The following is a 531,636-nucleotide window of genomic DNA, read 5'->3' on the forward strand; positions in this document are numbered from 1 at the left end:
CATTTGCATCCTAGAAGTGGCGCAGTTAAAACTTATAGATTTCACTGCGTGTCTTCTACGAGGCTTACTTGCGTCAAACGCCCAGTCTGCATACATTATACATGGAGCAGGTATAACGTGGAGCAGGGGTTTACAAGGTGATGCATCTACCTAGATGCATCACTTTGTAGATATGGTGCAATATGGCGCATTTTTTACTGTGCGGCTGTATCACAAAAAGTGACGCACCAGCAGCGCAAAAGTGACGCAAGGGCTCATAAATAAGCCCCTTTGTTTTTTAGCCCCACCTTTAACCTTGTCCCCATGCTCACAGACCTCACCCCCATTGCATGCAGCTTCACAGTCCGAGGTCGAGCTTATAGCGGCAGCGCGCATGCGCTGCTCACTTTGCGAGGCATGCAGTATACACTACGGAGTGAAGCTTCGAGAGGGTGTAAGGATGAGAGGGGGTTCTGTAGAGAGGGTGGCGAAGTGTGAGTAATGGCACCCATTCCTTTATAAGCCTAAAAGAGACTCACGTGGGTGATCGGTGGGTGGAAGGAGGATGTGTGCCTTACTCTGACTGGCTGCCAAACACCACATGGAATAAATCCTCGTCACAATCTCCTTTTGGAGACGACAGGTCACCATGGCAACAGGTTTGAAGTTTCTCTGCTAAGAAGCCATAACGTTTTTGTGGTATATCGGCGCGGATGGGGTGGGGCCCACGCTGAGGGGCGCATGTGTCTATGGGCACACGCCCGCATGTGGATTCTACCTTTATTGATGCATTTGTCTACATGTTTCTATTTGTTATTAACCTCTCCACTGGACCAGTTACAAATGGTTTCTCCTGGGTAAGTTGCGCCATTAGGTGTTTTTTGACACTGCTCTTTGTCTAGCTGAAAAGGCAAAAGAGCTACTGGTGGCACACAAATGTCTACAGAAACCGCCAGACACCCCAACACATCAATGAGAAGCCCCTGATGTAGGGGAATTAAAGGGAACGCTCACCTGAGCAGCTCAGTGGGTGTCAAACAGCCCACAGAGCACTAGGTGAACCAGAGAAAAGAGATCTGTAACTTGTCGACTGAAATGTCCCCCATGAGATGCCTGTTTGTCTATATCTGTGTGTGCTGTGATGATTGTGTACCTAAGTGCTGTGTACCTGCATGCTGAGTATGCCCTTGAGAAGCCGCATGTGTGTGCTATAAACTTTATAAATGCCAATCCCCCAGATTCATGAAACTCATATTCTGCGAATTTTAAATTGCAAGAAATACTGAATCGCAATTTAGAATTCGCAGAATGGGATTCATGAAATTTTGCGAGAAAAAATAGCGATTCGCATTTGGCCGCAAAAGCCGATTGCGATTTTCCTGAAATCGCAGAATAATCGCTAAATCTGACAATTTCCGTGTTGAAATTGTGATCTCGCTATTAGCGAAATCGCAAATTGTGATCTCGCTAATAGCAACATCGCAAAAACGGGAAGTTGCATTTAGAGCACAGTGATGACATCACAACCAGGAAGCAGGCAGTTCCCTCCCTCATTCTAAATACTGAGGCTTATTTGGATGCAGCACTGCCCAGAGCTCCACTCTAAAACCTCTCCAGATGTGATTCAGGATACACCCCACTGCAGCAATGTCACAGGAAGCAGCAGGGAGCAGTTCCACAGGGAGAAAAAGAAAACTGAAATTCTCCGAACAGGAGCTGGAGCATCTGATAGAGGGAGTCAGTAAAGACCAGTGGAGAAGTGTGGCTCAATGGTTAGAGCGGCAGACCTTGATGCAGAGCGTTGGCCAGGGACCAGGGTTCGATTCCCGCCTCGGCGGGATCGGGCTTAAATTCCTCTGACCGGATATTCTCGCCTCAGTGCCAAATCTAAGCATGGGCCCCACGCTGCAACTCTGGGCAATAGCTTGCTTAGTCTCCACAACGGCCCCCGATACACAAGGGATGCCTGGTTTCACCATGGGATGCCCAGGAGTGGACACCTCACAAGGAAAAGCCAGGAGGGGTTCCCTTGTGGTAGGAATACAAGCGCCGGGATGCTTACGGGTTACTGTTCGCGCTATACAAATACAACACATTTACATTTACATTTACCATGATAGACTGTTTGGGAAGGACTCCAGGAGGGTGCCAGAGGCCGACAAACGGCAAATTTGGTTGCGCATCCGCGCTAAAGTCAATTTAGTTGGAGTCACCCAGCGATCAATCAACGATCTCAAGAAGAGGTGGTACGACCTCCGAGGTCGTACCAAGGAGAAGATTGCAGAGAGACTGGGTGAGCGTGTTGCAACAGGAGGGGGAGAGCCAACAGTCCCTCCCAACACCCCATTGGAGGACCTCGTTGAGGACACCTTGCAACCTGAGGCATGCGTGGGTGTAACCCGGCTGGACTCCTCCCGACCCACCCAAGAAAGCCAAGGTAAGTGCCATGCGACTGCGACCCTGTCCCCTAACAATGGCCATGACCCTAGAGCTACCCATTACAATCCCCAGTCATGCAGCCCATGCACACCAGCAAATCCCTATTGCATTGTGGGACATGTAGTCTGACCACAATTTACATTCAGCCCCATACAGCTAGATATGTCCTAATAGAGTCAATCCAACAGCCAGGCGGGGAATGCTAGCCTGCATGCATGTAGCAACCTTACATGTGCAAGATACATGTCATTAATCTACGTCCACTTTACATCACAGATGGCACTGAAGATACCAGCAGCGACAGTGAGGGCCAGCAAATTGTGGAGAATTCTATGGATTCTGAGGGTGACGCACAACCATCCACACAACCTGGTCCATCAGTGCAAGCACCTGCGCCAGCAGCCTTACCACCACCTGCAGCGCCAGCAGCCTTACCACCACCTGCAGCGCCAGCAGCCTTACCAACACCTGCAGCGCCAGCAGCCGTACCAACACCTGCAACGTCAGCTACAAAAGGCGCAGCACAACTGCCAACTGTGAGACCCATGCCAGTGGCATCGGCAACACCAGCAGCCACCAGGCCACCAACACAACGCACACCTACTGTGCCCACCCAGTCCAGCGGACAGGTCAGGGAGCGGCGCCAAACTACACCACGCGCTGGCAGGAGGGGGGTGACTGTGCCTGTGCCGGGTCTTACGATAGAGCGCCGCATGCTGCGCGTCCACCAACAACAGGCACGACACCTTGCAGCAATACATCTGCAGCTGCACAATACATCCAGGAATGTTGGCCAGCTGTCCGACCGGATGGAGCGCATGACCACAGCAGTGGAATCAAACACTGAGGCCATGCTGACCCAGGAGGACCTCAACCAGCGCCGCCATCGCCAGCTCCTAACACGCCTCTCGGCGTACACACGCTCCAATTATATAATAGGCAACGCAACATCCCAGATGTCCCGAAGATCATTGGCCATGCAAATTCAGATGGTCCAATGCTGCCAGGACGTGGCACGGCACTTGAGCAGGCAACCACTGCAGTTCAGGCTTTACAGGCAACTGTCCAGGGCCAGACAGGAGGGGAGGAAGCTAGTGAGGGAACATCTAGCCACAGCAGCCTGTCTTTACCACCAGTTAGAGTTCCCCGCAGCAGCAGCAGGCCGACTGCGGCATCACGGGCAACTCAAGATGAAGATGTGGAGAGGCAAATTGGAGCCTCCGGCCAGAGGCGCCATTGACATTATTAGACATCATGCAGGGACATGCTGATGATACAAGCATGCCCTCTAACACATCAGGAGATGTATGACGCAATACACCTCAAATGTATCTTTAGAAAATCCTGCAATATTATTGTGAATACAACAATAATATTTATTCACAAACAGTACATCAGACTCATGTCATTATTTCAATTGTCATGCATGAGTGAAGTCTTGGATGAGGGGAGTGGGTGGACTAGAAAAAGATATTAGTGATTTGGTAGAGGCGTCTGTGTCCTTCAGCTGGATTTTCCCCGGGTGCATGACGCACATGTGGAGGTGGACGGTTTTCCCCTTCCGACTCACTGCCAGATATCTCAACAGGTATCCTGCGCTTGGTAGCAATGTTGTGCAGTATTGCACACACGGCAACAATGCGGCAGCAGACCTCAGGCTCGTATTTGAGGGCCCCACCAGTTTTATGCAGTATGCGGAGGCGGCTCTTCAAAAGCCCAAATGTTCTCTCAATGCAATTCCTAGTGCGGATGCGTGCTGCATTATATCGCCGTTGCTGTGGTGTTGCAGGGTTGAGGTAAGGGGTGAGTAGGTACTCACGTAGACCGTAAGCGCTGTCACCTGAATGAAAGGAGCAGAGGGTGAGTGCATGTTCTGCGCAGCTACATGAACACAGTGTATTATATGGGGGCATGTGTACTTACCTAGTAGGTGTCCTTCGCCAAAGTCTCCCCTGGCCAGTCGTGTGTGAATGCCGCTGTGCCTGAAAATGAAGGAGTCATGTGTGCTCCCTGGGTATTGTGCCACTATGTCCGTGATGTACGTCTTTGCGTTGCACATCATCTGGATATTGAGGGAGTGGTAGTTTTTGCGGTTGCGGTACAAGTATTCCGTTTGTGCTGGGGGGCAGATGTGGATGTGGGTACAGTCAATGCATCCGATGACTTGTGGAAATTGGGCAACGTTGTAGAATTGTACCTTGGTCTCATTCAAATCCTGTTGGGTGGTCAGGAATGAGATGTAGTGGTGAAGCCGACTCAGCATTGCCTCCAGGAAACTCTTTAGGTAGCGGGACATGGTGCTCTGGGATATCCCCCCTGCAACAGCGACTATCCCCTGGAAGCTTTCGGAGGCCAGTAAGTGCAGGCAGCACAAGACCTGAACATGTGTGGGCACAGCATCGGTCCTCCTTGTTGGGTGCTGCTTCAGGGGGTCCAGGTCCCGGATCAGCTTTAGGATCATTGGGCCATTTAGGCGGTACTTTAAGTAAATTTGCTCCGCTGTTTGGCCCAGCAGGGTGACCTGCAAGCGGAATATTCTCTCCTGGATCCTGCGTCTGTTCCGTGCTGCAGCCTGGAGCCTGCGCTGCCTAACCACCATGTAGAGTCCTGGCATTGCGAGAGTCCTCATGCTACTACTGTGTTTCCTTAAGTGTGTTTGTTCAGGTATACACCTGTGGCTCGTTTGTGTTTTTTTTTTCCTTGATGGTTATCACCTGCTTTAGGTTCTCCTTAAATTGCACCTCGCAAATAGCGATTTTCAGCTATTTTGCAATTTGCGAGTTTTCATGAATATCGTTTACGATTATTTTGCGAAGTTGCTAAATAAATCGCAGAATCCATGGATTCTCGCGAATTACGATTCGCTACAGGGGTCCCTCCTTGATTCTGCGAAGTTTTTTTTTGAATTCGCAATATATTTATTGCGAATTCGCAAAATCTCAATTTTTTCCATGATGAATTGCTTTTCAGTAAATTGCGATCCCAATAGCTAATTCGCAGCTATTGCGATCGCAATTTTGCTTCATGAATCTGGCTGATAGTTCTGTGTGTCTGTGTATGTTAGTGTGCATGTGTTTTGTGACTGTTTTTTTTTTCATTTAATAGGTCAGGCCTATAGCGGCAGCGCGCATTCACTGCTCGCTTTGCAAGGCATTCAGCATACACTACTACTGTAATATGCTATATGCTTGAGTACTAAAAAAGTAATTTTGAGGCTGCATGGTGGAAGTTACATATCATGTTTCATTGCAAAGGTTCCATTGACTGCAGGCAAATGTAAACATGGGCCACAGAAAAGATTTCAAACACACAAAATGTGATAGGAGGTCTGCTTACAAGAAATCTAACCAATGCCAATTGCTCGAATAGTATTTAACCTCTTAGGGGCATATTATCAAATGAGAGCGATAAACGTCGCTAAGCGCACGTAGCACTTTTCAGTTTATCGCTGTCTATCGCTGAATTACATTGCCGTGTTAGCGCCGTATTATCAACGCTTTGCGAACAGGCAATGTAATGGAAAGGGGCGACCAAATCGGTCCCCCCGAACTTATGGCGGAGTGCCTCGATCCCCCCGGGAAGCCATTTTGGGCGGGGGGCGCGTCTCGGCTGGTATGCCCGAAGCGGCGTAGCCGGGGCGCGCCCGTTCCCGCCCTAGAGTGGGCTGGCCTAGACACTGACGCAGCCAGCCACGCCCTAGGGGCAGGCAGGGGCGGGTGTACGCCCGCCCTGAAGACGGATAAAAAGGGACGCAAGACCAGAAGACATCCTCTTGTTCTTGTGCCCGGAAGCTGCACCTCCTCGCTGCACGTGAGCTCGGGACAGAACGAGGAGCCAATTTTGAGCGTTTTGATCTTTCTTTTTGTCTTCTAGATACTTCGTTTGGGAGATGCCCAAGAAAGGCGCGAAGAGAATGACGACTGACCAGATGGTTCGGGTCCTCATGAAGGAAATGTCCGAAATAAAGAAGCGGTTGGCGGAGCGTGACGGGGAGGAGGGATCGGGGCGTCCATCGGCTGGAGGGAAGCTAAAGAGGCCGAGAAGGGGGCCAGCCGGGGGAGACGTCCCGGTTCCCTGTTCCCCGCTCGAGGCGCCAGCCCCGGTACCGGCCCCGGTACCGAAGGAAGGGAATCCGATTCCCGTCGTGGTCACCCCGACATCCACTGGGGATATGCCTCCCGAGTTGGCGGCACAGTTAGCAGCGTGGTTGGGGGACAGTAGCGAGGGCGCCACGGCTGCCGAAGCACAAGCACTGATGAAACAGTTGCGCGAGAAACGTGATACAGCCAAGATACCCGCGCCGGCTGCGGGGATAGAGAAGCCACGAATGGCGGAAGCAGCGTCCGGTGCAGGTAAGCGGCCATTGCCGATCGCGAGGGATGAGTCAATACCCTCTCGTAGAGAGAAATTGGGGCAACATGTTCCTTTGGCAATAAAGGAGAAGATTTGGGCGGGGGAATATGTAAACATTTTCTCCTTGCTTGTTGATCATTATGAGGTTGAAACTGTTAAGAGTCAAAAGGATCTGATGCATCCAAGTGTTTGGCGCGCAAAAATGGCCGCCTTTAAAGTGAATGAGAATATTGGCAACTGGGGCAATGCATGGGGAATTTTTACGTCGATTTTGGGGGAACGTAGGCCTGAATTGCTCCCTGAGTTTCCGGTATATCAGTCACGAATTATGGGGTATTCGACATCGCACCAAGGTAACCAATGGTTCTATTATGACAACCTTTTCAGGAAGGCGATGGAGCATAACAAAAGTTTAACCTGGGACTGTTATGATTCTTTAACATGGGACAAGATGAAAGAATCAGGGTTGTTGAAAGTACCGTTGGTGGGGGGCAATGTGGGCGAGTCCTCCCGCCAATATCCAGGGACGCCCTTTCGGTCAGGAGCGGGTACCAACGATTACCCGAGACCTGCCGGCGTTACAGGGAAAAGGGGTTTCTGTTTCAATTTCAACAAAGGTAAATGTACTAGGCCCCAGGGATCGTGTAAGTTCAAACATGAGTGTAGTGGTTGCGGGTCGCCCCATCCTGAGTCCTCGTGCAGAGCCAAAACGGGTGAGAATGGGGGTAGAGGAGGCGCCAAACAGGTCTAAAATAGTCCGAGGGGCGCCTTTACCAACCCCGATTGATACCTTGGCGATGATTCCCTGGCTCAGTGAATACCCGGATCGTACTTCTGCTGGGGTGCTGCGGAACGGTTTTTTATATGGTTTCCGCATCCCGGTAGGGGACTTTCAGGGTGTCGGGACGTGCAAAAATCAAATTTCCGTCTTGCAGCATACGATCGTAGTGCAGGATAAGATCCGGAAGGAGGTTGCCCGAGGTCGGGTCGCCGGCCCGTTTAATGTACCCCCGGTACAGAATTTTGTCTGTTCTCCTTTAGGGGTGGTCCCCAAGAAGGACCCAGGTGAGTTTCGATTGATTCACAATTTATCAGCTCCTCATGGTCTTTCTGTGAACGATGCAATTGATCCAGAGGTATGTTCGGTGCGGTACGCATCATTCGATGGGGCCGTAGCCATTTTGAATCGCCTGGGGCCCGGGACGCTGATGGCGAAATCAGATATCGAGTCAGCGTTCCGGTTGCTCCCGGTACACCCGGACGACCAGCGTCTTCTGGGATTCATGTTTCAAGGTTCGTATTACATGGATAAGTGTATGCCGATGGGATGCTCTATATCTTGTGCATATTTCGAGAAGTTCAGTAGTTTTCTGCAATGGGTCTTCACGAAGAAAACGGGTTTACGGAATGTAATGCATTACCTTGATGACTTTTTGTTCCTTGGGGCCGCTGGGGATGACGAATGCGGCCGGGCCTTGGCTGACTTTTGTGTGTTAATGGGTCAATTTGGCGTGCCATTGGCACCAGGTAAAACTGTGGGTCCCACGACTTGCCTCGAGTTTCTGGGGATTGAGTTGGACTCTAGTGAGGGTTGTTTTCGCTTACCAGCTGCTAAAGTGTCGAAATTCAAGGCAGCCTTGCAAGTATGTATAAATGCATCTAAAGTTACGCTGCATCAATTGCAGCAACTGGTGGGGAAATTGAACTTTGCTCTAAGGGTGATCCCAATGGCCCGCCCTTTTTCTCGTTCCATTGCTCAAGCGATGGTTGGCTTGAAGGAGGGTCATCATCGCACAAGACTATCGGCTGAGGTCCGCCAGGACATGCGTATCTGGTTAGCATTTTTGGCGGACTTCAATGGTCGAGTCGTCTGGAACAAACCAGCCGTGTCCTCTGATGAACTTGGTCTATGGACAGATTCAGCGGGAAGCATGGGCTTTGGCGCCATTTTCGGCACAAAACGGTCGGCACAAAGATGGCCGGCATGGTGGCATGAAGAGGGGCTGACAAGTAATTTTGCTTTCCTTGAACTGTTTCCCATTTTGGTGGCCCTCAGAACCTGGCCCGAAGGGTTCAAAGATCATTCTGTCATATTTTGGTCTGACAATATGACCGTTGTAGAATGCATCAATAGTCAGGCAGCACGTTGTACAATGATTTTAAGGCTGCTCAAAGAAATTGTCTTACTGTGTATGCGACTGAACGTAATATTCAGAGCAAAACATGTCCCAGGGGTGTTGAATCAGGCGGCTGATGCACTGTCTCGTTTTCAAATGCAGGCTTTCTCGGGTTTCCTTCCATCAGCGGACCCAGAGCCGGCACCCTTTCCCGAAGCTCTCTGGTCTCTCGGTGCCCCGAACTTCGTCACCTCGTGGGAGAGAGTCTAGCACCAAGGACGAGGAAGGCATATGAAGGGGCGTTCAGGGCTTATTTAGCCTTTTTGGGGACTGAGAGAGAGGGGCTTTGGGGCTATGAGGAATGGGTGGTACATTTTTTGATGTTCTTGCGTAGGGCTGGTAAGTCAGTGGCTACGGCCCAGAGACATCGTGCTGCCATTTCCTTTGCTGCCAAGGCACACAATATCCAGGACCCGACAGCGTCTTTCGTGGTACAAAAAGCGCTGCGTGGGTGGCAACGCCTTGAGGGTCGCAGAGTAGATGAGAGGCGCCCGATAGGTCTGGATAGGTTGTCCCTCTTGCTGGCCGCACTCCCTGCCACATGCTCGTCTCAGTTTGAGACGTTGTTGTTCCGAGCTGCTTTTACGCTTGCATTTCACGGGGCGATGAGGATATGTGAATTAGTAGCGAGGAACAAACAGGATGTGGAGGGGGGTTTGTGCCAGGAGCACGTTCAGATCAGGGGCGAGACGATGACTGTCTCCTTTGTCAGGTCCAAGACCGATCAAGATGGGATAGGTGACTGCATAATCATTCACAGGATTCCTGGATCCTCCATGTGTCCGGTAAAGTGTTTAGAAGATTACCTAGCACGAAGGGTGGCATCATGGGAGGGGACATTGTTGAGACACGCGGACGCCACCCCACTGACGAAGTTTCAGTTTCAGCGGGTGCTTGCGATGTCAATTACCGCAGCGGGCTTGGACCCGGGTGAGTTCGGGACCCATTCCTTTCGGATAGGGGCTGCTACTGAAGCTACAGCCAGGGGTCTTAGTGTTGAACAAGTAAAACGAGTGGGGCGTTGGTCCTCCAATTGTTATAAGAGGTATGTGCGGTTGCACATGTTGTAAAGCTGTAACGATGTACTCACGCCTCTTGTTTTTGTTTGGTTTTCAGTTTCGCAAGCCTACGAGGCGGGGCGGACTATGCAGTCGACCCAACACCGGGCCAGCGGTCAGACATCACCGGCTGTGAGAAAGGAGGTGTGGGTCGTGGGCCACTCATACGTGAGGCGCGCCGCAGACGTATTCGAAGCAGGTGACATGATTCACGTGGCCTGGGAATACGGGTACAGGGTGTCCTTCTACGGAAGGGGCGGCCTCTGTATTGACCAGTTTCAAGCATTCTTTGAGGGTTTGTTAGGGCGGACAAGGTCACCGCCGTCTATAGTCATAGTACATTTGGGGGGCAATGATTTGGTCACTACCGGTAGACGACTTCTCCTAGAGGCAATGCTTTCCACTGTAAGTTGGTTGGCGAGGAAAGTTCCGGGGTGCATCATTGCGTGGTCTCATATGATCCCACGTAAAGTGTGGCGGGGGGCTATATCGATTCCTGCTATGAACCATTCTGTTAGAAAACTTAATAACAAAGTGAGTAGGTTGTTCCGTTCCAAGACATTGCATTCTATCTCGCATGGTTGTATTAAGGATGACAGTATGTATTTGGGGGATGGTGTGCATTTGTCTCGGGTGGGAAATGAGTTACTCATAGGAGACTTCTTAGCATGGTTGATAAACATTGAAACATGACCTTTACGTAGGAGTTTTGTGGGGGGTCCGGATAGCCGGTCAACTATCCGGTCCTGTGGCGGTAAGGTCATGATCGGTGAGCACTAATTAGTAGATCCCTATGAGTGGGCGTCACCCAACACGGATGGGAGCGCTCGGGAGAGGTGGCCATTGGCCCCTCAATGGGGAGGCGGTCCCTTCTAAGGATGGGTCGCCGGAAGTAAAGGAAAGGCGGTCAAGGCCCCTTCCTTTGTAGGAGGGGTTACAGCCCCCTCCTGGGGAATTTCCCGGGGCCAGTGACATCTGCGACGGCAGATGCGGTAAGTTGTGTGGGGTTGGGATAAGGGCTACGATACCTTATAGATACCTCACACGAGTATTCGAACGACCTTTAACTGGCGTCGAGTTTTTAGGTGCCCCCGTCAAGTCAAGGGAAATTGGTAGTAGTTGCACTTGAGGTACGCCTCCGTGCGGTCGCCCCTCCCAAGTGGGAGGGGTAAGTCTGGTTAGGGATCTTGACACCGGTTATGACCTTGCCGTTGGCCCTTAAACGTTAGGATGTACAATTTCAATATGTCAAGAAAATGTTTTGTAGGATGCTAGTTCGGCTAGGAGAACCTCTGTATTAGAGAATCTGTGAAGGTTAGCCAAACATCGCAATGTGGTAATGAAATTGTACATAACATGAAACGTTTAATGTTTTTAATTTTGTTTTAATAAATACGGCCGGGATGGTCACTCCATCCCACTTCCAAAAACTTCAAGAACTGTTTCCGGTTTCCCTCCTTTTGGGGATTGTGTTGAGAGGGGGTGGCGGGTATCTCAGCCATATGGAAAGGGGCGACCAAATCGGTCCCCCCGAACTTATGGCGGAGTGCCTCGATCCCCCCGGGAAGCCATTTTGGGCGGGGGGCGCGTCTCGGCTGGTATGCCCGAAGCGGCGTAGCCGGGGCGCGCCCGTTCCCGCCCTAGAGTGGGCTGGCCTAGACACTGACGCAGCCAGCCACGCCCTAGGGGCAGGCAGGGGCGGGTGTACGCCCGCCCTGAAGACGGATAAAAAGGGACGCAAGACCAGAAGACATCCTCTTGTTCTTGTGCCCGGAAGCTGCACCTCCTCGCTGCACGTGAGCTCGGGACAGAACGAGGAGCCAATTTTGACCCACCCACCAGCCCCTGAGGACAGCCAGTTGTTTGTAATAAAGTTGATTAATTCTGCTTCTCTTTCGTTTGCAGGTTGTAGTGTCATGTTGATGTTGAGTATAATAAAGAATCGTCTGTTTTGAGTACGTTTTTGCCATTAAAATGACTCAGATATAGTGTTGATTTTTTAAAGCATGTTCTTTCGGTCATAGTGGCTAATGTATTCTTAAGTTTAGTTAGCACTGTCGTATTTATTTTGGTAGGCGGTAAGGTCATGATCGGTGAGCACTAATTAGTAGATCCCTATGAGTGGGCGTCACCCAACACGGATGGGAGCGCTCGGGAGAGGTGGCCATTGGCCCCTCAATGGGGAGGCGGTCCCTTCTAAGGATGGGTCGCCGGAAGTAAAGGAAAGGCGGTCAAGGCCCCTTCCTTTGTAGGAGGGGTTACAGCCCCCTCCTGGGGAATTTCCCGGGGCCAGTGACATCTGCGACGGCAGATGCGGTAAGTTGTGTGGGGTTGGGATAAGGGCTACGATACCTTATAGATACCTCACACGAGTATTCGAACGACCTTTAACTGGCGTCGAGTTTTTAGGTGCCCCCGTCAAGTCAAGGGAAATTGGTAGTAGTTGCACTTGAGGTACGCCTCCGTGCGGTCGCCCCTCCCAAGTGGGAGGGGTAAGTCTGGTTAGGGATCTTGACACCGGTTATGACCTTGCCGTTGGCCCTTAAACGTTAGGATGTACAATTTCAATATGTCAAGAAAATGTTTTGTAGGATGCTAGTTCGGCTAGGAGAACCTCTGTATTAGAGAATCTGTGAAGGTTAGCCAAACATCGCAATGTGGTAATGAAATTGTACATAACATGAAACGTTTAATGTTTTTAATTTTGTTTTAATAAATACGGCCGGGATGGTCACTCCATCCCACTTCCAAAAACTTCAAGAACTGTTTCCGGTTTCCCTCCTTTTGGGGATTGTGTTGAGAGGGGGTGGCGGGTATCTCAGCCATATTCCAGCGATAGACGGCGAGAAACAGAAATATCGCCTGCAATCCAGCGATGATTATGGAGATGCTTGCTGATAGGGGAGTGTGGTCGTAACATGGCGATCCACCTCCCATTATCGGCATAGCTAAGTAAAAGGAAAAGCAGATGTTAACTTCATGCGATAACCGCGGTTAGCAAGTTTTGTTTTATCGCTGGGGCCGCATTGTTCCTAGTGCTAAGCTGTGTTTGCCACGTTAATCAAGCAGACATTATGAGGAACGCCCACTTTGCATGTCATTAGCGATAATTATCTCTGACATGCAGAATGGAGAAAAACGGCTACTAAATCAGGGAAACACGCGTTAGGGTATCCTTGATAATAGTACGATATTTAAATTGTCGCTTTTCGGTCGAAATCGCCAGCTAAAGCGGCGATAATGGGCTTGATAATATGCCCCCAGGTCTTTTTCCCACTATGCTACCGCACTTTGGGCATGCCACTTAGTTTCAGTATGTATTTACTGGAGAGGTTTTGTCCTACAGGACCAGGCGGGACAAATTCATAATGATAAACCACAAATGCCTGGTCTCGGGTTCAATGCTGTTTTTAATTTTCAGCAAATGTGAGCTCTTTATTGAATTATGAGACTCAATATTACTTTACTTATTTTCAGTATTTTTCTTACTTTTGCGATTCAGTAAGAGGTTGTAACACATCCTTAGATCAAATTATAACAGAAAAACTCAAATCATAAATCATGAATCAATTACACATGAAAAAATCATGACATGAATAGTTACACAAACATTTACAAACATTAGCATAAACCAACTTAATGTAAAGGTACACCAGAGGCTGTTTGGAGTTCAGTCCTTTCCCATAATTCCTTTTGTAGTTTTAGGACTGTTACACACTATAGGCGTCTTTTTATAAAAGTTCAAATGAGTCCTGCACTGCGGGACATCCTTTCTATTTAGTGCCTTGTAGTGGGTTCGAGAAGTAGATCTCGTTGACGCGTTTCCAAACCCGGTGTGATTGGTCGGGTTTTTCCTCAGGGCAAACCTGGGTACCTAATAAAATAAAAAGGTCAAAATATAGTTTTAGTCTCTGCTCTTTCCCTTATTGTGTGTGTATTCAAGTGATAGTGGGGCATAAAGTACCTGAATATTTCCAAGACGCGATGTCATTTATATATTCAATTTCCTGACCTTGAATCTGCATCAGGAGAAAGGAGACCGTCAGTTGTCACCTTGTCTCTATGTGTTATGAAAACATGGGCATTGTGTTTTTAATAGCACTTACTTCGTGGTGGGATGCACAATCACGAACCGTTGTCATGAAGTCAATTACACTTTCTTCGTAATGCGGGCGCAGGCAGGGATGGGTTTTCCTTCTACGTTTAACAGATGGGCGCGTCTCCCTTAGTGAGATTGCGTCCGCGTTTGGGTATTTCGCTGCAAAATTGAACGCTTAAATTAGTTTAACATTCTCGTGGCTCATCTGTTTAAACTAGTAGAGGGGCACAAAGGAGCTCACCTTGTTTGTTCGATCTAAGTTCTGCAGTCGTTCCGCCACATTACTCTGCAGACTTCATCCGGAAGCGGCCTTAATTAATCACCTGACGTGGCCACGCTCTAAGTGTTATGGGAATTGTAGTCCTTACTCATAAGCACGGACTTTTGTGAGAGTTAATGAATCGGCTCATGTATGGCCAATTCTTTCACATTTCTGTTTATTTTGAAAGCAGGTGGGGTTCCCCAGTGGGGGCGGTGGTGTCACATGAGGGCTCAATGAATATTTCTTTGTAGCTCAGTAAGTTCGTTCATCCCCTCAATGACACAGTTGAACTTTAAGATTAGATATGCTTCTCTTTGTAGCAGCAATGTCTCAACATCTCCTCCCCTTGGGGGAGTTTTTATTCCTGACAATACAGTCCATTTGAATTCTTTTTCTGTGTGGCCACTTTGAATGAAGTGTTGAACCATTGGGGCTGTTAGTACTTGTTGTTTAATTCGGGAACGATGTTGTGATATTCTTTGATTTATTTGCTGATTACTTTCCCAATATATAGTTTGGGACATGGACAGATGATCGCATACACCAGGTTGCGACTTTTACAGTTCGTGAATTCTTTGTGAATCCATTTAATGGTATTGAATTCAAAATCAGTACCTTCAATTGTTGTGGCACATGAGATACACGTGCCGCACTTGTTGGCTGACTCCCAAATCTGCCCTCACAATCTGCTGGCCAATGCTTTTATTCTTTTTATTTATTTATTTATTTATTTTTAGAGTTTTCTATAGCGCGAACTTGAACCGATTAGGTTATCAGAGCGCTTTACATAGCACCAGTTCCGTTACATGTTATCACAGCAGTTTACATAGAATCAGTTACGTTGCACATTTCAAGATCTTGAACCGATTAGGTTATCAGTGCGCTTTACATAAGACAGCATTCGATGTCCAGTGCCCTCCTCCGCCGTGTAGCGGGGGACCTCTTCCAACCCTCCGAAGTCGTCGAGCTGTCGGGACTAGGCTCCTGGAATGTCAGCTGCCCCCTTACAGGGCACTTTACATAGAATCAGTTACGTTACACATTTTAGGAACACATTACTTTTTGCTCTAGTGAGTAGGGTTATCTCTTCACATGGGGGAAGGGGAACACCTGGCTGTATTCCAACAGTTCCACAGGCGTTTAGACGTTAGAGCTATAGTTCTAAACACAGGGAGGGGATACACAAGGATACAATCTAATAATCATATAGGATACTAGTCGTTAGAATTGTCTTCTATCCTGACAGGAGGGATGTGACTAGAAACACTCTAAGGGTGATATATAGGGGTGTTAGAGGGTACAAAGGACCGCTGCAAACACTACACTAGTACCAGCATAGAGGAGGGGTGGGTGGGATGCAAGGGTCTGGAGGGAAGGGCTAGAGTCCTGCGAAAACTGTCCGAACACACAGCAGCATTCACAGCATAGATGAAGGGTGGGTAGGATGCAGGGTATGGAGGGAGGGTCTAGTCCACGAGAAAAGTCCCCCAGGGTCCAAACAGCAGCATTCACAGCATAGATGAAGGGTGGGTAGGATGCAGGGTATGGCGGGAGGGTCTAGACCACGAGAGAAGTCCTCCAGAGTCCACCAGGGCACTATCCTCTGCGTTCGTGTTCAAAAGAAAAAGCGTGTCTCCCAGGGCGCCATCTTAAAGTCAGGCACCGGCTCCACAGCGTGGTCAGCAAGGGGGAAGGGGGGGCGAGAGTCTCGGCGGGTGACAGCGGGTGGCAGCGGGGGCCTACATACCGCTCAGGTGTTCAGCGCCTGTCCGACTCGCCCCCGGTCTCCGCTCTTCTCCCTGCCGTTCTTCAGCCCGGGCTGGCATCGGGCGTCCGCCATGTTTGGTCCCCGGCAGGGACCGATAGCAACCAGCCAGCGCCGCTCCACAGGGATCAGCAACGAGGTGGCAGCGGGGGAAGCGGCAGGAGCCCCACACACGGCTCGGGTGCACGGCGCCCATCCGACTCGCCCCCGGTCTCCGCTCCTCCTTCCCGCTGCTTTGCAGCCCGAGCTGGCACCGGGCGGCCGCCATGTTGGGTCCTCGGCGGGGATCAGGAGCGCTCAGAAATCGCCGCTCCACCGGCACCAGCAGCGATCTGGGTAGCCCTGCAGGTGCCCCACACCTCCGCCACAATAATGAAGCGTGTGAGTCGCGGGGGGCCTCCTACGGATGCTGGGCTCCAAGCCGGAGCAGCGCGCTGGCCGGGAGCCGAGACGGTCCACGTCCTTCCCGTCTCGGCTCCTCCTCCTGACGGGAGCAAAAAGTGGTTTCTCCATTGGCATCCCTAGTCCAGTTAACAGGTGCCAATTTTTCAAAATTATAAATTTGAGTTTGTTTGTGTAAGGCCTTAGTTGTAACACATACTAGTCTCTCCAAAGGTTTTTTGTGCTTTTTGGACAACAATTCTTCCCTTGGTGTGTACCAGGCTCTTCTAATGGAATGTTTTAGCATTTTATCAGGGTAGCCTCTTGTTTTGAGTTGGTTGCTGAGAATTTCTGAGTGTGCTAAGAAATCTTCTTTCCTGGAACAATTCCTCCTAATCCTAAGCATTTGGCTGTAGGGGAGGTTAGCTTTTAAGCTTTGTGGGTGATAGCTTTTATAGTGGAGGATGGTGTTTTTGTTAGTGGATTTGCGGTATAATGTCGTGATTAGTTTTTGATCTTGTACACCAACCTCTACGTCGAGAAACGTGAGGCGGGTGGTACTGTAAGTTAGAGTAAATTTTATGTCGGGATGTCTCGTATTCAACCATTCATGAAATTGGATCAAGGTTTCGACAGAACCCTTCCATTGACACCAGATGTCGTCAATGTAACGATACCAATTTAAAATGTGATTTTGATGGGGGTTATCTTGGTACACAAACCGCTCCTCGTACAGGGCCATGAAAAGGACCGCCATCTCAAGGACGTAAGGACACCCCATGGCGGTCCCCTTCACCTGCACGTAGAACGTGTCCATGAACCGAAAGTAGTTCCTCTTAAGTGCAATTCGAGCTAGATCGATTATGAATTCCGTGGGCATTCTTTGTGGCTTAGGGCGGGTTTCAAGAAAAAATTCGATTGCTTCTAATCCCTCCTCTTGTGGGATTTGTGTATACAGGGAGACGATGTCAAAGGACACCATTAGGTTTTGGTTCTTATCAAATGTGACCCCTTCAACTTTATTGATAAAGTCCATGGTATCTTTCAAATATGATTTTACCTGGCCCATGAATGGCTTCAAAAATACATCGACATATTTTGCTAGTGGCTCTAACAAGGAGTCACACCCGGAGACTATTGGTCTCCCGGGTGGTTCTGTGAGATGTTTATGTATTTTAGGTAAAAAATAGATTACCGGGGTACGGGGGTTCTTTTTCATTAAGTAGTTAAACTCCTTCGGACCCAAGATGCCTTTGTCAAACCCTTCCGTTAGTTTTGTTCTAATTTCACTTTTGATTTGCTCTGTGGGATCTTCATTCAGCACTCTGTACCACTCTGGGTTATCGATTTGATGGTGTGCTTCTGCAACATATTTCTCTTTTGCCCACACCACTAGTGCTCCCCCCTATCAGCAGGTTTCACTACTATTGTGTCATCTTTTCGTAAATCTTGAATGGCTGTTTGTTGGTCCTTTGTCAGATTTCTCTTATAAAAAGCTTTTTGTTTGCCCAACTGTGCAATGGAGGAGAGAACAGCTTGTTCAAACGTGATTATTTCTTTGGGGACCATGTGTGTTGGAGGAATAAACGTAGACCTATTGACAAGGCCGGAGGGTTCTGATACCCGTGTATCTTCCTCGTCATGAAAGAATGCCTTTAATCGCAATTTCCTACAGAATTCGAGTGTTTCAATTTTCAGTTTGGTCAAATCCGTATTCATGCTGGGACAAATTTAAAACCTAGCTCTAAGACTGTTCTTTCGTGTACTGTAAGTTGTTTTTCTGACTGATTCACTATAGATGTTTCAGCTAGCTTTTGTAATAGTTCCGGCGTGTCCTCATTTCCCATGCTGTCGGTGGTTTGAATCTTACTCTGTTTCTGGCTTCTCCTTTCTCTAAAAAAGAGTTATTACGTTTAGTGGGGCCTTCCCTAGGGTCAGATTCTCCTGCTGATTCTGATGAGGAAGTATAAGTAAAAGTTGAAAAACGATTTTTTGAGCACCCTTGATATTGGGATAGGGCGCGTCGTGATTCAATTTGGGTATAATAATCGTCCTTTAAGTATGGGTACACAACGACTCAATTTTGAATGACTTTACGTCTTTTTCGAATTTATTATACCTGAAACTGATGGTGTTGTCCCTGAATGTTTGAATCTCTTTGTCTATCTTTTCTAGAAGGGCTTTTGCTTCAGTGACAGTATGATTATCGTCAATTGCCTTTCTTAAAGCCTCAATTTCCTCCTGCTCTTTTTCGCATAGTCTCTTAGCTGTTTCAACAGTATGGACCATGAGGTCCCTGCTACATTTCGTTGCTATATAGCTAAATCCCTTTTTATACACTGGGTCCTCCGTGAACACCACCGGCACGTTCTTTACTTGGAGCCCCCTGTGCTTATGAGTAAGGACTACAATTCCCATAACACTTAGAGCGTGGCCACGTCAGGTGATTAATTAAGGCCGCTTCCGGATGAAGTCTGCAGAGTAATGTGGCGGAACGACTGCAGAACTTAGATCGAACAAACAAGGTGAGCTCCTTTGTGCCCCTCTACTAGTTTAAACAGACGAGCCACGAGAATGTTAAACTAATTTAAGCGTTCAATTTTGCAGCGGAATACCCGAACGCGGACGCAATCTCACTAAGAGAGATGCGCCCATCTGTTAAACGTAGAAGGAAAACCCATCCCTGCCTGCGCCCGCATTACGAAGAAAGTGTAATTGACTTCATGACAACGGTTCGTGAGTGTGCATCCCACCACGAAGTAAGTGCTATTTATTAGAAGCAATCAAATTTTTTCTTGAAACCCGCCCTAAGCCACAAAGAGTGCCCACGGAATTCATAATCGATCTAGCTCGAATTGCACTTAAGAGGAACTACTTTCGGTTCATGGACACGTTCTACGTGCAGGTGAAGGGGACCGCCATGGGTTGTCCTTACGCCCCGGAGATGGCGGTCCTTTTCATGGCCCTGTATGAGGAGCGGTTTGTGTACCAAGATAACCCCCATCAAAATCACATTTTAAATTGGTATCGTTACATTGACGACATCTGGTGTCAATGGATCTGTCGAAACCTTGATCCAATTTCATGAATGGTTGAATACGAGACATCCCGACATAAAATTTACTCTAACTTACAGTACCACCCACCTCACGTTTCTCGACGTAGAGGTTGGTGTACAAGATCAAAAACTAATCACGACATTATACCGCAAATCCACTAACAAAAACACCATCCTCCACTATAAAAGCTATCACCCACAAAACTTTAAAAGCTAACCTCCCCTACAGCCAAATGCTTAGGATTAGGAGGAATTGTTCCAGGAAAGAAGATTTCTTAGCACACTCAGAAATTCTCAGCAACCAACTCAAAACAAGAGGCTACCCTGATAAAATGCTAAAACATTCCATTAGAAGAGCCTGGTACACACCAAGGGAAGAATTGTTGTCCAAAAAGCACAAAAAACCTTTGGAGAGACTAGTATGTGTTACAACCTACGGGCCTTACACAAACAAACTCAAATCTATAATTTTGAAAAATTGGCACCTGTTAACTGGACTATGGATGCCAATGGAGAAACCACTTTTTGCTCTTAAAAAGAATAAAAGCATTGGCCAGCAGATTGTGAGGGCAGATTTGGGAGTCAGCCAACAAGTGCGGCACGTGTATCTCATGTGCCACAACAGTTGAAGGTACTGATTTTGAATTCAATAACATTAAATGGATTCACAAAGAATTCACGAACTGTAAAAGTCGCAACCTGGTGTATGCGATCATCTGTCCATGTCCCAAACTATATATTGGGAAAACGAATCGGCAAATAAATCAAAGAATATCACAACATCGGTCCCGAATTAAACAACAAGTACTAACAGCCCCAATGGTTCAACACTTCATTCAAAGTGGCCACACAGAAAAAGAATTCAAATGGACTGTATTGTCAGGAATAAAAACTCCCCCAAGGGGAGGAGATGTTGAGACATTGCTGCTACAAAGAGAAGCATATCTAATCTTAAAGTTCAACTGTGTCATTGAGGGGATGAACGAACTTACTGAGCTACAAAGAAATATTCATTGAGCCCTCATGTGACACCACCGCCCCCACTGGGGAACCCACCTGCTTTCAAAATAAACAGAAATGTGAAAGAATTGGCTATACATGAGCCGATTCATTAACTCTCACAAAAGTCCGTGCTTATGAGTAAGGACTACAATTCCCATAACACTTAGAGCGTGGCCACGTCAGGTGATTAATTAAGGCCGCTTCCGGATGAAGTCTGCAGAGTAATGTGGCGGAACGGCTGCAGAACTTAGATCGAACAAACAAGGTGAGCTCCTTTGTGCCCCTCTACTAGTTTAAACAGACGAGCCACGAGAATGTTAAACTAATTTAAGCGTTCAATTTTGCAGCGGAATACCCAAACGCGGACGCAATCTCACTAAGGGAGACGCGCCCATCTGTTAAACGTAGAAGGAAAACCCATCCCTGCCTGCGCCCGCATTACGAAGAAAGTGTAATTGACTTCATGACAACGGTTCGTGAGTGTGCATCCCACCACAAAATAAGTGCTATTAAAAACGCCATGCCTATGTTTTCATAACACATAGAGACAAGGTGACAACTGACGGTCTCCTTTCTCCTGATGCAGATTCAAGGTCAGGAAATTGAATACATAAACGACATCGCGTCTTGGAAATATTCAGGTACTTTATGCCCCACTATCACTTGAATACACACACAATAAGGGAAAGAGCAGAGACTAAAACTATATTTTGGCCTTTTTAATTTATTAGGTACCCAGGTTTGCCCTGAGGAAAAACCCGACCAATCACACCGGGTTTGGAAACGCGTCAACGAGATCTACTTCTCGAACCCACTACAAGGCACTAAATAGAAAGGATGTCCCGCAGTGCAGGACTCATTTGAACTTTTATAAAAAGACGCCTATAGTGTGTAACAGTCCTAAAACTACAAAAGGAATTATGGGAAAGGACAGAACTCCAAACAGCCTCTGGTGTACCTTTACATTAATTTGGTTTATGCTAATGTTTGTAAATGTTTGTGTAATTATTCATATCATGATTTTTTCATGTGTAATTGGTTCATGATTTATGATTTGAGTTTTTCTGTTATAATTTGATCTAAGGATGTGTTACAACCTCTTACTGAATCGCAAAAGTAAGAAAAATATTGAAAATAAGTAAAGTAATATTGAGTCTCATAATTCAATAAAGAGCTCACATTTGCTGAATATTAAAAACAGCATTGAACCCGAGACCAGGCATTTGTGGTTTATCATCACTTAGTTTCAGTCAGCATAATTTAACTGAACGCTACACACTTCCAAGGCACAAAGTTCAACTCCATACATTTCCGTTCCTCACCTCATAGTTCGACTACAAACCACATATTTCAACTCAACAACACAATTACACAACAGACCACATACATTCAATCCACACAACAGAATTCCACATCATGCCACAAAATTCAACAGCACACCACATAACTAAACTCCACAATATACCACTCCACAGATGCCATTCCACTCTATAACACACAGTACCACTCCACATACTTCCAGTATACTCATTACTGCATAACTACTAACCACATATTTTCACTACAATTCCTGACACATAATTTCACTACAGAAATCCACTCCACTCAATTCCACAACTAATAATTCCAATCCAACCCATGTAATTCCACTACACGCCAATCCAAATCACATAGGTAAAAGACATCGGGGCATATTACCAAGAATGAGCGATAGTTATCGCTAAGCTTGGTTAGAGACAATAATTTTATCGCCGTGCCTTGCCTATTTTTATCGCTTAGAAACCTTGCAATTATAAAGGTTTATCCCCCGATCAGCCGAAATGCATGAATATCGCTGTAAAGTCAGTGATATTCATGCATTATCGAGCAAACGCTCATAGCCATGTTATCCACCTACCATTGGATAACATGGCTAAGAAATGCTCTGGGCAGGCGTTAGATTTTGGAGATAATCGCGCTTAGCGCGATTATTTCCAAAAGTAGGTAATAGGAGATAGTGATGTTAGCGACTGTTTCCAGTCGCTAACATCTTTGCAGGCCCACTTTGCATGTCATTAGCGATAAATATCGCTGACATGCAAATTGTGCCCCAAGATGATTGCTATCTCCTACTTGCTGTCGTTAACTGGTGTTAGGGACAGCTAGGTAATAGGGCGATAAAATTATCGCCGCTTTAGCTGGAAAAATTCCAGCTAAAGCGGCGATAAGGCCCTTGGTAATATGCCCCATTGTCATTTACATCGCCAATACCTCTAACTCTCTCAAATGCGAACCAATTTGCATTGCAAATGCTTGTTTAATGCACTTCGACCAGTGATTGAGGGGCATATCATCAAGGACAGAATCGCCGCTTTAGCTTCACTTTTTGCCGCTAAAGGGGCGATAATTTTAACACCCTATCTGCAATGTCACTCTATCTCGTGAATTAGTGCTTTAGCACTCTTTCCCTCAACGCCCAGCTTTGCATCTCTAATGAGATGCAAAGTGTCAGAATTAACATGAGAAATGTCGCTAACCAACATTTCTCCTATCAACAAACCTCCTGCTAACTTGCATGGCGATAAGAAAAGTAGCGCTATCCGTGCTTATTGCTACTTTTCTTACGCCTGTTTTTAATCTGACTTAGCGGTTATATCCAATGGAAGGTGAATATGATGGCTAAGTCTGCCATGCCCTATCAACAAGGTATCGCCAATCGTTGTGAGTTTATCGCTGGAATTCCAGCGATAATCGCACATTTGGCAGCTAACTCTGGAATTTTTTATTACTTTGGAGATAAGCGCCGCTGATAGCGCGCTATTTCCGCAATAAAATCCAGCGATAGCCGGCGATAATTATCCTAGCGCTATGCGCACTTAGCGATAATTATCGCTGATTGTTACTGATATGCCCCGTGGTCACTTGTTGGTGAAAGGCCAACAAAATGGAGAACTTTTTTTTTTATACTGATTTCTCTTCCCAATCCCCTACGACCCCACCCACTCCTAATGTTCTTAGGATCATAGATTCCACGTGAAAGAATAGCTGCTGCTTCCAAATTAGTAAAGACAGCTGTGAAAGTAGATATTGTGGCTACGTTCACAATCAGCTCTGAAAATAAAGGTTATTGGGGCATATTACCAACGATTAGCGATATTTATCGCTAACTAGGCTTAGCAACGAATTGTTTATCGCTAAGCATCACCAGAAATTATCGCTGAGATAACGTGCTATTAGCAACGTTTATCTCCAAAGCGATAAATGTTCCGGCGATAGAGTGAATATCGCTGAGAATACAGCGATATTCACGCATTAGCGACAAAATGCTCTTGTTATCCACCTCCCATTGGATAACATGGCTAAGAACTGGTCAGAGTAGGCGTTAGTTTTTGGCGATAGCGAGAATATTTCCATCGCTACGCCTGACTTGCTAATAGGCGATAGCGATGTTAGCGACTGCTTTCAGTCGCTAACAGGTTGGGTACGTCTATGAATTTCAATCGAAGCCCATGTTAGATGTCTTCACATTTAATCACGCTCTGTGGATTCTTCCAACTAGCGTCCTCATTATCACCAGTACAAATGTAACTAAAATTAGACATGCATGATGTCATTCAAATTATCATTTTGCTACATAATGTTTTACATAAGACAATTAGGGCGAGAATATTTAATGATTTCGAGCGTTATAAAGACATGCTAACTCATTTGCTAAAGAAAAGATACAAATGATGTACTCAATGCTTATGAACAGCTATCATTGGCTGTGGCCGCTGTTGGTCTTGCATCCAATGCATTATGGGTAGGTGGTATTTACCATATCTTCTTTTCCATGGCCTCATTTGAGATTTCCGTCAGATGTTTGACTGCAATTCTACTGACTGCCGACAGAGGACCGCCCTCGGTATTACCTCGTCAACTCTGCTCCAAGGATGGCTTCGCACAGCCCCTGTTAGATAGCCTGTGACATCACGTCTCCTCTATACAGCAGATTTACAAACCCCTTGCACGTCTTTTGCACTGCCGTCACTTTTGTGACGCAGCGGCAGCGCAAAAGATGCACCATGGTGCGGGGTATTAACAACGTGACGCATCTGGAAGATGTGTCACGTTGTAAAGCCCTGCGTCATAAGGAGGCGTTCCTGTGCAGGGATTTCACACAGTCACTTTTTGGCCAAGGCTGCGTCAAAACCCTGCGCCTGCTTGAAGCAGGCTTAAGGCTTGAGGTAGCATTGAAAGACTAGCCCCCCCCCCCCCCCCCCCGCCCCCGAGCATTGCTGGAGCTGCGTTGCGCTTGCGACGCAACTCCAACAATCCTTTACGGCCCAGATGCGTGACGCATCTGTGTCGTTTTGGCCCCATGATGCGCCGCATGCGGCGCATCATGGGTGGCGGAGCTGCGCCGCTCAATTACTGGCGCATCCCTGCTAATTTGCAGGGATGCGCCAGTAATTGTAAATCTGCCCCTTTGTATCTAATTTTTACTGCCACAGTGGAAGAATGCATTTCTATAAAAGGCATCTCAAGTAGGGATGCCACCTTTCTTAGAGAAAAATACCGGCCGTTTGTTTAAGGAGTCTGCAAAGGCCTCCCCTTGACACTAAAGAAGCTGTAAATAAAATGGTATGTACTCATTTGTAACCTGACATTTCTGCCTTTGTTTTCTGTAATTATTAGTCATGGAGCATTAATGCAGCCCTAAAACACATTTAAAAATGCTCTTTATATTTGCTGTTTGAATTATGCACAAATAGGTGCTAAAAATACCTGCTATTTTGATTTTTTTTGTACTGGCCAGGACATCAAAATAGCAATGGTGTCGGTATAAATTCGATAAGCTGGCAACCCTATTGAAGGGTTGTTGCAGAATCAGCACATTATTTATTTCCTCCACCCTCCATCCAGATTGATGCCATAAACGCAGTAGTTTAACTTATATCCGAAACTCTGTGCCAGCTGTTAATACAATGGTGAGTTACTGCCAGGGGCATATGTATAAGAAACTGGCGTAGCGCTGTGTTACTTCAAATCTGGTAACGCCACTTTCTGACAGTTTCAAAATGCAGGGATGCACTGTGTTCACAAGAATGCTGCGCACTCCTGCATTACCCCTAGCACTGGTGCTTTTTTTTTTCCCCCTTATTTTATTGCAGGAAAAAGAAAGCATCATTAGATTACGTACAGATTTTGGAAACAAAAATATCCAAAAATAAATGTAACCATCAAATACATACAGAGGATGATAATGCACATTCTTTGAGAAAAAAATAAATAAATAAATAAATAAATAATAATAGGCTAACAATGCTGCCTAGCGCCAGCGCAGGCTCTCTAGCACCATTTTGCTAGAGTGCATGCGCTGTAGGGGTGATTGTTTATGTGCAGGAAGCGACACCTTTCTACACATAAACAATCTTATTAGGCGATTTGCTTTATGTGTGCTGCATTTTGCAGCACACAGAGAAAGAGCAATATACAAGGAGAAATAACATATTTATCCTTGTATCTCCTGTTTAAGACAATGTATACCCTGGCAGTATTTTTGGCGCCGCCCCATACCTTGTAAATATGGGACAGCGTAAAAAAGCAATGGGTGTTGCGGCGAAACGCCCACTATAACACTCATTGCACGTCTCTTTCAGGCTAAGTGCTGCGTGAATAGGGGCATCATTTGCAAGGCACCGTTAAGCCACAAAAAGTGGCTGGTAAATATGGCGTTAGTAGCTTGTACATATGCCCCCAGGTGTCTGGGAATACATCCTGCATTCAGACAACACCCTCCTCTTTCTCACTGTTCACCCTTCACTTTCATGTTCACCCCACACTCAAAGCAATCAAACTGCACTCACACTGCTCAACATGATCTCACGCCATTCACCCTCCTCCTACCCTGCACTCACACAAGCACATTTATTTATTCATGCATCTTTATAAAGCGCGGACTTTACCCGAAGGTGTTAGAGCACTGTACAATAGAACCAGTTACAGTAGATGAGAGAAATGTTACAAAAATAGCAGGACACAGAATCAAACACAGCAGGCAAGATGAACACAATATCAAACACAGCAAGCGAGGAATGTACAAAGATAAATAAAAATTAAAAATGTACAATGACTAACAAACTTCCTGGCGGGGTCTGAGAATGAAGGAATTAGTTCTGAAAGTGTCTTTGGAATAGAAGAGATTTGAGGTCCGCTTTGAAGATCCGGATGGAGGTGGTGACACAGAGCAATGGAGGAAGCGAGTTCCAGATTCTCACTGCATTACCTGAGAACGATTGAGCGATCAATTTTTCCCTTTTGAAGGAGGGGGACTCAAGCAGAAACTTTTAAGCATTTCGAGAAGGTCTCAAGCCTCCAGACAATTTCAATTTATTCGCCAGATAGCGGGGGGAGGAATTGTTCAAGGCTTTGTGGGTGATGCAAGCCATTTTGTAAATAGCTATAGCCTCGATGGGAAGCCATCGGAGAGAAGACAGGACAGGAGTGATGTGGCCACTTCGTTTGGACCCTGAAATGAAGCGAGCTGCTGAATGGAGGACGGAATTGAGGGGTGAGAGGTGAGATTTGGGAAGGCCAGTCAGAACAGAATTACAATAATCCAGTCTAGAGAGAACCAGCGATTATTGGACCAAGGGTTTTAGGTCTTTCTCCAGGAAGAACCGACAAATCCCCACAGAAGACGCAGCTGATAACGCGCGTTCTTAGCAATGAAGTTGATGTGTGAGATTAGGTTGAGTCTTTTGTCAAGTATGACACCTAGGGATTTAGTGCAGTCGACAATGATGGGTTTACTGTTGAGTAGATTCAGCTCATCCATCCAGGATTGAACAGGAGGCAGGGTGAGAGAGGTGGAAAGGAGGAGGAGTTCGGTTTTGGAGGGATTGAGAATGACTTGTGAATAGAGTTGAGAGCAGAGTTGAGTAGTGAGAGATCTTGTGAGGAAGACACCTTGAGGTAGATTTAGGTGTCATCCGCGTAGAGATGGTAGAGGATTCCAGATTTGCTTAGGAGATTCCATAATCGTTCCAGATAGAGATTAAATAGGGTGGGTGCTAGGGTAGAACCATGAGGGAAGCTTTGCCCAAAAACCAGTGGAGACGAGAGACTGTTCACAATCTTGATCATTTGGGATCCGTCCGAGAGGAATGAGGCAAACCATCAGTCACTCTGCAACCACATGACACTCCACTCACATGTCGATTTCACAGCTCATGCTACACTCACGGCAATCACACTGCACTCACGCTGTTGCCCTGCACTCACACCGTTCATCCTTCTCTTACCCTGTGCTCACACAAGCACACCACTCATAACTGCACACAGGCACACCACTCACCCTGCATTTACACTGCTCAAAACATCCTGTACTCACTCTTCCCACTCTGTACGCACTCCTCTCACCCGACACTCACATGGGCCCTCCTCTTACATTGCATTCATGCAGCTGACCAGACACTCACATTGGCACATTTTTCACCCTACACTCGCACCACTCATGCTGTACTCACTCACACTATTCACCATCACCTATCACTTACATGAGCACACCTCGTACTCTGCACTCATAATACATATTTCTACAAAGGTACCCACAGAATACCTGCTCTTTCCGTAGTTCTAGATGCCTACTTAATTCCATCAGCAACAACGAGGCTGGTGCAAGAGGGGAGAGTGGACAGAAAATATGGAATGGAGCAAGGAGAGAGACTAGGGCAGAGGCTTTGGGGTATGGCGATGGATTGAGGATTGTGTGACACCTTCAGCCATTCCTGGCTTTCCATTCACCACAATGCTTCATTCTGGAACTTGTAGGTTTTTTTTTACATTGTAAATAGGGTCAAGAAAAACCCCAAAATACAAAGTGTTACTGGATAAATCTATGGTTGCCGAAGAAATCAATCATTTCATGAGATCAGTTGGATGCTGTGATATTACATGGTAGAATGTGGATTCGATCATTTACAATACTGTAACTGCTTGATCTACACGTGAAACCACGTATAAGCTCCATACAGCAATTTAAGGAAGTGTACTTTTAATTCACATCATACTTGCAACAAACATTGACAAGGCAACATATTATTATTTTTGAATAGAGAATATATTTGTATTAAGCTTCACAAAGAGGCAAGGCAGGTATAGCAGAAGCAGCCGGGCAAGCTTTTCTAACACAATAAAAGCAGATTAACTAATGGAAGTGTGAGCGGTAGGGTGTCTGTGTGTGAATGTGACAGAGTAAAAATGTACAAAAGAGTGCAAGTGATTTAGTGAGAATGTGTGCGAGAGAGAATGTATGTTTCAGTGTATATGTGCTATGCGTGCAAGTGTGCTGTTAGTCTGGCCCGCTGGACAAGAGCACTAATAGAATATGGATGGGGGGTGTTATCTATGGCAGACAGCAGGCCCGGGCATGCTTCTATTAAGACACTATCATTTGCTGTGGAGACTTGAACTGTCTTACTGAGAAAGCCGCTAGCCCAACCATACCCAGAGGCAAGGAAGCAGAACATGCGCCACCACACCTGGGCGAAGGCCCTGAAATAATGCACATAATTCTTAGCATATGGGGTGGATCTGTAGTGTAGTTCCTATATTCCCAATAGGCTCTGCGCATTGGAATAACATAAACAATAGTTTAGACGTAGGACTGAGGTCGACTAAGTCTCCATTGAATATGTTAGACTTAATTATGAATGCCAACTAGCTCAGAGGTCACTAGAAACTTTCTCGAGTGAACAGGAAGGTGTTAACTTTCCTGAATAGACAAGAAGGGATTAGTTTCTGACAACCGCATAAACATGACAACTTTGCTCCCTCCAGAATAAGGAGTATATCTCCAGAGTCGCGGAAACAATAGATAGTTATTTCACTCAGTCAATCGTGCATGCTTTGTTTCACCAGGAGTGCAGAGAAATAGAGAGACTGGCGTTTTCAATAATAGTGGTTATTTATTGAGCAGTCTTCTTTCTCATGCAAGAGAAGTGAATTGCCACAATTGCAATACTTGTCATAAAGTAAAGTGCGTACAGTAAAAGGAGTATTATGAAATAATACTGTAAAAGCATTGATATGGTACTTAAAAATGGATAAAATACATACAATGATGAAAGTTGACTAAACGTACTCAACTGGTGCTTCTAAAATACGCCTACCCCGGTGTACCTAACCTAAGCCTATTACGTGGGAAGGAGTAAGTAAGATGTAGTTTGAGTTAAGATAGTTTTTGCCAAGAATCTGAATCAAGAATTCTCTAAGGGTCTAATCAGCTCCGTACCTTGGTTATAGAATGAAGGAGGTCTTGTATCTCTCTCTCAGGAGTCGATTTCCCAGCAACCCGCAAGGGTGACCGGATAAAAACACTGGAGCTGGATTTCTCAGCAGGAGAAAAGACAGCGTCTCTCTCAGTGCGTCAATGGGAGGGTCGGCTTCCTTCGGCACTCGTTACAGCAGGGCGTCGGAGAAGTAGATAGCCGATCTGCTCCAAACCACCGCGTGTTTGCTAAGGCAGATGCTGGTATATTTATACCTGGAAGGTGCCGAGTTTGACGTAAGGTTGGACATAAGACGTCACTAAGAACTCGCAGTTCTTTTAGGACTCCAGGAGTTCTTGGACAAATCAAAACAGAAGCAGGGGGAATTCCCGGGCTGCTGGAGGCTTGGTTTGTTTAAGAATGTGTTGTACTTTCTAGGAGTCTATGGGAGTAGCCTTGCCGTATTTGGACTGCATTGGCTATGACTAAATATGGATATGATTCTTATGCCTTTGTAAGGATATGATTTGTTATAACCACATAAGGGCATAAATCGGGAATATTTAAATAGGGTCCTAGATACGTTCACAACACCCACTCCACGTATAATATCCATCATTACTAAAATACTAAGCAATATTAAACATATAACGATGCATGTGTTTTCCAGCCCACCCCAAAATACATAAAATGCATTTGAAATGGTATATACACGAAAAATGAGTAGTTATACTGTATGTTTTCAAGCAGTAGTATCATTCAGATAATGCATATATAGTACATTGAAATATTGGCTGAATGAATTACGAAATTTACATTCATGAAATGGCTCTTAATACAGAAGAGAAGGTCGAGACCATTTTCATCACATATTTATACAAGGCTGTACATGTGCTAGAGGCTAAGTCAAAATATTGTCTCTAGAGTTTCAAAAATAGATATCTTGTTCTCTAAGAATAGTTCTACTTTAAGTAGAGTATCATGTGCCAAAAAAAAAGTAAATATTTTGGAAACGGAAAATTTATTTCGCTTTCAGGGGAAAAAAAAATAGTTCCAATGTTTTTAGAAGTTCTGTTTATCAAAACTGAAGGCCGAATTCAGAGTTCAGGGAATGCTGTGTGCTCGTTTTATTCTTTTAAAAGTTATTCTCGTTGTTAGGGGAGAACATTAACTCAGATAGGCTGACAAAGAATTCGTCTACAACAGTAGGTGAAAGTTGGACCAAGTCCGAAAAAGTAGAAATACTGCAAATGTGAGAGGCATTGCTGTCATCTGTGTCTAGATCAGCAATGTTCAAAGAAGGTTGTGCCTGTGTGCCGCTTTCATCTCGTACCTCACCGCCACCTAATCGTAATGGTGAGGTCTCAACGAATGCCGTCATCAGAATAGGTAGCCGCTGGGGACAACACGTTGCATGAGCCGTTACCGAACCAAGCAAAGTATCGATATCCATAGGTACTGCCGATTGGAGTGTGAAACAGATGTCCAACACGCATTCTTCTCCACATAGAAGGCATCGTAGAACAGGTAAGATGCAATCTTGCCAGATTGGTCTGAATGAAAGAAACCAGGTAGTAATCAGATCTCTTAGCCGAGCCAAGCCGAGGACCTTAGTAATCCGCTCTCGGCATCTCATTGCTAGGATCGTGTCTTCCATTGTTGCCTGAGTTTTGTCTGTGACTGGACTTGCCATATTGGAGCAGAAGGAACAAAAATAAAATTCCTGCTACGAGTCCCAAGATAAGAGGCAGACCGCCGAACACAGAGTGCACGAAATTCGGAAAGATGCTCAGGACTGCTTCAAAGGGTGCTAATAGTCTCAAAAAAATTGTCCTAAATACATGTGCGATGCCACTGGTATCTGACATGTTTAAGATTTGACCTAACATTTCTACGAAATGCACGGGGCAATTTGTCGATAATAATGTATGTATCTCTGCTGCTGTCCTTGCAACTTGTAGGTCATACGTTTCTCTAGACGAGGTTAAAGGCACAGTTGTCTGTAAAAGAATAGACTTCATTCTGCTTAGAGTATCAAATCGAATAGAAGAGATATTCAGAGAAGGCCATATTGCTGCCTCCTTGTCTGGTTTGCTGTTTGGATACAATACTAGCATACAGCAAATGACCCTGGAAGTAACGCTCACGAGATAGGCCGTTCCTGGCACCATGCCACAACAGCTGTGGTCACTTATTATAACGTAGATGCCGTTGGAAAGTTGTCTGAAAAAAAGGCTCTATCTGTGTAGCAGGGGTGCCGTGCAGGCGACATGAAAGGTTGTTTGATGAACCTTTGCAGGCTCCATGCAAGTTAATACCTTGACACAGAAGTGTACCGCTTAGTGAATTTTTACAGTTGTTACCACTAAGAAATACCTCTTTTCTCCCTTCACTATAACATCTATGTTATGAGGTAAATTCCAGTTTGACTTGATGTATCCTTTACCCAACCTTTCATACAGGCCTGCTGGTGTATACTTTTGGCAATATTGAAACTGAAAAGTCGTTATCGGAATTGTAATTGTACCATGTATTATCCATTCAATGACAGGTCGTTCTGACATTGTCAATGGTAATTTTTCTAGTTTTTCAATGCTCAGCACCGTATAGTCTGCTCCTTTTTGTGCCAAAGAGATTTGTTTATCTGTAAGGTTAAAGATAGAAAATAATGACGTTGTGTTGATTAGACGCCATGGCATGTAGCATGAACGCAGGTTTTGTAACGGCCTGCCTAACTGTACAATAGAACGTAACTGGGACTGGCCATGTTGTAACATTAGCATATCCTGTTGTATTATATCAATAGCAGATGATACAATGCTGTCCAGTGAATAAATTCTGGAGGACAGAGTCGTTAACCCATTGTCCACTACAGACAGCAGCGTATATACCAGTGTATATGAAACGTTTTTGACGCTGTTTGCGAGGTCCCATTAAGAAATCTCGCAAGTCAGCACCTTCTTTAAGTAAAGTCAAGTGTTGCTTTATTTCAGTCAGTGTGGATTTCTGTAGCCACTCATGGCATAGTTTTCCTACTCTATATTGTGTTATTATCCATGGATGTTGTCTCTGGGAATATCTTGGGTCTGGCCTATTCTGTTTGAACCCCTGTGTTTTGTTCAGGAATCTATCTTGACAGTTATTAGTGTCTGTGGGCCAGATCAACCATTTTCTCCAATCAGGATTAGTTCTGTTTTGGTGTAAAATATGGCATACATCTATTTCCACATCTGTAGTGCTATTACTATCAGGTATGGGTTTTGGAATAGACGGTTTGTTTAAGTCTTTTATCTTGGCTAGGCCAAGACGGGTTGTTTGTTGAATGGTGTCATTCAAGAATATTATCTGTTCTGGGATCATGCAGGCTCTGAATAATGATTCTACACATTGTACCTGCCAGTCTTTTGTACCCCAGACTGTTTTAGTCTCAATGTTGGTTTTCCAAAAATCAAAACCAAATGTAGACATTTGTTCATAACATTTTTCAGAATAAATCAGTTTAGTATTTGTCAACATATTTTTCATTCCTCTCTTATTCATAATTTTAAAATAAAACGTTTCTGGATCTGAATTATTAAACTCAGAGAAATATGGGAATTTCTCAAAAAATGTTTTTGAACTGCCTTTTGGCGGTGTTGGACAATGTTCCCATTGATTATAAGTAAAAACATTTCTAGAATTTATGTAAATAGTGATGTCCATAATGATTAAAACAATACATTTCTCCATAATTTGATGAACCTTGTAAATAATCATGTTCTGTAAATTTTGCTGACATTTCTAAATCTGACATCATATTATTAATATTTTCAAAGTCCCAATCATCAGAGAAAGTACTAGGTGATACAAAGTCACTTAAAGAAACCATGAACTGGTGTGGATATTTCAAGAGTTCAACCGGGCCATAGATTTCGTAATCAGTTGCTTCCCATGCTCACCACAAGGTATAGGAATGGCTGTGATGTTCACTGTTGACAGTTCTCTTTTTTCGATGTGAGACGATCTGTGAGGCTTTAGAACCAAGTTGATGTTCTGACTTGCTGTGTCCATTGTACTATATTTTCCATCAATAAATCTACCCAAACTTAAAACCAAAATGAGCCAAAGTAGGAGGAAAAGAACACCTAACACAATCCACCTAACACAATCCACAATTCAATCCATGGTGAATTCAGATATGTTTCTCCATGTTGATGAAAGAGTTCTGTAATTTTGTCTTTGAAAGTTTTCTTCGCTGGCTTGTCCTCATGTTCACTTGGATCATCAGAAAAGTCATCGAAATTGATGAAGTAGCCAGATGCAGTTCTGTCAATTGTTGGAATTGCTTCCGGATTTTCATTAATCTTTGGATATGTATGTTCAGAGGCTACATCATTGTAGACAGGTGTTTCTTGACGAACTGTTGCAATTTGGGTTTCAAGAGGCACAAGTTCCATGGCTTTGTTACATAGTCCTTCTTTATTTACTGCAGGTTTATCAAATGTGATTAGTCTCTCAGTTCGAACCTCTTGGATTGTAGCAAGGTTTGGTCTTCTGCTAATTCTTGGGAGTCCACTGGGCCTACTACTTATTATTGGCCACATGATTGTGGTTTTACCAGGTCGATTGATACAACTCTGTTCTCCTTTTTACCAGCAAGGGGCGGTAGTACTACTGATCTTGTTCCGCTGATAGCTAAGACAGGTACTGCTTTTCTGTAAGAAGGCCCAAATTCCTTCTTCACCGCAATCTTTTCTCTGACCAGATCCCCAATCTTTGGAATCCAGACAGGTCTTGCTGGGACAGGTGTTTTTTCTTCAGTGGCTGTTGGCTTTAGCTTTGTGTTACTTAGACTTCTTCTTGTTTCATTTAAGTCCTGTAAAACAGCCAAACGATCTTTGATATCAAAGGCTTTTTGTTTCACAACTGAACTCTGATGATCGAGTTCTTTGATTAACATTCTAGTTCCAAACAAAACTTCATACGGAGTGATTCCCCCCCCGGAGGATTTCTTGGCAGATTATTAATACTATGTTGGGCACTTATTAGATGTTTGACCCACCCGTCACCCGAACCTAATACCCTCGCTGTTATAGATTGCTTTATGTCCCTGTTTTTTCTCGCCACTACCGCATTTCCCTCGGGATGGAATGGACTAGAGTACCGCAATGCAATGCCCATGCTGGCCATGGCCTCCTTGTAAGCTCTAGAGCTAAACGCAGGACCCTGGTCAGAATGTAGCATGCCAATTGCGTATGTGCCGATAAAGATTCGCAAATCTTTTATAACAGTTCTGGCGTCAGCCGATCACTGGGGCCACATCCAAATGAATCTTGTCTTAATAATTATGGGGTTGCATTCTTCCGTTTGGATGTATGCGTGTAGATAGCCTAATGCTGTCTAATAGAGGTGTATGGGCTGGTGTCTGGTCCGGTTCACAACTGCGATCTCTGTTGCAGTCCTGACAGTTCCTTGCAAAGTTATAAATTTGCACGCTCATCCCCGGCCACCAGTATTGTGATTGCAATTCTATTAGAGATTTCAAGATCTCTTGGTGCCTCAGACCCATTCCCATGTGTGCTTCTTGAATCAAGTAAGCCCTCCGGTTCGTGTTTGGAATTACTCTATCCCCCACTCCAGGGTTTCGAGCAAAAGGAACGGAGTTCGCATCAATTATGTATGTATTATTGAGTGGATAGTTGAGAGGTAATGCCGCATAGTCGCCTTTTAATGAGGTTTTTACTGCCAGCATGGTTTCTCCATCTATTTGTTTTTTAGAACGCTTTTTTGTAGCTTCGGAAGCCGGTTGAACAGCTGCCGCTGTGGCTTTGTTAGCCAATGAATTCCCTGCAACGTGAACGCCATCACGTCGAAGACTCTGCGTATGTATCATGTGAGTCTTTCCTAGTTCTTTCTGTAAAATAACTACCTGTTCCCATAGTTTTTATGCTTTATTGTGACACTTGTCTCATCTTTGTAACCGTTTTAAATCCAGGTCTGCATTGAATTATTGTAAGACTGGACGCAGTAATGCGAATCGCACACTATTAGTGTGGGGAATTCGCGATCAGCATTCTCGAGCGCCATCTTCAAAGCTCGTAGTTCAGCTCACTGAGCTGTACAGTTTCTGAGTGATTCAGTTTTAGTGACCATTGGTCTGAATTTACCTATGTGCCAGCGAACTTTGACAATCGCGCATGCTGCATTGTAAGCTTTTTTATCCACAACGTAGTGTTGAGCAAATCTGTCTGTGTAGATTACACTGGTGTATTTTTCTAGAAGCAGAATTTCGATTGGCAGAGGGTATTCATGTTCGTATTCTAGATCTTCTAGTTTATTCATTTTGGGATCAAATGCGTGTTTCACGTCTGTTGCAGCAAGAGAATTTTCCCATTGTATCCATTTTGGATCTAAAGCTTCAGCATTTGGAATGCTTGGTCTTGTTACTGCCTCAAGGGCGGATACTGCTGTTAAAACAGATATGCTCTTCCCTTGGGCTAGGGCTCTTTCTTTTGCTACAGCAGTTTGAACCGCAGTCAGACTTTTTTCAGTAGAACTGAATTTCATTTCAGCTTGTGTGTACAAGTGTGATTTATAAGCTATTGGTACCGTTTCTCCCTCATTAGAGGTCAGGTACGTGAATCCGCATCTTCCTGGGCTGACTCGGATTACAAGGTTGCGTTCGTTTGCGCGTGTTTGCAGTTTTGTTTTAGTTAACATGTCTGTTTGTAATGATCTTAACATTTCTGTGTGTTTCTGAGTCCAATTAATTGGTTTGAAATCAGGTTTTATTAATTCGTAGAGAGGTTTAACCCTCTCTGCATAATTTAGAATGTAAGTTCTTTCGAAATTCAGGAAACCTAGAATTGATTGTAAGTTTTTCAGTGTTTTTGGAGCTTGGAGTACTGCACACTTCTCTAAGAAGTTGTCTGCTAGGCTTTTGCCCTCACTTGATAATTCATATCCTATAAATAGGACTGTGAGGTGGGCAATTCATGACTTTTTAAAGTTGAATTTGTACCCTTCAGATGCGAACCCAAGTATGCTGGTGTTCACTCTTTTCAAGTGTGTCTCCAGGTCATCGTCTCTAAGATAGATGTCATCGACATAAGATAATGACTCATTATCATACATTTGTAGTAACTCTGTTACCCTGGCTGAAAATAATCCTGGGCTATTCTTGAATCCCTGTGGGAGATGACAAAATTGTTTTTTGGGCCCCCATACTCGAGAAAGCGGTCAAATACCTGCTTTCTGGCGAAATGTTTTGACAGAAGAAACCCTTTGAAATATCTAATGACGTTTTATATTTTTTGCGCTCGATGTTATTCATTAGTGCTGCATTGTGTGAGTTTTGTACTGCAAATGTTTTGCAACAAGAGTTTAGGTGTCTGTAATCCAGAACTAGACGATATGAATTGTCTGGTTTGGAGACAGGAAACAGGATTGTTCATTTGTGAGGTGCATGTTTCAATCACCCCCTGATATTCAAGTTGATCTAAGATCTCCCTTACTTGCTTTTTAGCTTCTTGCTTGACAGGATACTGCCTCTGTGCAGCAGGTTGAATTTTTTAACTGAATTTTATGGTGAGGAGAATCCTCATCCCATCCTACATGATTTTTATATAAAGCAGGGGCTTGGGCCACTGCCCATTTTCTAGCATATGTCTATTTTTTATGAATTGGAATGTGATTTGAGAAGGCAGGCATAATCATTTCTTCGCCATGTTGGCACTCCCTGACAAACTCTGGTGGCCAGTCTTTTTCTGCTAGAAGGATGTCATAGCCTTTGGATAGGTTCTCCCAAAAGAGACCTCTTACTTTCCTAGTTTTGTCCCCCTCTATACGTAATGGTATTTCATATAATTTATGGGGTACACGGACTCTGGTGTCTGCAGTTTCCACTTGAATGTATTCATTCGTGTCCACTGTCTCCAGAAGATTCATCAGGATCTTGAGAGGTATGGTCACTTCTGCTGCGCTGTCTAGCATTGTCTTGGCCCATTCTCCATTTTTCAGTTGGGTCCTCAGAATCCTTGGCATGTTTTATTTTAATACTAGCTACCTTCTTTTTTGGAAATTGTAATTTTTTATTTTGATGAGCAGGTTCCTTGTCTTTGGACTTGACGCGCTCTTCTTTGTGTTCTGACCGTCCTCTTCTTTCCGATTTCTGTGAGGAAGTCTGAAAAGATCGAGAGGGACGTGTATCAATATCTTGATATCTGTCAGGTTTTTTCAAATTGTCCCTATTTCTAAGGTTGTGTCTTTTTTCAGAGGGCTCCCTTTGTGGAGTCTTGCCCCCTCGTTCTGGAGATCTATCTCTCCGTTGAGGAGACCTTCCTCTGGACTGAAACTGTTTTTCTCTGGGAGTGGTTTGTTTATTACCCTCCCACCTCTTTTTTGGAGTATTGAGATTATTCTTAATAAAGGTTTTTCAGGATTTTCAGTTAGTTGTGGTTTTAGTGGTTTCCCACCCAAACTATCTCTACCTAATTCTTCATAGGATTTTTAAATTATTCTGGCAAGTTCAAAAGGTTGTTCTGCTATATCTGTTTCTTTTAATTTTTGGCGGATCGCCGTACTGTCAATTGTCAATTGGACTAACTGTCTATATCATTTTGTTAATTCTTGTAGTTGAACTAAAAGTTCTCCGCTTGACATTCCTTCAATGTCAGGATGTGGTGTGTAGCCGGCTAGAACTGGCCATGTGGCTCCTGGTCTACCTAGTGGACCGAGCCTGCTGAAGTGATTTTGATGTTTTAGGGCGCCATTAAACCAGAGCTGATGCTCTTGGTAAGTTAGTGGAATTTCAATGTCCTCAAAAGGAACGTATTCCATTGGAGATTCATCTATTTTGTAGTAGTGCAAATCGCGTGTCACAGCATGTGCTGCTGGAAAATGTATCCAGGAATAGAAAACCTGTGTCTGCCGATATTCATGGGCCTCTACCACAAATATGACTGTACCACCTCTTGATGATACTCCATTACTTATAAGTTTGTAAGTTACACTCTTCCTTACATTGACTGGGATGATTATAGCCTCCGGGTCATCTTGACGGAGACTTGTGTCTTCCTCTAAAAGTTGAGCTGCTATTCTAGCTCTCACCCTTTCGTCGTCACTTTCCGGCATTTTTTTCTGACAGAAAGTTTGCAGAGCAAGTTTCAAGGAAACAAAGTAGGTGCACAATATTTTGGAAAAATGTATCCTTCAACTTTGACTAAACCAAAAACTAATTCATAGGATTCAAATCCTACTAAGTTCTGGCGGATATTATCCTTTTACCCACTCCAGACGTCTATTGGAGTTTTTACGGGAAAAAGGGGTCTGTGTGAAAAGCACGACTGAGTTACTCTAGAATCTAGCGTTAAATTATCGCCTTACCAAATGTTGGGTGCCATGTAGTGTAGTTCCTATATTCCCAATAGGCTCTGCGCATTGGAATAACATAAACGATAGTTTAGACGTAGGACTGAGGTCGACAAGGTCTCTATTGAATATGTTAGACTTAATTATGAATGCCAGCTCGCTCAGAGGTCACTAGAAACTTTCTCGAGTGAACAGGAAAGTGTTAAGTTTCCTGAATAGACAAGAAGGGATTAGTTTCTGACAACCGCATAAACATGACAACTTTGCTCCCTCCAGAATAAGGAGTATATCTCCAGAGTCGCGGAAACAATAGATAGTTATTTCACTCAGTCAATCGTGCATGCTTAGTTTCACCAGGAGTGCAGAGAAATAGAGAGACAGGCGTTTTCAATAAAAGTGGTTATTTATTGAGCAGTCTTCTTTCTCATGCAAGAGAAGTGAATTGCCACAATTGCAATACTTGTCATAAAGTAAAGTGCGTACAGTAAAAGGAGTATTATGAAATAATACTGTAAAAGCATTGATATGGTTTCTAAGCCATAAGATACTTAAAAATGGATAAATACATATAATGATAAAAGTTGACTAAACGTACTCAACTGGTGCTTCTAAAATACGCCTACCCCATGTGTATCTAACCTAAGCCTAGTACTTGGGAAGGAGTAAGTGAGATTTAGTTTGAGTTAAGATAGTTGTTGCCAAGAATCTGAATCAAGAATTCTCTAAGGGTCTAATCAGCTCCGTACCTTGGTTATAGAATGAAGGAGGTCTTGTATCTCTCTCTCAGGACTCGATTTCCCAGCAACCCGCAAGGGTGACCGGAAAACACTGGAGCTGGATTTCTCGGCAGGAGAAAAGACAGCGACTCTCTCAGTGCGTCAATGGGAGGGTCGGCTTCCTTCGGCAATCGTTACAGCAGGGCGTCGGGGAAGTAGATAGCCGATCTGCTCCAAACCACCGCGTGTTTGCTAAGGCAGATGCTGGTATATTTATACCTGGAAGGTGCCGAGTTTGACGTAAGGTTGGACATAAGACGTCACAAAGAACTCGCAGTTGTTTTAGGACTCCAGGAGTTCTTGGACAAATCAAAACAGAAGCAGGGGGAATTCCCGGGCTGCTGGATGCTTGGGTTGTTTAAGAACGCGTTGTACTTTCTAGGAGTCTATGGGAGTAGCCTTGCCGTATTTGGACTGCATTGGCTATGACTAAATATGGATATGATTCTTATGCCTTTATAAGGATATGATTTGTTATAACCACATAAGGGCATACATCGGGAATATTTAAATAGGGTCCTAGATACGTTCACAACAGATCTATAGCAAAATGTTGGAATTGATATCTAAGTAACTCTTGTTATAAGATTCCCTGATCTCCTTTTATAGGGGGTGTGAATGGCAAAATACTGACCTTTGTATATTAGAGGGATCTTTTAGAGGTAACCATGGCTCTGGCTGAAGTATCCATGGTAAGTTTCTGGCACTGTCATATTGAAAAAATGAGGACCTTGGTATAGTGGAACCAATTTCTGACTTAATATATTTTAAAAAAACAAGAACTACTGCAAGGAAAGGGCAGACTTCCCTGGTGCACCTTGAAAGTACTCACATATTTAATGAAAGCCCATAAGGGTCTTCGTTTTTTTAGCAAATTTGATCCCAAAAGTTTCAAAAAAATTCTCAGGGGAGAAGGCTACTTTTCCTTAAATCATCTACAAGAAATCTGTTAACTTGTTTTGCCTGATGGAATTTGGGGGAAGTATCACGCCCCAACACTTACATAGATCTTGTTCCTCATATAATGGGTATGAGGTTAACTCTCATCCCATTTCTGGAAACGCTTCTCCTGCCCTATTGCTGTGATTAGGATGAGCTGTGGGGGAGTGCGACTGGTGCAGCCGCAGCTGGCATTGACCTTCGTAGGGGGGGGGGGGGGGGCGCTGTGTTTAAAAATTATACATGGTTTAAAAGCACATCAACGTCCTTGTGCATCAGGGAATTTTCAGGCAACAATAAAAGTATCAAGATAACTATGGTGATAAATGTTCCTAGTAGTGAGAGTTCATAATTTTGTGTAGTTGTATTTTTGGCTCATCATAAGGTAGCACAGAGGGTTAATGTGCCTGCTGCAAAGAATGTGTACCATGCAGTTCACAGAACTGAGGGGCATATTACCAACAACTAGCGATAATTATTGCTATGTTGGCTTAGCGATTTAGAAAAGGGGGTGGTGATGAACAGAGTGTCTGAGTTAAACAGACCACTCTTACCCAGTCCAAAGATCAGGGCTTGATCCATCACCGTTATTTATCTCACTGCCCCATCCCAGCTCAGAACCTGGCTATATGCAAAGCAGTCTGTCCCTGGCCCAGTGCATCATGGGAACAGGGCAGACTAAACTACCAAGCCAATTCTTCACCAGAAAGGAGACAAGCTACCGGGGACCGGTTTCTGGCATTTCAGCCTTCTTCGGCCCAGCTTGCTTGAATCCTGATGGAGCAGTGAGAAAGGGACTCATGTCTGAGTATACCCTGCCACACCTATAGTGGCCAAAAACGATTTAGAAAAGGGGGTGGTGATGAACAGAGTGTCTGAGTTAAACAGACCACTCTTACCCAGTCCAAAGATCAGGGCTTGATCCATCACCGTTATTTATCTCACTGCCCCATCCCAGCTCAGAACCAAGCCGGGCCGAAGAGGCTGAAATGCCAGAAACCGGTCCCCGGTAGCTTGTTTCCTTCCCAGTGTAAGAATTGGCTTTTGTAGTTTGGTTTGCCCTGTTCCCATCATGCACTGGGACAGGAACAGACTAATTTGCATACAGCCAGGTTCTGAAACTGGGATGGTGCAGTGAGCTAAAAAACTGTGTTGGATCTAGCCCTGATCTCTTGACTGGGTGAGAGTATTCTGTTTAATTCAGAGACTCTGTCCCTCACCACCCCTTGTTGTAAATATTTTTGTCCACCCTAAGCGTGGAAGGGTATACTCAGATGTGAGTCCCTTGCTCATTGCACCATCAGGATTCAAGCAAGCTGGGCCGAAGAGGCTGAAATGCCAGAAACCGGTCCCCGGTAGCTTGTTTCCTTCCCAGTGTAAGAATTGGCTTTTGTAGTTTGGTTTGCCCTGTTCCCATCATGCACTGGGACAGGAACAGACTAATTTGCATACAGCCAGGTTCTGAAACTGGGATGGTGCAGTGAGCTAAAAAACGGTGTTGGATCTAGCCCTGATCTCTTGACTGGGTGAGAGTATTCTGTTTAATTCAGAGACTCTGTCCCTCACCACCCCTTGTTGTAAATATTTTTGTCCATCCTAAGCGTGGAAGGGTATACTCAGATGTGAGTCCCTTGCTCATTGCACCATCAGGATTCAAGCAAGCCGGGCCGAAGAGGCTGAAATGCCAGAAACCGGTCCCCGGTAGCTTGTTTCCTTCCCAGTGTAAGAATTGGCTTTTGTAGTTTGGTTTGCCCTGTTCCCATCATGCACTGGGACAGGAACAGACTAATTTGCATACAGCCAGGTTCTGAAACTGGGATGGTGCAGTGAGCTAAAAAACGGTGTTGGATCTAGCCCTGATCTCTTGACTGGGTGAGAGTATTCTGTTTAATTCAGAGACTCTGTCCCTCACCACCCCTTGTTGTAAATATTTTTGTCCACCCTAAGCGTGGAAGGGTATACTCAGATGTGAGTCCCTTGCTCATTGCACCATCAGGATTCAAGCAAGCCGGCCCGAAGAGGCTGAAATGCCAGAAACCGGTCCCCGGTAGCTTGTTTCCTTCCCAGTGTAAGAATTGGCTTTTGTAGTTTGGTTTGCCCTGTTCCCATCATGCACTGGGACAGGAACAGACTAATTTGCATACAGCCAGGTTCTGAAACTGGGATGGTGCAGTGAGCTAAAAAACGGTGTTGGATCTAGCCCTGATCTCTTGACTGGGTGAGAGTATTCTGTTTAATTCAGAGACTCTGTCCCTCACCACCCCTTGTTGTAAATATTTTTGTCCACCCTAAGCGTGGAAGGGTATACTCAGATGTGAGTCCCTTGCTCATTGCACCATCAGGATTCAAGCAAGCCGGGCCGAAGAGGCTGAAATGCCAGAAACCGGTCCCCGGTAGCTTGTTTCCTTCCCAGTGTAAGAATTGGCTTTTGTAGTTTGGTTTGCCCTGTTCCCATCATGCACTGGGACAGGAACAGACTAATTTGCATACAGCCAGGTTCTGAAACTGGGATGGTGCAGTGAGCTAAAAAACTGTGTTGGATCTAGCCCTGATCTCTTGACTGGGTGAGAGTATTCTGTTTAATTCAGAGACTCTGTCCCTCACCACCCCTTGTTGTAAATATTTTTGTCCACCCTAAGCGTGGAAGGGTATACTCAGATGTGAGTCCCTTGCTCATTGCACCATCAGGATTCAAGCAAGCCGGGCCGAAGAGGCTGAAATGCCAGAAACCGGTCCCCGGTAGCTTGTTTCCTTCCCAGTGTAAGAATTGGCTTTTGTAGTTTGGTTTGCCCTGTTCCCATCATGCACTGGGACAGGAACAGACTAATTTGCATACAGCCAGGTTCTGAAACTGGGATGGTGCAGTGAGCTAAAAAACGGTGTTGGATCTAGCCCTGATCTCTTGACTGGGTGAGAGTATTCTGTTTAATTCAGAGACTCTGTCCCTCACCACCCCTTGTTGTAAATATGTTGGCTTAGCGGCAATATTTTTATCGCCGTGCTTCGGCGATTTTTATCGCTTAGGAACCTTGCTATTATCAAGGTTTATCTCCTAAGCGATAAAAATCGGCCGAAATGCATGAATATCACTGAAAAGTCAGCGATATTCATGCATTACCGAGCTAATGCTCTTAGCCATGTTATCCACCTACCATTGGATAACATGGCTAAGAACTGCTCAGGGGCAGGTGTTAGCTTTTGGAGATATTCGCGCTTAGCGCGAATATCTCAAAAAGTTGGTAATAGGAGATAGCGATGTTAGCGACTGTTTCCAGTCGCTACCATCTTGGCACGCCCACTTTGCATGTCATTAGTGATAAATTTCACTGACATGCAAAGCGGGGCCTAAGATGTTCGCTATCTCCTACTAGCTGTCGCTAACTGGTGTTAGCAACAGCTAGGTAATAGGGAGATAATTTTATCTCCGCTTTCTTGGCTTTTAAAGCCAAAAAAGCGGAGATAAACCCCCTTGATAATATGCCCCTGAGTGTGAGTGAACTATGAGTAGCACTATAAAAATAATTAATGTACGCCAGAGAGAGGCTATGGAGAAATGAGGTGCACTGTTGGAGAGTGGTAGTGAGAGAATTCATGGAGAAGGAGGATATGGGGGAGGAGAGCGCCACATAAGACTGACATAACGGCCACCACCAGTGCTTGAGGTGGCTGTGATTGCCAGTCTTAGCTCCCTCCAAAGTTTGGGTCTAGTTGCGTCCCTGCCCATCACTGCTCTATTAGGCAATGAAGGGGTTTGCATAGCTGCCAAGCTTTCAGTTGCCATGTGTGTGACATTTCCATGTTTTTGTATGCTTCTGTGTGACATTTAAGTTGTTTAAGTGTGACACACTGCGTGACACTTTTTCCCACTGGAACAATGCAGTAACGAACATGTAATAAAACTGATTATCTGAAATGACCCCCTTTTTAGGTCAAGCCTAGACAGCATTTGCACTTTCACATAGCGACCTGTTGTATATGCTTAGTGGAGTTAATCTCCACCTATTGCTTGCCATTGCTTTGCATTTGTCTATTTCAGTATCCTTTAAAAATCCTTGGGGCATATTACCTAGAAGTGCGTTAGAAAACGCACAACGCACATCCCTATATCGCTGGCTATCGCTGGATTCCATTGCCGTGATAGCTCGCAATTATCTATGCGCATCACGTAGGTGAAATGAAATCCGGCGATAGTCGGCGATATGGCACATTAGCGCATGAAAACAAACATTGTTTTCATGCGCTAATGTGTGCCTTGATAATATGGGGGGGTGCATTCAGCGTTATGATCCACTCCCCCATGTTATCAATGCCCTAACACCTGGTCAGAGCAGGCGTTGGGAGACCTGCAATAAACAAGTTTATCGCAGGTCTCTCTCTCCCAACGCCTGCCTTGGTAATAGGGTGTTCCCACCTCCAACCACATTTCACATGTGGTTGGACGTGGGAACGCCCACTTTGCATGTCATTAGCGATGTTTGTCGCCGACATGCAAAGTGGGCTTGAGCCAGGCGTTGAAATGCCCTTGTGGATAGGGCTCTAGAAGTATCGCCGCTTTCTCGGCACAAATCGCCGAAAAAGCGGCGATACTTCCCCTTGCTAATATGCCCCCTTGTTTCTAGTGGCCAGTCCTGCTTCTTTGTCCCTCCTTTTTCTCTTTCATTCCGCCCATAGAGCAGGGACCAACAGCCAGATTCATAAAGCAAAATTGCGATCGCAATAGCTGTGAATTAGCTATTGCGATCGCAATTTACAGAAAAGCAATTCATCATGTTAGAAACACAGAATTTGCGAAATCGCAAAAAGAAAATTGCAAAATCGCAAAATATTTCGCAGAATTTAGGAGGAACCCCAATTGCGATTCAAAAAAAGCAAGAATCCATGGATTCTGCGATTCCGCTAGATATCCGCAAACGCTATTCATGAAAACTCGCAAATAGCGAAAAAGCCAAAAATCGCTATTTGAGAGACGCAATTTAAGGAGAACCAAAAGCAGGTGGTAACCATTAAGGAAAAAGAAAATTACAAAAAAAACTAACGAGCCACAGGTGCAGTCCTGAACAAACACGCTTAAGGAAACACAGTAGTAGCATGAGGACTCTCATAATGCCAGGACTCTACATGGTGGTCAGGCGGCGAAGGCTCCAGGCTGCAGCACGGAACAGACGCAGGATCCAGGAGCGAATATTCCACCTGCAGGTCACCCTGCTGGGCCAAACTGCGGAGCAAATTTACTCTAAGTACCGCCTGAATGGGCCAATAATCATCAAGCTGATCCGGGACCTAGACCCCCTGATGCAGCACCCCACAAGGAGGACCAATGCCATGCCCACCCATGTCCAGGTCTTGTGCTGCCTGCACCTTCTGGCCTCCAGAAGCTTCCAGGGGATAGTCGCTGTTGCAGGGGGGATATCCCAGAGCACCATGTCCCGCTGCCGAAGGAGTTTCCTGGAGGCAATGCTGAGCCGGCTACACCACTACATCTCATTCCCGACCACCCAACAGGACTTGAATGAGACCAAGCTACATTTCTACAACGTTGCGCAATTTCCAAATGTAATTGGATGCATTGACTGTACCCACATCCACATCTGCCCACCAGCACAAATGGAATACATGTACCGCAACCGCAAGCCCTACCACTCCCTCAATATCCAGATGGTGTGCAACGCTAAGACTTACATCACAAACATAGTGGCACAATACCCGGGGAGCACACATGACTCCTTCATATTCCGGCACAGCGGCATTCACACACAACTGGCCAGGGGAGACTTTGGCAAAGGACACCTACTAGGTAAGTACACATGCCCCCATATAGTACACTGTGATCATGTAGCTGCACAGAACAGGCACTCACCCTCATTTAGGTGACAGCGCCTACGGTCTCCGTGAGTACCTCCTCACCCCATACCTCAACCCTGCAACACCACAGCAACGGTGTTACAATGCTGCACACATACGCACAAGAAATTGCATTGAGAGAACATTTGGCCTTTTGAAGAGCAGATTCCGCATACTTCACAAGACTGGTGGGGCCATTAAATATGAGCCTGAGGTCTGCTGCCGCATCGTGGCCGTGTGTGCAATACTCCACAACATTGCTACCAAGCGCAGGATACCTGTCGAGATCTCTGGCAGTGAGTCGGAAGGGGACAACCGCCCACCTGCACATGTGCGTCATGCACGCGGGGAGAATCCTGGAGAAGTGTGGCTCAATGGTTAGAGCGGCAGACCCTGGTCCCGGGTCTAGCCCGGGACCAGGGTTCAATTCCCCGGCTCAAAGTTCCACGGACCTGATAATTCTCGCCTCGGTGCCTATTCTAATCATAGAGTCCCACTCTGCAACTCTGGGCAATAGCTTGCTTAATCTCCACAACGGCCCCCACAACGCTAAGGATGCCTGGCCTTCACCCTGGGGGTGCCCAGGAGTGGACGCCTCACAGGGAAAGCCAGGACGGGTTCCACAGCGGTATTCGTACAAGCGCCTTGAGACCCTTGCAGGTGAGTAGTGCGCTATACAAGTATCAATTTACATTTTTTTTACATTTTACAGAAGGACACAGGCGCCGTAACCAAATCACAATGAACTGTTTCTAGTGCACCCACTGCCCTCACCCAACACTTCACTCATGCATGACAATAGGAATAATGACATGAGACAGATTAACTTGAACAGATAATTTGTTATTGTTATTTGCACAATAAACTTGGAATTTCTCACACAGTAACATGAGACCATATTGCGTCATATGTCCCATGTGTTTGAGTAGGGCATGCTTGTCCCAGCAGCATGGCACTGTACAAATGTTCATTGGCGCCTCCGGGCGGACGCTCCCAATCTTCTTTCTGGCTCTTCCTCCGGAATTGTACGTGAGGCAGCAGAGGGCCTGGTGCTGCGGCGGGGTGCTACCACTAGTGGCACGGATTGGCTGCTGAGGCTTGAATTAGCCTCACTTGTGTCATCCCCCCCACCCGCCTGGCCATGGCCAGTTGCCTGCATACCCTGCACAGCAGTGGTCACTTGTTCCAGTGCCCTTGCGACGTCCTGGCAGCACTGGACCATTTGCGCTTGCATGGCCAAGGAGCGTCGTGAAAGCTGGGAGGTGGCATTCCCTATTAAATAATTTGACTGCGTGTACGCGGACAGGCGGGTCAGCAGCTGCCGGTGTCTGCGCCGGTTGATGTCCCGCTGGCTACACATGGCCTGTGTGTTGGCCTCCACTGCAGCGGTCATCTTCTCCATCCTGTCCGACAGCTGTCCAACATTCCTTGCGGTCTTGTTGAGCTGGAGATGTATTGCAGCAAGATGTCGGGCTTGTGTCTGATGGATGTGGAGCATACGGCGCTCAATGGAGAGCCCAGGTGCATGCACATTCACCCCCCTGCCAGCGCGTGTTGTGGTATTGCGCGGCTCTCTCAGCAGTTTGCTGGGCTGGCTCCTCACAGGGGCAGTGCGGCGGGTTTGTCTTCGCGCTGCAGCTCTGCAGCTGTTGTTGTCAGCCCCACTGGCGTGTCAGTCACACGCTGTGGTGCGCCTGTTGGCGCTGTGATGGCACTGGCCACAGGGGCAGGTGGTCGTACTGCCGCTGGTGCGGCTGCTAGCCCTGATGGTCCTGGTTGCGTGGATGGATGGCCGTCTCCCTCTGTGTCCTCCGTAATGTCTTCTATTTGTAGGGCATTGCTGTCCGTACTGGGTACTTCAGCGCCACCTGTGATGTAAAGTGGACGTTGATTAATGACCTGTATCTTACACATTGAAGGTTGCTACATGCATGCAGGCTACTAGTCCCTGACTCGCTGCAGGATTGACTATCACTGAACAGGTCTGGCTGTATGGGGCTACATGGTAATTGTGGTCAGACTACATGTCCCACAATGCAATAGGGCTTTTGTGGTGTGCTTTGGCTGCATGACTATGGTTTCTAATGGGATTATCTGGGGGCATGGCCATTGGTAGGGGACAGGGTCGCACTCGCATGGCACTTACCTTGAGAATCTTGGGTGAGTCGGGAGGAGTCCAGCTGGGTTACCCCCACGCATGCCTGGGAATGCAGGGTGTCCTCTACTCGGTCCTCAAGTGGGGTGTTGGGTGGGACAGTGGGCTCTCCTCCTCCTGTTGCTGCACGCTCCCCCAGCCTCTCTGCGATCCTCTCCTTGGCCCGCCCTCTGAGGTCGTACCACCATTTTTTCAAATCGTCCACAGAGCGCTGGGTCACCCCCACAGAATTTACTTTTGCGCGGATGCGCACCCAAATCCTCCTTTTGTCCGCCTCTGGCACCCTTCTGGAGTCCTTGCCAAAGAGGCAGTCGTGGTCCCTGCACACTCCATCTATCAGATATTCAAGCTCTTGTTCCGAAAATTTTATTTTCCTTTTCCTTCCTGAGGAAGTTTCCCCTGCAGCTTCCTGTGACATGTTCTGCAGTGGGGTGTCTCCTGGTTTTCAGTTGGAGGTACTCTGGAGTGGAGCTCTGAGCAATGCTGCTTCCACTTCAGGCTCACAATGCAGAATGAGGGTGGGAACTGCCTACTTCCTAGTTGTGATGTCATCACTGTGCTCAAAATACGACTTCCCGTTTTTGCGATCTCGCAATTAGCGAGATCGCAATTTGCGATTTCGGTAATTGCGAGATCCCAATTTCAACAAGGGGATCGGTCGATTCTGCGAATTTTATGAGAGCTTTGGAAACTCGCAATCGGCGATTGCGGGCGATTGCGAATCGCTTTTTTTCTCGCAACTTTTCTTGAATCCCATTCTGTGATTTCTAAATTGCGATTCGCTATTTCTCGCAATTTAGGAATCGCAGAATTTGAGTTTGATGAATCTATGTGTAAGTATGGTATCATTATGCTATGGTTATTGATCTGTTCCTTGGGGGACTATTTATTTCTTGGTTCCTGCTCTGTTACTGTTTGCCTGTGCTTGCATGTTAATGCAGCATTTGTCCCTTCCATTCGCGTGTTTGGCAACTGCATGTTTTTGAAAAAACTTTTGTCCCGCACTTGGAAGGTGTCGGAGCGCAGGCTCAAACGTGGTTCCCGAGCTTCAAAGTCGGGCGCCTTATTCATTGCACCATATCCTCTTCATTGCTCCATTCTGCCTACTCCCAGCCTCCCTCCTCCCCCACACCAATAACAGGATGTTAAGCCTCACGTTAGACTCGAACCCTATTCCTCAGCTTCAGATTCCTCCCCAGCTCCATTATATTTACATCTCCCCATTCACCCTTTTTTTGTGTACTCTTTTACAATTTTCAATAATGACCATCGGTTGGGCTTTTTTTGGTAGGATATTAATTTGAATTTTGTCTTCCTTATGAGGGTGATTGGGCTTGTTTTGCTTTGCCACTGATTTGACTGCCACAAGGATTTGACTGTAGCTTTGCTGTTTTAAATAAAGTATGCTTGATGCGTTTGGAAAAACAGTATAGTTCACTTTACACAAAGTTTCTGGAAGTCATCATTTCTACACTCATTCTCGTATAGGCAGTTTTAGGGACTGCAAGAAAATATACAGCTCAAGTATTATTTTACCAATTAAAGGTGGGCAGCCGATTTTCCCTTGTTTCTAAAATCATGTTGGAAAACAGCCTCTCCTCCGTCTGTATTTGCTTCGTTGTCATTCAAAAGCGGCAGACAAGTTTGCCTGTCTGCGTTGATAGACTTGGCCTCCCTTCAATTCGATGGTTGGTGGTGCTGCCGAACTAGACTGGGTCTGGCTTCCTGTTCGTTCTTGCCCATTTATCTGATTACCTTGCGGCGGCCGTAACACAATACTATCACAGAAATTATAAGTAGAGAGACTCCAAGGCAGAACCCAAGGATTAAAGGTGATAAGTGTAATGTTGTCTCTGGGTACGTTACATTGTGGAGGGGCGGCCCTGTATAGTTGCACATTTCCCAAACAGGTCTTGCTTTTAAACTACAGTTCATAGTCTATGAGAGACGTATAATTTTCCGTCCCATGTGTTGTAGCTGAATTTATAATGTGCTTGGTACCCTCACACCAGGCATTGACGCTCCTTACAGGGATTAACATGCTACTACGGCCCAGACCCCAAGGTTAGTGGATTAATTAAGTCGTTATTGGTAATAATTTTGTGCTCTAAAGAAAAGCAGTCCATTTGTTTACTTCAGATTCATTGTAGTTAGGTGTGCCCATTAATGAGTCAATGTGAAACAAACAGGTGGTAAAAAAGGTGTTTAAATGCATATGTGGGTAGAACGTGAATTGAAAAACTATATTAATATAGCATAGTGTAATCCTTACTGCTATTTGCATTAACAATTTCTAATGAACTAGTTGAGAAAATAAATTTAAATTTGTAATAGAAATGTGCACATAATGTAACTGTGCACGTTAACTTAGCTTGACTCGTGAACCCAAATTTTATTATACTTGAAGTTCACATTTTCAGCTAACACTTGAATTTACCTTTCATTTTTTGCTGTAGAAATGTTACATGCATTTGTGTTCCCACTGCAGGTGGACAAGGATTCATAATTGAGAGAAAGAAGAAAGGGTCACTGTTCTTAGTAGATTGTAAGGTATATGAAGAAGAAGTTGTGATATTCCCGGGTTAGGCCCATGAAGCGAAGCAGCTCATTTCTTACATTGCCCTCGCAAAACATTTCCAATTGCGACCTTTAACACACATTTTCACGCTCGACAATATTGGATTACTTTCTCTGAAACTAAACTTGTTTTACATCTAACTTCGGGAAACATTAGCACAACCCCCTGCACATCATGTATGTCTCGTTCCACGCCAGGTATAAATGTCATCACTATCTTCATCCACGGAGCGACAGGGCTATCCAAATATCGATAACATCACTAATCTATGACCACATCGCGAGGCTGCTTTCTATTATAAAAGATGAGCATACCTATAGATTAGAAGAGGAGACACTTCTGTTGACACGAAGGTCCTGGTATGCTGAGAAATCTTCATGCAGCGGTCTGACATTCCGTAAGGGGTGTCCAACTCGAGACCAAGATGGGGTCCTTCAATCTCTCCCTTCAGGTAATGGGGTTGGATCGTCCCTTGAGGGATTCTTGGTTTTACACCTACATACCTAAAGATTAGTAGAGGAGACACTTCTGCTGACACGAAGGTCCTGGCATGCTGAGAAATCATCATGCAGCGGTCTGACATTCCGAAAGGGGAGTTCAACTCGAGACCAAGATGGGGTCCTTCATTCACTCCCTTCAGGTAATGGGGTTGGATCGTACCTTGGGGGATTCTTGGTTTTAAACCTACATACCTATAGATTAGTAGAGGAGACACTTCTGCTGACACAAAGGTCCTGCCATGCTCAGAAATCATCATGCAGCGGTCTGGGGTGTCCAACTCCCTTCAGGTAATGGGTTGGATCGTACCTTGGGGGGATTCTTGGTTTTATACATACCTACACTTTAGGCGCACTTAGAGTAGCATTTGCACAATAGGAGTACTCTAGATTACTACCTTGTTTATATGCCATATACCTGCATATATACAACTGTTTAGCACCATGGCAGAACTCTACATACTATTTACGCTTTTGGTGCTTGTAATCACGTTTATCTGCTTCTGTCTCCTAATCATTACAGCACATGTATTTCATGCAAGAATAACGTTGGTTCAATAAATATTATAGAAAACCTACCACTGTCTATTCTCTGAATATTTCTCTGGGAAGTAAGTAAGCACAAGTGACTGAGGGAAAGATTCTTTACTGTTTCCATGATCCCTGTGGGGACAGGGTTATCATGTTCACTCGTTGCCAGATACTGTTTGCTGCCTGTTAGGTTAGGGGGGCTTATGGTGGCACTGTGAGCTAGCTGGTTTAGAAACGAGGCAAACAGTATACACTACGGAGTGAAGCTTCGAGAAGGTGGAAGGATGAGAGGGGGTTCTGTAGAGGGGGGGAAAGTGTGAGTAATGGTACCCATTCCTTTACAAGCCTAAAAGAGCCTCACTTGGGGCGATGGGTGGGTGGGAGGAGGATGTGTGACCTACTCTGACGGATAGAATTCACTTTTCGATGCCCCATCCATCCCTATTTGCATATGTGAGTTAGCATCATGTGTCTAACTGATGAAGTATACATACACATTTTTGCATTATTCTTACTCCTTACATGATTATTCATTTATATGTGTGATGATATTAGTTTTCTTAGCTTAGCTCGTGTGCCTCCATTTGGTGCATCACTCTGTGCCTGCGAGTCGCACTCGCTCATCCACCCCTCCCGTAGGAATAGGAAAATTCACTAATGCACCAGTTTTCGTTTCTCGGCTAACTGTGGCCGAAACTAACAAGTCTCTAATCAGTAATGTTCTCATGCACCAGAGACGCTGAGGCTCAGCTCCGCGGCCTTGGGCAAAGATAGCAAATGTATCCCTTGCAGGTGCAGATGCCTTTTGCATGAGGACATGGTTCCTCTGTCTGGGTTTCAGTAATTTTCCAGAAGGGGCGTACTGCAATGTACTGTACCACATTATAATGTATTGCTGTGATGATATCAGTTAGTCCTCTCGGCGCACTCTTAGGGGTGAGGTCGGACAGGGCCCTCTCATATAGGAGTTTGTGGCCTAATAAAATTACTCTGTTTATTCTTCTCCACTGTCCGGCTGACTTTTTACTGAGTTACTATAGGTGAGTGTGGTAAGTCACTCGGGTGGATTTGAGCCACGCTTATCACTGACTGGCTGCCAAGCACCACATGGGATTAATCCTCGCCTCAATCCCCTTTTGGAGACGACGGGTCACCATGGCAACGGGTTTGAAGGTTCTCTGCTAAGAAACAATAAATGCAGCAAGTTTGTGGTTTAGCGGCACGGTGGGGGTAGGACCCACGCTGAGGGGCACACTCCCGTCTGTGGGATCTACCTTTATTGATGCGCTTGTCTGCATGTTTCCATTTGTTATTAACCTCTCCACTGGACCAGTTACAAATGGTTTCTCCTGGGTAAGTTGCACCATTAGATGTTTTTTGACACTGCACTTTGTGTAGCTGAAAAGGCAAAAGAATTACTGGTGGCACACAAATGTCAACAGAAACCACCAGACACCCCAACACATCAATGAGCAGCCCCTGGATGTAGGGGAATTAAAGGGAACACTCTCCTGAGCAGCTCAGTGGGTGCCAAACAGCCCACAGAGCACCAGGTGAACCAGAGAAAAGAGATCTGTAACTTGTCAACTGAAATGCCCCCCAGGAGATGCCTGTGTGTCTATATCTGTGTGTGTTTTGATGATTGTGTACCTGTGTGCTGTGTACCTTCGTACTCAGTATGCCCTTGTGAGGCCTCATGTGTGTGCTCTAAACTGTATAAATGTTTATTTTCTGTGTACGCTAGTGTGCCTGTGTTTTATGACTGTTTTTCTTTTTTCATTCATTAGGTCAGGCCAATAGCGGCAGTACACATGCGCTACTGGCTTTGCGAGGCATGCAGTATACACTACTACTGTAATATTATATATGCTTTAGTACTAAAAAAGTAATTTTGAGACTGCATAGTGGAAGTTACATATCATGTTTCATTGCAAAAGTTCCACTGACTGCAGGCAAATGTAAACATGGGCCACAGTAAAGATTTCAAACACACAAAATGTGATAGGTCTGTCTGCTTGCAATACATGTAACCAATGCCAATTGCTCTGATAGTATTTCAACCTCTCGCTCTTTTTCCCACTATGCTACCTCACTTTGGGCACGCCACATAGTTTCAGTCAGGATAACTTAACTGAAAGCTAAACACTTCCGAGGCACAGAATTCAACTCTATACATTTCGGTTCCACACCACATAGTTCGAATACAAACCTCATGGGGCATATTAGTTTTCTTAGCTTTGCTCGTGTGACTCCATTTTGTGCATCACTCTGTGCCTGCGAGTCGCACTCGCTCATCCACCCCTCCCGTAGGAATAGGAAAATTCACTAATGCAGCAGTTTTCGTTTCTCGGCTAACTGTGGCCGAAACTAACAAGTCTCTAATCAGTAATGTTCTCATGCACCAGAGACGCTGAGGCTCAGCTCTGCAGCCTTGGGCAAAGATAGCAAATGTATCCCTTGCAGGTGCAGATGCCTTTTGCATGAGGACATGGTTCCTCTGTCTGGGTTTCAGTAATTTTCCAGAAGGGGCGTACCCCAATGTACTGTACCACATTATAATGTATTGCTGTGATGATATGAGTTAGTCCTCTCGGCGCACTCTTAGGGGTGAGGTCGGACAGGGCCCTCTCATATGGGAGTTTGTGGCCTAATAAAATTACTCTGTTTATTCTTCTCCACTGTCCGCCTGACTTTTTACTGAGTTACTATAGGTGAGTGTGGTAAGTCACTCGGGTGGATTTGAGCCACGCTTATCAGATGGCGCCCGAATAGGGACACCGCGATAAAGATCTTTCTCACCCGTAGGGGGGTAGCAGAAGACCGGGGACCCGCTGGTCGGCACGGTGGGTTCGGGTACCCATCTGATGCCAAGCTTGGTTCTCGCAGCGCTGCCCCACCCTGCTGATCGGGAGAGGTCCCGGTTCGGATCTTACGCCGGGGTCCAGAAGGCGGAACCTGGAGCTGACCGTGTTGGTCCTGGCAGCCGGAGGTGGAGAACGGTAGAGGTCGGTACCGCATACGGAAGGTGAGTGGTCCACCTGATGTTGTCTGAGGAGCTGGAGTGCTCCGGGAGACTAGGGTGTCTCCAATGGTTTGAGGAGCCGGTGCGCTCCTGGGGCTAGTGTGCTCCGGGGAACTCAGAGTGCGAGTAGGCGCTCTGACAGACTTAACGGGGTTGGGAGAATATTTGTGTATATTGTTTTGTAGTAATCCGACCGGGTGGTACTGTGGTGAAGGCGTGGCTCATTACGGGCAGACTCCGGAACTTACCTTGAACACTTAGAGTGGTGGTTCAGTGGAGGTGAGTCCTGGGTCTCCTGTGGTAAAGTGCGCAGTGATCCGTAGTGCTGCTCGGGTGGCGGATGTGTTCTCCATCCTCAGAACAGTTAGTGTACTGTTCGGTCTGCGGTAGGGTCCAGGTTCCCCAGGACTTGGTCGACGGGCCTTGTCCCATTTTGGTAACACGTGTTTGGAAGGATTTATATGTGTAGGATGTGTATGTGTGTGTGTGGTTCCCCAATGTATATTGTATGTGTGTGAACGAGCTCGGACTAGTGATTAAATTTGACGAATTTTGTGAGGAAGTGTTTTATTTTACACCAGAGTAGAGATGCCGTGTTTCAGTAAGTTACGATGTTTTGAGTGTTGTTGTCGTGTATCAGACTCTAGATTGGCTGAGAGCCAACCTGCACCTCCAGAGGGCACTCCAAATTTTGACATGTACATCAAACACGGGTTGCCCCCGATCCTGTTTGGCACTTTATGGCACCGATATACCGCTGATAATGTGGATTTGCAATGGCCCTTGACAGGTTCCTTTGAGGTAGGTAAATTGGATTATTTGCAAGATAAATTATTTGCTAGGCGTAGTCGTCAAAGTATGTTCGATTCCTTAAGAATGTGGCAGAAGGAAGTTAGGGAACGTAAGTTGAGAGAAGAGAAGGCGGCTCTAAAAAAGGCAGCACAGACAATGGCGCAGAAAGCGAGAGAACACACAAAGAATGAGAATGAGCAACGTTTGGAGCGCGCAGATAGGCTTTGCAGGTTGAAAGAAAACAAAAGTTACGTAGTACGTGAGGATGAACAGGATGAGATGGAAGACATTTTGAATACTCGCCCCCCTCCTCCCTATGCCCCGCAGTCACTGTATCCTACCCTACCAGCTCCTGCCTCTACTGATGGGGTTTCGGGTTCACAAGCGAGTGCCCCGCACCAGCCTGGCACAGCGATTTCTGCTTCCCCATCATCATTGGCACCCCTCGTTTCTTTACTCCCGGCCAGTTCACCCGCTCCCTCCCAATTTTCTCTAGCACTCCCTACTGTCTCCGCTAGCACTACCCCTAGTCAGGAGTTGTTAACACCGAGTAGAGGCGCAGGCAGCGGACTGCTTTCGCAGGTACGAAAATTGCTTACGCGTTCTGGTTTGGACGAGAAAACAGTGGTGGCCAACCAGGCCTGTCAGTGGGCTAGGAATAACATTTATTCATTTATTCATTTGAAGACATTTGGTCCACAATAAAAGATTTTGAGCCTTTGATGCAGCAGCACGCTTTGTGGCACATGTCAAATGTATTAATAACATTATGGGAGCAGGGGTATGGAGGTGTGGCTCCAGCGACTTTACGAGATATACAAAGCGGAGCCTACAGAACTAACACTGGGGTAAAGGAGGTGATGCGCAGTTTACGAGCCATATTGCAGTATAGAAATGAATTGCCCTCTGCAGGTACACCCCATTTTCCAGGTATACATCCAATGCGTGAAGTGCACCCTATCTTTCACCCCGAGATACCCGAGGTGGTAGATCCGGTCACGAATGCTGTCACCAAGGACCGCGTAGACGCACATTTCCAGGAGCAGTGGGTATATACACCATGGAAGAGAAGTGAGGTATTGGCCTTGAAGGCTCAGTTGCCAGACTCTAGAAAGAACCCGACAGCATATTATAAAGAGCTGACGGAAGCCGCGTCTTCCACAGTAATGACTTTGGCCGATATTGAACTGTATTTCGGACTCCTGGTCCCAGTCGATGTGTGGCGGCAGGTGAAGGGTACAGATCATACAGAGGAATTGGGTGGTACGTGGTCGGAGTTGCAGGACTTGGACAAAGAACGTAAGCCAGGGGAGAAGCCAAAAGCTGAGATTTTGGCGTTACCGGGGCGAATTATTAAGTATATGCACACCCTTATTCCCCCGAAAAAGGTGGACTGGGACAAGTTGACTGCATGTAAGCAGAAAAAGGATGAGGCAGTCTCCGATTTCTTTACGAGGTTTGAGGAGACGTTTATGGATTTCAGTGGACAGGATGTGTCACAGGACGGAGGGTTGCGACTCTTTGTTAATAGGTTTGTAATGAACTTATTACCAGAGATTTTGGCAAGGTTACAAGCGTCGGAGAGTACGTGGACGACATCCACTCCCTCCGGCATTCTTAGCATGGCTCAGTATTATGAACATAGGGAAAATGAAAGTAAGGACAAGCAGGAGAAGAAAGCCAAAGATTTGAAGACGAGGGTTTTGTTGCAACAAGTGTCTAAAGGTCGAGGAAGAGGTGCTTCGCTTGGGGCTGCGGGACGAGGAGGCGGCGGCTATGGGAGAGGTGACAATAGAGAGAGACTGGGACCGAATCAGTGTGCGAAATGTAAACAAGAGGGGCATTGGTGGAGAGATTGTCCTCTGTTTCAGTCGAACGCTTGTCATGGCCGGGGACGAGGAAGAGGTGATTCCGGGAGACAGACTGTACGGTCAGATGGGGGCGGGAGACAAGGAGGAAACTATTTTTCACAATAGTGCAGACAGACAACACTTACAAAGGGGCGGTGGTCAGTATTACAATGATGACTATTCTATGGATGATTTGACAGGATTTTCTCATAACTAGGACAGCGTAGGACGGAGCGAGGGGCCAGTGTCTGTGGAAGTTGATCAAAGGGGACCCTATGTAAAGGCGGACATATTGGGGTCTCAACAGAAATTTCTAGTAGATACGGGTGCAATGAAAAGTTCAGTGGCTCATTCTCGGGTCCCAGGGGCGGCTCTGTCTGGCAAGAACAATATCTCTGTGGTTTTTTCAGGTACCCCGGTGATTAGCCCCATTTCCTTCTCCTACCTGGCAGCTAAAACCTGGAACTCTCTTCCCACTTACCTTCGCCTTACTCAGAACCACCTAGCATTCAGAAAGCAACTTAAAACGTGGATATTTGACAAGTAACTCCCCACCCCTTCTTAAGCGCCTTGAGACCCTCTGGGTATGTAGTGCGCTATATAAATCCTGTGACTTGACTTGACTTGACCCTTACGATTGGCCCTTTCACTGTTGATTCACCTTTTTTGCTGACTTCGGATTGTGGAGAAAATTTACTGGGTTTAGACTTGTTGAAGAGGTTGCATGCTACCATTTATTGTTCTCCGGACGGCGTGTATCTCACGCTGGGCCCTACTGTTGCTCGCCCACTGCAATGTTTCTCTAAAGATGTCCCACTACCACCCGAATTCAGAGGAATACCCGACAGTTTATGGGCTACCAATGATACAGACTTGGGTAAGATGGACATTGCCCCAGTGACGATAAAGGTTAAGGTGGGAGCGAAATTACCCAGGATATCACAGTATAGAATACCTAGGGAGGGAGAGAAAGCCCTGTTATAAATAATACAAGATTTGATTCAGTCAGGGGTGGTGGAGGAGACAGACTCGAACATATGTAACAGCCCCATACTGCCGATCCTTAAAAGGCGGTCGCCTGATGCTGCAGATGATACTCCTGACGTCTATAGGTTCGTGATTGACTTGCGCCATGTAAACAAAGTAGTGGAGCCCCAATATTCGGTGGTGTCTGACATCACGACAATACTGACAATGATTCCCCCATCTGCTAAGTATTTTTCTGTTCTGGATTTGAAGAATGCTTTCTTCAGTATTCCAGTACATGAAGACAGCCGTTATCTCTTCGGATTCTCATTGGCTGGCCGAAGTTTTAGGTTTAAAAGAATTCCCCAAGGTTATACAGAGAGGCTGAGCATATATAGTCAAGCACTGAAGGCACAATTGGATGAATTGGAACTTCCACCCGGCAATGTTATGTTGCAGTATGTGGATGATATCCTGATAGCATCGGACACTCAGGAAGGTTGTCGGGATGCTACGATCAAATTGTTGCATCATTTGGCCAAGAAGGGGCATAAGGTGTCCCTTCCAAAATTTCAATATTGTCGAACGGAGGTCACCTACTTAGGCCTATATTTAACAAGGTTAGAGAGCAAAGGGATTTTATCCACTAAGGTGGACGGAAGGGTACTCCCAATCCCCTGGTCAGGTAACTATATAACAAAATTAAGGAGTACCACCAAAGACGAGGCTAGACAGCCAATATTGGTGGAATGAGACACTGGTGTGAAAGAAGAAGTCCTTCTTTGTTTTTAAGGAACCCCTCACTCACCGACCTGGTCGGTGACATGCTTCATCATCCGGGCCACCTTGACAGCCGAGTGCCGTCAAGGTGTACTGCGACACCTGAGATACAGTGGAGCGGGTATGTGAGTGATGAATGTGAAAAAAGAAAAAAAGTCAGTGAGTTAAAAATTGTCCTGGTATGACTTATCCAAACATTATTTATTCTAAGGCTACTGGACAATATTAAAAACAGTGTATGTTGATACAATAAAGGCTTTAATATGACCTAGTGTATCTGTGGTATGTGTTAGGTCTACATGTTTCAAACCAAAATGGGAGTTACCGGTTTTTCTTCAGGACCAAAAAGATGTAAAAGGAGTTGGGTGGTCAGGGTACACTAACACCCTGCCATACCTGCAACCCTTTCAAGACCCTAAATAGCAAAATTGCTAAGTGGGTAAAGGTAATTGCAACCCAAATGTGGTTACAATTAAAACTGCAAAAACCTGTGAAAAGAGAGAGGATCATAAGTCATAAAGGCTGTTTACATGCCTGTAACGTAGTGAAGTGACGCATCAAGTGTCTCATCAGGCAGTAGCAGCGGGTCTAACACCAGTGTCAATAAACAAAGGGGAAGAGGAGGGAGAAGAGGGCAAGGAAACTTCTGGCCTGGATTCCACCCCCCCATTTTTCAAGATCCTTTTAACCAAACGTCAAGTTTCCAGATGTATGGTTGGCAACCTCCGTTCCAGCCACATTTTCAGCCTCCCGCTTTCCATCAAAATCAGTTTCGCCCTCCTTTTTTTCACAGGGGCAGAAGGGGGAGGGGGAAAAAACAGACAACCCAACCAAGTACACTGGGAGGAAGACGACCCAGTGAGCAACAGAACGAAGAGCAAGGCGGGCACGAGCAGTGCAAAACCTTAGTCACTAATCTGTCCTCAAGACCATTAACAACTGCTGAGGAAAATGTCCTTAACAAAGGACTTGGGTATGTCCCCACAGCACGGCTGGACAAATTCCAGTTACACTGTGAGTTGGCCAGCTTTTTTAGGAAATTAAGGCTAAAAGCTTTCTTTGAGAAACAAGGTCAACCAAGAGATTGTGAAGTGGAAAATGAGAGTGGATTAAGGTTAAAATCAACGTTTATGCCACCTCCACACACAACACCAGTTGAACTAGTGACATTTGAACAAGCTGTCTACAATGATGTTGAGAAGATGCAAACAACCTCCAATTTTCAGAACCTAAGCAACGTGGAAAAAACAGCCTTAAAAGAACTACGTGCTTGTGAAACGACAATTATAAAACCTGCTGACAAAGGCGGTGGACTTGTAATTATGGACACTACTGCCTATCGCGAGGAATGTGTCCGACTTCTGAGTGACAGAAAACACTATCAAATTTTGAACACTGATCCGACAAGTGATCTAAAAGCTGAAATCTGTCAACTGGTTGAAATGGCAGAATCCAACGGTGCAATATCAAAACAGGAAGCGGACTACCTATGCACCACCGAAGGGAAGATCCCTTACTTCTACATCTTACCTAAGATGCATAAGGGTAGATTACCCCCTCCAGGACGTCCAATAGTTTCTGGCATTGGCTCTCTGCTAGAACCTCTTTCCAGGTTCTGCGACTTTTTTCTCAAAACCATTGTACAAAAGTCTACCACTTACCTGCAAGATACGAAGAGCTTATTAAATCTACTACAAGACGTGGAAGTCGATGAAAACACTGTGCTACTAAGCTTTGATATTGAAAGCCTATACACGAGCATACCCCAGGACGATACCATCAGAGGCCTGGGGAACACCCTAGAGAATGCAGACTGGCCTTTTCATACTCCCAGGGCCTTCATTCTGGAGTGCGCCACCCTGGCCCTCAAACGTAATTACTTCGAGTTTGAGGGAAAACTTTTCTTACAGACCGGGGGGACTTCAATGGGCAGTGTTTTTGCCCCCAGCATAGCTGGTATGTACGTGTATGACTTTGAGAATAAATTCATTCTGAACGACATGAATCCATATCGTGAACATCTGACCTTCTGGAGACGATACATTGATGACGTCCTTGCCATTTGGCAAGGACCAACTGAACTTCTTGAACAATTCATCACTTGGATTAACACCTGTGACAGGAACCTCAGGTTCACGAGTTGCTACGACAAAGAAGAAATTGTTTTTCTCGATGTAGTAATAAACAAGGAAGGCAATCATCTGGAAACTAAAACCCATTACAAACCAACCTCAAAAAACAACCTCTTAAGGTTTGAAAGTTTCCACCCTCGACCTCTTAGGGAAAACCTACCCTACGGGCAATTTCTAAGACTGCGTAGAAATTGCAGCAAACTATCTGACTATAAGAAACAAGCAGATGACCTATCTGAAAAACTAGACAATCGTGGATACCCTAAGAAGATAGTGAAAAAATGCCAAAAGAGGGCCAGGAACCAGCCCAGAGAGGCACTCCTTGAAGAAAAAACCAGAACTGAAGCGGAAATACCACTGACCTGTGTGACCACGTTTAACTCTATATCAAACCAAGTAACTAAGAGTATAAACAGACATTGGAATATCATAAACACTGGAAACTTACACTGGGAAAAAACGCTATTTTCCTTTAAGAAGTCTCAAAGCTTGAAAGACACTCTTGTAAATACTAGACCTAGAACAAAGACGACCCCAACCACACCTTCCATTACCAGGGCCTGGGGCCTACCTGATGTAACTGGACACTTTCGCTGCGGAGATTGCAGTGTGTGCCATTTAACCAGGAATACAAAGACTCTAGATTTAGAAGTTGGGAAGACCTGGAGGCAAATTGCGCATACTAACTGCAACAGCGAAAATGTAGTCTATCTGATCGAATGTACTTGCAAGAAACGATACATTGGGATGACGACCCGAAAGGTCAAACAGAGAATTTGTGAACATCGCAGCACCATACGCTGCAAGAAAAATGCGACCCGATTGACAGACCATTTCCTTGAAAAAGGCCACACTCCAAATGACATGTTCTGGACTGTCATTGAGCAGATCACTCCAGGACCAAACATACAAAAACGCCTGTATGAGAAAGAACAAAGATGGGTGTATAGATTGTCCACCAACAAAAATGGTCTGAATGACAATATCCCTTGGGCCTCTGTACTTTCCTGAGTACCCCATCCTCACTGTATATTTCCAACTAGCGTCCACCCCACTGTGATGAGACTTTCAGTGCACATTATCTACTGGGCAAAGGGACTGTTAGCCTCTGGTCCCCCAACCCCTATGAGTCCTTTTATTTGGAAAGAATATATTGCCTTTTAATGGTACATATTCACAAAATCCAATATCTGACACCTAATTCTGTTCCCATTGTGTCCAATCCCTATTACTGGCTCGTTCCGACTCCGATTACGGAGCCTTCTGTCCCTATGATTTTTCTTTTTCTTGTTTAAAGTGAAATAATGAATACCCTAGGAGTGCGTACGATCATTTAAAACCTTTTATTGAGCCCCTTTCTAACTCTAACAACTGGCTCATTCCCACTCCGATTACGGAGGCTTTATTTACATCACATCCCCGTGGCAACCTGGCGCGCGTATGACGATCACGTGATTGCGTGATGTCATTACGCGACGCCAGCCAGCCACGCCCTCCTCGCCCACAATGGCGGCCGCCTTTAACTTCGGCGCTGCATTTCTCTCCCACACGGGTGCGCGGAGGGGCGAATTAGGTTATTAGCCGATTTCCAAGCAGAGAAACTGTAAGTAGAGTCTGCACTTATGGAAACGCTTCGTTTTCCGGAGCGTTTTCGTCAAAAGAGAAGGAGAACATACGGTATTTGATACTGTTTCTTGACCTTATGGTTTCCCATTTCTCCTTAACTCCACAGAATACGTTTTGAGCTCTGTAGCCTCTCCCCTCAATCCCCGTGCAGCAAGCATTTCTCCATTGAGGAGTGAGCGTTTTTTAATATTCTGACAATGTGTGTGTAATGTGTAGTTTGTCTTATGTTATATGTGATTTTGGATCAAGTTGGTATATTATCACGTCAGTAATCCCTGGCACTAGTCATACAGAGTCATGACTTAGGCACGCACGATCTAGCTTGTGTAAGACTGGCTTAATATATAGAAATATATGTGCGTGCTCACCTTCACACCCATATTCATAGGTGTGTCCTCCTAGGAACAATTAGTTCCCATCTAGAAATTATGCTGATACACCGCACCATGGATAATTCGCATTAATTGAATGTGGAATGAGTCACAGATAGAGCGGACTATGTCACTTCACTACGTTACAGGCATGTAAACAGCCTTTATGACTTATGATCCTCTCTCTTTTCACAGGTTTTTGCAGTTTTAATTGTAACCACATTTGGGTTGCAATTACCTTCACCCACTTAGCAATTTTGCTATTTAGGGTCTTGAAAGGGTTGCAGGTATGGCAGGGTGTTAGTGTGCCCTGACCACCCAACTCCTTTTACATCTTTTTGGTCCTGATGAAAAACCGGTAACTCCCATTTTGGTTTGAAACATGTAGACCTAACACATACCACAGATACACTAGGTCCTATTAAAGCCTTTATTGTATCAACATACACTGTTTTTAATATTGTCCAGTAGCCTTAGAATAAATAATGTTTGGATAAGTCATACCAGGACAATTTTTAACTCACTGACTTTTTTTCTTTTTTCACATTCATCACTCACATACCCGCTCCACTGTATCTCAGGTGTCGCAGCACACCTTGACGGCACTCGGCTGTCAAGGTGGCCCCGATGATGAAGCATGTCACCGACCAGGTCGGTGAGTGAGGGGTTCCTTAAAAACCTGGAAGGACTTCTTCTTTCACACCAGTGTCTCATTCCACCAATATTGGCTGTCTAGCCTCGTCTTTGGTGGTACTCCTTAATTTTGTTATATAGTCACCTACTTAGGCCACCTCCTTTCGAAAGTGGGGAGGAGATTGACGCCAGAGTGCATAAAAGCGATAACTAATATGAATGTACCTAACACGCAGCGAGAGGTGCGCGCATTCTTGGGCATAACATCGTATTGTTGCCAGTGGATACCTAACTATGCATTACTAACAAAACCCCTATTGAATCTGACTACTAAAGAGGTGCGCGAACCCCTACCCTGGACCCCTGCACGTCAGGAAGCGTTCGAGTCACTAAAAACTGCTTTATGTTCTGCACCCGTTCTGGGAACACCTGATTACCAGAAGCCTTTTGTGCTTTATGTACACGAGGCGGAAGGTTGCGCGTTGTCTGTCCTAACACAGTGTTTTGGAGGGAAGCAGAGACTTTGTGCCTACTTCTCTGCGATGCTCGACAATGTGGCAAGAGCGCTGCCGAGCTGTCTGAGGGCCACGGCGGCTGCTGCGGTCTCCATAAGACAATCGGCGGGGCTCGTATTGGGTTCAGATCTCACAGTGATGGTACCGCATGCTGTGGACATTTTGCTAAACAGAACACAGACGCAGCATTTAACAAGTGCTCGTCTCACTGGTTATGAGATGACCCTCTTCGCACCTCATGTCACGATAAAGAGGTGTGCCACTCTGAACCCTGCCACGTTGTTACCTATCCCAACAGACGCAAAAGACGATGACATACATGATTGTTTGTTTCGGACAGAGGAGGAGACGAAAGGGAGAATAGACCTGACGGACAAGCCCTTAGATGATCCGGATGGGGAGTTGTATGTAGATGGGTCTTGTTTTAAGCTTGCAGATGGTACATCGACGGCAGCATATGCAATTACGACATTACAGACAGTAGTGGAGACTTCTAGAATACCTTATCATTCGGCCCAGGCTGCAGAAATTATAGCCTTACTGAGAGCATGTGAACTGAGTGAAGTACTGGACGTGAACATTTATACCGACAGTCAATACGCCTTTGGCGTGGCTCATAATTATGGGCGACTGTGGGCAGAACGGGGATTTTTGACTTCACATGGACAACGTATTTCTATTTTTTTCTATTTAGGGGGTTTTGTAAAGCGCATGGTGACGCACAGCGGCGTGTCCCCGCGCTGAGGAGCGACTCTTACTGGAACCTATAGAAGCGGCATACCTTACTGAGCGAATAGTGCAGTTTTAAGTTTGGCTCTAAAAATTGATTCTGATGACTCTAATCTCAATGCCATGGGTAGTTTGTTCCACCTTGAGGTTGCAAGGTGCCTGAAGGATCTTCCGCCCATCCGTGCTCTAGATACCTTGGGAACAACCAGGAGTCCAGAGCCGGAGGATCTTAACGAGCGGGAAGGCTCGTAAGACGTCAGAAGTCCTTGCAAAGGGAGAGGAGATCTCCCATTAATAATCCGATGGCACGTGCATAAAGTTTTGAATTCTACCCTGCTTCTGACCGGGAGCCAATGCAGAGACCGAAGGGCCGCTGCAGATGCGGCTCTTCTGGGTAGTCTAAGCACTAATCGGGCAGCGGCGTTCTGTAGGACCTGTAGGCGATTGAGATTCTTCTCTAAGGTCCCTAAACAGAGAAGATTGCCATAGTCCATCTTTGATGTGACTAGTGCATGCACCAAGGTTTTTCGGGCTCTCACAGGTAAAAACTTCAAAGTCTTCCTGAGACTTTTGAGGGTCCCAAAACATGATCCGACCACCTGATTGATCTGGGGGCTGAAGGAAAGGTCAGTATCAAACCAGATGCCCAAGTTCTTAGCTTTCTGGCACGGGGTGGGTGTTGGACCTAGACAAGATGGCCACCATGCCGACGTCCACGCTGATTGGCAGCCCCCCACGACCAGCACCTCGGTCTTGCCTCCGTTGAGCTTGAGGCAGTTGGCGGACATCCAGGCAGCTAGATCTTGCATGCAAGCTCTGAAGATGTCCGCCGAAAGACTGGGTGCACGCGACAGGGAGATAACCAACTGCGTGTCGTCAGCATACGACACCAAACACAGGCCGTGACTCTCTACTAAGGTGGCAATAGGAGCGACATAAAGGTTGAAAAGTGTTGGACTCAGGGACGAGCCCTGCGGGACCCCCTGGTCCAAAAAAATACGCTCGGAGTAGTGGTCACCCTGCCTCACCTGGAAGCCTCGGCCAGTAAGAAATTAATAAATCCATTTCAATGCTGCCCCTCTCACCCCTCCTTTGTTCAGACACTGTAGCAAGATGGAATGTGCTACAGTGTCGAACGCAGCGCTGAGGTCTAATAGGATTAGAGCCATGGTTTGTCCCTTGTCTGCACCCTGCCTGAGGGATTCGGTGGCCCTAAGAAGGGCAGACTTTGTAGAATGACGGGGCCGAAACCCAAATTGGGTAGGGTGAAGAATGTTGCCTTCCTCCACATACTTCATTAGCTGTTTGTTTACCACCTTCTCCGCTACCTTAGAAAAATAAGGCAGCAGAGAGATGGGGCGTAGGTTGTCCAACTTCTCAAAGCTAATGTTGGGCTTTTTGCGGAGGGGAAGCACCACAGCCTGTTTCCAATCCTCAGGAATAGAGCTGGATCGGAAGGAGACATCTAGCACGTGCCTAATATAGGGTTCAAGGATCTCCAGACTATCACTCAGCCTTTTTGGGGATACAGGGTCTCGAGGGGAGCCAGATTTAACAGATCTGCAGATTTTGACTAGCTCTTCTGGTGAGGGGATGGTGAAGTTAAGTAGCAGATTTTGATCATCTTCCTTCGCTACTAGGTCTGCAGGCTCTTCCGCTGCAGGAGGGATTTCGGGAAAGGCGGAGTAGATTTTAGACACTTTATCTCCAAAGTAGTTAGCAATGCGGTTGCATGCTACTACTGAGAACTCTTCATCTTGAGTAGAGGTTTTAGGGATGGCTAGTGATTTATATATGCTGAACAGTTCCCTGGCAGAATTCTCTGCCCCCTGAATTTTGTCTGCATAATACGTGGCTTTCTCTATCCGAATTTTATTATGATAGGTGCGTCTCTTAATGAGATAGGCCTCTTTCATCCGGTCATCATATGCCACTCTCCATTGTCTCTCTGCTCGTTTGCATTCCCTTTTGGCGCAGCGCAGCGCCTCGCTGAACCAAGGGGCAGTTCTTTGTCTGTGAACACCTTTTATTGGCCGGCCTAATGGGGCTGTGCAGTCCAGAGCGGCAGTGATGCGGTCGTTGAGTAATTTGTTTGCCGTTGCCACATCATTGCCTCCTGGGGGCCCATCCGCGATGAGAGCCTTGTTAAACTCTGACAAGGAGAATCTTGCCCACCTGCGACGAGGGTGGTTGAGAGGGACAGGAGCAAAAACTTTATGCTTAGGCAGGTGTATAGTGAATGGGACAAAAAAATGATCTGTCCAGGGTAGGGGCTCTGGGGAAGAAACCAAAACATCCTCCCAATTGGCAAATATGGGATCTAACAGATGCCCACGGTTGTGTGTTGGGAGCTGCCCCTTGAGCTCTAGCTGTAGGGTGTAAAGTTCTTCCCGGAACTCCATCGCTCCTTTGTCTAGTGGATCTTCTAGGTGTGCGTTTAAATCTCCCAGCAGCAGAAATTTGTCTCTTCTTATCGCTGTTTCAGTGACGCACTCTAGAAGGTGGCCTTTAAATCTGGACATGGGTCCAGGTTGGCGATAAACAAGCAGACCTTTTATAGTCATGCTTCCGTCAATTGTTATAGTGAACAGGCCCGCCTCACAATTTGTCAAACTAATTGGTTCTAGTTTGCAAGGCCATTGTTGTTTAAAGGCGATCGCGATTCCGCCTCCTCTGCCTATCATTCTGTCTAGGCGCACCATCTGATAGTCATCAGGTAAGGCCTGTATGATATCGGGCTCGGAGTTGGTATCAAGCCAGGTTTCTGTAATGAACAGCAGATCAGGGTGTTTATCAGTGAGAAGGTCATATACATCATGTTTATGACAGCTCAGCGATCTAACATTAATGAGGCCACAAGACAGAGAGAGGTTGCTAATCTTGTTGTCTACTTTCGCTATGCTGAAACGGAATTGATATTACGATTGTTGACGTTACCCAGACGACTGGCTGTGATAAAGTGCAGTGCACATAAGACAATAGTGGACGATGTGGGACGAGGCAATGCCTTCGCAGACCAAACAGCAAAAGAGACTGCGCGGACAAAATTACCACGAATGTTTGTGGCAGGACCAGCTAGATGAGTACCGGACGTTACCATGTTTGCAGATACGGTACAGAGTGTAAAGAATATACAGGAAAAGGCAACTGAGGAAGAGTTGAGGGCTTGGAAAGATGGTGAGGGGAGGTTGGATTCTGATGAATGTTGGACAGATGTGACTGACAAAAGACGATGGTTACTTCCAAATGCATACGTTCTCCCGGTAGTGACAATGGCACATGGTCCGGCACATATCAGTGCCAAGGGTATATGCAAGCTGCTGGACCCGGTCTGGAGTAATAAGAATATCTCTAAGATGGCGACACATCTGGTCCAGCAATGCATGGTTTGTTTGAGACACAATCCAGGGAAGGGAACACCTGTACCAGCAGGGAATTTTGCACCTCCTTCTTTTCCTTTTGAGGTGATACAGATGGATTATATAGAAATGGAGCGAGTTAATAACCTGAAATATGTCCTAGTGGTTGTATGTTCTTTATGTAGGTGGGTGGAAGCATATGCCACTAAGGACTGCACAGCCATTTCTACAGCTAAAATGTTGATTAAGGAGTACTTTTCGCGCTTCGGATTGCCTAGGGTGATCTGGAGTGATAACGGTACATCCTTTAATGCTGAGCTCATCAAAAATATATGCAAGGGTTTGAAAATTACACAAAAGTTCCACGCGGCCTTACATCCTCAGACTGCGGGCTTAGTGGAGTGATTCAATGGCACGCTCAAATTGAAAATGGCCAAAATACAGGAGAGTACAGGACTCCGTTGGCCAGACGCCCTTCCCTTAGCTTTGCTTTCTACCAGAGTCACTGTCAATTCAAAAATGGGTGTCTCCCCTTATGAAGTTGTTTTTGGCCGTCCGGCCAACGTGTGGGGGGTACCCAGACCAAAGTGTTTCTCCAATATTGAGCACCCACAGTTGATAGATTACTTGTATGCTTTGACTAAAGATCTTCGTTCTATTCATCAACAGGTAGCAGACACCCTGAAGCCGTTGCCGGAGGGGCCTGGACATTCCATCCAACCCGGCAATTTTGTACTTGTAAAAAAATTTCAACGGAAATCCTGCCTGGAGCCCCGCTGGTCTGAGCCTCGCCAAGTACTGCTGACGACGCGCACCGCACTTCGAGTTGAGGGCAGGAAGGCGTGGACCCATGCGTCGCATGTCAAGAAGGTCCCCCTGCCGTTACCCTATGACCAATGGGTAAAAGAGGGTGTTGCTGACGAAGAACACGAGCAATTGCCCAGCTACATTCCTTTTTCTGATGCCTCACTGAGAGGAGGGGAGCCAAGTGAAAAGTCAAATGAAAAGTCACATGCAGAACAAAGTGCACCGAGACGAAGAAGAGAAAAAATTGCAAGCTCCGATATTCCCGTTGATACTAGTGATCAGGCATTAACGGGCCCAACTCTTGCTACAGATACACCCGTTTTGTTTACAGACCCTGAAGTACGAGGGAGCACTCGCTATAATCTGCGGCCCCGAAAAGGGAAAGGTGTAAGGGACTGAACACTGGAAGAAGGGCTTAGTGGACATTCTGTTGTAAAAGAAGATTTAGTGGTAGGGATGGACTTGTAAGAGCCCTGGTGTTTAGCCGAAGATTCTGTTTTATGAGACTATAGAGTGGTGTGGGGGCCCAGATTAAGTGCTCCTCTATTACAACTGCTGTGTGTCAAGCGACGTGGGATTAAGGTATGGACGGTACAAGCCTGCCTGTGAGGCTTTAATGGACACAGGGAGAAGATCCCTTTTTAGGGTTGAAGAACCCCTCTGGCCGGTTTTAGGACTGTCTGGGACTATTTTTCTAGTTTATCTTTTCTTCCCCCTTTTCCCATTTTTTTTTATATTTTTTGCATTTTTGGTACAATGCATCCTTTTGGTCGTCCCATTCCCGATGAGGCGCAGCCTTTTGCGGCTCCTCGTAGACCTGAGCCCGCTTCCCCCTGGTTGGCCCTCTCCCGAAATGGGAAAATAGTGCTTATCATAATAGTGCTTATTGCCTTTCTTGTGACTCTGGGTATATTGTTTATTCTGGATAAGGCTTATCCTGTACATGTGTTTGCACCCACACCTTCTGCTATTCCTGAACACAATATTATCACCGTGGACTACGGTGAACAAATTCTTAGAAAGGGTTACAAAGAAAATGTTTTTATTAAGACTCTGCATCACGCCCATGCTACTTATAACGTCACCGATTGTTGGGTTTGTGGTCTATTGCCTTCTGCTGCTTATAAGAAGGATAGATTTTTAGCACTTCCTCTGACACCAGTGAATAGTTGCGTGGGATGGTATACAATGATAGGTCTTGTTAAATATTTCCAACAGCCAGATTTCCTGACTCCTCGACTGCAAGACAGAGGATCAACTATGACAATGCGAGTTCGCCCTATGCCCCCCTCTTCTCTTGGACGATTATATAATGACGGACGCTTTGATCAGAAGTTTATAGAGACATGTGAAAAGAAAGTGGGACGGTTTTTGACTCCAAATGATACTGACAAAGTTAGAGAAAGTTTTTTACAGTTGAATTCCTCCCTGTCCTACAGACACCCACCAAAAGGAAATGGTAGTGTTAAGTCTTTAGTACCCTTAGCTGTAGTGGGTCCGTCACCATTTTTTTGTATAGAGGGTAGCGGCCCCATTAAGGTTGGCAATAGTTCTTGTAACATAACAGCATCAATACGTTTACCCCTTAGTCCATCTTTGGTTACTCCCCCCAGCATCTATTTTGTGTGCGGGGATAATGGGTACTTATGGTTGCCTGAAGGTTGGGGTGGGATATGCTACCTAGCTTATATGATTCCACCTGTGTATGTGGCACCTTCTGACTATCACAAGACTCATCGTAGGTTTCCCAGTTCACCAGAGCAGCGCAAAATGAGGGAACTCCAGGTCGATGACGTAGACCAGACAGATACTTCCCTGCAACAATGGACTGATTTTTCTAAGGGTCTCTTGCCCTTTTGGGGTCCGATATTTAATAGTAGAGCCATTCGACGACTGTCCAGGGTGATGGAGAAGGTAGTAATTACTGAAGCAGACATTGCGACAAACATGTCTGTTGAGATTCAGGCTATGAGATTATTCACGATTCAGAACAGGATGTGCTTGACGTCATCCTTGCAGATAGGGGCGGGGCCTGTCGCGTCATCGGGACGTCTTGTTGTGTATATATACCTGACTCAGCTCCGACAGTTAACTTAGCAGTGCAGAAACTCCATAGGTTAGCGGCTGAACTTCATCAGGATAATGGGACATGGTCACTACAAGGGTGGCTTTGGGGTGTTTTCTCCTCTTGGGGTTGGAAAATATTAATGGGTTTAGTTGGTGTGGTGAGTGTACTACTGACTTGTTGCCTATGTGTTTACTGCCTTCCCCCATGTTGCTCAATGTGTGCTACGAACTTGCGACCTTCTAAAAAGGCGTCTGGTCAATATCCTGCCTCCACTGCTATTGAACTCCCTGATGTTCGTTGGATAATGCTCATTGAAGATGATATTTTTTAATAGAATGATGCCCTGCCCCTAGACTGGCTGTAAAGACGCTACCTTTTGGCAAATAAATGCTACGCTCCAGTTAGCCAATGATGCTAAAAGGAGGGTCTGATAGAATTCACTTTTCGATGCCCCATCCATCCCTATTTGCATATGTGAGTTAGCATCATGTGTCTAACTGATGAAGTATACATACACGTTTTTGCATTATTCTTACTCCTTACATGATTATTCATTTATATGTGTGATGATATTAGTTTTCTTAGCTTAGCTCGTGTGCCTCCATTTTGTGTATCACTCTGTGCCTGCGAGTCGCACTCGCTCATCCACCCCTCCCGTAGGAATAGGAAAATTCACTAATGCAGCAGTTTTCGTTTCTCGGCTAACTGTGGCCGAAACTAACAAGTCTCTTATCAGTAATGTTCTCATGCACCAGAGACGCTGAGGCTCAGCTCCGCGGCCTTGGGCACAGATAGCAAATGTATCCCTTGCAGGTGCAGATGCCTTTTGCATGAGGACATGGTTCCTCTGTCTGGGTTTCAGTAATTTTCCAGAAAGGGCGTACCCCAATGTACTGTACCACATTATAATGTATTGCTGTGATGATATGAGTTAGTCCTCTCGGCGCACTCTTAGGGGTGAGGTCGGACAGGGCCCTCTCATATGGGAGTTTGTGGCCTAATAAAATTACTCTGTTTATTCTTCTCCACTGTCCGGCTGACTTTTTACTGAGTTACTATAGGTGAGTGTGGTAAGTCACTCGGGTGGATTTGAGCCACGCTTATCACTGACTGGCTGCCAAGCACCACATGGGATTAATCCTCACCTCAATCCCCTTTTGGAGACGACGGGTCACCATGGCAACGGGTTTGAAGGTTCTCTGCTAAGAAACAATAAATGCAGCAAGTTTGTGGTTTAGCGGCACGGTGGGGGTGGGACCCACGCTGAGGGGCACACTCCCGTCTGTGGGATCTAACTTTATTGATGCGCTTGTCTGCATGTTTCCATTTGTTATTAACCTCTCCACTGGACCAGTTACAAATGGTTTCTCCTGGGTAAGTTGCACCAGTATACACTACTACTGTAATATGCTATATGCTTTAGTACTAAAAAAGTAATTTTGAGACTGCATAGTGGAAGTTACATATCATGTTTCATTGCAAAAGTTCCACTGACTGCAGGCAAATGTAAACATGGGCCACAGTAAATATTTCAAACACACAAAATGTGATAGGTCTGTCTGCTTGCAATACATGTAACCAATGCCAATTGCTCTGATAGTATTTCAACCTCTCGCTCTTTTTCCCACTATGCTACCTCACTTTGGGCACGCCACATAGTTTCAGTCAGGATAACTTAACTGAAAGCTAAACACTTCCGAGGCACAGAATTCAACTCTATACATTTCGGTTCCACACCACTAGTTCGAATACAAACCTCATGGGGCATATTACCAACAAATAGCGATATTTATCGCTAAGTAGGGTTAGGGGCAATATTTTTATCGCCGCGCTTCACCAATTTTTATCGCTGAGATAACTTGCTATCATCAAGGTTTATCTCAAAAGTGATAAAAATCTGGCGAAATGCATTAATATCGCTGAAAATTCAGCGATATTCACGCATTAGCGACAAAATGCTCCTAGCCGTGTTATCCATCTCCCATTGGATAACATGGCTAAGAACTGGTCAGAGCAGGTGTTAGTTTTTGGCGATAGCGGGAATATTTCCATCGCTACGCCTGCCTTGCTAATAGGCGATAGCGATGTTAGCAACTGTTTATAGTCGCTAACAGTTTGGCACGCCCACTTTGCATGTCATTAGAGATAAATATCGCTGACATGCAAAGCGGGCCCCAAAACGCCTGCTATCGCCTAAAAGCTGTCGCTAACTGGTGTTAGCGACAGCTTGGTAATTGGGCGATATAATTATCGCCGCTTTAGCGGGAAAAAGTCCCGCTAAATCGGTGATAAGGCCTTTGGTAATATGCCCCCATATTTCAACTCAACAACACAATTACATAACACACCACATACATTCAATCCAACTACAGAATTCCACATCATGTCACGAAATTCAACAGCGCACTACATAATTAAACTCCACAACATACCACTCCACAACACAAGATGCGATTCCACTCTATAACACATAATCCCATTCCACATACTTCCAGTACACTCATTACTGCATAATTATTAATCACATATTTCCACAACCCTTCCTGCCACATAATTTCACTACAGAAATCCACTCCTCACAATTCCATAACTAATAATTCCAATCCAACCCAGGTAATTCCACTATACTCCAATCCAAATCACATAGGTAAAAGACATTGTCATTTACATCGCCAATACCTCGAACTCTCTCAACTGCGAACCAATTTGCATTGCAAATGTTTGTTTAATGCACTTCGACCAGACTTTCACCTACAAGTGACGTAGTCACTTGTAGGTGAAAGGCCAACAAAATAGAGAAAAATGTGTGTTTTTTTATACAGGTTTCTCTTCCTACACCCCCACGCCCCCGCCCACTGCTAATGTACTTAGGGGCAGATCTATGTTGGACTTGCGCCCGGACTCGTTCCTGACCGGTTGCTCCCTCCTCGCTCCTCTCCCATTGCTGCTGCCTGCCCTTGGTGAACATCGCACCCCTAACTGGACACTACGGTATCGCCTGCGCTTTGTAATATTAGCGTATTGATATTTTAGAAGCTGATAAACATAACGTAGGCTCCGCATTGTAATTGTATTGTTATCATAGCGCATGGAATTGTAGCGCCGCCCGCCCTGCTTTGTGCACAGTGCATTGTGTACGCGACTTTGTGTGTTTACTTTTACCAGCAACTACAAGTAGTTCGATTGCACTCTCGGTGCCACAGGCGATTTGCTGCCCCTACCTCGCCTCCCCTTTGACCTCCATTTTGTTCTGTGTTGTTGTTCCCAGGCACGCCCCTCCTCCCCGCTACCGCCTCCCAGCTGCTGACCCTCCCACCCACGTTCAGAGAGCTCGCCACCTCCTCTCACCCCTTGTGACCGCCCGGACTCGTTCCTGACCGGTTGCTCCCTCCTCGCTCCTCTCCCATTGCTGCTGCCTGCCCTTGGTGAACATCGCACCCCTAACTGGACACAACGGTATCGCCTGCGCTTTGTAATATTAGCGTATTGATATTTTAGAAGCTGATAAACATAACGTAGGCTCCGCATTGTAATTGTATTGTTATCATAGCGCATGGAATTGTAGCGCCGCCCGCCCTGCTTTGTGCACAGTGCATTGTGTACGCGACTTTGTGTGTTTACTTTTACCAGCAACTGCAAGTAGTTCGATTGCACTCTCGGTGCCACAGGCGATTTGCTGCCCCTACCTCGCCTCCCCTTTGACCTCCATTTTGTTCTGTGTTGTTGTTCCCAGGCACGCCCCTCCTCCCCGCTACCGCCTCCCAGCTGCTGACCCTCCCACGCTCCGCCCCCTCCACTATCCATTAAATGCCAGATGTCCCAACGCGCAGCGTCCACGCGCTGCGGCCGCGCCGAAGGTAAGCCCGTCTACGCCCGTCCGCGCCAAGACCGGGCCCAGCGCCAGACCCCCTGGTTCCCGTATTGCCCAGCCCACTCGCATCACCTACGATGCCACCACCCTCCTAGCCCTTAACCCCGGCCGATCCCCAAACTGCGCCCTAGCCGCTCCTGGACACACCCATGGACCCTTCTCCTGCAACTCCTGCAAATTCGACAGCAGCAAAACCAACTCCACATCCACCAACACCATACAGAGACCTGACACCAACCACCTTAAATGCATCCTGCTCAACACCCGCTCGGTCCACAGACACGCCATCGACCTCTGGAATCTACTAGACACCATCTCACCAGACGTCGCCTTCCTAACAGAAACATGGATGAATGCCTCTTCAGCCCCAGACATCACCATTGCCATCCCGGAAGGATACAAGATCATCCGTAAGGACCGCATCAAGCAAACAGGAGGAGGCATCGCTATCGTCCACAAGAATTCCATCCGCATCTCAACCAGCTCTGACGCCAGTGGTGGGGATGCACCAGTTATTGTAAATCTGCCCCTATGGGTCATGGATGCCACGTGACAGAATAGCTGCTGCTTCCACATCAGTACAGACAGCTCTGAAAGCAGAGATTGTGGTTACTTTCTCTAGTCGGATTCTTTCCCACTAACATTCCCTCCCCACCGCCTCACAAACAACAATACAACATTTTCTAGCTATCGCGACAAGAATTTTAGATTCTATTAAGGACACGGAGGCGAGGATTATGCTTTCTCATTTCTTTACTGCACAAACAGCAGCCAATGAAAGTAAAACAACAATGATAAAAAACAACATTTCCCATGAGGCTTTAAACCACGCCTCCAATACTTCAACCAATCACAGTAGTAACAAGCATATAAAGTACTAGCAGCCCTTCCCGACGTTGTCCGGGTATGAATTGCTGCCGGCCAGTAGTATATTGTTTCGTAGGATTTCATTTTGATAGAATTTCTTATCTGTGAAAGGCCTGTGAAACGCTCCGATTCACAGTGCACTGCTGATGCACTTAAGAGTGCGCGTTCAGTAGTGTGTGAACTCGTGTTTCCCTACTTTATTTTCCTTGCAATATTATATAGCGCGAACTCGACAACATGGCATGAGCACAATTTACATTACAGAAGAACACATTGATTTGTGGTAGGCACGGGGAGACAAAGCGATTTGCCTGTAATCACAGGATGTTGAGCTGATGCCGAGATTCTAACGTAGCTCCCCATCTCTAAAGTTCGCAATTCTAGAACTTGTGGTGAGCGGTGTGTCTAAAAGTGTATGTCGGTGCTGGGCATCAATGAGAGAGACCTGTGCATTTTTCCAATTGGTGGTGAAAAAATATGAGTATGTTGCTGGAGATGTGGGCCGCCGTGCCACCAATGTACTTACGGGGGATGGTAAATACCCATTATTCCGCAAATTTCTTTCCGCATACCATCACTCTGCATACTTTCATTACGAAAGTACCATGACTCCGCAATGCCATTATAATGCATGGCATTTCATTTTATATGCTTTTACCACGCATACATTTACAACGAAATTAGTTGTAAATGCATGAATGGTAAAAGCATGTTTTTTTAAAAATGTTTGGTTAAGGCAAGTATGGGTACAGGGGTATATATTTTGGGGGTACTGAGTTATATGTTTTGGGGTGTTTGGGTATTTTAATGGTTCAGATATAGTTTTGGGTTATGGGGTACAGGGGTATTTTTAGGGTTCAGGGCTAGGTTTGGGTTTTGGGGTATAGGGGTATTTTTAGGGTTCAGGGGTAGGTTTGGGTTTTGGGGTGCAGGGGTATTTTAAGGGTTCAGGGCTAGGTTTGGGTTTTGGGGTACAGGGGTATTTTTAGGGTTCAGGGCTAGGTTTGGGTTTTGGGATACAGGGGTATTTTAGGGTTCTGGGCTAGGTTTGGGTTTTGGGGTAAAGGGGTATTTTTAGGGTTCAGGGGTAGGTTTGGGTTTTGGGGTACAGGGGTATTTTAAGGGTTCAGGGCTAGGTTTGGGTTTTGGGGTACAGGGGTATTTTAGGGTTCAGGGGTAGGTTTGGGTTTTGGGGTACAGGGGTATTTTAGGGTTCAGGGGTATGTTTGGGTTTTGAGGTACAGGGGTATTTATAGGGTTCAGGGCTAGGTTTTGGTTTTGGTGTACAGGGGTATTTTTAGGGTTTAGGGATAGGTTTGGGTTTTGGGGTACAGGGTATATTTATAGGGTTAAGATGGGTTAGTGTTTAAGGGTGTTGGGGTATTTTATAGAGTAAGGGTGGGTTATGATTATGGGGTGCAGGGGTATTTAAAGTAGGGGTGGGCGGAATTGGCGTGAACTTGGTACAATAAATCCGCAATATTTCGTTCCGTCAGATTTCCAATTATTAAAACAGAAGCCTCATATATTCAAGGTAAAATAACAAGTATTTCTACATGCTAAAATGCATATAGTCATTTCACAAAAGTGAAATTAGCTTCCAGCAAGCAGTGAGAGAGGTGATGATTTTGAGTAGGCATGGGTGGAAAATCTGTTACGCTCGCGGATTTTGCGGATTTTCGGTAAATTCGCAATCCGCGAGATTCGCAAATTTCCCGCAAAATCCGCAAATCCGCGCGCTGCAGATTTTTTGCTTGTGTTCGCACTGCTCGCGGCCCGCGGCGCGGGCAGCAACAATCTCGCACTCACGAAATTGGGGAGGGGTGAAGGAAGTGGCCCAGTCTCCAACTTCCTGTTCCTGTCCAGCAAGCTCCTCCCATTGCTTCGTCCATTTCCTGGCCACTTTGAATTCGATCTTGACTGGGAAGGATTACTTTTTGTGGATGCTGCTGGATATTTGGATTTGAGGCCTTTTGGATTACTTTTGGATTCGAAATTTGATTTCACAAGTAAGTTGATAAGTTGATGTTGTTTGTTTGTGGTGATTTTTGTGTGTGTTTTTTGACTTTTTGGGGTGGTGTTGGGGGCTGGCTATGTTGGTGGGGGGCCATTTTGAGGCATGGTCCTGCAGGTCCTGGCCATGTGGATGGGGTCAAGCGGCCATTTAGAAGTCAGGCAGTGTGCTTTGTGCCATAGGCCCACCCAGTCTGCTCTGATTTCATTCATTATGCCCAGGGGGCCTAGAACTCCCGCGGATTTACCGAAAATCTGCAAGTTCGCGAGCTGCGGATTTTTTTGCTTGTGTTCGCACTGCTCGCGTCCCACGCAGCAACAATCTCGCACTCGCGAAATTGCAAAAATTACAATTCGGCACATGAATTGAAAACCACCAGCAGGCACCATAATTAATTGCAAGGAGTCCATTTTGTGGGGGTGGGTGCCCACCCCCACAAAATGGGGTGCCATAGGCCTGCACCCAGTGTGCTCTGATTTCATTCATTATGCCCAGAAGGCCCAGAATCGGTCTGTTTGCGGATTTTGCGGGTTTTTCGCCATGTTCGCGTCGTGAAGCAACAATCTCGCACTCGCGAAATTGCAAAAATTGCAATTCTGCACCAGAAAACCACCAGCAGGCAGCATAAACCTTCTGAAACTTGATGGATGGCATTGTATATTGGATTGTGGTGGTTTGTGTTGTGTTTTTTGACTTTTTGGAGTAGGGGTTGGGGGCTGGCTATGTTGGTGGGGGCCATTTTGAGGCATGGTCCTGGCCATGTGGATGGGGGTCAAGCGGCCATTTTGAAGGCAGGCAGTGAGCATTGAGACATAGGCTTGCACCCATTTTGCCTTGCTTTCACCCATTGTGCCCAGGGGGAGTCAGTGGTACATGAAACTACAACCCTCTCTGTGGGCTCTCTTGGATCAATGTTAAATTCCTGTTTCCCAAAAATTTAGCAATTCTTATTTTTGATATTTCCATATTGTGGTGTGCACGTGTGTATTCATAATTGCCTACTTGTAAACTATTAATTGAAGCGCTACATATGCAACATATATTTAACTGATGTTCCTCTGTCTTCGTTTGCTTTTAGGTGCACAAAGTCAAGAACTCCGCATCATTGTTGAGCATCAGTGCCAGGAAGAAGTCCTGCTGCGGCCTGCTGTTCCGACATCTGAAGAAGATGGGTCCAAAAAGAGGTGGCCGTAGCTCCTCTTGCAAGAAAAATGTCTCTACTAAGGAGAAGAAGAAGCAAGTGGCACCACTTACCAAGGAGACTGGTGCCTCGACCACTAAATTTTTGTGGAAAAAAGAAAAGTCCACCATGAGTGCTGCACAGGTAGCCTGTTTAGTGGTTGAATCACCAACGACCAGTGATGTTGGCTCATCACAAGAAAGTAGCAGCACACAATCAACACAGGTTGTAACTCATCTCACAAGTGCTATTCAACAACCAAAGCCGCAACAACAACTGCATGAGCTACTAGTACAAGCACAAGTACATGCGCAAGGAGCTGGCCGAGAAGGAGAAGGCCGAGAAGGAGCTGGCCGAGAAGGAGAAGGCCGAGAAGGAGCTGTCCGAGAAGGAGAAGGCCGAGAAGGAGAGGTCCATGGAGAGTTGCAAGTAGAGGTCAGTGAAGAGGCCCATGTAGCGGCGCATGGAGCAGTGCAAGTGGCCACAATGGTTGTTCTTCCAGAAGTAGGGGCACAGGAGGAAATTGACTTTGGAGCCGGGGTATCATGTCAGGAAGACGAAGCCACTCCTCCTGATGATTCATTTTCTCCCAGCTCCCCAGCAAGGAAAAGATCAAGGAGGGTGTGTAGAAGTTCCTCTTCAAGCGCCGCTCCATCAGATGATCTGGATCTAGAATGGCAACCATCTCCGACGTCTGAGAGGGAGGCACACCATGAGCTGAGAAAGGTATCAAATGTTAAAAGGAAGGGCCCCGGAAAGCTCATACTTATGGATCCGAACGTCGGACTTGATGAAGTGGTGCATTCTGATGTTGATGAATAGGATGACAGCAATGACCTAGTCATCACACACGTCATTCCAGCCACACCGGCCATGCAGCAGACAGACATTTATACCCTATCCCGACGTCATGCTGAGCGTGACCCTGGCGACGTGGCACTGGTAGCACCACCAACGCAGTCAAGTAGTACAACAAGTTCAACAAAACCTACAGCTCCCATATTTTCTCCCCAGAGGGGAACTCCATCCAGCTCGACTCCCTCAAGTAGGGTTGCTGCAATAATTGCACAACCTAGTAGATGTCTGCAAGGCTTATCCACCACTGCTTCATCTGGCATTGGCAGTATCATCTCGTGCGGCAAAACCAGAAGTTTCCAGTCCGCAGTTTGGAACTTTTTTAGTGTCCATGCAAAGCATGATTATATAGCCATTTGTTCCATTTGTAAGACTAGAGTTAGCCGTGGTAAGACTGGTACCAACTATGGTACCGGAGGCCAGATAGGTCATCTTAAAAGAAGGCACGCTGTCGAATGGTTTGCGCACCTAGCAAACATCAAGGGAAAGCAATCCCAAAGGGCAAGTGGCCAAAATATACCTGTACTAGGTGTTTCATCTGAAGATGACGGGGAGGTAGAAGAAGCGTCAGACATTTGTCCGGTTGCACCCAATACCCCTGGCAGCACCACACCCTCCGGAACACATAGAGTCACACTGAGAGTCTGGGAGACACATCAATGCGGAAAATGTCAACACTGAGCAGAAGTGGGTCGAAGAAGGCATCAGCATCATCCAGTAAATTTGTCCAGCGCACCATTACAGACATGTTCTCCTTAGATGCGCCATTTCAACGCAACCACCCAATTGTGCGCTTGTATAACACTAAGCTGGCTAAAATGCTAGCGGTGGACCTTCTCCCTTTTTCGTTTGTCTAATGTGTGGGTTTTCTTGAACTCGTGGCAACACTGGCCCCTAAATGGAAGGTTCCTAGCCGGTTCTATTTTGCCAGGGTTGCTGTTCCAGTACTACATAAAGAGGTGCTTGAGTTGGTTGGGGCAGCTTTGCAGAAGAGTGCTGTTCACACTATACACCTGACAACAGACATATGGACCAGTTGCCAAGCCCTTGATTACATGTGCATCACTGCACACTGGGTCTCTTTTTCAGGGGTTGCAAAACAGATAAATGCAGGTGGTGACTTGGTCGAGATTTTTAAGGGTGCTCGTAAACATGCAACATTAGCCATGTTTGGCATGGAGAAAACTCATACTGCAGACAACATTTTGGATGACTTTAACAAAAAAGTCTCGCAATGCCTGCCCCCAAGAAATTGCAAGGTTGGTTATGTTTCTACTGATAATGGCAGCAATGTAGTTAAGGCCATGGAGGACGGTGACTATTTCAGAGTGCTGTGTTTGGCGCACTGTATGAACCTGGTCGTGCAAAAGTTCTTGAAAAAAGAACTTGCAGTCGAGAAAATACTGACCATCTGCAGAAGAATATGCACACATTTCAACCATTCTTTTAAGGCCCGGAAGGAGCTGAGGCGCCAGCAAAATGTACGTAGAATGCCAGTGAAAGCACATATCCAGGAGGTGGCAACACTTTGGAACTCAACCTTCTACATGTTTGAGCGTCTGCATGAGCTGTTTCCAGTAGTCAATGAGTATTTCTACAACCTGGGTGGTGATACGACAGAAATGATGCTAGCGGTGGAGCAATGGCAGCTAGTTAAAAGCCTGACAGACATGCTTCGTCCTTTTGCGGTCTTCACGCGTGAAGTCAGCAGGGAGGACTGTTCTTTGAGCAAAGCTATCCCATTGTTGCTGAAGCTCGAGCACCAAGTCAAGGTGGTGTCTTCAAAATTAAAGGATGCTGGAAAGAATGAAGCATATGAGTTGGCGCAGAGATTATTACAACGCCTAGTTAGCAATGAACGGCTTGTAAATATCAAGAAACAACAGCACTACATTTGTGCTACTATTCTGGATCCACGTTACAAAAAGCCATTGTTTGGCAAAGTATTAATTCCTTTTGAAACATCAGATGTTACAGAGTACAAAGGTTGGCAAGCTCAGTCAGCCATTCATTTTGAAAGAGAGCGGAAGGAAACTGTAGGAGAAGACAGTACTAGTGAATCAGCAGGCCATCAGGCGTCCCAAAAAAGCACTTCTGCATCTGTGCCTGTGGCAGAAGTGAGTGTCTTTTCCTCTGAGCCGTTAACCACACCAGCAACCGTATCATCTGCACCAGGCCCAGGCGATATGTCTGAAGAGGATTGGCTAAGTCAGCTAGGGTTTCCTTGTCCCGGAAAGGACACAGAAGTGCAAAGTACAGGAATCCGGGAGAACATTGTTTCAATGGTGCAGGCCTACCTGGATGACTCAACAGCGGTCAATATTACTGAGGACCCATTGGCGTATTGGCATGGGAAAAGAAACATATGGCGAGAGCTCACCAACCTGGCTATCAATTACTTGTCTTGCCCACTCGCAAGCGTGTCTTCAGAACGTGTTTTTAGTTCTGCTGGTGGCATTGTGACTTCCAAAAGGTCCCGCCTCTTGCCCGCAAATGTGGAGCGGCTCACCATGATAAAGATGAACCAGCACTTCATACCACCAGATTACAAAGTACGAGAATGCACGCAGGAAGAAGAGGACACCGACCTACCTGAGGAAAGTTCTCCTCAGTTACCAGAAGTACTACCAACTGAATTTGCAGAGTATGAGGACGAGTTCTGCTTCCCTGACAGCGAGTTCTGAAAATGAGTCAATGAATCATTAACTATATTTTTCGTCCTTATTCACTTTTATTCCTGTGTGTCTGTCTTTCTTTGTTTAGCAAGTGCTTGATCCCATTCACAACAAAACTGTAATCACCCAATCAAACAACAAGCCCATCAGCAGAACTGTCTTGATTTTGATGCCGCAGCATTCCTCAGGTTCACAAGTTAGTTGCCAAGAACTCAGTCCTGGTCGTCTATCCTCCTCCTCCAGACTCACCCTATCCATTTCCCGTAATGCTGATGCCTGGATTCCGCACAATGAAGAAACTTACGTGGACGGGTCCCCTAAAGAGGGACTGGAAGTAGTGAGTCCTCATTTAAATACATTTTGCTAAGTGTGGCTTTTTTCCCGGATTTGCTTTTTGGCTGTTTGGGGGGTGTCAAACTTGTTTGCGCTTGGGTTTACGGGTCTTGGCTGGGCCATTGCTGGCAAGGTCTATTAAGGGATGAAATTGGTTAGGAGGAAATGGGAGGTGAAAACGTTTAGGCGTTATTGCTCGCTTGCCTGTCATAGGGTTGCTGTCTGTGGGACTTCTAGGGTTTTGGGGTCTGTGAGCACGGCTGCCACATTTCTAATGTTGATTGCTTTTGTTTTGCAGAAAATCCACGCCGGAAAACTCCAGTTGGGGCCCTGCTGCAGAACGCTTTAGGACACTGTGAATTCCAGGTGGAGCCAGCCCTCAAACACAAATTACAGGTAAGATAAGCGTTTGGATGGGAGGTAGTATAATGGAGTATTAGGAGAGGCGAGAGAGTGACAGTGGTACTAGTAAAGTCCTAGGACTCTTGAATTAACTTACTCTGTGACAGGCATTTACTTTGGAAAACATTTGGCCAATTACACGTGAACGTTTAGGCGTTATTATTGCTCGCTTGCCTGTCTTAGGGGTGCTGTCTGTGGGGCTTCTAGGTTTTTGGGTGTGGGTTTTGGGGTCTGTGAGCACGGCTGCCACATTTCTAATGTTGATTGCTTTTGTTTTGCAGAAAATCCACGCCGGGAAACTCCAGTTGGGGCCCTGCTGCAGAACGCTTTAGGACACTGTGAATTCCAGGTGGAGCCAGCCCTCAAACACAAATTACAGGTAAGATAAGCGTTTGGATGGGAGGTAGTATAATGGAGTATTAGGAGAGGCGAGAGAGTGACAGTGGTACTAGTAAAGTCCTAGGACTCTTGAATTAACTTACTCTGTGACAGGCATTTACTTTGGAAAACATTTGGCCGATTACACGTGAACGTTTAGGCGTTATTATTGCTCGCTTGCCTGTCTTAGGGGTGCTGTCTGTGGGGCTTCTAGGTTTTTGGGTGTGGGTTTTGGGGTCTGTGAGCACGGCTGCCACATTTCTAATGTTGATTGCTTTTGTTTTGCAGAAAATCCACGCCGGGAAACTCCAGTTAGGGCCCTGCTGCAGAACGCTTTAGGACACTGTGAATTCCAGGTGGAGCCAGCCCTCAAACACAAATTACAGGTAAGATAAGCGTTTGGATGGGAGGTAGTACAATGGAGTATTAGGAGAGGCGAGAGAGTGACAGTGGTACTAGTAAAGTCCTAGGACTCTTGAATTAACTTACTCTGTGACAGGCATTTACTTTGGAAAACATTTGGCCAATTACACGTGAACCAACACGATGACAGTGTTCAGTAAAACGAACTTACTGCAAAACCACCACCCACCAGGCTCAAAAGTAGTAAAAAACAGGTATGCTCAGATAAAGTTTGAAAAAGTATATTTTTATAACAAAATAATCTCCCGCAAGACCCTCCCTAACCCCAACAAATAAATAGTCCTTCAAAAGTCCCCAAAAACCCCAACTCCCAATTCCCACCCCCCAAAAGTCTCTAAAAAAAGGGGCAAGGGACACTCTAGGGATGCATGCTGTGGACTTTGGCCTCCAGGGCATCATGCCTTAGGGCCAGGGCATCGTACTGCTCCCGGAGGATGGCGTGGTCTAAGCGGAGGCCCTCCAACAAATTTTGATATTCTTTCAACTTGCGGACCTCCGCCTCCAGGTCAGACACTCTGTGGATTGCACGGCGCAAGCGAGCCTTTAGAGTACTGTGAGGGGCAGCCTTTGCTGCTCGGCGGTGGCGTCTGCCAGCCCGGCTCCGTACCGCCGGAGCACTGCGCTGACCGGCAGAACGTGGGGTCACGGAGGAGGATGCAGGTGTCCCATTAGATGTACTGGACTGCGTGTCCTCCCCCTCCAGTTCCACCAGCCGCCGATATTGGGCAACAGTAGCATTCAGCCTCCGTTGCCGGGCCAGTACAGCCTGCATACTCCTTGATGGTTTGGCTGTTTTAGTACGACCAACTATATGAAGAAAGAAAGACATAATCTGTATCCAATGCTCTTTAAGAATATGATTAACACAAAAGGATTCAGCAGAAAGTTGTGTCACAGTACAACTAGCAACTAGCCAGCGCAGTACAAAACTATTGAGGCCAGTATCATGGGCGTCCGCAGGGAGGGGCAAGGGAGGCGCTTGCCCCCCCCTCGATCGCAGGTCCATCCAGTGCTGGCCCAGTGACAATATGGTAATTACAGCAGGCTGGGACCGACAGACAGATAGAGGCAGAGACAGGGACAGAGAGATAGAGAGGGAGATGGCGAGGGAGAGAGAGAGGGATTGAGACTGAGGGTGACGGAGGGAGACAGACAGAGAGGGAGACAGAGAGACGGACACAGAGGGAGACAGAGAGACGGAGACGGAGGGAGACAGAGAGAGAGGCAGACGGACAGAGTGAGTGAGACAGAGTGAGTGAGACAGAGGGAGAGAGAGAGAGGGGGAGAGAAAGCAAGAGAGGGAGACAGGCAGAGAGGGAGGGAGACAGAGAGAGAGAGGGAGGGAGGGAGACAGAGACAGACAGAGAGACACAGACAGAGACAGATGGAGGCAGAGACAGGGAAAGGGGCAGACAGGCAGAGACAGACAGAGAGACAGAGAGGGAGACAGAGGGAGGGAAACAGGGACAGATAGGGACAGGGACAGACTGACAGATAGGGGCAGAGACTAGGACAGACAGAGAGGAAGACAGAAGGAGAGAGAGTGAGGGAGGGAGCCAGAGGGTGACAGAGGGAGGGTGAGGGAGGGAGACAGAGAGAGAGAGACAGCGAGGTAGAGGGAGACACAGGGAGACAGAAAGAGGGAAACAGAGAGAGAGAGAGAGAGGGAAACAGAGAGAGGGAGGGAGACAGAGAGAGGGAGGGAGACAGAGAGAGAGAGGGAGGGAGAGAGACAGAGAGAGAGACAGAGAGAGAGAGAAAGAAAGATGTGTGTAATGTGTATGCCAGGTCTGGTGGCTCAGTGGACGAAGGCATCCGCTGCAGGGTCATGAGTTCAACCTCATGGTCATAGTTTTTTTTGCTCTAGATCCACCCCCCTCCCCCACTGACCCTGCCCCCATCGGTTCGGCCATTGGCCACAAACCACACAGTCAATTTGGCCCCGAGAGAAAGTTTGTGAGGACCCATGCTCTATAACCACATCCTCCTGATTTAGATTGAATTGTTTTTTTCTGCCATTTTTTGTTTTTCCCTCTGTTTTAATGTAGTTGCCAGGTCGTCTGCTGTGGTGCCGCACAAGATTTTTCTCTCCCCCCTATGGGGTTCTTTGTTTATTTAAGCTCTATGTCGTGTTAGATTTAAAAAAAATGTATTTAATACTTGTGCTCAATCATGTCAGGAGATGGTGATGATGTAGCCCCCCCATTTCATAGTATTTTCGTAGTTCATCCAGTGACCATCTACTCTCTGTAGCTACACATCATATGCTATCTAAGAGTCAGATAGTACCATGATGATCCAGCTAACCTCTACCCGCCACCACCACTGTCTGTTTCCTCACAGTATCTTCATTGGCCACTTGCGCCGCCTCCTCCCCAGAGTTGTCCTCGGAGTCGACCACCACCACCACATCCGAGCTGGCCCCGCCACCAGATGTTCCACCTACAAAGTAGACTTAAGAATGTTAGATTACACCACTCACTAGTATTTGGTCTAGGAATGAAGAAATGTGAAAACAACAGAAAAAGTAATTGACTGTCTACTCTAGTCTAAAGTAAAAATGTCCCTCCTTCCAGGGAAGGCTGTTGTCTTGCTGCACTTTTTTGTCACAATTGATGAATGCTTGCTTAATTTTAACACACACCATTTTTCTCTGAACAGACAGAAGCTGGACTTCTAAGGACAAGAGCAACATCAACTTCAAACCAGGTGAAAGCTCGGCTCGACCACAAGAAATGTGTTCCATTACTCATCAACTCAGCACCAAGCACTTTTCCATTTCCAGCTAACTTAATTTTAATATATGTGTTTACTTTTACTTTTAATAAAGCTTTTAAACTTGAATAGACTCTGTGGTTTTTGGTCCTCCAGACTAGAGTGACTGAGCGAAAGGTTTTGCAATTTTTGCAAGGAGGAGTCCGTGCCGCTGACACTACCAGGTTTATACAGTGTGCCAAACACGCCACTCTGAAATATTATTACTCTGGTGTTTAGTGTCCATAGTTCGGTTTGTGGAGAATTGTCCCTGCAACAGTAGTATTATGGATTGTGCTCCTATCTAAACACTATTTCGAAAAAATTAAATTAGGAACGCTTGGACAACAATAGGTCCTCTATATTTAAATGAAAACTTACTGGGGCCAGCAAAGGAGCACTCGCCGCCCTGGCCTGCATCCTCCTCCTCTGGAGCCACAGCATCCTCCTGTTCCGTCCGCTTGCCCCTGGGGGGACCTGACGTACAACATGAAAGAAAGAACAGAAAACATTGATGATTGCTGCTTGTCGATGTCCTTGTCAACCAAATCAATCATTTAGAAAGAACAACAAGAGAGGCACCATGGTGTGGCGTATATTAACAACGTGACGCATATGGGAGATGCATCCCATTCTAAAGCCCTGCGCCATAAGGGAGCGTTCCAGCGCAAGGGAGGGCGTTCCTGCGCAGGAACGCATGCTAAAAGTGGCTATGGGGAATATATAAAATTTCAATCAGTCATTTAGGACAATGATGCGTCACTCAAACCCTGCGCCTGCATGAAGCAGACGTACGGCTTGACGCAGCATTGCTGGAGCTGCGCCATCATTGTGACGTAACTCCATCAATGAGCCGCCTTTACGGCACCGATGCGTAACGCTTCGGTGACGTTTTGGGACCATGGTGTGCCGCATTGTAAATACGGCGCACCATGGGTGGTGCTGGCGTGCCGCACACTTTGCAGGGATGCGCAGGTAATTGCAAATCTGACACTTAGGGGCATACTTACGAGTTCTGGGCTGCACACCTCCAGAGGTGCACCAGAACAAATGTGTAACGCAAAACTAACCTTGCGTCACGGCAGATGCGCCGCAATTACAATGCGGCACACCCTGGCGCAAGGGTAGGCAGATGCGTGACGCATCTCGTGATGAAAGAGGGGCGCATCTCTAGAGTCGCGTTGCAGGCGCGATGCAACTCTAGCAATGCTCAGGGCTGCCCAATACTCAACATACCGCATCAGTCCTTACGCCTGCTTAAAGCAAGCAGGCATAAAGAATTGACGTAGCAGCGTCGCGGAAGTGCCTGCGTTAAATCTTGTAGATTTCACGCAGGCACTTTTGCGAGGCGCAAGCTGGCTGACCGCCCCCCCCCCCCCCCTGTGTGGGAACGCACCCATTGTGGCGCAGGCCCAGGCCTTAACATGGCGCATCTCCCTAGATGCATCACGTTGTACATGACTCGCAGGGATGCGCCACGTTTACGTCGCTGTTGCGTCAGGTAAGGCAGCGTAAACGTGGCGCAAGGGGCTTGTAAATCTGCCCCTTTGTGTCTAGCATTACGCAGTTCTGTAAAGTACACTCATACATTACTCAGCCCAATTAAATGAACACAAAATAGAAAACAAATAAGCAGTGGCACCGCCACAGAGAAGGAGAGCAGTGCACCTGAAATGCACAGAAGATTTTGAAATATTAATTTACGTCTACTATCAATGTAATCGGCAGCATTATTGCTCTTTGTAAAAAAGTTAAAACAAAGATTTGCAATATAACACACAGAGCAGGAGAAAAAACAGAGTAGTGAGTGATGAAAAAATTGCTACTACTACTCACCAAGCCCGGGGACCTCCACTCCCAGCAGGTCGCGCAGGTCGCGCTCTCGGTCCAGGATATCCGTCCAGCGGTGGGTCACCTGGTTGTAGGTGCGCTGGACCCCCGAGATGTCAAACAGGGCCCGGCACACCTGCTCCCACCGCTTCCGTCGCTCCTGCCGGTTGGTGCAGCCACCAGCGATCCTGCCGCCTGCCGCGATGGTCCTGGGGAGGCGGCGCTGTACATAGAAAACCAGGGCGCCCACCTCCTCAGGGCTGAAGATGTCCCTGGGCACCACCATTTCCGCCCTTAAACGGCCTCACGGGAGCCGGACACGGGCTGCGGGGCCCGTCTTGGGCAGCTTCACTGCTGGCTTCACCATGGTCTGGGCAGGTGGTAGCAACAAGGAGAAAAAATGAAAAAGAATAAGACTAGGGAAGAAGAAAATAAAAGTTTAAAAAAGTAGTTGAAAAGTAAACAAAAGTAGCCTAAAACACAAAAATATAAAGCTAGAAAACTAGAGGGATAGATAATAATTTAAATAGATTCAAAAAATTTTAAAACAAGCAAAGGATGGCAGAGATATAGAGAGGATTAGAAACACCATGCCCAGCACATAGGAATGAATGAAAAACAAGATGGCGGCCCGATCACGTGCGCGTAAGTAAGTTCGCACGCGATTTCTCTCGCGAACTCGTGCAAACTTGTATTCGCAAGGCGCTCATTCCGCGAGATTACACTTCGCGGGCGGAAATGGAAATACGTCATGCAAACAAAATGGCGGCGCCCATACTCGACCTTGGGGTAATTCGCACGAGTTCGCGGCTTCCACGGTCGATTTCGCACGACGCCGCGACTCGCGAATAGCACGAAATTACAGAAAAACGATTTTTGCAAAAGCAATGAGCAGGTGCAAAAGTTCAACCTCATCATTTGTAACCATTCCCTGTAGTGCTTCCTGAAGGGGCCCTCCAGAATTCGGTTCGGTTCCTGTTAAAAAAAAAAAAAAATTGCAACAAACAGGAAAAGGAAAGGAAAGGGAGCAGACAAGCAGGTGCCAGCCTTCATTAATGTCAGTTGGGGCAGGGCAGGTGTTGTTGTAATTTAATTTTGCAAAACTTAAAGCACTTAGCAGGTGTGCTTTGCTTTGCCACAATAATGTACACTCACTGGTCAACCAGAGGGTGCTGTGATGACACCGAGGGTGGCATGGGTGTGCCAGCCAGAGGGTGGCATGGGTGAACAAAGAGAGTGCCAGTGGTGACAGAGGGGGGCAGTGATGAAGAAAGGCTTGCAAACAGGCTGGGCACCTAGAAACAACAAGTGTGCAAAACTGGCGACCTGACAAGTAAGTTCGCAATTTGCGAAATTGTACAAAACCCTTGCGAACTTGCAGAAACCCGTGCGAACACAAAAAAATCCGCAAAATCTGCAAGAATTCGCGGATTTTGCGGATTTTCGCAATCCGCAAATTCGCAAATCTGCAAATTCGCGGATTGCGAATCCGCAAAATCCGCCCACCCCTAATTTTGAGATCAAGCCCCTGCAAACCATTATGGGACGAGATTAGCAGTGGGAAGTGAATATTATCGTATCCAAATAATTCTACAAAGAGCTGCAGTTCACCTCGTTCTCCCCAGTTGTCCCCAAGAGGCAAATGCAATAGCATTTAAAATATTATACATCAAGCTGCAGTTCACCTCATGTCCCTAGATGTCCCTGATGATGCAAATGCAATAGCATTTAAAATATTACACATCAAGCTGCAGTTCACCTCATGTCCCTAGATGTCCCTGATGATGCAAATGCAATAGCATTTAAAATATTATATATCAAGCTGCAGTTCACCTCGCCGTCCCTAGATGTCCCTGATGAGGCAAATGCAATAGCATTTAAAATATTATACATCAAGCTGCAGTTCACCTCGTCGTCCCAAGATGTCCCTGATGAGTAAAATTCCAAAACATTGAAACCCTTTCATGAATGCTAAAAATTATGCTAAGCTTATCCCATAATGCTTTGCAGGGCCTTTTAGTAGTATTTTTGCCCATAACTGTGCTTGGGGTGGTTCTAAGAGAATGGGACCTCCACTGAATTACTATTTAAAGGGAGCAGGAATGTATAGAACCTGGAAAGAAAAAACAACACTCGTGACGGAATGCCCCCAGCGATTGTCACGCCCCCAGCACACACCCACAGCACAATGCAGACACGCCCACAAGGGACTACTTTGCTGGCACGGTTCTTTTACATTTTAAATGTATATGGTGGGCGTCTGCATAGCCTATGTCCATCTGCTGCAAATGCCCTTTTCAACGCTGTATTGGGTGTTGTGATTGGTGCTGTGGTTCCCGAGTTTACCTGGCCAAAAGTTGCAAGTTCTCTCTTTATAATAGTAGTATAGATAGAGACACTAATCTGGCCTCCTCTTTCTTTGCGCGTACAGTCTTGTCGTAATAAATCAAGTCTTGTACTCTCAACAGAGAGAAAAACAGTTCCTTAGGAATTCTCAACGGAGAATAGTCCATAACCACAAAGGAATCAAGGGGCATATTATCAAGGACAGGCGATACATTATCGCCGCTTTTATCGGCAGGTAACTGCCGATAAAGCGGCGATAATGGCCTTGATAATATGCTCTATGAATTCCAATTGAAGCCCATGTTAGATGTGTTCACATCTAACATGGGCTTCGATTGGAATTCATAGAGCATATTATCAAGGCCATTATCGGCGCTTTATCGGCAGTTTCCTGCCGATAAAAGCGGCGATAATGTATTGCCTGTCCTTGATAATATGCCCCCATCTTCTGTCAGGAAGGGACAGCAGCACAATCCAAAGAAGGCAATTAACTCTTGTTAGAGTCATTTCCTGAAACAGAAAAAGAAGTTTGAGAAAAGGAGCTCACCAACTACATTTCTCCTAGGGTGGGTACAAAGTTGTTAAACAACATCATTTCAAACAACTTTACAGTTACATAACTGTCCCAACGGGTGGGATAATCCTCGCCTCCGTGTCCTTAATAGAATCTAAAATTCTTGTTGCGATAGCTAGAAAATGTTGTATTCTATGGCAGGACCGGAGGCTTCTGATTATGCTGGTTCAAAGCTCATCAATCACAGCACCAGAAACATGAGGAATAGGTTTATAATAAAACACTTTAAACATTGAGTCCGAAGACCAATCAACTGCTTTCAGGATATCCTCCAAGCGGGAACCTAATAAATAGGCTTTAGAAGCCATCGCACCTCTAGCTGAATGAGCACCATAAACCGATATATCAATGCCAGCCTCTGACATAATCCATCGAACCCATCTGGCTAATGTAGCAGCAGCGACTGGTTTGAAGGGTTTCTGAACAGAGATTAGCAACTGGCCTAAAGGATCAACCCTGTGTGCAATAGTACGCTCTTCATAACATTTGAGACACTGCAACACACATAGCTTGCTGTTATGTGGAAAGGCGGGATACTCCACTGAGCGTGACATGGTCTTAGTTCGTCGTGTAATAACAAAGGAGACACCTTGAGGAGAAAACATCGTACCAGCCAAATCTAAAGCTCTAACATCTGAAACTCTGCGACATGAAATCAGACACCGTAACATAGTAAGCTTGGCTGAGAGCTGCTTTAAGGATAAATCACCATTATCGGGCCAGGTTTCCAACAGTGTAAGAACTTTTGTAACATCCCAAAGCGTGGAATACCTGGGCCGAGGAGGGTTGGCCACACGAACTCCTTTGAGTAACTTACAAACCAAGGGATGCATCCCCACAGGCTTACCATCGATGTGACCGTGACCAGCAGAAATAGCAGACCTGAAATTATTAACTGACCTGTAGGCCAGGCCTGAAGCTGCACATTCAGACAGAAAATTCAACACATCAGTCACATTTGATCCCACGGGATCCACCTGTTTTGGAAGGCACCAACCCACCCATTTCTTCCAAGATGCAGAGTATCGTTTCCGGGTGGAAGGAGCCCACGCCTGTTGCATAAAGCTGGTAGCTTCTCGTGAAAGGCCTGCAAGGCACTCATGTCTCGGGAGAGCGTCCACACCATCAAGATCAACTGATTCTGCAGGATTAAGGGATGGCAAGATCCCACTGGGTCCTGCAGAAGCGTCGGGAATACTGGGAGCCGGAAGGGAAGGTCCACAGATAACTCCAACAGTGTGGGAAACCACAACTGAGTCGACCAGAACGGAGTCGCCAACACTATTGTCGCCCTCTGCCGGCGCACCAAGGCCGCCACTCTCGGGATCAGAGCAAACGGGGGAAAAGCATAATTCCTCCGTTGCCCCCAATGGTGTAGGAACGCGTCCGTTCCCGTTGCCATCGGATCCGGTCTCCAACTGTAAAACAGGGGAAGATGGGCATTGAGGCGAGAGGCAAACAGGTCTATTTGACAAGGGCCTCGCATAGTCATGATCTGAGCAAACAGCGATGGGTGAAGCCTCCAGTCGCTGAAGTCTCGAAGAAACCGGGAATTCCAATCCGCCACCTGATTGAATTTCCCCGGAAGGTATTCTGACACCACACAGATCTTGCGATCCAGGCAAAAGTGCCAAAATTCCTTTGCAATGTGGACCAACATACGAGACTTCATCCCCCCTAACCGATTGATGTATCTCACCGCTGAAACATTGTCCATTCGAAGGAGTATACAACAATTGCTCTTCAGCGGTGAGACAGACCTGATGGCAAAGGACCCTGCCAACAACTCCAGACAGTTTATGTGTACTGTGAGTTCGTCCGCTGACCACCGTCCTCCTGTGGTAAAGTCTCCACAGCGAGCGCCCCAGCCCCATTGGCTGGCGTCTGATTCGACTACCACATCTGGGGCTACGCCGAAGGTGGCTCGGCCATTCCAGGCTAACATGTGATCCAGCCACCACTGAAGCTCTTCTCGGGCCTCGGGGGAAAGAGGAATAAGGTGATCGTAATGAAACTTCCTCTGTAAATAAAAGATTTTTAGTCTCTGCAGGGCTCTGTAATGTAAGGGGCCCGGGAAAATGGCTTGGATTGACGAAGCCAGAAGGCCCACAATCCTCGCTAGCCCACGCAAGGAAATATTTTCCTTGGTCAAAGTAGAAACTATTTCCCTCTTGATGGACCTGATCTTGTGAAGAGGAAGGAGCAGTTGAGCTGACACAGAGTCTAAAAGAAACCCTAGGAATTCCACCTGCTGGTTCGGTATCATCACAGATTTCTTGGTATTGATAACGAACCCCAGATTCTGCAGCAGGGACGTCGTCCACTCTAAGTGGGTAAAAAGAAGGGACCGATCTTGGGCTAGAATGAGCATGTCGTCTAGGTAAACAATGAGACGCACTCCCATCTCTCGGAGGCGAGAGATCACAGGTTTGAGGAGCTTGGTGAATACCCAAGGGGCTGAGGACAGACCAAAGGGAAGCACCTTGTACCAGCACCACTGCCCTTTCCAAGGGAACTGTAAGAATTTTTGATGAGAGTGGCAGAGGGGGACTGTCAGATAGGCATCTTTTAAATCTAAACGGACCATCCAGTCGTTCTCCAACAGAAGATCTTGTAAAAGATGGATACCCTCCATCTTGAAGTGGCGATAAGTGACATAGGGGTTGAAGTCTCTTAAATTTAAAACCAGGCGCTGGCCGCCTCCTTTCTTCTGTACCAGGAAGACGTTGCTGCAGAAGCCTTCGGGAATGAAGGGTCCTACAGCAATAGCCCTTTTGACTAACAATTCTTCCAGCTCTGAGTCGATAAAACTCTGTTCTAGACGGGAAAAAAGGAGAGGCTGAGGGGGGAAGGGCTGAAGGGGGCATTCCAACATCTCTATCTGGTAGCCCTGGACGGTCTGTAGGACCCAAGCATCTGAAGTGAGACTCGTCCAATTCATCACAAAGTGACGCAACCTGCCCCCTAAAGGGGCCAATGGGCACACCTGACTTACCAGAGGACTGATTGTCAAAATTCTTGTAACCTCTGTTGACACCTCGATTATAGCGGCCTCTGAAGCCGCGAGATCTTGACGGGTAGAAACCGGCCTGGTCCGGTTCTTGTGTATACCCTCTGCCATGTCTAGGGGCGTACCCTCTTTGAGGACTGGTATTCGAATAGCGGCCGGTCGAGGGTCCTCTGCCAAGCCCGCCCTATTAGCGACCTGGTGCAACACCCTCTTCAAGGAGGCCTGAGACTTATCAAGGGACGCAAAGGTATTAACAAATTTAGCAATGTCTTTCACAAAGTTGTCCCCAAACAACTGTCCTTCTGCCAAAGGACCCGGCTCCAACGAAGCCAATTCTACCAACTGAGGGTCAATCCGGAGCAAGTCTGACTTCCGTCTTTCAGAGGCTAGAGCGCAGTTGGCGTTCCCCAGCATGCAGATGGCACGTTGCGCCCAACCCGCTAGGACTTCAGGGTGAATGGCATCCCCTGTCTCTTGAGCTTGTAGGGACAGTTCCAGTATTTTGGCCAACGGTCCCGAAAGGTCAAGGACCTTATCTTGGCACGCTCTGGGCGCGCGATCAATCCCTTTTTTTTTTTTTTTTTTATATTTCTTGAGGAAAGTAGTCATGGAAGGGTCAATGTCTGGGGTAATGGCCACCTTGTGGGCCAAATCGGGACGGGGGCACTCGGACTTAAGGCGTGCTCTCACCTCTTTATCAAAACCTTTACGGAGGTGAGTCTCCAGGTATTCCGCCACAGCAGGGGGGGGGACCCAATCAGAGGACCTAGGATGTACAATGTCCGCTGGGTCAAAGGAGAAGGGCGAAGGGGTGACAGTAGGAGAGGCATGCTTATGCTTCTTAGTGCGCTTGCGAGGAGCAGTATCCGAGGAGTCCGTATCAGTGCCAGTGTCAGTAGTGGTATCATTAGGGGGGGGAGGGGAGGGAATGGGACGGTAAGGCCTTATCACCAGAAGAAGACTCTTTGCATTTATATAGCTTATCATAGGTCTGAGCATGGGGCCAGGCCGGGTCAATAGCCTCCTTCTTTGGGGGGGGGGGGGGGAGGGGGGGAAAGGCGGGAAAGGTCTTGGCCAGGAAGAGGAAGAGGCTTACCAGGGACTAACAGCTCTAATTTCTTGGCTAATGGAAGCAGGGCCGAGGAAAGGGCTTTATCAAGTTTAGCGTCCAATTTCTTGTCAATAATATCCTCCATGGATTCCTCCTCGTAGTATTCATCATTGCCCTGGTAGCCACACGCAGTACCCTCCTGATCGCAGTACTCCGTATCTGCCATATTCACAAGGAATTTCCAAATTCCACTCTAGTCCCCAGAGGGAAGCACAATTGCCAGCCCAGGCGAGGGCGTCGATCAGGGGAAGTGCCAGGCACAGGAGCCGGAAATACCAATTAAAATTTGGATGAATAAAGTCCAATTCTAGGACTAATGGAGGGAATAACCCTTCTCTAGCCCAGAGAAGGGATTTCAAAAATGTGTCCCGCTTCCTCACTCACTGGGAAGCAAGGGGTTAATGCTGGGAAGCTCCGGTGCAATTTGCGATGAAAAACGCTGCTTATCGGTGTCAAAAAACAGCCCTTTGGCTCCTGGCCAAACTGCATGATTCCCCACTTCAGCCGGGGGCAGAGCGTCAAGCAGGCACTAATGGAGTGCTGCGCGCGCACACTGACACGCGCGAGACCTCGAAGACGCACGCAGGGCCTCAACGGCTCCGACGTGCCCCACCTTCCCCGAGGGGGGGGGCCAAATCCCTCGTAATCGCGGACCGCGAGTCAGGCGGCCGCGAGCAAAGCAGCGATGCCGGCGAAGAGCGGGGGCCTATGGGCGCAACACGCGCTCCAAGAGCTATGTAAGGGACACGGAGCGGGCAAGAAGCGCCGGTCCGAAAACTGAAAGGGAAAGAAGGAGTCAACGACAGCGTCGATCTAAGAAACCGCACTAGCGGCCCAAGCAGCGCATACAAGGTGAAAACAATGCAGATATACACCAAATCAGTAATAATAAACAATTAAGCACGCCAGAGGCGATATCTTTATCATTAGGCCTGTCATAGCACAGTACAAGCATATAAAGTAAAGAGCACTTATCTGGGCTGCGGAGCAGCAAAGAAAGAGGAGGCCAGATTAGTGTCTCTATACTTTATATGCTTGTTATTACTGTGATTGGTTGTAGTATTGGAGGCGTGGTTCAAAGCCTCATGGGAAATGTTGTTTTTTATCATTGTAGTTTTACTTTCATTGGCTGCTGTTTGTGCAGTAAAGAAATGAGAAAGCATAATCAGAAGCCTCTGGTCCTGCCATAGAATCTAACTGATACTGAATACAGTAATGTTTCCTTTATAATTTCAACACCTCAAGTCAATGTGAGATCTTCCAAATGTTACTAATTTGCCTCATCAGTGCCACGTGCAGTGCAACTGACTACGGAAATCAGACATTCTAACATGTGAATACAATTGAGTAAATGCAATGTCTTGCTATATCACTTTTCACTTAAGACATATAGAACGATATTATTTAATGATCTGACCGTGAGAATGCAATGCTAACGCATTAATTAGAAGAAAGCAGACTAGCTCTGACAGCAGCTCGTCTCACTCTGTTCCCCTCAAACTCTAAATAATAAATGTTATTGAGAACAGTTATAAATGATACACCGACTAATGAAGCCTTCCATTAATATTTATCGTCGTACTACGTAATCTACTGATGCTAATCTGCCTTTCACTATTCTATAATTTCTCACATTAACGTGAGATCTTCCAAAAATTTCTGTTGAGTTCCCCATTATCAGCACCACTCGCTTTTTTTTTTTTTTTAATATACTTTATTTAAAATTATTTGTCAGGTTTACATTTTAAGCAGTCCCTTATATTTGGGTGTTGTACATTTAACCATTCTCAAAGAAGCGCATTAGGCTATCTTTGGTGGTTTTCCATCAAGATTTCTCATTTTACCCATCCAGACCAACTCCTGATTTTCCAGGTTTCCTTTGCCCACTCTTGTCCAAATCTATGGGTGTCTATGCACATGTAAGAGAACATTTGAGTGAAAACAAGTTTTTGGCATTCTTTTTCCGTGATTGCATGGTGTTTGTACAAGGAAAGGTTCCTGTTTTCCCACAGCGCCTCTTTCACGCAGTTTATTATTCTCCATAGTGTCCTTTCTTTATTTGCATTGCAATTCATGCCCAACCCATATAGAACCAGTTCATAGGACAGGGATGCCTGTCCTGTTAATTCTTTAATGAGCTGTCCCATTGCCTTCCACATGCTTTGTGCTCTGCCGCAGTTCCAAATGAAGTGCATCAGGGATTCATCTGCTGCACAGCCTGGTGTTGGGCATCTTGCTGTTTTTGCCAGTTTCCTTGCATGTTGGAATTGCTTCACTGGTAGGCATTTGGATACCATCATCCATGCCAAGCCTTTCTGGGAGTTTGTCAAGTCTTTGTGGTTCACCATCTCCCAAACCTTCCCTGATTGCTTCTCTGATAAGTTGTTTACCATTGTCACTGAGTCCGTTTCTTTCAGTTCTTTGCTTAAGGCCATCTGGGGTGTGATGTCCTTCGCTTGAATTTGCCTCTCTTCCAGCTTCTTGAAGAAAGGTTTGATGCCTTTGTACGCAGGGGGTGGATCTAGTAAAAAAGGCTTTGTATTGTTCAGTTTACATATTCCCTCTCTTGATAAGATGAAGCTTGTAGCAAACAGTGTGTAGGCAGCCACATGTGAGTCTTTCTTTGCATTCCCCAGTACGTTTTTAACAAAATGTGACATCAGGAAGTCATGGAGGTTTGGCAGGTCTTTCCCTCCTTTTGTGGGTAGTTTGAAAACTGTCTCTCTTTTTAGTTTTTCAATTTTTGACCCCCAAAAGAAGTTTGCAAAAAGTCTTTGTGTCACTTTTGTCCACCTGTATGATGGAGGGAAAATCATGGCAATAAACATCAGGATTGGTAGACATATTGCTTTCAGCACCAAGACTTTCCCTTCCATGGAAAGTGTTCTTGTCGTCCAGAGCGCCATTTTCTGCTTGAGCTTTGTCTGGATCTTCTCCCAGTTTATTTCTCCCTTCATGTCCTGTGAAAAAAGAATCCCCAGTATTTTTACTGGGTCTTTGGAAGGTTTCACTGTAGGTTTCACAGTAAGATCCTAAGTAAAGTCCTGGCAGGAAGATGCAGAAAGGTGCTGGCCTCCATCGTGCACCCAGACCAAACATGTGCGGTCCCAGGAAGGAAAATCTGGGACAGCTTGACCATCATTAGAGACACCTTGTGGTTAGCGAAAGACAGGGGGAATCCACTAGCTATCTTGGCCCTTGATTTCCAGAAAGCCTTTGACTCCCTAAGTCATGAATACCTTTTTAAAGTGCTCAGGAAAATGGGATTCCCAGAAGGTTTCATCCAAACTATTGGCTTAATATACACTGGATGTGAAAGCCAGGTCCTTATAAATGGTACACTATCTGAGGGGTTCCACATTGAATCAGGGGTCAGGCAGGGATGCCCCTTATCACCGGCACTCTTTGTATGTGCAATTGAACCTCTCCTATGTGCCATCAGGAAGGACAAGTGCATAACTGGCCCTATGGTACCGGGCAGCCAAGGCAAACAGGTCAAATGTGTAGCATACATGGACGATGTCACCATTGCTTGCACTGACGCTAGATCCATAAAAAGAACTTTCCTTATAACCCAACTCTTTTCCCTAGCAGCTGGGCTACAGGTGAATGTGGAGAAAACACACTGCATGACGGTGGGACAAACTGTCTCAGCTGCCAGATTATCAGCACCACTCGCAGTGTAACTGAACATGGGTTACACAGATCCGGTAATGATAAACGCGATTGCAATCGTCTGGCTACATAAACTTTTACTCAAAAGAATTAGGGCGAGAGTATTTCACGATGTCGCGATTAGCAAAAAAATGCTAATTCATTTGCTATAACAGATATAAAATTTGTGCTCAATGCGCATGCTATCATTGGCTGTGGTTGCAGTAGTTTTGCATACAATGCATTATGGGTAGATGATCTATTTACCATATCCTCTTTACTATGGCCTCATTCGAGATTTCCGTCAGATGATAGGCTGCAATTCTACTGACTCCCGACAGAGGGCCGGCCTCGCCATTACCTCGTCAACCCTGCTCCAAAGATGGCTTCGAACAGCCCGTTAGACAGCCTGTGACATCACGTCTCCTCTTTGTATTTAATTTTTACTGCCACAGTGGGTGAATGCATTTCATAAAAAGGCATCTCGAGAAGGGATGCCATCTTTCTTATAGAAAAATACCGGCCATTTCTTTAAGGAGTCTGCAAATGCAACGACCTCCCCTTGACGCTAAATAGGGCTGTAAATAAAATGGTATGTACTCATTTGTAACCTGATCTTTCTGCCTTTGTTTTCTGTATTTTTTAGTCTTGGATCATTAATGCTACCCTAAAATACATTTAAATATGCTATTTATATTTGCTGTTTTAAGTATGGCCAAATAAGTGCTAAAAAGGCGTGCGATTTTGCTTATTTTTGTACTGGCCAGGACATCAAAATAGTGATGGTGCTGATGGAGCAAGGATTCGCACGTAAAGCGACTTGCTCACATTCAAGAACCTCGCATAACTCATAATGTCACTAATCAATTTGTTTCGTCATTAATATTGCACTTTCACACAACACGCGGGTGTCCCAGAGATGCTTGCATATGTGTCTATTAATCCTAATGAAGCTTGCATACTACAGAATTGCTGCTTCGCAGAAATCTAGTCTGCGCATGCGTCGGTCATACCCATGTGATGTGACGCACTCGCAATTCTGGAGGGATTTTTCGCTCATGCGCATTACTGCTAAAATGGCCGCTTTGTCTTTAACATGCTCTCCGCTTGCTACTGCCGCTTTGCACATCTGTCTATTTCTGCATAACTCCTAACCGCTATAGATATTATAAAGTAAGGGTTGCAGTGTAGTTGATCACGGTATACAGTGTATTCATTTTTTCTGTGTTTCTAATTTGTTTTTGCTTACTTTTCATGTACCGCGCATCTGTGGGCCTGGGAGTGGGGAGCTACTCCATCTTTGAAACCCATAACACCCCAATCACGTGATGAGGGAAAAGCCCAACTGCGCAGAAGCAAAACCAAGCCAGCTGGCTTCTGAAGTCGAGATGCTCCTGGGAACCTGCTCTTTGGCCTGGGAGAAGACTTCGACTTGTACCTCAAATGTATCTATTTGAACGATAATGCTTGTGTGCTCCATTGTCTTTTCTACACGTATGCCATGGGAACTGGAATGTAAGGGGTGGGTACGGAAATTAAATATTCATCATGGGAACACAGAATTTTAGGTGGTGACAATGACCTAACCACCTCTTCTGACCAATCCTAAGTTGGGGATCTTGTCACTTGCAACATTTGTGGGTGGTCTAGGGACCCGAAAAGATTATAACTAGTCTAGTTTTAGCTAGAGAAATTGTCCGACTTGTCCGAGTAGCTGACCGGTCACCGACCTTACGAACTCTATAGGTGATTGATACAGAGAGCTGCGAAGCACTCTGTCCGTAATTTCCGCAAACTCCAAGGGGTGGAATAGTCTTAAGTGCTGGCGAAGCACTTTGCTGGGAGATACGAAAACCCAATCGGGGTTACTGGTGGATTCCATGCAGAGAGGGAGTAGCGCAGGCATTGCAGCCGAAGCTGCAGGTGTTGGTCGTGCCCTTTGGTGAGCCCAGTCCTGAACCAAATCCTGAGGGGTATCCTGTCCTAACCGTCCATGAGCTGTACCTGCTCACCTACTGGCATTCTGAATCCTTGAGGGTCCTTGTCCTCGTCTTTTCCCAAACTGACCCGTGGCCAGGGTTAGTCCTCATTCTCAACCTAGGTAATTATAATTGTGGGTGTCCGTCTACCTATACTCTTTTCTTTCCTCTTTTAATAAAGCACTCTTGCCTGTGGTATTTTCCCTATCACCTTCTGAAAGTGATTTTACATGCAAGTGGTTTATTAGCTATGTTCCACTTCTTCCCCTACCTATAGGATTTTATTGAATTGTTTGCTTATTCAGCGTGTTCCATTTTTACCTTCCCTTAGTAATTCAAGCCTTTAGATAGTAAGATAGCCTAGAGTCAGAATTTTACTGATGACTGATAGTGTTATTCTCTTAAGTAGTATGGTTCTTTCCACTTTACCTGCCTTAGTATAAGCCTGAAAACTGAATAGCATGTTCCCTGTTACCCTATCCCTGTAGTTCTGCTCACACTCAATGGTGCTCGCTCTCATTTATAGCTATATTATTGTCCTTATTTTAGTTATTGATGTTCTAATTTGTGTGAACCTTATTCTCATGGCATACATTGACTAATCTTTTATGACTAGATAAAGTCTTGAAAACCCATCAGGTGTCTGTGGTTATTACAAAAGGTATTACAGTGTTATTAAATGTATATGGTGTATTTTTAGTTATCTTATCTCCTACCCCTGCTTGCTCCTGATTCATCGGGAACATAGGTACCTGTGACAAGGTGGTAAGTCAGGTACCCTTGTAACAGTGATACGAGATCACCCCTGAATTACTGATAGTAGCATGCAAACTCGCCCGATTCATGAAAACACAGTGTTAAGCACGTCATGGGCCCAGTGCGTGTAAATTGGTAAATCCAAGAGTCGGGCGACCTGCGCGCTCTATCAGTAATGTTCTGGTAGCAGAGGATGGTTAGGACTATTTAAGATAGGTAGATAAGATAGTTTTGTATGAACTGTGAAAAATAAAATGTACTGCTAAAATTTATTGCTGCTAAAATTAAGTTTTCTATTATTGCATTTGAATGTTATAAAGGTTTTTATGAATTGCTGCTATATTATTGCATGTGATTAACATAATTGTCCGTGATTGTTTTATGTTGTTGGAATCCCCAGGGAAGTAAAATAGCAAGTGGTGAGTAGAATCCACTTGGCTGTGAGGTCACTGGCTGGGAGGGAAAATAGTACATGGTTAGGCAGAACTGGAAGCGCTAAATAGGATTTTTCCGAATGAATTATTGAATAAATGATAGCTACGAGTCCTTAGTGTAAACTTCCATTGTGATATCACCTAGTAAGGGTCACATGCGGAAGGAGTAGTAGGGTCTTCGGAGCTTGAGTGATAAGCAAAGGAGTCCACTGGTGAAAGTTTGACTTTGTATATATCCCGGAAAGAAGTGGATGAGTCAAAGGAGTAGCAGGTTCTCTAATGCTCGTATGAGAGGATAGGCAGAGAAGTCTATCCAAAGTGAATGAAAAGTAGACAGAAGTGGGTTACCTGTAGTGAGAGGAAAACTTTCTTTCTTTTTCAAACCCTCAAGCACAGTGGCGAATGTTATACGTTGTTAACTAAATTGAGCACTTGCACTTTAAGAAAAATTCAAAGTTTCCGTTACCTTGTAAAGGAGGGAGTCGGTCGCAAGGCTGCACTGACGTCACTCCGTGCCGCGCTGGTATTGGTCAGGACAGCGGGTGTGTAGCGAAGCTGAAATTGTAAAGGAGGGGTGAGTGCCGAAGCGTGAGACCGCGTCTCACGAAAGGCCGCGCACCCATTGGTCAAGAGCTTTTTGCAACCTCAGTGCTGATTGGTTGCTGTGAATTGAAAGACGCGCTAGCATTGGAAGCACATAAGTAAACAAAATTAATCAATCCGAGCTTGAAGACAGTTTGGAGAGGTGTATGTGGTATCCTGAGTTTATACCTGATCCGAAAAATCTAGGTTTTCATAAGGAGCAGATACTAAGAGGCAGACCTCATATGATGTACAGAGTTAAGAGAAAATTGTCATTTGCCGAAAAGATAAAGAACTATTTTAAGAAAGACAAGCCCATTAGAACTAGGGAGGGTGTGATCATTCCACCACCTAATACTCCTGCATCGTTTATGATGTTCGACAAAGGGTATCATACCTGTGTGTGGTTGGAAAATTGGGTAAAGTATACTGAAGATGACGGAGTCTTAGCATTTCACCTCGATGGTACCTTTAATGGTAGAATCCTGTTTAACTTGAGGACCCGAATGAATGAATTACACCCCGACCCAGATTAACGCAATATGAAGCCTTAGAGGAATGGGAAATTGAGGCTCTAGAGCGAGACAGACCCCGAATGGATAAGGGAGTGAGCAAATGGTATCCAAAATTACAGCGGGAAACAAAAGAGAAAAAGATGAAGCAGTGGAGACAGAATATGATGGTTGAGGGACTGTTTCTGATGTTTGGGGTAACTGAACCCGGGGGAGGGAAAAGCACGGAGAAAACCCGACACCTAATGGCTATGGGTGATTCAGAGGATGAATACCTGGAGGATTTGTTAATGAAAAATCCACCGCCTTAGAGTCTGGGCCCCTAAGCTCGAAAAATCCATTTTTCCGACATCCTAGAAGTAGGAAGGCCAGTGAGACAGATGTGGCTGGTACTGGTAGCAAAGCCAGTGATAATGACGGATTTTGCAGACCGAGCACAGTAGTCCCAAATTACCGACCTTTTGGTGAGGACAGACCAGGGTTAGCAATCCCAACTGCCCCGAGTATATACCCTACATTGGTACCCCAAGTAATGCATGACAATTCTATGGAAAGGGTTTTGCATGAACGAGAAAGAAAAGCACTGATTAAACAGCGAAATGAACTAATTCAGACTATAGCTCAGATAAATCCCAGTCCTGACGCCCTGGCAATCCTAGTAACTATTGGTCCTGCTGTTCCTCTTTATGGGGATAGACAGGCTAGTCCAAAAACTCCAATTATTACACCGATTGTAGCACCACCGAGAAAAGAGCCGCTAATAGTTGATGATCAGGCAAGTGAATGTGAGTCTGTAATCTCCTTAATGGATCTGCCCATAAGGGAACCTGGAACCAGTGTACCTCGGTCAGGAAATCAGACTAAGACAAAAGAAGTCCTAATTGAAACAGGTAGTGGCACCGTTTGAGATGGGGGAGCGCCAGATTCGTCTCCCGAGCCTCCCTCGTCATGCGGGATGCCTAGCAGGTCGCAGGTGTCATGTAGGGACCTAAGCTGGTGAAGGCTCCCGTTCCATTTGAAGATGATGCGGAATGGATGCCCCCAGGAATATGGGACTCCCTTCTCCCGTAGAAACCCAGTGACTTTTTTGAATGCATGACGCTTCTGTCGAGTAATTGCGGACAGATCTTGAAAGAGTTCCACTGCGTGGCCCTGATAGGTGAGGGGATGCTGTTGCCGGGCCATCTTCAGGATGCGTTCCCAGAGGGGAAAATCCGGGAGGAAGGCGAGGATATCCGTGGGGTGGGGGTTGCTGCGCGGCGCGGATGACCCACTCTGTGTGCTTTGTTGATCCGAATCTCGAAATCGTCAGGTTCCCCCAGAATATCTCAGAACAGGCCCTGCAAATAGGTTGTCACATCCCCCCCTTCGGCCTTGGAGGGTACATTCCGGAGGCGGATGTTATTGCGTCGGGAGCGGTTCTCCAAGTCCTCCGAGTGGACCTGCAGATCCATCTGTTGCTCCTGAAGCTGAAGTATTTCTTGTTGAAGTGCGTGTACCTCCTCGCTCCTAGCCATATCCGCAGTCTCCACCTCTGCCACCCTTTCTCCAATCTCGTCCACATCTCGCCTTAGTTCCTTGTACCCCCCAGTTCTGCTGTTTGAGAGTCTGTATATCTTCTTTAAGGGAGGTGAATAGCGCTTCCATAAAGGACTTCGTGGCCGGCGCCTCGCCGTCCGCCCTGTCTCTATCTTTAGGCTGCGCCGCAAGCGTCTGTTTGTCGGGGCTTTTCTCGCTTTTGGCTGCCCCCTTCACCAACATGTCCGTTATGGTGCGCCCAGTTCTGCAATTGGTGGAGGACATGGCCGAGTCGCGGTTTCAGGCCTGCGGTCTGCCCACCCCTCAGGGTGTTCCACTCTTCAAGGCTGTCAGTGGGCCCCGTGGCAATCACCGGTGGTCACGCGGGCCAGGTCTTGCTATAGACGCGAGCTGGCGGCGTGGTGCGCGTTCCGGGCGGCCTTCCGACTGCTGTGGCACCCATGGTCCTAGTTGCGCCCGGGGCTGCAATCTGGGATATCGAGCGAGGGCTCTGGGTACAGATACTCCCGGTACAGGTGTAGGGGGCAAGCTCAGGACTCATGCGAGAGTCCGCCCCGAGGGTAGCCAGCGATGCGCAGTGATGCCCGTTCCGACACCCTTAGGTAGGTCAGCCGCGTCTGCACAGCGGGGTCCGCGCGTGAGAACGTGGCCCAGGGGTTGCGGCGGCTCTGAGGCGGCCGCGGTAGCAGCAGTTGTCGCTGGGATGGGTCTCGGCTATGACATATGGGGGGCCTCCTAGCTAGGGCTCGGGCAGTGAGGCAGGGATCCCTCGCCACCTTTTCGTGTCAGACCCTTCAGGTCTCATGTGGTTACGCTAGGCCATACGCCGGGGGCTCGAGTGTGCCCCCCTAGTCTCCCGCTCGCCTCCCACCAGTGCGCTCCTCACCTCAGGCCCCGGTCTCACCACGCCACTCGGGAGGGCGCCGCTGCTGCCGCCCTGCTGCACAGCCCGTCTCGGCTGCGGTCAAGGCCTCCGCCCTCGACCCCCAGGTCTCAGCGCCACTGCTTCGTTGTCAGCAAATCGCCGGGGTGTGTGGCGCCAGCTCGCGCTCAGGTCGGGCGCTCTCCTCCGGTGTCCGTTGGAGCCACGTACGAGTATGCCAGAAGCCGGGGCCTTGATTTCCGCAGCTCCGGTGGACACCTCCGCGTCGCTCTAGCCGAGCCGCAGCCAGAGTAGTCGGCTCTTGCCGTGATCTCCCGGGCTGGAGTCGCGGGACTGCAAGGCCTTGCTGCTAACCTCTCAGGGAGCGGATCGACTCCCGCTCCACTCAGGCCACGACCGCCAGCCGGAGCAATGCTGGCGAGCACGCCAGGTCAGCCGCCATTTCCTCCGCCGCGGTCTCAGGCCTCCGCCTTCGTCGGATCTCCCACTCGGCCAGGTAGGTCCCACAGCCGCCTCGATGGCGCAGGTCACTGCCGCAGTCAGGCAGGGGCCAGTGCCGTATTGTTAGGGATGGATGGACTGCGTTAGATGCTGTAAGCGAGGGCAGAGAGCCACAGAGACCCACGTCTGTTCAGGTCGCCATCTTGGCCACGCCCCCTGCTTTTTGGTTTTTAAATGATAGTTCTTATATTATTACAAGGCCTAGCTATAACATCACTTTATTCTTTGGTTTGTCTTGTGATTTAAAAAATTTTCAAAGAAAGCTACATATTACGCTGTATCGTATTTTTCATCTTTGTTTTTTTCAATGAACTTCTAAGGATTTTTGTAACGTAACTTAAGATCTTATTACCATACCTAATTATAGCATCTTTGTAAGGAAATGGCTTTTTTTGCATGTAACTTTTGAGTATATGCAACTTTTAGAAGTTACCACTTCAATGCCCAAATTTTCCATTGGCCATTTACTGTCCACGGGACAGTCTTCTGCCCTCCTGTAGAGAAGTGTGAACAACTCTCAGGAGTGGGAACAATAGAGGCATATGTATCATCAAAGAAGACTAGCTTTGTATGACTATTAATATATGGACTCTGACCATCGCCAAGCCGTTTTAACTGTCAATTCACTGAACACCCCACACTGCACTCTCAGCAAAATACCAGCTCCACTGTAATCAGGCGTCGAAGCACACCCAGGACACATTAGGTGTCACTGGGTGGGCCCCATGATGAAGCATGCCACCAACTAGGTTGGTGGGTGAGGGCTTCATGAGCACACCAACCAGGTGCCCCCTGACAAAACTGGTCAGAGTCCATATATTAATAGTCATACAAAGCTAGTCTTCTTTGATAAACATATAAACCCATGGGGACTCGGACTAGCTATCTAGTCCTCTCTCTCTCTCTCTTGATACGTGCAACAATAGAGGCATGCCATTGGAAGAGGTGTCACTTCTCCCTGGCAGAAAGCCACACAGGGTGTGAGAGCTCAAAAGTAACCCCGGGCGGAGCAGGCGCAGGGTCTCTAAGCAGAGTTCCATGGAGTTGGAAAAAAAACTCTGTGGAACTCTACTCCACTCCGCCCGCCCCCCCTCCCAAAGTATTTATAATGTTAAAAAAGGCACTTAGCTGCAGTGGCTGCCTCCTCCCAGCCATGGCCACTCTCCTTCCTCATTCTCGCCGTCCTTCTTCTTGGATAACCCCTATGTTGTAAATATTCCACCAGCAAGATGTACAATGTAGGTGTTATCAAATAAGAAGGACGGCGAGGATGAGGAAGGAGAGCGGCAATGGCTGGGAGGAGGCAGCCACGGCAGCCAAGTGCCTTTTTTAAATATTATAATAACTTTGGGAGGGTGGAGGGGCCGGCTAACTCTGCTCCACCACAGAGTTGGAGTTTTGCTTAAACTCCGCGTTCGCAACAGAACGCAGACTTTAGGCAAAACTCTGTAAACGCCGCTGGCGGAGCGGAGTTACCCGCCCGGGTTTACCCAAAAAGTGAGCTTGGAAGGGGAAGCCGCCTTTGAAGGGCAAATGGTGCCCACACAGAAGCGGGGCTTCTCTTTTCTTCAGATAGACTGGCTGGTGTTGGGGACAGAGAGGGAGAAACAGTTGCCAAACCAGATTTTATGTGGGTGTGTAGCCTTAAGGCAGCCACACCTCTACGGTGTCCTACCAAGCTACACACACTGAGAAAAGGGTTTAGCCATCTTGGGAGTGGGCAGAATAGTTCACTCTGGGATAAATAGTTGCCACACATAGCAGGAAGTTAACATTGGGTGGGAGGGGACCTAGTAGGCCGTTGGCTCATCCGTGACACCTCCACATTGTTAGTAGTAAGAAGCATGCCATCAAAAATTTGGCATGGCTTTCGTCTTCATTGCTCAGAGCATTCCTCAAGGAGTGGCACAAGAAGATCTCCCTGGGGATAGTGGTGCTGTTAGACTGTCTTTTGCCCCCCTTTTCATGGGTTTTAAACATCACATCTCTCCTCACTTTGTCCATCTTGGAGTTCCAGTTGAAGTAGAAGATCATCTGTGTGATGGTCTTTGCTGTTTGTGGCTGCACCAACTTGAGTGATGTACTGGAGCACTGGCAAGTTCTTGTTCCACAGGACCAGTGTCTTCCCCTCTATTGTCCGCTTCCTGAGGCTTCAGAGTCCCAGTTTCTGTTTCATCTTCTCCATTCACTCATACCATGTCTTCTCTGCCACTCTGTCTCCTCCGAACCTGATTCCAAGGATCTTTATAAAATCCTGCTTGATGGGAAATGACAGAGGCTCTCAGTTGGGTGTTCAGTGGCTGAAGAGCAGGGTTTCAGTCTTGGAGCTATTGATCTTTGTTTCAGACGCTTTCCCGTGCACGTCCTTCCAGTGTTATGTTATGTTAAGAAAATTTGTAAAGCGCACGTACACTGGTTTGGTTTCATGGTGCTACTCTGAGAGGTACCCGGATCCCTAGGGAGTTACTCGTAATCTTGTCTAAACAGCCAGGAATCGAGGAGCTTCCTGAAGCTGAGGAGGTCGGTACAGGATCAGATTCGGAGGGAAGGGAGTTCCAAAGTCTTGGAGCTAGGATGGCAAACCTAGCACCACCCTGGCTTTAGTTTGAAGGAGGGAATTGGCAGAAGGTTCTTGTGGGCTGAACGCAAGTTGCGCATAGGTAAGTGCCTCTGAATAAGGCTATCAACAGTGTAGGGCTCCTTCCATTTAGAGACTTAAAGATGAGACAGCATCCCTTGAAGGCGCATCGCTGTGTGATAGGGAAATAGTGCAGCTTCCTCATGAGGGGGTGATATGATGTTGCCTAGGTTGCTGAGAAATCAGTCTCGCTGCTTGGTTCTGTACCAGTTGCAGATGTTTGGTTAGGTATAGTGGGATATCAAAGTATAGGCAAGTATAGGCAAGTATAGGCAAGTCGACCTGGCACATAACCATGGCAAGGACCACCTGAATCAAAGCTTCCTGGGTGAGAAATCTTCTGATCTTTCTTATTTCCCTCAACTGGAAAAAGCAAGAAGATATCACTAACTTAATTCACGACTTTATGGTGAGGTCACAGTTTATTGTTATTCCAAGGCTTTTGGCTGTGGCAGATAGGGAGGGGGATTGGCCTAATTCCTTTGGCCATAAGTGTGGGCCACAAGGGTTGTGGGTACCCCCTGTTAGGACTAGCTCAGTTTTGTCTGGATTGAGTTTCAGGTGATTGCTATTCGTCCAACCGCTAATGAAGAGCATGGTGGACTGAAAATCACGGTCCGAGTTGGGGGAGTTGCTGATGGAGAATATTAGTTGAAAGTCATCAGCGTAGTTGAAATTGCAGACTTTCCTCTCTTTTAGGGCCCGAATCAGTGGGAGGAGATAAAGGTTGAATAGGAGGGGGGAAAGTGAGGAACCCTGCGGGACTTCACATGTAGTCGTCATTTTGGGAGCTGTAAACTGAGCAATGAGAACCGACTGGGAGCGGTGTTCTAAGAAGGAGCTGATCCAAACCAAGACGTCCATGTAGAGGGAGCATTTCATTTTGCACTTTTCACTGCTGCCTGGTACTTTCATGTCTTTGAAGTCTTTGCTTTGTCTGATGCACTCGATGAGGAGCTCTATAACACAAATAAACAGCATCAGTGGAAGCAGACAGTCTATCTCCCGACTATATAGGGAAGGGGTCTGTTTTCCAACCATTACTGAAAGACATGCTAGAAAGATATATATACATTGTGCTCACAATGTCACAGAAGAAATTCCTGTGTCCCACTGCCTTATTTGTCTAAATGCCTTTTTCCTGATCCAGACTGACCAAGGCTGACTGAACCTTTCGGCTTCTAACATACTTGATTGTGACTCGGACCCATGGGCGTAACAAAGGCCCCCGCAGCCCCCGAGCTCCAGGGGCGCCCTGCAGCACACTGGGGACTGACGATGGAGAGAAAGACCACGTGGCGGTGGCAGGACTGTAAGTAGATGAAGTAGACGAACTGGCACCTTTCTTAGGGGGCATATTAACAACGGCCAGCGATAATTATCGCTGGCCGCGCTTAGCGATAATTATATTATAGCAGGCTATCTCTGGTATTTATCGCCCTAGTAGCGCGTTATTAACAACGTGATTCTCCAGGGCGATACAAATTCCAGAGATAGCGAGGTTATCACCGTTTTGCAGGGAATATTGCTGGTTTTCCAGTGATGTTCCCTGCAAAAAGGCGATAACATTGCTGAAACGACCCAGAGGGTCGTATCAGCATAATCCACTCCCTATGTTAGGGATAGCTAATTCAGGATTTTAGCATACGTTAGATTTTGGCGAAAACTACAGTTTTCGCCATAATCTAATGTGTGCTAAAATCATGTGGGCTGCCTTGTAAATATTGCGATGTAAACATCTGCGATATTTGCAAGGTAGTCCATCCAGGGTACGCCCAGTAACGCCCACTTTTCATCTCATTGGAGATGCAAAGGGAGGCGTTGGGAAAAAGGGTGCTAACATGCGATTATGCATGTTAGCACCCTCTTGTAACTAGGGCGATAGTTTTATCTCTGCTTTTTTGGCTTTTTAAGCCAAAAAAGTGGAGATAAAGCCCTTGTAAATATGACCCTTAGTTTCTCTGATTACTTTTCCCACCCTTGCTCCTGAGAGATTAAAGTGCGCATGTCAGCGCATGCAGAAGAATAGTGCAGGAGTTCAGATGAACATGCTTTTCGTTTCAGCTCAATCTTTCCATTGACAAGGCATTAGACATGCTGCGCATGTTTAGTGGAGTGCAGCATGCCCTTAGATAGATTCCTGCTCTGTCTGTGGCGTGTTTTTGACACAGTCGCCCCACGCCCTGTCAAATGCCAGGATAAAGCAGAGTGAAGAAGGGTCAGCCCCCCAGGCCCGACAACTGGCCTCACCACAAGGCAGAAACCGGTCCCCGGAAGCTTGTTTCCTTTCCAGTAAAAGAATTGGCTTGGTAGTTTGGTCTGCCCTGTTCCCATGATGCACTGGGCCAGGGACAGACTAATTTGCATGTAGCCAGGTTCTGAGCAGGGACGGTGCAGTGAGCTAAAAAACGGTGATGGATCAAGCCCTGATCTCTTGACTGGGTGAGAGCTTTCTGCTTAATTCAGAGACTCTGTCCCTCACCACCCCTTGTTGTAAATATTTTTGTCCACCCTAAGCGTGGAAGGGTATTCTCAGATGTGAGACCCTTGCTCATTGCACCATCAGGATTCAAGCAAACCGGGCCGAAGACGGCTGTAATGCCAGAAACCGGTCCCCGGGAGCTTGTTTCCTTCCCAGTGTAAGAATTGGCTTTTGTAGTTTGGTTTGCCCTGTTCCCATCATGCACTGGGACAGGAACAGACTAATTTGCATACAGCCAGGTTCTGAAACTGGGATGGTGCAGTGAGCTAAAAAACGGTGTTGGATCTAGCCCTGATCTCTTGACTGGGTGAGAGCTTTCTGCTTAATTCAGAGACTCTGTCCCTCACCACCCCTTGTTGTAAATATTTTTGTCCACCCTAAGCGTGGAAGGGTATTCTCAGATGTGAGACCCTTGCTCATTGCACCATCAGGATTCAAGCAAACCGGGCCGAAGACGGCTGTAATGCCAGAAACCGGTCCCCGGGAGCTTGTTTCCTTCCCAGTGTAAGAATTGGCTTTTGTAGTTTGGTTTGCCCTGTTCCCATCATGCACTGGGACAGGAACAGACTAATTTGCATACAGCCAGGTTCTGAAACTGGGATGGTGCAGTGAGCTAAAAAACGGTGTTGGATCTAGCCCTGATCTCTTGACTGGGTGAGAGCTTTCTGCTTAATTCAGAGACTCTGTCCCTCACCACCCCTTGTTGTAAATACTCACCACAAGGCAGCATTTGGAGTCAGACTTGAAAATCGATTTGAAGCCGGCGGCGGTGGCAAAAGGGTAGAACAAATAAATATGAGGTAAAAATAATTCGATAATAAAGTGTTCGGTCGCTGATTGTAGCCATAGACTCCTTTTGTCCTGCGTTTTCAAATGGCTACGAATTAAGTGGTCTTTCAAATTTTCCGCTGTGCGATATGTCACAGTTGGGTGGTCCCCCACCAGTTTTCCAATTGTGTTGTCCAATTTTAATATTTTCCAGTATTTTTCATTATTAAATTGACAACTTTTGATGAAAATGTAAAATCTGATATGCATATTAAAAAAGAAGAGAAAATAAGATCAAAATTATATAATGGTGAAAATGCTAGAACCTTTGGGGACATATTAGAGACTGTTAACTGAAAGAAAAGTGTATGGTAATAATATGCAAAGTGTGAATTTGATGCTTGAAAAAAACACGTACAAAATGATCCAATTCGCGTTTTGTGATTGCTAAAATGCTAAAAACTACATGTCCCATAATTCAATGGGGGTAGAGCTTAATGAAACAGGAAATTATGTAATTGCCCTTTTCAAAACTTTAAAAGTAATGGCAGAGTAACAGAGTGTAAGCCGTGATCAAGGCACAGGAAGTGCCGAAACGTGTAGGAAGTGTTTGACTTTTGATGCCGATAACTAAGAAACTATGAAAAAAAGAAAATAAAAATATTGCAAAAAGAACGCCTTTGATGAGTGCGATCCGTCTTTCTGGGTTTCTGGAATTGGAGGAAAAGTAATAGCAGTGTGGTCCCACCGCTGGATAACGCACTGCAGAGTGAGCGCCAGTAAAGCAGGGAAAATTGACTAATTTGGTTATATATATATATACATATATATATACATATATATATATATATGTATATATATATATATATATATATATATATATATATATATATATACATATAGAGAGAGAGAGAGAGAGAGATAGAGATAGATAGATATATCCCAAACGTTTGCCCAGAAACTTGAAGCCACACTCCCAGTGGGTGCTGGCAGGAGCTGCAACCATTCCTTTGCTCCTGCCTGGGCGGGACAGCGTTTTTTAACTGCTTCCGCTGGGCTATAGCAAACTTCTGTTCACTGCCTGGTAGAGAGCAGGCATGGTATTCCCGCACTCTGCCGGGCAGGACACTACTGTGTCCAGGGTATGGGGTCTTAGGGACACTGCAGACTATCGGGCACCAGGGGATGTGGTCCACAGGGCCGATCTTGGCTCAGGGAGAGGGGCTTCAGGCCTCCTCCCCTACATTTGAAAACAGCCTGAGGGATAGCGCCTGGTGTGAGAAGTTGGCCTGATATATAATGTTCACTATTCTAGTGAGCACTTTGTATCAGTCCAAACAACCCTTATGGTGATTGGTTGTAAGTCAACCTTATAGACCAGCTATCCTAGTAGCGTGGATACGAGCAGTCTTCGGGCTAAACTCTAGAGGGCGTGTTAAGCCAGCTGTTATACCATCACATATACCCCTTGAACACCAAGTGAAAGGACACCACACAAGTGTTATGAAAATAAACAGTGTATTTATTTAGATCACAACAGCCCTGTACTCTTTATGAGGACAGGGTACTAAGCACACAACAAAACTCTTATGAAAATACTTTAAGTTGCAAAATTTACGCAAATGCCCGAGGGGCACGAAAAACCATATACTATGGAAGTGGAATGCGAAATTACTAGCAGGTAAGTACTGTACTGATAGGCTTTGGAATCGCTAGGACTACGTTACTGAACCTTCAGATTACTAGTAGAAGACCTAGGGGACTCGGGTGCAGAGTGTGCACTCTCACGCGGGATGCGGGACAAAGTCTATGGAGGCTAGTAAAGACACAGTTAGTGTTCTCGGGCGAACCCGATAAGGTAGGTCGAAAACGACAGTGGATATGGACCCTTGGATAGTGAGGCTATGCTGGGGCACCGAAATGCCGAAGTTACCTAGCCCAGGGGATGCAGCTGCATAGGTCTGAAAAGACGTCGGGAATCCTCGTTGACGGACCAGGAGCCTGAAGAAAGAAGTTGCTCGCAGGCGACCAGTGAAGATAGTTCGAAGTGATCCAAGCCTTGATCGAAGATGAATGACACCTGAAAGCAGAGGGGACCAAGTTCGTGACCACTAGCCAGTGATCAGATGGCACCAGGAGGGCACCGGATGGTAGTCACCTCGATTAGGTGAGTGGGCGACGCTGGGCTCTGCAGTCTCACGGACCAGGAGGCGTTGTCGGCGACCAGGATGGAGGTGCGAGCTGTCCCACGATGGTTGATGCTGTCGACGTCGCTGGACCCAGGATTGGGGCAACAAGTCTTGGCAAATTCAAGCCCACGCGGTGGACTCAAAATGGCGTCTGGTGTGGACCAGGTGGGTCTGGGGTGCTCCTCTTTTGGAAGGGAGCAAGGGCCAGTCTGGAGCAACCAGACCAGCAGTGGTGATGTCGTCGGGCGTCGTCGGGAAGGCCACAAGCCAGCGGGCTAGTAGCCAAACAACGCGGTGAGCAGCAAAAAGCAGAAGGGCCCCACGCAGATCGTGGAGATGCTGGGGGGCTGGACTTCGGTGCTGGAGCTGCTCAGGGTCGGGGCTTCTCGGACCCCAAAGCACTCACCAGAGGATCCCTCATGGGTCGTGCTGGATAGAAGTCATGCAGTTCTGATGATGGCCGGTCCCTCGAGGTCTCGTCGCACCTACGGTTCTCAGCTTAGCTCTAGAGGTAGGTAGAGGTCAGAGGTGCCAGGGAAGCCGGGTCTCGTCATGCTGGTCGGTCGGATTCCTGAGGAAGGACGTGCAGCAAACCGCAGAGTTCTTAGATGGTGCCTGCGGATGCAGGGTGACTACTCCTTAGCCTCAAGGGAGAAATCTTGAGAAGAAGTCGAGAGTTCCTTTCGTAGAAAGTAGTTTCTTGATTCAAAGATGATCTAATTTGGAAGGGTCCCCGCTCCTGCCTTTATCCTAAAGAAAGGGGTGGGTACGCGTCTAGGTCCTGCCCTAGGGGTGGGACCAGGAAGGGGGGTGGTTACACCCCTCTCCCATGCCGGACTTTCCCCAGGCCAGGGGCTGGTGTGCCCCTGGAACTGGTTCTAGCTGGCAGATGCATAGTGAGCACCGGGGTGCCACTTGCAGTCACCTTCCTGAAAAGCCCTGCCTACCCAGGATACAAAAAACCCTGTCTGGGATGGTGCTAGCACCGCCCCTGACAGGAAACCCTTTGTCCAAGCTCTCCTCGCTTGAAGGACTCCCAGCAGCAGGAGGGCAGACTCGTGTCTGTGGTGGCAGCATCCATTTTGTGGAGCTGAGGCTTCAGTTAACTTTAACCGGGGTTCACAGTTACATACATGTCGTGTCCCTCTAGAAGGGTGGAATGCTAACCCCGTCGCCAGAATTGGCGAGGAGTTAGTATTCCAATTCGTAGGACACCTTACTCGACATGTTTTGATAAAGCGATACCAAAGATAGCATTTAACCGCGAGGATTATAATGCACTTAAGAGTATATGGTATGCGTTATCATGGAACAGCTATTAGGACTTGGTTCCGCAAGCTGCAACCGGGCTCAGCTCATGCCAGAGCACCATCTCACACGATTCCAAGCACTCTGCCTTCAGGATTGTCAAGGCCTGCCATAGGAGTGACTGATAGGAATCCGTGTGTCCGTTTTTAGGGTTAGATATAGGTATACTATATCTATAGCAAAGGGTGATTACACCACCTTGCCCCAGCTGTCGTGCAGCCAGTTGTGTCAGATTTAGATGGCCATCCAGGGGTGGCATAATACATGCTTCAGCCCCTGGTAGGCCCTGGGTACACCTATGCCCTGAGTTACAGGGTCTGATAAGGTGGCCCAGTACCAATTGGATAATGCACCTAAGGTACCCATGTCAATTTAGTGAGAGAACAGCTAGGCTGTGGGTCTGATTGGCAGGCCCACAGCCAGAGAAAGTCGTAAACCAGTGAAACAAAAGCAAAAAATCTGGGTGATCATAGGATTGCAGACCCTACTCTCCTACACCTGGTGCCTGAAGAAGCTCTGGAGAGGAGTGCTGCATGCCCTCCCTATAAAATCCATTGTGCCTCCACTACAGGCTCTGGTATACCCTAGAAGGCTTATTCTTTTGAAGACCCTGCTTTTTTTTTTTTTACTTATTTTGGAGTGGACTCGTACATCCACTGCGAATTTTGGGCAAAACGTTTAAAAAAAACTTTTTGCACCAGGCCTAAAGATTCAGGGTATCCCTACCTTGCCCCTTATATCTTTTTTAATGTTTTTTCCAGCACAAGGAACTGAGTCCCAAGGCCTAAGATGGCTGCCGCCACATTGTTGTAGGTGTGATGGCAGACAATCAGATCTTATCTAAAAATCTGCCGGCCCATGTCAATTATACAACGTTTTTAGCCTTCATAGTACAAAAACTACTGAACAGATTTACACCAAATCACAAAACGTACGCTTTCTATATCACAATCTAGTTTTCTAACACATTTGCTGTAATTCTTTTTAGCAGTTTTTGCGATATCACTATTCAATTATCCTATGGAAAAATGAATGGGAATAAACTTGTTTTGTCGCCCCATCCCCATTTTTCTCAGTCTGCCCTTAACGAATCACCCCAAAACTTCCCATGAAGGAGCAGAGGTGTATGAGACTTTTTTTTATAGAAAGAGTCGTCAAATTGCACAAATGTTATAATCAAATCAAACAAGCACTGCCAAAGCCAATAGTTGAGACCTATTAGCTTTGTCAGTGGTTTTTCACCATGCAGTACAGCATACTTAATACTGTGCAGCATGGGTACATATGAAAAAAAGCCTATAACATGGCTGGCCATGTCATTTTGTAGGTGCTAATCTTCCACACTTTGATGCGTCTAACTATGTTAATCACATCGAGACTGGCCAAGAATATTTGCATTAGTGAAACACCTTTGAAGTACTGCAGTTCTGTAACGTAAGTATTAAACCAATGTTCACCCCACAATATGGGCAAGTTTTTGCCAGCCATGCAGTGAAAATGTTCTTCGTGAAGAAGCAAGTAATTAGGAGCTTGGATACCAAACTGTCAATGTAAAAACTATGTTTCTTGTAGGGAAAAACTGTACAAAGTAAGGTGCGCATAGCTTGTAAACATCTTACCGATTAACCAATGAATATTTTTAATTATTAAAAATATTTTAAATTATGGAGCATATTTACTAGGCCTCCGCGCCACCACTCTGGTGTGCAGAAAGCTGAGCTATATTTACAAAGCCACGCAAAGCCACCCTGCTTGGCTTTTCATGGCCTTGTAAATGTGGCCCCCTTTCACGCATTTCTCTGTGTGAAAGGGGCGTTGCATGGGTGTTGCTGTGGGTGTTTCCACGCAACACCCATGGATTCAGATGCATTCACGGATTTACAAGGTTTTGTAAACCTGGGAATGCGTCCGATTCTAACGCCTCCCCAGGGGAGGCGTTAACATGGAGAACCGGGGCAAAATACCTTTATTTTTCCTAGTTGTTTGGTCTTTCTAGACGGAGGAAAATACTATCAGAGGAAGGAACCCCTTCCTGCACAGAGACAATCATCCTTGCAAACCAGACACCCTTGCACCATGGCGCACAGGCGCATGCGTTGGGGCTAGGCAGCCAATTGTGTTCCAGCGCACAGGAAAGCACAGGGATGTATTGTATTGCTGGTATTACGATGCATACCTGCACTTTCCTAATGATGCATCTTGGTGCTGCAAGATGGCTTGCAGTGCCGCTCTGCGTAATTTTCTAGTAAATATGTCCCTATATTTCTGACCTTATATTGAACACTTGTGCAAGTGATATATGAAAAAATCGAACCATAGTCAACCCTAACCATAAAAATTGTTAAGAATGAGGTTTCAAAATATGTGCAACTCTCGGGGTGTTGCTAGGGTAAGCCAAGTATAGTCTGCTTTCCCTTGAAGAACCCACGTGATTTCAAAAAATGGCTATAAGAGTTGGAGTCCCTAAGTGGCAAAATGTAATTTGATGTGAGTCTCCAAAATCCTTGCTTCGGAATTGGTTACAACTACCTTCATCCATTGAAATGTTACTTTTTATTAGGGCTTGCTTTAGAGACTGTGGCGCCAGGTGCAACAGTCGTTGTTCTGGTGACTCCCCCCCCCCTCTCCCCCCCCCCCATGACCTCCTTCTCCATGCATTCTCTCACTACCACTGTCCAACAGTGCACCTCATCTCTCCAAAGCCTCTATCTGACATGCATTTCATTTTTTATATTGCTACTCATAGTTCACGAACACACAATTCTGTAATTTGCATAGCACATGTTCTTTCAGCAAACACCTTAACCCTTAAAGCTACTTTATGATAAGTCAAAACTGCCACTAGACGAAAATAGAGCTCTCACCAGCAGTGGCAGCTGGTAATTTTAGCTGGGAGAAGGCAGACAGGACACATGCACACATACACACTCAAAACCATACATTCACGCCACTCACTACCAAACATTCATAAACACACACACTCACACACCAAACATTATTACTTTTGTTATTGTACCTACCTGAAGCTCTGCCTCAGAGGTCCCAGAAGGGTTGGGACTGCTGCCTTCCCTCATTGGCTGACCTGTGTTGGCAGCAGTCCCTTCCTCATCTCAGATTGGGATAGGTCAGTGAGAATTGTTGATGCCACCCCACTCTGTGAAGCAGTGGTGTAACTAAAGTTGAGAGGGCCCCCCTGCCACGTACACACAGGGGATCCACTCCGGATATAATACAGAGCTCTTGGGCCTGAGTATTGTTCTGAGGGGCCCCCGCACCGCGGGGGAACTGTGTTACGCCCCTGCTGTGAAGAGGTGTCAGTGATTGTCACTCGAGTATAGACAATCCAGGGCTTAAAACTGAAGCACCCAGGTCCGAGGCAATCCATGGCACTCTCCCTCATCACGAGCGGGAGGGCCTCCGCCCTCCGGGTACTTTGGCAGGCTGAAGAGGTCACGCCCATAGTAGCTGTGACATTTATTGTTTTTGCAGACTTTACATATTGCAAACTCGACCTGAAGGTATTGGAGCGCTTTACACCTGCACCGGTTATTTTACACATTCAGTCACGGGGAGATTAAGTGATTTGCCCAGAATCACATTTTCAGCCCAGCACAGTTCAGCCCAGGCAGCCAGGAACCTGCGCATTTAGGGCTTGTCTTCCTTCTGTCTACCTGACATGAAAATTCATTATATTAGACACTTTTCTTGATGGGCAAAAGATCAGGGGCGTGACTCCTGAACTCCTATGAATACTAATTGAAAACAGTTTCCACCTTGCCAATGCATGCGCCTCCATAAGCTGTGCACAGCACCACAGGACTCCCGCTGCTAGAATCGGGTGTGCAGATCACCGAAATACTCATCGCCAAATCTTCCTGCTTCCAAAGATGGACTGCTTCCCTGATGTAGCTGCACCCAAATATGCAGATCCAAAATGGTGCCGCAATGGGTGACACGATGATGTCACTACATCTGACATGGCCTCCTTACTCGACGTCAATCAATACTGAGGCACTCCACAGCTTCTGGAATGCTTTGCGGCAATGCTCACGCTGAATAGCTATTATTTTATTTATTTATTTATTATTTTATTTATGCATTTTTATATAGCGCGGACTTTACCCGAAGGCGTCAGAGCGCTTCACATTAGGAACAGAAATGAAACATAATGAGAAACATTACAAAAGAGCAGATTACAAAAGCATACGTTACTTACATAAGGTAATAGTGACAATTGTGAGCAAACAAAATACATGAGGTAGTAAAAATTGTGAGCAACCAAAAATACATGAGGTAGTAAAGGTAAAAGTGACAATTGTGAGCAAACAAAATACTTGAGGTAGTAAAAATTGTGAGCAACCAAAAATACATGAGGTAGTAAAGGTAATAGTGATAATTGTGAGCAAACAAAATACTTGAGGTAGTAAAAATTGTGAGCAACCAAAAATACTTGAGGTAGTCAAAAGTGCACAAGAGGAAAAGTGACAAGTGTGTAGTTATAAGAGAAAACAGAGTATAATTTGAGGTATAATACTGCAATAAGTGCTAGGCACAAGAACAAGCGTTACGTAGGCAAAGGTGGCACTTGTGCAAGTATCAGAGGTAACAACATGTGAGAGGTAGCAACCGTGTGTTACAAGGGCAATGTGGTGTGTGCATGTTACAAAAGGGCACCAAACACAAGTACATGGAAAATACTGCAAAAAGGCAGACACTCCAACCACAGGACAAACACTGGGAAGGCACTTCCATGGTCATGGAAAGTAGAAAATATTAGTAGTGGGAAGTCTTCCTTCAAATAGCAAGAGGACGTGAATTACTTTTGGAGGTGTCTCTGGAGGAGGAGAACTTTGAGGTCCCTTTTGAAGGCCTGGGAGGAGGCGGTGGTCCGGAGCTGAGGCGGAAACGAGTTCCAGATTCTCACTGCGTTGCCTGAAAAGGATTGGGCCATTGTTCTTTCCTTCTTGAAAGTGGGAGGTTCAAGCAGTAGATTCTCCGCATTGCGTGAAGGTCTAGAGCCTCCATTAGTCCTGCGTGCATCACATATCCAACGGCAGCCGTATTTTCTGTAATCCCTCCAATAGTCTATAATTGCATCACCACTCAGCAAGGCACCTCCGGAACACGACTCCACCTACGCGCCGCAGAACTTCCTTCTGCTTGCTCTCCACCACAGGGGCGCTTCTCTGGCCCGCAATATCAGGTGGTTCCTACAATGGATGGCTCTCCTGGGTAACTCCCAGACCTGCTCGTCGCCACTTTGTAAGGACCACGATTCCCAAGAGGAGTGCCGGAAGCCTTTATTGAGAGCAAGCTGGTGACATCCACTTGCCACTGGTAACTCCGGAAACTGTTGTTCCCCTGCTCCCTCCACCCTCCAGAACTTGTGGCATCATGTTACCTAGACATAGGTATCCAGGATATCACACTGCCTGACAGAGGCGCAACTAGAGTCAAATTTCAGGGGGGGGCTAAGAAAAAATTTCGGGGGGGGGGCTGAATCTTTATGCAATCGGCAGAGTCGAGCTGCAGGGGCTCTTAGAAGGGGTGAAACAACAACAAAGCCCCATTAACATGCCCAAGGTCTTTTAAAGACCTGTGAAGTGCTCGGGTGCGGCTGTGAGCGGGCTGGGAAGTGTCTCATCCCGGGCTGCCTCACACGAAGGGGGGGAGTAGGGGGGGGGGGACTGAAGCCCTTTGAGGCCAATGGGTGTTGCGCGCCTGCTGCCTGACCTGAAAATAAAGTGTGTCTGTCAGGCCGACTTTTGCTCAGCCTGACAGACACTTTTCTTGATGGACAAAAGGTCATGGGGCGTGCCTCCTGAACCCCTGTGGACGGGCCAAGGCGGCTCACCAGTAGGAACATAAATCACCAGCGCTATCTTGACATTTTTAGTGTTGTCTGTAAACTGATGGAGGCTTAACCCCTTCCATGCTGATGACGGCCCCCAGCCGTCATGCATCAGGGTGGGCGTGTGCTGATGACGGCTGGGGGCCGTCATGAACCCGCCCTCTCTTCAAAACGTCCGCACAGGCGCAGAATCACGGCCGCGCCCAAGGGGTTAAGGAAGTTTATGGGGCATATTATCAAGCCCCTTGTCACTGCATTATCTGCACTTTTCTGTCAATAATACGGCGATATGTGCATCGCCCTATTATCAAGGCAGCGTTAAGGCAATTAGCGTGGCTTACAGCAACTTTAATTGGCTTAACACTGAGGTACTGGGTTTTTCAGAACCGGTACTGATCCGGTAACCCAGCGGTGTCAGGGGCAACACCCAAAGACCTTGAGTACTTTCCTGATTCAGACCACAGAAACACGAGTCTTCTAGGTGAAGTCAAAGATCGAATTTATTGGCTGCAACCAAGTAACAAGCGTCCTAGAAGTACAACAACACGGTGTGTATATTCTTAGGAGACTGCTCGTTTTTACAGAGCCGGCCTTCTCTTTTTATACACGATATTACACTTCAGGCAAAAATTCTTGGTTTTACAATTCGACCATAAACATATTTTCACAATAAAGAAAAAGCAAAGTCCACACAACAGCAGTCGCTCCTCACGACTATTACTAATATGGCCACTTCCCACAACAAATTGCTTGTTCTGGGTGATTTCAATCTTTGGCCCAATGGTAGTCTGGACTCTGCTTTAAACAATCTCCTACTTTCCTGCGAAGGCGTGGGACTCTCGCAATTGGTCAGTGAACCTACACACTCGGCTGGAAACCAGCTCGACCTTATTTTTTCTTCCCCCCAGCTGGCTTTCCTGAACGACATTCTGCCTTTGTGCTGGACTGACCATGCACTTATTAAATTTCACATAGCCAGCGGCAGAGCTAACAAACCGTCACTCAGTATCATACCCGACTCTCTGTATAGAGACTGGAAAGTCTTAGATAAACAGAGACTGACTGGCCCCGTATTCGAGGTGGAAGACAGCTTCTCCACAGCCCGGTCGGTGGAGGACAACTATACGTCCTTCTGCACCAACATCGTTAATATCTCAGAGCGTATCGTTCCTCTGAAAAAATGTAAGCCAAGGAGAAGAGCAGCCGCCCCTTGGTTCAACGACTCCCTGAGAGCCCTCAAGCTGGTTTGCAGACAATCAGAGAGAAAGTGGAGGCAAGGCTATCTCGACTCCAATAAAAACTCTTTGGAAAGACAATCTCCGAGCGTATAAAACTGCCATTGTCCAAGAAAAGGCTAATTATTACTGTTCTACGATTACCAACGCCACCAATAGTGCAAAAAGCATTTTCCAGATACTTAGAAATCTTACTCACCCAGATTGTGTCACGTCAACGCAGCCTCCCACCCAAGCCCTCTGTGATAATTTGGCAACCTTTTTCATTAATAAAATTAATACCATTATTCAAAACCTGAAGACCCCCCCCGCACTGGGAGATGCCAACACTCAGGGAGCCAGCACCAGCCCCCTTGACTTGTCGCCTCAATCTTCCTGCGCGACGGCTAAACTGAGAGAATTCTCCATGATCTCTGAACCCGAGTTTGCAAAACTGGCGTTCAGTATTACCTCAGGTTCTCCGCTCGACCCACTGCCTCCAAAAATTTGGAAAAGCTCTGGAATAGAACTTTTTGGCATCCTGCGCCAAATTTGCAACCAGTCTTTGCAATGTGGCTATGTTCCAACCCCGTGGAAACAGGCGCTTGTTACCCCGCTCCTGAAGAAACCCTCCCTGAACCCAGACTGTCTCTCCAACTATCGACCCATCTCCCTACTGCCTTTCCCTGTGAAGGTAGTGGAACGATGGGTCAGTTCCTGCCTTTCTATCCATCTTGAGCAGAACAACCTTCTGGACGATCTCCAATTCGGTTTCCGCCCTGCCCACGGGACCGAAACGGCGATTTTAACAGCCATGGAGGATCTTCGCATGCGTGCAGACAGGGGCCAGCCAGTGGCATTGATACTGCTGGACCTGTCTGCCGCATTCGATACGGTCAACCATAGGACGCTGCTGTTAAGACTCAGGGAAGCTGGTGTGGAAGGCACAGCTTTGCTTTGGTTTCACTCTTACCTGCAGGACAGGAGACAGGCTGTCTCCCTCCCCCCATTTCAATCTGCTTTCTCACCTGTGCCACAGGGAGTTCCCCAGGGATCCTCCATCAGTCCCATCCTTTTTAATGTATACCTTAAACCACTGATCACATTAATCAAGTCATTCGGGTTAAAAACAATTAATTACGCAGATGACACCCAGCTCATTTTCTCCTGGGAAGGAGAAGACTCCATCTCCCTGACCTCCTTCCATGAGTGTCTTAGAGAAACGGCTGGCTGGCTCCATAGGAACTCTCTTCAATTTAATACCTCCAAAACAGAGGTTTTGTTCCATGCTGGCACCACGCTATCACACCAGTTCCCGAACGACTTCTGGCCTCCTGAGACAAGGGAGAAACCTAAACCTGTCTCCTCGGTCCGCAACCTGGGGGTCATGCTCGATAACAAGCTGAGTATGGAAACCCAGGTGGCAAAAACAGTGGGGATCTGCACGGCTTTGCTACGCTCCCTGCGTAAAATTATGCCACTTCTCCCTGCACAAGCCCGGGCGCTGGTAGTCAGGTGTACGATTCTGAGTCGCCTGGACTACTGCAACGCCCTACTCCTTGAGTCCCCTGTCACGCTGTTGGACCGGTTGCAACGAATTCAATCAGCCGCGGCCAAACTGGCTCTCGGCTGGTCGAGAAGGTCTTCGGCCACTGCGGCACTGGCCGAATTGCACTGGCTACCCCTAAAGCAGCGGGTGGCTTTTAAGTCCCTCTGCATTGTATTCAAGGCCTTGCACGGACTCGGGCCCAGGCCCCTGCAAACCTTGTTTCAGTGGTACACTCCCACTAGAGAGCTTCGGTCTTCCTCGGCGTATCTGGTAAGGGTGCCCAGATACAATAAAGCCAGAACCGGGGGCAGATCTTTTAGGGTCGCAGCTGCCAAGTTATGGAACAGTCTGCCCATTAAAATACGCCAAATCCCCCAACTTCTCCCATTTAGGAAGTGCATCAAGACCTGGCTCTTCCCTTAGACCTCCCCGTCTTACCTACTTGTGCTCCTCTTCAGTATAGTATTTTTCCTCAGCGCCAGGAAGCCTGCAAGGTATCAGCTGCGCTATATAAATAATTAAAATAATAATAAATAAATAATGATGGCAAGCCCATATTTTCGTTTGTCCAGTTCGTGATAGATTACCCGGCCAGGCCCAGAACTTCCATCAGATATCGATGAAACCCCAATAAAATCGGGCACCTCCTCCTTGTAAAACTAGCCATAAAGAAGAAACAGTGACAGGTGTGTGTATGATAAAGCGTGGTTTGTATGGGGTGAATGGTTTATGACATGTTGTGCCTTGATGCTAATCTTGCTCGGCCACTGGGTTGGCTGGAGGCAGTGAAGGCAGCTCGCCCAGGTCACAGAGGAGTCAGGAAAGGTGGACGTGTCCTTTCAGCTCGAATTCGGCCTTGGTCAATTGACTATGTAAGGGCAACCACAAGATGGATGCCGCTCACAAAATGGAACCCGGGCGTTCAAGACAGGAAGTACGATTTAAGGGTGTTCTCGTCACTCAATCGTGACGCAAATGCACAGTTATAATGTCCTAATCATTACCGGTCTGCCAATACCAAATTTGTCATGCTATGATGATATTTTCTGACACGAGTGTTGGGCTTCGGTACCACATTATAGCAGGGTCCATAATTTTCAGAACAACAGACCCTCCTTTTGCCCTTATATAGGCAATAACTCATGCTAATCTGAGTCCAAATCTGTATTCATGAAGTCATGGAGATGCTGCTGTAGAATCATCCTGTTGCTTAGTTCGTCCCTTGACACAGGCTTTCTTACACATGATGTAGCACAGAGGCCACATATTGCAGGAGCGCACGGCACACACAGGCAGAACAGAAACAGGATGGCTAAGACCATTCCAATGAATATCAGAATTTTCCATCACCAGGCAGATATCAGTTCCCAGAACCACCCCAGCAAGGACCAGTCTCCTTTGTCCACAACAATGGACTCTGAGATTTTGTTCATTTTGGATAAGGCCTGGTATACTGTCGGAGCATTGTCAGGGAAGAAAATGCAGCAACTGGATTGGATCACTTTACATACCCCACCACGGTCTGCAAGTAGGACATCTTGGGCAACCCTGTTCTGAAGAGTCATAAGGCGGTCCGACTGGAGCTCCGCAGTCAAGTTACTAAGGGCACCAGCTGTTTCAATCACGGCGGATTCAACTACCCTCGTCAATTGGCGAATGTTCCTGCTGTTCACCATAGGCCCCCAAAACGGCAGAAAACCCTTTGCGAAATCTCCAAACTCCTGTTCCGCAGTGTCGTCTTTACTCACGACACCCCTAACTTTCCTTGTCCGATGGTAATCTGCCTCGGCCGTGTAGGTGGGTGGCAACAGGAACGAGATAAAACATGTGCCCGAAAAGTCAGGGGGCAACCACGTATATGCTCTGTCGTGGCAGACGAAGTAGGTACCCTTAGCTGCTAAGAACGAAGGGGAGGTCTGAGACGAGAAAACGTAAGTCTCAGTACAAACACACTTCCCTAACTGAGCTCTGGGGTTTTTGCCATTTTCCTGCAGACATAGGTGACCTTGATGGGTTACTATCCAGATTGGGGAGGATTTCTTTGCTTTCTGGCTCTCAGTTAAGGAAATCCCATATTTAGTTATGTTCCATCTACTGTAAGGCTCCAATTCGTCTCTGGGAATCGTCCTATATGTGTCAATATCCCTGCTCATGTTTCTGATTCCTGCTACTAGTGCCTTGTTGCTTGAATTTCTCCCTGCGGGACGCGGGGGATATGGTTCTATGGCAAACAGGAACATTGTCTGGAAAGCCCACAGAGAACCATAGTAACTAAATGGCAGGACAAAATACGGGATACCCTTGTCTGTCGTGTGTGGCATAAGTCCACATACCCAACAATTTGTTGTGTTCAGTACAGACTGGTGCTGGTGTAGGAGCTGAACGAATGAGTTATTTACAAATTCGAACCTTCTGGCAGACTTGTGTTCAGGTAGAGGGTGAAAGGAGTGTGGGGAAACAGTAGGAGGAGGTGTGGGCTGTGTAGTGTACGCAAATGAAACTCAAAAGGTGAAGAAAGTATAGCCCACCAAAAACATCATTATGCTACACAACATTAAAATGCATATTATCAAAAATTGTTTTCTTGCCATCACAGTGCATATTATCTTTTCAAAGTTCGCTGATCTAGCAGGTCTCTCCATCTATGGAAACTCCATCCTCTAAGTTGCTGCCCACGGTGGGAGATTGATTCTGCTAAGGAGTGCTTCTGTTCAGTCCAGGGTAACTCCCTTAGACCAACCAGAACTGTCGACCTAATCGTCTCCAGCTGCACTCCAAAGACTGTGGCAACCGCGACCCTAGCAGCAGAACCGGATGGCGGTTCGAAAATCAAAAATGAGCAAGTATCCTAGATGAGAGGGCTGCACAATCAAAAAGAAAAAAAAAACGTTTTTATTTGTCCTTAATCATAGGTCTTTGCCTCAAGTTATAGCGGTTTCGACCAGGTGCTGTGTGGTTTTGAAACAAGAGTTCAGGCTCAGTAGTGTCCAATTGCATTGACGGTGGCACAGATCCTTGCAGAATGTTATCGGTCTCCTTTTCTGTAGTAGTTCCTTTCAAACGTGCATTGCTGAAGGGTACAAATCGTGGCACAGATTCAGTCTCTGAGTCGGCGACACCCTCCTGGACCCACCGGTCATAGGGCAGAGGCAGAGGGACCCATTTGTAGTGGATCCCGTGGATCCAGTTCTTCTTTCCTTCCACACGAACGGCTGATCTTGTGGAAAGAAGGACCAGGTGTTGGCCGGTCCACCTGGGCTGTTCGTTCTTTGTTCGCTGAAAGTTTTTCACCAACACCCAGGATCCAGGATCGATTTGATGTCCTGGAGCTTCAGAAACCGGAGGCAGAGAGTCATGGACCTGTTGGTGTAAAACACGCAATTTAGCCGTCAATTCATACAAGTAGTCAAGCAAAACAGGGTGCTCTATCTCACTGAACCTGGTGGGTCTGGGCACCCCCCATATGTTGGCCGGACGGCCGAAAACAATTTCATAGGGACTAAGTTTCACTCTGGAATGCACGGTCATTCTGGTGGATAGGAGTGCTAAGGGCAGAGCGTCAGGCCATTTAAGACCTGTGCTTGCTTGTATCTTGGCCAATTTCAACTTTAGAGTGCCATTATAGCACTCTACTAATCCAGCTGATTGGGGGTGATTTGCAGCGTGAAACTTCTGTTGTATGCCTAGACTCTCACACACTCTCTTCATCACTCGACCCACAAATTCACTCCCAATTTCACTCCAGACCATTCTAGGCATTCCAAACCTGGGGAAGAATTCTTTGAAAGGGCTTTGGCTGTGGACAAGGCAGTATTGTCCTTAAGGGGATACGCCTCCACCCACCTGGAAAAGGCACAAACGACAACGAGTACGTATTTCAGATTATTGCACCTTTCCATGTGGATGAAATCTAGCTGCAAAACCTCGAACGGATACGTTGGAGGCGCAAAATGACCAGCTGGAGTTGGTTCCCTTACCAGGATTGTACTTCAAACACACCATACAGTTCTTGACCACATTCTCTGCACATTTAGGGATGCCACTATTCTGCCATACTGAAGCCAACAACTTACAGATCCCTTTCACACTGATGTGAGCCATTCCATGAGCCATTGTCACCACTGCAAGCACATACGCATCGGGTAACAGCCATCTCTGATGCTCTGACAATTCTACCCAACAACCTTTCGCATCCAATCTACCCTTACTTTCTCTCCATTCATTCACCTCTTTCTCAGTGGCTTTGGATTGTATAGACTTCACACTCTCAATCGTGTCCTCACACATGCCAACATCACCAATCCATCTCGCAGGACCCGCAACATACATTCTGTTCATCACATTCCTTGCTGTTTCTTTCACGACTTCATCAGCGAATGCATTTCCACGACCAACATCATCAGTCACCTTCTTGTGAGCACTACATTTTACAATCGCAACTTGTAGAGGCAAGGTCAGTGATTCAAGAAGCTCATTCACCAACTGACAATGCTGGATCTTGGCTCCATGCGAAGTCAGAAACCCACGTTCACGCCACAGACGTCCAAAACTATGAGCCACGCCAAATGCATACTGACTGTCAGTGTACACATTCACTTTCATTCCTTTTGACAACACACACGCCCTTGTAAGTGCAATCAATTCTGCCGCCTGAGCTGAGTTATGTGGAATACGCGCAGTTTCAACAACTGTATGCAAAGTGGTGACAGCATATGCTGCAGTCGTGTCACCATTCGGGAGCTTGAAGCATGAACCATCCACCCATAAGGTCCCATCACATTCAACAAGAGGAGTATCTTGGAGGTCTATTCTCCCTTTTGTTTCTTCTTCTGTTCTAAGAAAACAATCGTGTTGTTCTTCAGCACTCTCTGCCTCAACTGGAATTGGCAACAATGTGGCTGGGTTTAGTGTGCTGCATCTTTTGATGTGCACATGGCTCGCTAACAAAGTTAGTTCGTAACCTGACAATCGAGCACTAGTTAAGTGCTGTGTCTTGGTTCTGTTCAATAATGTGTCCACTGCATGTGGAACCATGACCACTAAGGTGTTATTCATCACTAAACCAGCGGACTGTCGAATCGAAACAGCTGCTGCTGCTGTTGCTCTTAAACAACTTGGCAATGCTTTAGCTACTGGATCCAACGTCGACGAAAAATATGCACACGGACGCTCCTTGTCTCCAAACAATTGTGTCAACACTGATAATGCACAACCTTCTCGCTCATGGACATACAATGTAAAGGGCTTACTGTAGTTGGGGGTACCCAACACAGGAGCCGAACATAATGCTGTGCGCAATTCAGAAAAACTTTTCTGACACTCTTCAGACCAAGGCACAGGATTGGGCGTATCTTTACACGTTAATACCACCTAGGGTTTGGCCAGTAAAGAAAAATTTGGAATCCACTGTCTACAGTACGATGTAATACCCAAGAAAGCACGCACTTCTCTCTGTGTTCTTGGCACACTTAATTTTGCTATTGCCTGGATTCTTTCTGGGGTCAGTTTCCTTCCCTCCTTCGATAAGAGATGACCTAAGTAGGTCACTTCTTGTCGACAATATTGTAGTTTAGACAGGGACACTTTGTGATGCAGATCACACAAATGACGCAACAATGACAACGTGGCCTCTTTACATATTTCCTCAGAATCTGCAGCAACAAGCAAGTCATCAACATACTGAATGAGTGTAGCGCCTTCAGGTAACACAATCGTATCAAGCTGTGTTTTTAGAGCTTGACTATATATTGATGGACTTTCACAGTAGCCCTGGGGTGCTCTTTTAAAGCGGAAGCTTCGTCCTCCTAAGCTGAAGCCAAAAATATCCCTACTTTCTTCAGCAATTGGGATGCTGAAGAAAGCATTCTTCAAGTCAATCACTGAAAACCATGTTGCAGAGGCTGGAATCATAGTCAATAGGGCAGTAATGTCAGGAACAACTGGAAATTGTGGCACTACTATTTTATTCACCTCTCTGAGGTCAATCACAAATCTGTACACAGGTGGCTGAGAGGGGTCAGTTCTTTTCAAAACAGGCAGAACAGGACTATTGCAAACATTGCCTCTTGTCTCTTCAATCACATCTTTTTCAATCAGATCGTAAATGATCGCTAACAACGCTTTTTCACCTTCACTAGAAATTTTGTATTGGGGAATTCTTGGCATCCTAACATTAACTTTCAATGTCACAACGTATGGTGGTATTTCCAAGAGACCCACATCGTTAGGACCAGTAGCCCAAAGAATATCAGGTAGAGACAGCAATTCTGTCGGAATTTTATCCCTCGACAAATATATTGGAGAAACCACTTTCTTACCTAGTGTAAGTTGTACTCCGAAGGAGAGCAATACAAAGTTGCATACAATCTTTTTAACAGGTCCAATCCCAACAAGTTCTCACCACAACCTGTTGTCAGAATAAGGGGTGCTTCAAATTCACAAGGACCAACAGACAGGGACATAGGACATGAAATCGGGTTCCTAACCGGGGCGCTAGAAAAACCTACAGAAACATTCATTTCGCCAGACAAAGGTGCGCCAGGAAGTTTTGAGTGTATCATAGAACTCTTTGTAGCACCAGTATCCAACAGAAAAGGTTCTGACACACCTGATGTAATCACCTCAACGTATGGTCCACTCTGATCTACTGGAACTGAAACAACTCCCTCTCTTTGTCTCTGGCTGTCCTAGCAATCATTACCTTCCATATACTCATCTTCTGCATAGTAATCATCAGCGTAGTACTGAGCTGTCCTACCAGATGCGTTATTCTGCTGATCAAACCTATTCATAGAATTTTGAGGTGGAAAGGAGCGTACATTCTGAGGGACGTTTCCGCGTCCTCCACCTCTAGGTGTTTGCTGAACACCTCTACCTCTTGCGTTTGACACACCATTTGCGCGCTGTAACAGGATAGGGCAACTATACTTAAAATGACCCTCTTCCTTGCAATACGAACACTGATTGGGACCCACAGGGACGCGTGGCTGAGTATACTCTACTCTTGGCTTTTGAAACTGTTGAGGTTGCTGATAATTATTCTGATAGTTATTCTGACCGCCATTATTCTGGCCACTACCACCACGTGGCGGATATGCTTGCTGTAACAGGACCTTCGGTTTCAACTCTTTAGTTTTCTTTTCTGCTCTATATTTCTCATCTTTGTCTCTATTTTCATAATACTGCGCGGTAGCCAATATCTGTGCTGAAGAAGAAACTGTCCATGAACTCTCTGAATCCTTCAACTTTTTACACAAATCTGGAAGTAGATTGTGCACGAATTTATCGACGAACAGTCGCTGACCACCTTCTGTACTCATATCTTGACCACTGTGGTCGACAAACGTTTCTTCAAACCTGGTGAAGAAATCAGACACTGTTTCATCTTTCTTCTGCTTACACGCAGATAACTTATCCCAATTTACACGCATCGCAGGCATTATAGTTTTCATGTAATCAATGATCCTACCAGGGAGATCTGCTGCCAAAGGTTCAGGTTTAGCACCACCAATTTGTAGGGCATCTGCAGCAGTAATATTAGCCCAAAAGTCACCTAATTCCTGATTATGGTCTGTATGACGGATCTTTCCCCATAAAGGCTGTGGAACAACATTCCCAAATAACATATCAATATCGGCTAAATTCATAATGCATGAACCTGCAGTCTGTGACAATTTCTTTTGCATTAAATAGTTTCTTTGCAGGGTATATCCCTGGATTATGCTCATCTAGTTGATTTTTGTCCAGAGACTCCCTCGTTGAGCCATGGCCGACTATGCAGGGTTGGCGTTTGATGACGACATGCTTAAAACTGTTCTAGATGAAAACCCTTGTCTTCTAGATTCGTTGCCCGAGACCTCCAGTATAGCTAAGGATGACTGGCTTACGCTGCTCAATCTAAAGAAATCACACACACGCACCTCTATCCATGGAACCATCATGGCACAGTACCTTAGAGGGAAATGTGCCCCGACAGGCCTTATCGTCACGAACACACCTAGGCTCTTTCTGACCGATAAAGTTTTTTTACGTGACTGGTCCCTCTTTGCGTGGCGCTGCACGCGGGACTGGTTGATACTTATCATCAGTACAGCCAAAAGGATAGCGGATGCCATCCTCATAGACATTCAGGTACTCGAAGGTCAGATTAAGGCCACTTGCAGCACACTTTTTAAGAAACGTCTAGATGAAACCAATAAGACGAATAAGGACTATAAAGACAACATCTTAACAAGTAAAATGGATAAGTTCAAGAAAGATCTAGAGCGATTTTCCATGGTGAAAGTCTATCCATACACCAGTGATGACTATGTAGCCCCTAGCTTCAATAGCAAAGGGAGACACTATGGATCGAACTATTCATCTTCTGGCTCTGACACGAACTCCAGTGACTCAGAAACACCTAGCCATACTGGAACTTATCCCAGAGGGGGTGGTCAACAACAACGACCATTCAAAAGAGGTGGCCGTCAGAGAGGTGCCATGTACAACCAGCAGCCAGGCAACTATCAGAATCCCGGTCCCTGGTGGCCACCAGGTCCGTGGGGTTTTCAACCACTACCACCATTTGCGCAACAAATGAATGCATACACCCATTTTCCTCAGTTTTCCCTGATCAGTCTTTTTTAGGGCGTGGCCGGGGGCAAAACAGGGGCAGAAGAAAAGGACCACAAACTGTCCACTGGGAGGCCGACCAGACGTTCCCCAACACCCGGAGCAGGAAAGCGGCTCAACAGAGCAACAGCACAGAGACAACAGGAATCTAATAGTCAATCTGAGTTCTCGTGCCCTGACACCAATTGAACAGTCAGTCCTGGAAAAAGCTTTAGGCGTTGTGCCCTCTAATCAAGGAGATCCATTCCTTATGAGAATCGAACTTGAAAAGTTTTTTCGAAAAGTGCGTCTTCACTTTTTCTTTAAAGATAGAACTGAAGACCCTCAATCTGGAGATGTTATACCTACCAACACAGGACTACGTCCGCCATCCACCTTCACTCCGCTGAGTCATCAAGTTCCATCTCATGTTACCACCTTTGAACAGGCAGTCAGACATGATGTTTCACAATTGCAAGATACTGATAATATTTTCCAAATTAGAACAACAGACCCTCAAAAACCTCTCGCAAGATCCGTCAATCATCCGTCAATCATTATAAAACCTGCGGATAAAGGGGGAGCTACTGTAATTATGGATTTGGCCCAATACCGACAGGAATGTTTCAGACAATTGGACAATGATAAATTCTATCAACGTCTGAGTGAAGATCCCACCCCGCATCTACTCACTGAAATCAAAACCTTGGTAGATGAAGGCAACACTGAAGGTTGGATCACACCACAGGAAGCAAGATTCCTAGTGACAGAGAAACCCATCACCCGCGGTTTTTACTGTCTTCCAAAGATTCACAAAGCCACTAGACCACCACCAGGACGTCCCATCATTTCAGGGATTGGTTCCCTTCTGGAACCTCTTTCCACTTTCGTGGATTACTTCCTCAGACCCTTAGTCAAGAAAATGCCGACTTACTTAGAGGATACAGCGGATGTTCTTAGATTGTTACCAACTATAGAATATAATGTAGAGACTGACCTGTTGGTCAGCTTTGATGTAGAATCGCTCTACACCTGTATACCTCAACAAGACACACTGGACACAATAAGAAGTCTATTGTCGGTAGAGGACCTTGACAGCATTACTCCAGTAAACTTTATCTTATCCTGTGCAGAACTGGCCATGAAGAAAAATTTCTTCAAATTCGAAGAACAACTGTTCCTCCAGATCTCCGGGACATCCATGGGGAGTGTTTTTGCCCCGAGCCTCGCCAACCTCTATGTACACCAATTTGAACAGAACCACATCCTCAACCATAGCAACCCATTTTTCGATCATCTGGTGCTATGGAAGAGGTATATAGATGATGTTCTGGTGGTATGGCGAGGCTCAGTAACAGAAGTCCAATCATTCCACCTATGGCTCAATGAACGCAATCCACACCTCAAATTTACGCTAGAATACAGTCATGAAAGACTTTCCTTCTTGGATTTATCCATCTTTCCTGAAGCTGGGAGTCTCCAAAGCGAGCTCTTCACGAAACCTATGGCGAGAAACTCACTTTTGCTCTTTAACAGCTACCACCCACGTTCCCTTAGGGAGAATCTCCCCGTGGGTCAATTCCTCCGAGTTAGGAGGAATTGTTCATCGAAGGACTTGTTTAAGAAACATGCAACTGTACTAGCCACCCACCTACAGGAGCGTCAATAAACAGAGCTTGTAAACAGAGCATGGAAACGTGCTTCAAACAACAACCGAGAGGCATTGATTGAGAGAAGTCCACCCAAACCACCAACAGAACGACTTACGTTTGTTAGTACATTCAATGCAATGTCCAACAACATTCAAAAATCGGTTCGTAAACATTGGGGATTTTAAACACCACTGATGCTAATTTCCCCTTACCTCTCTTCGCATTCAAAAGGGCACCAAGCCTGCGAGACACTCTTGTCCATACCAGACCTAGGATATCTAACACTGACAGTTCCACAACCCTATGGGGTCTCCCACCGGTTTCCGGTCATCGCCCGTGTGGGTCATGCAGTGTCTGCCCTCAGACGGCTAAAACCAACACAGTCGATATAGGGACAGGTAGGACATGGGTCCTTAAAAAACATACAAACTGTAACACAGACAACGTCATTTACATGATTACCTGTCCTTGTTCCTTAAGATACATCGGTTATACCACTCGCAAAATTAAATTGAGAATTGGGGAACACAAAAGTACCATCAGATGTCGTAAACAGGCCACCAAACTCACAAACCATTTCCTAGATCACAGACACACGGCTGACGAAATGAAGTGGGTTATCCTCGAACAGCCATACATTCCCCCTCACATTAGTGATGTGTCTAAGTTTCTATTCAAGAAGGAACAGAAGTGGGTTTTTCTTTTGAAAAGCCACATTCAGGGCCTTAATGACGACATACCGTGGACATCGCTGTAAACAACCAGTCCCGGTGTGTCGTTGTTCATGATTGTCTCGTTTCAGACAATAAATCCGTTGAGATTTAGAACCTTGTATTTTCAATCTAAATGAGTCGTTTCACATCTCTCTAGTGAGTTACATACACCGCTCTTACATTGGCGCCCTTAGTGAAGAGCTGCATGGACAACAACTCCATGGTGCATGCGTGGAGTTGACACACTCGTGTGTCCCTTAGTTCACGCTTGCGCAGCCGGTATAGCATCTTACACGGCGCAAGCACGCACTAGCGATAGCGTCTTCTCTTTTGATTCAGCGCAAACGTCCATCAATAACACCTGTAACAGCCGTAGCCAATTACTCTATCAACATGGGTATAAAAGGACATGCGCGTTCATCAGCCAGTTACCTCCACTCCCTCTCGGATGTTGGTGTAGAGGTACCGACGGACAGGTAGGGCACTTCATTGTGTTGCCCCAGTTACTTACTAACAACCTTATTGATATGTACCCATTTCTTGGTCATCATACTGCCAAGCATAGTCTATCTAGTCTTGACTTTCTCCCTACTTTTCCCTGCATGGTCTTAGTCAATTGCTCAAATGAGGTTGAGTCTCTTTTGACACAACTAGTTTTTGTTAGGAGATCATTGGAAATGTGTAATTATATGTACGTAAGCACCTCTGATATTACTCTGAGGTCTTTATTCCATTTCCATTCTAACAGAGCGGGCCTCCTTCTTCCCGAGTGGGTGCCGGGTGAGGTGAGGCATACTCCCACACAACGCTGGGTGAGTTAACATGTTTCTAAATTGTTTGTGATTGTAGACACATTAAAACCCGTAGAACCTCTCGTCTACTGGGTTAGCGGGGAGACATTTTCTCCACCGCACTGTTTGTGTGCTTAGTGTTTGTTTCCTGTATCCTTGATACCGTTAGACACTACAATTCTTTTCTGATGTACACTTCTCTTTTTCTTTAGGAGATACCGCAAGATCTGGATTACCACCAGTACACATCTGGGCTCAGAGGAGCTGGTAGGATCTATCCAGTATATAGTGTACACAGTCACTATTTTGTATTTTGTTTATTTGATTTGCAGTCGCAGTTTTCACTTGGTCCTGAAGAAAGCTTGGACCAATAGTCCATCTAGCTGAAACATGTTGACCTCCGTACACCATGCCTCTATATAGTTATTATTTAAAACTATTATGTCATTTTTAATTTTGACCCTAGTACCATACCTATTAAACTTATTTTTGGTCCTTGGAGTCAATTTTATCCTCACTTTCTCCTCACACAACTTCTCACTTGCACTGCACCCCATTAGCATCACCAGTGAAGCACTGTGGTCTAAGTTTACATCACTATAATCCATCTCTGCATCATTATTAGGTGCATTGGTCGAGATTTGGATTGATGATACATCTCCCACGTGACGATACTCCACCAGATGGGTGGGCTGATGGGAATGTTTTCTAGGCCGGTGCTATCACTCTAGTGCTACTAATGGACTCATGGTTCTAGATTCAATACGGCACACCTACAGTCACCTAGACCAGGCTACTTCCTTTTGTTTTGCTAATTCCTTGTAATACCCTGCAGGATTTTTGCGGGGATCGGACAATGTCTGTTTAAGGGCTAATACTTCAGCTCGTTTCCATGGGACATGTACCCACACACGCTGAAAATGACGCTGAATAGGTGGGTTAGCTGCTAGGTCCCCCTCCCTCCATTGTGGGGGAACTTCTCTCATGGGATATTGTCTTCCTTTCTTCTTGGTAGAAGAATCATAATCAAACAACGACTTGGAAACACCTTCAGTTCTAAGTGATAACAACGTCGCAACTGCTTTCCTAACATCTGAACCCACAATTGTACCTTTTGAAAATTCGAACCGTACATGGCTCAACTCAGGCGGATTAGAGTCTAAATCATTCTCTTCTAAATCTTCGCATAGAAAAATACAAATTTTCTCAAAAACGTACCTCTGCTTTGATGCTTCCCATTGATGGAAGACATCCATAACAGATTCTAGCTCATATCTTATCGGGTCAGTAACCCATTTATGCGCCAAATGATCCAACACTTCTTTCTCCCTAGAATCAGGCTGTTGGCTACGCAACTGTGTGTGCCCAGAGGCCTGAGCCGGACTTGCCGCTCCAAACAAAGGATATAGAAGACTAGAAACAGTGCTTGCCACTCTCTGGCGGACAGACGGAGAAGTCGATGAAAAGACAAGTGGGAAGGCAGGGTGAGATGAGGCAGATGCAGAGGCAGTGTCAGGAGGAGTACCAGGAGTGGTAGTCTATACAGTAGTTAAAGTTGCAGGAAGTATAGGAAGAGCAGGTGTAAAGGCCGGTGACTCTTTGGAAGGCTGCACCGGAGGAATAGGAGCCAGCTGAAGAGTAGCTGGTGGGTGCTGTGGAGGAACAGGAGGTATAACAACCATGGGTTGCACAACTAAAGGTTGTGGAGGTGCTGTAGCATTTTGCGCATAGGGGGGTGGCGAATTTAACAAATGCGACATTAGGGGATCTTTTTCAAGCTCTTTTGATGCTTCTTGCTGAAGAGGCGGCAAAACTGGGTAGCATTTATCTATTACCATTTTACGTTGCCTGTGCAACTGCTCACTCATCTGTTCTTCTTCATGGTCTTTATACTGCATAGCAGCTTGCATTATTGAGATACCCCTTTCTCTCTTATTTTTCTTCGCTAATTTAATTTCCTTTTGTTTGGCCTCCTTACGCCATAGGCGGAAAGAGTCAAACATTGCCGGCCGGGCTTTCTTCCTAAAAAGTTTAACTTCGAGATTGTCTAGGATTTCCGTATCAAAACTACCATATTGGGGCCATTTTAAAACACCATCTTTTCTGGTGTATTTTATCCACACTTCATTGTATGTGATGGGGCCTAACCCATGTTTCACATATAGTTCATAGGTTGGAGTTCCAATCGGAGGAACGGGACACGAATCCTCCAGTCGGGAGTCCCTATTATTACAACCAAGACAAAACAAATTTGCAAGTCTGCTAAGACCAGGCATCTTCGCTCTCTAGTCTAGCTTCAAACTTCAAAGGATTATCGATTACGATATTTCTCGTGAATACATGAGTCCTTCGGCTTTGGCGCTTGCAAGTTCCAAATCAAAGCGGTCCTAAAAAGGGGACACCAAACAAACTAAGGACTGGGAGACGCTCCACTTATACTTAACTGAGGTATCGATGACGTCACTAGAAAACTCGTCTAACGTTTCGCTCTACCAAACATCAAGGGTCCAAATCAGGGCGATAGTCAGGGCAGCAGTCCTTTGTAGCCGTCGGGACGCGGGGAACCTCGCAGCAAAGACCTTCGGAACCACGTCGACATACAGGGGTCGCTGAAGTGGCTGGCTGTCCTCCGGAATTTTCACACGAAGCTCCTCATGAACCTCTGGCTTGGACCGGTACCGCTGATACCGCTCCACGTTGGGCGCCAACTGAGGTACTGGGTTTTTCAGAACCGGTACTGATCCGGTAACCCAGCGGTGTCAGGGGCAACACCCAAAGACCTCGAGTACTTTCCTGATTCAGACCACAGAAACACGAGTCTTCTAGGTGAAGTCAAAGATCGAATTTATTGGCTGCAACCAAGTAACAAGCGTCCTAGAAGTACAACAACATGGTGTGTATATTCTCAGGAGACTGCTCGTTTTTACAGAGCCGGCCTTCTCTTTTTATACACGATATTACACTTCAGGCAAAAATTCTTAGTTTTACAATTCGACCATAAACATATTTTGACAATAAAGAAAAAGCAAAGTCATGATGGCAAGCCCATATTTTCGTTTGTCCAGTTCGTGATAGATTACCCAGCCAGGCCCAGAACTTCCATCAGATATCGATGAAACCCCAATAAAATCGGGCACCTCCTCCTTGTAAAACTAGCCATAAAGAAGAAACAGGGACAGGTGTGTGTATGATAAAGCGTGGTTTGTATGCGGTGAATGGTTTATGACATGTTGTGCCTTGATGCTAATTTTGCTCGGCCACTGGGTTGGGGACTGCCCGAACAGGTTTGGCTGGAGGCAGTGAAGGTAGCTCGCCCAGGTCACAGAGGAGTCAGGAAAGGTGGACGTGTCCTTTCAGCTCGAATTCGGCCTTGGTCAATTGACTATGTAAGGGCAACCACAAGATGGATGCCGCTCACAAAATGGAACCCGAGGGTTCAAGACAGGAAGTACGATTTAGGGGTGTTCTCGTCACTCAATCGTGACGCAAATGCACAGTTATAATGTCCTAATCATTACCGGTCTGCCAATACCAAATTTGTCATAGTATGATGATATTTTCTGACACGAGTGTTGGGCTTCGGTACCACATTATAGCAGGGTCCATAATTTTCAGAACCACAACGCTGCCTTGGTAATAGGGTCCCTTTTCACGATAAACTTGTTGTGAAATAGGGCGTGCAGTGGGTGTTGCGGTGGGCGTACCACCGCAATACCCATTCACTTCGACGCTGCCACCTATTATCAAGCTTGGCGATAATAGATGGTAGCGCCGAACTTAAGACCAGAAAAATCCTGATCTTAAGGTGGCGAAACGAGGAGAAATAATGCAGCACACATGGAAAAAGCTAAATGTCAAGGTTTCTTTATGTGCAGGAAGGTGTCCTTTCTTGTACATAAACAAACCACTTTTTAAAAATGACAATTTGTAACGTACATGTGTGCTGCATGAAGCAACCCATATGCAAGTTACAAAATGGCATTTAAGGTTTGTTTATGTGCAGGAAGGAACTCCTTCCTGTACATAAACAAACCTTCCCTGCTCGGAGACACCCTTGCACTCTGGAGCAAGGCAGTAGCGGCTCGTGGTGGGTGTGCTACAGGGCAATTGGGCGGGGGAGGGCCAGGGTAGGAGGGTAGTAAACTCCGGCTCACGGGTGACCGAGGTAATGTAAACAAATAAATAAAATTAATTTCATTGCGCACGCTGAAACGCCAAATGCGTGTCTGCACGCGCAATGAAATTAGTTTTATTTATTTATTTACATTACTCCGGTCGGAGTTTACTACCCCTCACCCTGCCCCTCCCTCGCCATGCGGCACTCCCTCCATGAGCCGCTACTGGTGCAAGGGTGCCTGCGCTGGCGGTAAGATTTAAAAGTATCGCCATCGAGGGGGGAAACGCTAGGCTGCACCATATCCTTGGCAATATGGTGCAGCCTACCGTTTCTGAAGTGGCGAAGAGAGGCGTTAAGCCAAGACGGCTAACGCCTCTCTTCACCACTTTGTTGATAATATGCCCCTATGTGTTTTTAAACCAATAGTTAGTTATTCTTAAACACAGCACCCCTCACCAAAGCCAGCACAGTTGTGGCTGCAGCACCGGTCCCACAGCCCTAAAGGCAGCCCTGCTAGTAATGTTGCAAACACGACGAGTTTGCAGTCAGTCCATACGAGTCAGTGGCGTAACATAGGCCCATCAGCTCCTGCAGCTCCCGCAGGGGCCGAGATCCAGGAGACCCCCTCAGCAGGAGTACCCTGGCTTGAAAGCTCCTGCATGAGTCCAGACAGGTGCCCCTTCATGTATTTTGCCGTGGAGGCCCCCTCAAGTTTTGGTATGCCACTGATACGAGTACCTCCTTGTGCATGATTGCCTGCCATAGTGTTTGTGAGACTTCGTGAGTAATCGCCTACTTTCTTTATTGGGGTTTAAAACGATCATGCGATAAATGTAAGCATTTGCAGGTACATGCATCAAAGGATTTTGAGATCGCAAACGGTGCGAATCGCAGAAATTGGCCGTTTGCGATTGCAAATTGGCCTTTGGAGATGCATGAAAGTGTTTCCTATGCGCAATTTAAGAATTCGCAATTATTTGTGAATTCCTAAATTGCGATTGCATTTAAGGAGTCGCAATTTGCGATTCATTAAATGCAATGCTGGAAGCACTTTCAAAAAGCGATTTCGCTATTTGGGACCACAAATTACAGACATATCCAACTTGTCTGTAATTTGCAAAAACTTTTAAAAATGCACTGATATGCATTTTTTAAAGTTTTAGGTTACACACACACATGTCCTTAGGGTATGTGTGTGTGCAACATGTGTGCACATCATAATTTCAGGGGTGCAACGGGGTATCATTTTGACAGCCATGCACCCTTATAATTGCATGAGCAATTTGTGAGTACCTACTGGTACTTGCAAATTGTGCATACAATTTCCCACTCATTCCTATGGGCCTATAGGCTCATGGGAATGAATGGGAAGTCATTCCTTAATTGCTACTGGCAATTTGCAAATCGCAATTAAGGAATGTTTAGGAATCGCTATTTCTATAGCGATTCCTATATGCATAGGCTTTTGCGAGTCCTTAATTGAGATTCCTTAACACCTTCAGCGTGGCGCAGATTCCTGCGCTGTGCTGAACGTTCTAATGAGCCAACGGGCTCATGACGGAACGGTTCCGTCATGAGCACAGGCTAACCGACGCTCATGACGGAACTGTTCCGTCAATAGCATCGAAGGAGTTAATAATCACAATTAGGGACTCGCAAAAGCCTGCTTTGATGTATGTGCCCGTTGATTCTCAGGCTTCTGTCTATATAACTGGTGTCCAGCAGGTGGTGCAAGAAGACTGTTCTATATGGCATCCTACGGAGGTATGGCTAATAAAGGGCAGCAAGAGAAAGTTACATAGTTCCAGCAATTTTTTAAATATTTTTATATTTTTTATAGCAAAATTCAGTTACAGCTTGTTAAGGGGCCATGCTGAAGGTACTAACACTGGGAAGACACTGGGTTCAGACGGGAGCCCTCCCACCCTTTAAATATCTATCTATCCATCTATGGACTTTTCACCAAATATTTTTGTTAGCATTTTGCTTCTTCCTACCAAAGCCTACAGCATAAGGCAGTGGGCATTTTATTGGCACATAGATATAGTGCCACTCAAAAAATAGTTGGCTAGGAATATGGCTGAATGTACTTGACTTAACCACATGCGTGCGGGGGTTATTTTTGCGATGTGCGGCTTTTTTCCAAAAGCCGCGTTAGATGACGAGCTCAGCTCATCATCCGCACACGACCACCGTGGCTGACGACGAGCTGAGCTCGTCATCAGCAGCGAAGGGGTTAACTAGGGACTGCTAGTCTCTGTATATTGTAAGCTGTCTTCACAAGTGTTCTGTAGTAATTAAGACATTCATAATCACATAGAAAAGAAGCACAATTTATGGGAGTATTGAAAGTGTATATGTATTTTTTTTATTGAAGTCATCACGTCACTTTGTGAAAGACATTTGAAGCAGCTGCATCCGTCTCAGGAGAGACATTTACTAACAACTTGTGTTATTGCAGCTTAGTAACGAGTTGTTGATTGAGTGCTTCTGACCTGAGGAGGATCTCTATTAAAGTTTTGAAAGTCTGCTGTCTTGTTAAAGACTTCAAGCTGTTGCTTCGCACTCGAGAAGTACACCTAGCAATTACCTGAGATACTGTAGCTATGTGAAAGACCAAACTGATTAGCTTTGCTAATGCTTGTATTTTATTTATTTATTTATTTAATGCGATTTTATATAGCGCGAACATTACCCGAAGGTGTCAGAGCGCTTTACATAAGAGCCAGTTGCGATACATAACGACTCAGGATTACGTGCGTTGCATAAAAGATACAAACAGAAAAAAATTGCAAATGTACAAGTTATAGTCACACAAGGAGGAGCACTCAAGGAAGGGATACGAATGGATATACTCTAAGAGTCGCATAGGAATGGTAGAGAGTACAAAGGTCTACTGCATATACTGGTGATTAGAGTTATCTCTATATACATAGGGAAGGGATACAAATGGATATACTCTAAGAGTCACATAGGAATGGTAGAGAGTACAAAGGTCTACCGCATATACTAGTGATTAGAGTTATAAGTCCTTGCCTCCTTTATTTTCTGCAGCATCAATGAACTGGCCAAGTGTGGTGCTGGACTTACTACTCCTTCTGTTTGGCTACAGTAACTTACAGGAAATCGACCCTTTGAAGCGGTCTAGGCTCATTAACTCCTGCGACAACCCGCTTGCTTTTATCCTTGCCAAGGAGACCACTCTATTAAAACAATTCCTTGGTACCCATTAGGCTATTTTAAACACCACACCACCCTAAACTTACATCCTCACCTGCACTCAACTTCAAAGCTGATATCAGAAAATCTCCGCCAAATAGCCCAGTCGAGGGATCCGTTGGGCATTGCAGCGCCGGCACAACGAGGAGCAGCCCAATGATGAAGTATGACACTCATCTGGGGGTGTGGCAGCAATCACTTCTGATGAATCGGATCCCCTGGATCCTTCTGGTCAGTGCCTTGGTCCCGACCGACCCAGAGCTTTGCTTATATTCTTTCTCCTTTTGGAGGAACAGCATCCCCCTTGTCACGTTACTACAGTGACTTCCACTCAAACTCTGCTTCACCTTCTGTTTTAGAGTTTGGAAACATGCAATTTTACACTTCTTAGCAACTTTACACTCGTAAACAATGAATAGCCAAAAGGAGTACATTTATTCAAAAGAGTAAAAGTACTCTTGCTTTGTTCACCCTAAGTTGGCAGGGTAAATCCAGACGTGGGTCCCTTGCTCACTTTGCCACTGGATTCAAGCTAGACTGGCTGATTAGCCAGAAACCGGTCCCAGGATGCTTGTTTACGGTCCAGGGAAGACATGGCTTGGCAGTTCGGGCTGGACTTTTCCCACGAGGCACAGGGTCAGACTGATTTGCATATGGCCATGTCTGAACTGGGGGGGCCGAGTGAGCTAAAGAATGATGATGGATTAAACCCAGATCAGTTGACTGGGGGTGAGTGCTTGCAATGTTCAACACTCCGTCCATCATCCCCTTTGGTTTTGCTATATTTTTTGTAGGACCATTCTTCCTACACTACATGGCCCTGCAGATATAAGGCGTGTGGACTGGGGGTGGCCTGTCTTCACTTGCAAGTCCTCTACCATGTTTTCCCAGCTATTTACTGGCTAGAGAAGTGTAGTTGAGCTTCCTGCCTGTTTCTGGTCCAGCCAGATTTGCAGCTTTTGTCTATCTTGGCAGATTATTTGATCCTCCTCAGGACGCTATCATTTTCGTCCCCTCTTGACTCTCCAATGACTTGTCAGATAGTTTCTGATGGTACTTCTAATTGAAACACCACTCTTAATGGCTTATGGTCACTTTCTCACCTGCCCACAACTACAAATCTTCCAGCCTGGCTGCCATTCCTTCACTGTCTAGGATGTAATCAATTTTTGAGATGTCCCTGAAGGTAGGTCGAGGATGCCAGGCATTCAAGCGGGCTGTTTTCAATGCATGGGTTGAGGTCAATTTATGACTGTTAAGGAGGTCATTGAGGGGAGCTGCCCTATCCAGGCTATGGGGGTCGGTCTCCTCTCTGTCCAGGTCCTTCAGGTTAAAATCCCCGGCTAGAATGACCTCATGAGATTTATATTTGTTTAAAAGTTCATCTAGTTTCCATGACAGGGCCTGTATCTGATCTTTTGAGATGTCTGTGTTGGATTAAGGTAACAGTTTATGATTAGAAGGTTTATTAGATGCAAATTAAATTTCAATCTGCCAATCAGCAGGGCTTGCAGTCCTGGTGAATTCAGGTTTTTGTCTATAACAGTGAGGGCACTTGCATGTTTTATGAAGACCGTCAGGCCGCCGGCCGGCCGGCCAAAAAGATTCCTTTTTATTGCTGGGACGAAATGTTCAGGGTACTGGGCAAGGCCCAGGTCTCTTGGAAGCAGAGTATGTCTCCAATTTCCAGGAATATCTTTAGGTTTTCGTTTTCTCTTATTTTGGTAATCCCAGCTACATTCCATGAAATTAGGGTTAGTTGTTTCTTAAAAGATGTTCCTTCCTTGGCCTTGCCCCTGGCGGACCTGGACGAGTTGTGTTAGGGATACTGCTGTTGTTTTCCTGGCATGCCAACTTGAACTGATGGATGGGGGATTACACAATGGCCCGATGGTTGTTCTGGCATGAGATCCTAATGCCCGTGAGGCCACTGGAACCCGTCCGGCTACTGCCAAAGGATCCTGAACTGTTTGTCCCTTACAGGACCAACCATGGTCTCTTTCCTCCATTATCTGGAGCTACGACATGGGGATATTTTGGATGCGCCAGCAACTGCACGTCGATACCCCATTCCGTGAATTGTGAAGAGTTGTTCAAAACAGCTTGTAGGGTTTATTTTTGCTTCAGTCACACCACAGTTGAATAACCTTGAGTGTCCCCCTTCATACTCAAAAATCTCACCCATTCTATATCCCTAGTTTGTGTCTGGTCCAAGGGAGCCAGATGTTGAAAGAGACAAAGAATATTTCTCAGATTTAAAATACCATGCTGACCAGTGCTGGGGAATCTCGGGGTAAGAACTACCTTGTAAACAACTCTTGATGAACAAGGGGTTTGGGTCGCTAACCCCCTTCCTGGGGCTGGTTAGACCGTACTTGATCCAGGGCTGGTATTTCCTTGAGTAGTTGTTGTGGATCCTGATTGGGGCCACTTGCTGCGATCTTTCTTGCACCTGGTGCCAGACTGGCACCTGTCTCTTGACTGGAGGAGGTTTGGACCATTTGGCTGCATCAGATTTATAATAACTGGCGAATCCCCAGGGATGCGCCAGTTATTGTGCGCCGCAGCTCCGCCACCCATGGTGCGTGCATTTACAATGCGGCGCACCATGGCGCAAAAATGACACAGATGCGTGACGCATCTGTGCCGTAAACGCGCCGCATTGCTGAAGTTGCGTTGCAAGCACGACGCAGCTCCAGCAATGCTCTGGGGGGCCCTATCTGTCCAATGCTGCATCAAGCCTTACGCCTGCTTCAAGCAGGCTCAGGGTTTTGACGCAGCATGGGTCTAAAAGTGACTAAGTGTAATCTTGTAGATTTCACTCGGCCACTTTTAGGAGGCGTTCCTGCGCAGGAACGCCTCCTTCTGTTGCAGGGCTTTACTACATGTCACGTTGTAAATACCCTGCAGCGTGGGGCTTCTTTTGCGCTGCCGCTGCGTCACAAAAGTGACGCAACGGCGGCGTGAAAGAGGCGCAAGGGGCTTGTAAATCTGCCCCAAGGAGTTTTGGGCTGATGGATTTGCACCAACGTCAGTGCCTTATGAGCGGCTTTGATCTGAGCTGTTTTAATGATGGTATTATGCCCCTTGTCTATGAGTCGGGGAGAGCATTGTTTGATGAATGTGCTGTTGAGATGTGCAGGGACAGGTTGCCCGCATTCTGTGCCCACCATTTCATGGCAGCTGCAGGGCCCGTGCCGAAAAGTAGACCATCCTTAGATATGAGGGTGTGGTCATGAAAGCTTTCACTTGGCCTTTTCAGGCTTCTGTCGTGAACTATGCTCAAGGTATGATTGCAAGGTGGAACATCCCGGGCCGTGCACACTTGCCAACCATTGGTGGGGGCTTTGATGGAGCCCTGATTGATAGGAGTGTCGTTTTTCTTAAAAAAGTATTTGATTGTCCCTCTTTGTTCGGCGTCTTGCAGCGTTTCATTTGGAATTACCGTTAGCAATTTGCTCCTTGTGACTCTTGTGGAGGAAGAATGGCAGTTTGCAGTTTCCTCAGGAGTCGTGTGCAAACGGCCCTTTCTTTTAGAACCCGTTGATTTTAATAAAGACGGTCCTCTTCCTCTTCCTGCAGCTGCCCAACTGAGCTGCTATGTAGGTGGTCACGTGAGAAATTGATTCCAGGCAGGTGGATAGTATCTGAGGGCAGGGATGTAGCCAAGCAAATAGGATGCCGTTTTAGCGAGGGGAGGAGCAGGGCCCACAGGGCGGACAGCTGGCAGAGTTAGACAGGTGGAGGGCAAGTTAGGGCTCGAGTCGTGGTACCACGCAGGTGGACGGCGTCCCCCCACTTATTTTACTGGGTGGACGCCGTCCTCCCTGCCAAAGAACTGGACTTCACTCTTTGGCCTCTCGGGGACAAGGTCAGAGCCCATTCAGAACGCTGCTCACGCGCTGGCTTCTCAGATGCAATCGCATCTAAGGGGTGAGCGAGGGGAGGCAATGAGCCTAATAGTGCAAGCCACCTTTCATGACGTCACTTCCTTTGTGACGTCACTTCCGGTGACAGCGTCCCCCCACTTCTTTTTTTAGGACTTGTGCCCGGGGGCAAGGCATGTGGCAGGCAATTTGAGGCAAGCGGGGCTTAAGGGGCATGTCCCAGGCTACACTTGACCTAGTCAGGCTGCCTCCGCGCCACCGAGGGCTCACTCTCGTGCGGCCACGCTTGCCCTTGTTAAATACTGGCTGCCCAATGCCTAGCCAAGGCTCACCTGTCTCCTGCGGTGCCTTGCTCCCTCGCTGATGTGGCAAAGAGTTAGAGCAATGCAGCTCTCCGCCGCCACTGCCCCCGCCTCTCTGCTCCCGTACAACTGTATCAAACACCCAGCCGCGTGATTTGCCGATTGGCCCCTGCGATGGTATAAGTTGTGTAGGGGAGGCCGTGAAATTCGGCCGGGCGGTGGCGGACTGAAAAGAGCTGGTGATTTAGTAGATGAGCGTTTTTCCAGGGGCGGCTCCTCCACTAAGGCAGAGGAGCGTCGCCCCACTGCTCTCAGAGCAGGAAAAATAAAATGATGATAACATATTAATAATCAAGCGGAGGAGTGGCTTACTCATTCCAAATGCGCATGACCGCTTGGCACGGCCCTCTAGGCCCGGCTAAACAATCATGCGCATTTTGCATGTTCCCCACCAGGCTGCAATACACATCCTTGTGGGGCGCATGCCCGGGCCCCCAGTCCCTGTCTGAGCGCTGATCCAAAGCGCTCAGACTAATCACTATGCTGCATTGCCGTTTTGTGATTGGCTTAGGGGAGCCTGGGTGCTTCCTGGTACCGGCCTGCGGAGAAGCGGAGGAGAGACGCGGCCGGCGGAAGAGGTAAGTGGTATTTCTTTTATGTATTTTGTCCCCACCACCTTCATTCCCTGACAGCCACTACTGCAGGCTATGCTGTGTTAGGCACTAGCACCAGCTAAACTCACAAGAACTGCCTGCCAGCCTTGAGGCCCTGGGGCACCCTCTCTGGAAAAACAAAACATCACCGGCTATCAGCGTGGTAATAGGATGGTGGGGTAGGTGATGGTAAGTGGAGTGTCTAATGATAGTGGAAACCAAGAGTGCAGTCCATAATTTGAATGAACAGAGTGTCACTGGTGGCTGGAAAGTTGGTGAGACAGAGGCAGCCCAAAATAAATATCACTTTCATATGCGATCCATGGTAGGAAAGATATATGTGGCTCGAGATGGTCAACACATTTTGGATTGGACGCATCAAAGAAACCTAGAAATGGTCCATAATGCATCTTCTCACCTTGCTTTGTATTATATGAATGTAACCAGAGGTATTGAAAATGTAGTTTCAAAATATAAGTTTGTGTTTTGCAAGCAGTTGGGAAGAGTGGCAGGACTTTTTCATAAAATAGAACTAAAAGAAATTGCTATCCTCACTAAAAACACATTATGAGATGTTCCTCTGAGCGTGACATGAGGGTTGAGCTCTTGTTTAAAAATTTAACAAGTACAAGGTGTTATCAAATGTGTAGGCTCAAGCAAATTGGTCACCCATTTGGTACTAGTTTATATATTTATTTTAAAAAAACAGAATCTTTAATATTATGTCCAAGAGATATTGTCACCCTCCACTCAAAATACAGGAACAGCTAGCAGTTGTAGAAGGAGCCACATTCATTAGATCTCAAATCAGCATATCATCAAGTGGAGCTGGAAAATCCATGTCCTTTGGATTACCATCAGCTGCTTCTGTTTTTTTTTGTGTTTTTCTTAGAAATTGAGGTTTATATTATTTGGGGAAGAAGTTGGGGTTATAGAATTTCAAGACATTGTTTTGGGGGTTTTTTGCAGACGCAGCTGAGGCACACAATTGTAAGTTAGAAACGTCTTAGCATTTTGTATGAGACTGGAATGGCCCTATAAATGGAAAATTCTTTATTTTTTTATCTCAAGAAGTTGAGCATCTCTGTCAAAATGCCATTTAACCAAAAAAAAAGACTTTATTCTAGAGAGAATTTTTAAACACCCACTGCCAACAAAGAATCAAATATGTCCCTTTTTAGGTCTTTACTTCTAGGTTTGTCCGGAATTTTGTGTTATAGGCTGCACCGCTTAGAAGTCTTTTACAAAAGGGAGTCAAACTTGTGTGAGATAATGCTCACACACTGGCATTTGACAATTTTAAAATTGCTATCACCAACACGCTCTCATTCCCCTACTCAACACACTGTATTTTTAGGATGAGCCCTCAGCCAGCGCCAAGCGCTGCTCTGGGACTGATCTGGGGTAGTTCAGTACGGGAGAGAAGCCCCACCCACTACTCCGCCCATATTTTTCATTGGCTTGTGTGTTTGTCCTTCCAAATGCTGTCTTCTGATTCATTATGAGGCTTGTTCGCCCCTCCTTAGTACCGCCCTGTTGTCATTTGTACTCTTCCATGGCTACTGGGCCCTTTACTTGGTTGTTACACCGGTGTGCGATATTTTCTTTATTGCGTTTCTCCTAGTTAGGCACAACGACGTGTGCACTTTCCCTTTGTTGGGAGCTTCCCGCCAGATGTCTCGGCAGCCGGGTATGACTGAAAAACCCTAAGGACTCCACATCCGCAAGAAGAGACCAGAGTCTAAGCTCAGGGTAGAAGAAAGGAGTTGATGCTCTTGATGAAAGGAGGACAAGTGCAAGAGCGGTTGTGGAAGGTCCGCCAGAAAGAAAGGCCTGTGTGTTAACGCTGTTCACTGAACGTGCTTGCTCACATGCTCTCCAAAGTGTCGCAGCGCAAGAGCTCCTTGTCGAGTGTGTGTGCATCCTTGAAAAGTCTGGAAAAGTGAGCACTGGCGCTTGGCCTTTTCCCTGCACAGTGGGATTATCGGGAGAACATGGGGCGCTTGATGGGCAGATAATGCAGGAAGCGCAGGCGTAACAACACTGATTCAGGGCCCTCATCCTGACATTGGATCAGGCCCTCCCACGCCGGATGCCTCTTTTCTTGTTCACAGTCGGTGACAACTGCCGTCAGCACAGCTCTGTAAAACAGCTCAGTTCAATGCACCCAGGGCACAGCTCTGAAACTGCTCCCACTGCCATTGTCCTCTGCAAGGCCCGCCTCTCCCACTGAGCCCCGCCCCCTCATGTGATAGCCCCGCCCCCTCCCACACTCCTCGTTTACTGGCATCTCCCGTCAGAGCGCACAGACCCCCCTGGCGCTGCCTGCGCAAGTGGTGCGGTGGGGGCCTCTTTCCTCTACCACGCGTGGAGAAGGGCACTTCCCTAGGTGACCCCACCCTACAGTTGGGCTACTGACCAACAGCCACTGATTTAAGAGGCAGCCTACCACTTGCCTCGGGCAGCCCCCTCGGTCACAGCTGGAGAGAGCTTTAGGCTTCTCCCACCTCTCACAGCCTGCACGTCGCGCGGATTCTGTATTTCAGGAGACAAAGGGCATGCACTGTCCTCGAGCCCTCCTCCCTCACTCACTCTGAACTATTTCCAAAGAGTTCAGTAAAGCAGGCCGGTGCTCCGAGAAAGTTACCAAAAAAGTTAAACAAGCATTTGCAATGCAATAGGCCTCGCATTAATAAGCTTTAGGCTATTGGCATTACAAATGTTAATGTTATTTTATTTTTTGGGTTAAAAAATATTCCAACAGTAGCATAAGTACTAAAAGATCTTATCTGGCTAATACAGGTCCCTTTACAACTCCACAGGGACACCTTGTAACAGCATTTGGTACTGCACCCTTTCCTTGTATAGTGGAATTATTTATTTATTACTTATGCTACTGCTGGGATATTTTTTAATAAAAAAATGAAACATCATTTGCAACGCCTATATCTCAAAGTTTCACTAATGCGAGACCTATTGCATTGAAAATGATTAAAACAATTTTTTTTATTGATTTTCCTTCAAACAGTGAGAAAGTCAGCTGCCCTTGCTGCAATGCTTCTTGAACATTGCGCAGAATGTTGCCCATCGACTCCTAATTCGGATTAAGCCTGACACACTGCTGCCAAAGACTTTGTCCATGTTGAGGTGCTGAGCAAACCAAAAGAGAGAGGACATGAGCACAAGTGCCAATAAACTCCTCTGTAGTCCTCACCCTAGACAAGAGTCGGGCTGTCCAAGATCAAACAGAATGTGCAGAGGAGTAGAGCAGTAATTATGTGGCGATCCCCTCCCTTCCTGTGTCAATCTGTGCTTGCTTTCTTCACCTTAATGAGACCCCCAACACGCCCTTTTCTCAGCAGCCACTGGCAGCAGTCCTGGTAGCATGTGAGCAGGCCCCTTAGTTCTGAGTCTAACATGTGAGTCTCCTGTCCTACTTGTAACAGTTAGCGCACCAGCGTTTACCGCTGGCGTGCGCCAGCCGTTCCCGCCCCAGTGCTCACGGCTGCCGGCATGAAAGCGCAAATAAATAAAGATGGGCGGAGCTGCGACGGCAGTCCGTGCCTAGAGTTAACACGGCGTGTAAGTTTCTTAATTTGCAGCGCATATCAAGGAATCAGCGCGTGGCCTTTCGGCCGGAGGATGGACCCCTTCCTTAGATGTAACATTGGCGAAGAGGAGCGGAAGCAACTCACACCTGCTCCTGCCCAGCTGAGAAGCACCTCAGCAAGCCCGAGCCACTTGGGCATTACCTACAGGCTGAAGCCCTGCCAGGCCACACTGCAGCACCCTGCTGCACCGCAACCTCAATTCAGGAAGCTGATACAGGGCAGCAGTACACAGCATCTTCTCATGCTCCAGCGTCCACTGGTCAAGACGATCAGCACTGTGCAGTCTGGGTGAGTCCTGCAAGACGCAGAGAAGGCCCAGAAGCACGCCTTGTCCCAGGCCAGCCCGACCATGTGCCACACGACCAGGTGCACGCAGGCCCATGTTATGTCCAGCAGCCTCGCACCACCACTAAGGGAGATTAGGACAAAACAGCCCAGGCCCCAGTGCCAGCGCCTCCGCACCCTTCCCCCTCAGGTGCCCTACCTCCATTTAGTGAGTTGAAAGACCCCACCACTGCTGCGACAAGGTGGCAGACCTGGCTTGGCCGCCTGGAGAACTATTTCATTACCACAAGGGAAAAAATGGAGTGGTGAAACTGTCGCTGCTGCTCCATTATGCAGGGGAAGAGATCTATCTACTATTTAAGCACCTACCAAACACGGGCCCTCCCGAACACTAAGCCGCAGTGGTCACCTCATTGAACGCTCACTTTGACCCCCAAATGAACCCGGACTTCGAACACTTCAAGCTGAGGCAAGCCAAGCAAAGAGAGGGTGAGTAAACGCCTTCCACGCACGACTCCGGGAGCTGGCTGATACTCACCTCGTAGGGGACACTGCAGCGGAAGAAATCAGAGTCCAGCTGATTCTTGGGATATGCACCAAAGTCCTGCGAGGCCTCATACTCAGGCAATCGAACATACCAATGAACGACATCCTTGTCCTAGAGCGGTCTCACGACCTTTCGGCAGCGCGGGCAGAAGAAATGGACATGGCATTGGTGCGTGGGGCAGAAAAGAGCGTTGTTGTCAAGATAGAAAGGACTGATGCAGTCAGGACGAGAGACAAGTCCTACAGGCCACGGGTTCGCCAGCCACAAGCCCCAAAGAACCACTGTGGATACTGTGGGTATGAGGAACACCCCACGCAGTCATGCCCGGTGCAAGGAAGACCTGTACCAACTGTGGCATCGCAAACCACTTCGCGTCAGTGTGCAGAAAGAAGACACAGCATAACAAAAGGGTGCCGACCCAAACAAACGAGGAGGATGGTCCGCCAAATATCACATGTCTTGCTTGCAACTCAACAAGGAAGGAAGAAGAGACAGCAGACAGTATACCAAGGGGGCGATTCCACATGGGAAGACGAAGGAGAGACGTACCTAGTCTCTTTCACCCAAGCCCTAAAGAGCAGGAGACGGCCCCAATCTCGCTACACAGTACAGATTGCATTGTCAGATGTCAATGCTATAATCGACACTGGCGCTTCAGTGACTGTAATGGAAATCCAGCAATACAACAAGCTAAGACCCAAGCCGGAACTCAGACCATCGAAAGCACATAACTTTGCATATGGCAGCGACTCACCATTGCCCCTCCAAGGCAAAATTACCATGCCAGTTTGGTCAGAAGGTGTTGAGATCACCATTGACATCCATGTCATAAACCAGGAAGTGGACACGCTGCTCAGCAGCCATGCGGCTGAAGACCTAGGGCTGGTGATGTTTGCTAGGAGAGTACAGGCAGACCAGATGGAAGAATTGCTAAGTCAGTACAGAGACCTGTTCAAGGGTTGGGGGAGGAAAAAGAGAGTCCCCATCCGACTACACATAGACCCGGCCGTCCCGCCAAGGGCCCTAAGACACCGGTGAATCTCTTTTCATCTCTGACCCCTGGTAGAGGAAGAATTACAAAAGCTCGAAGACCAAGGGGTCATAGAGAAAGTGTCCGGATCTACACCGTGGGTGTCACCCATGGTAATCGTAGAGAAGCCTCGCCAACCAGGGAAGATCAGACTATGCATTGACATGCGCCTCCCAAATAAGGCCATCTGACGTGAACGCCACATATTGCCGACTATGGATGACATCGTGGCCGATATGAATGGATCCAGATCGTTCTCGAAGCTGGATCTGAACGCGGGCTATCACCAACTAGCCCTCGCCAAAGACAGTCGATACATAACTACGTTCAGCACACCACTAGGCCTCCGGACGTACAAGCGGCTGAATTTCAGCATATCCTCTGCCGCCAAAATATTCCAAAACACCGTCAAGGAGATCCTGGTTGGGCTACCTGGCATCCTAAACGCGAGTGATGATATCCTCATCCACTCGAAGACAGCCGAAGAACATTATCGCCACGTGAGAGCCACCCTAAAGAGACTCCTGGACCATGGAGTCACTCTACACAAAGAAAAGTGGCTGTTGTTCCAACAAATAGAGTTCTACGGATACACATTTACCGAAGAGGGCATACAAGTGGACCTCCAGAAGTCCCAAGCAATCAAGACCGTATCAAGGCCACGTACTGTGGCCACTTCTTTCCGGACCTAGCTCAATTGCAGAACAACTCCGGAATCTCACATCGAGCTGATGCTATGTGGCAGTGGGGCCCAGCTGAAGAGACAGCATTTCAAGCCATCAAGATGGCCCTCCTTCACCACACCAGATTGGTGTACTTTGACCCAGCGAAGAGGACCGAAATCCTTGTGGACGTCAGGCCCGTAGGCCTAGGGGCACTTCTCACCCAAGAACAGGAGCCTGTCTCCGACATGGAAATGATAGTCTCAAATGGAAAGAGAAGCCATAACCACCCGTTGGGGCTGCAGGCACTTCAATTTATACATTTGCGGACACCCGTTCACCGTTGTCACGGATCACCAACCTCTGGTGCCATTGTTCAGAGGGTCAGCACTTCACCCGCTGCCACGAATTGAAAGGTGGGCCATCGGGCTCCAACACTACGACATGGACGTGATCTATTGGGCCGGTGCCAAGAACCCAGCCGACTTCCTGTCAAGGCACCCAGACACCTCCGGAGAGGGAGTTGAAGAACCCAGCAGTGATGACACAGAGGCCCATCTTAACATGATTGCAGCACTGACGTGCCCTCGAGCACTGACGCTCGAAGAGGTAGCAACCGCAGCGGAGCACGACCCAGTCAGGGTCAAAGTTCGGGACACTATCCAAGGAGGGCAGTGGCGTCAATTCCTACAGTCAGGGGACCCTTATTGAGACCTTTCAGGACCCTTATTGAGACCTTTCTTCTTGCAGAGACTGCAAGGACCTGCATCCACGCCTCGCGGGTACCGCTTCGTCTGCCAGTGCTCCTGAAGGTTTGGCTGCGTGTGGGGTGAGAGACAGGGCTGCGAGCGTGATCGGGACTCACTTTCCCAAGAGTCCTGGTCTGTGAAAGGCCGAGTCAGATGGCCCGCTCTCCCTGACCGCCCCTCCCCGCCCATCCAGTTTAAAAGGAGACCATCAGCCCTAACAACGTGGGACCCTTATTGAGACCTTTCTTCTTGCAGAGACTGCAAGGACCTGCATCCACGCCTCGCGGTACCCGCTCCGCGGGTCCCGCTTCGTCTGCCAGTGCTCCTGAAGGTTTGGCTGCATGTGGGGTGAGAGACAGGGCTGCAAGCGTGATCGGGACTCACTTTCCCAAGAGTCCTGGTCTGTGAAAGGCCGAGTCAGCTGGCCCGCTCTCCCTGACCGCCCCGCCCCGCCCATCCTGGTCCTGGTGTCCATAAAATTCATCGGAACACGCTGCGTGGGAGCACGCGGGAGCGCCCGGGGCGAAGCCCGGGCAAAGGGCGGGCCATCTAAGGCCGTCCAAGGTCGATCAAGGACGGGACGAGCCACCCCCTTAACAAATACCGATTATTTCCTGGTAAGATTCCAGCCATTTCTCCTATATCCGTCAGGAATCGTTTATTGACTTAAGCAGCACGAGTCACTGTGCATCGCTGTACGGTTGCTCTTGTCCTATCAAACCGTACATATATCAGCGTGTAATCATGTCTTCAGACTCTGGAAAACCCAGAAACATAACTGTGAACACATCAAAGGGGCCAGTAACAGGGACTATTGATCAATTTTTTAAAAGGGTCACGATTGTCCTAGAAAAAGAAATAGCGGATACTGAAAAGCGCTTATCTATGGACTTATTAACTGGTAAGCGCTCTTCCCTAGGATTTATTGGGAAAGCTACCTCACCAAGCATGACTGTTTCACATCCCCTGACTTCCATCACGACCCCCATTGACATTGATTCACTTACCCCCTTGGGAACTGAAGCTAGAGAGGAGACGAATCAGACAAAAAGTAATGAACCTGAGCCACCCCCAGAAATCCTTTTAGTCAGCCCTAACACATCCAGATTATCTAGTTCTCCTAATCTGTCAGTTTCTTCTCTAACTTCTTCAGAACTATTAAATAACCATCCGAAGAAAAGAAAGAGACAACCTTCCCCCTCATCTCCAAATACAACTACTATTCTGAATATAATCTCTTCACCCATACCATCCCCTAAGCCCAGCATGGCGCAGAAAAAGAACATCACATCAGGATTACTCCCCGAAATGGAGGCTGATCTTCTCTCCAGGATAGAAGTAATAGTCAAGGCACTTATGCTCCCTCTTCTGGAGAGAACAAGATTAATGAGTAAGCATTTAGAAACGCTGGGTAAACAAATTGAAGAAAATACTATGGTCATTACCAAACTAGCGCCACAATTTAATAAAGACACCAGACAAAACTTTATTGCCCCTAATACTACATTATCAGAACAACCATCCACTAGCGGGGTATCATTGAAAGCTGGAAATGCACCAGGAAAAAAAGCTGTGGCCAAATCTTCAAAAGAAACAACCAATAACGTAAACCCTAAACCAACCAATAACACCCAGGTAAAAGATGGGGCAAAAACTGATGTAAGAGGGAAAAGTATAGTAGAGAAGAATCCTGCAGAAAGAATTCCCCCCTATCAACTACTAACCCCAAACCAGCCACGAATGCCATACCAAATAGAGAGGTGGGCGAGCATTCACCACAACACCAAAAGAGACCTAGACGTAGGATAGTAGATTTTCCCCCTGAATCAGCCCCATACACAATTGTTATGACAGGAGTACCAGAACTAACAGACGGGGCAAGAGAGAATTATCATGCTTTAAAAAATAAAACCATTTATTGGTTAAAGCAGAATAGACCCCTCCCTGCGCACGTTAACGGAGAAATCCTGTCAGTAAGGCGAGCGGTCTGGGTAGGCTCAAGGCCTAAAGATAAAAGGGGGGACGTGATAATCATTAATTTTAAGGACCATAGGGCGGTTAGAACAATAGGAGACTGGTACGAGGCCATAGGGGGGGATAATATCTCCACACACTATGTCAGTTACTTTTACCCCCGGGAACTGCTAAACAATCCCAAACACCATCATAACAGAAGGCCACGTCCAGACTGGAGAGAAGCAGGCTACCAATCCTCCCAGAATCATTACCTTAGCCAACCCCCACAATTCCTCTACCCCCAGTCATACTGGGGTAATTTGAATAACAATTACCAAATAACTTTCCCAGATTTTAACATCCCAACGTTTAACCCTTTCTCAACGTTGTGTGGTTTAGAGGGAATAGATTGACTTGACAGTAACTCTCCTCTGATGCAAGAATCCCCCAAGACAGAAAAAGAGACTACCCCTGGCGATACTACCTTAATTACTACGGTTGTAACCTGTAGTACTGGAGGACCGTGTCCGCGGGAGGGGGAAAACTTTATGAGGCAGAGTAAAATAAAGATAACTATACCACCCACCTTAACCCATAAGGAACATGTGCCAGACATAGAGACATCAGCAATAGACAAAGAAAACAGGGCAAGCAAAAGACAGGTCCCTGATAGTAGACCAGAAAAACTCAAAACAATGTTTTGGAATGTTGCGGGCCTCAGAGAAATACTCTTGGATGGAAGTTTCCAAGAATTTACTAAAGAACGCCAAGTTCTGGCTCTCCAGGAGACCTGGCTCACGAAAGAAATGCACCTGATAGGGTACAAAACCTATTTCTCACCAGGAATTGCAGGAACTCATGGGAGAGCTGAAGGTGGGTTGATAACCTATATATCAAATACCATAGTAGATCTGGCAGTTACTGTACGCAGTCTAGAACCACAATATCAAATTCTACGACTAGCATCTAAGACAAAGGGAACAATTCTTATTGTTAATCTATATAATAATCTAGTGGATAATGAGAGAATAAACATACTGGGGGCCCTCCGCAAAAAATTGCTTAATAGCATGAAAGTAACACAAGGGCTAGAACCCCCAAGTATTATCTGGGGAGGCGATTTTAACCATCACCCCTGTGATAAGCTCAATAGTAATGTTTGCGGGATGGGGGCCGAAACAGAAGAGCAAATAACCCATTTCAGTCATACGGTAGTGGGGGACTTTTTAAATGAAACTATGTCAAGTCTGGATCTAGTCATATTAAATCAAATAAACCCCTCATCCGGGAAATTGGATCCCACATACCTTGGTAGGGGCAGCTAAACAACTATCGATTATATTCTTATAACACCGACTCTCGTTAACAGGCATACGAATTTTAAAGTCAAAATCAACACGTTGAGCGACCACTCAGCTTTGGCTCTTGAATTATCCTTAGATAATGGTCAACCTCTTGCCCAAACCATAATGTCCACTCTCGCCCAGCATAACATACAGCTCACAAAAACAAATGGCTATACCCTGGGGTGGGGGAAGATTGATCCAAATGAGTTAACAAATCGGGTCATAACTGATGCACAATCGGCAATAATGAAATGTCTAGATATGGAGGCAAGTGATGAGGAAGTCCTGCTCCAGTTCAATCTAATTCTAGGAAAAGTGAATGAATGTCTCACCGTAAAAGAGAAAGGGACCAAGGAAAGGAAAAAAGGTTGGTTCAACCATGATTGTACAGACGCCCATAAAAAGCTAAAGAGAGCCTTATCGAAACCAATAAGAGATCAAGAGGAGATTAGGACCTTGAGAAAAAAATATAGGCTTACGTGTAAAGCAAGAAAAGAAGAACTTAAAAAAGCCTTGTGGGATCAGTTGCATGAAAGCTCTAAAAACAAAGATAGCTATTCGTTCTGGAAGGTGGTAAAAGCACCTTTCTTAATGGAAACAGAAGATTGCCCTAGCATAGAAGTGGCCATTGAGGAACAAACTTGGGTAAATCACTTCGCAATTTTTTTTAGCCAATCTTCAGTAGTACCCCTCTTAGATACCAATAGCCCAAACCAGGATAACCTATTCCCAATCCCATTGACAGTTGATTTACTAGAGGTAATAGCTGCAGTCAATGCCAGCAAGAGCAGAAAAGCCCCTGGTCCAGATGGGGTGCCAGTCGATTTCTTTAAATTTAAATTAGATCTGTGGGCTCCCATTTTAACAAGGGTATTTGACGCAACAATGAAGTGTGGCTTACTCCCCTCTTGGTCCCAATCTATACTGGTACCCATATTTAAAAAGGGAAACAGAGAGGAGGTGACCTGCTACCGACCAATTTCCCTTCTGGATTCACTGGGGAAAGTACTGGGCAGAGTGGTACTCCAGCGACTACAGGAGTGGGCGGAAGACACAGGGACCCTCTAAGATATCCAGTATGGTTTCCGAGAGGGACTCGGAACAACGGAACAAGCCCTTAACCTGGCCCTGCTGATGGGGAAATGCGTGTCTGCAAAACGCGAGAGGCTCTACATGGTATATGTCGACCGCTCTGCGGCTTTCGACTGCGTTTCCCACGCAAAATTATGGTCGGTGCTATCCAATATGGGAATCGACAAGGCCCTTCTGACCGTACTTAGGGAACTTTATGCCAACGCTTCCTCCAGGGTTCGCTTTGGAGTACGAGGCGAGCTGTCAGAATCTTTTCCTGTGGAGCGCGGGGTCAGGCAGGGGTGCGTCCTCGCCCCCTTTCTCTTCTCCCTCTACACCAATGGTCTTGAGGTAGAGATGTTGAGGGGGGGCCTGGACTTGCCCCGGGTGAAAGATCGACTGGTCCCCACACTTCTATATGCGGACGACGGGGTCATCATAGCACGCACCCCACGTGAGCTCCAAAAATCCCTGAACAGCTATGCGAAGTTCATGAGCGATTTGGACCTCCATATAAACATAAAAAAAACCTATGTCATGGTAGCTGGCCAATCCAGGAAACAAGGAAAAAACATCTACCTTAACAACGAAAAACTGGACACCACCCCACAGTATCCCTATCTAGGGATTATGATAGATGAGAGGCTCAACTAGAAAGCGGCAATAGAAGCGCGTAAACACCAACTTTTGCGCTCTATTGCCGCACTCATGAAATTCGCACAGAAGCTAGGGAAAAAGCCCCCGGTCGAACTCTTACAGATCTATAGAGCCAAAGGCCATTCCATCGCACTTTATGGGGCGGGCCTGTGGGGACATAAAAACACAAAAGCCCTCCAGGTTGCGGAGAACTCATTTACAAGATTCTTACTTGCGGTTTCAAAAAGAGTGTCTACTTTTGCTTGCCATGCAGAACTGGGGCTACCACATATTGAGGACTTGGCCAAAATCGAACCTATACTCCTATGGCGCCGAATATGGGTTTCAACTAAAAATACCCTCACCAAAGATATCATTGCGGACGGCATAACCCTAGACTGTGCCGAAAAAATAGACTGGCTAAGATACGTAAAAAAACTCTTTATTGATCTTGGAATGGCAGACTTTTACTATAAACCTGAATCTATTGCTGAAATCAATAAAAAAGAACTAAAGGCAAAGGCGCTGAGCCATTTCGAAGAATTACGTATTTCTGTGGAAATCAAGAAACCATCTGTACAGCACTCCCTAGCGGTCATGACCACCTTGGATATGGAACCATATTTAACTTATGTTGACTCGCAGTTTGAACGATTCCTACTAGCGAGATTCAGGCTGAACATTTTTCATAGGGTTGTAGCATTTCCCAACAGAAACAGCTGGGAAGAAAGTTTAATGGCTTGCCCATGCGATGGACTATCTGAGCAGTCAACAATCCACACAGTACTGTTCTGCAAATTTTATTCGGGAGTTCGCAAACTTTAGCTAACTCCTTTGCTTCGAAATTTAGGCCTTCGAAGGTGTCGCCCTGCAATGTTGTGGCTGCAGTTTTTAAGCTCTGAATATGCATGTACAGTTGTAAGCACTTTTCTAAAATGTATTTTTAAACACAGGCTAAACCTACAAAATAATAATCTTCAATCTCCTTGATAAATCAATGGTGCGTTAAAATTTTTAAAACAAACTGATTATGTTTTAGAAATGTAATAATGAAATGAAATGTATGAAAGCTTTTATGGTTTTTTGTAAAATTACAACCGAATAAAGATTTTACTACTACTACAGTCAGCAAACAAATGGTCGAGCCCAAAGAAGGAAGACCTGATGCACATGTGGAGGGTCAGGAACAAGATAAGCCTCACCCAAGGATGCATTCTCCTCAGAGGACCCCGAATAGTTATTCCGGCATCCTTGTAGCCGGGAGCAACACAACTTGTCCATTGAGGGCATCAAGGAGTGCAGAAAATGAAGGCCCACATAAGGGAAAAGGTCTGGTTCCCAGGGAGGGATGCACCGGTAGGAGAGACGGTCCGGCAGTGCCCATCCTGCCAAATAACGAGTGGGCCCGAAAGACCAGCACCCATCCACACAGAGGAACACGGTGAGCGTGGACCTCAGTAGCTTTTCCGATGGGCGTGTCACACTTGCCCTTGTCGACAGCTACTCCAAGTATCCAGTGGTGGAAGTTGTGAACTCAACGGCTTTCCTACATGTCAGCTCTGCCCTAGATGTCCGGAGGAGCTCCGCAGCGACAATGGGCCCCCGACCCAAGGACACGAGTTCCGCGAATTCATGCGCCACCATGGCATCCGGAACTGGCGCATCACCCCGCAGTGGCTCCAAGCCAATGGGGAGATTGAACGTTTTTGAGAATTATAAACAAGACTCTTCACATTGCAGTGGGGGAACAAAGTGATCCGGAACAAGAGGTGCAGAGATTCCTGCGGGAGTTTTGCAGCACACCCCACTGCTCAGCGCGTCAAGCACCCTGGGCGCTAATGTTCAATGGCAGACATTTGATGGACTTCCAACTGCACCAGGATGGTCACACCCCTTCCTTTGATGAAGAGCATGCCCTCAGGAGGAGAGAGAAGCGCGATAACACTGCTAGCCAAGCTCGGTGAGCGGTATCCCACCAACTACATCAAGGGACACCGTCATCATGAAGGACCGGATGCCCGGAGGAAAGTTCCGGTCTCGGTACGAGCAAAGGTACTGGACAGTGATCAACAGATAAGGAACCCTAGTGACTGTCGAGAAGGAGGGAGAAACTGTGACCCGCAACATCTCGTGGTTCAAACAAGTGGACAGGCCTACTCCTACCAACTGACATCATGAACGACGCGGGGGAGACAGAGGTCAGACAAGGGGATCTCCAAGCAGCTGACGAACACCGTCCAGAAGCGACGCCTTGCTGGAATGTCCAGAAGCCTACCCGTGAAACTCCCGATCTGTCTCCAGCACCCCGGTGCAAATGCTTGCACTCTTTCCTACAGCCATTGGTAATGGAATTTAAATATTAGGGCTTAAGTAAAGGGCACAGTACCATGGACACCTAGTAACAGCCTGTGGTACTTCACCCTTTCCTTAAGCACAAATATAGGCATCCCATTACCCAGTGGCTTTTAAGAAGAAGCGCAAGCATTTCTTCCTTTATTAGGTTGAATTTTTTTAGTATCGCAAGTGCTTGTTCCTAAAGCCAATGCGTAATGGAATTCCTATATTAGTGCTTATGGGAAGGATGCAGTACCACAGATTGCTACTAGGTGTCCCAGGGACCCTTTTCTTAAGCCCTAATATTTAAATTCCATTACCCAGTGGCTTTAGGAAAGAGTTCAATCATTTTTCAGCATTTTATTTTGCAGCTTTTTTAGCCTTTGCAGTATGCCGTTAAGTTAATATGAAAGGCTTTCTGTCATCATTTTAAAAGGCATTACTGACATTAATGTAAAGGTGGTGGTGGTGACTACCTGCGTTGGGCCATAATTGTGTGCTTTAAAGTTAAGTCTTGTCTTTATCTGTTGGCATGGCATGGCATGTAAATAAGTAGATAAAGAGGATTGGCTTTCATGTGCATGGGAAGCAGTGTTGTGTAAGACGATAGGATCATGCATGCACTTTTTGAACAGGGGAGCGGGGAGGGTGGGCGAAAGGTCTGCAGGTTTGGGAGAGACAGGGAAGAAAATAGTGTTCAGAGTAAAGGGGCCAGTAGCCATGGAAGGATACAAATGAGGACATGGCTGTCATGAAGCAGGACTAACAAGCCTAAAACCAATCGAAGGCTGCATTTAGGACCTAAGCCAATGAAAAAGATGGACAGAGACTGCGTGAAGCTTCCACGAGCCTTCCACACTATACTGAATACTGCATGCCTCGCAAAGTGAGCAGTACAAAAGGGGGTGGTGATGGACGGAGCATCTGAATCAATCAAACACTCACACCCAGTCAAAAGATCTGGGTTTAATCCATCACCGTTATTTAGCCCACTCTGCCACCCCAGTTCAGACATGGCTATATGCAAATCAGTCTGACCCTGTCCCTCATGGGAACAGTCCAGCCCGAACTGCCAAGCCATGTCTTCCCTGGACCAGAAACAAGCTTCCGAGGACCGGTTTCTGGCATTCCAGCCGTCTTCAGCCCGGCTTGCTTGAATCCAGTGGCAAAGTGAGCAAGGGACTCACGTCTGAGCATACCCTGCCACACTTATGGCGGCCAAAAGCGGTACAAAAGGGGGTGGTGATGGACGGAGCATCTGAATCAATCAAACACTCACACCCAGTCAAAAGATCTGGGATTAATCCATCACCGTTCTTTAGCCCACTCTGCCACCCCAGTCAGACATGGCTATATGCAAATCAGTCTGACCCTGTCCCTCATGGGAAAAGTCCAGCCCGAACTGCCAAGCCATGTCTTCCCTGGACCGGAAACAAGCTTCCGAGGACCGGTTTCTGGCATTCCAGCCGTCTTCAGCCCGGCTTGCTTGAATCCAGTGGCAAAGTGAGCAAGGGACTCACGTCTGAGCATACCCTGCCACACTTATGGCGGCCAAAAGAGGTACAAAAGGGGGTGGTGATGGACGGAGCATCTGAATCAATCAAACACTCACACCCAGTCAAAAGATCTGGGTTTAATCCATCACCGTTCTTTAGCCCACTCTGCCACCCCAGTTCAGACATGGCTATATGCAAATCAGTCTGACCCTGTCCCTCATGGGAACAGTACAGCCCAAACTGCCAAGCCATGTCTTCCCTGGACCGGAAACAAGCTTCCGAGGACCGGTTTCTGGCATTCCAGCCGTCTTCAGCCCGGCTTGCTTGAATCCAGTGGCAAAGTGAGCTAGGGACTCACGTCTGAGCATACCCTGCCACACTTATGGCGGCCAAAAGCGGTACAAAAGGGGTGGTGATGGACGGAGCATCTGAATCAATCAAACACTCACACCCAGTCAAAAGATCTGGGTTTAATCCATCACCGTTCTGAGCAGGGCATGCGCTTCAATGCTAGGCTCGACCTAAAAAAAAATATATATAGATATATAATTGCGGCGGGTAGAGCAGTGAGACTGAGGCGCACAATATGTATCTTATAAAAATAAGTATACAAAACATTACAGTTCTGAAAACATTGCAAATATTTCTGTAAATGAACCTCTACTAAAATAACTAGTGTATTGTCGCCAGCATGCAACAGGCTGATCTTCGATAAAAGAAGCTGGAGTGGTCAGTGGTTTGGTTTGCATGAACAAGGCAGTCCCGCTTTGTGGAAATCTGCACATGCTCTGTAACTCCGCACGTCCGCCAGCCACTGTACCTGGTTGCTTCACTACTCTTTGCGGTAGCCAGTTGTTTTCCTATCCCACCTAGTGCTTTAAATGGGCCGGTACTCTCCTGTAAGGAGTACCGCTACTTTTTTCATTTTGAGAGGAGGGTACTTCTCAAGAGAATTGCAATACTTTTAATTGGAGAGTACCAACACTTCTCAGAAACAAGCAGGTACTCTGCTACAGAGTACCCACACTTATATGTTTTCATTTCAAGCACCGATCCCACCTCTTACTCCAACATTAGCTCTCCCCTGTATTCCTTATTCAGGGACCCGGGACAGTACTGCCTTCCCACTGGAGTAGAACGAAGCAGAAACTACTGCTTGATAATTTACAAACTTTTTGCTGGTACGGCCCTGTTGTCAGCACAAGAGCCCTTCCACTGGCTACAGGAGCAGACGTTGCAAGGAAGGACACGCCGGGATTCGGTGCAGAGGGAACACGTTTCCACAGTCCCATTATTGCCTGCGATGGACAAACCTGTCTAACGGTCTATTTTCAGGAGGCTGGTTGCAACCCAAGGACTTCACCCTATAATTTGCATTGGTTTATTATTTGTGGAAGGGCTGTGGTACCGCTGGGTGCTTTTTGCCATCACCTGCTGCCTGTGTTGTCATGTCTGCCTGTCCTGCATGTCACCCTGGGCACCATGGAGTAATAGCTTGTATCCCCGGTGCGGGTGTCGTGGGACGAATCCCAGAGTGGCACGCCGCCCGCTGAGCCCATGAAAACAGTCTACCGAAAGGAATAGCATAAGACCGTCAGATTTGTCATTTGTAAATTAATTTGCAATTATATACAGCATAGCATAGAGGAATCTGTTTTCGGTCCTAGTGTTTGTACTGTTTAAATCAAATTTAACAGAGTTTCCAACGTCGACGTGTTTCGGATCATTTAGGAAGCAGTATTTAAAAAAATAAGTTTTACTATATGTTTTTATATACATATTTCAAAATCGACTTCACAAGAGGGCAACACATCTGACTGTCTTATGCTATTCCTTTCCAGTGGGAGATGAAATAATTTGTAAAATGTATTAGAGTTTGTGCTTTAGATATACATGCTGTATGTTTTTTGAATTTGTATGCTTTTATCATTGCGAAGAAGATTTTTATTAAATGTATTTTTTAAGTGCCTTAACATCCTGAGTTGGTGTGATACTTAGTTTAACAGTTGATGATTGTACTATAGGTGCATGGATATCTGGTTGCACATGTGAAATTGGAATAATTTCAAAAGGGAATATTGTTATTTGACTTTTGTCTATTGGTGATCTGTCCCTTTTGAATAGGGGAGCCCCTCTCCTTGTTTTTCAAAGATAACTAGTATGTGTCCCTTGATCAGGGTGAAGGTGGATGCGATTAGGTCGAGCCTGGGCAGCGCATGCGCTGATCTGCTAGGCATGCTGTATTCTAGTATGGACTTGAAGCCCTGCCCCCTCTCCGCCCTTATCTGTCATTGGCTTGTGTTGTTGTCCTTTATAAATGTTGACTTCTGATTCATTAATAGGCTTGTTAGTCCCTTCATAGTACAGCCTGGTCTTCATTTGTAACCTCCCATGAGGACTGGCCCTTGACTTCCGTTGTTACAAGGTACATCTTATTTAGTCAGTAAGCACTACTTTTTTATGAGTTTCTCCTACTGCAGGCATGACATGCTTTCCTGCAACATTCAGTGTGCCATGCGCGCTTTAACTTCCCAAGCAGCCCGGGACAATGACGGCTGCTCTTTGAAATGCAATAGGTCTTGCATTTACAAGAGTATGAGCTATTCGCATTGTAAATGACAATGTATTTTATTTATGTGTTAATTATCTAAACCAATAAATAAAAGGCATTGTCAGTTACAATGCCAGTAGTTTAAACTTGCGCAAATACCATACCTATTGCATTGCAAATGCTTGTTATCTCTAGGTGCCAGTGGGGTAGGTACTGTTTTTATATAGCGCTTACTATCTCTGATGAGGGAGAGGCACAGTGTTATCCCAACATACTTTCAACAGTGAAAGAACATCTAGATCCTTGTCTGTGGCAGAAAGGCAATATTTGACCTTGAAAGGAGAGGTGCAGCATGTACTTTCTGAAACATATGTGTGGGGTAGAGATTATACCACAGAGGCAGATCACAAACCGCTGTTGTTCTGTCATACATAACAATGTAGTGACTGGTATAGCTTCCTCTTGATTTAATAGAAATATGGCCAAATTGTATGACTGTAACTTTGATGTCAAATATATTCCTGGAAACTACAATGTTACTACAAGTCGTCTAGCTTCTAAACACTTGCTTGTAATGGTCTTATCCACTGTGCTGCTCTCGCATTGGAACAGCATGTCCTTGCTTAAGTGAATGGTTTTGTAGCTTTTACAAAGTACCTAGGAAACATTATATTCTCCCCGTACCGAAAGGGGGCAATTTTACTCAGGGTCGCCCGTCACTCATACACCTGCAAATCCTTAGGAGATATCATTCTTAATGTTATTTATTTTTTTGAAGTTGCTGGTAGGCTGAGAAGCAGCTGTGGTTAAACCCCCATGTTATGCAAGATAGTCAGCATTTGTTACATTTTTGTAGGACTTTTAGTTGTGTTTTTTTAAGGTATTTTTAAATTGACTACATCGAAGATGATTTATAAATGAAGTGTATTCATGGCATGCCTTACCTTTATATTTTTTATTTCAAAGACCGAATAAAGTTTATATCGATTGATTGAATGATATTGTGGGCATGTGCGGTAAGAGGTTCTCCAAGTAGGAATGGGAGAAGGACTTGCTCAATTAAATGTCTCTTAAATATATTATCACATTTTGGGTTCGTCTGTCATCAGAGTTTCAAGTGTTTTGGAAGGTAAGAGACTCCCAATCTGTAAACAAAGACATTTTATAAATAGAAGGCTGTGTGATAACTCCCAAAGAAATTCAATAAAGTATTATTGAGTTGACACACAATGGACACTTAGGTGAGACATTGCACACAAAAATAGTTAGGAAACATTTTTGGTGGCCATTTATAGACTCTCAAACACTTAGTTAAAAAGTGCAAAATATGTGCTAATTCCAACAGACCACTTAAGAGGGTTAATGGCTCTAGTTCTCGTTCTGAACTTCAAGAAGGGCCCTAGAAAAAACGTGCCTATTGAAACCTACTTGGTGTGTATGGTTATGGTCCAGCAAAAAACGAATATGCGTTAGTTTTGATTGAGAACTTCTCCAAAACGAGAAGAAATCCAATGGATCAGTCAACCTAATATCGAAAAGGTTATTGACTTTCTAAAGGAGTGTTTTAAAAGGGAAGAATCAGCTGAGCAATTGGTTTTGAATAACAGTGTCCAGTTCACTTCTCATAAATTACAGAGTATTTCCTAGGAAAGGGGATTGGTCATTGGAAGACAGCCTTGTATTCTCCTCACATGAACTGTCTGGGGGACAGAGTTACTGTAGGAGGAGTAGAGTCCGCCATTGTCAATAACTTTGATGTAATCATGCTTGTGCTTGATACAGTATGGGTGTACTACTTTACTCATAATGGAGTCATAGGTTTAAGTCCATGTCAAGTAGGGACTATCTACATTTTTTTAATTTCTTTTTATTAACTTTTGCTCAATTGACCATTCATAACAGTAGTTACGGCAATGTGTACACAGTTTACATCTCAATCTTTCCACATTTGGCTCCCAGTGGGATACAAGGACACTGGTAACAAACTATCTACATTTTTGAAGGCTTATAAAGTTGTGAGAGTTGGCAGAACTTCAGCCAGAATCAACAATTCTTCATGGTTGAGATTATACAGGTGGGCTGGATCTTCAGAAATCATAGATTATAGTCAAGCTTTGGCATTTAATGGTTTTGAAGAAGTAAAAACAACTCAAGATTGTGTCAAAAGACTTGAATGAATGAATGAATGCAGGTGATTTGTAGGGAACACAGCTACTCAAAGAGTGTCCCGGCGCTGAAAGCATAATGATGCACACCAAAGCACATAAACCCTATTCACTAGAAGAGAAGCACCAAGTTTTCAGTTTCCTTCGGAAGACAACCTCTAGAGGAAGATGCCGAACGCAGCGCTCTGTAGGGGCGGTAGGGTAGGAACCTCCTTGCGAGATAGCCTGAGCTGGCTGGAAACGCTGAACTGTGAACCAGAACGAGGGATTTAAATAAAATTTGTTTCCTAACAGGCAGCCAGTGTAGAGAATTAAGGATAGAAGAAATCAAAAGCTGACTAGGAAAATGCAGACTAAGCCGGGCAGCAGCGTTCTGAACCACCTGAAGGCGACCTAGCAAAGCTTCGGAAACTCCAAGATAGAGAGCATTTGCGTAGTCCAGCTGCGATGTGATCAAAGCATAGATCCCAGTCCTCCTGCAATTGAGAGGAATGGAGCTAAAGATATTTCCTAAGAGTACGGAGAACCCCCAAAGCGCTGACCCACCACTGCAGAGATCTGAGGTTGCATGGACCAGAGGAGGCTCCTCGTTAATGGCGGAGGAGCATCGCTCTACTGCTCAGTACCAGCAAATGAAAAACAAAATGTTAATAAAACAAAGTATCATTTTATTTTTCATTCCCTGACGGAGTGAGGCGATGCCGTGAGTGTAGGGCGGGGCAGGGCCGGGCCTTCGTCCATGGACAGCAGGGAGGAGTATTGAGCACTGTAATTGTGCATTTCAGTTTGGCCGGTTGTCTTAGGACTGCCAAACAGACAAGCGCACTTAGATCTCTTCAACCCAGCTCTGTTGTACAGCTGGGTGGAAAAAAGGCACAGACTCCCTGAGCGAGAATTAAACCAGGCCAATCAGGCCAATCCATGTACAGCTTTCATGCTGGGTAAAAGTATAGGAATAGCATCTGGATTGGGTGGGGAGTCTGGTAGCCTGTGCTGTGTGGCCGCTAGAAGCAGAGGAGCGCCAAGGCATCCTGTAATTGGATCGGAAGCGGCAGGTATGTGGTTTTTTATGATTTCCCCCGCGCTGCCCCCCACCTTCTGTTGCCAGCAGCCACCATGGGCATGGACAGATGATAGTCCAAAATAACCCTCAACAGGGGGGCACCTTAGGTGCCCCCTTGGCCTATAACCGGAGGTCTTGCACTCATGGAGACCCTGCTGGGGCCTCCCAAAGTTGTATTTCAAAAGCGTTTCTGTGTAGGAAGGCCGGCACAGAAAGGCTGTCTCCACCCAACATCATAATCCCTCGGGTGGAAAGAGCTGCCCTTGGGATTACTGGAAGTTGTAGGAAGCCAGTCAGTATAACTGGTTGCATTCCTTTCCGACCGACTCAATCATAATGGGTCGGTCGGAAAGGAATCCGACTATCTGATTACGATGCAGTAGGGTCGGAGCGGTTCCCGGCGGCATCGTAATCAGCCCCTATATATTTTATTCATCATGAACTGATGATCATCATTATCACTCTCCTACGCATGTTTCGGTAGCACGCCGAAACGGGCGTAGGAGAGTGATAACGATGATCATCAGTTCTTGATGAATCACAATAAAGATGATTTGTAATCACTAGTGTTTGATGAACAAAGCCACAACCCAGCTGTTAATCTGTACAAATGCTATGGATTTCATGTGCATTGTGTTAGATGTATTTTGTCTAGATTGGTGTCTTTTACTTTAAATGTAATTATGTGTGTGTTTTCCTTTTCACATTGCTGTTTATTTTGGAACATTTATACTTTATTTGAATGTATCATAGATGTGTTGTGAGACCTTTTGACAAAATCAATTTTCAGTTTGTATACCCTATATGGGATAAAACTTGAATATATTATCCATGAATATAAAAAAAAACATATAGTTAATTTCCTTGTTCTTTCTGGCCTATATTGTTCTACTCCATGATATCTAATTGGTTGCCAAGGGAATTATTATTGCACTGCTCTAGCACTGGTCGTGCCACCCACAGAAGTAGCCTTTCAAACCTGTCTCTGGCCTGCTACTGCAGTGCCCGTGTGTGCAGCACCTTTAAGCTGTATTCCGTGATCAGAGTGGAGTGGCTATTTAATGTTTCATTTGTAAGGAAATGTATTAATAAATCCTCCTTACTAGGATTTAACTTTAGCAATGCCACTTTTAGAAAGTGGACATTTCTCTGTACGTACTGCTCTGTGTGCATTGCAGCCTTTCTTCAATACCTGTCTGGGATGGGTGACAGCTACACTTTGTGCATTCCCTAAAGACAGCCACAAACACATGAAGGCTAGGTGTGTCCGATTACCTTTCTAGATACATCAGCATTCTGATGGTCCTGCCTGGCAGGATGGAAGGGAGAAGCTTCACTTGAATATATAGTGTCCTGTCCCCCACAAAGTGCTGATTTACCCCCATAGATAGCCTGACAGACACTACTGGGCTGCAAGAGGAACCTGTGCACTGCAGAGAGCTGCTTTGAAGTCACCCCCACATCAAAGGCACTTTTGGGAATAAGTACTGGGTCTTTGACCCCAACAAATCAGACACTACTGGACTTGTAACCAAGCTTTACCAGATAAACTGGTGTCCTGCTTAATGGACTCAACTGGGATGCTTTTCTAGAAGGACTGCTTTTCTGCTTTGCTGCCCTGCTGCTCCTTGACTCTGTTGAAGGAGAGCTGGGCTCTGCCTTCTTTCCAAGTAATCTCCAAGAGCTTGCTGGCTTGCATCCTGTTCTTCTGATGTCTCAGGGTCACAAAATAATTCTCCCTCATCCCCCACAGCTCCTGGACTTGTTTTCAACCCACTCCTGACCCAAGAAGCACCTCTACAGTCTTGGGGCCTTGAAAGTGGTCTTTGGACCCATGAAATCAAGCTTTTGGCCTCTCCGTAATCGCAAATGAGCCCATTCGCACCAGAGCTGTGCAGCTCGCTTGAAAGATCACCGCAAGCTGACACAAGATTGTCCAGTCACACAGCAGCATCGCCGCTCATTACCACAAGGCTCCTGTCTGCCGTCCGTGACTCCCGATTGACTCTCCGTGCCACCAAATGGGGCTCTTGCTCAACTTGAGAAGGTAAGATTTCAGCGGGACATCCCCGGAACTGTTTTTTATTGCAAAGTTATGTCGAAATCTGGAGAAGGTTTGGTGTTAGATCTTTTCAGGTTAGAATATTTTACTGTGGCTCACATGAAGATTTTTTAAAAAGATTTTCAGGTCTCCATGAGAGGCTTCACCCGGAAGGTAGTGCTGCAGAAAGCCTTGAGGACATGGGCAGAGTCCCAGGTTACAGGGGATAACAATCGAGATGAGAGCAGGAAATTCCTGAGGAGGAGGATGAGGTGATTCTGGAGCCTGGTGTGGTTCAGGGTCTAACTGTAGAGGGGGCCAACAACTTCCTAGGAGCAATAGTGAGTCCCAGGGCTGGGAGCAGCGTGTCCTCCGAAGGTCTGTTCCCAGAGGACCTGTCAGGCAGGAGAGAGGAAAGAAAGACGAAACTAGAGCTTGCCAAAATGAAGTTGGAGCAAGCAGAGAAACTTATCACGCTTCAAGTGGAGAAAGAAAGAGTGCTTTAGAGGAGAGGGGGTTAGCTCTGGAGGAAAGGAAAACTTACCATGCGCTCAACTTTAGAGAGATGGATATCAGCGTCCTGCTAGAAGGGTCCAGCAACAGTAATGTTGGCAACATACCTGCAGCGTTTTTCGAAGTCAATGGTCAGGATACCCAAAGATTTGGTGCCTAGCTATGTGGTGGGGTTAGCATGGACAATTGGTTTGCTGCCTTGAAGTGGCTATCAGAGTGTACAAGGTCCCAGAGGAGTTCTGAGGGTGGTAGTCTATGTAGGTATATGCCCACGGTGGGGAGGGACACTCTTCTTACACTAGAAGTGCTACACTGCGATGAAGGCCATTTTGACCAGTAAGTTTGAGCTGACACCTGAGAAGTCCAGACGAACGGTTGAGGGCCAGCCAGAAGCTATCCACACGGAGGTCGGTTGACTGCCTAGACAATGCTGGTAAGGCAGTTAACGGATGGGTGAGGGGCAGCAAAGTAGATGATTATTCATGGCTGTACAACTTAATTTTAAAGAAGCACATACTTGATATTTGTTTGACAGAGTTGCACCAACATATGCTGGAGAGCAAGCTAACTAACCCCAAGAAGCTTGTTGAGGTAGTAGACATCTGGATATATACCACAGTGTCCAAAAGGTACATGGGAATGACCCCAAGAAGGGTGGTTCTGGTTCCCCTTAAGAGAGTGAGGGGGAGGTCAAGAGAGACGCAGACAGGGTAAGGTTCCCATGCCCCTTTTGAGAAGAAGAGGGAGGTTCTGGTGAGTGGTGGCCCAGGGCGCCCTACTTCAAACACTGCTGCTTTGAGTGTTCCCAGCTAGTACACAAGCAGGGGGACTCTGTCTATCCAAAGAAACTACGAATTGGGGGGAATTCTACAAGGGTGGCCCATGTGGCCTTAGGGGAGGGTAGTCCCCAAGGGCAGGTCATACAACATGCCATTATCTCCTTCAGCTGGGAGATGGACTCAGAGGGTGAGTTGGTGATCCCGGAGGGTGGGAGTGATCACTTCCACCAGGTGGGAGTGAATGGTGCCGTAATCACTGCTCTGAGGTATACTGGAGCTAGCAGAACCATGGTTGTTGAAGGGCTAGTCTCCCCATAGCAGTGCACCGGCGAGGTATCTAGAGTGACTCCAGCCCATGGGCAGGACTTCTTCCGCCCTATTGCCCTGGCATCCCTAGAGTGAGGTGGGGAGGTGACCTAGAGTAGTGTCATAATTTGTCCCCAGATGCCCATTGACTGCATTCTGGGTAATGAGTTGCCCCCAGTGTCAGGAGAACTGGGAGGGGCAGCCACCACAGGCGCACTGACAGTTCAGTTTTCTGGGGGTACCACTCCCAAACAGAGGGTACAGAACCCCAAATTATGGGCAGGTGGAGGAAGGACTTACCCCTGTCCAGCCTAGAGGTATAGTCCCTGGACTGAAAGACCAGGTTCAGGATATCACCCCAGAACTAGTGGGAGGGAGAACGTAAAAAAGGTGCCAGTCACCTCGGGCTACAGCCCCCTAATCTGAGAAACTACAGAGGACAGAAAGTTTTGAATGGACATTGCCTGAACCTTTGTCTTAAAGTTCGGATTGTAACATCTCTGATCAGTATTTCTGTACCTGCTCCTTTGCTCTTTTACTCCAGCACAATATTTTTTTCAAACAACTTAAAACTGGAGTATTCTCTTGGATGGGACACTGTCTATGTCAGTGGTATAAATTAGCCATTTCTAAGGCTCCTGCTTAATTACCTGACAGCCTGACAGGTTAGAGGCAAGAAAAACAACACCCTCTCACACCAAAAGAACAAATCCGTTTTGTTCTCAGTTGGGAGAAAACCTACTCTGTCAGGAGAGGCAAGCATTGCATAGAAACATGCAAGGCGCTTGGGAGACTTCCCCGAGCTACGAACCCATGTGTCAAATTACATTATTTACATGTGTGCTGTTTGTTATGTACTTTTTTCAAAAATGTTTTGCGAATCATTACAATAAAGCAGTTGCAGAGAAAAGGCAATATTTCCACCTTTAAATCACTATGCTACTTCCCTCGTTATGGACTTGAAAAAGGTTTGGAACAAGAAACCACCGTCAATTTTACCATATACAGAACAAAATATGAATGCGCTGAATGTTGCAGAAAAGCATGTAGTGCCTGCAGTAGGAGAAACGCATTAAAGAAAATAGTGCTTACAGACTAAATAAGACGTACCGTGTAACAAATGAAGTAAAAGGGCCAGTCCTCTTGGGAGGTTACAAAAGAAGATAAGGCTGTACTAAAGAGGGACTAACAAGCCTATTAACAAATCAGAAGCCAGCATTTACAAAGGACAATCAAACAAGCCAATGACAAATATGGGCAGAGAGCAGGCAGGGCTTCAAGTAAATACTACAATACAACATGCCTCGTAGAGCAACGCATGTGCCTCCCAGGCTTACCTAAAAAAAAGGCAGGAAGTGTAAGGTAGTGGAAGAAATATACAAAAGGTGGAATGAAAACTAAGCAGCCTAGTTATTTGGGGGCGGTTGGGAGGGGGGTGGGCATCCAGTAATGCCTTGTTAGCCTCAGAAAAACCAGCTTCATATATATATATTTATATTTAACACTTGTATGGTGCAACAAATCATCCCAGAGGGGACCTCTCGGCGCCCGGCAATACAGAAAAGCTAGCCTCATGTACGGCCAAAGCTTACGCAAACATCCAGGTCTTTAAGCCCTTGTTTTTTTTTTCTGTCCTCATTTGCCTTACCCTCAATTTGGGAGATACTAACCACCTTGCGTGTCCTTCACTAAGAGCCGGAGCAAAAGTAGTTTTACCTGTCTCCAGCACCAGAACTCTAGTATGGTAAAATGGTGGCAGAGAGGTACCAGGGAGAAGAGGGGCTTTGGGAGCTTGCGCTGACTCCATCAAGGTATGTTTCAACCTGTAGGACCAATATCATAACAAGGCTAAACCCGGTCCAAGGAGTGTTGATGGCATAATCATAGGACCCGTGGGGGGGGGGGGGGGGGGGGGGGGGGTTAAGGGGGGGGGAATACCCCCCCCCAAAAAACGGAATACTATCTCCACTGGGTCAACAGATCCCAAAAAGCCAAGTTACGCTTTCTGCGTGGTCTAGTCAAGTCCATCTTCGATGTTTCGTATAGGGACGTAAGCCAACCAGAGTGTGATGGGGCAGTTTCCTCTACCCAATGTATACAAATTTGCCTTCTGGCCAACAAAATGGCATATAACAAAAAGGACCTAGCCTTGCCAGTGATACTGTCCTCCAAGCCAAAGATAATAAGTGGCAGAGTAATTGACAGTGATATATTTAGGATGGAGTTTAGAGTAGACTTCACTTCCTCCCAGAACCGGCCAATGTCAGGGCACTCCATGAACATATGAATGTCCGATGCTTCCATAAAGTTGCATTTATTACTTTTCTTATCTGGGACAAACTTGGAAAGTCTCAGCGGTGTAATATATGCCCGGTGAACTGTGAACAGATGGTTTCATCTTAACCATGATGGTTTCACAATTTTGTAGAGGAGGGCAAAAGATTTTAACCATACCTCCTCACACTGAAAGCCAGTCGCCTCCCCCCACAGCTCATCTGGGAGGGCAAACTCCCCATCAATTTCCTCCAACAGCTGCCAGTACCATAAGGCAACCTCCTTTCCTCCCCTAGATCGTTCCACTAACAGCTGCTCCAGGTTACTGGCCTTCCCAAGTTGTGCACCTTTACGACACTGGGCCCTCACCCAGCTGTCCAGTTGGATGAACTTAAATCTGGAGAGCCCTGGGCCAATATGGTCACGTAACTCATCCCAGGCTATAACCGATCCTTCCACCAATAACTCACCCCATCTTATAATCCCGGCCTCCTCCAATGAAGATGACAGGCTATCTCTTAAACATAGTGGTAGACCCGGGGTGTCCCATATTGGGGCAAAATTAGAATAATAGGACAGCCCCAATCTTTTTCTGATGGCAGACCAGGCATTAGCCCAGGACTGTAAAATTTGAAGCTTAATTTTTTTGAAAAATTTCTGGCTCCCAAACTTAAACAAAAACCCATCAGCTGGTAAATTTGCCCCGGTTAACATGGCTCTATAGATCGACCCACTAGGAAGGTTAGATGGTGTTTTTAAAAGCATCCTAGAATATGACAACTGAAAAGCCCATGCATAGTATAATAAGTCAGGCAGGGCAAGACCTCCCTTTTCCCTCCTTCTCCTCAACTTCTTCCAGGCGAGTCTGGTAGATTTGTAGTTCCAGATGAAGGAGTTAATTTCTAGCTGGCATTTGTCTATCATTTTGGCGTCAAACGCCAAGGGAATGGCATTGAAAATAAACGTAAACTTGGGGAGAATGGACATTTTTATCAGATTCACCCTACCCAGTATGGAAAGTGGCAGGTGAGTCCAAGATTTCAATAGGCCTTTACATTCTTTAAATATTCGATCCAGGTTGGTTTGTCCGATGCTGCCCACATCTTGAGTGATTCGTATCCCGAGGTAACTCATAGAAGTGGAGATATTTACCCCCAACCGTAAATCAGGTATATTCCATACCATGATTTCAATTTTTCTTGAGTTGATGTTATACCCCAAGATACGCCCAAACTCCTCTGCCCTCTGGATGACAGTGGGAAATGACAGTACCGGGTCCGAGGTAAAAACCAAAATGTCATCAGCAGAAAGTGCTACCCGCCTTTCCCACTCCTTAAATTTAAAAGATGAAATATTTACCTCCGCCCGCAGAACCTGGGCAAACGGCTCGATATACAAATTAAAAAGGAGGGGAGAAAGCGGGCAGCCCTGCCTCGTACCTCTAGTGATCTTAAAGGCTTCTGTCAGGACCCCATTAATTAGCAGCCTAGACGAAGGAGCCCCATACAACAGGGCAATGGTTCTACAAAAGCCCTCCCCAAAGTTAAACAGTTTTAATACATCGTTCAGATAGGGCCAATTAACCCTATCAAAGGCCTTTGCTGCGTCTAGGGCGAGGGTGGCCAGTGGAAGGGAAAAAGCTGAGGCGATATCTATTGCCCCAACCAAGTTGTGCGTTAGGTCTGATAGTTGGCGTCCTTTAATAAAACCTTTCTGGTCTTTATGAACTATGGTGCCAATTACACTGCCCAATCTTGCCGACATGATAGTAGTGAAGATTTTGTAGTCACTATTCAACAACGATATCGGTCGATAGGACCCTCATTCCGAGGGAACTTTCCCTGGTTTGGGGATGAGAACAATCCTGGCCTCACCCCATGATTTTGGCAGTGGATCTCCTTCTCTTAGAATACCATTGAAAAGGGCCGTCAGCACTGAGACAATAGCATCCCCCAATGCTCTATAAATCTCTCCAGGAAGACCGTCTGGACCGGACGCTTTTCCTTTTTTTGTTTGCCCTATTGCTTTCCTCACCTCAACCTCCGTTATTTCCGTCTCCAGGCTATTGCTCTGTGCTGTTGAGAGGGTTGGAAGCGTGATCCCCTCCAACCATCTGTCCCTTGCCGTCTGATCGTTGGGAAGATCTTCTCTGTAGATCGCCTGAAAGAATTCAAAAAAGGCATTGCCGATCTCTAAATTCGAGGATCTTAACGCAGCCTCCCCGTCTACCTTGATTTCTCTAATGTACTTGAGACCTTGGTCGGACTTTATTTTCCATGCCAATACCCTACCTACAGCCTCCCCAAATTCAAACTGGGAGATCTTACTCGCTTCCCACCTTTTATTCACCCTCTCTTGCAGGATATTTTCCAATTGTAGTTTTAACTCAGCCAGTTTCGTCTGCTCCTCTAACGATTTTAAGGACGGGCCAAGTTTTAGCTCAATTAGTTTCATTTCCTGCTCCAAGCTGGCTGTCATTTCCATGTATTTTGTCCGCCGATAGGAGGCTCTACTAGTGATACGACCTCTTAAAAAGGCCTTGAATGCCTCCCAGACCACAGCTAGGACAGAGGATTCAAGATTTAATTCCAAAAATGAGATAGTCTCAGCTACCAGAAAGTTAACTCCTTCGTCCTCCAGTAAGATTTTCCGGTCAAACGACCAAGATGGATATTTAATCTTACTGTCGGATCTTAGAGTGAATACAAGAGCTGAATGATCCGACAGATGAGAGGGGAGATAATCTATCGCTGTCAGAGTGTCCTTCAAGCAATAGCTAAAAAGAGCATAGTCAATTCTAGATTTATGCTTATATCGACTGTTCCGGAAGGAAACCCCCATTTTGTTACCTACTCTTTCTCCATAAATCTGCCAATCCAAGCTGGGTCATAATTGCAATGAGGGTTTACCTAGACTTTGCGGAGCTACAGGCTCTAGAGTTTACCGATTTATCTAGACTGGGATTGAGCATGATGTTAAAAATCCCCCATCCAGATCACCGGATCCTGAGATGTTACCAGATAATTCCTAATGGTATCCAGATATGATGGATCATCTGAATTAGGGCCATAATAACCCACCAAGGTACAAATCCGACCATCCAACGAGACTCTCAGTATTAACCATCTCCCTGTGTGGTCTTCTTTGTGTTCCAGAATTTGGACTTTTGCAGATTTTTTTAAAATAAATAGTACCCCCCTGATGTTAGCATTATGATCTGTACAACAGAAATTATCGATCCATCTCTGTTTTTTAAGTATTGCTGTGGCCTCTGCTTTAAGAAGATGTGACTCCTGGATGTCAATGATCTGCGCGGGAGAGTCTCTCAAGTATTGTAGGATACGATCCCGCCTGCTTCTCACACGCAGACCATTGACGTTCCAGGACATGTATTGGACAGAGGTCATGATGTCGCACCTAGCCACTGCTCCTCCACAACTCTTAACACCCACTGGCGAGATCCATTTTAAAGTTCTGGTGTTGGACGAGTATCAAGAAAAGAAGTGCTGAGAACCAAAAAAAGGCAGACTTATGAGGAATTATTACTGTTTTTACCCTCCCTCCCCCCCTGGAAAACCCACCCCTACTTACTCTGGCCTGATGTCTAGCCAGATTTACGCCCTCCAACAGTCTCCGCCCTCGACCCCACACTACTGCTGTACTCAGCAACCAAGCTACAACTGCCTGCCGAAGTGGACGCAAAGGGGAAACTTAGTTTATATCCCAGGGGAAACCCTTAAGATGTAGTGCATTAATCTCTACTGTTTTTCTCCTCAATCGCTTATTATTATTTTTTTATTTTTAAGTCCTTGCTACACCTCTTAGTGATTTTTTTCCCCCTTCCTTTCCCTTTTATTTATTTGTATCCTCTTTTTTTATTTTTCATTTATTTTGATCTTTATCCTTACTTTTCCTTTAACCTTTTAGGCTTAGTAGTTTTCATTTGATTTTATTTAAAAAATTAAAAGTCTTGCACATTGGAATAACTATAGTATACCAACTAGGGGATTGACAAAAGTAGAGTGACCACATGGAGCCTAAGTTAACTTCCACCCTGGGCCTGGGCATGGTCTCTGATGGTCTCTAATAGCTCATCAGCATCCAATGGAGAACGAATGTTATGCATTTTGTTATTATACATAATGCGCAAGAAGGCCGGAAACCTCATCTGGACTGTGGCGCCTAACGACCTAAACTTGTCCATGCGCTGTCCAAGCTCCCACTGTCTATCCAGGGTGGTTTTGGATAGATCTGACCGTACCTCAAAAGAGAAGTCCGGGCCTTGTAGTGATCTGGCTTTCAGTGCGAGGTGCAAGATCTTATCTTTGAGGGAGTATGTCAAGAAATTTATCAAACTCTTTCTAGGTTTGTTTCTTCCTGGATTTAGGCGAAAAGGATCCCGGTGTATTCGCTGGATATCTTTATCTAACTCCTCGACTGTTTCTTCGAGGTTAAGGGAGTCCTTTAATAGCTTAGTTATAAAGCTTTTAAGATTTACGCCTTCCTTTCCTTCCGGGATCTTCAGGAGTCGAATGTTGTTCCGTCGGGAATAGTTTTCCAATACTTCAACCCGCTCCCACATACTCTCCCCGTCTTTTTGCAATGTTTGAATTTTAGACCTCGCAAATTCCTAGATTAGATGTCAACAGGCCCACAGAACTTTTCAATATCTCTGTCCTTTTCACACAAACCGTCCACCTTTTGGTCGAGCACCTCACAGGATGCTCTAATATCATTTTGGTTTGCTTTAGAGACCGCAAAATCACATCTAATCTCCTCCCTCATTGCAGTTATTGATTTGACCAGAGCCTCAAGTGTATTACCTACTCCCATGTAACCGCGACTACCTCCTCCACCATCGCCCATTGTCTCCTTTTCTGATGATTGTGCCACTTGCCCCCCTTCACCTGCCTGCCCATCTTGTGAGGTGAATGCCTCCCCCACAATAGTAGGCTCCGAGGACTCATGTGAGCCAGATGGTACATTAGGTGATACAACAGGTAGAGAAATAACTGTGGGAATGGATGCCACTAAGGGAGCTGGTGACGCTATCTGCTTAGAAGCCAGGCTAGAAGCAGGCACAGAGACAGGGACAGACAAGTCCGCCTGCGAATCCGCTGCCATGGGGGCTGCCATACCCGGTGAGATATCTAACACCTGGGGCAAAACTTTGAAAAAGGAACGTAGTGATGGTGTTATGCCACCAGAACTCTTCGGGTATTTATTTCTTGTTCCTCTTTGCTTTGTAACTTTACCTTTACCTTCCTCCTTTGTAACAGCCCCCTTAACCTCACTTATCTCTAATTCGTGCTCCTGACCTCCAGCCACGCTTCTGCATGCACTCTGAGCCAGCCCTGTCGTGCACCCTGGTACCTGTAGTTTTTTAGCCGACTTGTGCCCCTTGTCTTGCTTCCTGGTTGTGCTCCTTGTGCTCCTTAAGGGCAATTCTTTACCCTTACCGCCTGTCCTTGTTCCGCCCCTGGCTTGCCCAACCATCTTACTTCTGGGTGATAAGGAGTCTCCCGAGTCGTCTGAGCCAGCCGATTCCTCGTCCACTCTGGGAGCAGCCTGTACCGATGTTGCTTCGAATTCAGGAAAAAGAGAACCAGGCAATACGGAACCACTCGTTGTCCGCCCTCCTCCTCTCCCACTACCCGCAATTGCTCCAAGGAGCCCCCAGGCAGCCGCCGCGCGGCCGCACCTGAGCTCCACGGTTGCCCGCCTCCAGCACGGCAGAAAGGCGGAGGGGAGGGGGCGGGACGCGGCAGGCAGGCACATCCACCAAACACCCTAGGGCACAATCTGAAGGAAGCAGCAGCCGCAGAATGCCCCGCTCAGGTCCCGTCTTCAGTGTGCCACTAAAAAGATCATTTCCCCAGTCAGAGCATATCAGAGAACACCGTCCTACGGCATAACCCCGGTAACAGCAGAGTGGAGTTTCGAAGAGCTGTTTGGAGCGTGCGGACCACCCTAACCGACGGCCGCCATGTTTTCCTCTAAACTCGGCTAGCTGCCAGAGTTGATTCTAAGCATCTTAAGCCCTTGTTAAAAGGTGCCTGGGAGGAACAACCACGCAGTGATTCTGGTAGCTTGTTCCAATGGAAGGGGGCTAGATAGGAGAAAGCCCGCCCACCCATTCTCACTTTCTTGATTTTGCTTTAGGCCAACAGATTTTGGTTGCTGGATCTCAGTTGACGTCCCGGCTCATATGCACTTACCTTCCTTTTTAGGTAAGACGGACCTAGGCCCTGCCTAGCCTTAAACACCACGATCAAAAGTTTAAAGACTGTTCTCTTCTTCACAGGCAACCAGTGCAGAGCCTGCAGCAGAGGACGCAATGGCGTGTGTCTTGGCTTATTCAAAACCATTCTCGCTGCAGTGTTCTGCAGTACCTGTAACTTAGAGAGCAGATCTTTTCTAGCCCCCACTAGTAGGGCATTTCCAAAATCCAGCCTGCTCACAATTGACGCCTGAATGAGAGTTTTTCTTGCCTCCACAGGAATCCAGGGAAAGATTTTCCTAAACATTTTCAAGGTGCCAAAGCAAGAGCTAAACAAAGATTTTACATGCTCTTCAAAAGAAAGGTTGTTATCCAGCAAAATTCCCAGATTCCTGGCCTGCTTCATGGGGCGGGGACACTCTCCCAGCTCGTCCAGCCACCACTCCGGAGTCCATAGTTCCTCCGCCTTCCCGAACAGGAGAATCTCGGTCTTATTAGAATTCAACTGGAGGAAATTGTCCCTCATCCAGGCAGCAATGTTCAACATACAGGTCTTAAATTTGATTTTAGTGATTTCAGGATCCATATCCAGATATCCTGCAATAATTTTTCTTTTACAAGTTAAGCACTACTTGGACTGGAATCACTAACAGGGAATGGCAGTGATACATTTTTAGTCCAGATCCTCACTGTGTACTCTTCAGGTTGTTTTCTGCAGAGTGCTTTCATATTCACTGGGCAGGTGATAGGCAGAGCAAACGATGACAAAGGCTCAAACGACAAGAGAAAGACAAGCCCCTCATTCCTTTTAAATGCAGTCTGCCTGGCTTGATTGAAGCCCCTTTTCTTTACTGTGACAGCAGAAAGCAAGTGGTATTCTCACAGTGCTGGAAACTGAAAAATTGCATTCTAGGAGATCACATTGGCTAAGGCAGGGTTCTTTGTTATTTTAGGCAGGACTGGTGGGCCATTGTGCTTAGAAGCATATAGGGTGTTTGATTTTCTCAGGAATAAGGATTTTGGAGTATAGGCTGGTGAACAGCATTTGCCAAAGTGATGGTCTCTTAGTGCTGAGGGCTGTTAAAGAACAATGTTGTTTAGTTGGGACCACAGATTTGTTTGTTCTTACGTCCATGGCCTCCTGATCTACCGCACCAGCCTCATCTTTGTGCCCATGCATTAGTGTCCCATGGTCCTCATGTCCTAGTGGCAGTGACCTTATGCAAGTGTCAGTGTGTCCCACATCAGTCCAAATGTCAATGTCTCTGTAAAAGGGACAGTATCTCCATGCAACCCATCACAAGTATGTGCCCAGTGTCACTGTCCTAGTGCCACTATGCTAGTCCCAATGTTAGTGTCATTGTTCCAGTTTCAACATCCCAGTATTCATGTAACTTCACCTGTACCAGGGTCAGTGTCTCACAATTTCCAAGGCTGTGCCTGTGGCCGTCATGGAAAGCTGAATGTATACGCTACTTTTCCAGCGTTGATATTGATAACCGGAGATTCATATTGGTGTTCTTGTGTCACTGCCCTAGTGTCCGTGCCCCACCTCAATCTTCACGTGCAAGTGTTGGTGGCCCAATATTACTCTCCCAGCGGCATCACCCCAATGTCCGTGCCTCTGTGTCAATGTCCTCTTGTCCCAGTGTGTTCTCAGAGGATGTATGATTTAACCACTACTCCCTAAACCACGAATTCCTTAGCCACGATGGCTAAACAACGATCAATCCCAAACCACTACTTTTTTTATTACGAGTTCCTAAACCACGAGAAAATATTTACATAGCTCAGTACATGTTTACACCATATTTTTCTTTTAAATCATAATGTTTGACAATTTTTTAAAGAAATCTATTAATAGATTAATTTAAACAGTGTATTTGTGGGGGGGGGAACCCCACACCCCTCATCTTTCCTTTTGGCTGAGGCCGAGCATTCCTATTAACGCTATGCCCCTCAACCTTGTACAAAGCTCCTCCCGATACGAGTTCTTTATCCAGTGTTTGGAACCTTACTGCCCAGCCCGAAAGCGGAACAAATTATGTTTTCGTGAGTCGGTATAAGTGGAGCACAAGATGAGCTTATTTTCGGCACAAGAAGAGGCAGAGGTGCGTCGTAATTCACGAAGGGACTGAGCGCTCCCGCGCCTGACAACGGCGGGAGCGCGAGCCACGGCAGTAGACACGGACGTAGGTGGTCGTCCGATCCACCTCGCTAATGATCATCGCTGGAGGTTATGCTGACTGTCGGGCTCCCGCGACCCATACGGGAGTACAATCTACTGTTTTCCTGCCACCCTTGAGCATCGCTAGTCCACCAAGGAACGGACGCAAACATTTTCTCCCCCAAGATGGCGGACGAGAGGATTTCAACCCGGGCGCTGTTATATGTATAACATTTGGGCGCTTGTACCCGCGCTACACCAGATTTGCGCTGGTCACTCGTTAAAGAGGTCGGATCAGTATAAATAAACGGAGACCTGAGACTGCATCTATGAGAACATAGGAAGGTGGGTCGGAGGCTCATACCATAACGCAATGGCGACCTGCTCGTTCGCACTCTTGTGTCCCGCCTCCGCCTTTATCCCACGTTCGAGGGCACTAAACAAAGGACAACAATAAACATATGTCCTGCTCACAGCGACCAGCAAAATATGCCCTAAACAATAAACGGAACAGCGCACATCACGCACCGACATTATTCAAACCTGCCAGGCATGGAAGAGGTCGAATGTAAAATGGCGGGCACACTGTCTCATAAGCAGAAGTACGAGTAGATCCCATGTAAGGTACAAGCGTCCAATCCAACCAGATCACTTCAAGCTGTGCAGACATGGGGGAACGAATAAATGATGTTGTGGTCCTGTGATCGCTATGCTGTGAATATGCCCACTAACCCAGCCAGTTAAAGAGGAACCATTGAAGGTTAATCCAGCTTGCAATACATATCGGCGTGTTGTTGCACATGCAGGCGCCATAGGAAGAAGTCCTACGTCAGTTGTGCTTTCCTATACGAGTGCCCTCCGGTGAAACTAACCTCGTGTCTCCCGACTCTATCATTCCTCGAATACACATCTTTGCAAGTGGGTCTAAGGGTGCCACGTCAATGCCACCATAAACGCAACGCGACGCTTCGTCCTGCTGCAACTCTATCAGTGTAGCTTCAGTACGTCGCATTAACTAATTTCAGTCTGGGGTCCATCCACATCCGGCGGCCTTGCCCTACGAGCGCTATTGCCCAGCTACCTGTGCCATCCTCCACCTGCAGCACCAGCGAGGAACTATTCATAAGACAAAGTCAAAGCTAACAAGGCAAAAATCCAGGCTAACTGCCCTGCGAACCCATAGCTGCTAAGTTCCTATTAGTAACAACCTCTGACGGTTATCATCCAGAGTCAGAACTATGGAGACCAAAGAACAGAAAAACCTTAGAAGGGTCAAATCAGACCACTCAAACCCAAGCTCACCCGTCAAAGGCAAAAAGGACACTAGTGAAGCAATAGAAATGATCCTGAGCAGACTAGATGAGGTGAGAGACTTGGCCAAATCAACTAAGGAAGAGGTGGCAGCGATACGCCAGGATATACGGGACACTAATAGAAGGCTCACAGAGTCAGAATCGAGGATTAGCCGTGTGGAAGATAGTGAAACCAAAACATGTGGAGCTCTTAAGCGCCTGTCCATAATATCAGACCAAACAACGAGGAAGCTAGCTGAATTGGAGGACAGAAATCGGAGGGGGAACCTCCGTATTTTTGGAATTCCGGAAGGGTCTGAGGATTTACAGGGCTCCTGTGTTCCGTTTCTGGAATCATGGTTTGCGCAGGCCACCAATATGACCTTCACTCAGCCGTTAGAATTTGACAGGGCGCATAGAGTCCCAGGCAGAATATCCAAAACACAAAAAGGTCCTAGGCCCATTGTTTGCAAACCATTTCGTTACCAGCACGTGGAACAGATCCTTTCATTTGTTCGGAAAAACAATTACATCTTATGGAAAAATGCCAAAGTATATATTTCACAGGACTACTGCAAGGAAACAGTGGATGTAAGAAAGGCATTTCTGGCACTCCGCCCGCAGCTTAAATCAATGGGATATCAGTACGGTTTCATAGGACCAGCAAAATACAGAGTGATCATACAAGGATCCCCTCATATCTTTTCAGATCCGATGAAACTCAAACGAATGCTGGAGGGCCCTACAGATCAGGAGATGGACACTAACAACTCTGGAGGCATGGCTGCCTCAGCTTCCGGCTACAAATGAGTATCGTTTGTTCATAAAGTTGGCTGAATAAAATCTTTCCTTGCTGTTTGGTTGTGCTGCGAACATAGGTGGATCTCTCTACGGCCATAGATTGTTCAGTAACACTGATATTGGTAGGCAATTGGGTGCTGTTGGTATTCATTCAAACTCATGGAACATCCTTCTGGCCACTCACCATAGGGTATCGACCATCAGGCACTTTCCCTACTGTTGACTCTTCTCGTCATGTGCCATGATGATTCCAAAAAACACACAGTTGATGGACAGAATGTAGAACAATGTCATACATTCACCCCAGTACAAGGATCTGGGCCTAAATCCATCGTTTTTTGCACTCCACACCACCCTGGGTTAGACACTGGCTATATGCAAATCAGCTCTGACCCTGTGCCTCATGGGACCAGTCCAGTCCGAACTACCAAGCCATGTCTTTCCCAGACCGGAATCAAGCATCCAAGGACCGGTTTCTGGCTATCAGCCTTCATCAGCCTGGATAGCTTGACTCCAGTGGTGTGGAGAGCCTGGGACTCACGTCTGAGCATCCCCAGCACACTCAGGGTGAAAATTGCAAAAAACACACAGTTGATGGACAGAATGTAGAACAATGTCATACATTCACCCCAGTACAAGGATCGGGGCCTAAATCCATCGTATTTTTGCACTCCACACCACCCTGGGTTAGACACTGGCTATATGCAAATCAGCTCTGACCCTGTGCCTCATGGGAACAGTCCAGTCCGAACTACCAAGCCATGTCTTTCCCAGACCGGAATCAAGCATCCAAGGACCGGTTTCTGGCTATCAGCCTTCATCAGCCTGGATAGCTTGACTCCAGTGATGTGGAGAGCCTGGGACTCACGTCTGAGCATCCCCAGCACACTCAGGGTGAAAATTGCAAAAAACACAGTTGATGGACAGAATGTAGAACAATGTCATACATTCACCCCAGTACAAGGATCTGAGCCTAAATCCATCGTTTCTTTGCACTCCACACCACCCTGGGTTAGACACTGGCTATATGCAAATCAGCTCTGACCCTGTGCCTCATGGGAACAGTCCAGTCCGAACTACCAAGCCATGTCTTTCCCAGACCGGAATCAAGCATCCAAGGACCGGTTTCTGGCTATCAGCCTTCATCAGCCTGGATAGCTTGACTCCAGTGGTGTGGAGAGCCTGGGACTCACGTCTGAGCATCCCCTGCACACTCAGGGTAAAAATTGCAAAACACACACAGTTGATGGACAGAATGTAGAACAATGTCATACATTCACCCCAGTACAAGGATCTGGGCCTAAATCCATCGTTTTTTTGCACTCCACACCACCCTGGGTTAGACACTGGCTATATGCAAATCAGCTCTGACCCTGTGCCTCATGGGAACAGTCCAGTCCGAACTACCAAGCCATGTCTTTCCCAGACCGGAATCAAGCATCCAAGGACCGGTTTCTGGCTATCAGCCTTCATCAGCCTGGATAGCTTGACTCCAGTGGTATGGAGAGCCTGGGACTCACGTCTGAGCATTTGCATATAGCCAGTGTCTTACCCAGGGTGGTGTGGAGTGCAAAAAAACGATGGATTTAGGCCCAAATCCTTGTACTGGGGTGAATGTATGACATTGTTCTACATTCTGTCCATCAACTGTGTGTTTTGCAATTTTCACCCTGAGTGTGCTGGGGATGCTCAGACGTGAGTCCCAGGCTCTCCACACCACTGGAGTCAAGCTATCCAGGCTGATGAAGGCTGATAGCCAGAAACCAGTCCTTGGATGCTTGATTCCGGTCTGGGAAAGACATGGCTTGGTAGTTCGGACTGGACTGTTCCCATGAGGCACAGAGTCAGAGCTGATTTGCATATAGCCAGTGTCTAACCCAGGGTGGTGTGGAGTGCAAAAAAACGATGGATTTAGGCCCAGATCCTTGTACTGGGGTGAATGTATGACATTGTTCTACATTCTGTCCATCAACTGTGTTTTTTGCAATTTTCACCCTGAGTGTGCTGGGGATGCTCAGACGTGAGTCCCAGGCTCTCCACACTACTGGAGTCAAGCTATCCAGGCTGATGAAGGCTGATAGCCAGAAACCGGTCCTTGGATGCTTGATTCCGGTCTGGGAAAGACATGGCTTGGTAGTTCGGACTGGACTGTTCCCATGAGGCACAGGGTCAGAGCTTATTTGCATATAGCCAGTGTCTAACCCAGGGTGGTGTGGAGTGCAAAAAACGATGGATTTAGGCCCAGATCCTTGTACTGGGGTGAATGTATGACATTGTTCTACATTCTGTCCATCAACTGTGTTTTTTGCAATTTTCACCCTGAGTGTGCTGGGGATGCTCAGACGTGAGTCCCAGGCTCTCCACACCCCTGGAGTCAAGCTATCCAGGCTGATGAAGGCTGATAGCCAGAAACCGGTCCTTGGATGCTTGATTCCGGTCTGGGAAAGACAAGGCTTGGTAGTTCGGACTGGACTGTTCTCATGAGGCACAGGGTCAGAGCTGATTTGCATATAGCCAGTGTCTAACCCAGGGTGGTGTGGAGTGCAAAGAAACGATGGATTTAGGCTCAGATCCTTGTACTGGGGTGAATGTATGACATTGTTCTACATTCTGTCCATCAACTGTGTTTTTTGCAATTTTCACCCTGAGTGTGCTGTGGATGCTCAGACGTGAGTCCCAGGCTCTCCACATCACTGGAGTCAAGCTATCCAGGCTGATGAAGGCTGATAGCCAGAAACCGGTCCTTGGATGCTTGATTCCGGTCTGGGAAAGACATGGCTTGGTAGTTCGGACTGGACTGTTCCCATGAGGCACAGGGTCAGAGCTGATTTGCATATAGCCAGTGTCTAACCCAGGGTGGTGTGGAGTGCAAAAAAACGATGGATTTAGGCCCAGATCCTTGTACTGGGGTGAATGTATGACATTGTTCTACATTCTGTCCATCAACTGTGTTTTTTGCAATGATGATTCCAAGGCATTCAAAGTCCTGCCTGACCAATATGCAATGTGCCACATACAATTGCGCTTGATAACCACTTGTGTGAATGGAAATAATGAAACGAACAGTTGTTTCAGATGTTCAATGCAAGTTCAATGCAATTTATATTTGAAATGCAATCTATACTCGGAATGCTATTTTCATATGGAATAGTTATATATGTCAGTTGCCTTGTTCTGCGCATGAACCTTTTTTGCTCTACAGCTATAGTGATCTTGGTGTGGAGTTTGGAATGGGTTTTGTGTTTGTCATCGGTTTAACCCAGTGGAACAATGTTGAGTTCATACTTGTTACATGATGGGGCCCTGTCCTCAAATGTCATGTGTCCGAAATGTTACTCTCTAGCTGAAATTGGCTAGGATGTTCTTGTTTGATGAAGCAGTTCTAATGTTTCTAATAGTTTGATATCAACAGGAGGGAGATGCTGCGATTTCTCTTAAGTCACCATGCTTACTGTTTACTGTTGGAGAGGGTGGGGGGGAGAGAGGGCTGGGGGAGGGTATGTGTAGTATGTGTAGTATGTGTAGTATTTTTCTTTCCTTTTATGTACTTACTGTCCTGGATTTATCTGACAATTGCATGACATATTCACAGGCACCTACGATCACACACACTCTGATTTGGTTGGTTACGATAGTTGGTAAGACCTTCAGGTACATCACTGTTCTCACACGGGACGACTCACGGATAATAAGAACACCTAGGGGTCACGTGGCTTGGATCTTGAGCGTATTGTTTACAGATGGTGCATCCTACAATTGATACACCGCTTGGTGTGGCTGCTACAGACAAATTGAAAATACTGTCCCTGAATGTGAAAGGTCTGAACCAACCCATCAAGAGGCAAAAGATACTAGACTACCTGCGTAGACAACGAGGGGACATTGTCCTCCTGCAGGAGACTAAAATTGATGTTAAACAATTTTACACATTGAGGAATAAATATTATTCTGAGGTTGTAGGGTCAGAAGCAGTGGGTAAGAAGAATGGGGTATTAATACTACTAGCGAAAAAGTCGAAAGTTGAACTCCTCTCGTCCATCACAGATGATAAAGGGAGGTGAGTCACAGCTTAACTTAGTAGGGATAACACAGAATTTTATGTAACAAATGTTTACGGCCCTAACACTAACGATTTAAAATTTTGGGAGGACTTGGCCAAACAAATTGAGACCATACCAGACTCGGCCGTACATCTATTAGCCGGAGACTTCAACTTCCCCATGGATCCTTGTGAGAAGGTGACCTGATATGCAGTGCTCACTATTCTAGTGAACACTATGTATCAGTCCAGCAACCCTTATTGATGATTGGTTGTAAGTCAACCTTATAGACCAGCTATCCTAGTAGCATGGATACGAGCAGTCTAAGGCTAAAGACTCGAGAGGGCGTGTTAAGCCAGCTGTTATACCACACATATACCCCTTGAACACCAAGTGAAAGGACACCACACAAGTGTTATGAAAATAAACAGTTATTTATTAAGAATCACAACAGCCCTGTACTCTTTATGAGGACAGGGTACTAAGCACAAACCAAAACTCTTACAAAAATACTTAAGTTAGCACGGTATATACAAATGCCCGAGGGGCACGGAAAACCATATACTTGAAAAGTGGAATGCGAAATTACTAGCAGGTAAGTACAGTACTAATAGCCTTTGGAATCGCTAGGACTTGACTATAGAATCGTTAGATTACTTCTAGGAGACCCAGGGGACTCGGGTGCAGAGTGTGCACTCTCACGCGTAATGCGGGACAAAGTCTATGGTGGCTAGAAATTGCAAAGTTAGTGTTCTCGGGCGAACCCGACCTGGTAGGAGGAAAACGAAAGTGGATCCTGACCCTTGGATGGTGAGACTATGCTGGGGCACCGAAATGCCGAAGTTACCTAGCCCAGGGCAGCAGAGGGGACCAAGTTCGAGACTACATGCCTGTAGTCAGTGGGCACCAGGAGGGCACCGGATGGTAGCCACCTCGACTAGGTGAGTGGGTGACGCTGTGCTCGGAGATCTCACGGACCAGGAGGCGTTGTCGGCGACCAGGATGGAGGATCGAGCTGTCCCACGAAGATAGAAGCTGTCGGCGTCGCTGGACCCAGGATTGGGCAACAAAGCCTTGGCAAATTCAAGCCCACGCGGTGGACCTAAAATGGCGTCTGGAGTGGACCAGGAGGGTCCGGGGTGCCTCTCTTGAAGAAGGAAGCAAGGGCCAGTCTGGAGCAACCAGACCAGCAGCAGTGATGTCGTCGGGCGTCGTTCAGAAGGCCACAAGCCAGCCGGCTAGTAGCCAAACAACGCGGTGCACAGCAAACAGCAGAAGGGCCCCACGCAGATCGTGGAGATGCAGGGAGGCTGACCTTGGGTGCTGGAGCTGCGCAGGGTCGGGGCTTCTCGGACCCCAAAGCACTCACCCGTGGAGGACACGGTGGGCTTGCAGTAAAGATGTCGTGCAGTCTTGGCGATCGTCGGTCCCTCGAGGTCTCGTCGCACTCACGGTTCTCAGCTTGGCTGTAGAGGTGAGTAGAGGTCAGAGGTGCCAGGCAAGCCGGGTCTCGTCGAGCTGGGTCGTCGGATTCGTGATGAAGGACTTGCAGCAGACCGCAGTGTTCTTTAGGATGGTGCCTGCGGATGCAGGGTGACTACTCCTTAGCCACAAGGGAGAATCTTGATGAAGAAATCTTGAAGTCCTTTTGAATAAAGTCGTGTCTTGATTCCAAAGATGATCTAATTTGAACAGGGGGCCTGCTCCTATCTTTATACTAAAAAAGGGGGCTGACCCGGTGACTAGGTCCTGCCTATGGGTGGGACCAGGAGGGGGGTGGTTACACCCCTCTCCCCTGCCGGACTTCCCCAGGCCAGGGGCTGGTGTGCCCCTGGAACTGGTTCTGACTGGCCTATGCGTAGTGAGCACCGGGGTGCCACTCAGCAGTCACCTTCCTGAAAAGCCCTGCCTACCCAGGATACACAAAACCATGTCTGGGACGGTGCTAGCACCGCCCCTGACAGGAAACCCTTTGTCCAGGCTCCCCTTGCTGGGAGGACTCCCAGCTGCAGGGGGTCAGACTCGTGTCTGTGGTGGCAGCATCCATTTTGTGGAGCTGAGGCTTTGCTTAACTTTAACCGGGGTTCACAGTTACATACATGTCGTGTCCCTCTAGAAGGGTGGAATGCTAACCCCGTCGCCAGAATTGGCGAGGGGTTAGTATTCCAATTCGTATGACACCTTACTCGACATGTTTTGATAAAGCAATACCAAAGATAGCATTTAACCGCGAGGATTATAATGCACTTAAGAGTATATGGTATGCGATATCATGGAACAGCTATTAGGACTTGGTTCCGCAAGCTGCAGACAGGCTCAGCTCATGCCAGAGCACCATCTCACACGATTCCAAGCACTCTGCCTTCAGGATTGTCAAGGCCTGCCATAGGAGTGACTGATAGGAATCTGTGTGTCCATTTTAGGGTTAGGTATAGGTATACTACACCTACAGCAAAGGGTGATTACACGACTTTGCCCCAGCTGTCATGCAGCCAGTTGTGTCAAATTTAGGAGGCCAGCCAGGGGTGGCATAATACATGCTGCAGCCCCTGGCAGCCCTGGGTACACCTATGCCCTGAGTTACAGGGTCTGATAAGGTGGCCCAGTACCAATTGGTAAATGCACCTAGGGTACATGTTGTAATTTAGAAAGAGAACAGCCAGGCTGTGGGTCTGATTGGCAGGCCCACAGCCAGAGAAAGTCGTAAACCAGTGAAACAAAAGCAAAAAATCTGGGTGATGATAGGATTGCAGACCCTACTCTCCTACAATCCTATCCTAGATAGAGACTCCCGATGTCCATTCAGGCCGAACAAATCACATAAAGCTTTTATTAACCTGTGCAAGCGTTTCCATCTCATTGATGCGTGGAGACTACAGAATCCCACGGCCAGAGATTATACATTCTATTCCGCTCCTCACGATTCATATTCACGAATAGACTATATTCTCATAACATAGAATGGGGTTCCTAGGATAGAGGATTCCTCAATAGAACCAATAGTAATATCCGATCACTCCTGCAATTCCCTATCCATTTCCAACGTCAAGACCTCACCCCGCCAAACGTCATGGCGCCTGAATGATGAAATATTAAACAAAGAGCAACACCGCTTTACTATTCAATCTGCTATTAATTAACACATATCTGGAAATCAATAAGAGGGGAGATACCTCCGATCTCATCCGCTGGGAGGCCCTGAAAAGCACCATTAGGGGGGTATGCATCAAAATTAGATCTGCAATGAATAAAGATCATAACATGAAGTTAGAAACTTTGGAACGGGAAATCTCGGACCTAGAACATAATCACCGGACAATCAGAGGTGACATGACACTAAATGCATTAGCTAACAAAAAATATGAATATAATAAAATAGTGAGCGAGAGGGCGGGGATATGGCTAGATAGAAGAAGGTGGTTTAAACTCTGCGACTCGAAACGTCCGGTAGGAGCTTGGCCGCATACCTGAAATTCAAGGTTCCAAAAAACACAATTAATATCATCAAGGATGCATCAGGGGTCACCCATTCAGAACCAAACAAGATAGCGGAGGTATTTAAAGAATTCTATGAAACTTTATATGCCAAAAACGCATCTGTAGAAGAAGATAACATTCAGGACTATTTAAACGAATGTGACCTCCCCCAGCTTTCCTCTGATGAGCAATTGCGACTTAACTCAGCGATCACAGTTACCGAAATAGAGCAAGCGATTAAATCTTTGAAATGCCGAAAGGCCCCCGGCCCTGATGGGTTCACAGCACGTTATTACAAAACATTTCCCTCCCTGTTAGTAGAACCCCTTCTACATCTTTTTCGTGAAATAAACGATACTGGTGAAGTTAAAGGTACCCTGTCCGAAGCTATAATAGCAGTTCTCCCAAAAGATGGTAAAGATCCTTCTCTCCCAAAGAACTACAGGCCCATCTCCCACATTAACCTTGATTGTAAACTCCTGGCGATGATCATCTCCGCACTTCTCCAACGAGTTCTTCCAAAATTGATTCACCCTTCCCAAGCAGGGTTTCTGAAAAATAGACTATCAAGTGACAATACTAGGGTACTGACACATGTTCTGGAAAAAGCCAAACTCCTTGACACACCCACTGCGGCAATAACTTTAGAGGCCGAGAAGGCCTTTGACAAAGTTGACTGGTCTTTCCTGGAAGCGGTGCTACACAAATTCAACCTGGGGACGACCTTTACCAGACTGGTAATGTCCCTCTACTCTTGCCCAACGGCTAAAGTTAGGGTGGGTGGCTCTTTTTCATCCCCTTTACAGTTGAAGCAAGGTACGAGGCAAGGGTGCCCCCCTTGTCGCCTTCTTTGTTTTTACTGGCGATCGAGCCATTTCTCTACCACATTAGACATAATGACGCAATTGCTGGTATTCCATTTCAAGGGTGTAATGTAAAACTCACAGCATATGCAGATAATGTGCTAATTATGTCGGAGAGAGAGCTGGTGAAGCAATACCCGCCCTGATGACAACTATTGATGAGTTTCCCCGGGTCTCAGGGTACAAACTGAATAAGGACAAAACGGAAGTCAAGCTCCTTAACAACATAGGCAATAAAGATATCCTTGGAGACTCTGGCCTAACCTGGCAACCAAAATGTTTTAAATATTTGGGTCTCGACTTTGACAAAGACCTGATCTCCACCATAAAAGTCAATGAAGAACTTACACTAAAAAAGTTCTCCTCCCTTCTAGAAAGATGGTCACCTAAATTCCTTTCATGGTGGGGCAGGGCGGAGACCCTTAAGATGATGTGCATCCCGTTGGTGAATTATTTGGCCAGCATGCTTCCTATGACATTCACTGACGAATTCATTAATAAGGTGGACAGGCTGTTTGGCGGATTCCTGTGGCAAGGTAAAAGAGCCAGGGTATCACTGAAGAAGCTACAATTAGCGAAAGAAAAGGGCGGCCTGGGTCTTCCCTCGTTCAGGACTTATCAAACAGCTTTTCTCTGCAAACAGGGAGCTCAATGGCTGATAAACTCGCCATCTTATACGCCAATGTGGTTAGATATTGAAAAATCTATCATCGCTCATGCACCTCTCCCGGCCCTGCTAACCATGGATCTATCACACTTACCCCACTCTAAATATATTATGTTGAACACGAGGAGGGCCCTGTTAAGGTTAGATCAGTCCCATAAAACCAACTTAACAATTAAAAAATCCCCGTTTGTGGCTCTATGGAGAAACCCCTCTTTTAAACTAAATGGCAAAACCCTCTACTGGGAATCCTGGACCACAAAAGGTATTAACATGGTAACCGATCTATATGACGGGACTCAGCCCCTTCCCTTTTCGACTTAACAGACAACATATGACCTAACACCTATGGATTTCTATGAATTCCTGAAACTGAAAACAATCATATCTACTCGGGGCCTTGACACACACACACCATGGCTCGTGTCCCATCTACCACGCCTCGTTTCCGCTGGCCACTTCGTCTCCAGAGTATATAAGCTACTTCTCCCTCTTCCCAAGAACTCCCACAGAAAGGCTGAGATAAAATGGGAATCAGAACCCAATTCCACTGGGATAGACTTTGACTGGGATATGATCCACAGAACCACTTTAACCAATAAGGTGTCGCCGATCATGTCCCAGACAAAATTTATGCTATTAAACAGAGTGTTCTGGACTCCCACTCGACTTTTTAAGTGCCAATTGAGAGATACACCCACATGCTGGAATTGTCAATTGGGGGAAGGTGATCTTGCCCATATGCTCTTTTACTGTCCCTCTCTTCAGACCTACTGGGATAAGATTTTCGACTGCATTCAATGTGTATTCCATCTGAAGCCGGTGAGGGAATTTGTTTATGTTGTATTGGGGGTCCTCGAGCCACAATTACATAGCTCACAGGATCGCCAGCTTTTGGACTTGATGTTAACACTGGCATGTAAGGTGATTTTGTGCAAATGGAAGAATGCATCAGAAATCAGTTTTAGGATATGGCAGGAGTGGCTCTCCTTCCTGAGAGGAGCAGATAACCCAGCGCTACAATCGGCTACTTGACGACCTTCCAACAGGAAACTCTGGAAATCACTTGACGAGTCTTCCTTCCACTTTGACCCCCGTGAGGTACCACTTGGTATTATATCCCTTAGAAATACGAAACTCTGTGCCTGACCTAATTATCGTCTACTGGAATTGTCATGTAACTGTGCTTTTTCTTTTGTTTTTAGTCATTTACTTAATCATTGTTATTATTCCCATGTAACTCCATTTACAGACATTACCGGACAAGCTTATAATTTGGTTTCGGTTGGATTTGTGTATTGTTTTCGAACACTATTTCCGTCTTGATCTATGTATTGGAAGCCTTCTTGTACTGTACTTTCTTTGTTTTCCTTACTTCAATAAAAATGATTTGAAATAAAAAAAGGATGACAGCTGACTGCATGACCCTTTTCTCCTCAGAGCCCGCCTGCCTGGTGGCTGCAGTGCTGAGTAAATCATGCCAGGGGTCAATGAGCTTGTCAGGTCAGGGGGTGCGAAGGGGAGTGACGTACCATGCAGAGTGTTTCTCTGGAGCAAGGAGTTTTGGGAATGGGGAATGTCAGGCCTTGGCAGTTTAGATCGTTTGTTGTTTAGAATAGTCGTGGTTCTGGAAAGTCGTTGTTAAGGATTGTTCGTGGTTCAGATTTCGTGATTCAGGTAACTCGTAATTAAAACTAAGTGGTTACGGTTGTTTCCCGTTCTCAGACAGGGTCCACTGTCAGTAGCTCTTGGCAGTGTTGCTGTATCCAGTGTCCATGTCGGTGTCTCCATGTTAGTGTCTCCATGTCGGGGTCTCCATGTCGGGGTCTCCATGTCGGGGTCTCCTGCAGTGAGTGCCTTTGTGCTAGTGTCCCTGCGTTGTGTACAGATGTCAGTAGTTTAGAGTGAGCATCCTAGGTCTGCTTTTCAGTCTCCCGGGTCCTTGACCCAGCATCAATGTTTGTGCCACCCGTCAGTGCTCTAGAGTCACTGCTTCCTCAAACGACACTACACCCGGGCCAGTGTTGGTTTGCCTGCGTCTAGGCCGCAGTGACTTTGTCCTTGTATCTGTGATGCTGTGGGACTGCTCGTGCTCCTATGTCAAAGTGCCAATGTCACCTAAGGTAGCCAGAAATACTAGGTTACTGCAGAGCAATATTCTTCAAAATAATAATAATTCCACATTTGTAAAGCGCAAACTTAGCACCCCGAACAGTATCCTGGCGATGGGGGGGCGTTAAGGAGATTAAGTGGGACATTGCCCAGAGTCACATGATGCTATGCTGAGCTGCAGAGTGGGCTAAAGAACGGTGACGGATTAAACCCAGATCTGTTGACTGGGTGTGAGTGTTTGATTGGTTCAGATGCTCCGTCTATCACCCCCCCATTTTGTACCGCTGTGCTGAGCTGCCAGAAGCAATCGAACGGTGAGCCCCACACTCCGGAGTCAGACACTCTGGCTGCTCCACCACACCTCTCATCCAACCTGCCTTACCCATAGCTAGCTTCATAACTTGTATGGCCTTCTCGCTGCTGAGTGTTCTAGCTAAACTCTGCACAGGACATGGACCTCCTATGGGCTTGTCAAGGGATTAAAGACTACTGAACAGAAATAACAAAGGGGCTAGTGAGGGCTTCACTGGAACTAACTCATGCAAACCAGAAGGCAGCCTGTTGTGCTTAAAGCCCAGATCGCAAAATACCCAATACTCCATGATAGCTTTACTGAATCTGGTCCTAATAAACATGCACTGATTGCAGTGTCAGATTATTTATTCAAAATTGCACACAGAGGACACCTTCGAGGGGCCCCTGAAACCTACCAACACTTAGGAAGCAGTCAACGTTCTCTGAAAGCGTTTTGGAGCAGTGAATTTTGTCGTGGGTTTCAAAGGGGCAATTGCCTCCCTGTTTTGTCATGGAAAGGTCACATAGATCGCTGGTTGAGACCCCGTCGCCATGGGCACCTCCACAGCCACTGAGAGATAAGATCTTTACTAAAAAGACAGATCTATCATCCTCCGTACTGTTTGAGAGGCTTCCATGTGTTTTCAATCTTCCAGGATCCTATTCTTCTTGGACTACACCAGGTTGGTGCAGCAGCGACGTAAATTCTTTGAGGCAGTCAAAGGTGATGAGTCTATGTTACACACTCCTGTTCCTATTTTTTGATACCCCTGAGGCGGCTTGGGAGTGGGCAACAGAGCAACAGCTCCTTAGTGGGAGGCAGTCCCTTGTTGAAGTTGAGGGTGGCAGCCTTTGTCCACGTAGCTGTGGCAAGTGCATGGGGGACCTGTACGCATTTGGCATGGGCTGGTGGGTCCCCAGTCTCTTCATCCACGGATGCCCCCAGTCCTACAAGCTGGAGTGGCAGTGGGGCCCCTACTGCCAGTGACCCCCATCCAGAAGAAACCATAGACATGGGCCTGACCCAAGCAGGTTAGTGTGGCTGAGTACGGGCATACAGTGCTGCTAAAGTTGCCTACTGGACTTGAACGACTATCGCCAGCAGCACAAGATCCTTTTACTGAGTACTCTCCAGTGAAGCAATGTGGTTAGACTGGCTCCAAAGATGGTTTCACAAAGTATGTGATTTTCAATGTTGGGCGTCAGATGCTTTTGGGGTGGAAGTGAGTGGAGGCAGGGAGTTGAGGTGAGGGGTTGGTTGAGGTGGTTTGAACGGGTTGGCTAGTGTTCTTGTTTTTCAGGCAAGCTACAATATGGATAGTCCTTTCTCCCACTAGAGTGCATGGTGGGCTCGCCACGGTTCCTACATCCAGCTTATCTCTAGATGCCCTTAAAATAACAACATGGTATAATAATGACCTGAATTATTGCAGTAAGCGTATCACGGTGCCATGCTTTAAAAAGAGTCATGCCCCGGGCGTTATCACTTGGTCACCCGCTGCTCCTTCCTGGCCCGAAATGGGTATGAGAAGGTCTACCATGCTGGTTCCACTAGGAGCTCTAGAGGGGTGGCCATTATGATCCATAAACATTTATCCATGGTGAACTTCCATAGTGTAACAGACCCACACAGGGCCGGCGCTAGGCATGGGCAGCATGGGCGGCTGCCCAGGGCCCCCTGGTCTGGTCGCAGGAGGGGGGCCTCGCACCTTAAAAGACTTCGGTGTTTCGAGGCCCAGGGGGGCCCCTAAGAGTTTAAAGGTTCTACCCATTTTCCCTGCTGGCCCCTCTCACAGGGCCTAATCGCTGCAGCTGCGTGATGATGGCAGCGATTTGATAGGTACTTAAACTGCCCGTATGTGTGAAGTGCGCCCTGCCCCTGTATGAATGAAAAGCAGGATCTCCTGCAGGGCGCACAACAAAGAATAGAATTACTTCCTGTCACGTGAAATCTGATCACCTAGGATGAGGGAACACTGGGAAAGGAAGCATAGAGGTGAGAAAAAAGGGGGGGGGGCAGATAGGTGTGAGTATGACAGAGACCTGGGGTGCAGGCAAAGAAGCAGACACAGCATTAACATGTGGCTGGAGCAAGGCTTTACGTGTCTTACACCCAGCAATTATTTAGAACAGAGATTGAAACGGGCCCCATATCTTTTCCTATATTCATGTACTAACTTGACCTGCAAAAAAACTGGTTTAGTGTCTGCACAATGAGGTATGACACGTTTACAGGGTCGGACTGACCTATAGGGCAATCAAATCAGGCTATGCCCAACGGTCTAATCTGTCAGGTCAGTATGTAGGCTGTTTTTTTATGTTTACAGGCCTGCTTTATGATCATATGAGACTTTTATTAATGTTGATTTTCATGATATTTTAAAACAAACTTTGCTTCCAGCAAACTCAAATATATGCAGTCTTCCATACCTTACACAATCGTATACAGCATGTCTTTACAAATTAAAAACTGATATAATTTGCAAATACAGACATTTTTTTAGCTGTCTAATTCATTAATGGGGGCCACTTTTATTTCGGTGCTGGGGCCTATTTCCTGTCTCAGTCTGACAATGTATGTTAGGGTAATACATGGCAACAAATTAGTTCCTGTTTGTGGTTCATGTGCTGCACTTAATTTTGCATTCCTTAAAAATCTTAGGTATCTCCAAGATGTGTGTTTCTGGAATTCGTTTCACAGCATATTACTCTTGTATGGTGCACACTTTGTATTGAGTTGCATCCAGGTCTTTATAACTGGCTACAATTGAGAGCTTTGTATTTGAGGCCGAAGGCAGTATAACTTTCTCACTGTGCCTACCTGGGGATCAAAAAGGTGTTCAGAATGCATGATCATTCAATACATGGCCTCTCTGCAGAGAACACAGAGCAACAGTACAGTATTCAAATTGCAGGTGTGATTCTGTACAAACATTGTGTGAAGGAGGCACTCATTGGTCAAAACAGTGACAAGGTCAACGTAAAATAATTTGTTGTTACTCATTTATCCGAAACAGCTAACAACCATTGACAAAATCAATACTCCTGGTTGTTTTTAGGTGTATGTCAGTTGTGTTATACTTCTGTTTTCAATCACGGAAAGCCCAGAGAGAAAAACAAAGTACTGGTCAGATTGTACTCTTTGTGGAATCACAGAAATTTAGATTACCCTGTTTAGGCTACACCCTTAATTATGTAGACCACACCCCTTTTAGAGACCCACTCATTTGTTTTTCAGCCAGCCTAAAGGCGTGGGCTGGCAGAAAGGGAGACAGGGAAGAGGAGAGATGGATGTAATGGGCAGAATCCATGCAGACAGGCTGGTAGAGAGATTAAGAGCTGAGGTGAAGAGCATTACATTCAAGGATGTAAGAGGAGAAGAATCCATGCAAAGTGGTAGGAGGCCGGGAAACTTGGGATCTTTGAAATGCAGAGGTTCCTAACGTAACATTTAATAATTTGTTGTGGGCAAGGCATGCCTCACACTTCCTAGTGGTTTGGAGGTTTCACCCTCATCAAGAATACTTTTAAAAATGGCAGAAGATTGTATTATTGGCCCATTTTCTATAAATTCATAATCCCATTCAATAGAACAATAACAATTTTTAAATCATTTAATGTATTTCTATTTAATACAGATGTAAAATATAGGTACACATTTTTTAAGTATTAATTTGTAACCGTTATACTCACATCCAAACTCAGTAAGTAGCTTCTTGCAAAAAGGCTTCAACAATGCCATATAATCTGTGATCTCTGAATAAACTGCACCTTTTATAAAATACAGCAGCTCATCTCTTAATGAGAATTTCTAAGTTCAAATATTTCTCTCATGTATTGTTGGAGCTACACTAGTTTCCCATTAAAAAGGAAGTAGCCTTCAAGGCACTGTATACTGCTCACAACATAGGTCCCGAGTACCTTGGAGAAATGCATATGGTACACACCTAGGGGAGCTCTTCGATAAACCTCCTCGGGAAAAGTGGAAACACCTCAAATAAACAAATAGACATGGAGTGGCAGAAGCTTTATTTCATTCCTTGCAAACTCTGAAACAATTTAGAAAAAAATTAAAACCTGGCTTTTTTCAACTATGTTGCCAATTAGCTTACAGGTGCAGATGGCAGTGCTACACTGGCATGCGCTATAAACAATATCAATATAATTAATGGCCAATTGAAAGGAGTTCCTATGATGTCACTTCCTGTTAAGTTAACTCGTATGCAAATTACAGGGGCCTCGCATTTTCGGATTCTGCCCAGGGCCCCATGAACCCTAGGACCGGCCCTGGACCCACAGGGTAGGTATGTCACATTAAAGGGAGAAATTGAAAGGCAGTTTTAAAACTGTGGATACAGTGAGGGGTGATGCCATTGAGATCTTTCACAATGCTTTTCTGGCCCTGAATGTGGGTTCAGTGAATTCCCTGGGAACCCTTAGGGCAGCCAGCAAAGCTTTCATGCGGGGTATTGCACGCACACATATCCATGCCCAGGACAAGTAGACTAATGCAGATTGAGGGATTAGAGGCTTGCATCCCCCTCGCAGAGGAGCGTTCTACATAGGAAGAAACCAAATTGCATCAGGTGATGCTGGACAGGCTGTCATTGAGACAACGGTGCCTTGACGAAGCCAGGCTATGTTGGGTTACTTTCCAAAGTAAGGGCTACGATTGGGGGGATAAAGCAGGCAAGCTTTTATACTGGTTGGCAACCCGTGGCTTGGCGATCAGCGTGGCCCCCAGCATCTTAGATTCCGCACAGGGATCGGTTACAGAGGCCGAGGATATCACTTCCACATTTGTGGACTATACTGCACCCTATACGCACAACGCCCGAGACCCCTCCGCAAGTTGTCCTCACCTTTAATAACAGACCTGCCACTGTCCACCCTCACGGCGCCGGGCACAAGATATCTAGACATCACCCCTTAAGATATCGGCGCACCCCTGTCAGACATGAACCCCGACAAGGCACAGGGCCCAGATGGCTTTCCGGTGGAGTACTACAGAAGATTCCAGAAATCAATGCTGCCTCATTTATTGGTGTTATATAATGAAGTCGCAGAGAAGGGCCATCTCCCCACTGAGCTAAACAAGGTGACCATTGTGGTCCTGCACAAGGCGGACAGTCTACTGTGTACTGCGCGTCTGTTATAATCCAGTTGTCACCGTGGCTGCGCCCCTCGCGCCACTGGAGTGTTGAAATGCGAAGGTTCTGTTCTGTGGAGGTGCGCTCGCGCCTGTCAGTTGAGCGGCCGCTGACTGAAGGTGGCGGAGCGCTGATGCTGTGTGTCCTGACCATTAAATTGTTAAACCCACTCTCAGTCTCCGTGTCATGTTGTAATTCCAACATGTTCTTGGCGACGAGTGATCTTCAGTCAGTGGACAACACAGCATACAGCGGAGAACCCATGTGTGCAGTTTCAAGGACCGCCAAGTAAAGCAGAAGAGTACTTGGATCAAGACGGATTTTCCTGTGAGGCGACCTTTCATCTGGGGTGTCAGCCAACGTGTCGCTAGATCGGCGCTACCTTCGGTGTGTGACTACAGAACCACTGTGAGTAACGGAGATCATGGATTTAAGAGAAAGACGAGCAGTCCGGGATAGAAAACGCATGCAGAGAAGGGAGCAAGCAATTTAGCAGCGGAAGAATGTAAACAGAAAGAAAGGTTATTCCTCTCAGTGTTGAGGTTGCGGAGGCAGACAGTGTGTAGCGGCGAAAAAACACTGTAGGTGAGTTATGTGACAAGAAAATAATGCCCAGCAAGATATGATTAGAGCGTCAGATAAATAGAATTTATGTGTGTGGCTGGGATCGTCCCTGTACCTTGAACCTGAATGCCGGTAGTGAAGCAGATGAGTGGGATTAGCGCTTCTATTCTTCTGTGAGAGTGGGGAGGCAAGCGTGAGGTGACGTGACTACCAGCTGAAGGAAACTGGCATGCGTAGCAAAATTCTTGTCAGGAACTTACATTTGCCGGCAACGTTCGTTGAGTTACACACGAAGAGCGAGATCTGTGGAGAACAGTGCCATCTACTGGGCAAAGGTTGCAAATGCACTATTTTTCGGCGAACTGCACAGCTAGTTTGTAATGAAAACAAATGTATGTACAAAGTGTGTGGTGAGCGATCATCTATTATAAGCCCAAGTTCCCATAACCAGTTCATTTGACAGTTAACATCCTTACTTTGGCGAGATACACTTCATTTAAAGGAGGTTAAGCGAACATACACCTCTAAGATACTTGTGCTTATTTCTATAACGAACTTACAATAGTGACTCATTATGGATGTCACAGCTCTTGATGTTTCAGCAGTATCTTGTCCTCTTCATTTTCTTAGCCAACCAGGTAGTCCAAGCATAGAATGGGATGAGTGAATTGAAATGTTCGACAATTATTTGGAAGCCTTGGATGCACAAGATTTCAGTTGTAATAGGAAAAAGGCAATCTTGCTCACCAATTTAGGAAAAGAAGGACAACATGTTTTCAAGTATTTACCAGTGGTCAACAACAAACGTGGTCAACCCTTTGCAGATGTTTATGAAGAGGCTCGCAAAAGGTTAGAAATCAGATTTGCAAAAGAGACAAATATAGTTATGAGGAGATACAAATTTTATACTCAGCCCCAGAGAGTTAGAGTCCATTGATGACTTTGTTACCAGACTCCGCGAACTTTCAATAAAATGTAAATTTGGACCAACGACAGAGGAATGGATTCGGGACCAACTCATCGTTCAGTGTAAGAGCAGGGCTGCAAAAGACCTCTCTCTCAAGGATGCAATTGACATTGCTAAATGAGTCGAGGAATCGGAATTTTGTATGAAAGAAATTGATCGTAGGGATTCAAAACATTACAAATGAGAGTGAGACATCTGTTGTTGAGGGCTGTGAAGGGGATGTAGCTGCCTCTACCAGGTTTAAGGGTGCAAAGATATTGTTGGGTGGTAGGTCATATCCCAGCAGGTTTGGCAGCAAGACATGTGGGAAGTGCGGTAGTACTTATCACACGTCAGACTCCAAACATTGCTGGGCCCTTGGCAAGGAATGCAGAAAATGCGGCCGTAAAGGTCATTTTGCAAGAATGTGTAGAGATGCAAACAAGGGGAAGGTAGCAATGTTGTCGGAATAGACATATGTTAATGAGTGTACATACAGACCAGATAGAATTCTATGTGTAGAACCTTCACTACATGATGTTGATAATGGAGAAATTCTACTCACTGACACTCACAACTCGGGCGATAAGAGGAGACGTAGACGCAAAGCTGAGTTTGTCATTGCTAATAGAAAAATTGATCTGATGGTTGATTCGGGGTCCTTATATACCATCATACCCAAAAAAGGTTTTCAACAGGAATGGCCCAACATGAACTTATTACCCAAAGACATCAACCCCGGTGGGTATCAAGGCGAGCAGATAGACATACTGGGTTATATACTGACAGACATTATTTTCAAAAACAGGTCTGTCAAGGGCAAGGTCTATGTAGCTGAAACTGGGCCACCTATATTGGGTTGGTATCACCAATACGATCTCCATATTAGAATTGACCCACATGCAGTTGAACAAGTTATGGTGGTAAACAATCTTTCTGTAGAAGACATTTTGGAGGGAGGTAAGGGTGTTTTCAGGGACCAACTTGGTAATTTAGAGGGCTAAGTGCATAAGATTAAACTCAAACATGGCGCAATCCCTGTTCAACACAAGCTGAGGAAAGTCCCCTTCATGGTTAGAGGGGAGGTCAAGAAAATGTTAGATGAAATGTTAGCAAGTGGTGTAATTGAGCCGGTCGAGTGCTCAGCTTGGGTTTCGCCCGTTGTTATCTCAGAGAAGGTGGACGGAAATTTGCGCTTCTGTGTCGATTTGAGAAGTTTAAACCAAAATATCATCCCGACACATTTCCTCTCCCAAACATAAATGAGCTAATGGTGTTGCTTAATGGAGCCAAATTTTTTTCAAAGCTTGACCTACGTCATGCTACACCAGATACACCTACATGAATCCTCAAAGCCTTTGACAGCCTTTATCACCACGGAAGGCATATTCCAGTTTACAAGAATGCCCTTCGGGTTATCTTCGGCTGCAAGTATCTTTCAGAGGATTGTCACTGAAGTCTTCAAAGATCTAAAAAATATCATCTACTTCCAGGATGATATCCTGGTCTTTGTTGATAGTATGTGCAGTCACAACGTAGCTTTGAAAGATGCCCTTGCTAGACTATTGGAGTCAGGTTTAACAATGCGCAGGAAAAATGCTCCTTTCTTGCAACAGAGGTGGAGTACCTAGGACACCCCATCTCGTCTGATGGTGTCAAACCAAAGAGAGACTTACTGGCATCTATAAAATTGGCTCCCATTCCCATTAACAGAGACCAACTGCGTTCATTCATTGGATTAATTGAGTATTATTCCAAGTTTGTGAAAAACTTTGCCAGTAAAACTGAACCCCTTAAGGTACTCATGAGGAAAGGTGTCAACTTCAGTTGGGGAGCTGAACAGCAAAATTGTTTCGATAACATTAAGCTTGAAATATGTAATGCAGGCGTTTTGGTTCCTTTTGATGTTAATGCAAAGACTGTTGTCACTGTGGATGCCAGTTATACTGGCATAGGAGCTGTATTATCACAGAATGATGGCACTTGTGAAAAAACTGTGGCGTTCAGTTCTCACACTTTGACTTTCACAGAGCGACATTACTCTGTCATAGAGAAAGAGACACTAGCAGCCACTTGGGGTGTTGAATACTTCAGGACATATGTGTGGGGGCGCAGGTTTCTGCTGCGCACCGACCACAAACCATTGCTAAAAATCCTATCTCCATGTAGAACAGGGAAAGGGTCAGCCAGACTTGCTCGATTAGCCTCCAGGAATATAATTTTAACATTGAATTCATTTCAGTCTGGCGCAAAGTCCAAGCAGATTGTATGTCACACTTGCCCTTAGACTGGGAAGAAGTAGACAAGAGTGGCATGTCTAAGAGTGAGAGAGAGAGGGAGCCTTCTCCATTGTTGATGATGCGGTTCAGAGGAGTTGCGGTGTCGTTAGCAAAGAAGAATAGGTGGAGGCCAGGTCTCAAGATGAGGTCCTTAAAGGAGTCCTCAACCTCATTTTTAAGGGCAGAGCACTCTACCTATTAGTGTTAGACCCTTCAACGCTGTCATTGGTGAATTATCCACCGTCGCTGAACAGATGATCATGCGCGGGGAAGATAAATCCACTGTTCGGTATTTGCAAGAGACTTTTCAAGTTAGCCCATGAAGGACACTTGGGCCAGACCATTACAAAAAAAACGCCTGAGGAACGAATTCTGGTGGCCAGGCATGGATAGTGAAGTGGTTGATTGGGTTGAGAGATGCAATGAATGCTGTGAGAGTGAAAAGAGACAAAGTCGGACCACAATCTGTCACGAGTTCCATCCATGATCCTGGGGTGGTTTGGCACAGCATTTGCCTTGATTTGGCATGGTCGTAATGGATGTGCACTCCAGATGGCTTATTGTGTACCTTCTTTCTGAAATTCCCACTAGAACCACCATTCGGGTACTGCACACCATTTTCAAAGAGGAAGGTTATCCCACTGTCTTTATTACGGACAATGGCACCCAATTGACTTCAAATGAGATGCAGGAATTTCTTCGCGAGTGTGGTATTAAACACTCACTCCCCACTTTGTACAACCCCCAATCCAATGGTATCGTAGAGAGGGCCAACCGCATGGTTAAAGGAGCTATAAGTTTGGCCCTCACTAATCATCTTGACATTGATGAAACCTTAAATGAGTTAGTATGGGCCTACCCCACCACTGAGAATTCCACTACCGAAGTAGCTCCCTTCGTTGCAATGCGAGGCAGAAAACCATCTTCTAAATTAGTGCACCATGGGTCACAGCATTGGTAGAAGGGAAGAATGTGAGTGTTAGTGGAAAGAGTACCCCCATGCAAGCATCCTCTCTAGGACAAACCCAGGAGAAGACATCGGCTAACATTCAAGTGAGTGACTGGGTCAAAGTCAGATCCGGCCGTTGGGTCAAAGACCTATGCAAGTTTCGTGGTCCTTTCAAAGTACAGAAGGTGCATCCTTTTTTATGTTGTGCTGGCTAATGGAGAAAAATGGAACTTACGTAGAGTTGCTAAGTATTGCTCACGAGACCAATCTCCCAAAGTCGTTGTCAGAAAGAACTCATGTTCTGGTTATATGTTGGCTCATGATCACCAATTACTCAACACTGCCTGGTCCGGCGTTGGTGGTGACAACTTGAGCACTAGCCAAAGGTCTGTTGCAGAAAATGTGGAGTCTCATGTTCCTCAAGGCACTCTACCGTTTCAGAGACACTTGCGGGTCAGGAGACTTCCCCAACATTTGAATGATTTCATGGTGGGGTGACTTACAACCTGTATAATCTCCCCTTCTTGTTGTTTGTGAGGTGGTTTTGTAGTTTTTCTCACTGCCCTCTGCTTTGCTCCTTTGTTTTACCCTGTCCCTGCTCTTACCCGCTTCCTCATCCTCTTCTTGCTATATGTTCATTTGCTCTACCTGCGTGTAGAGGAAAGGGGGGTATGTTATAATCTAGTTGTCACTGTGGCTGCACCCCTCGCGCCACTGTGGAATGTTGAAATGCGAAGGTTCTGTTCTGTGGAGGTGCGCTCGCGCCTTTCTCATATGAGCGGCTGCTGACTGAATGTGGCGGAGCGCTGATGCTGTGTGTTCTGACCATTAAATTGTTGAACCCACTCTCAGTCTCCGTGTCATGTTGTAATTACAACAGTGTCCCATTGCCCAATTTCTCCTATTAATACCTAACTTAAGATATATGCCAGGGTGCTGGCCAATCGGCTCCTTAAGGTCATCCACATGTTAAGCCACCCCAATCAATGTGGGTTTATTCCACACAGAGAAACGCAGCATTGGCTCTGTAGAGTGCAGGCAGCCGTGGCTCACTGTCATCTGCTACCGGGGTCTACAACCTTTATCCTTATAGACTTCAGGAAGGCCTTTGACTCCCTTGACTGGGAATTCTTATGGGATGCACTATGCCACCAGGGCTTTGGGCCCAGTTTTATTTCTTATGTCCGGACATTATATGCTAGACCCATGGCTCGGATACAGGTGAATGGCGTCCTCCCACGGGCAATTCCAATACAGCATGGTACTAGGCAGGGATGTCCTTGGTCGCCCCTTCTTTTTGCTCTTGCAATAGAGCCCTTTGCAGCGTGGGTGCGTTGTAATGTGCAGATCTGAGTGTTCCAATGGGGAGAGGGCTGGGAAAATGACTGAATCGCCCTATACACGGTTTATCTATTGCTTTTTCTGGGGGACCGGGTAGAGGTGGGTCACTGAATGCTCCATTTGTCAAACAATCAATCAGGATTTATAAAGCACGACTAATCACCCAATAGGGTATCCACGCACTTGCTAGACCTGTAAGGACAGGCTTCTGGCGTGCCCATCAATCACTGTAAGTCCCTCCTGATACACTTGACAGGTGATACGCAGGACTACAGCTGGCAAGCCCGTAATCCCCTCCATAGATTAAGCTTCATTTACCTCGGCACTCACATTTCACTCCTCCCTACTCTTGCTTGGTCCCTGAACATGACACCCCTAGTCACCCAAATGAAGGATCTAGAGAGGTGGACTTCTCTGCCGTCCAATACCATGGAGAGAGTTGTCCTGTTTAAAATGATGGTTCTGCCATGCTTCTTATATGTTTTGCAAAATTTTCCCCTTCCCTTCTCTAATAGCTGGCTTACCAACATGCAGGCAGTGGTGCGTTCCTTCATATGGGTTTACGGTGTATGGCCTTTGGTGAGTGCACGCAAACAACCTTCGACAGTGGCCTGGCGGCTGCAGACTTACAGCTGTATTACTGGGCCTCTCACCTTGTGGTGCTGAAAAGCTGGCTCTATGTTAACCGACATGACCCGCCCTACAGATTGTAGCTGATGTTTATGTTGTGGGAGACTGTCATAGATCGCTTATATGGCTCAGCAATCCCTCACTCTCTGTGACCTCACAATGGTGTTGTTTGCGATGTGGCAGTCAGCGTTTAGGTGGACTGGTATTTCCCACCTGGGTATAGTCCGGCAAGAGCCAAACATTTGGTCCTTCCTGGATCTGCAGGCAGACTTCCAGTTGCATCACTCCCAATTGTTTCAATTCATGCAGGTTCGGCATGCCCTGTTGTCTCATTGTACTTCCTTTGGGAAGGCTCCTGAATTTAGTTCCATGGAAGCCAAGCAGCTTATGGGCCCCTTAGTTCAGGGCGTGTTTCCAGTATGAATAGGTCACTGGTTGTCAAGTCCTTGGAGTTGCTCGACCTCCTCTGTGAATGCTGGGAATTCTGAGTTGGTAGTCTAGAAGACTGGAAATGGAGGGAGGAACTCATGACACCTATAGAACGGATTACATCCTCTAGGTTTCGTTTTATCCAAATTAACTTTTTACATGCCACTTACTTGACCACTGTTGTGGCTTTTGAAAGTAGGTCGGCTCCCACCGTCCACTTATCATCGCTGCAATGCATAGGCAGCTTACTTCTATCATGTCAACTGGCTGTTGTGCTTCTTTACTGCCACTGGATACTGGGGGGTTTGTCCAAAGTGTTGGGGCGACCAGTGGAGTGTTCACCTCACACTGTGCTTCTAGGGCTGGTGTAATATTTGGCTGGAAAGAGATCTGACGGGTGTCTTGTGGGCCTGGGAACACTGCTCACCAAAAGAGACATTGCCCGGACTCAAACTCAGTCTCTGTCCCGGATTTGAAAGCATGGCATAGGGCAATAGACTGGTGCGCAAACCCCGTCTACACAGCACGGGGCTACCCAATAAACATCCTAAGGCCTGCGGAAAGTGTTGGGACTATTTTGCACTCCAGGGATCATTAGGATGAACATGCTGTTGATTTGTGGTGACAATATCCTTGATAGGTCTTATTGCTATGCCGGTTACGTTTTTTTTGTTTTTTTTATGTTTGAAAACTCAATACAAATTTAAATAACAAAAAAAAACTTTGCCGCAAAACGTGTAATACAAGCAGACTTTTTGGTTGAATTACTCGAATTCAGCCCAATCAGATCCTGTACTCAGGGAGACTAACATATAGTTGTAGCCTAAGGCCCTCTTTCGCTAGGACTCTCAAAGCACTTTTTTGTTAATCACATTAGGTCGGGCAACAGTTGCACGGTCAAGCCAGACCTAAAACATTACGTAGATTAGTGTAGTCCTGGACTATCAAACACAAAACTGTACTCTGAGGTCTAAAGTTAATGACTTCTGTTCTCCCATCTGTGCTGTTGCCAGAGGAAAAAAGAAATAAATGATCAAACTATCAAAGACACTTTAATAGCAATACTCTGTCAATGGTGTGCCCCTTAAATTTCAAGCTCAGATAATCTGCTGCTGGCTCAGGCATCTGGCTAAATAAACAAAATGGTCAAAGTTATGAGGAGGGCAAGCAGATTTTTGCAAAAGCCCTCAACATCTGCCCAAGCAAAGCACGTGCTCCTGGCTACCAACCTGGGGGCTGAGCCACAGTCGCTCTACCTGTAGTGCTTCTTAAATCCCCTTTTAGGCTAATCACATAATGTCTTGCGACAGCTGTGCTGTCATGCCAGACCGAATAAGGGAGATTTAAAATATGCTTTTCCCTAATACGTACCCTACAGCGATTTATGCAGCATTAGGATTGTCCCATATGTTGCACTAATTTTTGTAGGTGACCATGCAGGAACAGTTTATTTTGCCATTTGAAATAAAAGAAAGGGTTTGAAGTTTGCTTCATGATGCAAATCAGGTTTTTCATTTTAATTAGGCCTGGGTGGAATTTGCAGCGTTTCGCTAAGCGACACTCCGCAAAAGTGCCAAACAAAATCTGGTACGCTATGCCGAGTTATGCGAGCGGCGGAGTGTGTTAGGGTCATGCCATTTGCGGTGATTTTGAGCGCTGGGTGCTTGTCATGCACTGTAAAATCATTGGGAACTGCACCATGCGCAGCACAAGAGGGTGCAGCTTCCTTTTTGCTGCTAGAATAAATTTTCTTCTCGAGCGGCAGCTTGCTCAATGTGAACGGAAGGTTTCTTAACGCAAGTGGTGGCAACATGCCTCAACTACTAATATTAAGAAATCTGACCGCCTGCGTTGAGAAATCTCGCCAGGAGGTTGATTTTCTTCGCTCGCCCTCGCCTACTAGATCATGGGGAGCGCGAGCAAGGAAAAATCTCGCCTGTGAGGTGGATTTTCCTCGCTCGCCAACTTGACATTGACGAGCAAAAGCGAGGAAAAACTCTACTCAGCTGAATTTTTGGGAACTCTGCGTGCTCGGCGGAGTGGGAAAACTCAGCAAACTCTGCGAACGGAGCAGAGTAAACCAACCAGGGTTAATTTTAACTTGCATGCTGAACATATTTGAGATCAAAAACGTATTAATAGGAGTTAACATTTTGTTTAGAAAGCGATCTCTTGACCTGCGAGCCCTCCCTGCTTCTCGTTGCAGAGGGATGGGTCAAGATTATTATGGGGATACCTGGCTCATCTACACCATATTTCTTTTAGTCTCATCCCATGATTTTGACATCAGTTACATCCTCAACTGCGCTTAATGATATAGTAGGTTGTATTTTACATTGATGGCTGATTGACAGAGCAGGCAATAAATGACCAGTGACTTCCATACGAAGAAGAGCACACAAGGCCGAGAACAAGAAAACACATGCACTGACATGGAGTTTTGAAAGAAAAACAAAAAAGAAGTTCCCTGAATGACGGTAGGGGAAGGATATGCGTAATCTAATCAAAAGGATTGTAAGGAAAAGGAGCTCCAGCCATGGGACAAACACAAGAAGGGGAAAGGAAAGCCACTGAGTAAGAAGCAAGCAAATGAGACTAACAAGAAAGCAAACCAATGTGAAGCAATGGGCTGACCAAAAGTCCACTCTGGGTTTTGGTATTGTCAACAAAAGGCTTTTTGAAAAGGAAAGCTAAAAGGCTAGACAAAAAAACAGCAGAGTGGCCTCAAGCTGTGGAAGAAAACACCAACCCACACCCAAAAGAAGGAATCTTTACATGAAGTAGGCTCTCCATGGATTTAACGATACATGGTGACTCATGACACTGACCTGTGGCTTATCATCAATGACTACCTGCAAATCCGCAGACAATTCCAGTACTGCCATGTATCACCTGTCTTGCGCCATTTTTTTGTAACCTACTGTTCAGCTGCGTTTATGTAGTATATAGTGTGTAAATACAAAGATAAATACAAGTGTTAAATCACCAAAGCGAGAACTTCTCACATTCTCACAATATTAGCATGGTGTGAGGAACGTGTGTTCTCTTCATTTATTATTTATGTGTCTAAGGCGGTTATTACGGGTGACCGATAATTAACATTATATACATATTAACTCCTGTTACTTCACATATCCGAATTAAGAGTTTCGGGTTTTTATCACACACCGTACATGCTACTAGGTGCAATAGAAATCACACCCCTGTTTCATTTCAGGAGATCATACCCGACAGAAGTGAAAGGGACATGCGTGTTTTGTTATGGTAAGCACTAAAACATGCATGTTATGTCCACTTTTAAGGGAGAAAAACTTGTAATAGGTGGCAGTTATCGCACCTGATTAATAACATACCAATAGGTGATATGTATCGCACCCGATAAGTAACATACTAATAAAATATATTCATCGCACTTGATAAATAACATAGCAATAGATGATACTTATCGCACCTGATAAATAATGTACTAATAAACAATATTTATTGCACCTAATAAGGAAAATGTTACTTACCCAGTAAGCATATGTTCTTGGCATGTAGAGCTGTAGATTCCCATGCTTTGCATACTCCTGCCATCTAGTGTTGGGTCCGGATGTTTGCACTTTGTTTTTCTTCGAAAAAGTATTTCCAGTAACGAGGAAGGTGACTCCTCCTTTCGGTGAAAGTGCGCACGGGCATCGACTCCATTGTTAGATGGCTTTCCCGCAGAGGATGAGAATGGAGTTAGTAAAGGTAGAATAGAGATGTCCATGCGTATATATATAACATAAAAAATAAAATTGCAACAGGTATAGGTACCTGGGCAGGCGGTTGAGTGCATGTGAATCTACAGCTCTACATGCCGGGACCAGATGCTTACTGGGTAAGTAACATTTTCCGTTCGAGGCATGCGAGCTGTAGATCACATGCCTTGCATAGCCTATACAGCAGTATTGTCCCAATGCGGTGGCTAGCCTTGAAGGACTGGGTTCTGTAGGACCCAGCGGTGCCAGGGCACAACACCTGAAACCTTCGTGGGTAACCTGCTCCGGCGTACGAATCACAGAGACACGGGACACTTCCTTCGGCGTCAAAGATTCAAGGTTTATTTACTGCAGGGAATACAGTAATCACGACAAGCAACACACGTGCAACTTGGGGAGACTGCTTCAAATTGGTTCTGTAGATCGCTCCTTTTATACAGTTTTTACCCATAGGATTACATTGAACACAAAAGTTTACAACCCGGTTCCCACCATTATCCCCCAGAGGGGTCGCTTTGGTCACTTTGAAAACACATGAGGTCCGGATCATAAGTGCGGAAACATTTGGCGGCTCCCAACTGTAAAAACCCATCTTCCCAACATTAGTGAATTCCAATCGGTAGTAAAACAGATCGAAATAGGAACAAAGACAGGTGCAGAGGAAGACGGAAACAGTGGGGAGATCGAAAAGGGTGTAAAAGGGGAGGTATCGGGAAACACGAGATACAGGCATCAAAGGGACGTGCCTAATGAGATGCACGGCTGAGACAATAAGTCCGTGCGGCAAGATGAGCCTTTGAGCGGCGCCATCTGCCTTACAGTAGCATCCCCCTCGTCATAAAGACACTCACAAAGAACATGTGTCTTCCGCAAATATCTTGGGAGTCCCAGGGTCGCGAAGCGGACAGCGTCCGTTCGCTGGCTACTTGAGGGCAAGAGACAAAATGGATGCCGTATCTAAGATGGAACCCGTGGGTACAGATGAAAAACCCACATAACAAACGAACGGTTAAAGGTAGCACAGCGAAACTGCGCGCACTTACTAAACTCGTCATTTGCGGTTCTTAGATACCAGACTCGACCATATTCGTGCGAGTCGAATGCACCATTTACAATTGTCACGGAACCTCAGACGCTCCTTTTGCCCTCATGTAGGCAAGCACTAGTCGGAATCATATTCAATATTCATCAGACCATCGAGATGTTGCTGTAGCATAGCTCTGTCCAAACAAGTCCCCTTGGTAACAGGTGGCTGTCTCATACACGTTGTAGCACAGAGGCCACATAAGGCAGGACCACACTGCACACAAAGGCAACACGTGAACAGGAACACCACAACAACTCCAATGATCATCAGAATCTTCCAACCCCAAGTCGACATCAGGCCCCAAAACCATCCAAGTAACGTCCAATCCCCTACATCCACGTGTATGGATTCGGAGATCTTATGCAACCTCGAGATGGCTTGATAGACAGTTGGAGCATTATCTGGAATAAAAATGCAACAACTCGAATGGATCACCTTACATACCCCACCTCGATCTGCTAAGATGACATCTAAAACCATACGGTTCTGTAACGTCATAAGTCTCTCCGCCTGAAGTTCAGTGGTAATATTACCAAGGGCACTGGCTGTAATATTAGCTGTCGATTCTACCACTCGAGTCAATTTTCTCAGGTTCCTACTATTAACCATAGGTCCCCAAAACGGGAGGAAACCCTTAAAAAAATCTCCTGCCTCTTGACCGGCAGTATCCTCTTCGCTAATTACGCCTCGCACAACTCTAGTCTTATGATAATCGGCATCTACAGTAAACGTCGGAGGCAACAAATTTGCAATGAAGCATGAGCCCATGAAGTCAGCGGGCAACCATGCATATGCACGATCATAACAGATAAAGTATGTACCCTTGGCAGCCAGAAACACAGGGGACGAGACCATCGGCAGTATGTAATTTTCAATGCAAGAACTTGCTCCAAGTCGGGCTTGTGATCTTCGGCCACGACCCATGAGACAAAAATTACCAGTGTGGGGTACGACCCATATTGGAGGCGAGCTTTTAAGCTGTTTTTCGCTAGTGAACGCACTATATTCACCTCTACTTAGGACCCTATAAGCTTGTACCTCTTCTTCAGGAATAAGCGAAGGATCATAGATATCGCGATCTAAATCCTCTATTGCTATTGACAAAGGTTTCTGATACGAGGTAGGACCAGAGTAGGGGGAACGTGGTTCTCGAATGGGGTGGAAACCCAGTGCGCTTCGAAACATTGTTTGAAATGCTCGAGCGGACCCTTGGGAGCTATACGGTAACACCAGATATGGAATTCCCTTATCCGTAGTATGTGGCATCAGCCCACACACCCAACAATTAGTGGTGTTAACCACTAACTGATGCTGATGAAGGAGCTGAATAAAGGAATTATTGCGGAATTCTACACGTCTAGCCTGCTCGTGTTCCGGTAGCATGTGAAAAGAATGAGGAGAAGCAGTAGAGGTAAGATTAGGGTCTGGAGTAGGAGTAGGTGTAGCAGGTAAGAAGTAAGACATCGTGTAATACACTCCACCCGCCAATAATGCTGAAGCAGTCACAAACAATACAAACAGCTGGAATATAAAACATTTGGTACGACTGAGTTGCTGCAACTTGAATCGATGAACCTGAGCTCCTTCCAAGTCGTTCAGCTTCGAGAATGCCATTCCCTACGACCGTCCGCAACGTTTCTTGACGCACTTCGTTCTGTGTAGCAATAGTCAATCCCTAGGACTTCCCAGGAACCGACGGCCTTTAACCTAGCGTCAAGACCTACTATCCAGAAGGAAGTACGCGCGCGGCCCTACGGCCTTCAATACACAATATGTATATATGCAAAAACGAAGTCTCTCAGCTGTGGAGGCAAAAAGATACAATGAAGGAAACTCAATATATGTATACAAAAATCAATTACAATAATACGAATGTTCAAAACTGATCACGGAAAACGGGATAATGCAGTTGACAATACAGCAAAACAGGATCTTTTATTAGTTCTTAGTGCGAGATCGCAGAGAGTATCGGTGTTTCCCAGGACGGGTCTGCTCGTCGAACAAAGGATCTGTTGAAGAGACAGCGTCCTGCTGATCAGTTAAGTGTTCTGGTCTTGAGTTTTCCGATGACAATTTCTCAACGGAGTCTTTCTGCTGCGCTGATGATTCTCCAACAGGCTGTGCGTCGCTAAAAGGCACAAACGCTGGCAATGTTTCTGTTTCTGTAGACGCAATGCCTCTCCTTACCCACAGGTCTGCCGGCAAAGGAATGGGGACTCGTTTAGTGTGGGTGGCATGCACCCAATTCTTCCGTCCCTCAAGACGAACGGCAGTCCTCGTGGCCAGGAGCACTTGATAAGGTCCGGTGAACCTCGGGTCCAGATTGTTTTTACGTGAAAAGTTTCTTGTCACCACCCAATCTCCGGGCTGGAGCTGGTGGCCTGGACCCTCCGTCTGCGTCGGCAATGCGTCGTAAACCTGTTGGTGAATTAACCTCAGTTTAGCAGTCAAGTCATGTAGATAATCGATCAACATTGGGTACTCAAGATCAGAGAACATTCCCGGCCTAGGAACCCCCCACACATTCGCAGGACGGCCGAACACTATTTCATAGGGACTAAGCCCTACTCGGGAGTGTACAGTCGCCCTAGTTGACAGTAATGCTAAAGGTAAGGCGTCAGGCCACGACAGACCAGTCGTAACCTGAATCTTTGCTAGCTTTAATTTAAGGGTACCATTATACCCCTCAACTAAACCAGCTGACTGGGGATGATTGGCGCTATGGAATTTTTGATTAATTCCAAGGCCCTTACATACACTCTTCATCACACTACCCACAAACTCACTTCCGTTATCTGACCACACGACTCTAGGCATTCCGTACCGAGGAAAGTATTCCTTCAGTAGGATTTTCGCAGTAGACAAAGCAGTATTGTCTTTAAGAGGATAGGCCTCGATCCATCGGGAGAATGCGCAAACCACAACTAAAACGTATTTCAAGTTATTGCATCGCTCCATATGGATGAAGTCCAATTGTATCACCTCAAAGGGATACGAAGGGGGAGCAAAACTGCCAGGAGGAGTTGGGGTTCCTTTGCCAGGATTGTACATCATACACACCATACAATTCTTCACCAGACGTTCAGCACATTTCGTGATACCATCATTCTTCCACACTGGAGACAGCAACTTACAAATACCTTTCGCGCTAATATGCGCTAACCCATGTGCCATTGTCACAACGGCCAGCACATACGCATCCGGCAACAACCATCTTTTCTGATCTGACAAATCAATCCAACAACCATTCACATCCAACTTTCCCGTGCTTTCTTTCCACTTCACCTTTTCTGTCTCGGTGGCCTCATTCTGAATTTCTTTCACACTCTCAATAGTGTCCTCACACAGACCTGATTCTGTAGGCCACCTAACCGAACTCGTCACATACATTCGAGTGCTAAGGTTCCGGGCAGTCTCCTTAGCAATCTCGTCTGCAAACGCATTACCACGACCAACATCATCCGTCACCTTACGATGCGCACTACATTTGACAATCGCTACTTGCTTAGGCAACGTCAGTGCATCCAAAAGATCATTCACAAGTTGGCCATGCTGAATCTTCGTACCATGCGACGTCAAGAAACCTCTCTCTCTCCACAATCGTCCAAAACTGTGCGTGACTCCAAACGCATACTGGCTGTCAGTAAACACATTCACACGTTTCCCTTTCGCTAACACACATGCTCTAGTAAGAGCAATCAACTCTGCAGCTTGGGCAGAATTCTGATTCAACCTTGCAGTCTCAACAACAGTATTCAACGTTACAACAGCATAAGCAGTAGTCACATCACCATTCGACAACTTAAAACATGACCCATCCACATACAATATACCGTCCGGATCTTCCAAGGGGGTGTTTTTAAGGTCCACTCGACCTTTTGTTTCCTCTTCAGTCCTCAAGTAGCAGTCATGTTCTGCTACTTCATCTGACTCTGTGCTAATTGGTAACAAAGTTGCCGGGTTCAGAACATTACAACGTTTGAACTGAATGTGGCTTGCCAAGAGCGTCAATTCGTACCCAGACAACCTCGCACTCGTCAAGTGCTGAGTTTTCGTACGATTCAAAAGAGTATCGACTGCATGCGGAACCATCACCGTAAGCATATTATCCATGACCAATCCTGCTGATTGTCGGATGGAGACCGCAGCTGCCGCTGTTGCTCTCAAGCAACTCGGCAAGGCTCTAGCTACTGGGTCCAAGGTCGAGGAAAAATATGCGCATGGACGTTGCTTACCACCAAAAGGCTGCGTTAGGACACTCAAAGCACAACCTTCCCTCTCGTGAACATATAATGTAAACGGCTTACTGTAGTCAGGGGTACCTAACACAGGAGCCGAACACAATGAATCACGCAGTTCAGAAAAACTTTTCTGACATTCTTCCGTCCATGGTAAAGGAGTTGAAACATCCTTGCACGTAAGAGCCACCAATGGTTTCGCTAGCAATGAAAAATTAGGAATCCATTGCCTACAGTACGACGTGATACCTAGAAAGGCACGCACATCTCTTTGGGTTTTTGGCACAGCCATTCGCGCAATCGCTGCAATTCTCTCTGGGGTCAACCTCCTTCCCTCCTTTGACAATAAGTGACCTAGATAGGTTACTTCTTGACAACAATATTGGAGTTTAGTAGGTGACACCTTGTGATTCAACTCACAGAGATGTTGCAGCAACGATACCGTAGCAATCTTGCAAATGTCCTGAGTATCGGCAGCCACCAATAAGTCGTCGACGTATTGGATTAAGGCCGCACCAACCGGCAACGGAAACGCATCCAGTTGACCCTTCAAGGCTTGACTGTAAATCGATGGACTTTCACAGTAGCCCTGAGGAGCGCGTTTAAACCGGAAGCTACGTCCACCGAGAGAGAAACCGAAAAGGTCTCTGCTCTCTTCAGCAATCGGGATGCTGAAAAACGCATTTTTCAAGTCAATCACCGAAAACCACGATGCAGAAGCTGGAATCAGAGTCAGTAGCGCCGTGATGTCAGGCACAACAGGAAATTGAGGAACCACAATTTTATTCACTTCCCGTAAATCGATAACAAAACGATAAACAGGCGGTTTTGAAGGATCAGTACGTTTAAGAATGGGCAGCACAGGGCTGTTGCACACGTTTCCCCGAGTTTCTTCAATAACATCTTTCTCGATCAAATCATAAATGATCGCTAACAATGCTCGTTCACCATCAAGAGAGATACGATACTGGGGAATACGTGGCAATCACACATTAGATTTCAACTGAACAACATAGGGCGAGATATCAAGTAGGCCCACATCATTCGGACCCGTTGCCCACAAAGACGCAGGAAGAGAACTCAATTCCGGTGGGAGTTTGTCGAGAGACAAGTACATGGGAGAGACAACTCTCTCTCCAAACGTAAGCTGTACTCCCGCAGGAGAACAATACAAAGTCGCATACAAACGTTTAAGCAAATCCAGGCCCAAAAGATTTTCCCCACAGCCAGTAGTCAGAATCAACGGAGCTTCTAGTTCACGTGGCCCAATTTTAAGGGGCAAAGGGCGTGAAACTGGATTGCTAACGGGGGCGCCAGAGAATCCTACGGAAACATTTGTTAAGCCAGACAAAGGTGCGCCAGGGAGTTTTGAATGCTGAATAGAACTTTTCGCTGCACCAGTGTCCAACAGAAAAGGCTCAACGACGCCCGATGTAGCAACTGCGACGTAAGGCCCTCTCTGATCAACCGGAACTGATACCACTCCCTCTCCTTGCTTTTGGCTATCCTAGTAATTACTGTCGTCAGTTCCCTGATCGACGTAATAGTCGTCTACATTGTACTGCGCAGATCGCCCTTGCGACGATCCACGTTGATCGAAACAATTATTATTATTATTAGATGAGTTATCTGAACGATCGTTCTGAGTACCACGACCTCTACCACGTGATGCCTGCTGCGAACCACCACGACCTTCTCTAGATGAGTTACCACTATTACGTTCATTCAAAACAGGGCAATTAAATTTAATATGTCCCTCCTGTCTACAATAAGCACATTGATTGTACCCCAACGATGATCTTTGGGAAGAGGAATCATTTCGCGGCTGCGATCGATTCGATTGTGCCAGTGATCTATTCTGCTGGGGTGCATTCTGATTAGAACGCGGCGGATACGCTTGTTGCAACAACACTTTAGTTTTTAGCTCTTTCGTTTTTTTGTCAGCACGGTCATTCTCTTCTTTCTCTCTATTCTCATAATATTGTGCCGTAGCCAATATCTGAGCTGAAGTAGAGACGGCCCATGCACTTTCCGAATTTCTCAATTTATTGCTCAAATCGGGCAATAAGTTACAAACAAATTTATCCACGAACAATCTCTGTCCACCCTCAGTACCCATATCCTGACCACTATGGTCGATGAATGCCTCCTCGAACCTCGTGAAGAAGTCGGAAACACTCTCATCTTTCTTCTGCTTACAGGCTGACAATTTATCCCAGTTCACCTTCATAGCTGGCATAAGAGTTTTCATTAGCGTAATAATCCTTTGAGGAAGGTCAAGAATCAACTGATCGGGTTTAGTAGCAGCTACTTGTCCGGCGTCTGCCGCTACAATGGCAGCCCAAGCACCACCTAATTCAGCCGGGTGATTTTCATGTCGAATCTTAGCCCATACCGGTTGCGGCACTACATTACCAAACAACATATCGATATTGGCAAGATTCATTACCGTAGCATCAACAAGCTGCGATAATTCTTTGTAATACCCTGTAGGATTTTTGCGTGGGTCAGGCAAAGATTGCTTCACCTGTAACACTTCCGAGCGTTTCCATGGAAGATGTATCCATATTCTCTGGAAATGCGCCAATGTCGGAGGATGAGCATTAGGGTCAGCTGGTACCCAAACCGGCGGAACTTCACGCATAGGGTATTGGCCAGATGCGTCTGGTTGTGGTTCAACATCCTCAACAAACAATGCATGAGGTATCGGAGCGGGGCGAAGAGATAACAACCGCTCAATAGCACGTCGAACATTAGTATCTACTATCAATCCATGTGAAAACTGGAGCTGAAGCTCAGACAGGGCGGTCAGCACCTCGTCAGGCGCATCAGCCTCTATCTGAACACGAAGGAACTTACACATTTCATCGAACACGTATCTTTGGGTAGGTATATTAAATTGACAAAATGTTTCGAGTACAACACGGGGCGGATTTCTAAGAGGGTTTACCATCCAACCCATCGCCATATTATATAGCGCAACGCGTTCTCTATTTCCAGGAAGCTGACTACGTCTCTGAGGACCATCGGAACCAGCGGACCCATGAACAGGCCCAAGATAATGAAAGAAGCTAGCGGCAAGAGGAGAACTACGAGAACGAGTAGAGGGAGAAGTATAAGACACAGGACTAACAAGTGAAGGAGTAGAAACAGTAGCAACAGCAGGGGTTAACAAAACAGGAGCAGCAGCGGGAGCAGGAGTATGTGGAAGCGGAGGAGCAGTAGGGATAGAAACAGGCAAAGGAGCAGGAACAGTCGGAAGAGCGGGTGCAGGTTGAGGAGCAGGCGGAGGAACAGGCACAGGAAGAATAGGCGGAAGAATAGGTACGGCAGGAACCACAGGAGCTGCAGCTGCGGTACCCTGTACGTACGGAGGTGGCAACTTCATAAGATAAGACATTAAAGGATCCTCAACTGGCTCTTCCTTCTTTTCCGACTCCGTAGGCAAAGCAGGATAACATTTATCTACGGTCATACGCTGTAGTCTGTCAAACACTTCCTTATCCTTAACCTCCTTATCACGCTGAAATTGCTCTGCTTTCTTCACTATTGTAGCAACATTATCTCGCTGACTACGTTTATTCTGTCTGATTTCTTTCTGTCGGGCTTCTTTGCGCCACAACCGAAAGGCATCAAACATGGCCGGCCTTGATTTTCGTTCGAACAACTTAATCTCTAAATTATCTAAAAGCGGCGCCTCGAAGCTACCATGAGGTGGCCAACGAAGGTCGCCGTCCTTCTTTGTATATTTAATCCAATAATCATTAAAGGTGATCGGACCTAGTCCATGTTTGCTATATAGTTCATAAGTGGGAGTTCCAACCGGAGGTATCGGACACGAGTCCTCCAGTCGGGAATCCGTACCACAAGGTCTGAAACAGCTAAACAAAGTACTACGACCAGGCATCTTGCACACTAGCCGAGTTTCACAAACTTCAAGGGTTACGGGATTTACCAAGTCCCAGCAAAGAACAAAACCCTCGGTTTTTGGCGGCTGCAGTCGTCAAATAACACAACAACAAAACGCTAGCAAAGTGTCACCGACAAAAACACTCATACAGCGTTAACAACAAAAAAAAAAACACTCACTAAAGTGTCAACAACCAAGAACCATGGGAGCGACCCACAAATACTTAACTCAAAGATCAATGGCGTCACCAGGAAGGCCCGTCTATCGTCTCGCTATACCAAGGTCTACGCCAGGCGCCAAAACAGGTCTACAGTCAGGGCAGCAGTCCGTCGCAGCCGTCCGGAGGCGGGAATCTTCGCGGGAAAAGTCTTCGGGCCACTTATTTCGACAACAGGATCGATGAAGCGGAGTGCACTTTCCCTCGGAGATTTCACACGAAGTTCCTCACGATCGTCGGGCTTGGACCGGTACCACTGATGCAGCCCCACGTTGGGCGCCAACTGAAGGACTGGGTTCTGTAGGACCCAGCGGTGCCAGGGCACAACACCTGAAACCTTCGTGGGTAACCTGCTCCGGCGTACGAATCACAGAGACACGGGACACTTCCTTCGGCGTCAAAGATTCAAGGTTTATTTACTGCAGGGAATACAGTAATCACGACAAGCAACACACGTGCAACTTGGGGAGACTGCTTCAAATTGGTTCTGTAGATCGCTCCTTTTATACAGTTTTTACCCATAGGATTACATTGAACACAAAAGTTTACAACCCGGTTCCCACCATTATCCCCCAGAGGGGTCGCTTTGGTCACTTTGAAAACACATGAGGTCCGGATCATAAGTGCGGAAACATTTGGCGGCTCCCAACTGTAAAAACCCATCTTCCCAACATTAGTGAATTCCAATCGGTAGTAAAACAGATCGAAATAGGAACAAAGACAGGTGCAGAGGAAGACGGAAACAGTGGGGAGATCGAAAAGGGTGTAAAAGGGGAGGTATCGGGAAACACGAGATACAGGCATCAAAGGGACGTGCCTAATGAGATGCACGGCTGAGACAATAAGTCCGTGCGGCAAGATGAGCCTTTGAGCGGCGCCATCTGCCTTACAGTAGCATCCCCCTCGTCATAAAGACACTCACAAAGAACATGTGTCTTCCGCAAATATCTTGGGAGTCCCAGGGTCGCGAAGCGGACAGCGTCCGTTCGCTGGCTACTTGAGGGCAAGAGACAAAATGGATGCCGTATCTAAGATGGAACCCGTGGGTACAGATGAAAAACCCACATAACAAACGAACGGTTAAAGGTAGCACAGCGAAACTGCGCGCACTTACTAAACTCGTCATTTGCGGTTCTTAGATACCAGACTCGACCATATTCGTGCGAGTCGAATGCACCATTTACAATTGTCACGGAACCTCAGCCTGTAGCTGTTGCAGTTGTTTGAAATAGTGTTTTGAGTATTGGATAGCCTACATTAGCTTGTCGCCTCACTAACATATCTACACAATATTGTTCTGTGAATGTGTGTGGTGTAGACCATGTTGATGCCTTACAGATGTCAGCAAAGGGAATATTCCCTAGGAAGGCCATAGTAGCTCCGACATTTCGGGTGGAATGCGCTCCAGGGGATATTGTCAAGGTTCTTTTTACTTTCGTATAACATGTGTGGATACATTTCACTATCCGTACTGCAATGCCCGATTTAGAAATGGGATTGCCTTTGTGTGGTGGCGAAAAGGCAACAAAAAGCGGTTTTGTTTTATGAAAATCTTTTGTTCTTTCTACATATTATACTAGAGCTCTTCTAACGTCTAGTGTGTGTAGAGCTCATTCTGCTACAGAATCTTGTTGAGGAAAGAATCTGTATCGGTGAAGGGTTTAGATTATTTGCAGGAAGTGATGGCGCTCTGGCATGTGCGTGTAAAAGTCTATATTGTAGCTAATTAGTACACGGTGCAAGCAGGTCAGGGGGAACAAACCCAACAAAAACATGCCCTGCATGAGTATGGGTCACGACCCACACGGTAAATATGTTAATTCTCATCTCTCCCGATCCTTATCCTTGATCGCTTACCTGTTTTAGCCGCAACCGGGACGGAATTACAACCGGTTTGCCGTTTTACAGATCCTATACTCAAACCCACAGCCCTGAAGAGTCATAACTCACCACGTTGTGACGAAACACGTGTTGGCTGGTTTGTTCTCTTTCTGTACTGATCTGGATTGACTTATAAATCCTTCTACTTGAAACTCGACTTGTCAACCTTCGTTATTTCTCCAAGAACTTTGTTTTAAATTAGAATTTTACACTAAAACCTATTACACTCATACGTGTGCACAGGACTTTTGTTCATGTTGAGGAAAGAATACAGGTAACAACAGATTGATTGATGTGAAAAGCAGAAACTTCTTTAAGTAAACATTTGGGATTGGTTTGAAGAACCACCTTGTCTTTGTGAAGCTGAAAGGAAAGGCTCTTGAATAGTTAGTGTCTGGAGTTCCCAAACTCTCCTTAGGGAAGTGAATGCAATATGAAAGGCAACTTTCCATGAGGAATTCTAATGGATACCTGTGCATTGGTTCAAAAGGTGGACCCATTAGCCTTGTAAGGACTATGTTCAAGTTCCATACTGGGGCAGGTGGAACTCTTGGCGGTATTACTCTTTAGTCCTTCCATAAAGGCTTTAATCACTGGTACTCTGAAAAGAGATAAGTGTTGTCTGTTTTGTAAGTAAGCAGCTACTGCTGTTAAATGCAATCGGATGGATGTATAAACTAATCCAGATTGCTGCAAGTTTAGAAGATAACATATGATGTTTTGCAATGAAGCATCCAGGGGATTGATGTTGTTATTGTTACAGTATATGACAAAACATTTCCACTTTGCTGCATAACATGAGTAGTAGGTCTCCTAGCCTCCTATAGGCTATTCATACAGTCTGGTGAGAATTGTAAATAACCAAGCTCTATGACTTCAGGAGCCAAATCGCCAGGTTGAGTTCCTTGGGATTTGGATGTCTGATTTCTCCATGGCTCCGAGTGAGGAGACTGGAGTTGCGATGCAGCTTTTGGTGCGAAACTACTAAGAGCTCTAACAGGGTGGTGAACTAAGGTTAAAGTGCCCAGGTGGGAGCTATGAAAATGAGTTTGAGGGATGACTGCCTGAGCTTCTGAACTACCAAAGGAATGAGTTGGAGAGGTGGAAAAGCGTAGGCAAGTATCCCTGACCAGTTAATCCATAGGGCATTGCCTTTGGAGAGCGGGTGTGGGAACCTGGAGGCGAAGTTTGGGGATTTTGATCTGTGGCGAACAGCTCTATGGGAGAAAACCCCAATTCCTGAAAGTAGGGAAGAAGGATTTGGGGATGAAGTTCCCACTCTTGGATTTGCTGTCATTGCTTGCTGAGAAGGTCTGCAATTTGATTGTTTACTTCTGGACGGTGTTCTGCTAGGAGATACATTTTGTGATGTATGGTCCATTTCTAAAAGGCTTGTGCTAGGCATGACAGTTGGAGAGAATGTGTTCACCCCCTGTTTTTGTATGTAATACATAGCTGTCATGTTGTCTGTGCGGACTGTAGGAGAGTAGGGTCTGCAATCCTATGATCACCCAGATTTTTTTGCTTTTGCTTCACTGGTTTACGACTTTCTCTGGCTGTGGGCCTGCCAATCAGACCCACAGCCTGGCTGTTCTCTCTCTAAATTACAACATGTACCCTAGGTGCATTTACCAATTGGTACTGGGCCACCTTATCAGACCCTGTAACTCAGGGCATAGGTGTACCCAGGGCCTACCAGGGGCTGAAGCATGTATTATGCCACCCCTGGCTGGCCTCCAAAATTTGACACAACTGGCTGCATGACAGCTGGGGCAAAGTCGTGTAATCACCCTTTGCTGTAGATATAGTATACCTATACCTAACCCTAAAATGGACACACAGATTCCTATCAGTCACTCCTATGGCAGGCCTTAACAATCCTGAAGGCAGAGTGCTTGGAATCGTGTGAGATGGTGCTCTGGCATGAGCTGAGCCTGTCTGCAGCTTGCGGAACCAAGTCCTAATAGCTGTTCCATGATATCGCATACCATATACTCTTAAGTGCATTATAATCCTCGCGGTTAAATGCTATCTTATTGCTTTATCAAAACATGTCGAGTAAGGTGTCATACGAATTGGAATACTAACCCCTCGCCAATTCTGGCGACGGGGTTAGCATTCCACCCTTCTAGAGGGACACGACATGTATGTAACTGTGAACCCCGGTTAAAGTTAAACGAAGCCTCAGCTCCACAAAATGGATGCTGCCACCACAGACACGAGTCTGACCCCCTGCAGCTGGGAGTCCTTCCAGCGAGGGGAGCCTGGACAAAGGGTTTCCTGTCGAGGGCGGTGCTAGCACCGTCCCAGACAGGGTTTTGTGTATCCTGGGTAGGCAGGGCTTTACAGGAAGGTGACTGCTGAGTGGCACCCCGGTGCTCACTACGCATAGGCCGGTCAGAACCAGTTCCAGGGGCACACCAGCCCCTGGCCTGGGGGAAGTCCGGCATGGGAAAGGGGTGTAACCACCCCCCTCCTAGTCCCACCCATAGGCAGGACCTAGTCACCGGGTAAGCCCCCTTTTTTAGTATAAAGATAGGAGCGGGCCCCCTGTTAAAATTAGATCATCTTTGGAATCAAGACACGACTTTCTGCGAAAGACATCAAGATTTCCTTCTTCAAGATTCTCCCTTGTGGCTAAGGAGTAGCCACCCTGCATCAAGCGGGCACCATCCTAAGAACACTGCGGTCTGCTGCAAGTCCTTTTTCACGAATCCGACGACCCAGCTCGACGAGACCCGGCTTCCCTGGCACCTCTGACCTCTACTCACCTCTACAGCAAAGCTGAGAACTGTGAGTGCGACGAGACCTCGAGGGACCGACGATCGCCAAGACTGCACGACTTCTTTGCAACAAGCCCACCGTGTGCTCCACCGGTGAGTGCTTTGGGGTCCGAGAAACCCCAACCCTGAGCAGCTCCAGCACCGAAGATCAGCCCTCCAGCATCTCCACGATCTGCGTGGGGCCCTTCTGCTTTTGCGTGCTCACCGCGCTGTGTGGCTACTAGCCGGCTGGCTTGTGGCCTTCTTCACGACGCCCGACGACATCACTGCTGCTGGTCTGGTTGCTCCCGACTGTCCCTTGCTTCCTTACAACAGAGAAGCACCCCGGACCCTCCTGGTCCACTCCAGACGCCATTTTGAGTCCACCGCGTGGGCTTGAATTTGCCAAGGCTTTGTTGCCCGATCCTGGGTCCAGCGACGCCGACAGCTTCAATCTTCGTGGGACAGCTCGCTTCTCCATCCTGGTCGCCGACAACGCCTCCTGGTCCGTGAGATCTGCGAGCACAGCGTCACCCACTCACCTAGTCGGGGTGACTACCATCCGGTGCCCTCCTGGTGCCACCTGACTACTGGCTAGTAGTCTCGAACTTGGTCCCCTCTGCTTTCAGGTGTCATCGTCCTTCGATCCAGGCTTGGATCCATCGAACTTTCTTCACTGGTCGCCTGCCAGCAACTTCTTTCTTCCAGGCTCCTGGTCCGTCTACGAGGATTCCCGACGTCTTTTGAGACCTATGCAGCTGCAGCCCCTGGGCTAGGTAACTTCGGCATTTCGGTGCCCCAGCATAGCCTCACTATCCAAGGGTCAGAATCCACTTTCGTTTTCCTCCTACCAGGTCGGGTTCGCCCGAGAACACTAACTTTCTGAAAACTAGCTACCATAGACTTTGTCCCGCATCCCGCGTGAGAGTGCACACTCTGCACCCGAGTCCCCTAGGCCTCCTAGAAGTAATCTGAAGATTCTATAGTCAAGATCTAGCGATTCCAAAGCCTATTAGTACTGTACTTACCTGCTAGTAATTTCGCATTCCACTTTCAGAGTATATGGTTTTCCGTGCCCCTCGGGCATTTGTATATGCTGTGCTAACTTAAGTTTTTTCGTAAGAGTTTTGTTTTGTGCTTAGTACCCTGTCCTCATAAAGAGTACAGGGCTGTTGTGATTCTTAATAAATATCTTGTTTATTTTCATAACACTTGTGTGGTGTCCTTTCACTTGGTGTTCAAGGGGTATATGTGTGGTAAACAGCTGGCTTAACACGCCCTCTCGAGTCTTTAGCCTTAGACTGCTCGTATCCACGCTACTAGGATAGCTGGTCTATAAGGTTGACTTACAACCAATCATCAATAAGGGTTGCTGGACTGATACATAGTGTTCACTAGAATAGTGAGCACTGCATATCAGGCCACCTTCTCACATTGGTGAGCAGCGGTTGGGATTTGAGCTTGCTGTTGTTTTACCACACGTATCCTAAGAATATCTTGTTGAAAGATCACATAAGTACTGTTAGGTACATATAACTTAGCTTAGAATACTCTGAGTTCTACTGAACCAGCTGTTGCAGCTCCTCAAGGCTTAGCACACCTTGGCTGCAACTCTTAGCAAGGGATCAGTAGGCAAACACATAGTGTAGGTAGGTGCATCACTTACACCACACTAGAATCAGCATGTCAGACAAAGGAGGAAACTCTGAGTCTCCCCTTGTGTCAGTGGACCCTCCACAGGTCCCCACTTCCAGATATGCTGTACTTAGCTTCCAGGAGTTGAGACAGGTGTGTACCTCCAGGAAGATAAAACAGGGGTCTAACCCCACAACTTCCTTTCTGATTGGTCTCTTAGAGACTTATGATGCCAGAAAAGCTGAGAAACTTCTTAGCTCTTCTAATCCAGATGGAAGCATGCCTCCCCTTGAGGGAACCAGAGGAGACCCTGACCTAATCCACCTCTCAGCTGAGACTGAAGAGGGGGAGGAGGATGAGGATCCCTCTGGGGATGAGGCAGATAAGGGACAGGTAGAAGTCAGCAGACTAACCAGGTCCAACTTAAGCAGACATGAGATTGGTACTGGGGGACCCCTGGGGCCACTCTCAGGTCAGCTTAACATTGGGAATGGACGAGCCAGATCTCTATCAAGAGGCTCTGGCAGATCTATTCAAACCAATGGCTCTCACAACTCTTCTCACAGAGGGATGACTTCCCCTCAGAGGAGAGTGTATGAAGCTAAAGAAAGGGCAGTCAATCTGAGGATTGAAAGGGAAGAACTTGCCCTGGCCAAAGAGAGGCTTGCCTTTGCTAGAGAGCAACAGTTAAGTGGGGTAGTCCCCACTGGTGGCAGCATTGTACCTAGCAATAGGGAAAGGAGTTTTGATACAAAGCACCTGAATAAGATAGTGCCCCTCCTTTAAGCAAGGGGATGACATCCACAAGTGGATAACTGCTTTGGAGAGGGCCTGCACTGTGCAGGGTGTTCCCCAAAGTCAGTGGGCAGCTATCTTGTGGGTCTCCTTTGAAGGTAAAGGTCGAGACAAGCTCCTCACTACTAGAGTGGAGGATGCTAACAATTACCAAGTCCTGAAGAGTACACTGATTGATGGGTTTGGCCTAACCACTGAGCAGTACAGGTTGCTGTTCAGGGATACCCAGAAAACTCAGTCTCAGGATTGGTCTGATTTTGTAGATTGTGCCACTAAGGCTTTGGAGGGCTGGTTGCTGGGCAGTAAGGTTACTGATAACACAGGATTGTATAATTTGATCATGAGAGAACAAATTTTAAACAATTGTCAGAACCAGTTGTTGCATCAGCATCTTGTTGACTCAGATCTGACCTCTCCCCAAGAATTGGGAAAGAAGGCAGACAGATGGGTCAGAACACGAGTTAAACAGAACCAGTGCCAGAATCAAGGTGGTCAGAAGAAAGCAGACCAGAAGGGTAAAGATTCTAAGGGGGAACAAAATGACCAGAAGTCTTCGACAGGTCCCCAACAACCCAAAGAGGGTGGGGGTCAGGCTCCCCAGAAGAAGAAAAACCAAGAAGGCCAATCTAAAAGGTGGTGCCAATACTGCAAAAGTAAAACTCACTGGTTTAGTGAGTGCACCAAGAAAGGAGGAGGGCAGACTCCTGCCACTGCAGCCCCTAAGGCACCTGTGCCCCCTAGTACAGTCAGCAGTGGTAGTGCACCTCCCAAGGGTTTAGTAGGGTTAACCCTGGGTTCTGAGGGGTATGACAACTTAGTTGGCACACTCACTCAGGCTGTCCTTGTTTGTACAGGGGATGTGGATATGTCCCCTGACATAAGCCCCAATACTTTGGGCAAATACAGACAGACACCTTTCATTAATGGAAAAATGGCTCAGGCCTATAGGGACACGTGTGCCAGTGTCACAATGGTGACACCTAACTTTGTGGACCCTGGACAGATCATGCCAGGTACAGAATTCCTGGTGACCAATGCAAGCAATGTCACTACCAATCACAGTATGGCAATTGTAGCTTTCTCCTGGGGAGGGGTAACTGGCCAAAAGAAGGTTGTAGTTAGTTCAGACCTCCCAGTGGATTGTTTGTTGGGCAATGATTTGGAGTCATCACAATGGTCAGAAGTGGAGCAGAGGACTCACATGGAAATGTTAGGCTTGCCAGCACATGTGTTTGTTGTGACCAGGTCACAGGTCAGGAAATGCCCCACTGAACAGGTGCTGGATCCTGGAACAATGGACCAGACACCTTCCAAGAAGAAGAGCAGTAGGGTTAAGGCTGTGCCTTCCCCCTTGCCCCAGGTTGTGGATCAAGTCTCAGAGGAGGCTGACCTACAGGAATTGAGGGAAACTGAGCCTAGAGAGTTTGAACTTGATCAAGTTGAATTCTTGGGTTCAGGGGGACCCTCAAGGGAAGACCTGGGGAAGGACCAGTTAGACTGCCCTTCTCTTGAACCCCTCAGACAGCAGGCTGCTGCTGAGGCTGCTGGGAACGCCACAGGTACCCACAAGGTATACTGGGAAGATGGACTCCTGTACACTGAAGCAAGAGACCCCAAGCCTGGCATGACCAGGAGGCTGGTTGTACCCTTGTCTCAGCGAGGTTTCCTCCTTACCTTGGCCCATGAGATTCCCTTAGCAGGTCACTTAGGCCAGACAAAGACTTGGGACAGCCTTGTCTCACACTTTCACTGGCCTCACATGAATGAGGATACCAAGGAGTTTTGTCGCTCCTGTGTCACTTGCCAAGCCAGTGGTAAGTCAGGTGGCACAACAAAGGCCCCCCTTATACCAATGCCTGTGTTGGGGGTGCCCTTTGAAAGAGTGGGGATTGACATTGTTGGTCCAATGGAACCCCAGACAGCATCAGGGCACATGTTTATACTGGTGGTAGTGGATCATGCCACCAGGTATCCTGAAGCTATTCCACTTAGGACCACCACAGCACCTGTGGTGGCAAGGGCCCTAGTTGGAGTGTTCTCCAGAGTTGGCTTCCCTAAGGAGGTTGTCTCTGACAGAGGTGCAAACTTCATGTCAAGCTACTTAACTGCTATGTGGAAGGAATGTGGTGTCAACTACAAGTTCACTACACCCTATCATCCACAATGCAATGGGCTTGTTGAAAGGTTCAACAGGACCCTAAAAGGGATGATTCATGGACTACCTGAAAAGCTCAGGCGTAGAAGGGATGTCCTGATTCCCTGCCTTCTGTTTGCTTACAGAGAGGTCCCACAAAAGGGGGTTGGCTACAGCCCTTTTGAACTTTTGTATGGGCATCCTGTGAGAGGCCCCCTGTGTTTGGTGAAGGAAGGATGGGAGAGACCTCTCAAAAAGCCTGCAACCAACATAGTGGACTATGTACTTGGTCTCCGCTCCAGGATGGCTGAGTATATGGAGAAGGCATCTGAAAACCTTAAGGCCAGTCAAGAACTTCAAAAAGCTTGGCATGACCAAAAGGCTGTCCTGACTGTTTACCAGCCTGGACAGAAGGTGTAGGTGTTGGAGCCAGTGGCCCCAGCAGCACTCAAAGACAAATGGTCTGGGCCTCACACAATTCTTGAGCAAAAGGGAGAGGTCACCTACCTGGTGGACCTTGGAACTCCCAGGAGCCCCCACAGGGTACTCCATGTCAACAGGCTCAAAGCATATGTCGACAGGAAGGACATGAGCTTGCTCATGGCCATAGATGAGGGACAGGAGGAAGAGAGTGACCCTCTCCCAGACCTGCTCACTCAGAATCCTGATGATGGGTCAGTAGATGGAGTTGTCTTTTGTGGCAGCCTCTCTGAGCATCAACAGAAAGACTGTAAACAGGTTCTTCAGTCTTTCAGAAATATGTTCTCTCTGACACCCAGTCAGACCAATTGGTGCACCCATGAGGTTGACACTGGTGACAGCCTGCCAGTTAAGAGTAAAATCTACAGGCAGCCTGATCATGTTAGAGACTGCATAAAAACTGAAGTGCAGAAAATGTTGGAGTTGGGAGTCATTAAACCCTCAGATAGCCCTTGGGCTAGTCCAGTAGTTCTAGTGCCAAAACCTCACACCCAGGATGGTAAGAGAGAGATGAGGTTCTGCGTAGACTACAGGGGTCTCAATGCAGTCACTAAGACTGATGCCCACCCAATACCAGGGGCAGATGAACTTATAGATAGATTGGCTTCTGCCAACTACTTAAGTACATTTGACCTGACAGCTGGGTACTGGCAAATCAGGTTAGCTGAGGATGCCAAGCCCAAAACAGCATTTTCAACCCCTGGTGGGCATTATCAATTTGTGGTAATGCCCTTTGGTCTGAAAAATGCACCTGCCACCTTCCAAAGGTTGGTGAATCAAGTCCTCACTGGGCTGGATGACTTCTGTGCAGCATATCTAGATGATATTGCTGTCTTTAGCTCCACCTGGGAGGATCACCTGGTCCACCTGAGGAAAGTGTTAGAGGCTCTGCAAGCAGCAGGCCTCACTATCAAGGCCACCAAGTGCCAGATAGGGCAGACACAGGTTGTATACCTGGGCCACCTTGTAGGTGGAGGCCAGGTTCAGCCACTGGAGAGCAAAATACAGTCAATCAGGGACTGGGCTCCTCCAACCACCCAGACTCAGGTTCGAGCTTTCTTGGGCCTGACTGGTTACTACAGAAAGTTTGTCAGGAACTATGGATCAATTGTGACTCCATTAAATGAACTGACAAGTAAGAAAATGCCAAAAAAGGTTCAGTGGACAGCAGGCTGTCAAAAAGCATTCGATGACCTAAAGCAGGCCATGTGCACAGCACCTATCCTTAAGAGTCCAGACTACTCCAAACCATTCATTGTCCAAACAGATGCTTCTGAGTTGGGTGTGGGAGCTGTTCTATCTCAACTGAATTTTGATGGTCAAGACCAGCCCATTGCTTTTATAAGCAGAAGGCTGACCCCCAGAGAGAAGAATTGGTCAGCTATTGAGAGGGAGGCCTTTGCTGTGGTTTGGGCCCTGAAGAAGCTGAGGCCATACTTGTTTGGCACTCACTTCAAGATTCAGACCGACCATAAGCCCCTCTTGTGGCTAAATCAGATGAAGGGTGAAAACCCCAAACTGCTTAGGTGGTCCATTTCCCTACAGGGGATGGACTTTACAGTGGAACATAGACCTGGTACTGATCATGGCAATGCCGATGGGCTCTCCAGATATTTCCACTTAGAACAAGAAGACTCACCTGGTCACGGTTAGCTTATTGTCCCAAAGTTTGGGGGGGGTCATGTAGGAGAGTAGGGTCTGCAATCCTATGATCACCCAGATTTTTTGCTTTTGTTTCACTGGTTTACGACTTTCTCTGGCTGTGGGCCTGCCAATCAGACCCACAGCCTGGCTGTTCTCTCTCTAAATTACAACATGTACCCTAGGTGCATTTACCAATTGGTACTGGGCCACCTTATCAGACCCTGTAACTCAGGGCATAGGTGTACCCAGGGCCTACCAGGGGCTGAAGCATGTATTATGCCACCCCTGGCTGGCATCAAAAATTTGACACAACTGGCTGCATGACAGCTGGGGCAAAGTCGTGTAATCACCCTTTGCTGTAGATATAGTATACCTATACCTAACCCTAAAATGGACACACAGATTCCTATCAGTCACTCCTATGGCAGGCCTTAACAATCCTGAAGGCAGAGTGCTTGGAATCGTGTGAGATGGTGCTCTGGCATGAGCTGAGCCTGTCTGCAGCTTGCGGAACCAAGTACTAATAGCTGTTCCATGATATCGCATACCATATACTCTTAAGTGCATTATAATCCTCGCGGTTAAATGCTATCTTTGGTATTGCTTTATCAAAACATGTCGAGTAAGGTGTCATACGAATTGGAATACTAACCCCTCGCCAATTCTGGCGACGGGGTTAGCATTCCACCCTTCTAGAGGGACACGACATGTATGTAACTGTGAACCCCAGTTAAAGTTAAACGAAGCCTCAGCTCCACAAAATGGATGCTGCCACCACAGACACGAGTCTGACCCCCAGCAGCTGGGAGTCCTTCCAGCGAGGGGAGCCTGGACAAAGGGTTTCCTGTCGAGGGCGGTGCTAGCACCGTCCCAGACAGGGTTTTGTGTATCCTGGGTAGGCAGGGCTTTACAGGAAGGTGACTGCTGAGTGGCACCCCGGTGCTCACTACGCATAGGCCGGTCAGAACCAGTTCCAGGGGCACACCAGCCCCTGGCCTGGGGGAAGTCCGGCATGGGAAAGGGGTGTAACCACCCCCCTCCTAGTCCCACCCATAGGCAGGACCTAGTCACCGGGTCAGCCCCCTTTTTTAGTATAAAGATAGGAGCGGGCCCCCTGTTAAAATTAGATCATCTTTGGAATCAAGACACGACTTTCTGTGAAAGACATCAAGATTTCCTTCTTCAAGATTCTCCTTTGTGGCTAAGGAGTAGTCACCCTGCATCAAGCGGGCACCATCCTAAGAACACTGCGGTCTGCTGCAAGTCCTTCTTCACGAATCCGACGACCCAGCTCGACGAGACCCGGCTTCCCTGGCACCTCTGACCTCTACTCACCTCTACAGCAAAGCTGAGAACTGTGAGTGCGACGAGACCTCGAGGGACCGACGATCGCCAAGACTGCACGACTTCTTTGCAACAAGCCCACCGTGTGCTCCACTGGTGAGTGCTTTGGGGTCCGAGAAACCCCAACCCTGAGCAGCTCCAGCACCGAAGATCAGCCCTCCAGCATCTCCACGATCTGCGTGGGGCCCTTCTGCTTTTGCGTGCTCACCGCGCTGTGTGGCTACTAGCCGGCTGGCTTGTGGCCTTCTTCACGACGCCCGACGACATCACTGCTGCTGGTCTGGTTGCTCCAGACTGGCCCTTGCTTCCTTGCAACAGAGAAGCACCCCGGACCCTCCTGGTCCACTCCAGACGCCATTTTGAGTCCACCGCGTGGGCTTGAATTTGCCAAGGCTTTGTTGCCCGATCCTGGGTTCAGCGACGCCGACAGCTTCAATCTTCGTGGGACAGCTCGCTTCTCCATCCTGGTCGCCGACAACGCCTCCTGGTCCGTGAGATCTGCGAGCACAGCGTCACCCACTCACCTAGTCGGGGTGACTACCATCCGGTGCCCTCCTGGTGCCACCTGACTACTGGCTAGTAGTCTCGAACTTGGTCCCCTCTGCTTTCAGGTGTCATCGTCCTTCGATCCAGGCTTGGATCCATCGAACTTTCTTCACTGGTCGCCTGCCAGCAACTTCTTTCTTCCAGGCTCCTGGTCCGTCTACGAGGATTCCCGACGTCTTTTGAGACCTATGCAGCTGCAGCCCCTGGGCTAGGTAACTTCGGCATTTCGGTGCCCCAGCATAGCCTCACTATCCAAGGGTCAGAATCCACTTTCGTTTTCCTCCTACCAGGTCGGGTTCGCCCGAGAACACTAACTTTCTGAAAACTAGCTACCATAGACTTTGTCCCGCATCCCGCGTGAGAGTGCACACTCTGCACCCGAGTCCCCTAGGCCTCCTAGAAGTAATCTGAAGATTCTATAGTCAAGATCTAGCGATTCCAAAGCCTATTAGTACTGTACTTACCTGCTAGTAATTTCGCATTCCACTTTCAGAGTATATGGTTTTCCGTGCCCCTCGGGCATTTGTATATACTGTGCTAACTTAAGTATTTTCGTAAGAGTTTTGTTTTGTGCTTAGTACCCTGTCCTCATAAAGAGTACAGGGCTGTTGTGATTCTTAATAAATATCTTGTTTATTTTCATAACACTTGTGTGGTGTCCTTTCACTTGGTGTTCAAGGGGTATATGTGTGGTAAACAGCTGGCTTAACACGCCCTCTCGAGTCTTTAGCCTTAGACTGCTAGTATCCACGCTACTAGGATAGCTGGTCTATAAGGTTGACTTACAACCAATCATCAATAAGGGTTGCTGGACTGATACATAGTGTTCACTAGAATAGTGAGCACTGCATATCAGGCCACCTTCTCACACGGACTAGGTCAGTTTTGCCTACTTGCGAGTGTGAAAGGCTTTGAGAACTGGTAACACTGCTAGTAGTTCTAGGTGATTGATATGAAGGCTCTTGTACTTTAGAGTCCATAACCCTTGGATTGTGTGACTTTGTAGGTGAGCGCCCCAACCTGTGAGCAATGAGACTGACATTAGCACTATCTGTGGAGCAGGGTCGAGAATGGGCCACCCTTTGGATACATTTTGTGGGTTCCACCACTGCAGTGAGCGATGGGAGCGTCCGTCTCCCAACACTAGATCGGTTAATCGACCTTGGGACTGGTTCCACTGACTTGCTAAGCATTCTTGAAGGTGACATGTGAATTATAGCATTGGGAACAATTGTAATGCAAGACGCCATCATGCCTACCAGTTACATGAAGACTTGTGCAGGCAATGATTGGTTGGGCTGAAATTGAGTGAGAAGGGACTGAATACTGTGAATCCTGGCTGTGTTGGGAGAGGCTGGAGCTTTGTGAGTGTCTATTGTGGCTCCCAGATAAGTTTGTGTGTTGGAAGGCTGTAGATGAGATTTCAACACATTCACTCCAAACCCTAGTTGGTGACACAAGTGAATAGTGGTTTGAGTGTGTTGGAGACACATTTGGTAAGTACTGGCTTTGATGAGCCGGTCGTCCAGGAATAGAAAGACATGAATGTGTTGTTTTCTCAGATGTGCTGTGACTACTGCCAGACATTTCGTAAATACCCTGGGATCAATGGAGACTCCAAACAGTAGAAGTTTGAATTGGTAATAGTGACCAGCTACCATGAATCTGAGGTATTTGCGATGAGCGGGAGGTATTGGAATGTGGAAATATGCGCCTTTCATTTCTAGAGTAGGCATAAAATCGCACTGCTGTAGAAGCGGGAGCACTTGTTGTAATGATAAGATGTGAAAATGTTCTGACAGTATGTAGAGGTTTAGTTCTTTGAGATCCAGAATAGGTTTCAAGGAACCGACCTTTTTGGCAATGAAAAAGTACAGGAGCAGACACAGATTTCTTTCTTGCTCAACACCGGTTCCATTTCCTTCCCTGTATAAATTTTTAAATTTGCAAAGTAAAATAATGCGTACTAATAGCATTTGCGAAGTAAAAGCATGCTATGTTTCAGCATGTAGGATAGCACAGACCTAACGGTGGTGCCTACTTCTTAAAAGCACTTAACAGATAATAACCCCATATATATTTGCTCCCCTAAACATCAGCTAAGGGGTTGTGTGCACACTGAATGGCACCCACCGAAATCGTGCCCGTTCCCCAGGGAATTCAATTAAACTTTTACAACAACACAGGTGCACCACAATATAGTTAACAATGTCAATTCTGCAATGAGTCTCCTACGATGATATTTCTTGATTCTCAGATCTTTATTTCACGCGTATAAATAGAACACCATACAGCCGACGTGTTTCGTCCCACGCAGGGGACTTCTTCAGGGCTTAGCTAGTATTTGGCGACTTAAAGTATTGGTAAATATTAAGCAGAATTCAAGTTGCATAAGTATTCAAAAGCTGACATGTGAATAAGCCGGTGTATCTCTTAATGTCTTTATGAATCTCAACCTGTACGTAGTCCTTTTTTCTTCTCTTACAGATGAGTAAGACCAAGTTCTAGGGCCAAAGTCAGGGTGGACTTCTATATCTAAGACCGTCAATCTATGTATCAAGCAGCCCAAAGACAGTAGTTCTGTCCAAAATCAGGATATGTACAGATGAAAGGCAAGCTAACGGATCTGTCTAAATAGGACAGTCCTGTGAAGAATCATAGGGAGCCCCCAGTGCCGACTGCGATACGTCCTCTGGCAGCCCGTATATGTTTCAGCATGTGTTGTAATGTTAAACGCGGACTAAAAATTGCGTAGTAAAAGCACATCGTAGTAATGCCCGCATAGTAACAGGGTATTACCGTGAGAATACGAGCTCGCACTGGAGCTATAAAGATTTCATCTGCATGCCTTTAAGAATAGGCAGAGTGTCAGTAGCCCTACGTGTGGTACTGAGGGTTTCAAGTGGGAAATCTTCCTCCAAACATTCCTTGTTTGACTGCCCCCATGATTTTCTGCAGCTCTCGCAAGTAATTCTATATGTCCTACATTGTCGTCAGGAGGGGAAGGCTTTGTAGGGTAAAGATATCGGTTGATATCTGTAGGAGAATCTGTGTGATAATCCTTTCAGGGAATTGTGGGTATAATATTGTCCCCCCTGTCCCCATCATCATCATTATCATCATCATCATCATCATGTGGTGGTGAAGAGCTAGTTGGTGTAATTAGTAAATGGCCAAAAGGTGGAGGGGAATGTGGTAAAAGAGGAGGTAGAGTAAGGTTAGTACCCATATTCTTTTTCTTGAAAGTAATGAAGAAAGGTTCTTCTTCTAATTCAGGTTTGCGTTTTTGAGGTGACTAAGCGAGAACCTGTCCTGTATCAGGATTTATGTAGAGTTCCTTCGGTTTTGGGTGTTGGGGCATCGAAATTTGGACACTGCCGCTTTAGAGGCACAGATTCAGATTTCGGCGCAGAGGATTTCAGTGCCCAGGTGGAATTACTTTCGATGCTGAAGGAGGCTTTGACTTCGGCATCAAGGATTTTGGCTCGGAAGCGGTCTTCAGCTAGGAGCCTGAAGGTTTCGGCTCAGTACCAGTCTTTGATCGACTCAATCCGGAGCCGGAAGGCTTAGAGACATATTTTGGTGCCGAGCCAGAGCATTGGAAACATCTTGTCGGTACCGACCATGTCCTGAAGGCGGGGGTGGTACTGAAGCCTTTTGTTTCAGCTGTATTGGATTTTGGGTTTATTTATTTATTTATTAATGACATTTGGTTAAGCGCGAACAGTTGCCCTTGGGCGTCTCGGCGCTGCGACTTCTGCAAAATTCTCCACAGCTGGTTCATTGGAGGGTTACTGATTAAACAGTCAAGTCTTTAGCTTTTTGCGGAATGACCAGAGGGAGTGACCGACTGAGGCAGGGTGTTCCACAGTCTTGGTGCCGCGACCATGAACCAGCGATCTCCCTAGGAGACGGTCTGTACGTGGCACCACTAGTTTGTTGAAGGTAGTGGATCAAAGTAGTCTGGGGGGCAGTAGGATGTCAGCTGATCTTTGAGGAACTGAGGTCCTTGCCCATGCAATGCTTTGTATTGCAAATGCTACTTACCAGTATGCATCTGTTCTTGGCATGTAGGGCTGCTGACATTCATATCTGTGCATAGATCGCCGCCTAGTGTTGGGTCCGGATGATTGCACATTGTTGTCCTGGAAGAGTCTTCGAAGTATCACGAGATAGGTGGCTCCTCCCCTGGACTAAAGTGCGCATGGGCATCAACTCCATCCCCAGATTGTTTTTAGCCATTGTGGCCAAGATGGAGTGAAACTTAGTGAATGATGACCATGCTATGAAAATATATGTGAACACTGCAGCTGCTACAGGCGCCGGGGAGGAGGGCGGGCGATATGAATGTCAGCAGCCCTACATGCCAAGAACAGATGCATACTGGTAAGTAGCATTTGCAGTTCGAGGCATGTGGGCTGCTGAATTCATATCTGTGCATAGAATACATAGCAGTCCCTCCATTAGCGGCGGCCGCCCGTGCCAGCTGCAGCAGTTTGGAAAAGTGTCTTGAGAACAGCCTGCCCTACAGCTGCCTGCTGTTTGGAGTGCACGTCTACACAGTAATGCTTGGTAAATGTGTGTGTGGTAGACCATGTGGCTGCTCTACATATGTCCTCTAAGGGAATGTTTCCAAGGAAAGCCATAGAGGCCCCCAACTTTCTGGTGGAGTGGGCTCTTGGTGGAATGCTAAGAGTGCGTTTTGCCTTTGCATAGCAGATTTGAATACATTTCACGATCCACCTAGCAATACCAGCCTTGGAAATAGGGTTACCTTTGTGATGTGGTGCAAAGGCTACAAAAAGCTGTTTAGTTTTCCTAAAATCCTTGGTCCTATCAATGTAATACATTAGGGCCCGTTTAACGTCAAGGGTGTGGAGCATCCGCTCCGCCAGTGACTCTGGATTTGAAAAGACAACCGGCAACTCAATGGTTTGGTTGATGTGGAACTGAGACACAACCTTGGGTAAAAATTTAGGGTTTGTGCGGAGCACTACCCTATTAGCATAAACTTGGAAGAAAGGCTCTTGGATTGTGAGGGCTTGCAGTTCACTAACCCTCCGTAGCGATGTAATTGCTACAAGGAGAGCCACTTTCCATGTCAAGAATTGAACCTCGCAGGAATGTAGTGGCTCAAAGGGAGGACCCACCAGTCTTGTAAGAACCACATTGAGGTTCCATTCAGGAGCTGGTGGAGTCCGTGGCGGAATGACTCTTTTGAGGCCTTCCAGAAATGCTTTGATGGCAGGCACCTTAAAAAGTGTAAGGTGCGGTCTATTTTGGAGGTATGCGGCCATCGCAGACAGGTGAATGCGAATGGAAGTATATGCCAGATTACACTTGTATAGATGGAATAGGTAACAGATGATGTTCTGAATAGAAGCATCTAGTGGATCAATGTTGTGGTTTGCGCAATAGATGACAAACCGCTTCCATTTCGCCGCATAACAGGCTCTAGTAGTGGGCTTCCTAGCCTCCCGAATGATGTCCATGCAATCGGGAGGAAGGTTGAGGTAGCCAAACTCTAGGACTTCAGGAGCCAGATCGCCAGGTTGAGCTGTTGCGGGTCTGGGTGCTGAATGTCGCCATGGCTCTGCGTCAGAAGGCTGGGTGTGAGACGCAGCCTTTGATGCGGCACCACGGACAGTTCCAGAAACGTGGTGTACCATGGTTGGCGAGCCCACGTTGGAGCAACCAGGATGAGAGTCATCGAGTGCTGCCTGAGCTTGCGTGCCACCAGCGGTATCAGAGGTGCTAGGGGAAAAGCGTACGCAAATCTGCCTGACCAGTTCATCCATATCGCATTACCCTGCGACTGTGGGTGTGGGAACCTGGCGGCGAAGCTTTGGCATTTTGCGTTCTCCCTTGTGGCGAACAGGTCTATCTCTGGATGACCCCACCTTTGGAAGTACGGTTGGAGTACTGATGGATGTATCTCCCACTCGTGCATTTGGTGGCTGTGCCTGCTGAGCAGGTCCGCCATCTGATTGTCCTTGCCTGGGAGATGCTCTGCCATGAGGAAAATGTTCCTCTGAATGGCCCACTTCCACATGCTCTGAGCCAGATGAGACAGCTGCGGAGAGTGAGTGCCCCCCTGTTTCTGAATGTAGTACATGGCCGTCATGTTGTCTGTCCGGATCAACACAACCTTGTTGCACAGATGTACTTTGAATGCCTTTAAGGCCATGAAGATCGCCATCAGTTCTAGTACATTGATGTGCATCTTCTTTTGCTGTAGTGTCCATAGTCCCTGCACAGTGTATTGGAGTACATGCGCTCCCCATCCCTGGAGAGAAGCGTCCGTTGTCAGGATAATCTGTGGCACAGGCTCTTGGAACGGTCGGCCCTTGCTAAGGTTTTGTGGATTCCACCAATGCAGAGAGTTGTATGCCCGACCGCTCACCAACACTAGGTCTTTCAATTGCCCGTGAGCCTGAGTCCACTGACGTGCTAAGCACTCCTGAAGCGGACGCATATGTAGTCTCGCGTGCGGGACGATGGAGATGCAGGAGGCCATCATGCCTATCAACTGCATGAACACTCTTGCTGGAAGCGAGTGTTGCGGTCTGAATTTTTGGATCAGCGACTGAATGCTGTTGACTCTCACTGAATTTGGCTGTGCTGTGGCCGCCAGAGTGTTTATGGTAGCACCCAGATACTGCCGTATGTGGGCGGGCTGGAGATGGGATTTTGGGTAATTCAGTGAGAACCCCAGATTGTGCAGAAGGTGAATGGTGTGGGACACGTGGGTGGCGCACTGCTGGGCCGACTTCGCCTGAATGAGCCAGTCGTCCAGATAGGGGTAGACGTGGATGTTTTGACGTCTCAGATGCGCCGCCACCGTCGCCAGGCACTTTGTGAAAACCCTGGGCGCTGTGATGACCCCAAAAGGCAAAACCTTGAACTGGTAGTGCTGGTTTTGAATGGTGAACCTGAGGTATTTTCTGTGTGAAGGATGCAGTGGAATGTGGAAGTACGCATCCTTGAGGACCAGAGTTGCTAGGAAGTCCCCTTGCCGAAGCAGTGGGAGAACCTGCTGCAGCGTGAGGATCCGTCCTTCTTTGGAATCAGAAAGTACAGGGAGTAAACTCCTGTACCTCTTTCCTGCAGGGGCACGAGCTCTATTGCTCCTTTTTGCAGCATGACGTTGACTTCCTGCTGCAACAAGTGTAAGTGCTCGCCGGACATAGGACGGCTCTTTGGGGGAATGTTGGGCGGAGTGGATGTGAGCTCCAGACAATAACCGTATTGGATAAGAGATCTGACCCACCTGTCCGTGGTGATGGACTTCCACACTGGCAGGAACTGCTGGAGTCTCCCCCCGACCGGTGTTGCGTGGTCGGGTGGCAGTGACAAGGCGTCACTGTTTGGTGGCGGTGAAGGACCTGGAGCTGTTATTTCCACGTCCTCTGCCATTGACGTTGTTGCCACGGTATCCACCCCAACCCTTGTTGGTATAGGAAGGTTGGGTGTTGCTCTTGTAGAATTGCGTCGACTGTGACAGTTGACCCCTCGAGGTGCCTCTATTATTGGAGCAACGAAAAGAACCACCCCGAAACTGCTGGGACTGCAAGGCACCCATAGACTTCGCAGTGTCGGTGTCCTTCTTCATCTTCTCGAGGGTGGTATCAACCTCTGGACCAAACAGGTGGTCTGGGTTGACTGTTTGGTTCAAGATGGTAGTCTGAATGTCTGGTTTGAAACCGGATATCCTGAGCCATGCATGTCTACGAAGTAGAACGCTAGTGTTAATTGCTCTTGAGGCGGTGTCAGCCACATCCAGAGCGCACTTAATTGAAGCATTGGTGATAAGCTTCCCCTCCTGTATCAACATTTCTGCTGCTTCCTTATATTGATCGGGTAAGTGCTGTAAAAGGGTCTCTAGAGTGTCATAGTGTGCCCTGTCATAACGCGCCAGTAGCGCCTGTGTGTTGGATATGCGCCATATGTTGGCTGCCTGCGCAGCCACCCTTTCCCCCGAAGCCTCAAACACTTTTGATTCCTTGTCTGGGGAGGAGCATCACCCGTAGTTTGTGAGTTGGCCCTTTTGCGTGCATTGGAGACAACCAGGGAATCCAGAGGCAACTGTCCTTTGATGTAAGTAGGATCAGTGGGCGCTGCTTTGTATTTTTTGTCGATACGTGGGTTGATGACTCTTGCTCGGGTGGGCTCTTTGAAGACTTCTGCCGCATGTTTCAACACCCCTTTTAGCATTGGCAAAGTCTTTACAGTCTTCTCAGCGACTGAAAAGGTGTCAAAGAGAAAATCGACGTCTACTGGGTCAGCATGTAGATCAACGTCATGATTGGCTGCCGCCCTTTCAATTAGAGCATTGAAAGCTGCAGAGTCTTCTGTTGGGGAAGTCTTGGCTGAAAAAAGCTGAGGCTCCTGCCCTGAATGCGGGCCCCCAGGGTCGGCACCAGCTGACCATGGCTCAGTTACATCTTCTGGGTCTGAGTAGGCTGGATAGGAATACTCATCCTCGTCGCCATCACCCTCCTCCACATTAGAGTGAGTGGGTGAAAGTTCATGTGCTTGTGGTGATACAGGCTCCATAGAGGCAGAGGCACCAGCAGAGTCCATCTTTTTCTTAAGTGGAATTTGGAAATGCTCCAATTGTGGTTCAGGGGTGATCTTTCTTTTAAGGAGAGAGAGCTTGCCTGTGTTGGCGTCGATGATCACTTCTCGGCGCTCCTCGTCTGCCAGCGGTTGGTGCCGTGGGCTTGGAACCACTAACGATGCCTTCGGCGTCGAAGATATCTTCACGGGCACTCCGGCCCCAGGTTTGGCTGTGAAAGCCTTCGGCGCCGTCTTTGGCGGCAACGTGAACAGAATAGGCGTTGGCGTCTTTGCCGGTCTTTGAAGAGGCTTGGGCGGCACAGGGTCCTTCGGCTCGACTGCTGCAGACCCCTCCCTAATCCGTTGAAGGGACTCCGTGACCTTCTTAGTGAACGAGGCGGAGGGACGCACCGGCTCGAGAGAGTCTTCTGAAGCCGTTTTTGGGACGGCGACCAATGACGCAGTCTTCGGAGCCGACGCAGTTGCCCCCTTGGCCTTGTCGAGTGGAAGCGGGGCAGTGAGAGACTTGGGGTCGTCCTGCCGCTTCTTCGTGTCGAGAGTGGCCTTTTTATGGTCGTCGACCTTCTTCGTATCGATGCGACTTTTAAGTGCGTCGACCATCTTCGTTTTAACCTTTGGCTTCGATACCGTAGTCTTCGGGTCGGCCATTTTGGCGTGGCCCTTGAGCTCGACGGCCATCTTGGATTTCTTCGGCGCCGAGGCCTCCGAAGTCTTCGACCCGACCAGCGCGACTAGCGCTTTCGGTTTCGATACGCTTGGCGTCAAGACCGACGGTTTCACTTTCGGTTTTTGTACCGGGAGTGGTGCCGTATCAATGTCCGTGGCCGGGCCGGAAGGCGGAGCCGTGGGACGGGAATCAAGGCTTTGGGTAAGGCCCGAAGGCGATCCCTAGGCCTGGGCCTTAGAATGGTGGCTGGCCCCGGAGTCAGTTCGAGGAAGCTCCTAGTCCGAGCTATCCTCTACGGTGGCAAGGGCCCCGTCGTCGTCCCCTACCTCCTCGACGACTTCATCGAAATCCTCGTCTTCCGCGTCGTAGTCCTCCTCGACCTCCGACACCGGGTTAGATTCCGTGATATCCTGGATAGTGCCGTCGCCGACATCCTCCGTGTTGAAGATGTCTGCCGGAGGGGGTGCCGATCGCTGGTCCTGCAGTCGCGCAGCCCGGCGGAGCTTGAGTGTCTTCTTCGACCGGAACTTGGAGCAGGCCATACACTTGGCCTTGTCCTGGTCCGGCGACAAGCACTTATTGCACACCGGGTGCACATCGATATGTGGGTACTTCGAGGCACACACCGGGCACCGTTTAAATAGACTTCGTTCCATGATGAAAGTAAGTTGGAGCGTCGTGTAGGCCCGTCCGCGCCGAAAGCACGCGGAAGGGCAGTGTTGGTTCGGAGCCGAAGAAACAAACGAACCCGAACGATAGACAATACCGACGCGAGTCCTAAAGACCTTTTGGTCTCGAGTAAAGTAAGTCAAACAACTATCAATACCGAGAGAGGGAACCGGAACACATCCGAACCCAATGGCGGAAAAAAACAATCTGGGGATGGAGTCGATGCCCATGCGCACTGTAGTCCAGGGGAGGAGCCACCTATCTCGTGATACTTCGAAGACTCTTCCAGGACAACAATGTGCAATCATCCGGACCCAACACTAGGTGGCGATCTATGCACAGGTATGAATTCAGCAGCCCACATGCCTCGAACACGATGCATAGAGTCTTAAACTTTATCCGGTTTCTGATCGGGAGCCAGTGATGGTTTCTGATTGTGTCAGCAATGGACTTATGTTTGGGGGTTCTGGAAAGGAGTCTTGCTGCCGCATTTTGTATGGTCTGCATTTTATTTATTACACAGATCTGAGCATTGGCAAATAAGCTGTTGCAGTAGTCCAGTGAGGATAACACCAGGGAACTTATCAGGGTTTTGCCGGCACTATCAGGTAGGAAGGGGATGATTTTCCTTACTAGTCGCAGTTCGTGAAAAGCTGTAGCTGCTATTTGATTGGCATGGGCGACAAAGTTAAGGTTTTCGTCGAAAACAACTCCCAGGTTCCTTACTTTAGGAACAGGTTTAGGCAGGGTTCCGAAAGACGAGGGCCACCAAGCGGGCGACCAGCTTGGGTCTAGTTGCCCAAAGATGGCAACCTCCGTCTTTTCGGAATTGAGCTTTAGACAATTGGAGGACATCCAGTCTCCTATTGCCAGCATACCGGCTTTAAAACTCTCGGTCACCCTTTCTCCATCTTTTTTGATGACCAGGACTAACTGAGTATCATCTGCATATGAGGTAAGGCTCATCCATGCGCTTTGATGACTTTAGCTAGGTCCGACACGTAGATATTAAAGAGTGTCAGACTCAGGGATGAGCCTTAAGGGACCCCACAAGGAAAAGACAAATTGGCCTACTGGAACGCTCCTAAGGTTACAGCCTGTGTACTTTTGGACAGAATGGAGGTCAATAAGTCCTTAGCTGTCTGTCGAATGCCCATTTTTTCGACACGATCGACCAGGGTTAAGGGGCATTCGGTACTCACTGTACGTTGACCTTGTGGCACCTCTTCTTCCAACTCAAAGTCAGATTCTGGGATGGAAGCAAGTTCCTCTTGTTCTTCTTCCTCGGCCCCTTGTGCTTCAAATTCTTGATCGGATTCCTCACCAAAGATATCTGCTGTGTATTCTGCGTTTTGACTCAGCATTTCGCGATGTCGAGCCCAACGACCACTGAGCGTTTTCTTCAATCGGAAGGATCGGCACGCGTTACAGTCTTCTTCTTTATTCTCCGGAGACAAGCACAAGTTGCACACTTCGTGTGAGTTGGCGCGCGGATACTTCGCGTGGCACAGAGGACAGAATTTGAATGGAGTCTGTTCCATCGACTGCGAGGTGGACCGACGCAGTTAGGCCGGACGGCCTTCCCGAAGATCTTTGATCCAAATAGGTTTTTCCTTGACGGATACGATACGTGGAGAGGTGGGATACGCGTTCGAAACAATACTGACGTGGGTAGAGTGTATTGCGCACCAAGGGGAACCTGAAGAAACGGTCTCGAAGCGGAGCGCAGCAATACACGTCCGAACCCGATGGCGGGAAAAACAATCTAACAATGGAGTCGATGCCCATGCTCACGATCACCGAAGGGAAAAGCCACCTACCTTGTGACTGGAAAGACTTCTTCATAGAACAAGCACTGGCTTTGCCAATAGGTCTCGCAGTAGGAAAGTTGGAGCTATTACAATTGCAAATAACAATGCCTTTTACTTTTGTTTTCATTTTAAAAACATAAAGGGCTTTGTCATTTACAAAACCAATAGCTCCAACTTTCCTACTGCGAGACCTATTGTGCACTGCACAGTGTGGGTGAAAGTGGCCGTGCGTGTGTGTGAGTGGCTTTGAGTGAGTTGCGTTGCGTGGGTGAGTGGCGTTGCGTGGGTGAGTGGCGTTGCGTGGGTGAGTGGCGTTGCGTGGGTGAGTGGCGTTGCGTGGGTGAGTGGCGTTGCGTGGGTGAGTGTGGCGTTGAGTGGGTGAGAGTGGGCTTGCGTGGGTGTGAGTGGCGTTGTGTGTCTGAAAGTGGTGCTGTGTGGGTAAAAGTGGCACTGCGTGGGTGTGAGTGGATTTGCGTAAGTGAGTGAGTGGCGTTGCGTGGGTGAGTGGCGTTGCATGTGTGAGTGGTGTTGCGTGGGTGAGTGGCGTTGCGTGGATGAGTGGGGTTGCGTGGATGAGTGGGGTTGCGTGGATGAGTGGGGTTGCGTGGATGAGTGGGGTTGCGTGGATGAGTGGGGTTGCGTGGATGAGTGGGGTTGCGTGGATGAGTGGGGTTGCGTGGATGAGTTGCGTTGCGTGTGTGAGTGGTGTTGCTTGGGTGAGTGGCGTTGCGTGGGTGAGTGTGGTGTTGCGTGGATGATAGTGGGCTTGTGTGGGTGTGAGTGGCGTTGCGTGTCTGTAAGTGTTGCTGTGTGGGTGAAAGTGGCACAGAGCCTTTGATGTGGCCTGACGCAGGAGAAATGCTGCTGCTGCTAATTAAATATAAAAAGTGTTTAGGGACTCACGGCTGCCGAGAGTAACAAGGCAGTGCTGGGAGGGGGGCTGGGCACCAACTGAACAGCTCTGGTTGCACGGCCTGCGGCCGGCCGTGTGAAGTGATAAGCCTTTGAAGTACACAGGCATGCTGTGACGGAGGTGTGAGAGGTCTGGCAGGAAACAGATGGCCTGGCTGTGAAGCAGGGGGCGGGGCAGCCCTGGGGAAGCGTGTGGGAGGGTGATTGATGCCTTTGATGTGGGGAGGGAGGAGAGCCTTTTGCGAGCCTGCAGGAGAAATGCTGCCGATGCGCGTGCATGTTTAATCACGTGATTCACATGAACTTAAAGAAAACCGCGGCTGAAAGCCCGTGGTTTGAAGAGGATTTTGGCCACTTGAATTCTCGTTCCCTCAATGCGCTTGCGCGCATTGTAGGTCACGAGACCTAAAAACTAAGTGCAAACATCCAGACCCAACACTAGATGGCAGGAGTATGCAAAGCATGTGATCTACAGTTCACATGCTTCGAACCTAACGTACCAATAGGTGATATTTATCGCACCTGATAAATAACTTATCCCACTTTACAATTATTTACCCAATGCCTTAAATATCTCACCATACACTCTACCACTCCTAATGAGCACTTCAGAGGTTAAAATAGTTGCTGATACATGATGGTTCTTCTGTTATATCCTACTTCTAGTAAAATCTGGCAGGGGGTATGTGATACTTTTTTAATTCCAGCAGAACCTTCAGTAAACTGTATGAGTTTAGCTGAAAGAGTGGCGAAAGTATGGTCGCAGTGACCTTCAAATAATGTTTTTACTTAAGTAATCCCAAAGTATCTCTTGGCGCTCAGTATTATGGCTGAGGATAAGCGAGAAGTTATGTACACCAAGTGACTGCAAGTGAGTACTATAGAACCACTGAAACACAAAAGCATTGTGCAGATAATGCTTACTATTGAACATCTATGTTATGCATGTAAAGCCTCATTCCTTGTTTGTTGCCAGACAATAACTAGAAGTGGAGGTACCAAAGCTGAAAATAATTTAAAGGTAAGCTGGCACAGTATCACGCGGCACAGGGTGGCACACTGAAGTTCTTTCTTCCAAGTACTCTGGCATCTTTGCCTCATTACAATGAGTAAATGAGATCCAATCTTCTGGTTACAGTTACAACATCATCCTCGGTGAAGTAGGGGAGTAGAGGAGACATGGACACAATGCCAGTGCACCGTAACTGTCAAACAATGTAGTGGCTACCGACTAAGGGGCTGATTCTGATCTCGGTCGGAAGGGCACCGAATCTGGTTGGGCATTAGCGGATCCGATTCGGAGGCTGAATATCTGTCCGAGTCGTACACGGTTCCGGAAAACGAAGTACAATGCGAACAAGCGCGAAATCTCCGTCCGAATCGTTTCTGGGTCCGAACGACTCGGTCACAAGCAAACCGTGGCGCGCAATGGAGATGATTCACGACCGAGCTAGTACAATGCTCGATTCGGACAGCCGGATCGAGTCGGAGCGTCCGGCTTGCAATAGCTCCCGGAGTTGGGCTTTGAGGGTCCACGTGGGACCCCCTGTTACCCGTAGCCTTACGACTCGGACACAGGGGGAGACCCATGGGTCTCCCCAACATAGGCATGTATGGTGCGGATGGCACAGACACATACCCCCTGTAGGGGGAGCACTTGTCTGCGACGTACCCATTCAGTCAATGGGAGCCCATGTACGCGTCCTACGACCGGCTCCCATTGACCGAACCGAGTCCGACTGCATATGGCCGCATCGTTCTCGCACGGTTGGACTGCAAGAGTCCGGATCGGTCGGAAAACACCCCAGATTCGGATCAGTCAGAGTGCTTTACGATCGGAATCGACCCCTATTCTTGGAATGTGATCTGATTTGCGCAGCATTCACTGCAGAATTTCCTGAAGGACTTTTTTCTTGCTGTTCATCTGGCTACCGTAGGGTATTTCAGGGTAGGGATCGACATGGGACCTCCAGTCTGCCCAACAACAGACACTGAGAGCTATACCAGGAATAGTCCAACTTATTTTACAGATTTATGAGCTGCGTTTGCCAATTCATAGCCATTTATGATGATTTAAAAAAAATGATTCTCATCTATATGTATAAAAAGACATGCACGATTCAATGTTGGGTTTTAATGGAGCACATAACTTTCAAATCCATTTTGGTTCAAAAGTAAGCAACACTGCCTTTAGTGCTGGCATCAAGATCACCAAAGGAAAATAATTTCTAGGGGATGGAGTTCATCAACTCCCTGGAAAGAGCTTCCCGTCCACCCTCCTGTCACACTCACATTTTCACCCTCAAAAGGAACTTAAGAGTGCCACCTATATTGACAAAAATTTGAAATAATTTACTAAAACACTTATTTTTGTTTAAAAAAGGTTTAATATCACTAACTATTAGCGATCTCGAACAAAGATGTTAAGGGAATAAGGATAATGCACGGAACACGATACACCGGCTCCTCTCATGTTCCTCCAGTGTGGATTCTATCGTCTGAACACTAATCGCAATGTAGTGAAACATCCGAGAAGGCAGCAAATATAAGTCAGGACACAATGTGCTTCAAAGGTTTCATTGCTGCACAGTGTAAGCCGGGAATCTGGCATGGCAGGTAGTGAAGGCAAATGTTGAACCAGAAGGCGGTGGCCTGAAAAACAAGGACTGGAATCTACAGGCACATGTCCATCCCGAGGCAAATGCATCGGAACCTTTACATTCACCTGCATGCGGGCGCCATGACCAGCTACAGAATGGAAGTCTTCAGGCACTTGAGGCTGTAAATCAAAGGTTTCCAATTTATTCCAACAAAGTAGACTTTCTTCTGCTCTTAAAGATTCACCAATAAATGTGTTACCCAACTAATGCTTTTCAGCGTTGCTGCAGCCGACCAGACACGTCTCGTAGAAGATTGAACCAGTAACACAGCTATTACCAGCACTAACTTGCATGTCCGTCAACTTTGGTTGGTCTACAGAGGGAAAGACGCATCTTTACATCCAACCTATCATAAGAGTAGCTGAGAGGACATTGCATGGCTGTTTTTTCACAAAAGGCTAAGCGGTCCATTGGCCAAACTATGATGTAGCAAAATATTAAACTTTTAGTACAAAACATAACTTGATAAGATCCATAAAATGAAAATCAGCAAGTTACGCAAATGCTATTTTCCAGTCTAGATTTCACAACTGTTGAGACACTGATGTATTCGGTCGGATTGCCATCCAGTCAACTACACAAATAGTTCAGTTTCCAGGAAAAGCACTGGATGCAAATGCCATTGTATCGGAGGTTCCTCCCGTCCTGGGGGTTTACTAAATAACAACGCTCCTCCCACTGCGAGAGCTGGCCCGATCCTGGAAGAGAAAGGAAAGATTTAGATGGGGTCAAACTTGTCATGAGGAGTTTCAAGTACATTATAAAAACATTTAAAAAATCAAGGATAAGAATACTGTTGTGTGATTTACTCCAACAGTAATATACACCTTCACTTGTCGAAAAAAAGTGATAACTTCGCGGAACCATGACTATGGCAAAAGAGGAAGCAAAGCTCATTGAAGGCCAGGAGACAAAAGAATCATCCATCATAGATATTTATATTAAATTCATGAACACGAGATTATCTTTGCCTATGTGTGGGTACCAAGAATACTTTGTGAAAGGAAATCAAACTTTCTCAAAGAATCTTTTAAATGCCTATATAAAACCAGATTTTAGTTCTCCCACTCACATTCAAAAAATCTAGAATTGAATCAGACCTATTGAAGCCTTCCTTAACTTGACCTTGAAGAAACAAAAGAAGCAAACAGAAACAGAGAGGCACAGACTTTACACAGCACAGGATGACATTAAAGTGTCTATACCCTTGGAAAGGACATCAATGAAGTCAGATATGTTATAAAGATCCAGGGAACCTTAGTTAAGGAAAACTAGAACATCTGGTCCTGATAATAAACTTAGTTTCCCACTGTGAAATGGTGGTACATCATCTGTTTTTCAATTCAATTGTTTTTATACAGCACATGGCTACCCAGGAGGGCATTCCAGTGCTAGTTGCAACAACCTGACCGAGCTACCATAATTCACCTATTGACTAAAGCCCATTCTTCAGAAAAGGTGGGTTTTAAAACATTTTCCAAAACATACTTCCAACTGCTAACTTCTAAGGGAGGCTGGAAGGGCGTTCCAAAGCACAGATACAAGGTACGCAAAGGAGCGGCCTCCACTTCTCACCATGTTGACCTTGGACACCAGCAGCAGTCTCAGATGATTACTAGATCTCAGAGACCTCCCTGAAACATACGGGGTAAGCTCCTAATGATGAGTAGGCCTTTACTGTGGATGACCCGATGTGCAATGCATAGAGCTTTAAGGTGAATTCTCCTTTGAACTGACAGCCCATGTAGGGCTTGTTCGGTTTCTACAGAACAAATCCATGGAAGTAAGAGTTTGCTGGTTCAACAAACACATATGGTCATTGCTCTGGATTGCAGTCAGAATCCGAGCCAAAGCCAGTATCTTGATTGGCGGGGCAGGTACTGGTGGAAACCATAAAGATCCAGGAATGACAAGACTCCTCTTCCTTTTCCCCCACGCATGGAAGCATCATCGGTGACCTCAAAATGCCCTTTCCGAAGGTAAGACTGACCTGTTCACTGCATGAAGAAGCTCTTATGCTGCTGACAGAGGCAGAGGTGACTTGGTTGTAGTTGACCAGAAGAACCGTACAGAAAAAGCTATTTTGTACTGTTGAGAAGACCTGATCAATCTATCAGGGTTCTTATAGAGCGTGGCTAATCATCAGTTAGGGTCTCAAGGCTCTAGGGGGTGGGTTCTGCAGTTCAGTAGAAGAGCCTGGTCTTGAGGTCCTTCCTAATTTGGGGCAGTGAGGGTGAGGTCAAGAGATGAAGAGGAAGAGAGTTCCAGGTCTCAGCCGCAAGGCAGGAGAAGGATCATCCTCCGGCCGTGGTCTTGCAGATCCCTGGGATAGTGGCCAGGACCAAGTTGGCAGAGAGGAGGTGTCTGGTGGGAGTGTAGAAGGAGAGGCGGTGGTTGAGGTATGCAGGTCAATGGTGTGGAGGGTCTTGTGGGGATGCTGGAGTAGCTTAAAAGGTGATTCTTTTCTTGATCAGGAGCCAGTGGAGGTTTCTCAGGTGATCGGTGATGTGGCTGAGGCGGGGAGAAACAGCCTTAGCCACAACTGCTAAACAACACGTGCCTGAACCACACAGGCAGTACTATGCACGTCTAAGCCACGAATATGCCTTTACCACGCTAATGTGTGGTTTAGACGTTAGCGGTCTAGACGCTGAGCGAGGTTGTTGCAAACTGGGCGGAGGGATGGAAGTGATTTCCTGCCCGAACGAGGAAGGGCTTGGTGAGTATCATTTTTTTATTAATATTTATTTTATATGGGGTTTTAGGGCTCAGGGTTGGAGGTCGGGCTCTTTTTTTGGCTAGGTGGACAGTTTTAGGGCTCAGGGTAGGGCGCTGGGGTGTTTTTTAAGTCTGGGGTTAAGGTTTTAGGGTGCTGGGAACGACTTGGTGAGATTATTCATTATTTTTTATTTTATATGGGGTTTTAGGGCTTATGGCGAAAGGTCAGAGTACGTTTTTTGGGGTGTCTTTTAGGTCTGGGTCAAGGATTTAGGGCTCAAGGCTGGTCAGAGTAGATTTTCAAAGCTTGGACCGGGTTTTAGGGCTTAGAGGAGCTGGGGTGGGATTTGTTTTTAGGGCTGGGGTCTGCTTTTAGAAGTTACAACACAGGGTTGGGCTATTTTTAGGGCTGGGGTCGGGTAGAACTCGGGGCAGGCGACTGGGTTTTATGACTCAGGGCAGGGGCTATGGCATAATCTTAACCATGCATTTGATTTTACCATTATGCCATTACAACAAAATGTGTTGTAAAAGTATGCGTGGTTAAGACGTGGTCGTTATTAAGACTGCGTGGTTAAGGCATGCATGGTTGGGGAATAGGCGATTCCAACATACAACCTGAGGCAAGTAATGTCCAGGATAAGACTTGTGGCGGTGTTCAGGATTCTTTGCAATTTCTTTAGGAGCTATTTGGATGGTGCTGGCGTAGAGTGCATTGCCATAGTTGAGTTTGCTGCTGACGAGCGTCTGGGTAACCATTGTTATGGACTCGGTGGGGATCCACTAAAGATCTTTCTAACCAGGTGGAGCGTGTTGAAGCAGGAGGATGAGACGGCATTGATTTGGCGGTTCATTGAGAGCAAGGAGTCAAGGATGATGCAGAGGCATCTGTAATGCTTTATGTCCAGTGGTGATAATGCAATGGAATCCTACATCCTGCTGGACTGACCTAATGGGGATTGGTATACGTGGACAGCAGAAGCCCAGGGAGGTCACAGGTAATTTTTTACTTCTCTTGAGGCCTGGAGGAGCCTTTAGCCTGGGATTGACAAGGCAGCTGCAGAACGCTTGAGTTAAAGCCTATGTCATTGAAAGACTCAGACTTTGCCAGCTGGTTAGAAGATTGTGGCCTGACTGGTACCACTCAGATGACACTCACCAGCTTGTCTGCAACTGGTACAGCCTTGTGCTACTGGAGTACCTTGTCAGTAGAAGTATCTCTACCACTCTATCTTGTCTTTCTTGTACTCCATCTCTCTCCACCTCATTAATCCCTAAATCCCAGACCTTCTCTTTTCCTCATTTCTCTGCAATCCGGTTCTGAGACTACCTCTTTGTCACCTCTCCATACCACCCTCTAACTCACCTACCTTTGTCTCTTATCCTTCTACTTTCTTCTAACTCACCTCTTTCACCGCCTCGCTACCCATCTCTGCACCTCTATGCACACAACCCTTCTTGATCATGACTTTCTCTCTGCCTCAACGCCCTCTCAAATGTAACTCTTACTAACCTACCTCACTCCGGCGAGGCAATCTACCTCATCTCTCTCTACCACTCAATGCCAACCTCTAGATTGTTAACTCTAACTCCTGCACCTTGTGAGAAGTTGGCCCGATATGCAGCGTTCGCTATTCTAGCGACCGCTATGTATCGTTCCAAACGACCCTTATGGTGATTGGTTGTAAGTCAACCTATAGACCAGCTATCCTAGTAGCGTGGATACGAGCAGTCTAAGGCTAAAGACTCGAGAGGGCGCGTTAAGCCAGCTGTTTACCACACATGTACCCCTTGAACACCAAGTGAAAGGACACCACACAAGTGTTATGAAAATAAACAGTATATTTATTAAGAATCACAACAGCCCTGTACTCTTTATGAGGACAGGGTACTAAGCACAAACCAAATCTCTTAGGAAAATACTTCAAGTGCACAATAAAAACAAGTGTCCGAGGACACGGAAAGTTTAAGGTCTCGGGCGGACCCGATAAGGCAAGTCGGAAGCGAGGGACTCAGGACCCTAGAGTAAAGAGGCTATGCAGGCACCGAAATGCCGAGTTACCTAGCCACGAGGGCTGCGGCTGCACAAGTCTTACAGGCGTCGGGGTCTTCGCTGACGAGCCAGGAGCCGGAAGAAAAGGAGTTGCTGGCCGGCGACCAGTGATGAATAGTTCGTAGAGATCCAAGCCTGGATCAGAGATTGATGATACCTGAAAGCAGAGGGGACCAAGTTCGTACTACTAGCCAGTAGTCAGAGGGTACCAGGAAGGCACCGGTTGGCCGTCACCTCGACCAGGTGAGTGGGCGACGCTAGGCTCTGCAGTCTCACGGACCAGGAGGCGTTGTCGGCGACCACGGTGGAGGTGCGAGCTGTCCCACGAAGGATGATGCTGTCGGCGTCGCTGGGCCCAGGATGGGGCAACAAGCCTTGGCAGATCTCAGGGCCACGTGGTAGGCCTAAGATGGCGTCTTGAGTGGACCAGGAGGGTCCGGGGTGCTTCTCGCAAAGATGGAAGCAAGGGCCAGTCTGGAGCAACCAGACCAGCAGTGTTGATTGTCGGGTGTCGTCACAGGAGGGCACAAGCCAGCGGCTAGTGACCAGACAACGTGCTGAGCAGCGAGCAGAAGGGCCCCACGCAGATCGTGGAGATGCTGGGAGACTGCACTTCGGTGCTGGAGCGGCTCAGGGTCGGGGCTTCTCGGACCCCAGAGCACTCACCAGAGAATTACTTCGATGGTCGTGCTGGTTAAGAAAGCGTGCAGGTTTTGATGATGGCCGGTCCCTCGAGGTCTCGTCGCACCCACAGATCACAGCTGAGCTGATGACGTGGGTAGAGGTCAGAGGTGCCAGGGAAGCCGGTTCTCGTCGAGCTGGGCCGTCGGATCCTTGAGGAAGGACTTGCAGCAAACCGCAGAGTTCTTAGATGGTGCCCGCTGATGCAGGGTGACTACTCCTTAGTCACAAGGGAGAAATCTTGAGAAGAGTCTCGAAGTCCTTTCGTAGAAAGTATTCTTGATTCAAAGATGATCTAATTTGGAAGGGTCCCCGCTCCGGTCTTTATCCTAAAGAAAGGGGTGGGTACATGACTAGGTCCTGCCCTAAGGGTGGGACCAGGAAGGGGGGTAGTTACACCCCTCTCCCCTGCCGGACTTTCCCCAGGCCAGGGCTGGCGCCCCTGGAACTGGTTCTGACCGGAAGATGCGTAGTGAGCACCGGGGTGCCACTCCGCAGTCACCTTCTCGCAAAAGCCCTACCTACCCAGAATACACAAACCCTGTCTGGGACGGTGCGAACACCGCCCTCGACAGGAAACCCTTTGTCCAAGCGCTCCTCGCTGGAAGGACTCCCAGCAGCAGGAGGTCAGACTTGTGTCTGTGGTGGCAGCCTCCATTTTGTGGAGCTGAGGCTTTAGTTAACTTTAACCGGGTTCACAGTTACGTACATGTCGTGTCCCTCTAGAAGGGCGGAATGCTAACCTCGTCGCCGGAGTTGGTGAGAGGGCAGCATCCCGATTCGTATGACACCTTACTCGACATGTCTTGATAACGCGACACCGAAGTTACCGATGTGGTACGCGTTATCATGGAACAGCCATTGGGTCTTGATTCCGCAAGCTGCAACCGGGCTCGGCTCGGGCCAGAACACAGTTCACACGAGCCCACGCACTCTGCCTTCAGGATTGTCAAGGCCTGCCATAGGAGTGACTGATAGGGACTCGGGTGTCCATTGTATGGTTAGATATAGGGCTACTATATCTAAAGCAAAGGGTGATTCAACGACTTCGCCCCAGCTGTCATGCAGCCAGTTGTGTCAAATTTAGAAGGCCAGCCAGGGGTGGCATAATACATGCTGCAGCCCCTGGCGGCCCTGGGTACACCTATGCCCTGAGTTACAGGGTCTGATAAGGTGGCCCAGTACCAATTGGTAAATGCACCTAGGGTACATTTCGTAATTTAGAAAGAGAACAGCCAGGCTGTGGGTCTGATTAGCAGGCCCACAGCCAGAGAAAGTCGTAAACCAGTGAAACAAAAGCAAAAAATCTGGGTGATCATAGGATTGCAGACCCTACTCTCCTACATGACCCCCCCCCCAAATGTCGGAACAATAAGCTAACCTTGACCAGGTGAGTCTTCTTGCTCTAAGTGGAAATATCTGGAGAGCCCATCGGCATTGCCATGATCAGTACCAGGTCTATGTTCCACTGTAAAGTCCATCCCCTGTAGGGAAATGGACCACCTAAGCAGTTTGGGGTTTTCACCCTTCATCTGATTTAGCCATAAGAGGGGCTTATGGTCGGTCTGAATCTTGAAGTGAGTGCCAAACAAGTATGGCCTCAGCTTCTTCAGGGCCCAAACCACAGCAAAGGCCTCCCTCTCAATAGCTGACCAATTCTTCTCTCTAGGGGTCAGCCTTCTGCTTATAAAAGCAATGGGCTGGTCTTGACCATCAAAATTCAGTTGAGATAGAACAGCTCCCACACCCAACTCAGAAGCATCTGTTTGGACAATGAATGGTTTGGAGTAGTCTGGACTCTTAAGGATAGGCGCCGTGCACATGGCCTGCTTTAGGTCATCGAATGCTTTTTGACAGCTCGCTGTCCACTGAACCTTTTTTTGCATTTTCTTACTTGTCAGTTCGTTTAATGGTGTCACGATGGAACCATAGTTCCTGACAAACTTTCGGTAGTATCCAGTCAGGCCCAAGAAAGCTCGAACCTGAGTCTGGGTGGTTGGAGGAGCCCAGTCCCTGATTGACTGTATCTTGCTCTCCAGTGGCTGAACCTGGCCTCCACCTACAAGGTGGCCCAGGTATACAACCTGTGTCTGCCCTATCTGGCACTTGGTGGCCTTGATAGTGAGGCCTGCTGCTTGCAGAGCCTCTAACACTTTCCGCAGGTGGACCAGGTGATCCTCCCAGGTGGAGCTAAAGACAGCAATATCGTCAAGATACGCCGCACAGAAGTCATCCAGCCCAGTAAGGACTTGATTCACCAACCTTTGGAAGGTGGCAGGTGCATTTTTCAGACCAAAGGGCATCACCACGAACTGATAATGCCCACCAGGGGTTGAAAATGCGGTCTTAGGCTTGGCGTCCTCAGCTAACCTGATTTGCCAATACCCAGCTGTCAGGTCAAACGTACTTAAGTAGTTGGCCGAAGCCAATCTATCGATAAGCTTGTCTGCCCTTGGTATCGGGTGGGCGTCAGTCTTAGTGACCGCATTGAGACCCCTGTAGTCTACGCAGAACCTCATCTCTTTCTTACCGCCCGGGGGGTGAGGTTTCGGCACTAGAACTACGGGACTAGCCCAAGGGCTGTCCGAGGGTTCAATGACTCCCAGCTCCAACATTTTCTGCACTTCACTCTTGATGCAGTCTCTCACGTGATCAGGCTGCCGGTAGATTTTACTCTTAACGGGCAAGCTGTCACCAGTGTCAACCTCATGGGTGCACCAATTGGTCTGACTGGGTGTTAGAGAGAACATATGTCTGAACGACTGAAGAACCTGTTTACAGTCGCCCTGTTGATGTTCGGAGAGGCTGCCACAAAAGACAACACCATCTACCGATCCATCGTCAGGATTCTGAGTGAGCAGGTCGGGGAGAGGGTCACTCTCCTCTTCCTGTCCCTCATCTAGGGCCATGAGCAAACTCATGTCCTTCCTGTCGACATATGCCTTGAGCCTGTTGACATGAAGCACCCTGTGGGGGCTCCGGGGAGTTCCCAGGTCGACCAGGTAGGTGACCTCTCCCTTTTTCTCCAGGATGGTGTAGGGCCCGGACCATTTGTCCTTGAGTGCTGCTGGGGCCACTGGCTCCAACACCCACACCTTCTGTCCGGGCTGATAAACAGTCAAGACAGCCTTTTGGTCATGCCAAGCTTTTTGGAGTTCTTGGCTGGCCTTAAGGTTTTCAGATGCCTTCTCCATGTATTCAGCCATCCGCGAGCGGAGGCCAAGCACATAGTCCACTATGTTGGCTGCAGGCTTTTTGAGAGGTCTCTCCCATCCTTCCTTCACCAAACACAGGGGTCCCCTTACAGGATGTCCGTACAAAAGTTCAAAAGGGCTGTAGCCAACCCCCTTCTGTGGGACTTCTCTGTAGGCGAACAAGAGGCAGGGGATCAGGACGTCCCATCTACGCCGAAGCTTTTCCGGTAGTCCATGAATCATCCCTTTCAGGGTCCTGTTGAATCTCTCAACAAGCCCATTGCATTGTGGATGATAGGGTGTAGTGAACTTGTAGTTGACACCACATTCCTTCCACATAGCAGTTAAGTAGCTCGACATAAAGTTTGCACCTCTGTCGGAGACGACCTCCTTAGGGAAGCCCACTCTGGAGAATACTCCAACTAGGGCTCTTGCCACAACAGGTGCTGTAGTGGTCCTAAGGGGAATAGCTTCAGGATACCTGGTGGCATGATCCACTACCACCAGTATAAACTTGTGCCCTGATGCTGTTGGAGGTTCCATGGGACCGACGATGTCGATCCCCACCCGTTCAAAGGGCACCCCCACCACAGGCATTGGTATAAGGGGGCCCTTTGTCGTGCCACCTGACTTACCACTGGCTTGGCAAGTGACACAGGAGCGGCAAAACTCCTTGGTATCTTCGTTCATATGAGGCCAGTGAAAGTGTGAGACAAGCCTGTCCCACGTCTTCGTCTGGCCTAAGTGACCTGCTAAGGGAATCTCGTGGGCCAAGGTAAGTAGGAAACCTCGCTGAGACAAGGGTACAACCAGCCTCCTGGTCATGCCAGGCTTGGGGTCTCTTGACTCAGTGTACAGGAGTCCGTCTTCCCAGTATACCTTGTGGGTACCGGTGGCGTTCCCAGCAGCCTCAGCAGCAGCCTGCTGTCTGAGGGGTTCAAGAGAAGGGCAGTCTAACTGGTCCTTCCCCAGGTCTTCCCTTGAGGGTCCCCCTGAACCCAAGAATTCAACTTGATCAAGTTCGAACTCTCTCGGCTCAGTTTCCCTCAATTCCTGTAGGTCAGCCTCCTCTGAGACTTGATCCACGACCTGGGGCAAGGGGGAAGGCGCAGCCTTAACCCTACTGCTCTTTTTCTTGGGAGGCGTCTGGTCCGTTGTTCCAGGATCCAGCACCTGTTCAGTGGGGCATTTCCTGACCTGTGACCTGGTCACAGCGAACACATGTGCTGGCAAGCCTAACATTTCCATGTGAGTCCGGTGCTCCACTTCTGACCATTGTGATGACTCCAAATCATTGCCCAACAAACAATCCACTGGGAGGTCTGGACTAACTACAACCTTCTTTTGGCCAGTTACCCCTCCCCAGGAGAAAGCTACAATTGCCATACTGTGATTGGTAGTGACATTGCTTGCATTGGTCACCAGGAATTCTGTACCTGGCATGATCTGTCCAGGGTCCACAAAGTTAGGCGTCACCATGGTGACATTGGCACAAGTGTCCCTATAGGCCTGAGCCATTTTTCCATTTATGAAAGGTGTCTGTCGGTATTTGCCCAAAGTATTGGGACTTACGTCAGGGGATATATCCACATCCCCTGTACTGACAAGGACAGCCTGAGTGAGTGTACCAACTAAGTTGTCACGCCCCTCAGAACCCAGGGTTAACCCTACTAAACCCTTGGGAGGTGCACTACCACTGCTGGCTGTACTAGGGGGCACAGGTGCCTTAGGGGCTGCAGTGGCAGGAGTCTGCCCTCCTCCTTTCTTGGTGCACTCACTAAACCAGTGAGATTTACTTTTGCAGTACTGCCACCATCTTTTGGATTGGCCTTCTTTCTTCTTTTGGGGAGCCTGACCCCCACCCTCTTTGGGTAGTTGGGGACCTGTCGAAGACTTCTGGTCATTTTGTTCCCCCTTAGAATCTTTACCCTTCTGGTCTGCTTTCTTCTGACCACCTTGATTCTGGCCCTGGGTCTGTTTAACTCTTGTACGAACCCATCTGTCTGCCTTCTTTCCCAATTCTTGGGGAGAGGTCAGATCCGAGTCGACAAGATGCTGATGCAACAACTGGTTCTGACAATTGTTTAAAATTTGTTCTCTCATCATCAAATTATACAATCCTTTGTAATCAGTAACCTTACTGCCCAGCAACCAGCCCTCAAAAGCCTTAGTGGCACAATCGACAAAGTCAGACCAATCCTGAGACTGCGTTTTCTGGGTATCCCTGAACAGCACCCTGTACTGCTCAGTGGTTAGGCCGAACCCTTCAACGAGTGTATTTTTCAAGACTTGGTAATCGTTAGCATCCTCCACCCTTGTGGTGAGGAGCTTGTCTCTTCCTTTTCCTTCAAAGGAGAGCCACAAGATAGCTGCCCACTGACTCTGGGGAACACCTTGCACAGTGCAGGCCCTCTCCAAAGCAGTAATCCATTTGTGGATGTCGTCCCCTTGTTTAAAGGGGGGCACTATCTTCCCAAGGTGTTTCGTATCAAAACTCCTTTCCCTATTGCTAGGTACAATGCTGCCACCAGTGGGGACTACCCCACTTAACTGTTGCTCTCTAGCGAAGGCAAGCCTTTCTTTGGCCAGGGCAAGTTCTTCCCTTTCAATCCTCAGATTAGCTGCCCTTTCCTTAGCTTCGTACACTCTCCTCTGAGGGGACGTCATCCCTCTTTGAGAAGAGTTGTGAGAGCCATTGGTTTGAAGGGATCTGCCAGAGTCTCTTGACAGAGATCGGGCTCGTCCATTCCCAATGTTAAGCTGACCTGACAGTAGCGCTGGGGGTCCCCCAGTACCACAATCATGTTTGCTTAAGTTGGACCGGGTTAGTCTGACGACTTCTACCTGTCCCTTATCTGCCTCATCCCCAGAGGGATCCTCATCCTCATCATCCTCCACATCTTCGTTCTCAGTTGCGAGGTGGATGAGGTCAGGATCGTCTCTGGTTCCCTCGAGGGGAGGCATGTCTCCTTCTGGATCAGAAGAGCTGGGACGGGTCTCAGCTTTTCTGGCATCATAAGTCTCCAAGAGACCAATCAGAAAGGACGTTGTGGGGTTAGACCCCTGCTTGATCTTCCTGGAGTGGCACACCTGTCTTAACTCCTTGAAGCTCAGCACAGTATATCTCGAAGGGATGACCTGTGGAGGGTAAACTGACACAAGGGGAGACTCAGGGTTTCCTCCTTTGTCCGACATACTGTTTCTAGTGTGGTGTAAGTGATGCACCTACCTACACTATGTGTTTACCTACTGTTCCCTTGCTAAGAGTTGCAGCCAAGGTGTGCTAAGCCTTGAGGAGCTGCAACAGCTGGTTCAGTAGAACTCAGAGTATTCTAAGCTTTAGTTATATGTACTAACAGTACTTATGTGATCTTTCAACAAGATATTCTTAGGATACGTGTGGTAAAACAACAGCAAGCTCAAATCCCAACCGCTGCCCACCAATGTGAGAAGTTGGCCCGATATGCAGCGTTCGCTATTCTAGCGACCGCTATGTATCGTTCCAAACGACCCTTATGGTGATTGGTTGTAAGTCAACCTATAGACCAGCTATCCTAGTAGCGTGGATACGAGCAGTCTAAGGCTAAAGACTCGAGAGGGCGCGTTAAGCCAGCTGTTTACCACACATGTACCCCTTGAACACCAAGTGAAAGGACACCACACAAGTGTTATGAAAATAAACAGTATATTTATTAAGAATCACAACAGCCCTGTACTCTTTATGAGGACAGGGTACTAAGCACAAACCAAATCTCTTAGGAAAATACTTCAAGTGCACAATAAAAACAAGTGTCCGAGGACACGGAAAGTTTAAGGTCTCGGGCGGACCCGATAAGGCAAGTCGGAAGCGAGGGACTCAGGACCCTAGAGTAAAGAGGCTATGCAGGCACCGAAATGCCGAGTTACCTAGCCACGAGGGCTGCGGCTGCACAAGTCTTACAGGCGTCGGGGTCTTCGCTGACGAGCCAGGAGCCGGAAGAAAAGGAGTTGCTGGCCGGCGACCAGTGATGAATAGTTCGTAGAGATCCAAGCCTGGATCAGAGATTGATGATACCTGAAAGCAGAGGGGACCAAGTTCGTACAACTAGCCAGTAGTCAGAGGGTACCAGGAAGGCACCGGTTGGCCGTCACCTCGACCAGGTGAGTGGGCGACGCTAGGCTCTGCAGTCTCACGGACCAGGAGGCGTTGTCGGCGACCAAGGTGGAGGTGCGAGCTGTCCCACGAAGGATGATGCTGTCGGCGTCGCTGGGCCCAGGATGGGGCAACAAGCCTTAGCAGATCTCAGGGCCATGTGGTAGGCCTAAGATGGCGTCTTGAGTGGACCAGGAGGGTCCGGGGTGCTTCTCGCAAAGATGGAAGCAAGGGCCAGTCTGGAGCAACCAGACCAGCAGTGTTGATTGTCGGGTGTCGTCACAGGAGGGCACAAGCCAGCGGCTAGTGACCAGACAACGTGCTGAGCAGCGAGCAGAAGGGCCCCACGCAGATCGTGGAGATGCTGGGAGACTGCACTTCGGTGCTGGAGCGGCTCAGGGTCGGGGCTTCTCGGACCCCAGAGCACTCACCAGAGAATTACTTCGATGGTCGTGCTGGTTAAGAAAGCGTGCAGGTTTTGATGATGGCCGGTCCCTCGAGGTCTCGTCGCACCCACAGATCACAGCTGAGCTGATGACGTGGGTAGAGGTCAGAGGTGCCAGGGAAGCCGGTTCTCGTCGAGCTGGGCCGTCGGATCCTTGAGGAAGGACTTGCAGCAAACCGCAGAGTTCTTAGATGGTGCCCGCTGATGCAGGGTGACTACTCCTTAGTCACAAGGGAGAAATCTTGAGAAGAGTCTCGAAGTCCTTTCGTAGAAAGTATTCTTGATTCAAAGATGATCTAATTTGGAAGGGTCCCCGCTCCGGTCTTTATCCTAAAGAAAGGGGTGGGTACATGACTAGGTCCTGCCCTAAGGGTGGGACCAGGAAGGGGGGTAGTTACACCCCTCTCCCCTGCCGGACTTTCCCCAGGCCAGGGCTGGCGCCCCTGGAACTGGTTCTGACCGGCAGATGCGTAGTGAGCACCGGGGTGCCACTCCGCAGTCACCTTCTCGCAAAAGCCCTACCTACCCAGAATACACAAACCCTGTCTGGGACGGTGCGAACACCGCCCTCGACAGGAAACCCTTTGTCCAAGCGCTCCTCGCTGGAAGGACTCCCAGCAGCAGGAGGTCAGACTCGTGTCTGTGGTGGCAGCCTCCATTTTGTGGAGCTGAGGCTTTAGTTAACTTTAACCGGGGTTCACAGTTACGTACATGTCGTGTCCCTCTAGAAGGGCGGAATGCTAACCTCGTCGCCGGAGTTGGTGAGAGGGCAGCATCCCGATTCGTATGACACCTTACTCGACATGTCTTGATAACGCGACACCGAAGTTACCGATGTGGTACGCGTTATCATGGAACAGCCATTGGGTCTTGATTCCGCAAGCTGCAACCGGGCTCGGCTCGGGCCAGAACACAGTTCACACGAGCCCACGCACTCTGCCTTCAGGATTGTCAAGGCCTGCCATAGGAGTGACTGATAGGGACTCGGGTGTCCATTGTATGGTTAGATATAGGGCTACTATATCTAAAGCAAAGGGTGACTACACGACTTCGCCCCAGCTGTCATGCAGCCAGTTGTGTCAAATTTAGAAGGCCAGCCAGGGGTGGCATAATACATGCTGCAGCCCCTGGCGGCCCTGGGTACACCTATGCCCTGAGTTACAGGGTCTGATAAGGTGGCCCAGTACCAATTGGTAAATGCACCTAGGGTACATTTCGTAATTTAGAAAGAGAACAGCCAGGCTGTGGGTCTGATTAGCAGGCCCACAGCCAGAGAAAGTCGTAAACCAGTGAAACAAAAGCAAAAAATCTGGGTGATCATAGGATTGCAGACCCTACTCTCCTACACACCTCACCTCTCTTTTAATCTAACCCCTCCATTTCCATCTCACTGCTCTTCTTCAATCTCACCTACCTGTATCTCTTCCATTTACTTAATCTCTGGCAGCCTTATGTCTCTTTTCCTCACCTATCAATTTCTCTGTACCTCACCTCTCTACCATAACCCTCTAGCTACTTCATCAGTCGTCCTCACTCTCTAATTCACATCTCATTCACTACCTCATCTCTTTCTATCCCACCTCTCACTACCAAACCTCTTAATTTACCTCACATTTGCTTGTAACCTTACGTATAGGTATACCCTCTTTCTATTTTTGTTCCCCCATCTCATCTCTCTTACTAACTTACTCCTATTTCACTCGCCCTCTATCATTACCTCCTCTTTCTCTTTACCTGTACCCACTTCTAGACTTCAACTATCTAGACATCACTTGTCTTTCAATTCATCTCTCCACCTCATTTTTCTATTTCTACTCTACCACTATTTGACCCTCTCAACACTGTATCGTCCTTATCTCTCTTCCCCTACCTGCCTGTACATTCTTAGCATCTTTTTCTGCCCTTCACCCCCTCGCTCGAATGTTCTCTTTACATCACTATCTTCAATTCTTATTGCTATTTCTATCCTTCCAATTTAAATCTTGCCCCTTCCTGTACCTCATCACTCTTTATCTTACATCGCTCTTTACTTCTCACAACCTCACATCTCTACCTCTCTTTCTCTATCTCTCGCTCTCTTTAGCTCTACCTCACCTCTGTTTCTATCATACCTCTGTTTATACCTCTTTCCCATGACTCTCCATTCCCTATCACTCACTCTTTCTATGTCTCTATTTTATTCTAAAACCAGTCCTATATTTCTTACTCTTTCTATACCTACCTCTTCCACTTTGTACCACTGTGCATCATTCTTTCTGGTTTATCACTTTTTTCTCTTCACCTTAGGTCTCTAGCAATGTCCTGAATCCTTGCAACCCATCTATAATTCCATTCTCCTTTTACTTCACCTATCTTGCAAAGGCGTACTCATTACCTCTCTGTCCTCCTCATGTTTCACATCCCATCTTCTTGAAGAGGTGTGGCGCAGTGGCCAGGGTGCCTGACTCTGGACCACAGGGTTCAAGATTCGTTCTCCGGCGCTGGCGGCAGGTTAGCCCAGCACCATGTGACTCTGGGCAATAATGTTGCTTAATCTTCCCAACGGCCCCCAGCACGGGACACCTCTCCGGAGGTAGCTCTGCGCTTTACAAATGCTGGTATTTCATTTCATTTTATTTTAACTCAGGAGAGCTGGAAGTCGCTCTCTAGCTAGAGAAGTATGCACCTAGTCAGTGGCAGCCGCCACAAACGTAGGTTGGTGAGGTGGATGGAGGGAGCGTGGGAGGGGGGAGCGTAGTGAGGGGGAGTTCATAAAATTTAAAAAGGAAAAATGAGAACTTACCTTAAACTGCGGCTGCCTCCTGTGTCGCACTGCGCCTCCTGTGCTCTTCCTGCTCCCAGCAGACACTGGAACAGACTCCCTGTGCAATCCCCGCACTACTCTGATGCTATCAGATCAGCACGGGGATTGGCCTGCACAGGCTGAAAAGATGTCTGGCGCAGGTCAGGGAGTCTGTGGGGTTTCTCCAGCCCGGATGTTCAATGCAGTCAGGTTAGAGAAATCTAAGTTTGCCTGTGTTTGGCCGGCCAAACACACGTGCACATAGTACTCCTCTCCCCCTCCCATGCCCCTGCCCCACTCCTCCCTGCATATGTTCACTCAGAGCCTGCATATGAAAAATAAAGAGATGATAGAACATGGCTTTATTTTTCACCCGCTGACTCTGAACCAGTGGGATGACGCTCCTCCACCATTGCGGAGAAGCCGCTCCTGCGCATGGTAAGAGAAGGGAATTATGAAGAAAATTATCAGATTTCCCAGATTGAATGGAATGATGAAAGCATCGAGTGCTTTGCCTTTTCAATATTTCACCAAGAATGCCAGTCATGAGGGGCGAGGGAGGTTCTGAATGCGAATTCAGGCACCGAATTCCACATGATATATTGTTGGAAGACGAAAAATGGATCCCAGTGCAAAAACAGAAATGGCTTCATCAATAAACACCCGAGCTTTCTTATGTTACTATTTAGCTGGCAGATGTTGGGCAGCTTGTGCCTTGCTGATCTTTTGTGCCGCTGTTACAGAAAGTTTTAAAAAGGGTATCCCAGAGTCAAACTTGCATAGGACCCAACAATCCTTAAGCGGACAATGTTGTGAAAAGGTGGCTTGTTGGATGGAACCGTAAGGATTGTGCCAACCCTGATGGCTTTGCCTGGGCATCTTGGAGTTGTCCTGAATAGGGGAAATTAGACGAGTCCTAGAGGATCTTACAAAGGAGCTGGATGGGGCCAGGAACGCTTGTCCTCTGAAACTGGAAACGTTGGGCTTATTACAAGTCTGGCGTTCATGGGGGTGCAGTGGTGAAGGACTTCTGACTGCCACATTATGGCCAGGGCGGGCACCGCCCTGGGTCCACCACAACTGCCAAGGATCAGAGATCCCTGGCGGCGGCGCAGCGGTTTTGAGCCTGCAATATGCTTGGCGGGTCGCAGTGGCTCCGCCAAGCATATTACGAGTTTCCTCACTGCCACACTTTTCATGGCGGTGCAACTACCATGAAAAGAGTGGCAGCGAGGAAATAAAGGGGGCCCTACAGGAATCCTTGTGTGGATGCATAAAGGAGGGCACAACAGGTGCCCCCCTGTGTGGGTGCACACTAGTCCATGCCGTGCAGACACTGTCTTTGCTTTTCCCACTGCAGTGCCTGTTTCATAGACACCACCCTCGGAACTCCAAAGAACTGCCTTTCAGACAGGAGAAAACTCCTAATCTGGTGGGTGGTTTGTACATGGGTTTTGCAGTGTGGGAGTGGGGCGCTCCTGCTGCTGTACCGCCAAGCTCATAATCAGACCCTGTAACAGTAACACACAGTCATGCACTTGGGGCACCCAGAGTTGAAACCATCTTCCTGATAGTCCTGAGTAAATGTTTACGTCACAAGTGTGGTACCAAAAAATCTGTAAGTCCTAATATTTTGCTTTGGTGTAACAGGGTGGGAAGAGGCCCCATGTTTAGACTGAAAAGAGGCCCCATGTTTTGTGACTGCTTACGTGTTCCAAGTGGTTTGCACACATCTGAAACACTATGGAGGACCTGCATACATTGGCAAGAGAAAGCAAAACTATGAAATTCTGTGGGAATTCTGCAAGGTGGATTTTTCACATTTGATGTTTTAGTGCTGTGCTTCACCCAACACTATGGAAAGTCACTCCCTTTGCTTCGGCTTCACACTCAAGGCATCCAGGAGCAAGTCTAACTGAGGAAGGCTGCCCACAAACTAGAAATGACTGCTCTTAGATGGGGGGAAGCAGAGCTGGTAAAGTCACCTTTAGAGGTGTCTCACATCTTTGCTATGAAGCCCACAATTCAGGAGAGCGCGACAGCCAGACCAGAACCCTTGTGTGATGGATACAGGAGGAAATGGACCACCAGAATCCGCAGAACACTTGAAAGGCTTGGAGCCTGGAGTTCTGCACAGGAGACTTGTATATGGCCTTTATTGCTCCAAGATCTTGGCCAAGTGTGTGGCTGGTGGCATCATATACTCCGGGGTCTGGTGATGCTTACATGGGGGAGCAGCTTTGTAGACTGGGGGTAATGGCGGACTTCAGGAGTAGACCGGCATCAGCCACAACCTCTCTGTACCCGCCTTTCTACCTGTAACTCTCATGTCTTGGGTGAGAGATGGCTCGAGCTCTGGAGGAGGCTTGCTTGGTGACCCAGCAACCTTCTCATTCTCAACAGAGCTCTGTATGAAAGGGGAGCTGTGACTAATCCTTTAGATGCACCCCTTAAAGAGGGACTTTGACAGGAGCCCCCGAGTTCGATCCCTGGCTCACCACCTTCCGCTCCGCCCCATTGTCACCGGGATTGCCTGAGTGGATCCCCAAATGCAGACTCGTGGAGGGAGATGTGGTCGACCTCCTGTTGCAACTTCTCACCGTAAGAGAATGCTCAGTTCACTGATATGAGGGCGCATCATGACCTCTAGTCAAGAAGGATGGCTGGACTCTGCCTGATATTCCACAGACCCACCAGAGTAAGGAGGGCTCCTTCCAAAAAAAGGTACCCGATTCCTCAATTTGACACCCCTTCCTTAACAAAAGGTGTATTTGTAAAGTGCACGTTCACCCAGAAGGGTATCTGTGCACTGAATAAGTGATGCTTAGTGTTATTCAACTCAATAGTACTCAGTTAATTGATCTCGAAAGGATGAAAGGCTGAGTGGACCTGCAGTGATTTAAACCTGTGGCCATGTGGTCAAACACAGGCCCCAACAGTGGAAGCACTAGTTCACTAAACCACCAGACCTGGCTTTCTTGGACCTGGACGATGAGATCCGGCTGAAACAGGAAGCCATGCACCAGAGCAAAAGGAGTCCCACAACCTTTTTATTTCCACTTTTCATGGAGTTACTTGCACCAAGCGCGCAGAGCCAGTGAAGATGGCATCCACACAGGAGCAAGTCTCTGGAGTGGATGTCTGGCTGCCTCACTGACCGAAGGGGTGCTTATTACTGCAACCATTTGCAAAGCCCCTGTCATGGTTTTCTTGGGGAAGACAAGCAACATCTCTTATAGGACAGTAGCATCCTTACTCAGCATGCACGACAGCAGGGTTAGGAGGGATGAACTAAAGACAGCAGCCCACTGGGCACCAGACAAACCGCTGCTGATACACAGGCTGCCTAAGCGGAAGGGCGACCTGATAAGAGAGCCAGAGAGAGAAGGACAGAGAAAGAGAGGGTGGTATGGCGAGAGACTGCTAGAAGTGGAGGTGAGGTGTGGCGCAGCGGCCAGCACGCCTGACTCCAGAGCACAGGGCTCACCCTTCGATCCCGGCGCCGACGACAGGTCAGCATCATGTGACTGTGGCCAACAGCTTATTTAATCTCCCCTGCCTTGAAACGCTTAAGGTTTCAAAGTCGGCGGCACTAGTAGAAGTCTCATCCAGTGGAAACAGATAACTGGGGCTCCGAAAAGGAGGCTGGTGAGAGAATGTTCAGCCATTAGGGGGAAAAGGGAGCAGGCATGAGGGTGCACCTGCAAGGGAGGGAGCGGAAATGTGCTTCTAAATGACGTACACATTCTTGTACGGTTCTAGCCTAGCAATTCTCGCCTCTCACATGTTTTTACCTTTGATACTTGCACAAGTGCCACCTTTGCCTACGTAACGCTTGTTCTTGTGCCTGAGTTATTATATACTTATTGCAGTATTATACCTCAAATTATACTTTGTTTTCTCTTGTAACTGCACACTTGTCACTTTTTCCTACCTCATGTTTTTGGTTGCTCACAATTTTTACTACCTCGTGTATTTTGTTTGCTCACAATTGTCACTATTACCTTTACTACCTCCTGTATTTTTGGTTGCTCACAATTTTCACTACCTCATGTATTTTGTTTGCTCACAATTGTCACTATTACCTTATGTAACGTAACGTATGCTTTTGTAATCTGTTCTTTTGTAATGTTTCTCATTATGTTCATTTCTGTTCCTTTTGTGATGCGCTCTGACACCTTCGGGTAAAGTCCGCGCTATATAAAAATGCATAAATAAAATAATAAAATAAATAAAATGAAAAGCAGTTTCACATCCTGCCACCAGAGGGCAGGCTACCCATAGGTTGGGAATGGAAACGAGACAGGATGTAGCAGCAGACGCCTGTTTCCTGGTGTTTCATGTATTCAGTTTTCATCGCGCTAACCTACCACCAGGTGGGAGAAAAAGCAGATTTCCCCAAAGGTTAAGAAAAACTCCACTAAGAGCCCGATTTAAAGTTGAGAAAAACTCAGGTATTTACCACAGCCTGTAAATACCATGATTTCAGGGTAAGCATTTCTTGGGCGCAGGAAATATGTCCGATTGCGTGTTTCTGTGAATAAGGTACAACGCGCACAGGCAATATGAAGTGCCACACAGTTCAGGCTTTTGCCTCACTCTTGGGTATTTTCCCTATATTTCACTCTAGGTTTTTTTCAGGTGAAATGTGAGCGAAAAACTGAGAAATCGCTATTCCAAACTCTGCATAAACTCCTATTTGCTCATGGATCATACTTTACAGCCATACTTGTAATAAGGCTATTAAATCTGTTTATAAATTTTACAAATTCACTGAAGAATTGCAAATAACTTCTGTTTTACATTTTTAAATACTTATTGTACAGGTGGTAAATCTAGAATCAATACTAGTAAAACAATAGTATTTTAATTTGCTAAATCATGGGCCAATGACACCTGGTGGCTGAGTGACACTAAATAAATTACCTATATAGGTATGTTTTTACAAAATGTCTTCAGTGTTCAAAGCAAGGATAATTTTGTTAGTAGAAGTGCATGAGCCCATACTAGTTAAATACTACATATGGTGGACTTTTAATTGACCCCTCAGAGAAGGGCTATATCAAAAAAGTATTTCGAACTATAGTCTGTTGTCTGGCTAGGCGCATTCCCAGAACTGACCCTAACCGGAGGCTTCGAAGAAATCCTTGTGGGCTAGCGGCTTCAGGTTTGCAGGTGATAAAGCTGGAGCAACATTAAAGATCTCTAATTCTAACAGCTGGAGAAAATTGTATTAGGTTTTTAGTAATGTTATGGGGTTCAGAAACTATTTTCAAACCAGCTCCAGAAGATGTGTGGACTAATCCTCTGAATATAGTTTTTTGGCTTTACATAAATGTAGGAAAAAAGGACTGACATTTGTGAACAATTATTTATATATACCCAGAAAAACCCAATCAGAACGCTTGCTGAACAGAGGTCATCGTCTGGCCTAGATAATGGCTGTAGAAAGAAAATTATGAAATTAACTTTCGAGGACGAGACTTCGAATTTAACTTTTTTGAGCATTAACTGAAGCATACTAACCAACTATTTACTGTGGATGCTTGTATAACATTTGCGTAAAAAAATTCAAGGAACTGCCTATTAACTAGTACAAACAAGCATTGGCAAAGCTAATAGGATGCACCTGTGGGACCTATTGGCTTTGCCAATGAGTTTTAGTGATGCTGTACAGCTTTCCCTATGCTATGCAGCATAGCTAAGGAAAAATAATTTAAAAAGAGCCGAAGTGCTGTCGGCGTCATTTTGTAGGGTTGCGCAACAGCATGCACGAGCCTACAAAAAGTTGTAGAGCCTTTGTTCTTATTTACCATTTCGAGTTGGGCCAACAAATACAAAGAAAAAAACACGTATAAGATTTTTTTCAAATAAAGCAGGTAGGGGAGCAATTTGTGGGGCAGAAGCAACATGGGTGCAGTAGCAACTCTAGGGGCACGCGTGAAGGGGGGAGAAAAGCTAAATTTGTGAGAATGAGCAAAGAGGTAGAAAAGCAAATGGGCTAGAGAGAACAATGTGGAGTTGTGCAAAGAAAAGCAAACCTGTTGGAAAGAATGCAACGTGAGGTGGTGGGATAGGGAGTGAAGAAGCACGCGGGTAAGAAAGCAATGATGACTGGTGGAGGAGAAGAGGAGAGGCGAGAAAGTGCAACACAGCACAAAAGGAAAGGAGACTCAGACTAGGGAGACTGAAAAACACATGTTCTCTTGTGAAGTGCTTAAGACAACAGAGAAAGTCGTTCCCTAAAAGCAACCACTGGAAAGGAACAAGTAAGTGGTAAATGCTCCAGAGGAGGGACAGACACAAGATAGACAAGTCAAGCCATTGAATAAGAAGCAGGCCAATGAGAGTGACAGTAAAGCCAATCAATACTAAGCAATGGGCGGGCTGCAAGCCTCTCTATGTTTTTGATAAGTCTCCTATATATCTTTCACAACCAGACAGCTGTGCGGTCTAGTGGGCTCAACTTGAAAATAAGTTCTTAAATGTAACCGTTTTTACTCTAAATTGAGCATTTTTTGCAAGTGATCTCTTTTGAATTTAACAAACTGAAACGTGTGTCTTTTAAGAGGTATAATCTCCGACAATTATTATTACATGATTGATAAAGATTTCACAAAAAGTGTCCGGCAAAACCTAAATCCAAAGCTCGTTCAAAGTATATTATCAGCAATAGGTCTGTTTGATAGTTGTGCTGTCTAAACCCAGAGCAAAACTGAATCTAGAACCACCTTCCACAGCCCAACCACTTTTCCATGCCACTCTGCTTTCATTTGATCAACAGGCATTGTGTGATACCTGTGTAATAAAAATGTTTTGGGGGAAAGAAATGTCTTATTAAAAAGTGTTCTGGGATCCTGAAGGTGAGTAGGGATATTTTAGTGTAAATAAATATTTAAAAGGTATGAAGGAAAAAACGCCATTTGCACCTATGACATTGCTCTTCCTGGATTTTTAGGTTTCGCCTCGCCGAAAGCTGCGTAGCAGACTTTCGCGCAGGGCAAAATCTTTTGAGTTACAGTATGCCTGTTTGTCCCGCCTCTGTTTCCCATTGGCTAGCTCCATAAATGGAGGCTAGCCATTGGAAAACAGAGGCGTCCGTCATTCTGCGAGGCGACTCGTGGGCGTTCTTGAGAATTTTTCTCATCCGGTCCCTTTTAGGACGTCAGTGCGGCGGTGTGCGGTGTTTATTTTTTTGTTTGTCCATGTTTAGTTTGGTCATTCCGCAGCCGACCGCCGCCGGAGGAAGTCCAGGTCCAGGTGAGTGCTTTCCGTGTGCCCGTTCGTTCCCGCACCCCCCTCCCGCTGTCCGTCTTCCTGTTCCTGCCCCCCCTCCCGCTGTTCTGTCCCCGTTCCCGCCCCCCCTCCCGCTGTCCGTTTCCGCCCCCCTCCCGCTGTCCGTGTGCCCTTAGGTGCTTGTTGTCAATGACATGGAAAGGTGTTATTTCCATGGCGGTCGGCTGTGACCTACAACCACCAAGCAACCTCAAACGCGGACATGTTCAGTAAATTATTGTTTTAAAGGCAGAGATATTAGCAGCCGTTTAATTTGACCTCCAGTTCTCTCCTCTTTAAGCATTATTTTTCCGACAGCGGAGTTCTTTATTTCATTTTCAGTGCTTTTTTATTTCCTTCCAACAACTGGACCATTTCTCCGTCAGTCAGAGAATGCGGTATGTCCATGAGACCGTAGGAGCAGATGCCCAACTACATCCCTTTCGCTGATGGGAGATACACTCATGTGCAGTCGGTAACACTGGCTGTAGACCCTTGTTTAAGCTGGCATTTCAGATTGTTTTTCGTTTATTTGATATATTGGAGATCAACGAGTCAGATACAATATGTGCTAGTCGGAACGCATCTCTATTTATTTTGAATTCATGCATAATATTTTAGCACGTGTTTCAGTATTTCTTTCTCCTTGTAAACTTGTATGTACACTATTCTTTTGCTTTCCAGTACTTTCGACATTCTATACAAAAAGTAATGTATTTTGTCGCTTGTGACCTTGGTTTTCTAACACCAGGAGGTGGGAGCGCATTGCTAGGATATCATAAATGCGCACCTCTGAATGTGACCCCTCCCCTAACGCCAGATTGAGTGGTCATTGCTGCACAACACAATGGAAACCCCGCTCCCTCCCCTATACCTCTGACGCAATCCTGGACTGCCCTAATCGAGTTGACACGCTTGTAGGAGGCACATCGTGAGTAGTCACTACGCCGAAAGGGAGAAAGCTGGGATCGAGCCAGAGGCCGGGTGAGTACCAGAATACACAGTAGGACTTTATCCAATGCAGAGATCCCAGATAGTTTTTAAGTACAATTTGAGTCTTTTAAGCCAAAAGTTGGCTAAGACTGAAACTGCTTCAAGGTATTAGATACGCAAACTCTGAGCAGGACTTAAAGTACTTGAGATCGTGACTGTGCTCAAAGGTTTGAGGATCTCACCCTAGTAATGCGACCTAGTGGGTTTGACATCAAGTCTGCTGCATTCGTAGGTGAGACTTCAGGTTAAGACTACGTGATGAGTATAGTAGCAAGATCTAGGGTGTGGGAAACTGAGCCAGACTGCTTAAACATGTCAGCGAGGAATCTATTTAAACGTTGTAATTAATTAGATCGAGCGTGTTTGAAGAATAGATAAGGTCGTCGTTATTGATATACCAATTGTGGTCGAAAGGGTCTTCTTTTCATTCGCCCCCTCCCCCTCCTGTTTCTCCTCATAATTTCCACGCTATTTGACAGCTCTCCCATTGTATTTCCTGATATTTACAACATTTTCCTCGTTGTCTATTTATTTCACCATTTTCTCATGAAACTAGGTGTCCTAAAATGCGACACTTGAAGCTTATTCTAAGATGCCCGAATGTCCGTGTTTGACAGTGCGTGCAGTGTCAGGCATTTATCAAATGACCGCGGTTTCAGATACCCGAGTGAAACTGCGCTCCCGTATTTGAAACTTGCACCCAATGTGCGCTTCTGTGCTCCATATTTGGAGGCGGGTACTCCATACAAATGTAGGCATAGATAGTTAATAGGGTATTAGGTGGAAGCAGGCGACCAAGCGTTTTCAAATCAGTATTATAAAATGCGCACATCATATTTTAATAACGCTGGTTAAGGAGCTGGCCCTCCGAACTCCGCAACCTGTTTAGCTGCGTTTGACCTGGCATCAGCTACACTCTACTCAGCACACAGACTTACTAGCCCCTCTTTCACCCAAACCTTCGAAGTTTGAAGCCAAGTTCCCAAAATAACCTGATTTTAAGGCTTGAATAATTCATTTAGTTCACTAATCATTGTACAGCGCCTCAAGTTCGAGGTGCTTAAGCGGCTTACATTTCACACTGTCAAAGAAACAAACTTACAGTAAAAGTAACAGTGACGTTTCGCGCAAATAAACGTTTGTGCAAAAGGTGCATGAGTTGTGAGTGCAGAGTTGTGAGTGCAGAGTTGTGAGTGCAGAGTTGTGAGTGCAGAGTGACTAGGGAGTGCAGAGTGACTAGGGAGTGCAGAGTTGTGAGTGCAGAGTGACTAGGGAGTGCTAGGGAGTGCAGAGTGACTAGTGAGTGCTAGGGAGTGCAGAGTGACTAGTGAGTGCTAGGGAGTGCAGAGTGACTAGGGAGTGCTAGGGAGTGCAGAGTGACTAGGGAGTGCAGAGGGACTAGGGAGAGCTAGGGAGTGCAGAGTGCGAGGGAGTGCAGAGTGCAAGGGAGTGCAGAGTGACTATGGAGTGCAGAGTGACTAGGGAGTGGCTAGGGAGTGCAGAGTGACTGCAGAGTGATAGGGAGTGCAGAGTGACTGCAGAATGCTAGGGAGTGCAGAGTGACTAGGGAGTGCTAGGGGCTGCAGAGTGACTGCAGAGTGCTAGGGAGTGCAGAGTGACTGCAGAATGCTAGGGAGTGCAGAATGACTAGGGAGTGCAGAGTGACTAGGGAGTGGCTAGGGAGTGCTAGGGAGTGCAGAGTGACTGCAGAATGCTAGGGAGTGCAGAATGACTAGGGAGTGCAGAGTGACTAGGGAGTGGCTAGGGAGTGCTAGGGACTGCAGAGTGACTGCAGAGTGCTAGGGAGTGCAGAGTGACTGCAGAGTGCTAGGGAGTGCAGAGTGACTGCAGAGTGCTAGGGAGTGCAGAGTGACTAGGGAGTGTAGAGTGACTAGGGAGTGGCTAGGGAGTGCAGAGTGCTAGGGAGTGCAGAGTGACTGCAGAGTGCTAGGGAGTGCAGAGTGACTAGGGAGTGCAGAGTGACTAGGGAGTGCAGAGTAGCTAGGGAGTGCTAGTGACTGCAGAGTGACTAGGGAGTGCATAATGCTAGGGAGTGCAGAGTGACTAGGGAGTGCAGAGTGACTAGGGAGTGCTAGGGACTGCAGAGTGACTGCAGAGTGCTAGGGAGTGCAGAGTGACTGCAGAATGCTAGGGAGTGCAGAATGACTAGGGAGTGCAGAGTGACTAGGGAGTGGCTAGGGAGTGCTAGGGACTGCAGAGTGACTGCAGAATGCTAGGGAGTGCTAGGGAGTGCAGAGTGACTGCAGAGTGCTAGGGAATGCAGAGTGCTAGGGAGTGCGAGGGAGTGCAGAGTGCAAGGGAGTGCAGAGTGCAAGGGAGTGCAGAGTGACTGCAGAGTGCTAGGGAGTGCAGAGTGACTGCAGAATGCTAGGGAGTGCAGAGTGACTGCAGAATGCTAGGGAGTGCAGAGTGACTGCAGAATGCTAGGGAGTGCTAGGGAGTGCAGAGTGCAAGGGAGTGAGAGGGAGTGCAGAGTGACTAGGGAGTGCAGAGTGACTAGGGAGGGCTAGGGAGTGCAGAGTGCTAGGGAGTGCAGAGTGACTAGGGAGTGCTAGGGACTACAGAGTGACTGCAGAGATTAAGCTAATGGCAATGTAAATGACAATGCCATTTATTTATCTGTTTTCAAAACCAACACATGAATACAAATTTTGTTATTTACAATGCCAATAGCTCTAACTTTTACAAAGGCGAAACCATTGCATTGTAAATGCTTGTTGAAGATCTGATGTGGAATTCATGGGAAAGGCGATGCTGTTCCACAACCCTGAAAATGCTTTTGAGAAACCATGTGTTCTGTTTGTATCCTGAAAGGGACTCATGACACAAAAACACAGCTTGTGTGGACCCTCGCAGCAGTGTCTCTTCATCCTGCAAGGATGCTGCAGCGTGAGGACAGAAACACCTTGACACGCATGAGTCGCGGCCATCCTACCCCCAAGATTTTTCTCCTGACTTGAGGACTAAACTTCAGATACTTGCAAAAAGAACAATTGATGGACAGAATGCAGAACAATGTCATACATTCACCCCAGTACAGAGATCTGGGCCTGAATCCATCATTTATTTGCTCACCTTGCCATTCCAGTTTGGACCCAGCCATATGCAAATCAGTCTTGACCCTGCGCCCAATGGGAAAAGTCCAGCCTGAACTCCCAGGACAGGTCCTCCCTAGACTGGAATCAAGCATCCTAGGACCGGTTTCTGGCTTTCAGCCCTCATCAGCCAGGATAGCTTGACTCCAGTGGCATGGAGAGCACGGGACTCACGTCTGAGCATACCCGTCCCAATCGGGGTGACAAATGCAAAAAGAACTTCAGATACTGGCACTTCAGGGACCAGCAGTGGATGGCAGGGCACACTATCTCCCACCATAGGTAATTATGGCCTGGCACACAGAACACATTACTCTCACAGCATCCACTCTGCAGCTTGCCTTAAAAAATCTTTTCTTCAAGTTGACCACCATAGCATGACTAATGTGGGAGGAGATTGCAAAAGGTGCTATGTACAGTACCTAGCGGGGTAGTCATGTGGTCCTTTATATATAAGCATGACCAGCCATTTTGAAAATGTTCTCTCAATGTACTGATTCTTCTCTACTCTTCTCAACATGTGTAGTTTGACTCAAGCATTTTCCTCAATAAAAACTAAAAGTTCTGCCCATGCCTGTACAAACAAGGGCTTTCCATGAGCTGAAGATCTTTGCTATGGCTGGCCTTTGTTATTCACTGGAAGAAGCTGCCCATCCAGAGGAGCTGCAGCCCCCAAGCAGGGCTGGTGGATCAGTTCCTTCCAGGAAACCTAGACCTAGTCAAATCATGCTGTCAATCAATGAGGCTAAGCTTGCTGTACTACAAAGGATGCACCGACAACAAAAGGGACCCCTTCATTCTGCAAATAGGGATTCATTCAAAAAATAGGGTTGATGAACAGTAGCAAGATAAAGGCAGTCAAGAAAGTGGCACTTTCCAGAAATGATGGCTGCTTTAGACCTCTTACCACAGAATGAAGACGTCTATTATGTGTTCCTTCTGTGAGGCATTAATCCTAAAATAATCACTGTGACCCTATAATTCGCGAGCCGGAGAATCAAACTGCTTACAAACATCCAAGCGGAAAGCTACATGAGTCAGAATACATGAGGCTGCCTTTTTGTGACAGTCTTTCTGCTCTGTGAATGGAGCCAGCAGATTACATGCTTTCAAAACAATTTATATACAAATGAGCTGGCTTTTGTTCTCATAAAGAAACCTATGTAATGCCATTGTTAGTTTAATAGGCATCCGTGTTCAGTGGGTGTTTTCTGTTTCTGTGGAAGACATTTCTATTTGCCTCCATAGCATCTTCATTACATTATCCCTCAGCTCAAATGATTGCAAACTTCTATAAACAGCTTAGAACGAACAAGGACACTCCCAGACTCAAGGGGACAGGCAATACAAACGGATGGGAAAACCTTGTGCCAGATGTTCCTATTGTTTTTTGCCCTCCTTTTAAAGGAGGGGGCAACAAATGGAGAATAATGCATGCAAACAGGAATGGCACATGCATGTTGCACTGTAAGCCAAGGGGCAGCACGCGGGGCCTGGTGGTAACTTGCAGCATTCAATTCCTGGGATATTCATAGATCAAAATGATCACCCCAGTCATAAACCAAAATATTAGCCACCCCTCATCTCGAATTGCTCTGTTGGGTAATCTCAAAGATATGGGAGGTGTCCGCGGTGAACACACCTTGGTGGGGATTGGAACTGTCATTGCTAAAAGTGACATCACTGAGCACTGGATCACACAAATCCTCCCTCTTTGACTCAATGGCAAGGTGGTATGGACTGGTGCACAAAACAGGATGAACCTGTAAATATAGCAAGGGGATGCCTTCGAAAACAGGCGAAAATATGGGGGAAATGACTGGACTATTATGGTCTAGGATAACTTGCTTTGGACCTTATGTGAGGTATATAATGTGCAAGCATAGCATGTCATTACTGTAGAGCGCATTCTTTCATCAGGTTTCCTGAAAACAATACATTTGATATTAAAAAATATAGCAAATGGAGTTCTCGGTTTTATGCTTTATGATTGCCATTTCTTTAGGACACTTTTTTTCTCATTTTATCAATCTCCATATGTTTGCGAATTTCATGGAGAAAAAAAAATATATGCATAAGACTTGTTTTCACAGTAATTTACCCATTACATCCATGCTCACACATGAATGCCTTTTCTGGTTTTAATGTCCTAATGTGGTAAAAACAAAATCTGAAAATATAAATATAAATGTTTAATCTCCCTATGCTGCCATCTGCACAGATGCGAGTCTGACAATCACAACAGAAAGCAAGCAGTCACCCAAAGGAAGGCCCGCTTCCTGTATTTTTAAAAAAATGTTTGAATACAGACAGAGAAACAAATTGTTTGCAGATTTGAATAATGTTTTAAAATCAGAAAAATAACCGAGCTCGGAGGTCCTCAACAATAAAGAAAGAGCGGTTATGTACTCACCGATTGTCGCTCTGTGCCAGGTTTTAAGTTGAGGCCTTTCCCTGCTGTAACGTCCAATGAACGATAGCTGGGCGGTTTCTCTTCATCATAGGAGCGTTCATGGCGTCGTCCACCACGCCCCCGCGGTCGTTCGTACTCCTCTTCTGAACTCCACGAGTCGCGCCGTGATGGCGGGGAGTAGCTCCGCCTGTGATTGCGAGGTCCAGATGGGCGGTCGGGGCTCCCCCTCCTTGCTGAATGGTGCTCTCGCCTGTCTGGGGAAAACCGTCTATCTGAACGTTGATTGGAGCGTCCCCGTGAACTACTGTAAGGAAAGTTTTCATTGTGGTTGACTGGGCCCTGCCTCCGTACAGGAGAATCGTCTCTTCTAGACCTGCCACTGTTGTAAGAGTCGCCTCTTCTTTCTAGAGGCCGCTCATCTCTCAGCTGATCGTGGCCGCCCCGATTGTAGCTACCGCTGCTCCCACCTGAGCGAGATTCCTCCATGAAGCGGTTTCTGCGCCTCTCTCTTTCCTCCGCCAATGGGTCCCAAAATCCGCCTGCATTGCTGCGTTGATGTGACGCGTTGCTTGTTCTCTGCGAGACGGTGACGTGCTCAACAATGGGTGGCAGTTGGATGACCCTACGGTCCAGCTCTCTAACTCCCACATCTCCAAGGGACGAGAGCATGCTCGGGTGATGGCTGCCACCAGTGTAAGGTGCACCAGCTAACATGGGCTGCACAGTGTTCAGGTTTTTTATTTCAGACTCGAGGAAGTCCAGCACTTTATTGCTAATGGGCGGGTTCGGTGGCTGATAGTTTGTTGGGAAGTTGCTCTGCAGGGAAATATCTGTACGAAAAACAATACAGGAAATTAAGAGAAAGCTGCCTGAGATCAAATTAAGGATGAATACATTATCCCACCATCTGACTACATGAAAAGACTTACTGAACAGATACTCACAATACTATCACACGTCAACCTGCACATAGATCAGCCACACATCAACACACGAACACAGAATGACAAGTCAATAAGGCACACCAGACTGTACACTCACAGCTACAATATCATAACAAGATTTCTATCCAAGAAAAGCACTGGTGCCAAAGATTGCTTCATATGAACACCAGGCCTTACAAACAACCACCTCAATTTAAGTGGGTTCTCAAAAGTGATCTGCCACAAAGAAAGATAAAACACAGTCAATTCTTCTGCATAGTTCGATTTAACAGATAGTGGCTGGTGTCTAAAGGAAGAAGGACGTTTGACAATAAACAACAATAACGTGAAGGCTCTGCCTTGTGAATCCATTTAGTAAGCAACTGATGCAGGACTATTGGGATTAGGCAGGTGCCACTGGGATAGGGGTGTTAGGTTACTTGATGAGACTAAGGTCAGGTAAAGTACGGAGAAAAACCTGGCTGCTGCAGAAAGTGGGGGACTAAGCAGGGTGTTTCGGGGGGACAGAGATTTAATTGTTTGATGTGAGATTGATTTAGGAAAGGTGTAGAACAAGCAAGAAACAGTTGACCCAACACTGCTACAACCAAGCAAGACGTGCAAGCAGGGCGGAAGGCTTTAAACATTAGTTGCTTGATGCTAAGACAGTCTTGGTAAGGTGGTGGGGGGAAGGGGACTTGAGGTTGGTCCACAAATAATGCACTTAGGGGCTGGTCTGGGAGGGTTGGCATCAAACATTTACTTACCCGCAGTAAGTATCTGGGTGAGAAAACATGGATTCTGTGTGATCAGTGGGTGATCCAGCGACATACATAAAATACTCTGGTCAGATGGTAGTGCCTAAGACAAGGAACCATCTGGAAACACTGATCATTCCCCCTATGCCTGCTGCACAAGTTACTACTTGTGTACCGATATATCTGTAGGAGACATTAGTTAGTGATAGATTCTTTACCTTAGAAAATCCCCAGGAGTCTGACTGGATCCGGAAAGTTTTTTGTCAGCAGTACCCCTGTGCGTCGGAAGGTGACATTGTGCGGCTCCGCGTCCGTCGCTGGCGTCGTATGCGCAGAGATGACATCTCAGAGACTACTTGGGCTCTACCTATGCGCACTGACATCAGTTCTGTACACGACTTTCCGCGCCAGGAACACAGAGCCATGTAAGAAACTGACCACTGGTGCCATGAAACTAGGGCCCTGAAAGGGATGACCTTAACCCTAGAAATAAGTTTGCAGATGGGGAGGATGGGTGGGGCGGTAAGGAATCTATCACTATCTAATGTCCCTTATAGATATATTGTTACACAAGTAGTAACTTGTGAATCTGAAAGAGACAAGTTAGTGATAGATTCCTTACCTTAGAATAGATACCCCAGCAATACCAACCCCGGTGGTGGGTCTGCGAACAAGAATACACCAGTAAGTCACGAAGAACAGAACGGCCAAAGAAGCCGTCTCTCCGGACTTGACTGTCAAGGCAGTAATGCTTGGTAAATGTGTGCAGCAAGGTCCACGTAGCTGCCTGACAAATGTCCTGCAAGGGAACATCATGTCCCAAGGCAGTAGTGGCTGCCGTTGCCCAGGTAGGATGTATGACGTTACTCCGCATACTTTTACTCCGCATACCGTTACAACGCGACTTTTACAACGCATACCACTACAACGCATAGCGCTTTGAGGTGCTGGATAGTGGTAAGTATAATTTACTATTCTAACTCCAGTCCCTGTGGACCCTAGGGAAGGTGTTGGATAGTAAATTATACTTATTCCCTATCCTAGAGCACCCCCCAGCGCAATGCGTTGTAATGGTATGCGGAGTAAAAGTCGCGTTGTAATGGTAGTGCGGAGTAAAAGATGCGTTGTAACGGGTGTATACCCCCAGGTAGAATGGGCATGCAGCCCCACAGGAGGCTCCTTCTTAGCCAACGAGTAACATGCTTTAATGCACAGAACGACCCACAAGAATGGTTCATTTGTGCAAGGCCTGACCTTTTTTGGCACCCACGTAGCCTACAAAAAGTTGGTCATCCACCCAGAACTGTTGTGTGCGTTTCAGATAGAACGAGAGCGCACGTTTTGGGTCCAGCCGGTGGAGCCTCTCTTCCTCTTTTGAAGGATGCGGAGGCGGAAAGAAGGTGGGCAAAGTGATGGTCTGTCCGATGTGGAAGGGCGTGACAACTTTTGGCAAGAACGGAGGACGAGTCCTTAAAACCAGTTTGTCCGTATGAACAGAAAGAAAAGGAGATTTAGAAGAAAGAGCCTGGAGCTCACTCACTCTTCTTGCAGAGGTGATCGCTACCAGGAAAGCCATCTTTAGAGTGAGAAGACGGAAGGGACAGTTATGAAGGGGCTCAAAGGGAGCGCACATCAGATAGGTCAAGACAAGATTTAAGTCCCATTGAGGCATTATGAAAGGCACAGGAGGAAACTTATGCGTAATGCCTTTGAGGAAACGATTAACAACCAGAGACTTAAAAAGAGAAGGCTGATCTGGAAGCCGTAGAAAGGCGGAAATGGCCGAAAGATAACCTTTGATACTGCCCAGAGCAGAGCCCTGCTGGGCCAAAGAGAGAAGGAACAGAAGGACCTACGAAAGAGGGGCAGAAAAGGGATCAACAGCTTTCGCTGTGCACCATGCCACAAACTTGTTCCAGCTGCAGGCGTAAATCGTCTTAGTGGAGGAAAGCCTGGCTGCCAGAATGACATCACAGACTTTAGGAGGAAGATCGAAAGCGGTCAACTGTCGCTACTCAATCTGCACGCATAGAGGTGCAGGCTGGACAGGTTCGCGTGGAGGACTGTCCCCTGCTGCTTCGACAGAAGATCCTCCCGAAGAGGCTATCGGATCAAGGGATCTATCGCCATGCTGAGTAGCTCGGGATACCAGTATCTTCGTGTCCAATCCGGAGCCAAAAGGATGACTTGGGCCCAGTTGTGCTGAATCTTCTTCAGCACTCTGGGCAGAAGTGGTATAGGCGGAAAGGCGTACAACAGACCGCAGCTCCACTCGCGACGAAAAGCGTAGCCGAGAGAGAGCCGCGTTGGAAATTCCAACGCGCAGAACTGAAGACATTACGCGTTCTCTTTTGTGGCGAATAGATCTAACAAAGGCTCTCCCCACTTCAGAAATAGACCTTGTGCCACGTCCGAGTTCAGATGCCATTCGTGATCGATCATGCACCAACGGCTGAGTTCGTCCGTCCTGGCGTTCAGAGAACCTGCCTCCCCAAGGTAATGCCTTGATGTTCCAGCCATGCCCAGAGGTGCAGAGCCTCCTGACATAGGGTCCACAACTCCAACCCGGCCTGTTTGTTGCAATACCACATGGTGGTGGTGTTGTCCATGAAGACCTGCACCACACTTACCCTGACAGAGGGAAGGTATGCCTTCAGTGCAAGTTGGATTGCCCGAAGCTCCAAAAGATTGATATGGAGTCGGGACTCCGCTGGAGACCAGAAGCCCCTGATCTCCACCTCTCCCAAAGGGCCGCCCCATCCCAGGAGGTTCGCATCCGTCACCACTGTGTGCTCCGGTTGGTGAAGGGAGAGGGATCTGCCATTGACCCAATCGCGATTCGTGAGCCACCACTGCAATTGTCGTGCAGTGCCCTCCGAGATCTGGAAATGATCGGACACGTAGCCCTGATGCCGTGCCCACTGGAACTACAGATCCCACTGCAGAGCCAACATATGCCATCTGGCATGTTGCACTAACAGGATGCAGGAGGCCATCAGGCCCAGGAGCTGGAGGTTCATCCTGACTGAAACCTGTGATAGAGGCTGAGAGATCGGAATCATAGCCTGAATATTCCGGACTCGCTGCTCCGGAGGATAAACCCGAAACTGCGTTGAATCCCGAACCGCTCAGTTGAAGGGGAGCTTCTGAGAGGGACTCAGGTGCGACTTCGGCTCGTTGAAGGAGAACCCCAGCAAATGCAGGAGGAAGGCCGTAGTCTGGAGGTGGGAGAATACTGCCTGGGGCGAGCCCGCCTACAACAGCCAGTCGTCGAGACAGGGGAAGACTGTAACCCCTGATCTGCACACATGAGCTGCGACAACCGCCATCACTTTCGTGAACACCTGAGGGGCACTGTTAAGGCCAAAGGGGAGCACAGCAAACTGAAAGTGCTCTTGGCCTACTGTGAACTACAGGTAATGCCGGTGGGCCGGCAGGACGGGGATATGAAAATATGCGTCCTGCAAGTCCAAAGCTACCATCCAGTCTCCAGGGTCGAGGGCAGTCAAAACCGGAGCCAGAGTCAACATCTTGAACTTCTCCTTCTGGAGGAAGCGGTTGACGTTCCTGAGGTCCAAGATGGGGAGCAGGCCCCCTTTCTCCTTCTTGGGGACCAGAAAGTAGTGGGAATAACAACCACGTCCTACTTCTGGCCCAGGAACGCACTCAATGGCCCCCTTGGCCAAGAGGGCCGTGACTTCCTGTTGGATAGGCGCCAAGTGATCCTCCGACATGCGGTGGAACTGATGTGGCATGGCGGGGGGCAGACACGAAGAGGAGGGAGTAGCCTCTTCGGACAGGTGGGTGCTGCAAATCGTCCAAAGTGACAGAACGCCAGTGGAGGAGGTTATGGCGAATCCTGACGCCCACTGGCATGGGGTGCACCCCAAAGCTCGGACTAGGAAGGTTTTGAGGCGGATGCTGTGGGAGCGGAATTTGACTGTGCCACATGCTGGCCCCCTGTCCCGCCGTGGCGGGAACCACGTCTGCGACCGCGCTGAGGTTGGTTCTGCGCAGGCGTTTGGCTGAACGAACGTGTCGGGTGCCCCTTCTATGGCCACGAAAGGAACAAAAAGCAGACATGGCCAGGCGCGTGGTGGAGAGACCCAAGGACTTAGCCCTAGCCCGGGAGTCCTTAAAACGCTCCAGCACACTATCTGATTTATCGTCAAGCAGGCGGGTACCATCAATAGGCATGTCCATAAGGGAACTCTGAACATCCCCTGAAAACCCAGTGGACCGTAACCAGGCGTGACGACGGAGGGCCCCTGTGCTGGAAATCGCCCTACCAAAAGAGTCTGCGGTGTCCAGTCCACACCGGATGGCGAACTTTGCTGCATCTTTCCCCTCAGCCACAGCTTGGGAAAGCACTGCCCTAACTTCCTCTGGACACTGAGGCAGCGTCTGCGCAATCATGTCCCACACAGCGTGAGAGTAGCGGCCAAAGAGGCATGCGTTGTTCACCCACCGCAGCCCTAAGCTGGCAGAGGAAAACAGTGTCTTGCCAAACTGTTCCAGCTTCTTAGATTCCTTATCCGGCGGGGTGGTAGGGAATGCGCTGTGGGAGGTAGCGGCTTGGATGAACAGGTTCTCCGGAGTTGGATGGGTCGTTAAAATGAGGTAATCTAAATTTTATGGTCAAGTTGTGTTCCCTAGCGCGTACCCCACCGACTCCATGTACGAGTTAAAGTGCATGTAACTTCCCTCCTGTACCAGCTATGAAGACGCAAATACATTTGCGTCCAACGTTAACCTGTCCTCTTTCAGACCCACCATGAATGGGTTAAATGGTCCGTTCCTAAGTATGCTATGCCAACGTCTTTTTGTAGTGTACTCCTACGTTTTTCAGCCCTGGCTGAAGTAGGCCCTGAATCTCTGCCACCGAGCCTCTTTTCTGGCTTCTGACTCCGAGAAATCTCTGCCCAGGCAGCCCCCGTACTCGTGAACTCTGACTTACTTCTAGCGCGGCCCTCCGTGCTTGGCTCAGCCTGCTGCCTGCCAAGATTGACTATAACCTTCAAGTTATCTGTTTCCCTCCCCGAAAATACATTCCTGCCTGCAAACTTCAGTAAACATCCTTCTCAGCTACAGGGCTAAAGGGCCGACCTGTCTCTATGCAAGAAATTCATAGCTTCTGTTGCCATGCTTCCATGGAAGGCCCCATGCCCCCACGCTTCTCATACAGACACTCAGGCGCTTATACACGCACTCACAGTTAGTATAGAATAGCTTCTGCTCTAGAGACCTTTCTGCCCAGATAGCTTAGTTCCTAAACATCAGATATCAGATATGATAGAAGCACAAGTTGATCTGACATGCCAGACTTCTGTCTCTTTCCGTCAGTGTAAATGTCAAGTCCCCTGCACCCCTCCAATCACACGTCATGCAGCTGCGCGCGCATCCAAGTGTCCGATTTCTGCTGACATTGCCACATTTTCTGTTAGTGCCACCCATTCGTGACACCTACCTGTGACGTTTCCAGAACACACCTCTAGTTCACGCCTCTTGATTACGCACATGTACCACGTGTATACTGTTATCTTGTCTTCTCTCAGCTGTTACGCCTTCTATAATGTTTTCAATGGTGTACAATAAGTATATAAGCTATGTACTGTTAATAAAATGTGAGCGCGTTCATCTATCCCTTCTGACACCCTGTGTGGTGGTCAGAACATGATATCTTGGTCATGACCATTCCTTTTTAAGGAATAAAACCCCTAGAACTCTAACACCACGGACTCTGTCTTTTTTCACCCGATCTGAGTTATTATTGATTAAGTACTTACCTGCATAGAAATTAAGAGTAAATTAATTATTTACATCATTTTGGAGCCCGAATAGGGACCCCTCCCCCACCTCACGCGCCGGTTGGCGCATTGCAAGCTCTGTCCCCTGCCATCAGTTAGAAGGAACATACGCGTACCGGCAGGATTTCCTGCATCTCCCTCTGACCCACGGAGGTGACGAAGACTGCGATCAGTGCCCAGACGAGGCGGTGAGGAGTGCGGAGGATCCCGACCAGAGCCTAGCCGAAAGAAGCAAGGTCCGAGGTGTCAAGAGGCCCACCAGTTTTCCGAAGTTTTCCGAAAATTCCCGAAGTTTTCCGAAGTTTTCCGAAGTATCGAGTCGAGTCCAGTCGAGTTTTCCGAGGCCTTCTGTTTCCGTGCTTCCCGGTGAGTACCATTGCTGGGTCGTATCTAGACGGGTTTGGGTACGCAAGTCCGGTCTGCACTGTTTTTAGGCAGTGTATCTGTACTGTTTAGCAGTATATCTAGTATTCCGAATTTCTGAATTTCTGCACTGTTACAACAGTGTATCTGTACTGTTTAGCAGTACATCTAGTATAGTGGGGTAGTCATCTATGTTTTAAATGTTTTGTGATTAATGTCGTGGTATGAATGTGATTGTTTTTTTGTGCATTATTGTGTCTTCTTGTATAACTAGTTAAAAATTCAGAATTAAGTATCCAGGATCGAGCATTTCAGTATCAAGTAGGCACAATGCCGTTCTTCAACAAGTTAAAGCAGATAGGAACTAGGAAAGGGATGTTAGAGGAAGAAATCCCTATCCCCCCTAGGGACACTCCAGGCAATTTTATGTATAATAAGCATGGCATAGACGCCATCCTGTATCTAGAATTATGGACCGAGTATACAAAGCACTTAGAGGAAAGATACCGATGGCCAGTTAACGGAACATGGGATGCCGAGTGCATCATTAAGGTAGAAGAGGCATTACGGAAGAAGAAAGCCAGACAATCCCAGAAAGACGCCATAGAATTTTGGCGTAAGGAATCACATAAACGTGCTGAAAGAGCACTTCGTAGAGAAGACAGACTTAAAGAATCAGAAAAGGCCCAAGAAAATGAATTAGTTATCGAAGGAATTCGAGTGAAATCAGAACAAATAGATCGCATCCGAAATAGTCAAGTGAACAGCATGTATCTTTTGGCCGAGGGTACACCTGACGCCATTTCAGAAATACCGAAAAATTTGCCGTCACCATTAGTTCCAACTAAAGTAATGCACAAGACTACTAAAGACATATTCCTAAATTCCTACCTAGAAGATGTAGCGCCAGCCTACACCAATCTGCCTGTTCGTGCCCTGCCTACTGACAGGGACGGGGGTGGCACTCCACCCCCAGGTCATGTTCCGCCGGTACCACAACAGACTTCTCCTGTTCCGCCAGCCCCGCCACTTCCCGTACTCAAAACAGACCTGCCGAAACCACGTTTACCTGATCCACCTAAACGACAAATTCAAGTCCAGATACAGACTCCACAGGGAGGTAATGCACAAGCTTCCGCTTCAGGAGGTGCGACCGCGGGTCCTCAGACCCCGCCACCAACTCACAGATTCAATCTCAGAGATATGCAGAGTCCTCTCACGTACAGGTCTCCCCACTCCTCTAATTCATCCCGCCTTGACGCATTAAAAGAAAACATGTCAGTTTGCAGATACGATCCAGTACCCGGAAAGGACGATTTAATGATATTGGCATCATTACGGTTAAGGTCTGCTACGGATAGCTTGTTATGCTATGCAGGAATGAAGGAGCGTCTAGATAGAATATATGAGTTTGTGCAGACAGGAAAAGACCCTGACAGTATTAAGGATGCCATGGAGAAACAGAAAGTTGGCATGCAAGCGCTGATACTACGATTTTTCATAAATTGTCTAATAAGAGAACGAGACAGGCCCGGAACCGATCAGAGTGAATTAGATGCATTGAACAAGTGGGGTCAAAATATAGCTAATGGAAAACATGACAGACAGAATTGCATAGACTCTATGTACAAGAAAATTAGGAAAGCAGTGATAGCAGTACACCAGAAAGAGAAAGAAAAGGCTTCCTCCGAGGAGGAAGAAGTACAGGAAGAATCCGAAAGAAACGTAGGCACCATAGCATATGTAGGTAAGGGAACTTACCTTAGGAAGGGTATCCGTCCAGAGAGCAAGAGAGTTTTCTTCACTGCCTTAACAAACCCGAATTCTGCTGAGCATCAGTTCCAAGAAACTGATAACAGACTCCGAGACCGAATGGGGTACCATGTACTCAATTCTATGGACGAACAAGAACTAGCCCGATCAGCTGTATCATGGGCCGAAAATGCAGACATATATGATGATGACACAGTGGCACAGACATTTCTGAACCTCTCCCCCGACGAACAGAAATTAGCAGGTGTATACATGATTCAGCACCTCCTCATCAAATACAGAAAACACTATTCTGATCCAGGTCCCTTACACGAAACACTAGAAGCACTACTCATGGATAGATGGAGAGGCTTAAGCACCAAATTAATTCAAATAATTCTAGAACAGCGACACAGATATAATACCTTTGTAAGCTCTGAATACGTTCCCGCCCCACCTCCAGAAAGGAAAATGTACCACATGCAATGCGGGGGTGGTATTGAAAGTCAGAACCCCTTACGAGAAGTGCACCCTGTTATGGGTGAGGATAAGGTCTTGAAACGCGTGTATGTACACACGCCCCTGACAAAATTAGAACTGTTAGAAATGAAGAAATTAGTCCCGTGCCATGATAAAGACCCTGCAGGTTTTCATAGAGAACTTAAAGACATGTTACTGATGGGAGACTACACGTATGATGACATCATGAAAATGTTGAAAGTATTATTGCCTACGGGTATATTCGAGAAACTGAAGGAGAAGGAATGGGAGGTGGGAGACACAAAGATTGCCTGGGCAGAAATAGAAGAGGAAGAGAAAAAACGGGTTCCAGGGTTAGGCCTTGGGGACAAAACTAAAGCATTACCAGGTTTGATAGTACAGGTCCTGCCCAGATTATTGACAACAAGAAAGGAGGATTGGGATGCAATCTCGTCCTGTAAACAGAAACATGATGAAGATACTAGTGACTTCTATTCAAGATTCGAGAAATGTTTTATTATTAATAGTGGCCTCCAGCCAAGTAGCGAGTCGTACCCACATCTTTTTGTATCAAAGTTAGTCGAGAATTCCCTACCGTTAGTTAAAAATCGAGTATATAAAGTCGAGAGTACATGGCAAGCAAATACGCCATCACAGATGTTACAAATGTTACAATATCACCAGAACAGAATTAGAGAAGAACAAGATCAGGAACAGAAACGTATGAAAGACACGAAAATGAAAATGCTAGTAGCACAAACGGTTCCATCCGACAGTCACAGAAGGGGTACGACCCAGACAAGTCACACTACAGCTCCCGTTAAAGGGACATGTAATTACTGCAAGCAGCCAGGTCACTACGTACACGAATGCCCAGTTCTGAAACATAACATAGCGACAGGTAAAACTAAAGAAAGACCGCATCCACCTAGACAAGACCATAACCAGCATCAGTCTTCGCAGAGCGAACAGCATATGCAGAATACACAGCCTATGCATGCATCCGCACAGACAGCACAGACAGTAGCGGTACCACAGCCACAGCCCATTGCTGCAACTCAGCAAGTTTCACAGCAGATGTACCAGTATGCCCAGTCAGCTTATCCCGAATATTCCCGATATACATGAAACAGCCTAGAGAGGGAAGGTGGCTTGCCTCTTATTGAAATTCCTGTAGATCAAGAAGGTCCTTATGTACATAGTCAAGTATTGGGAAAAGACAGAAAGTTTTTAATTGACACAGGGGCAAGTCGCACTACAATCAGCCATGATGAAGTTCCAGGGGCACCCCTCTCAGGCTCACAAAATGTTTCCCTTGGTTTTTCAGGACAGCCTATTGTAAATGAGGTATCGCAACCAGTTCCCCTGGCTGTGGGTCCATTATCACGTGTTACAGACTTGTTACTTACAAAATCATGTCCAGAAAATCTGCTAGTAATTAAAACATTGAAGGCTCTAGGAGCTATAATATGCTGTTCCCCAGAGGGAGTTAGACTCTTTCTGCGGGATTTCAAGGGTCATTATGTTCTGCGTGAATTTGATGTCAGATTGAAAAATGTACCAGATTACTTGTGGGCAAAAGGCCCAACTGATGTAGGATGTATGCACATTACACCATACCGCGTTACACTCAAGGCAGGTGTTGTATTACCCAGAATCAGACAATACAAGTTACCACCTGATGCTGTAGTGGCTTTACTGAAAATAATTGAAGAGCTCATTGCCCAAGGAGTGGTCGTCGAGACCGATTCCAATATCTGTAATTCACCCATCATTCCGATTCTTAAACGTACTGATCCCAATGCACCGCCAGTGTATCGGCTGGTGATTGATCTTCGAGAATTAAACAAATGCATTATTCCACAGTATCCTGTGGTCCCCGATATCTCCTCTCTATTGACTGCCATTGATTCAGAAGCAACGTTCTTCACTGTAATTGATCTCAAGAACGCCTTCTTCAGCGTACCTATTGATCCAGAGAGCCAATATCTCTTCGGATTCAGTTTAAATGGACGCAGCTTCAAATTTTCGCGCGCACCTCAAGGATTCACAGAAAGCCCCAGCATCTATAGTCAAGCACTGAAAAGACAACTAGATTGTATTCAAATGCCAGTTAACACCGCTTTACTGCAATACGTCGATGATCTATTGATCACCGCACGAAGTGAGCCTGAATGTGAAAAAGCATCACTGACAGTTTTACATTTCCTGGCCGACAAGGGACACAAGGTGTCTCCTTCGAAGCTACAATTCTGTGTTCAGCAAGTTGTGTACTTGGGTCACTTGCTGTCCAAAGTGGGGAGACAGCTCACTCCCGATCGCATTCAGTTAATTGCAAATATGCCGCAGCCCCAGACACAAAAGGAAGTGCGGGCCTTCATAGGCCTCACCTCGTACTGCAGACAATGGATTCCCCAGTATGCATTTCTAGCTAAGCCACTCATCCAGTTAACGACACAGGAGGCAGCAACTTCGACTGCCCTCCCTTGGACTCAGGAACATACACAAGCTTTTGAAGAATTAAAGAAAGCATTATGCCAAGCACCAGTTTTAGCAACACCATGTTACAGCAAACCGTTTACACTTTTTGTTACAGAACGTGATGGTACAGCATTGTCCGTCCTCACTCAAGATCAAGCAGGTTCACATAAGCCTTGCGCTTATTTCTCTAGTACATTGGATTCAGTAGCCCAGGCACTCCCTGCGTGCTTAAAGTCAGTAGCAGCAACAGCGTTAGCAATAAGACAAAGTGATTCAATTGTTTTAGGTCATCAGTTAACAGTACAAGTTCCACATTCGGTAGAGGTTTTGTTAAACAGAACCCAGACTCAACACTTGACTATAGCACGACTAACAGGTTATGAATTAACGCTATTCCAGCCACACATAGAAATCAGACGCTGCGGCATCCTGAACCCAGCAACGCTGTTACCAACAGTTATGACAGATCCAGCCTCGCATGATTGTATAGAAATCATTAATGCAGTAACTAAGCCACGACGAGACTTAACAGATGTCCCACTGACAAATCCAGACCTGACACTTTATGTGGACGGTTCATGCATGAGAACAAGTACAGGAGAGCTAGTGGCCGCGTATGCCGTGACCACTGAAACTGAAATTAAAGAAACACATCGTATTGACACGCTGTCTGCTCAAGCAGCAGAGCTCATCGCTCTGACCCGAGCTTGTATTCTAGCCAAGAACAGAAATGTTAACATATACACTGATTCCCGTTATGCCTTCGGAGTTGTACACGACTTCGGAGTCCTCTGGCAAGAACGAGGTTTTCTGACCTCCCATGGGGCCAAGATACAACATGGTCCCCTCATTCAAGCACTGTTAGAAGCAATACATTTGCCCTCGGGCATATCAGTCATGAAGTGTAAAGCACATACTAAAGTTACAGATTCCGTTTCCCAGGGTAACGACCTGGCAGACCAGACAGCAAAACATACAGCATTGACTCACACCCAGACTACTGATGTGACAAAGACAATAGTATCAACAAAGTGTATGACAGTTAGAGATCCCACCCTAGACGTAATCGATATCCAGACACATGCTACTCCAGATGAGATAAAGAAATGGGCTGAACTAGGAGGGATTCAGACAGATCAAGGTTGGATGACGAAGGAAAAATCTAAATGGTTTCTTCCTGACTCAATGGTTCAAAGCATGATAAATACAGCACATAGTCCTGCACATCTCGGAGAGAAAGCCATGTTAGACAGTTTACAGAATCTCTGGAGTAACAAACACTTACGAGCAGCAGCAAAACAGAAAGTGCGTACTTGCATGATCTGTTGTCAGTTCAATCCAGGTAAAAGCGTCCCTGTAGAGCAAGGAGGATTTCATCCTCCCGATCACCCTTTTGAAGTCCTCCAGATGGATTATATCCAGATGAACAGTTGTCGAGGTTTTAAATATGTCCTTGTAATTGTCTGTGCTCTGTCCCGTTGGACCGAAGCATACCCAGTTCCAGACTACACTGCTCCGACCACTGCCAGACAGTTGGTTCGTGAATTTTTCCCACGGTACGGTTTGCCCCGTGTCGTGTATTCAGATAACGGACAGCCATTCTCGTCCGAGTTGATGAAACAGGTTTCACTTTTGCTAGGATATCAGTGGAGGTTCCACTGTGTCCGACATCCCGAAGCAGCAGGCCTTGTAGAAAGGCATAATCAGACACTAAAAATCCGCCTTGCAAAGATCTGTCAGGAAAAGGGGGTCGACTGGATAGTCGCCCTGCCCGTGGCACTATTCTACATGAGAATGGTCGCCCATTCTAGATCAGGGCTATCCCCGTACGAAGTGGTCTTTGGCAGACCACCGAATATGTGGGGGACGCCCATTCCGAAGAAAATAACCGATGTTGATTGCAATATGTTGACAGATTACCTTGCCTCCTTGATGTCTGCACTCCAATCATGTCGTTCACAGGTTGCAGCAGCCTTCCCTGACAATACCGATGTAAAGGCGCATGAGGTCCGTCCTGGGGACCTGGTACTCGTCCGGAATTTCGACCGGAAAAGTCCGCTGGAGCCCCGCTGGAAGTCCCCGAAGACCGTCCTCCTTACCACCAGGACCGCCGTGAAGATAGAGGGGAGAAAGGGGTGGGTCCACACGAGTCACATCAAACTTTGCAATGAACTAAAAAACGGACTAAAACAGGACTCTGACTCGTCCACCCCCACCAAAGACTGTGTTGAAACGAAAGACTTTACCGTATCCGAACGAGAAAAGACTCCCCAAGAACTATATCGTATGAAACTCAGATCTAGCAAGTCAGACAGTTTAATTGTTTAAGTCCTCCCCTAGGTGAATCGGTTAAATAGTTTCTGACATGTATCCCCTAGATCGAGATAGAGAGAGAGAGAGACAAATCAAACGAATTACATACTGCAAATCACTGCGCAGTCACTGTATAGTGACGTTGTTAATAATGTTTTTCCTAAGTATTCTAATTATTATTGCCAGCATTCTGCTACCTATATATTGGCCTATTTTCAGGCGTGAACAATCTGTTTACAATGTCTCTGCTGAACACACTTTTAGTGAACTTCCTGCACATGAACTCTCTTACAGACTTGCGCTGCGCAACAATACATTCATTAGTATGTTACACCACTCCCATCAGACAAATAATGCTACCGACTGCTGGATATGTGGCCGACTCCCTCCCTACCAGAATTACAAGGGAGCTCTGCCCCTCTTTCCGTACCCGTTCACTCACAATGGCTCCTGTGGAGCATGGTTTAAAATAATTAATTCCTTAGATCCCGATATTGCTGTTATCGATGGGGGCTGGGTTTGGGGAAACTTGAACTTAGTCCTGCTCGACGTCTGTTATCCTGATAAAGAGGGACTTCCCACTCGAATAGGAACTGATCTAGAAAATGAAGTATATGGATTAGGTAATTACACAATTAGCCTTATGATCCTTACTGTAGAATCCGAGGATGCTCCAGTTCTGCCCCATATGTTAGTATTACCAGTCACAGGTGAATTATGTATTAGCAAGAAAGGTTCAGTACACGTAGGTCATAGTAAATGCACTACTGTGGTCAAATTCAGTGATCATGGTAAATCGTCCTTTAAAGCTATTAGTCACTCCTATTTTGTTTGTGGTCATACCGCATACATACGTTTGCCTCCAGATTGGGATGGTACCTGTTATATCGCATTCCTTCTGCCACCTGTTTTTCTAGCTCCCCCTGATTACCATAGAAATACGAATCTAGTACAGAATAGACCCAAAAGAGATATTCCACTTGTCGACTACACAGAAACGGCATGGGAACAGTACACTGATTTCAATAAAGGATTCTTTTTCTTTTTAGGACCTGTCCAAAACAGTAAATTAATACGCAGATTAACCAGAACACTTGAAGCAGTAGTACACGAAACTGCCTCCGCCTTAGGTAACTTAACAGAGGAGCAATCTGCTATGCGGGTTGTTGTCCTTCAAAATCGTCTTGTTATTGACGTCATCTTGGCAGATAGGGGTGGAGCCTGTAAGGTCATCGGGTCAAGTTGCTGTGTTTTCATCCCACAAAATGCACCATCTGTCTATCAAGCTATTACCCGTCTGCATAAAATTGCGAATCAGATACATCAGAATCCAGGCACCTGGACTTGGTCCGGTTGGTTCTGGACTACGTTAACAGCTTGGGGTTGGAAGATCTTATCCTTCCTAGGCATTGGCCTTGTTATAGTATTCAGCTGCTGCCTGTGCCTACAGTGTGGGCCAGCGATATGTGGACTGTGTGCCACCTCGTGCATTGAACATTCCAGTTTTCTCTCAAACAGTCAAAGAAAGAAAGATGAACATATAATGTTACAAGAACAAACCGATCGATTTATGAGGATCGATATATCATGAAGGGTCCGTAGGGAACAAGGAGGGAATGAGGTAATCTAAATTTTATGGTCAAGTTGTGTTCCCTAGCGCGTACCCCACCGACTCCATGTACGAGTTAAAGTGCATGTAACTTCCCTCCTGTACCAGCTATGAAGACGCAAATACATTTGCGTCCAACGTTAACCTGTCCTCTTTCAGACCCACCATGAATGGGTTAAATGGTCCGTTCCTAAGTATGCTATGCCAACGTCTTTTTGTAGTGTACTCCTACGTTTTTCAGCCCTGGCTGAAGTAGGCCCTGAATCTCTGCCACCGAGCCTCTTTTCTGGCTTCTGACTCCGAGAAATCTCTGCCCAGGCAGCCCCCGTACTCGTGAACTCTGACTTACTTCTAGCGCGGCCCTCCGTGCTTGGCTCAGCCTGCTGCCTGCCAAGATTGACTATAACCTTCGAGTTATCTGTTTCCCTCCCCGAAAATACATTCCTGCCTGCTAGCTTCAGTAAACATCCTTCTCAGCTACAGGGCTAAAGGGCCGACCTGTCTCTATGCAAGAAATTCATAGCTTCTGTTGCCAGGCTTCCATGGAAGGCCCCATGCCCCCACGCTTCTCATACAGACACTCAGGCGCTTATACACGCACTCACAGTTAGTATAGAATAGCTTCTGCTCTAGAGACCTTTCTGCCCAGATAGCTTAGTTCCTAAACATCAGATATCAGATATGATAGAAGCACAAGTTGATCTGACATGCCAGACTTCTGTCTCTTTCCGTCAGTGTAAATGTCAAGTCCCCTGCACCCCTCCAATCACACGTCATGCAGCTGCGCGCGCATCCAAGTGTCCGATTTCTGCTGACATTGCCACATTTTCTGTTAGTGCCACCCATTCGTGACACCTACCTGTGACGTTTCCAGAACACACCTCTAGTTCACGCCTCTTGATTACGCACATGTACCACGTGTATACTGTTATCTTGTCTTCTCTCAGCTGTTACGCCTTCTATAATGTTTTCAATGGTGTACAATAAGTATATAAGCTATGTACTGTTAATAAAATGTGAGCGCGTTCATCTATCCCTTCTGACACCCTGTGTGGTGGTCAGAACATGATATCTTGGTCATGACCATTCCTTTTTAAGGAATAAAACCCCTAGAACTCTAACACCACGGACTCTGTCTTTTTTCACCCGATCTGAGTTATTATTGATTAAGTACTTACCTGCATAGAAATTAAGAGTAAATTAATTATTTACATCAAAAAAGGCAGGGTCACCCAGGGCCGGGTGATGATGCCTGGCCATGTTCCTATCCACAGGGACCCCCGTTGCTGGCTTAGACCAGGTGCCCATTAACACATCCGTAAAACCTCATTGAACGGTAGCAGAGGCTCCATAGAGCTTGCCGCCGGCTGAAGGACTTCAGTAAGGCGGTTAGTTTTTAGAGTTACCGTAGGCAGGTCAAGGTCAAGGGCCTCAGCTGCTCTACGGAGCCCCATAGTGTATGTGGCGCCCTCCTCCATGGCCACAGCAGGAGAAAGGAAACCAGGCTCAGAGGAGAGGTCAAGGCCACCTGCATCCTCCAACTCTTCTGCCCATTCCTGTTCTGACTCGCACTGCCATGCAAGAGGGTCTTCAGACCCCTCCCAGTCGTCGCCCTCCTCCACTGCCCGAGGCACAGGCTGTGTCGGGGGGAGGGTTGGGGGGAACAGGGGACTATAAATGGTCCAACGGCACTGGGAACGGCGCCGGTCGGTGCCGATCTGGCTCCATATCCCAGTTAGGGTCCCAAGCCGGAGCAAAATTGTCTGGAAACCTGGGCAAGGGCGGAGGTGGGTCAAACTGAACCCATTGTGGCGCAAGGAACGGAGCAGTGGGGGGCGCTGGGGTCGGAGCCGCTGGCGGCGGACCCTGTGGGACTGGTAACGGAGCCGGGAGGCAAGGGAGGTGCCAGAATGACATCACAGACTTTAGGAGGAAGATCGAAAGCGGTCAACTGTCGCTACTCAATCTGCACGCATAGAGGTGCAGGCTGGACAGGTTCGGGTGGAGGACTGTCCCCTGCTGCTTCGACAGAAGATCCTCCCGAAGAGGCTATCGGATCAAGGGATCTATCGCCATGCTGAGTAGCTCGGGATACCAGTATCTTCGTGTCCAATCCGGAGCCAAAAGGATGACTTGGGCCCAGTTGTGCTGAATCTTCTTCAGCACTCTGGGCAGAAGTGGTATAGGCGGAAAGGCGTACAACAGACCGCAGCTCCACTCGCGACGAAAAGCGTAGCCGAGAGAGAGCCGCGTTGGAAATTCCAACGCGCAGAACTGAAGACATTACGCGTTCTCTTTTGTGGCGAATAGATCTAACAAAGGCTCTCCCCACTTCAGAAATAGACCTTGTGCCACGTCCGAGTTCAGATGCCATTCGTGATCGATCATGCACCAACGGCTGAGTTCGTCCGTCCTGGCGTTCAGAGAACCTGCCTCCCCAAGGTAATGCCTTGATGTTCCAGCCATGCCCAGAGGTGCAGAGCCTCCTGACATAGGGTCCACAACTCCAACCCGGCCTGTTTGTTGCAATACCACATGGTGGTGGTGTTGTCCATGAAGACCTGCACCACACTTACCCTGACAGAGGGAAGGTATGCCTTCAGTGCAAGTTGGATTGCCCGAAGCTCCAAAAGATTGATATGGAGTCGGGACTCCGCTGGAGACCAGAAGCCCCTGATCTCCACCTCTCCCAAAGGGCCGCCCCATCCCAGGAGGTTCGCATCCGTCACCACTGTGTGCTCCGGTTGGTGAAGGGAGAGGGATCTGCCATTGACCCAATCGCGATTCGTGAGCCACCACTGCAATTGTCGTGCAGTGCCCTCCGAGATCTGGAAATGATCGGACACGTAGCCCTGATGCCGTGCCCACTGGAACTACAGATCCCACTGCAGAGCCAACATATGCCATCTGGCATGTTGCACTAACAGGATGCAGGAGGCCATCAGGCCCAGGAGCTGGAGGTTCATCCTGACTGAAACCTGTGATAGAGGCTGAGAGATCGGAATCATAGCCTGAATATTCCGGACTCGCTGCTCCGGAGGATAAACCCGAAACTGCGTTGAATCCCGAACCGCTCAGTTGAAGGGGAGCTTCTGAGAGGGACTCAGGTGCGACTTCGGCTCGTTGAAGGAGAACCCCAGCAAATGCAGGAGGAAGGCCGTAGTCTGGAGGTGGGAGAATACTGCCTGGGGCGAGCCCGCCTACAACAGCCAGTCGTCGAGACAGGGGAAGACTGTAACCCCTGATCTGCACACATGAGCTGCGACAACCGCCATCACTTTCGTGAACACCTGAGGGGCACTGTTAAGGCCAAAGGGGAGCACAGCAAACTGAAAGTGCTCTTGGCCTACTGTGAACTACAGGTAATGCCGGTGGGCCGGCAGGACGGGGATATGAAAATATGCGTCCTGCAAGTCCAAAGCTACCATCCAGTCTCCAGGGTCGAGGGCAGTCAAAACCGGAGCCAGAGTCAACATCTTGAACTTCTCCTTCTGGAGGAAGCGGTTGACGTTCCTGAGGTCCAAGATGGGGAGCAGGCCCCCTTTCTCCTTCTTGGGGACCAGAAAGTAGTGGGAATAACAACCACGTCCTACTTCTGGCCCAGGAACGCACTCAATGGCCCCCTTGGCCAAGAGGGCCGTGACTTCCTGTTGGATAGGCGCCAAGTGATCCTCCGACATGCGGTGGAACTGATGTGGCATGGCGGGGGGCAGACACGAAGAGGAGGGAGTAGCCTCTTCGGACAGGTGGGTGCTGCAAATCGTCCAAAGTGACAGAACGCCAGTGGAGGAGGTTATGGCGAATCCTGACGCCCACTGGCATGGGGTGCACCCCAAAGCTCGGACTAGGAAGGTTTTGAGGCGGATGCTGTGGGAGCGGAATTTGACTGTGCCACATGCTGGCCCCCTGTCCCGCCGTGGCGGGAACCACGTCTGCGACCGCGCTGAGGTTGGTTCTGCGCAGGCGTTTGGCTGAACGAACGTGTCGGGTGCCCCTTCTATGGCCACGAAAGGAACAAAAAGCAGACATGGCCAGGCGCGTGGTGGAGAGACCCAAGGACTTAGCCCTAGCCCGGGAGTCCTTAAAACGCTCCAGCACACTATCTGATTTATCGTCAAGCAGGCGGGTACCATCAATAGGCATGTCCATAAGGGAACTCTGAACATCCCCTGAAAACCCAGTGGACCGTAACCAGGCGTGACGACGGAGGGCCCCTGTGGTGGAAATCGCCCTACCAAAAGAGTCTGCGGTGTCCAGTCCACACCGGATGGCGAACTTTGCTGCATCTTTCCCCTCAGCCACAGCTTGGGAAAGCACTGCCCTAACTTCCTCTGGACACTGAGGCAGCGTCTGCGCAATCATGTCCCACACAGCGTGAGAGTAGCGGCCAAAGAGGCATGCGTTGTTCACCCACCGCAGCCCTAAGCTGGCAGAGGAAAACAGTGTCTTGCCAAACTGTTCCAGCTTCTTAGATTCCTTATCCGGCGGGGTGGTAGGGAATGCGCTGTGGGAGGTAGCGGCTTGGATGAACAGGTTCTCCGGAGTTGGATGGGTCGTTAAAAAGGCAGGGTCACCCAGGGCCGGGTGATGATGCCTGGCCATGTTCCTATCCACAGGGACCCCCGTTGCTGGCTTAGACCAGGTGCCCATTAACACATCCGTAAAACCTCATTGAACGGTAGCAGAGGCTCCATAGAGCTTGCCGCCGGCTGAAGGACTTCAGTAAGGCGGTTAGTTTTTAGAGTTACCGTAGGCAGGTCAAGGTCAAGGGCCTCAGCTGCTCTACGGAGCCCCATAGTGTATGTGGCGCCCTCCTCCATGGCCACAGCAGGAGAAAGGAAACCAGGCTCAGAGGAGAGGTCAAGGCCACCTGCATCCTCCAACTCTTCTGCCCATTCCTGTTCTGACTCGCACTGCCATGCAAGAGGGTCTTCAGACCCCTCCCAGTCGTCGCCCTCCTCCACTGCCCGAGGCACAGGCTGTGTCGGGGGGAGGGTTGGGGGGAACAGGGGACTATAAATGGTCCAACGGCACTGGGAACGGCGCCGGTCGGTGCCGATCTGGCTCCATATCCCAGTTAGGGTCCCAAGCCGGAGCAAAATTGTCTGGAAACCTGGGCAAGGGCGGAGGTGGGTCAAACTGAACCCATTGTGGCGCAAGGAACGGAGCAGTGGGGGGCGCTGGGGTCGGAGCCGCTGGCGGCGGACCCTGTGGGACTGGTAACGGAGCCGGGAGGCAAGGGAGGTCCCTCAGGTAGGACCGCAGGGCCCAAAGGCGCGCCGGCAGAAGCTAGAGGCCTGAAAAGGCGGTCCATGGCATCACAAAAATCTTGCACCTTGGCCGAAATAGCCGACGGGCCCGGATAACGTGGGTAGGCCGCGGGACTCACAGGCTCCAACTGAGCCACGGGGGAGGTACCCCCGCCCCCTTCGTCCACATCCAGAGACCGACGGGGGGGACGTCGGAGACTTCTTTATGACGTCTCTTACCCGATTCCGAGTGTGAAGACTTGGACGGCGAGGAGCGATGATGATGATGGGTCCGCGGTCGGTCCCTCGATCGACCCCTGGATCTCGAACGGCGTGGAGACGACTGCCGGGCCTCGAGCAGCTTACGGGACCACTCCCGTAAGGCCTTTGGAGCCATGGCCAGACAGTCGGAATATGACCGGGAGTCATGGTCGCGCTCCAGACAGTAAGAGACAGATGCCATGGGGTTCGGCCACCAACATCGTACGGCGACAGGCCCCACAGGATTTAAAACCCAGGCATCCCTACGTGGCACCAGGAGTCAAAGACTCGAAATAGTGGAGACAAAAAGTCTAAAAAAAAAAGTTTGGCAGAGTGACTAGGGTACGTGCTCTAACCGGATCTGCGGTTGCTGGCGCGGAAAAAGAAAGAACTGACGTCAGCACGCATGGGTGGCGCCTAAGAAGTGTCTGACGTCAACTTGGCGCATACAAAGCCAGCGACGGACGTGGAGCCGCACGACGCCACCTTCCGACGCGCAGGGGTACTGCTGACGAAAAACTTTCCGGATCCAGTCTGATCCTGGGGATATTCTAAGGTAAGGAACCTATCACTAACGAGTCTCTTTCAGATAAATAACGCAAGCAATGGTCATGCAAAGGACTAACACACTGCCCCAAAGTACTAAAGACACAAACAGACTAGACCAACTGTGAAAAGATCAAATTCCCCTAGAACTGCCTTTGGAGTAGACATTGAGCATTTTAAGGCTAAAAAAAACCTCATAACTGTGAAACAAAGCACCAGAATGATATGTTCTAGCGTAAACTGTCAATGGACAAGAGCCATGTACCTCATAAGATGCTAACGCTTGGTAATGCCTAGTGATGAATGGATTTTCTGGATGGACAAGTGGATTTTCTGAACACCTCTGATTTACATAATGATCAATACCCTGCCTGACACACATCTCACAACCAAGTTCTTCCACAGTACAGTACCCAACAGACTTAGAGGCTGAGACTGGTTTCTTCTAACCTCTTTGAAGAAGGGGGTTCAGCTGGTAGCTCGAGTGCTGTGAGTGCCTGTCGCCGCCCAGGTATATCGGCTTCTCCATCAACCAGGGCCTCACACTTGATGCTTCCTTCATATACCTGTGGCGAGCTAAGGCTGTAGAAAGAAACAGGAGCATTAATTCAATTGCAATCCAGTTATTTATCTTTTTAGGTAAAAGCGTGTCAGATATAAAACACTGCTCTTCAAGTCCAATGTTGCACAAGATGATCGTACAAAGAGCAGATGAATGTAGGAAAGGAAGCAGGTAGCGAGGGAGGGGGATCCTTGTGCATGTAGAGTGAGAATGTGTGGCACCGCACTGTTGTCAGAGAATTCCCCCATGTACTTAAAGGCCAAACGGTAGGGCATTTATGCTCCTTTCCAGCTCTGGAATTCATTGTCAAAAATGACATTAACCTATTCTTTTTATGGTTGGAGTATAGTTAAGAGGCTGTATTCTGGTGGTTACCTCTCCTTTGAGATACTGCACAGGCAATGTATTATGTTTTCACCATGTCAATGTGTTCATTCTTTCATGACCCACAGAATCTTTTATGTTTAACCACTTGGCTGCTAAGGTTTTTCCCCCCCAGTGCTGGATCCTTTGTTTTCCCATTGTTCATGACGGGCTCAGCTCGTCATCAGCACAGCTCAACCTTGCATCATGACGAGCTGAGCTCGTCATGAGCATGGAAGGGGTTAATGAAGTCTGCCTGCCTCTGGGTTTATTCTACTTCTTTATTAACTCCAATCAAAGCAGAACATCTGTCAGGCGTTGCTTTATTTAATTTCTTGAATGCACAACTGAGATTCCTAACAATCCAAATACTACAACAATAATATAACTAGATTCACCCCTGGTATGTGAGTGTGCACATCTAAGTGTCACTGGTGGATTGATGCGTATTGCTAGGAGCACTTGCTGCTTTAGGAGGTGTGGGGTTCTGGAGCCCCTTTTCCTGTACTGTTTAATGTACAAACCCGGCTATAACTTCCACACTTTGCTTCTGCAATAACGAATAGTTTCTTACCTGTCAGTGTAGTTTTGCAGCTTGAAGATCTTTCTGGATTCACTATGTCTGGATTCATTATGCTGTGCATTATTCCACGGACTAGAGGTTGGGTCCGGAATTGTAGTCTTTTCTTTCTTTCTTTTTTTTTTCGTCGCCCAGGTGGGCGTCGACGTCCCACCTTTGGTGTACTTCATGTGACGTCGGCACGCTTCCTGCGGAAGCTCCCACCTTTGGGCGCCATCTTCGGATTTCTTTCTAGTTTTTGTGTTCTGTTTGCGAATCCTTTGGCAATGTTCAGTATTTCTTCTCCAATAAGAGATTTATCCGGTTTGTCTTTCAAGGTGTCTGTTTCTGTATTGTCCGTGTATTACCACCTGCTTCTGCAGCCTCATCTTTCTGGCAGAGGTGGGTGGGTTCGCTAGTGAATCCAGAAAGATCTTCAAGCTGCAAAACTACACCAACAGGTAAGAAACTATTAGTTTTGCAGCGTGAATCTTTCTGGATTCACTATGCTGTGCATTAACTTTGTAGCTGTTTGTTATGTTTGTGGCGGCTGGGTGGAAGATGAGCATTGATTGTTGAATATGTGTTGAAGCACTTTCTGTCCTACCTGTGCTTCCTTGTTCATTTATATATCCACACAGTAGTGCTTGGTGAACGTGTGCATTGAAGCCCATGTTGCCGCCAGGCATATGTCTTGAATGGGTGTGTTAGCCAGGAAGGCTAACGTTGCCCCTTTTTTCCTGGTAGAGTGGACCCGTGGCCCCTCTGCTAGTTCTTGGTCTGCCTGTTTGTGGCAGAATTGTATAGTTTGTGCGATCCATTGTGCGATGGTTCCCTTTGTTACTGGTCTACCCATGAAACTGATTGTGAAGGACACAAAGAACTGTTTTGTCTTCCTGTGTTCCTTTGTTCTTTCTATGTAGTGCATTACCGCCCTTCTAGCGTCCAGAGTGTGCAGGGCCCTCTCTGCGCTTGTGGTCGGTTTCTGAAAGAAGCTTGGTATTTGTACTGTCTCGTTGATGTGGAACCTTGATACCAACTTTGTCATAAAGTGAGGGTCAGTTCTCATTACCACCCTATCATTGTGTATTTGGATGTAGGGTTCTTGTAGCGTTAGCGCCTGTAGTTCGCTCACCCTGCGCAGCGAGGTGATCGCCACCAAGAAGGCTGTTTTCATGGTTAGCATTTGTAGGGTGGCCTTATGAATGGGTTCAAAGGGCGCTTTCATGAGCTCTGTTAGGACTAAATTGAGGTTCCATGCCGGTGGTGGCATCCTCTTTGGTGGTGCAATCCTCTTTGCCCCTTCCTGGAATCTTTTTACTATCTGTGAAGTAAAGAAGCTCTTCCCTGTTTCTCCTCTTGTGTATGCTACTATCGCAGCTAGGTGTCCTCTTAGCGAGGATGAACTTAGTTTTGCCTTCAGTAGTTGCGTGAGATATCTTAGCACTGTTGATTCCCTGGTCATCTTCTTGTGTAGCTTTTTCTTGCTGCACCATTCTGTAAACCTTTTCCATTTTGCCACATAGCACCTTCGTGTGCTAGGTCTCCTTGCCTCTTGTAGTACCCGCAGGATGCTTTCAGGTAACTTCAGGTGTGCAAACTCTATGTCTTCAGGAGCATGCTGCTAGGCTGAGGCTCTCTGGCTCTGGGTGTAGTAATTCTCACTTTTGCATGGAGAGTAAGTCTTTCCTTTCACCGAACTTGTGGGGTGCACCCTGTGCCATTTCCATTACCTGCGAGTACCAGGTCTGCCTGGCCCACTGCGGTGCCACCAGGATCAGAGTCATGTTGCTGGTTCTGCACTTGTTGAGTACTCTGTGTATCAGAGGTATCGGGGGGGGCAGGGGAAGGGGGGGGAGCGTAAGCAAATGTTTTCGACCAGCTTATCCATAGGGCTAATCCCAGGGACCCTTCCCCTGGTTGCGAAGTTTTGACATTTTGCATTCTGGCGTGTTGCAAATAGGTCTATTGTCATTGTTCCCCACCTTCCGAATAGCCTTTGCGTTTCCTGTGTATTGAGCTCCCACTCTCTGTCTGCTGGGCCAGTCTGCTTCCACATTGTCCTTCCCTGGTAAGTTTATGGCTAGCAGGTCTATTTTTAGTGGGATGGCCCATCTCCATATCTCCTGCGCTAGGTTCGATAGCGGGGCTGATTGTGTTCCTTCCTGCTTGTTGTTGTAGAACATCGTTGTCGTGTTGTCTGTCTGGATCAACACTCTCTGGTTGTACAGTTTTGTCTGGAAGGCTTTCAGGGCGAGGAGCACTTGTCTTTTGTTCCAGGTAGTTGATGTGTTTGACCGCATCCGCTGGAATCCACAGACCCCCCACCCTGGGATGCGTCTGTGGTGATGGTCACCGTTGGGGTCGGTGGTGTCGGAGGCTTCCCTTCTGTTATGTTCTCGTTGTTCCACCACAACATCTCCTCCTGCACTGTGTGTGTTACAACCACTAGATCTTCCCAACTTCCTGTAGCTTGTGGCCATTTTTCTTGCAGCCATTCCTGGAATGGTCTCATGTGGAGCTGTACATTTGGGACCAGATGTATGCAGGAGGCCATCATGCCTATGATCTAGCTCGCCCCTTCTGGTAGAGGCGCGTCTCCTTCAGCAGGGTCATTGTTCTCTTGTCGCTGGGGAACACCCTGCTCTGTATGGTGTTGATCTCTGCTCCTAGGTAGATTTGTACTTGCTCTGGTTACATTGAGGATTTCCCACAGTGAATGGAGAATCCCAGGTCCGCCAGTGTACTTGTCATGCGCTGTGTGTGTTCTTTGCATGTCCTGTGTAAACTTGCCTTTATTAGCCAGTCATCCAGGTAAGGGTATGCAAGTATCCCTTCCCTCCTTAGGTGCATGCCACTGCTGCGAGGCACTTTGTGAAGACCCTTGGTGCGGATTTTAGTCCGAATGCTAGGGCTGTGAACTGGGAGTGATCTTTGTTGATGGCAAATCTCAATAGATGCTTGTGCTGCCTGTTCATTGGGATGTGCAGGTAGGCATATTTGAGGTCTATGGTGGCCATAAAGTCTCCTTCTCTTATCTGAGGAATTATCTCTTGTAGGGACGTCATCTTGAACTTTTGTGTCTTTATGTACTTGTTTAGGAACCTTAGGTCCAGGATGGGTCTCAGTGTTTCGTCCACCTTTGATACCAGGAAGTTGGTAGGGTACACTCCCTTGTTCCTTCTCTGTATGGTACTTGTTCGATGGCCTCCTTTTGGAGGAGTTCTTTTGCATTCTTTTGAAGTAGCTCTAGCTCCTTTCCTAACAGTGCCCTTCTTTTTGGTTTCCTGATTGGCGGTGTGTTTTTTCCAGTTCTATGCAGTATGCGATCTGTAGGATATGGAGTATCCATTTGTCTGTGGTTATCTTTTTCCACTCCCGGAAGAAATGACTTAGCCTCCTACTGGTGTTACATGTTTGTTGATGTTCTGAGCGTGTAACCCTGTGTTGGTCTTGTTGTGCTCCACCCTGGCAGGAGTTTTGTGGGTGGGCACGTATTGCGTGACGGAGTCACTTAGAGGTTGGTTGTTGGCCCCCTCTTTTATTTTGTCCACGTCCGTTCGCCCTCTTCCGAAAGGACTGGGCCCTTTGCTGGTATGTCAGGTTTGTTTTTGATGTCCTTGTTGCGTTTGGCTCTCTCCTTGGTGGGACTGATGGAAGGTCTGGTGTGACGTTTCTGGCTTGTTTTCCCCCCTTCCGTTCGGTCTCCGCAACGGAGTAAGGCCCCCATGGACCTTGCAGTTTCATTTTCTTTTTTGAGCGGGTGAGTTTTTCATCCACTGGCGCCCCAAACAGTGTCTCTTCATTGAATGGGGTGTTCAGAATGTTGTGCTGCACCTCTGGTTTGAGGCCTGAGATCCTGAGCCAGGCCTGCCTTCTCTCCGTGATTCCCAACATCATCAGCCTTCTGGACGTGTCAGTTCCGTCCAGGGCTGTTTTGTGGCAAGTATTTTTCAAATCTTTTTTCAAATTGTATATTAAATAAGTGAGTCCGGCTGGATTCGATTGAAATTTCAATGTCTCAGTGCTTCTTATGTATCAATTGACATCCTGGGCTAATGTATCTATCATGTTGTGTTTTTCTAATCAACCGCAGTGATTCAATCTAGAGCTGATTATGAAAAGAATTATTTGACTAATGTAGTAACTGTGTTGCATGGTGAATTTTCGTCTAGGACCAACTGTTGACTATAACACTTGATACCCAGGTCCTTTGACTACAATTGGGTCACCCCTTGTTTTATAACGACGTCACAGGAAGTACACCAAAGGTGGGACTTCAACGCTCACCTGGGCGCCGAAAAAAAAAAAAAAAAAAAAAGGCTATGATTCTGGACCCAACAACTAGACCACGGAATAATGCACAGCATCTTGAATCCAGAAAGATTCACGCTGCAAAACTGCAATGGGATTATTCCGCTGCCCTGTTTTCTATCAAATTTTCATGAGAACGCAGAATTTCCAACATAATTTAGCAGACAATACGGTAGTCTGTCGAAAGACCTACTTTGTACTGTACCAATACTCACAGTGGGCTCTGGGTGAGCCACTGGTTATAATTTATTGGCTTTCTAGTCAATCTAAGTTGCTCGCTTCTTATTTGAGGGCCTTCCTTCCTCTTCGTGTGTATTCCACGTCAATCAAGCATAGCTTCTTTGCCATTTTTTTCATTTGATGATTTGTATTCTTCCACTGCTTACATTCAGGGAACTACTTTTTCTTTCAGCGCCCTATAGTAGTTTTCTTTCTCTCTGCCCTATGTGCATCTCCACCCGCCTACACACGTATGTTTCTTCCCACCCCTTACTGCTTTTGCTTAACAAGTACAGCAACAGGTGGATTTTTGCCAACTCTGACTAAAGAACAGATTTTATCGGTAGGATTTTTTTTATCATCTGCATTTGATAGGTTGCATGAAAGCACAACCCTTGGCACTCGAAGTTAGCATTTATGGTGCGGAGGGAGGAGTGAGTGCTGTATTCACTCAGACTGCATTTACAGCACAAGATTGATTGGAAGAAATCATTTCACCTGGAAGCCCATAAATATGCTTGCCGGGCTGCTGCAGTGTACCAAATGGTTGGAGCATTTGTTCCAGTTCCTAGTCAAACTAGATGGCTTCCTTAAAACTCAGACACTTCCACAGACAACCATTGCACTCTTTTAAATACCTATGACTAGTCCTTGATGTTTTGATAGGTTTGACTTGCAAAAGGGTTTTTAAGCACTGTTCACCGTTTTCTGTTTGGTATGATTTGTTTTTATAAATCTTGAAAATATGGACTTCAATGTTCTATTTCGAGATACCTTAAGACGTGTGTTCCCTTTTCATTCAGTATTTTTAAATTGTATTTTTCTTTTTTTTCAATTATTCTTTCAAAATAAACATAGGCATAGCCAGTAGTTCAACACCCGTATTCTCAAGGTGTGACCTATTAGCTTTTCAATGCTTGTTTCATGTAGTCAAACATTTTAGGTACACATAAGGGATGTCTTAATTTACTTCAAAGGGACTAAATCAATTTACTGAAGCCAAAATGAGGCAAATTACAACAAATCAATTTTCACAATACAAGTGACCTGAAGAGGTGTCACACTTGAGTGCAGATATGCAGGACAATCTCAACCATAGGCATGCAGTGTTATTTGCTACAGAATGCATGCACTGCACATAGTACCTTGGGGCAATTTTAGCAAAAGGGAGGAACATCTACTTAATGGGAGAGCCAGATTTAATGTGTTAACAGAACATTCATAATTTTCTAAAGAATCTCAGAAAGAGTCCCAGAGCATTCAGCTGGTAATGCTCTACCAATAGGTCTCAATCTGCAAATTCAGGGGATCTTGAAATTGTGGCCGGCCCACCAATCAGTACTGTTGATAAGGAACTAGGCCTGGGCAGTGAACTATACTCTGTTCGCGGAGTTTACAGAGTTTTCTGCACTCCGCAGAGCTTACGTGCAGCTGAGTATTTTCCCTGCTCGCGATCGAGAACGGTAAATTTGAGAGGGCGAATGGTAATTTCACGAGCACGAGCTGCCGCTTGGGTAGAATTTCTACCTGAGCGGCCGGAATATCAGCACCAACTGCAGTTCGCACTGCACTCCGCCACTCGCGAAATTTCGCTGAGGTTTTTTGTACCTTCGCGGAGTTCCGTGTAGCAAAACTCCGCGAACTACGCGCAGGCTGGTAAGGAACCCTGTAGCTCAGGTTATCTAACAGTTTGTTTTCTTTATTTTTGGGTTTTATGTTTCTAACAGCTGGACAGTATAGCAGCCAGGTAATGTGCAGGAAGATTAGTTTAGTGCTAATAGCACTAAAAACCTTTGTAGCAAGTCATAGCAATAAAAGGCTAAATACACCGGAGTAATAGTCTTTCAAATAATGATTTGACACTCTCCAATTTTTTATTACTTAATCATTTTAACTTCTCAACTAGGTTGTTTTTTGCAGGCTATGCTTTTCATTTTAACATAATTGTTGCTTATAATCTTTTTTTTGTTTTTCAAAAAACTCCCCCCTGGATATGACTCTTATTTATCACAGAATCTAACCCTAAAGCAAACTATAAATTAAGCTTTATAGAACGGCAGCTTATTGGTGCAAAATATGTACTCTTATGGTTTGGATTTCAATACGGGTTTGTAAAGAATGGATTTTGTGAAATATTTGCCTTAATGTGTCAAACTCTTACTAACTCTCTGCAGGGACATGAAAGGACGCAGCAGGCGTGAGAAAGGGGTGGATCTCATGATGTTAAGCGACAAAGGAGCAGAACCAGGAAGAGAGGGAATGGACTTGTGATGACCCTTTGTTGCAAGAGGAGCAGTGTCATAAGATACGCAGCGGCCCGTTGAACAATGTAAGGAGGCGGTGTCTTGTAAGATATGATTAAGTATGGTTAGTGTTTGGAACTCATTGTGGTAGTTGTAGGTAAGTAGAGTATGTGAAAGCGAGAAGGTATTCCCAGGCTAGAACGCCGAAACAGGTAAAATCCAGGGGAATGTGTGCTTTAAAATTTTTAATCAATTTCTACAAAAAAAAACAATGATATTCCAAAAACGCTTGGATGATTGAGTCTCACCTTCTTCAGGACAACAGCACTTGGTGGGGCAGCAGGGGCATTGGACGTAGCACGGGCAGCACTGGGGGCAACACTGGCAGCAGCAAATGCCGAAGAGGGTGAAGAGCAGGAGGCCGCCCAGGACGATGAAGATCACTGTGAGCCAATCTAAGGAAATTAAAGAGTGATACAAAGATAAGGAGATTCTGATCGCCTGAATCTGTGCAATCCGCTTCATCTGACCCACCGAGGTCCTTGACGGAGATCTCAAACATTTAACATCTGCAACATGCACTCCATCCAGGCTCCAGCCCTATGGTGGTATCACTGCATTCATAGCACTGTAGTAAGGCTTGGTGCCCCCTCCACCCCTACCGCTTGGCATGTCCATCGAGGCTCGCAAACATCTGATCTCTGCCTACCAATGTGCCAGGGTCGAAGGATGCTTATAGCTTTTGTTTTTACTCTTGGAAGAGCTAAAACGGGTGCTGTTCACTTTAACAAGAGTGGGCACCGAGTGCTCCCTCCACTGTATCATATACATTCATTGGCAAGAAAGTGGATGCGGCCAGAGGTCTAGAAACACATCTTTTAATTCTTAATTTTATACAAATGTTTCCAAGTGTACACCTTGATCATGGCTCTGGTCACACCCATCCCCTCCCACGACATGACAGAAGCCACCATTCTACCACAGAAACCAGCAATGCTTCTCTTACTAGGAAGAACAAAATCCCTCTTAACGACATCCACAAACAGAGGTGCCCTATTAGTAAATAAGGAAGTATATTTATTTCTCATGCTTCAGTTAAGTAAAACTATAAATTATGATAATCACAGTAGAAGAAACAAGAAGGTGCAACTTACAATTAAATTGTTGTTAAAAATCACATTGAAGCACACTAATATAAATCAGCCCAATACGTTCTTTACAAAATAGTTTAAGCTAAAAGTTACTTCCGATTCGGTTGCCTATTGGGAATTGCATCCTTATATGTAGCTAAAGTGCACCTCAAGTGTCTTGATCATCTACCGCTCTTAGCTGTCGCTGCAGAAATAATTTGACTAATCTAATGTTCAAGGCTGTATTGGTGGGATTTAAGCCTGATGCAACAGCTTGGCATCAAGTCCAGATCTTCAAGATGTGCTTAGGGTCGTAGGGATGGTATTTAAGCCCGATGCAACAGCTTGGATGCATGTCGGGTCCTTCAAGCTGTGTACAGGCCTGTATTTGTGGGATTTAAGACAGATGCAACAGTTGCCTGCATGTCCCTACCTTCAAGATGTGTTCAGGCCTATATTTGTTGGTTAGATTTAAGACCGACACGTCAGCTTGGCTGTATGTCCGGACCTTCAAGCTGTGCCGAGTGCTGCATTGGTGGGATTTGAGATCGATGCAACAGTTGCCTGCATGTCCGGACCTTCAAGCTGTTTTCAGGACTGTATTAATTGGATTTGAGATCGATGTGAAAGCTTGGCTCCATGTCCGAACCTTCAAGCTGTGTTTAGGGTCCTATTGGTGGGGTTTAAGACCAATGCGACCGCTTGGCTGCATGTACGGAAATTCGAGCTGGGTTCAAGGCTGTCCTGGTGGGATTTAAGACCAACGCAACAGCTTGGATGCATGTCCGGACTTTCAAGCTGTGTTAAAGGCTGCATTGGTGGGATTTAAGACCAATGCCCTTAAGATCTTGCCCTCCTCAGATCCGCTAGATCTACTTACAAGAAACACATTTTCTCTGAAAAGGCTTCCTTCTTCCACACAGAACTCGATCATGCCAAAAATAGACTCAGAGAACATAGTTCGAAACCAAACCTCCTCTGCCCCACCAAAGCTGACGGTCACAACTGATAGATGCAAAGAAATTGCAAACTTCTCCCCTGAAAGCAATCGCCAAAATAGATCAATCCTTCCTTGTATCTCAGACCACTCCCGACCCCCTATTTACAACTGACTCTACTTCTAAATCACCCTTGTTATTATCTCTCTGCCTCGATTCCTCCTCCCATCTACTTGCCACTACCCCACCGGAAACCAGCCTTTCAAACGCCCAGATTAAAAACTGCGCCTCCTGGCATAATTTTCTCCCTGTAATCGAGCTTGAAGTCTCGAACATCATTTCTAAACTCAAACGACCTCACACACTAAAGTCCCTACTAACCTTGTCCAGGTGCTAAAGCACATCATTGCCCCTTATTGGGCTACTATCATCCACTCCTCCCGTACCACGGGATGTGTCCCTGCCTCCCTCCAACTCGGACAAATCACTCCCATTCTTAAAAGTCCCAATGCCCACCCTAACAATCTTTGCCCGATCTCCAACCTCCTCTTTCTTTCCAAAGCCCTTGAAAAATGTGACCTGCTCCAAATGGACAAACACATTGACACTTTTAACCTACTGGACTCCTTACAATCCTGCTTCCGAAAAGGCTGCAGTACAGAAACTGCCATGCTAAATGTTGTTGAGGACATCCACCACTCCCTGGATAATGGCGAGACCTGCCTTCTTATTCTCCTCGACCTCTCTGCAGCGGTTGATACTGTTAACCACCCTGCCATACTTAATGCGCTCAAAGTTCGCTTTGGGCTCAATGGTCCTGTCCTCAAATGGTTCTCCTCCTACCTCCAACACAGAACACAACAAATCAAAATGTACAACTGCGTCTCAAACCCTACACCCGTCTCCCTTGGTGTCCCCCAGGGATCTATTCTCTCTCCCTCTCTCTTTAACCTCTTTATGGAGCCCCTTACCCTCATTCTAAAACAAGCTGGAATCAGCTACCATTTCTATGCTGATGACACCCAACTTTACTATAAGATTAAATGCACTCCGATGTTCGGCACCTTAACAACACCCTGACAAAAATTCAATGCTGGTTCTGCTCCAATCATCTCAAACTCAACCCTAAAAAACTGAAATCATTCTCTTCTCTACAAAAAACAATCCTGTTCCTATCCAAACATGGATCTCTTAACTTAATGCCCTCAACTCTCCGTTCTCCTTATCCAACTCAGTGAAATCTCTTGGTATCTCAATTTCAATTTCAATTTCAAAATGCTTGATTCGGTATGTATGAATACAACCATATAGCAACAACGTAAAATAAAATAAAAACATATTTATATCAGTTTTGGTTTGCCAAATGCCATGATTACTTAAATACGGTATACATTTAACACTACATATCCGACAGTCTTTAAAGTGTTTTTTAGTACATTTGTATACTAATGTATGTGCAAATGTAGCAATATTAAAAATTATTAAAGTGCAAAATTAAATGAATCATCCTTACATATGTACAAATTACATTGGAGCATACTTCTACTAGTACATGTGCAAAGTGGCAATACCGTTCTTTCTGAACACAGTATACAATAGCAGCGCATGTCTGGCATTTAAAGTGCCTATTTAGTGCAAACGTCTGGAAGTAGATGTGCAAACTAGCATATTAAGGTGCTAAGTAACTGTGCCATCCTTCCTAAAGTGCAGTATACATTTAGCAGCACAAAACCGGATGCTGTAGAAATGTTTCTCACTACATTCCAGTAACAAGACATGTGCAAATTCGCAGTATAAAGTGCTATAAGTGATATAAGTATTGGAAATATTCAATTTCTACATATAAAAAGGGGATGCTAAGCTGTCATAAAAATGCATCATTGGTTGAGTTCATACAATAATTGATTTCTGTGCAAAAATACATTTTAAAATATAAGTGGCCACATAAAAACATACATCTGAGGTCTCTAAATTAAACATCAATTGCATCGCTGTTTTTGTACTACGCATATTGTATTTTAAAAAGATGGGTTTTAGATAAAATGTTCTTGGTATCTCCATTTTCAATAGCCTAACTCTTCAGGCCCACATAAAAATCTCAGCTAAAGGAGCACTCTTCACTTTCCGTCATCTCAAGAAAATTAAACCCTTCATTCCAGAGGACGACTTTAAAACGGTTGTCCAATCTCTTGTCCTCTCGAGAATTGACTATGGTAATGCTACCCTCTCCTGAACCCCTAAAGTTCACCTAGTCCCACTCAAATCTGTGCTCAACCTAGCCAGGCTAATCACAGACTGCAAATGTTTTGACTACATCTTCCCAGCCCTTAAAGCTCTTAAATGGCTGCCCATCGAAGGCAGATTCTCCTACAAGACTGCATGCATTACGCACAAAGCCCTTCATCAAAAGGCCCGCTGTATCTCACTAATAAACTCAACAAAGCAGGCTGCTGCCGACCGTTGAGAAGCACCAACGCTCTCCTCCTTATCCCACCTCTGTTAAAAAAGAAAACCACACAATCTTGCTCTTTCTCCAAAAATGCCCCTAACATCTGGAATGTCCTCCCTAAAGTCCTGCGTTATAACCCCTCCTACATCAGCTTTAAAAAAGACCTCAAATTGCACCTGCTCAACAAATATTGGGGTCCATAATCCTTTTCATTTCTCACTTTTTCTACTCTCTCCCTACCCCCTCTGTTCCTCTCCCCGCCTTTGCCTTTTTCTTACCCACATCCTTCCATACTCCCTCCCCCTAGTCACTACCTCCCCTTCCTTTGACTATTATTCTCTCTCCTATTCACGCCTAACCACCCACTACCCTCCTACCATCGAGCCTACCTCCATCTCACGTCACTGTATAAAATTCGATTACCCGTTTCCATTTTATTTATGCAGATAGTGCTTTCTTGCCCCTCTGACAGATGTAAATTGTATTATGCTATTTGTTCTTTGTAATCTAGCCTGTTTGAATTCTACGTTATGAACAATTGTGTTATCCCTATACCATATCCATACTATTGTAAAGCGCTCGGATACCCCCGAATCTAGCCAACGCTATATAAAACCTTTAAATAATAATAAAAAAATAATAAATAACGCAACAGCTTGAATGCATGTCCGGACCGTCAAGCTGTGTTCAAAGCTGTATTGGTGGGATTTAAGACCATCGCGACTGCTTGCCTGCGTGCCCGGACCGTCAAGCTGTGAAACTGCCTATGTAGCAGGAGTCCGCGCACTTCTAGGACCGCAGGGTAGAGCCACAAGAGGTGTGTGATTGTTTCAGTTTCTCTTTTACAAACTAAGTTTCCCCTTTGGGGGTGGTTGTTGGGATACAGCGATTGCAGGCAGTACCCCAAACCAGAATCCCATGAACTTGCTTTTTATGGCTTTGGAGTAGTTGGATCCCAAGTATAGCTGTTCCCCTCTCACATTATATGTGTTTATAACTGTCCATGCATGGTCGCGCTCTGCCAATGCGTTCTTGTCCTGAAGTCTGCTCAACTGCAGAGCACAAACATTCACAGCTTTTGAAAAGGTCTGTGCCATATGCATATCTCCTGTGCATGCATGTTCTCAAGACTTTCTTCTAAATAACATCTGTGGGCCGAAACCTCACGGAGGATCATTAGCTCTTGGCATGTGAGGATATCCAGCGTGCTGGACAATGAAGCTCTCAAGTTGTGGCAAAGTTTAAGGCACCTACACCGCCTTCCCACATTGTGCTCAGGACCCTATGCAGGGGAGTCCATTTTTCATAGAAGGCTGGCGGATATGTAGATTTGTGACACCAGCGCATCCAGCAGCTTCACATCCACACCCAACATGGTTTCACTTCCATGTGTGATTGCTGGAGTGAGCTTCGCCCTCATAACCTGAAGAATTGGATCCGAGCGAGGGCCCAATAGGTTTTTGGAAGAGGCCATAAAAGCGGCTCGCAGGGCATGAGGTTTGGCTGGGATTGATTCTTTTTACTGCAGATAGTTGCCCTTGGAATCCAGCCAAACGTCTAGGTATTTGTATTCAGAGACTGTGTTGATGCGGTCACCAACCATCTGCCATGATCCCGGCTTGATGGTCCTTTTTCAAAGTTGATAGAGGTGCCTTATTTCAGTGGTTTGCAGTCTGCCTGGCCAAGACGCTGCCCCTTCATCGAACACCAAGGTCTCAGAGGAATAGGAAAGGAAGCATCATTTAATCCCTTTGTTTAAGAACTATGTCACTAAAAATAGTAGATTTTCCTCAATCGCAGGCGTAAAAACTCAACAAGGACAAGTGTTGGTAGTGCCAGAACAGATCTGGAGAAAGAAACATCAAAACCTTACCAAGAGGGAAAAGTGGAAAAAGGTAGCACTTACGTAACACAACCAGCTTGACTTCCTTGTCATTGTCACCCACGGAGTCGCCTGGAGCATCGACAGAGCAGAAGTAGACGCCGTGGTCCCACCACATGACCTCATTAAGGACTAGATCTGCGCCTATTAAGAAGGAACATGAACCGTTAGCGTCTCCTAGAGCATAAGCAGAGGTTCTAGGCATCCAAATCTCTTAAAAAGTCAGTTTTCACTCATACCCATCAACATCTAATGGTAATGGTAATAAGGCTATGCCTAACTGGTGTCGGTGTCTAATTTAGCTGCCCAGCTGTACTGCTGGTGTTTTATTATGTTCTCCAAATTTCAGGATTTTCTTTTTCTGATCATCTTACTGGCTAGCTTTCCTTTCTGTTTCACATGAACCATCAGTCCCACCCACTGAGGTCACTACATCTGATGGACTCCTGGGTGGCCACCATGCTCCTTGTCGCCAGGATACTATATTTCTAATCCTGGGATTTTCTGCCACAAGTCATTGTTTTTGGGTGCATTAGTAATTGGTTCAATGGAAGTGAACTAAAACTACAAATCCCAGAAAGCACTACACTGTCAAATGAAAGATGAAGAATGGTAACATTTGTTACTATTTAAGTCTCTTTGAGCACATGATTACTTTGGGTCCATTTAGCCAGGAGATGTTCGGTAAAAGAGACTCGGGTACCTTTAATGTGACCCTGAGAAATAACCAAGAGCCCAACCAGAGACTCCATAGAGCAGTATCTCAAGTACCATCTGTAAGACCTGGTCAGAACATACACCAAACAAGCACTGCACCCAGTGCATTTTTAGAGAGTCCATGACTGGAGACATTCAACAGGATAGAGCACACTTCACCTTTTCAGAAAGCAGCAGCAGCACACTACAACATGAACGCGCAAAGGAAAAGGGCAAAAAACTGAAGCATGGGTAGGTGCAACACACTGAGCCAGCTGGGAGCCACCAATACAACTTCTCTTGGAACCCATATCCCTACCATCACCAGCTTCAACGCCCTGCGGACTGGTTCCTGGTGGCCGTTTTAATCTGGGTTTAAGCACACAGGTGTCAAATATATCCACCGATTACAGTAAACAGCAGGAGGTTTTAGTCTGCTCTTCCTACAATTTGCTTTTTTCGAACAGCCTCTTTCAACATTGGCTTGAAATGTTGTCCATCACGGCTCAGCCCGTTGGAGTATTCATCTTCTTACCTCATGCTACTGGATTGTTCCAGATATCTTTGCACCCCATTCCAATGCTTACATTAAGCTGCTTGAGGGACAATTGTACCACTGCATGCAGCCTTCGCTGTCAGCACCTGCGGTCTCCATTCTGTGGGTTGCACTCGAATGTGCTAACTCTGCATGTGTTAGCTCATGAAGCCCAGACCTATGTCTTAGTTACTCCTTCCATTTTCCACCACTGCCTAGATACCATATACACGTTATTATATTTGACTCACTTCACCACCTCTTCCAGTCCAAACCTGAATACAACTTTTTACCATTTTCTGTCAATCTTACTCTACCCTTCTCACAGACAGCTGAATGACTTTTCATAGCACGGATATTTCTGTCATACTTACTTTTGCTTCTTTCTTGATTGAATTTCACATTACACACCTCCTCCTTCCTTTCTTCAGATAAAGTTACTGCAACAGTCTAGCACAAGAACACCCTTATTGGTATTTGAGTGCTCTGCAAACTACTGATCATTCAATCAACAACCCTATTAGGCACCCATCAACAACTGAAAAGCACAATGGCTCCACACCCTCTTAACACTTTAAGAAGAGTAATCCCTGGCATGGAATGAGGCATACTGCAATAAACTCAGAAGAATTCTTGCAAGCCACCAACCAGAAGAATATTAATTAAGGAATTTGAACGACTATTCCCCAAACATCAAATTGGCCCTCGCAACTAAGCATCTAACCTGGGGATGGTACAAGCTACACTTTTTATGTACTCTGCCTGTAGCACCTAAACATTTCCGCATTTCTCTTGAAAGAAACTGAAATCCACTGCTAGAGACTACACTTTTTGTGATACCCTCAAGAAAGAAGATATTCGTCAAAAAGTCTAGAACTGATCTTGAATAAGAATGATGCAGAAATCTAACCTCACTCTACTTTGTGTAATAATCAATCACAACAGCAGAAAATCCCAAATTCACTGACAGTACTTGCAAACCACCTAGAAAAATACAACGTCATCACATCAGAGCTGCCTGACGACTCATCCCTTGGCATGCCACAGACTGATTAAATGCTAAGCCTTGCTATGTTGTTACATCTAGATATTTCTGAGCAAAACTATTCATTTTAATAACACCAGAAATACAATCAGCTTCAGAAAGTTGAGTAGCGACAGGAATGATTATTTAAATCTGCCAATAAAGCACAGACGCAACGTATGAGGGCTTGTGCTTGGCACCAACACCAAGGAGCTATGGGAAAAGTTGCTTGTTCAGTATTTCAATCCCGCCCCATCTCAATGTAGCCCTGTTGGTTTATGTTCTCTGTGAAATGCCATAACATTTTCCGGCACCGGCGCACTACACAAAAGGCACAAATAAAATAACTAACTAAAGGTGAGCAGGTAACTCCTTCACTGTGACCACCAGATGAGAGAGGAGCACTGGCAGAGACAACTCACACAACAAAATCTCACCCGACTGTGAACCCTTTTCAGTACATACTTGAGCTAACCACTGCAGAGTACCTCGTTTCACAGGTTCCGTGGCCTACAAACATCTCACGAGACACAACACCATAAGCTGCAGGTTATACTTTTCCTAAGCTTCCAGCCCTGGGAACACTCCGGCTGAGCCACTCCAATCTAAGAAGGGCGATTCCTCGGTACCAGCTTGTTTAAAACATGAAGCTGAGAGGTGATGCACGCCACAAAGTTGCAAAGCCTACTTTGTGAGATGAATAAACGTAAAAACGGCATTTTCTTGTTAGGGAACGGTGCAACAAACAAAAAAAACTGCTTTGCACGGAAAAACATTTTGAAGAAAAAGTCACTGGGGCGCCTTCTTAAAATTGCAGAGTTGTGATTGCACTACTGAATACCGACGCAGTGACTATCGTGGCGAAAGAATATTGTGGATAAAATATCAAATGCTAAAGTATCGAAAGGTAAGTGCTTATAGAGGAAGTATTAATTTACTATTCCTAACTCCACATCGACGTACTCTGAAGATATGTGGAGTTGGGTACAGAAAATCGATACTTGCCTTTCAATATTTTGGATTTGATATTACCTCCCTTGACGTTCTGGCTTCTATATTCAGGGTGCACACCCACAGTAAGCTTTAACAATCAAAATGGTTCTTTTAATTTGTCACACACAGACTAAACATGAGCTTATCAAAACCAAAAATGCGACCTATTTGATATTTTTTAATTAAAAATCTCCGTCACCAGTGCACTCAGGACAGCATTTCATCACAAATACATTTTATAAAACATTTAAGATTTCGCACTTGCAGGAATTTCTCTTCTGTAACATCTGCAGTCTCTAGACCGATTTATGTTTTAATATACCATGCACTCTAGTTTGCTCATTTTGTGAGGTATTTCGGTCCTCCTTGTCTCCTGCTCTATTGTCTTTTACTGAAAGTGGTTGTTATAGAATTTCTATATGTCTTAGGGTGCTGCAAGGGGCTTCAAGCAGCATGCTTGGCACTTCATGAAAGGCATACACAACTTAATGGTTGCTCGATGGCCATGCAGGCTCTAGAAACCTCGCCCCTCCACTAATCTCTGTCACACTTTGTGGCTTCGCCCAGTTCCAAAACTAGGGTTTGCTTAGATTTCTACCCTGGTCTGAGGAGCCCGTTCATTAGGGAAGGACTGAGCCAGGGCGTTAAATGGGCAGGCACTGTCCGGTAATACCTGCACTTCTTTCATTTTAAAGAGACAACGCCTGCACTTTTCAGCACACTTTCAATATATTTAAAGGGAGAGTGCCTGCACTTTTCAGCACACTTTCAGTACATTTAAAGGACGAGTACCGGCACCTCTCATAAGCAAACAAGCACTTTAAATAGTGAATATCTGCACTTCTATATTTCCGTTTGAAGCAATGGACTGCGCTTTGTCAAACAAGCCCTAAAATGGGTTCTATTACTGATTCTAATAACAAAGTATTACTGTGCTTTTAAATACTTTGATAAGTTTTAAGATGTGTATTACTACTTTTAATGTAATTTTTACAATAAATAATAGTCAGACTGTCAGAGATGCTTGGTTGAAGGATAGATGCCAGAAATTGTATGTTTTAGCCTAACCAGCAGTGGTGGAAGCACACTGCAATAATACAGCCTATAGTTTAATGAAACACCAACAGTTTATCCTGAAATGATTCATTTGAAATCCGTTCTACCATTGCAAAAGGCTGCTTTAGTTATGTCATACATCATATTTCAGTCAACATAAGAAATGCGAATATAAAATCTTTTGACGGCCGTTTTAAGAGGTGAACATCAACATTAAATACAGTTCACTTCAAATGATCCGTAACACCAGGCAGCCAGTCCCATACAATCTGCAAAGAAGCCAGCCATTAATGAAGTGACAAACTCTTCTAAGTTCATCGAGAAACTATGATTACTGGTGGCTTGCATGCGGCTTACGAGGGTTGCATAGAGGTGACACCTGGACAGTTTTCGCAGGACATTCGACCAGAAGGCACTTGCTGTACAGTCCACTCAAGGCTTTAAGTCGAGACATAAGGTCATGAGTTCGAATCTAGCAAGACCAATTTCGCCTTCCATCATTCTGAGCCCATCAAATTGAGTCCCATTAAACTTGGTGCTCTTAGCAGATATTTTCAGCACTTACAAGGCGGCTAAATTGAGAACCATTATGTTATTAGTCACACCTGCTATTTACAGATCCCATACATGCGACCGAACCGTTCCATGAAAACAAGTTCTGGTTAGAACGCTCCGACAGCAGCTCTCACCAGCAGCGTCGGGCTATGAGCAGTACCTTCGTGCTCCCACCAGAGAGCGCTCCAGGCACAGGTACGGTTTACGTATTTTCTACAATTTTCTTCTGTATCGAACGAGCCAGCAGAAAGTATACCGCTGGCTCATCCGTGTGCATATTCGATTACACGTGTCACTCATTCCGAATACTTCTACTATTATGCTATTACAAGGCTTCGGGGAGAAACGTGGTACAAATAAAAACATGCCACGGTTTGCCTATTGGTAACGTGCAGGCGCCTGTGCTAAACAGCACGACCTTTCTTGCATTGTCGACAGACACTTTATTTAGCTCTGTTGGGGGTCTTAAATCCAATGAGATGCAAGGGTGCACCTGCGCCATGGGGAGCAGGAAACAGCACAGTGTACCCAGAATCCTGAGGAACCCATCCCTGGATCCAGTGGCGTAACAAAGGCTCCCGCAGTGCGGAGGGGGGGAGGAAGGGGGTGGGGGGCAGAATGGGGGGCGAACTCCAGGGGGTGCCCCAGCACCGTACACTCGCCTGAGAGCTCCCGAGTAAGTCCATCAAGGGGCCCCTCCTTGCACTTTTCAGGGAGGCCCCCTCAAGTTTAGTTACGCCACTGTCTGGATCTCAAGCACAAAAGCAGATATATATGCATTTGGTCAATATTAAATGCGCAATAACTGCATTTGAATAGGGGCAGAATATAATTAGATGTTTCCCCAGCCTGGCCCCCAGAATCCACTGGCCACTCCACCTCTCCTGAAATGTAGTAATGTCTTCAAGGTCACCAGGGGAGGCATGAAACTCACATTAAACCCAGTGTTTCCAAAGTGTGAATACTTCAGCTGGACGCATAGAAAGTTGCCCATAAGATGAGGTGAGTTACTTGTAATCCTCATCAGTCACCTCTTCCTCGTGACAGAAATGACAGGCCCTCTCCTTCACCTCCACCTGAGGGTGCCCTACAAAAAGGAACCCTAACTCACCCTTGTGTGTCCTACAAAAGGATCCCCATGTCACCTGTGGGATACCCTTCAAAAAGAAACAACATCTCACCCTCAAGTAGTCCTTCAAAAATATCCGCCATCTCTAAAAACTGGTATGCAACGCTTACAACCTACTGGTTTTTTTTTGTTTTTTTTTGCGTGTTTATATAGCGCTAGAATCACTCCCGGGGGAGTATCTCCGCGCTTCGACCGCTGCGAAACCCTTCCTGGCTTCCCTGAGAGATGGTCCCTTAATGGGTATCTCCAGGGTGAGACCAGGCATCCCCGGCGGTCTGGTGGGGCTGTTAGTGAAGATGAGGCAAGCTAATGCCCAGAGTTGCCGAGTGTGATCGCTGATCAGAGTGGGCACCGAGGCGAGAGAATTATCGAGTCCGCTGACCCTGGTCCAGAAACCTGCCGCGCCGGGAATCGAACCCTGGTCCCGGGCCGTCCTCTGCTCTCGGGTCTGCCGCCTCTAACCAGTGAGCCACACTACCTCACTATTACAACGCGGTCGTAACAACGAAAGTTGTTACCAGGAATTGCGCTGGGGGGCGCTCAAGGATAGGAAATGATTTAATTTACTATCCCAACACCTTCCCTACTATCCACGGGGACTGGTGTTGGAATAGTAAATTAAATTCTTTAATTTTGCGCCCCCCCAGCGCAATGCGTGGTAACAACTTTCGTTGTTACGACCGCGTTGTAATAGTACGTCGTGGTAACGCGCGCATTCTAACGTCATACATCCCTAAAAACTGCATAAAGAACAATTGATGAGCGGAACGCCGAACAATGTCAAAAACTCACCCCAGTACAGAGATCTGGGGCTAAATCCATCGTTCTTTTACTCACCATGCCATTCCAGTTTAGACCCAGCAATATGGAAATCAGTCTTGACACTGCGTCCCATGGAAAGTGTCCAGCCCGAACAGCCAGGCCAAGTCCTCCCGGGACCGGTTTCAGGGTATCAGCCCTCACCAGACAGGCTAGCTTGACTCCAGTGGCACGGAGAGCACAGAGGACCCACGTTGGGCATGCCAGCCCTACTCACCTGAGCTAAAGCGCCGCATTCACGCGCTCAGCCTGCCCTCCTAGACCCCCCCAGACACAGCGCGTCCCCGCTGTCAGAAGGGGAAAACGCCCACACCGCCAGCGCGGTCAATGGCGAAGCCACGCCCACTGCGAGGCCACGCCCACCGGACTACATAAACGCTTGAAAAGCGCAACGACTCATTCTGATTAATTTCCCTCTGAGGCGGAAAGCCGGAGGTTAGCACGCTGCACCTTAATTGAATTGTATTTTTAAACTTTGTCACTGCTATTACTTTGTTGATTTTAAAAACGGTAATTGACACCACGAAGCTCACCTGAGCTAAAGCGCCGCATTCACGCGCTCAGCCTGCCCTCCTAGACCCCCCAGACACAGCGAGTCCCCGCTGTCAGAAGGGGAAAACGCCCACACCGCCAGCGCGGTCAAAGGCGAAGCCACGCCCACTGCGAGGCCACGCCCATAATACTTACTACAAATGTGTCGGCCATTCCAGCGCAGCGGACGAGCGCAGCGGGAGCGCCGTTTGCGCGCCGAAGGCGCGCCTAAGGCAAGCCCGTCTGCGCCCGTCCGCGCACGATCGGGCCTAGGGCCAGACCCCCTGGCACACAGAGCTTCCATCAAGACTACCTATTCCCGTCGGGACCTTTTAAGCCTCAGACCTTCCATCGCCCCCTCATGCAGATACATCCACGACATGAATGGACCCTTTTTCAGCTGCACTAACTGTCAGCCAGCCCAGCTTAAACTCCCCACACGAGTGCTGAAGCCCGCAACCCTCAAACTTGCCTCGCTAAACTGCCGCTCCCTCCCTAAACATGCGACATCAATCCACCACTTAATAGAAGACTACGAGATTGACATTCTTTTCCTGACGGAAACGTGGCTCACCCCACACTCCGACTCGGACATAGTGCTAGCCACACCATCGGGCTTTCTCATCCAGTCTCTCCCTCGCCCACTAGGTAGAGGTGGAGGCATTGCCATCATCTACCGAGACTCTTTCATTTGTAATTCCAGCGATGCACAAATTCCAGACTCTGAAAGCCTCCAATTCTCAATCAAACTAGACTCTACGAATTCCCTCTCAGGGATTCTAGTCTACCGTCCCCCCGGCCACCCTGGTTCTTTTCCCAACGCCCTCCTAGATACTGTAGCAACACAAGTTCACTCCGTCACAAATTTTATATTAGTGGGAGACCTGAACATTCACTTCGAAGACACTTCAGATTCTGGAGCAGTCGACTTGATCACTGAACTAGTGGCCTTGGACCTCCGTCTCCTTAACTCAGGGGCCACCCACATCAAAGGCCACCTGCTGGACCCAGTGTTCACCAGCACCCCCACGATGCAAGCAATAGATTCCATCCCTCTTCCTTGGACGGACCACTTCTTGGTCCTATTCCAACTTCCAGGAACCCTTAGGAAACCTCAGAAATTGCCCACCTACACCAGAGGCAGGACTTGGTCCAAACTTCCCACTGAAGAATGGGCCAAGACCCTGATATCTACTACCCCGACTCTTGAAGATATCCCGGACAACGCCGATAGCAATTTCAGAAAATGGATCACGACCTCCCTTGACTCCGTGCTCCCACTCAGAATGCGCGAAGACAAAACCAACAACACTGGCTCTGCACCGTGGTACACCCCAGAACTTCGTCAGCTCCGCAAAAACTGTAAAAGAGCCGAACGGCTTTGGAGAAAAGACTGGCATAATGCCAGCAAAGAGGCCTACCACTCCTCAGTCAAAATCTATAAAACTGCAATTAAGCTCTCCAAAGCCTCCCACTATGACACCCGGATAAAGGAAGCCTCTAATTCCTCTAGGGAATCCTACCTCATCGTGAAGGAGCTACTGAAAGTTCCCATCTCCCCCTCTTCCACTACCCCCCAGGTAGACAGAAGCAACGAACTAGCCACATATTTTAACAACAAAATCGCCCATATCCTTACATTCCTTCCCCCTCCTAGTTCCCCCACTCACAGGAACAATACTCAGCCCCCCGGTCAGACGGGAACATGTCCCCAACTTGAGACATTCAGGCCAGTAACGCCTATTGAGGTGGAAGCAACCCTGAATAAAATAAAAAGCGGATCTCCTTTAGACCCTGCACCCATGAGATTTCTCAAAAACGTGGCCCCCGCTATCACCCCCACACTCACGGAGCTTATCAACTGCTCACTTGCACGAGGATCAGTCCCTGACAGCTGGAAAAGTGCAGTAGTGAAGGCACTCCTTAAAAAGCCTCAGCTTGACCCAACGGATATGGCTAACTACCGACCCATATCCCTCCTCCCGGGGATTAGCAAGATTACCGAGAAATTGGTGAATGGTCAACTCTCCCGATTCCTCGAGACGAATAACATTCTACGGCAATCCCAAACCGGGTTCCGTCCGGGACACGGTACAGACACCGCCCTTCTTGCCGTCATCGAGGAAGCAAGGCGCATTCTAGACTCAGGAGGATCAGTGGCAGTGATCCTCCTGGATCTGAGTGCCGCCTTCGACACGGTCAACCATCGTGTCCTCCTTCATCAGTTGGCGACCGCAGGGCTCACCGGGATGGCACTCAGCTGGATAGAGTCCTTTCTCACCGGACGCACGTTCCAGGTCTGGGACGGTGAATACCACTCGTCCACACTTCCACTCATCAGCGGGGTGCCTCAGGGCTCCTCCCTGAGCCCCACGCTTTTTAACGTGTATATGGCCCCTTTGGAAGATGTGGTAACACCATTCGGGATAAAAATCGTGAGCTACGCTGACGACACACAATTAGTCGTCTCCCTATCCCAACTAGACGACCACCCAGACAAATTACCAAACTGTCTCACCGAAATTCACGGGTGGATGTGCGAATCGTCATTAAAACTCAACGGTTCCAAAACCGAAGTGATGCTCATGGGGAAACAATGGGCGACCATCCCCCCGGCGATCTGGCCAGACGTCTTCGGGGAAATCCCTACCCCGAAACTCGAAATCAAGACCCTCGGAGTCTGGCTAGAACCCGACCTCTCAATGAAGACTCAAGCGGCCAAAACGGCAGGGACCTGTCTTGGGCTCTTGCGGACCATCCGCAGAATCTTCCCCCTTCTACCGCCCGTGTCCAGGAAACTACTAGTTCAGGGCCTTATAATGTCACGGCTAGACTATAGCAATATGGTCTACCTGGGTGCGCCGGAAGCCACCTTAGCGAGACTGCAAAGAGCCCAGAATGCAGCAGCTCGTCTAATCATGAGCGTACCTCCAAGAGTATCCGCCAAACCCGCTATTAAGGCTCTGCACTGGCTCCCAGTCCGCCAAAGGGTGGAATTTAAAGCCATGTGCACGGCCTATAAACTAATCAATGGTTCGGGACCTGCGATCCTCAGCGGCCTAGTCACTCCTTACAAAGCTCCCAGAGCTCTACGGTCTGAGAACGAGCACCTGGCCAATATCCCCAAATTTAAGAGGACACGCACCGGAGGTCGACGTTTCTCTGTAAAAGCGTCCACCGGATGGAACTCCCTCCCACGCTCCCTCAGACTGGAGCCCAGTTACCTGACGTTCAGGAAAAAACTCAAAACCCTTCTGTTTCCTAAATAAACCATTCGCCCCTATCCCCCTCTGCAGGATTTAATCTTTATAGCGCGGGGATGCCCTCGGGTCACCAGGCGCTTTACAAGTTGCTAAATAATAATAAATAATAATAATAAATAAAGGCAAAAAGAACAATTCAAGGACGGAGTGCTGAACAAGGTCAAACATTCACCCCAGGACAGAGATCTGGGCCTAAATCCATTATTTCTTTGCTCACTATGCCATTCCAGTTTAGGCTGGGTCTAAACTGGTGTGGTATGGTGAGCAAAAGAACACTGGTTTTAACCCAGATCTCTTGACTGGGGTTGAATGTTTGCTTCATTCCGCATTCCGTCCATCAATAGTGTGTCTTTCGCTTTCTCGCCCTAAGTAAGCCGGGGTATGCCCAGACGTGGTTCCCAGACTCACCGTGCCACTGCATTCAACCTAGCTTGGCTGATAAGGGGTGATATTCCGAAACCGGTACCAGGATGCTTGTTCCTAGTCCAGGGAGGACCTGGCTTGGCAGTTCTGGCTGGACAGTTCACTTGAGAAGCAGGGTCAAGACTGATCTGCATGTGGCTGGGTCATAACTGGGGTGGAATGGTGACCAAAAAAACAATGGATTTAACCCAGGTCGCTTGACTGGGGTGAATGTTTAAATGTTCTGCATTTGGTCGATCATTTGTGTGTCTTTTGCTCTCTAAAAACATGGCACTGAGAAGCTACCAGCTGCGGATATGGGTCATTTTTCTCCAATCTTCAAAGCATGCCTGAAACACCAGCATTTCTCCAAGTATGGAGAAGAACCAGGAGTCCTCGTGTTTCCTGTGCTATGGAATCCACGGTCAGATCCATCTCATCACCAGGGGGCGGTTCCTCCATATAGCTCTGGGGCTGCGCCCCACAGAAATTCCAACACATTCCTGGAATTTTTTTTAACAGATCTATTTATTTAGAGATACGATTGTATCTCTAAACAAATCGATGTATATACATCTGGGTGGTCTGTCACAGGTTGCGTGCCCAGTCTCGCTCTGAAGCAGGAGGTGGAAGCTGAGCATTAAATCAACTATCTGACCCATGACGCAGAGATTACTTTTCTAAAGTACTTCATTGCCATTGCGGTCAATGGTGGTATCCACTCTAAGCCAGCGACACTTTCAGCGACAGGGTTTCGGGCGGCGGAGTCTCCATCCCTGTGTGGGTCCTGGCATCCGTTATTCTTAGGTATAGATCCCACCCTTTCCCATTCGTCACACATAGGAGTGAATGTAAGCATGTGTGATTTGGTGCCGTGCCCACGGTAATGGTGAAGTGTTATATGCTATTCTTGTGTTATGTCTATTATGCTGAGACCCCTGGTCATGCTAACCTCCCTCACTGTGACACCCCAGGCCCTGGCTGCATGTGGCTGGCCCCTTTAGAAGTGGTGCAGCTGTATTGGTTCCCCTACGAAACTGATCCAAAAGACAAGCAGGCTTTTTGTTCCCTTGTCAAGTTGACTCAAATATCTAATTTAAGCACAAAGGGAACAAGCATTTACAATGCAATGGTTTCGCCTTTGGAAAAGTTAGAGCTATTGGCATTGCTCATGACATTTCTTTTTTTTTTTTACTTATAAATAAATGGCACTGTTATTTACTTTGCCAACCTCAATGAAGGTCGAAGTCTCACAATGCCTGTCTCACAAGGCACACAGACACACAGCAGTCACCAACTTCACAAGGCATAACATACACTCAACTTCCGGCATCACAAGATACAAAATGCACAGCAGTACCTTATGCAAAATGCACAAAGTGGGAGGGGGGGCGGGAAAGGCACGGACAGCGGGAGGGGGGCGGGCAGGCACACGGACAGGGGGAGGGGGGTGGGCAGGCACACGGACAGCGGGAGGTGGGCGGGCAGGCACACGGACAGTGGGAGGGGGGCGGGAAGGCACAGGGACAGCGGGAGGGGGGCGGGAAGGCACAGGGACAGCGTCAGGGGGGCGGGCAGGCACACGGCAATCTGTCTAACATATAGAGATTTCATATCAAAGTGGTGTGAGGGGGAGAAAAGTGTTGATTGAGACACTGAAGAGCATCTCCCCTTCCACAAATATTAGTATCGTTTGTTTCACAGTCTCATATTTTCAGAACGAAAACATGTTCGATTATAATTATCAATAGCAATGTAATTGTGTTTACTCATTCATGTAACACTGCTAACAAGGACTGGTGAAGCCAAAAAGTCCTGCATGTTTTAGGCCTATGTTTGTTGTTTTAAGTCTCATCTTTAATTGCGAAGGCCACACCTCTTTGAAAGGATCCTAGTTATGCTTCCCTGGCCACGCCGCTTTTTAATAAGCCCCTAACGTTTTCATTCCACTCCAAGCCCTGAATAAAAAAATATTGTTATGGAACCTCTGCAGGTTTGTGCCATTAAACTAAGTCTGTGCGGTTATCATAGATTGCCACCGCGTACCTAACCATCTCATCGCTATAATGCGGCAAACCCAGTGGTATCGACTTTATGACAGGTAGTAGTCAATGCTGTATTTACCTTAGGGTGACTACACCCTGTATATATGACCACTTCCTGTGGGAAGTGGGCATAACCCTGACCCTAATAGACTAAGTCTCTCAAACACAAGATGGAGGATTTGGAAAAGTGTGCTCCACATCAGCTGTCCCACCTTAGGGGTGGTGCTGGCTAGGTGTGGGCCTACTTCCTAATCTTACTAAGTTTCCCAACAGTCCTCCCACTGAAAAGTGGTGTCAGGACAGGGGGCTTGGCATTTTCCACTATCTGGAGAGGCCTGGGTCACAAGTCGGTATGGCCTTTAAAGCTTCCTGCTCTGGAAGGCAGTTCTTGCTGGGACAAAATGTGAACACCTCTGCCTAGGGCAGGCTTTGTTCCCGGCCTCTGAGGGCAAAGGCTCTCACAACAGGAGGCCAGAAACATGTCTAATGATAGAGGGCTGGCTGAGACCAGTCGGCAACCACACTAGTTGTCAGCAGGTTTTCAGGGGGCACCTCTAAGGTACCCTCTGTGTGTATTCATTAATGCATCCAACACTGGCATCAGTACGGGTTTATTAAGACGAGATGTTTGGTACCAAACACCTTGGGGTGCAGTGAAGCCATTATGGAGCTGGGGACTTCGTAATGACGAGTGTCCAGCCCATGTACTCTGGATGGCATCCCTGTTCACTTACAATGTCTAATACTAGACATAGGCATTGCAGGGGCATATCTGCTCAGGCAGATATGTCCACACATGGGATATAGTGCACCCTGCCTTCAGGCTGTAAGGCTTGATATGGCGGTGGCTAACTGTGGACGTGGGTGAAGGGACGACCGTGACACCAACTGTAGGGTTTAAGGAAGGTTTTATTTTGATAGTTCTGATAGGCTTATTATCCAACGTCTTTCGAGTCCTGAAAGTTAGTCTCTCCCGGGCGAAGGTACTGGAGTCCGTGGCGGTGCTCGTCTATAGGCGTTTTCCCCAGGAAGTGGCGTTCTTTCTTCGGCCGTCGGGAGTCTCTCCACATGCAAGAAAGAAGACCAACAGGACGGAAAGCCGTTAGGTCACAGTCCTCTACAGGGTTTGCACCATGGGGGCCCAGGGAGTGTGTGGTTTACACCCGGTGTGACTATTGGTATCTACAGTGCACAGTGCAAGAGGGGTAGCGGTAAGAAAGGGTAGGGTGAGGGTAAGGGGAGATAGGCTGGAAGGTCGGATTCAGTGGAGGTAAGAATTTTATACAGCTGCGCACTACACGCTATCGTTACGCTTTCCTAGCCAAGCCGCCAAACGCCACCGTACCTGTGTCAGCCACACTCCTCCCTCGGGAGTGTGGCACGGCGGTCCGCAGGGTCGTTGGCCTCCTGGCTCGCCTTGTGGTTCAGCTTCTCCTCCGGCTCCTCCGGAGGCTCCTTCTTCGGTCCTTCCGGTCTCTGCTTCCAACGTGCTCCGCTTCTCCGCCTCCTCGGGTTCCGCCTTCCTCCTCGCGGTGTCTCCACACACTGTGTACAGGACTTCCCCTGTTTTAACCAATCCAGAGCCAGGGACGTCACGGAGGGTCGGGGCTTCACCCTCGTATGCCGACGCCCACTTAAAGGGCCCGTTGTCTTCGTACTCGCTAGCAGTCTCGTTTCCGTGTACCCACTCGTGATCCTGTGGAGAAGCCGGAAACGACAGATCAGAAGAGGTCGGACTCCACCATTCCCGACGGGCAAGGTCGCCAGCTTTACACTAACCTATATTTCATGTAGGTTCTGTAGGCATGGCACACAGAGCTGTGTGCCATGTTGACTCTTCGTTTTTGTCTGCACCAAAACATGCTCTTGGTGAAGGGTGGGACAATTTGTGCTGCTGCCCTAATGGACCCTCATCAATCCCAATGCACTAGGCACCAGGGGTACCATTTACAAGGGACTTACAAGGGGGCTGAAGTTGTGCCAATTAGGTAACAATCATATCTTTTAGGGAAAGAGCTCTGGCACTTGGGACCTGGTTAGCAGGGTCACAGTGCACTTTCAATACAAATCACATCAGGTATCAAGCAAAATGGGCATTTTCCTACACGCTTCACGCCCTTTTCTACTCCCTGACACTTTTTTCAGTACGCAGTGCCAGACATCCTGTAAAAAATGTCACAGGAAATATTTTTAGTTTCAACCAGCCTGATCATCCAGGTTTGCAGATACACAGAGGAACCTGTACTGAACAAAGTTGAGTACAGACTCCATTGTCCATTCAGATTAATTTATTGTCCAAATGTAGATCTGCAAATTGTCCATAGATCACGACCCTTAGAACATTTGCAAAACATCTTTGAAGATGTGCAGTTCATTGAAACCAATGAAGGCCTCCTGATACTTTTTTTGTGATACAAATATCGCAAAAAATAATAAATGGATTTAACCTGAACCACAATAAGAAACTATACTGAGTAGCAATCTAGCTTTATGCCAAGTGTGGTTTAATTCCTTTCAACAGTTTTTTTTGGAGAGCAGCAATACTTATGTAAGCTTAAATTCGAACACAACTTTTTTGATAACCCCTTTTTATCTTTCAATCGAGAATGGACTTGCTCAAAACTTGTTTATCTTTCAATCGAGAATGGACTTGCTCAAAACTTGACAAGCCAAACCATAACACTTTGTGTTACATTTCTCCATCACAAACAATTAGATGTCCAAATTGATAAGCCAGCAACTGGATAAAGCTGGAAGCCGCCACAACTGGTACTCTGCATTTTTCAAGTGCTGGGGGTTATGGGGCGAGGATTGTGAAGTGTATTGAGGTGGAAGTCATCCCCCTGTAGGGAAATGAAGAGAGATTTTTGCCCCTGAAGGGAAAGAAGCAATACGCAGGGTCAGAGCTGCAGGCAGAACAACCATCAGGACCTGGAAGGAAGGTGAGTGTACCCATACCTGCAGAGAAAGGAAGACTGTGTTGATGTTAGCATGAGCAAAAGAAGAGAAAGATGGTATCAGTCCATGTAAAGAGAGAGAGTGCCTCTCAGCCCCTACCGTAGGCAAGAGAAGTCTCTGTCCATCTCTGCAGTGAAGGAATGGAGTGGAGGAGCGCCTTAGTGCTTTTAGGAGGAGATGCAAAGAAGGCGTGTGAGTCCCTGCTGGTCTAAAAGAACCTGGTATTATTCTCAGCAGATAACACATTGCGTGGTGCCAGTTCCCGACAGAAATTAAAACGAGAGAGGTGTCAACCTGGATACGGCTCAGCCTACTCTGTTCCCAAATGAGGGCCCCAGCTAGAACATGTCTGGAATGCGGATGGGGCTTGGCTGGTATTAACGTTAACTGCAGTCATTTCTGCAATGGTCTGAATATGTCCTACATGCGGCATACAGGCTTTCATGGCACGGGAGGGGGTGGGCAGGCACAGGGACAGCGGGAGGGGGGCGGGCAGGCACACGGACAGCGGGAGGGGGGAGGAAACGCAAGGAGGGCGGGCAGGCACAGGGACAGCGGGAGGGGGCAGGCAGGCACACGGACAGCGGGAGGGGGGAGGAAACGGCAAGGAAGGCACTCACCTGGACTTCCTCCGGCAGCTGTCGGCCGCAGAATGGCGAAAACAAACACATTAAAAAAAAACGAAACTCTGCCCACCGCCGCGATGACGATCGGGGAGGGAAGAAATCGCGGGAACGCCCACGAATCTGGTCCGGCCTTGACGGACAGATCCGGCTTCCAATGGCTAGCCTCCATTTATGTAGCTAACCAATGGGAGCCGGGGGACGTTCCTATATCCCATATTGTAATCATTAGGATTTCGCCTGCGCGAACTGCTTGCGCATTAACGCCAGGCGAAACCTAAAAATATGTGCTTATAGTAGAGACAGTTATTTGCTGCATGGTGATAAAAATGGTCCCATCTTCATGCCCTTCACATTAATGCCAAAATTATGAATTGATTTACGAGCAATGAATGTTGAAAACGTTAAGGTAATGCATGTTAGACTTAGTTTCTCTCTTATTTCACGTTTTACTTAATCTCGCATTCCCAAAATATTCTCCAATTCATTATACTGTGTTTCTGTATTTTGTGTGCATCTTATGGCTCTTGCATAGCGTATACTTGTGCCAGGTGTTTCGGAGGGGCTTTGTTTGAAAGCGCTGGCGTGGAGGCTGAAGTGCCTGTCAGTGGGCTGGCGTCTACAGAGCGCGCACAACAATGACCATGTATTCCAGTTGCAATTGTAATTCAAATTAAATGGGTGTGAAGGGGGTACACAGATGTCAAAATATGTACAAGGCAAAAGCAAAATGAAATGAACTGCGTAAATGTGAGCGAGTGTTGTGTATGTTTGGAAGTGTAAAGCGAGGTAGATGTGAGGAAATGCATTCGAGGAATAGTGCAAGGAGGGTGCTGAAGAGGAAAGAGAGGTGATTGAAGATCGACAAGATGTGCAGAGAAAAAGAACATGCATATCTAACATAAAGTGCACATAACTGAAGGCCAAAACTCTTGCACAGACATCAATTTTATTTAATTCACAGACTCACAATTTCAAAATTGAAAAATTTCCAATGTTAATTATTTATGACAAATCATTCTGGTTGCTCATTTATCTTGAGCAGCTAAATCGACAAAGCCAAACGCACCGAACGGTTTTAGGTATGTCAGTTGTTGTGCTATATATCTGGGTGGAATTACATCTTGGGAGAGAAACCAAAATACAGGTCGGGTGGCACACTAAGGGAATCGCAGAAATGTATTTTACATGTTCTCTTTAAGCGAGCCCCCACTTTTCTAATCCCACTTAAATACCCGTCTGCACAATTTTCTATCAGACTAATTACAGCCAGCAGCTGTGGGTGCTTCCAAAAGCCTGGTGAGATTATTTTCTTCCAATGTTGATGCCACATGCAGTGCAAGACACTGGGCGAGCACACACTCTAAAGGGCTAAAGTTGTTGCACTGTACAAATTGCACATTACAGTAACTTTTTAGATTAAGATCACTGTTGTCTTAAGGAAGTGTAATCAAAATGCTGTTTTTATGGAATATTTGTAGATATGTTCGTAATAATACTGTTTTTATTCTCTATTGTGAAGAATATTGAAATATATTTTACAATGAAGATTGATTCAATCACTAACAGTTGAACATATGAATACAGTAAGATATGGAGCAGTTTTTAATGTGTTTAATATTTCAAGGCTATACGTTCTGTTTTATAAGCCTTGCTTTAGCACTAAATTTGTTTGCTTCACAATGCACCATTTGCTAATCTTTTTTTAATTTTTTTCTCAGGAGAAGGACCCACCCCGGGCCCTATGTTTGTTCATTAAGTCTGCTTGTGTCGCTCGCTACATAAAAGCCATAACTAACTTTTACGACCCGTCACTTTCAAATGTCACCAGCCGACACTGCTCACCACTGTCCTATACATCTACTATCCAGCTAATCAAAGCGTCTCCAAAAGAAGTAACCTACCACTTCGCAACAACTCTGATACTCGGTTTCAGCAATGTTTTCTGATAAACAAAGTTAGAATTCTGTAACTAATACTCTTCTGCTGTTCAGAGTAGTGGACATTATAAGTATGACTTTTGCTTATTTACTTTTTTACATGTCCAACTATATTGATCCATGTATATTGCTCATTTATTCTCCGTTTATCTTTTTATTTATTTTGCTATTCATGAATAAAAAATAAAGCTGCGCTGCTATATTTTCACATTTGGATCATGTCAATTTTTGAGAAACAGAGTGGTTAGGCCGGCGAAGAAGCTTCACAACACCAGTACCCCTTAAGGTGTGATTAAGGTTAAAAGAATCAAATCAATAATTGGATGCAAATATATAAATATATATATACTAGCAGCCCGTCCCGACGTCCGGGTATGAATTGCTGCCGGCCAGTAGTATATTGTTTCGTAGGATTTCATTTTGATAGCATTTCGTATCTGTGACAGGCCTGTGAAACACTACGATTCACAGTGCACTGCTGATGCACTTAAGAGTGCGCGTTCGGTAGTGTGTGAACTCGAGTTTATATAATACAGGGGTATTTTAGGGTTCAGGGGTAGGTTTGGGTTTTGGGGTACAGGGGTATTTAGGGTTCAGGGGTATGTTTGGGTTTTGAGGTACAGGGGTATTTATAGGGTTCAGGGCTAGGTTTTGGTTTTGGGGTACAGGGGTATTTTTAGGGTTTAGGGATAGGTTTGGGTTTTGGGGTACAGGGTATATTTATAGGGTTAAGATGGGTTAGTGTTGAAGGGTGTTGGGGTATTTTATAGAGTAAGGGTGGGTTATGATTATGGGGTGCAGGGGTATTTAAAGTAGGGGTGGGCGGAATTGGCATGAACTTGGTACAATAAATCCACAATATTTTGTTCCGTCAGATTTCTAATTATTGAAACAGAAGCCTCATATATTCAAGGTAAAATAACAAGTATTTCTACATGCTAAAATGCATATAGTCATTTCACAAAAGTGAAATTAGCTTCCAGCAAGCAGTGAGAGAGGTGATGATTTTGAGATCAAGCCCCTGCAAACCATTATGGGACGAGATTAGCAGTGGGAAGTGAATATTATCGTATCCAAATAATTATACAAAGAGCTGCAGTTCACCTCGTTCTGCCCAGTTGTCCCCAAGAGGCAAATGCAATAGCATTTAAAATATTATACATCAAGCTGCAGTTCACCTCATGGTCCCTAGATGTCCCTGATGAGGCAAATGCAATAGCATTTAAAATATTGCACATCAAGCTGCAGTTCACCTCATGTCCCTAGATGTCCCTGATGATGCAAATGCAATAGCATTTAAAATATTATATATCAAGCTGCAGTTCCCCTCGCCGTCCCTAGAGGTCCCTGATGAGGCAAATGCAATAGCATTTAAAATATTACACATCAAGCTGCAGTTCACCTCGTCGTCCCAAGATGTCCCTGATGAGTAAAATTCCAAAACATTGAAACCCTTTCATGAATGCTAAAAATTATGCTAAGCTTATCCCATAATGCTTTGCAGAGCCTTTTAGTTGTATTTTTGCCCATAACTGTGCTTGGGGTGGTTCTAAGAGAATGGGACCTCCACTGAATTACAATTTAAAGGGAGCAGGAATGTATAGAACCTGGGAAGAAAAAACAACACTTGTGACGGAATGCCCACAGCGATTGTCACGCCCCCAGCACACACCCACAGCACAATGCAGACACGCCCACAAGGGACTACTTTGCTGGCACGGTTCTTTTGCATTTTAAATGTATATGGTGGGCGTCTGCATAGCCTATGTCCTTCTGCTGCAACTGCCCTTTCCAACGCTGTATTGGGTGTTGTGATTGGTGCTGTGGTTCCCGAGTTTACCTGGCCAAAAGGTGCAAGTTCTCTCTTTATAATAGTAGTATAGATAAAAATATCAGAAAGCCCAATGTCATACTTTTTTGTTTTATACATGGGAATGTAATTAATGTGTTCTGACACTGGATTACCTAAACTTTATCATGGGGGAATAATGAATTAATTGAAGAACTAACCAGAAATAGATGTACTATTGAAAAGCTACTTATGCAATGTTAACATGTTCTTATGCCTTGATAAAACAGTATAACAGCAAAACACGTGTCGGCTGTAGTGAAAGGATACACCAGATAGGAAACTGTATTGTGATTTGCTGCACCAAGTTAGAAGATTATTGAATTTCGCCATTTAATGAAGATTGAAATAAAGATATTGTACTTGCCAGACATTTATGAATGAATATATTTTGTTGCTTTGCCTTCAGATATTGATTGGCTAGTGCTGTATTTATTTAACCAATAAGTGCACACTAATTTTTGGGTGTCTGACGGGTTTTAGCACGATAAATTCCCCTATATCATATCATAATAATTTAATTAGACATCAGTGCGTGCACTCAACACAACTTGGAGAAAATCATCAACAAACTACTAAACCGCCTACTTCAGCGACAAGCACCTCCTCAACACCACTCAATCTGGATTCAGACCCAACTACAGCACAGAGACTACCCGCAACGCCGCAACAGACGACCACCGAATGATCTTCAACAGAGGAGACACCACTGCCCTCGTCCTACTAGACCTATCCAACGCCTTCAACATAGCCTCCCACACTGCCCCATCGTCATTCAACGCCTACACGAAGCTGCTATACAAGGTCCTGCAATGCGCTGATTCTGCTCCTTTCTAACCGCTTAACTGCGGTGCAAATTCCGCCGTTGTGTGGCGGTTTTAAAGAGTGGGGGGCCGCGTCGGCTAACAGACGTGCGCAGCACTACGGAGGAAGTGCTTGCGACGGCCGTTGGCTGACAGGAGCACTTAATGGGCTAACAGACTGCACCCAGTCAGTATGACTCAACAACAACAACTTGAAACAACATCACTGCTCAGAAGAACAAATATGAGATCCACAGATCCAGCTCAATGGAGATGCAATAAACAGGAAGACGGTACCGTTTTGGGCTCTTCCTAGTGATGGTCAGGTGATGTGGCACTTGTAAAATGTTCTTAAAGAGAATGGGTGGGATTCACTGATAATCACTTGCTGAAGGACCCACGGCAAGGAGGAGCTAACTTGGGCTGGGAATGTCCTGTGATGATACTAAATGGTGTAATATGTTACAATAATCTTGAAGACGGAACTGTTGAGAGTCGTTCATATAGTACTCCAACAAGTCCTCCTCCCTAGGCGTGACACAAGACTTTAAACTCAACATGAGAAACACTATTGAGAGAAGCCGCAGGAAGGAGTCGGCAAACTGGGAGCGTAGCCCCCAGTACTGAAGATGAAGGCTATCCCCTTTCAGAACGAAGTCAATGTAATCAATGTGATTATCAGACCTACAGTCCCCTGTGAAGGTGCTACCAGGTACCACAAATCTCTTTAAAAAGTCCTAAACAAGGCCCTAAGAATAGCAACATGTATGTAATGCTTTCCAAAAGCAAATCTCCAGAGAGCAGCGTCAAGATCTTGAATGAACAGCTGTTATAGCCCAACACAAATTTCTTTTAAGAACTGGATCATCAAGAAATCCAACAAATCCAGCAATTTGCGGACATTACTGCAAACACTTTTGAGCCACTCAGGGAACTGAAGCGCTGAAACTGCGCGAAGAACAGGAACTAAATATACTGTAATAAAAGTCAAATTTCTTACATTAATAGAGAGAAATTTGGTTTGGTATCCAAAAATCAGAACTGCCAGGTTAAATCTGACAAAGAAACAAATACAGGAGTAGGGACCCGTGAAACAGGGTAAGGTTTATTACATACAACAATGTTTCGACTGGAAATCATTGAAAAAGAGGGGAAATATAAAAACAGTGATGGGAGCGACATGAACTGCGAAAAAAAATAAGAAGAATGTGGTCAAGATTTACAAAAAGATATATACAATGTTCATGTTTTGGAAGGCAGATTAAATAAATTGACCACAACAGCGCCAAAGTTCTATGCTCGGCAGTGGAAAGAGTTTCAACCTGATTGATTTCATGTCATCATCAGGACAATGGTCATTTGGTAGGAAGTAGTGCTTAGCTGCGAAGTAAAAGAAAAGCATTGTACTGTTTGTCAAATATCTATACTACTATTATAAAGAGAGAACTTGCACCTTTTGGCCAGGTAAACTCGGGAACCACAGCACCAATCACAACACCCAATACAGCGTTGGAAAGGGCAGTTGCAGCAGAAGGACATAGGCTATGCAGACGCCCACCATATACATTTAAAATGCAAAAGAACCGTGCCAGCAAAGTAGTCCCTTGTGGGCGTGTCTGCATTGTGATGTGGGTGTGTGCTGGGGGCGTGACAATCGCTGGGGGCATTCCGTCACGAGTGTTGTTTTTTCTTCCCAGGTTCTATACATTCCTGCTCCCTTTAAATTGTAATTCAGTGGAGGTCCCATTCTCTTAGAACCACCCCAAGCACAGTTATGGGCAAAAATACAACTAAAAGGCCCTGCAAAGCATTATGGGATAAGCTTAGCATAATTTTTAGCATTCATGAAAGGGTTTCAATGTTTTGGAATTTTACTCATCAGGGACATCTTGGGACGACGAGGTGAGCTGCAGCTTGATGTGTAATATTTTAAATGCTATTGCATTTGCCTCATCAGGGACCTCTGGGGACGGCGAGGGGAACTGCAGCTTGATATATAATATTTTAAATGCTATTGCATTTGCATCATCAGGGACATCTAGGGACATGAGGTGAACTGCAGCTTGATGTGTAATATTTTAAATGCTATTGCATTTGCCTCATCAGGGACATCTAGGGACCATGAGGTGAACTGCAGCTTGATGTATAATATTTTAAATGCTGTTGCATTTGCCTCTTGGGGACAACTGGGCAGAACGAGGTGAACTGCAGCTCTTTGTATAATTATTTGGATACGATAATATTCACTTCCCACTGCTAATCTCGTCCCATTATGGTTTGCAGGGGCTTGATCTCAAAATCATCACCTCTCTCACTGCTTGCTGGAAGCTAATTTCACTTTTGTGAAATGACTATATGCATGTTAGCATGTAGAAATACTTGTTATTTTACCTTGAATATATGAGGCTTCTGTTTTAATAATTGGAAATCTGACGGAACAAAATATTGTGGATTTATTGTACCAAGTTCACGCCAATTCCACCCACCCCTACTTTAAATACCCCTGCACCCCATAATCATAACCCACCCTTACTCTATAAAATACCCCAACACCCTTCAACACTAACCCATCTTAACCCTATAAATATACCCTGTACCCCAAAACCCAAACCTATCCCTAAACCCTAAAAATACCCCTGTACCCCAAAACCAAAACCTAGCCCTGAACCCTATAAATACCCCTGTACCTCAAAACCCAAACATACCCCTGAACCCTAAAAATACCCCTGTACCCCAAAACCCAAACCTACCCCTGAACCCTAAAATACCCCTGTATTATATAAACTCGAGTTCACACACTACTGAACGCGCACTCTTAAGTGCATCAGCAGTGCACTGTGAATCGTAGCGTTTCACAGGCCTGTCACAGATAAGAATTGCTATCAAAATGAAATCCTACGAAACAATATACTACTGGCCGGCAGCAATTCATACCCGGACAACGTTGGGACGGGCTGCTAGTATATATACAAATGTATTAAAAATGCTTTTACTTCGCAGTTAATAATTACGCATACCATTACAACGCGTTACTGGTACTTTAAAACAAAAAATGTATCGTAATAGTAACCTATCCCCTGGCACACACCCTGAACCCTAAAAATACCCCCTACACCCTGAAACCCTATCTCACCCTGACCCCTACAAATATATCAGCACCCTAAAACCTAAACGCACCCTGAACTCAAAACATACCCTAGCACCCCAAAACCCCTACACACACCAAACCCTAAAATTACCCCCAACACCCCAAAACCCTAACCAAACCTGACCTCTAAAATTATCCCACCACCCCAAAACCTAAAAGCACCCTGAACCCCAAAATTACCCCAGCGCCCCAAAACCAAACACACCCTGAACCCTAAAAATACCCCCTACACCCCAAATCCCTAATTCACCCTGACCCATAAAAATACCCCAGTACCCCAAAACCTAAACACACCCTTAACCCCAAAAATACCACAGCACCCCAAAACCTTAAAAGCACCCTGAACCTTCAAAATACCCCAAAACCCCAAAACCCTAACCCACCCCGACCCCTAAAAATACCACAGTACCACATAACCTAAAAGCACCCTGAACCCTAAAATTACCCCCTACACCCCAAAACCCTAAAATTACCCCAGCAGCCCAAAACCTAAACGCAACATAATTTGCACAATAACTCCATTATGCAAAGTAAGTGCATGTTAACTAATGAAACATGCGTAGTAAATGCATGCTACGTAAATGCATGCTAAGCAATGGCATCTGCCAACTAGAATATGCGCAGTAATAGTAATACGAAGTAATGACCGCGTAGTAAAGGTAGAATACCTCCAGGAGCACTTCTTTCGAATTGTCTATCTAGCGCCTGATGCACATTATAGCTCTGAGTAGTTTCAAGAGTCAGTGAAGAAAGAATAAGAAATGCACCAGCCGGCTCAACGTCTGAGTATTTCTCGTTCATCTCCAATCTCTGTAAACACCTACGCTATCTATCATGCAACAGGTTATCTATCTACCGCACTACGCATTATCACAACCATGCATTATTTTGTTTGAAGACCCAGAGAAGCTACGTTTATTTGTGACATATGTTCTGAGATAAAATAAAAGCAAATGGTAATATTATACAGATTTTTAAAACGATTCGTTTTTCTAACAAAGCCTAAAGAGCTTTACATAGGTGCAGTACTACTACTGCAGTGATGCTGCTCCCTGGAGATGGGACTACTTTAACGTAAAGCGCTTAGAACGGTAACTTCCTGCAGATCTCACAGTGGGACGGGTCTATTTATGTGTAAAATAAACAACCAAATATACTACTTGCAACATCATTTTGTTTCAGCACACAAACAAAAATATGGATGAATACCAATAGGATGATAATCCAGCACTGTCAAAGCCAGTAGGTCTTGGCTGTCAGGATGTAGGGTTTGTTAATGCTGGTTTCCTTTTGTCATAGTTATTGAAGACTCTTACTATGGGGAAAGCGTTGGGCTCTCCTTAATCTAAAAAGATAGCACTGGCTCAAAGCAGAAATTATTTTGGCACTCAAAAAGCACACAGGTCAACAGTAGTCCCTGGCACTGAAGGGAACTATTTGTGCGCAGATGGACCCCTGTGAAAGGGCGCATCCTTAAGCAATTTTACAGAGGGTGGGAGAATAAAGTAATGACAGAAAGAACAGCTGGCCAATGGATGAAGAGTGCTGGCAAAAAAATAAGCATATAGTGAACTATAAATATATTACAATCAAAAGGTTATGGCTAACGGCAGACCCAAAAAATAAAAATAGTTAAATACACTTGGAAATGTCAAAAAACACATACCATACAACAGGAAGCCCTAGTTATAACTAAGTATTCTGTAGTGCCAGAAATGTTAGTAGCAAATGGTGATCAAACACCCAGCTAGCTTTGGGATGGAACTAGTAGTTTCTCACTTCTGGACAGTGGGTTTTTGAAACGGAGCACTTTACAAATGAATTGCTTTCTTTTCTATTAAGGCATTAGAACGCTACAGAAACAATATCATAAGAAAATCAATTAGAAAGTGAATCAATGCATTTTCATAGCGCCCTGTACTGGATTTTGGTTTCTAGGCGCAGTACCAGTACTTTTCATGAGTACCCTAAGTAGTGGAGACTATTCTCTGGCTGAGTAGCGATGGAGTTTGCTCCCATGACAGCCTCTACTCACGGTCGCGCAGTGTGATCTTGCGCTGGCGGTAGTCCGCCCCCAGCATTGGTTCGTTCTGTCCACGCCTCTGAATAATGGTTCGCACAACCCTCTGGTTGTCATTGCAGTCGTTCGTTGGGTCTTGTCCAAGGCTGGATGCTGCCTGGTAAGCTGCAAACAAAAAATCATTCATTTAAAAAAAGCATTAATCATCAAAGGGCTGGACAACAGCAGGCGGCGTTTTTTCAAACACAAAATTTAAGTGGGTGTTTTTTAATCTAAATATCTTCAAGAACATTTGGAGACAAAAATGAGACATACAATTGACAGCTAATGCTCTGTTAAGAAATCATGTCTTAGGCCAGAACTGGTCATAAAAGCCTTCTAGTGCTTAAATTGTAAAAGAAAAAAAATTAAGTACCAGGGACCTTACCAGGGGACCACTGCGGTTGCACCACCCATTGCCTGTGTCGGTGCTACCAATGTCAGTACCAATACAACTACTAACCATCACAAACCTACAAGTGTGTCAATTAAGACGATTCATATACATTACAAATGACCAATACCTGAAGCCTGAGCTATTCTTATAGCTGTGGGTGGCAGGTGTTAATCATTTGTAAACTATGTTGAATTATTAAACAACAATGGTTGTATTCCTCACAAAACTAGACAAACAGCGCCACCGTGTGGCAGGCAGTCATTCATGAGTGCCGGTGTTGACAAAGTGCTGGTGCCAAGCACTGAAAACAACCCGCTCAAATTAAGCATATCTCCCATTTCCATTTATTGTATACAAATGTACCCTGGAGGTCTGGCATTCATCAAACTCGTTGACACTGCATTGGACACCTTGGTTTTAAAGTGTAAAACACGTTGCTATGAATGTGAACACCACCAGTATATTAGCAAACAATTACCCCAACTGCCTTTATAAGTCCCATGCACGGAATAACGCTTCAAGGGAGCAGTCATTTACAAGTCAGGAGTTGCCACGGTCAACTGAAAAGAGGAACTTTGAGTTAAAACGAAGCAGTCAAGGGGGCGGGGAGCCCGCGGAGGGGGCCGTGTTTGGCGGGACAGCAAAGGAAGGGTGGATTGTTGTAATGTGAACTAATGAGGCTATCCAGGCAGCGGCCACCCGGAAGTAAACCAGACTCACTTCCTGCCAGGACGCCTCCTCGCGCACCACAATCACCCTGGAAGAAGAATAGTGGCAGCAGAGTGCATAGTGTAATTAAAACAGAATTATATTTTAATAAAAGTTAACCAAAGCTGGAGCAAAACCAAAGAACCAAGAGAAAGGCAGGAGTTATGTGGGGACGGAAGCCTGCATGCATACATACATAACAAGTATTGGCAAAGCCAATGGAGACCTATTGCCGTTGGCAATGAGTTATAGCCATTATGTACACCAGCGTGGCTGATGTTCAGCATGGCTCAAAGTTAATGGAGTGGAGTGGGGAGAAGAAGGGTAGATTGGAGTGGGGTAAATTTGGGGTGAAGTAAAATCGGGTGGAGTTGGGTGGATTGGCTTATATTGGAGTGGGGTAGAGTAGGGTAGAATGGAGTGGGTGGAATAGGGTAGATTTGAGTTGGGGGTGTAGTGGGGTAGATTGGAGAGGGGGGAGTTGAGAGGATTAGCATGGTAGTTTGAAGTAGGGTAGACTGAATTGGGGTAGACTGGAGAGGAGTAGAGTGGGGTAGATTAGAGTGCGGTAGATTGGAGTGGGGTAGACAGTAGTAGGGTTGATCGGGGTAGACAGTAGTAAGGTTGATCGGGGTAGACAGTAGTAAGGTTGATCAGGGTAGACCGTAGTAAGGTTGATCGGGGTAGACAGTAGTAGGGTTGATCGAGGTAGACTGGGGTGGAGTGGGATATATTGGGGTACATTGGAGTGGGGTATTTTGAGGAAGAGGGCAGTGGTGTGGATTGGGGTAGATTAGAGTGGAATTGGATAGACTGGAATCGGGTAGATTATGGAAGGGTAGAATGGAATGGAGTGGGGGTAGACTGGGATAGTTTGGTGTAGGTAGATTTGAGTGGTATGTGGTAGATTGGGATGAGGTGGGGTAGATTGGAGTGGGTGAGTGGTGTTGATTGGGGTGAGTGGAGTAGATTGGGGGAAACTGGGTATAATGGGGTGAAGTGGGGTAAAACGGGGTGGAGTGGGTAGATTGGAGTGAGATAGATACGAGTGGGCGAATTGGGGTAGATTGAGTGGAGGGGGTAGATTGGAGTAGAGTAGATTGGAGTGGAATAGAGTTGTCTGGGGTAGATTGGGCTGGATTAGGGTGGGGTACTTTGGAGTGGGATAGATTGGAGTGGGGCAGATTGGATGGAGTAGCTTGAAAGAAGGTAGTTTGGGATGGACATGTTCGTGTAGATTGAGGTGGGGTGGGGGTGGAGTGTAAGGGGTGGACTGGGGTAAATTTGGGTGGCATGTGGTAGATTGGAGTGTGATGGGGTGTGTTGGGTGGAGTGGAATGGAGAGCGGTCAATTGGGTGGATTGGAGTGAATAGAGTGGTGTGGAGTAGAGTGGAGATGGATGGATTGGGGAAGAGTGCAGTGAGGTAGAGTGGCATGGAGTGTAGTGCAGTAGATTAGAGTGGATTCAAGTAGGGTAGATTGGAATGGAGTAGTTTGGAGTGGGTTGGATTGGAGAGGGGTGGGGTGGAGTGGGGTGGATTGGGGTAGACAGAGTACAGTAGAATGGAGTAGATAAGGATAGATTAGAGTGCGGTAGATTGGATGAAATGGAGTGCAGTAGATTTGGTTAGAGTGGAATGTGGTAGAGTGGAGTGGGGTAGATTAGAGTGGAGTGTGGTAGATTGGAGTGGGGTAGATTAGAGTGGAGTGCAGTAGATTGGAGTTCAGGGGGTAGATTGTGGTACACTGGAGTAAGGTAGAGTGTGGTGGAGTGGGGTAGATTAGAGTGGGGAGGAGTTGGATTGACAACAGTGGAATTTGGAGCGGGGAAAATTGGAATGGAGTGGGGTAATTGGACTGGGTTGATTGGAGTGGAGCTAGATAGAGTGGTGTGGAGTAGGTTGGATTGGGGAACATTGGAGTGGGTGGACTGGGGTGTAATGGAGCAGAGTGGGGTAGATTTGAGTGGACTGCAGTAGATTGGGGTGGAGTTGGGGAGGGTTGACTTGGTTAGATTGAGTGGAGTGCGAGAGAATGGAGTGGAATGAGATAGATTAGGGTGGGGTGGGGTGGGGTGGAGTAGACTAGTGGAGTGGGGTAGGCTGGGTCTTAGTGGAATGTACTGGGGTAGATTGGGGTAGATTGTGTTAGAGTGGGTAGAGTGGAGTGAAGGAGATTGGGTTAGTAAAACTGGTGGGGTAGATTGGGGTTTCACTGCAGCAGAGTGGGATAGAATGGAGTGAGGTAGACTGGAGTATGGTACGGTGGAGTGGGGTAAAGTGGACTAGGTTGATTGGAGTGGAGTTGGGTAGATTGGGGACATTGGAGTGGATGGACTGGAGTATAATGGAGCAGAGTGGGTAGATTTGAGTGGATTGCAGTAGAGTTTGGTGGAGTTGACTGGGTTAGATTGAGTGGAGTGGGAGAGAATGGAGTGGAATGGGATAGATTCGAGTGGAGTGGGGTAGGGTAGGGTAGGCTGGCTCTTAGTGGAATGGGCTGGGGTCGATCGTAGTGGGGTAGATTGGGTTAGAGTGGGTAGAGTGGAGTGAAGGAGATTGGGGTAGATAGTAGTAGAACTGGTGGGGTAGACTGGGGTACACTGTAGTGGAGTGGGGTAGAATGGAGTGGGGTAGATTGGAGTATGGTACAGTGGAGTCGGGTGAGTGGGGTAAGTGGTGTGGAGTGGAGGAGCATAGAGTGGGGTGGAGTGGTGTGTTGTGCCATGGAGTGAGTGGTGTAGATTGCTGTGGGGTAGAGTGGCGTGGCATAGAGTGGAAGGGCATAGAGTGGTGTGGCGTAATGTGGAGTATGCATGGTGTGGTAGTGCACAGCAATTACAGACACCACATTTTCAATTTAAATGACAATTACATTTACACCGAAATATGTTTGTACTGCACACAAACGATAATGTATGCAAATGCATTACCTAGAACTTTGATGTTTTTATCGTTAGTTTGTTTTTATTCGGATATATTCTGTAACATCAATACAGGGCAGACTTTACAAGGGGTAAACATCCCCTTTTTCGTAGTAAAGCCACATCCTTTTTATTTCACCATGAGCTGTATCAAGATGGATTGCCTGACATTGGATGGGCAGGAGAGGCTGTCCATGGAAGACCTCTGGAGTGTAGGCAGGAGGCTGTGGTCAGCCAATGCACCCACAGGGTAGAGGTGTGCCGGGGTGGAGAGGCTGCAGAACTGATCTGTACTGGGTAAGGCAATCCTTCTGCATTAGGTACATTTCTGCTTTTGAAGCCCCGGCCTCTAGATCGGTAAATAATGCATCCTGTGGCCATTGGCATGCAGAGCAGCTCTCTCCGGCACCTCCGGGTAATCCATGCATTGCCAGGGTCAGCGCGCGCATTTACATCCGGCAGCTCTGCGCGCGCGGCCTCGGCCCCGGGAGAAATCAGGCAGTGCGCGCTGAGAAAGGCATCACTCTTCGAGGCGTGAGAGGGGGCAGGCAGAGGTGGGGGCGCTTCTGGAGCCCGGGGAGGCTCGAGTCAATAGACTAAATGCTTCTAGTCAGAAGGAACTGCACGCGGTTCAAGTGAGTCACCGGCGCAGCCAGCAAGTTCCCGAAGATCACAAGAAGCGTCAGAGGAGTAGCCGCGGCCGGGACGTGGCAAGCGCGCACTTTAATACCAAAGGTTTCATCTGAGACATGCCAGGCACAGCTGGGGTCATGCCTGAGCACCAGACTGGACAGGGAGCGTGTTACCTGCGTTGAAGCTCCGGGTTAGGTACTGGTGTCTAAAGATCTGGGCGGGCCAGAAACAGAACCCCCTAGGATAGGAACTGCTGTTCAAAGATCTGGTCAGACTCACATTAGCCCGGCGAGGTCTAGTGCAGGGCTCGAGTCGGGGTACCACGCGGGTGGATGGCGTCCCCCCACTTATTTTACCGGGGGGACGCCATCCCCCCTGCCAAACAACTGGACTTCACTCTTTCGCCTCTCTGGGACGAGGAGCTCGGCACCTTTCGTGACGTCACTTTCTGTCGTGACGTCACTTCCGATGACAGTGTCCCCCCCCCCCACTTCTTTTTTTTTTTTACGACTTGTGCCGTGGTCTAATGCATCCACTGCAGGGGCTCACGGGTTAATTTCCCAGCGGGTCCACTCAGCCTTTCATCCTTTCGGAGGTTGATAAAAAAAATGAGTACCATTGAGTTGGGTAACAATGAACATCTGTTATTCAGCTCCAAGATGCCCCTTTGGGGGTGACGTGTGCTTTACAAATACACGTGTTAAGTTAGTAATGTACAGAAATAGAAACCCCAGTAGGTTAGGAAATGTTGTTTAAAGGTCTGGTCAGACTCACATTAGGCGGGTCTGGTGGCTTAGTGCAGCAATGCATCCACTGCAGGGACTCACTGGTTTATTTCCCAGCGGGTCCACTCAGCCTTTCATCCTCTCTGAGGTTGCTAAAATGAGTACTATTGAGCTTTGTAACAATAAGCATCTGTTATTCAGCGCCAAGATGCCCCTTTGGGGGTGACGTGTGCTTTACAAATACACGTGTTAAGTTAGTAAAGCACAGAAATAGAAAACTCCCAGCAGGTTAGGAACGGTTAGATCTGGTCGGGCTCACGCGTGCAGTGAATCAGAGAAACAGAACCCCCCAGGATAGGTAAGGGTTAAAGATCTGGTCAGACTCTCACATGCAGCAAAGCACAGAAAATGTGATGAATGAAAAGAGACCAAGATGTAGTTGGCCTCAGAGACTTCAAGTTAATGAATTATTTGAGATAATGTTTGCCACTTTTGTCCTGTGCTATAAATTGGCCGCAATGCTGAGCAACCCGCAGGGTGCCATCACAGCATCCAACACCCACCTGATCTGGCACCTTAAATACTTTGACATCAATTGGTGCTAACCACAAATCCACTTCCAGGAACCCTTTGGCATCGTAGAATACTTTGGCATAAGCTGGAGTCAAGGATGGTTCCTGGCCAGTGTCCGGTAACTTCCTGGGAATACAAGGACCACAGGCGCTGGGCCAGTCCGGCTGCAGGGCTGTCTGCTTTGGCCTGGGTGCTGCAGACTTGGCTCAGGCCAAATGAACTCACTAGACTTGAACCCAGGGCTTCAAAAAACAAGGAGACAGGAAAGATGGCTCAGAGCCCTCACTCTAACTGTGTCACTTCTGCATGGCTACCACATTCCAGTGACCCTCAAGTGTGGGAATCAGCTTTGGTCAGAACTAGAATCAATGCCAGGAAATGAGCTCAGAACTGCTGAGTTTGTGATCTTTCTCCATGAACTAACACTGCTTATTAGCGCCATATTAAAGCCATTATAGCGCCTAACTACATAAGCACTAAAGGAATATTTGGGGGTCGTCTTACTGCCTCAGTAGGTGCTAGGACCGTTTTCCTAATTTTTGTTCACATTCAAGTCGTAATTGCAATACATGTCTCTGCTGTAAATAAACTGATGGGACAACGATGCATATCATTCGGGGTGGAAACACAAGTCAGCTGGCTGCTGCCCATATTACCCGGGCAGAGTCGAGACCCAGCTAGGAATACACACACCCCAAGAGAAGTGCACAGGTACCCAGGTGGTAAAGGCAGCTAGTCACCGGTGGGCTACTGAGGAAACACCGCTTGCCCCAGGATGCAGAGAAAGGGGCTACAAACGTGGCTGACACTAAAGGGGTGGCTTAGGCGTGCCCACAGTTTAGTATTCCTCGTGCCAGGCTAATGTTGGGGCTGGTTGACATGCCAGGCCTGTCTCTCTGACGCATGCCCCACACTCCTGCTATAGGCGCTATACAAGGTCGCATCAAATCACGGCCATTCCCAGAGACCTACAACAAGCTGGAGTCGATTGCAAATTAGGCATTTATACTGCAGATCTGTTCTGCGGTTTTGGACTCCGTGATGAAATATGAATTGCAAATTAGAAACCGGAGTCTTTAGTTTGGCTGGGTCAGGCATGAGCCCCGTTGGATCCTGTTGTGGGTAAGGCACTGGGGTTTATGGGGACGGCTGGGGATCACGGGGGTATTGCTAACAGGGCATATACTGGGGGAGGCCTAACTGTGCTGCGGGGTTAATAAGACCCTGACGTGTAGTTGCTCAGTTCGCGCCGTCAGACATGTGCGCCGACGTCGCCGTTTATTTGTACCGCCTGGTCCGAGCCCATCCCAGAGGGTTGATTGTGCTGCAATGTAGTGCAGTGGCCGGGTGGCTCACTACATCCCATCTACCTCACGGAAAAATGTAAAATTACCAACAACATTAACATATTTGCATAACAGTTCAGTTCTTGACGTGCTCATATTTCCCACCGTCCACCCCCGGCGGGTCTTCAACACGGGAAATCTCTCCGCCAGGGGCTGGGCCTCGGATTGCCCCTCACTCCATAATGCGGACCACCTCAGTAACTGTCGGCTGCCTCCTCTCTTGGCCCGTCTTGCACCAGGGTGTCCCCCAGCGGTCCCCCAGCACTCTCCTCTCGTCCCTCTGCTGGCATGCCTTTGACGGCATTCTCTTCCTGAGGTGAGTGGTCATCTTCATTCCACCGACTGGCTCGGACTCCGCTCCCTGCCCCTCTGGGTCTCTGGATTTCTTGAACCATGATACATTGCGTGCTATCTGCTGAGCACCCCTCCGAGCAGTGATCATGGACCCTTTGACCTGTATCACCTTCCACAGCTCTCGCTCATAGGGTTTGCGAAAGTTGGACCCAGTTGGCCGGTCCTTCACAACAACGAGATCACCCTCTGGTATTGCCGGCGGGCGGGCTCCTCTTTTCTGACTAGCCCAGTCATTGTTGCGTTGTCGCCGATCTTGGGTGCGCTCCATATCCAGTAGCGCGGGGATCATTGGTCACTCGTGGGGATGCTGTCCCTCACAGCTCGCTCCATATCCAGTAGCGCGGGGATCATTGGTCACTCGTGGGGATGCTGTCCCTCACAGCTCGCTCCATATCCAGTAGCGCGGGGATCATTGGTCACTCGTGGGGATGCTGTCCCTCACAGCTCGCTCCATATCCAGTAGCGCGGGGGATCATTGGTCACTCGTGGGGATGCTGTCCCTCACAGTTCGCTTCATGAGTAAATCACTGGGAGGACACCGGGTATTGCAATGAGGGGTGTGCTGGTAAGCTCTTAAGAACCGATGGAGACAACTCTCCATATATTCCGCCTGATCCACTCCAATCCTCAAAGCTTTATTCAGAGTCCTCATAAATCTCTCTACATCCCCGTTAGCCTGCGACCACTGGGGTGTCACTTGGGGGTGCTTAATGCCATTTTGTTCAAGATATTCTTTGAAGTCTTGTCCCTGAAACCGCGTCCCGTTACCTGTGCGTATTTCTTCTGGCATCCCCAGGAGTGCGAATATCTTCTCCAGCACCGGCTGAATGCAGTCAAACGCAATGGACGTTACCACCTCCACTACGGGAAATTTGGAGAGACTGTCTACCATTACTACGGTGTGCCTTCCATCAGGGAAGCTTCCAAAGTCAAGGCTCACCTTGGTCCACGGCGATTGGCTGGGCCCCTCTGTGATGATGGGAGCTACAGGTGGATCGGCTCCTGTGATCAAGCATGAGTGCCATCCTCGCACCTTTACTCCGACCATGCGATCTACCCCCGGGAAGAACACTTTAGACCGAAGTCGGGCCTTTGTCTTCTCAACTCCTTGGTGGTCCTGGTGAGCCAGGTCCACTGTCCTCTTCCATAGTTTCGCTGGTATCAGCAGTCTGGTGCTTGGTGGTCCTGGTGAGCCAGGTCCACTGTCCTCTTCCATAGTTTCGCTGGTATCAGCAGTCTGGTGCTTGGTGGTCCTGGTGAGCCAGGTCCACTGTCCTCTTCCATAGTTTCGCTGGTATCAGCAGTCTGGTGCTTGGTGGTCCTGGTGAGCCAGGTCCACTGTCCTCTTCCATAGTTTCGCTGGTATCAGCAGTCTGGTGCTTGGTGGTCCTGGTGAGCCAGGTCCACTGTCCTCTTCCATAGTTTCGCTGGTATCCGCAGTCTGGTGCTTGGTGGTCCTGGTGAGCCAGGTCCACTGTCCTCTTCCATAGTTTCGCTGGTATCCGCAGTCTGGTGCTTGGTGGTCCTGGTGAGCCAGGTCCACTGTCCTCTTCCATAGTTTCGCTGGTATCCCCAGTCTGGTGCTTGGTGGTCCTGGTGAGCCAGGTCCACTGTCCTCTTCCATAGTTTCGCTGGTATCCGCAGTCTGGTGCTTGGTGGTCCTGGTGAGCCAGGTCCACTGTCCTCTTCCATAGTTTCGCTGGTATCAGCAGTCTGGTGCTTGGTGGTCCTGGTGAGCCAGGTCCACTGTCCTCTTCCATAGTTTCGCTGGTATCAGCAGTCTGGTGCTTGGTGGTCCTGGTGAGCCAGGTCCACTGTCCTCTTCCATAGTTTCGCTGGTATCAGCAGTCTGGTGCTTGGTGGTCCTGGTGAGCCAGGTCCACTGTCCTCTTCCATAGTTTCGCTGGTATCAGCAGTCTGGTGCTTGGTGGTCCTGGTGAGCCAGGTCCACTGTCCTCTTCCATAGTTTCGCTGGTATCAGCAGTCTGGTGCTTGGTGGTCCTGGTGAGCCAGGTCCACTGTCCTCTTCCATAGTTTCGCTGGTATCAGCAGTCTGGTGCTTGGTGGTCCTGGTGAGCCAGGTCCACTGTCCTCTTCCATAGTTTCGCTGGTATCAGCAGTCTGGTGCTTGGTGGTCCTGGTGAGCCAGGTCCACTGTCCTCTTCCATAGTTTCGCTGGTATCAGCAGTCTGGTGCTTGGTGGTCCTGGTGAGCCAGGTCCACTGTCCTCTTCCATAGTTTCGCTGGTATCAGCAGTCTGGTGCTTGGTGGTCCTGGTGAGCCAGGTCCACTGTCCTCTTCCATAGTTTCGCTGGTATCAGCAGTCTGGTGCTTGGTGGTCCTGGTGAGCCAGGTCCACTGTCCTCTTCCATAGTTTCGCTGGTATCAGCAGTCTGGTGCTTGGTGGTCCTGGTGAGCCAGGTCCACTGTCCTCTTCCATAGTTTCGCTGGTATCAGCAGTCTGGTGCTTGGTGGTCCTGGTGAGCCAGGTCCACTGTCCTCTTCCATAGTTTCGCTGGTATCAGCAGTCTGGTGCTTGGCGGTCCTGGTGAGCCAGGTCCACTGTCCTCTTCCATAGTTTCGCTGGTATCAGCAGTCTGGTGCTTGGCGGTCCTGGTGAGCCAGGTCCACTGTCCTCTTCCATAGTTTCGCTGGTATCAGCAGTCTGGTGCTTGGCGGTCCTGGTGAGCCAGGTCCACTGTCCTCTTCCATAGTTTCGCTGGTATCAGCAGTCTGGTGCTTGGCGGTCCTGGTGAGCCAGGTCCACTGTCCTCTTCCATAGTTTCGCTGGTATCAGCAGTCTGGTGCTTGGCGGTCCTGGTGAGCCAGGTCCACTGTCCTCTTCCATAGTTTCGCTGGTATCAGCAGTCTGGTGCTTGGCGGTCCTGGTGAGCCAGGTCCACTGTCCTCTTCCATAGTTTCGCTGGTATCAGCAGTCTGGTGCTTGGCGGTCCTGGTGAGCCAGGTCCACTGTCCTCTTCCATAGTTTCGCTGGTATCAGCAGTCTGGTGCTTGGCGGTCCTGGTGAGCCAGGTCCACTGTCCTCTTCCATAGTTTCGCTGGTATCAGCAGTCTGGTGCTTGGCGGTCCTGGTGAGCCAGGTCCACTGTCCTCTTCCATAGTTTCGCTGGTATCAGCAGTCTGGTGCTTGGCGGTCCTGGTGAGCCAGGTCCACTGTCCTCTTCCATAGTTTCGCTGGTATCAGCAGTCTGGTGCTTGGCGGTCCTGGTGAGCCAGGTCCACTGTCCTCTTCCATAGTTTCGCTGGTATCAGCAGTCTGGTGCTTGGCGGTCCTGGTGAGCCAGGTCCACTGTCCTCTTCCATAGTTTCGCTGGTATCAGCAGTCTGGTGCTTGGTGGTCCTGGTGAGCCAGGTCCACTGTCCTCTTCCATAGTTTCGCTGGTATCAGCAGTCTGGTGCTTGGTGGTCCTGGTGAGCCAGGTCCACTGTCCTCTTCCATAGTTTCGCTGGTATCAGCAGTCTGGTGCTTGGTGGTCCTGGTGAGCCAGGTCCACTGTCCTCTTCCATAGTTTCGCTGGTATCAGCAGTCTGGTGCTTGGTGGTCCTGGTGAGCCAGGTCCACTGTCCTCTTCCATAGTTTCGCTGGTATCAGCAGTCTGGTGCTTGGTGGTCCTGGTGAGCCAGGTCCACTGTCCTCTTCCATAGTTTCGCTGGTATCAGCAGTCTGGTGCTTGGTGGTCCTGGTGAGCCAGGTCCACTGTCCTCTTCCATAGTTTCGCTGGTATCAGCAGTCTGGTGCTTGGTGGTCCTGGTGAGCCAGGTCCACTGTCCTCTTCCATAGTTTCGCTGGTATCAGCAGTCTGGTGCTTGGTGGTCCTGGTGAGCCAGGTCCACTGTCCTCTTCCATAGTTTCGCTGGTATCAGCAGTCTGGTGCTTGGTGGTCCTGGTGAGCCAGGTCCACTGTCCTCTTCCATAGTTTCGCTGGTATCAGCAGTCTGGTGCTTGGTGGTCCTGGTGAGCCAGGTCCACTGTCCTCTTCCATAGTTTCGCTGGTATCAGCAGTCTGGTGCTTGGTGGTCCTGGTGAGCCAGGTCCACTGTCCTCTTCCATAGTTTCGCTGGTATCAGCAGTCTGGTGCTCCTGAGGATTACTCCGTTGCCGGCTTCACTTAATTCCTCTCGGCACCTCCACAGGCTCACACGGTTCTCTCGGTCTTCCTCCGTTAGTCAGCCCGATCCCTGCAGGAACCACTTCTGCTGATGGTCGTGGAGAGTCAGCCTCACGTCTTGTAGGCTCTCTTCTTGCCTAGTAGCCTCTTGTATTTCTTCTAGGGACAACCCCTGGGGGCACGCCGCCTCCCTGATTTTCCGTACAAAGTTCTCTGCTCCTACGTCCACCTCTCCCTTGTTCCCTGAGTGGAGAGCTAGCGGGTGCCTTTACAAGTAGTCCGCCAGATTATTTGCCCCTGGTCGATATACCACCTCAAACTGGTAATGTTGGATCTAAACTGGTAATATTGCATTTGAACCGCCCAGCGTTCTATCCAGGGTGGACCATTACGAGCAGTGCCAGTAAACAGAGGTACCAACGGTTTGTGATTCGTAACCACAGTAAACGTGTGCCCACACAGGTAAATGTCAAAGTGCTGGCATGCCCCGGGAATTGCCAGTGCCTCTTGTTCGATCCGAGTGTATCTCGTCTCCACAGCCGTGAGCGCTCTGCTGGCGTAGGCGATGAGCACCCACTCATTTTGTGTATCCTTTTGAAGCAGAACTAGCCCAAATCCCACTGGACTAGCATGCACTACCAACTCTGTCGCAGTCCCTGGTTGGAAATAGGCTACATTGGCTCCTTGTAGCAGCACACTTTTAATGCCATTGAATGCTCGGTCTTCTTCGTCTGTCCATTGCCACAGCACATCCTTCTTAGTAAAAACTCCGAAGCGGTTCGGACAGCGTCGCTAGGTGGGGAATGAAATGGCTGCAATAATTAGCCAGCTTCGAACTTCGGACTGTGTTTGGGGAATAGCTGCTGCCCTTATGGCTTCCACCTTCGCTGGATCCACTTGTAGGCCCTTCGCAGAGATTCTGTACCCAAAGAACTCGACCTCATTTGCATAGAAGTCACACTTCACTCTTTGCAATGTTAGGATGTGGTGCTCTTTTAGCATCTTGGAGAAAATTAGAATGTTGTCTCTGACATTTATCATGCCCAGTAGTCCAGACAACACTTCTCTCACCGCATCCTGGAACGCCTCTGACAATACTCCAAAAAATAGGCGTTTGAACCGGCGGAGCCCTACATGTGTTGAGAAAGTGGTTATGTAGCGACTCTTCTCCGCTAACACCAGCTGGTAGTAGCCAGAGTTCAGATTCACTTTAGAGAACCATTGCGCTCCATTGATGTCCGAGACTATTTCATCTATGGTGGGTCTATGGTGGGGTTGATGTGCCTCTCTCTTCGCATCGCCTTGTTGGGTAGTCTCATGTACACACATAGTTTGATTGCCCCCGGCTGTTTGGGCTTCGGCGCTATCACCAATGGCGATACACATGGCGTCAGTCCTAATACTTTATCAATTATTCCATTCTTTTCTAGGCACTCTAGTTCAGCCTCAACCAGTGGATGAAGATGAAAAGGCACTCTGCGGTGTCGGAGCGCAACTGGCCTGACCGTTTCATCAATGTGGAGTTGAACTTCTACTCCCTTCAGACATCCCAGTGCCCGGAACAGTTCAGAGAACTCCGCTAGTACCACCTCCGCTTGTGACTGATATATGTGCCTAGCAAACATGAAGAGCTCCAGATCTTCGGCGGTGTGGCAACTCCGCAACGAACCAGCTCTATCACAGGTGACGTAGAACCTCGTGGGCATAGCTCTGTCCCGATGCCTAACCACACACCAATTCCGCTTGGAGTATAATTGGTGTGTGACCTCCATAGGTGAGTATTTTCGCTGAGGTAGGCACCAATCGTGGTTTAGGTCGTAGCTCATTGTACTGTGCCGCGTCCAAGATATTCCCTGAGGCCCCCATGTCGATGAGCATTTTAATGCAATTGTCTCCTATCCACATCTGACACAGTGGAGGCGGTCATCTTGTGGGGTGGACTTCTCGAATATTCAACACTACAAACACGTTGTCATCGTCCTCGTCATTGGCCAGCACTATCTTCTGGCACCTGCTGTCCAGTTCTTCCACCTCCTGAACAGCATTCGCGCTGCGTTGTAACCTTGGGCCTTTGTGCCGACTCGTTCCTGACCATGCCGTGCTCTGGCACATTTTCGCTAAATGTCCATATTTGTTACATTTGAGACAGTGTCGCCCTTGCGCCAAGCATCCCCCCTGGGTGTGATTTCCCAGCCCGCAGTTCCTGCACCCCTGCTTGGTCTTCTACAGTGCCACTCATGGAACCCTAGTATGCAAAATGTGGTTCTGTCGGATTATATACAATTTCTTTTGATTCAACAATTACTTATGGCATAGGTTTACTCATATACATGTTTTCATGAAAAATCATTGAAAGAAAAACGTAAAAAGCACACACCAAACGATAATTTTCTGGTTCACAAAGTTGTAATTATTCAATCACTTTGTAAAACACTTATTTTCTTTTAGTAAAAAGCGGTTTTCCATATACAATGAGAACGTGAAATAAATAAGTGCAGCAGTGAATAATTGTGATCTGTGACTTGTGGTGACTATTATGGTGATACAGTTTCGTGACAGATGGAATTTAGATGCACTGGTCCAAAAATAACTTCAATTCACTCAAACAGTTATTGCAAATCATATTTTTTCTGTTGAGACGTAGTGAGGACCAATTGGTGGATTAGCGTCGACGTTTCGACCCAGCGGTATGGTGCCAATTTATTTGCAACCGTATCGGGTCTTCATCAGGACAAGGAGGGGGACAACCTGAAGGAAGAGGGTGTCCTATTCTTAACCTCTATATGATGATTATTCTTCTATTGGATCTTGGTATCTCTGGAAATGAATTTATCACCGTCCGGTGACGAATTCGGGTTTGAAGTACAGACGCTTGCTGTCATACCCTTCAAGTGATCGCGGCTGCGGCACTTCAAACCCGAATTCGTCACCGGACGGTGATAAATTCATTATTCATTATGTGCCACCAACACCGAACTGCATTGCGATCGGCGTGCTCGTGTGTGTTCAGCACACCACTCCTCGTTGCCAATGTTGTAGGTAAGGCACTGTGGGTTATGGGGCCTGCTGGGGATCACATGAGTATTGCTAGCAGGGCATATACTGGGGGAGGCCTAACTGTGCTGTGTCCCCCTGACGAGCCTGAGACGCTGCGGAACTTCACCCTGTCCCCTGGATTCTGAAATTGACTTCTCGCCGCTCCCGCTGCGCGGGAGCCGCTTCGCCCTTGTGGGTGGACCCACCATCTGCAATCAGCGCGGATCCTGCCTGCTGCCGTGACTGCCGTGAGTGCACTGTGGGAGAGATCATCGGAGGAGGCTGCAGGGGTAGCGCGGCAGGGACTCACTATCCCAGGAGTCCCTGCGTGACCACCTGACATCTGGTCAGCGCCCCCCTGAGTGCCCCGCCCACCACCGCCTCGCCTACATCACCAAGCGAGAGCCGTCTTGCGGGACGCAAGCGGGACGCCCGGGGCTAAGCCCGGGCAAAGGGCGGGCCGTCTGTGGCCGTCCGGGGCCGGTAGAGGCCGGGCTGGGCCACATCCCTTGGCTCCGTAAAGTGGGCACCCAGCCAACTGGACAATGGCTTCAGGTACTCGATCCTGTAAGACAAAGAAATCTGCAGGAGACGTTGTTTTAGGTACTATGGACCAGTTTATAACCCGAGCAGTTTCCATAGTCGAAAAGGAGATAATCCTGGCAGAACGAAGGTTATCCCGGGATTCTACGAGTATATCTAACAAGCGCTCATCTCTGGGCGCCATTGCCCTAGCTACTAGCCCTGGACATATTTCCCCAAGTCCATTGTTGATAATTGATTCCCCAACAATTGACGAGAGAGTGAGCCAGATTAGGGCTAGTTTAGAAAGGGTAACCACCACCGCACCAAGCATTGTACTTGACCCGACACACTCCAATTCCTCCGTCCAAAGTATCTCATCGCCAGGGGGACAAACTCTGGATTGCAATCCTGAAACCCATGAAGTCTGTAGCCCCCCTGTGCCTTCTAGGGAAGCTGTGAATTCCCCACCCACTGTAGGACACACCGAAGCCAGTACTTCTAGAGTAGTAGTTCCCCAAACCACACCTGCAGGGAATCTAGCTTTAGGCCCAGTCTTACAAAAGAAGAGAAAGCGTCCCGCTAGCCCCCGCAGGGGAGGCTCTCTAAAGCCCCACAGTAAAGTAAGTAGGAACATTGTATCCAAAGGGGGCACTAGTTCGAATCAGGTTCCTCACCCAAAATCATACGCGACCCACACCGGAGATTCTTCATTGGAGGGCACTCCTGGTCAAATGGCTCCTATAGATATTAGCATTTTCCCTCAAGTTGAGAGCATAATTAAGTCTGTGGTGATGCCTCTCGTAGATAAGATTGACGGCCTCACTCGCAAACTAGCCTCACTTGAACAGTCAATGCTGGACAACTTTTACGCGGTGAAATCATTAGTCAAATTTCACGCTAAGGCCCAGGTTGAAGATAACGGAGGGCTAAGGAGTGGTGCTGTTCCCTTAGTCCCCTCTATTTCTATAGCCCACCCTGAGCTCACATCTTGCCAAAAGACGCCCGCCTTGGGAAAGGCTCCCCAATCGCAGCAACCCAACACCAAAACCACACCTCCACCACCAACTCCTACTCCTGAGTCTAGTCTGGCCCGACCAAGGAACAAAGCTAGTACCCAGGCACTTAAGGTTAACTTTGCTGTAAATTCCAAGCCTATAGTGCCTAACACCAAGGTACCTGGAAACACTGTGATCGCAACAAAGGGTGATACAACCCCATCCCCTCCAACTCCTGCCAAACAGGCCGTGCCCAAACCTCCAGCAAAAACCCCGGTAAAATCTCCGGCTAAAGACAGGGCAAGAAGGCACACGCCAAATGCTAGCCTTCCCCCTGGCTGTAAGCCTTATGTGGTAATTTTAACGGGGGTCCCTGAGCTTGAAGAGGGTTCTTGTGAGTCATACTCTGACCTTAAACACAAGACGCTCTCCTGGCTCAAAGCTAACAGACCCCTCCCAGGGCACATCGATGGTAGAATAGCCTTCGTCCGTCGCGTGGGTTGGATTGGCAACAGACGTAAGGATATTACCGGGGACTGTGTGTTGATCAATTTCAACGACCCCAGAGCAGCAGGTACGATCTGTAGTCAGCAGTCGCACTATAATTTCTGCGACATACAAACTAGGGATTTGGGGTACTTCTATTACCCCCCTTCTCTAATGGGGCCTAAAAAATCCCTTCAAGATGGGGGCAGAGGAGCATGGTTCCCTCATTATCCAACTTTGGACCCCAGAGCAAGGGCATGGACACCTACTCAAGCAGCCCCTCCACAGGGTTGGTGTTGGTGACTTGATAACTTAGCGGCAACCAATGCCTCCCCTCCTAGGGTCAATACAATACGCATAGTTGGGGAGGTACCTTTGTCCAATAATGTTGTGCCCCAATCCCCGCCTAACCCAATTATGTCCTCTCTCCCAGGCGACGGGTCAGAGAATATTGAGTTAGTGGATGGAGCTCAAACTCCCGGTTCACAGGGTGGGAATGCCGGATGCGATGAGCCCCTACATCATGCATCCCTGAAAGCCATTAGTTGGAATGTGGCAGGCTTAAATAGCAAGCTAGATGTCCCGGACTGGGTGGCGCTCATTGAACCCCACTCAGTCTGTGCATTCCAAGAGACGTGGTGCGTAGAACCAAGGCACCGAGTGGACCATGCCTCCTTCTTTGTCCCGGCAGATATCCCAACATCGGGAAGAGGTCGCCCCTATGGAGGTCTCTTAGTTTGGGTAGATATTTCCTTGGGATGGAGGGTCCATCATCATCCCCAAAAATCTCCAGATTTGATGCGCCTCACCGTAACATGCCCGAGGAGAGCTGAAAAACTGGAGATTATTAACATCTACACACGAGGGGCCTCTGGGAGAGCCTTGTCACCAACGCTCTCGGACCTGGAGGTAGTCTTGGGTGAGTGTAGTAGCGATTCATTAATTATGGTCATGGGGGACTTTAATTGTACATTTGAGCCCTTGTTGCCCGATGAATCCCTGGACTTATATGACGAAGATTCAAGGAGAGGTGTCCCGTCACTTGATCTTCCAATCATAAACAGTTGGACCCCCAGAATCATCCAGCTAAATTCCCTCACACTGGAGCACGGCCTGAGAGCAGCCAACGGGAGGACACCCTCAGACTTAGCGGGGGCACACACATATAATAGGGTTGGTCATTCATCCCGGATTGATTATATCCTTTTAAACTTTTCCTTGTGGGCTCACATGAAGGATATGATAGTCCTACCTTCCCTGGATAGTGACCATAATGCTCTCTCCCTGACCCTATCATACTGGTGGAGGGAGATTCACCCAGCATGTGGAAACCATGATATACTAGCGACAGGGCCATTGGGAGGGGTGGTTCCATCAAACTGCTTAAGACGCCTGAAATGGGACAAAGTGGCAATAGATGAAGAGAAACTGTTATGTATTAGAGCTGTTACCTCTACAGCCTGCGCCATTTTAGAAAACGAGCCTGTCAGCCCAAATCGGATTACAGCGTTGTTCTGCGAGGTCTCGCTGTCAATTGGGGACCTATTCAAGGCTAAAGTAAAAAAGGGAAACACTAACCGCGATAAGCGGCAGGGCAAACCCGGATGGTACTCGAAGGAGTGTCGTGCTAGAAAGAGAGCACTGATATCGGCTGTAAAAAGTGGAGATGCAACCTTAATAGCCACCAAACGAAAGAGCTACAAAGCGGAGCTCAAAACAGCAAGGAGAGACTGGGAAGATGAATTTTGGCAGGAACTCCGAATCGCCAGTGTTGGAAAAAACGCAAAAGGTTTCTGGGACTTATTACGCAAGAAAAACAGACCCCTTGACACAGTCATCACCTGCAACATAACTGAGGATCTATGGTACTCACATTTTTCGAAATTGTATACAGCAACTGCAGCTGAAGCAACGGATTTCGCATTACCACAGTTCTCACGAGTTGAGGAGAGACCCGAGGAAAGTCTGTTTACCAAGAAAGAAGCGGAAGGTGCAATAAAATCTCTTGTCCCGCGCAAAGCGGCTGGCCCCGATGGACTCCCGGGCGACCTGCTCCGTGCAGACCTAGGCGATTGGAGTATGTTAATTTCATCTGTATTGAACGCTGCCATGGCGGGTGCTCCTCTGCCCGCCTCCTGGATGGCCGCCGAAGTGGTCCCTCTGCACAAAAAAGGCTCAAGAGAAGACCCAGCTAACTACAGGCCAATTAGCCTGATAGACTGTTCGCAAAAAGTAGCAGGCAAGGTCCTCCTAACCAGAATACAGCAGTGGGCAGATGAAAACAGGATACTCTCGGATCTCCAGGCAGGGTTCCGAACTGGTACAGGAACAATTGAACAATCGTTAAGGCTACTTATGATTCACTGGAAGGTCGTCATGATTGGGAAGGGCACTTTATATCTTGCCTTTATCGACCTCCGGACGGCCTTCGATTTGGTCCCCAGAAACAACTTATGGAAGGTTCTTTGTGATCTTGGCCTGCCACCTTATTTGCTTCACTTGATCATGAAGTTCCACGAAAACAACTATGCCCAAATTCGCTGGGGTCCGAATGGTCAAAAGACCGGAAGAATAGATGTGAATAGAGGAGTGCGGCAAGGGTGCGTTCTTGCCCCAACACTCTTTTCGCTCTATGTTAATGGGGTGGTGGACCATTTGTCAAGGATACCAGCAGATGCCCCTCGCCTGGCAGGTCGTTTAATTCCCACCCTGCTTTTTGCGGACGATACTTTGCTCCTGTCAAAATCGCCAATGGGCCTACAACAGCTTCTCTCTGGCTTTGACGATTTTTGTAAACAAAGAGGACTCTGTATAAACACAGACAAAACAAAGTACCTTATCTTGAATCCTCCGCAAAAACATGGCCCTCCACCAACATTGGGCTCCGTTGCACTGGACAGGACCAAGACCTTCGACTATCTGGGTATCCGGTTGGTGGATTCCATGAAATGGGACCAGCATCTGACCAAAATGTTGCTAAATTTGAAAAGAGTAACCGGGACCCTGCTGAAAGAGCAGAGAGCAGCCTCAACCAAACCTATAGCTGCAGTTTTGGACATTTACTCGGCCAGAGGAGTAAGCGCCGCTTTGTACGGGGCGGAATTGTGGGGAATGTCGAACTTGAAAGATCTTACTCGAGCTGAGAACACCTTCTTGAGAAGCTTGATGTCTCTCGGCCCTTCTGTCCCCATCTTGCCTCTGCAACTGGACATGGGCTGTCGGGCGATTGAAGATCTAGCGAAGCTACGCCCTTTGCTTCTGTGGGCCCGCATCTGGAGAGTCCCTGAGCTCTCAAGTTATGCGGATGGTCTGCGGGAGATATTAAGATCGACAGGTTGGGCGAAAATAAAGTGGCTAACGGATATCAAAGCATTACTCACCAATCTGGGGCTGGAAGAAGCATGGTACCAACAGACAGCCCCGCCCAAATCAACGATAAAACAGCTTTATTGGAATTGGGTGGCAAATAGAAGGAATTCTTCAACCTCGATTTGTAAGTCGACCAGAAATTTTATGGAGTCCAAAGATGTCCCCATCAGAGAACTGTATTTGGACATTATTTCAGCCCCTTGGGAAAGATCTCTGTATTTCAAATTCAGAATTGGTCTTCTCCCCGTAATGGAACTTACTAGTCATTGGAAAATTCCCTACCAGACTGCTCCGTGGTGCCCCTTCTGCCCACAGCGCCATGAATCTGTCCCTCACTTTTTATTCGAGTGTCCTGCCTATAAAGTCCCACGGTCAAAATGGCTAAAACCCATGTGTCGCACACTGGGAACTAGACACTGTAATGTGGCACTAAGGATTCTTTTTTCAGATACTCGTACTTTTTATGCATGTGCCACCTCGAAGTATCTTGGGTGGGCATGGCGGATTCGGTCAAAAAGACTCAGACAAATTGTTTAATTATGCTTTTACTTTTATGGTCTGTTTCAAAACCATGCCTATTTTAGGTAATTTAATTATTCTTCCCCTAAATAATAACAGTATAAATTGCAGTCCTAGGTCATGCAAGGGTTTTTTTAAAAAAAAACTTGTTTTTATCTTTAAATGCTTTGAAATGAATTTTACTTGTATGTACGCTTTTTAAGATATTTTATATGTCGAAATAAAGCCTTTTTGACTTTGACTTTGACTTTGACTAATAAGACACCGTGACGTGTAGTTGCTCAGTTCGCGCCGTCAGCCACATGCGCCGACGTCGCTGTTTATTTATGCTCACTGGTCCGAGCCCTGCCTAGAGGGGTGATTGTGCTACAATGTATTGCAGTGGCCGGGTGGCTCACTACAGATGCCAGCTTCATCCCCCGGCCGAGGAGGCCATTCCGCTGGCTCACCGGGGATGTCACCGCTTTATATGGAGATGGGGGGCCTCAAGCAGGTGGGCGCGCACAACGGATATGGAATATATGCCCCCATTTCGTGGCAGTCAATTTATATCAGTACTAGCAGCCCGCCCCAGCGTTGCCTGGGGCAGAAAGGGGCTGGGGCAGTACATCTGCTCCCGCCCCGACCCCCTCCCGCACCGACTCCCTCCCGCCCTGACTCACTCGCGCCCCCCTCCCGCCCCGACTCACTCGCGGCCCCCTCCCGCCCAGACTCACTCGCGCCCCCCTCCCGCTTAGACTCACTCGCGCCCCCAGAGCCAATCACTCTGCAACGTGTGCACAGGATCTGACCTTACCCACTGTATAACCCCTCACCTCGACCAATTATCCACAGTGTAGACCCCGCTCCATTATCTAGTGTAACCCCTCGCTTCGACCCATTATCCACTGCGTAAGTTCTTGCCCAATTAACCACAGTGTAAACCCTTGCCTCGCCCCATTATCCACAGTGTAACCCCTCGGAACCATTATCCACAGTGTAACGCCTCACCCCAATATCCACAGGGTAACTCCCCGAACCATTATCCACAGTGTAACCTCTTGCCTCGCCCCATTATCCACAGTGTAACCCCTAGCCTCGACCAATTATCCACAGCGTAGCCCCGCCTTGACCTATTATCCAGTGTACCCCTCGCATTGACCCATTATCCATAGTGTTAACCCTCGCTTCGGCCCATTATCCACAGTATAACCCCTCGCCTCAACCCATTATCCAGTGTAACCCCTTGCCTCGACCCATTATCCAGTGTAACCCCTTGCCTCGACCCATTATCCAGTGTAACCCCTCACCTCGACCCATTAATCAGTGTAAAACCTCACCTCAATAACATTGTGTAACCCCTTGTCTCACCCAATGTTCCACAGTGTAACCCCTTGCCTCGACCCATTATGCACAGTGCAACCCCCTCCCTTTGTCCCAGTATCTACAGTGTAAACCTTCGCCTCAACCCATTATCCATAGTGTAACCCCTTGCATCGACCCATTATATGCATTGTAACCCCTCGCCCCATTATCCAGGGGTACGCCTCACTCCTTATCTACCGTGTAACACCTAGCCTCAACCCATTATCCTCTATGTAACCCCTCGCCTCATTACCCACTGTGTAACCCCTCGCATCGACCCATCACTCACTGTGTAAACCCTCGGCCCATCATCCAGTATAACCACTCACCTCAACCCATTATACACAATGTAACCCCTAAGCCTCCACCCATTATTTACAGTATAACCCCTCGCTTCAACTCACTATCCATTGTGTAACCCATCGTCTCACCCGATGATCCACAGTGTACCCCTCGCCCCATTACCCACAGTCTAATGCCTCACCTCCACCGATTATCCACAGGGAACCCTTCCACCATTATCCCCGGTGTAACCCACACATTGCACCATTATCCACAGAGAGACCCCTTCACTTGACCCATTATCCATAGTGTAAACCCTCGCATCGCCCCATTATCCACGTTTAACCCCTCACCTTTCCCCATAATCCTAGGGGTAACCCATTGCCTCACTAGCCACAGTGTACCCCCTTGCCTCGACCCATTATCCACAATGGAACCCCTCGCCCCATTATCCAGTGTAACCCCCTCTCTTCGCCCCATTATCCACGGTGTAACCCCTTGCCTCATTATCCAGTGTAACCTCTGACCTTGACACATTATCCACAGTGTAACCCCTCAACCCACTATCCAGTATAAACTCAAGCCATGACCCGGTATGCACCTGTTACAACGCATTTTTTACTCCGCACTACCATTACAACGCGACTTTTACAACGCATACCATTACAACGCATTGCGCTGGGGGGCGCTCTAGGATAGGGAATAAGTATAATTTACTATCCAACACCTTCCCTAGGGTCCACGGGGACTGGATTTAGAATAGTAAATTATACTTACCACTATCCAGCACCCCAAAGCGCTATGCGTTGTAATGGTATGCGTTGTAATGGTCGCGTTGTAATGGTAGGTAGTTGTGACGGTATGCGGAGTAACGTCATACATCCCATGACCCATTATCCAAAGTGTAACCTCTCACCTCGCCCACTATCCCAAGTGTAACCCCTCACCTCGACCCATTATCTACAGTGCGACCCCTCACCTCGACCCATTAATACAATATAACCCCTCGACTAGACTCATTATCCATTGTGTAACCCCTCGTATCACCCCATGTTCCACAGTGTAACCCCTGACCGCATTATTCACAGTGTAACCCCTCAACCCCACACATTATTCACAGGGAACCCTTCTACCCATTATCCACTGTGTAACCCTCACATTGCCCCATTATCCGCAGTGGGACCCCTCGCCTCGATACATTATCCACGAAGCAAACTCGCCTTGCCCCATTATCTATAGTGTAAACCCTCACTTCGACCCATTATCCAGTGTGTAACCCCTAACCCCATTATCCAACGTGTAACCACTCGCCTTTCCTCATAATCCACAGTGTAACCCTCGTATTGCCCCATTAGCCTTAGTGTAACCCCTCACCCCATTATCCACAGTGTAACCCCTCAATCCATTATCCACAGTGTAACCCATTGCCTTGCCCCATTATCCACAGTGTAACCCTCGCATTGACCCATTATCCAGTGTGCCCCCTCACCTTAACCCATTATCCATTCTGTAAACCCTCGCCTCGACCTATTATCCACAGCGTAACCCCTCACCTTGCCCCATTATCCACAGTGTAACCCTCGACTTGCCCCATTATTCGGTGTAAACCCTCACCATGCCCCATTATCCAGTGTAAAGCCTTGCCTTACACATTATCCACAGTGTAACCCTTCACCATTTCCCATTATCCAGTGTGGACCCTCACCTCTGCCAATTATCCGCAGTGCAACCCCACGCCCCATTATCCTATGTTACCGGCTCGCCTCAACCCATTAGCCACAGTGCAACCCCTTGCCTTGATCCAGTATCCACAGTAAAACCCCTCACCCTGCCTCATTATCGATAGTGTAACCCCGCACACCATTACCCACTCTGTAACCCCTCGCCTCGACCCATTATCTGCATTGTAACCCTTCGCCCCATTATTCAAAGTGTAACCCCTCTCCTTATTATCCAGTGGAACTCTTCGCCCCTTATCCACTGTATAACACCTAGCCTCACAACATTATCCAGAGTGTAACCCCATTGCCGCATTACCTATTTTGTACCTCCCTTGCCCCATTATCCACAGGGTAACCCCTTTGCCCATTATCCACTATGTAACCCCATCGCCTCAACCCATTATCCACTGTGTAACCCATCGCCTCATTACCCACCATGTAACCCCTCGCCTCAACCAATTACTCACTGTGTACCCCTCAACCCATTATTCACAGTGTAACCCCTCGAATAGACTCGCTATCCATTGTGTAACCCCTCGTCTCACCTCATGATCCACAGTGTTACCTCTCGCCCCATTACCCACTGTCCAATCCCTCACCTCACCCCATTATCCACAGGGAACCCTCCTACCCATTTTCCACTGTGTAACCCTCACATTGCCCCATTATCCACTGTGAAACCCTTATATTGCCCCATTACCCACAGTGTAAACCCTCCCCTCAACACATTATCCAGTGTAACCCCTCACCTCCACCCATTATCCACAGGGAACCCTTCTACTCATTATCCACCGTGTAATCCTCACATTGCCCCATTATCCAGGGTGTAAACCCTTGCCTCAACACATTATCCACAGTGCAACCCCATGCCACATTATCTACAATGTAACCCTCGCCCCATTATCCATAGTGTAACCCCTCAACCTCGACCCATTATCCAGTGTAACCCCTCAACCTCGACCCATTATCCACAGTGTAACCCCTCAACCTCGACCCATTATCCATAGTGTAACCACTCAACCTCGACCCATTATCCAGTGTAACCCCTCAACCTCGACCCATTATCCATAGTGTAACCCCTCAACCTCGACCCATTATCCATAGTGTAACCCCTCAACCTCGACCCATTATCCATAGTGTAACCCCTTGCCTCATTATCTACAATGTAACCCTCGCCCCATTATCCATAGTGTAACCCCTCAACCTCGACCCATTATCCACAGTGTAACCCCTCAACCTCGACCCATTATTTACAGTGTAACCCCTCGCCTCAAGTCACTATCCATTATGTAACCCCTCGTCTCATCCCATGAGCCACTGTGTAACCCATCGGCCCACCCATTATCCACAGGGAACCCTTCTATCAATTATCCAGTGTGTAACCCTCACATTGCACTATTATCCGCAGTGTGACCCTTCGCCTCGAAACATTATCCACTGTGTAACCCTGCGCCTTTCCCCATTATGCACAGTGTAACCCCTCTCTTCATCCCATTATCCATAGTGTAACTCCTTGCCTCAACACATTATTCACAGTGTCACACCTCGCCCCATTATCCAGTGTCACACCTCGCCCCATTATCCAGTGTCACCCCTCGCCCCATTATTCACAGTGTAACGCCTCGCCTCATTATTCAGTGTAATGACTCGCCCCATTATTCACAGTGTAACCCCTGCCCCCATTATCCAGTGGAACTCATTGTCTCACCACTTATCCACCATGTGACACCTAGCCTCACTCCATTATCCACAGTGTGGAACTCCCTTGCCTCATTATCCACAGTGTAACCCTTTGCCCCATTATCTACAGTGTAACCTGTCGTCACATTATACACAGTGTAACCCCACACCCTATTAGCCACAGTGCAACCCTTTGCCTCATTCTCCTCAGTGTAACCCCTCACCCCATTATCCACAGTGTAACCGCTTGCCTCATTATCCAGAGTGTAACCCCTCGCCCCATTATCCACAGTGTAACCCCCTCACCCTATTATCCACAGTGTAACCCCTCTCCCCATTATCCACAGTGTAACCCCCTCACCCTATTATCCACAGTGTAACCCCTCGCCCCATTATCCACAGTGTAACCCCTTGCCCCATTATCCACAGTGTAACCCCTCGCCCCATTATCCACAGTGCAACCCTTAGCCTCATTCTCCTCAGTGTAACCCCTCACCCCATTATCCAGAGTGTAACCGCTCGCCTCATTATCCAGTGTAACCCCTCGCCCCATTATCCACAGTGCAACCCCTCGCCCCATTATCCAGTGTAACCCCTCGCCCCATTATCCAGTGTAACCCCTCGCCCCATTATCCAGTGTAACACCTCGCCCCATTATCCACAGTGCAACCCCTCGCCCCATTATCCACAGTGCAACCCCTCGCTCCATTATACACAGTGTAACCCTTCACCTCATTATCCACAGTGTAACCCCTTGCCTCATTATCCACTGTGTAACCCCTCACCCCAATATCCAGTGTAACCCCTCGCCCCATTATACACAGTGCAACCCCTCGCCCCATTATCCACAGTTTAACCCCTCTCCCCATTATCCACAGTGTAACCCCTTCACCCTATTATCCACAGTGTAACCCCTCACCCTATTATCCACAGTGTAACCCCTCGCCCCATTATCCAGTGTAAACCCTCGCCCTATTATCCACAGTGTAACCGCTCGCCTCATTATCCACAGTGTGACCCCTCGTCCCATTATACACAGTGTAACCCTTCACATCATTATCCAGTGTAACCCCTCGCCCCGTTATCCACAGTGCAACCCCTCGCCCCGTTATCCACAGTGCAACCCCTCGCCCCATTATCCACAGTGCAACCCCTCGCCCCATTATACACAGTGTAACCCTTCACCTCATTATCCACAGTGTAACCCCTTGCCTCATTATCCACTGTGTAACCCCTCACCCCAATATCCAGTGTAACCCCTCGCCCCATTATCCACAGTGCAACCCCTCGCCCCATTATCCACAGTTTAACCCCTCGCCCCATTATCCACAGTGTAACCCCTCTCCCCATTATCCACAGTGTAACCCCCTCACCCTATTATCCACAGTGTAACCCCTCGCCCCATTATCCACAGTGTAAACCCTCGCCCCATTATCCACAGTGTAACCCCTCGCCCCATTATCCACAGTTTAACCCATCGCCCCATTATCCACAGTGTAACCCCTCTCCCCATTATCCACAGTGTAACCTCCTCACCCTATTATCCACAGTGTAACCCCTCACCCTATTATCCACAGTGTAACCCCTCGCCCCATTATCCACAGTGTAAACCCTCGCCCTATTATCCACAGTGTAACCGATAGCCTCATTATCCACAGTGTGACCCCTCGTCCCATTATACACAGTGTAACCCTTCACATCATTATCCACAGTGTAACCCCTGGCCTCATTATCCACTGTGTAACCCCTCACCCCATTATACAGTGTAACCCCTCGCCCCCTTATCCACAGTGCAACCCCTCGCCTCATTATCCACAGTGTAACCCCTCGCCCCATTATCCACAGTGTAAACCCTCGCCTCATTATCCGCAGTGTAAACCCTCGCCCCATTATCCACAGTGTAAACCCTCGCCCCATTATCCACAGTGTAAACCCTCGCCCCATTATCCACAGTGTAAACCTTCGCCTCATTATCCACAGTTTAACCCCTCGCGCCATTACCCACAGTGTAACCCCTCGCCCCATTATCCACAGTGTAAACCCTTGCCTCATTATCCACAGTTTAACCCCTCGCGCTATTATCCACAGTTTAACCCCTCGCGCCATTATCCACAGTTTAACCCCTCGCGCCATTATCCACAGTGTAACCCCTCGCCCCATTATCCACAGTTTAACCCCTCGCACCATTATCCACAGTGTAACCCCTTGCCTCATTATCCACAGTGTAAACCCTCGCCCCATTATCCACAGTGTAAACCCTCGCCCCATTATCCACAGTGTAAACCCTCGCCTCATTATCCACAGTGTAAACCCTCGCCCCTTTATCCACAGTGTAACCGATAGCCTCATTATCCACAGTTTAACCCCTCACCCCATTATCCACAGTGTAAACCCTCACCTCATTATCCACAGTTTAACCCCTCCCGCCATTAGCCACAGTTTAACCCCTCGCCCCATTATCCACAGTGTAACCCCTTGCCCCATATTCCACAGTTTAACCCCTCGCCCCATTATCCACAGTGTAACCCCCTCACCTTATTATCCACAGTTTAACCCCTCGCGCCATTACCCACAGTGTAACCCCTTGCCCCATTATCCACAGTGTAAACCTTCGCCTCATTATGTACAGTTTAACCCCTCGCGCCATTACCCACAGTGTAACCCCTCGCCCCATTATCCACAGTGTAAACCCTTGCCTCATTATCCACAGTTTAACCCCTCGCGCTATTATCTACAGTTTAACCCCTCACCCCATTATCCACAGTGTAACCCATTGCCCCATTATCCACAGTTTAACCCCTCTCCCCATTATCCACAGTGTAACCCCCCTCACCCTATTATCCACAGTGTAAACCCTTGCCTCATTATCCACAGTTTAACCCCTCGCGCCATTATCCACAGTGTAACCCCTTGCCTCATTATCCACAGTGTAACCCCTCGCCCCATTATCCACAGTGTAACCCCTCGCCTCATTATCCACAGTGTAACCCCTCGCCCCATTATCCACAGTTTAACCCCTCGCCCCATTATCCACAGTGTAACCCCTCTCCCCATTATCCACAGTGTAACCCCTTCACCCTATTATCCACAGTGTAACCCCTCGCCCCATTATCCACAGTGTAAACCCTCGCCCCATTATCCACAGTGTAACCCCTCGCCCCATTATCCACAGTGTAACCCCTTCACCCTATTATTCACAGTGTAACCCCTCGCCCCATTATCCACAGTTTAACCCCTCGCCTCATTATCCAGTGTAACCCCTCTCCCCATTATCCACAGTTTAACCCCTCGCCTCATTATCCAGTGTAACCCCTCTCCCCATTATCCACAGTGTAACCCCCTCACCCTATTATCCACAGTGTAACCCCTCACCCTATTATCCACAGTGTAACCCCTCGCCCCATTATCCAGTGTAAACCCTCGCCCTATTATCCACAGTGTAACCACTCGCCTCATTATCCACAGTGTGACCCCTCGTCCCATTATACACAGTGTAACCCTTCACATCATTATCCACAGTGTAACCCCTCGCCCCATTATCCACAGTGCAACCCCTCGCCCCATTATCCACAGTGCAACCGCTCGCCCCATTATCCACAGTGCAACCCCTCGCCCCATTATACACAGTGTAACCCTTCACCTCATTATCCACAGTGTAACCCCTTGCCTCATTATCCACTGTGTAACCCCTCACCCCAATATCCAGTGTAACCCCTCGCCCCATTATCCACAGTGCAACCCCTCGCCCCATTATCCACAGTTTAACCCCTCGCCCCATTATCCACAGTGTAACCCCCTCACCCTATTATCCACAGTGTAACCCCTCGCCCCATTATCTACAGTGTAAACCCTCGCCCCATTATCCACAGTGTAACCCCTCGCCCCATTATCCACAGTTTAACCCCTCGCCCCATTATCCACAGTGTAACCCCTCTCCCCATTATCCACAGTGTAACCCTCTCACCCTATTATCCACAGTGTAACCCCTCACCCTATTATCCACAGTGTAACCCCTCGCCCCATTATCCACAGTGTAAACCCTCGCCCTATTATCCACAGTGTAACCGCTAGCCTCATTATCCACAGTGTGACCCCTCGTCCCATTATACACAGTGTAACCCTTCACATCATTATCCACAGTGTAACCCCTCGCCTCATTATCCACTGTGTAACCCCTCACCCCATTATACAGTGTAACCCTTCGCCCCCTTATCCACAGTGCAACCCCTCGCCTCATTATCCACAGTTTAACCCCTCGCCCCATTATCCACAGTGTAACCCCTCGCCCCATTATCCACAGTGTAACCCCTCGCCCCATTATCCACAGTGTAAACCCTTGCCTCATTATCCACAGTTTAACCCCTTGGGCCATTATCCACAGTTTAACCCCTCACCCCATTATCCACAGTGTAATCCCTTGCCCCATTATCCACAGATTAACCCCTCTCCCCATTATCCACAGTGTAACCCCCTCACCCTATTATCCACAGTGTAAACCCTCGCCTCATTATCCACAGTTTAACCCCTCGCGCCATTATCCACAGTGTAACCCCTTGCCTCATTATCCACAGTGTAACCCCTTGCCTCATTATCCACAGTGTAACCCCTCGCCCCATTATCCACAGTGTAACCCCTCGCCCCATTATCCACAGTGTAACCCCTTGCCCCATTATCCACAGTTTAACCCCTCGCCCCATTATCAACAGTGTAACCCCTCACCCCATTATCCACAGTTTAACCCCTCGCGCCATTATCCACAGTTTAACCCCTCGCGCCATTATCCACAGTGTAACCCCTCGCCCCATTATCCACAGTGTAACCCCTCGCCCCATTATCCACAGTGTAACCTCTCACCCCATTATCCACAGTGTAAACCCTCGCCTCATTATCCACAGTGTAAACCCTCGCCTCATTATCCACAGTTTAACCCCTCGCACCATTATCCACAGTGTAACCCCTTGCCTCATTATCCACAGTGTAAACCCTCGCCCCATTATCCACAGTGTAAACCCTCGCCCCATTATCCACAGTGTAAACCCTCGCCTCATTATCCACAGTGTAAACCCTCGCCCCTTTATCCACAGTGTAACCGATAGCCTCATTATCCACAGTTTAACCCCTCACCCCATTATCCACAGTGTAAACCCTCACCTCATTATCCACAGTTTAACCCCTCCCGCCATTAGCCACAGTTTAACCCCTCGCCCCATTATCCACAGTGTAACCCCTTGCCCCATATTCCACAGTTTAACCCCTCGCCCCATTATCCACAGTGTAACCCCCTCACCTTATTATCCACAGTTTAACCCCTCGCGCCATTACCCACAGTGTAACCCCTTGCCCCATTATCCACAGTGTAAACCCTTGCCTCATTATCCACAGTTTAACCTCTCGCCCCATTATCCACAGTGTTACCCCCTCACCCTATTATCCAGTTTAAACCCTCGCCTTGATTATCCACAGTTTAACCCCTTGCGCCATTATCCATAGTGTAACCCCTTGCCCCATTATCCACAGCTTAACCCCTTGCCCCATTATCCACAGTGTAAACCCTCGCCCCATTATCCACAGTGTAACCCCTTGCCTCATTATCCACAGTGTAACCCCCTCACCCTATTATCCACAGTGTAACCCCTCGCCCCATTATCTACAGTGTAAACCCTCGCCCCATTATCCACAGTGTAACCCCTCGCCCCATTATCCACAGTTTAACCCCTCGCCCCATTATCCACAGTGTAACCCCTCTCCCCATTATCCACAGTGTAACCCTCTCACCCTATTATCCACAGTGTAACCCCTCACCCTATTATCCACAGTGTAACCCCTCGCCCCATTATCCACAGTGTAAACCCTCGCCCTATTATCCACAGTGTAACCGCTAGCCTCATTATCCACAGTGTGACCCCTCGTCCCATTATACACAGTGTAACCCTTCACATCATTATCCACAGTGTAACCCCTCGCCTCATTATCCACTGTGTAACCCCTCACCCCATTATACAGTGTAACCCTTCGCCCCCTTATCCACAGTGCAACCCCTCGCCTCATTATCCACAGTTTAACCCCTCGCCCCATTATCCACAGTGTAACCCCTCGCCCCATTATCCACAGTGTAAACCCTTGCCTCATTATCCACAGTTTAACCCCTTGGGCCATTATCCACAGTTTAACCCCTCACCCCATTATCCACAGTGTAACCCCTTGCCCCATTATCCACAGTTTAACCCCTCTCCCCATTATCCACAGTGTAACCCCCTCACCCTATTATCCACAGTGTAAACCCTCGCCTCATTATCCACAGTTTAACCCCTCGCGCCATTATCCACAGTGTAACCCCTTGCCTCATTATCCACAGTGTAACCCCTTGCCTCATTATCCACAGTGTAACCCCTTGCCTCATTATCCACAGTGTAACCCCTCGCCCCATTATCCACAGTGTAACCCCTTGCCCCATTATCCACAGTTTAACCCCTCGCCCCATTATCAACAGTGTAACCCCTCACCCCATTATCCACAGTTTAACCCCTCGCGCCATTATCCACAGTTTAACCCCTCGCGCCATTATCCACAGTGTAACCCCTCGCCCCATTATCCACAGTGTAACCCCTCGCCCCATTATCCACAGTGTAACCTCTCACCCCATTATCCAGTGTAAACCCTCGCCTCATTATCCACAGTGTAAACCCTCGCCTCATTATCCACAGTTTAACCCCTCGCACCATTATCCACAGTGTAACCCCTTGCCTCATTATCCACAGTGTAAACCCTCGCCCCATTATCCACAGTGTAAACCCTCGCCCCATTATCCACAGTGTAAACCCTCGCCTCATTATCCACAGTGTAAACCCTCGCCCCTTTATCCACAGTGTAACCGATAGCCTCATTATCCACAGTTTAACCCCTCACCCCATTATCCACAGTGTAAACCCTCACCTCATTATCCACAGTTTAACCCCTCCCGCCATTAGCCACAGTTTAACCCCTCGCCCCATTATCCACAGTGTAACCCCTTGCCCCATATTCCACAGTTTAACCCCTCGCCCCATTATCCACAGTGTAACCCCCTCACCTTATTATCCACAGTTTAACCCCTCGCGCCATTACCCACAGTGTAACCCCTTGCCCCATTATCCACAGTGTAAACCCTTGCCTCATTATCCACAGTTTAACCTCTCGCCCCATTATCCACAGTGTTACCCCCTCACCCTATTATCCAGTTTAAACCCTCGCCTTGATTATCCACAGTTTAACCCCTTGCGCCATTATCCATAGTGTAACCCCTTGCCCCATTATCCACAGCTTAACCCCTTGCCCCATTATCCACAGTGTAAACCCTCGCCCCATTATCCACAGTGTAACCCCTTGCCTCATTATCCACAGTGTAACCCCTCACCCCATTATCCACAGTGTAACCCCTTGCCCCATTATCCACAGTGTAACCCCTTGCCCCATTATCCACAGTGTAACCCCTTGCCTCATTATCCACAGTGTAAACCCTCGCCCCATTATCCACAGTGTAACCCCCTCACCCTATTATCCACAGTGTAACCCCTCGCACCATTATCCACAGTGTAACCCCTCGCCCCATTATCCACAGTGTAACCCCTCACCCCATATCCACAGTGTAAACTCTCGCCTCATTATCCACAGTTTAACCCCTCGCGCCATTATCCACAGTGTAACCCCTTGCCCCATTATCCACAGTTTAACCCCTCGGCCCATTACCCACAGTGTAACCCCTCACCCCATTATCCACAGTGTAACCCCTTGCCCCATTATTTACAGTGTAACCCCTCGCCCCATTATCCACAGTGTAACCCCTCGCGCCATTATCCACAGAGTAACCCCTCGCCTCATTATCCACAGTGTAACCCCCTCACCCTATTATCCACAGTGTAACGCTTTGCCTCATTGTCCACAGTGTAACGCCTCGCCCCATTATCCACAGTTTAACCCCTCGCCCCATTATCCACAGTGTAACCCCTTGCCCCATTATTTACAGTGTAACCCCTCGCCCCATTATCCACAGTGTAACCCCTCGCGCCATTATCCACAGAGTAACCCCTCGCCTCATTATCCACAGTGTAACCCCCTCACCCTATTATCCACAGTGTAACGCCTCGCCTCATTGTCCACAGTGTAACGCCTCGCCCCATTATCCACAGTTTAACCCCTCGCCCCATTATCCACAGTGTAACCCCTCACCCCATTATCCACAGTGTAACCCCTTGCCCCATTATTCACAGTGTAACCCCTCGCCCCATTATCCACAGTGTAACCCCTCGCGCCATTATCCACAGTGTAACCCCTCGCGCCATTATCCACAGTGTAACCCCTCGCCTCATTATCCACAGTGTAAACCCTCGCCCCATTATCCACAGTGTAACCCCCTCACCCTATTATCCACAGTGTAATCCCTCGCACCATTATCCACAGTGTAACCCCTCGCCCCATTATCCACAGTGTAACCCCTCACCCCATTATCCACAGTGTAACCCCTCACCCTATTATCCACAGTGTAACCCCTCGCACCATTATCCACAGTGTAACCCCTCGCCCCATTATCCACAGTGTAACCCCCTCACCCTATTATCCACAGTGTAACCATTCGCACCATTATCCACAGTGTAACCCCTCGCCCCATTATCCACAGTGTAACCCCTCACCCCATATCCACAGTGTAAACTCTTGCCTCATTATCCACAGTTTAACCCCTCGCGCCATTATCCACAGTGTAACCCCTTGCCCCATTATCCACAGTTTAACCCCTCGCCCCATTATCCACAGTGTAACCCCTCACCCCATTATCCACAGTGTAACCCCTTGCCCCATTATTCACAGTGTAACCCCTTGCCCCATTATCCACAGTGTAACCCCTTGCCTCATTATCCAGTGTAACCCCCTCACCCTATTATCCACAGTGTAAAGCCTCGCCTCATTGTCCACAGTGTAACGCCTCGCCCCATTATCCACAGTGTAACCCCTCACCCCATTATCCACAGTGTAACCCCTTGCCCCATTATCCACAGTGTAACCCCTCGCCTCATTATCCACAGTGTAACCCCTCGCCTCATTATCCACAGTGTAACCCCTCACCCTATTATCCACAGTGTAACCCCTCACCCCATTATCCACAGTGTAACCCCTTGCCCCATTATTCACAGTGTAACCCCTCACCCCATTATTCACAGTGTAACCCCTCACCCCATTATCCACAGTGTAACCCCTTGCCTCATTATCCACAGTGTAACCCCTCGCCTCATTATCCACAGTGTAACCCCTTGCCCCATTATCCACAGTGTAACCCCTCGCCTCATTATCCACAGTGTAACCCCTCGCACCATTATCCACAGTGTAACCCCTCACCCTATTATCCACAGTGTAACGCCTCGCCTCATTGTCCACAGTGAAACCCCTCACCTTGGGCCCCCCCTTGAGCCTGGCACCCCCATGTCCAGTGCATGGACCCGGCTGCAGGGTCCACACTGGAAGGACTGGCTTTAGAACAATAAACGAGCACAGTCCAAGAAGCAGAGGCTCTGCCAATGCCCACTGTCCATGTAATGGTCCTATGGAAGCAGTGGTCAGTCTCTTCTTTGGGGCAGAGCTGGACACCTACATCTGTTTGAGGCCGGTGTTAAATATTCTATTACTGCAAACCTTCACGCTGAGCACAATTCACGTCTTAGCCTACATGATGGCAGCGTGCTCAAACCTGCCTTAAACGTGCCTTAAACCACAGGGTTTCAACATTTTTGATACTGCACTGTCTCTTATTTAAACAAGCATTTGCAATGCAATAGGTCTCGCAATAGGAAAGTTTAAGCTATTGGTATTTGAATTGACAATTTTTTTATTTATGGGTTGGTTTTGAAAATCGCGAAATTAATAGCTTTGTCATTTACAATGCCAATAGTTTTAACTTTCGCAAATGTGACACCTATAGCATTTCTAATGCAATATGTGTAGTATTTACGTGACTTAGATGTATTGATATTACAAATAACAATATTTTTTTAATAATTAATACTTAAATAAAAGTTATTGTAATTTATTATGGCACTAGCTTAACCTTGGTAAATACCTTTTGTGAAAATTATGTTCAGTGTATTTTATTGTGACGAAAACCCAGGAACAGAAGTGAAATATTAACATCTTTTTGTGACATTTGTAATAAAGCTTGAAACATTGAGAGAACATATTTGAACCAGTTGTTGTTGAATGGTTGCACAGATTGATGCTGTGGTGGTGCTGAGTGATGTTGTGGTGGCGACGAGTGATGCTGTGGTGTTCAGTGATGCTGTGGTATTTTAATTTTGAATTTGAATTTAAAAACATTTATTCAGCGCACTTTTACCCAGCGGTTTCATGGTGCTATGTGTAATGCAGTGGACAGCAGCAGTTGAAAGAGGTTAGGCAGTGTAAGCTTGCGCAAATAGGAAGGTTTTGAGATCCTTCCGAAGCTGTAGGTAGGAAGGTGATGTGCGGAGGGCAGCAGGAAGGGAGTTCCAGAAAGCTGGAGCAAGAACAGCGAACCTCGCTCCACCAGCCTTCTGTTTTTTAAAACGGGGGGTAGCTAGAAGGGCCAGATGAGTGGAGCGAAGTTCTCTGTCTGGAAGGTAGGGCTTGATGGCAGAGCATATGAACTCGGGGGCAGTGCCCGACCTAGCCTGGAAAGTGAGGCAGCCAAGTTTGAAAAGGGTGCGCTCTCTCACCGGAAGCCAATGTAGTGCTTTGAGTAGTGGAGTGGCCCGATGGTATGTAGGAAGGCCGTGAATCAGGCGGGCAGCCTGGTTTTGTACCAACTGCAAGCGGTGGATCGCATAGGCAGGAGCCCCATTATAGATTATGTTGCCATAATCAATGCGAGATAGTACCATGGCCAGCACGATGATTTTTAAAGCAGAGGGGGAAAAGAAACGGGAGACTTTCCTTATTATTCTGAGGGAAAAGAAACAAGAAGAGACCACTGAACCGACTTGTGAATGAACAGAGAGTTGTGAGTTTAAGAGGATCCCAAGAGTTTTAACTTTAGGTACAGGGAGTGGAGGGACACCAAGTGACGGGGGCCAAAAGGAGGGGGACCACAGACTGCAACCACCTCCGGTCAAGACCAGCTCGGTCTTGTCCGGATTGAGTTTGAGGTGGTTGCAGTTCATCCAGTCCTGAATGAACGTCATAACTGTCTGGACATTCTGGGCGGATGAAGATGAGTGGGAAAGGTTGAAGATTACCTGGAGGTCATCGGCGTAATTGAACACCGTGACCTCCAGCTGCTGTAACATAAAAATAAGGGGGTAGATGTATAAATGAAACAAAAGAGGGGAAAGTTATGAGCCCTGGGGGACCCCGCACTCTACCTTGCTGGAGGCCGCGGCGAAGCCAGCCAGATGGACCGCTTGTGCTCTCCTGGCTAAGAAGGACTCGAGCCACGAGAAGGCCAAGCCCTCTATGCCCGCCGCCCTGACACGGTTGAGGAGGATGGAGTGGTCCACCGTGTCAAAAGCGGCGGACAGGTCCAGGAGGATCAGGGCTTGCGGAAGGTTGATGTCAATACCTTCACGCAGTTTGTCCTTTACCGAAATCACCACCTTCTCCGTAGAGTGCAGGGGACGGAAACCGGCTTGACAGGGGGAGAGGCAGTGATTTGCCTCTACATAGGTGCTCAGAGTGGTCGTGACATGAGTTTCGAGAACTTTTGCTAAGTAGGGCAGGAGGGAGATAGGGCGGTAGTTGGAGGGAGAAGATGAGTCGGCGTCAGGTTTTTTTATGATTGGAATGACAACCGCCGATTTATGTGGGCTGGGGACAGTGCCGTGTGTGAGCTAGTCATTAAGAAGGGTCAGGGGTGGGGTGGGGCAGGCTGAATAGATTTCCCTAAGGATGTGAGCTGGGGCAAAATCCAGGGGGGAACCTGATTTAACCCGATGAAGCAGCGGGAGAAGTGTGTCATTGGTTAACAGCGGAATAGTGGTCAATTTAAGGACAGTGGGGGGTGGGGAGGGATTGGTAGCGCATAGTGATGTTGTGGTGCCCCTCAGTGATGTTGTGGGGCCCCTCGGTGATGCTGTGGTGCCCCTCAGTGATGCTGTGGTGATGGGATAGATAGATAGAGTGAGGGCGATAGATAGATAAATAGAGTGAGGACGATATATAGATGGATAGAGTGAGGGCGATAGATAGATAGAGTAAGTGCGATAGATAGATAGAGTAAGGGCGATAGATAGATAGATAGATAGATAGATAGATAGATAGATAGATGAAGTAATTATGCAGTAAGATGACGAACTGTGTGAAATAAGTCAAATCCATAATTATTTCGGAAAACGTAGCAGACGTAGAATCAAATGATTCCAGTGGCCTGGCTCCTGCAAGGTGCAGAGGGAAAGAGATACTCACAGGCAGAGAACACATCAAAGATGGGGTCCTTGCAGAAGGACTTGAAGCGCCAAGTGACAGACACATCTTTTATCTCGACAGAGGTGCTGAAATCACACTTGAGGACGACGGATGAGAAGAGTAGGGTGTAGCGCTCTTTATCCTGTACCGATACCTGTATCGAGAGGCAACCTGTAACAAGAGGAGAGAAGAGGGGGTAAGAACACGGTCAAAACCTATGGTGAGACAACAGGACAGAGCATTCTGGAGTCAACCTGAATACGGGAGTTAATCACCAATGGGGACAGGCCTCCTATGACGCAGTATGTCATAGGAACAGCCACAAAGAGATACATGGAACAGGACCGCTTTTCATCAGGAATAAAATCACCAAATACATTCAACAAAGGGACCTCGCCTCTAGATTGGAACCTCGCCTCAAAATCCCACCATACAAGAAAAAAATCATAGGTGGCACATCCTTCTCAGTTCAAGCTGCCAAACCATGGAAATCTTAAACCCCAAACATAAGATCCACGGACAACCACCTTATCTTCAGAAGACAACTCAAGAGATGGCTCTTCCCCACATAACCACCATACTCAAAAATAAAAATACAGCATATCCCTGTGTATATAAACATTTATTTGGACTATATGTGTGTACCTAGATATGTGTATTCCTTTGTACAAACATGTACAATAATTATGAATATATAGATATTCGTTAGTTCTGCTTCACAAATGTTCATATTACTTTTGGTTCTATTATGTTTAACATGTACAGGCCTCGAAAAATCATTAAAATGTTACTAGATCTGCAGGTCTAGTGACTTAAATAATCTACTCGACCCAATTGTAGTGCTCTTGACCCATAAACTGGTTGCAAATGATGTGATCGGGGGCAAATATTTTAATCCATTGAGCCGCCACTTTCCTCATTATCACATATGAGAGCACCCCCAAACATGTAAGTGAGCACATCTGCTGTACAAATAATCTCTTTTGTTTCATTTAATAGACCAAACTTTTTTTCATATAGAATACAAATCTAGCCACATATAGTATACACATGACCCTCGACTTGCCTCCCAGCTCACCAACAGCACTTTCATCAGAGCAGGGGCAGGAATGTTTCTCAAATCATGTTTAAAAACTAACACTTTCAATAAATACATAACTAAAGCATGAAGTTGTGGTACACAGTTACTTGTCATCAGCAACTTTTACATTGAAATGACCACAAACTTTCCAAATGACATGCAGCTTTACTGATAAAACTATACAGTGTACAAACAACGTTTGGAAATGGAGTTTCTGCAAATATGTGTCATTTGCACATCACCAAGTAAAGTGTTAGGGTTTGTTTTGCTCCCATTTAATAATTTGTTTGCATCACACTTTTTAATTATTAAAAACGTGGTTTTGTAATTCCTGATAGATTTTGAAATATTTGTAATAATAAATTCCAATGTATTTATTTAAATGTTATGTGCTAGAGAAAAATATTTTCAACATTTCCCTCCATTTCAAATCCTTTCAATGTATAACAAGTCTTATGCTGCAGGTATGGCCATCCAGGCCTTTTCCGACAGCAGGACTAATACATGTTGCATCCTCAGTAGTATAATTAATTCCCAATGCATTTCGAGCGTCACTCACTTGACAAAAACCTTTAACTCCAGTAAGAGAGAGAAAAATAAACCTAATTTTCCCAGCAGCAATTAGTTAACAGACAAACTGACACTTGACCTCCTTCCTTAAACAGACAGAAAGTGTGTCAAGATAAAAATAAGGTTTAATGGCACCTTCATTGCTCATTCACTTTCTGAATGAACAAGAATACCTGTTCCTTTCCAGCCTAAGGCAATTGGGAGTGGTTGAATAGATTTTTCAAGGCCTAATGTATATAGGTCACTGCATAAATACATACATTTGTATCATAACTATTTATCTAAAATTGCTTCGCTATTGAATAACAAAAACATATATTATAAAAACAAACAAACACATTAGCTTGAAGTACAGCAACACTTGAGTCTGAGTTTATTAACTACAGCTTAAAATTACATAGATCACCTTCATTATACATATATGCCTTCAATGTACTTCGGTATCTTTATGTTTATTACTTTACTTCTAATTCAGCATCTCCAATGCCCTACCCTATTTCTCCCTCTATACCTCTCTCAATATATCCTCTACTGCCACTCTGACTCCTCACAAACTCCATTCTACTACTATGATTTCCAAAATAACTCTTTCTAGAGTCTTCTCTCCTGTACACCTCCTTGCATCATCTCAAAACTTTTACTATTCAGATCTTCCAAGCAAGTCTTTCTAAACCCTTCCCTCAGGCTCTTTCCCCCTCTACCTCCCCTTTACTCATCCCAAACCTCCTCCTACTGCTATGAGCGCCAAAGAACACCACTTTCTAGACCCTTACGCCTCTATCCCTCCATTATCCATAATAATTGCTATATAAATACAAACCATTCCCTCTTCTATCCCTCCACTATCCTATTTTAATCCAAATAAACTCATGTGTCCACCGCTCAAACTAATTTCATATTTCCCTATCCTAATTCCCCACTAATTCTTTTGGGGTTCTAGAGTAGCGTGCTACTCGCAGAATACAGCTTCAACACCTCGTCAGGGGTAGTAAGCGCTATATAAATGCAATTACAATAAAACAGCAAGCGCTGAGCATGCTGTCTGAGCCACTCTCCCTTTAAAGTAGCAGCATTCTATCATTTAAACATTTACCCAAAACTCTCTCCCTGCCAATCCAGCAGCCAGACGCCTTGCAGTGTTCATCTGTCCCTTGCCATGGGGCTTCAGGGTGACCTGGTGGTACCAACTGTGAGAAGTTGGCCTGATATGTGATGTCCACTATTCTAGTGGGCACCCTGTATCAGTCCAAACAACCCTTATGGTGATGGTTGTAAAGTCAACCTTATAGACCAGCTATCCTAGAGGTAGCATGGACAAAGCAGTCTTAGGCTAAAACCAGCTGTTTTACCATATGTAACCCCTTGAATACCAAATGAAAGGACACCACACAGGTTATATATAACATATATGTGTATTTATTACTAAAACAACCCCTCTGGGCTCTTTATGAGATCAGAGGCACAAGCACATAACAAGATACTTAGTTATCATACAATAAGTTGCACAAAATACAGTAGGGCCCTAGGGCCGCGCTAAACCATATACTAAAATAGTGTCACGGACAATGGATAGGCCTAGGGCCTAGGGAATCGCTGGGGCTACGCTGTACTACCAAAGGTTAGGAAGCAGGAGGCCCACGGGAGGCGTGTGCAGTGTCTTTACACACAAGCGAGTTACCAAAGAGTTATAATAGGAACAAAAGAAATGGAAACTAGTTCTTTTAGGACACTTCCGGATGGACTAGGAGAAAGCTACTGAAAACTGGGACACTAGGATAGTCAATACCCACAGGAGCACCAGAGTACTCGTGTTACCTCACCCACAGAAAGCGGGTGCATAGGTGTCAAAGTGTGTCGGGTTTCGTCGCTGAATCCTATGGAGCCTTGGAGAAAGATGCTGCAGGCGACCAGGAGAGAAGTGTTCGGTTGGATCCAAGGGCGGATCGGGGATGAAGAGTACCTGAAAGCAGAGGGGACAGAGTCTGGGTCACTAGCCACTGACCAGGAAGGAACCAGGCGATGTCGTGAAGCAATCAGGTGATGTTGTGAAGCTGGTCTCTGCAGCCACGTGGACCAGGAGGTGTCGACGACGACAAGGAGCTGGGCACGGACTGTCCCACGAAGGATCTCGCGGTCGGCGGTGTCTGCTTCCGGATTGGAGTCAACAAACCTTGGCAAAGGCAACCCACGCGGGAATCGAAGATGGCTTCTGCAGTAAGGTCTGATGGGCTTCTTCTTTTCAGGGAAGCAAGGGCCAGCCTGGAGCAACCAGGCCAGCGGTGGAAATTTGTAGGTTCGTCGTCACAGAGGCCACTAGCCAACGGGCAAGTGACCGGACAGACGCATCGAGCAGGAAAATGCAGAAGAGCCCCAGGCGGCACTCGTGGAGTGTGGAGGGCTGATCTTCGGTGCAGATGATGCTCGGGGCTGGGTCTTCTCAATCCCCAATGCACAATTTCGAGGGTGCCTCTGAAGTTGCACAGGAAGTAATTTGCAGGCTTTCCAAGATGGCCGGTCCCACGTCTCTCGTCGCCTCCACGGATCTCAGCTTTGCTGTGGCTGTGGATCGGGCTGAAGGAAGTCTGGAAGTCCGGGTCTGGTCAGGCTCTGTGCTCGGGCTCCGGCGGGAGCGTCGACAAAGCAAACCGTTGCTCGCTTGATGGTGCCTGCTTGCACAGGGTGGTCACTCCTTGACCACAAGGGAGATTCTTCAGTCTATGTCGAGTAGAATGTCGAAGGTTCAGAGTTCTGTTTCAAGTTTCAGTTGAGGATAAATCTAAAGTCTCTTGACTCAGCTCCTACCTAGATACTAATCTGAGGGACTGGATTACCTGCTAGGTCCCTCCTATGGGTGGGACCAGGGAAGGGGGTGGTTACACTCCTTTCCCTTTGTCCAGTTTCGTGCCAGAGCTGGGACTGGAGTGCCCCAGCAACTGGTTTGAACCGGGCTATGCATGGGACACCTTGTGTGCCCCAGGCAGTGTCTCATTTCATTCAGCCCTCCCTACCCCAATACACTATGGCCTGTCTGGGGTGGTGCTTGCACCCCGCAAGACAGGAAACTTACTGTCCAAGCCTCCCTTGCTGGAAGGACTCCCAGCAGCAGAAGGTCAGACTGGTGTCTGTGGCAGCAGCATCCATTTTGTGATGCTGAGGCTCTGGTTAACTTTAACCAGGTTTAGTGGGAACAACATGTCTTCTCCCTCTAGAAGGGTGGAATGCTACCCCCGTCGCCAGAACTGGCGAAGGGGTTGTATTCCAAAGTGTATGACACCTTACACAACATGTTTTGATAAAGCCAAACCAAAGTTAGCATTCAACCGCAAGGATGATAATGCACTTAAGAATATATGGTATGGCTATATCATAGAACAGCTATAAGGACATGGTTCCGAAAGCTGTAGATAGGCTCAGCTCATGTTAGAGCCTCATCTCACATAAAACCAAGCACTCTGCCTCCAGGATTGTTAAGGCCTGCCATAGGAGTGATCTATAGGTGTATATGTGTCTATATATAAGGTTAGATATAGGTATCCTATATCTAAAGCAAAGGGTGATTACACCACCTTGCCCCAGCTGAGTGATCAGCCAGTTGTGTCAATTTGGATGGCCAGCCAGGGGTGGCATGATACATGCTGCAGCCCCTGGTAGGCCTTGGATGCACCTATGCCCAGGGTACCTAAGGTACACTATACAGGGGCTCATAAGGTGACCCAATATTCAATTGGAGATGTACCTAAAGTACATGGGGTCAATTTTACAGAGAGAGCAGATAGTTGGCCTGGGATCCTGCTAATCAGGGCCCCAGGCTAAGTCGAAAACCAGCTAAACACTAGGCAAAAAATCTGGGGTAACCATAGTCAGGTATCCCACCAACCACAGGAGCGTCTAATTGCGCTAAAAAAATGCTTAGCTACAATTAGAAAACAATACTAACAATGCGATCATTCAAAAGTCCACTTCACAGTTCAGACTGATGACATGTATTGCCGGTTTTAATTGGAAATAACTTTTTGTTTTGTCGCAGAAAATTATCTTCTGAAGCAATTTGTTTTTGCAGAAATGAGTGACTGGAGACAAACTGTTCACCACTGAGAAAACCAGCAGCAGCCTACTCCTCTGCATGGGCAATCTGAGCAAAAGGGGACATGAGTTGGACCTTCCAGGAGTAACTGGTACTTTAGCTGAGACACTGCAATCAACTCTTGGCACAGACAAACACTACATCATCCTTTTTACTGCTGTACATGACTCTTGTACGTTCCGTTGTATGTAATGATCTACCATGTTGTATTCTCCACCTTTGAAATTATTCATAGTCGTGTTTGTTCATCTGAAACACTGTAACTTCCTTGTATTTAAATATTCCTCCTGTAAAGCCATTTAGCAACTTTGGGTAATGTCTGCGCTATATAAATGTGCATAAATAAATAAGTCAGTTTTCTTGGGACTTCATTATATACCCCGCTACCGAGTGCTATACCGATTGTTAAAGGCCCTCTCTCTCTTGATGGTCCCTCCCCTGCAGCTCAAGCCCGTAACTCTGGTTCAGGGCCTTCAATAACAGTGTAGCCCTCTGCAGAAGGGCTACAAGACTGTTAGTGCATTTCATCCATTGACAGTAGAATGTTTATATTCAAAAATTGAGGAATAGACAAATATACATTGGGATATTGGAGCAGAAGGCTTTATCGGCCATTATATCCCAGCAGCCACTCCACTGTCTTCAATGGTGCGCTCAGCATTCAATGTTTTAATATGATCTATCCCACCCTCAATGTCCATGCCTCTTGAAGCCGCTTTTCCAATCCATGTTTTTGGAATGGACTCTGTAGTAGTTATTCAGCCCGGCATGTTTGCCCACAAAACCTTAGGACTCCATTTTGCCCTAACAGTCCTGGGACTCAATAAGCAAACACAGGAAAGTGGTAAGGGTCTCAAGATTCCTCATTGTGCGTGTAGCCAAGCATGGTCGTTATGTTATGTTAATTTGTAGAGCATGTTTAACCACACGTGATGGGTATCCAGGTGCCGTGTAGGGCAGGTGTGAGAGTGGGGAGGAGAGCATGCCTGTTTCGTCCGAAAGTCCATGAGGAAGGGGGAGGTTCTGAGGAGTTTCGGGAGGCCATTCCAGGTCTTGGCTGCCAGGTATGAGAAAGAGCGTCCTCTGCATCTGGTCTTCTTGATGCGAGGGAGATGTGCTCTTGTCCCCCGTAGCCTTGTTTTTATACCCAGATATCGGTGTTTGAGCAGATCTACCGGAACACTTCTGTCAGACATCAGGAGGCTGACCCAACCACTCAGCCCAAGGGATTGTATGGTTTACTTATTGATAATCCAGCACATTACCTACCCATGAAAATGTGGATCTACACCAATATCCTGATATAGATGGCAAGAGAAAATCTGGTCATTGGTATAAGAAGCGATAAATTCTCCTCCATTGGACGATTCCCCTCCAGTAGTGGATTACTTGGTGGCCCCTCTGCTGCCGGGATAGCATGTGCAGGTAATTCTGGCGGCACCTCTTCGACTAAGGTTAACCTAGCATCTCCTGATCAATAAGAAGGCACTTACATCCCACCCCACTCTCAATCAGGCCCTTGGTACCTTTGGAACACTTTACATTTATAGTGCAGTTAATTATATTTAATATAACTAAAATGTACAATGATCTCTTATGAAAACTTGAAAATAAATGAGTAAATCCACGCAACTCCATGCAACAAACACACAGCAACACTTTTTACAAGGAACAAAAGCCTTAATCCATAAATTGTAATACATAAAATACACACAGCTCCTCTTGCAGAAGTGACACCCTGATCACGCTTCTAATCCGAGTAAGCATAGACTAGTGGTCAATGCATCCTACCAGCCACCCTGATTGATAGCTGCGAATTCAATAATGTCTTCATCATCACAGATTTAAAAAGGTTGGTGGACGCGCTCCAGAATTTTGCACATACAAGGTTACCAACACCAAGAAAACAGATTTCATTGGTCAGTGCAACAGCACATATTTTACACTGAATACCCAATGGACAAAGATTCACTGAAACGCAGAGCGTGACAAAAAAACGGTCTTACAATTCCAGGGCAAAACCAGCATAATCTACAGCTATGGTACCAATCTTTGTAAGTACTCCGGAAGCATGCCTGCCGACGCACAATACCTGAAGCGATTTGCACATTAAAAGTGTCTTTGTGAGCGGTTTGATCCTCTCTTCTTTCTTCCCTTTTAAGCTTTCCTATTGTTTAGGGTGAGCTACGCGCCCCTGGTATCGCTCAATTTGGAACATTAGTTTGTCTAGTGTATGAGCGAGGTGAGCCGACTATCCTACAGGTTGCTGATGTTGGTTGGGAAAGCACTCCTAAGATCTCAGTGATGCCTCATGCCTTCCCTGTGTCTTTCCCGAACTGTGAAAGAAGCCTTTTAACCGTAACAGGGTCAGTAGCACATTGGATTGCTTTCTGCTTTATTTTTTCTCCCTTCCTTTTCAGTGCAGGCTAGGGTGAAAATGTACTGACTCCTTTATTTCCGTTTTATTCGAAATGCTCTGACACCCAAATTGAGTTATGATATTCCTCTTTATGCCTTTTTGGTGGGCTGCATGGGCTTCACTTGTGTGTTACGTTTTTAATAAACAGATTTGAAACAAAAGCAGAAGAACTAGCTAGGAAACTACTTGTTCTTTTATTAACTAGATCTCACAAAAGATTTGCAGAGTACACTTGCAGCCCATTGTGGCCTCTTAACACCGATTAATAAATGTGTGTTGCGACCCAAAAAAAGTCTATGCAGCCCCTACATGAGGATGACAATGGTGACCAACAGCCAAGGACTACTTATTTGGTGGTACTTTAAAAACCTCATCAGAAATCGCTGGGAACTCCTCTGCAACAAGGCTGTGCGACGCCGGAGCAGGAAGCTCAACGCTGAGACGACAGAGTTCCTCTCCACCAGCACCCTCTGTGGAAGCAAAGAAGCAGCGATGCTCCCTGATGAAGGGCTACATGCCCGAAAGGCATAGGAAATGAAGCAATGATACCATATACTGATAATGAAATGGAAATAATTTCAAGAATATTCAATGATGAAAAGAGGAATCAAATAAAGAATGAAAATTTAAATTAAAAAAACACACTAAAGAGTGATTTACTTTTTCAAGAGGAATCCCTGGGACCGTACCAAGGAGACACAGGTGTGCATAAGGGGATGCAACTAATGTTCCATTAGAAGCACATATACATATGTTTAACTGACGTCCAAGGCAAGAGGCGTTACTCTTATAGCACCCAGAATTCGCAAGACGAACAGTACAATTTTGTTTAAATGATATCCAGGCTGTGCACCAGCCTTCAAATTTTTCGTGGAGCAAGATTCATGCCAGCGCTTTGTGTAATCCAGACCTCATTTAATACCGAGATTGTGATTTCCTCATCCTGTGTCAACATATTCTGATGGTCACTTTATGGCACTGTAGTCCCATGTTAAATACATTTTGTGGTAATATACTGGAATAGTCAAATATGCATTAAGTGGTTCTATATCAAGATGGGTATTTATACAGAAGTCTGTAAGAGAGCACAGTGAATTAAACACTCGCTGCTAGGATGTGTGTTCACAGGTTTTCAATTCTGTAAAGGTTGTCCGAGATATTTACAGATCCATCCTTTACATAACTTTAAAATGAACAACAAATACAATATGGTACTAACTGATAATGCAAATCTTTGCAACATATAGCGCTTCAACGTAGGTGCTATATGAATAGCAGGTGATAATTACTTTAAGATGGCATGTAAAGTCATGCCGGTGAATAGACCGGTCCCCGGCATTAATTCAGGAGCCATAGTCTGCGTAACAAAATTCTAAAGGACGAATTTTAAGTGAACAATAATTCTTTTTGCACATTATGGTGGCATTTAACTACTGCCACAATGGTTCTCTTGTCATATTGTATGCCCACTGTATTCTAATTAAATTTTTTCTCCCGACACAGTTTTCTCTGCTTAGAGGCATTTGTTATGCCACAATATTTCTGATGGCCATTACCCTTCACTACATAGTTATTTAGAGGAATACTTTTACTACTGGCCCGGTAATGTGTTCATTTTATATACTTGGTTAGCTCGAATAATTCAAATGATATATATATATATGCACATACAAACACATAATGAAATACCCACTTGCCAACACTGTCATATTTTTTAAACAGTACATACCAAATCGTGTTCAAATACTATTTCATCGCTCTATGCTGGAGGATCTCATAAATAAGTTTGTACAAATATTTCAGTGCGAATTAACATATGAACTGTCTTTCTACACAATTCATGGGCAGAGCCTGTCACATGTACCCCTTGCATAGTCAATGTAATGTTGCTGGACAACATGTAGATGCCAGATTGTGCTTAGAAGGATTTAAGTATAAAAGTTGCTGTACATTTGATAAGCGCACCTTTCATTCTGGCAAAGTGTTTTCAATGGACATTATTTCTTTCAGGCACTATAACATTTAAGAGGAATACAATTTTTAATGTGCAACATTTTTAATGCAAAGTTCGCTGCTGCAGAACGATTGCATAACCGACAAAACATATCTAAACATCATATCAACGTCTTCAGGGCAGGAAAACGTTGGGAGTTATGTCTGTACTGTATTCTAGACACCACACCAACTTGGAAATCCCTTGCACAACGCAATTAAATATTTAACAAAATATATAAACCCACTTTGAGAAAAAGGGCGAAGATTACAGATCTGCATGAACCTGTAAACACCAGGCATGATTTTAGATATAATAAGTGTGCAGTGACCGCATCCAAGGGCTGGCACTTAGCGTAGTTTAGTTCGTAATCTAGGTTAATTTGCATCTGTTCCTGATTTTCCACCGATATCGCTTCCACCAGGGCTCGCACAAGAGATTCCATCGCCTTTCTCTACTTCCAGACTGTCCCTATGTCAGGTCACACTTCATAATATGGATCAGCCCTTCTCTGGAGGTGGACTAACTGCTTCCTCTTGACTTTTGGCCTCTCTGGGAACGCACGTGCTCCTGGTTGAATGTACGCACACTGCCTGCCCAGCCACCCGGATGAAACACTTGATTCCATTGTCTCGACCGAAGAGACTGCTGTGTTCACTGGCAGAGTGAAGCTTGCAGTGAAAGGAAGGGTGGAGGCAGAGTGAAGCTTGTAGTGAGCGGAAGGGTGGAGGAAGAGTGAAGCTTGCAGTGAGCAGTAGAGTGGAGGCAGAGTGAAGCTTGCAGTGAAAGGAAGGGTGGAGGCAGAGTGAAGCTTGCAGTGAGCAGTAGAGTGGAGGCAGAGTGAAGCTTGCAGTGAAAGGAAGGGTGGAGGCAGAGTGAAGCTTGTAGTGAGCGGAAGGGTGGAGGCAGAGTGAAGATTGCAGTGAGCGGAAGAGTGGAAGCGTAGTCGAGCTTGTACAGAGGGGAAGGGTGGAAGCAGAGTGAAGCTTGCAGTGAGTGCAAGGGTGGAGGGAGAGTGAAGCTTGTAGGAGCAGATGGGTGCACGGAGATTGAAGCTTGCAGTGAGCGGAAGGGTGGAGGCAGAGTGTGAAGCTTGCAGTGAGCGGAAGGGTGGTGGCAGAGTGAAGTTTGCAGTGAGCTAAAGGGTGGAGACAGAGTGAAGCTTGTAGTGAGCGGAAGGGTGGAGGGAGAGTGAAGCTTGCAGTAAGAAGCAGAGTGGAGGCAGAGTGAAGCTTGCAGTGAAAGGAAGGGTGGAGGCAGAGTGAAGCTTGTAGTGAGCGGAAGGGTGGAGGCAGAGTGAAGCTTGCAGTGAGCAGTAGAGTGGAGGCAGAGTGAAGCTTGCAGTGAAAGGAAGGGTGGAGGCAGAGAAGCTTGCAGCGAGCAGTAGTGTGGCGGCAGAGTGAAGATTGCAGTGAGCGGAAGAGTGGAAGCGGAGTCGAGCTTGTACAGAGGGGAAGGATGGAAGCAGAGTGAAGCTTGCAGTGAGTGCAAGGGTGGAGGGAGAGTGAAGCTTGTAGGAGCAGAAGGGTGCACGGAGATTGAAGCTTGCAGTGAGCGGAAAGGTGGAGGCAGAGTGAAGCTTGCAGGGAGCGGTAGAGTGGCGGCAGAGTGAAGATTGCAGTAAGAGGAAGAGAGGAAGCGGAGTCAAACTTGTACATAGGGGAAGGGTGGAAGCAGAGTGGAGCTTGCAGTGAGTGCAAGGGTGGAGGGAGAGTGAAGCTTGCAGAAGGGTGCACGGAGATTGAAGCTTGCAGTGAGCGGAAGGGTGGAGGCAGAGTTAAGCTTGCAGTGAGCTAAAGGGGTGAGGCAGAGTGAAGCTTGCAGTGAGCAGTAGAGTGGAGGCAGAGTGAAGCTTGCAGTGAGCAGTGGAGTGGAGGCTGAGTAAAGTTTGCAGTGAACGAAAGCTGAGTGAAGCTTGCAGTGAGCGGAAGGGTGGATGCAGAGTGAAGCTTGTAGAGAGTGGAAGGGTGGAGGTAGAGTGAAACTTGCAATGAGGTCAAGAGTGGAGGCAGAGTGAAGCTTGTAGTGAGCTGTAGGGTGGAGGCAGAGTGAAGCTTGCAATGAGAAGAAGGGTGGAGGAAGAGTGGAACCTGTAGTAAGCAGACGGGAGAAGGTACAGTGAAGCTTATTGTAAGCGGATGGGAGAAGCTAGAGTGAAGCCTGTAATAAGTGAACAGGAGAAAGCAGAATGGAGTCTGTAATAAGTGGACTGGAGAAGCCAGAGTGAAGTCTGTAGTAAGCAGGTAGAAGATATTAGTGGTTCGATAAGCAGAGTGAAGTCTGTAGTAAGCTGATGGGATAAGCAGAGCGAAGTCTGCAATAAGCGGATGGGATAAGCAGAGAGAAGTCTGTAATAAACAGATGGGATAAGCAGATTGAAGTCTCTAGTAAGCGGGCAGGAGATGGCAGAGCAAAGCCTGTAGTAAGTGGATGGGAGAAACGGCGTGAAACCTGTACTAAGCAGGCGGAACAGATAGAGTGAAGCTTGTAGTAAATGGACGGGAGAGAAGAGTGAAGCCTGTAGTAAGCAGGCACGAGATGGCAGAGGGAAGTCTGTAGTAAGAAGATGGGAGAAGGCAGAGCAAAGCCTGTAGTATGCAGATGGGAGAAGCCCAGTGGGGGATAGCTCATCGAGTTTTGTAGCTAGTTCACACTTCACAGCCATCAAACTTCCACTTCCCCGAGGTCCTGGCACACATTTCTGTTGATGTGGTTCACAAACCGCAAGAGCATTCGCCTCGACTGAGACATAACGGTGCCTGCAGGCTGCCCAGACAACAAACGCAAGAACTGCCCCTGTATTTTGTTCGGATCAAAACAAGGCTGCGACAGATTTAAAAAAACCTTGTTGGGAGGAAAAGAAACTGCAAATAAGCTATCACTGCCACGATCTGATTGGAGTGCGTGTGGGTGGGTGGGTTGACCAGGGCCACATGTGGACATCTCTAATGTGCAAGGGAGAAGAGTGCCCCAACCAGGTAGGGTTCCCCACTTCTGGACTAGCAGGGTTCCAATTATCTCATTAGTACAGAACACAACACAGGAAAGAGGCACCTGTGCGTACACATCTATGCGGGATGGGTAGAGAAGGGGGGTGGGGGTGTCGTATGCACTTGCATTACAAGAAATAAATTGCCATGCTCTGAAGCCTGTGACTTAGAGCATGCCTGCCAGAATTGGATTCCCTGGTGCACAGCCTTCACTTAAACTTCAATCCAACAGCTGCTCCCTCGGGGCTCTCTAAACGCTCCCTCTCTTGAGCTCGTCAAGTTGGATTAATATCACTGCAAACAAAACGCTCAAACAGTGCGGTTGCCCCTTATCGCGCGAGAACATGATTAAATAACAATGCGCTAACCGATAACCGCAATAGGTCAGATAAGGTTCCCAAACAAACATGGCGGCCAGGAGCGGCCGGCGCTCCCACGCAGCCGTGACGGCGGGGGCCACGCAGAGTGACGGCGGGGCCACGCAGCCGTGACGATGGGGTCATGTCAGAGCTGACCCTGGCTAATGACCACCAGCTAGGCCAAGTGAGGGCCCGGGGGAGGCCAGGGTCCGCTGCAGCTGCTTCCACGGGCCCCAGAGGGCCTCCCTACTCACCTTCCTCTTCACATGGCTGCACACTTTGTCAGGAGCTCCCTCGGGAAGGAACCAGTAGGGTGATTATTACTCTTGAAATGCTCTGCTGAGCGGGGGGGGGGGAACTCCGAAGGATTGACAGGCGAGCAGATGTTTGCCACCAGCTTGTCGGCAGCTTTGCGCCAGCTCCTCTCGTCGCCGGGAGTGACAGGCCCGTAAAAAGTCCAGGGAATGGGTTGAGGCGACATCTCAGGCGTCTGACGGCCATGACATGGACATCCGTGCAGAGGGGTGCACTGCCGGGAGATTCTGAGGTAAAGGATACACCTGGTGTGACTCGTACCCACCATGCCATGGGCGACAGCCTGATCTCATGTGTGTGCTGGAAAACAACTGGAGAGCGTGTGCAACAACCTCACCAAGACTCGGCTTCCAAATGCAGTCTTTCAGTGTGATTCACACATGTTCAGGTCAAGCCTGTGTAAGGCATGAATATGTCCTCATCTGCAAGGAAGATCTCAGGTGTGATAAATGTATTATCACTTAAGATTATTTCTCCTCTATTGTCTCTACTTCCCAGTTCTTTGTCCACCCATTGTCCATTGAGGTTCTGCTATACTTATATGGTTACCTAAACAATTGTATTTTGCACAAACAATACGGATATTGTCATATTATAGGTAAAATCCCTGTTTGCATTTTTGTCGAATATTTTGCACTTAGATTCGCATACTCTGCACCTTGGCATTAGTATTTTTTGCATAAATAAGAAGGATAGTGTCTTATAATAGGTTAATCACAGGTTATGATTTTTAGTATACTATGTATGTATGTTGGCATCTTAAATATGTATTTAGGTTCAATGAAAAAAATAAAATGGCCAAAAAATAAATATGGATAAATACAGACGGAAATGGCCCAAAAATAAATACCATTAAACCGGGAGCCCTATTTATGAGGTATGAAGGTTTTAAGAAATATGTGGGTTTTTTTTTAATCTTATAGTAAATGTGCTGTTTTTATTGCCTTATTGGCAGGATAACAAACAAACATGGTCTACTGTACAAGGTGGACCTCACCGTACAGATGGTATTCTGCTGTTCACTGGGTATGACACATCTTCAGTTTACTGTGCATCCACTCATAGTACAGTCATGCAATTTGACAATGAGATGCAGTCTATCCGGATGAAGCCCGTTCACTTTCTTAGCCTAAACTAGGGCGAGTTGATATAAGCCAAATTAAATTCACAAAAATAAATGTAGCTAAGCAATATTTTGCGGCTGGGTCCACCTAGGTCCAGCCAAAAACCTTAAAAGGTTACTCAGAATCCAAAAAGATAAAAAAATACTTTGACAACCTAAGGTATGGTGATGTCCCAGCGTTCTGACCCTTTTTCCCTAATTTTCAATACACGTGCCAGTTTCTGGGACAAAGGTCAAGTAAATTTGCGAAGCAGAAATGAAACTATCCTTTCAAGAAACCCCTTTAAAGTTATTTAATTATCTGTTTCTTTCAGGCAGCACAGTAGGATGTCGGCTGCGTGCTCGCAACAGAGGGAAGATAGTGTGGGGAGGAGGGCAGGGGGTGAACTGGCACAATTAATGTTATATACCATAGCCTTGTAAAAGTAAACTATATAAACACAGACAATGTGTCAAAAATGCAGAAGCAGAAATGTGAGGCCATGTCTCTCGATTCCACTGTTATCGAGTTATGTTATGTTTAGAAGCACTTGTATCGTGCACAGCTACTCCAAGGAGAGTCCCACCGCGTGCCCTGTAGTTGATTAGACAAGACACAGAGAACTATTTATAATAAAAAGTAGGGTTTTTAGTCTCTTTCTGAAAGCCTTAGGGTCACTAAGAGCACGCAACTCCACTGGGAGTTGGTTCCAGGGTACGGCCCCATCCGTGAGAGGGAGCTGCCACTGGTCCTCTGCTTGTACAACCTGGGAACGCATGCCATAAGATTGGTAGAGGAACGTACTGCCTAACCGGAGCGTAGAAGCGGAATCTTGCTCTCAGATAGGCCGGACTGTTATCAGAGAGGGCGAAGTGAACATTTACCAGAGATTTAAACTTCACTCTCTCTTTCATCGGCAACCAGTGGAGGTGCTGCCTAATATGTACCCTCTTAGGGAGGTTCAATAGTAGTCTGGCTGCTGCATTCTGAATAACCGGACGTTTATTTAAGAAGTAACCAGGCAGACCTGTCGTAATTGGCCCGTTCGCATTAGCGATTAGCTGAACCTACACGTTGTCCTCCTTAACTTGGCTATATATGATAAACGCCATTTTGAATGTTACGGCGGCCATCTTAGATCATGAGCGGCCTCGTGGCCGACGTGCCCTTTAGTCCGTTGTCCGTTCCACTGACCACTCTTGTCTGCCCAGCAACAGGCTATTTTTAGTACTGGTCAAGCCGCACATGCGCAGCTCCCACTGACCCGTAGATCTTCAGGAATGTGCACCAAACTGACCAGCGGAGTTGTGCCCCCTCCAATGAGCTGGCAGTATTCCAAAACATGACCATATATGTCTCGAAAATGTGTCTTAACTTGTGCCGCCTATCTTTTATTGCCCCAAAACTGTATATAATATGAGGTTGCACCGATGTTCGGGGTGATACCTCTTGCATTACCGAAGGGTGCTGTTTGAGTGTACCACCACCCCATGGGGTCTTAATAAACTTGTTCTTTGCCTTTTACAGTTTCCGTGCCAACAGTTCTTGAGTGTGAGTGGGTTATCTCCGGAGCGTGTAGGCCTTGGGAACCCCGAAATACTTCAATTGGCGACCACGAAGGGACTCATCGGCGACTCGGATGCCCGAAGGAGAGGTCGTGACGAAGGCTTGGAAACCCGCCATGGGCGCGCGCTGCCACGAGTGACCCGAGTCTTGGCTGCCACGGTGTTTTTTCCTTTCCTTCCGATCTGACCTTCCAGGTGGCGCCGGTCTCCGACTGAGTCTTCGAAGTGTCTGCATTATTGAGAAAGTGCTGTTTGGCTGATTTGGCTTACAAGACCTTGGCAGTTGGAATCTGGACAGTTGGGAATTTGGTAAGATTTGTGTTCGGTAAGGTAGTCTTCGGACGCTTACTGAAGTTCTGCGATTTGTGTTCGGTAAGGTAGTCTTCGGACGCTTACTGACAATCTGTGCTTTGTGATCGGTGAGGTAGTCTTCGGACGCTTGCCGAGTCCTATGAACTTTGATTTGAGTTAGCTAACATTGTGAATTTGTGATCTTTGAACTTATATGTGTAGTGCACTTCACATAGGCAGGCATGTAGAGATGTTTCTCTAACTTTGTTTTTTTCCTTTGAGCGGCACAATCGTGTGGAGAACTGTAAGTGCCATTTTGTCCGGTGTCACGCTTTCGTGATACTTTTTGAACATGCCTGTTTTCAGCACACTCCGAGGAATGTGTTGTCTAGGAGAAGGTACCTCAATTAGGTTAGCGGAATCACAGCCGGCTCCCCCAGAGGGAACTCCAAATAGGGACATGTACATAAAGCTTGGCCTTCCCCCTATTATGTACAGTAAATTATGGCATAAATACACCAAGGCCGATCCTGAATTGCAATGGCCTCTACACGGGTCGTATGATTTGAGTAAAATACAATTTGTAGAGCAATGTATGTTTCAACGCAGGTCTAGACAAAACATGTTTGATTGCGTGCGAATGTGGGAGAAAGCGGCGCGTGAGCGAATGAAGCGTGAGGTTGCCTTGGCGGACAAAGAGCAGCGCAAGGCTGCTCGGGATAAGGCTTTACAGCTTGAGGAAAAGGAGGCACAGGAGAAGAAAGAAAGGGAGGAACGGGAACGTAATTTGCAAACGACTGGTCAGTTTCCTATTCGCCGACCACTTTATCCTGTCCTTAATAATGAAATTGATGATTTTTCTTTGTTAGATCGGTCACCGCCTCCGTACGTTTCGCCGACGGCTCCGGATGCGGATTCCGAGGATGATGGACAGGATCAGTTGAGCAAGAAGGGGGTATCGGCTCTCAGGTTTCCTGCGGATAGGTCCGCTCATTTACGCAGTTGGGCTCGTAAAGTGAATAAGCATTGTGTTACTCAGGAGCAGTTGTTAACAGAAAAGAAAGGGTGGTCGGATCTTGAATTAATGTATTTTCTGTCCAGTCTGGCGGATGAAGTTGTAAATGCATATCGTGAACTTTCTGATACGCTCGAGCCTAAAGTGTTGTTGGTGTATCGTGAGAATTTAGCTAAAGGTGATTTTGATCTTTCAGATGTTGACGACCTGTTCAAGCAATTGATCAAGCTGCGGGATGAGACAACCCAATTGCGGGAGGAACGAAAACGGAGGCAAAAGGAGTCCGACTTGGGAAATAACGGGCAGGCTAAGGAGTGTTCTCTCCGTGGTTCAGATAAGAGTTCTGCGTTGCATGTTATGCCTATGCGTGAAGCCGCGCCTTTGTATGTTCCACCAAAAGGGGAAGGTACGGATGATGATAAATTGTCAAAGGATGCGAAAGGGTATTTTGTGTATAATTGGGTATATACGCCATGGAATAGAGCAGATGTCATGGCATTGAAAAATTCTTTACCTGATCTTCGAAAGAATCCGGCGGCATTTTATGAGGGGGTGGAGGGGGCTATATCGTCTTGTGTGATGACTCTTGTGGATATAGATTTGTTTTTTGGACTAATTTTACCACCCGATATGTGGAGGCAAATTCGTAAAAATAATGATGAAACGATATTGGGGGGGACATGGAAAGACATAAATGCTGCAGATTTGGACAGAGAACCAGCATGTAAGCCTTGTCAGTTAATTCTAGACCTTCCGGCAGCTATATTGAATAAATTAAAAACGCTCGTCCCCCCCAAAAAGATTGATTGGACTATGTTAACGTCGTGCAAGCAGAAACCCGATGAAACGGTCTCAGATTTCTTTACACGCTTCGAAGAGGCGTTTCATGATTACAGTGGTCAATCTTTAACTGACGATACGGGTCGGCATTTGTTTGTAGATAAGTATGTAGCTAATCTCCTACCGGAGATTGCAAAGCGATTGAAGTCGAGTGAAAGTTCCTGGGCCACGGCGACCCCTGCGTCCTTGTTAACTATGGCTCAGTATTATGAGCGGCAGGAAGTGGAGGCTAAAGAAAGTGTAGAGAAAAAGGCGAAGGAATTGAAAACGAAGGTGATGCTGGCGCAGGTTCGGGGAACACAGGGTAGAGGGAATGATAGAGGTAGACGAGGTGGAGGAAAAGCATCGTATGGTCGTACGGACATTGCGGAGGATCAGTGTGCTTATTGTAAGGAGTTTGGGCATTGGGCCGAAGATTGTCCGGTACTTCGTGAGCAGCGTAGTCAGCGTGGTCGAGGAAGTGGAAGGTCCAGAGGAGGTTATACTGGAACGAGAGGTGGCGGAGGTGATCGTAGACAGGTTGAGGAGAGGGGCCGTGGCCAGGACGAACGAAATACGTTTGACAGACGGAATCAATATCAGATTTCGGAAGGAGAGAATGTGGAACATCAGGATTATGTGCATGCATAGGATTGCGTAGGATGGGGTAAGGAATCAGTTGAAGTGCCGGTAGATCAGCAAGGTCCATATGTAACAGCGGGTATTTTGGGTTCTACTGATCAGTTCCTAGTCGACACAGGAGCTACTCGTAGCGCTCTGTCGAAAAATTTGGTTCCGAGGGCTCCCCTGTCTGGCGAAATGATTACGTGTGTAGGGTTTGATGGCACACCCTCCCCCAGCCCATTGTCCAAGCCCCTTGCACTATGCATTGACAAATACTTTAGCTTTGGCCAATTTTTGTTATCACCTCATACCCCGGACAATATCCTGGGGATTGATTTGCTTAAATATTTTCGAGCAACAATACGCTGCGCTCCAGAGGGAGTGCGGGTTATTCTGAACGATAATTATCCTGACCCTGATGATTGCCCTGACCCTGACAGATTTTATGCCATTTTAGACATCCCTGCTTTAGCTTCCCTGCCGCACACGTTGTGGGCGATTTCAGACACGGATGTGGGAGAGATGCGCATTCCACCAATACGCATTACTGTTAGGGAGGGGGCCCCTCTACCACGAGTGCCCCAGTATAAGATTTCGAAAGAAGGTGAAATTGCACTGACACATATTGTACAGGACTTGATTTCAGCAGGGGTGGTGGAGGAGGTCCCTTATAATGTTTGTAACAGCCCGATTCTACCGATTCTTAAGAGAGACTCAGACGGCAAGATCTATCGATTTATTATTGATTTGCGTGAGATCAACAAAATTGTCATTCCCCAATACCCGGTGGTGTCTGATATCACGACTTTGCTTACTCTGGTTCCACCGACGGCCACCACCTTTAGCGTTATTGACTTGAAGAATGCGTTCTTTTCCATCCCTGTGCACCCAGATAGCAGATATCTGTTTGGTTTTACGCTCAATAATAAATCGTATAGATTTTGTCGTGTTCCCCAAGGATATACTGAAAGCCCTAGTATCTACAGCCAGGCTTTGAAACGACAACTAGATTCCTTTAAATTGCAGTCTGGCGTTGCGCTCATCCAGTACGTGGATAACCTTCTGCTTGCCGCCGACTCCTATGCACGATGTGAACAGAGTACGCTTGCACTGCTTTCCTTTTTGGCACAAAACAATCACAAGGTTTCCAAGAAAAAGCTTCAATACTGTAGACCCCAGGTGACCTACCTCGGTCATCTGTTGTCTAAGGAGGGGCGGGCATTAACATCTGATCGAATTCAAGCAATTTTAGACACACCAGTCCCCCGCACGCAGAGAGATGTGCGTGCCTTCATAGGGTTAACGTCCTTTTGTAGGCAATGGATCATGGGTTTTTCACATATCATAAAACCTTTGCTAGCATTACTGTCCAAAGCTACACCGATGCCTCTTGAGTGGACAGATGAATGTCAGAAAGCTTTTGAACAGTTGAGACAGGCCCTTTGTTCCGCACCCGTGTTAGGAACACCAGACTACACGAAACTTTTCACATTGTACGTGCACGAGAATGATGGGTGCGCGTTGTCAGTGTTAGTGCAGTTGCACGGGGATAAGCAGAGACCATGTGCATACTTCTCTGCCGTTTTGGATCCTGTAGCACGAGGGTTGCCTGGGTGTTTTCGAGCGGTAGCGGCAACAGCAGTAGCCATACGACAGAGTGAGGGCATAGTGTTATCACACAAATTGTTGGTGTTAGTCCCTCACGCAGTAGATGCCCTGTTAAATCAAACAAAGACCCAATACCTCACGAGTGCACGACTTACAGGATACGAGCTGACACTCTTAGCGCCACACATAACATTGAAAAGATGCGCTACTTTGAACCCTGCCACCTTATTGCCCTATCCGGCCGAGGAGGGTCAGGAAGAAAAACATCACGACTGTGTTTTCCTGACTGAGGAACAGACAAAGGGTCGTGTTGACTTACAGGATGTGCCACTTCCTGATGTGGATGGGGAACTGTGGGTTGATGGATCGTGTTTAAGGCTGCCAGATGGTACGACTTCCGCAGCATATGCGATCACGACTCTTAAGACGGTGGTAGAAACAGCTAGAATACCACAAAAATCGGCTCAGGCAGCAGAGCTGATAGCTTTAACAAGAGCCTGTGAATTGAGTGCTGGCTTATGTGTGAACATCTACACGGACAGCCGGTATGCCTTTGGAGTGGCCCATGACTTCGGGCTTCTTTGGAGGGAGCGCGGGTTCCTGACATCACACGGGGAGCACATTATGCACGGAGAGCTAGTGCGTGATCTCCTAAATGCGTTGCTTAGTCCTAAAAAAGTAGCGATAGTGAAGTGCAGTGCCCATAAGAAGATTACGGATAAAGTGGGTCAAGGAAATGCTTTTGCAGACAGCATAGCAAGGCAAACGGCTATGTCCGGAACTAGCTCCCCCATGTACGTGGTACAATCACAGGCTGAGCGATGGAGTGATGCTAGAGCAGAGATACGGGATATTCAAAAATCAGCCACAGAATCTGAACTTGCGGCTTGGGCAGCAGATGGGGTACTAGATGACGAGGGTTGTTGGAGAAGCAAAGACATGGAGAAGTGGAAATTGCCTGCGGCTTACTTACAGGCGATGGTCCAGATGACTCATGGACTGGCCCATGTCGGAGCTCTTGCAATCACTCGGCTTTTAACACGAGTTTGGGAACATCCCGAGATTGCGAATACTGCAAAGAGAGTAGTGCAGACCTGCCTGGTATGCTTGCAACACAATCCTGGAAAGGGGACCCATACTCCGAAAGGAGGGTTCGTTCCACCTTCTGCACCGTTTGAAGTGCTTCAAATGGATTACATCCAACTCGAGCGCTGCAATAACCTGAAGTACGTCCTAGTGGTGGTGTGCGCTTTTAGCAAATGGGTTGAGGCCTACCCCACGAAAGACAATACGGCTTTGACAACAGCTAAGGTGTTGCTTAAGGAATTCTTTCCTCGCTTTGGAGTTTGCAAATTTTTGTGGAGCGATAATGGGCCCCATTTTGTTGGAAATATTGTGGAATATGTACTGAAGGGGCTAGGGATTCAGCAAAAGTTCCACGCTGTATTCCACCCTCAGTCAGCAGGTTTGGTCGAGCGGTACAATGCCACGTTGAAGCTTAAGCTGGCCAAAATTGTGGCGTCTACATCGTTGAAGTGGCCAGATGCGTTGCCGCTAGCATTACTATCTCTTAGATCAGTACCCCACTCACGAACTGGCCTTACGCCCTATGAGGTGGTGTTTGGCCGCCCTATGAATATCTGGGGGGGGCCCAAGCCGCGATTAATACATGATGTGCCTTGTGTTATGATGAATGATTATTTGGCACGATTAACAAATGATTTGCTCTCTATTCATCAACAGGTTCGAGAAGCGCTCCCTGATAACTCTACTGGAGAGGGCCACGATCTTCGTCCTGGTGACCATGTAATGGTCCGCTCGTTTGAGAGAGCAAGCAGTCTGGAGCCCAGGTGGAAGGGCCCCGAGCAGGTCCTCCTGGCGACCCGCACCGCAGTACGAGTGACAAACAGGAAGCGGTGGGTGCATTCGACACACTGTCGCCGTGTCTCTCCGGATCTGGTGACTCCTGCTGTGTTGACTGATTATAAGGAGATCTTGGAGAAAGAAAAGAGCCCAGCTGTGACGTCGGCCGAAGTGGAGGGAGCCTTCCCGGACCAATCTGCTACCGGAAGAGAGCGCTACGATCTACGTCCACGATAAGAAGATTTTTTGTTCCTTTTTAATGACTGGTTGGTTACCGCTCCAGGTTTGTGAAACGGAAACCGGGAATTCCAAGGGGGGGGGGATCAGTTCTGCCAGAGTAGCGACACCCGTCTTGGCCCGGAGAAGAAAACAACGGCTACCTCGGAGTTCAGCACCGCATTTTCCTTTTTTTTTTAGGTATACACGCACGTGTATCTGGGACAATTTGTGAACAATTTGTGAACAATTTGTGCCACTTGAGACTTTGCACAAACTTTCTTGAACTATGGCACCAACGGCATCTCGTGACAAGAAAATATTGGGTGCCTTTCTCTTTGTCTTGACCATTGTGGTGATAGCTGTTATAGCCTGGGTAGTCGAACTTGTGGTACCTGTACGTGAACATTTGCTGCCGACTACCCCGGCACCGTCTGAACACTTTCATTTTACATTGCCTTTCCATGAAGAGCGCCATCGCCAAACGTATTTAAATAACAGCTTCATTCAGATTCTTCACCACACGCATAATATGACCAATACCTCTAATTGCTGGGTGTGTGGAATGTTGCCTGGGCACCAGAAGAGAGGGGGCACCCCACTTATTCCACTCCCGTTTTCACACAATGGGTCGTGCAACGCCTGGTACACCCTCCTTTTTACTCTGAGATGGCCAACTAAGGGGGGGGTGCTTTTCCGTCTGAATAAAGTATGTTCCCATGACAAGGATGGGTTTCCCCGGGCTGAGGGCACACGTTTCGAATGGGAAGAGTACAGGCCTGACAATGTATCTGCTCCACGTGTATATAGCAATCAGCGAAATGTGAATGTATCTAGTGCTCATGTCATAAATGTCATTGCTACAAAAGCCGATTTATGTGTTAGAAACAAGGGCACGATTGCAGTGGGGAAAAGTGAATGTAACATTACTCTCACGTTTGATAGCCCGAATGGCATTTCATTTGTTGCGTCCCGAAACACATATTTTATCTGTGGAACGAAGGGGTACCATCAGCTTCCAGTGGGGTGGTTGGGCACGTGCTACGTATCGTTTGTGCTACCTCCTGTATTCATTGCCCCTCCAATGTACCACAACGATTACACATTGTACCACGATTTCGTTTTGAACAGGGTTAAACGAACTGTTGCCCTAGAGGACATTGACCAAACGGACACTGCATTACAACAGTATGTGGATTTTAATCTGGGACTAATCTCCTTTGTGGGGGCTGCATTGAACAGCCGGAAAATAAGACGACTGACACGCGTTGTCGAGGCTGTTGCGAATGACACTGCCGTTGCCCTGGGGAATATTACCGAGGAACTACAGATTTCCAGAATTGTCACCCTCCAAAATCGAATGGTTTTGGACGTTGTTTTGGCTGATCGCGGGGGGGCATGTAGAATTATCGGAAGCAGCTGTTGCGTATACGTCCCGGACAATTCTCCATCTGTGTATGATGCTATTTCTAAGCTGCATAAAATAGCTGCTGAGATACACCCGGACAATGGGACTTGGACACTTTCAGGATGGTTCTGGTCCATGATTGCAACTTGGGGCTGGAAACTGTTGACAATTCTCTGTATACTTGTGGGAGCAATGTTCTTTATATGCTTATGTATTCAATGTGGCCCCGCCTTATGTTCAATGTGTCTATCAGCTTGCTTACCATCGAGGCGAGCTCTTGCCCACGACAAAATGATGTTACACAAAGAGGTGACACAAATTATGTTAATAGATATCGAGGACGAACATTCTGACTATGTTCATTATGAGGTAGATTCAGCTAAACGCTAAAAGGGTCGTCTGTCGTAATTGGCCCGTTCGCATTAGCGATTAGCTGAACCTACACGTTGTCCTCCTTAACTTGGCTATATATGATAAACGCCATTTTGAATGTTACGGCGGCCATCTTAGATCATGAGCGGCCTCGTGGCCGACGTGCCCTTTAGTCCGTTGTCCGTTCCACTGACCACTCTTGTCTGCCCAGCAACAGGCTATTTTTAGTACTGGTCAAGCCGCACATGCGCAGCTCCCACTGACCCGTAGATCTTCAGGAATGTGCACCAAACTGACCAGCGGAGTTGTGCCCCCTCCAATGAGCTGGCAGTATTCCAAAACATGACCATATATGTCTCGAAAATGTGTCTTAACTTGTGCCGCCTATCTTTTATTGCCCCAAAACTGTATATAATATGAGGTTGCACCGATGTTCGGGGTGATACCTCTTGCATTACCGAAGGGTGCTGTTTGAGTGTACCACCACCCCATGGGGTCTTAATAAACTTGTTCTTTGCCTTTTACAGTTTCCGTGCCAACAGTTCTTGAGTGTGAGTGGGTTATCTCCGGAGCGTGTAGGCCTTGGGAACCCCGAAATACTTCAGACCAACATACAACACTTTTGCATAATCAATGCAGGATGTGATCAATGCTTGGGTGACAGTTTTCCTTGCAGTAATAGGGAGGCGCAGTAAGATTTTTTTTCAGGGCCTTCCGGATGCAAAAACATATTCCAGAGAATATTTTTATCTGAAGGCCAAAGCACAATTCTTCATCGAACCAGATCCCTAAGTTCTTAGTAGGACCCCTGTGGGGCGAAGGTAGGGGAGACTCGTCAGGCCAAAAGGAGCGACAAAACAGCAGGGGAAGTTACCAAAAAAGAGGATCTCTGTCTTGTCCTCATTACATTTCAATTGGGCCAATGCTAACCACTGACAGATTTCAGTCAGGCAAGTTTTTGCATAGATACAAATAGTCTCACTTTTATTTCAGTATAAAAGGATCTGAGTATCATCCGTGTAAGAGATGACTTTGGCTCCAATTTTATTCGCCAGCTGAATGAAGGGAGACACATAGATGTTAAATAGCAGGGGGTTCATTACAGAGCCCTGAGGAACCCCAGTAATTAGTTTCTGGGGGGCAGCCGCAAAGGGTGGGATCCAGATTTGCTGTGCTCTATCCTCCATATAGAATTTAAGTCAGTTCCAGGCTGACCCTTCCATGCGAATTTCCCAAAGGCGAGCCAGGAGCAGGGCATGCGGGACAAGGATCATACGCAGCCGATAGGTCCAAAAGGATCAAGGCTGCCTTGACCCCTCGAATCTAAGGTTTATGGTATAGCCTCAGATATTTCAACCAGCATGGATTCTGTGCTGTGTGAAGATCTAAAACCTGAATTAGCAGGATGAAGAAGTTAATGCGGTTCCATAAAGCCAGATGGTTGATTGTTGTCCTGTTTTTCCAGGACCTTGGCCACTGCTGTAAGAAGGGAAAATTACCAGGACACTTCCAGTTCGAGGGTGGGACCCCACCCCACCCACGTGAAAGTGCCTCATAATTCATGGCCTATTCAACTAGGTCATAATAAGGCTGAACCCTGGTATTTTATCAGATGAATAATACCACATAATATGTTTCTGTATCACCGGATTCCACAAGTTCACAGTTTTGGAGTGATACAACGATAGGTGTTGCAATATTATTTTAACGTAAATAACTTCCTTTACGCAGCTGCATTCCACACAGCCACACTTTCTAAACACTACAGTTAACCGGTGTGACTGTCATCCAATTTAATGGCATTTAATGCATCAACCTCAGAAGGATGGGAGGCTGAGTCCGCCCAGTTGGGATTCAAACGTGTGACCTGTAGATCACATTAGAGCGGGTGCTTTCTTGCTGAGCCATTTTCAATCGATCTCGTGTGAACAAGACATTGCTGGCCCACTGAGTTTGACACCCTAACCCACTGAGTTACATTCAGGAGTTTCAAAACAAATCAAATTGGATGCTTAAGCACACTGGTAGAACTCATTCTGCTTCTTCTGATATGAATCCACCCCCTCCCGGACCATGCCTGCCCCTTATATGCCTCGTCACACCGCACCATGCAGTGGATTCGGGTCTGTCCCTTACAGCCTCTTCGGTACGGTGGCCTGCACAGGTCACGCGCTGGACGCTTCATTGGATGGATACAACAATTGTGCGAGTGAACCACGCCCGCAGTGCTGCGCACACCCCCCAGGTGATTGCAGAGTCCGTGTGCGCGCCCGGGCACGAGAGCTAGACAGGAAGAGCTTTCCTCTTCTGTGAACCCTGGGTGCGCTCGCAGGCGGAAAATCTGCTGAACTGCAGAAATGAATACTACTTAACAGCTCTTAAATGGCAACATTATCTGCGATTATCCTCGTGTCGTATGAACACCGAGGTTAATTGCTGAATTTCGCTGCTCCGGATCAGAACCCATCCCACCCCTGGGTATGTGGTGCTCACATGCAACGCCAATCGTCGAGGCTTTCGAGTAGTGAAATATTCACCAAGCTTCGCTTACACATGCTGCACAAGCACATCATGCACGGCACGCGAGTGGCCCTAACACCAGGCCTGATACAGCACTGGGGCAGCAGGTCAAGCTTCCCTCACATGCATACTCCAGGTAGAGCATGGGCAGCAGTAGTGCAAGCGTTCTTCGCATACAGAGACCCGGTACAACATGTGCAGCCGCGTACAAGCTTCCCTTACGCACACAGACCAGGTACACCATATGCAGCTAGGCTGACCAACTGGCATGGGTGCAAATTCAGGATGGTAAGTAAAAATTCAGGACAAAGGGTCAAAATTCAAGACAAAAGTTCAGGACAGGAGGTCAAAATTCAGGATTAAACTTCGGGCCAAAAGGTAAGTTTTACAACACATCAGAGGAGGTCGCGCAATAGAATATAATTAAGCTCATCCATATCCAAACATATTCAATCATTTGCAAACCTATCCATCATGTATCCTTCTGTCCATCATTTCACTCATCCATCCCTCCATCCACCCTTTCACTCATCCATCCATTATCCATCCATCCATCCTTTCACCCTATCAGTACACTCATCCATCCACTCTTCCACCCATCCATTCACTCATTGTGCCAGCCTTTTATCCTTTCACCCATCTAACCATCCCTTCACTCACTCATCCATCCACCCAGTCACTCATCCTTCCACCCATTCACCCTTTGTCGTCAATCCATCCTCCCTTTCTCTCTCCATCAACCCTTTCACTTAGCCAGGGCCCCAAATACCTCAACAGCCGCCTCACATTCTACACACCCACCCGCCAGCTCCGCTCCGCCAGCCTCACCCTCGCCACCTTCCCGTGAATCCGCAAATCTACCGCCGGAGGAAGATCCTTCTCCTATCTGGCAGCCAAGACATGGAACTCCCTCCCCACCCACCTACGGCTGACCCTGGATCATCTCTCCTTCAGGAAACAAGTCAAGACCTGGCTGTTCGAGCAGTAGCGACTCCCCCCCTATTCCCCCCCCCCCCAGCGCCTTGAGACCCTAACGGGTGAATAGCGCGCTATACAAATCCGCTGATTGTTGATTGATTGATTGATGAGCCATCCTTCCTTCCACCCATCCATCCATCTACTCATCCACTCATGAATCCATCCATTGATCCTATCAGTCATCCGCCCACCCTTTCACTCCTTCACTCATCTATCCATCCATTTGTCCATCTACCCTCCCTTTCACTACCTCGTCCATCCTTACATCCACCCGCTCACTCATTTCTCCAGCCATTCACCATTTTACTTAACAATTTATCAATCCATCCATTTTACTCATCCATCCACCCATTAACTCACCCATCACCCACCTGTTCACTCATCCATCCATTCTTTCACTCATCGATCTACCCTTCCACCCTTACATACATCTTTTTACTGTTTCTCTCAACCATCCTTCCACTCACTCATCCATACATCCTTTATCTCATCATCCATTCACCCTTTCATTCATCTATTCACCCTTTCACTAATCTATCCGGCCATCCACCCATCCCTTCATTTACTCACTCGCCCACCTTTTCATATTATTTATGAGCTGAGCCTTTGTCTGCAGAGTTGCAGACAGAAGAGGCCCTTCAAGAATTTCACCCTTGCTGTAGTTCCTAAAGCAATGGGCGGGGGTAGGGTTCCCTATGCCCCTGCACATAAGAAATCTGAAACATGAAGTTCATGGGTCATGCATGATGAACAGTACCAGGCTCTGAGGTGACTGTAACATGGTGTTGTTTCCAAGGCTTTAAGTGGGATGAAAATACCGGGGGGTCTCTCCAAAGGGGGTGTTCAATGTAATTAAGGGCGTGGCTTAAAACACGTAAGCTAAACATCTGTGCATAATATAGTGTGCTGCCTGACTGGTAATTTGCCTCTTCTGTCAATGTATCCAGATATATAACAACAAGTAATGTTACCCCTGCAACAAGCCAGAACTATTGGCTTTGTCAATGGTTGTTAGGTGCATAAAATAAAGTAACAATCATGGCTTCCTTGAATATAATATTGAAAATGCATCAGTTCTAAAATGACGAGACTGTGAAATAACTCTAGCCCTTCTTTTTAACTTCTTTCACCAGCTCCTTTTGTTGAGCTGGATTCTCATGTAGCAACATTGGCCTTTTTGCACATTCCTTCTGTCTGACAGAATGCCCTACCCTAGACAGAGCCTGGGGGAGGCCCACCACATGCTTTACCGGCCTAGATTGGACAATTGCCATTCTGTATGTGGCAATCAGCCAGCCAGCATACAGAATGACAATGGGCAGGTGGGGCTGCTCTTTTGCTCCGAGGAGGAGTGCAAGGCGTCCCCATCAGGGAGTTGAGGCTTCATGCAGGGAATAGTGCTTTTACCTGCAATGCCCAAAATTACGGACAAAAGACGTTCGTAAAAGGGATCCTCACGGTTAACGGACGTGAGGTCCAAATTTCGGACGGACCGTGAAATTCACGGATGGTTAGTCACCCTACATCATACATAATCACATAAAGATGCACCCTCACATACACACCCATACCATCACGCACACATGCCATATCATATGCACATAGTAGGAACTCACATAAATCCAATGACATCACAAGTTGCTAAAATAACACAAACACGCATACCTCTAACCGTCGAAAACCATAAATTAAAATCAGAAGATGCTTAAAACGTGAAAGTGGGCAAATGTTTGGAAAACTTTTGTTATGGACTCCTATATTTGTTGAGTCAGCATTGTACAGTGGCAAAAAAGCAGGCAGCCCACCTAGTCTAAAAAACAATAAGACACCGTGACCGCTCTGGGTGTGGTGTACACTTCAGCACAAGTCCCTAATAAAATGAAGACAAAAGACTTTGGAAAATGGAGCACTTTTGCAGTATCGGGAAAGTACTATGGCGAATAATGAAAAACTGACCTCAGATTCTAAGTTTCTTAAATTTACTTGAGAACACTCATCCACAGGCTCAACTACCTCAGTGGTATTAGACCAGAGCCAGGTCTATCAAAGCTGTGTTTTGAGTAAATCTATTGCAGGCTGCACAACTTGTTGTGAACGGACAGGAATCCTGTCCCTTGTGCGGAAGATGAGACACCAGCATCACGCAGACGCTCAGGAATACTTAAATCAGTTTGGGTGAACTGACCCCGACATATGCATTTGTTGAATTTGCCAACCTGTTCACAAATATAATGTATATTATACAAATTTGGATTTTTTTCCATTTGTATATTACTGGACCCTTCCCGGTTTTTTCAGTGTACCTACTGGTGTGACATAGTAGAAGTATCTTCTGATAAATATCAGACGTCTTACATGAATACCTTTGGACGCCTTCATTTATCACTAGTTTCTGAACAAAAGCAGAATTCCATGAGCACCTATTACATTACACAAGGCACCGGAGATTAAGGTATTTGCCAGAATAACACGATATTTAAACCTGAATTTATTTTTTATTTCATTGTGTGTGGGTTACTTTTTTGCCGTCGTAACTGCATATGAAATAACAAAGTCCTTACACAATAGTTTGTTCTTCTCAGCCACCTCTTTGACCAGGTCAACACTCTCAATGACCCCAGCCCCCATAGCACGATATGTATATTTTACACTTCAAGTCTGTAAATGAAAACCACTTGGAATTGCGCCAATAAAGAAGGCCACACTTCCAGGCTGTCTTCATTTACACTTCTTTGCACCCACCCTGGGAATTCAGTCACAGACCCCCAGGGGGGAGCGCCTCACTGTATGAAGACCTCTGGCAGGAGGAGGCTCAGCAAATGCCTTATATGTACAGAGGGTCCTATTTGATAATCAGGCAGACAACAGAATGATAATGGCCAATAGCAATCTGTGCCGCAAGGGGCTGCTGCAGGCCTTTCAGTTCACAGCAGTGCGAGCTGGCCCCCTGCAGTGAGAGTTCGAGAACTCTCAGGCTGCTTGCAGGGGGACAGCTTGCACCAACGCCCAGAATTATGGACAAAAGGCATCCGTGAAAGATTTCCTGACGGACAACGGACAAGAGGCCCAAATAACGGGCAGCCCGTGAAATTTACGGACAATTGGTCACCCTATATGCAGCAGTAATGCACGCTTCCCTTTCCCTCAGTGGAAGACCCAACACCAATGAAAGCTTCCTCACAGGCAGACCAATAAAACGTGCAACAGCGCAAGCTTTCTACACACACAGACTTCAGGTATTCCATGTGCAGCAGCAATCCAAGTTTACCTCATGCACACAGACCTGGTACAACAACATGTGCACGCTACCCTCAGAGACAGACCAAGTAAATGAGCATCAGCAATACAAGATTCCCTCACACACACAGAACAGGCACTGCATGTGCAGCAGCAGTGCAAGCTTCGCTCATACACAGACTATGTATAGCATGTGTAGCAGCAGTGTAGCCTCCCTCGTGGGCAGATCTAGCATCAGTGAAAGTTCTCTCACAGGACGGCCAAGTACATGTGCACAAGTGCAAGCTTCCTTTACACGCACAGACCAGGTACTGCATGTGCAGTTGCAGTGCAAGCTTCGCTCATACACAGACTATGTATAGCATATGTAGCAGCAGTGTAGCCTCCCTCGTGGGCAGATCTAGCATCAGTGAAAGTTCTCACAGGACGGCCAAGTACATGTGCACAAGTGCAAGCTTCCCTTACACGCACAGACCAGGTACTGCATGTGCAGTTGCAGTGCAAGTTTCCTTCACTTAGACCAGCAGCAGCAGCAGTGCAAGCGTCTCTCATGGGCAGACCTAGCAACAGTGCAAGCTTCCTCACAGGCAGCCAATAAAATGTGCAACAGCGCAAGCTTTGGTCACACGTGCCACACCAGATACTGCAAGCTGCGTCAAGACAGGCCAAGCAAATGAGCAGTAGCAGTGAAAGTTTTCTTCACAGGCACACACCAGATACTGCATGTGCAGCAGCAGTGCAAGCTTCCTCACAAACAGGCCAAGTAAATGAGCAGCAGCAGTGCAAGCTTTCTTCACATGCACGCACCAGGTACTGCACATGCAGCAGCTGTGCAGGTTTCCCTCATGCAGACATAACTGGACATGTGCTGTACCAATCCAAGCTTCCCTCTCACGCACAGATCATATACAGCATTTTCAGCAGCATTGCCTGTTTTCCTCACAAGACCTGGGCCTTATTACACATTGTATTGTATTGTATTGTATTGTATTCCAGTCTTATATAGCGCAAAACACTGCCACCCAAAGGGTATCCTGGCGCTTTGAGACAGACTAACAACGGTCACAGAAATCACGCTACTCTAGGAAAGAGATACGTTTTTAGATTTCTCTTGAAAGAAAGGAATTCACTTTGGCTCCTCAATTGGAGCGGAAGAGAATTCCAAAGACTGGCGGCAGCAAAGCTGAAGGATCGACCGCCCATTCTAGACTTCTGGAACCTGGGAACCGTTACCAGGCAAGCAGAGGAGGATCGCAAGGTTCGTGAAGCAGTCTACCAGGAGAAAAGATTCTACAACAAAGCAGGACCCTGTCCGTGCAGCACCTTAAAGACCAGACACGAGGCCTTAATGAGAATCCGCTGCTGGATGGGTAGCCAGTGGAGATCACGCAACGCTGCGGTGGACGAGGCGATGCGCGGACAAGACCAGGCCAACTTGGCTGCCATGTTTTGTATCCGTTGGAGCTTGCCATCCAAGTTCTTAGGTGCACCCAGAAGCAATGCATTGCAATAGTCCAACCTGCTCAATATAATCCCCCGCACAGCTTCAGATCTAGCCGGGGCTGGGAGCATAGGAAGGACTTTGCGCAGCATGCGAAGCAATACCATGCAAGTAGCAATGGTCTTGTTGGCAAAACCATCCAGTTGAAGGTTAGGACCAAACATAACTCCCAGGTTGCGCATGGAGTCTGCTGCTGTCACTGATCCCGAAAAGGAGGAAGGCCAGAATTCCTCTGGCAAAGAGCGTGGAACCCGATCAGTGGAACAATCCAATACCTCCGTCTTAGACCTATTAAACTGGAGAGAGTTGGAACACAACCAGTCTGCTGTAGCTGACATACAGCGATGGAAGGTCTCTAGGGAGATAGCCTCTCCACCCTCCAACGAAAAAATCAGTTGGGTATCGTCGGCATAATGAAATACCGAGGTACCAAATGTACTGATAAGTTGAATTAGAGGTCGAAGGTACAGATTAAACAGTATTGGGCTGATGGCTGAGCCCTGGGGCACCCCCTGCCCAACCTTCCGCACACCTGAACTATAAGGCGGCAGGGCCACCACTTGCTGCCTATTACAGAGATACGAGACTAACCAGTCTCGAGACAGCCCAGTAACTCCAGCCTCCTCCAGTCTCCTGATAAGAATCGGATGGCTGACCGTGTCGAACGCGGCCGACATGTCGAGCAGCACCAAAAAGGCTGCTCGACCAGTGTCGACTCGCGAATGAAGTTTGTCCAACACGACCACCAGAGCCGACTCCGTCCCATGTGCTAGGCGGAACCCAAACTGGGCCACGTCCAGACAGTTGTTATCTTCCAGCTATCTGGACAGAGACTGGATAGCCACCTTCTCCATGATTTTAACTGGAAAAGGGAGCAATGAGATAGGCCTATAATTCTCAGGGCAGGTGGGATCAAGGGTGGGCTTCTTCAGGAGGGGGGACACCACTGCTGTTTTCCAACAGTCCGGAACCAAAGCAGATTCAAAAGACTGGAGACAGTTGGAAAACAGTGGATAGAAAAGTTCCTTCTGAAAGAGCTTCCAAAATTTATGAGGAAGCGGGTCCATTGGATAGCCCGAGGACACCATCAGTGCTAGTCTGCAAAAGTCCTCAAAATTTGGAACAGAGAAACGGCTCAGCCGAGGCTGGACCAGCAGATCTTCTGGGTCGGCCAGGGTAGATGGACAAACCCGGGGTGGCAGAGACTGGGAGTCAGACGGGGTAAGGCCGCTCAATATGGTAGCTATCTTAGCTTCAAATGCGCCTGCCAGAGAGTCGCATAAAGCCTGAGAAGCCAGGATGTTATTCGAGGCACAGGCAGGCTGGGAGAGATCACTAACAATCCTAAACAAGGCCTGTGACTTGTTAGGTGCTTGATTCAAAGTCTTCTCAAAATAGATAGCTTTCGCACATTTAGTCTGTGCTCTATATTCCGTTAAAGCGAGCTTAAAGATGGTCTTGTCCGGATGTAAATAGTGCCTCCTCCAAGCCCTTTCAGCCCGTTTGCAATGCAGTTTCGACTGCCGAAGATGGCTGGAATACCAAGGCTTGGCCTTTATCTGTCTGTCCCTTGACCTACAGAGATGAGTAGTGGAAAGTACCAGCTGTTGCAGCTGAATATTGCTGCAAGCCTGGCATAGATCATTATAAGCCGCGTGTGCCGGACCATTCGTCCACAAATTAAAATCACCCAGGATGAGTAGCCTAGAGTGGGAATTGGCGAGGTCATAGATGAGGTCGATGAAATCAGGCAGAGTAGATACTGTGTTACCCGGGGGTCTATAGCATACCACCCCAGACTCCAATACCCCTTTCTGTCCTGTAAAGGAGAAACCCATCAATTCAAAGTCCTGCACCTCCTTGACCTCTAGCTGAGTAAGCGGTATGGTTTCTCTGAAGATAAAACCTATTCCTCCATCTCTGTTCTTCAAACGGGGAGTATGCCTGATTTTGTAGCCTACAGGACAAGCCAGTCCTAATTCCACGTTGCTGTCTGCCCTTGTCCAAGTCTCCGTAATGAAGAGCACATCCAGGCCAAGCGATTCAATGAGAAAAACTATCTCAGTGTGATGCTTGCATAGGGACCTCACGTTCAAAAGACCACAAGCAAGCAACTCCGGCCTATGGGCGGGCATACCCTGCTGGGTCAACCTGAGCTGCCTGAGTTCTAAACCAGAATAAACAGTGCGAGGATAGGTTGGAGAGGCAGCATTCCCCGCGCCCAGCGCAACCTGTGCGCGAACGGGCGCAAACGGGCTTACCTCTGGCACACCTCCGGCGCGCCTCCGACGCGCCCGCTGCGCGCCCACGCTGCGCGCTTGAACAATATCCATCTTAAATACCGAAGATAGCGAGAGTCCTGTGAGGCCCCTCACCTAAGATGGTGCCTAGGACTGATCACCCCCTAAATGCCCAACCCAATATGGCGGCCAAACAACGGCGGCACTAACGATTTCAAATAGGCCCCCCCGATGTCCTTCTGTCCCGCGGATGCAAGCCGAATACAGTGCAGGTAAGATCTACCTATATTCCCCAAAGATGCGGCAAAGCTAGCGCCCCTGCAGCCAAAGCACGCGCAGCACGATGTTGCCAAATGCAAGTAAGTGCTAATTTAAAAAGTTAAAATGAATGCCAAAGATGAAAAACAGAAGCGCGTCACGCAGCGCGTAACCAGTAAGTCAATCTGCCGGTCAGGAGGGAAATACCTGCTTAAATAGGCACTTCCTGCGAGCACTTAGGGAGCACTTTACCTGTTTGCGCCACGGTGCACTTAAAACAGATGCACCATGCGCAAACAGGGACATTGCGCCCTACTACACTTTATGTGCTGCCCTCAGGGCAGCCGTGAAATTGTACTGCCCTGGGGGCAGCGCATTCAATTCAAGTAAAAGACAGAGAGGCTTTGAAGCAGCCGCTCCATGTTTCACTGTGCAGGCAGCACATTTAAGAGATTAGAGAGATCCCTTGCAGGTGGGTACAGTGGGTGACTGCGCCTGCTTCCAAGGGGATGTCTAAGGGTCCATAGGACCCTCTTGGCCCCCTCCAGAAGGCTACCATCAGGGGTCCCACTGACAGTGTGTCACCTTCTAGGTGACGCATTTTAGGGAACATTCTCTGGTGATAGAGCTGGGTCTATATGTGCGCCAGCGCTATCTGTAATACAGAAAGTGCCACACAAGCTTCTGCTGCCCATTCTGTAATATCAAAGTGCCCGGGGCACGCCCGGGACACTTTCCATAATACAGCCCCTGTATAAGATGTTTCATAATAGTGCAAGCTTCCACCACACACAGACATACCAGGCAGCAGCACAAGCTTCACTCATAGACAGACCAAGTAGATGAACAGCAGCAGTGCAAGCTTACCAGCACACACAGACCAGGTGCAGCATGTGCAGCTACAGTGCAAACGTCCCTCACATATACACACCAGATGAGGCATTGGCAGTAGCAGTGCAAGCTTCCCCCACATATACATAGTCCAGATGAGACATGTGTAGTAGCAGTGCAAGCTTCCCTTGCAGCCACAAAACAGTTGCAGTGCAGGAAGCATCTGTGCAAGGTAAGCACACCCACCCACCCAAACTTGTATTGCTTTTCTCAGTGCAATGCTGCTGTACTCATTTCAGGCAACCCAAAGCAGAGGTAGATAAAACCATTGACCAACGGTCACACAATGTGATCAAGTGGAGTGGGGCGCCATATTTCATACCCAGCCCTTTCACTTCCAAAACACCGTAACCACCATATGCTAATGGATGAAAGCAAACAGATGAGAAATAGAGCAATGTCAAGATGAAAGGGAGAAAGCTATGGGCGAGAAGCAAATGAGGTGGAGTGCATCATGGAGCAGGCAGGGGAGAAGCAAGAGACAGCAACACGGTGGGGCACACTAGCAAGACAGCTAGAAAACACATGCATTCTCGTAGAGTGTTTGAGACAAAATGAAAAAGTAGTTCCCTAAAAGTGAACAGTGTAAGGACACGAGTAAATTGATTATACTCCAGGGGAGGGACAGACACAAGATGGACATGATAGGCTATCCAATAAGAAGCAGGCAAATGAGTGACAGTAAAGCTAACCAATGGAAAGCTATGGGTGGGCAGCAGGCCCCGCTAGGTGCTTGGGAAGCTCAAAACATGTCCTTCAAAACCAGACAGCTGCTCAGTCTGGTAGGCTCAACTCCGAAAGCAGGAAGTTAGAGCATCAAGCACAGACTCTTAAGTGATGACTATCAACTGGCATCTGAGATTTACATAGAAAGCAACAAAAGGGAGCCCAGGGTTGACGGTAGATAAGCAATCCCTGATGCATGAATTGCCTGTACTCTCTCTCCCTATATTTCAGTTTTATTGCAAGGACTTTAATGAGGGTTTGCCAAGAGGGAGCACTGATGCAAATTAGTGGGTCTTGCCCTTCAAAACCTGTGGTTGCCAATCTCATTTAAAGGTGTAGTAAACATTGAATGACAATAGATAGAGCCTTCACTGGCTGTCAATCAGTGCTGGAAGCCCGCCCACCAAAGGGCCTTCCATTTCCTGCATTAGGATGTACCCCATGTGTAAGTGGTCCTCCAAATGCAGACTCTTCTGACCCTGAAGCACAATTCAAGCACTGTGGACCAATACAATGAAAATCAACAAAGTCCTCCATGCACAAGGAGAAAACGTCCTGCACACCAGAACTGTGTTTTCTTTTTTTACAAACAAACCACAGTTCTGGTGCTGCTTTCTAAAAGTAAAAAGAATGGGGATTGGTCCAGAATTTCATGGCAGACGGCTTCACATTCAGATTTTCTGTAAGTGCATCTACCTAACCCATGTGTGTACTTTCGGGATCGAGAGCTCTTCCAACATCGCATGGGTCTAAAAAATGGACAGGTGGACCTCCCCTGGGAGGGCAGAGGTGAGGCCTCCACCATCCTGGAAGGCTGCTTGTTCAACTTACAATGAGACCCCAAATCTTCTGTATCTAAACATATTCAGAGGGTGGCATCTCCAGGACTGGCCCGGATCCATGTTAGATTTTCAGGAAAACCACTGGTAATGGAAATAATTCCCATTTAAATTCATTATGAACATAAGAACATCCTGAAACTCTAGCACTGACCCAGCTCTCGTGGAGCACCGCTGGAGACCACGTGTACCCACCGCACTTCCATGGTTTTTCAGAAGTCTTTCCACAGAGTCAACTATTTGCATGCTCCGTGAGTAGCAGGTCACGAGTTGACTGCTAGCAAGGACAGTTCTGCCGGCCATCCTCCTGATGTTGGTGAACTGAGGCCCAATGAATTGGGTAACAGTAAAACGTTATTTAAAAGTATGTGATGTCATCTGCAGTGCGAGGAGCAATTAAAAAACACATTATTCTTCACATCTACATCATTATGCCAGTTTACATAAGGTATAAACTATTCACCTCCTATGGTATAACGGAGACCCGGCCATGGGGGGAGGCAGAGCAGGAGGTACCACATAAGGAGCCACACTTAAAGGCCTGCAGTTTCAAACTCACACTGCGAGGTAAGAGGTGATCCGGGGAAGGGGTGTGTGCACAGCCAGGAGGTGGTACCGCAGCGCCTTCTCTAGCCCAGGGAGGCAGTGTCGCTAGTTAATGCCTACTGCACATAGGCATAGAAACCGCAGGTGAAGGGTTAAACCCAGGCAGGGCACTGGTGCAGATGAAGGCCACAACGCAGGTTCATCATGCCAGCAGACTGGTGGAAGCAGAGTTATTTGATGTTACCTGATGCACTGCTCTGTTCTTAAACTAATTATTACCCTTAAAATTAAGTCTCGCCTGCCAGACAGTGCAAAGCTGTCAGGTTGCGAAAGATGCATTGTGGTCTTACCAAGAACTAAAGGGGGCTTACAGCATGCAAGTTGTTTACCACTGGTTGGTTTTATTGTCACTCTTGTTTGCTTGCGTCTTATTCAACGGCTATTCTTGCCCCAGCCTGTTCGTCTTGTGTTAGTCCTGCCCCTGAAGAACATCCTATTTATCATCCCTTTTATTGGCTGACGTTTATCCTTCCAATGCTCACTTTTAGGGAACTTTTTTCTCTCCATAAGCATGTGTTTTCCAGCTTTCTTCCATGCTCCACCTCAATGCCCGTCCCGCGCTTTGCGTTGCCCTCACACATGCTGCTCTCCTCTCACCTGTGAACTTCTCCCCAGATCTGTGCTCTGTGTTAAACCCACACTATCGTGTGCTTCTCCCCAGTCCCTGGTGGTGCTGGCTTCGTGATGCACTTCGATAACCCTCCTCCACTTACCAACTCCCCCCCACCCACTCCTCCATTATCCCATCCCATGCCCACTATGCTTTTTTTTCTTACAGTTTTGCGAGAAATGTTTATTTGTGGCTCAATGGTTAGAGGCGGCAGACCCGGAAGCTGAGATCGGCCCGGGACCAGGGTTCGATTCCCAACGCGGCAGGGTCTTGGGTCAAAATGTCCGCGGGCCTGATAATTCTTGCCTCGGCGCCTACTCTAACCTTGGGCTCCACTCTGCAACTCTGGGCAATAGCTTGCTTAATCTTCACAACGGCCCCTTCAACGCAGGGGATGCCTGGTCTCACCTTGGAGGTGCCCAGAAGGGACCATCTCACAGGGAAAGCCAGGACGGGTTCCCCAGCGGTATACAGCGCCGGGATGTCCGCGGTGCGGGCAGCTGTGCGCTTTACAAGTATACAACATTTACATTTTACATTTTTTATCTACTGATCAAAGTGGCGTCCACCACCATGGACCAGTAAATAAATAGCAAACCAATTGGTGCCTGCATCATTCCTCTGGCGCTCCTGTGTTGTGTCGCAAGTGCGCCCATCCGTCATCGCACATGCATGGACTAGCAAAACGTTTATGTATATAGGTGTATATGTATCCCCACACACACATATATGTGCAGTTTAATCTAGAGGTCTTTAGTCCTTTTCAAGTCCTCCCAAATATGTCAGAAAAGGGAAGTCACAAAGAGATAATGCAATTTGCCCAAGATCACGCAGTTTGGCCAAGAGGTGAATCCATGGTATCGCCCAAGTCACCTGGTATTACACTGAGCTTCTTCACCACTTAACACGCTGCTTCGTCAGAAGCAAGCCCATTCTTCACACCTCCATATCCGCCACCCATGCTGAAAGGTAATTTTGCCCCTGCTGACTTCCATGTGTACCACTGACAACCTGCTCTCTGAGCTCCTCCCACCTCTTCGAAATGGCATCTCACGTCATTCCCACCTCTGCCTTCTGACTCATCAGCAAGTAACATCGCAAGGAGGACTGAAAAACATCTTCCGTCTTAGCCCTCCTCCCAGCTTCCCTCTCTTCCTTACTACCTGGCATCTTTACAACTAACTGCAATCTTTATTGCAAACAGTCAGGAGCCAACATTTTTAACCAATGACATTTCGTTGTTGTATAACTTTATTCGATATACAATATCATAAAAGTATAAAAGCATTTTTAAAAGGGTGAAGGGAAAAACTTCTCCCATTAAAAACATGATATTTACAAATGTGCAATATATAGCAAAGTCCATACATAATATATAAAACATAGTACATGCATTGATAGACAAATTGGTCATGTATTAGATAATCAGTTAAAAATGGTTTATCATAAAAAAGACGAAATGCACATCGTTACAAGGTGACAAACGGCAGTTCCACAGCCTGTGCTGGAATCATCCTAGAAAGTTTCATCCTCCTCAGCCAGGCACAGCCCAGGTATTTGGCCACCCCACAGATTAGGCTGGGGATCGAAGTCTCCGATGACAGAATACGCTTCGCCACCCTGTGGTCTCTACAACCTAGGTTGGAACAAACGGGTTTCAGACATTTCCTCCTCGCCTGGCCATAAGCTGGGCAGGCGAAGAGGAAATGGGCAACCGATTCGGTATGGGAGGCACAGCCCGGGCACCCCAAGTCGCTCCTCCTCAGGTGCCGCCAGCCTGCCCTGAAGTCGTTCAAAGGAAGGGTGCCAAACCTAAACTTCAGATACAGGGCCCTATCTATCGGGGACTCGATAGATCTAGGAGAGGTTCTAATTTGGGCGCAGGCTTAACGCTTAGGTAGATTTCCGGCTGTGTACAGCGGTTCTCGCTTCTTGCAGCGGCCGTGGCCACCCAATCCCAATAGGCCTTTTTTACTACTACTTTGGGCGGCGGGTTCTGACTCACCCAGGCTTGTCCCAGACCTATATCCCCCGCTAGCTGTTTCAATTTGGATAGCCAGACGATCTTGTGGCCCACGTCAAGTTCTATTAGTTCGGTCAATCTGTAGCATAGTGGCATAACTCCGGGGACCTTCTAAGGCGTGTCCAAAACAATAAAGGGCGCAGTCTTACCACCTCATTTATTGGATGTCTCTCCAAGTCGGAGCGAAACCAGTGGGGTCGAGGGAGGAAGCGAGACCAGGTCTCTAAAGAACTGATGTAACTAGGTCTGTGACCTTCTCGAAACCCCACAGTTCGGCTCCGTATAGTGATGAGGGCAAGGCCTTTCCCTCGTAGACCTTAATGGCAGGGGCCACAGGTCGACTATAGGAGAGGCGCTGATGTTTGGAGATAGCCCCCGACACACGCTTGTGGTTGAGGAGCATTTTGGCCAGGTGCTAGGACCAGGTCATCCGACTGTTAATCCTCACTCCTAGATAATCAAAGGCCTCGACAAGTTCCAGGGGTGTGTCATTTAATCTGATGTTATTTTTAAAGTTTTTCGATGGTGCCAGGGCCATTAGTTTAGTTTTGGTTGTATTAATAATCAAGCCTCTAGCATCACAAAACTGGGTGAAGCGGTTGAGTAGTTTTTGTAGTCCCATGAGGCTTTTTGAGATCAAGAACGTGTCATCCGCAAAGAGCAGTGTGGTTTTTTTTTCCCCTGCCAGGGTTGGGGCGTCGGCCCCGTCCTCCCTCAGATGGTCCACCACTCCATTAACAAATAGGGAGAACAGGGTCGGACCATAACACAGCCCTGACGGACCCCTCTCTTGACCGCTATCCTCTCGGTCAGTTTACTCTCGTTACCCCACCTCACTCTAGCGTAATTCCCCTCGTGGAGCTTTTTAATGAGGTCCAGGATTGGGGCGGGGGTGCCAAGATCGAACATTGTCTGCCATAGCTTGGCACGAGGGACCAGGTCGAAGGCCGATCTTAAGTCGATGAATGCCAGGTAAAGGCTGCCCTTTTTGATTGTAACAGACTTCCAGTAGAGAGCAAGAAATCTGAAGACCTGGTCCATCGTGCCAATCCCCTGTCTAAACCCGGCCTGAAAAAGTGACAAAATGCCCTCTTCATCAATCCAGGACCTCAGGCTCGTCAGAAGGACCCTGCCAACCACTTTCTGGGCCACATCGATCAAACTGATCGGTCTATAGCTGGCAGGGTCCTCCCGGTCCCCTTTCTTGTAAATAGTCACCACCTCCGCACCCTTCCAGGAGTCGGGCACAGGGTGTCCACTCGCAATGAGGTTGAGGATCCGGAGAATAAAATGTGCCCAGAGATTTTTTTCAAGCAACATTAGGTCCCCCGGAAGACCATCGGGCCTGCGGCTTTGCGGCTTTGCCCGGGGCAATTGTTTTAATTGCCGATAGTACCTCTCCTACACCAAACAGTTCCCCGTGAGTATGGGGCTCGGGGGGGGGGGGGGTAGATCCTGGCGCCAGCTCAGTTGGTGTGTTCTCTACCTCTCTGGCATACAGGCCATGAAAGTGCTCGTACCATTGGCGCCCCACTATATGGTTTGCTGCATGGTCTACTCCTTTTCTGGCGCCAATGCTAATTAGCTCCCAGAATCTGGTGGAGTCTTTCAGCTGGGCAGCAGATTTCTAATCCTGCCAGTGCATTTCCTCCCACAAACGTTCAGCTACTTCAACCGGTAGTAAGTTTTCCTCGCTACAACTATATTAGGCTGATCTCTTTCTCTTAGGACCTTTGGCAGTTCCTGCCTCCTGGTCCTGCAGGCCTCGGAGTACCAAGGGTTTGCTGCCCTTGGGCGAGGGACCTTACAGCCGCCATTTTCTTTGACCAGGAAGAACTCGCCTACCTTTCCCATGACCTCCTTATAAACTTTTGTAAGCTTTGACTCCTGAGGGGCCACTGGGGGATGACTCGATACGTCTTTGAGTTCCAAGATGCTCTGATTTATGGCCTCCCTCTTCCAATGTAGGCAGTAGGACAGTTTACAGTGAACAGTACCTTTAGTGGTCAGCGGCAGCAAACAGCAGATGAAATGGGGGGTGGCCCGGCCCGGCCTCATCTGGCCCCGGACGGCCACAGACAGCTGCCCTTTGCCCAGGCTTAGCCCAGCGCCCGTGTCCGTGTCCCGCGCGGCCGGAAGTATTGCTTACTTAAATCACCCCAGGTATCAAGGGGGAGGGGCTGCTGCACTCCTGGCTCCTGCCGCTGCCGCAAATGCTGCGCTCCCGGGGAGCGGGAGGCGTGAGGTCAAAGTTAATGCCCCCGGGTGACAAGGTGGAGGGGCCGCTGCACTCCTGGGCTCCCTGCAGCTCCTGGGTCCTGCCGGCGCCGCAAACGCTGCATCTCCCGCGGAGCGGGAGGCACAAGGTTAAAGTGAATGCACCCAGTGACAAGAGAGAGGGGCCGCCGCACTCCTGGGCTCCCTGCGGCTCCTGGGTCCTGCCGCAGTGCAAACGCTGCGTCTCCCGCCATGACATTTCTTTTCGGTCGCATTCCATCCCACCTTTTTTTAGCCTGTCTGTCATTGCAGAGTAGTGCCAAAAATATGCAACTCAGTCCAGGCCCTCCCCAAAAGGAGCCCCCCAACTCAGACTGCCAAGGAAGCGGTCTTCCATTTCTAACAAATGCTGTAGTGCCTGTTGAGTGATATACTCGAACCCTTTACATAACAACAGCAACCTGCTTTTGATTTCAAACAAATTTCCACCCCTTTTCCAAATAAAAAACTCACCTAAGCCTTTGAGCTGTTGTGTAACCAAACCAGCAATACCAATACAAGATTGTTTCCAGAAGTGTATATATTTAAAAACAAAAAGTTGTAAAACCAGCTTATGGCTATTAAGGTACAACAAAAGTTCAGCACCTGAACAGAATTAGAACACCCATGCCCCCAGAAACCCCTCCACCACACTTGACTTCAATCTACATTTCACATTCTACTACAAACTGTGAAATCTGACGAAACTGATGTACATAGACAGCACTCATTTCCCTTCCTTTCCCACTCCTCTCCCTGTGGGCACCATGGATACTGTAAGTTATTGACCGTATCACCCTGCCAGTAAGAACCCGTACCCCTATGCATATGTGCAGCCATTCTAGGCACCATGGCCTTTTTACCCATTGGAATCCCCAGCTTCCCTCCTGCGCGTATCTTGCACCCCCTCTCTCATGTAAAGACCATGAAACCCTTTCCCTTTGCGCGATCCTGATGTGAAAAGGTAACCCTCCTGCTTGACCCAGGCCTTCCCCATTTCCCTCTCGAAGAAGCATCCTTCGCCTCAGCTGACATAGCCCCCCCAGTTGTATCTGACTGCCCCTGTTCTCTCATGTACAGGTCATAAGATCTCTCTCTCTCTCTCTCTCTCTCTCTCTGCGCGACTCTGGCCCTGCACGCACCCTGACCCCCTCCTTCTCCTCATATGAGCAAGTCATAAACCCTCTTCTTCCGCAAAGCCCTGTCCTTGAGAGTCACGGCCGCGCCTGACCAGCACCTCCTTCCCTTCCCTGAATGCCCCTCTATTGACAAGCCCTCCCTCCACGCTCGATTGTCCACGCAGGCATGAATACCACTCCTTTGATGACCCCTTCCCCCGAGTTCAGCTGACCACACATGTCCGAGGCCATCGCCTAAGCCAGGAGATACCATTTACTGCCCTTATTGTATGCCTAGCCACCCCACCCCCTGGGCCATGATCAGGCGCACACATCCTACGAAACACTCAGCTGCGTGATTGCCCTCCCCTCTTATCAGCAGGTCAAGGGTCCCCATTGTGAACGTATGTGGAGTAGGATCATCACGAGGATTATAGGGACGTCTTTCTTTTGCGTCATACTATCCTGATTGTACCATCAAATGTTTTGCAAAGTATAAAAGCAGGAGTCTCAAGCTCACTTGTTAGAGCACCTCCCGAAAGACACTGTGTTTCGTGTCCGAAATGACTGGCTCTCCTCATGAGAAATAAACTCTGTTCTTGATTCCTGCTCCCAGCGCCCGTCTCTTTATTTGGTAACTATTCAGAATGGGAACTAAGAGGCGGTTTGCGCCAGCAGCCTGGGCATCGATAGAATTATGGGCTCATTTTCCACAATTGGCGTCCCAACGCGGGGTCCATCAGTGACATAGGGTTCGGTAAGAGAGATCCAGACGAAGAAGTGAACGTCTAAAATGATCGGAGTATACCTGCCTTGAGAGGGCCCTAGCCCGGCTGCCGATCGACAGAACTTCACCAATTCTGAACGGACCTCTCTTGAGTGACCTATTGTCCTGACTGGAATCCCACAGGAATGCTACATGGAGTAAGAGAACGATCGGGCGCTGGAGGAGGGAGTCGAAGAACTGTCCGTATGGTCCGGTCCGGGTAAGATTAAGTAGGGTGTTTTTTACGCCTGATTGGTAGGGTGGTTCTATCCACCTGATTGATTGATTGATTGTATTGAAATCGGTATTTGTATACTGATATTGTATTGGTTGGTATTGGTTCATTTAGCTTTGAAGGCTACTTGACATATTGGTTCTCTTCTGGAGAACGAGACATTCTCTGTTTGCAAACAGCGACGAATAGGAACGTCGTCCCTCTTTGCAGATAGAGAAGGGTAGGTAATGCAGACTTTTGTCCCCGTTGTAATCCGTCATGCCTACTTTTCTCCCCACTGATTGTTTTGAAGTCGATTAATAATCGATTGTTGCTCTTTGAGATCTTCCCTGTCCATAAACAGAGACGAATAGGAATATTCTGTTCCCTTTATGGATAGCGAAGGGCAGGTAATGCAGACATTTGTCCCCGTTGTAATCCGTCATGCCTGTTTTTCTCCCCATTGGTTGGTTGGTTGCCTGGACATTGTTGTCTCAGGAATTGTTTCGTTTGAGGTATTTTCTATTTGCAAACAACGTGAAATAGAAACACTCTGTCTAGTCTTTGCAAGTAGAAAAGGGTAGGTTATGCCCCTTTGTGAATTCGTCAGTCCTACCCACTCCCCACTGGTTGGTGATTGTGGGGTAGCTCGCATGGTCCGCCCAGGAGACTACCCTTATGGAGGACATATGCTCTCTACTCATGGGCCATTTAGTAGAAAATAGACCGACTGGTCCGTCCAGGAGGCTACCCTAGTAAGTGGAAGTACATCGCTCGGTCTGTCCAGGATGATACCCTAATGAAGGAATATATGTTCCCCTTTTGATCGATAATCTCGTTCCACCCCGGACCATTTATTGGAGGGGACTCGTCTGGTCCGTCCAGATGTACCCCCCTAGTGAAAAGGACGCATAAAAAATATGAAGTGATCACCGTTCCCTACTAACAGAAAGCTTTAGCTCGAAACACGCTAAGGAAGAGAAAGAAAAATAAAAAGAAATCAGGCTAAGTCAGTAACCCCCTGATGAGCTTTTGACTTCACCAAAAATAAGAAACATTAGAAATAGTTCGTAATAAGAAATGTAAAATGGCGAAAAGATTTGATAACAGAACATAGCCACGAGGTAGCTAGGCTTCACTGCCTGTTCCTGCTCCCAACATGTCTGCCTCATTGCCCGCCCCGCCCAAATAACGGTCACATGAAATAGAAACAACTCAATAGGTACCTACCCCCATTCCGGAAGCTCCCGAAGTGCAACAGGTCCGCGGTTACGCCCATCCGGAAGGCGAGGCCTGGAGGCACGAGGGACTCGTCTGGCCACGGTCAGGAGGAGATGATGTTGGGCAGGCGGTCCAAAGGATGACAAGGACCTCTCCATCTTCTCTCTTCTGCCGCCCTGCAGGCCGCGGGGAGAGAGGGGGCTGTCTTGCCTCGGCCACCGACCACCCCTCTCTCTCACCCGATCCGGCTTTTTGTCGAAGGCCGAAGCCAAGGCGAGGACGACGGCAAATCAAGTAGTCCCGCCACATGCCAAATTCGCCGCCTGCCATCGCCTGCATAGGTACAGGCAGTCCCGCCACATTTCAAGCCCCCCTGGAGAGTTGGAGGTAGTCCCGCCACATGTCAAAAAAGGGAGGGGGGGGGGGGGGCTGTCTTGCCTCAGCCGCCGACCACCCCCCCCATCATCAATGGCTGGCACGGCCAATGTCGAAACGATGGAGCCGAAGAACGGCGCGGGGTCGCTGGAAGGGGGAGGCGGCGCGAACGACCCTCCCCCACCTCCCTCCAGGTGGAGGCTTCCAGCGACACCCCAACACTCTTTGCTTAAAGAGGGTCAACATCAAAAAGCGGTCTTCTGCCCAGGACGGGCACTCGCTCCATATCGCCTCTCCTCGACCTTGAAGATTCTATAAGAGCCGGGGGGCCCCCGACCCTCTGCATGGGTGCCCCCGCCCCCTTCGCTGGGAACCACGACATCGGTGCTACTCCTGCCGGCACCAGACTCGGATCGGAAATGGCTAAAATGCCGCCACGGCACAGGCTTGTTCAGTTCCGGAGGAACACCAGAATGACCCGGTAGGAAAATTGTTGCCGCCCTTCCCATTCTTTGACTCGTGGTCCATATTGTTAGACTGTTAACCACATTGCACGAGACTTTCTGAACTGCCAATGGAAAGTTCTGGGCCAACCATGCGAGACTAGAGATACTCTGACTGTGCTGGAACTTGCCTGACCCCACCCAAAATGGCGCCGACACAAAATGAGACGTTTTTAATGAACTTTGTTGCACCCTGATTGCGCAAGCCTTTTACCCCGAGATATATATAACGTTTGGATAATGAAAGTAGATATGAAGGATATTGAGTATGTGCTTGGACAATGAATTGACTTAGGGTGGGTACCGATTATGAGTTGGAAAATGAATTGGTGTAATTTAAGGTAATGAATGAACATTGGATAATGTATTTATGAATTTGTTAAAGATGAATTACTGACATGCATCATGCTTGCTCTGTAGGGGAGTTAATACGATTTTATTGCACTGCCGCACTTTATGCAATGAACTGCCACCAGCTTTGTTCTCCTTATGTACAGTTCCAATCTGCTCCGTGGCTAGTCCACCGGGTTGTAGGCCTGTATTTATGTGTCAACACTTTTTATTAAAAGTATTTTGAAAACGAAAGCATAGTTGTAGCGGTTGCATTAATGAGTTTTGAATGTATTACTACTGTGAACAACGAGAAAGTATGATGAAGGTTAAAGGTTAAAAAGGACCCGATATTCAGCAGCCACACTATGTGTCACAGGCAACCGGAAAGGTGCTTTAGAAGACCTAAAAACGACACCACAGAAATGCCGCCTGACCGCCACCCTTGTACCCGATCGAAAGGGGTTACGACCAAGTAACTCACGTAGATACACAGATCGTCAATGATTATCTGTCTTACCTGTCTGGTCCATTAGGGCTTAAACGCCGTGATGGTAGGGAAATGCACTACGTGGAAACAGGTCGAGTATGTGGTAGGTAAAAACATTTCCGGATTACTGCATGCTGATGAGGTTTGAATATTGGCCCCCCCCACCCCTTCTTTCTCCTCCCTTCTGCAGGTCACGTCGGGACACTGGCTGATGTATAGATGGACGACGACCGAACCGCCGATGAGAAGGGGAAGAAAGGAATATGAGCATGGTCCTTATGACAAATAAAAGTTTTTTTAAAGACGTAGACTAAACATGACTGTTCCTCCTTAGAACATAGCAACTGGGAGGATGGACTGACAGAGAGACTGGACAGGTACTGAATGACGGGAAAAAGAAAAAAAATTGACTAGAAACGACGCGTTAAATAATATAACTGGACGTTTTTACTAGGTAGGGAGAGGACAAAGAAAAATATACGGGTAAGGGTTGCCACGGCACCACCCGCCTAGGGAGTTAGAAATGTTGCCGATGTTCAAAATGCACTGCCCCCTTTCTCACACTCTTACAGATATAGCCAAGCTGTCCGACTATTTTCCCGATCAATATTTGCCGTTGCCTCAGCCTGGAGAACTTCCCACCACAGGAGGGAACAGAAAAATGGTTTAAGATCCAACCATGGGTAACTAGCGCAACCAGGTTAATTTCTGATCGACCAACCGAGGTGTGAGTATTGGTAATTGGGAACGCTCGCAGGCATGACAAGCGAGAAGGGAAAGGGGGGAAGGGCAGAAAGAGCTAAGCACGTAGATAAATAGGATAGTAGCGATATGTAGAAAATATAAAAACAGATCTTGTAGACTAACAATTGTTTCCTGTCTTGTCGTGAATGTCTTGTACATGCGTAATATATGTGCCGTCTTCCCTGTCTGAGTTTGTGTGTGTGTAACGTACGAATTTATGTCTCCCCTCTGTCTGTATCTGCGGGTCGCCTGACCTTTGCCGTTCTGTGTTGTGAGCGCACTAAATGACCTATTTTCGTACACGTCTCTCTCTCTCTTCACTCCTTTTTATCTCTCTTTCTTTCTCTCTCTCTCTCTTCACTCCTTTTTATCTCTCTCTCTTTCTCTCTCTCTCTCTCCCTCTCCTTACATGTCATACGTGTACCGAATGGCTCGTTTAGATTGCGGACGACTCTCACTCTCTATGAGAGTCTCCCTATTTTCCCTCCCTCTTTTTGGTAAAATTGTGCCCCACCGGCACCAGTCTGATTTGATACATATTTGAACGCGAAGGTGTTCAGCGAAATTGACCGAAACTAAAATGACTGTATTTTCGCCATGTTACTGCCTCTCCTTTCTGCAAAATGAATGAACTTGAATTGGCTGAGAAGGAAAGGACAGGTAAGACGACTAAAGTCCCCCAAATCAGGCCATTTATAGGGGAACTGTATGTCAATGGCATCCTATGTCTGTTCTTCAGAGGCGAACGCCAACGTCTAGATTGACACCCAATACCCAGATTGCCCCACCCCTTTGCACCCAAGCGCAAGCGCCCGAAGCATCCCCGCCCCATTTTTGATAGAACCACTTCTGCTGTCCCGGGTATAAACGTAATGACCATGGGTAGCTGTTGACCCTTGAGGAAATCTTGTTTTGCCCGACTCTCGACGATAGCACCCCCACCCTGTCTGAAAATATGATTGTTCCTGAAGGGAAATGCTCTGTAATATTGAATATGATGTAACGCACAGTTGATGGAAATGTCATTTATCCTCAAGTGAGTTATAAATAGGACAATGAATAAACCTGCCATAGACTCAGTAGGAATGCTGACACATGCACTGCTTGGTAATAGACCTCTGACTGTGACCGATGAGCATAAAATCTCAAATGCGGAGAATTGAGGGAGGAATTCATATGCGTAGATGTCTTCTTCTGCCATTTCTCTAAAACGTTGTCTTGTACCTATTCAAAGATTCACGATCACCGGAGGAGATGGGTCAGATGTGACGTTCAGCCTGACTGCAGACCTTGGGACACGTATGACATCGACCAAAGGTGGAGCTGCAGAGCAACAAGGCACGGGACGAGACCGCAATTTCAACGTGGAAAATGAAAAAAAATGACGGGCCGCCTCGAAGCCCTCCGACTGCTAACCCACGTGTGCCTGGAGTCTCCGTCTGCCTTCTTAGGGCCCGATTGATGGGCCTGCCTGCTTGTTATCCTTTGCTCCCTTGGTCCCTTTTTGTGTGTCCCAGGAACTCTGACCCAACTCCGCTCACTCTTTCTCCTATCGACTATTTGAACCACATCCACCCACCTTCCCACGTGACTTTCTGCCAAAGGAAAGAGCTGCGATTATATGGGAAGAGGGTGTTGCCACAGAACTATAGGTGCCGAGCATAAGGCACCGCCAAACGGACTGTTTAGGGAACAGGACTGTGGTCTAACAGCAGAGGACTGACCGCACCCTGCAACGCGTAAGGATCGAACCGAGCTGGACCTATAGCTCCACCGCCGGTGCTCAACAGTGCCAACGAAAGTACCCGGATTAGAGCCTACCAGTGATGGCTCGCTGACAAAAGACACTGTGACGAAGAGATCTTGTGTACTGGACTGAATTCCGCTCTCAACTATCTGGTCAAAACTGTTCATTGGTCACATTTTTTAAGTCAGAAAGATTTATGCTATGTAGTGCATTTAATTGCCCGGAACACAACGAAAAAGTAATTTCCTATGTACTGCGTTCTTCCCATCACCTTGACTGTCTATGATTGTACGCCACATGTTAGTATCGACAAAGTGCTAATTCGTCAACGATGCTTGTCTACCTGTAATGCCATCAGCTGCAAAAATGATTGCTGCTATGTAAAAAGGGGCGACTGTGAAATCTGACGAAACTGATGTACATAGACAGCACTCATTTCCCTTCCTTTCCCACTCCTCTCCCTGTGGGCACCATGGATACTGTAAGTTATTGACCGTATCACCCTGCCAGTAAGAACCCGTACCCCTATGCATATGTGCAGCCATTCTAGGCACCATGGCCTTTTTACCCATTGGAATCCCCAGCTTCCCTCCTGCGCGTATCTTGCACCCCCTCTCTCATGTAAAGACCATGAAACCCTTTCCCTTTGCGCGATCCTGATGTGAAAAGGTAACCCTCCTGCTTGACCCAGGCCTTCCCCATTTCCCTCTCGAAGAAGCATCCTTCGCCTCAGCTGACATAGCCCCCCCAGTTGTATCTGACTGCCCCTGTTCTCTCATGTACAGGTCATAAGATCTCTCTCTCTCTCTCTCTCTCTCTCTCTGCGCGACTCTGGCCCTGCACGCACCCTGACCCCCTCCTTCTCCTAATATGAGCAAGTCATAAACCCTCTTCTTCCGCAAAGCCCTGTCCTTGAGAGTCACGGCCGCGCCTGACCAGCACCTCCTTCCCTTCCCTGAATGCCCCTCTATTGACAAGCCCTCCCTCCACGCTCGATTGTCCACGCAGGCATGAATACCACTCCTTTGATGACCCCTTCCCCCGAGTTCAGCTGACCACACATGTCCGAGGCCATCGCCTAAGCCAGGAGATACCATTTACTGCCCTTATTGTATGCCTAGCCACCCCACCCCCTGGGCCATGATCAGGCGCACACATCCTACGAAACACTCAGCTGCGTGATTGCCCTCCCCTCTTATCAGCAGGTCAAGGGTCCCCATTGTGAACGTATGTGGAGTAGGATCATCACGAGGATTATAGGGACGTCTTTCTTTTGCGTCATACTATCCTGATTGTACCATCAAATGTTTTGCAAAGTATAAAAGCAGGAGTCTCAAGCTCACTTGTTAGAGCACCTCCCGAAAGACACTGTGTTTCGTGTCCGAAATGACTGGCTCTCCTCATGAGAAATAAACTCTGTTCTTGATTCCTGCTCCCAGCGCCCGTCTCTTTATTTGGGAACTATTCAGAATGGGAACTAAGAGGCGGTTTGCGCCAGCAGCCTGGGCATCGATAGAATTATGGGCTCATTTTCCACAAAACAGCAGACACCAAATATCTTCCCTATTTCTGACACTACACAAACATCCAACAAGCACAGGCACCGCATCCAAACACACACCGCCAAGTCAAAAGAAGCAACGTAAACTCCCAGAAAATCATCAAATCATGATGGAATTCTGTTTGACTTCTGCTGCTTGCCAAGCCTTGCTACACCAACTATGTGATCGCTTTCAGTCAGTCCGAAAACTGGCAGCCCTACTACCATCTTTTCCTCCTGTCACTTCATTATGAAAGGAGTTCAAAATACATGACGTCTGGATGTGCATCGTACACAACCGTCTCCTGTGTCTGATGTAATAAACTATAATGTGTTGAATGTATAATAGGAACCTAACTCTAACAGTGCACTTAACTGACTTGCATCTTAGTTCACTGTTGACATTATTGACAGGGTGGGGGAAAGAATGAATGTTTGTAAATTAATGTTTGAAAACTATCGCTTTAAAAAAAAATACTTCTCAATGCACTGATAGAATGTGATGTACTAAGGTGAAACGGTTCTGCAGGTTAATGAAATATACTTTTTGAATTTTGAAGAGGCCTTATCATATTTTTTTCACTTTAGCTGCAAGTTGTCTTGACAAGTAAAGGTGTTTCTAAAATGAGGCATTGCAGGGTAACCTAGTTGCTTCCTTTCTTTAACTTAAATTATTCTTTGAATCTTTGAGTCGAGTAAACAGCGGCCCAGTGCTGTTGTTGACCAGGGGCCTGCATGTAAGTCAGGAGGGTCTCATGAAGCCCCTGGGCCGTACCTCCCTATCACCTAACGCTTTCAGTGGCAACTGTGTCTAGCAATCAATTGGTTCATTTTCTTTTCCAGGAAAATATTCCATCAAATACTGGAATGAAGGCAACTTTGTAGCTAAATGAAATTATGTCAGTGTTACCATCCTTCCACCACACAATGGTAGAATATTTACCAGGAGCTAAACTAAGTACCGGGTAAAGATATAATGGTCCAGATAAATGTTCTATAACGGTCCACTGCTTGTACAGAAACCTGCACCTCTCACTAAATTACAGAATCATTCCTTTCTGGAGCCCTTAAAGTGCTTGATTCAGTTAGCACCAACCATTCACTGCCCAGCCTCTTCTTTGGTATCACAGCTACAACACCATAGCTGGAGACTGTTTTTCCCAGACAACGTGCATTTCTTTCCCAATTCAAATAATAAGTGCACCAAACAGAAATTCAATGAAAAAAACAAAGGTTAAAGTGACCTTTAAGTTTTGTGTGAGAAATGAGTTACAAACTAATGTTTGAAACCAGAAAATCCTCTAAAAAATGTGCCGGATATACTTTACTGAGTCCACTGTAACTTGCGCTTCCGCCATGCACTGATTATGACCTCACATATTCCATCACTAATGACATGTTAAATGACATCAATTGATATCATCACTGTTGTCATCTCAAATGACATCATTGATATCACTGATGACATCATCCAGTCACTGTGGCAGCGTCCTATATGGATTGTGCACTTGAAGTAATTCATCATGCTACGCATGTGGCCATTTTATAGCCAGTCATGTGCCAGACGTAACATTTGACCACACTGTAGACATAGCAGACTGTGACATGACCACATTTGGTGGATGCTGCTCTCTTTTTACTGGTATTCCTCTACCGAAGAAACAAAATGCCTCCATTGACTTTAATGTGGTCACCCCATTTTTATGTCTTGCCTGAGCCAGCGCGCATGAGATGCTCTGCGAGGCTTCTAGTAAGGACTTCCAGCTCAGACCACACGCTTGTGCGTGTTTTGTTTTTTGCTCACATGCTATTGGCCTTTACGTGCGTCTTTCTAAGAAAGACAGCACGCAATTGGCCAAAGGCGGCTGCATGTCCCGCCTTCTCTCTCCCCTGGATCAGGGAGCTCGGGATCGAGCAGCGGTCCTGCACTGTGCCTGCAGCAATCCTTAAAATTCTCTGCAGTGCGCGTGTGCGAGCTTGCCGAGCGGCCGGGCACTGTTTTCTGTAACCAGCGCTTGGTTTATTTTCCTGAAGGACGGCACCGTGGTTGTCCTGCAGCAGAAGGATATTGTTGAACCCCGCCCAGCAGCTCCACTCCCCGGTGAGATATCTGCTGCTTATCATGCAGGGCATTGTATACTTTGAAAAGACACGTCTCTTCACATTTTTTTTAAATCACAGAATTATTTCTGCATACTGCAGTAATAATACTTCTGAGCTTACCTCCCCATGCTGTCAGACAGTTAGTTTTATTTTCGGATATGTCACAACTAGTGCAAGTAAACAGTGACTTTACCATTGTGGGACAATACCCTGAAAAGAGCTCCTGATATCTAAAAAAAAAAAGCGATTGTCAATGAAAAGTAAAAGTAGTGTGTTGATTATAAAGTAGGACGTTGAGAGTCCAGTTTTGGGACAGGCAGACCCACACACTCCATGTACGCTCAATTCATTTTAATATGTTCGATAGGAATTTCCATGTCACTGTTCAACTTTTAAGTGTAGCGTCTTAACTGTGTGTCTGCTACACATTTAACTTAAAATAGTTTAATTCCCATAACACTGTTTTGAATGAAACTGTTGTGGGAATTAAACCATGTATTGCAGAAGACTTTTTAAAGGTTAGTGGTGACCTCGTAGGCGCCCGCTTTTATCAGTGTTTTTTAATCATTAGCATGACGCCCGCTTCACAGACACCATAAGCATTATTTTTCTCGGCATGGGCGACAGCTTTATATTTCAGGGCGATGCCCGCTATTTGCCCCTTTACTGCTGATCTCCCCAGTCCTTGGTTTTAGGGACTTTCCAATGAGGCAACAACAGTCCAGGCCCACTAAGAAACAGAATATGAAAAGTATTCATACAGCAGTTAAGTATCTTACGTCACCAGCGTCACAACAGCAAAGGTGCTCACATTTGTTGCTTTCAGTGTATGCCTCAAACAGGTAAATTCATCATATTTAACAAGTTACCTATAGATTTGTTTTAACAGTGTAGCGTGACTAGCCATCTAACTTTGCAAGATTGCTGTAAACATGACGAAGTTATGAAATACTGCTTGTTTCCCCTTGTGGTAATAAAATGTTTCAGATGACATAAAAATCATACTAGTATTGCTACTACGTGTGCGTGTCTGCGCCGGCAGTGCAGCTGCAAATTCTTATCCTGCTATTTATTCTTTTCTTTTGTTGTGTGGAGTCACAATTGCTTTTACTTAGAATATCAAACACACCTTTATTTTTTTGTTTATTGAGAAATTGTTGCTTTAGGTTTAGGTCAACACAAAGAGGAGCCTGTTTTGTATCTGGTAAAATTATACCCAGACTTCTAAACTGTTGATAGTCTTGGTTAGTGAAAGGTCCAGGTCAGAGAGAGTGGAGGGGGTGAAGAGCTTGTTAAAATGTATTTGTGGAGTCATGATGGCCAGAAGGTAAACATAGTTCTTTGTTTTAAAATGTATTCGAGAACTTGCGCCGGGACACTCTGCCCGAGTAGCTGAGCGCTCTATAATACACCCAATAACATAACAACTTCCATCCCTTTCATGCAACAGTTGATGTTGTTGCACCAAGGATATTGTACTGCATAACTAAATGCTTATAAGGTCCCAAAGGGGAGAGCTATTGGCTATGCCAATGCTTTTTAAACTTTGAACACCCTCGAAAAAAAATGGAGTTCATACATTATTCCATTTAACATGATCACCCTCTTAAAGATTTAACGTGATCCGCAATTTTACATCATAAGGTTGACAGGTATGCATTTACCACCGATAAGACACCTTCTGCCAGGCCCTGTGGACAACACTGTGTACTTTGCTGAAATACACTACACACATTCATGAGATGAGCACAATGGCATAAAACTTTAAAGCTATGCTTACAGCCTAAGTGAGTTAAAGCACCACTAAGTGGGTCACCACTACATTATTTAATAATCTTCAATGACTCAAAATCTTCAGGTAAGTTCTGGAAATAAATATAAAAACAATATAAATGTCCTTGTTACATAGATATTGTCCACTGAACTGTATCACAACTATTTAACACAGTCAGTTGCCCACAAGTGGATAATCTATTGCCAAAAGAAGACCTTGTCAAAGCCAACAGGCTGTGGCTTTAAGCCACAATCTAAAATATTCCTCTGAAGCCCACATCAGAGGCACTCAGTCTTTACCTTGGTTAACATGGAGTAATATTTGCCCTCCAATAAACAATGCACCATATACTTTCAACATGCACACACACACACTTGTCTCCAAGGCTTACGCTATGTCCACTGTATGCAACCACTTGTGTACAAACATTAACTATGTTTGGACTATGATATCATCAGTAATGTAATCTGTAAGGAAATGCCTCTTTTTGTATGGTCACCCCCAGGTTTTTCAACTCAGAGTACACTGGAGCCTGCTAACCAGACCTCGTGCCAGTGCCCTGACCCTAAAGTGTATGTTGAACTGACTATTCCCAATTGTAAATGGCTAACTCACCTGTAAGTCCCTAGTAAATGGTACCTTGGTACCTATGGCATTCAAGTAAGAGGTGTATCCCAGAGCTTGCAGCACTGAATGTCTCACCCTGGAGGTACCCCAAGTAAAACAAGTCCCCAGTTCGCCACTGCAGACTGGTAGAGTAGTTGTGTACTGCAAGCCCTACTTTGCAACTGAAAGCAATGGCAAACTTACCACTTCAGTAAAATAAAATATCCCTTGGGATCAAAACTCAAAATTACATTTCATTCATACATCCATACATTCACCTCTCACTTGGATAGTGCTACTCTATTATCTCAGTACATATGTGGTACTTGGTTCCAAATACCCCTATCTTAGGACTTGTAAAGGCGCCTGAACAGTGCAATATTACAGTCTGTACATTTATTGGTATCAAAATTTCATTAAAAGCCATTAAAAATATTACAATAACATCAATGCATAAACAATACTATGACAGAAATATAATAAAATAAAAAACAGAAAGGGACCCCAAATTCCATGATTTTTGTCAATAATCATCGATGTATCAATTCAAGAGAATCACAAAATGTCCACAATTAAAATCCTTGCGCCCCGCCCAACATGACAACTGTATTCTGCTTGAAATCCCCTACCTGGGCACTGTTTCCTGCCCATGTTGTAGTTACACAATTACATCCTATCAGCCCTACCCCCCGCGTAGAACTAGACGCAGTAAGCCGGTGAAGCCAGCACACCCTACTAACGAAAACCATCTGTTCTACAGTCTAAATTGTCGCTCCCTACCTATGCACAAAACTGAGATCTTCGACCTGTTAATGGACGACAAACCTAGCGCACTGTTTCTCACTGAGACCTGGCTACATGAAGGCTCGGGCCCGATATAGCCATGGCTCTTCCGCCCAACTCTGCGATCGCCAGATTGGACAGAACCCTGAAAACTGGAGGTGGAATCGCGATTGTTTACAATAAACAATTCACGTGCACATTTGAATCGATAGTTATACCAGACAGTGAGGCTGCATCTTTTAAATTATGTCTAAATCCAAACTTCACGCTGTCCGGCATTCTTATATACCGACCCCCCGGAAATGGCACCAAATGGGCTATGGAACTAGCAAATCATATTACCCCTTTTTGTACTAACATCCAAAAACTTCTCTATCTTCGGAGATTTGAATCTCCATTTAGAAGATAAATCGAATACTACATGCATGAACTTATTGAATGATCTTCTAGCCACTAATATCCATCTTATCAACTCAGGGCCTACCCACAGGGCTGGACACCTACTTGACCCGATACTGTCAAACCTTCCCTCACTTACCTGGATAGAAAATATCCCTGTATGCTGGTCAGACCATTTGCTTGTTAAAGCTTATCCTACTATACCCAGTGCCTCTACAAACCAAAACAGGTCACTGCCTTCTCTGAGGAAAAACTGGAAAGCTCTAGACATCTCCAATCTCAATACGTACCTAAACTCCCACCCCCCAAATAAAAATTACAACATGGAAAGCATTGCCATGGCCACCAAACTATGGCACTCCAACGCGGCAGAAGCTTGTTTAACTCAAACTAAGACCAAGGGGAACATACACCGTCCCCCGGCTATAATGACTCTCTTAGGGAAGAAAAAACTAGATGCAAGGCACTTGAGCGAGAATGGCGTAGAGATTTCGATCCTGATAAAAAAAAACAGGTATCATACAGCAAGAAATCTCTACCACACTGCATGTAGAAAAGCTCGCACTATATATGTAGCTACAACTATAATGGAAGCTACAAATAAATCTAAAACGCTGTTTAATACAGTTAAAGATCTCGCAGGGGCTCAAACTACTGCTCCTATGCGACCTTTAAACATGAAGCAATGCCAGGACTTAAATCAATTTTTCTCTGATAAAGTTGACAAGTTGATTACCGAAATAGATAATAACACCTTGATTACTGCCCCAAAGGAAGACTGGGAATATATTCCATCCATAAATCAGACCCTCCATAAATGGCCTCCTATTACAACGGATGCTCTCATTTCAATTATGAAGACGATAAAATCTGGCTCTCCACAGGATCCCATTCCCATCAAGATAATAAAGTCACTTGACCCGCCTGCCCTTAAAATCAATGCGGACACCCTAAATTCATCTTTAGAGCTTTCTACAGTGCCAAAGATATGGAAACATGCTATAGTGACACCATTGTTAAAAAAACCTACAGCTGATCCGGATAAATTGGCCAATTACAGGCCTATTTCACTCCTTCCTGCTTTTTCCAAATGCTTGGAAAGGCATGTGCATTCAGCACTGACGCTTTTTTCTGAAGAAAATGCCTTACTCCACCCCACCCAGTCAGGTTTTCGAGCAGGTTTTTCCACTGAAACTGCCCTATTGGGAGTTTCTGAAGTCATGAGGAAACTCCTCGACGATGGTCAAACGGTTGCGCTTATTTTACTTGACTTAAGCGCAGCCTTTGACACTGTATCGCATATAAGACTGATCGCTCTATTGGAAAAAAATGGAATAGGTGGAAATGCACTGAAATGGATTAGATCTTTTCTGAGCAACCGGACCTTTCAAATATCATCGGCAGCGGCATGTTCGGGAACTTTCAATTCCCCTCATGGAGTACCGCAGGGCTCCATCCTTAGCCCGCTCTTTTTCAACTTATATCTCGTGGAGAAGTGTGGCTCAGGGGTTAGAGGCGGCAGACCCGGAAGCTGAGATCGGCCCTGGACCAGGGTTCAATTCCCCGCCTCGGCGGGTCTTGGGCTCAAAAATTCCACGGACTCGATAATTCTCGCTCCGGTGCCTTCTCGACTCACGGGTTCACACTCTGCGACTCTGGGCAATAGCTTGCTTAATCTCCTCAACGGCCCCTCGCGGCGGGATGCCTGGCTTTCACCTTGTGGATACCCTGCCGGGGTTATCTCACAGGGGAATACCAGGACGGGTTCCCTAAGCAAGCGCCGGGAAACCCTTTGTGGGTAGCTGTGCGCTATATAAGCTCAAATACATTTACATTTACATCTCAGACCCCTAGCGGATCTAGTGGAAAAGGCGAGTCTAACCTTCATGTCGTATGCCGACGATTCTCAGATTGTGTTTTCACTATCTAAAACCCAAACTTCTTCTACATCTCTCCTTAAAACTGGCCTGCTATCCATTTTCAACTGGATGTCAACTAACCAGTTGAAATTAAATGGAGATAAGACGGAGATTCTCCTTCTGGGCAGGCAACCAGAGCTTTGGAACTCATTACATTGGCCTGCCCAGATGGGAAATCTCCCGACACCGGTGCCGCAGGCTAGAAATCTGGGTGTAATCCTGGACAACACATTGTCCATGAAACAGCAAGCCAATAAAGTAGTGAGCCTCTGCTTTACCATCTTGAGATGGCTCAAGAAGATCCTTTGGATGCTGCCTAGCCCTATGCAGAAAACGGTGGTCAATGCCTTAATTACATCTCGGCTTGACTACGGGAACATACTGTATTTGGGTGCAAATAAATCTGTCACCAAAAGACTGTAGCTGGTACAAAATGCGGCTGCTCGTCTTCTTTGTGGCATACCAAAAAACAGCAGTGTGTCACCTTAACTGCGTGAACTGCACTGGTTGAGGGTGGAGAACCGCATTAAGTTTAAAGCCCTAAACTATATGTTTAAAATCAAAGCAGGCACCGCTCCTAAATATCTGCAGGCGCTAGCTTCCCCCTAGATACCAAATAGAAATTTACGTTCTAAAGCTGCAGAAAAATTCTGTGTCCCCAGATTTAGGCTGGCCAGGATGGGAGGCAAATCCTTTTCCTATCTGGGTCCCGTCATTTGGAATTCACTCCCAATTCACATACGCAAAGAGCAAAACCCTCTCAGATTTCGAAAGGAGATAAAAACCTGGTTATTTAACCAGTAATCTGATCACTTACGTTGTCTACACTTTCTACCAGGCTGTGTGTTAGGCGCCGGGAAACCCTTTTTGGGTAGCTGTTGCGCCATATAAGTTGATAAAATAAAAAATAAAAATAAAATAAATCCAATTGATCAATTCTGGGACTTGGTTAATTGACTTTGACGTATGTAACAAGTGTGTTGACGCGTTTCGGTGTGTAATTTCATAAAAACACCTTTTTCAAGACCACAATTTTTTTTCTCTCTCGTACCTGCAATAATATCCGATAAAATTATCTTAATAGAAGATGAACCCCGTCCAATGCCAATAGCAATTTCTGAATCGGGTGCCTAGTCCCCAGACTTTTATCTATAGGTCGTGTCCTAGATTGTGCGGAGGTACACTTTCACAGGTATTTCAACCCACAATATTTCTTGGGGATACTTCAAACTATGTTCGCCGATTTTCAAAAGGCAGGTCCCCATGTACGGAGGATCCTGATGGAATGTGCGGCCGCGTATATCCTGGACATGTGTGTAAGTCACTTCTCTGGCAGGTCTACCGAGCCCTAAAGGAGGGTGCAACATATAACACAGGCAGGGCATGTACTTTACGTGCTGGTCACAATACAGAGACCACTCTTATTAAGGCTACGGAGGAGATCAGGTTGAATTTCGATCAGGTGGTCGGGCCGCACTGATCCTGCTTGATCTATCAGCAGCCTTTGATACTGTGAATCATGCACTGCGGATGGACCGGTTGAGCAGGATCGGTGCGATTAGAAGAGCTTGGGAGCTACTAAGCTCCTTTCTCTCTGGTCGAGAGCAATTGGTCAGATTTGGTGGGCTCTCTTTGCCCTTATTTTCCCTTCCTTGTGCGGTGCTGCACGGGTCTTATATCAGCCCTCTTCCGTTTAACATCTATGACACTCCCCTTGCTGAACTAATAAGATCATTTAAGTTTGCAATTACATCATATGCCGATGAGACAACTTGCGGTGTCATGGGCGACGGAGGAAAGGGGAGCGGTGGCGAGATTTTGTGACTGTATGAAAGTGGTGAGCCACTGGACGGCGAGGAACGGTCTTAAATTGAACTACGCGAAGACTGAGGTGCTGGTGTTCAGAGTCCAGCCCTCCTTCTGGAACTCCGTTTGGTCGCCATCTGAGTTTGGCTCACTTCCTTCACCTGCTAGATGAGTCAAAATTTGGAAGTTCTAATAAACAAACTTTCTTTCATTGACCAGGCCAATGCTTTGACAACGGCCACTTTCTTCCTTCTAAAAATGATTAAGAAAATCCTTCCTTTTATACCTGGCCATCTTCAGAAAACAGTTATCACTGCTCTTGTTCTCTCAAAGGTCAATTACTACAACAGGCGTTTTCTCAATGCTCATCAGTAAGCTCTCAAGAAGTAGCAAACATTACAGAACGCTGCTGCCCGGGTGCTGTGCAAAAATCCCAAAAATCAATTATTTAAAAATATATCACTAACCTCCACTGGCTCCCTGTCAGACAGAGGGTCAACTTCAAGGCTTTGTGCACAGTGTTTAAGGCACTGCACGAGACCAGCCCGGACTACCTGAGGAGGAGTTTTACTTGGTGCTAAACAAGTGAGTCTTTGCAGAGCATCTAAAACATGAAATGCTCTTCCTTTACACATCAAAGCCATGCCTAACCTTTTGGCTTTTAACCCCTTCTGTGCGGATGACGATCCCAGGCTCGTCATGCAGCACGGTGCTCGTGTGCAGGTGACGAGCCTGGGCTCGTCATGAGCCGTGGAACGCTCACACGCGTGGATAATTCCCCCGCTTTGCTGAGCGTTCCATTGCGCGGGCGGGCTCATGACGAGCCCAGGATCATCACCAGCACACGCGCACCGTGCTGTATGACGAGCCTGGGCTCGTCATCAGCACTGCGGCGCCGTGCGCGGCCTCCCTCCCCCGCACCACGGGGGAATTAGTCCTGCGGCGAAGGGGTGAAGAAGGTGTTAAAAACATGGCTTTCCTCTACATGCTAATCTCCCTCTCAACCTTATTCCTGCATCTGTTCACTCAGCTAGCACCAAGAAGCACATTTGGCATGCGAGTGCTCTATAAGAACATTTAACATGTCCCGACAATAAAACACCCAAAACAACAGTTTTTACTGTGGAAAGACGTGGTCGCCCACTTGGCAAGTACAGGGTTACATGCTGTAGCCCTCGGCTGTGCCAGCTCTGGAACGGTGCAACCAAAGGCAGCACTTAATTTAACTTGTCACAGTGTGTAGCTTTAGCACTTTGTTGCCTTTGTAACTCCTGTGTCTTCCCGGGCACACATGGAGCCTGCTCCACGAGACAGCTTTCTGCCTTCCAGGAGAGATATGCTAACGATTCACAGGAAGGAGAACAATGAGGGATTGCAGGTCAGAAGTGGTCACCTCACTGTTGCTGGAAGCCACTTGTGTGTTAGCCCCAAAAAGTATACTTCAAAGGTGAAGCAGCCCTTGAAGGGCAGATGCGTTGCACTCGTTGTTGGGGTAGACAGGCTTGCGAGGGGGTAAGCAGTTGCCAAACCTCTCTCCAGAAGGGCATGTAGCCCTGAGGTAGGTACACCCCAGGCGTGGGCTAGTGAGATCTGTACACCCAGAGAGGTGTCTTGCCATCTTGGGAGTGGGCAGAATGGTGCATCTTGAGATAGGTAGATGACACACTCCATATTCTGCCCTGAGGGTACTTTCCGACCGTAAAGCAGGCACACCTGGCACCCAGAAAAAGGACCAAAGAATGACTGCTGTGCTGCACAGAGAGACCAGCAGAGAGGCTGTACCTGATGAGAACTGCACCCAGTAGACTGCATAGAGAGAGACTGTCTCTGCCGTGTCCTGCTAAAGAAGAAGTCATCTCCAGAGCCCATTCAAGCCAAAAGAGCTCCACAGGCCAGCTGACTGTCCTCACGTCCTGACGAAGACCCGCGCAGTAAGGGAATACTGTCCTACACTCTTTGGGTCGAAACGTAGACATCTATCTACAACCAAGAACTCCCGATATTAGCTTGATTTATTCAGCAACCTAGGAGTTTCTTTTCACTATAAAGTTTTGTTGATATGTGCATATTGTATTTGACCTCGTGTATGTGGATCAATGATAACTATGATTTGACCTGTGGATTTATGCATATGGAATCTGAACAGTGATATGTAACTATCAGAAGTGTGTTTTTCCCTTGCACTTTCCCCCTTTTCCCTGTGGGCGCATTTAATTTTGTATATATTATAATTGATTCTTCCATCATTGAATGGCTAATGGTGCAGTGAGAATAAAAACACTATGCACCTTCAATTGTTTTTGGATTCATTCAATATAAAGTGTGTGATTATGAACCAATAATTATATGTTTTGGTCTGGGACCCCTGTATACCTATACCTCCTGTTCACAGCACAAGGACACAACAACTGAAGAAGCCTGCTGGGGAAAGTTGGTAGCGCAAAATCTTTAGGCTGCTACCACCATCACTGTGCAGCAACGACACCAAGGCCCGGCGCAGAGTTGCACTCAAGTTTGTAGAGCCTGGAAGTGCTGTCAGAGAGTTTTGGGGACCTTCAGAAGGAAGTTAAAGACCCAGGAAGGACTGGCCTGTGACTGTGCCAATGGACGACTGGTAGTCCAGTGGCGATTGGACTTTGGCCAAACCGGAGAGGATTTCGAGAACATCAACTCTGCACACAGAACCCCCTCATCATGTTCATGGACCGAGAAATCCCTGCTGAAAGACCCCCCATCTACTGTGTCGCATCCAAAGCATCCTTACAGCATTTTCATCACCCTTCATCTCTTGCATTAGGACCACTCGATAGGAATCCATTGCAAAGCGGATAATGTGCCTGGACCTGTTAAAGTACTGCTCCTCCTGTGAAGGGACCGTGCTAGTCCGCATGACTAGCTTCCCGCCGGAGTTGTCGCCCTAAGCACTTCTAACTGACTGCATTGACCCGTACCCAAGTTTTCTTTGAAAAAGTTCTAAAGAATCCAGTTCATTGACGTTGCCAAGATTTGTTCTCCAAGGTGTGAAATTCAACTCCTTTATTATTGCTTGTAAAATCTATATCCCCAGAGCCCTTCAGTAGATCTTTTTTGTTCTAGTGTCTAAATTCGGATAAAAATACAACCTATTTTTTTAATCTGGTGTCGCATTTCTTAAGTATCGTGCCAATTTCTTCTTCAATTGTTTGGTGCTGGTTAAATGCTTAACACTTATTCCCCTGTTTAAGCCTTGCTGCTCAGTGCCATAGCTTCCCAGGATTGAGCTGAGGGTTTGACAGACATATTCCATGGGTGCTTAAGGGGTTTGGTAAGTGTAGTACCAGACCATATAATAAACCCCATGTCCTCCTATAATCAATTATGTAATTTGAGATGTCATCAATGATGTCATTAAATATGTTATCATCGTTTTAATATTGGAGATTATAAACAGTGCTTGGTGGAGGCACAAGCACTAGGTATCTCAGTAAGTTTTGACTGGTAAATTTACGGATTTACGGTGGTTTTTAAACATTAGTTCTTATTTCATATCAACACCCAACTATACAGTTACTTTAACGAGATTATATATATATATATATATATATATATGTATATATATACACACACATACATACACACTTTAAAGAGGTGCTTTAACTCCCTCTGAGCAAGTTGGCACCACATAAAACTGCCAAAATATAAAAGATAAAATCGCTCTGCATCCTTGAACAGAGGCTTATATTTCATCAGAGAAGAAGAGATAGAATGGGTAAGTGTTAAACTATTATGCTGAAATGCTGAAAAGCGGCGACGTACGAAGGGCAAGCACGTACGCACTATGCCGCCGCATTACGCAAGAAGCCATGTTCCGACAGCTCCTTAACGTCACTTGCTAATTACAATCTAATTACATTCCCTTCTTCAAAATACTCATGGGAACTTCTATGGTAACTCACACAGGCAGTCTAATTGTTTCTGAAGGACAAAGCGAAGCACATTATTTCGGAGTTGTTTTTTAATGTTGTGAGGCACCTTTACATGATCACCTTTACAGGCTTCAACTTACAATACTTTTTCCGTCCCAGTGCCTAAGGAATTACCTGCACTGTGCACTGAAGTAATAAGGAATCTGCAATGTGTCAGTCTTCTATGCCAGTGATGGGTGAGAAATAATCTTGAATCAGAAATGCATCCAAATCTAGTTCTTTTTGTGACTTTACAATACTACGTTAGGGTTAGGTGTGTAAGTTGGCCCATATACTTTTACATAAAAGAGATTGGTGCTTCCTAGTAGTCAGCTGTACTTTGAACAGAAGTAGAAACTCGTTGGTGTTGATGGACATCCCTGGAAAATAGGAGACTTATGTTTCTACTGGCTTTGAATTATTGTAACCCGAAACATAGAAAGATGAATTAATGAAAGTATATTTATAAAGCTCAGCCGCTGCTTCAGAAGAAGAGTCCTGTCACTGAAATACAACAAGTAAAGAGAGAGGTTCTAAGGTTCATGGAACAAGACTGTTTTCAACTGGGCTCTAAAAACACTTTCACTAGAGATATTTTGAAGATGCAAGAGAATTCCAAATAATGGGTGCAAGAAAGGAGAAAGATCTACCACTAGATTTATCTTTACATACTTTTAGGACAAAAAACAGATTTTGGTTTGCAGAGCGAAGCGCCCTTAAGGGAACATTTTTTTTAATCTACATTGAATATAGGGCAGACTGTTCTGAAAAGGCTCTGTGAGTGATTACAAGTGATTTAAACTTATTAAAAGCGCATACACACATCTCTCTGTCTCACTCGCTGTCTCCCTCCCTTTCTGTCTCCCTCCCTCTCCCTCCGTCTCTCTCTCCCTCCCTCTGTCTGTCTCCCTCCCTCTGTCTGTTTCCCTCCCTCTGTCTGTCTCCCTCCCTCTGTCTGTCTGTCTCCCTCCCTCTGTCTGCCTGTCTCCCTCCCTCTGTCTGCCTGTCTCCCTCCCTCTGTCTGCCTGTCTCCCTCCCTCTGTCTGTCTGTCTGTCTCCCTCTGTCTGTCTGTCTCCCACAGCCGCACCGGAGTACTTCGCAGGGCTTTAAAAAGACCATTTACTTGGTAATTAGGCTTTGTTGTATTTCTCCTCTTCTTAGCACCCCTGCATCTCCACTCTGACTATCGTTGGAATCGCCCGACCCCCATAGAGCAGAGTTGCGCTGCTGCAACCGGCAGTGTTTGCGGACACTCTTAAAAAAAAAAAAATACAGGTATGATGTCTGCAAGGTAAGCGGGCCGCCAAGGAAGGCTTGCCGGGCCGCTGGCGGCCCGCGAGGCGTACTAGGATTACCCATGCTCTATCTCATTCCAGTGTACGCCACTCCAGTCTACACCACTTCACTGTTTGCCACTGCACGCTACTCCACTATACACTATTCCAGTCTACGCCACTCTACACCACGCCACTCTATTCCACTGTGTGCTACTCAACTATACGCTACTTCACTGTACACCACTCCAGTGTACACCACTCCACTCTACGATAGTCCATTGGACACAACTCAACTATATGCTATATTATTCTACCCCACTCCATTGCACACTACTCTAGTCTACACCACTTCACTGTACGCCACTCCAATCTATGCAATTCCACTCTACGCCACTCCACTCTATGCTATTCCACTCTACGCCGCTCCATTCTATGCTATTTCACTGTACACATCTTTCATCTGTGCTTGCTATTGTCTGGTATTCCACTCTACCCCACTTTACTGTACACTATTACACTATACCCCACAGTACACCACTCCAGTCTAAACCACTTGACTGTACGCCACTCCACTGTACGCTATCACACTCTAGGCCACAGTATGGCACTCCACTCTACTCTACTCCACTCCACTCTACGCCACTCCACTTTACTCTCCTCCACTCTATATAACTCCACTCTACAAAACTCTATGCCACTCCACTCTTTCCCTGTACATTCCACTGTCCAAATTTGCACTCAGCCCTATGCCCGTATGCTCTATTGCACAAAACTGTACGGCAGTTTCCAACACTGTACGACACAGCACTCCACTCTACTGTATGAGACAGCACTCCAATTTATAACAGTTACCTCGACTCTACACTACGCCTCTTCAATGTCTACCACCCCACTCTACTCTAATCCACTGTATCCTACTCACTCTATGCCACTCCACTGTACACTCCATGCTATGCTATTCCACTCTATGCCACTCCACTCTTCCACACTCCACTGTACAGTATACCACTGTATGCCACTCAACTTTATAGTAATCCACTCTATGCCACTACAGTGTATGCAAATACACTCTACACCACTCCATTGTATGACTTTCTGCTCCACTCTATAAGAGTCTACCACACTTCATGGCACTCTACGACATTCTACTCCATTCTATACCCATACACTCCACTGACCAACTCTATTCACCACACTAACACAGTGCACGATAGAGTGGCGAGTTATAGTTAGTGCTGTCTGGTTAACGTGCTGAAAAGAGTGTGTAACAAAGGTCTGCTACTTATATTAATTTGAAGGTGGTGGATAAATTATAAAGAAAAGTTATAACTATAAATTTTGAACTTTCAAAGTTTGTGTAGTTTAAACTAGGTTTGTATAGGAAAAATATGTTTTCCTACATATAACGAAGCTTTAACCTTTGTTTTTTTCATTGTGTACATATTCCTTACAAAACGTTTGATGTGCAGTTGAGGCCCTTTAACAATATTCCCAATATGATTTTAGACAAAACCCATTTCAACTTTACTTTGGTTTATGTGTTGCAGAGTGAGCTCCATTTTCCCACAATCTCCCCCTCCCTACCCTTTTCACAGTGAATTCCGGGCGAGACTTACCTTCCCTATGTACAACTGCCTGCTGCCGTGCATTCGATATACATCTCCCTGCCACTCCTGTACCTAATCCCACAGGATCCTAATCTGTGTTGGGCTTTTCATGTGTCATCTATTTTTTCATTTGGTTTGACCAGAATTGTTCCCGAACCAGGTAAAATTTGTAATTGGGAGGGCATAAGTCCCTCTCCAGAAAGCCCACTCTGCCCGACTCCTAATGTGCCCCCAAGTTGTGAGGTTTGCTGTTCCTTAGGTGACTGGATGCAGTAACTTTGTCTCCAAAATCTTCACTTAGAGAAGAGGGGATTATAGGGATCTCAAGAACCCGCAGACACATGCCGAGGGTCACTAGCTAATCCTCTGCAGACTGACCTCTTTCTCTATATGGAATTTTTGCCCGACTGTCAACATTTTTAACTGACATCCCTTCCCTGACTTTCTTTTCACACAACAGTCTATACAGCCTTCCATCTTCCCTTCTGCCCAGTCTTCTTCAAATGTTGATCCTACACTAATCTCCTTTGCTTCTAAACTTCTGATGTGAATTAGTAAACATATGAATCTGCAATGTATGGATATGTCTCCACTGGCAACCAATGTATCCACGACACATGGATATATAGCATGCCCACTTCAGAAACGGAGTCTGCTCTTAAAAAATGAAAAGAAAACTTTATTATATTTTTCTTTTTTAAACACAACCCGTTTTCATTTAACCCCTTGGATGCTGCCGCTATTCTGCGCCTGTGCGATCGCGGGTGCGGTCATGACGGCCGGGAGCCGTCATCAGCACACGAGCACTGTGTGCCATGACGGCTCCCGGCCGTCATCAGCATGCAAGGGGTTAGGGAAAAACTATCTGCATTTCTTTTAAAAGATTGCCTTATTTAAAAGCAATCACGGACAAGGTGATCTGCTGACCCAGCAGTACACCATCCCTGTGATTTTAGCAATTCCTAGCGGGTCGCAAATTGCTATCTACCTAGGACAATTTGCGACCCCGCTAGAAATCGGTATAAGGAAATCTTGGAGTTTCATACATTGGAAATTGCGATTACCTAATTGCGATTCTCAGAAAATCGCAATTAGGTAATCGCAATATCCAATTTTGATACATGTAACCCTTTGTCATTATGACGAACTTAACATGGCAAAAAGAAAAAAACACAATGATAAACTTAATTTGAGGAAAAAAAATTAAAAACAAAGCGCTTTTGCAGTGAAACACAGGTATTTGGAAAATGTGACTGCGGAAATGGGAAGGAATTAGTTTGACTATGCCAATGACGTAGAAAGCAGAATTCGGAATGAGCCTCCTTGGACTGACCACAACCAAAAGAGGCTCCACTTCTTGTTTGTAGCGGCAGATTACAGTCTGTCATCACTGAACCGTGCAAAAGTGGACCCCAGGTCACCGGAAGGCAGAAGGCTGTAGCAAAAAATCAGCATTAGCACGGCTGGAATTAATGTGACAACACCCGCAACACAGGCGTTCAGAAATTATGCTCCACTGCAATGCCTCATTAAAGTCAGATCTATTGGCTTTGCAAATGCTCAGTGGTGGTGATGGTGGTAGTGGTGTTGGTGGTGTGACATTATTGGTGGTGGTGATGGTGGTAGTGGTGTGGATGTCATTATTGGTGATGGGGTACTGCTGATATTGGTGAACATGATACTGGTATTGTGATGTTGGTATTAATATTGTTGGTGATATTGCTCCAGTTTGTAATGGCGAAGGTGGTATTGGTACGGGTGTGGTGACTGCTGCACTAAAAAAGTGATTGCTTTCTGTATATAAACACATGCATGAGATAAAATAACAAAAGTAGATAAAAAAATGTTAAGTGGATTTTTTAGACATAGATCTTCGTGCATGGCAGAGCGAGCACCCCATAGGAGGCAGAATGATATCAAACAGTCAACTGCATGGTACTGAGAGAGAACCCCTGGGATGTGTGCACTCAATATATATTTCTAGGGCATTTAATAGGCTTCCACCACCACAGACTTCCTGCGGCACAAGTACAACAAGATGCCCTTTGGAAAGGCTGGAGGTGCACCTCAATTTCAAACGTGGCATCCCCTGGGACTGGAATCTGGACTCTCCCCACTAGTACCCGCAGCTTTGGATATGAACTTGCACCCAAAACATTGGTTGAGTTTCCCTTGGACATCTCTGGGCTTGCATTAATGGCCGCCTGGAGAGTTGCAGGACCTCAGGTCAGAACCTCCAGACAACAAAAAGGCCCAGACCTCTGGAACTGCCTCAGGCGCAGAACCCTGCTGGGAGGGCTGGCTTGGTCGACCAGACAAGAGGCCCAGCCAACTGAGGGCAACTGTAAGAGCCAGCTTAGGGTGAACGACCATGCCCAAGATCAGGAGGTACCCTACACAGCGCAACCTAAACGCAACACCACCATCCGCTAGAAACCTTTCAGAGAAGATGGCACTCACTTGGTGAGTCAGTTCCCATGTTTTCTACTTGTACCCCCCCTGCCCCCTACTGCTGTCTGAGCGAGCAAGGACTGGAGGATGCAAGATTCCATCCTGAACCCCCACTTACTGTCTCCTGGTGGAGGAGAATCCTATCGACTCCCAGGCTCCCTGCATCCCTTCCTGCTTTCTTGTGATGTAGTCCATTGTGAGAGATGGGCCTCTGAACAGAGTCAAATATATTCAGGCCTAACCTTTGACTTCAGTTTATTTGTGCTCCAAACTTCTGCAGCCTGTTAGCATCCTTGAAGGACGTGGTCCCAGTGACCTGATCACGTGACACGTTTGTTGGTGGGATGAAGCTCTGCAGTGCAGACTCCGGTGTCTGAGGTACTGAAGTAGGGCTTGGACAGGGACTCGTGGACTCTTTTGTAGCCATTTCCTTTTAATGTTACGGTTGCTAAGAGACGTGAATCTCTGTGTTAAAGTGACCTGCACTTCAGCTTGTTTGCCAATGGACTTCTTCAAGGTAAAAGACTATTTCTGTAAACCCGTAGACGCCCACGCCTCCTCGCGCGCAGCCAGGAGAACTTTCCTAGGACTCCGCATACTGAGTCAATCAAGCTGAATGTTAAAGCACTGATGACATACGTTGGTTTCTTGGCGCTAAGTCGAGGCTTGCTGAAAAGATAAAATTATTGACTGAACATGAATGTTTTGAAATCCTTTCTAAAAAGAGTAATTGATGGGTGACTGCAAAGGGCTATAGACAGGTTAGCTGCAGCCAAAGAAAAGATCATCTCCATGACTGGCTTAACGCGACTTGGAGTCAAGTAGAAGTCACTGCTAGTTGGACCCCGACTCCTCGAAGCCTTACTGCAGCAAAGTCCTTCGGACATAGGTTCAAGTGCTAGAGAATCGATCGCTTTGTCACAGTGCTTGAAATGGAAACAGAGAAGTACAGGTACTCTGTACAAGAGTACCTGCTTGTTTCTGAGAAGTGCTGGTACTCTCCAATTGAACGCATTACGTTTTTCTTGAAAACTGCAGGTACTCTCAAAATAAAAAAGTCCCAGTACTCAGTACCGTACAGTACCGGCCCATTTAAAGCACAACTTTGACATGAGATTAATGAGGAGTCTGGCATGGACTGGAGCCAATGCCGGGGTTTCCTGGATCAAGTTTTTTCAGGCCCCAGATGAAACGCACAGCGGAGGTCTGAACGCTTTGTAACCAAACCGGATCTTTCCTAGCAGCTGCCTGGAGGATGGAAGGCGATACAAAAGGGGATGATGGACGGAGCGCTTGAGCAAATCAAACACTCGCCCCCAGTCAACTGATCTGGGTTTAATCCATCACCGTTCTTTAGCTCACTCCGCCACCCCAGTTCAGACATGGCCATATGCAAATCAGTCTGACCCTGTGCCTCATGGGAACAGTCCAGCCCGAACTGCCAAAGCAATGTCTTCCCTGGAACGGAAACAAGCAGGAGGATGGAAGGGCCATAATCTATTCTTGATTCAACAGTGGCATTAACTACTGAAATCATGTTCTAGAAATCAGGATCTCAACCACAACAATATCAGATGAAACAACAACAAAAACCAGACAATTTTGAAATTGTGGTTACAACTATCCGTATCGCATATACTACTATCCACAGGGCTCAAACTTACCCTGGCAACAAAAAGGTGGTAATACTATGACTGACTGACTGACTGACACACACACACACTCACACACACAAAACAACTACATAGAGGTCCCACTTGCAAAGTCTACAATGAAACAACATCGCAGATGCCTACTATGGATATAGGATTTCTATAATGCAAACCTGGCCCAAAGGCAGCACACCGTTGTACAACCACAAAGAGCATGAAGTCCGCGAGCGGTAAGAGAGCTGGTTTGTGGACGGCTAATGCTCTCCTCCAAGGAGACTAGGGGCCAAGTCCATGGCCTCAAACAACTGACTGTCACTTTACGTATTAGACCAGTGAGCAAAAAACCAGGGCTAACTCTGATTCAATGTTGATGCACAATCGGAATTTAATGGATTTTTTAAGGCATTTTATGTAGTGCCGTATGGCCTGTGGGTCACAACAGAGCGTTAGAAGGTGCAGAAATGAACAGGACAGTTGAGATACAATTTCTAGAGGAGGTGACTTCCGCCGGATGCGTGCACTGGTCCTGGATCCGGCCATGTTTACTGCCCCTTTAGTGTAGGGGTGACTGGTTGGACTCTGATCGGAATACCTCAGTTTTCAGGAGTTTCTTGAATTAAAAACAGCTGCTTGCATACTGGAGGGGAGGGCTGAGGGTGTTCTTGGGGCCTGGTCCCACAAAGATCTCTTATCATGCTTTAGTCTCTTGACCGTATCATTCTTGAATCACAGGAGAGGGAACCAAGAAGAAGTTCCTGGCTGGTACATATTGGGGCGCCATTTTAGATAATGTGCTCAGTGGAATAGGTGCGAGTCTGATAAGCGAAGCTGGCATCCAGCCAAAAACGCACTTCATGTTCAAGCAACATATCCGAGTAATCTCCGCGACCACAGAGGCACCATCTTTACATTGTCACCTCTACCCCAGAGTCCGGTTCTGTGGTTGTTCGACAGTGATAAGCTAGCCAAGGCTGCCGACATGTCTGTGCGTGAGACTAGACGGCTTATGCAATGGACTTCATAACTTGTTATTAAGGGTTGCGGGTGGTAAATCTTGTAAAATCCAGTGACCTCACCCTGGCAGGAAGCAGACATGGCTGACAGTCTTCCTGCCTGAACCTGTACACTTAAGATTTTAAGTCATTCTACTCTGAGGTTAGAGGAGCTGAGCTGCTCAGAGGTCTCACCTCAGAAGGATGATGGAGCCCCCCTCACGACTGCACATCTAATCCTCACTCTAGCAGCAGCATTTCCTCCTTTGCTTATCCACATCCAGGTTGGTACCAGACTCCCTGCACCGCTTCTTCGCCTGTACTGGAGGATATTTGTGCATAAGGCGGTGGCGGCTCAGTGATGCTTCGACTGAACAACATCAAACATTTCTCAACAATCCTTCCGCTCGCTTACGGTTTCTGTGGTAATAATATTTGGGTGCTCATCTACAGTGAAGCGCGTGAGCTAAAAAGGCTGTGAACGGTCTTTGCAGTTGTGCCAACGTAGAGGAAACAAACATCGCTTGGTTGTGCTTTGCATGTAGTCTTCAGAGCAAGCGAAAAATTGGAAACGTGCTGCAATGTCGCACAAATGGTGCAAAAGCTGAGCAGATACAATCACTATCTGTAGTTGCGCATCTGAGTTTTGTGCCAGAATTTAGCACCCGGGTGTAATTGGCCAAGGGAGCCCTTCCTAGGTTGAGAAGAGTTGGAATCTTTGAAGGTCTGGTACCGGTTGGCACTATGGCCCATCTCACCTGTTCTCAGTGTGGTGGTCTCAGTGGGCTGGAGAGGCTGAGTAACTACAACAGGATAGACACCTGTGACCAGCAGTTTGTAAACAATCCTCTGCAGCAGAGCTGCTTGTGTACAGCAAGCACAAACAGGATGTAAAATGGTGAAATAGAAGACCAATATTTCACCTCTCGGACTTTGACCGCTCAGTTTCACGGTTTCTTTGATTGGAGTCGGTTGAGTGACCCTATAACTCACCCAGCTCAGTGACCCTATAACTCTCCTATGACTTTAAAACCAGCGTGGGTTCTTATAGAATGAGAAACCGAGGGCTTTTTGATTTAAAAATACCACCGTAATTTAATTTAACAATACGTCCACATCGGCGCGTTATCAGCACAGACCAAAAACAAAGATGGAGTGATCAGCTTTAGCGCAGCAGATAGATGCAGGACTACACGTGGACAGCAAGGACATGCAAGGGTGTCTTCTTAACAAATTGCATTTTTCTGTTGTTTTTCTAGAAAAACGAAGTTTGTTATTCATTGTTCATGGTCTGCTGGAGACAGGAAGAGAAGATGAGACAGACAGAGAGAAGGGCGAGACGAGGGGATGTTTGGGGGTGAGGGGCAGGGAGTATAATAGGATTTCTAACTATCCTTTCTAACAGGTAGGACCAAGTGGTAGGTGCCCCTTTTAGATGCATTAGACGTGGTCCTGCCGTAAAATGGATACCCAACAGATGCGCATATCTCTTAAACTAACTGGCTCCTGAATTACATCTTGACTCAGAAAGACTTCACTAGAGGCCACAAACATTCTACACATTATAATGCGCCTAGAGAATCCTGCACGGATCCCCTTCTACCATCCCACAGACCATGTGAACACTAATAAAGGGGGGGAGAGGGGGTGCTTCCATCATATCTCACAACTTGCCTAGCCCTCGCTAAACTACTCCTAATCTACCCTACAGTGATACTTTCATTGCCAACAATTTCAAGAGGCACCAAAAATCTCAATGGAAGACTTGATGGTCTGTAAGAGAAGCAGCTAATATCCAAGGTGTAAAGTGTACATTGGTGCAAACTGCAAGGTTATGTTAAAGGTCTGGCTTTAATAACCAATCAGTTGTCGACAGCCAGATCTCACAAAAACAAGTAATGTGTATTATAAAAAAGCAGAGATCAGACAGGGCGCCGGGACCCAATGGTCTGTCAAACGCCCTATTTAAAAAAGACTCACTATTTTGGTCCAAACATCTGGCTATACTATTCGACAACATTTTGGAATCCCACACTATCCCCGACTCCTGGCGAGGAAGCATATTGCACCCAATATTCAAATCAGGGGCTCGTGCAAATCCCTCAAATTACAGGCTGATAGCCCTTATAGATGTTGAGGCAAAAATCTATGCAGCAAACTTGCTTAAGGACCTAGAAGATTGGGTAGATAACATCAAACTGATCCCCAACACGAAGACAGGTTTTCGAGCCGGAATGGGCACTTTAGCAAACATTTCCGCCATCACACTTCTGGTCAGTCAATCCATCACAAATTCCAAAGTATTGTATGCATGTTATGTGGACCTCAAGGCGGCCTTCGATAAGGTACCTAGACAAGCCTTGTGGGCAAAAATGGAATCTTGGGGCGTACCTACAAATTTATTGAATGCAATCATTGACCTCTATTCGGAAACATGGGTTCAAATAAAAATGGGAGACGGTCGAAGCCTAACAAACAAAGTCACTACCATCAACGGCCTAAAACAAGGGTGCGTTCTGGCCTCCTGTTTATTTAATATATACACAGCCCACCTAGATAACTACCTACGTTCAACATTAGGCGATCCTCCTAAACTGGGGAATGTGAGAATAGCAAGTTTACAATATGCAGATGACAGTGTTGCTCTCCCAAACGCCACGCGGCCTACAACGACTAATACATAAATTGGCAGAATACATAGACGTAAACCAACTACAGATAAACTTTAAAAAAACAAAGGTCATGTGTTTTTCCAGTCCAAAGAAAAAAATACCAAAATTCATTTGGACAATTAACAGCAACAGTTTGGACCGCGAGGAGACATACAAGTATTTGGGATTGACTTTGGATAGCCATCTTAATTACAAGCAACACCAAGAACATCGGAAAACAAAAGCTAAACAATTATTGTTTGCATTTAAAACCTTGCAAAAAAAACTCAGTGACAGTTCCACTACTCACTTATTAAAGGTTGTGGCATCAAAATGTTTACCTGCAATTACATACGGCTCTGAACTATTAAATGCAAAGGATGCAACATCCTTGAATATCGCCCAAACAAGTCTCTTCAAAAAACTGTTCAACATCCCGCGCCATATCTCACAAGACCGGATAAGACTTGAATTTGGGCTCAAGAATCAGACCATGGCAAGACAGGGAGCACTGGTCAAATATTATTGGAGAATGCGAGCAGCAGCGGATGACTCCCTGGTACATTGCTGTTGGCTGGAAGTCAAAATGCAATCAAAACTGACCAACTCGATTCATTCGTTCCTAAAAAAAAAAAAAAAAAAAATCGATTGAGGCTTTAAAGTTAGAGGAAGTATGGCAAACAACACCGTCCTACTCAGAGTTTAAACAATTGGTCAACAAAACAGTTAACCAAATGTCCCAAGACCAGGATAAAGCCACGCTTTCCAAGAAAACAAACGCATGGACGGTGCTCCCGACATATAAAAAGCTAAAGCCCCAACCATACCTTCTGGAACATTTCGCAAACCGAATGAAACAGAAATTAATTCTACTGAGACTGGGAGTGTATCCTACCAAAGATTTAACTCCTAAATGGAAACGCACCTGGCTCTCAATGGATTGTCGCCTTTGCGGACATGGTGATGAATCAGTGCTCCACCTACTCTGTATTTGCCCGGCACTATTATACGAACGGAAAAAACTGCTGCGGCCGTTGCTGAAAAAAGAGCAGATAAGGACATGCAGATCCGCAGTAATAAAATGTTTAGGAGGGTCAATAGTGCAACTGGCATGTAAATCACTACCGTTTTTAAGACTCGCTGCAAAAGCGCTAGAAAGGAAAGATATAGAACTTGATTCAGAAAATGCTTAGACATTCACTTCAAAGCAAACATAAGTAAAAGAATCAGACTCCTCAAGCCAGATCAACTCTATAAGACTAAAAGGCATTAACCGTACTATCTTCCTTTTCTTATCCATGTTTTAATAATCAAATGTTTTAAATGGAATTTTATCAAATAACTAGTGTTTATACATGAATTTTAAATCGCAAGTGTTTACGTGTTTTTAGCGGTTAATCCGCTCTTTGTATGATTTAAACCAAATCAAATAAAGTATATTACTCAGAGTTGTACTGGTCCCGGGTGTAGACCAGATGCTCTAAGGCTTCTATGACGCGCTTGGCACTTATTCACCATTCGGACCGGTGCAGTGGATGGAGGGTCCCACTATAGGGTAAACAGAGAGCATGCCCATTTCATACTATTCTGGTCAGCTCCTGAAGAGGGGCAGAAACAGAGCCTATTGCTCGCCGTCTGCCTCCCTCTTTCCACCACAGTCTGAGGTGCTCTGCTCCCTCAATATATTTCATAAATAGAAGAATCCAATGAAAGGACAGTCAGCATTCACAAAGTTCACCTTTGGCTATTGGCCTCTTGGCTTTGTCAACGTTTGTTTTGTTTGTGGATTATTGTGGTAGAACTTGTAAGGCCTTTCCTGGCCGTGGGAATTTCCCCTTGGTGTCCAATGTTACTGCATGGAGCATCAACCACACCCTGCTACTATTCCTCAAATACAGATTCCAGCTCTACGTTTAGAGGCCAGAAATGGCCCTACTACCTTCCCAAACAGCGCCAGATTGCGCTGCCCTGGAGCACGAGCTTGCAATTACATTTTCCCTTATTTAAGGACTCGTGCCTTTACTTGAATGTCAGTCTTGACCAGGCCTTTTACGTCCAACACGGCTCCCAATATTAATTTATTGCAGCGCTTTTTATGTGTAGCCATACACCAGTATCGTAATTGTGCTCACCCCAATGAGCCCTGATGAAGTTCTCCATGAAGGAACGAAACGCGTTGGCTGAGTTCACTGTTGCCATATTGTAAGGAAATTAAGAATTGAAAATAAAGACTGTTTTTTGAAATTCCACTATCATTGCCTGGACTTCATTATCTGACGCACGCACACCCCTTGCTTTGTAAGGGATGGGTTTGCATACATATGCAAGTTCTATAAAAACCATACAAATATGGCCGCCAACAGGTGTGTTTGTATGCAGACACGTGTGCTTACACAGAAGCCCATTTTAGTTAAAAATAATGAAATATGTGCATGATACATGAACACATGCAAGTGTCCCTGTAGTTGTGTCGTAGAAGCTCCCGGCTCCTTGCAAAAAGAAAAGACACACATTGGCCCAGTATTCCCTGGGACTGAAGGGGGCTTCTGGTTTGTGCAAATATACACATTGTGCAGCCACAATGAAGAAAGCCAATGGCTGGAATAAACTGGCCTGGTGGCTCATGCTTTATGATAGGATGGGCGGAAGAAAAATTTGAATTACTCTGCAACAGACCAATGGATGAAGAGAGCCCACTAAAAAGACAAGTGTGTACAGGTAAATATGTTTTTGGTAAAAACAATGGCCTGGTCTAATGCAGGACCTTAAAGGAAACAAATACAAAATGCTAAGTTTCGTACCGTGTTCCAACGTCTCCCCTCCTCCATTCTTTCCTTCTATAATTTCTTCCTTCCTCTTATGTCTTTCACCTTCCTTTGAACTTCATCATCCCTTATTCTTTACCCTCTCCTCTTTTTCTTTAAAGTTTTTTACTTTTTTACTTGTTTGTGGTTACCATTACTCCTTTCACTCTTCCTCACTAAGGCCTTCCTCCCATCTCAGCTTCCTGTCATCACTTGCTTCCTTCTTTTTTTCAATTTCTCACTTCATCTCTCCTTTGCTTTGTCTTCTTCCCTTTCACCGCCCCTTCCTACTACTCACTGGCTTTGTACCAACTCTGGACTTTTAATGTTCGGTGGTGGGTGGCGGTGGGTGTCAATCCCTGCTTGGCTGAATTTGACCAGAGTTGGACCCCACAACTTCCCCCTGGCACCATGGAGGTGCCCTGCCTTATCCAGACTGCCAGCAGGGGCGCCCTCAGGTGTCTGGATGTCTGGAGGTCAGTGTGAGTTGGTATCTTGGGGTGGCACCCAAGAAGAGGGGAGCAGCCTTGGCATGCAAGAGTGGGCCCTGGGTACAGCAGGTGTGATGCAGATGTCTATGCAAACCAGGATTCTGTGACCTATGACCGCCTGAAACTGAACTCAGATAAGACGGAGGTCCTCATCCTGGGCTCCTCGCCCTCCGCCTGGGACGACTCCTGGTGGCCCCCCGCCCTGGGCACCGCACCCAAACCGACGAACCACGCACGCAACCTGGGCTTCATCCTGGACTCCTCCCTCTCCATGACCAGACAAGTCAACGCCGTCTCCTCGTCGTGCTTCAACATCCTGCGCATGCTTCGGAAGATCTTCTGGTGGATCCCCACGAAGACCAGGAAGACCGTCACCCAGGCCCTCGTCACCAGCCGACTGGACTACGGCAACGCACTCTATGCCGGAACCACCACCAAGATCCAGAAGAGACTCCAGCGCATCCAGAACGCCTCAGCCAGACTCATCCTCGACGTCCCACGACACAGCCACATCTCCGGACACCTAAGAGACCTGCACTGGCTCCCGGTCAACAAGAGAATCACCTTCCGCCTCCTTACCCACGCTCACAAAGCTCTCCACGATCAAGGCCCGAGCTACCTCAACGACCGCATCAACTTCTACGCTCCCAAACGCCACCTCCGATCTGCCAGCCACGCCCTCGCCGCCGTCCCACGCATCCGTAGAGCCACCACAGGAGGAAGGTCCTTCTCCTACCTGGCCGTCAAGACCTGGAACTCCCTCCCGGCCGACCTGCGCCTGACCCAAGACCACCTCTCCTTCAGGAAGAAGCTCAAGACCTGGCTGTTCGAGCAGTAGCGCCCCCCCCCCCCCAAGCGCCTTGAGACCCCACAGGTAGGTAGTGCGCTCTACAAATGTCTTGATTGATTGATTGATTGGCAGGATATGAGGGTTTTATCATAGAATTTCCTTATATTGTCATCACTCATAAGGTTGTCATCACTCATAAGGTATTATGTTTGAGTCGTTTTTGTAAAGTTAAGGTTGTGTAACACGTTTAATTGGATAGACTGTATGGGAACTACAACTCGCATTGCTGGTAATGTGCTTTACATTTGTGTAAATGTCGTGGTAATCTCTAGAACGCCCTGGGAAGGGAGTCCTCCCTGTTCATATGTTCTAGGCTGGTGTAACAGGGTATAACAACATACATTCTACCCTGTGGCTAGGGAAGAGGGCAGCTGTGCTGGACGAGATTATGAAGGGCGAGAGCTACATGTTTCAGCCCAAGGATCTGAAATGGGAGGACTGCTCCCGCAGCAGTCGGTGTAGGAGAGGTGTGTGCGGCGGTTTCATTGCTCTCACAGCAGCAGAAATAAGACAAGACTTTCACACTGCTAGACAAGATTTCAGGCAGCTTCCAGCGTTTTACTTTTCATATCGGCCTGTGCCAATGCTCTAGTTAGCATAGCTGTGACTTCTTACATTTTTTTTCTACACTAGGTAAGTACATCATAAACATTTTTAGATACAGTCCTCTTATTTTCCATGACTTCTCAGAACTAAAACTGGGGGGCACGTCACTTAGCGATAACTTTGCTAGGGTCTCTGGCAGGTCTGAGCATTCTCCTCCAGACTGACCCATCCTGTGAAATCAGTGAGACCCCTGCATGTTCACTCAACTCTGCAGACAGTCATTTATTTCAGCATTTGTACCTTTTCCATACAGCTGGGTTTAGTTTCCTTCTAGGTCCCACAGACAGTTGCTCCCACTGGCCGACATTAGAATGGAAAGGCATTTCTATCACTTTGCTTTATTGTTGCAGTTTTAATGTGGGAAGTACCTAATACGCATTCCTTTATTTACCTGGTTGATATCACATTCCTTGTTGTTTTTAGTGTATTACTGTTCGAGTTGTTACTTCTATGTACAATGCAACAGTTCCTGTGAGCTGGCCACCCCCTAGGCTTGGCACACACAGTTAAGGCAACGTTGGTCATCCCGCATCTGGAACTGCCAAAACTACGGGGCAGCTTGTTTACCAGTCCATTGTGAGTTTCCCAACGAGAGAGGGGAATAACTGAGATTCGGTGTTTTAACTCAGTTTGCCACCGTTTTTCCCTTCGTTTTCCCAGTTTCACCATGCACATTTTTTGCAGGTTTTTACTGACAAAAAGTGCATTGCTTAAAAAAAAAATCCGAAGGGCGTGTTACCACACAATATGTAATCCTGATGCTTGTAATGAGAGCTTAAGTGACAAGACATATATACATTGTCAATGAGCCTTTTGATTGACTGAAGGGTTTCCCTAACCTGGCGGTGCGAGAGATGCTAGGGCTCCTCCCCCTCTCCACCTGCTGGGAGGCTTCTTAAAGTAAAAAGTAGTCATGGAGTTCCGGAAAAGACATAGGGCTAGGTTCAGATTCTGAAGAGGGTTTTTTCCGCCACAACGCGATGGATATCTTGTCTGCTTTATTACAAGCGCAGTAGAATATAATGCACTTAAGATGAGACGGACTGCATGTCCACCAAACTCTACTCCAGACCCACAGTGGTGTAAGAATGAAGACACAGATGGAAACAAATTTGAAGGACAGAGCCCAAGCAGGGAAAGACATCAGCAAAGTATAAAGGCTGCTGGTCCTTACCTGCTGCCAATGTCTAGGCATCTGTAAATAAAACCTGCAGCTGTGTTTCACAACTTTCAATAAACCGTACAGAAATACACAGACCTCTTGTGCTTTACTTCAGCAGCACTGAGCCTTCTGGATGCAAGAACTGGCAACTATCACTTTCTGGCTGATCTGTAAACACTGCATTCAAGGCAGCAGAGATCAATCCTCTGCCGCATGCCCAAAACAGGTGTCAAAAACTGGGCACTGCACCTATCCACATATACAGACCAGCCTGTGACCGCTCTTGACAGCCCGCATCCCACGATGCCAAACTAGTGGCTGCTGTGCTCTACAGAAAGAATAGAACATTTATGTCCCAATTACAAGTAAGGGTAGTATGTATCGCACCTGGTAAATAACAATACCCCAGGTTTGTTATTTAATGGGTGAGATAAATAGCACCTATTACGAGTTTCTGGGGAATAACAATCAGATTTTGGTCATTAATGCATCAAAATCTGCATGACACAATAATTACTGTATGGTTTTCTCCTGTTAAATTTCAGTATGTTTGACCTGCTGAAATGTAAGAAAGGTTGAGGGATTCACCGCATCCGATGTATTAAATAACACTCAACTCGAATTCCGACCCAACAAGTTTTACAGGTTTTCTTCATTCGGCAGCTGATTTTTACTTCCTGCATTGGTGACAGTAAACACTGACAAAAACTAGCGTGCGCCCATGGGAAAGTCTGTGGTCCCGCTGTTAGAGAGCCCGCCCCGACAAGGCTGTAAGAAGAATGTAGCTTTTTTTACACGGACTGCAGTCTGTCCTGCACTCCTGCTGCTTGTCCCCTCTCAGGAAAATGCATGATCTGCCACCGTCCTTTTGCAACAAAGATGTGCGTGGGGGATCAAGTAGCGCCCCCTAAGAGCCAGGGCTCTGCCAGGAGGCCACTGCAGCTTGTATCACACTTTGCCCCTGACAGTAACAACTACTAACAATCACACTCCTACAAGTGTGACAATTCTTACTATTGTAGACCTTCAAAGCTATAAGAATGGCTTGGGTAGCAGGTAATAGAAATGTCTAATGTATATTTGTTGCAAAGTCATCCTGTGCCCTGGGCACCCCCCAAATTGTTGCCGACTGGAACTGGTGGTAACTGACTCTGACTGACCCTGGGCTCTGTTTAACCAGGCCCATGGCCAGTGCCAAACTAAAAGGAACACATTAGAATACAGTTAAGACACCCAACATACACTAGGGTACACTATGGTATGGTGGGGTAACCCTGTAATTGGCATGACCTACCACCTAAGCCCCTACTATGTAATAGGGCAGGGGATTGAAACGACCTAGAAGTCTCCAGTATCCTGGGGCATGGCAGTTTAGAGGCCAGCAGCTCTTTTTGCACTCGCATGTGTGCAGTGCTGAAGCCTAAGGTCAGTTTAAAAGCAGCACTGGTGGCCAGGACAGCTTTTAAACCCAAACTCTACTTTGGTGGTAGGGGCCCTTAAAAATGAAAAACCAACCATGTTTTTGCATATTAGGGACCTCCAGGGTCACCCCTAGGTATCACAGGGGTGGGGGTCAGTTATCTATAAGGAGTGCCCTTATAAAATGAGTTTGTATATGCCTGGGTAAAGTGAAATTTTACATTTCACACCCCACATTGTATTAAAGAGCTGCTCGGATTCGACTTTGATGCTCGAAGAATTGGGTAAGGATGAACCTGCCATATTTCAGAAGATTCAGAACCCCTGAAGTCTCCCCTGGTTGCACAGGGGGAGGGGGTCCTGTAGAAATGAGGGAAATACTTATAAAATATGGTTTTATAAGCCCTTGTGCTAGAAAAGTGGCCCACATCACTTTCCCCATTGCAAACCCCATGGCCCATAGGTTAACATGGTAGGAAGTTATTGATTAATAAATATAGATAGGAGAGGACTAGCCGGACCATTCAAAGACTTCCAAGAATGGCAGTAGTAAATACAATAATATTATATTGTTGAATTTCTCCTAAAGTGTACATACAAGAAGCTATGAGACTTTCTTGTTTGTAAGTCCAAATTCAGCCTTCCAGTGGTCTGCCCTGATTGGTCAGTTAAGTGGATTAGCCAGGCTGCTTTGAAGAGTTGATAAGGAACCCCTAGGGTTAATCACTCTGCTGGGAGGGCAGAGTGCTAGTCTATAGGAATGCCAGGCCAGGGGGTGGAGTTGTAAACCATCCTCTTCAAAGGCAGAGGGGAGGCCTGGGTTCCAGTTTCACTCTGACACTCTTGACCCAGAGTCAGGGCTTGGCGTAAGGAAGGTATGTGCAGATGGTAGGGGGAGAGTCCATGGAAATAAGCCAACCCAGGGGGTGTGTTTAGCCAGCTGTTACCTCCTTGCTGGAAAATCAGCTGTTATGGATTTGGAAGAATTATGCACTCTGGGACAAACTAATGCCACACTCTACAGGATGTGGTCTTAACTATGAGGAGTTGCCCTGCTCTCATTGGTCAGAAGTGACCTGGTGCTTGACCCAGAGAATTTTGAATAAGTATCTGAGAGGGGCAGAGCCCTCCAGATCTGCTGCTTGAAACTTACTGAAGCAAGAAGTGCTCTGCTGAAAAGATTTTACTGTGCAAGGAACTCTAAGGCCTGACCTCTGAAGACTGCACCAAGTGAAACTGCAGCCCTGTGGATTACCTTGCTGCCAATGGACAAGAGTGGAACTCCCTGCAAGCTACAGGTTAACAGAGCTCACCTGGACAGCCCCACAAAGACTTCAAAGCCTGAAGTACCAGTGGATTTGTAAGGGTTTTGTTCACGTGAATTGTTTAATTGAAGTTTCACCCTTTCAAGACCCTCTTGGAGTTTTCAGGACCTTGGATTGTGTGTTGGATACTTTGGAAACTGCAATCAGAACTCCAGGAAGGTGTTCTAACAGGACCCCGCTTGCTGAAGAAGGCGGCCCACCACAGTGGTGAGAAAATTCTTCAGGACAATTTATAAAGGTGTGACCCGGTCAGAGAAAACGAAATGACTAAAAGGGGCACTGTTGGTTTCTAAGCACTAGAAAGTGACTAATCTTTAAAAATTCATATCTCTGGTTCCTTACAGTGGATTTTTTTCGTTTTGGTGTCATTTAAAAGATAAAAATATTACCTATTTTTATAAATTGGTGTTGGATTTTTATTTTGTGTCGTGTTTTAATTATTTACTCAAATGGTGTTTTTAAATGCTTTACATACCGGTCTTTGAAGTTTAGCCTGTCTGCTCGCAGCCACGTTATCAAGGGTTGAACATAGTAATAATTTTCTAAGACCTATGCTGGGTCCTATCACGTGTTAGTGGCCTTATTGCCAGTGGCAGACCTACATTTGCCCCTACCAATAACCCACTTTCCAACAATATTGAATCAACAAATGACCTGTTATGCTAATCTCTAAATTAGGCAGACAGTGCCACCTTGCGGCAGACTGTCACAAGCATTGGTGTCGACAATTAAGTCCTGGTTTCAAATTAAGCACTGCTTGCGTTGGCAGGTGTTCAGCATTGGTCTTCCCCACTTGGCCCAGTTGCCCTTCCTCCGTCAGTGCCTGTGACTAATGTTAGTCTGAGTTCAGGAGGTGGGGAGTCTTCGAAGGAAGTTATTCATCAAAACTAATACCATCATCTGTGAGAATTAACTGCTTTGTGAGGTCATTTCCGGTTTCAACAATTCACATAAATGGCGGATTAAAATGGGCGTGAAGGATATGCAAATGTTTATATTACATACATGTGGAAGTGGATGCCGAGGTCTTCCCAGGGCTCGCCAGCATAGTTCCTTATTTCACAGGACAAAAATGGCCCCCCAGCGGCCCAAAACCAGCCCCCACCCAAGCGGCCTACGGGGAAACGCCCGGTGACTGCTATGGCCAGTCCTGCCCTGGCTGTAGCCAACAGGGCCCGCTTGTAAATCCAACATAGGGAGGCATCCATAACCAGCAAGACGTGAGCAGGGCACACTTCCCAGCAGTTTATTTACAAACGGTGCAGAGCAGAGGTGAAAAGTGCAAGGCCTGATAAAGCAGGAATGTAGTCCGTAAACTTGTGCGCATTGACTTGGATCGAGTAACCCAACATCATGAGAAAAGTCAATACTGAGAACTGGATACACTCAAAAAGCAAGGCCTTTGAGAGAACTTGGAAGCACTCGGTGATTAACTAGTTCCAACACTCCCCCAGCGGGAACTCTGTGCATATACCCTTTATAATACCGACTGGCTTTCTTATATAGTCTTTCATGCAGCACTTGTTACTTTGATAGCGTGGCTTGAAGGCAGAGCTTTCACCAGACAATTATGTGAGTGCCACTATAGAGGGACTCTGGCTCCGCCCACAAGTTGGGAGACAGGAGTTCATGTTTGGATTGGGCAGATGTGTGCCTCCACCAAAAAAGTGCTTGCCCTCACACAGCTATGATCATTTGGTTTATTTATCCAGCTGCCTGAGCTCCAACTTTCAGGGGCACACGCATGATACTGCAATGCTATTAATGTGTCTTTGATAACTAGATAATGTATAGAGTTCTACTGTGGCAGCACTACAGACGGGAGGAGGGCAGTCTTGAACCTACATGGATGTATAGGTCTGGCTTGACGGTGCAACTAGAGAAGGTATGCAGTTCCTCAAACAATTGACAAGAGGGAGGGAAGTCTGAAAGCCACGGACCATGTATTGCTTCCCGGTGCCGGCGGAGAGGGGTAGGTGACTCGGCCCACTACCTGAAGTGGAATGGACACCATGTTTTAGGTGTCCCAACACCTTGCCCGACGACGATTGGAGCAATACTTTAACTAATGATAGGTCATTCCGTGATACTGCGGATACTTTCACTCACAGTACTGATATGTGGTAGGTGGAATTCACACCCACCACACTGTGTAGATAGTTCACCCACTAGGTCCTGAAGAATTGCCATGGATCGCTCTGACCAACAGGCATGAAACATGTTGACCTATAGAGTTGAGCATAGCTAAACTGAACCTTTACCTCAGACAGCTGCCACTCATTTTCAGTTTTTAATCAGGTGGATAGCCAGCCTGAATAAAAGTCTTTTGGACTATCTGACCTGTTTTAATGATCTTTTTACCACATCTACACTACCTGGGCCCCTCATACCCACTGCACCAAACGGCAAGGAACAGAAGATTGCCGCTAAAGAGCCCCTTTACGGGTGCCCGTCGGGAATTGCAGAGCCGACCCAACGAGAAGCAGGTCCATATGATGAAGCAAAACACCCAGCGGGGCTGGGTGTGTGAGAACCCTAGTTCCGACCGGAGGAATTTCCTTCCTCCCTTTCCATTGGCCCGGACTAAACACATGGTCAGTGGCTTTCAGACTTCCCTCCCTCTTGTCCAGTTGTTTGAGGAACTGCATACCTTCTTCTCTTAATGTACGATAGGGCATGTATGCTGGACCTCTATAAAAAGCCCTACAGTCCCTTTCTTGTTGATTGACGGTGCAACTGTCACCTGACCCTTTAACCTACACCAGTAGCATTCTACAGTTCCTTGCTTCCACATAAATAGATATCCATTCCCATGCGATTTACTTGTAATGCTTCACAGCCCCATACGTCGTTTCTTTAAAGCGACACCTAGTGGCATTGCCAATGCTTATTAAGCACTACAGGTACCAAATGTTACATTTGCCCAATTTAAGGCACTCAATTTACCAAGTTAACAAGCATTTGCAATGCAATAGGTCTCGCATTATTTAAGTTTGAGCTATTAGCATTGTAAATGGCAATTGTTTTTTGCTTTGTGCTATAGTTTTTTTTTACATAAAAAGCTACATATAAAATATGTTTTATTAAACTTATTTATGCAGTATCTAAATTTTGTTTGCATAAAAGAGTACAATAATATCTTAGTAAAAAAGTCAAATATGTTAATGGTAATTCACCAAATGTTCATTTATGTGTTGGTTTTGAAAATAGCTAAATTAATAGCTTTGTCATTTACAATGCCAATAGTTATAACTTTCGCAAATGTGACACCTATAGCATTTGTAATGCAACATTTGTATTTACGTGACTTAGATGTATTGATATTACAAATAACAATGGCTTTTAATTTTTTTTAATACTTAATAAAAGTGATTGTAATTTATAATGGCAATAGCTTAAACTTTTGTAAATAACTTTTGTGAAGATTATGTTCAGTGTATTTTATTGTAACGAAATCCAAGAACAGAAGTGAAATATTAACATCTTTTTGTGACATTTGTAATAAAGCTCGAAACATTGAGAGAACATATTTGTGCTGTGGTGGTGCTGAGTGATGCTGTGGTGGTGCTGAATGGGGCTGTGGTGATGCTGAGTGAAGCTGTGGTGGTGCTGAGTGGTGCTATGGTGGTGCTGTGGTGGTGCTGAGTGATGCTGAGTGATGCTGTGGTGGTGCTGAGTGGTGCTGTGGTGGTTCTGAGTGGTGCTGTGGTGGTTCTGAGTGATAATGTGGTGGTGCTGAGTGACTGTACTCACTGTCACTCTGCACTCACTGTCACTCTGCACGCACTCTGCACTCACTGTCACTCTGCACGCACTCTGCACTCACTGTCACTCTGCACACACTCTGCACTCACTGTCACTCTGCACTCACTCTGCACTCACTGTCACTCTGCACTCACTGTCACTCTGCACTCACTGTCACTCTGCACTCACTCTGCACTCACTGTCACTCTGCACTCACTCTGCACTCACTGTCACTCTGCACTCACTGTCACTCTGCACGCACTATCACTCTGCACTCACTGTCACTCTGCACTCACTGTCACTCTGCACTCACTGTCACTCTGCACTGACTGTCACTCTGCACTCACTGTCACTCTGCACTCACTGTCACTCTGCACTCACTGTCACTCTGCACTCACTGTCACTCTGCACTCACTGTCACTCTGCACTCACTGTCACTCTGCACTCACTGTCACTCTGCACGCACTGTCACTCTGCACGCACTGTCACTCTGCACGCACTGTCACTCTGCACGCACTGTCACTCTGCACGCACTGTCACTCTGCACGCACTCTGCACACACTCTGCACTCACTGTCACTCTGCACGCACTCTGCACGCACTGTCACTCTGCACTCACTGTCACTCTGCACTCACTGTCACTCTGCACTCACTGTCACTCTGCACTCACTGTCACTCTGCACTCACTCTGCACTCACTGTCACTCTGCACGCACTGTCACTCTGCACGCACTCTGCACTCACTGTCACTCTGCACACACTCTGCACTCACTGTCACTCTGCACTCACTGTCACTCTGCACGCACTCTGCACGCACTGTCACTCTGCACGCACTGTCACTCTGCACGCACTGTGCACTCACTGTCACTCTGCACACACTCTGCACTCACTGTCACTCTGCACACACTCTGCACTCACTGTCACTCTGCACTCACTGTCACTCTGCACTCACTGTCACTCTGCACTCACTGTCACTCTGCACTCTGCACTCACCCTGCACTCTGCACTCACCCTGCACGCACTGTCACTCTGCACGCACTCTGCACTCACTGTCACTCTGCACACACTCTGCACTCACTGTCACTCTGCACGCACTGTCACTCTGCACGCACTGTCACTCTGCACGCACTCTGCACGCACTGTCACTCTGCACACACTCTGCACTCACTGTCACTCTGCACGCACTGTCACTCTGCACGCACTGTCACTCTGCACGCACTCTGCACGCACTGTCACTCTGCACGCACTGTGCACTCACTGTCACTCTGCACGCACTGTGCACTCACTGTCACTCTGCACACACTCTGCACTCACTGTCACTCTGCACTCACTGTCACTCTGCACTCACTGTCACTCTGCACTCACTGTCACTCTGCACTCACTGTCACTCTGCACTCTGCACTCACCCTGCACTCTGCACTCACCCTGCACGCACTGTCACTCTGCACGCACTCTGCACTCACTGTCACTCTGCACGCACTCTGCACTCACTGTCACTCTGCACGCACTCTGCACTCACTGTCACTCTGCACTCACTGTCACTCTGCACTCACTGTCACTCTGCACTCACTGTCACTCCGCACTCACTGTCACTCCGCACTCACTGTCACTCCGCACTCACTGTCACTCCGCACTCACTGTCACTCCGCACTCACTGTCACTCCGCACTCACTGTCACTCCGCACTCACTGTCACTCCGCACTCACTGTCACTCTGCACTCACTGTCACTCTGCACTCACCCTGCACTCTGCACTCACCCTGCACTCTGCACTCACTCTGCACTCACTGTCACTCTGCACTCACTGTCACTCCGCACTCACTGTCACTCCGCACTCACTGTCACTCTGCACTCACTGTCACTCTGCACGCACTCTGCACTCACTGTCACTCTGCACGCACTCTGCACTCACTGTCACTCCGCACGCACTCTGCACTCACTGTCACTCCGCACTCACTGTCACTCCGCACTCACTGTCACTCCGCACTCACTGTCACTCTGCACTCACTGTCACTCTGCACTCACTGTCACTCTGCACTCACCCTGCACTCTGCACTCACTCTGCACTCACTGTCACTCTGCACTCACTGTCACTCCGCACTCACTGTCACTCTGCACTCACTGTCACTCTGCACTCACTGTCACTCTGCACTCACTGTCACTCTGCACTCACTGTCACTCCGCACTCACTGTCACTCCGCACTCACTGTCACTCCGCACTCACTGTCACTCCGCACTCACTGTCACTCCGCACTCACTGTCACTCTGCACTCACTCTGCACTCACTGTCACTCCGCACTCACTCTGCACTCACTCTGCACTCACTGTCACTCTGCACGCACTCTGCACTCACTCTGCACGCACTCTGCACTTACTGTCACTCTGCACTCTGCATTTGTCTGCTGCAAGGAGTCACCATACTTCTTTTCAAAGATTAGCGTGCGATACAATCAGCAACAAAAAAAAACCTCGAGCAGGCGGACATCTGCTGTCTGGCTCGCGCTAGAAAAGAGAAGGCGAGTGAGACGGGCACTGATAAAAGAGGGACGAAAGATGAGCCAAATACACCAACGGGAATTTCTAGTTTTGTTCTATATAAAGGGCGCTGGAGGTTCCCCTAAAGACCATCCTGCCTGCTGAATGGATGGATGCGTTCTGTAACTAATACCTTCAACAAGGTGAAAGGAAAAGTAAAACGTGCCCCTGGCTTTTTCAGGGACTAAGGCGGAGAACGTTCAAGTTCATCATCCAATGAATCGTAACAGCGCTGGAAGTCCGCACTGGAAAGTCTTAAAAAGGCTGACAAATACACAGAACACTAATTAAATATAATGAAATGAGAACAAACTCCAAGTTGTCGTCCTCCTGCTGGGCTCTCACCTCCCTATACCACGCAAACACCAAACTGCCCATCCCCCTGCTCAAGCCGCCGGCCTCTCCTTGGAACAAGCATGGCGCGTGCTGCAGTCCGCCGCTGGCCTGCGACCAGGAAGTCAGGCAGGCCGGGCGGGACAACCGGAAACAGGAAGTAGGAGGGCGGGAGCCTACCACGCCTCCCACGGAAGAGCCGCGATTGTTTTGAGCACCGGAGCAGGCAGGAGCCTACCCTGCGCCCCGGTGCCGAAGAAGGAAGGAAGAGTCCTGCTGCCGGTGAGAGCCGAGGAAGCCCGCGATTGTTTTGAGCACCGGAGCAGGCAGGAGCCTACCCTGCGCCCCGGTGCCGAAGAAGGAAGGAAGAGTCCTGCTGCCGGTGAGAGCCGAGGAAGCCCGCGATTGTTTTGAGCACCGGAGCAGGCAGGAGCCTACCCTGCGCCCCGGTACCGAAGAAGGAAGGAAGAGTCCTGCTGCCGGTGAGAGCCGAGGAAGCCGGTGAGTTGGGCTTCGCCTTGTTGGGGGGGGGGCGTGTGTGTGTGCGCGCGCGTGCGGCGACGGGCTGTGCATGTGTGTGAGCGTGTGTGTGTGTCTGTGTCTTGGAGTCTGTGTGTATGCGTGTGTGTGTGTGTGTGACTGTGGGGGGTTGCCTGTCTGGGTGCCTGCGTGTAAGTGTAAATGCGTGTGCATGCATGCGGTGAGAGGCGAGAGGCGGCCGCGAGCTGCTACCAAGGAACCTGAGGTACGGAGCTCACCCACTAACCGCGTACTGCAAGAGGCATCGCAGAAAATCCCTGGGGCTCTGAGGATCACGGTATCAGCAGTGGCAGCAGAGATAGTAGCGGGAGGCAGAGGGCAAGCACGAGATCATCACTGGTGCCGGAAGCCGAGACCGGAAGTCGCCGGTCAGACCTGGGTGTCCCTACAATCCTGCCTGCGCTGGTGAGCGGACTCGCGGCGTGAGGGCTGCGCACCCGGGGGCGCCCTGCCCCGCCGAGAGATTGCGGAGACAGGATCCCGGCTGATGGCGAAATAGCGGTGAGGATGGCCCTGGCTGGGGTAGCGGAGTGATCGCCTGGTGTGTGGGTTAGGGTGGTCGAACATTGCGGAGGATCACCCCCCCTGTTTTGAGTGTCGATGGCCGGATGTGCGAGCAGGCGCTGGGGCGCGTGTGCTGCGACTCCCGTCGACACAGCACCTTCCCGGACCGGACCTTCCCCTGAGGCAGGAACCCTGAGACGGGCGGCTCGAGCTGAGGCAGGCTTGGTCTAGGAGCTGCCCCGACGCCCTGAAGACTGCCACCGCCATTCATGCACACACCGGGACAGCCTCTGTTGCTTTGCTGCCTGGGCTGCGCCGGGAGTTGGAGGTGTGGCGCCGCCGCCCGGGGAGTTGCTGGCGTGATCCCTGAGGCAGGCAGGCATGCGTTAAAGACACATGATATTCTATTTATTTCGTGTTGAAAAGTGACCCTGTATTTAAAATGTGCTCTGTGCTGTTTGATTGCACGCAGTCGGACGGCTGTATTTACAATATTGCACGCAGTCGGACGGCTGTATTTAAAATGTGCTCTGTGAGTGTGTAGCAAGTCTCGCATCCGATGAATGACAGGTGGAATCAACTTACAGTTTAAGGACTTTAAAATAAATAATCCTCCAAGATCTGCATGTACAACAAGCCACCCCGGGATGGCAGGTTCACATGGTGCTAAAGTGCTTTAATGCGCTACTTGTGCATGTGGAGCTTGCTTCTGTTTCAGGAGCCTGGCTTGATTGCTGCGTGTCAAGTGAATGTATGCCTTGTGCCCCATATTTCGTGTTCAGAACAAACACACTCTAGTCTGAGACGAGAAACAAAACGGTCTAACACGGGAAACGAAAGTGAAACAACGATCACACCAAGAAAGAAACATTGTCGGTTAAGGCAAGCTCACACAAAGAAAAAAAGAAACATTGTAAAAGAAACTGAAGGCTGAAGGCAGAAAGCTCGTGCACGCAGCTCAATCCAGCCAAGGATAAGCTCGTGACAGTTTCGTGTCCCTCATTCCCCCGTGTCAGACAGCTATAAGTCTCCAGCCTGGACGCATCCTTCGGATGCGATGTCCAGGCGAGACCTAAAAAGGATCGATAGCCGAACCCTGCCAGGATTCGTCATGACTAGCAATCGCTACGTTTCAGCAAAGAACGTTCAACTCAGCCAGCCATCCTTGAAGGCCCTGCCTGGACCAAACATCCACGTACCTTCACCAAACACGTATTGAAACTACTTATCACTTCAACACTGAGGCGCCACCCACAGTGCCCGAATGCTGGTGCTTGCTCGTGCACCTAAGCAGGGTTCTAGGTTTCCAGCAGCAAAGGTTTGGCTCCCGTCTTTTTTGGAGCCCTTCCCCCACCCCCATTCCAACCCGCATACATGCGGTTGTGGTTTTATTTAAAGAACAGGTTCTTAATCCTTGTTTAATAGAATACAACTTAATCAGGTAAGAAACCATTGCCTGGCAGACACAGGGCAACATACCTTTCTGCAAACTACAGTCTGGTGACTGACAAACGCCACCACCGGCGCCTGCACAGGGCGCTGAGTAAACCAAGCAGCAAACACGTGTGGCCGCCACTGTAGCACTTACTCACCGGATGGAGACCAACAAATAGCAGCACTGACTGCTGTGTGTCTCAACGTGTGCCAGGAACTGCCCCATATCTCACCCGGTTACTAATCACCATCCCATAATGCACCTCTACTTATGCGTTCCTGGCAGACCACCTTCTGAGAAAGCACAAGAGAGTAAATCTCACCAATTAACAGCCCATTGTCCTTACAGAACGTATTTGCCTCAGGGCTGAGAAACCACGTGTAGCTTTGATGGGATATTCCGGTGTGCAAGGGGAGAAGGTATAGCCGAGTCAGCATAACGCAGTTTAAAATGGCCATTGTCACATGCAAAGCGTGGCGGGGCCATGCTATGTTCGATTTGAACAAAGCTGCGCACGTTCTAATATGCGTTTACAGCCCGCATTTTTTCAGGGGATTTGCTATGAATGGTGCAGCGGCACCGGGGAGGGGAGGCAAAAGTCTAAAGGGGCCCAGTGAACCCCGATTTTTTTACTCTTTTGAGGAGAATCACTATCAATGGGGCTGACGGCGCGGTGGCACTGGGAGGGGCAAAAGTCTAAGGGGGCCCAGTGAACCTCGATTATTGACTATCAGCTATAAGGCCCCATTTTCCTTGCACCGGCTACTGCCCAAGGGCACACTCGCATCGCTAGTGCATCGTTTTTCGCAGTGCTGTGAATGTGCAGGGACCGAGACTGGTGAACAAGTGGAAAGACTAAGAGTAGTTCTCTGTCTTGTGAGGACTTCCGGGCGCGGCGCGTGCGGGAAGGACAGGGTGGCCTCGGAATTGGGCGGAGGCGGCGCGCGGAGTTTCGGTGGCGCGAGACGGGCGAGTCCCCTCGCGCGGGCTCGGCTCGTGCACTCGGGGTCAGTCCGGAATAACTTGGCAGGGCGGGAAGCCCACCACACCTTGGTGTGCGCGCGCCCCTAGCACGGAGACATTCAAAATCAGATTTATTTCTACGGGGAAATGTGTGTTTATGATTTGGCCCGAAACATTAAATGCGTGGTTGTTTTCGTTCATTTGGAGTGAAACTGGTGCACGGTGCAAAAAAAAACAAAAAAAAATACAGAACGGATGATCTCACGAAACCCGCGATAACCATTGTTTACACATCTGTAAGCAGCATTCCCTCCCGCCTTTACACCCTTTCTCAGTTATAAACATTTGAGAGAAACTGGTGGGGGCTGCATTTTACTCAAAACAAGAATTGTGTAATTTTATACACATTACTAAAAATAATTCTGGAGTAGGAATCGTTTATGCCAACTATGGGCATTGTGAAGCCACTGGTTTGTGCACCGAAATGTTCAGCTGCTTCACCCTTTTGTACCTCAAATGGACGAAGAGCACAAGACAAGAAAAAATGCTCAATGTAAAGTGTCACTATTACTCGCTGGTATAGACCTAAAGTATATACAATCATCCGCATGTAGAATGCACACACGTTAACAACCATACACTTTTACAAGGCACCCTCCCCTCGCCCCGCAGTGTGCCTGACACCTGTCAAAAAGCAAGACTGGTGTTTTTTCTGCCAGAAATTCTATTTTAGCTTCCTTTTTGCCTCTTTTAAAAGTCATCACTCCAATGCTAATTAATAAGAAAAGAAAATTCTCCCTGTAAGAAACGTCAACCTGAACACAGCCATCCATCTCCCTGCCCTTATAATGTACCCCCTGGTTGACAAGCTGCTGTTTACATGTAGGAACTTTGAAAAACCATGTGTCTGGTTACCAAAACCAAGAGGTTTTGGTAACAGGTGGCTGAGCCCACCTTGTATTCTTCAGTACAAAAGGGGGTGGTGATGGACGGAGCATCTGAATCAATCAAACACTCACACCCAGTCAAAAGATCTAGGTTTAATCCATCACGGTTCTTTAGCCCACTCTGCCACCCCAGTTCAGACATGGCCATATGCAAATCAGTCTGACCCTGTGCCTCATGGGAACAGTCCAGCCTGAACTGCCAAGCCATGTCTTCCCTGGACCGGAAACAAGCTTCAGAGGACCGGTTTCTGACATTCCAGCCGTCTTCAGCCCGGCTTGCTTGAATCTAGTGGCAAAGTGAGCAAGGGACTCACGTCTGAGCATACCCTGCCACACTTATGGCGGCCAAAAGCGGTCCATCACCACCCCCTTTTATACCACCTGGTATTCTTGGCAGAGCTATTAGTTGCTAGGCAACAAACAGGAGACACTTCTCCCAGTAGCTCACACTGTCCCTTCCCGCGTGTCACTTTCAAATTAAGATTATTAAACTTATTACCAAAGATTGTAATAGAATCCCATTAATTACAAATTACATGCGAATGTTTACAAGTTTACCTCCTGGCGATATCTAAATGATCCAGACCGCCGCACACGGTCGCTCCGGTCACTTATTCAGTGTTTAATTTATAAAAAGAAAAAAGAAAAAAAAGTGCCAGGGCCCTCAGCAGGAGGCCACTGTAGTCAACACCACTCATTGTCCCTGCCTGCCTAACAATGACAGTACCAAACCAGCTACTAACCATCACACTCCTGACAATTCAGATAATTCTAGGCCCCAAAAGCTATAAGAACAACATTGGTGGCAGCTCCTCCGCAATGGCGGAGGAGCGTCGCCCCACTGGTTCAGAACCAGCAGCTGAAAAATAAAACAATATCTTACCGATGTATTATTTTTTAGCTGCTGGCTCTGAGCCAGCGTCTGCAGGAAGGGGCAGGACTGAGCCGTGGGCGGGGGAGGAGGAGTGGTATGTGCACTTTAAGTGTGCATGTCAGTTTGGCCGGCCGTCTTAGCCCAGCCAAACTGACATGCGCACTTTGCTTTCTCCAACCCGGCTGAATTGTACAGCTGGGTTGAAGAAATAGTACAGACTCTCTGTGCCTGAGCGAGCGTCTTTTTCAGCCCGCTCAGGCCAATCTCCAGGATTTGTGGATTAGTGGTGAATTAGTATAGGGAAATGTGAATTATTTGGAGCGGTGGACATGTGAGTCTGTTAGTTGGATTGGAAAGAATAATGGAGGGATAGGAGAGGGTAGGGCATAGAGAGTGTTTATTTGGAGATCATAGTAGTAGGAGGAAGCTTGGGATGAGTAAAGAAGAGATGGAAGGTGGAAATTGTCTCTAGAAGTCGATTAGGGAAAAATTAGGTCTTGGATAAGTCAAAGGAGGGATAGGCTTGTTTTGGGAGATCTAAATAGTAAAATGAGGTTTGAGGTGATGCAAGGAGGGATAGTGAAGGGAGGAGTCTAGAAAGGGTTATTTTGGAGATCATAGGTAGAATGAGTTTTGGGATGAGTCAGAGAGTGGAGGTAGATGATATATTGAGAGAGATCTAGGGTAGTGCATTGGAGATGCTCAATTATTATTATGATGTGTTTAACCGTAGGAGTAAAGTAATAAATATATTGATAAATAACCCATGGAAGGTATATATGCATTAGATAGGTAATATATCAGGATTGAAGCTGTATTAAATAGACTCAGACTTTCAAGTGCTACTGTACTTTAAACAAAAAAACTATTTTTTTCCTTATCATCAATAATTCAAAAGAGAAGCAACTGTAGATACATAGTTATGACAAGAGGTACATACTGTGATATATAAATGGAGAACCATGACCATCTAATCAAATAACTTATATGCAAACTATGCTGCGACCTACATACATGTTAAGCATAGATTTTAATCATAAATAATATGTCAATTTGTTAAGCAGACCTACAGAATACCTATTTATAAACATGATTATACATGTTTATCCAAATGAAAAAAAAAATATATATATATATATATATATTATATATATATATATACATATATATACACACACACATACACACAAAAATAAATGCTTATCTACACAGGGATATGCTGTACTTTTATATTCAAGTATGGTGGATATCTGGGGAAGAGCCAACTCTTGAGTAGTCTTCTGAAGAGAGGATAATTATCCATGAATCTTATGTTTGGGGGTAAAGAGTTCCATAGTTTGGCTGCTTGTACCCACCTATGTTTTTTTTCTTGTATAGTGTCTTATTTGTGCAGTCAGGAGAGTGGGAATGGGCGTAGGTTTCTGCATTGTTTTGGAATGTATTATGAAATGTGTGTGTGAAATGGTGTTGTACTGGTGTCTGTGTTATGTTTTGTTTTTGTGGCGTAGTGAGAGGAGATGACATTGTAGTGGTTTCCTGAAAAGGATTTGCATGTATTGTTGGTGATTGGAGGTTCAATGGTAAAAGGGGCTGCTGATGTGTTTTGCAAAAGAGTGTGTCGTGAGCGATATTACTTCATTCGACTATCCGACTAACAAACTTTAGGAGACTAAAACTGAAAAGCCCAGCACGGAAACACAGCTGTCCAATATCCAATACAAGGGCAGTCAGAGAGAAAATCTACTTTTCCGTCTTCCTGTGTCAAACCTACTCTATTGAGTGGTCGTGGCTGGCATGTACCAATGATTAATTATTGCCATCAAGCGCCGCATGCACTTGTCACTAGATTTGTACGGGGTTACCACCCAACTCCTTGTAAACACAACATGGATTCCAGCCCGGACTTTTAATCTACAAATCAATGCTATCAGGAATGTCAGTTTCATTCCTTCAACTGACTCGAACCAACCCTACAACACCCAGAATGCACAAACTGACACATACAAGACCAGGGCCAAAAACTGTCCATGACATCAAGGGCTGAGGTGATGACGCTAGCTCAACATCAGGAAACCAAATTTTCAGTCCTGAGCTTCCTTGTACGCATGCCTAGTACTCTGATTTTTTAAAGCCAAAAAACACGTTATTTTAGCCTTTTCCCACTTAAATCGTTTGCCATGTACTTGCTGGCACTTGGTCATCTTACTTTACATCATCATGGACACCGCTTCTAGTTTTGTGTTTCCCATTATATAACAACTGCATTCTGGGGGTGGTAGCCTTGGTTTGCATTCAATAATTGGGTCTTACATGCTGCTACTAAGATACAAATAAGACGTTATTGCTTTAGAAAAAAGAACTACTGATCTGTGTACCACACTGCACTCTTAACATACAACCCAATTAACCTTCAACCAAATATACTAACTACATTGTATTGTTTTCTAACAAAGGTACTTTGTCATTTTTTTCCTATCATTGCCAGTTCTGGGTTCAGTTTCTCCTCTAAAGCCCTAGTTCTAGTCCCAGCGCTAATGTTAATTCGAATTCACGCGCCAGTTTGCGGCTGAATTGGAATGCAACAACGGTGCAAAATTATGATGACTTGCAGTGGTGGCATTGCACTATTACCTGGTAAAGCCTGTGTAAACGCGCTCTAATCACTCACTGTCTTATTGTACGCACTTCGGAACAGGGAAATCATGAGCAATTTGTGCATTACCTCACACTCCCGGGTACAAAACTGAATGGGTCAACGTGGTCTCAGTAATTATAGCGCCTCGAGGTACTGCAAACTGCAAGAGAATAACCCTGCACCAAAACCGTCTGAGTATTAGCACCTGGAACAGAACGAGAGCCCAGGCGTGAAAAGAGACAAGTGGTTTCCAACAGGTGAGCATGGCAGTGGATTGCTTTTATGTGTCTGTAATAGGTGTGCCAGGGCACCAGCCAGTAAGGGGTCAATGCCAAGGGGCCATACTTGTGCATTTTCACCTAGGGCACAAAAACTCTGGGGTCAACCGTGATATGCAATTCAAAAGCCCAGTATTGGAAATAAACAAACAGGTAGGGACAGAGATGTGCATTGTGGTACTCCCATGAGAAGGATGACACGAGTGACCTCTGACCTCGCTGAGGTCACCAGCCCCGCCCCCTCCCACCCAAGATGGCGGCGGGCGTCGCCGAGGCCTGGGGCGGCGCAGACACCTGTCGGCTTCCACCTGTCTCTGCCGGGACCGCGGCGCAGCCGCCGGAAGAGCCGCAGCCACAGGCCCCAGACACGGCTCCGGAGCAGGACCCGAGGCCCCGGCGGGGACAGCCCACCCCCGCCGCGCGGCTGGACTCACCTGAGGGGATCCAGGCGCCGAGAAGGAGCAGCAGCAGCCCGGCGGCCATGACGGGTCACCCCCGGCGGCCCCTCCGCGGGGAGGGCTCGGGCCTGACCGCCCCCTCACGAGCAGCTGCCCCCGGGAGCTGGGCAGGGAGTGACCCCACCTGAGGCAGGATCCAAACTCCACTCCAGGGGCAGTCTCTCCCTGGGGTCCCCTCTCTCCAGCGCTACGAGATGCTCCCAGCGCCTCCTCAAAAAGTGAAAACGAGTGATGCCCGCACACGCACATAAACTTTCCTCCCGGAACGCTGCTTCCCCTGCCCTCTCCACGAGCAGCCACAAACCCCAGCTACTGTTGTCAGCCCCTCCTCTCTGAGGTCACCTCCCAGGCAGGCTCAGGGCCCTCCCCCTGTGTGTACACACAGGTATTTGGCTTCCTCTCGAAAGAGCTGATTTATTGCTACGATCGCCGGGCAACCCTCTCCATCTCTCTCTAGGTATCGACTCCCACTCTTTGGCATCTTCAAGCCCGCAGTTGTCAGCAGTTTTTTTACGAAATAACTTGCTCCAGTTTCATGCTTCGGCCTGTAAAACCCTCACTGGCGATTTCTCGCTTTCCCTTAACAATGGGAGTCTGAAAGCATCCTCCAACCCTCCCCCCACCATTCGGTTTCATGAATAAACTGAAACAAAACCTAAGTTGTTTTCTCTCCTCCCGCCCCATGGCGTGGGTGAAAGCAATGTACAAACCCGTTTATCCAGACAAACTCAGTTTGTGTTCAAGTTTGTTTATACAGGTTTTTTTCTTTAAATCAACCTGTTGCACCCATAGGGAAGTGTAACAGAATCATGATTCGCACACTTATTTCACGCATTTCGAGGTGGAAATACCAATGCACTAAATGTTTCTTCTCTCAGTGTCTGGAGTTTTGGTTTTTGAACCCTCAGTCAGCTGCTGTGGTGAAAACGGTGACTGTTTGTGTTTCCATCCTGGAACTAGTGATTAATGACCACAAAGGTAAACAAGCATTTGCAATGCAATAGGTCTCTCATTCACGCGAGTTTAAGCTATTGGCATTGTACATGACAATGCCTTTTTTATTTTTTTTCGGTTTTAAAACATAAATAAAAGGGATTGTAATTTACAATACTAATAGCTTAAATCTCGCAAATGAGAGACCTATTGCATTGCAATAAAAGGCCTTCTCGACCGCTTGTTAGATTGTAACTATCAGAGGGAGAGACCGACCTGCGACGCCTACAAAGTAGTGATAAATAGTGCAGTGAAGAAGATGTTTAAGTGTTGTAAATTACACAGAGACAAAGTGTCAAGTGAGAGTTACAAATGATCCGAGCTATAAACACTAACAAAGCGGTCTCACACATTTTGCTCTGTGATTACCTTGTCGCGACTCAGGAGGAAGAGTGGGAGTGAGGGGCTATTTCTTTCCCTCTCTGTGATTTGAGTGTGCAGTGTGGCATTGCGTAATGTCATTGCTACCTTTGGCCTAATAAAAAACACTACAGCTGTAGTGGGGCCCTGGCTTCACCACCTGGTGCAGGACGGGCTGTGCTTTATGGCAGACACAGAGGGAGGGATGGTCTTGGCTGCAGCTCTGGCCTCGTACAGTGTTCCTGCTATTACTATTGAGCGAGAGGCACTGTAGAGGTGGTGGTGGTATTGGTGGTGGTAGTTGTATTGGTGGTGGCGATGGAATTGCTATTGGTGGTGGTATTGGATTGGTGGTGGCGGTGGCATTAGTGGTGGTATTGGTGTTGGTAGTGGTATTGGTGGTGGCGGTATTATTATTATTTTTTTATTTGCTGAGTTTTATATAGTGCTGGCTAAACCCAAAGGTATCAGATCACTTTACATGAGGGATAAGCGAGTTACAAAATTACATCAGTTACAGGAGCCTAGTTTCACATAGGGAAAAAATAGTTAAACAGTAACAAGAGGCACTATATCATAGAATATCATATACACACGACATTCGGGGAATAGAAGGTAGTGTTAGTGGTGGTATTGCTATTGGTGGTGGTATTGGTACTGCTGGTGGAATTGGTGGGGGTATTGGAATTGGCGGTGGTGGTGGTATTGATGGTGGTGTTGTTAATAAAACAGGCTTTTGAAAACCCGTCAGGTGGCTTTAGTACAGCTGACATGTAACACAGATGTGCTGTTGTCTGCTTCAGCCCATTATCACAGGATTAGGTGCTACCTGGAATTCACATGACTTAATTCCCTAATCATTTCTAAATCCATTTTACTTGGGGGGGGGGGGGGGGGGGGGGGGGAGGGTGTGAAACAGACACCAGAAAATGCTGGGTTAAAATGATTGAAAGCAGGCGCCTGTGTTATGGGGGCGGCCGTGCTGCTTAAAAAAACACAAGTGGTTTCAGCTGAAGCAGCGCATGTCCAGCCTGCAGTAAGAGAAACTCAATAAAGTAAATAGTACTTACAGACTAAATAACTGATCCCGTGAAACAACCAAAGTAAAGGGGCCAGTCGCCATGGTAGGGTACGAATGAAGACAAGGCCGTACTAAGGAGGGACTAGCAAGCCTATTAACTAATCCGAAGGCAGCATTTACGAAAGACAATGACACAAGCCAATAAAAAATATGGGAGGAGAGTTAGCGCGGCTTCTCTCCCATACTCTACTACATCAGTCTTGCAGAGCGAGCAGCGCATGCACCCGCTAGGCTTGACCTAAAAAAGTATCTGTTGGCTAGGTTTGCGTTGTACAAATACGACATAGGTCATGTAGGATTGACGACATGGAGCTGTCTAGCAATTGGATCCTATAGAAACTCTATTACTGGGCAAATAGTATTTTGCTCAGGTTCTGCTATATAAATTACTTTATACCCGAGTGAGTTTCTTCGGTGGTCTAAGGTTGGGATACTCCAGACTATGTTGAAAAGAGGTGTCCTAGGCTTGGCAAACGACAAGCTAAGGCTCCTAATAGTTCAATGACGTGCACACTCGGTATCACATTTACTCTGGCTGTCCCAGATATGGAGCACTATGTATAATGTTTCTTTCTACAGCTTACTTTCTCCAGTTGCTTGCTATCTCAGAAAGCAGTATCCCACAATACTCTTAAAATCAGTGGCAGCTCCTCCGCTAAGGCTGAGGAGCGCTGCCGCACTGCTATTTCAGCAGTGCAAAAAAGAAAAACATAATAACGGGAGGTTATCATTTTCTTTTTCTATGCAAGAGGCAGGGCGGGTTGGCTCTGTGACGTCAGAGCAGGTGAGTAGTGTTTTGCACTCCTCTAAGTGCGCATGAAGGTTTGGCCAACCTTAGAGGGCACTCTTGGCATGTTTTCTTTTGGGCTGTGGTGCATAGCCCTGTGGAGATCACGTCCAGCCTCCCAGGCACAGCCTGAGTGTCCAAACAGGACGCTCAGACCAATCACGACGCTGCTTCTGCAGCGTTGTGATTGGCTGGGAGAGTTCGGAAGCCTGGGTGCTTGCTTTACTTCCAGCAGACAGAGGAGAGGCGTGCCACGACGGGAGAGGCGTGCAGTGCTACGGCAGAGAAGGAAAGTTCAGTTTTGTACTTTTTTTAAAATTCCCTCTCCCATTACGAGTGAGCTGCTTAAAATCCTGCATGAAAAACTGACTGTGGCACACTTTTTCTTCAAAGTGACCCTCTTCTTACCTTCCATCCTCTGCATTCCTTCCATTTCTGACTATAGCCTCCTCTTAGTCTCACGCCTGTCTGCCTCAGTCCATTTTATTTTAATTATGCAATTGACTGATACCTCATTTCATAAATCACAACCTCTCCTCTTTAAAACCCTATCATCTAACATTGTCTATTCTCTGCCAGTTTATCTATCTCACCACTCATTCACCTAAAACTGCCTAGTCCCTACTAATGATCACACCTAACTGGTATTTAAATATAACAAAGTAAATGGATTATATTTATGCAATTTTTTCTTGAGAGCTCATGACTCATCACAATAAGTAGTAATAACCACTGGATTAACTGATAGCTAGCATTATGTTCCGTAGTAGTGCAGTACTCGCCGTAAATTTCTTCAGCGTATAGTCGTATAGTCTGGGGTAGTAAGCGCTAGATAAATCCAATTACAATATACTTTTCTGTAGCACTGAGCCGTGATTGCAAGTTGATCTTGCCTGCAATGGACTGTCCCTGGTAGGTGAATTCTATTGTGACCTGCTCAAGCATTTGAAACAATAGAACATACATGCATTACACCTGTCACTCTTCACACTGATCAATGCATAAGCGTAGCAAGCAAAGACAGTATGAGAGCACCATTCTCTTCACCTAAGCACAGCAGCCACATAGGCCACTTTGCAATTCAACACTCCCATCTAAGCACTCCCATCCCCCAACAGTGTAGCATACCACCTGTCCGCTAATAAGCTACTGGTTCTCTCCTTGGACAGGAAGCACTATATAAATGCACTTGCAGTTATATTGGTGAAATTTCAATTACGTTTATCTGCTCCATAGTGCATATGGATATCAGGTCTACAAGTTCATCAGCCTCATTTAGAAAGAGTTTGAAGACATGGCTATTCCTGAATTAATGCAAGAGTTTCTAGGGCTTACTGTAGTTCCTTAGCGCCAATACACCTCCTGGTATGTGTGCGCTCAATAAGTCATAGTAACATAACAAAACATACTATGAATGCTTCCTAAGCCTATATATTCCTGCCAAATGTTTCTTTATTACATCTGAATTCTGTTGCATAAACTTCCATGTAAAATAGTAATGCCACAAGTCGCCTGTAGTAATTTCACAAGCCTGTTCTGGTGCACTTGGATTTACCTCTCTTCCAGATGTTTCAATAACATTTCAGACTATAGCGGTGTACCACTTAAGCTTCTTTGTCCTTAAGGAATGTGAAGGCAGGTGATTTTACGAGGATGAGTTTATTGAAGTCAATGGAGGTGTGTGATTCTTTGGAAGATGAAGGTTGTGAAGTTTATTTAAAGGATTTTCTAGGATGCTGAAAATACCTCCCAAGCAGGTGAAGTTCTCTAGATGAGATTGATTTGAATGGCATGTGTGCGGCTTAGCTGTTACACCAAGCATTAACTGAGATAATGCACAATGAAAGAGCAGCAGCACAAATTGAAGCAACCATGAGGAGAACAAATATTAAACTATGGACTGTACGCTATTCACCTTTGTATAGCAATAAATGCCAGCATTGTTGCTTCGTAGCTAGTCTCCAACTGGTCTCCCTTTCATGCAGATCTAGGAGGGACATTGTTCACAGTAGTGGTTGTTTTGGTGGTGTTGAGTTGCATGTGCTTAGTAGAGAGTTAATTCATTTTTAAGGTGCAACATGTTAGCCTGAGTCATTGTGAGAGTAAATGAGTTTGACCTAGGGAGGAGTTTTATGTATATGGGTGCTTGCGCCCAAGGATTTTAGTTTTTCTCGATTTCGGGGTATCAATTGCCCAGTCCTTGGCCACACTATAAAATGGCCGAGACGCGTTATGATCGACTGCACCGTGATGTGAAAAAAAGAAACGCCATGCCGGCATGCAACTTTGCTCATTGAGTTGTCCGTCTCTTTTCGGTGACCGGAAGCACTTTGGAGTGGTAACTGTACGTGATCAAGGCCTCGGAGGAGGCTGAAACGCGTTATGGCGATGGTGCAGGCATTCTCTGAATAAACCCTTTTTCTGCACCATACCTGGGTCTGCCTTCTCGTCTTTGTATGCTGGTGAATTGAAGTGTTGCGGATATATATATATATATATATATTTATATATTACAGGAACTTCGTTTCTTTTGATGCTTGCCGCAGAAGAACGAAACGGACCCAAACAGGTAGATTTGCTTGATTTATTCAAATATGTGCACCACTCCGTCTGCCATGACGCGTTTCGGGCCCTGAAGCCCTTGTTCACATGACACGGTCAGCCAATCATTGTGTTTTTCACGTGTGTACAGGCATCATCTGACCACTGGGCCTGTAGAGATAAACAAGACTTCAGCCTAATCCTATACATATGCTGTGTGATCAAGGCAGGTGTGCCGAAATGCGTAACCGTGTACAAGGAATAAAGCAGAGGTGAAATTGTGTCGTGTCTGATTCTTGATGGAGGTTCGGAGTTGGGGTGTGTATATGTATGTATGTATATATATATATATATATATATATATATATATATATTATAACAACACTAGATGGATCATTAAATCATATCCCAGATACACTGACATAAGTGGCCTTATGATGGACAAGCCCCATATGCGCATCTATACTAATGTGGGATAAAGAAACCCGAACGGTAATGACCTTGTTGCAATCCGTTTTGTAGCCCCATGACCTACATTTTACTGGCGTTTTATATAATGGAGCGCTCATGTTTCTCCACTCACGAGCTCCAAAGAAGCGCAGTTGTCACAGAACTCAGGGGTCACGGGCAATAGTTTGGTAAAGTCCTGCTGGCTTCCCTTGTCCGATGTGTGGCCCTCTCTGAGGAAATATCGAGGCGCTTTTGATGTAATGTGTTGTGACTGCTCGCTCACAAGGATTCATTTATGACAGACGTCCATTGTTTCCCCCTCCCACGCTGGAGGGCCCCTGCAAACATCCGTTTGTTGGGCTCATCCGAGCTCAGCTGTCCGGGCCTCTGCTGTTTAATAATCCGCGCCATTGTTTTCATATCAGTTTGGCCACCAGCTCGAACGAGCGCAAATATGGTATCACAACGTTTGCACATTATCTCTTCGCTCCTGTTCCGTGCATATTTTCGGCTCGCAGACTCCGTGAGGCAGAGTTGGCATGCCAGCCATGAACTCTCGGAATAGCTCCTGCAAAGAAAGCCTTGCTGAAGTATTGCCACAATGCCGGATGCGTGGCTGGAATTCAGATCTCACCCCGGGGGCGCCACTTAACGGCACTGTTGGCAGCGTTCGAGGCCTCCAATCAGAGAGGCGGCTTCATCTCCCATTCACACATTAATTTGCAAGAATCTCATTTGTACCCGCGTGAGAGAGAGTGGGGCGATGATGCAGTTTTTATACAAAACAAGAATTTGAGATATTTTTTTCTCATTTCTTGAATGGGCATTCGAAGTTGCTAAGCAGCCGCGCCATGAACCAATCCTGACTTTTTTTACGCCACAAGGCTTTGAATTTTCGGAAATGTGGTTCAATGTTCTCATTCATAGTATGCACCTTCGAGTCCATAATGCAAAGGGTGTCTGGCTCATGCTGCCACACGTGACTGTAGGCACCTGGCAGCAGGGGCAGGCAGAGGTTGGTAGCCTTGGCTTCAGAGCGAGACCTCCTTCGGACGGTGCAGGAACTCATCCTGGCCCCAGTATCAGCAGACTAGGAGCCCGCGCGCCCTCTTGAGCATGCTTACCCAGAAGGGTCCTCGCGCCTGTAAATTAATTTTTTTTGCTTGCTTTGTCTTTTAACTGAAATTTTAACGGCCACGAAGCAGTAAAAACAGTTATTGCGCCATGTTAAAGCTGAATATAGGGTTTTAAATGGGGTAGGGTATTTTGGGTGGGGGTGATGTTTATGTGTTCTATACTGTATAGATTTTAAGTAATCGCACAGTCAAAGTTTTACTTACTTACTGTAAATTAGGCAACATAACTTGGGTGGAGTACACAGCTTTATTCAGAAGTAGGCAAGATGCGTCCAACTCCAGTCTGAACCTTAACCAGAATATCCCCAGCATACCCACCTACCATTAACCTCTGACAAAGCCCTTCAGTTTCTCCTGTCACACTACCGCCCTATCCCTCTCTAGTATCGCTCATGGGTAGAACTTAAATGTAGTTGGAGTCCACCATGGTGACTCTCGCCTCGTGGGTGGAGCAGCGTTGTGGTTGGAATCCTGCACAGCCAATTATAAACCAGGTACATCCGGTACACTCTCACTGACACTTTGTCCATGCAATCAATATCATCACACAGCAAAGAATCACTTAAGGAACCAAATGTTCCACACTCTACCTTCCACAGGAGAATTTTACCACACTTGTTAAAGTGTCACACTTTATCATCGCTCAACTTTGCACCATTAGGTGAAAGTTTGGTTTCCCGAAGTGGTTTGCTGAACTTACTCATTCCCTTCCTGTTCCTGACAGGTTCTTTTTAACACAAACCCAATCGCCCAACATCAAATCAACATTCCTCCCGCCATCTTTACGATCATACTATTCCTTGTAGATACACTGCACTGTTTCAATATTGTTCGATACCACTGCAGGAGTCCATTCCTGATCACCAGACAACAAAGCAGTTATCCTTAGTAAATCGTTCTCTACCTCCAAGTACTTTGGAGGGACTGTAACCAGTAAGTGCGGGAGTGATTCTGTAAGCCCAATCCAATTTGTTGAGCTCTCTACCATTGGCAATTTGTACATTGCCAATAATCACTTTGTTGAGGTGTTCCACAGCATTATTATTTACAGGATGATGTAATGAGGTATACCTGGTTTTAATGCCATTTCTAGTAAAAAAAAAAACCTTCATGCAATCAGACACAAATTGTAGACCATTGTTGCTCAGCAACCCTTTCAGAATAACTTCTCTAAGGAAAACCTTCTCCAGAAATGAAATGACAGCTTTGGAATCCATGTTTAGTCAACATTTCCACCTCTGGCCACTTCGAAAATGCATCAGTTAACACCACAACTTACTTAGGTGAACAATAGAAATTAAAAATTGGTCCTAAAATATCATAAGCCAGAAACTCCCATGGACCATCAGGACATTCCACAGGACATAGTAGTGGCCTAAATACCTTTTGTCTTTCGTCTTCATTGGCACATAGAATACAATCACAAACAAACATCAAGCACAGGCCGAGTGATGAACTATCAGGAAAAGGAAACCATGCTACAGACGACCCGCTCAGCTGACCCAATCCTATATGACAATACTTGAATATATCTCTTGCCGGATTATACTCTAGCAGTGCAGCACCGTCGAGTTTAATTTCTGGGCATACATTGTAAACTCTGGCAGCTCGGCCTGAAGTACTCCATACTCTTTCCAGCCAAACTGAAGGTGATGACGAATAACACTAGTTACTTCTTCACAGAAACCTCAGATGCTTGGGATTGGGTGGATCAGTGCCAGTTTGAAACTGCAGCATAATCGTTGCCATCAAAGAGGTCCCGTGCGAACAGGCCAGGGCGGAGAGGCCGGCGAAGTGCTCTGGGTCGCAAACCCATGCATATAAATGGCACCCCCACACCGGAACACGCTGAGGAGGATCAGTCTCGGGCACTATCTACAGCCACTGAGTGCCACTCCCCGCCATTGCAAGCCAATGAAGACACCCTCTCAGAAGCAAACTCACAAGACTCAAGGAGTGGCACTGCATCATTGGTCCTCCCAGAAGTTACTCCGCAGACAGCTGGCAGCATGATCAAAGAACAACTGTCTCACTTGATAACGTAAAGTTCAGTGGACAATAGACTCCTACTCCTGACATCTAAAGCAGAAAATGCTGCCTCAAATCCCTACCCAACTACTCAAGACTGCAGTGACTGTGGTCCTGTCTTTTTTCACAGACCACAAAGCTGTGCCTGAAGATGGAGGTGTTGATCAAGTAGTTTCCTGAAGACAGTCATGTGCTAAGTTATATGTTATTGCAAATTAGAAATGGGCCTGTTTTAGTCTTTCGCCCTCCACCCTTTCATAGTCTAGTTCTTGTAGCCCTGCACAGCTGGGACTAGACTTTAAAAGGCCACACATACAGCCACAGGCACAAAAAAACTCTCCACTGAGTCAATGCTGATCCACGTGAGAGTGACTCAGTGATTCCCAATTATGGGACGTTTCGTGAACTGTTTGGGTAGTCACCCTGTTGGGGACCCCCCTGGGTAGAGAGTTTAACGGGTTATAACCAGTTTCAGTTACACAGATCACACAGAGGGATTAACTGGCAACCACAGGGACACCCCTCAGGGAATGACATACGTGTGCAAACAAGGGTATGCCCCCCTAAACCCTCCCATTCCCGTGCAGGCTTGGCCTCTCTTTCCTCTCCCCCTTACATGCTCCACAGTTTCAAATGGCTAATATAGGAGTTATAACCTGGAACGTCCAGGGAATGTGGTCAACGTGTAAGCGACATGCATTGCACGTACTGTGAGTAGATGCGGAGCGCAGATGTCGTTACTCCAGGAAACCCATATAGAAAAAGGAGAGGCGAGACTACAAAAGCAGTGGCAGGGGCAAGGCTATGGTACTACATATTCGGGATTTGCAAGGGGGTGATCATTTGGATCCTGCGAGGGGTGCCGTTCCGGCATATCACTGTGGATGCCGATCCTGAGCGGCGGTATGTCCTAGTGAAGGGCCAACTGGATGGTCGACCTATACTGTTGGGAAGCATACATGCACTGAATACAGCACAGCCAGCGTTTCTGGTGTGCCTTTCCCTTACCCTCACACGGTGGGACCATATTCCCTGGATAATTGGAAGGGACCTCATTTGTGTTCTCGATCCGCAACTAGACCGCTCGCATCCCCCGCTGCCAATCTCTCTGATGGTGTTTTTACCTGTCTTATGCAGTGGATCAGCCACTGGTCCCTTTATGATAGCTTGCGGGTCCTGAATCCACAGACCAGGGAATACTCCAACTACTCAGCCCCACATGACTTATCACTCACATTGCAGGTCACAGACGCAGAATACTTAGGGAAAACATTCTTTGACCACAACCCGCTTCAGATACACCTCACTTGGGAGTGCCACGCCCTCTGGTCCCCACTTGGAGATTGCAGCTGACTGCTGGAAGATCAGGTCTTTAGAGAAGAGACGCAGGGATTTATAACCCACTACTTTGAAGAGAATTGGGGCACAGCCACCTCCTGACAAATCGAACAGGAGGCACTGAATCTGGTGATTTATAGGCCATTGCATCAGAGTGGTGGTAGGGACATTTATGGAAGTACACAGCGACCTAGCACAGACCGAGGCGTCGTCGTGCGCCCTGGCGGTGTTAGCTAGGGCAGACCCCACAGGGCAGCAAGCGTTAACTGAAGCATTGGAGCATCATGCGCATTTGAAAGAACAACTGCTCTGTCTGGATTTTAGGGCGTACCTCGTAAGGATGCATGCGGAAGGGGACAAATCAAGCCGCCTATTGGCATGGCTCCTGCGCAGTGGGACACCAGTAACCTCCATCCCAATGATTAGAGAGACCCCAACACACACGCAAACTAGTCAGTTTGACCAATTGCAAGAGGAATGTAAGTTGCCAGTGGGGCATTTCCTGGACCATGTAAACTAGTGGCAGAGCTGGGCTGTTTATGCAATATCACTGGCACTGAGACGGAGCAACATCCACTAGCACGTACCCTATACATCATGGGTAATGTCTGCCGACTCGTTACATGGTTCATTTCAGCCCTTGCACACATGACCATTGATTGACACCTTGCTAGTGACAGACAGATGCCGGAAAAGAGACCTAGGTTGAGACCCGACACCCAAAGAATGGGAGAGAGCTATACTTTATTCGCAGACGCTATCCCCTAATGTTAAATTTCAGTACATCCTACACGTCATTGTGTATATAGCCTACCTCACCCCTGCAAATTTACACAAAATGTTTAACTCTCCCTTTGCCACAGATGTCGCCAATGAAATGCCAATCTGGCACATATGTTCTGGAGCTGCCCTGTGACTGAGACACTGTAGATGGGGTTACTGGAGTGCTGGCAGAGGGGACAGAATTGACAGACTTGCACACCATGGAAAGAGCATTGTTGGGATTGTATAAGCTGAAAATAGCCTAAAAAGTGACTAATCAAGTAATAGACTTGGCGATGCTCTTCACGCTGTTCCATAGCAATGCACCGGAAGGCACACACCATCCAGGGCATACAACACTGGTTTGCGGCAATGTTGAAGTGGGGTAGAGCGGAGGCAGTGGAGCTGAGGAGAAAGGAAGCAAGAGGATCCCCATAGCCTAGGGTCCCCATAGCGGTGTCATGGGAGGCCTTGCTGCAGGAGTTGCAAATACCTCAGGATGCTTTCCAGGACACTTAGAGGTCATATAGGGCACATCAGAACAAAAGTAGAGCAACATCATACACTGGCCCATAGATAGTCATTGTTGCTACATTTCCTTGATTCTTGGTGACCCCCTCGCATCCATCCCAATCCCTGCTACCTGTTGGGCCACACACATTGCAGCAAGAGGAAGGGGGCAAGAGATCGCATACATAACTCCAACAAAGTAGCTAGTACATGGACAAGCAAGGAAAAAACGCGCAAAATCGGAGTCCGCTGTTGTGATCTGAAGTTTGAAATAGTTCTAATATAATGTATTTTTTCTTATGTACTAAACCACTCATTCCTGCTAGTATCTTGTTTATGAAACAAACACAAGGAGATGATGGATGGAGCGCTGATACTTTTCGGACACTCACCCCCAGTCACAGATCTGGGTTGAATCCATCATCGTTCTTTAGCTCACTTCGTCACCCGAGTTCAGACACAGCTATATGCAAATCAGGCTTGACCCTATCCCTCATACACTATTTGGTTTCCTACTAAACCTCTCTAGTAGTTGAAGTCAGGGTGTGCTTAAGCGCTTAACACCCACAACTTCGAAGTTCAGTAGAACTTACTATTTCTAAGCTTGATTTATATGTACCTATGGTACCTTTAGTGATTTTTCAAATGATATTCAAGATTATTTTGTAAAACAATGCAAGCTGGAATCCCACACGCTGCACACCAATGTCAGAAGTTGGCCTGGCATATGATGTCCACTATTCTAGTGGGCACCTTGCACCAGTCCAAACAACCCTTATTGATGGTAGGTTTAGACAACCTTTATAGAAAGCTATCCTAGTGGTAGCTGTGGAGAGCAGCCTTCAGGCTAAGTCGTGAAGGAATGTAAAGAAGCTTGTTTTACCAGTCTATAATCTCTTGAATAATCAAATGAAAGTACACCACACAAGGTATATATATAAAATATATGTATTTATTCAAAACACAACCCCTCTAGTCTCTTTATGAGGCTAGAGGCCAAAGTACAATACAAGGACTTAATAAGCAAACAGTAAATTAGCACAGTATAAGTTTCGCCCTTGGGGCCTCACAAACCATATACTAAGAAAGTGGTATAAGAACCACATGAGGGATAGAAGTGAGGCCTAGGGACTGTAGAACCGCTGGGGCAACCAGGAACCACCCATGGTAGGGACGCAGGAGACCCACTGGGACGCGTGCAGTGTCTAAACACAGCCGCGAATCACCATTGACTTCTATGGAGGAAAAGCAAGTTACAATTTTAAAGATTAAGGACACTTTGGAGTGAACTACGATGGAACCCCTTTAGACTTAGACACTTCGAGAGTCAAGACCCATGGGAGCACCGGAGTACTCGTGTTACCTCACCCAGGTGTCTTTTCATGTCGGGTTTCGTTGTTGATTCCAATGGAGAGCTGCGAAGAAGTGCTTCAGGCGACCAGAGGAAAAGTGTCCGGGTGGATCTGAGATGTGAAGAATCTGAAAGTAGAGGGGACAGAGTCTGGGTCACTAGCCAGTGACCAGGATGGCGACAAGAAGATGCCAGCCGATGTCGGGTGCTTTAAGGTGAAGTAGATGAAGCTTGACTCTTCAGCCACGAGGACCAGGAGGCGTCGACAATGACCAGGAGCTGTATTCGAGCTGTCCCTCGAAGGATGTTGAGTGCTGCAGCGTCAGAATCCAGATTGGACTCAACAAGCCTTGGCAACAGCAACCCACGCAAGATGACAAGATTGGCTTCGGTGCAGACCACAAGGTCTGAGGGACTCATCCTTTGGAGGGGGTCAGAGCACGTCTGGAGCAACCAGGAAAGCTCAAGAAACAAAGAATTGTATATACTATACAATTAATTACCTATTGAAATAATTGTACCCGACACTCGGAAGCATGAGGAGATTCTGCTCTATACAAGCAAACAAGTTGAACCTAAGCTGGGCAGCAGAGCAGTATCTACGTCCGAAGCCCACAAAATTAAGCATGTGGGGGACGATTTTAAAGAACGACTCGCTTGAGAAGACATACCTGACATCATAGTAATCGAGCAATACTGACAGCCAGACCCATAATTTCATTTATGTGGGACACAAGCACACAGGATAAAAAGGCCTGTGCAGAGGGACAGCCACAAAGGAATTAAACCAGCTTTTCGGCACTGGCTGATAGGAGCGCAGGAAAAATTAAAGAATCCAAGTCAATGAGAAACTATGAAAAACTGTATAAAAACGAGGGGAGAAAGAAACACAATTGATATAACTACAGAGACAGAAATACTGTGTCTTGATAAAGATAGTGTGAAATTATTGAAGCCATCGAAACGCGTTGACGCTGTAAAAAAAGCACAATTTAAGGACTGGCACGAACATGCATAATATTGATTGGATCGATGTATTAACTATGTGTCCTTGAGTCTAATTGAATAAGCAACAGTAACTGACAAGGATTGGGTCTTACATTTGTCTGTCTCTTTTATGCTGGTCATAATTGCAAACTGTCCACTTATATGTTTTGTGAAATATATGTTATGTATGTTTTTTATCGCCCGAAATCTCGGCTCCCTTTTGGTGCTAAGCTATTGGGAACCCATGTAGCCAACTGCCTGTCTGACTTCTTGGAGGAGTCTGGATATCTTGACCCTAACCAGGCAGGATTTCGGCCGGCCAACTCGACTGAAGCGGTCATTGTGGCTGTATTGGATACCCTCCGAGAGCATGTGGATGGGGGTTCTCCAAGGGCGCTGGTGCTGTTGGATCTCTCAGCCTGTGGAAAAAGGTAGGGCCGAATTACCTTTTTCAGAGTTGCCCGGTGTTAACCGCCTCTATACCCACTCAAGTTACCAAACAAAGAGGCAGGCGCTGGAGACTGGAAGGCAGGAAACAGAAGTTTTATTCCGACGGAGCAGAACACATCAAATCAGACAACAGGGTATCTTCTCGAGGTGCTCTAACCGCATCTCTGAGGCCTGGCCTCTTATACACAGGTTTATGATCTTTATTGCACATCACACATTCTTGCAATGCTTTGGAGTATGAAAGGACATCCTCGGAATCCCCGCTTTAGGTCCGTTCCCACACACATTTACAGTTGAAGTCCCCACCCTGGTCACAACAGGTGATGATTATCGCGCAGCTGGACATTCCGCCGATTCACGGAATGTATGAGGTTGATCGGATCTCATAGGGTGGGGGCTTTGATCAACTCGTGGATCCTTTGATGGGGAAAGCTTCCTACTGTACAGGGGGCCAATAAACAGTATCCGCAGGGCCAGGTGGCGGCCTGGGAACGAGTAAGACAAACGGGCACACAGGAAAAGGGGGTTTTATCAAAGGACCCGGGACCATGAAAGGAATGAAGGGAGGTGTCGCGCTGGGAACAGGATGGGGTTCCGAGGCAGAGCTGTGCTGGAGAGGGGTTTATGACCCAAGGCGTGTGAGAGCGGGGGGCCATCAGCGTGCGGGGGATGCTTGCGAGGTCAGGAGAGAGAGAGAGAGACGCGCTGGCTATCAGCGAGGGGCAGAGAGGCCATGGTACTCAAAATGGCTGCCGCTTACGCGCACGAATGGGCTCGAATGGGGGCAAGATGGCGCCGATAATGTTGATGCTGCAGCCTAAGTTTTAACAAGCCGCGTTCAACACGGTCGACCATGAAACCATTGTGGACCGCGTCGAACTCGCGGATGTCCGGGGGACGGCGGCTTGCTGGCTGTTGTCTTTTCTGAATGATAGATCTCAGGCAGTCCGTCAAGGACCCTATCTTGCTTCCCCTCACAAAATTACTTGTGGGGTTCCACAAGGCTCTGCACTGTCACCTCATTTATTCAATATCTATATCTCCCCTTTGGTTCGATCTTTGAGGACGAGAAACGTGACAGTCTACAACTATGCAGACGACCTGCAGCTGGTTTTTGAGATTGATGGCTCTGATTGCTCAGTGGCGAACTTCCAGGAAACACTGTTGTTTATACGGCAGTGCATGGACTGTAACCACCTGAAATTAAACCCGGGCAAGACAGAGCTTGTCTTGACCGGGGACAGTGGTAAATTCTGGGGCCCTCGTTATTGGCCCATAGAGCTCGGTCCACCCCCTCCGCTTCCAACTCAGCTAAGACGCTGGGAGTTTCCCTTGATAGAGAGCTCACACTGAAATCTCAGGTGGGTAGTGTGGTCTCAAAGTGCTTCTTTCAGATGCGCAGGATCAGGAAAGTCCATTGTTTTTTACCCAGGATGCTCTGGTCCGGATCATAACGGCCACCGTTACATCTCATCTGGACTATGCAAATTCGGTATATCTGGGGATGCCACTCTGTCTGTTTAAGAGTTTGCAGTTAGTTCAAAACCAGGCACCCGGTTGGTCATGTGGCAACCCAGATGGCAACCAATTAGTCCTGCGCTTCAGGAATTACATCGGCTCCCCATCTCTCAGCGATGCACTTTCAAAACGGGCTGCCTTGTGTTTAAAGCTTTGCATGAGAAAAGTCCTGACTTTATCACCAACTACTACCAAGATATGTGCCCAACCGGACCCTTCGCTCTGCCCATCTCTCTCTGCTATCGATACCTAAATACAAACGCGTGCGTCAGGGGGGCCGCCGTTTTGCGGTTTGGGCGCCTAAACCCTGTACCGACACTATGCAGTTCAGGAGACTCCTTAAGACATGGTTGTTTCGGCTAGCTTATAACCTTGGATGATCATCAGTCGCAGTCTACTTGGTCCGCTCTCAGTGTTTATCTGTTTTCTGGTCAGCGCCATGAAGCCACCCGGTGTAAGTGCGCTTAACAAATAACCATTAAGATTAATACTTAGAAAGGATCGATTTTATTGTGTATCATTTGTAAGCTTTCATGTGATTTTATATTTTGTATAATGGAATGTGAACATAAAAATGATTTTTAATAAAAAGACTGTGATATAACATTCAATATTTGACATTTGTAATCAGTGTATTTAAAATAGTTGGGTCAAGGGAATCTTTTCTATTTTGGCTAACCACTACAGTGACAATAAAAGACATGACTGCAGGCCTAGCATGTGTAGCTTGACTGTTACATGAGTAAACTGCAAATTCCACCTGTCAAAATAACCCCTTTTGACATAGCAAAATCCTCCTTTTAAATATGTATACGTCTCCTTTATGTAGGCCTTATTGCCCATAAGGCAGGGTCTGCTTCCTAAAAGTAGAACATGTTGGAATTTAATGTTAAACATGTCCTTATAGTGAAAAAGCTGAAAAACTATTTTCACAGTAGCAAGCCTTGCTGTTCCATAGAAAAACACCTGGTTACATTATTATGTTAAATAATTCTAGTTTCGGTTAGCAAATAGCCAGAAAAAAAATGAAACAACTATTTTAAATAATTATTACAAATTCAATTTAAAAGGAAAGTCTATTTTTGATAAATATTAAGGAAAATGTACTTTTAGAAAGTTACATTTTCCCTACCTAAAGCCTCAGGAGGCACATTTGCTCTTCCATTTCTGCCAGCCAGTAATTAACATTTGAATAGGTATTATTGGGTGTGAAATGCCGCCCAGCAGCAAACAGTAGGCTGACCAGAATGGGCAGAGCTGACCCCTCAGATTCTTTACAGAATATGCAGTGTGGGACTGGGAGCATCTCTTTTGACATTAGTGTTAAATCCTGATTGATGAGTCTGCTGGGTTTTACACATAACACTTGGGGTACACTTCAAGGGGCGAAAACAGGATGTCAACACAATTCTTGTGTATTCATTGTCTGGTTGCTGAAAAATACATTCATGTGGAGGGGAAGAGAGGAATAGACTCGGTCCAGCACACTATCTCCCAAATGTCATGAATGAAATTTCCTGGTACGCAGTCCTGAAAAGGCGCATTGTCATCTGGGACACCCCGATTTGACACACACATGTCATCACGACACTTTGTGTGATGACCGCACCGTCTAAGGCAGGTAGCAGTTTAGATACAAGCTACCTCTGGTTGCATGCATGGTGACGCCAGTGGTATGCACCATGCATCACATTTCAATCTCAATGAGTGGAGTTCAAAAACACCTTACCGTCTGAAGTCAGTATCCATTTCAGATCCACTGAGACGCAAATGGCGGGGACACTTCTTTGAAGGAGTAAGTGGCACATGTGTTGATTCGTTGTTGGCTTGGGCAGAGACCCCTTTTTACCAGATTTTCCTAAGAGGTGAGCCCTAAATTATACCTTTGCTTATTTAGATAGTTCTTAAAAGGGTCCTATCTCTCCTATGGGACTATATTCATGGTTAGTTCAGGTGAGACCCCCATTCATGCTTCCATAAAATATGACTGTGAGAGTTTGCCTACCAGACCTCTCCGACTACGATATCCAGGCTCCTCTCGTCTATCTTCGCAGGGCTACGAACGGGGATACGACCTGGAAGTCCCTCCCTCGAAGACCGGAAACAGTTCCTCAGGACCAATAAGAGGGGAGTGGAATAACCGTTACGGGGGAGAAGTAGGTGGAACCAGGACAGCGTGGAAGGAAGACGCGGGACCCGGTTTCAAGCGGGAAGGCGCGGGACCCGGTGTAAAGCAGGAAAAAGACGCGGAACGCGACCGGAGGAAGAATTGGACATCCGGAACCAACGAGGACGAAGACGAAACGTGGTCCGAAGATTGGTGGTGTCCGGAGGTGGCTGGAGAGCGGCCGTGACTCAGGAGAGTTACGGCGGAGCCAGGTTAGTGATTGTAAACTGGGAATAGACGGGAGAGGGTGGTAACGCACGGGTGGGGGTAGCGTCCAACAAAGTGGTAATTCCGAGTTCTTTGTGAATACAACGCTGCCTTAGATTGAATCCTATGTTACTGTAAACCCATCCTGATAATCGAACCTTAGTACTAAATAATAGTATACTACCATTTTGAGGGTGGTGAAAATACCCCTTCTTGTTCTTTCTTACAGTCCTTACTGTATGCAGGACTGTTCACCAAAACGCTTAGGTTGTAAAGTTATAACGTTATGACTTTTTGACATAACACTACTTTATTCTAACGGCTCCTTTTCATTTCTTTATTTCCTATGAGCCTCCGGGGAACACATCACGATCACGGACACAACGAAGATCGAACTTCAACATCCTCGTCGGACTCGGATGACGCCATACAATCTCAAAAGCCTATAACTCAACAACCTTCAACTTCTTTACCAATCCTTAATAAACCTTCCTTTAAACCTATTCTTCAGCCTCCTCGCCTGTTTATCAAGCCTGCCCTCCCACAAGTGGTGTCAGAAGTGGGATTTGAAGGCGAAATGGAGGCCGCCCTAGCCAAAATGGCTGAAAACCAAGAACATTTGGGAAAAGTAATGGAACGGTTCCTAACGGTCGTAGAGGAAGACCGAGGGAAGCTACAAAAAGTACTCACCGACCAGGAACAAACACAGGGAACCGTTGTAGACAAATTAACCGCAGCACTCAGTCAACAAAGAGGTCCTACAACCTTACCCTCGGTAGCGTTACAACGGTACGTTGCAGGAGAGGACCCAGACTTTTTCTTTAGTAACTTCGAATGCATGGCCCGGAAAAATGGGGACAATATTTGGGTCCCCTGTTGTCAGGTGACTTACAGGCTGCTTACCAAGCTGCAACCCTTCAGGGAACGGTTCCCTACGCAGACATAAAAAAATGTATTTTGGAAAGACTAGGAATAGATGATGAAACATATCGAATCAAGTTACGACAAATGAAAGAGGGTCCACAAGAAACTCCACGTGCACTCTATTTTAGGGTAAAGGACATGGCCGATCGTTGGTTGAAACCAACTACTACAAATAAAGATGGGATTATGGCAAAAATATATTTAGAACAATATTTAACATCTCTGCATCCACCCATTCAACGATGGGTGCGGCAACAGGCAAACCTCACTCTAGAAACGGTGGTTGAAATAGCCAGTGCATATAGTAGAGCCCAGGACTTTCAAAAAGGGAAAGAGGACGTAGGGAAACCAGTAGGACATTCACTTCATAGACCGACCAGACCCCTTTTACCCAAGAAACCTGAACCTCTTGCTCTTGTCCCAGGTACGCCTACAGTGCCTATACCCAGTATTCCACTTAACAGACCTCCTCAGACTGGGCCTCAATGTTTTCAATGTGGAGGGTTCGGTCACATAGCCCGGTTTTGCCCTCAAAGAGAAGAACCCATGGAAATTGGGTTGGCGCGCAATTATTATTGTTCTCCCCCCTTAAAGAAACTACCCCCATACAAATGTACGGTTTCAGTAAACGGACAATCCCTGACCGCATTAGCTGACACAGGCTGCTTACATAGTGTGGTTCGTCCGCAAGACTTGGGAGATCGCATAGGACCCATTGACGGTATGGTGGCTATCAAGTGTGTACACGGCGATACCAAACCATATCCGACTGCCAAGGTCTTAATTCAACATCCCCAAGACCAGGGTACCTCCTTGACGGTGGGTTTAATACCGCGACTTCCGGAACAGGCTATTCTTGGCAACGATTATGAAAAATTACCCCAATTATTACATGAGACAGGCACGGAAGAAACCAGAGAGTGGCTGGCTACAGCTCCTTTCTCCACAGATGTTGAAAAAGAGTGGCCGCCTTCCAAACCACGGAAAAGTCGAAATCAGAGGAGGGCAGAAAAAGGAAAGCCACCTGTGGTGATGCCGTCCATTCCTGTGGAAAATCCATGGGAAACAGATCGTAATTTTCATGCTGCCCAACGGGAAGATCCGGTACTACAAGAGGCCTGGAAGAACGCCCTCGATGAAGAAGATCCACATCATGTAAGTCCTTATTTTTTTATTAACAAGGGAGTGTTGTATAGAAAGAGTCATGATCAAAGAGCGCAGTTGTTAGTACCAGAACCTTTTCGGGAAAAAGTGTTATATTTAGCCCATAGTCACTTATTGGGTGGTCATTTTGGGGCAGATAAGACGGAAAAGACCATATTAGACAATTTTTATTGGCCAGGAATTTATCAGCATGTAAAGAAATATTGCAAGGAGTGTCCCATTTGTCAGCGGCATAGTCAATATCATCCTCCTCGGGCACCATTATTTCCATTGCCTATTATCAATGATCCCTTCAGTCGAGTGGGCATGGATATAATCGGGCCTCTCTTACCCTCTCGAAGTGGTTATAGATATGTACTAGTGATTGTTGACTATGCCACAAGATTCCCTGAAGCTTTACCTCTCCGTCGTCCTGACACAACTAATGTAGCTAAAGCCATGATTGGAGTGTTTTCCCGAGTAGGGTTTCCCAAAGAGATCCTAACGGATCAGGGAACTCCTTTCGTTTCCAAACTATTGAGAGATGTGTGCAAAGAATTAGGGATACATCAGATCCGAACATCGGCCTACCATCCACAGACAGATGGTCTGGTAGAAAGATATAATGCTACTATCAAAACCACTCTGAAAAAGCTGTTAGACCTAGAAAGTAGAAAATGGGAAGACATCCTATCTTTGGCTCTTTTTGCTATCCGGTGCAAGGAACAAAAGAGGACTGTGTATTCTCCCTTTGAGTTGCTCTATGGCCATAAACCTCGCACTTTCTTGGATATGACTCGAGAGCACTGGGAGGCTGAACATGACAATAACAAGCCTTTACCCGAGTATGTCACAAATCTAAAAACGCATTTGAGTCAAATGCGAGAAATTGTCCGTAACAATTTAGAGGAGGCACAGAACGCACAAAAGACACAATATGACAAGAAAGCCAAACTCAGAACTTTCCAGGTGGGAGACCTGGTACTGCTTATGATGTCCTCCTCGGATCAGAAGTTACTAGGACAATGGCAGGGTCCCTATCCTATATTACAACAAGTTACACCCGTAACTTATCGCATTGAGGTAGACAGTAACAAAAAAATCTCTCAGATATACCATGTGAACTTGCTTAAGAAATGGGAGGGACCAGCACCAGCAGCAGTTCACTCTGTTGAGCTTCAAGAGCCCCTTTTCAAACAGTGTATCGATCCAGACTTGCCAGGGTCTTTAACCAGGGAGCTAGTGGAGAAATTACAGTCTCACGAATCCGTCTTTTCCAATACTCCGGGTGTGACTAATCTAATTGAACATGCTATAAGGACCACCCCGGGGAAAAAGGTTAGATTACGACCCTATCGGATACCCGAAGCAAGGAGACAGACGATAAGAGAGGAGGTACAAAAGATGTTACAGATGGGAATTATAGAAACATCCAACAGTGAATGGAATTCTCCCATTGTACTTGTGCCAAAGCCTGATGGCTCCATTCGATTTTGTATTAACTTTAGAGAAGTGAATAAAATTTCAGAATTCGATACCTACCCGCTCCCTCGAGTGGATGAAATGGTTGAAAGAATAGGAAAAGCCAAATACATTAGCACTTTGGACTTATGCAAAGGATATTGGCAAATTCCATTGAAAAAAGAAGACAGGGAAAAAACAGCCTTTTCCACACCGGATGGGTTGTACCAATTTCGGATGTTACCTTTTGGGTTACATGGAGCTCCTGCCACGTTTCAGCGGGCCATGAATACAATACTAAGGCCCTATGAAGGATTTGCTGGAGCCTATATTGATGATATCATCATATATAGTGATACGTGGGAACAGCATTTAGAACATCTTGCCGCAGTGGTACACACACTAGGTTCACAAGGACTAAAGATTAACCCAGCCAAAAGTCATTTGGCAGCTCAAACTGTTAAGTATTTGGGTTATCTGTTGGGAGAAGGGGTTATACGGCCCCAACCCTCAAAATTGTCGGCCATTTCCCATATTCCTTTCCCCAAGACAAAGAAAGATCTACGGGCCTTCTTGGGTTTACTGGGATACTATAGAAGGTTCATCCCACAATTTTCACAGTTGGCAGCTCCACTGACTGATCTATTGCAAAAACAGTGCAACACCGAACAAGTTCTACAAAGTCCCCCCAAGCCTGTTCAACAGTCCTTCGAAGCCCTAAAGCAATCTTTAACGTCGGACACTGTTTTGATTAGTCCCGACTACTCACGACCGTTTATTTTACAAACGGACGCTTCGGATCAAGGACTAGGGGCTGTGCTATCGCAAGAAACACCGCAAGGAGAGAAACCTATTTTGTATATTAGCCGCAAGCTTTTTCCTCGAGAAAAAAACTATGCCACGATCGAAAAAGAAGCCCTTGCCATCAAATGGGCTATCGAGACATTACGGTATTATTTAGAGGGAAGAGAATTTACTTTGTTCACAGACCACGCTCCCTTAGAATGGTTAGCACGAAACAAAGGACACAACGAGAGAGTGCTGAGGTGGTTCCTCTCTTTACAACCATACAGATTTCAGACTCGACATAGGAAAGGTCAAGAACAAGGAAATGCGGACTATTTGTCCAGATACCCCCAAGAAAGGCTTCCCCTTAGAAGAAAGACAGCAAGGGAATGGGGATGTGAGAGTTTGCCTACCAGACCTCTCCGACTACGATATCCAGGCTCCTCTCGTCTATCTTCGCAGGGCTACGAACGGGGATATGACCTGGAAGTCCCTCCCCCGAAGACCGGAAACAGTTCCTCAGGACCAATAAGAGGGGAGTGGAATAACCGTTACGGGGGAGAAGTAGGTGGAACCAGGACAGCGTGGAAGGAAGACGCGGGACCCGGTTTCAAGCGGGAAGGCGCGGGACCCGGTGTAAAGCAGGAAAAAGACGCGGAACGCGACCGGAGGAAGAATTGGACATCCGGAACCAACGAGGACGAAGACGAAACGTGGTCCGAAGATTGGTGGTGTCCGGAGGTGGCTGGAGAGCGGCCGTGACTCAGGAGAGTTACGGCGGAGCCAGGTTAGTGATTGTAAACTGGGAATAGACGGGAGAGGGTGGTAACGCACGGGTGGGGGTAGCGTCCAACAAAGTGGTAATTCTGAGTTCTTTGTGAATACAACGCTGCCTTAGATTGAATCCTATGTTACTGTAAACCCATCCTGATAATCGAACCTTAGTACTAAATAATAGTATACTACCATTTTGAGGGTGGTGAAAATACCCCTTCTTGTTCTTTCTTACAGTCCTTACTGTATGCAGGACTGTTCACCAAAACGCTTAGGTTGTAAAGTTATAACGTTATGACTTTTTGACATAACACTACTTTATTCTAACGGCTCCTTTTCATTTCTTTATTTCCTATGAGCCTCCGGGGAACACATCACGATCACGGACACAACGAAGATCGAACTTCAACATCCTCGTCAGACTCGGATGACGCCATACAATCTCAAAAGCCTATAACTCAACAACCTTCAACTTCTTTACCAATCCTTAATAAACCTTCCTTTAAACCTATTCTTCAGCCTCCTTGCCTGTTTATCAAGCCTGCCCTCCCACAATGACCACTACAACTACATTACACTGCATGGTTTGTTGCATGTTGCATATTTAACCCACCAGTGTGAGAAGCACTGACTATGAACATGCATGAGCTAAATCAGTGAACACTGGAATAATACTTTGAAGAGTTGAAATTTACAACTTTTTTCTTGTTATCAGAATGGACTCAATGAAGATCAGAAGAGGACTGAACCTGCTTCCTCCAAACTGAGAAGAGCCCTGAATGGACTGGACCTGCTCCCTCTTGTACCCAGGACAAAGACAAGGACTCCAAGGGTCAAAAGATGGATCTCCTGTTAAAGCAACAGGGACACAACAAGCGAAAAGATGCCTTTTCCTGCAACTGCCCAGCTGACCAATCACAATTGGACCTGAACTGGATCCTGCTGTTTGGGCTCTGTCTTACACCCTACGAGTTTCTAAGTTCCTCCCCTGAGGTCCTGATGTCGTTAGAAATATACTCCTGTGGTGGATTGGGACTTACAGGACAAATTTAGAAGGTAAAATCTTTGACCAGGAGGATCCTAGTTGGTATATCCTCTATGCTCTACATCACGGTTAGTGTTGAATAGCACCTAAGTCCAAGTATACTGCGACCATTGATCATTTGCACTTTATGCATCTTGGCAATATTACAACTTAAAAATTAAAAAATTCATATCTTCGGTTCCCTTTACTGGATTTTTGTCATTTTTGTATAATTTCGTTTATTAGATTTTACTCTAATTTATTGTGAAAATTTTATAGTTTTGCATTTCAACTTTCTTACTGTTTTGGAACGGCATACATACTTTACCCATTGCCTCTGAGTTAAGCCTGTCCTCTCTGTGCCTTAGCTACCAGGGGGTTGAGTCACTCACCCACTGTATAGTCCAGTTTTTTTACCGAAGGCTTATGCCAAATCTGAGTGCGTTGCCTGTTTGAGCTATTGATGAAGAATGTTGTGCTCTTGAACAAAGACCAGTCCATAGTGTGGGGCAACTCAACAAAGATCTCCTTCTTCGATGTATGGTGCCTGCTAGCTCAGTCTAATGGTACACAAGGTTCTGCTTCTTAGGTGGGTATGGTGTCAAGGCGGGAGGACTCGATGGGCCTTTAGCAAAGGGAGACGCACTAGGCAGCCATGCAAATGTAATCATGGAGGCAGCCATTGCAGGAGATGCTACAAACTGTACAATGTTACTGTATTCCATGAAGTGACTCGTTTGAGACTGGTTCGGAAAAAATATAAAGGGAAAAGACTTGCACAAAAGGATAGAGTGATTACTGGAAGTGTGTCACACTACCTCGACTGTGGGATTCTATCAAGAAACCAACGACTGGGTCACGATTACATTACAGGTATTCTGGGAAATGCTACGAATAGAGAACTTACTATGCAGGTAAGCTCGTGAATGGTCACTGAAGGGTGAAATGGTCATTACAGAGGGGCAGGGGAGATTTCTGGGACCCATTCTGACATATTTTACTTAGGAACTTAGAGGCATATTATCAACAACTAGCGATATTTATAGGTAAATTAGCTTAGCTATATTTTTTTTATCGCCGCGCATCGCCGGATTTTATCGCAGAGATAACGTGCTATTAGCAACGTTTATCTCAAATGCGATAAAATATCCGGCAATAGCGACTCAATGCGTGAATATTGCTGGAAATCCAGCGATATTCAAGCATTAACGCCAATGGGGTCTTAACCTGAATATCCAACTCCCATTGGATATACAGGTTAAGAAGTGGTCTGAGCAGGCGTTCGTTTTTGGAGATATTCACGCTTAGCGCAATTTTTTGTTGTTGCTGTGCCTGTGTTGATAATAGGCGATATCAATGTTAGCGACTGCTTTCAGTCGCTAACAGGTTGGGTACGCCCATTTTGCATGTCATTAGCGATAAATATCGCTGACATGCAAAGCGGGCCCCAAACCGCTCGCTATCGCCTACAAACTGTTGCTAACTGCTGTTAGCGACAGCTTGCTAATAGGGCAATGAAATTATCACTGCTTTAGCTGGAAAAAGTCCCCCTAAAGCGGCGATAAGGCCCTTGATAATATGCCCCACAGTGATTTCCACTTCAGGGAAGCAATGGAATGGGTCTGGAATTTGGCAAAGTTGTGGACTTGTAAAAATGTGACATTCAGAACACGTCGGTTGAATCATCTTGGTAGACAGCTTGGTGGACAGTTGTATATACACAAAGCCTCTTACAGGAAAACTTGGCAGCCCTCGTACTCACCCAGCGAGTGAACACTCCCATCCTTCTTCACCAACTTCATCGAAATCGTAGTGAACAAGCACACACTGCTCATTTGGACCGACCACACCTTTGTCCATTTCAACAGCCCATCCGGCACCACCACAGAACCTCACCTGTGAACTCTACTCGATGAGACTGAAGAAACAAGAATCTAGCAGAAACCTGGTCCTCAGAGCTCCAAAGCAACCTTCTGCAAGAGCACAACAATCTTGCTCGGTCCATTGACAACTTCAGCACCTTGATCACCTCCATCACAGACAACCTGGCAGTACTCAAAACTACCAAGACTGCCAGAACCAGTCCACAGGCAAGTTGGTATACAGAAGAACTCGGAGCCACCAAATGCCACTGCAAGAAGCTCAAACGCAGATGGAGGCAGAGCCATGGCAGCACAGACAAGAGCACATACAGGTCAGCATTCAGACGATACCATAAACAAATCAGAGCCATCAAAACAGCCCTTTCACTGACCGTTATCAAAAACAGCACCAACTGCACCAAGGAAATTTCTGCTATTGTGAAGGCTTTTTCTCTTTATCAGCTAGCACCACCTGTGTTGCCACTTTGCAGGACCACTGCACCTAGTTGTTCCTCTTTTTCAGCAGCAAGATCTGCAACATCTACAATAACTTCGCACCCCAGTTGTTCCCTAGCACACTTGCAGCCCTCCTGCCCATTGAGACCAACCGGCAGAACACCACCTTGTTTACCTGACCCACCGTCACCACAGAAGACACCTCATCACCCATGCAGTCCATACATTATGAAGCACCTTCAGTCCCCTACCCACATTACAGCTTCGCCAAAGGACTGGACCCCATAAACACAGCCTTAACCCAGATACTGAACAACTCAATCAGACTGCCACCTTCCTGGTCACTTAGAAGGACACTACTGTACTCTCATCCTAAAGAAACCATCAGCGGACCCACAGACGCCAGCTAACTACCAACCAATCTCCGTGCTACCATAACCGTCAAAAATCTTGAAGAAAATCAGCAACTAATGCCTAGCTCACCACCTCAATGACAACCACCTTCTTGACACCACTCAATCCGGATTTAGACCCAGCCACAGCACCGAAACCATTATTATATCCGCCACTGATGATATGCAACTAATCATGAACAGAAGAGACACCGCTGCCGTCTGTAATGATAGTGCAACAAAAGGGGGTTGCTGGACTGTTCCAATGGGAGATTGAGGGAGATTTAACTGGCGTGACCAAAGGTGTAGGAGTAACACCCTGGGGCATCCATTTTGTTGGATGGATTTGCCTCACACACCCAGAAGGGTGTCATGCTTCATCATCGGCGGTTGCTCCTCGTCGGGGAGGCGGTGCAATCCCCGACGGGCTCACCTCAAAGAGGGGCTCTTTGGCAGAGATCTTTTTATCCAACAGCCTTATGGTGAGGTGTGGGTGTGTGGGCGGGGATGATGTGTGGTAGTGAATGGGGTATTAAAATGTAGACAGGGGTACCGGAATTCACTTTATTCTGGGGGTCCCCTGGCTGCAATTAAAAATAAGGGGCTAGTTCACTAGGTGTCAACAAGTTAGGTCAGGTGACTCTAGATGAGACTAGGGGTGAAGGTGGTCGACATGTTTCTCGCAATGGGTAATTACCCGCGATTCATCAGGACCTTAAGAAGGTGAAAAACAACATGCTAGTGTAATGTGTATACTGGTGTATGTTACCTCTGTGGGTTGTCCTATGCCTATACATAGGGAAAAAGAATTGAACAAACAATAGTTAAGAAAGTTTGCAATAAGGAAGAACAGGTCACGTCAATCATCAGATCTGTGAACAGTGTGGCATGCTGTTGGTATAGTGGAGTATTTTGGCAAAACCACTGCATGCCTAGTCAATTACGTGTGCATAATGTAGATGGTGGAGCACACACTACTACAACCAATGAGCTAATGAGGAGGGTTGTGGGGTGGAGGAAATTAAAGTGGTTAAAAAGGGTTAAAATATTTAAAAAGTCGTGCAGCAGCTATCCAGGCTAGAGGCATTAACCACCTGGGTTCTTAACATGTTCAGGCATTAAAAATTAAAAATAGACAGAGAGAAACACACACACACCGTTTATAGTATAATGTGGCTAAGTGCAGACCACACATGAACTCTGTGACTAGCAAAGTTGTAAGATCATAACGGTTTTAAGGTTTGTACCCCCTACTCACCCAATGGTCTAGAACTAAAGGCCACATGAGGGGTCGGCGGGGCGAGACATCAGGGATGAGCCCTTGGGTTGTAGCTGAAGTATGGACAAAAATAGCGCCAAAGGGTTACCTACAGGTGAGTAACTCGTTAGAACCAGAGCGGTCCTATATATCTTGCCCTCGTTTCCCCATTACAGCACTCACCTCGAATCTCCTGTGCCCTTTCTCTGTGACCTACCCTTCTCCGCCGAGCTCGAGTAGATGTGTGAGCTCGGCGGACGGGTTTATTTAACCACAACAAACCGAACCGCATCGGCGCGGAGGACGCGTCTCCGCCCATTGGCGTGTCACGTGATCGCGGCCGATCGAGTGGCGGCCATCTTAGACTAGTGTGTCGGCGTGTTATAGCTGGTGCTAGCTAGCATCTGTTTCCTACAATCCTGCTCATGCACGCGAGGACCATGATGGATCAACCAGTGTGAAGTACGTGGCATTGGCAAAAATTACAGGTATCCATTTATGGATGTGTAGTATTAAGCCCAGATGGGTCGGCGTAAGTGACGCGTCAGAGCCCCTGGCGCCGTGTCACGTGGTGTGGATCGGTGTCTTGGCATCATATCGTAATGGTATGTCAGCGCCTGGACCACTAGTTATTATTAAATGCGCCTAGTACTGCTAAACAATGTGTAATGCCAAAGAAGCCCTGGAGGTAGGGCAGTATCTATATTGTGGCGCTTGGGGATCCATTGACTTTCTGGTCATGTTTGGTTGCATCTCATCCTAAAGAAACCATCAGCGGACCCACAGACGCCAGCTAACTACCAACCAATCTCCGTGCTACCATAACCGTCAAAAATCTTGAAGAAAATCAGCAACTAATGCCTAGCTCACCACCTCAATGACAACCACCTTCTTGACACCACTCAATCCGGATTTAGACCCAGCCACAGCACCGAAACCATTATTATATCCGCCACTGATGATATGCGACTAATCATGAACAGAAGAGACACCGCTGCCGTCTGTAATGATAGGACATTGCATTGTTTGTCATTCTTTTATTTCCCTGTCTTCCCTCCGTGTTGCATTCTGGAATTGTTATTAATTGTATACTGTGTGCATGCGATAAGCGTTTGTTTACTTTTGATATATGGCCCGTGACAGTGTTCTTGTTCGCTGTGTTCAGAATGCTTCTGCCAGGCAGTTGCAGACTGGACACAACGGACAAGGACGCACTCCAGTGGGCGCCTGTTACATATGGGAAGAACATAAGAAGATTGAGAAATGTTTGCTTCAGCATTCTTCACTTTACCTACCTTTATTTCTGGCATCACCCTCCCCCCTTTGACACTGTCTCCTACCCTATCCAAATTCTAAGCCTCCATGAAGCCAACATACAAGGTCCCGAGCTCTGCTGAATCTACTCCTTCTTAATAGATCATATTCAGTCAGCCGGGTTGACGCCCTTCGCCTTGACAGCCGCCAACCTCATCTGCGGCATTCCCCAAGGATCACAGCTCAGTTCCACACTCTTCAAGACCTACATGAGCCCACTCAACAGCATCCTCTGCAACCACAGAACCAACGTCATCTCCTATGCAGACCAGCCCCAACTCTTCCTCGCTGACAAATCCCCAAGCACCCAGACCAACTTTGCCTCCTGCATGTCCAAAATCGCTAAATGGATGAAAACCAACTGCCTCAAAGTCAACACAGACAAAACTGAAGTTATACTCTTCGGCAGAGACATATTACTATGGAACTCCATCTGCTGGCCATAAAACTCAGACCCAACTCCTGCCTGGGAACCCAAGCAAAGAACTTTAGCATAATAATAAAGGTCAATTTTGGGAGTAAGCACTTGACGACTGGTCTTGGTATGAGCAAGTGTTGCACTATCTAGATGACTTCCTGTAGGTAGGCAGGGCATAAAAAGACAGGACTGTGGAATGCCACTGGGTGACCATGGTAGGGAGAAGCAATGGGATACTTTGACCAAGAATGGCAATCAGCGGACAGGAAGTGAGTCATTACAGTTGCACCAGAAATGCTTAATGTAGGTTGAAGAGCTCATTAGGGATTGGTATATGCTGTTTAAGGATGATGTGGTGATAGAGGGGCACAAGATATGTATGGTTAGTTGGCAACTAGTGAGCTTGGAGAGACATAAGTTAGCTAAATATCAGAGCTATACAATTCCATGGAGTCAGAGAAGGGGCTAGAAGGGTGGTGTGTGTACAGCGCTTATTTTTATTGCCCTGTCCGAAGACCAAATTATCTTCTGGGCAAAATTTGAACTCAGTACTTCAAGTTATTTGATCTGTGAAAGGGTCATGGAGTAGCGATCTATAATATTGCAAGACAATAATATTGCTTACACTACATCGACATGACCAGTAATCATACTTACCTATGCGACGTAGGCATAGACGATGTAGTGATTGCGTTGTATAGCAGATACAGTAAGATGATACTATCAACCTTGAGGTAGTGCCATACAACTGGTCAGGGGCCCACGCAAAGCAGGTAAAAGTGCTGGAAACATCTGTAGGTGAGTAGGCGAAAGTTCAGTATTTAGATGGGGATTAACTTTCAGGTCTAACTTTTGTCCAGCTTGAGAGGTGGGACAGAGGCGTCCAATGACAGGCTTCCTATGGATACCCTTAGGTGGGGATGCTTTCGTTCAACTGAGAGAACAGATGTTACAGGTCAAAACAGGACTTAGGAGGATTTGGAATCTATGGCCGCATGTGGGAGTGATTTGAACCCTACTGCGTCCCCATGGGTAATGTACATAGCACAGAAGCCTGTTGCCAGTAATGGGACATTTAAGGATCTTATCACAGAGGTGTAAAGAGTATTAAGAAATTGAAAGCTGCTGGGTGGCTACTATGTGGTGTACGCTGGACCCGCTGTAGTAAGTAAATTAGCAGTGACAAGCTCTGCGATTCAGAAAATTACAGGTGTTGCGACAGCTAGATCACTTATTCATGCTTCAATCGCCAGGATAAGAAAATCCATGCATAAATGGTGTTTTTAAAAGTTATTTTGCCTACTGGGTTAGGACTATTACAAGGGGTATCAGTGGTACGGGACAGGCCAGGGCCAGGTGCAGACATCGTCACCGAGGGTCCGGCGGCTGTAAATGGAGGAGTTACCGGTAGGCCTGTATGTTATAAGTGGCAGTAGATGCGTCAGATGACTGGTAGGTGGAGAAAAGTAGGGATAAACCATCAGTCGGCCAGGCAGGGTGCAGGGAGGTCAAGGAAACTTGGGAAGGGGCTTAAAAGTTGAAAAACTGAGTATTAGAGTTTAGGCTTTATATCTTCCCTTCATTTAGCGATGTGTGATAGTTTTATGATGTACCTTTACTATGCCTCCTTTACATGATGTGATATATTCGTGCTCTGACCTGCCTTCAATGTATGTATTCAATGTATGTATAAAGAACTTTATGCATTGTACAGCGCTCTGATATCCTAAAGAGATCTTGTTTGCACTCTATAAAACTTTCAAAACAAATAAAAATAAAAATGTAACATCTAGGAATATATTCACTTGATCAGCCAATGATGTGATCTGTAGCCTGCCTAGATAATTAAGCAACCTCTTGTCAGCTTTAAAGCACGCCCTGGTCTAGGGCCTGGGTCCTAATGAAATACATGAGGATTGCGCTGGCACTGTACAGTGCTAGTGTCACAAAGGGCACTGATTGTAGAATGCTGGATTTACCAGCCAGTTTTAAGCAATAAAGTTTTCAACAAATTCAATTTACTGTTCACTGAAGTATTTTATTCATACTTGTGCAAGTATTTTCAATTTGAAGATAATCAGTGGTTATATTTTATATCCAACTTCTTTTTTCAAAAATACATTCCATGTATTCCAATGCATTTCGGCCTAATGGCCTTCATCTGGGAAATCTATGAAACAAAAGTAGTATCTGTCACTAACTATAATTAAATTTACATTCAAAACAATCCATAGCTTAGTAACTCATTCCTGTCACGTTTTATCTAGCATTGTTAAATAAAATCCATATGATGCCAGGTTGAAAGTTGCTGTTTGCCCTCTAAACTTACGCGCTAAGAACTACTGTCAGATTTGTGATCAGTTAGAAAACATGCATTATCCGATGTTCGGAACAACATTGTAACATGACCCCTTCGTGTAACATTCGGGTCGATCAAGCTGTTCTGAGCATGGCGCGTTAACAAAAAGAGGCTCGTCTGCGCTTTCAAAATGTTCACTTTCTAAATAATGAACGTGTACGGGCTGCCTCTGAGAAGCTGTAAACACAGCTAATTCTTACCGGGAATGCAAAGGTCTGGGTTCTATCCGCGCTGGAAGCAACTGCTCTTACCGCGATGCAAGTCGGCGTGTGACGTGTATGGGCTGTACTCTAATATTTAAAGTGCGCGCGCATTTTAATTAAAGGGCCAGGATCTAACTATAAGGGTGTGTGTATAACCCTGTGCTTAATGTAGGACTTAGAGACGGATGTATCAAATTACTACTATGGTTAACTCAAAACTATACAGCACCATGAAGAAATGCACATAATATACCACATGATTTATAAATAACAGCTAAATTCAGTCCGTTCATTTATCCCCTGAGGGCGTAGAGTTTGCAAATAAAATATCCAATGGTTTTCGCGTTTGAGCAAAGCTTTTCTGTTATCTCTTTCTTCATTCTTTTCCACAATTTCCAATATACATGCTCTTATTTGATTGATTTGGTGATTATGTTCAATGAAATGGGTGGCAACCGCTGATTTTGACACTTTTGTTCTTATATTACTTTTATGTTCGGTCAACCTTGTTTTAAGTTTACGTTCCGTTTGTCCAACGTAAGCTTTGCCACATGGGCATTTTAACATGTATATGATGTTTTTCGTGTCACACGTGCCATTCACTTGTAACTTGATTTTGTTACCCCTCATGGGGTGGGTGATGGTGTTACCTTCCATGATATTATTGCAATTGCTGCAGTTTTTGCATGGGATGGTGCCACACTCCTAAGCAGGGAGTATACGAAGGAGCACGATCCACGCCTTTAACCTATTGATTACCACAAAGCTGTGCACGGCAACTATCCATCATTCCTAATGAAGTACCTCACCTGGCATTCACCTGAATTTGCACATCTTACAGGGGCTGCCATCGAGAGAGCTGTAAACTTGGCGCTCTATTTTTCTATTCTATTATATATTTTTTATTCTATGAGTTGTTCCCTCTACCCTGCCAGGTTTCAGTGCGCTACACACTTTGCACACACTGACACACGCGCCCACACTCTCTCTTGCAGCTTGCCTATAAAGCGTCTCGACGCCTCGTCTGGGATAGGAAGCGCTATATAAATACGGTAACATTCCTCCAGACAGAGGCGGTGAGCCGAGTGAGGGCTGCTTTCACTTTGCACACACGGTGCTTTCGACACCGGGCCCAGGCTCACGGCCCGGCCGAGCCCGCCCCGCCCCTGCCAGGCAGGCTGCCATGTCGCAGCCACAGGAGGCCTCTCTGAAAGGCGCCGACACAAAACGCGCATTGAAGACCGAGGCAGCCGCGTCTTTCCGTTCACGACAGGAGCAGCGAGCACCGCTGGGGAGGCCATTCAAGGCGCTGGCAAAGGCCCAGCATGGGCACGGGGAGGAGGGGGCGCCCCGCGCCCCTCATCTCCATCAGAATGCGGGGGGGACCAAGGCGGAGAGCGGCCTTCCAAGCGGGGGCGGCCAAACACGGTGAAGGAGGGGGAGGGGGCGTGCTGCCCAGATGAGCCTGGAGGGTGGAGGTGCGTGCTGGGCAAGGAGGAGGCGAGGGCGTGCTGCTCAGATGAGCCGGGAGGGTGGAGGTGCGTGCTGGGCACGGAGGCGAGGGCGTGCTGCCCAGATGAGCTGGGAGGGTGGAGGTGCGTGCTGGGCACGGAGGAGGCGAGGGCGTGCTGGCCAGATGAGCTGGGAGGGTGGAGGTGCGTGCTGGGAACAGAGGAGAGGGCGTACTGCTCAGATGAGCCTGGATGGTGGAGGTGCGTGCTGGGCACGGAGGAGGCGAGGGCGTGCTGCCCAGATGAGCTGGGAGGGTGGAGGTGCGTGCTGGGCACGGAGGAGGCGAGGGCGTGCTGCCCAGATGAGCTGGGAGGGTGGAGGTGCGTGCTGGGCATGGAGGAGGGGGCATGCTGCCCAGATGAGCTGGGAGGGTGGAGGTGCGTGCTGGGCACAGAGGAGAGGGCGTACTGCTCAGATGAGCTGGGAGGGTGGAGGTGCGTGCTGGGCACGGAGGAGGCGAGGGCGTGCTGCCCAGATGAGCTGGGAGGGTGGAGGTGCGTGCTGGGCACAGAGGAGGCGAGGGCGTGCTGGCCAGATGAGCTGGGAGGGTGGAGGTGCGTGCTGGGCACAGAGGAGAGGGCGTACTGCTCAGATGAGCCTGGATGGTGGAGGTGCGTGCTGGGCACGGAGGACGCGAGGGCGTGCTGCCCAGATGAGCTGGGAGGGTGGAGGTGCGGGCTGGGCACAGAGGAGAGGGCGTGCTGCTCAGATGAGCTGGGAGGGTGGAGGTGCGTGCTGGGCACGGAGGAGGCGAGGGCGTGCTGCCCAGATGAGCTGGGAGTATGGAGGTGCGTGCTGGGCACGGAGGAGGGGGCGTGCTGCTACTGCTTAATTTGTTCCGGTGCTCAACATTTTTCTTAGGAGGCTGCAGCCACTTCTTCCAGTTGTCCGCCCAGCTATATTCCTGGCACCACTCAATTGTACCATTGTTGTAATAACCATATGATGTTGTTCTTGACTTAACACTACCATGCCAAACTACTTTCAGAAAAAAAAATCATGTTTTTATTTGCATCAGTTTCTCGTTTAAGCCTTGGAAGTACTGAATGTATCATTCTCAGAATGATGAAATGCTGAGTTGGCTTTTCCGAAAATGAACTCACAGATGTTCGCCGCTAGTTCTTAACTGGCTTATCCCCAGGGGCATAGGAGACACTAAAATTCTGAGGGGGGGGGGGGGGGGGGGACAGGGACAACCTTGTGGATTTTCCATTGACCCTATACAAATCACCACCCGTTAAACAAATACATTCGCATCGTTTTGAAGTGAAATATTGAGAAAAGCAGGCATGTAGTCTCAGTTTGCATGTATGCTTTATTGTTGTTTACGTTCACATAGTAATCAGACCAAATGTTAAAAAAAATGTATATGAATCTTGCATCTTCATGCACCAAGCAAAAAAGGATGCTGACTTCGGGTGAGGGCATCATGGTTGCAAGTGCATTATGGCTTGAAAAGTACCTGCTGCTGCATTCCTGGTCTCCAGAAATTTTCAGGCAACAATAAAAATGTGAAGATAACTTCGGTGATTAATGCTCTTTATTGAGAGAGATCAGAGGTCTGAGTACTGGAAGTTTTGGCTCATGATAAGGTAGCCACAGTGGGGTAATATGCCTGCTACAAAGATCGTGTACCACGCAGATCACAAAATGCATATAATGTAAATAGGTCAGTGAGTTACTGCTTTTGTCTGAGAGATTCTTTTGCTATTTGCAGTTTATAAGTTAAAATCCTAACACTTAACAGTGAGCTATTACCCTTAATCAAAGAGCTGCATGAAAACTGCAAGGTATAGATTAGAACGTTATGATTTTTACCCAGTCTTTCATTATCCTAAAGTTTGAAAATGGGTTCATTAGGATGGAAATCAATTCTGATTATTAAAGAGAACCCCCAACCATGGTGTTATGTTTTAAATTCTGGGTTTGTACTTCTCTAGTGTTGCAAAGCCATCTGTGCCCTGGGCACTCCCCAACTGTTTGCTGACTGGTAGTGGTGATACCTGACTCTGACCGACCCTGGCCTCTGACTAACCAGGCCTAGGGCCAGTGCTATGTTGAAAGAGACACTTACAAATACAGTAAAAACACCTACATACACTAGGGTACACTATGGGTTAGGGTACCTCCATGATTGACATGACCTCTCCTATACGGCCCTAGTACATAATAGGGCATGGGGATTGAAACTACCTTTAAGTCCCTAGTATATATTAGGGCATAGTGGTTTAGAGGCCAGCACCCCTTCCTGCTCTTGCATGTGTGCACTGCTGTAGCCCGAGGTCAGTTCAAAAGCAGACCCGTGTTGGAGGACTGCTTTTAAAATGCAAATTGTGCCCAATCTTGACTTTTGGGTTTAGGGCACTTACAAATTGATCAACTACAATGTTGGGGCATATTAGGTATCCCAAGGGGTTCCCCTAGGTGTCCTAGGGGTTAGAGGTCAGGTATTTACAAGGAGGGCCCTTATAAAATGAGTGTTATATGCCATGGGTTTAGTGAAATTGCACATTTCACTGCCTACATTGTAGTATAGTGCTTCCCAAAATCGGCTTTTGTGCTAGGAGCACTGTGAAGTGAGGATCTGCAATATTTTGATATAATCAGAACCCCTAAAGTCTTTCCTATGTATTCTAGGGGTAGGGGTCCTCTAGGTGTAAGGAGGATCCTTATACAGGCCCTGGTATTGGAGAAATTGGCCAGTTAATTTTTCCATTGCAGATCCCCAGCCCATAGGTTAACATTGCAAGAGGTTATTAATTAATAACTGGAGAAAGGAAAGCCATACAACTAGGATTAACGGACTCAGAAGAATGTTAATGATAAATGCAACAATGTGGTATTGTTGAATTTATTCTAAAATGTACTGACAAGACGTTATAAGACTTTCTTGTCTGCAAGCCACAATTCAGCCCTCCAGTGCCCTGCCTTGATTTGTCAGAGGTAAATGGATTGGACTGGCTGTTTGAAGAGGTGATAAATGACCCCTGGAGTTAGGAGGCCTGTCTGAGAGTAGAGGTTGCTCGGCATAGGAACGCCAGAGCCAGGGGGAGTGGTAGGAAACAATGCTCTTCAAGAGAAGGAGACACGCTGGAAAAATCACTTTCATTTACACCTCTCCCACAGCTGGATGGGGGGATTAAGGAGGAATTCCCAGATGTAGGAGGAGTGGACCTAGGTATATGAAGCCATCCTGTAGGCTGGTTGAATTAGTTCTGCTCCCTCTGTTGGAAAATCAGCCATGATGAATTTTGGAGAAATTATGCTCTCTTTTTTGGAAAATAATGCCCCACTTTAGAGGATGTGGTCATACCCTGGAGCATTGCCCTGCACCTCATTGGACAGGAGTGTCCTCCTTCTTGACCCAGAGAACTTGGAATACGTATCTGAAAGGGACAAAGCCTCCCAGATGATGCTGCTTCAAACTTGGGAGAAGAAGGGTCCCTGCTGAGGAGTTTGATTTGAACCAACCAGGCTCTGGAATGAAGATTGTGCCTGTTGCACAATCTGGAATTACAGTCCTATGGACTACCTTGCTTCAAAAGGACCAAAGAGTGGACTCCCTGCAAGCTGAAGGTTAACAGAGCTAACCTGGCCCACCAAGAATCCCCAGCCTGGAGAACTACCAGTGAATTTGAAAGGGTTTTGTCCAAGTGAATTGTGGTAACTGAAGTCCATTTCAAGGACCATCTAGGAGATTCCAGACCCGTGGAGTAAGTTTTGGACAATTTGAGACCTTTTGGAAAACTTCAGGAAGAAGTTACAGAGGTTTGGAGAAGTTTGGAGCAACTTTGGTAAAAAGCTCTATAAGTGGACCGACTTACTCTGACAAGCCAAACCGACAACCATCAACCATGAGTTGGCCTGCCGCCCAGGTTCTTCCGGCTGAAAAGCTCCAGGCGTCCGACTTCCAGAGTTTGATCGGGCGCAGGTAGAAACCCAAGCTGGCGAACCCTCACCGAATCTGGCCTAGTGAAAAGCATTGAGGGACCCTGCAAGAAAAAGCTCTGCAAACATTTCTAATTCTGAACTTAGAAAAGGTGACCGGGCCACGAGAGCCAAGCCACCCACCGTCAACTGTGTACTAGCCTGCATCCCTAGCTCGTACCGCTGGAAAGCTCTGCAGGTTGGACTTCCATAAGTTTGACTGGGCGTTTGTTGCAAGGCAAGCTGGCGAACCCTCACCGAATCAGGGGTGGCTGAGAGCTTCGACGGACCCCGTGAAGAAAAGCTCCAGAAAAGTTTCTAAGTCAGAAGGTAAAAACTTTGACCGAGACCTACCGCAAGGAGTAGCCCCTGCAGGGCTTCATCGTGGTCGGCCTGAAACTTTGACTTTGAGCAGGTCCAGCATGACCAGATGTACCAAAAGGGGATATAAGTTTCTATGTGCTATATCGTGCAAAAAATGTTAAAAGTCATATTCCCGTTTCCCTGCATTGGATTTTTTTCATTTTAAAGAAAAAAATATTTTTTAATTTTATAAATTGGTGTTGGATTTTTATTGTGTTGTGTCTTAATTATTTACTGAATTGGTGTTTTTAAATGCTTTACATACCTTTCTAACAGCCAAGCTAGCAAGGGTTGAGCATGAGAATAATTTTCAAAGATTGGTATGGAGCTATATATTGAGGTAGTGTCCTTATTGCCGGGGACAGATATACATTTGCCCCTACTATTAACCCACTTTCCAACATCCAGACCAAGCACTCTTAAACAATACTGTCTACAAGTATGGATGACATGTGACTCCTACACCCTGTAGTTTTATTTAACATTTCCTATACACAGATTTACACACCTATGATTGACTGCCTCTGTGTAGTGTGAATGATGTAAAGTGCTGACACCCTGCACTGGTATGAGTGGCGCTATATAACTAATTGAATGCTTCTGAGAGAGTAGGTATGGAGACTTGGGCAGCACTATTAAAGGGTGGTAGTGAGGGAATCTGTGTCGGAGCTGGGTTGTTGAATACCAAGGCTGTCTATCTGATTTCATCTCTTGCCTCCTTTATCCACCAACATACTCTCCCTCCACATTATCTCACTCTTCTAGGTTCTTTCTCATCTTTGCTTTCTCCTTATTCTCTGTTTTCCATATTTCCCTTCCTCCTTCTGCCAACAACTCTTGATGCCTTTCTCTCGTTCAGTTTTACAGTCTGATGGTTTAAATAATGTACCGGTCTCTAACAAAGAATACAGTTTGCCTCACCTGCAGACACCAACTTAAATTAAGCATCATTAGCTTGCAGCCCACAAAGTAAATGCCAGAGTGGCTATTCCGGCCCTTTCTGCATTGTATATCCTTCCTGAAGAGCAGATACACCCTTTTCTCGCCTTTCTGCAAGACACAAGGATCCTAGCCTTCTCCCTTCCCTATGGAAGGGAAAAGTGTGCGTGGCGATCGGTCTCTCCGAATGCCAGGGAACCGCCCGCCATTGGAATATGGCGGGCAATAATATAGTCATCAATGGTGGTGGGACTGTCAACGATGCGGTGATGTGGCAGTCCCACCACCATTATGTAATGATTTCTTGTAAAGTGCATGTATCACCCCGCCATGGGGTATCTCAGCGCTGTGGACCGCTGGGGAACCCGTCCTGGCTTTCCCTGTGAGATGGTCCCTGCTGGGTATCTCCAAGGTGAAACCAGGCATCCCCGGCGTAATTGGGGGGCCGTTGTGGAGATGAGGCAAGCTAATGCCCAGAGTTGCCGAGTGTGATCCCTGGTTAGAGTAGGCACCAAGGCAAGAATTATCGAGTCCGCTGACCCAGGTCCACGACCCTGCCGCGTCGGGAATTGAACCCTGGTCCCGGGCCGTCCTCTGCTTCCGGGTCTGCCGCCTCTAACCAGTGATTTAGCAAAGGGGGGTAGTGATGAACAGAGTGTCTGAGTTAAACAGACCACTCTTACCCAGTCCAAAGATCAGGGCTTGATCCATCACCGTTATTTATCTCACTGCCCCATCCCAGCTCAGAACCTGGCTATATGCAAATCAGTCTGTCCCTGGCCCAGTGCATCATGGGAACAGGGCAGACTAAACTACCAAGCCAATTCTTTACCAGAAAGGAGACAAGCTACCGGTGACCGGTTTCTGGCATTTCAGCCGTCTTCGGCCCGGCTTGCTTGAATCCTGATGGAGCAGTGAGAAAGGGACTCATGTCTGAGTATACCCTGCCACACCTATAGTGGCCAAAATCGATTTACAAAAGGGGGTGGTGATGAACAGAGTGTCTGAATTGAGCAGACCACTCTTACCCAGTCCAAAGATCAGGGCTTGATCCATCACCGTTATTTATCTCACTGCCCCATCCCAGCTCAGAACCTGGCTATATGCAAATCAGTCTGTCCCTGGCCCAGTGCATCATGGGAACAGGGCAGACTAAACTACCAAGCCAATTCTTTACCAGAAAGGAGACAAGCTACCGGGGACCGGTTTCTGGCATTTCAGCCGTCTTCGGCCCGGCTTGCTTGAATCCTGATGGAGCAGTGAGAAAGGGACTCATGTCTGAGTATACCCTGCCACACCTATAGTGGCCAAAATCGATTTACAAAAGGGGGTGGTGATGAACAGAGTGTCTGAATTGAGCAGACCACTCTTACCCAGTCCAAAGATCAGGGCTTGATCCATCACCGTTATTTATCTCACTGCCCCATCCCAGCTCAGAACCTGGCTATATGCAAATCAGTCTGTCCCTGGCCCAGTGCATCATGGGAACAGGGCAGACTAAACTACCAAGCCAATTCTTTACCAGAAAGGAGACAAGCTACCGGGGACCGGTTTCTGGCATTTCAGCCGTCTTCGGCCCGGCTTGCTTGAATCCTGATGGAGCAGTGAGAAAGGGACTCATGTCTGAGTATACCCTGCCACACCTATAGTGGCCAAAATCGATTTACAAAAGGGGTGGTGATGAACAGAGTGTCTGAATTGAGCAGACCACTCTTACCCAGTCCAAAGATCAGGGCTTGATCCATCACCGTTATTTATCTCACTGCCCCATCCCAGCTCAGAACCTGGCTATATGCAAATCGGGAGCTTGTTTCCTTCCCAGTGTAAGAATTGGCTTTTGTAGTTTGGTTTGCCCTGTTCCCATCATGCACTGGGACAGGAACAGACTAATTTGCATACAGCCAGGTTCTGAAACTGGGATGGTGCAGTGAGCTAAAAAACGGTGTTGGATCTAGCCCTGATCTCTTGACTGGGTGAGAGCTTTCTGCTTAATTCAGAGACTCTGTCCCTCACCACCCCTTGTTGTAAATATTTTTGTCCACCCTAAGCGTGGAAGGGTATTCTCAGATGTGAGACCCTTGCTCATTGCACCATCAGGATTCAAGCAAACCGGGCCGAAGACGGCTGTAATGCCAGAAACCGGTCCCCGGGAGCTTGTTTCCTTCCCAGTGTAAGAATTGGCTTTTGTAGTTTGGTTTGCCCTGTTCCCATCATGCACTGGGACAGGAACAGACTAATTTGCATACAGCCAGGTTCTGAAACTGGGATGGTGCAGTGAGCTAAAAAACGGTGTTGGATCTAGCCCTGATCTCTTGACTGGGTGAGAGCTTTCTGCTTAATTCAGAGACTCTGTCCCTCACCACCCCTTGTTGTAAATATTTTTGTCCACCCTAAGCGTGGAAGGGTATTCTCAGATGTGAGACCCTTGCTCATTGCACCATCAGGATTCAAGCAAACCGGGCCGAAGACGGCTGTAATGCCAGAAACCGGTCCCCGGGAGCTTGTTTCCTTCCCAGTGTAAGAATTGGCTTTTGTAGTTTGGTTTGCCCTGTTCCCATCATGCACTGGGACAGGAACAGACTAATTTGCATACAGCCAGGTTCTGAAACTGGGATGGTGCAGTGAGCTAAAAAACGGTGTTGGATCTAGCCCTGATCTCTTGACTGGGTGAGAGCTTTCTGCTTAATTCAGAGACTCTGTCCCTCACCACCCCTTGTTGTAAATATTTTTGTCCACCCTAAGCGTGGAAGGGTATTCTCAGATGTGAGACCCTTGCTCATTGCACCATCAGGATTCTAGCAAACCGGGCCGAAGACGGCTGTAATGCCAGAAACCGGTCCCCGGGAGCTTGTTTCCTTCCCAGTGTAAGAATTGGCTTTTGTAGTTTGGTTTGCCCTGTTCCCATCATGCACTGGGACAGGAACAGACTAATTTGCATACAGCCAGGTTCTGAAACTGGGATGGTGCAGTGAGCTAAAAAACGGTGTTGGATCTAGCCCTGATCTCTTGACTGGGTGAGAGCTTTCTGCTTAATTCAGAGACTCTGTCCCTCACCACCCCTTGTTGTAAATATTTTTGTCCACCCTAAGCGTGGAAGGGTATTCTCAGATGTGAGACCCTTGCTCATTGCACCATCAGGATTCAAGCAAACCGGGCCGAAGACGGCTGTAATGCCAGAAACCGGTCCCCGGGAGCTTGTTTCCTTCCCAGTGTAAGAATTGGCTTTTGTAGTTTGGTTTGCCCTGTTCCCATCACGCACTGGGACAGGAACAGACTAATTTGCATACAGCCAGGTTCTGAAACTGGGATGGTGCAGTGAGCTAAAAAACGGTGTTGGATCTAGCCCTGATCTCTTGACTGGGTGAGAGCTTTCTGCTTAATTCAGAGACTCTGTCCCTCACCACCCCTTGTTGTAAATATATGCCTCTAACCAGTGAGCCACACCACTCCACTCACCCCCTAAGTTCAATGTGCATGCAAATCCAACATTACCAACCCCTGGTAAGTTGCACTACTAATGCTGAAAAAGTCCAATGGAGGTATCAATGACAAGGTGGACTGGCCTCAAGGGTCTTGTGACCTCAGTGACAGAGTCACTGTCGCTCTAGTGTGTGCTTCTTCGTATACCTGCTCGCAAGACTGGAGATGAACTGCATGAATTGTGGTGGACAGGCCTTCAAGGTTAACCCACACTTGCCACTGTTAGGGTCAACCTGCTGGTGCTAAGACACCAGGGCTTCTAAGGTCTATCGGGCCTTCTAAGGTGTAGCATCGGAATGAGCTCTGTCAAGAGTGTGGACTGGTGGACTGGTCATGAAAGCTGAAAATGGTGCTTCAGTTCCAAATTTGGCAGCTCTGGCCAGAATGACACATCCTGTCCCCCACTGAACACCATACTGCCCCACTGGGTTAAACTGGCACTGCCTTCAGCTACAACCCAATTGTGCTGAGACTCAATTCAAATTATGCATTGGACAAGAGTAAAATGCTGCCTGAAAAAAAGTAACAACACCCTGTAAAAAGCAAACACTGAATGCAAGGATGAGCAAAGCATGTGAAATGTAAGCAGGAGCAACAAGGTTACCTTAAATGTTTTAAACTAATTATTCAGAAATCAGTAAGTGATTTTGCCTGAAAAGTTCTGGACATGACTACAGAACTAGGAAGGGCTGTTTCAATGTCCATTGCTTATATCATTATAAAATATAAGCAGCTTGGTTTAAAAAAGACCAAATCCCTCAACACAGAGCAGTGGTACACATTTTATAGGCTAAAATAATTAAAACAGTTGAAAACGCTCATATTAAACGTTTCCCAGTCCATCCCTCAACCAGGTATTGCAGTCCCTTTATGAATTGTGCACTTCCCCACCCTGGGAAAACAATGTTGTTTAAAGAAAGAAGATAAAAAGAAGTAGCGCTTCACTGGAAAACTCTGTAAAGCAGCGCTAAGGTGCATGGGTGTAAATAACAATCTGGCCTATCTGCTGACCACTCTGTATTGCTTTATTTGGTTATTTAATAATTTTTCTTATTTTGATACTTTGTTCTCTCCGTCCCGAGGTTGCACTTTGGAATAGAACCCTGTCAGAAAATTAGGACATTTCCAGCTAAAGTGTTCTGCTCATTTTTGGATCCATTTCACGGGGAAATAAATAAAGAAAATGAGAGGCAAGAGAGAGTATGTAACAGCTGTCTTTTGAAATCCACACATAAAGATAAGCGAGACAGCGACAGAAAGAGATGGAGGAATAAGGAGAGAGAGGGGGGGGGGCGTGAAGCTACCAGAGGCTCAGCAGGAGAAGTGGACACTGCCCTTGCCTTCTCTGGGAATGACGGAAAAGAGAGAAGAGTTTTTTCCCTTCTCTGCCCTTCCCAGACTGGCCAAGCCTTATGGCAGAATAACAAAAGGCAGAGGGCGGGTGGCCTCTTTGACTTCTGGCAGGTGAATCACACGTCAAGTACAGGGCCATTAGGTAGCGCTTTCGCGCGCTAATGGCCCTGTGCATAACAGAAGGGAGAGGGGAAATTCTTTTGTCCCCTCGTCCCCCCCACTCCAAAATCTGGGGGGGATATGTCCCCCACGTCCCCCACAGTTCCTACGCCCATGCTTATCCCTCATAAGAAAGTCTTTGTAGCATAGTTCAGATCTTTACGAATAAAGGTGCCTTGTGATGACATCAAAGCACGGAGAGTATGACATGCTATGGCGGGGCTGCAGTGTTCAAATAGGCACCGCGGCTACTCTCACATCACATGCTTTCCAGGGCCGTATTCCGTGTCCAAATCAGTGGTGTAACACATAAGCCCCCGTGGTGCAGGGTGAGGGGGCCTGCGTGCTCCAGGGGGGCCACCCTACGTGTACTTTGCACACTTTAAAACCTCAGGGATCTTTTGAGGCTGTACCCTTTACCGCCGATAAAAGGCTTGCACGTGATCATAAAACAGCCTCACACATTGCGCATTTAGGTGTGTGTATTTGAGTGCGTGTTTATAGATAAAGAGACACATATTTCATTATAGTCTCTTTAGTGTTGCCAAAGTTGGTCTGGTCCCTAACTTGTGACTGTATACAGCACTCGCAGATGCAGCAGACTTTGCCATTCCATAGAGTAGTAAAACTAGGCGTTGCTGCCATTTAAGTTAGGGCCATTCCTTTTGTTGACCTTTAACGCCTTCAGCGCGGCGCAGATTCCTGCGCTGTGCTGAACGTTCTAATGAGCCTACGGGCTCATGACGGAACGGTTCCGTCATGAGCACAGGCCAACCGACGCTCATGACGGAACCGTTCCGTCAATAGCATCGAAGGGGTTAAAGAATGCTTGATTCAACCCGAAAGAGTAGCCTCAAGAGTTTAACACGTATCTCAGCTGAAGACACCAGCCCAGCAAACGTATCTTACAGCGGCTGTAAATTAGTGAACAATACCGAAACTGAAATTATTTTCTACCCTCAGATCTACACAGCCTCCAATGATAAGACACACAATATAATCGCACTGCTAAAAATAATAACATGAGGAATCTAATAGTGCTAGAAATGATGGTTAATAATATACACAAGAACAAGGAAAACGTAGTTTAACAAGCACTTCGTCACATTTTGAATCACTTCATGGCACAGTTCAAAATTTGCAAACATACATGACAAGAATTTTCAATTCTATTAAGGACAAGGAGGCGAGGATTATGCTTTTCTCATTTCTTTAATGAAATGCCCAGCAGCCAAAGAAACAACTAAAACACCACAATACCCATGAACCCTTGGGTAATGACCATAGAGTCTGCAGTATATAAGGGCATATAGAGAGTCACACTTCCTCTTTCTTTTGTGAAAACATAGTCAGTAAAGTAGAAAAATCCAACATGGAAAGTCAAGTAAGGCAACCACCATCACCAATCCAGGAAGTCCAAGTAACATCCATAAGGCAAACGACTGAAGAGAACAGGAACCAAAAAACTCAGAAGGAGCAGGCCGGAAAATCCAGGCATCCTTGACTAGTACTCATTTGGGATCAGATCCTGAAAAGAGACATAGAGCCGTAATACACAAGCCATGTAAAAGTGAGCATTGAAAGAAGGGGGGGTAGAAAAATCAAGGCATATGCATCAAGGCAACAATAAGCATAAATCTAAACATGATTACAGCTGTAAGAAATGCATACAACAATGGGTGGGATAATCCTCGCCTCCTTGTCCTTAACCCCTTCCATGCTCATGACGAGCTCAGCTCGTCATGAGGCACAGTTGAGCTGTGCTGATGACGAGCTGAGCTCGTCATGAATAAAGGGATTCAAGGAATTGCAGCACAGAGGGGAAATTACTGCAGCAGCCAAGGTGTAAATAGAATTGAAAATTCTTGTCACGTATGTTTGCAAATTTTGAATTCTATGTCAGGACAGGAGGCTCCGATTATGCTTGTTTAAAGCTGATCCACCACCACGGAAGCAACATGAGCAATAGGTTTAAAATAAAACGTTTTAAAAACAGAATCGGAAGACCAATCAGCGGCCTTCATAATATCAAACAAAGTGGCACCCATCGAGAAAGCTTTAGAAGCCATTGCTCCCCGAGTGGAATGAGCCCCAAATACAGCAACATCAATACCTGCTTCCGCCATGAGCCATCGT

The 531,636-nt window shown here is 47.0% G+C and overlaps 3 protein-coding genes across 3 annotated transcripts; all 3 read right to left on the reverse strand.

The window, feature by feature from the left end:
* Positions 1 to 85,477: 85,477 nt before the first annotated feature.
* On the reverse strand, positions 85,478 to 96,910 carry LOC147698956 (uncharacterized). Its single transcript, XM_086936293.1, has 4 exons — positions 96,730 to 96,910; positions 95,252 to 95,440; positions 87,427 to 87,561; positions 85,478 to 85,926 (listed from the first exon to the last, which is right to left on the reverse strand). Exons 1-4 carry the CDS (start codon positions 96,908 to 96,910, stop codon positions 85,478 to 85,480), a joined length of 954 nt encoding a protein of 317 aa, XP_086792419.1.
* A 35,359-nt stretch (positions 96,911 to 132,269) lies between these two features.
* LOC147698957 (uncharacterized) lies at positions 132,270 to 139,607 on the reverse strand. Its single transcript, XM_086933534.1, is given in 2 exon segments — positions 132,270 to 133,259; positions 138,129 to 139,607. Coding segments are annotated over 2 exon segments (2,469 nt in total).
* Positions 139,608 to 252,564: 112,957 nt separating this feature from the next.
* ILDR1 (immunoglobulin like domain containing receptor 1) lies at positions 252,565 to 485,058 on the reverse strand. The gene is made up of 8 exons (XM_086935537.1): positions 484,704 to 485,058; positions 384,435 to 384,605; positions 346,265 to 346,414; positions 319,885 to 320,004; positions 313,770 to 313,916; positions 305,652 to 305,783; positions 282,660 to 283,489; positions 252,565 to 253,555 (listed from the first exon to the last, which is right to left on the reverse strand). The coding sequence occupies exons 1-8, from the start codon at positions 484,750 to 484,752 to the stop codon at positions 253,514 to 253,516; spliced, it is 1,641 nt and encodes a 546-aa protein (XP_086791663.1). The 5' UTR covers positions 484,753 to 485,058; the 3' UTR covers positions 252,565 to 253,513.
* Between the last annotated feature and the right edge of the window lie 46,578 nt (positions 485,059 to 531,636).

Source organism: Lissotriton vulgaris, chromosome 8 (genome assembly GCF_964263255.1).
Source record: "Lissotriton vulgaris chromosome 8, aLisVul1.2, whole genome shotgun sequence".
In the NCBI taxonomy this organism is placed as follows: domain Eukaryota; kingdom Metazoa; phylum Chordata; class Amphibia; order Caudata; family Salamandridae; genus Lissotriton; species Lissotriton vulgaris.

What these genes read in the sequence shown, in the direction of transcription:
- LOC147698956 (XM_086936293.1), bottom strand. Translation starts at nt 96,910, where the DNA reads ATGGCAGATACGGAGTACTGCGATCAGGAGGGTACTGCGTGTGGCTAC. An exon ending in ATTAGAGCTGTTAGTCCCTG is followed by an intron (nt 95,441 to 96,729) that starts GTAAGCCTCTTC and finishes TTTCCCGTCTAG; the next exon opens with AACAGAGTTTTATCGACTCA. An exon ending in TCGCCACTTCAAGATGGAGG is followed by an intron (nt 87,562 to 95,251) that starts GTATCCATCTTT and finishes TCTACTTTGTAG; the next exon opens with GTGGAACATCTGGTGGCGGG.
- ILDR1 (XM_086935537.1), bottom strand. Translation starts at nt 484,752, where the DNA reads ATGGCCGCCGGGCTGCTGCTGCTCCTTCTCGGCGCCTGGATCCCCTCA. An exon ending in AGTCAAGCTGGTTGTGTTAC is followed by an intron (nt 313,917 to 319,884) that starts GTAAGTGCTACC and finishes TAATTTCCTTAG; the next exon opens with ATTGGCTCACAGTGATCTTC. An exon ending in GAACCCCCTTCTTCAAAGAG is followed by an intron (nt 283,490 to 305,651) that starts GTTAGAAGAAAC and finishes TTTTTCGTACAG; the next exon opens with ATATTTCCCTGCAGAGCAAC.